Source organism: Rhinatrema bivittatum, chromosome 4 (genome assembly GCF_901001135.1).
Source record: "Rhinatrema bivittatum chromosome 4, aRhiBiv1.1, whole genome shotgun sequence".
In the NCBI taxonomy this organism is placed as follows: domain Eukaryota; kingdom Metazoa; phylum Chordata; class Amphibia; order Gymnophiona; family Rhinatrematidae; genus Rhinatrema; species Rhinatrema bivittatum.
Genome location: NC_042618.1, coordinates 365,018,847 through 365,591,338, shown reverse-complemented (window position 1 = coordinate 365,591,338; position 572,492 = coordinate 365,018,847). Strand labels below are relative to the sequence as shown.

At 44.0% G+C, this 572,492-nt stretch overlaps 3 protein-coding genes across 9 annotated transcripts; 2 read left to right on the top strand and 1 right to left on the bottom strand.

Moving 5' to 3' along the window:
* The first annotated feature begins 178,113 nt into the window (after nucleotides 1–178,113).
* Nucleotides 178,114–428,629, top strand: RAF1 (Raf-1 proto-oncogene, serine/threonine kinase). Of its 6 annotated transcripts, none has more exons than XM_029600790.1 (18): nucleotides 178,114–178,432; nucleotides 265,243–265,472; nucleotides 289,574–289,686; nucleotides 297,273–297,375; nucleotides 298,044–298,201; nucleotides 301,457–301,555; nucleotides 302,775–302,928; nucleotides 304,451–304,510; nucleotides 315,063–315,090; nucleotides 315,183–315,310; nucleotides 315,979–316,096; nucleotides 341,196–341,280; nucleotides 363,438–363,614; nucleotides 380,347–380,393; nucleotides 381,783–381,901; nucleotides 418,121–418,252; nucleotides 422,396–422,530; nucleotides 427,505–428,629. In XM_029600790.1, the coding sequence occupies exons 2-18, from the start codon at nucleotides 265,269–265,271 to the stop codon at nucleotides 427,643–427,645; spliced, it is 2,001 nt and encodes a 666-aa protein (XP_029456650.1). In that variant the 5' UTR covers nucleotides 178,114–178,432; nucleotides 265,243–265,268; the 3' UTR covers nucleotides 427,646–428,629. The 6 variants fall into 6 exon arrangements, with proteins under 6 accessions (XP_029456650.1, XP_029456654.1, XP_029456649.1 ...); XM_029600789.1 differs by lacking the exon at nucleotides 178,114–178,432 and adding an exon at nucleotides 179,182–179,580; XM_029600791.1 differs by lacking the exon at nucleotides 178,114–178,432 and adding an exon at nucleotides 179,867–179,885.
* An 8,884-nt stretch (nucleotides 428,630–437,513) lies between these two features.
* MKRN2 (makorin ring finger protein 2) lies at nucleotides 437,514–518,465 on the bottom strand. 2 transcript variants are annotated; one of them, XM_029600788.1, is made up of 8 exons: nucleotides 518,310–518,465; nucleotides 506,317–506,445; nucleotides 483,313–483,491; nucleotides 480,672–480,976; nucleotides 478,031–478,245; nucleotides 476,668–476,778; nucleotides 450,358–450,502; nucleotides 437,514–437,847 (listed from the first exon to the last, which is right to left on the bottom strand). In XM_029600788.1, exons 1-8 carry the CDS (start codon nucleotides 518,336–518,338, stop codon nucleotides 437,689–437,691), a joined length of 1,272 nt encoding a protein of 423 aa, XP_029456648.1. In that variant the 5' UTR covers nucleotides 518,339–518,465; the 3' UTR covers nucleotides 437,514–437,688. The 2 variants fall into 2 exon arrangements, with proteins under 2 accessions (XP_029456648.1, XP_029456647.1); XM_029600787.1 differs by lacking the exon at nucleotides 518,310–518,465 and adding an exon at nucleotides 517,872–518,042.
* A 21,223-nt stretch (nucleotides 518,466–539,688) lies between these two features.
* On the top strand, nucleotides 539,689–568,314 carry MKRN2OS (MKRN2 opposite strand). Its single transcript, XM_029600786.1, has 4 exons — nucleotides 539,689–539,953; nucleotides 547,642–547,691; nucleotides 561,092–561,254; nucleotides 566,602–568,314. The coding sequence occupies exons 1-4, from the start codon at nucleotides 539,733–539,735 to the stop codon at nucleotides 566,804–566,806; spliced, it is 639 nt and encodes a 212-aa protein (XP_029456646.1). The 5' UTR covers nucleotides 539,689–539,732; the 3' UTR covers nucleotides 566,807–568,314.
* The last annotated feature ends 4,178 nt before the right edge of the window (nucleotides 568,315–572,492 follow it).

Here is a 572,492-nt window from a genome sequence, read left to right as displayed (position 1 = left end):
TACAGCACAGAGATTAACATTTACATAAAGTAGGCAGGGGAAAGAGAGAGTAAAAAGACAGACAATACAAAGCGTTGCCAGAAATTAATGCATTTTGTATCTACTGCCGTGAAGACCCACATGGGTTGTGCGGGGCTAGCAAAGTGTCCCCTCCCATGTTAACCATGGCCCCCTCAAAAATTCAGTTCTGGCGATGACCCCTCAGCACACTTTCAAACATGGATACAAACCCATAATTAGATATTCACCTCATGTACTCAAACATACAGCATTATCAAGTGGCCTATGTATCCTCAGGAATGTATATATTTCAAAATATTAACACACTCAATTCCTTCTAATGCCAATATTAATGTGGCCTCATAGTAGGCACTCCTGGTACTACATTACCTTCATTGCCTTACAATCAATCATAGGCCAGAATCCATTTTTTTACATTTTTGTTAGCAAGTAAAAATGACTTATCTTATTGTTGTGTACGATTAGATTGTAAGTCCTTTAGGGCAGGGCTTCCCAACCCTGTCCTGGGGATTCCACAGCCAGTCGGGTTTTCAGGATATCCACAATGAATACACATGCTGTTCTCCTTGGTGTTGATGTAAGCTCACATCACTGGGGAACTGAGAAATATATCATACCGTCAAATTTAAATTGTGGATATCCTGAAAACCCGACTGGCCGTGGGATCCCCAGGACAGGTTTGGGAAGCCTTGCTCTAGGGATAGGGAAATGCCTGTCATACCTGATTGTAATCCACTCTGAAGTGCCAAAAAGCGGAATATAAATAAATGAAATAAAATGGCTGGCAAGCCACCAGTATTAATGTGTTGCTGCGCCCCATCTCATCCCTCTGTTCATTTACTCCTTCCTTCTCTCCTGCTCGCATACACACACACCCACACCCATGCTAAATTCTCATTTTTTCCTATTCCTGTTTTGTTGTTGTTTGTCTTTTTTTTTAGGAGTGGAGTTCTTTGTTCCCTTCCCTACCTTTGCTATCGTTTCTTCCCATCAGGGGCCTGACTTGTAACTACAGCTTCTCTCCCTTCTAGGTGACCTGACAATGGCTACAGCTTCTCTTCCCGCCAGCGGCCCTTGAAGACTCCTTGGTTTTGATATGAGCTCACATCACTGGGGAACTGAGAAATATATCAGACCATCAAATTTAAAACTGAAGAATCTTATGGAGAGCTAAAAATACTGAATCAATGAATTCATTATACATTTGATGAGATTTGAACATTAAGCTGGAAAGATTTTAATGGAAGCCTTTGCATTTATATCTATTGGACAAATCCCAATTTATTGTAAGTAATGGAAAAAAGCATATATTTAAGTTTACTGGGGTTCTTCATTATGCACAGTTAAAGACATTCATGCCAGGATATTCTTTTAAACTTCCTGGAACACAACTCTGATCAAGCAGTTTCTTTCTACTTCGTTGCTTTTTTTGGCTTTGGAATCAGATAAAGATTGGTTACTATATCTCGTTCCCTTTCTTAACTGCAATGTAAGGATGTTTCCAGATTGTACCAAGAATACCCAGAAAAAGAGAAGGCAGTTTAATGCTCCTGTGACCTGCTGTGTTATGAAGTGGAGTTCTTTTCTTCTTAAAATTCCCTTGCAAGTTTGTAATTAAATATCAATCTGTAAAATATATTTTTATGCTGTCAGCTAATGGCTTTCATGAGCACTAAAGAAGAATTAAGATCTCCTCTTGCCAAGTCTTCAGTGACTGGGGCGGTGGATGTGAATTTGGATTCACAATAATGAATAGGCCGGGCTGGAGCTATCATCCTTTCGTTTATCTTATGTAATTTATCTTGTGGTTTGAGTCTCCTCAAATTGTGGACTTGGATAGCAGAATTACGTGCTTATCTATTTGATCTTTTGCTTGTAATATTCACTCAGTTTATTTTGTTTGAGTGGTTGATAGATTTATATAAATTGGGTTTTTTTCTGTTTATTCTGCTTACATTCTAATTCAAATTATATTTACTTGAATTGTATTTGCAAAAAGATAAATAAATAAAAAGCCTCCTTGAACAAAAAGGAAACAGTTGCTGGCTAAATAGCGCCTTCCTTTTTTTCAATTGAATTTAATATTCTCTCAAGTGAATCACTTGCCTGTTAGTTGGTATGGTATTGTAACCCCACCCTAGTGTGCAAGGCCAGCATGGGTGAGGCCATAACATTATTTGTACTCTTTGGGGCAGGAACCCTGATTAGCCCTTGTATCTCCTTTACTTCCCAAAATGTGGATTCACTGGACTGGGGGAAGAAAGGAATCCTTTCAGGTGCCGATGTGACAGGGGTGTTTTCTTTATACATTCCCTTGTGTTTCCCCTGGAGAGGATGTTTGTCCCTGATGTGGGTGCAGTGAGTGCAGAATTAAATACTCTGGAGCCACTTGGTTAATGTCCAAAATAAACATTTTTACTATTAAATGCTGATGTTGAATGTCGCAAAACTCAAGCTGCAGCACCACAGAAATCTCTCTTCAATTCCTTTACAGTCTCTTCCCTCTATATGTGCAGGACTCACTTATAACAGAAGGGTCCTACCACAAAAAATCTCAAAACCCTCAAAAGCAACCCAGAGGGATATCCCAACCAGCTAGAGAGTAGACTGGAAGGAAAACCCTCCCGAACCTGGTCAGGACAAACAGACTGGGTAAGTCTACCTTTATTGACTGGGCCTGTTAAACAACAAAAGGTAAACTCCAAACACCATTAGATAACTGAGGGGTTAAAGGGGCTCTTAGGGATGATAAGACCATTGTAGAAAGACTAAATTCATTCTTTGCTTCCGTGTTTACTAATGAGGATGTTGGGAAGATACCAGTTCTGGAGATGGTTTTCAAGAGTGATGAGTCAGGTGAACTAAAACAAATCACTGTGAACCTGGAAGATGTAGTAGGCCAGATTGACAAACTAAAGAGGAGCAAATCACCTGGACCGGATGGTATACATCCTAGGGTACTGAAGGAACTAAAAAATGAAATTTCTGATCTATTAGTTAAAATTTGTAACCTAACATTAAAATCATCCACTGTACCTGAAGACTGGAGGGTGGCCAATGTAACCCCAATATTTAACAAGGGCTCCAGGGGCGATCCGGGAAACAATAGACCAGTGAGCCTGACTTCAGTGCCGGGAAAAATAGTGGAAACTATTCTAAAGATCAAATCATAGAGCATATAGAAAGACATGGTTTAATGAAACACAGTCAACATGGATTTACCCAAGGGATGTCTTGCCTAACAAATCTTCATTTTTTTGAAGGGGTTAATAAACATGTGGCTAAAGGTGAACTGGTAGATGTAGTGTATTTGGATTTTCAGAAGGCATTTGACAAAGTCCTTCATGAGAGGCTTCTAAGAAAACTAAAAAGTCATGGGATAGGAGGCGATGTCCTTTTGTGGATTACAAACTGGTTAAAAAACAGGAAACAGAGAGTAGGAATGAATGGTCAATTTTCTCAGTGGAAAAGGGTAAACAGTGGAGTGCCTCAGGGATCTGTACTTGGACCGGTGCTTTTGAATATATTTATAAATGATCTGGAAAGGAATATTACGAGTGAGGTTATTAAATGTGCAGATGATACAAAATTATTCAGAGTAGTTAAATCACAAGTGGATTGTAATACATTACAGGAGAACCTTGCAAGACTGGAAGGCTGGGTATCCAAATAGCAGATGAAATTTAATGTGGACAAGTGCAAGGTGTTGCATATATGGAAAAATAACCCTTGCTGTAGTTACATGTTGTTAGGTTTCATATTAGGAGTTACACCCAGGACACGGCGGCATGGCCCGCCATGCAGGGAAAGATGTGGGCGGTCTCCTGACCACGAAGGAGCGCCAGTGACGGCCTCCTGGCTACAAGAGCAGCGTCGGCAGCCCCGGCCACGTGGAGAATGTGGCAATGAAGCAGGCAGGCAGATGGAGAAGCTGGCTGAAAAAGGTGAACGACTGCTCGTGGCTAGGCCCGCGAGCAGAATCGTAACACCTGTGGTCTATTCCTAGGCCCTAGGTGTTGAAAAGAAGAATATACATAGTAAAATGGCACATATATATAAATAATATTACTGCCATTTAAAAAAAAACTCATTTTGTCAGGTTTTTCTTTTTTTTTTTGGGGGGGGGGGGTGGGTCCTACAAGTATTACAGAAAAGAATACGGCAGTGTCAGCTAAAGTCTGGGAAATACTTTTACTACCAGGTACAAGCAGTCTAGTCTAGCGGTTTGACTGTGGTACTATTGCTCCTATCATTTTCTTTTGGCCCTGACATCTTTTGTTCTTTAGGGCTTCCTGCTGAAGCAGAATTGGCTGCTACGTGGAGCTGCGGTATGATGAAACCTCATGGACCAACTGAAATGGAGGCTGGCATTTGAAATGTCAGACGTCCTAGCAGAAATGCAGACAGCCACGTAGCTGGGCCTGTCTGGCAGGCTGCAATGCAACGACAGAATGAACTGGCAGCCAGGTCTGTAAGGCAGGCCATGCAGCGGACTCGGGAGGCTGGTGGTTCAGGCAACAGCCATGCTAGTATTGGCAACTATTTAGATAATTACAAAGCTTTATGGTCAAATATGGAAGAGGAGGGATGGTGCAAACTAAGTTTAGGATCTTGTATGCTCAAGATGGTGGAGTACAAATGAGAAAAACCACGCAAACTGTCTTAGGTAAGGAGTGAGATCTTACAAGCGGGTTATGCTGTATGGCTGGTAGCCAGGATATATCCTTGCCAGTGTGGAATTTAATTGGACAGACCATATGGGCTTGTTGATGTTTTTCTGCCATCATCTACTGTGTTACTGTGGGGTTAATCTTCAAACAGCTGCTGTACAGCAAAAGATAATTGGTTAATTTTAGGTGCATTTTCATCTTAACCTAACTGGATACATGTTTGGTTGAAAATTCACCTAAAGTTAGCAAGGCAAAATTTGATGGGCTAGATTGAGGCCTACTATTTGTATGACTGGGGTTGCCTACCTAAACTTACCAGGTAGAGGTGAAAATCAGCACTAACTAGCTAAGTCATAAGTCCACCCTGGGGTTGCCCCTTTTTCTGACTGGCTATTTTTGCCCACCTTGTGAATTTAAGGGGTAAATGTAACACTCATCCTTATAGTCCCTTATTTTTGTTCTGATTTCTTTACAGCAGCGGTTCTCAACCTATGGGTCGCGACCCCGGCGGGGGTCGAACGCCCAAAACGCAGGGGTCGCGCGCTCCCGGTCTCTCCCGCTGCCGTTGCCGCCGGGCTGTCAGCACGTTCAAGCCCAGCGGGAACGGCAGCGGCGCTAGAAGAAGCTCTGCACCCGCGGCTGGGCCTTTCTTCTTCCTGTGCCTGCCCCCCCCCCCCTCCCGTGACCCGGAACAGGAAGTGAATCGTGGTGCGCGGGAAGAAGAGAGAGCCGCGCAAAAAAGTAGCAGCGGCGGCTGCAGCATCGGCCCCCGAGCAGTTGAAGCAGCCGGTAATGGAGAAAGGAGAGAGCAGCACGAGCCTCCCGCGGCCGATGGGATTCTTCTTTCTTGGCCAGCGAGGCTGCTGCAGCTCCCATTTGTGCTCGGGGGAGAAGAGGAAGTGAGTGAGAGAAAGAGAGAGAAGCAGCCAGCCAGCCTGTGTGTGATTGACTGGTCAGAGAGCTGATGTGTGTGTGTGTATGTGAGAGACAATGAAAGTGATTGCTCAGGGAGATGACTGATGTGTGTGTGTGAGAGTGTGAGACATTAGTCAGGGAGGTGACTGATGTGTGTGTGTGAGAGAGAGAAAAAGCATGGAAGGGAGAAGTCTGGGTATGTGAGAAAGCATGGGCGTAAGAAGCCTGGTGTTGTGGGGGTGAAAGAAAGCATGGGAGTGAGAAACCAGGGTGAGTGTGCATGCATGAGAGAGAGAGACTGCTTGGTAAGGTGATGGTGTGTGTGAGAGAAAAAGACTGGTGTGTGTGTGTGAATGTGAGAGAATGTGATTCAGGGAATGAGAAGCCTGTGCACGTGGAGAGTGAGCATGGAAATGAGAGAGACTGGTGTGTGTGTAACAGAGAGAAAGTGATTATGGGAATGAGAAGCCTGTGCATGTGGAGAGAACAAGCATGGGAGTGAGAGACTGGTGAGTGAGTGAGTGTGTGTATGTGTGAGAGAGAGAGAGAGACAGAGAAAGTGATTATGAGAGTGAGAAGCCCATATATGTAAGTAGAACACGGGAGTGGGAAGCCTGTGTGTGTGTGTGTGTATGGCATGAGAGAAACTGTTCAGGAAGGTGACTGGTGTGTGTGTGTGTGAGAAAGTGATTATGAGAGTGAGAAGCCCGTATATGTAAGTAGAACACGGGAGTGGGAAGCCTGTGTGTGTGTGTGTGTGTGTGTATGGCATGAGAGAAACTGTTCAGGAAGGTGACTGGTGTGTGTGTGTGTGAGAAAGTGATTATGAGAGCGAGAAGCCCGTATATGTAAGTAGAACACGGGAGTGGGAAGCCTGTGTGTGTGTGTGTGTGTATGGCATGAGAGAAACTGTTCAGGAAGGTGACTGGTGTGTGTGTGCCAAAGACTGTTTGGGAGATGATTGGTGTGTGAGAGACAGAAACTGGTCATGGGGGCATGACTGGTATGGTGTGTGTGTGTGAGAGACATGGGCACTAAGGAAGTGGGACCATAAGTATAGAGCTTAGCTTCTACTGCTGCTTCTGGTGAGTGCCACGGCCTGCAGGGAAGGGGAGTAGGAGAGCTGCTGGAGGGGGTAAGTAAAGGTGGCTTTTTAAGTTTATTTTTCTTGACTGCCATTTTAATTGTGTGATGTCTGCTTTTTTGAAATATTTTATTGGTGTTTGGAGAATGTTTAATAGTTTTTATGCGTTTTTAATTGTTGGATGTTCATAGCTGTTTTGAAACATTTATTCTGCTTATTAGTATAGTATAGTTTTACAATTATTTCTGTGTGGGGATCTATAGCTGCTTGCTAGTTCTGTTTTCCTAATAAGAGGTGTATTGGTTTTTAGGACCTGATTTAATATTGTAGTGTTGCCTTTTCATAGATAGGGTTGCTCCTGTTTGAGTGTATTCCATAATACAGGTGTAACTGTGTGCGGATTAGTTTATGTGCATTACTACAGATCCTGGGAGTATGTTTAGGTCGGTTCTGTGTCTGTTACCGAGATGAGATATTTTGCTAGCATGTAAGCGTTTGTATCGGTCTTATTTGTTGTGTTTTCTCAGAGGACATGCATTGGTGGTAAACTGCTGTCTTTTCATAAGTAGGGCTATTGAGCCTGGAAATAGAAGGAGTTTGAGTTGCTGTTACTGAGATGTCACTAGAACCAGAATATCTTTTTTGTAGGGTGAGTTGTATGGGGAATGTCATAATTCTGCTTTACATCCATTATTGTGGGTCAGGGGGGTTCCTGTGGATACAAACTGTACTTTTACATCTAGCCCCGTGACGATCATGGGTCAGTGTGCCATGCATGTGAGAAACCTATGGTGAGTTGAGTTACATTCACATTATAAATGTCATAATTAAATGATAAGTGTGCACTAAAATCCAACCCCATCCATAACCCCGCCCCCATATGACCAAAGCCCCGCCCTCACCCCACCCTCACGGGGCGAGGGCGGGGCGAGGGGTCACCGCAACATGAGGAACTGTATTGCGGGGTCACGGCATTAGAAAGGTTGAGAACCACTGCTTTACAGGTAAAGGAAAATTACAACCGGCAAATCTGGCCACTCAGCGGGGCAAATTTTGTTATATCAGAGATTTAATTGGCTAATTCCTGAAGTTAACTGGTTAAACCTTATGAAAATTGACCCCCTGAGTTACCTAATTTATGTAAATATGCTGCAGAAGTTCAAATAAGTTGCTGCAGGAATCCAGGAGCTATGATAATGGTGGGTGATTTACTAATACATACCATTCTTTCTCATAGATCCTACTCCTTTCCTCTGTAATACAAAGCAATCAAAATGACAAGGAGTAGCACATTCCATTATTTATAGCAAATAGTAGATATCAAATCATTATTGTGAGTGGGAGATTACGTCAGTCCTCCTGCAGACAAGACTTTGATTGGCTGTATGAAAGGGGTTATGTTTCTGCTTGCCAGTCTTAATGGATACAAAAGCTCTTCTAATGGTAATTGGCTGTATTGATTTTTTTTTCCCTTCTTGCCTTCTCATTCATGTGAGCATGTGATTGAAAAAAAATATTTTATTTTTTTGCCCCATCAGGAGTTGTCAGGAAGCAACCTAAGCTTTCTCTCTCATAACACACACATTAGAATCCCTGGGCATTTTATCATCACGGTTACACTCAAATTTCAGTGGTGGAAGCTGATGTAACACCTGCTGCCCGTGTGTCTTCGATAAGATCATTTCTTTCTGTATGCCGATCCTCCCACGTGAACTAGCAAAGGTGACCGAAGACGGGCTTTGTGCTCATTCTCCTGCCCTGTCCTCAGTCTCTCCTTTCACCAAGGTTCTCTTCGCTGGGGACAACGAATGCTCCTCGTGGAAATGAAACATTATATCACAAAGCATCTCATCTCTCAGTCTCTGTCCAATGGGCCTTGGAAGGATTTGGTCTGCCAGGAAGCACCAAGGGACAATTTTGTGTCCAGAGAATGAAAACTAGTGGTCTAAAAAACACAATAGTGCGGCATAATTCTGCAGCTTGTTTGCTTCAGACAGAGGGAATCCTTGGTATCTGTCAGCCGCAGCAGCAAAGAAGTATTTGGAAATTTCAGGTAAGAGGCTATTATCACACTTCTGTTTGGTTTGGTTTGAAATTTCTGTTCTGTGTTATACACAATTAATATGCTCTTTCATCCTTTGCTTTAAGATATAAAGAACAATATTTTAACACAGTCATTTCTTTTTGCTAGTTTTTAAAAAGTGATGGTGCCTGAAAGTTTTTGGCCATACAGGGCAGAGTGCAAGTATACTGATAATGAACTAGCAGGTTGTAATTTAAATTGAATCAACAATATCGAGTCTAAGTGGTGTGCAATAAGAACACATTCCTCTTCTCAAAGACTGAATGAAAAGAGATCTTGGAACAGTATGCACTATGGGCTTAGAACAGGACAATATTTTTCTTTTAAATTCACTGACAAAGCTTGTAGGTTTAGTAGAAAACAATGTTTTAATCTAGTGATCGGCTATAAAATAATTATTCTATGTTCAAACAATAGATTAATGATAGACTGAATCGGTCTTCAGTGTGAGAATGCCTCCTATGCTCTAGATAAAACTCAACATGCATGGCCTGTATTATGTATTTTAATTTAGAAGAGGCCAAATTATTACGATGTCGATCTGTTCCAGAAATACCCTCATAACCTGAGGGATGCTCAGAAATCTTTCCAGTATTTGATGACATTTTCACCTTTTACCTCCCAGAAAGATAATCAATTGCCTAAAACTGAGAAAAACTGGTTGAGTCAAATGGAATTAATTAGAGGCAGTAAGCGTCAGCAATGTCCCAAGTGATGTTGTTCAACAGGTCGAGATGACAACTGGAAGAGGAGTTGAGTCGTGGATTATCAGACCACTCATCCACCCCTAATCTAAACATGTTGGGTTATTTTTATATTAGCTCATTTTTATATTATGTAGTTTGGCTGTCTAAATATATACCATCAACATTCAGTAACAATTCATCCAAGGAAGAGATGTGCTTGGAATAAATTGAGAAAGGCAAAATTAGGTTAGGGAAATGATTCTGTATTTTTACATCAAAGAGATCACTGGGTGCAAGATGGGGGAATTCCACTGCTAGGGTTCTGGTGACCTTGAGAAATCACTTGGGCTCTGCTCACTCAGAGTGCAATCCTTTCATTGTGCCTGTCCATCCAGCAGCTTTTATTTTTGACAGCACTTGGAATCGTACCAGTTTAGACGGTGAATACATTTAGGACAAATAGCATTATTGTGAAAGCTTTCACTAAGCAGCAAAATGTAATATTGATGCCAGTGTAGGGGAGGCCTTGCTCATGCATAGTTCCTTCTTACGAAAAGATTCACAGCTGCTATAATCAATGTGGCAATCTGCTGCATAAGCAGTCTTGAAAGTGAAAAGGAGCTGCATGTGTACACTAGCACTGCAGAATTAGAGCAGTGGAAGAGTTTTGTTTTCTTTAAACTGGTAGTTTCCCTTCTACTCCTTTGGGATTTCAGCTGACTTGGAATCTGTACTTATGAGGACCATGGTACCATGACCCTTTATTCACAGCTATCTAAGATTCTTCCTCCCACCCCACCCCCATACACAATTTCTATTTTCTTCTCCCATCTAGTCTATTACAGCACAGTACGCTGGTTGAGAGGCATATATTACAGTTTCCTTTGATTTTGATACAGGTACTCTCCTGAGAAGATAAGGCCATTGCAGAGAAGACTAAATGAATTCTTTGCTTCCGTGTTTACTAATGAGGATGTTGGGGAGATACCAATTCCAGAGATGATTTACAGGGGTGATGAGTCAGACGAACTAAACCATATCACTGTGAACCTGGAAGATGTAGTAGGCCAGATTGACAAACTGAAGAGTAGCAAATCACCTGGACCAGATGGTATGCATCCTAGGGTACTAAAGGAACTAAAAAATGAAATTTCTGATCTATTAGTTAAAATTTGTAACCTATCATTAAAATCATCCATTGTACCTGAAGACTGGAGGGTGGCCAATGTAACCCAATATTTAAAAAGGGCTCCAGGGGCAATCCGGGTAACTATAGACCAGTGAGCCTGACTTCAGTGCCAGGAAAAATAGTGGAAACTATTCTCAAGATCAAAATCGTAAAGCATAGAGAAAGACATGGTTTAATGGAACACAGGCAACATGGATTTACCCAAGGGAAGTCTTGCCTAACAAATCTTCATTTTTTTGAAGGGGGTTAATAAAACATGTGAATAAAGATGAACCAATAGATGTAGTGTATTTGGATTTCAGAAGGCGTTTGACAAAGTCCCTCTTGAGAGGCTTCTAAGAAAACTAAAAAGTCATGGACTAGGAGCGATGTATTTTTGTGGATTATAAACTGGTTAAAAGACAGGAAACAGAGAGTAGGATTAAATTAATGGTCAATTTTCTCAGTGGAAAAGGGTAAACTGTGGAGTGCCTCAGGGATCTGTACTTGGACCGGTGCTTTTCAATATATAAATGATCTGGAAAGGAATATGACGAGTGAGGTTATCAAATTTGCAGATGATACAAAATTATTCAGAATAGTTAAATCACAAGTGGATTGTGATATATTACAGGAGGACCTTGCAAGACTGGAAGATTAGGCATCCAAATGGCAGATGAAATTTAGTGTGGACAAGTGCAAAGTGTTGCATATAGGAAAAAATAACCCTTGCTGTAGTTACATGATATTAGGTTCCATATTAGGAGCTACCACCCAGGAAAAAGATCTAGGCATCATAGTGGATAATACTTTATAAACATCTGCTCAGTGTGCTGCAGCAGTCAAAAAAGCAAACAGAATGTTAGGAATTATTAGTAAGGGAATGGTTAATAAAACGGAAAATGTCATAATGCCTCTGTATCGCTCCATGGTGAGACTGCACCTTGAATACTGTGTACAGTTCTGGTAGCTGCATCTCAAAAAAGATATAGTTGCGATGGAGAAGGTACAGAGAAGGGCAACCAAAATGATAAAGGGGATGGAACAGCTCCCCTATGAGGAAAGACTGAAGAGGTTAGGGCTGTTCAGCTTGGAGAAGAGACAGCTGAGGGGGGGGATATGATAGAGGTCTTTAAGATCATGATTGGTCTTGAACGAGTAGATGTGAGTTGGTTATTTACACTTTCAAATAATAGAAGGACTAGGGGGCATTCCATGAAGTTAGCAAGTAGCACATTTAAGACTAATTAGAGAAAATTCTTTTTCACTCAACGCCCAATTAAGCTCTGGAATTTGTTGCCAGAGGATGTGGTTCGTGCAGTTAGTGTAGCTGGGTACAAAAAAGGTTTGGATAAGTTCTTGGAGAAGTCCATTAACTGCTATTAATCAAGTTTACTTAGGGAATAGCCACTGCTATTCATTTCATCAGTAGCATTGGATCTTCTTAGTGTTTGGGTAATTGCCAGGTTTCATTGGGGCCTGGTTTGGCCTCTTTTGAAAACAGGATGCTGGGCTTGATGGACCCTTGGTCTGACCCAGCATGGCAATTTCTTATGTTCTTATGAGTCAACCAGTAGGTGTCACTGTAGAGCAACAGCTGGGTTTCTCTTTCCAGAGGCTGTGAACACTTTTACTATGGCATCCGAATGCAATGCCCTAACTGGGCTCAAGAGCTGGAGATGGGTCCAGAAATCAAACTTAAGTCATCTTTGTGCCAGCATAGACCGTTGTCTCTGAGTTATTAGCCCTGTCTATACAAGTCTTTTTTCTAAATGTAATTTTATGGAAGGCATTTATAATCACTTATCAGTCAGCATATTGATTAATACCAGTATTAATACCGGAATGAAGAGAGGCTACACAGCTTTAGGGTACTTCAGCTTGGAAAAGAGATGGCTGAGAGGGGGCATGACAGAAGTGTATAAAATCATGAGTGAGGTAGAACAGGTAAAAAACAGATAGTTATTTACTCTTTCAAGTAATACTAAAATAAGGGACACTCATGAAACTAAGACCCAGTAGAATTAAAACAAATGTTAGAAAGTATTTTTTTACTCAATGCATCCAAGCTGTGGAATTTTGTGCCATAACATATGTTCAAGGCAACTAGCATAGCAGGGTTTAAAATAGATTTGGACAAGTTCCTGGAAGAAAAGGCCATAAAACCTTATTAGGCAGGTAGTCTAGGGGAAACTATTGCTATCCCTGGGAGTAAGTAACAAGAAATAGATCTACTTTATGGGATCTGCTGGGTTCTTGTGACTTGGGCTGGCCACTATCAAACAGGCCGATACAGTACGGATGCGCTAAAAAAAAAGCGCATCAGTTTCGGCGCCCACTCTCAGATCATGCACACAGCCCCCTCTCCTGAGGGGTCGCGCCAAAAGGAGGGGCTAGGGATGATTATGTGCCCCTAGCGCCACCTTGGCTCTCGAGAGGTGGCTGTCAGCGGGTTTGGAAACGGACGAATGTGCAAGAGTAGCACTTTTTCTATGCTAATCTTGGAATGTAGGATATCAGCATGGGAGAACTGAAGCCCTACAAATTTTTAATAGCGTGGAGCCTGCACAGAGCAGACAGCAGAACCGGCTTCAGTGCCAGTATACAGCGATCGGTGCCTCCCCAATAGCCACATGGCAGAAGTACCCACTGCTGGGGACAGAACAGTGTGTGTGTGAATGAACTGGTGCCTACCTGGTGTGTGTGTGTGTGTTGTGAGTGTGTGTGTGAAAATGAATTGGTGCCTGCCTGGGGTCTGTGTGTGTTTGTGTGTGGGTGTGTGTGAGAGAGAGAGAGAGAGAGAATGAATGTGTGCATGCCTGGGGCAGGGGGGGGAGCAGTGTGAGAATGAATGGGAACTTGCCTGTGTGAGTGTGTGTATGTATGTGAGGGAGCCAGTGAGAGGAAGAGTGTATGCATGTGTGTGTATATGAGAGAATCTGGAAGAGTAAGAGCTTGTGTATGGGGGGGGGGGGGGGGGAGAGGGTCTTAGAGCCTGAGAGTTTATCAATGTCTGTGAGAAAGAGAGGTTGTGTATAAGAGTATGTATGTGTGTATGTGACAGTGTATGTGTGAGAGAGAATGGACATGCGGATTTGTGTGAGAGAGAGATGATAAAATTTATGTGCCCTCCCCCACCCCCAATCCACAACTATTTTAGGGTGACTGGAAATCAAAAGTTATCAGGTATGGAGAGTGGGAAATTGTTTTTATTTTTAATAGATTTAACTGATGAATGTTATTTGATGTGTCTTATTTTAAAATATTTTATTGTTTTTTTTGAGAACATTTAAAACAATTTTTTTATGTCCTGTTCATCAGCCATTTTGAAATATTTATTCTTTCTATAGTATAGTTTTACTATTATGATTAATGTTATATTTCTTGATTTATTATTATTTTATGAGGAATGATGGTGTTTCTATTTTTCCATTGTTGCACTGCTTCATGCAGTTTCCAGTTCAGGTTTTGTCTGCACATTTCTGTTTATATTTTATTCTATATTAGCTGTACCTGGCCACGCGTTGCCGTGGCTCAGTCTGGTTTAATTTCACAATGCGCATTAGCTCTGCTCCGGCCGTCCCAACTCCTCCCCCCTTCCCCGGCGGTGGATGGACTGGCTCGGTGACTCTTTTACCCTTTCCTCCTCCTGTGTGTAACTGTCCGGCAGTCCCTACTCCCTCCCCCCTTCCCCAACAGTGGAGGAACAGGCTGAGCCGTTTTTCGGAGCGGCGACTCGTCTGCCCTTTCCTCCTTCCCTATGTGACACCCAGCCCGTAGTGCAGAGCTCTATGGTCCGCACATGAGCAGTAGAGCTGCTCTCTACTGCGCAATTGCGGTCCATCGGTCTACATTAAAAAAAAATTTCGGTCTGTTTTCGGACACTGCACTCGTCTACACTTCTGTTCCCTCACTCCCCCTCGCTCATTCACCTCAGTCACTCATCCTCCTCCCCCTCGGTCACTCACCCCCCTTCTCTCCCCTGCCCCAACTCAAACTCCCTTCCCTCACTCTTCACCTCCCCCCTCATTCTCCCTCCCCTCACTCTCACCTCCCCCTCATTTTCCCTCCCACTCCCTCCCCTTCCCTCACTCTCACCTCCCCCCTCATTCTCCCTCCCCTCCCCTCCCCTCCCCCTCATTCTCCCTCCCCTTCCCTCAGTCAACTCCCCTCCTCCACTCCCTCTTTTTCTCTTCTACACAGGGCCGGCTGGGAGGAGACCAGGCTAAAGGAGGGAGGCATTTGCTGACAGAACTGCAGCATGTTAACAGCCTGAGCCTGTCCCTCTGTCACAGTCCCTACTCCCTCCCCCCTTCCCCGGCAATGGAGGGCCAGGATCAGGCTGTTAACATGTCTGAGGAGCCTTTTCTTGGAACGGTGATCTCGCCCGTGCCTCACCACCGCGTTCGTTGCTTGCCCGCCCGTTGCTCAGCTTTCACCACTGCTGCTCCTCCTCGCCGCATCCACTGCTCTCTATTGCTGGCCCGACCGATGCTCACATATCTCTGCCACTGCCGCAAAATGCCATGTCCGCCGCTCTGACTGACATGCTCTCTTGCGGCCCATCGGGCAGAGTTCTTTGTGCCGCGCATGCGCAGTAGAGCTGCTCTCTACTTTGCATTTGCGGCACGTCGGTCAAGCTTCATTTATCTAGTTGATAGCGTGTGTTGCTTTTACATCCAACAGATGGCGCTGTTTTTCCCAAAAAGCATGTTTTTACCTGTCACAGGTGTGACATCTATATGATATAGTTATATAAAAACACGCGCGTGTTCGAATGCAACGTTGTGTCAAAATTTCAAAGCAATTGGTGAAGAACTTTCAGAGATTTAAGATTTTGAACAAACGAACATTTATATTTTTATTTATATAGATTTCGTGATGATCTGTCTGTGTTCTACATGTGTGATCAAAGGGAGGTATTCTGCTAGCATGTAATTTCTATGTAGGGATACAGCAGCCTGACTTATTTTGTTTTCCTAATAGGAGGTGATTTGGTGTTTTAGAATCTGGTATCATATTTGTAGTGTTGTCTTTTCAATGATAGGGTTGTTACAGTAATAAGTGCTGTTTTGGTATGGGAGGTTATTTATTTATTTAAAATATTTCTAGGCCGCTTATAGCAAACTTATTGTACTAAGCAGATTACAATGTAAACATAAAATACATCATAATAGATACTATATTATTATTGTTATTCAGTTTACTCATGGCTTTCTGAGGGCTAAGCCCACATCAAATGTACTTGACAATAAGCCTAATAACAAATGTCTTCTTTGCAGAGTTGGCACCAGTGCAGTGCATGAAAAATAATATACATGTTGCTGTGATATTTTTACCTTGGAAGCCTATGAATATCTTTCTTCATGTACAATCTATTATTATAAATTCACAGTTTTTAATTGTGTGTGGTGAGGGTTAGTGAGTAAAGTTCACCTAGTGCACCTGATATCCTTGCACCGACCTGGAGATAATGTGCCACACACAGACCCCCGCCCCCCCCCCCCCCCCCCCACACACACACACTCACTATTCACCCATTTCCCACTTCTCCAGGGACCAAATTGTTACGTGAGCCGTCCGTGGCAGACCCGTGGCACAGCCCCCTCACCTTTCTACAGTGACTCCAGCGTCTGGTTCCTCCTCGCTGGCGGCGGTGTGCTGCCAGCTCCGTCCTTGGGCCTCCCCCGGTGCCTCCGGCCCTGCCACAGTCCCTGGTGTTCCCGGTCCTGCTACCACTTCTCGTCGGGCCTCTCCACGTGGCCCGCAGAGAGACGCTGCTACTCACGCTGCACCCCTCCCTAGGCACGCGTGCGCGCACCATTGATCCTTAAGTAGGGCCCGCGGCGGGAACCTAGCCATGGCCCTGGATGATAATGTCAACTCAACTACAGTATTTAAGCTCAGGCTCCGCTCCCTAGCATTGCCTTTGCAACAAGTCTCCTCGCTGGTCGAGTACTCGTTGCCTCCTTGAGATTTGTCTCATCTCTGCGTTCCTGTTCCTCGTTGTTCCTGGTTCCTGTCTCCTTGTTCCTACCCAGCTTCATTTCTCAGATTGACTACACGGACTTTGACTTTGCTTTGCCTGACTTCACCATTGACGCTCTCCAAACCTGGCCCTCTGCTTCGCCTGACCACACCATTGATTCTATCCAAGCCTGGACCTCCGCTTCGCCTGACCACACCATTGATTATCTCCAGACCCAGACCTTTGCTTCTCCAGACCACGCTATTGCCTATCTCCAGACCCAGACCTCTGCTTTGCCTGACCAAGCCATTGACTATCTCCAGACCCAGACCTCTGCTTCTCCAGACCACGCTATTGCCTATCTCCAGACCCAGACCTCTGCATCGCCTGACTACGTTATTGCCTATCTCCAGACCCAGACCTCTGCTTTGCCTGACTACGCTATTGCCTATCTCCAGATCCAGACGTCTGCCTTGCCTGACTATGCTCTTGACTATCTCCAGACCCAGACCTCTGCTTTGCCTGACTACGTTATTGCCTATCTCCAGACCCAGACCCCTGCTTTGCCTGACTACACTCTTGACAATCTCCGTGATCAGACCTCAGCCTTGCTTGTCACTGCCTTAGGATTGCTGCCAGCCCTGACTCAAACCTGCTCTTTGACGCTTCTCCAGCTTACTCCCTGGATATGGTTTATTTAGGCTTCAGCCTGCTCTTGCTTGAGCGCCCCCCTGTCTGTCTCCGTTCCATTAACGCCTGAGTTTCCAGGACATTACCCAGTCCAGAGTAAGACTGTACCATTTCTCATCTGCTGTTTCTGGGCTGAACCAACCTTTACTTCAACTACACACCGAGGACCACCAAAGTCCTATACCAGCCCGCGGGAATGAGGGCTGGTATAGGTGAAGCTCCAGCTGTCTATCAGCCCACTCCACCTCCCGATGGTGGGGACCTGTAGGTCCTTACTTACAGGTTGCGTCAACCCCACCTCGGCCCAAGGGTCCACCTCCGACGCAACACAAATGCTGCGGAAATGTGGGAGGCAGGTTGTAGTGTTCCTGGGAGTGTAGCAGGGTTGCCAGCTTCCAAGAAATATCATCAGTGATGCACTGTCTGCCATTTCTTTGACTCTTCCTTTCTCCTTCTGTAGCATTTCCAATCACTGGAAGGGCCAGACTCCAAAGGAACTGTCTGCCTCCCATGACCCTCTCAATGATTTGACCTGTGCTTTGCCTTTGGGGCGGGTGGGAGGTGGCACCATCTCATCCCTTGCCTCAGGCAGCAGATTACCTTGAGCCCCTGATAGGCTGTACATTTTTTTTCGGTATCCTGGGCGAATGACTAATAACCTCATTAACATGCATTTACATGTGATGAGTGCTATTAGTTTTGGCGTTTGGACGCACATTTTCAACACACTAAGGGCCTCATTTTCCAAGCCGCTCGCATGCGATAAGGGACCTTTTGTACGCGAAAAGTCCCTTATCGCGTGCGATACCAGGATGGGGGCGGAGTCGGGGCGGAGTCGGCCCCGGAAGAGGAGGAGTCGGTGCGTCACCGGGGCCGACTCTGCACCGACGCCACGGACAGCGAAAAGGTAGGTGCCTTTTCGCGGCCTATTTCGCTCCCAATAGCTACTCCTCCTATGGTGGCGCTATTGGGTGCGAAACCGGCAGCGATCGCACCGCGACGGAGCGATCGCTGCCGGCTAGCGCAGGCCTGCCCCCTGTTTCGGCCGCCCGCCCCTCATCTTCTAAAGTATCGCAGGCCTGCGATACTTTAGAAAATGAGCCCCTAAATCCCTTACTGTATAAGGGGTAGTGGACATGCATCAAAAACGCATGTCCAACAGTGGGTTAAGCAGTGCGTTCAGCTGAGTGCACTTTACAGTATCGGCCTGAAAGATAGGATGCTGGGCTTGATGGAACTTAGTCTGACACACCATGGCATATCTTATGTTCATATATTAAGACTATTTTATACTACCATTTCAATGGAATAAATAGACAAACTGTGTGTATGTTTTAAGAAACTGATCCCACACTATCATACAACGTCCAGTCTAGGTTTCTAATTTCAGTCTAGTGAGTTTTGGCCTTTGCTGCCTGCCTTTTTTAAAACAGTATTTATGCTACTTTCTGTACCAATCTAACTATCATCTGTGTAACATTATTGAATTTGGATGAGGAAGTACTGCCAATAATCTGGGAATATATCAGAACTCTCCTTGTAAATAAAGTAGGCAAACCTAGTGGGACAAATAATTTCTACCTTATTGATTTTAGAATTATCAGGCTTATTGAAAATTAATATATGCTTCAGAACAAATAATTCCAAGGTAACAATTTAGAAAAACACACTGTTCCACCAATGCAAGCCTAAATGTAGGTAAACAGCCTTAATATGTCCCTGTAGGTGGTGAAAATCACTATCTAAACTTAGATCTTTAGAGGTAGATATTGAAAGCCTAGCAAGCTAAGTAACTTAGCTGGATAAGCTATATCCACCGTTTCCGGGGGCTCCTCTGGCCTTCTCGTGGGTCTGTGCTCCTTGTCGCTGCTGACTTGCAGTGGGCACGAGCTCCTGTATCAAGCCCTATCCCTACACACCCTACGCCGTGACCTCGGACGTCCAGCCGGGCGCTCAGGTCGCGGTGTGCGTTCATGCACCTTCCCGCTGCCTTGAGCGCCCAACTTGGATGTCCAGGTGGGCGCTCAAGGCAGCGGGAAGGCGCATGAATGCACACCGTGACCTGAGCGCCTGACTTGGGCATCCAGGCGGGCGCTCAAGGCAGCGGGAAGGCGCATGAACGCACGCCACGACCTGAGCGTGCGGCTGGACGTCCGAGATCACGGCGTGTGTTCATGCACCTTCCCGCTGCCTTGAGCGCCCGACTTGGACATCCAGGCGGGCGCTCAAGGCAGAGGGAAAATGCATGAACGCACGCCGTGCCCTGACCGGCTACGACAGCGGCAGCAAGCCCAGCAGCAACCGGTACAGCGGCATTGGCATGGGCTTCGACCAGCGGCACGTCAGCCCTCGCTCCAGCTACTCGGACTCGCGCTATGGTGAGTCCCTGGAACTGGAGAAGGAGCTGGTGCTGCACATGAAGAAAGAGTATTTTGGTGAGTACCTAGTGTGTGGTACTTGCTTCAATGCCAACAGACGTTCATGGGCCTTCCCCCTGCCTTGAGTGCCCAGGCTGGACGTCCAAGCTGCGATCTCAAACGTGCGGCTTGGACGTCCAGCCGGGCGCTCAAGGCAGCGGGTCTGTAGGAGAACCATCCACTTTCCTGGTGGAATGACATTTCAAATGACATTTGAAATGACAGGTACCAGCACACCCAGGATACTGTATAGGTGCTGTATACCGCTCTATACAGTAAAATGGATTGCGCATGCCTACCGCTTCATGGATGCGCTTTGGACTCTGCTTGCATTTGCATCTCATTTGAATACTGTATCGAGTGGTATGTGAACCAAATTGTGCGCGCGGCAAATGCGGGTGCGCCTGGCACTGCCACACTCTTTCTTACTCGTCCTTACTGTATCGGCCTGACACTGAGTTAGCAAGGATTGGTCTGCCTCCGGTCTAAGCTTTGCTCTGCCACTTCCCAGCTGCCGCAGGAAGCTCTCGCTGCCCTTCGGGGTAAATCTTCACTAACCTGGGTACCTGCTCCTCGGGGGCCCTTCTGCTCTATTTCAGTTACCTATCTTGGGATACCGGGTACTCGCTCCTTGTGGGCCTGGTTTCCCTAAATTTGGTGCCTGCCACCGAACAACTTCTGTCTGCCAGGCCCTTCAACTATACAGCTTTCCACCTCAGTGAGTGCTAACCCTGTCAGTCTGTCTCATCTTCAGCTTCAGCGCTCTGGATCTACATCCAGGACCTGTCTCTGCTACGCCGCGCTGCCTATCCTACACGAGTGTGAGACTGGTCTTTTCTGCTGAGGACCCCTGGACTACTTCACTGGGTTACCTTCACTGCTGCCCGCTCCCCGGGCAGTACCATCGAGTTGTACAATAAATACAACTTCTCTGTGTTTGTGTGTATAGAGTCTAGCCTAGTGCTGTGGTTCCTCACGGGGTTCCTCCCCGTGGGAGTGGCCATCACTGCAGTACCCAAGAATCCACTCCAACACCTCATAACCATAACAGGACCATCGGGTACTCGCTCCTCGAGGGCCTACCAGCCATTATATCCTGCACCACGGAACTTCGGTCCCAACTTTCCACCATCAGGACGATGCCATTATTCCTGTGAGTACCTCTCGATTCGGTGTTCCAGCTCCACCCACCAGCTGCGACGTTACCCGCACTGCGGGCTCCCGCCTATCGTGAATATCTGGGTGAGGCTTCACATCTGAACCTGTTGAACGTACTGGCACTGCTTGGATCAGTGCCTTACCTTCCTGCTTTCACCATCTATCTACAGCAGTACAATAAAGCCTCTATCAATACTGTGTCTGCTATCTGAGTTCAGCCTATCACAGTGGTTCCCCACGGGGCCCATCCCCGTGGGCGGAGTCATCTCCATTGCGACCAAGGGTCCACTATGCCACAAACACAACATATTTGTCATGTTTTGCATTTTTGCTTTAAATGAATGTACATCCCTAATGAGCGTGTGTATGAGAGAGCATGTGAATGAACATGTGTATATATATGAGAGAGAGGGGAGAAAGTTTGTGTACCCCCTCCTCCAACTAATCTATGATAATCTCGGGGTGACTGGAAATTAAAAGTTCCCAGATATGGGGCATTTTTTTAATCACTATAATTATTGGGTGCAGTTTAGAAATGTTTTATTGGTGTTTGGGAAATTTGTAAACATTTTTATGAGTTTTTAATTATTGAATGCTCTGTTTTTTTTAATGAAAGTATGTTGAAGCAAGATGTGTCATAAGCTTTACCACACTGTAAAATTTCACATCTCTAGCTCATTTGCATGTTACACAGCAGGGAGCCAAAGATGCCTCTTTTTAACATAGCGCACCTACGCATGCAAATGATGCATATCATTGGGACCTTAATTCTGACTAAAGCAAGATCGGGTCCTTAATGAAACAGGGCAATTTTTGTAGAAAAAACGATGCTCTTTCAAATGACATAAAAAAGAAAAGATTTAAAAACTACACAGTTGAGATATTTGCACCTGAAAGTTGGCAAAAATTTGCATTAAAAAGTGACATTGTGTCTCTATGTAATCATATCTTTGCTTCCAGTTAACTGTAAAGGCTCTTAGTGCAAATATATGCCATGAGCCATGACTACTGGTCCAGTCAGGGCCTGAATCAAAGTATAGGTCAAGAGCAATGAGGCCTTATATTTATTTTGTAAAATTTTTCACATACTTTGCTGGCCCATAATAAGGGAGGCAAGTTCATGTTATGTTCCAGACTTTGCACTGGGGCTTACCACCAGGGGTTGTACTAATCCATAAAATTTCAGGCTCCTGAGAGGTGATGTCGGGCTGCAGCACCTGGACAAAATGGCCATTTTAGGTTGCGTGGAGCATGGTACTCAGAGGTGACCTCCATTCAAATGCCTCTAGCTCTCCAATCAATAGAGATCCAGGTGAAAAATTTAGTTCAGTTTTGTTTGAGACCCTAGAGCAGTGGTCCCCAACTCTGCCCTGGGGGCCCACCAGCCAGTTGGGTTTTCAGGATATACACAATGAAAATGCATGAGAGAAAATTTGCATGTTATGGAGGCACTGCATGCAGATTTTCTTTCATGCATATTCATTTGTTTCCAGAGGATGTGATGAAACAGTTAGCATAGCTTGGTTTAAAAAGGGTTTAGACAAGTTCCTGGAGGAATAGTCCATAAAATATTACTAGCTATGTAGACTTGAAAAAGCAAGCATCTGCTTATCCCTGATTATGAGCAAGAAGGATTGGATCTATTCTTTGGAATCCTGCCATGTACTTGTGACCTAGATTGTCCATTGTTGGAGACAGGATACTGGGCTTGATGGACTTTTGATCTGACCCAATATGGCATTTCTTATGTTTCTTATGACATCATGAAGTAGCCCCTCAAATGCAAGATGCACAATTGTGCACCCCCTTGCACGCGCCGACCCCTGATTTTATAACATGCACGCGCCTGCGCACACATGTTCTAAAATCGGGCATACATGTGCACGCGCTTGGTAGCGCACGCACATGTAGGCCGCGCAAGCTTCTTTTAAAATCTACCCCAGTGAGTTTTATCAGTCGAGGGACACCGGAAGGCCAAAATCTCATAGTAATGTAGAAAATGTTAGCAGATGTTCCTAGATAAGGATTCTTTGGTTTGCTCAATCCATCCATTTTCCTTTCCTAAGAATATATCGAAGCCCTGCTGCAGTTTCATGTTGGCTGACCTTGCCTTTTCTTTTTGAAAGCTTGTTGCGGCCTTATCACCATTCTCTGCTTTGTCTTCTCCCATTTTTGAAAACAAACATTGATTCTGTAATGCAACTACAATTTACTTGTATTCAAGCAACATCATTCTTAGCTCACATTGTATTGACCCAGAGGCATAACTGAACATTTTAGTGCCGAGACAGGCAAAAGTATTTCTGTCCCGCATTTCCACCTTCATCCCTATGCTTCACTCCCTCCACCTTGCCATTCTGATCCCCCAATCTCTTTCCCCATTTCCCTTCTCTATATTCCAGCCCCAATGATAGGAAGAGAGAAATGCTCTTCCTGACTTTTCATCTGCTGCTAGCCCAGACTTAATGTTGAATCATTTTTCTGCTTTGCGCCTTGGGCAGCTGCTCTTCTCGTCCACCCCTATTGGTCTGTATTGATCTGATAAAGGGAGTGCACCTTTCAAATGTAATATGAATTTCTGATTAAAAAAAAAAAAGAAATTTACAGCTTCTTTCTTGACCTTATTTCTATGTAGCTAAGTGGACTAACTCAATACCGTGCTACTTTGTACCCTAGTGGAACAAAGTGGTGTTGTAGTTTGGAGGGAAGGCAAATGCAGTCAAGAACAACATTGTAATTGAATAACATATGTGTCAACATTTGGAAGCTCTAAAGAAGATTATTGTTGGGTGGGGTATTGATGCTTTTAATCCATTAAAATGAATCTGGGGGTCCAGAGAGGTGTCTTAGTGATGAGCGCTGCCATGCAAAGGACTTGGGTTCACTTCCTAGGCCACACTTGTGCATTTCCAGCTGGCCAGGGCTGGGATGCTGTGGAGGCGACGTTCACAGTCCCTGGCTGTGGGGGAGGGGGGCATCCCAGTCATCGCATAATTGTGACTCTTAGTAGCTGGATAGGATCCATGATTGCAGAGCACTGAAGGGAAACCTTAGTGTAGGGTTCCTGGCCAAGAATTGCCACTATAAGTTTTCAGCTAAGGGAGATGGGAGGAGATAAAATAGGGCGAAAAGCCTCAGGTGGCTATGAATGAAGGCTCATAACCCAATAGAAGCTAATTCCAATTAAAGTGGAAGCCCAAATAGTAGAGGAAATAGCTGAGCCATTAATAATAGTAATTAATTATTCTGGGAAAGGCATCTTTTTTGAAGATAAAATTATCAAAGTTTTGGCAAAAAGAAAAAAACAAAAACTCTGCCTCCAGATGAGTTTCAGATAATAATAGTAGAAATAGGTTGAATTGCAAAACAGGCTAAATGTATTTTATACTATGATACTCCCAGGGTGAGAATTCAGAGCTCATAAAGTCATACAACACTCAAAGGAAAAAGCAGAATTTTCAGCCTTAAGTACACACACACACACACACACACACTCGCTCTCTCTGTCTCTCTCTTCTGTTGCTGATTTTGAAATGACAATATTTATTTTAACTATTTGATATAGCCCAGGACTTTTATTCTACATCCTGGCTTTTGATGATCTTAGTATTCAGCTATTGCATTGTCTTCAAACATAACTAAAGAACGTAGCTGTTTCTAAGCTAACTGGAATACGGAAAGCTAAGAAAATGTAGTTAATCCAAAGCATCTAAACCAAAGAGACAGCACACACAGGGTACTGGAAATGCTATCTGTCTCTTGACATATGAATGTTGAGTACTCAAGCTGAGGAAAAACTTTTCACACCAAAAGGAAGAAGTATGACAACTGGAAAAGTCATCCCTTGAAAATTGTTTGAAAAAACTCTCTCTTTTCATCTTAATTTTCTGCCATTACCTGAACAGGAACAACTAATTTGGATTTTTTTTTTCTTGAGAATTCACCATAATTCTCAGTATTTTCATTTTGCCTTCTTCCTGGTTTTTTTTTTTTTTTGGGGGGGGGGGTTGCCAAACTTTTCACTCAAGAACTTAAATTCAGTCCCCTCTGGCGAAAGGTTAGGCGAAAGCTGAATAATCAGAAAGCAAGGAATTGTTTTGTGTGTTATCCTTACAAACTGCACCAGCCGTCAAACTAAAAAGACAGCTGGCAATTCTTGGGACTGGTGGCGCAGCTCAGCTGAATTAGGAGCCCTTCTGTACACTGATTAACTTTTCCAGTGAAGAGGTGGAAAACTGAGCATGTGAAATGCTGACTGCTGGACAAAGATCAAAAGAGCCGGCACAATTGGCAGCACCTCCTAGAAGGAGTGTGCCCCTCTTCTGGCACACAAAGAACTGCTGCTCTGCTGAAGACTTTCGTTCCTGACATGTGAAAGGAAGTCCAGTATTTATTTCTTCCCAGCCGAAGGACGCCAGGAACTTTGCTTACTTCTGCAAAGTGTTTTTCTGGGAGAGGAAAACTTTATTTCTAGACATGCATTCAATAGAGCCAGGGGTGGCTCAAGGCAATCTGCTGCCTGAGGTGAGGAAACCTCACCCCCCCCCCCCCCCCAAGGCATGGTGCAGGTCAAATCACAGGGAGAGCGGAGGAGGGGGGGAGGGGGTTATCCCACTTGGAGTCTAGCCCTCTTGGTGATTTAAAATGCTGGGGAAGGGACGATGCGAGGGACAGAGTTCCCAGAGGAGTGGCAGATAAGAGTGCTAGAGATATTCCAGGAAAAACCCCACAAGAAAGAAAGATACTTGCAACCCATTTGGTATTAGATCTATTGTAAAGTGCACTAGGTGTGAGCTTGGCCCTCAGAAAGCTATGAATAAACTGAATTACAAATTGCAATACAGTAAACCTCCCATACCAAAACAGCACTAACTGCCAGAGCTCAAACAGTATCAACCCTACCCATGAAAAGCAACACTGCAAATATTATAGCAGGCCCTAAAACACCAATACACCTATTAGGAAAGCAGAACAAGCCAGAAATATAAGAGCATAAGAAGTTGCCATACTAGGTCAGACCGAGGAGCCATCAAGTCCAGCATCAAGTCCAGCAGTGGCTAATCCAGGATACAATTACCTATCAAGTACCCAAACATAAAATAGATCCCATGCTACTAATGCTGGTAATAAGCAGCGGCTATTCCCTAAGGCAGAGCTTTCCAAACTTTTCATGTTGGTGACACACTTTTTAGACAAACATAATTTCGTGACACAGTAATTCAGTCTACCAGCAAACCAGAAGTTAAAGGTTAAACGAACAAAATGTATTTCAACAATTTATGTATGTTTCCTTAAATATATACATAAATAAAATGTTTCACAACACAACCTATCTCATAATAAATATTTGCAGGCTTCCACTTCCTCCATGCTGATCTCGTACATTGTGAGATCGGCATAGAGAAAGTGCTACTCTTGCACATTCCCAAAGATTACATGTGCCAATCACTAAAAAGTAATTTTTTTTTTTACCTTTGCTGTCTGATCTTAGTTTTCTAATCGGTTGGTCACAGGCTTTTTTGTCCACCTTTCCTTTCTTGTTTTTTTGCCAATTCCTTTTACAGGGTCTTTTTTTCTATTTCTTTTCTCTCCATCTGTCTTCCCTCAAACACACAATCAGGTTCTCATTCTCACACGCTATCTCACACATTCTCACACACACAGGCTCTCACTCACATGCAATCTCACACATCCACAGCTCTCACTCTCACATGCCTCTCTCTCATACATACATACATACTGTCTCTCTCGTGCACATGCTGTCTCACTCTCACACACACAGGCTCTCTCACTCCTACATGCTCTCTTGCTCAAGCACAGGCTCTCACTGGCACATGCTGTCCCTCTGCACGGGTTGCCGAAGGATGGGCTCTTCAGAGGCCCTGATCTTCCCTGGCCGTGACATGGGATCTGCAGCGGTCCTGCTATTGGGTTTCCTCCTCTTCTCGGGCTGCCGCGACGTGGGATCCGCAGCGGCCCTGCTATCGGGTTTCCTCCTCTTCTCGGGCCGTCGCGACGTGGGATCCGCAACGGCCCATTAATGCTGCTCTTCTTCTGTACGCAGCAGATGCTCCTCCTCCTTCCTGCCCACGCGGCTCCGGCAACGTTTTTCTTCCAGGGCTGCACAGGCAGGAAGGAGGAGGAGTGAACGTGACCCTTTTCTTCGGGCCGTGGTGATGTAAGCTCCACCACTGCCCGCCGATCTTCCTGGTATAGTTCCCTGCTTCCGTCGGCCCTGTGGACCGGGCGACACACCTCCACACTACAGGCGACACACTAATGTGTCCCGACACACACTTTGGAAAGCTCTGCCCTAAGGGGTACATTTTAAAAGACAGCGCGCGCGCGTACTTTTGTTCGTGCATCAGGCGCGAACAAAAGTACGCTGGATTTTATAAGATACACGTGTAGCCGCGCGTATCTTATAAAATCCGGGGTCGGCGTGCGCAAGCGGGTGCACATTTGTGCAACCTGCGCGCGCCGAGTCCTGCGCGCTCTGCCCGTTCCCTCCGAGGCCGTTCCGAAATCGGAGCGGTCTCGAGGGGAACTTTCCTTCCGCCTCACCCCACCTTCCCCTCCCTTCCCCTATCTAACCACCCCCCCGGCCCTATCTAAACCCCCCCCCACCTCTGTTTCACAAGTTACGCCTGCTCGAAGCAGGCGTAACTTTGCGCGCACCGGGCCAGCTGCCACGCGCCTTGTTCCAGTCCGGGGGATGGTCTGGAAGCTGCAGCCACGCCCCGGAACGCCCCCATGCCGAAACCACGCCCGCGACACCGCCCCCCGGGTGACGCGCCCGACCGTGTCACGCCCCCCGACACGCCCCCGGATGATGCACCAATCGCGTCGCGCCCCCCGACACGCCCACCCCAAGAAAGCCCCGGGACTTACGCGCATCCCGGGGCTTTGCGCATGCCGGAAGCCTATGCAATATAGGCTCGGGGCGCGCAGGGCCGTTTTAGAAGGGTTACGCGCTTACCTTATGCGCGTAACCCTTTTAAAATCCGGCCCTAAGTCAACTTGATTAAAAGCAGTTTATGGACTTCTCCTCCAGGAGAATGTCCAAACTTTTTTTTATATTCAGCTATGCTAACTGCCTTAATCACTTCCTCTGGCAACAAATTTCAGAGCTTAATTGTGCATTGGGTGAAAAAGAATTTTCTGTGATTTGTTTTAATAAGCTACTTGCTGACTTCACAGAATGCCCCCTAGTCCTTGTATTATCTAAAAGAGTAAACAACCGATTCACATTTACCCGATCTAGTCCTCTCATGATTTTGTAGACCTCCATCATATTCCCCCATAGCCATCTCTTCTCCAAACTGAACAACCCTAACCTCTTTAGCCTTTCCTGATAGGGAAACCATTCCATTCCCTTTATCATTATGGTTGCCCATCTCTGTACTTTCTCTAGTGCAATTATATCTTTTTTGAGATGCGACAACCAGAAATGAACACAGTACTCAAGGCGTGGTCTCACAATGGCACGATACAGAAGTATTATGACATTCTCTGTTTTATTCACCTTTCCCTTCCTAATAATACTTAATATTCTGTTTGCTTTTTTGACCACAACAGCACACTGAGCCAACAAATTCAATGTATTGTCCACTATGACTCCTACATCTGTTTCCTGAGTGGTAACTCCTAACAAAATCCAAAATCGTGTAATTACAACATGAGTTATTTTTCCATATATGCATTACCTTGCACTTGTCTACATTAAATTTATCTGCCATTTGGATGCCCAGTCACCCAGTCTCATAAAGTCCTCCTGCAATTTATCACAATCCGCTTGTGATTTAACTATCCTGAATAATTTTGTGTCATCTGCAAATTTGATCACCTTACTTGTCGTATTCCTTTCTAGATCATTTATAAATATATAGATCCCTACACAGAAAGTACACGCTAGCAGAATACTTCACCTCAGTCACACATGCAGAACATAGACAGATCCTTACCAAATACAGAATAGGGAGGTCATAAACTATAAATAGAAACATGCAGACAAAACTGAACTGGAAACCACAACCAAGTCAGACAAGCAGTTCAACAATGGAAAAAGAAAAACATCACCAATAAAAACACAAAATATAAATTATAATACTAAAACCATGCTAATAAAAAGAATATCTCAAAACAGCTGATGAATAGAGCATCCAACAATCAAAAAGGGGCAGATTTTAAAACCTGTGCGCAGGCGCAGATTTGTTCGCGCCACCTGGCGCGAACAAATCTACGCCCGATTTTATAGCATGCGTGCGCAGCCGCGCACATGTTATAAAAATCCAGGGTCAGCGCGCGCAAGGGAGTGCACAATTGTGCAACTTGCACGCGCCGAGCCGCGCAGCCTGCCTCCGTTCCCTCCAAGGCCGCTCCGAAATTGGAGTGGCCTCGGAGGGAACTTTCCTTCCACCCCCCCGCACCTTCCCCTCCCTTCCCCTACCTAACCTGCCCCCAGCCCTACCTAGAACCCCCCCTTACCTTTGTTGAAGAAGTTACGCCTGCCTCCTGGCAGGTGTAACTTATGCGCGCCGGCCGATGGCCGGCCTGTGATCCCGGGCACAACAACAAATAGCCGCTGAGCCTGGAGGCTCAGGCCACACCCCGGACCGCCCCAGACCGCCCACACCCCTTTTTGCAAGCCCCGGGACATATGTGTGTCCCGGGGCGCGCGTAAGGTGAGGCAGGTGTAGGTTTTCGGGAGTTGCGCACGTATCTTATGCGCGCAACCCTTTGAAAATCTACCCCAAATTGAAAAAGTTTTAAAAATTACCATCCAATCATTTAAAAGAATAAAGGATTAAAAAAAAAAATATCCTGCTCTCCATACCTAGGAACTGTTGATTCCAGTCACCCTGCGATTGTTGTGAATTAATCAGAGGTGATGACCTGCACAAACTTTTTTCTCTCTTTCTTATACAGACACTCTGTAACACACATGTTCATTCTTATACACACTCTCTCATATGCTCACTCACAAACGGTCCCTGAAATTCACACATGCTGTCTCACTGACTTGTTCACACACATACACTCACTGCTCTTACATATGCTCTCATGCCCATGCACATACATGCTCACCGACTTTCACATATGCTCTCTCTCTCATACTCACATACTGACTCATGCTGTCTCTCATCCTCTCACACACACACACTCACTTGTTCACTGACACGTGCTGTCATGCTCACATACATGCTCACAGTTGCACATGCTCATTGACTCATGCATTCTCACAGTACTCACTGACACACACACACACACTCACTCTCAGTCAAAAACACACATTCATTAACTTAGGTCTTTTCTCTCTCTCTTCTCCCCTCTGAATACATTTTAAAAATAGTTTTTACTTACATTGGTGGTCAGAGGACCCAGACAAGGCCCCAAGATCCAGGCCGCGAAGAGGAGACAGCGACAGCGTTGGGCCTGTTGCAACAAGGATGACAGCAAGAGCGGCAGGGGTGATGGCGGCTAGTGACGGCAGCAGCACTCCGGCCGCATTGGCAGCAGATTTGACCACGTGCCGGGGAGCAACCAAACTGGCGTCCCGCTGGTGGAAGGTGAGAGGCCGCTCATGGACTTGTCCCACAGCAGCAGTGGCACTCCACCACTAAGGGGCAGGCCGCCTTGACAGCAGCTCCAACTGCAGGCCGGGGAGCAACCAAGGCGGTGTCCCACTGGCAGAAGGTGAAAGGCCACTCGTGGGCTTGTCCCACAGCAGCACTCCGCCGCGAAGGTGCAGGCTGCATTGGCAGCAGTTCTGACTTTGGGCCAGGGAGCAACCAAGTTGGTTTCCCGCCGGCAGAAGGCGAGAGGCCGCCTGTGGGCTTGTCCCACGGGGGCAAAGTAACAATTGGCCCAGTGGCTGAGAGCAGGTTTGGCCTGCTCACTGCCTCCTGTTGGCTGCTGACAGAAGCTTGTCAGCAGAGCTGCCCACTGATAAGCCTGAAGGCAGGGTGAGGCGACCCTTGATGGAGAGTTTTGCAGGGTGGAGCATTTTGAAGGGTAATTTGTGCCGCCTCAAAAGTTTGCCACCTGAAGCGGCCGCCTCACCCTGCCTCATTAAAGAACCACCCCTGAATAGAGCTGTACTCTTATGGTCTCTTTTGTTACATGCTGCACAGCTTCCAGGCAGTGTATCTTATAGTTTGTCATTTATGCTAAAGATATCTTATTTCCATGTCTGAAGCAACTTTTCATTTATTAATGATTTATTGGAGTTTCTCACATACAGGCCGATGCAATATCAATGCACATTAAACAGGCACTCATGACTGAGTGTCTGCTCTCTTAACACACACCAATCTACCTCTCCCAGGCACCTGATTTAATATTTAAATGGGCTGCCATGGTAGAAAGGAAGTGCTAGGGAAAATTTTGTGTCCTTAGTGCCTGCTCGGCATCGGGCACCCAGGAGAGGTGGTGTCCAAAACACGCGTCCAGGCGCAGGTAAAGTCGTGTGCTCAACCACGTGAACTGCATTGCATCGGCCTGATAGACTTTGTCTCTAGCTAACTGATGTTGTCCTTCCAGCACTGCAGTACTACGGTACTGACAGTGTGGGGCACCCTTTGTCAACATAACTGGTTTCTTTTGTGACTGATCATGCTTGAAGAGGCTGCCAGCTCTCCACTTCACATGACTCCTAGACATTTCTGGTTGTACCTCAAAGTGCTGAGTCACTTTTATTTACATCACATGTCCTGCTGTGCTGTTCTTCCCGTAAAAAATGAGGGGATTTCTCACTGTGATGGCACTCCTGCAAGGAAAGGATTAGCTCCATACAGACACATTCAAAAGGCTAACTACATACATGCAAGCTTTGCTACAGCAGGCCTTCAAATTATGCATGTTTTAACCTTAGGACCATATTGCAAAAAAAAAAAACCAAACAAAAAACATTCTCATGTTGGATATTATTTGCACATTTTGCTTTAAGCACAAAATATAGATGAAGCCAAGTAGCACTGGTTTTAAAAGCAAGCTGAGACTGAGGCTTTTTGAGGTAGGAAAAGTAGGTGCAGCAGAAGACTATCCTATCCATTCAGTCTGTCTAGTTATCATCTCCACACTGCTAAAGATACATACCAGCTGCTAGCCACAGAATGTGACCACCTACAAGATTTCTCCTTATCTAGGGCAATGTGTTTTTGTCTTCCACTGTCTTGGGTAGAAGAATATACAAGATCCCCACTTAGTTCCCTCCAACATCCCATCATTCTCATGCCTAGCCATAAAGCTCTGTAACAATCTAAATAGCCAGCAATACTGGTGTGGCTATTGCCTAAATATATAATCTTTGCACGGGTGTACCTAGAGTATTTGGCACCTGGGGAAGATAATTCTTTGACAACCCCCATATATAATTTTAAAATGTCCTAAACATCAATACAATATTTCAGAACAGCAGACATATCAAACACCACGCAATAATTAAAACTAATTAGGCTTTTAAAAATCTCCCACTCTATTGTTTTGAGGAGCAGTGATTTTCTGCTTTTCCATTGTTGCAATGCATACAGAATCTGGCTTGTGGTTTCCAGTTCAGTTTTTGTCTGCATGTGAGAGAGAGATGGAAGAAGCATGTCTGCGTGTAAGAGAGACACAGAGGAAGTGTGTGTTTCTCACACACACATACACACACATCGAATGACTTAAGAACATAAGAAATTGCCATGCTGGGTCAGACCCAAGGTCCATCAAGCCCAGCATCCTGTTTCAACAGAGGCCAAACCTGTTGTGATTCCGGGTCGCCCCCGGAATCGCCACTCACCTGCTCGTGGGTTGGCGCGGGTCCCGCGCTCCCCGGGCCCCCAGGGACGCCGGCGGCCGCAGGCCCGGCGTCTCCCCAGCTCGCCCGGGCCTACAGCTGCTTCTGCTGCCGCTTCCCTGCCTCACCGGAGCAGTCGGCGCCTCGCGGCGCTAAGCCCCGCCCCCTAGACGCGCGCGCGTCTCACTCAATAATTTAAAGGGGCCAGCGCGGGAAACCTTGGGGACGCCCCCTGATGACATCAGACGCCTCCAGGGTACTTTAGCCCTGCAGCTGTACCTGAACGTCGCCTTGCAACGAGGTTCCCAGGTTTGTTCCTGTCTCCAGTTGCTGTTCCTGACTGCGGTGTTCCTCTTGGTTCCTGACTCGGATTGGCTTTCGTTCATTCTTGGCTCCTGACCCCGGACTGGCATTTGGTTTTCTCTGGCTTCTGACCTCGGACCGGCTACGTTGATTCTCTGGCTTCTGACCCCGGACCGGCTTTCGTTGACCCTCTGGCTTCTGACCCCGGACCGGCTTTCGTTGACCCTCTGGCTTCTGACCCCGGACCGGCTTACTTTGATTCTCTGGCTCCTGACCTAGGACTGGCGTACGGTGATCCTTTGGTTCCTGGCTCTGGACTGGCGAGCAACGACCTGTCGGCACTCAATCTTGGACTCCAGCTGACCAGGCCCCCGCGGGCCCTCCTAAGTCCCAGCGGCCGGGTCTCTACGGGCTCCTCCTGGGGAGACTCCGGCTTCCAGGGTGAATCTCCTAAGTCCCAGCGGCCGAACTCCTACGAGCTCCTCTCGGGGGAGGATCGGCTTCCAGGGCGAAGGTTCTCTCGACACAGTGCCAGCACCATCTTCACCTCTCTCCTTGCCAAAGCCCTTGGTCGCATAGGGCTCCCAGAGTTCCACCGTCGGCCAGCCACCAGCCTGTCCTCGCCGCCCTCCCGGTCGGGGGTCGCTACTGCAACCACATCCAGCAGTTCTTCCTCCGACTCCGATCGGCCCAAGGGTCCACGAGTCCAACAGATTGCAAGGCCATGGACCCGGCGGACCTCGCCGGCCTAAAAGCCATTCCGGGTATCGCCCAGAAGCTACAGCAACAGCAGTCCTGTCTTGATACGTTGATGACTGCCGTACAACGCCTGGCGGATCGCGTAGATGGGACCTCCGCGGCTCACCCCGCAGCCTCCACGTCTCAGGTCAACCATGGTTCTCCTGTCCCGGTACAGATGCCAGCACCTCCCAGGTACTCGGGAAACCCCAAGGCATGTCGGGGATTCCTTAATCATTGTTACATTCGTTTCGACCTCCTGCCCGCGCAATTCACCACGGACCGAGCAAAGACGACCTACATCATTTCCCTTCTGGATGGGAAACCGTTGACTTGGGCTTCCTCCCTCTGGGAGCGCCAAGATTCTCGCTTAAATAATCTTGTGCAATTTGTCAAAGCATTCCGGAGGATCTTTGATGAACCATCCCGAGCCTCTACCGCCGCCTCGGAGCTACTCCAGTTGAAGCAAGGGTAATCGCCCCCCTGGAGGAATTTGCGATGGAATTCCAGACTCTGGCCACCGAGCTGGCCTGGGGTGAAGATAGTTTACATGGGATTTTTCTGGAGGGCCTGTCCCCTCGCCTCCAGGATGAACTGGCGGCCCGGGACCTTCCGGACGATTTACAGGAACTCATCGAGCTGGCTGGACGCGTGGATCGGCGTATCCAGCGTCGGTTCCGAGAGCGAAGGTCCACCCAGGGGCTGTCCGCCCGTCGAACCACGCCACCCCGGGGTCGAGCTTCACCGACCGCGGCCGCTGCCTCTCCGTCTGAAGAACCCATGCAGCTGGGTCGGGGTCCCCTCTCGGCCGAGGAAAGAAGGCGTCGACGTTCCCAGGGGTTATGTCTTTACTGCGGTGGTAACGGGCATTTCCTGGCGCGCTGCACCGAGCGTCCGGGAAACGCCAGAACCTAGAGTCGAGGGGGGAGTTGACTCTAGGCAGTATCTCTCCAGACTCCCCATGCACGGTTCCAGCTAAACTCTCACTCCCGGGAGGAGGTTTCGACACCCAGGCCTTAATTGACTCGGGTTCTGGGGGGAATTTTATCCTCCGGGACCTAGTACAACAATTACACCTCAAAGTCTTGCCGCAGGAGCCCCCGTTGCGAGTATCATCCATCCAAGGGGTTCCCCTTCCTGGCTCCATCACTACTCGTACGAGTCCTCTTCAGCTGCAGGTCGGGCTCCTTCATAAGGAGGAGATCTCTTTTCTCATCTTGGAGAGATCTATTCAGCCCCTCATCCTCGGACTGCCCTGGCTAAGAAAACACTCGCCAGTAATAGACTGGCACTCGCTTCAGATTACGTCTTGGGGACCAGCCTGCTTCCACAGTTGCCTTCCTGCTTGTCCGCTTCAGACGCTTCCACTTCTTACAGCCCCGCTAACAGTACCACCTCCGTACCAGGCCTTCAAAGATGTCTTCTCTAAAGAGAAGGCTGAGTTGCTACCGGAACATCGCCCTTTCGACTGTGCGATTGATTTGCTGCCGGATACCACACCTCCTCGGGGTAGAGTTTACCCCCTGTCCTTGCCTGAGACCAAGGACATGTCGGCCTACATCAAGGAGAATCTAGACCGAGGATTCATACGACCGTCGAAATCCCCGGCTGGGGCCGGCTTCTTCTTTGTAGCCAAGAAGGATGGGTCTCTTCGGCCCTGTATAGACTACCGGGGCCTGAATCAGATCACCCGACGAGACCACTATCCATTACCCCTCATTCCAGAACTCCTGGATCGCTTGCAGGGGGCCCGCATCTTCTCCAAATTGGACCTTAGAGGGGCGTACAACCTCGTACGAATTCGACCGGGAGACGAGTGGAAGACCGCCTTCAACACCAGGGATGGTCATTATGAGTACCTCGTCATGCCGTTTGGTCTCTGCAACGCCCCGGCCGTGTTTCAGAATTTAATGAATGAGGTGTTGCGCGATCTACTATATACCTCAGTAATTGTCTACCTGGACGACGTCCTAATCTTTTCACAGAACCTGGAGGAACATCGCCAACACGTACGCCAGGTGCTGCTGAAGTTACGAGAGAACCGGCTGTATGCCAAGCTGGAGAAATGCCAGTTCGAAAAGGAATCCTTGCCCTTCCTAGGGTACATCATCTCCTCGACTGGTTTCCGTATGGACCCCGAGAAAGTCGCAGCTATCCGGAAGTGGCCCCAACCCATGGGAGTAAAGGCGCTCCAGCGCTTCTTGGGTTTCGCCAACTTTTACCGCCACTTCATCCCGCAGTATTCCAGCTTGGTGGCTCCCCTTACGGCCCTCACACGCAAGGGCACTGATGCCCGAAATTGGCCTCCAGCCGCCATACAGGCCTTTCAGACCCTAAAGGAAGCCTTCCTTCAGGACACTTGCCTCCGACACCCGGATCCCGCACGCCCGTTCGTGGTAGAGGTGGATGCCTCTAGTGTGGCCATAGGGGCCGTCCTGTCCCAGATTTCTAGAGAGGGTAAAGCCCGGCCATGTTCCTATTTCTCCCGGAAATTCTCGCCTGCCGAAAGGAACTATGGTATCGGGGACAAGGAGCTACTGGCCATTAAGCTGGCCTTCGAGGAATGGCGCCAGTGGTTGGAGGGGGCTCAACACCCAATCGTGGTATATACTGATCACAAGAACCTGGTGTATCTATCCCAAGCACAAAGGCTCAACCCCAGGCAGGCGCGCTGGTCCCTCTTTTTTAGCCGGTTCGACTTCTCTCTCCGGTACCGACCGGCGTCAAAGAATATCAAGGCGGACGCTCTCTCACGCACTACAGAAATAGAAGATTCTTCCGAACCTCCTCAGTACATCTTGGATCCGGCAAAGGTCCAGTTGGCAGCCACCGAACTAGTACCCGGTGGTAGGACGGTGGTTCCTCTCCGCTCGAGGGAGAAGGTGCTAGCTTGGGCGCATGACTCGCTGACAGCGGGCCACCCTGGGATCTCTCGGACTCTGGAGCTTCTAACCAAGTTCTATTTGTGGCCACGAGTGAAGGAGGACGTCCGCCTGTATGTTCAGTCGTGTCCCACGTGCGCACAGCAAAAGCCGTTACCAGGACGTCCCTGGGGTCTCCTCCAACCTCTCCCGATACCTATGGAACCCTGGACGCACATTTCCACGGACTTTGTGGTAGAGCTGCCGCCGTCCCAGGGGAAAACTGTGGTTTGGGTCACCATTGACCGCTTCTCGAAGATGGCCCATTTCGTGCCCCTAGTCAAGTTGCCTACAGCCCCGGAGTTAGCGGAGTTGTTCATCCGACATATCTTCCGCCTGCATGGCTTACCGCAGCACATCGCTTCTGACCGGGGGCCCCAATTTACGGCGAAATACTGGCGGGCACTTTGTCAGAAATTTGGGGTTCAATTAGACTTGACCACGGCGTTTCACCCCCAGGGCAACGGCCAAGTGGAGCGCACGAACCGAACCCTGAAGACGTTCCTTCGAGCCTTCGTAAGGGAACAGCAGGACAATTGGGCTACTCTTCTTCCGTGGGCGGAGTTCTCGTACAACCGCCATCGACACTCCGCCACGCAACAGTCTCCCTTCAGGATGGTATATGGGAGGGTCCCCAAGCCACCTCTCCCGCTGTCTGTTCCTACCCCCTCGCCAGCAGCGCAACTGACGGCCAGCCAAATTCAACAGCTCTGGCTCTCCACGCAAGAGAAGCTCCGCCACACCGCCGCACGCTTCAAGGCGTACGCAGACAAGTCTCGGCGACCTGCTCCCGTGTTTCTGCCCGGTTCCAGAGTTTGGCTCAGTATTAGGAACATCCAGCTCCGGCTCCCGTCCATGAGGCTTGCGCCTCGTTACATTGGGCCCTTTCAGGTGGCTGAACGTGTTGGCGTGGTTTCCTACCGCCTACGCCTCCCCTCCACCATTCGCATACATGACGTCTTCCATGTCTCCCTCCTGAAGCCGGTGGTCCTCTCCCGCTTTCATCCTTTGCCACCGCGACCTACAGCTGTCACTGCGGATCCTGGGGTCACGTACACGGTTAAAGAGGTGCTGGATGTCCGGTTCCGCCGTCATCGGTGGGAATACCTTCTGTCCTGGGAGGGTTATGGCCCTGAGGAGAACTCGTGGGAGCCCTCCGCCCACATTCTCGACAAGGCGCTCCTTCATCAATTTCATTTGGCACATCTGGATAAACCACGGCCCCCCGGGAGGGGGCGTAGGAGGGGGGGTACTGTTGCGATTCCGGGTCGCCCCCGGAATCGCCACTCAACTGCTCGCGGGTTGGCGCGGGTCCCGCGCTCCCCGGGCCCCCAGGGACACCGGCGGCCGCAGGCCCGGCATCTCCCCAGCTCGCCCGGGCCTACAGCTGCTTCTGCTGCCGCTTCCCTGCCTCGCCGGAGCAGCCGGCGCCTCGCGGCGCTAAGCCCCGCCCCCTAGACGTGCGCGCGCGTCTCACTCAATAATTTAAAGGGGCCAGCGCGGGAAACCTTGGGGACGCCCCCTGATGACATCAGACGCCTCCAGGGTACTTAGCCCTGCAGCTGTACCTGAACGTCGCCTTGCAACGAGGTTCCCAGGTTTGTTCCTGTCTCCAGTTGCTGTTCCTGACTGCGGTGTTCCTCTTGGTTCCTGACTCGGATTGGCTTTCGTTCATTCTTGGCTCCTGACCCCGGACTGGCATTTGGTTTTGTCTGGCTTCTGACCTCGGACCGGCTACGTTGATTCTCTGGCTTCTGACCCCGGACCGGCTTTCGTTGACCCTCTGGCTTCTGACCCCGGACCGGCTTTCGTTGACCCTCTGGCTTCTGACCCCGGACCGGCTTACTTTGATTCTCTGGCTCCTGACCTAGGACTGGCGTACGGTGATCCTTTGGTTCCTGGCTCTGGACTGGCGAGCAACGACCTGTCGGCACTCAATCTTGGACTCCAGCTGACCAGGCCCCCGCGGGCCCTCCTAAGTCCCAGCGGCCGAGTCTCTACGGGCTCCTCCTGGGGAGACTCCGGCTTCCAGGGTGAATCTCCTAAGTCCCAGCGGCCGAACTCCTACGAGCTCCTCTCGGGGGAGGATCGGCTTCCAGGGCGAAGGTTCTCTCGACACAGTGCCAGCACCATCTTCACCTATCTCCTTGCCAAAGCCCTTGGTCGCATAGGGCTCCCAGAGTTCCACCGTCGGCCAGCCACCAGCCTGTCCTCGCCGCCTCCCGGTCGGGGTCGCTACTGCAACCACATCCAGCAGTTCTTCCTCCGACTCCGATCGGCCCAAGGGTCCACGAGTCCAACAAAACCAGGCCACAAGAACCTGGCAAGTACCCAAACACCAAAAAGATCCCATGCTACTGATGCAATTAATAACAGTGGCTGTTCCCTAAGTAAACTTGATTAATAGCAGTTAATGGACTTCTCCTCCAAGAACTTATCCAAACCTTTTTTGAACCCAGCTACACTAACTGCACTAACCACATCCTCTGGCAATAAATTCCAGAGCTTAATTGTGCGTTCAGTGAAAAAGAATTTTCTCCGATTAGTCATAAATATGCCACTTGCTAACTTCATGGAATGCCCCCTAGTTCTTCTATTATCTAAAAGTGTAAATAAACGCTTCATATCTACTCATTCAAAACCTCTCATGATCTTAAAGACCTCTATCATATCCCCCTTCAGCCATCTCTTCTCCAAGCTGAACAGAGCTAACCTCTTCAGCCTTTCCTCATAGGGGAGCTGTTCCATCCCCTTTATCATTTTGCTTGCCCTTCTCTGTACCTTCTCCATCACAACTATATCTATTTTGAGATGTGGCATCCAGAATTGTACACAGTATTCAAGGTGCGGTCTCACCATGGAGCGATGTAGAGGCATTATGATATTTTCCATTTTATTAACCATTCTCTTCCTAACATTCTGTTTGCTTTTTTGACTGCTGCAGAATACTGAGCTGATTATTTCAATGTATTATCCACTATGATGCCTAGATCTTTTTCCTGGGTGGTAGCTCCTAATATGGAACCTAACATCGTGTAACTACAGCAAGGGCTATTTTTCGCTATATACAACACCTTGCACTTGTCCACATTAAATTTCATCTGCCATTTGGATGCTCAATCTTCCAGTCTTGCAAGGTCCTCCTATAATGTATCACAATCCGCTTGTGATTTAACTGAATAATTTTGTATCATCCGCAAATTTGATAACCTCACTCGTATTCTTTTCCAGATCATTTATAAATATATTGAAAAGCACTGGTCCAAGTACAGATCCCTGAGGCACTCCACTGTTTACCCTTTTCCACTGAGAAAATTGACCATTTAAACCCACTCTCTGTTTCCTGTCTTTTAACCAGTTTGTAATCCACGAAAGAACATCGCCTCCTATCCCATGACTTTTTAGTTTTCTTAGAAGCATGGAGGAAAGGAGGAGCAGGGGTGATATGATACAGACGTTCAGATACTTGAAAGGTTTTAATGATCCAAAGTCAACAACAAATCTTTTCCGTTGTAAAAAAGTCAGCAGAACCAGGGGTCACGATTTAAAACTCCAGGGAGGAAGACTCAGAACCAATGTCAGGAAGTATTTCTTCATGGAGAGGGTGCTTCAATGGCAGGGGGGAATGAAGATAAGAGGATTTACATATGGGGAGAAGCAAGATGGCTGCCTATTGAACAATACGCGATAAACGCTCCTCCTGTGCTGGAAGATTTCTTTTTTTATTTTATTTCCGAGATGCCGCACACAAAATGAAAGGCTAAACTCAAAGGAGTAGAGCCTTTAAAAATACCTGAAATGATTCAGATGAAACTAGAGGAGTGTTTTTCGGCAAACCTCGCCCAGACACCCGGCGTGAAAGCCGCTATGGAGGAGGACTTGGAGCGAAGTCCACATCCTTTGGCTGACGAGCTCTTGTTGACCCCGGGGGCACCGGCTGTACCAACACCTCCGGGAGTGTCACTGAGTATGGATGCTCCAGAAACGGAGGGACTCCAGGAGAGAACGAGAGCTGGGCACCTTGAGGAAGTGGGTGCCGGGAGCAGTAAAATTCTACGCGGATTGGAGGAAGATTTGTATAAACTTGCTGAGACTACGCCATTGCCCTAATCTGCGATGAATATCGTTACATCGACCCTGGAAGATCTTGGTGGAATGACTTTTGGCTCCCCTGAAACAATGAGTCCAACTCCCGATGGACGGAAATCAAACATTCTTGGTGGTGCAGGTAAAACTGCTAAACCTGTTAGAAATACCTTGGACACATTACATTCTGCAATAGTAAGATTAGAAAATGCTGTTACTATGTTAACGGGGGTAGTAATGGAGACAAATAATGCCCTAAAGAAAGATACTGAAACGGTGGAACGACATGAACAAAAAATTACAGATATGGAAATAAGACTGAGAAAAACTGAACATATACAAACTAATTTTGTATTGTATATTGAATAGTAAAAACTATTGAATAGTAAAAAGTTGGAGTACCTAGAAAATAATATGCGAATACTGAACCTGAGGGTCTTAAATTTCCCTATAATACCACAATTGGCACCTGCTGAATTGTTTAAAAATTATAATAGATTCTTAAAATGCCAGATTCTTGCATGCCAATTATAAGTAAAGCTTATTATCTACCATTGGGAAATAAAGGAAACCAGACTCAGCAAGAGAAGTCCCAGCAGGAAGAAATTAAAGGAGGAACAACTATAAAAGATAATGGCTTGAATTTGACTGAATTTTTACAAAATTCGCAAGAATTGGAAATAACGAATAGAGGATCACTTTTGGTATCATTCACATTTCAATCGGACAGAGATAATATATTAAAATTTTTCTTCAGATCCCGTTCATCGCTTTTCTATGGGCAGAAGATCTGGGTATTCCCAGACCTCACTAGAGCTACACAAATTAGGAGGAAGAAATTCCTTGCAATATGACCTGAAGTTTTGGCTGAAGGAGGACAATTTATTTTACGTTATCCATGTAGATGTCCAGTGAGTTATAGGAATACCAAATACATATTTCAAGAACCTGATCAGCTAAGAAAGTTGATAGACTCCCATAAAGAACCGGTCAAGTAAATAGAGAGACGAGTGTTAAATGTTCAATGATTTATATACATTATTACCTGTAAAAGCGCTCTGTTTTCTTTCTTGCTTCTCCCCTATTACCTATGTACATATTGGGTTTTTTGTGAAATATTTTTCCTTTAATTTCTCTTTACATTGGATTATAAGTCCTAAATTTGTATGGTTTAAAAGAAACCCATATTTCATTTGCAATAGATTTTCTTGTAATTTTGTTAAACTGCAATAAAAAAAAAAAATTAAAAAAAAAGAGGATTTACATACAGACAACAACCAACAAGGACTGAATTGCACGGTCTGGGTAAACAAATAAGCGTGGGAGAAGCTTGCTTATTTTGGCGGTTACTATCCCTAACAAATTAAGCCTGATACTTCACTTTGAATGCATATCCAGTGCAGCTCACTGCTTCAACAGCAGGGGGGAATGAAGAAATAGGATTTACATCCAGACAACATCTAACAAGGCATTGATCTGAGCAGTATGAGTATACAAACATTGGGGTAACTTGCTTGATACGATGGTTACTACCCTCAAACATTAAGCCTTATACTTCACTTTGATGCTCTCTGCATCAATGGCGGGGGTGGAAGGAAATTAGAATAAAAAAAGTTACCAATAAGGGCCCTGAACTCAGTGGTCAGAGTAACAGATAAGTATGAGAAAATAAGCATGAAAGCTTGCTGGGCAGACTGGCTGGGTCTATTGGTCTTCTTCTGCTGTTATTTCTATGTTTCTATGCTCCCTCTGTCTCTTATCAAGCATGTATGTGTGTGTATGAGAGAGAGGGATCATATTATGTGTGTGTGTGTGTTGTGTACGTCACTGTTCGATGTCTCTGCTCCGCCCACCTTACCTCGTTGGTGACTCCGGGGTTGATGGAAGGCTAGCTGCTGCGGCGTCTCCATACCATCCTCCTCCGGTGTTCCCGGACCGGCTCGATGCTGCAAGCCACCATGTTGACCAGATGCCTAAGGCAGCACGAGCGCGCGGCCCAACTGATATACCAGCATTGGCACGAACCTCAGGGGCATCCCCCTGAGATGTCGTCATCAGCTCCAGATATTTAAGGTCTCAGTTTTCGCTAACAAGATGCGTTAGCAAGGGATAGGTTTACCTAGCTTCCTCCAGGTCGCTGCGGATGGGATTTGCTCTTCGCAAACCTAGCTACTCTGCCTCCTCGGACTTCACTAGAGGTACCCGCTCCTCGGGGGCCTCGCTCTCTCTTTTTCTTTTCAGGTCGCAGTCCGGAACCGGTACTCGCTTCTCGAGGGCCCACATCCCAGACCAGCTCCTGAATACCACTTCTGCTAAGAAGTCATTGCTGCTTACAACACTAGTGAGTTTCCATCTATCTCTCAGAGCTTTCCCTGGGACCAGGTACTCTCTCCTCGAGGGCCTACTGCATTCCAACTCCTGGGCTGCCTCAAGAGACTATGGTGTGAGTGTTATCATCAAGGACTTGTTCCAGAACTCTGCATATCCTATCTACTCACTTTCTTGGTTTCTCTACAGCTCAGCCACCTTGGGATCGCTATTCCAATACCTGAGGGACTACAGCCCAGCCGGGTGCTTCCATCTCACTACTGCCACCTTTGGTGGTTTAATATATTGCTTACTAAGAAGTCTTTGCTGCTTATAACATCAGTGAGTTCCTATCTATTTCTCAGAGCTTTCCCTGGAACCAGGTACTCGCTCCTCGAGGGCCCAATGCATACCTACTCCTGGGCTGCCTCAAGAGACTATTGTGTGAGTGTTACCATCAAGGACTTGTTCCTGAACTCTGCATGTCTTGCCTACTCACTTTCTTAGTTTCTCTACAGCTCAGCCAGCTTGGGATCGCTGTTCCAGTCCCTGAGGGACTACAGCCCAGCTGGGCGCTTCCAGCTCACTACTGCCACCTCTGGTGGTTTAATATATTGTCTAATAAAAGAACTAGTGTGTGTCTGTCTCCTACACTAAGCCTGACCAGTGGTCCCTCTCGGGATCTCTCCCGAGGGTGTGGTCACCTGCCACTGGTCCAAGGATCCACCCACAACTATTCTAAATAATAACAGATTGCTATCTCCAGCAACTCCATTAATAACAGATTGCTATCTCTCAGCGTTAACAACAGAGCTCTAATAACAGATTGCTAATTCCCAGCTTTAACAACAGAGCTTTAATAACAGTGTGTGCATGCTTGCCCCTAGTATTCAATAATCTTAGGATTGTTCCTCTCTTTCACACACACACACACACACACACACAATTCCTCTGTGGCTCTCTCTCAGACAGACATGCTTCCTCCATCTCTCTCTCTCACACACACACACACACGCTTCCTCTTTATCTCTCTCACAGACATGCTTCCTCCATCTCTCTCTCTCGTACACACATGCAGACAAAAACTGAACTGGAAACCACAAGCCAGATTCTGTATGCAGTGCAACAATGGAAAAGCAGAAAATCACTATTCCTCAAAACAATACAATCTAGAAATATAAATCAATCAGAATAGTAAAACCATGCTAAAAAATATACATTTCAAAATGACTGATGAACAGAATATTCAATAGTTAGAAGATCCTGTACACATTTTTTAAAATTTCCTAAACATTGATATAATATTTCAAAACAGTAGACATCAACTAACACCCAGTAATTAAAACTAATAAGGATTTTAAAAATCCCCCACTCTCCATACCTGTCACTCTGAGATTGTCGTGAACTGGGATACACTCACACACACACACACAGAGACACAAACAAAATATGATCCCTCTGACTCTCACACACATACACGCTACGTGAGAGACAGCGGTAGCTTGAGCGTGTGTGTGTTTGTGTTGAAAGAGGCAGACACACGTTTCCTCCATCTCTCTCTCTCTCTCTCACTCACACACACACATACATGCTTCCTCTGTATCTCTCACACACGATTCCTGTCTCACTCATGCACACACACATGCTTCGTCTCTCACCCCCACTCCCACCCACATGTATGCTTCCTCTGTATCTCTTACACACAATTCCTGTCTCAGCCATGCACACACACACATACACATGCTTCTTTTCTCTCACCTCCACCCCCACCCCTGCACACAGGCACCCTCTCTTATGTATACACAGGCACACACACACTCACTCTTCTATACACTCACCTTCTCATAAACACACAGGCATCGTCTCATACGCAACCCCCCCCCACACATACCCTTTCATACACCCACACACCCTCATACATACACACCCTCATACACCTACACCCACACACTCTCACACACACATCCTTCATACATACAAACACATACACACCCCTCATACACACATACACACCCATACCCCCATAAACACATACACCCCCACACACCCCCACACACCCCCACATATACCCTCATAGACAGTCATGCCCCCTCATACATACACACCCTCATACACACACAGATACACACTCTCACAAGCAAGGCCAGTGCTAGCATTTTTGCTGCCCTGTGCGGACAATTACTGTGCTGCCCCCCTCCTCGATTTTGTTTTTTTTAACACAGAATACCCCACCTCAATTAAACTTGCAGAACACTTCTCCAAGCCTGAGCTCTGCTATGCCTGACCTCGCCTGCCTTCTCCAAGACTGTTTACTAATGAGGATGTTGGGGAGATACCAGTTCCAGAGATGGTTTTCAGGGGTGATGAGTCTGACGAACTGAACGAAATCACTGTGTACCTGGAAGATGTAGTAGGCCAGATTGACAAACTAAAGAGTAGCAAATCACCTGGACCGGATGGTATGCATCCTAGGGTACTGAAGGAACTAAAAAATGACATTTCTGATCTATTAGTTAAAATTTGTAATCTATCATTAAAATCATCCATTGTACCTGAAGACTGGAGGGTGGCCAATGTAACCCCAATATTAAAAAAGGCTCCAGGGGCGATCCGGGTAACTATAGACCAGTGAGCCTGACTTCAGTGCCAGGAAAAATAGTGGAAACTATTCTCAAGATCAAAATCGTAGCACATATAGAAAGACATGGTTTAATGGAACACAGTCAACATGGATTTACCCAAGGGAAGTCTTGCCTAACAAATCTGTTTCATTTTTTTGAAGGCGTTAATAAACATGTGGATAAAGGTGAACCTGTAGATGTAGTGTATTTGGATTTTCAGAAGGCGTTTGACAAAGTCCCTCATGAGAGACTTCTAAGAAAACTAAAAAGTCATGGGATAGGAGGTGATGTCCTTTCGTGGATTACAAACTGGTTAAAAGACAAGAAACAGAGAGTAGGATTAAATGGTCAATTTTCTCAGTGGAAAAGGGTAAACAGTGGAGTGCTTCAGAGGTCTGTACTTGGACCGGTGCTTTTCAATATATATATAAATGATCTGGAAAGGAATACGACGAGTGGGGTGTTATGTTCAGGCTTGTGAACCCTTGGGCTGATGGGAGGATGGAATACCTTAGGAGGAAGATCAGAAGGTTCTCCCATCGAGTGGTAAGGCAGGAGCAGAAGGTGTGACCAGCTGACCCTTGGCACTGAAGACAGAGGCGACTGTGGAGGCAGACGAGGAGTCGAGACATTTGAAGTGAGGAAGTGTGTCTTCGCCACTGGAAGCCCGCGGCCCCCCAGGAGGAGCCCGTAGGGACCCGGACCGCTGGGACTTAGATGGACCTTTGAGAGGTCGAGAGTTCAGTGCAAGGGCTGACTGGAGCTTCACCCCTGGAAGCCCGCGGTCCCCCCGGGAAGAGCCCGTAGGGACCCAGGCCACTGGGACCTAGGCGGGCCCTTGGAGACAACGCTCAAGAAGAGTCCGGGGTCAAATGCCAGAGGGTCGTCGCTCACCAGTCCGAGGTCACACACCGAGGGATCACCACTTGCCAGTTCGAAGTCACACACCAGAGAATCACCGCTTGCCAATCCGAAGTCAATACCAGGAATCACCGCTAGCCGATCCGAAGTCAGGAACCAGGAACACCAGACAAAACAGAAACAAGGATCCAAACCACAAGAACTCACCGAAGCAAGCAGACCTGACTAACCAAGGAAGTTGCCAAGTCAAGGAATGAGCAGAGGAAGCCGCCCTTTATACTTCCCCTGCTCTGGCTGATAGAGAACAGCTGAAGCTAGTTAAAGGTATCAGGTAGCTTTAAATCTGCCAAGGAGGCGCGGCGTCGTGCCTAAAGATGGCGGTGGCCATCTTGGATTTCCGAGGAGGAGGAAATCGCTGCTGGTTGCCGCGAGGGGGGAGCAGGGACAGCTTCCCCTGCAGCGAGCAGCACAGGGACCCGTGCCGGAGTGACGGGCCTCGAGTCAGAACCTACCCCCGGGACTCCCGCGGCGGTTCACCATCGCGGGCAAGGTAGGGGACCGCTGTCATGGCCTACCATGGCCGCGGAACACAACATGAGGTTATCAAATTTGCGGATGATACAAAATTATTCAGAGTAGTTAAATCACAAGCTGATTGTAATACAGTACAGGAGGATCTTGCAAGACTAGAAGATTGGGCATCCAAATGGCAGATGAAATTTAATGTGGACAAGTGCAAAGTGTTGCATATAGGGAAAAATAATCCTTGCTGTAGTTATATGATGTTAAATTCCATATTAGGAGCTACCACCCAGGAAAAAGATCTAGGCATCATAGTGGATAATACTTTAAAATCGTTGGCTCAGTGTGCTGGCTGCAGCAGTCAAAAAAGCAAACAGAATGTTAGGAATTATTAGGAAGGGATTGGTTAATAAAATGGAAAATGTCATAATGCCTCTATTTCGCTCCATGGTGAGACTGCACCTTGAATACTGTGTACAATTCTGGTTGCCGCATCTCAAAAAAGATATAGTTGCGATGGAGAAGGTACAGAGAAAGGCAACCAATATGATAAAGGGGATGGAACAGCTCCCCTATGAGGAAAGGCTGAAGAGGTTAGGGCTCTTCAGCTTGGAGAAGAGACGGCTGAGGGGGGATATGATAGAGATCTTTAAGATCATGAGAGGTCTTCAGCAAGTAGATGTGAATCGGTTATTTACACTTTAGAATAATAGAAGGACTAGGGGGCAATCCATGAAGTTAGCAAGTAGCACATTTAAGACTAATTGGAGAAAATTCTTTTTCACTCAATGCACAATTAAGCTCTGGAATTTGTTACCAGAGGATGTGGTTAGTGCAGTTAGTGTAGCTGGGTTCAAAAAAGGTTTGGATAAGTTCTTGGAGGAGAAGTCCATTAACTGCTATTAATCAAGTTTACTTAGGGAATAGCCACTGCTATTAATTGCATCAGTAGCATGGGATCTTCTTAGTGTTTGGGTAATTGCCAGGTTCTTGTGGCCTGGTTTGGCCTCTGTTGGAAACAGGATGCTGGGCTTGATGGACCCTTGGTCTGACCCAGCATGGCAATTTCTTAGGTTCTTATGTTCTTAAGGTGAAAGCTCTCTGTCTCCTGTCTGAATCCAAGTCTCAATCCAGAGACCACCAAAGGCCTTCCTCCTTAAAAATAAATGGGCTACATATTATTCCGCTGCTGAGCAGCTAAATAAGTTAGCCTGATAGACCTATCTGGGTAACTTAACCTGGATAATCAGCGGCACAGCCATTCCACTGTATATATACCTAGATGTTAGACTCCGGAAGTGGATCCTTGAGCCGACCGCTTGAGAGGCGGACGGGAGGCAGACTACTAAGCTGACGACGAGACTTCACCTGGAAACCCGAGCCTCCCCCAGAGGAGCCGTTGGAGACCGGGTCGCTAGGACTTAGGTGGCTTCGCCCTGGAAGCCCAAGTCCCCCCAGGAGGAGCCCGTAGGGACCCGGGCCGCTGGGACTTAGGTGAGCGGCAGCCAGCAGGGAAACCAGGACCGGACTGGAGTTGGAGCAGGCAGCAGGAGGTGGAGTCGAGGAGACGGACCAGGTTCAAGGCAGGCGGCTGGAGACGGAATCAGAGAGACGGACCAGGATCTAGGCAGGCGGCTGGAAACGGAATCGGTGAGACGGACCAGGATCAAGGCAGGCAGCTGGAGACAGAATCGGTGAGACGGACCAGGATCAAGGCAGGCAGCTGGAGACAGATTCGGTGAGACGGACCAGGATCAAGGCAGGCAGGAACACTGGAGCGGGAAGGCAGGAACAGGCTGGCAGGAACGCAGGAACAAGCAGGCAGGAACGCTGGGAAGACAGGAACAGGCAGACAGGAACACACGGCAACTAGCAAGCTCTAAAGCGACCACGTTGCAAGGCAAAGCTGGCAGGGCTGGAGCCGGTTTAAATCCCCCGCCGGCGTCTGACGTCAGCTGAGGGGTGGTTCAGCACATCCGGGTGCTGAACCCTTAAGAGGCCGGCTCTCTCTTGCGTGCGCGTTCCCCCGCAGGGGGAGGAGTCTTCAGCGGCGTCTCCCTCGTGGAGACGCCGCTGCCATGCGGTTCGAGAGGCCCAGAAGCCCGCGGCTCGGAGCGCAGCACTTGCCCGGAGGACAGGTAAAGACCCGGTCGCTAGTCTAGCGACCGAGATCGCAACACCTAGATATCTTAAAAGTTAGCCAGATAGCTAGACTAGACTTAGCTGGTTAGGTTAAGAGATGAACTATCCTTCCCGGAATGCCTACTGCCCACCCCAGGAACACCCCCAACATATCCAGCTAAATTCTAGCCAGATAAAGAGTTATCCGGCTAGAAATTAGGCAGATAATTTGCCGAATGTCATGGCTAAGCCATTTAGAAAATGGCCTTTGACTATCTACCCCAAACAAAACCAGGGAACAGCCAGGGACATGCTGTTCCTGGAAGGGCAACTAAAAATTCCACACCTTAAGATGGTGATAAGGATTTATATACTCTAAGAGCACACCATTCTAGGCTCCACATGGGGGAGCTACACACCCATAACAACTACTTCTTTTCTTCCCCATGCTAATGGAAAATTCCTTCTGATAAAAATATGGTTCTGATAGAGATCTGGGAGGATCTCTACATATGGAAATGGCACATAACATCCTCAAGCAAATATGCTTATAGGGAGAAAGAATGTGTGTATGTGATGGTGGGACAGACACAGGAAAATTGGGACCAGTTCACATATTTTATTTGATTTGGTTGTCCTAACTTTATTTTAGCTCATTGCTGTCAGGGCCAACTTTAGCCCTGGTGACACCCTGTGCAAACAGCAAGAACAGAATTCTCTGTGGCCAGAGATTACCCTCTTCCCACACTCCCCCAGCGTGCTGCAGTTGGCACCCCTTTATACTGCTACAGTGGCCCTGAAGTGGTGGCACCCTGTTCTCCATGGCTGGGGAGAACAGGTCCTCCTTGGAGCACTGCAGCTGTGCCCCTTTAAAGCCACTGCAGTGCCCCTGAAGTGGCAGCACTCTGTACAGCCAAACAGGTCGCACAGCCCCTAAAGCTGGCCCTTACTGTTGTCACTCTCTCCAAACCACTCCACCAAACTAATTTAATTATATTTTCATTCCTGTGACTGCAGGTAATGAGCCCTGGGGAGAGCACCAATAGAGGGCCAAATCAGTAATAGTATAATAATCATTCTGGACAACCCACAAGGATATCCTTTGTATCTGGCTGGCTGTCATGACCTAGGAGACAGCAGTGTCTTCTTATAACTAACTAGGCTCCAGTGCACACACACCCTTTTCAGAGGACATGCTTACAGAGTCCAGTTTGGCATTGTTGTTTAGGAGCAATAAACTGGTTATTTAATTAGAAGAATGGAAATAAGCAAAACAAAAACAGGCACAGAGAAAGAAAAGAATATAAAATAACCGTTCTCTACTGACAAAGTCAATTGAAAATGTCTATCCATGGCATTTTATTTTAATAATGTTGTCTTTTATTCAACAGCTTTGTGCAAATACAGCTGACAGTCACCCAACCAGTTGGAGTTGTTTCGGCTGATGCCCTGTAACCTTCCTTAGCTCGAACAATTAGTTATAAGGAAGTACAAAGTGTACAAACGTATATATTATGGTGTAATAAAAACATGTCAGCGAGTAAGCCTGGCTTACAAGGAACCCACATACATAGGTGGTATTTAAAATAAAGCAAAATCAGCCAAGATGGTCCGACAGACTTCATGAAAAGAACAGTTCAGAGCAATGTCTGCAGTGGCAGAGCAACTAGTTGTGCAGCACAGAGCAATCAGACTTGGGGAGCCAGGTCCAGTTTCTCTGTCTGTTCTTCAGTAAAAGTCTCTAGTCTGTAAGGTTCAGAGGGGCAAACAAACATCATTCAGAAGAGTAAACTTCCACCAGACAGAGCTAAATTCCTGCCAGCAGGGTGCAAATGTGTCTTTTTGGAGCATAAGAAAACTGGAGGCAGTTTGAATATCTCCAGATTTTACTTCATCTATGCAGCTTGGGGATTTAGCAGACACGAGGTATACATGATCTTGACCAAGTCTCTTATCTGCAGATATTCAATCCACCCAGAGACAATTCCAAAGTCCGTGCGTACTTTTTACCCATGGACCTTTGAAAATTAACTAGGAAAAAGTGCCTGCACTAATCTTGAAGTATGTACGCACTTGCTTGTTGTGCGTACATACTTCTAATACTGCAAAATTATGTGTGTGTGTGTGTGTGTGTATTTGCTTCACCTGCCCCAACCATGCTCCCAGGAGCGCTCACCTACTCTGCCAGAAAATGATGCGCTTTGTGGCACCTTGCGTCTAATTTTACCTGCACAGGTAAAATGCATCTGTGAAAATAGGTTTTGAAGGCTGCCTTCTTAGCCACCCTGCGCTCAGATTAGGTTGTAAGTTCCTTAGGGAACTTGTACAAATCTGTGTACATCAATGATAATTTATAGATGATCAATATTAGAATGATTAAAAATGAAGTATTCATGACATAAGGCAGACTATTAACCCCCCCCCCCCATGAGGAAGTGCCTTTTCACTGTGAACCATGTTCACAGTGAAAAGGCACTTCCGATGTGTCTCGGTGTGTGTGACTGGCGGCTGACTGCGGGTGTGATATGTGTGTGATGGTATATGTGGAGGAGGCGGGCTGGGGATTCAGGTTGGGTGGAGGGGTGTGGGGAGAGGGTGGAGGGAGGGGTGACTTACTTTTTCATTCTCCCATTTTTTTTATCTCACGTCCCCTTAGCCTTCACTTCTTCCCCATTCCCCCCGTCTCTTTCCATCTTCTTCTCTTCCCTCCCCCCCCCCCACTTCTCTTCCTCCAATCCAGCCCTGCCCTGCCTTGTCAGCACTGCTTTTCAGGCCACCACTGGGGCTCCTTTTCTGTGAGGGAGGGGGGTGCACAGCCTGGGTTCTCCAGTTGCTCCACTCTTTGGACCACCACAGCTCTTTTAAGGACAGGACCTGGGAGCTCTCTGGCAGTTCTGTTCTTCACCTGCTGTGGCTCTTCTTCTTTGGTTGACAGGGCCTGGGCTCCCTGTCGGCTGCGCTGCTCAGTTTGGCCATTGCTCCTCTCCTCTTGGGCTGGTGGGGCCTGGCTTCCCCTGCCAGCTCCACTTTTTCTTCCACTGGTGTGCAACTTCTCTTTTGCTGGCAAGGCTTGGCCTCTCTGCCAGCTCCACTTCTCTTCCTGTCCTCTCCCACAGCTCTAATACTTATGTTTTCACTTTTGTCTGCCTGCCTGCTAGTCCCATCTGTGATGTCATCTTTGACATCAGTGTCACAGATGGGATGGAGGAGCAGACAACTGTGAAACATAAGCACTTTTCTTTTATTGTATAAAGCATGCCAAAAAAGAATGGGCTAATGGAAAAAAAAGGGCTTCGCTTCCCTGATAGATTATGCACCCAAGATTAGTAAGGACTGGTTGGGTCACATAGTGGCAATCTATACTTTGTATATCTGTTCCCATTAAGGTTACCTGTAAGTGCCAAGTGCCACCAGTCATGCTGCACATGCCAGTGTAACCACACATATCACTCACTGCTCTGACTGGTACAAAAAGTACTTGCTATCCCCATCAAGTCATGCAAATTAGGAAACCACAGTGATCCCTGCTAGACAGCAGTTTGTCATCTGCATTTGCAAAATAAGTTATAGTTATGGTAAACTTAAGAATGATAACTTAGTTTCTCCTGGTCATTACAGCCATTTTATATTATTACAATGCACCTTGAAGACATTGTTTCTTCCTCCTTTGCCCCAAGAGGTTTGTTTTTCTCATTTCTGAACAGCTTTTGTTCTTTTCAGGCCAACAAATGAAAAAGAGCAAGCCTTTTTGATGCTTTTGATATTATTTTGTATTTATTTGTAATTTTTGAATGTTATTGTATATGTTATTAATTGTAATCCGTGCTGAATGCTAATTTGTTTGTGAAAGGGTGGAATGTAATTTTTTAATAAATTCTAAATTCAAAATATTTTACACATCCTGTGTTCAAAGGAAACAAATTTGCCCCTTTCTGTAAAATGCACAGGTTTATGGCCAGTGCACTCAAAAAAGGAAATTGTAACAGTTGATGCACTGAACTATTCCACTCTTGGGCTGAAAAGATATACTAGCCTGGGCCTAGATGGAGGCAGGAACATGGGGCCTCATCATGTTTTAAAATCTTCTCTGTTTGGTGTCAGATTAAAACTATGGACAAGCGGCATTCCTAGCTACCAGACGTCATCTAATGTGACAGTATTCTCAGATATTATCCCAGAGTTATGATTTGTGGAGTGGAGCAGGTAAAGCTTGTTCTCTCTGGCTCGAAATGACAACAGAAGGCACAGGCATAGGGTGAGATGGCACAGGCATAGGGTGACTTAATTCTTTGGAATTGGCCTACCTCAGAGGTCTGCGAGGCTTCAGTCATCAGGTGCTTTAAGGCAAAAGTATCACCAAGTTGCTGAAGTACTTTCGTAGGAAGATAAATCTTTTAATTATTGTTCTTAGGAATGGCAAGAAAGATGACATTATTTGAGTCATCATCAATGAGGGATGCTCCCAAGATCATCTTATGAAAGAATTTCTTCATTGTTTAATCATATGCCCAGGGCACAGATGGAGTGACACTAAATGATCTTTTCATTGACATCATTCAACAGGAAAGGTAAATTGTTAACTGTTAAGTTAACATTTCAACCATAACCCTCTAAAAAGTTTAAAACCTTGGATATCAAAAGCATTATGGTATAAAGTGCAAGTTATAAATAGTCCCTGACAGTGCTGATTGAATTTGCTTCTGCTCATTAGTAAATGGGTCATGAGCTGGATGTCGTCATACCTTAGTTGAGCTTGGTATTCACTTTAAGGCCAAACATAGCCCTTGTAAGCTTTCATACCTTACTACTGTGCTGGGCCTTGCACAAAGACTCCTGCTCTATTTGCCTACTGTAGGAAATAAAGAAATATGAAGAAGCAGACAGAAACATGGGATTTTTGATGGGAAAAGACTGGGCCAGTCCCATGACAATATCCTGGCATGAAGTCATGATTCAAACCTGCTTTGGTCGATCAGAACCACATCACCAGGCATAGCATTAGACTTTGTGAAATGTATAACAGAAAAAAACAAACGAATTTAGGTCAAAATTAATCCTTCAGTTGGGCAGATAAATTTTAATAATTACAAAATTCACTCCTACCATCAATCGCTCTCTTGCTTTCTCTGATATCTCTGTTATTAGTTTCATATTCTTTTCCTCTCTTACAGGCCGATTCAGAAAAACACGCGGGAGAGCTGGCAAATGCAGACCTTAGAGAATCCGGCGGTAATGGAGGGTGGGGGGGAGGCGAAGCGGGAGGGCGGGCCTGCGAAAGCCGGCAGCGATCACACCTCCGCGGTGCAGTCGCTGCTGGCTTTCACACCCAATAGCACCACCGTAAAAGGTGGTGCTATTGGGCGCGCTACTGGCAGCGAAAAGGGTTCTTACCTTTTCGCCACCAGCGAAGTTTCTGCTGCGTCCGCCCGGACGACGCCCCCGACGCCTCCTCTTCCGGGGCTGACTCCGCCCCAATCTAGCTATCGCATGCGAAATGGGACTTTTCGCGTGCGATATGCTACGAAAATGACCCCCTTATTCAGAAAAGAATAAAGAATAAAACTGAAACTATCATAATGCCTCTGTATAAACTTATGGTACAACCATACCTTGAGTATTGTGTGCAGTTTTGGTTGCCTCGTCTCAAGCTAAGTACAGCAGACTTAGAAAAGGTACAGAGAAGGGTAATAAAAATGATAAAAGGGATGGATCGGCTCCCTTACAAAGAAAGGCTGACCAGGTTAGGGCTCTTCAAATTGAACAAGAAATGAGAAGGTGAAGGTTTATAAAATCATGAGTGGAGTGCAACCGATAAATAGAGGATAATATTAAGACTAGGGCGCATTCCATAAAACTAAATGGTAGCAGATTTAGAGCAAATGTAAGAGTCTTTTTTTCAGTCAACACTCAATTAAGCTGTGCAATTTGTTGCAGATGATGTTCAAGGTTAATAGTATAGCAGGGTTTGGAAAAGTTTCTGGAGGACAGGTTCATTAACAATTGTTAGTCAGGCTGGCACAGTTGAGAATTCCCATCTCTTACTTTTTGGAGTGAACAAGACATTAGTATTTGCTGGATACCTGCTTTTATTTTATTTATTTAGTTAACTGATTTTTATATTCCACTTTTTGGCAGTTGAAAGTGAATTACATTTAGATACTTAACAGAGTTTGGCCACTGTTGCAGAAAAGATGCTATTGCTGGGCTCGGTGGTCCATTGGTCTGAGCCAGCATGGCACTTCTTATGCTCTTAGAAAAAGTGTGTAAACATACCCCAAAGTAAATATACATTTGTGCAAAACAGAATGTAGACCTAGGAGCAAGACCAAAAATGGAAGAAAGAGAGCTAAGCAATAGAAAAGGCAAGAATTTTAAAGAATCTGGCTAGTACTCCTTCTTTAAGGCTGTTCTTGCTTCCTTTATCAGTGGTATCCCAAAGCATTTCAAGCCAGCCCTCCTTGTATCTACCAAATTCTCCCAGCTCTAATGGGAGGTACATAGAAGACTCAGAAGACTGCTTGCTTTTGCCAGCTGGCCCATCTTGTGCCAGCTGGCAAAAGCAAGCAAGCTGGCTGGCAAGCTGCTTTTGCCAGCTGGCAAAAGCAAGCAAGCTGGCAAAAGCAGCTTGCTGCTTGTGACTGTAATTCCTGACTTCGGGAGCTCGAGATCCAGTTACAGTCACTGGCGTCATGCAGACGCACCTCACCACTGCAAAAACCTGGGACCTAAAAATAAAACAAAGTAACCCAAATGTTCAGAAAAATCCTGCCACTAAAAAAGGGACATTGGTAGTGCCAGAATGAGGTCTGGAGGCACGCTGTCTATTTACGCTTCTGTGGCTGTTCTGACAAGGCATATCAAATGGAAGGGGCAGGGAAGAAAGAGAGATTGACAGACAGATCCTGACAAAAAAAGGGTCCAACAGTGGCCTGGGTTTCCTAACACATTATGAGCCATAAAATTATACTGGGCCCAATATTCAAAGCCTATTCAGCACTATTTAGCTGGATAAGCGGGACTTATGTGACTAAGTAGCGGCCGATGAATATGCCCCTGCATTCAATGGTCACTGCTTAGCCATAAAAGTCCCTTACATATGGCTAAAACTTACACACACAAAAAGTAGGCATGTACTGGATGGATCAGGGGCGGAGCAAGGTAGCAGTGTAACTTACATGGCTAACTACCAATAGTCAGAGTTAACCACATAAGAATCCATGTAAGTTTAGACACACCATAGAGCAGGCCTAAATTTAGCCAGGTAGACTTATATACAATGTGACTTAGCTGGATAAATTGACAACCGGCTAAATTACTTACACAGCCAGCTTCGAATATCTACCCCACTGTATGTCACCTTCTGATCACCCATCAAACCCCTTCCATCCACCCCTTCCCCATCACCTATTGTGGTTCATTTATGGCAGCCACACTACTTTATATTTACTTATGGGCCGATACAGTAAAGTTCGCGGGAGAGCGCCCGCTCTCCCGGCATGCACACAAGCCAGTGTCCTGTGCGCGCGCGATTCAGTAAACTAAAATATTTAAATTAGGGCCCGCGGTAAAAAGAGCCGCTAGGGACACTAGAGCGTCCCTAGCGGCTCTTTTTTGACAGGAGCGGCAGCTGTCAGCGGGTTTGACAGCCGACACTCAATTTTGCCGGCGTCGGTTCTCGAGCCCGCTGACAGCCACGGGTTCGGAAACCAGACGCCGGCAAAATTGAGCGTCCGGTTTTCAAGCCGCGGGCTGCTTTTAAATTTTTTTTTTTTACTTTTTTTAACTTTTGGGACCTCCGACTTAATATCGCCATGATATTAAGTCAGAGGGTGCACAGAAAAGCAGTTTTTACTGCTTTTCTGTGCACTTCCCCGGCGCCAGAGCGCACTGTACTGTATCGGTCTGTTAGAATGTTATCCTTTGCTCATTTGAATTCTGACCTGAAGAAGAGAGTATTAGCTCTTGAAAGCTAGTCAAGAATTGTATTGTTAGTCCAATAAAAAGGTATTACCCTATGAATATATATTCTTATATATTAACCTTTGGTTTTATGCATTCAAGTGGACTCACACATCTACCTCACTTCTTTATCCAAGACAGATCCTGAGAAAGAGAATAAGGAAAAGGAAGAGCTGGTGAATGGTTTGAAAAAGGTGTGGTGGTCGGTTTTGTTTCAGTTTTTTCTAACTCTTAGGAACACCAGCATTGACTATTACCACTTTTCTTCTTCTTCACCTGCTTTAGTTGTGGAAGCCTCTCCGTTAGAGATGACCTGGGTTACCCTCTCTCCCTTTCCTGGGATCTCCTTCTCTGCTGTCAGTGTCACTTGGTTACAGAAATGAACTTTGCAGAGGGTCCTTGGCAAGTCTCATCTAGGTTGTTTCTCATGGGTCCTTTTCTGGTTGGGTGTTTTAGACTCAAAGGAAGTTACAATAAAAAAAAAAAAAAGTTAAAATCAGACAGGGGAAACAGGTGCTTGCTTAATTTGTTTGGAAAAATTACTGTTTTGTGCTTGTGGATTTTTTTTGGGGGGGGAGACAGCAGTAAGAGCATAATAGGTTGAATATTTATTGATCTTTGTTGCTGTCCAGTTTGATCAGCTCTTTCTAAATACAATACCCTAAGCTGCATTCCCGCCTGTATATTTACTGCTTGCCTCTCTGCTAATCCCTTCTTTCTGATCCTACCAAAATATACCAATAGTGTTCGGTGCATTTATTTCCTGTACAAGTTCTTAAAAAACAACAGTTTCTCAAGTGACCACTATTTGCTCAACTGAGTCTTGTTCTCGGTAATTAGGACATAAATGCATTCCTTTATAGTGTTCCCCCAAATCTTCCCGTTTCTTTACAGAACCGAAAGGGTAGTCAAGAGAAATGTTTAAAGAAATTCAAATCCCCTCTATTCCAAGGGTTTCATGGGATTATAATGCACAGATGATCCAGGAAAGGAGGATCCTCAGAAAACTGATCCACAAAGCATAAAACTGGATTACATCATTTCTAACTGAAGTGAAATCCATTGAACATAGTGGGGTCAATTTTATTTACTTATTCATTTAAAACTTTTGTTAAATGGCATCTCACTAAAGGTGCTCAGCATCAGAATGGTCATATTCCTAACATAATACAATTGCAAAATAAAAATAGAAAGCCACAATCAGCAATAATAAAAACATTAAACAACCAGTAACATAAATTAATACAGAATTTCATATCCAATTATTCAATCTACCCTTACAGGAGAAATTTAGCATCTCAGGTAACACATACAGTTAGAAACTGCTGAATGGCAGAAATAACTAGGTAATTTTAGCCAAATTTTCACCCTAATCTAACTAGCTAGATTTGTGTTTGAAATTTTCCCTAAACTTGTCCGGCTAGATTTAGACCAGCTGTTTGTGTGACCGGAGTTCTCCGGTTAAATGTAGCTAGTTAGCACTGACAGTCTGTTTTGATTGGCTAAATAGAAAACCGTCCCAGGAATGCCTCCAGAGCCTTCACTTTTCTGACAGGCTATGTGTGTGCCCATGTGAATTTAGAATAACAAGTTTAGCCCAATCAGTGGGAAGAAAATTTTCAAAATCCAAGGTTTACCCAATTAACTTTCAAAGTTAGCTAGATAAACCTTGGGAAAAGTAACCCACTCATCTCTTCCTATGCCTGCACAGTACAAATGCCTGGACAGTACAGACAAGGAAAGAGTGTGTTAAAAATAAAACACATGATGTGGACATAATAAAAGGTGCTCTACAGACCTGTAAAATCACAACAAAATGAAGTATCTGTGGGGGAAAAAAGAAACAACAGTCACAGAACAGGTACGTTTCTATTGTAGGGAATGCAGTCAGTACTGCTGTTTTAAACTAGCAAAGTAAGTTACAGAGCTCCTGGAAGCTTTGGCTGAATGCAGAATTAGGAGTGAGTTCAACTTAGTGTAAGCGCCAAGCTGGCACCAGACGTTGTGCTGATTGCTCTGCCTCCAAATGTAGGCATGGCCTGAACATTAATCATTGCCTGTACCAGTTAGCATCCACGTAGTATATTTTTCCTGTACAGTAGGCATTCCCACCGGTATGGTGCATGGGTTCCATGGTGTATAGTGCTCCCAGTTTAAATCTGACACCGAGTGTACTTGGAGTTCATGAAAGTGCTCTCTGCTGTAGCAGGGGGCACAGTGTGGCTGAGTCATCAAGAGAAGTTGCACAGCCAGACCATGCCGCAGACACTTTGCTAAATGCAAAATTCCCAGCGATGCTGGCTGGCACTGTTAAACTACATCAGAGCTCATTGGATAATATCCAGTGAGGTGCAGATCTAAAAAGATATTTATCTAGGAAGCACTAATTTAGTTTCGGCAGGGAAAATTCACTTTAAGTAACTAGGATTGTGGAAAGAAAACCAAAGGTTGGGAGTAAAAAGAGAGGCAGTTCTAGAGGATTAGTGTGTGACTACAACACTAGTTCAGGAAGGAAGGAACAGTCTTTAAATTCCAGAACCAATGTATTGTATACACCAGGGCTAAAAATAGCATCCCAAATAACCTGGGTTCTAATAACAAGCATGGAAATATAGAAAAGTTTCTAGTTTAGTAAATCAGCCCTTAGAGAGCTGTTTTTGCTCACAGAACAAATACACAAAAGTCTGATGTAGAATTTCTGATCTAGGAAAGCAATGTTAGTTGAGGAATGCAGCTGTTGTGGAGCGCTAGGAGAGCGATCCCACTCCTGGGAGATGTGTGTCCTTGGGCCATGGCTCGACCCCAGAGGAACTCCAAGGAGATGCCGCGGGAGGCGTGGCATGCCCGAGCATGGGCTGGTCGGAAGCAAGGCTGGAGTGATGACTGGAAGACAGGCCCTCCTCCGGGCCTGCACGCTTCGGAAGACCCAACAACGCAATGTTGGTCTTGTGAACAGTCCTCCGACCATTCCCAGCCCTTTCGGACCTGCTGCAGGGTACGACACGAAGCGGCAGGCCGGATGGAGGCCAGGGCAGTGAAAACTGGAACATGGATTCAGACGAGACTCAGGAACGACGTAGACTCAGGCATAGGCGTGGACTCAGGAACGAGGTGCAGGATGCATAGACGTGGACTCAGGAGCAGACATGGACTCAGGACAAGGTACTGGATGCACAGAGGTGGACTCAGGAGCAGACGTGGACTCAGGATGAGGTACTGGATGCACAGAGGTGGACTCAGGAACGAGGGCTGAAGGAAGACATGGGCACTGTCCCTCAGGGCACCCTACTCAGACCACCCGCGGGACTGAGTCACGGACCACCCTGACCCATGTGCGCCCTACTCAGCCCAGGAAGGCTGGTCGTGGACCACGCTGAGAGCGGGAGAGCACAGGGAAGAAGCAGGTTGCTGCACTCCTGGCAGCTCAAGGCAAGGTTTGCTGCACTCCTGGCAGCTCAAGGCAAGATTTAAGCATCAGGGTCAGGAACAAGGACTAAGACAGACCTCAGGGCTGGAACAAGGACATCTGGAACAGCAGGAAACATCAGGACTGGAACACAGGTACTGGATCAAGAGACAGACCTTGGGACTGGAACGGCAAGCAGGCATCAGGACTGGACGAGGAGCTCCGACAGAGAACAAGAAACATAGGACCTTGCAGAAGTGCTGGAACATGGACGACTTCCTGGAGCAAAGGATCTCAGGAGTGACCAACTCCTTGCGAAGGCAAAGACAGACTGAACGCTGAGCCCTTTAGTAGAGCTGAGGTGGACAACGCCCAGGGAGGGGTCAGCAGGGGGCCACACCTGGCTGGCCCTTGAAGAGGAGCAGAGAGGCGTGCGCCCGCGCCTTAGGGAGCTGGAGAGAAGAGCTGGAAGCTGGTGGCGTCCTCAGCCACGTGGAAGGCCCAGGGAAGCAGTGGAGCAGCCCTGGCTGGAGCTGGGTGAAGGCAGGTCGCTGGAGCAGCTCCCAGCCGCAAGGACTGAAGCAGGAAGAAGCAGAGAGAGGTAAGGCTGGCTGCAGGGGAAGCAGGGGGCTGTAGCAGGCTGCAGGCACTGCTCCACGCTGCAAGGCTGAAGAGAGAAGTGCTGGCTGCAGGGAGCTGTGAGGGGCTGCAGGCACCGGCAAGGATGGCTCCCTGCCGGGTGAGGACCCGGGCTGAAGCAGGCACTGGCAGGGACAGCCTCCAGCACGTCGGGGGAAGGCAGAAACAGGAGCAGAGGAGCCAGCCGCATGGCAACAGCTGCGGGGAGGGCCCCAGCTGATTCAGGGAAAGAGAAGCAGCAGCGTCAGCAGCCCGTGTTACGGCTGTGGCTGCTGTGCTACCGCCTCACCACCAGGGGTCCCTCTAGTGCTGGCTTTCCTGACAGGCCCAGTCCATCTCCTATGTCCACTCTATGCTCTGGGTGTGCCCTCTTAACCCTGCCTGACAGTTGCCTCGGTGCTTCGGCATCGAGCTCACCTGGGCTCCCTGCTCTAGCCTGCCTTGCGCGGCCTTCGGGCCTATCCTTGCCTTGCGTGGCCTTCGGGCCTATCCTTGCCTTGCGTGGCCTTCGGGCCTATCCTTGCCTTGCCTTGCCTTGCGCGGCCTTCGGGCCTATCCTTGCCTTGTCTTGCCTTGCGTGGCCTTCGGGCCTTTCCTTTCCTTGCCTTGCCTTGTGCGGCCTTTTGGCCTTCTTCCTTGATTTCCATACCTGGCCTACGGGCCTTCCGTGTGTGTGTGTGTGGCCTACGGGCCTTCTGACCTGCCTTGCCCCGCTATTGGTGTGTGGCCTACGGGCCTTCCGTGTGTGTGTGTGTGGCCTACGGGCCTTCTGACCTGCCTTGCCCCACTATTGGTGTGTGGCCTACGGGCCTTCCGTGTGTGTGTGTGTGTGGCCTACGGGCCTTCTGACCTGCCCTGCCCTGCTTACTGTGCCCTGACCCAGCCTGGACCCAGACACTGCTGACTGCCGCCTGCCCTGACCCAGCCTGTACTTGACACTGCCACTTGCCGCCTGCCCTGACCCAGCCTGTACTAGACACTGCCACTTGCCGCCTGCCCTGACCCAGCCTGAACCCAGACTCTGATTATTGCTGCCTGCCCTGACCCAGCCTGAACCCCGACTCTGATTATTGCTGCCTGCCCTGACCCAGCCTGGTACCTGACTCTGTTTCGAGCTTCCTGTCTCTCTCCACCTGGAGCCACCCTGCTGGGTGGTGTGCACGACTCCTGACCGGAGCCCAAGCGTAACAGTATGCCGAAGCCATCACATTTTCCAGGGGAAGAGATAGGTCTGTGTCCTGCCGGTGAGTCAACTTTTCACTAATTCAAGATGCCTCCTTCTTTAAAGTTTTATACCTGCCATTCCTGTCAGACTTTGAATTATCCAAGCTATCAGAACTGTCTTGCCTGTGAACTTGTTGGTCAGGAACACTGGTCATGCAATAACTGCAACAAGAAAAATGTCTCTGTCTATCAGGAGTGTTTGAACTGTCTGGCTCCTAAACCAGGGTGGTGGAAATGCTCCTGTCTCCCGTGTTTGTTACCTCCAGGCAAACCCTGCCCCTGTTGTTCTGCTCTAGGACCAGCTGTGCAATTAGAAAAAGCTATCAGCTCTCCTAACCAGTTTTCTGTTTCTGGCTCAACTAAAACAGACATTTTTGCTGGCAGTTTGTGGGTAGAAAAACCCAGGACTTACCTGGCCAAGAAGGCTTCTGTGAGACCAGTGCTAGAGCCTCGGGAACAGGTTTCTCTACAACGGAGAGAGCTGATTAACTCTAGCAGGGCTCAGCTTCCCACAGCTGCCAAGTGGACACTAACGAGCACCTTCCCTAGACGTCCTAGAACTGCCTGTGCCTTCTCTAAACTGCTCCTCCAGAAACAAAATCAGGAGCATCAGACTTTGGCTCGAGGTATCAAGCCCACGGCAGTACAATCTGTGTCTTCCATGCACACTACCTTTAACCATGCTACTCTGCCATCTGAACCTGCTGCACTACCCCGAGAAGAGCCTGAGTCTGCTGAACCGGCCCTGCTGCCGTCCTCAGAGGGGTCCGAACCAGTCCTACTGACAGACTTCCTGAGTCAGCCATCGGAGTCTGCTGAACTGGCCCTGCTGCCACCCCGGGAGGGGTCCATACCGGTCCTGCTGCCACCCCTGGAGGGGTCCATACCGGTCCTGCTGACGCCCCGAGAGGGGTCCGAGCCTGCTTCATCGCCCCGAGAGGGGTTCGAGCCTCCTTCATCGCTCCGAGAGGGGTCCGAGCCTGCTACAATGCCCCGAGAGGGGTCCGAGCCTGCTTCATCGCCCCGAGAGGGGTCCGAGCCTGCTACAACGCCCCGAGAGGGGTCCGAGCCTGCTACAATGCCCCGAGAGGGGTCCGAGCCTGCTTCATCGCCCCGAGAGGGGTCCGAGCCTGTTACAACGCCCCGAGAGGGGTCCGAGCCTGCTTCATCGCCCCGAGAGGGGTCCGAGCCTGCTACAATGCCCCGAGAGGGGTCCGAGCCTGCTTCATCGCCCCGAGAGGGGTCCGAGCCTGCTTCATCGCCCCGAGAGGGGTCCGAGCCTGCTACAACGCCCCGAGAGGGGTCCGAGCCTGCTACAATGCCCCGAGAGGGGTCTGAGCCTGCTTCATCGCCCCGAGAGGGGTCCGAGCCTGCTACAACGCCCCGAGAGGGGTCCGAGCCTGCTACAATTGCCCGAGTAGGATCCGAGCCTGCTGTACTGGCCCAGCTGCCGCCCCTGGAGGGGTCTGTACCGGTCTTAATGCCGACCTTGGAAGGGTCCGGACCGGTCCTACTATCGCCTCAAGAAGGGTTACGGACTATTTCTCTGCCCCAGGTGGGGTTTGTGTTCCCCTTGTCACCCCAGGAGGGGTTATGGAAATCTGCACCGCCTCTGCTACCCCAGGAGGGGTCTAACCCTGCCGCCTTGTCCCAGGAGGGGTTATGGACTATTTTTCTGCCCCAGGTTGGGGTTGTGTCTGCCTTATCACCCCAGGTGGGGTTATGGACTGCCTTATTTCCTCGGGAAGGAGTTGACCCTGCCGCATCACCCCCGGAGTGGTCTCCCGTTATTCTTGATTACCTCCTGCACAGATGGGATCCAGGAGGAGGGGGAGGCCTTGAGGGGGGGGTACTGTTACGGCTGTGGCTGCTGTGCTACCGCCTCACCACCAGGGGTCCCTCTAGTGCTGGCTTTCCTGACAGGCCCAGTCCATCTCCTATGTCCACTCTATGCTCTGGGTGTGCCCTCTTAACCCTGCCTGACAGTTGCCTCGGTGCTTCGGCATCGAGCTCACCTGGGCTCCCTGCTCTAGCCTGCCTTGCGCGGCCTTCGGGCCTATCCTTGCCTTGCCTTGCGTGGCCTTCGGGCCTATCCTTGCCTTGCCTTGCCTTGCGTGGCCTTCGGGCCTATCCTTGCCTTGCCTTGCCTTGCGCGGCCTTCGGGCCTATCCTTGCCTTGTCTTGCCTTGCGTGGCCTTCGGGCCTTTCCTTTCCTTGCCTTGCCTTGTGCGGCCTTTTGGCCTTCTTCCTTGATTTCCATACCTGGCCTACGGGCCTTCCGTGTGTGTGTGTGTGGCCTACGGGCCTTCTGACCTGCCTTGCCCCGCTATTGGTGTGTGGCCTACGGGCCTTCCGTGTGTGTGTGTGTGGCCTACGGGCCTTCTGACCTGCCTTGCCCCACTATTGGTGTGTGGCCTACGGGCCTTCCGTGTGTGTGTGTGTGTGTGTGGCCTACGGGCCTTCTGACCTGCCCTGCCCTGCTTACTGTGCCCTGACCCAGCCTGGACCCAGACACTGCTGACTGCCGCCTGCCCTGACCCAGCCTGTACTTGACACTGCCACTTGCCGCCTGCCCTGACCCAGCCTGTACTAGACACTGCCACTTGCCGCCTGCCCTGACCCAGCCTGAACCCAGACTCTGATTATTGCTGCCTGCCCTGACCCAGCCTGAACCCCGACTCTGATTATTGCTGCCTGCCCTGACCCAGCCTGGTACCTGACTCTGTTTCGAGCTTCCTGTCTCTCTCCACCTGGAGCCACCCTGCTGGGTGGTGTGCACGACTCCTGACCGGAGCCCAAGCGTAACAGCCCGACTGGCTGCGAAGGTAAGAGCCTGCCCGCGCTCCTCGCGGGCAGGATCGCAACAGCAGCAGTTTAACTGGTTTAAGATTTCTGCAGTCTCACTTAAAGAGTCTGATTTGTTAAGCCCTTTTTTTCCCATAAATACAAATAGGTTGATGAAATAAGGTGCGTTGAGCAGAGCACACAGTTTAACCCACAGTTGTAGGTAAATCTTTTGTGTGCAAACATTACTACCAATGCAGCAAAGAGTTTTGTGCACAAAAAATGTGCACACACAACAGTGTGTGTACAGGTTAGTGCTCTGTCATGCAAATCCCGTGATAATGATGGCATAACGCATTAGCTATTGCCCCCCAATGCAGAGAGGTGCCCTGATTACCTCCTGTTTTCCTAGCACTGGAAACAGTTCCTAGTCTTAAGTGGAGTAAAGTTTCCAGGGCTAATGGGTCTACAGGTAGCAGCTGGAGTTCCTCTGCAAGGACCTTTGGTCACGATTTTCTGCGCTCACAAAGCAATGTTTTCTGCACAGATATTCTGCAGGGCTATTAGAAAAACATTTTTTGTGTGCATAAATCATGTGTTCACGCACACTGCTATTTTATTTATGCACACTGTTGGGTTTGTGTGCATTTTTAACTCCTGATATATTAGCATTACCATTAGGTTACTGCATCAAAAGTTAAAATACACTTTTAGTCTGTGCATTAAAAAACTATGAACTGGATTTCAGTGCATACTCAGTTTATTACATCAGCCCAGAATGGGAGAAAAGCTTCTGTAAATCAGGGTCTAATGGATGGCTACCTGGCTCTATCTCTTAAAGAGCAAGCTAATCCAATCCTGGGTTTACTCTGTTGAATACAGGGATTTATAGTCCAAAAAGCAAGTCTACAAGTCCATGCATGCAATAGGATAAATCTAATCCTGGTTTTTTAAACATGTTTCTTGTGGCATGGAGCCAGGTAGCAAACCAAATCTCATTGTCGCTCTTATGTATTGTGTTTCATTGGGGAAATCCCAAGTTTCTGGCTTTATTACTATCAATTACTAATTCAGCATTGTTTAGAATTATCTAGCTACAGGACCTTGCTTTCCACAGAATTTTGTCACTGCCATAGAATGCAAAAAAAAATATCTTTGACTAATATATTTTCTACTCATAATCATCACTCGATCTTACTGTATCTGCCATTATATGTATTCATTTATTAATTAAAAGGATTTATTACCCACACCCTCCAGTGTTTGGGACGGGTTTCAAATGGTACAGTCATAATCAAACAATATAAAAATAAAACCATAATTAAAAGCATTTATAATTAAAACAAAACAAAGCGACCAACAAAAATGTATATAGAAACATAGGAAAATAGAAATGACAGCAGAAAAGGACTAAATGGTCCATCCAGTCTGCCCAGCAAGCTGTATCTGCTGCGACATGCATGTTACTCCCATGCTTATCAGTTTCCCAGATCATAAACAGCAGGGCTCTCATTGGTTGCTGTTGGAATCCAATTCCCCGTTACGCCCATTCTTATCAATTTCCCAGACTGTAAAAGTCAGGGCCCTTGCTGCTGTTTGAATCCAGTTCCCCATTATCCCTTGCCATTGACGCAGAGAGCAATGTTTGAGTTGCATCAAAGTATCAGGCTTATTGGTTAATGGTAGTAACCACCGCATCAGCAAATTACCTCCATGCTTATTTGTTTCCCCAGGCTCTAAAAGTTGAGGCCCTCATTGGTTCCTGTTCAAATCCAATTCCCCTTTTCCCCTGCCATTGAAGCAGAGAGCCATGATGGAGTTGCATCAACAGTATGAAGGTTTATTGGTTAAGGGTAGTAACCGCCGTACCAGCAAGTTACCCCCATGCACTCTTTCTTTTAATCTATCCTTTACCGATCTGGTGTGTTTATCCCATATCCCTTTGAATTCTTTCACTGTTTCATCTTCACCACCTCCTCCGGAAGGGCATGCCAGGCATCCACCACCCTCTCTATGAAGAAATATTTCCTGACCTTGGTTCTGAGTCGTCCTCCCTGGAGTTTCATTTTGTGACCCCTAGTTCTATTGATTTCTTTCCAATGGAAAAGGTTTGTCGAATATGCATCATTAAAACCTTTCAGGTATCTGAAGGTCTGTATCCTATCTCCCCTGCATTTCCTCTCTTCCAGGGTATACATATTCATATCCTTCAGCCTCTCTTCATAGGTCTTCTCATACAGACACCATGCCATTTTGGTTGCTCTTCTCTGGACCGCCTCAGTCCTGTCTTTGCCCCTTTTGAAATAAGGACTCCAGAACTGAAAACAATAGTCCAGGTGAGGCCTCAACAAGGACCTGTACAAGGGTATTATCACCTTCTTTTTCTTACTCGTTATTCCTCTCTATGCAGCCCAGCATTCTTCTAGCTTTAGCTATCGCCTTGTCATATTACTTCGCCTTCTTCAGTTCTCCAGACTCTATTACCCCAAGATCCCATTCTTGGCCCGTGCACAACAGTCTTTCACCCCCGATTACATAAAGCTCTTTTGGATTACTGTATCCCAGATGCATGACTCTGCACTTCTCTTTTCATTGTCTCTAGTCCTTCAGGTGTGTCCATTCTATTGCAGATCTTAGTATCATCCGCAAATCGGCATATTTTACCTTCTTTACCTTCTGCAATGTTGCTTACAAAGATATTGGCACTCCCCTTAATATGGTTTTCTCTTTAGAGTAAGTTCCATTTACCATTATACGCTGTCCCCTATCAGTCAACCAATTTATAATCCACACCACCACTTTGGCACTCACGTCCAAACTCTCATTTTATTCACAAGCCTCCTAAGTGGGACCATATCAAAAGCTTTGCTGAAATCCAAGTAGATCACATGGAGCACTCTTCCATGTGATCAAAAAAATCAAGCAGATTTGTCTGACAGGACCTTTCATAGAAACATAGAAACATAGAAACATAGAAATGACGGCAGAAGAAGACCAAATGGCCCATCCAGTCTGCCCAGCAAGCTTCCCTCATTTCTTCTCCCATACTTATCTGTTTCTCTTAGCTCTTGGTTCTAATTCCCTTCCACCCCCGCCATTAATGTAGAGAGCGGTGATGGAGCTGCATCCAAGTGAAATATCTAGCTTGATTAGTTAGAGGTAGTAGGGGTAGTAACCACCGCAATAAGCAAGCTACACCCATGCTTATTTGTTTTTACCCAGATTATGTTATACAGCCCTTATTGGTTGTTTATCTTCTCCCCTGCCGTTGAAGCAGGGAGCTATGCTGGATATGCGTGAGGTATCAGTTTTTTTTCTTCTCCCCTGCCGTTGAAGCAGAGAGCTATGCTGGATATGCATCGAAAGTGAAGTATCAGGCACATTTGGTTTGGGGTAGTAACCGCCGTAACAAGCCAGCTACTCCCCGCTTTGTGAGTGTGAATCCTTTTTTCTTCTCCCCTGCCGTTGAAGTTATGCTGGATATGCGTGAAGTATCAGTTTTTCTTTTCCCCTGCCGTTGAAGCAGAGAGCTATGCTGGATATGCATCGAAAGTGAAGTATCAGGCACATTTGGTTTGGGGTAGTAACCGCCGTAACAAGCCAGCTACTCCCCGCTTTGTGAGTGCGAACCCTTTTTTCTTCTCCCCTGCCGTTTAAGCAGAGAGCTCTGCTGGATGTGTGAAGTAACAGTTTTTCTTTTCCCCTGCTGTTGAAGCAGAGAACTATGCTGGATATGCATTGAAAGTGAAGTATAAGAATGGAGTGATCAAGCTAGTTGAAAGGCATCAGGAATAGAGGAAGGTGGAGGTAGTAATTTGGATATTTGGTTTGGGGTAGTAACCGCCGTAACAAGCCAGCTACTCCCGTCTTTGTGAGTGCAAATCCTTTTTTTCCACATTTCCTCTTGCTGTTGAAGCTTAGAGTGATGTTGGAGTCACAGTAACCATGTGTATGTTTATTGAATAAGGGTATTGTCTCCAGGCAGTAGCCATCATTCTGGCGAATCACCCACTCTTCATTGGCGGCCTCTTGACTTTATGGATCCACAGTGTTTATCCCACGCCCCTTTGAAGTCCTTCACAGTTCTGGTCTTCACCACTTCCTCCGGAAGGGCATTCCAGGCATCCACCACCCTCTCCGTGAAGAAATACTTCCTGACATTGGTTCTGAATCTTCCTCCCTGGAGCTTCAAATCGTGACCCCTGGTTCTGCTGATTTTTTTCTTATGGTAAAGGTTTGTTGTTGCCTTTGGATCATTAAAACCTTTCAAGTATCTGAAAGTCTGTATCATATCACCTCTGCTCCTCCTTTCCTCCAGGGTGTACATATTTAGATTCTTCAATCTCTCCTCGTACGTCATGCGATGAAGATCCTCCACCTTCCTGGTCGCCCTTCTCTGTACCGCTTCCATCTTGTCTTTGTCTTTTTGTAGATACGGTCTCCAGAACTGAACACAGTACTCCAGGTGAGGCCTCACCAAGGACCTGTACAAGGAAATAATCACTTCCCTTTTCTTACTCGATATTCCTCTCTCTATGCAGCCCAGCATTCTTCTGGCTTTTGCTATCGCCTTGTCGCATTGTTTCGCAGACTTCATATCATTAGACACTATCACCCCAAGGTCCCTCTCCTGCTCCGTGCACGTCAGCCTTTCCCCCCCCATCGAATACAGTTCATTCGGATTTCCGCTCCCCATATGCATGACTTTGCACTTCTTGGCATTGAATCTCAGCTGCCATATCTTCGACCACTCTTCCAGTTTCCTTAGATCCCGTCTCATTCTCTCCACTCCTTCCGGCGTGTCCACTCTGTTGCATATCTTAGTGTCATCCGCAAAAAGACAAACCTTACCTTCTATCCCGTCCGCAATGTCGCTCACAAAGATATTGAACAGGACCGGTCCCAACACCGATCCTTGCGGTACACCACTTAAAACCGCTCTCTCTTCAGAGAAGGTTCCGTTTACCATCACACATTGTCTTCTGTCCATCAACCAATTTGCAATCCAGGTCACCACCTTGTCACTCACTCCCAAGCTTCTCGTTTTATTCACCAGTCTCCTGTGCGGAACCGTATCAAAAGCTTTGCTGAAATCCAAGTATATGACATCAAGCGCTCTTCCTTGGTCCAATTCCTTGGTTACCCAGTCAAAAAAGTCAATCAGATTTGTCTGACAGGATCTTCCCCTGGTGAATCCATGTTGCCTCTGGTCCATCAATTCTCCGGACTGTAGATAGTTCACTATTCTCTCTTTCAGCAGAGACTCCATTACTTTTCCCACCACCGAAGTGAGGCTAACCGGCCTGTAGTTGCCAGCCTCCTCCCTGTTCCCACTCTTGTGAAGCGGGACCACCACCGCTCTTCTCCAGTCTCTCGGCACCACTCCCGTTTCTAGGGATCTATTGAACAGGTCACACAGCGGACCCACCAGAACATCTCTGAGCTCCCTCAATATCCTTGGATGAATCCCATCAGGCCCCATGGCTTTGTCCACTTTCAGGTTCTTTAGCTCTTCCCACACATTTTCTACTGTAAAAGGATTTTCATCTATTCCACTTCCCTCCAGTTTCTTGTTGTGTAGAGATGGTCCTTCTCCAGGGTCTTCTTTAGTGAACACAGAGCTGAAGTATTCGTTTAATATTTCTGCCATTTCTTCATCTGTCTCCACACATTGATCATTACCACCTTTCAATTTCACTATACCACTTTGGACCTTTCTCTTTTCGCTGATGTATCTGAAAAATGTTTTGTCACCATTTTTTATCTCCTTGGCAATCCTCTCTTCTGCTTGATTTTTTGCCATTCTTTCCCTTGTGAATCCAAGCTGCCTCTGGTTCAGCAACCCACCGGATTGTAGATAGTTCACCATCCTTTCCTTCCGGAGAGTCTCCATTAATTTTCCCACCACCAAGGTGAGACTAACCGGTCTGTAGTTTCCAGCCTCCTCTCTGCTACCACTCTTGTGAAGCAGGACCACAACCACTCTTCTCCAATCCCGTGGCACCACTTCTGTTTCCAGGGATTTATTGAATATGTCCTTCAGCGGACCCACCAGCACATCTCTGAGCACTCTCAGCATCCTGTGGTGTATCTTATCCAGTCCCATGGCTTTATCCACTTTCAGTTTGCCTAGCTCCTCCCATACATTCTCTTCTGTAAACAGAGTTTTGTTTTCTCCATCCCCATCTATGGTCTTGTTAATCAGCAACTGTCCTTCTCCAGGGTCTTCTTTAGTGAATACCAAACTGAAATATTTGTTTAGTATTTCTGCGATTTCTTTGTTACTCTCTACACATTGCTCCTTGTCACCTTTCAATTTCAATATACCACTTCTTGACCTCCCTTCTTTCACTGATATATGAAAAATGTTTTGTCTCCTCGCTTTATCTCTTTGGCCATCTTTTATTATGCTCGACCTTTTGATTTCCTTATTTCTTTCTTAGTCTTCCTCAGTTTTAACAGAAATTCTTCCCTGTGTTCCTTTTTTTGGGATCCTTTATACTTCTTGAACGTTATTCTTTTTGCCTTTATTTTTTCAGCCACTTTCTTTGAGAACCAGGTTGGTTTCTTTTTCCTCTTATTCTTGTTGGCTTTTCTAACATATAGATTTGTTGCCTTTGTAATAACTCCTTTTAACTTGGCCCACTGTTGTTCTACCTCATCAATTTTTTCCAGTCTTCCCATTCTTCCTCCAGGTACGTCCCCATTTTGACAAAGTCTATATTTTTGAAATTCAAAACTTGGGTCTTTGTGTGACTTCTCTGGGTCCTATTTCAATTATAATTAAGGACTATGGCACAACAGGGAGTGCTGGGAACACAAGTTACACCCTGTTTAAGAAAACTGTTGTATCTGTGGATCTTTGGACCAAGGCAGGATTGGCTCTACCTGCAGGGCTCCTCCCTGCAGGTTCCCACTGTTGGCAGGCAGACCCAGGCGAGGCAGAGACTTGTTAGGAGCTTCAACTATACCAGCCTTTGTTCCTCTTGGGTTGAGCCTTTGGGTGCTAGGGCCAGCAGGACTTAGGTGGGAAATCAGGAGAAGTCCATAGACAGCTGGGACACAGGCAGGTAGCAGTCAGAGGTATCTGAGGTCTGGGCAATGGTCAGAGACCATCAGTGGTCAAGCATATCCAAGGTCCAAGCAATGGTCAAGGGTAGGCAGCAGTCAAGCGTATCTGAGATCCAAGCATTGATCAGAGGCAGGCAGCAGTCAAGCAAATCTAAGGTCAAGGCTGAGGTCAAATGAGGTATCCTTCCGAGTAGAGGAGCAAAGGGAAAGATAGGCAGGGCAGTTAGGCAAGGACAAGAACAGGTAGACAACATGGAAGGAACAGACGAAGATGAATTCAAAAGACAAACTGGAGACAGATGGATGAAGACTGAGAGGCTGGATGAGGACTGAAGACAATGCTAGAAGGAAGACCAAAGACAATGCTGGAATGAAGACTGAGTTGCCAGAAAGCAACACACACTATTTATCAAGTAGTTGGACCTGTTGCTGAGGCAAGTTATGTTTGAAGCATTGCCTTTTTATAGGACTGAAGCGCTGACATCATCAGTAGGGGATGCAGGAGCTTTCCCACTGCGGTTCCTTTAAATGTGGGGAGTTCATCTGTGCGCACACCTAAGGAGAGGCTTGGTGAATATACGCTGGTGATGCTCTACTGCATGTGTTGAGGAGCAGTGAGACTGGTCTGGCCTGGAGGGTGAATGCAGCAGTTTGCGGGAGCAGCTTGTTTACCTTCAAGCATAACAAAAACATATCAAGGGCAAGGTCAAACAAATGTAGTTGGGTACTCTGAAGTGCCATGGTTACTATTATAATCTGGTGCATCAGGGATGCACCAGTGGGTGCAGGTGCCTGACTGCAAAGTCAACAGGAGCAGGAAAGAGTTTACAGTCGGTGTTGGCTGATAATGCAGCACACACTGTGGTTCTAATGTGGCAATCAAGGAGTTTCCCATGTGTAGTTTGCTTGCTTAGTTTGGGAGGCAAAGGTAGGGAGGGCATATTGGTGGGAGAACAGAGGGGGCCCAATTCAGTACTAGCACCTGGAGCATCTGGAGGGGAATGCTACTCTCTTCTGCCTCCCTCCAAACTACACTTATGTAACATACCTACTTTGGTTTCTCTTTAAATCAAATAAAATGGAGAATCACTCAAGGCCTCTTTTTGGCTGGGATCCAAGTGCAGGGTCTGAACTATTGCATTTGGATTTGGTAATCACTAGCTAAGTATAGTTTTTCTTGAGTTTTGTTATTTTTTTTGGCTGAGCTTAAGAACCTATATAATATGGGAGGGGGCAAGGAGGTTAAGCCTTGCCAGCTGCATCCCACTGGGAACGTGATAATGTAATGACCGTTGCCAAAACAAGAGGATTAAACCTCCTACAAAATAAAAAGTCACACAGATGCCAGGTATGCTGAAAGTTCAGTCGGGGATGATGTGCTAATAACTGCATCACATGATTATTATTTACCTAAATATTGTCTGTGCACACTGTTCTGTACATGCTAATTCACAGGGTTACAAAAGTCCCTTCCCCAAGGAGTCAGCAGGCACAGTGAAGTTAAGTGACTTGGTTAAGGACACACAGTGAGTGGTAGCAGGATATTTGAACCTGGAGATATAGGATTCACTGGTCTGGGCTCTAACATGACAGTGCATTGTGGTTCCTAGGCAACACTGCAATTTGATACCTGCATGCCAAGATGAACAGCAGGTTGGGCTTTAACTCACCATAATGTCTGTATTTTGGATAGGCAACCAGCGAGAGGAAGAAAAACTGGGTGTGGCAGCCGTGCTACATATTTCTTAGCAATTGCTGCACAAAGCATAGTTGCATAGCAGCCTTTGCTGCCCCAACCACCAGGAGGGTAAACTTTTCCCTGCCCATTATAAATTAACTGCATACCAAAGAGAGAGACATATAATCAAGGATTCTAAGGCTGAGAAAAAATATTCACATTCTTGGTACTGGCTTTGCACACTCCCCCATGACTTAAGAACTGCTGCAGGCTTGGGAGAAGGTGACAACTAGTCTCTTATCCACATTTTCATGTTTACCCGTTCTCAAGGTGTAAGGGAAGGGCCATTTTAGCTTTAGTTTTCAATCTGCTTATTCCTTTCAAGCCATGAACTAAAAATGATCTCCTTTGCTCACTCTTGTGGCTGCCTAATCAATGCTCCCAAACGGCTGATGGATTAGATGGGAACTCCCAAGAAGGACCCACCATCTTGACGGTGCGTGAAGACCAGCTCAGTACTGGTGCAGCATGGCCTTTAGCAACAGTGGAAGTGATGGGCAGTTTTGTCCTGAGGAATCATGGCTGCTTACCCACAGGTCCTTTATAAATGAAAACTTGGTTTTGAATGCTGGCTGAGACGAGTGACTTAAAAATGCAGCCAACGGCTGTAGCAAAAATATAATGTTAATCAAACTGATTTTTATTATCTTTATTCATTAGTTTCATTCATACATATGTTATAACAGGCATTCCAGAAGTTACAGAATTGCAAACTTATTATATTATTATTCTTTGAAGGAGTAAACATGCATGTGGATAAAGAAGAGCCAATCGTCATAGTGTATTTGGATTTCCAGAAGGCTTTTGACAAAGTCTTCAATAAACTAAAAAAGTCATGGGGTAGGAGGTGTTATTTCAGTGTGTGAATGAATAGTAGCTGATCAGAAGACAGGAAACGAAGAGTAGGATATAATGGTCAGTTTGCTCAGTGGAGAAAGCATGAATAGTGGAATACTCCAAGGATCTGTCCTGGGACCAGTGCTGTTCAACCTACATTAATGATCTAGAAAAGGAAGTAACAAGTAAAGTGGTCAGATTTTGCAGATGACACAAAATTGTTCAGGATAATTAAAACACAGGCAAATTGTGAAAGACTACAGAAGGACCTTATGAGATTGGAGAACCGGGCATCTAAATGGCAGATGAAATTTAATCTGGACAAGTGCAAAGTGATGCACATAGGGAAAAATAACCCTAATTTTAGATAAATGATGATGGGTTATCATTAGGAGTAATCACCCAGGAAAAGGATCTATGAGTCATTGTGGATAGTAGGTTGAAATCCTCAGTTCAGTGTGCGACAGCCAAAAGAACAAACAGAATTCTAGGAATTATTCAGAAAGGATTGGAGAACAAAACAGGGACGATCATAATACCTCTGTTATTGATCAATGATGCAGTTGCACTAATGAGTAGTGTGAGAAATTCTGGTCACCTCATCTCAAAAGGTAGGGCTTAATTTGTGGGGGAATGACTTGGAACAGAGATCCAGGTCACTTCTTTTCAGGCTTAATGGGCAGAATGACAGGGGTGTTCTGCTCCAGCCCCTCTCATTCAGGCAGCCTGCAGGGAAGGAGAGGAGAGGGGATGAACCTGGAGCAGAGGGGGAGAAAAAGAACGCCACTCTGCTCTCCAGTTCAGCCCCCACTCCTCCTGTTCTGTAAGGGGGAGGGCAGTCTGAGAGAGGCAATTGAAGGTAAGAGGAAAGAGTGAATAAGGAGAGAGGATAGAAGGGGGTTAGCAAGGAGAGCATGCAGTGATGCTCCCTTCCTTTGTTCCCTGAGAACAGGCCACACTTTTAAATTCTAGTGCCCCACCCATCCGAGGAGGCTGATGAAAGCAGCAGTACATGCCAGTTTGTTCTCATCCTTCAAAGCAGAGGACAGCCTGCTGATTCTGGCTCAAAGAAGGAGGGAGAGGGTAATTTTCGTGGAGGGGGGATGGGAAGTGGGCGGTAAAACATAGAAACATGACAGCAGAAAAAGACTACACAGCCCATCCATCCAATTAATTTAGCATTATAATTCTCATTACTTCCTTAGAGATCTCCTGTATTTATTCCATGCTTTCTTGAATTCAGATACTGTTTTTGTCTTCACCACTTCCACTGGGAGGCTCTTCCACACATCCACCACCCTCTCTATAAAGAAGTATTTCCTAAGATTATTCCTGACTCAACCTCATCTCATGAACACTCGTTCTAGAGCCTCCTTTCCATTGAAAAAGGCTCACCTCCTGTGCATGGAAACCTTTGAGATATTTGAATGTCTCAATCATATCTTCCCTTTCTCACCTTTCTTCTAGGATATTCATGTTTAGATCTTTGTCTATCGCCATGTGCTTTAGAACGAAGACCACTGAACATTTTAGTAGCCACCCTCTGGTCTGACTCCACCCTGTTTATATCCTTTTGAAGGTGCGGGTCTCCAGAATTGTACATAGCATTCCAAGTGAGGTCTCACCAGGGACCTATACAGGGTCAATACCTTCTCCCTTTTTTCTGCTGACCATTTCTCTTCCTATGCAGCCAAGCATCTTTCTGGCTTTTACCATTGCTTTATCCACCTGTTTGGTCACCTTAAGATCATCAGATACAATTACCCCCAAATCCCCACTCTTCCTTTGTGCTTAGAAGAATTTCACCTTCCAAATCCGTACCTTTTCCTTTGGTTTTTGCATACTAAATGCATTACTCTGCATTTTTAGCATTCCTCGAGCTTCGTTAGATCCCTCCTCATGTTTTCTACTCCTTCCTGGCTATCCACCTTGTTACAGATTTTGGTATCACCAGCAAAAAGACAAACCTTTCCTGACAACCCTTCTATTATGTCGTTCACAAAATGCTGAAAAGAACTGGTTCAGGATTGATCCCTAAGTCATACCACTAGTAACAACCCCCTCCAAAAAGAAAAATCCATTTACTACTACCTTTGTTGTTTCCCACTCAGCCAGTTTCTAACCCAGTCAATCATTCTAGGATCCATACCAAGGATACACAGTTTAACCATGTCAAAGGCCTTGCTGAAATCCAATTGCACTATGTCTAGTGCTCTTCTTTGATCCAACTCTCTGGTCACCCAATCAAAGAAATTGATCAGATTCGTCTGACAAGATTTACCTCCAGTAAAACCATGCTACCTCAAATTTCGCAATCTATTGGATTCCAAAAATTGCAATATCCTCTGTTTTAGCAGCAATTTCTTTAGTTTACTCACCACAGAGGTCAGGACTAATTGGCCTGTAGTTTCCAGCTTCCTCTTTACTTCCGCTTTTATAAATAGGAACCACTTTCGTCCTTTTCCAGTCCTCCAGAACCACCCCAGACTCTAAAGAAGCATTGAAAAGGTCAGCCAGCAGAGCTTCTAGGACATCTCTAAATTCCCTTAGTACCCTTGGTACCCTTATGGCTCCATCGCCTTACTTACCTCATTTCCAATCTTAATTGTGTTTATTTTATGTGGTCCTTCTCCAGGCCCTTCTGCACTGAACACAGAATAGAAATATTTATTAAGCAATTTTGCTTTTTCCTAATCAGCCTCCACATAGTCCTCCTCTTCACCTTTGAGTCTCACATTGCCACTTTTGCACTTCCTTCTATCACTAACATATCTAAAAAAAAGTCTTGTCTCCCTTTTTTTTTACCATATTTGCTGTTTTTTCTTCTATTTGAATTTTTGCATTCCTGACTACTTTCCCAACTTCTCTTAGCTTTTTCAGATGTTGTCAGCTTCTTTCTCTTTCTGTGATCTCTTTATGAATGCTAACCTTTTCTCTCTTACCTTTTCAGCTACTTCTTTAGAAAACCAAAATCATCTCTTTTTCCTCCTCACTTTATTTACATTCCTAACAAAATGGCTACCAGGGATTAGGTGTGAGATTTAGTGGCCCTAGGACCAATGGTGGTAGTGGCTAGGGATCCCCCAGGATAGGTTTGGGAACTTTTGGAATAGAGAATAAAACTGGGAATTTGGAAATACATTTATACCTGAACTGGTTTAGTATTAAATTTCCAGAGGGATAGTCTGTAGTAGTGAAAATGGCACAGTGGATACTAGCACCTTATAAACTATTGCTAGGCAACTCAGTCCTGAATTGCTACAAGCAGGTCTGGTTTTCAGGATATCCACAATGAATATGCGTGCATTAAATATTCAATATCATACCTGTTTGTGACACTCCAGGACTGGCGTTGCCTACCTCTGTTATAATCTAACAGATTTATTGAGGCATAAGCTTTCATGGATAACAGTCCACTTTATAAGGTGCAGGCTCACTCTAGAGCAGTGGTTTTCAGAATATCCAGAATCCACAATGTTTGTGTATGAAATACACGTCATACATTCAATCTAAGAACCAGCTTTGTGTGTACAAAGATATTTAATACATACTCATTCCGAATATCCTGACTGGGGGGGGAAGGGAGTTCCAAAAGACTGAATTAAGAACTACTACACCTAAAAGAAGCCTCAACATGAATGACTATAACTTGGCCTTCCAGAATCTGAGCTCACCTGGCATAGTGCTAGGGTTTATCCTGAACTTCCCTTTCCCAGCTAGCAAAACAAACGTTCATGTGCCGCCATTAATTTGCAACTTGTTGATTCAAATGTTATCATCTTTTTTCCTGGAACAGATCAGACTCTGGCAAAATAGTTAACTGTATTTATATAGTTAAAAGAAAAGAGTGAAACTGGAAAATGTGTACGAAAGAAAAGTATTATAGATTAGTTGTACAGGGAGAGCTGGACTGCAGATTATTAGAATAAAATATCTAGAGAGATAATATGAAACAGGATCTTTAGATTGGACTGGTTACAAAGAGGCCACATAGCCTTTTACAGAAAGTGATATACTATTATATAGAATGGAGTGGGGCTGATTTTTCCACTGTGAGGATCATAATTTGCAGCATGTGGTCTGATCTGGGCATTTTGGGGCTCGTTCTAATTTTTTAATCACCATCCTCGATTAATATTTTTTAATGAAAAAAGTCAATCTGTGTAAAAAAAAAAAAAAAAAGAAATGGTTGATCAAATGAAGGATTTTGTTTTTCACTTGGATTAATGGTTGATCAAATGAAGGATTTTAGTACTTGGATTAGGCTTTGCCCCATAGATCACTATTCTTGCCATCTCAAACCCATCCTCTTTCTACTATACTTGGGCTTAAAGGCTATTAAATAGAAGAAAATTAGTGCATAGACTGTGTGCATACTTTCCTGTTCAGTTATTTGCTGCTGATGTACAGCAGAGGTTGTATGCTCTAGTAATACCATTAAAAGTGCATATTATAACACAACAAAAGGATGATCATGCAAGGATTGCTGGAAAAATTTAACTTTGTTCATTGATGCTTGACATTTTTATTGTATTTCTTTGTTAGTATGTATTTTTGTTTATATTTGGAAAGCAGTATATGACTGATGGAATCAGAATTTATTGAATTACTTGGGAGAGATTGTTATGTTTTAACTGTGTGATGTGAATTATCACTTCACTAGTGAGAGTCAGTGATGTGGCAGGTCTATTAGGAATTATATTATTATTATTGTTATTATATTATGTTGTATTCGTGTATTGTACTATTTTTTATGTAAACTGCTTTGGGTCCCCTTGTTCGGAAAAAAAAGCAGTCTATAAGCAGGAAATAAAACTCAAGGATTTTTCAAGGTTGAATAAGCTCTAGATGACTATTTCCTAGTTAGGAGTGTACCTACTTGTATTTCATTTCATTTTGTGCATTTGATTTTGTATTCCATTTTTCTGTAGAAATGTTCAAAATGCTGCATTCTATCTTTCTGCACAAAGCTTCCAGCTCACCTCTCCCTGGGAGGCTTCCTGCATCTGCCTTTGAAAGAACTTGCAGTGGAAGGGTGCAGTACCGAGAGCTTGCCTGAGGGAGATGTGAGGCAGAGCTACAGCCCTGGGAATTTATGTTAGCTATTTTCAGTGATGACAACTCCCAGCGTACAGTCACCTGCGGCGAGTTAGGAATTCCATGGGCGTATCAGAAACTTCATTTGACTTTGGGGCAGGTGGAAAGCAAAAATACAGGTTAGCTGAGGTGTTCAAAAGGGAAAAAAATGCATCAGAATTGGATCTGCCTGTTGTGCGCTATTGCTGCACTGAAACTAGTGATGATGATCTTCTGGGAACTCAGGATGCCATCCAAGCTCTGGGAGATAGGCAGGGCACAGTGACTGGAAGCCTGCAACTCTCTCTGTGCAAGCCTTGATTTTTAAATCACTGTACGAAACCCACAGAAAAATACACCCAGCAAATTCTGGACAAATGATAGCAACACACAGAAAAGAATTGAGAACTCATGAGCAGCAGTGCTAGTTGTCAAAGATTAAGCCTTGGACTAATTCAACCACTTTTTTGGGCAGGAGAATATTCCATTTTATTTCAGAATGGTTCTGCGCAATTGGCACCAGAAACTTGAAAACAGAGAATATGATGGCAGATAAGGATGGTAAGGCCCATCTAGTCTGCCCAATTTAAAACCTGGTGCAATGCCATAGATCCCTGACTTCCCCTTCATTTGTTTGCAACATAACATAGTGTAAGTTATCATACCAGTTAGGGATCTGCTCTGCTTATCCCAGCTATTTTTCAATTCCATTATTGGTTTTATCTCCACTTCCTCCACTGGGAGGTCATTCCATGTTTGGACCACCCTTTCCATGAAGAAAAATGTTATCATGGGTGCCAGGTCTGGCTCTAGGGAAAATGATATCCTGGCATACCCACAACTGATCACAATCCCCTGGTTCTTGGCTTGGATTGGCAGAAATGAGGTGCACCCAAGCTGAGCAGTCGAGGCAAAGATGGAGGTGGGCGTGAGGTCTCTTTACTCCCATCATCTGTTCCATGCACCTACTCTCCCTCTTCTAGTATCCTCTCCCCTGCCTTTTATCCCCCACCCCAGGATCTTCTTTCTTGTCTCTAACCCATCCCCCAGTACCTGTCCCCTGCCTACTTCCCCCAGTATCCTCTCCCCTACATCTTACCACGCCACCCCCTGCATCCACTTCCCTGCCTCATACCCCGTATCCCCAGTATCTACAGCCCTGCCTCTTAAACCCCATCCCGAATATCCTCTCCCATATCTCTTAACCCTCTCCTCCATCCCCAGCATTTGTTCCTGCTTTTCCCTTTCCTCAATCCCAGAATCTTCCTCTTTCCACCCTTCTCTGCTGCTGCAACCATATCTGCCTGTTGCTCCTGCCTCTTCCCCAAGCAAAATGTCTAGCAACAGAGCTGCTGCCTCTAGTGCTCCTTGTCTGTGCCAGCCCTACAAGCATGTTCAAAAGTCATGGGCAGGCACTTTCTGGATGCTGACTTCACGATGCACAAGATCAGCATACAGGAAGTGCTCACAGGATTAACACCAATGGGAAGGAACAGCGGCAGCAGCAGCATGGGCTCTCGATCCTCCTGCTTGCCTGGGTTTGCACGGCCTGAGCGGCGGCATGCATGGCTGCTTACGGAGCACTGCTTGCCAATGCAGGCATGTAAACACCACGGGGAATGGTCTTGGTGGTGACCCTGGGCCAGTGACGCCCTGTGTTGCAACTGTCCTTCTTACCCTATCTAAAAGGAAGCCCTGGATGTTGGTCATGAGTCTACCCCCTTGCAGCCTCTTCTTCTAATCTACAGCATTCTTTTCTCTGAAAAAAAAAAATCACAAACATTTTACTTCTTGTGCACTATTTATATTATTGAGGTATTTGAATGTCTCTATCATATCCCCTCATCTCTGCTCTCTTCTAGGATAAACAGATTTAGGTCCTTAAGTCTCAGCTCATATGATTTTTGATGTAGACTATGCACTCTTTTAGCAGCTGTTCTCTGGACTGCCTGTATATACATATACTGTATCCTGTTAATTTATTTAAAAAAAAAGTATAACCCACATGTTTCAATGTAGTTTACGGCAGTTTACAAGTTTTACATCCACAAATTACGAGTAGGAAATTTTGAAAACATAAGGGGGAAAAAAAACCCCCAAGAGTGCTTGGACATTCTTCGATTACACTGGGATTCCGGAGTCCTTGAAGGTAAGTGTGAAAAAATAAGTTTTTAGTGTCTTTTTAAATGACAACAGTTGATGCAGTTCGGAGTACTTCAGGTAAGCTGTTCCACAAAAATAGACCTGTGACAGAGAAAGCCCTATTTCTGGTGACATCAAGTTTCACCAATTTAGGGGCTGGAACATCCAATAGGTTTTTGTTTGCTGATCTTAAATGCCTTGGTTTATATAGATGGAGGATGGAAGCAAGTCATGTTGATGATTATTTATTTTTGAACCCAACGCCATCTCCCCGCTTAAAGTTCGAAAAATTGACGGACCTATAACACCATTGAAGTTTCTTCCTTTGCATGAATTAATTTTGCTTAAAGATCTGTTTGTATCCCCGCAAAAAAAGGGGAGTGCTGGATCAGGAGAGCTTGAACATATGTCTCTGAAGCAGCTTGTGGTGCGAAACGCGCGCGTCGGACGAGTGACCCCGACAGCTACGGGATGAATGACCCCGACAATTCATGAATAAGGGAAGTTTTTTCTTTTTAAACCTATACTAAAAAATCTATAAAAATTGAACTTGGATGTGAGCTATCTGGACCAATTGATTAAAAGTGACCCTAATGAAGTGCATGAAATGCAAGTTTAACTTGTGAGCACTGGGGGTGGTATGATGGTCCTTAAATTCTTAAGAAAATATTGATATGTACAGCGTTATAATCTTTAAAATCCTATATACCACGTATCTCAATATAGTTCACTGTATTCGTGGGTTTATTTGCTAAGAGATCTTTTGTATTTGGTAATTGAAGTCTCCCATTATTACTGCACTACCAATTTGGTTAGCTTCCCTAATTTCTCTTAGCATTTCACTGTCCATCTCACCATCTTGACCAGGTGGACGGTAGTATACCCCTATCACTGTAGTCTTCCCTGATACACAAGGGATTTCTACCCATAAAGATTCAATTTTGTATTTAGTCTCATGCAGGATGTTTATCCTGTTGGACTCTATGCCATCCCGGACATAAAGCGCCACACCTCCTCCCGAGTGCTCCTCTCTGTCATTGCGATATAATTTGTACCCAGGTATAGCACTGTCCCATTGGTTATCCTCTTTCCACCATGTCTCTGAGATGCCAATTAAGTCTATGTCATCATTCACTGCTATACATTCTAATTCTCCCATCTTACTACTTAGACTTCTGGCATTAGCATACAAACATTTCAAAGTTTGTTTTTTGTTTGTATTTTTATTCTGCTTTTTAATTGATAGGGATAAGTTAGAATTTTTTAGCTCAGGTGAGTTTTTAGTTACAGGCACTTGGACTACTTTTCTAATTATTGGAACCTCACTGTCGGGATGCCCTAATTCTAATGCATCATTAGTATCCTTTAAAGATACCTCTCTCCGAACCATGCGCTGCTGAGCGACTGTCGGCTTTCCCCTTTAAAAACTGACTCAGTCAACATTGTTCTGTTCTATGATCAGCAGGATTGGTGAAGAAAGTGCCAGACCTGGAAGAAGATGCAGTAGGTGGCCCAGCTCTGAGAAGACAGAAGTTGGCACAGAAGAGGAAGGGTTTCGTGTTAGAAAAATGAGAGGGTCATAGGACAGGAAAGGGGAGAAGCAGAGGGTCATTAGGGACAAATGACAGAGGAGCACAAGCACTCGGGGAAGGGAGAAGGATAGAGGGAATGAGGGGTTAAGGACAGAGGATGAAAAGGAGAAGGGAGAAGTAAACCAGGATAGGGCAATGATAAGAATGCTATTTTACATGTTTTTAACCACGTGAAATGAGCAGAAAATTGCCTTCTTTGCATCCCATGACAAAATTTCTGTTATTATATTTTGTCTTCTGTTAAGGTTATTAAGTCACAACTGGTGGTGAGATACCAAAAGGGCATTCTGAAGAAACAAATGAATGTGAATGTCTCCAAAACGCAGTGCAAACATTTATGAAGCATGACTGACGCAGTGACAAATACACAAATGTAGCAGATTAGAGAGAAAGAGAGGTAATAAGTAATATCGTAGCAGAAAGCTTTGCAAATTTTAGCCTCTATTCTATGAAATTTCCATTTGTGCAAAGAATTCTACACAGGATTAACTCTCCACAAGGCAGAGTCATTTAGCCTTCAAAGCAACCCAAATGCAACATGAAGGAAACAGTGCCAGAGGCCGAATATCTCCAGACATTCATGTCTGCATCTCAGGAATTCTGCTGAATGGTGGGCCTGGCATAAATTTGAGAACGTTAGCTGCGGTGAATTGTACAACTTTCACACGGGCCAAGACCCGCGGTAAAAGGCAGCATTATATGTATCGCAAGTGTACTCTCTTAACACTTGCACAAAGAGCTTTGAGTGAAATCAAATTCCAAAATGCTTATTGAGAGCAACGAAAGAAATATAGCTGAAAAGTAATCTTAACTGCATGAAGTGCAGTTAAGATTAGCTTTGGCATGCATGGCACAAAAAAAAAATTGCATGAATTAAAACAGCCTGGTAACTCTCTCTGAGAACCACATGAAGCAGAATGTGCTATTCAGCTAAACTGCTAAGTACCAACTTCTGTTGGCTGCCAACAAAAGTACATTTTCATACCACTGTCAAAAGAGACTAAGCCATCCTAGGGACTTTTACTATCATAATTATCTCAGCTGTCTCATGTAATCTAGAGGTGCAATTACTGAATGATAGCCTTAGCTACTGTGATAGCTCTGCAGGGACCCCTAATTAATAATATTAAAGCAACAGAATTGCGGGGTTTATGATGTAAGGAAGAGGCACTGTGGAAAAAGGAAATGGAACATCTATTTATATTGGTGTAATATACAGACCTCCATCACAGACAGGAGACATTGATAGAAATTTAATGAAGGATATTCACAAAATTGCCATGAAAGGGGAGGTGCTATTACTAGAGGATTTCAATTTGCTGGGTATTGATGTGACATCCTGGCTGCAGTGTCTTCTAGATTCAGGGAGATCATGGATTATCAGCAGGGAGAACTGTTCTCAGAGCCAGCTCTATGGAAATGGTACCCTGGGCAAAAATAATCAATGGCAGCCCCTTTGCATTCTCTCCCACTTCTCTCCCCAGCTAGGCATTCTCTTCTGATTTCCATGCCCCCACCTCCTCCAGCAATCTCTCCTCCCTCTCGGCACTCACTTTCTCCTTCAGACATTCCCCCACCACCTCATGTATAGTCTCCTTCTGCCTTCCTCACCACCCTATATGTTGTAGGTCTTCTACTCTTTGCCCCCAATTCCGAGTACTTCTAATTCCACCCCCCCGTAGCTGTATCTGCAGCTCTTCATTGGGCACCCTGAGACCGGCAGGAGCTGCACTTAATAGCACATCACCCTCCTCTGCTGCATGGGGCCAGTCTCACAGTTTCAAATGCAAGATCACATAATCTCTTGGCTCATACTGTGTGACTGGTCCAGCATGGTAGAAGACGATGACATGCTATTAAGCTCCACTCTTCCTACCAGCTGAGCATAGGGAGGAGCATAAGGCAAACCTGGCCGACCAGCCTTTGGGGATGCTTAGCCTCCTCAAGCATCATCTTATACTGGCTGCCTATGATTACCACTGTTATCAAACCTCTGGATGATGCTGGCACTTCCCAAAGCACTCCTCATTTCATGGCACCCAGGTGACCGCCCAGCTCACCCCACCCAAAGACAGGCCCTGACTATTTTGTCAATTGGTAATAAAACCCACATGGGAGAGGGCAGTACTAGACCTGGTGCTTATTAATGGGGACAGTATTTCTGATGTTGTAATGGCTGATCATTGGGATCCAGTGATCACCGAATGGTCTAGTTCAGTATCAGAGTACATGAGATGAAGGTTCATTCAAAGGTGAGGGTCCTAGTGTAGGAAAACTAACTTTGCTAAAATGTACCTCAAGGAGATGTTAAATGGATAAGAATATATAGGGGAAGGAGAAGAGAGATGGGCAAAACTAAAAGGAGATATTATAAGGGCAGCTAAGCATTTTGTTAGGAAAGAAAATAAAGGAAAGAGTAAAAAGAGGCCACTATGGTTTTCTAAAGAAGAACTGAAAAAGTAAAGCCCCGCAAGTGATTTCACTTACCCCAACACCGCCAGCTGACTCAGGCTGCTTGATGTGGCAGGGAAATGCCACCGCTCCAGTCTTGCCTTTAGGCACTTGTGCATGGCGCATGCCAACTTATGAGGACCCTGCAGCAGGAATTGAGGCTCCTGGCACATCCTGATGATGTCACACACTGGGTATTTAAATCCTGGCCGTGCAACACAGCATTGCCTCAGCAAGAAGGTCACCTGATTCCTTGTCTTCAGTCTGGTTCTTTATCTTCAGTCTGGTTCTGCACTAGTCTTCAGTCTTGCTCTACTCTAGTCTTCAGTCTTCAGCCTTGCCCCACTCTTTGCTCTTCTTCAAGCCTTCTGCCTTGTCTCGATCAAAGTCTTCAGCTTTAGCCACAGCTTTGTCTTCAGCAAAAGCTTTGTTTCCATCAAGTCTTCAGCTTCTGACATAGCCTCTTGGACTCTGTCATAGCCTGACTCGTGCTAAGACTGGCTCACCCACCATAGGCGCAAACCTTAGGGGCCCATCCCACTAGTTTGTGCAAATTGCACCATGGCAGGGCTCACACTCACGTCATTCGCAGCAGATTGCTGAAGCGATGAGCTTGGTGAATGTGTCCCCACGATGGTCCTTTGCTGCCTTGGCCTCCTAGATGCAGGAGCAAAAGATTGAATTAAATAATCTTCTGAACAGGTTCACACACCAAGCCCAGCAGCAACTTGATCAAGTAAATAGGTTATTACTGACTTTATCCCAGCACTTAGATATGATTCAAGCTCAACACTTGGCTTCAGTCCCAATTCTAGCTCTGGCAAACCCTGCACTGGCCCTTATCCAGTCCATGAATCCATAATTCAACTCCCACCACCTCCAAGTTATAGTTGTGATCCTAAGGGGTGCAGAGGGTTCCTCAATGTTTGCAAGATGCAATTCGAATTACTGCAGCTCATTTTTTTTCTAACCATGTCAAGATTACATATATCTACTCTCTGTTGGACGGTCCTCCTCTCGTCTGGGCTTCTCCCTTGTGGGAACAAGATGATTTACCTCTCAGGAACTTGGATAACTTCATACAACAGTTTTCCTGATTTTTGACCATCCTAGGCGCCTTTCATCCACTGTTATATAAATTCTTCATATTCATCAAGGCACTCGCTCCATCAGCGAGTAAGCAGCAGAATTTCATACCCTTGCTTCTGAACTCAGTTAGAGTGAAGACAGTCAAACTGCAATTTTTTGGCAAGAGTTACCCAGGAGAATTAAAGATGAACTAGCAACTGTGAAAGCTGAAACAACACAACTCAGGACCTTTCCCCCGGCCCTAGAAGCACCTATTGCACTGGCTACTCAAATAGATCTGAGATTTCAGGAGCAAGCTCAAGAGAGGAAGATCTCTCATTGGTTACTCCCATAGCTCCCAAACCCGAGTCACTCAGAGTCCACACTAGAACCACCAAAGGTGGTGGCCTTCGAAGAACCTATGGAATTGGTATTATCTGATTTTTGCTTAAGGAAAAATAAAGGTGGAGAAGGCACAACCTTTGCCTCTACTATGCAGCACAAGGGCATTTGTCGGTAGGTGCCCCAAGAGACCGGAAAACTCCAAAGAAACTCCAAAGAAGCAAGTTGGGAGGGCAGTTCTCCACCATCCTGCTCCTTCTCCACAATTGATGGTACCAGTATCCCTTACCTTCGGGAAATTCTCATTTCAAACCGAGGCTTTAATTGATACCAGATTTGGGGGTAATTTTATTTAAGATTCACTGTTACACCAATGTGGTTGCCCTACTACCAAATTGACTACTCCTTGAATTATTTCTTCCATTTATGGAGAACCCTTACCCGGTCACATGACCATGACCACTTTGCCCATCTCTATGCAGATAGTCTCACAAAGAAAAACTTCAGGTCTATGTGCTACCTAAAGCATCCAATCCTCTTATACTTGGACTACCCTTGCTGAGACTCCATAAACCATCCTTCAACTAGAGCACGTTACAAATCACCCACTGGGGTCCATACTGCTGGGAACATTGCACCAAATCATCTCTGGATGCTCTACTTCAGACTACCTTGCCTGAAGGACCAGATCTGCCACTCCTGTATACACCCTGTTCCTGTTTATGCTATAAGGAGCGAATAGAAGCCTTAACTGACTGTTCCAAATCTTCAAAACCTTCATTGTGGAGGTAGAAGCCACTTCCAAAACTGCAGGGGCTGTCTTCATTCAACACAATGACCTTGGAACCTACAAGTCATGCCTGCATTCCTCCGAAGTAACCCTGTCTTTAGAACAGGATCAATCAACAGATGTCTCCCCAGCTCAGTCCAGAGATCAAAGAATTCCTAGATGTCATGCTAAACCCCCCAAATTCCCATATGGTAAAGGTGTACCTTTGATGTCTGCTCAGAAGCCCAAGAGAAGTGGCTTGAGAAGGGTCTTAGAGGAGTGGGTACATTTATGTTCACCGCTCATGAGCAGTTACACCTACCCTAACACTGCCAGCTAACTCAGGCCGATCGATGTGGCAGAGAAACAACGCTGCTCCAGCTCTGCCTTTAGGTGCATGCGTGCATGGTGCACACCAAATTATGAGACTCTAAGGTAGGAATCTGTTATTAAAGCTCTGTTGTTAAAGCTGGGAATTAGCAATCTGTTATTAGAGCTCTGTTGTTAAAGCTGAGAGATAGCAATCTGTTATAAACGGAGTTGCTGGAGATAACAATCTGTTATTATTTAGAATAGTTGTGGGTGGATCCTTGGACCAGTGGCAGGTGACCACGCCCTCGGGGGAGATCCCGAGAGGGACCACTGGTCAGGCTTAGTGTAGGAGACAGACACACACTAGTTCTTTTATTAGACAATATATTAAACCACCAGAGGTGGCAGTAGTGAGCTGGAAGCGCCCAGCTGGGCTGTAGTCCCTCAGGTACTGGAACAGTGATCCCAAGGTGGCTGAGCTATAGAGAAACTAAGAAAGTGAGTAGGCAAGACATGCAGAGTTCAGGAACAAGTCCTTGATGGAACACTCCCACAATAGTCTCTTGAGGCAGCCCAGGAGTTGGTATGCATTAGGCCCTCAAGGAGCGAGTACCTGGTTCCAGGGAAAGCTCTGAGAGATAGATAGGAACTCACTGATGTTATAAGCAACAAAGACTTCTTAGTAAGAAGTATATTAAACCACCAAAGGTGGCAGTAGTGAGATGGAAGCACTCGGCTGGGCTGTAGTCCCTCAGGTATTGGAACAGCGATCCCAAGGTGGCTGAGCTGTAGAGAAACTAAGAAAGTGAGTAGATAGGATATGCAGAGTTCTGGAACAAGTCCTTGATGATAACACTCACACCATAGTCTCTTGAGGCAGCCCAGGAGTTGGAATGCAGTAGGCCCTCGAGGAGCGAGTACCTGGTCCCAGGGAAAGCTCTGAGAGAAAGATGGAAACTCACTAATGTTGTAAATAGCGATGACTTCTTAGCAGAAGTGGTATTCAGGAGCTGGTCCGGGACATGTACCCTCGAGGAGCGAGTACTGGTTCCGGACTGCGACCTGAAAAGAAAAAGAGAGAGCGAGGCCCCCGAGGAGTGGGTACCTCTAGTGAAGTCCGAGGAGGCAGAGTAGCTAGGTTTGCGGAGAGCGAATTCCATCCACAACGATACCCGGAGGTAGCAAATCCCCTTGCTAACTCGTCTTGTTAGCAAAAACTGAGACCTTAAATATCTGGAGCTGATGACGTCATCTCAGGGCGATGCTCCTGAGGTTCGCGCCAACGCAGGTACATCAGTCGGGCCGCACACGTGCGAGCGCCCTTAGGCATCTGGTCAACATGGTGGCTTGCAGTGTCGAGCCGGTCCGGGGACACCAGAGGGGGACGGCCTGGAGACGCCGTAGCAGCTAATCTTCCATCAACCCCGGAGGGAGTCGCCAACGAGTTAAGGTGGGCAGAGCAGAGACGTCGGACAGCAACGAACACAACAGAATCCAGGCTTCTGATTCATCCTGATGACATCATTTGGCCAGGTATTTAAACCCCAGACCTGCAACACAGCGTTGCCTCATCAAGAAGGTCACCTGGTTCCTTGTCTTCAGCCTAGTTCCTTGTTTTCAGCCTGGTTCCTTGTCTTCAACCTGGTTCCACTCCAGTCTTCAACCTTGCTCTGCCCCTTGCTCCACTCCAAGCCTTCAGCTTTGCTCAGCTCCAAGCCTTCAGCTTTGTCTTCAGCCACAGCCTTGCCTCCGTGAAGTCTTCAGTTTCAGTCATAGCTTTGTCTTCAGTCAAGGCCTTGTCACCTTCAAGTCTTTGACTTCAGGCACAGCTTTGTCTTCAACCAAAGAGCTGCCTCTGTCAAGTCTTCAGCTTCTGCATAACCACTTGGAATCTGTCATAGCCTGACCCGTGCTAAGATTTGCTTAACTGCCATCGGCACAAACCTTAGGGCCTAGCCCACAAGGTTGTGCCAATTTCGTCTCGGCAAGAGGGGCTCACACTCATATCGTTGTAACAAGAGTTTAGTGTTCATAAACTTAAAGAGATTGCAGAAAGAGAAAGACAAGTGACAATATCTGGAAAAGTTAAGAGATGCTCAGAAAGTAGTCAGGAATGCAAAAATTCAGATAGAAGAAAAAATAGCAAATATGTAAATCTGAGAGACAAGATTTTTTAAATATGTTAGTGATAGAAGGAAGTTAAAAAGTGCAATTGTGAGACTCGGAAGCAGACGAGGAAAAAGCAAGATTGCTTTACAAATATTTCTGTTCAGTGTTCACTTTTGAATGTCCTGGAGCAGGACCACATAAAACTAACACAAATATGATTAGAAGTGAGGTAAGCCTCAATTGATTTCCAGAAAAGCATGTTTGTGAGGAGCTAACTAAACTTAAAGTAGTTAAGGTGATGAGGCTGGATGGGATACATCCAAGGGTACTAAGGAAACTTAGAGAAGTTCTGGCAGCTCCTCTACCTGACCTTTTCCATGCTTCTTTAGAGTCAGGCAAGGTTCCAGAGGACTTGAGATGGGCAGAAGTAGATCCTATTCATAAAAGTGGAGCAGGCTGAATAGTCTGAACTCTGTGGTGAGCAAATTAATAGAATCACTGCTAAAACAGAGGATAGTGCAGTTTCTGGAATTCAATGGATTGCAAGATCCAAGACAGCATGGTTTTACCAGACATTTATCTTGTCAGATGAACCTGATCATATTCTTTGATTGGGTGGCCAGAGAGTTGGATTAAGGAATCATGCTAGATATAGTGTAGTTGGATTTCAGTTAGGCCTTTGACACAGTTCCACATTGGCGACTTATAAATAAAATGAGAACTCTTGGTATGGGCCATAGAGTAATTGAATGGATTAGAAACTGGCTGAGTGAGAAGCGACAAAGGATAGTGGTAAACAGAGTTCACTCTGAGGAGAAAGAGGTTACTAGTGGTGTGCCTCAAGGATAAGTACGTGGACTAGTTCTTTTCAACATTTTTGACAGTAACATTGTGGAAGGATTGTCAGGAAATTGCCAATTATACCAAAATCTGCAACAGTGTAGATAAGCAGGAAGATGTAGAAAACATGAAGAGGGATCTAGCAAATCTTGAGGAAGGGCTTGGGGTCTGGCAGCTAAGATTTAATGCTATAAAATGCAGACTTATGCATTTAGACTGTAAAAACCTAAGGGGGAGATACAGTGTTACGTGCTGGAGTGTTTTCATGTGCCTTTGGGCCTCAATCCAACCCCAGATGGATCCAGGACCGAACCGAGGGTTGACGGCGTATTCCAGCATGGCAGACGGTCTTACCCTCTGCCAGGCCTGCAAGCTCCCAAGGCCAACAACATGATGTTGGAAGTTGAATGGTCCTCTGACCATTCCGAGCCCTTTCGGACTTGCTGCTTGGATCGGCATGGAGCAGCAGGCCTGGCCTGAGGATAAGGGCAGACGGGCCTTGACATGAAGACATGACACCAAGGTTGATGCAACGGCATCACAGACGAGGGTTGTTGAAGACATGACACCAGGGCTATTGAAGAAATGACATCAGAACTATTGAAGACATGACACCAGGGCTGATGTGAAGACATCACGGACCAGGGTCGATGCGACGGCATCCCGGACCAGGGTCGATGCGACGACATCAGGGACATGACGAGGAACTTGACGAAGTCCAGTCGAGACGAGAAACTGGGTAGGAGGACATTGGCACTGTCTCTCAGGGCACCCTACTCAGCCCACCTTCACGGGTGGACCCAATGGGCTGGTCGCAGACCACCCTGTCCCACTGCACGCCCTACACAGCCCGAGGAGGCTGGTCACGGACCACGTGGAGAGCGGGACTAGCGCAGGGAAGAATCCAGTCGAGGTGGGACTCCGACGACGGAGTCAGATGTCATCCGGAGCTCCACAAAGGCTGGCAGGACAAGACGGCTCAGGAGCACAGGAACGAATTCCACCTGTAGGCCACTCCACGCTCGGGAAAGACGTCATCCGAGGGAGCAAGGCCTAACAGGACCAGAAGGCTCAAGAGCGCTGAAGCGAACACCAAGAAGGGCAGGACACCAGGAGGTGGAATACCAGGAGACGAAACACCAGGACACCTGGACGAGGACCTCAGGCACGAAGACATGGCATGACGAGAAACAGCGAGACGAGGAACTCCATGGAGAAGATAGAAGACCTGACAGAGCTCTGGCAGGCAGGAGCCTCTAGAGTGAAGGAACTCCGATGCAAGGCCAGGAACAATGGCAAGACCAGCCCTTTTATAGGGCTGCAGCAGGAAACCAGTCCATAGGTGGGGCCAGCAACACTTCCTGTGGTTGGCCCTTTAAATTCTGAAGAGAGGCGCGGCCGCACGCCTAGAGGAAGAAGCAGGAGCTTGTGCAGGACCGCGGACAGTGGCCTACACCGACGTCAGCGTCAAAGCAGCAGGGCTGGGCCTGAACGCAGACCCCGATGATGGCAGCAGCTCCAGCTGCTGCAGGAAGCCCTGGGTGCGGCTCCATCTGCCAATCGAGCCCGGGGATGCGGCCTCCTGCCGCGAAGACGATGGCGACGTCGGCGGCGGCTCTGTGCCGCCATGGACGGCGGAGAAGTCTGCGGCTCCGGCCGCGGTGAAGAGGAGACTTTATGGGCGGCCTCCAGGCCGCAGGAAAATGGCAAGTCCGCGGCTCCAGCCCGCTGAAGGCCCGACTCCGGCGGCACCAGCCACGTCGGGTAGCAGAAGCAAAATGGTGAGGTAAGCAGGGCCTGCTCGCGGGGGTTAGCTCCATGGGCAGGGCTCATAACATACAGTATTGGGGTGAAATTCTTTTAAGCACAAAGGAAGAGCAGGATCTAAGGGTGATTATATCTGATGATTTTAAGGTGGCAGAACAGGTGGTTAAATTGATGGCAAAAGCCAGAAAGATATTTGGCTGCATAGGGAAGGAATAGTCAATAGATAAAGGGAGGCAATATTTCCCCTGTGTCAGTCCCTGGTGAGATCTCACTTGGAATACTGTGTACTATTTTGGAGACCACACCTTCAAAAAGATATAAACTGGCTGGAGTTGATCCAACAGTTGGCTACAAAAATGCTCAGTGGTCTTCATTCTAAACATATGGGGACAGACTTAGAGATCTAAACATGTATACCCTGGAAGAAAGGGGAGGTAGGGGAGATATGGTAGATATATTTAAATACCTCCAAGATTTCCATGCACTGGAGGTGGGTCTCTTTCAAAGGAAAGGAGGCTCTAGAATGAGGGGTCAGGGGATGAGGGTGGAGTAATCTTAGGAAATATTTCTTTACAGAGAGGTGGATGCATGGAACAGCCTCCCAGTGGAGGTGATGGAGACAAAAAGAATATTTGATTTCAAGGAAGAATGGGAGAAACACAGGACATCTCTGAGGGAGTGATGGGAATTGTAAAGTTAAATTAGTTGGGCAGATAGGCAGTCTAGATAGGCCATATAGTATTTTTCTGCCATCACATTTTTATGTTTCTACGTAAGGAGACAGATTTCAAAGGGAAAAATGGCTTAGCGGTAACAGCTAGGGACATCTGCCTGCTTGTGTTGTCTGCTTTCCTGAGGTGAAGTTGGAGGAAGAGGAATAGGCATCCCTTGGCAGCATTGTGCTGACGTCATCTAACCTCCAGGGGAACCCTCAAAGGTGGTGCCTCTTTGTACTGATTTCAGCTACATGTCATGGGAAGGAAAAGAAAGGGGAGAATTGTTACAATCCCCAGTGGCGTCAGCTCTGATAAGGGGGTCCTATGGACTCGCATGTTCTTCATCATATTCCTTCTCAACCTAACTCCTCTGGGTCTGTTGTTACCTCCGTAAGCCCGGACGCATGCCCCCCTACCTAACTTAACGCAGCTTCATTCGATTGTGGACCAAGAGAAGAGCTCTGTGATTAATCTGAACCTCACTAAAGAGGTTACAGAGGTCCCAGTTCACGGAGTTGGAAGTGATCTTATTCTTGCGGGAGTTCCTTTTTCTTCAGATTTCCTCGAATGGGAATGTGATAATTATGCCTTTGAATAATGTCTTGGTAGATGATCTGATTTCTAATCAGGCCTCTATTCCTATTCTTGTGGCTCCTTTCAAGGTCTCTAATTTCAGTGAAGTGGTAGATGAACCTTTTGAACCAGCAGAAATTTAATTGCGGGATGTATGGAAGGCAGTGACTCGTTTGGAATCCTCCTTAACTCAAGCAGTTCCTCAGCTGTGTCATTATTCTTCTGAGGCTTCAGCTAAATCAGAGAACTGAAATCTTAGAATCTCAAGTGATATCTCATTCTGCTGCTGTTAATACATTACAGCTTAATGCTACAGCTACAATTAAGGACAACCTGAGTTTACATTTCAAATAATAATTTTGTGAAAACAGGATGAGATCCAAGAATCTTCATCTGTTAAACTTTCCAAGGACAAGATTTTTGTCAGTTTTAGAATAGTTTAAAAGGTATGTTGTAGAAATATTGCAATTGTCTGCTCTCTGTTATTATACGCCAAGCTTCGGTAAGATTTCCAACCTGGGTGAGGACTCCTTCGAGATGCTAACCCCCTTTCATTCTTCTGATACGTCTAATTTTCTTCAATCTTCTCAGGATATTTCCTAACGTGCTATTCTCTTTTGTACTTGATTCTGACAAAGATATTTTGTTTCAACAGTATTTCAAGTATAGAATGTTTTATTCTGCAATCAGAAGGTTTTGTTTTTCCCAACATTTCCAGGGAAACCCAAGTAAGAAGGAAACACTTTTTGCTGCTTAAACAGTGTGTTCTAGGTTTGGGTGCTTCCTTGTTTTCGAAGTTTCAGAAAAATATAACACGGACTTGAGTTTCATTGCTGTACAGAAGGTTTTCTATTGCCTTTTGTTTTCTTTTCCTTAATATGTATCTATGCTTGGTGTTTTCTTTTCATGTAATATGACATAAAACTTTAATAAAACAATAAATTAAAGATTTCAAAGGGAGATTTCATAATTACACTAGCAGCTATTAATGAAACATGAATTACATAGACTATCTATAAATACTGCAGTCCTCGTGACAGCTGGCCACAGCATGAAGAACACTATAACAATGGACATCCACTTCTTTATTTATTTATTGGGGAACGGCCTTAGTTCAGTAACAATCCCACACTCTCCTTCCCACACTCCAGCTTCATCTCCAGACTGGTCCTGATTCTTTCCCTCCATCCCTTCAGTTTGATTCCTGGTTCTCTCTGTCTCACTCCCTTCCCCCCCCCCCACCCCCAATATATCAATTCCTCAATTGGTCCTCTCTCCTTTTATTCACTCACTTCATGTATCGAAAAGAGCAGGGGTAGCAACTCAGGTCCTCAAGTGCCACAAGTCGATTGGGTTTTCAGGATGAAAGGAAATGCATCACATGAATATTCAGTGTGGATATTACTTGAAAACCCAACCAGCTTTCTACACCCAAGGACCAGAGGCTCATATCCTAGAAACAGAGCCCAATCCTTCCAGAAGCAGAAGGATTAGCAGCAGTACTTTACTGGCAATCAAGCTGCCATCTCAGCATGTTCACAGCCACTGGGGCTTTGAAAGAGCTTCACCCTTCCTCTGAATCCTTTCTGTTGTTGGCCTATTCTTCTGATCATATGGGAAGTGGCCCATGCTGGAGCCACAGGGAGGGGAAGAAGGAAGCAGACTACTGCAGAGTCAGTGCATGCATAGGCCTTTTATTTCTCTCTCCTTGTCTACTGGCCTGCCCCTGCTGTAAGGCTCCCATATTTTTTGAGGGGTAGTCAGTCTGGGACACTTGTTCCCATGTACTAGTGGTGAGCCTAGTGAGTAAGATATTTCTAAGAAATCTGGGGAAGCCTCCCTGGGAAATGTTTTACCAACCCAGTCTCATATATGCAATGTTCTGGTACCGTAGATGAGCTTTTTCACTTGCTGGACTTACGATTTTGGAATGCATTTTCTCTAGAGCGCTGAGAAATTGCAGATTGGAAACTGTTTCAGAAGCTGAAACCTTTTATTTTCAGCAGGCATTTCATTAGATTTAGATGAGATAATGGCTTTCTGCTTGACTTGTTTTAGATAAACTAATAGAAGATATTTATTGATTTGAAATATTTTACTTATATTTGCTATGCTGTCCTTGTTCATGTAATACCTGATGTTAAATGTTGTTTATTGTGATCCATCTAGTACGCATCACAGTGGTAAGGGCGAAATTTAAAATATTTTATTTATCTATTTATTTATTTATTTATCTATTTATTTATTTATTTAACAGTTTTATATACTGCAGTTCAGGTAACAAAGTTACTAATCACTTCGGTTCACATTTCAACAATTACAATGACAAAATAAAGAATAATGTCTTACATAGAACAGGATGAGTGAAACTTGGATAATAACTTACAATGAACAGGGAGAATACAATTTATATACAAAGAACTTGGAGGAACAGTGTGTGAAGTCGCTGCGACTGTCTTGGCGGGGCCTAAAGCCACTGTCATGACGTTCAATGGGAGAGAGCTAATACGAATGGATTATTAGTGTTGGAAGGATGTTGTGGAAATGTCAAGGGGAAGGGTCTTATGTAGGGATCTGTAATAGGATAATTGGGTTAGGAGAATGCTTGGTTTTAAATAAAATACATAAAAACATTCTTTAAGATTTTTTTTTTTTTACAAAAAAATGAGTGGCCTCAGTTGAAATCATCCGAGATGTGCCCTGCTAAGAAAGGAAACAGGCCAAATCATCCCATCTAATTCAGCTTTTTCCAGAACAGAGAGAAAAGTTATTTGAGACATACATGCAGATAAGTGGAACCATTCCAATTATATGACAGGTTGTCTTTTAATAAACTGATTTAGGAACAATATTTGCTTGGACTGATCAATGTTTAGCATCTGATAAAATGAAGAATGACATATAATTGTGATAGAAATTATATGGGAGAGTAGAATAAAATGGTTCTGATGTTTGGAATAAGAGACTCACAAATCAGTCATAAAAAAACTTTTTATTGATGGGTTATTGAACAGGAGGCTGGTTTACTACTAGTCACAAGAAATTTTATTTGCAATTTAAAAATAGTAAGAAAAAGCATGCATGCAATTCAGAGTGGTCATGATTATAATGAAGACAACTACATGAAAGAAGTGTATGATCATGTCACATGTATAAGCATTCCCTTTAAAAAGATAAACTATACTCTTGTCGTTATCTGTTCCAGTGATTCCCAAACCTATCCTGGAGGTTACCCAGCCAATTGGGTTTTTAGCATACCTGAAATGAATATGTATGAGATATGCATACAGTGTGGAGGGAGTGCATACAAATCTATCTCATGCATATGGATATCCTGAAACCCGACTGACTGGGGGTCCCCCAGGACAGGTTTGGGAAGCACTGATGTATTCTATTGTATAATGCCAAGTGGTACTCAGGACCCTCAGCTGATCTGCTTTTCAGGATTTCCACAATGAATATGCCTGAGATAGATCTGCAAGCACTGTCTCCACTGTATGCAGATCTATCCCATGCATATTCATTGTGGATATCCTGAAAAGCAGACTTGCTGGGTGTGTCCCAACGACTGACTTGAGAACCACTAGTATAATGTTTGGTTGAAATTTAGTTTTGGCCCGTTGTCTATTGTTTTGTTTTTTCTTGATTGTGCTTTCTGAGGCATATATGCAGACTATAATTATTTGAATTTATCCCAAGATTCTTTATATTGATTACTTTATAATCTCTTTCAAAAAATATAATAGTTTTCTGTTTGGTGTCTCTGGTTTTATTTTCTGATCTACTTCTGCCTCTTTTTTTCTCATCCTCTGTTGCCCTTCTCTTTACCTGTTTTGTCGTCTTTCTCTGGTGTCTTTGTTCCTTTATATTTTTTATTTCAGTTCTGTCTTTTCTTTCTTTGTGTGAATTCTTCATTCCCTTCTTGATCTCTTCTCCTGCCTCTCTCCCCTCTCCTCAGTGTCTCTCTCCCCATTTCTTCTTTCTTTATCCTATCCTACACTATCTTTTTCTTCCCTTCCTCCTGTAGTCTTTCCTTGCCTGTCTTCCTCATGCACATTCCTCTCTTTCTCCTGTGCTCTCATTTCCCTACCTCCTCTGTTCTCTTCCTGTCCACATTCCTGTTGTCTCTGCTCCCTCCCTCGCTTCTTCCTAAAGCAACAGCTCTACAGCAACTCCAAAATAATTTTAGGGCCTGAGAGCCACACAAACAAAAAAGGAACCATTCGTGCTGACCTGTAAATTACTTTGCATCTATTGAGTATATAAATAAACAGCCATTGACTTGCTTTATGTCTACATTTCTGACAGGATCCTGAACTGGTAACTTTCCTACAAGATCTGCAATGTTCATGAACTGCTTTCCTTCTCTTTTCTGTGCCAGTTGTAGTCATGAAAGAAGGAAGCATCTAGCAAATTTTAATTCATCTCCTTTTAAGTCTCTTTCTTCTGCTTTAACACCCTTGTAAGCTTTTCTCTCTTGTTAGTCCCTAATGGTAACCACACTCTTCTCTTGAAGGCAACACTGCTGCCTAGTCTGGGAAGCAGCCCAATAGTAGCCTTATACAAAACTGGGGGGGAGAAACGGGACACTGTGACACAGATGTCCTTATCAGAGCAATTGCAAATTTTCTACAAACAAATTTAAATTCTTATTTTCTGATCAAACCATTAAATTATTTCTTTGGAATATTATTTATTCTTAGGGCCAACTTGGTGGCTCAGTGACAATGCTGGGCACTGCCATGCACAGGGACCTGGGTTTGTATCCCATCTCAGGTCTTCTGCTCCCTCAGACAGCCAGGATTGGGGATGCTGCAGAGGTGATGCTTATAATCCCTTGGGGGTGAGAGTTGTAGTTATTGTACCATGGTGACACCTAGTGGCTGAATTTAGGGAGCATGTTTGCAGGGCTTTGGAAGGAGCCCTGGTGTGGCTAAGGTCTGTCACTGCCATGACTGGACTAAAGCATGTGGGAAGAGAGATAAAAATAGGGGGGGGGGGGAAACCATTCCCAGCCTTGCTTCTGATTGAGTTGGAAGCTCAAAGGAATAGGAGGAAATCACCAAATTAAAAAAATAAAAAGACAAGTATGTCACTTGTTGGGGGTTGAGACTGTTCCCCTAGAAGGCCTCTGAGAGGTATGAAAAATATCTGTTGTTTTTTCAGAACTTTTGTTAAACAAGACACACCATTTTCTAGTTCAACATACTGATTCAGCCACAAACCCCTGGAGGCTCATATCACATAATGACTTGGAGACAAGTCAAAAGAATATTTTCAGAATTTTTGAAGAGATTAATTAGGGATGGATAAACTGGTTTGGATTAACTTTGAACCCTGTTAGGGTAATTTTCAAAGGAAAATGTAAACCTAACATATTATTGTAGCCATTTTTTAAAGTGAAGGATGCTTTTTTAATACCCGGAGATGCTTGGTGTTCTTCCTGAGACCGCTGTCGGGTTTCTAAATCCATAGACTCCAGGAGAAATCTGGAGAGTTCCCAGGAATGACTATCATTCTGCAACAGTGCCAAAAGTAGAAGCTCTGTAGAGGAAACATCATCTACAAAGGCGTCACATGGTCTCCATAATCACTATTTAAAAACAAATTCTATAGCATAGAATTTTTAGTTGGGATTGTAGATTTTTGGTGTTTACAGGCAGAGGAATACACATTCAAAGGAATTACCCATGTAAAAGTAACATATATCATACCAATTTTCAAAAGCCATGTACATGTGTAAAGTCCATTTAAACATATAAAACCTTTTGAAAATTCAGTGACATTTCAAGGCATTACGTACATGAAAGTAGCAATTTTCATAAGCCCATATTGTACAGTAAAACCTTAACTGGGTCTCATTGGACTGCCCCATTATATAGTCTTCCCTTAAACATTTGCTGACTTAACCCTCACTATGCTAGCATTACTTTTGAGCTGGGTCTTCAGCCTCAAGTGTTTATTCTAGGAACTGGCAAACCACTTGCTTCCATGCTTGATTACCATATTGAATTAGGATAGTGCACCCTGGATTTTTGTGTGATTGGTGAGGATTATTCTAGTCAGATTTCTTTGAGTAGACTTTGCTCACCAGTTGTGAGGATAGAAAAAAAAATTGTTTCTGGATATTTTGGCAACTATTGCATGGAAAGTTTGGTTAGTAACATAGTAGTTGACAACAGATAAAGACAAATTAGCTCACACCATCTGCTCAGTTATTGCATTCTGTACTGCTAAGTTTTGAAGGATTTGGGCATTTGGAAAGAAAGGGGTGACTTGATCCCTTTGAGAATATTATTCACATTCAAATTTTGAAAAATGATGCCATCCACTTGAAGGAAGTACTGCAGTGATATAACTGGGATGTCTTACTCCGGAATGGACAGTGTCAATTTGATGTACATGTGTACATTTCAATGACCATATATGAGGAGGAAGTCACCAAAGTAATATTACTCTGGCATGCTTTTTAAGCAGATGGATCGATTTAGTGTTTGGGTACTTGCAGATACTTGTGGCATGGATTGGCTACCGTTGGAAGCAGGATGCTGGGCTTGATGGACCCTTGGTCTGACCCAGTATGGCAGTTTCTTATGTTCTTATGAGTCATTTTTCTAAGATGAAAGAAAGAAGACATCGGAAAGCCTGGTCCTTGGCCTCTAAACCAAGCTAGGCCTAGGCCTCGACCTCAGTGACAGGACCAGGTCTTGGGCTGGGACCCAGTACAAAGCCTAGGCCTTGGTAATGGGAACAGGCCTTGCGCTAGGTCCAGGCATCTGGCCTAGGCCTTGATGATGGGTCCAGACCTCAGCTAGGCCCCAGAAGCAGATCTAGGCCTCGGTGATGGGATTAAGCTTTGAGCTTGGCCCCAGTACCAAGCCTTGCCTCAAGACAGGACCAGGCAAACAAACCAGATAGAAAAGAATTAAACAAACTGAATCTTAACAGCACTTGCACGCCCCCTCCCCACAAGCAAAAAAACCCAAAACTAAACTGAACCACAAATTTTGTGGCTGCACATCTTTAATTCCCCAAACCTTAGCAGGAAATTAACCATCTAGAGATCGATATGTAGCAGGCCAGTGAGTAGAAAAGCTACCTGGGTAAAGCTACCCAGCGGCATATACCTAGATAAAGTTATCAATATACACTTCTCTAGGTAACTTTAAGACAGGTATTTTCCGACCAGACTCATCTAGTTAATTTTATCGGGCAGCATGGATATTCAGAGTTGCCCGGGCAAAGTGAAACCACATCTCAGGAATACCCCCCAATGCCTTTGAATATTCACCTTCTAAACTAAAAATGACAAAAGAAAGAGATACAGAAACTTTCTTTATGGAATGAGGAAAGATATTTTGACATCTTTGTTTTTTTATATGTCTCTACTGCTTTGATATGTCAAAGTCAGTTGTGTAAAACAAGTTGGTCATGTTTTTTGAGACAGCAGCAGGATCTTAAAATTTTTAGAAAGGCATTAAAGACAGTGTTCTTTGAGGAAGATTTTGGATAAGGCAATATGACCAATTTTAAGTATTTTAAATAGTCTATATATGTTTGTTTTGTATTTTAAGTGTTGTAGGTTTACTTTTGTATTATGTTGATTTTATGATTGTTTTATTGTGATCCACACCAAACTGATTTTTGGAGGTGGCAAAATATAAGTATTTTTAAATAAATAAAATAAATAAATAAAGATACAAAAAGAGAGAATTTGTTGGGAGGCCTGATCCTAGGCCCTGGGCTGAGCCTTGGCAACAGACCAAGCCTTGGGCCGGGCTCCAGCCTTGGCAATGGGGCCAGGCCTCAAGCCGGACCCTGGCATCAGACTCTAGGACTTGGTGATGGGACCAGGTTTCTGAGTTGGGTCTAGGACTTGGCTTTAGCAATTGGACCAGACCTCAGGCTAGGCCCCGATGCTGGGTCTAGCTTTCAGGGTCAGGACCAGGCTTCTGAGCTGTGCCTTGCTGAAGGCCCTTTTTCTTAATGTATGAACAGAAAAACGCCAACAAAGTTTTGGGTATTTTTGTAGAAGGCTATTTTCAGATCATTCCATTAGTAATGAACCAAAAATGTCCACAATTCTTGCATTTTACACATTTAATTTAAACAAATGCACATTCTTACTGGGGGTATCAAGCTTCTTTTTACTGATTATGTCTGCAGTATCCCTAAACTTCTCGTCCTCTTTGACGTGCTGATTTATCTTTTGGCCATTATTTCAAAAAGACTTTTTTCTATTCTGTGTCTGCCACAAAAGAATTCTGAATACAGTAGCTGAAATCTGTGGAAATTCTCCAGAGGTCCCCTATGAATTGTCCTCCCCTACAGCCCCAGCACAGCCTACCCTTCTGCTCTGAGCCTCAGTATAGCCTATTCATTCCCATTACAGGCTGCCCTCCTGCAGCCCCAGGAGCAGCAGCCTAACTCCCTCCTCCCACCCTGTCCCAGCCCAGGCTACCCATCCAAGCTCCAGCTGCAACATAGCCACCCATGGAAATTCCACAGAGGTTCCTATTTATTGCCCTCCCCCCAAGGCCCATGTGTTTTGGCACATGACTTCTAATCCTCTGCTGCTGGAAAGAAGGAGGATATAGAAGCTGGGCTGAGGGAGCTGAAATCTAGTTTGCTTGCTATGTCCTCTAGAGTCCTCTGCTGGGGATGTTAGGAGAAGTATGTAGATGAGCCTTCTGATCATTTGCTACTAGAAAGAGTGGAGAAACTATGAAAGATTAAATATAGCTGTTTCACGGTGTTCTCTGCTAGGAGAGGTATGTACATGGGTTTTCCAGGTCTCTGTAGCTGGAAATAGTCCAGGAGCTGTGGAAACTACAGCGTAGACAGCAGACAGACTCATCTGCTGAGGCAAGTAAGCAAATGAGATTTCAGACCTTGTGGCCTAGAAAGCATGTGGGAGCTGTGAAAGCTGAAACCTAGTCCTCTGCTGGGGTTTCTGGGAGAGGTATGCAAATGAGCCTGTAGGTCCTCTTGGTGATAGAAAGAGTGACAGGGCTGTGAAAGTTGGAACCTAGATGGCTTGCAATGTCCTCTGGAGTCCTCTACTGGGAAAAGTATACAACTGAGCCTTCCACTTTTCTTTAGCTGAAACAGTGTGGGGGGACTATAGGAACTGAAGTCTAGATAATTCACAGTATCCTCTGCAGTCCTCTGCTGAGATAATTTCATAAATGAGCCTTCTAGTTTTCTGCAGCAGGAAACAATGTGGGGGCTATAGGAACTAAACCCTAAAAACATCAGAGTTCTCTTTTAAGACTGTTAGGAGAAGTATGCAAATAAGCTTCCAGGTCCTCTGGAGCTAGAAAGAGCGTGGGGGCTGTCAAAGCTGAAACCTAGATGTCTTGTAGTATCCTTTGGAGTCGTCTGCTGGGGGCTGCTGGGAAAAGCATCCACTTTCGGCCTCATACCTTACATCACAGTATGTATATATGTGGATAATTGAAATCCTTGCTATATATCATTGCAAAAGTGACCGGATACCTCCATGTCATAAGAGACTGACTGGCCCAGTCCTGGATTTGCCCAATGTGTGCGGATGGAGTCTGATTTTCTTAACATAGGCATCAAAGGATCTGCACTCAATTGGTTTAAGTCCTTCTTATGCAACAGGTTCTTTAAAGTCAGGATAAACAATAAAGAGTCTCAACCCGACCCGTCTGACCAGGGAGTCCCCCAAGGATCCTCCCTCTTACCCACTCTCTTCAACATTTACCTGCTCCCGCTCTGCCAACTACTCACAAATCTAAAACTAACTCATTACCTCTATGCGGACGATGTTCAAATTCTCATCCCAATCACAGAATCCCTTCTGTTAGGAGAAGTATGCAAATAAGCTTCCAGGTCCTCTGGAGCTAGAAAGAGCGTGGGGGCTGTCAAAGCTGAAACCTAGATGTCTTGTAGTATCCTCTGGAGTCGTCTGCTGGGGGCTGCTGGGAAAAGCATTCAAATAAACCTTCCAGTTTTCTATGGCTGGAAACAGTGTGGGGGCTGTGGAAGTTAAAGCTTATACCACTCAAAGTGTTCTCTGGTTGACTTTACCGGGGCTGCTGGGAGAAGTATGCAGATGACCTTTCCAGTCCTCTGCTGCAGACAGACCCACTTCCTCCTAAGTGCATTATATATATATATAAGGTCCCTTCAGTTTTAAGGTGCCAGAGATGTGCAGATAAACAGAGCTGTTTCAATTTACAAAAATTATATTAAGATTAAAAAAAAAAAGAACATAAGATATGCCATGCTGGGTCAGACCAAGGGTCCATCAAGCCCAGTATCCTGTTTCCAAAGGTGGTCAGTCCAAGTCACAAGTGCCTGGCAAGTACCCACACATTAGATAAATCTCAAGCTACTATTGTTTATTAATTAATATCAGTTTATGGATTTTTCCTCTAGGAACTTGTCCAAACCTTTTTTAAACCCAGCTACACTAACTGCTGTAACCACATCCTTTGCAATGAATTCCAGAGCTTAACTATGCACTGAATGAAAAAGAATTTTCTTTGATTTGTTTTAAATGAGCTTCTTGCTAACTTCATGGATTGCCTCCTGCTCCTTCTATTATCTGAGAGAGTAAATAACCGATTTACAATAACTTGTTCAAGTCCTTTCATGATTTTGTAGACCTCTATCTTATTCCCCCTCAGTCATCTCTTCTCCGAACTGAACAACCCTAACTTCCTTAGCCTTTCCTCATAGAGCAGCCGTTCCATACCACTTATCATTTTGGTTGCCCTTCTCTGCACTTTCTCCAGTGCAACCATATCTTTTTTGAGATGAGGCAACCGGAATTGCACACAGTATTCAAGGTGCGGTCTCACGATGGAGCGATACAGAGGCATTATGGACATCCATCGTTTTATCTGCTATTCCCTTCTTAATAATTCCTAACATTCTGTTTGCTTTTTTGATTGCCGCAGCACACTGAGCCGACGATTTCAATACATGAAATAATAATTAATTTTTCCTTATCTGTTTTAGAATGCTTGAGGGAGTATTTCAATTTGAATGAACAAAAAGATACCTAAGTTGAAATTCCCTTTGAAAAGGTAAATAGTATTAAGCTAGTGCAAAAATATAGTGCTATCCATCTCAGATAGAAAAATTATATTAACTTTTCTATATTATCTGTAATTTGGGTCATGGTGCTCGCCCAGAGATTTCTTACCCACAGCACCCATAGAACTTTTGCCTATGCCCTTGTTCTTTACTCGGCTGTGCTCCAACATCCTGCTGAGTCACATGCTCCTGTGCAGCTCTCTGATAGGCTGGGTAGGGACTGAGAGGCAGCCAGATGTTCTGCAACTCAGCAAACCCAAATGTGTAGACAAAGGAGCTGTCTATTTAACAATCATTTGTGCACACGGGGTTTTATAAATCTGTATTTTAGCACCAGTTACCCAAGAGGGGGGCAAGGGAAAATTTCAGTTTAGCCATATTTTTGAGTCAGTCATCTTGCAGGGCCGGATTTACCTTCTTGGCACTCCTAGGAAGAGGAGTAGGGTCAACCTACAATAATGAGGGTGTGGAATGTCAGGCGCACCCCCCCCCCCCCCCCCCCCCCCCCCGCTTGCCCAATGAAGCATTGAGGTGAAAAATGCACCTCCTGCTCCACAGGGTGGCCCTCTTTCTCAAGCGCCACTCTTCCTAAGAAGCAGTGTCCTGTGGGACTTGCCCCTGAAAGGAGCAGTGGTAGGCCGGCAGCAAGTCTACAGTGCTCCGAATGCCACCAGCCTGCTTCTGCACCTTTAAGGAGGATAGATTCAACAGGACATTGTTCATGCTGATCAGCACTTAGCGAAACATGCTACTGAGATAGGGGAGGAAGCACCCCCGTTCTTCCTGTGTTGAAAGCTGCAGTGACTCTGCAGATAGTTTACTAAAGCCTTGCTTTAAAGTCTCTGTAGTCAAAAGAATGAAACTTCTATTTACCCCTGTAATTCAACTGAGCACTCTTGCACAGTACATTTGGGACTGCTGAAATACTTCCTGTAGCAGTTCACGCGCTACTGTGTACAATAAACATTTATGCACCCTGGGATATAATTTGGCTGGCTAAACCTCAAAAAGGACTGCAATGTGTTGATGTAAAAATGGCTCTTTCCCATAAATTCTTTATAGCAAGGCTAATGGGAAGCACAAACCTGCTATGTTCATGTCTGCAGAAAACCTTGCTATGAGTTGCTCAGCCCAATTGAAAACTGAAATTAAAAAAAGCCCTTTTCAGGCCAGTTGCTTTTGAAATAGAAAACTGAAAAGGAAGCAAAGCTATTTAAGTTATTTTCACTTGGGCCTGTATGATACAACAGTAGTTGTTTATTCCACTGGTTTCAACAGTAGCAGTCACCACATAGTTCACAAGGTTTTGTTGCCAACAGGATAAAGGTGAAATTAGGCATACTTGAGATAATGCCATCAAGACCAGATTTAAAATTATGGTGCCCACAGGCAGAGGACCAGAGGTGGAAGGTTTGACTCCCAGAAGTCAGAGAGTAGCAGGGGGAGTCCTAGTTTGTGAGTTTCTTCAGAATTTTAGCTCTTTAGGCATGTGTCTATGTTGCCTATGCCTAAATCTGGCTCTGAATGCGATGAATGAGTCAACTCAGGGAAAAGAGGTAGTTGGCCCAGCGTTGCCAGCTTTCTCTATTTTTGCTGGTCAGGTCAATCTAGTCCTGATTTTAACCCAACTGCACATATAGACTTGAAGTTGCTGCTTTTTTCAGGGAAATTGTAATGATAGGCCAACCATGCTGCCACCACGTGGTCGGTCTCATTCACCCGCATCTTCGTGGCAAAACACCACTATCTCCAAGCTGTGCTGCTGCCTCCTAGGTGTGAGTGCACATGCCTCTCTTTCCCTTATTTTATTTCGTTGATTTTATATTTCTTTGTAAACCGTTTTGATAAAATTTTATTTTTAAAAACGGTATATAAATACTTTTAAATAAATAAAATAAATAAATAAACCTAGCCACAGCGCCAGAAGATGCCGTCACCGCCAGTGGTCTACTTAAATCCTTCACTCCTGCATATCGGTACTTCAGTAACAGGTTGTCCTGCCATGCTTAGCCTGTAGTGTGAGTTGTTGCTTCTTCTGTGCTGCTCCTTGCCTCATCCTTGCCTGTTCCGGTCCTGCTCTTCAAGCCCTGTTCCAGTTCTTGCCTTGCTTTGCTTTGCCAGGCTCCTCGTATCTCTTCTGGCTTTGCCTTGCCTGCCTGCCTTGGCCTGTCTTTGACCTACTCCTGTTCCTCATTCTCTGCTTCCTACTCTTCTTCTGAGGAAACCTCATGCTTGATCTTTGCCTGGATACCTGCCATAACCTTGGCTTGGATACCTATACTTCTCTGCTCCCGCCTGCCCTGACCTTGGCTGACTGCTCTCTACGGGACCATCGCCTAAGTCCTGCTGGCCCCAGAACCCAAGGGCTCAACTTGCAGAGAAAGGGGTTGGTATAGGTAAAGCTCAGGCCTAGTCCCAGCTTGAGCGTGTCTGCCTGCTGTTGGCATGGGCCTAGCTGGTTTGCCTGCTGGGCTGCCTCAACCATTCCACAGCCCAAGGGCTCACACTCCTTTACAGAAATCAATAGAGTAACCAGAACTACAAGGTCTTGCATGCAAAAGGGCAAAGCCAGGACTAGTATCAGCCTGACTTGGAGAAAGAGGCCCAACTAACAAGCCTCTAGAAGTTACAGATCTGCCAAATGACCAAGTGTACAACAAGCATGGATATCATTAAAAAATACCATCTTAGAAGCGTAGTCCAGATGTATTCCACACATTAAGAAAGGTGGAAGGAAGGCCAAGCGATTGCCGGTATGGTTAAAAGGTAAGGTGAAAGGCTATATTAGCCAAAAAAAAAATCCTTCAAAAGAAAGAAATAGGAAAAAGCATAAGTATTGAAAAGACAAGCTAAAATAAATTTTGAAAAGAAGACGGCTGTAGAGGCAAAAATTCATAATAAATCTTTCTTAAATATATCCAAAACAGGAAGCCTGTGAGGGAGTCGATGGTTCCATTAGATGATCAAGGGGTTAAAAGGGGCAATTAAGGAAGATAAGACCATCACGGAAAGACTAGATGAATTATTTTCTTTGGTGTTTACTTAGGAGGATGTTGGGAAGATACCTATTCTGGAGACAGTTTACCTGCTATTAATTAAGTTGACTTAGAAAATAGCCACTGCTATTACTAGCAACGGTAACATGGAATAGACTTAGTTTTTGGGTACTTGCCAGGTTCTTATGGCCTGGATTGGCCACTGTTGGAAACAGGATGCTGGGCTTGATGGACCCTTGGTCTGACCCAGTATGGCATGTTCTTATGTTCTTATGTAGAGATGTGAATCGTGTCCTCGATCGTCTTAACGATCGATTTCGGCTGGGAGGGGGAGGGAATCGTATTGTTGCCGTTTGGGTTTTAAAAATATCGTGAAAAATCGTTAAAATCGTGAGCCAACCCCCTAAAACCCACCCCCGACCCTTTAAATTAAATCCCCCACCCTCCCGAACCCCCCCCAAATGCTTTAAATTACCTGGGGATCCAGCGGTGGTCCAGAACGGCGGCGGTCCGGAACGGCCCCCTCAATTGAAGACAAAAGGATTCAATTGAGGGGGCCGTTCCGGACCGCCACCGTTCTGGACCACCGCTGGATCCCCAGGTAATTTAAAGCATTTGGGGGGGGTTCGGGAGGGTGGGGGATTTAATTTAAAGGGTCGGGGGTGGGTTTTAGGGGGTTTTAGTGTGCCGGTTTTCCTGCCCTCCCCCTTCCCCCGATTTACGATTTTTTAACGATAAATCGGGGGAATTGGTATTGTATCGTGGCCCTAACGATTTTTGACGATTTAAAATATATCGGACGATATTTTAAATCGTCAAAAAACGATTCACATCCCTATTCTTATGTTCTTTGTTGCATTACAGTTCCTGTGGTGCTGAAAGCAAATGAAATATAGCAGGACTACAAGTACCACAATGCACCGGAATGCAAGCTCTTCACCTCTGGTCTGAAGTACCTCTGGTATAGCCTCTGTTAATATGCTGCATCCAAGGAACATGGCTGAACTTCCTGCAGTTCACTTCCTGCAGTTCATGAGCCGTTTTCTAAGTACTGCTGGGAGGACTTCCTGTTACAAACATCATATCCTGCCTTGTATAAAGGGAGGCTCAGAACTACTACCCAGTGCCTTTGCAACAGGTCCCCTGCTTTCTTTTGCAGTGCCAGTTGCCCACCATGTTCTTGAGCGACCTTGGAGTTCCTGCTATTGTTCCTTCTTCCTGCCTTGCTCCTGATGTTCTCCTTATGAGTCCAGTAGTTCTCTGTTCCAGTATTCATTGTCCTTGTCTGCCCTGGTGCTTATTCCTGCATTGCTCATCTCACCCTTGGACAAGACTCCATTCTTGCTCAGGTCGGCCAGTTGTCTATCCTCTGTCACCACCTTTGGATCATGAAAGGAAAGTCCTGATGGCCTTCAGAATCTGAAGGTCAACCCGAGGGGGAGATGGTTGGATAGGCAGAAGCCCTACTCCTGTGGTATGTCAGCCTCCACCTATTAAGGCTTTTCTTGTGCTCACACAAGATAGTTGGTGCAAACTTAACAGTGGCGGCACAAGGGCTCACTACCCCATGATGTGACAAGAACATTTTAATTGTTCTAAAAAAATAAATCCTGCAGCAGCTAACTATGAAAAGGCCATCTACCTGAATACAGACATCAGCTTGCTAAATTTCCCCAAGGGCTAAATCATATAATTATTGGAGCTGCAGCCTGTGGTTGCAAATATCTCTGTTTTATCCCAGAAACTTACTAGAAATGCCAGCTGGCCCCATTTTTTCATAACAAACTAATACAGTCCTGGATTTACCGCACTGTATGCATGGAATTGAGGTCTGGAATATTTTAGGAATTCATTTCAATTGGTCCTGTTTTCTTAGTTCCCTTGAGGGGAACTAAGATCTGATGACCTGCTCTGATTCTACCACCAGGTGGAGTCAAACTGGTGAGCCTGACATCAGCTCCAAGCAAAATGGTAAAAGCCATTCTTAAAAACAAAATTACTGACCACATAGATAGACCACATAGATAGACATGGCTTAAAGGGGGAGTGTCAATATGGGCTTTACTAGATGTTTTTGAGGGTGTAAATAAACATGCAGATAAAAGTGAGCCAGTTGATACTGTGTATTTGAATTTTCAGAACACATTTGATAAAATCTCTCACAAGATACTCCTAAAAAAATTGGAAGGTCCTGGAATTGGAGGCAGTATTCTATTGTGAATTGGTACTGAATAAAAGGTAGGAAAGAGAGGGTAGGATTAAATGATCAGTTTTCGAAATAGAGAAGGGTCATTAGTGGAGTGCCCCAGGGGTCTGTATTGGGACCTCTGGTATTTAGCAAATTCATATATGATCTGGAGAAAGGAATGATGAGCAAGGTGACCAGATCTGCAGATGACACAAAATTGTTTTGAGTAGTTAAAATAGCTGCAGATTCTGAGAAACTGCAGAAAGATCTTGTGAGACCAGGTATCTAAATGGCAGTTGCAATTTAGTGTGGCAAGTACAAAGTAATGCACTTAGAGAAAAATAATTCAGGCTTCAAGTACACAATGCTGGGTTCCATGTTAATACCTTGAAATCTTTGGTTCTTTGTGCACATTTGATTTGTGTTTCTGTAGTATGTGCATATTTGCATTGTGAAAAATCAAGCACTGATTTGTTGACAGCAAGTGACATGTAACTCAGAACTTATTAAAGCATGATAAGCTTTTACAATATCAGGCAGTAATCAATGGTAAGGAAGCTTTAATGTATATATATGTGTGTATCCAACGGGGGAGGGATTAAGTTGATGCTCCCCGTATATTTTGCCAGTGCAATAATATGAACTAGGGTGCACAGTAAAGAATTTGTGCTGAAGGCAATCCACTTTCGGCCTCATACCTTACATCACAGTATGTATATATGTGGATAATTGAAATCCTTGCTATATATCATTGCAAAAGTGACCGGATACCTCCATGTCATAAGAGACTGACTGGCCCAGTCCTGGATTTGCCCAATGTGTGCGGATGGAGTCTGATTTTCTTAACATAGGCATCAAAGGATCTGCACTCAGTTGGTTTAAGTCCTTCTTATGCAACAGGTTCTTTAAAGTCAGGATAAACAATAAAGAATCTCAACCCGTCCTCTCTGACCAGGGAGTTCCCCATGGATCCTCCCTCTCACCCACTCTCTTCAACATTTACCTGCTCCTGCTCCTGCTCTGCCAACTACTCACAAATCTAAAACTAACTCATTACCTCTATGCGGACGATGTTCAAATTCTCATCCCGATTACAGAATCCCTTCACAAAACCATGACCCACTGGAATGATTGCCTTCAGTCAATTAAGCACCTACTCTCCAGCCTTAACCTAGTTCTCAATTCCAACAAAACAGAGATGCTCAACCCACCAAGCTCTTCTATACCTACAACCCTAAACCTTAACCTATCTCTGTTTGTTAGGGATCTAGGAGCTTGGCTGGACAATCAGCTAAACCTAAAAAAAATGTATAAACAACACCACAAAGGAGTGCTTTTACAAACTGCAAGTCCTCAGAAATCTAAAACCACTCCTTCACTTCAATGACTTCCGCCTGGTGCTACAATCCATCATTCTGTCTAAGATCAATTATTGTAACTCCCTCCTGCTCGGACTCCCCGCCAACACCATCAAACCTTTACAGATGGTACAGAACGCCGCCGCCAGAATTCTCACCAACTCCAATAAAAGAGAACACATCACCCCCATCCTCCGTACCCTACACTGGCTACCCATCAAATACAGGATCCTTTTTAAAGTACTCACAATTATACATAAAGCGACGCACAACCTCTCTCCTCTCATATTAAGCACTCAACTGAAACCGCACACTTCTTCCAGACCCATCAGAAGCGCATACAAAGGCACACTGTATGCCCCTCCAGCGAAAATAGCACTAAGGAAGCGGGCCCTTCCTACAGCAGGTCCCCATCAATGGAACACGCTCCCCCCGGACCTATGACTTGAACCATGCCCCTCGGCTTTCAAAAAAAACCTAAAAACTTGGCTTTTCATTCAAGCTTTCCCTGACACTTAACCTTGGCCTTGGATTAATTATCAGTCTTGTCTTGCCCATAATGTACTCTTACTTAACTTAACTTTGGCCTTGGTTTAATAACAGTCCTATCCAGTTCCCTTGAATACTCACCCAGAGTAGTTTGCATCCTATAATTCAATGTACGTAACCTTGTACCCGCATATGACACCCTTTTTATTTTCGATTGTATAAACTCTCCCATTAATTTCACTGTCACGGTCTCCGGGACTGCTTCATATTATAGAATATTTAATTTAAGTTCCTTGTACCAGTTCTTGTATTCACTTGTTTTATGTTACAGTTGTACCAGTTCTTGTATTCTCTTGTTTTATGTACTGCCTTTGGGCAAAGTTGCAGTTTCTTGTAAACCGGGGTGATTTGTATCCCATACAGGAACCTCGGTATATAAAAGTTAAAAATAAATAAATAAATAAATAAGAAAACCAGGATTACATCTCTCTGCATACAGTGGAGTGAACCTAGAACTATCTCAGCCTATTCTTGATAGCATGGAGCCATCTGGTCATCTTAATTATTGCCTATGTACAGAATCATTTCCTTATATAATGAAGTTTTGCCCTATCTTGTGCACATGTGAAAAAATCTTTTATAGTAGACTCATAGTCAATAGTAGCAGAGAATACACATGCTTTAAGCATTAAACCCCAGATTGCAGCAGTTAAGTGGGAAAAATGCTCTGAGCATGGACCAAGAGGTGACTGAGGTCAAATATGTCAGCGTGATGCATCAACTTTCTGTTCAGATACAGTGCTAGTGAAAACCTAACAGAAAGAGGAGGTGTAATCACGTAGATCTTTATATTTTTCTAGTGAATAAATATTAATGTATTATTAATAATTCATAAAAGCTTTCATTAAACATCATAATTTACCCCCAAAACTGTATTGTCAAAATCTTTGAATAACAACTAAAATTTGCCTCACTACTACATGTGTTGTGTAAATTAAAGCGTAGCATTTGATGGAAGTAAAACAAACCCACAAAGCATGTTTCGGGTTTTGCATCACATTATTCTGACTGAACTCTTTCATATATTTTTATAGTTGTAGTGTTGTCTACCCAGTAATTAAAAAATGTTTTTTTGTTATTGAGCTAATATGCTTGAGATATGTGTAGTAGTCTTTTCTATGGCTAGGGTAAGCAATGCAGAAAAAGTACAGATTAATTCAAGTTTTGTACTGAGATTTGATAGCCTGTTGATGACATGTGAGCCAGCTATGCGGATTTACTTCAGTCTCTCCACGTAAAGAAAACACAAAGGGCAGAAATATAGCAAATGTTAGACATATAAATAAGGAACAGTATACAATATGCACAATATTACAATGGGGCAATTTGGATGCATCGAATCTTAAGAGAATTTATCACTGCCAAAAGGATTATTTTAAGAACTGGAAAGAAGGTCGCTTCCAGATTTTCCATGGAAGACTGAACTATGGAATTAATTATAATTACCTCATTAAAGAGGATGACTTTAAAGCAGAAGCAGGGGCTGGCCTGGTGCCTCAGTGGCAGTGTGGTTGGTATTGTGCACTGCCATGAGGAAGATGATCAGTCCCTTGAATCCGGTCTATTGCTACCCAGGTCTTCTGGGGCTAGGGATGCTGTGAAGGCATATATAGATATATATACGGTTAGAATTGAAGAGACTGAAGATTAGAACCCTAAGAAACCATGAACAAAGGGCTGGAGAAAAAGAGATAGTGAAAAAGATATGCTAAGACTTTAGGCAAGTTTGAATAAAGGGACTTGTTGGCCAGCACTAGGCTCAAGAAGGCAAACCATGTCCTGCAGTAACCCCCCTACACCCTCCTTCTACAGGCTTCCTAGTGTCAAAAAACATAAGGTCAAACAGTTAAAAAAAAAAAAGGAGGCAAAAATGCAATTATATTTTTTCAGAAACTGTAATTAAAATTAGCTTCAATGTGAAATAGAATAAGGTGAGGTTTGTGGAGCATGCGATTAAGCAACATGAGTGTCTGCAGTGTGACCTAAGTCAAAATATTAGCAAGGGTCAGGGATGTTGTTGGCAGCTAAATATGCAGAAGTGTGGTCAAATGTTGCTTTCTCAAGAGCTTTATTGAGACATGTTATGTCAAAGAGGGTGAGAAATGTGGCCTCTACAGATATAATGGAGCAATTGCCCACTATCCATCTGTAAATGTACAGTAAAGAAATCCACATGCTGCCATCAGCTCTCCTGTGTACAGGATGTCACAGTATGTTGCGGCTAGACTGCTGTGGGAGTAGATGGTGGACCCTTGGGCTGGCCTACTGGAGATGATAGGGCAGGCCGGGAGGTGGAGACACAATCTGGCAAGGTTTCAACCGGAGCCTGGGACCCCCCGGGAGGAGCCCGTAGGGGCCCGGACTCTTGGGACTTAGGCGCTGCTGTGAATGTCCAGAAAGGCTGATGTGTAGGGAAGGCAGGAGGCCTACCAGCAGCAGAGGCGGCTCGAGGATTGCTAGAGAGTCACAGTGAAAGGCCAGGTCAGGAAGCTGGCCCAGAAGGTACACTGGGACCAGCGCAGGCAGGCAGAGGTAAGAGTTCGTGGCAACTCTGGTAGAGTTGACAGGAGGCTGTAGCGAGGTCAAAGGTAGACTGGAGACACGGCAGGCCGCAGGCTGCGGCGAAGTCAGAAGCAAAACCGGAGACAAGCAGGCTGCGGGCTGAAGCAGGGTCAGGAGCAGACCAGAGTCCATGCAGGCTATGGGCTGAAGCGGAGTCGGAAGCAAACCGGAGTCAAGGCGGGCAGCAAGCTGTAGCGGCGTCAGAAGCAAACCGGAGTCAAGGCGGGCAGCGAGCTGTAGCGGAGTCAGAAGCAAACCGGAGTCAAGGCAGGAACCAGGAACACAACAGGAAATGCAACTGGAAGCAACTAGATAGCTGGGAACCTCGTTGCAAGGTGTTTAGTGAACGACTGAACGCCGGTTATATCGGGAGCAGAGCGTGACGTCAGCCGAGAGGGCGGGGCCGGGCTTCCGGGAGCTGGGCACACAAGAACAGCGACCTCACGCGCGCGCAAGGCCGGAGAGGAACGGGCCTGCAATGGCGTCTGCCACGTGGGAAGCGTGCGAACAGAGGGCCCAGCGGGGCCTGGACCAGGTGGAATCCCGCTGCTGCTGGAGCGGAGGTAGGCGGGCCTGAGCCCGATCAGGAGAGGGGCAGTTGGGACCGCAACACAGTATTCCTCTTGCAAAAGTAGGCTGAACATTTCAGGTCTGATAAATCCATCTTACCCACTTACTATGCCTAATTGTATTGCCTAATGACTCTGCAATCGCCAAGAAATCTTATTCAAGTTGGACGCTTCTAGCTACATCTTTCTGCACCATTACCAGCTTTGACCATCAAGCATCTTTGCAGGAGTAATAAAAGCCTATTCCCAAATAATGTTTTCCTTCCTTGAACTTCAAAACACCAACCCAAATGCTTAGTTGTAAAAATGGACATTTCTATGGATGCAATAAGGTTTCAATAACCAGCCCTCTGATAAATCCCCAGCTAGGTGACAAAGTACAACCCAAAATGTTTCAAGGAGGTAACTTCATGTTGTTTTCTGTTCTTGTTTGGGCCAATCTTGCTGTTATATTTCGGAGCATGGAGATCTTCTGTGAAGCACCAAGTAATATCAAGTTCACATGAAAAGCAAACATAAAAGGAAAAAAGAAATCCACCTACTGAGAGTAACGTTGTTTTTTTTTAAGCCTCCCTGAAAGCGAAAAGGTTTTCTTATTTTAGATTGCTGTTTACATCACAGCATGTGACCACAGCATGTGATCACTGGTTAAATATTCATCATGTTCTTCTAGCAAGGACGATAAAATGATTATTCCGTGAGTCTTCAAAGGAAACTTCTGTATTTCAGTGCTGTGTTCTCCTTTTTAACTTCTCTTTTCAAGGCTGCATTTCAGTACGCTTCAGAATCAAGTCTAGGTAAAAAGCTAGGATGGCAACTTTCAAACTGGCGCTCGGGCGCACTTGGCGCGTGTACGTTGGCCCGCACCTAGGGACGTGGCCATTTTATAACATATGCACACGTTATAAAATAGCCTGGCTACGCGCACATGCGCGCCGAATTTTAAGCGGGCGCGCGCAACTGCAAGCAAATGCCACTTCTGCCACATAAATCAGGGAATTTTAAAAGGGGCGTGCGCGGACGCTATTCCCAGTTTTACCAGGTCACCGAGTTAAGAGATAGGTCTTCCAACCCCCTCCCCCCCCCCCAGTTAAATAGCCTTCATTCGCCCCAGTTAGCCACAAACCTAAAAAAACCTTTATTTTTTTAACTTTCACGCCATCCATAGCAGAAGTAAATTTATGCGGAAGGGGACCTCAGCGTGTACCGATCGCATCGGTATTTACAGGAACGTCTCAGGTTCACGCCCCGAAACACCCATGCCCCCCCACTCAGACCACACCCTCGCCCCACTGCCTTTTGAAAACTTCCAAGGTGTGGGCGCTGCTTCACATGCACATGTATCTCGGCAGCTTTTAAAATCCTGTCGGCGCGCATGAGCCCGACTTATTCGCACATCCCCTAATTAATGTGTGCATCGGGCTTTTAAATTTTACCTTTAAGAGTACTTTAGGCAGCAGCAGTTGGCTTTCTTTTTTAGCTCCAAATTTATTAAAGGAATCTTTTTTCTCCCTTCATATCTGTCTTTCTCTTTCTGAACCACATTTTCAAAGAAGAAACTTGCTCATTTTTTGAATGTGTTATAATGGATGCCACTAATATGTATTCTTCACGGGGTTGTAGATTGAAAGGAAGTAGAGGGCACAAAATTATCATTGAGTTGCTACATATATTTTCTGAAAATTCATATCTATGACAATGATATTTTACTGGAACGTGTTCTTTAAGCTTTCACATCCAAACTAACATATTTTTAAAATAATGTTAACATATAGGTGACTACAAATATAAATAAAGGAGATAGTTAATGTAAATACAAAGAAAAGGGTAAATGCAACTTACTAATTATAGAAAACTAAGATTATGATCCAGACAACAGTGACAAGACTGCATTGGGCTTCCAAGAAAGTACTGGGGTAACTTGCATGGAGTGATCATGGTTAAAACCCAAATTTCAATAAGCATGGGGAAGTCAGATATTTTAGACAACGGTGTCACTCAGAGCCAATGCTTCCATTGGGGGTGGGGTGGAGAGCAGCAAAATTGCTATCTGCCCTGGCTGCCGAAGAAGAGAGGGAAGAGGCCCAATGGGGTTGCTGGTAGAGCAATTCTGAAGGCAGCTGAAGAACAGAAGGGAGAGGCCCAATGAGGCCACCAGCAGATCCCATCCCACTGACAGCCAAAGAAAACATGGGAAAGGCTCAGCTTGAGTGAGCATGTATGAGAGAGAAAGAAGGAATGTTAGTGAGAGAGAACATGTGTGAACATATGAGTGAGAGAAGAAGTATGTGTTTGAGAAGGGCAGCCAAAATAATAAAGGAGATGGAACGGCTCCCCTATGAGGAAAGGATAAAGAGGTTAGGGTTGTTCAGCTTGGAGAAGAGACAGCTGAGGGGGGCATATTATAGAGGTCTATAAAATCAATAGAGGACTAAAATGGGTAAATGTGAATTGGTTATTACTCTTTCAGATAATACGAGGACTAGAGGGAACTCCATGAAGTTAGCAAGTAGTACCTTTAAAACAAATTGGAGAAAAATCTTTTTTGCTCAATTCACAATTAAGTTCTGGAATTCATTGCCAGAAGATGTGGTTAAGACAGTTATCATACTTGGGTTTAAAAAAGGTTTAGACAAGTTCCAGGAGGAGAAGTTCATAAACTGCTATTAATCAAGTTGACTTAGGGAATAGCCACTGCTTATCACTGGCATTAGTAGCATGGTGTTATTATTTAGGAGAGTTGTGGGTGGATCCTTGGGCCGGTGGCAGATGACCATGCCCCCGGGGGAAGATCCCGAGAGGGACCACCGGTCAGGCTCAGAGTTAGGAGAGAGACACACACTAGTTCTTTTATTAGATAGTATGCTGAACCACCAGAGGTGGCAGTAGTGAGCTGGAATGCCCGGCTGGGCTGTAGTCCCTCAGATACTGGAACAGCGATCCCTGGAGGCTAAGCTGTAGAGAAACTGAAATATAGTGAGTAGGCAGGGAATGCAGAGTTCATGGACAGAACCTGATGGTAACACTCATACAATGCCTCATAGAAGCCCAGGAGTTGGAATGAAGTAGGCCCTCGAGGAGCGAGTACCTGGTTCCAGGGAAAGCTCTGAGAGAGCGATGGTAACTCACAGATGTAGTAGGAAGCGATGACTTCCAGGCAGAAGTGAATTCCGAAGAAGTCCTGGGCCCTCAAGGAGCAAGTACCGGTTCCAGACTGCAACTTACAAAGTAAGAGAGAATGAGGCCCCCGAGGAGTGGATACCCCTGGTTAGTCTGAGGAGGCAGAGTAGCGTAGATAGAATGAATCCTTATCCTTGCTAACTTGATTTGTTAGCAATTCAGAGACCTTTAAATAATCGAAGCGGATGATGTCATCTCAGGAGGACGCCCCTGAGGTTCGCACCACTTCAGGTACTTGAGGCAGGGCCGCGCCGCGTGCGCGCCCCTAGGCATTAGGTCAACATGGTGGATTGCAGCGTTGGGCCAGTCCGGAGACGTCGGATGAGGACGGCCGAAAGACGCCGCGGCAGCCAGCCTTCCATCAACCCCGGAGGGAGTCACCAATGCGGTAAGGTAGCAGAGTGGAGATGTCGGGCAGCGACGGTCGAAACAGTACCCCCCTTCAAAGGGCGATCTCCTCTTCGGGTACCAGGTTTAGGTTTTGAAGGATGCGCGAGATGGAACTTACGAAGCATCTCTTTGTCCAGGATATTGGCCTGAGGCTCCCAAGAGTTTTCTTTGGGGCCGAAACCTTCCCACTTTAGAAGGTATTCTAAAGTGCCTCTTTTACGAACATCCAAAATCTCTTCGACTTTGTATTCTAGGTCGTCTTCTGCATTGATGACAGGTGGATCTTGAGTCTTGGAAGAAACTTTGCTGAGTATGTTGTAGATGTCAGCAGCAATGGATGCTGCTGGGGACATCACTGAGATCTTCAGTGGAAGTGGCGAAGTTGGGGAACGTCCAAAGCCCACTTCAAGTTGTAACACAATAGTGGATCTTCTAATTTGATGAGGGGACTCCTCAGGTCTTCCACTAGATGTCTGAGAATGAAGTTGCCTCCTGCCCCCGAGTCCACCAGGGCAGGAGTCTGAACCGTGATTGGTCCGTAGGTGAAGGAGACTGAGAGAAAGAGCGGAGGAGATGTCACTGTATGGCCTAAGAACAGTCCTCCTGCAGGACTTAGGCCCATCTGTTTCCCGGACGAATGGAGCATGTAAAAACATCATGGCCGGGTTGTCCACAGTACATACAAAGACTGCGCTTCTTCCGAAATCTTCTCTCCTTTGAAGTCAAGCGTCCATGACCAAGTTGCATAGGTTCATCTGCATCAGCAGCAGGGATTACTGGAATCACCCGAGGTGTAGAGACAGCACTGGCCTGTTTAAACCCGGGTAACACCCTAGGCCGGAGTTCCTTCACCTTGTCCCGGAGTCGTTGATCAATCCGAGTGGCCAAGGCTACTAATTCATCCAGCGAGTCAGGTGTTTCACGAGCAGCCAGCTCGTCCTTTAAACGGGTATCCAGGCCTCTGCAAAAGAGTCTTGAGACATTTGGGGTCCCAGCGAAATTCTGCCGCAAGAATTTTGAACTCTATGCAAATTCAGCCAATGGTCTGTTGCCTTGCTTCAAATATACTAAAGCAGAACCGGCTACAGAAGTTCTAGCAGGCTCATCAAAAACAGATTTAAACAAGTCCATAAATCCTTCTATGTCCAACAATATAGAGTCCTTGCGTTCCCACAAGGTGGATGCCCAAGACAGGGCCCTATCATCCAGGTATGAAAGGCTGTAGATAGTCTTGGAGAGAGTTGTAAGAAATAGAGACGGCTGTAAGGCAAAGAGCTTGCAGCACTGGTTCAAAAAGCCCCGGGTTTTCTGGTACAGCAGTCTTCAAAGTTACCTCTGATAACTGACCTTCTTGGTTGGAGGCTGTGCCTTGAACCTTCTGCGTGTGTAGCTGATGAATTGCTGCAGTAAGTTTCTCCAAGGTGTCTTGCTGCTCCACAATGCGCTGGGCCAGGCCCGGTATGGCCTGCAAGGCATTGAGTTGTCCCGGATCCATGGAGTTAGCAATCTGTTATTATTTAGGAGAGTTGTGGGTGGATCCTTGGGCCCGTGGCAGATGACCACGCCCCCGAAGGAAGATCCCGAGAGGGACCACCGGTCAGGCTCAGAGTTAGACACACATTAGTTCTTTTATTAGACAGTATACTGAACCACCAGAGGTGGCAGTAGTGAGCTGGAATGCCCGGCTGGGCTGTAGTCTCTCAGATACTGGAACAGCGATCCCTGGAGGCTGAGCCGTAGAGAAACTGAAATATAGTGAGTAGGCAGGGAATGCAGAGTTCATGGACAGAACCTGATGGTAACATTCACACAATGTCTCATAGAAGCCCAGGAGCTGGAATGAAGTAGGCCCTCGAGGAGCGAGTACCTGGTTCCAGGGAAAGCTCTGAGAGAGCGATGGTAACTCACAGATGTAGTAGGCAGCGATGACTTCCAGGCAGAAGTGAATTCCGAAGAAGTCCGGGAAAGAGGGCCCTCGAGGAGCGAGTACTGGTTCCAGACTGCAACCTACAAAGTAAGAGAGAACGAGGCCCCCGAGGAGCGGGTACCCCTGGTTAGTCCGAGGAGGCAGAGTAGTGTAGATAGAATGAAACCTTATCCTTGCTAACTCGAGTTGTTAGCAATTCAGAGACCTTTAAATATCTGAAGCGGATGACATCATCTCCGGGGGACGCTCCTGAGGTTCGCGCCATTTCTGGTACTTGAGGCGGGGCCGCGCTGCGCGCGCGCCCCTAGGCATCAAGTCATCTTGGTGGATTGCAGCGTCGGGCCAGTCCGGAGACGCCAGATGAGGACGGCCGAAAGATGCTGCAGCAGCCAGTCTTCCATCAACTCCGGAGGGAGTCACCAATGCGGTAAGTTGGCGGAGTGGAGACGTCGGGCAGCGACGGTCGCAACACATGGGACCTATTTAATGTTTGGGTACTTGCTAGGTACTTGTATCCTGGATTGGCCACTGTTAGAAACAGGATGTGGGGCTTGATGGACCCTTGGACTGTTCCAGTATGGAAACTTCTTATGTTTTTATGTATTTGAGCATGTATGCATTTGTGAAAGTGAGTATGTGTGTGAGGGAGCATGTGAGTAAGCATGTGTATGAGACAATGACTATGAATTTGTTAGAGAGTGTGTGCATATGAGTGAGAAAATAAAGTTTGCATGCCACAACGTCCCTCCCCCATCAATCCACAACAATCTCAGGGTGACTGAAATCAAAAGTTCCAGGTAGGGAGAGCAGGAGATTTTTTTTATCCTTATTAGTTTTAATTATAGAAACATAGAAACATAGAAATGACAGCAGAAGAAGACCAAACGGCCCATCCAGTCTGCCCAGCAAGCTTTCACAGTTATTTTTCTCATACTTATCTGTTATTCTGACTGCTGAGGTCAGGGCTCTTATTGGTAACTTTTTGGTTCTAATTTCCTTCCACTCCTGCTATTGATGTAGAGAGCAGTGCTGGAGCTGCATAAAAGTGAAGTATCAAGCCTAATTGGTTAGGGGTAGTAACCGCCGCAATAAGCAAGCTACTCCCTTGCTTACTTGTTTACCCAGCCTGTGCAATTTAGTCCTTCTTGGTAGTTGTCTGAATGTAAATCATCTTTTCTTCATCCCCCCACCCTGTTGTTGAAGCAGTGAGCTGCTCTGTATATGTATTCAAAGTGAAGTATCAGGCTTAATTGGTTCAGGGTAGGGATGTGAATCGTGTCCTCGATCGTCTTAACGATCGATTTCAGCTGGGAGGGGGAGGGAATCGTATTGTTGCCGTTTGGGGGGGTAAAATATCGTGAAAAATCGTGAAAAATTGTGAAAAATCAAAAAAACGTAAAATCGCAAAACCGGCACATTAAAACCCCCTAAAACCCACCCCCGACCCTTTAAATTAAATCCCCCACCCTCCCGAACCCCCCCCCAAATGACTTCAATAACCTGCGGGTCCAGCGGCGGTCCGGAACGGCAGCGGTCCGGAACGGGCTCCTGCTACTGAATCTTGTTGTCTTCAGCCGGCGCCATTTTCCAAAATGGCGCCGAAAAATGGCGGCGGCCATAGACGAACACGATTGGACGGCAGGAGGTCCTTCCGGACCCCCGCTGGACTTTTGGCAAGTCTTGTGGGGGTCAGGAGGCCCCCCCCAAGCTGGCCAAAAGTTCCTGGAGGTCCAGCGGGGGTCAGGGAGCGATTTCCCGCCGCGAATCGTTTTCGTACGGAAAATGGCGCCGGCAGGAGATCGACTGCAGGAGGTCGTTCAGCGAGGCGCCGGAACCCTCGCTGAACGACCTCCTGCAGTCGATCTCCTGCCGGCGCCATTTTCCGTACGAAAACGATTCGCGGCGGGAAATCGCTCCCTGACCCCCGCTGGACCTCCAGGAACTTTTGGCCAGCTTGGGGGGGGCCTCCTGACCCCCACAAGACTTGCCAAAAGTCCAGCGGGGGTCCGGAAGGACCTCCTGCCGTCCAATCGTGTTCGTCTATGGCCGCCGCCATTTTCGGCGCCATTTTGGAAAATGGCGCCGGCTGAAGACAACAAGATTCAGTAGCAGGAGCCCGTTCCGGACCGCTGCCGTTCCGGACCGCCGCTGGACCCGCAGGTTATTTAAGTCATTGGGGGGGGGGGGGTTCGGGAGGGTGGGGGATTTAATTTAAAGGGTCGGGGGTGGGTTTTAGGGGGTTTTAGTGTGCCGGCTCACGATTCTAACGATTTATAACGATAAATCGTTAGAATCTCTATTGTATTGTGTTCCATAACGGTTTAAGACGATATTAAAATTATCGGACGATAATTTTAATCGTCCTAAAACGATTCACATCCCTAGTTCAGGGTAGTAGCCGCCGCCACAAGCAAGCTACTCCCACACTTATTTGTTTACCCAGACTATGCAATTCAGTCCATTGTTGCTAGTTGTCTGAATGTAAATCCTCTTATCTTCATTCCCCCCTGCTGTTGAAGCAATGAGCTGCACTATATATGTATTCAAAGTGAAGTATCAGGCTTAATTGGTTTGGGTAGTAACAGCCGCAACAAGCAAGCTACTCCCACGCTTGTTTGCAAATGCAAATCCTTTGTACCACATTTCCTCTTGCCGTTGAAGCATAGAGCAATGTTGGAGTCGCATTAACCATGTGTATGTTTATTGAATAAGGGTATTAATCACCAGGTATTAGCCGTCATTCCTGCAAGCCACCCCCATGCCTTTTCTCTTCATTCACATCCTCAAGACTTTATGGATCCACAGTGTTTATCCCATGCCCCTTTGAAATCCTTCACACTTTTAGTCTTCACCACTTCCTCCGGAAGGGCATTCCAGGCATCCACCACCCTCTCCGTGAAGAAATACTTCCTGACATTTGTTCTGAGTCTTCCTCCCTGGAGTTTTAAATCGTAACCCCTGGTTATTGGATGTTATTTGATGTGTTTCCTGTTTTGAAATATTTTATTGATGTTTGGGAAATTTTAAAAACATTTTATATCAGTTTTTAATTATCAGATACTCAATTCATCAGTTATTTTACAATATTTATTCTATTAGAATGGTTTTACTATTATGACTGATGTTTTATATTTCTTCATTTTATTATTTGATTGTTTATGAGGAATGATGATGTTTCTGTTTTTCCATTGTTGCATAGAGAATCTGGCTTGTTGAGGTTTCCAGTTTAATCTTTATCTGCACATTTCTATTTATATTTTATGTTCTCTTTATTCTATATTTGGTATGGATCTATCTGTCTATTTTTTGTGTAGGGTGTCTATTTTTTTGTGTAGGGTTCTATAGTACCTTGGTTTGTTCTGTTTTCCTAATATGAGATGTATTGGTGTTTTAAGGCATGATGTAATATTTGCAGAGTTACAGGATTATTTTTGCTGGCAGTTATTGCTGTTTTGGTATGGGATATTTACTATATTGCAATTGTAATTCAGTTTATTCATGGCTGTGATTATTCGGGAGCAGCCACAGGTTAGGAAACAGCTAGGAGTACAAAACTGAGGCCAAACTTTGGCAGGTTCCAAACAAACAAAAATATTTTATTTATAGGTAAAACAAACTCAGCAGTTCCTTGTGTTAACAAATGGTCATATATAAGTAGTTTGGGCATAGGCTAGCTTCCTGCCTTTTCCTTGGAGCCTCTACCACCCTTCTGGGCCCTGTCTTCTTATGCTCTTATATACTCCTTCACAAAAGCTTTCTGAGGACCAAGGTTACACCCAGTAAGTGTTACATTAGGCCTAATACCATATGGGTTCCAAGTGTCTTTTTCACAGGGTTGGCACCATGTTATGCCGGAGGTGGACCCTTGGGCCGAGGTGGGGTTGACGGTACCTGTAGGAAGGATCCTCCGGGTCCCCACCATTGGTAAGCAGAGTGGGCTGAAAGATGGAGGCCGGCTGGGGCTTCACCAATACCAGCCGTCGTTCCCTGTGGGTTGAGCCTTTGGGTACAGGGGCTGGCTGGACTTAGGTGGGCCTCCGTATGACATTGTTGATGGATGGATTGATGGGTCAGCCCAGAGGCAGCAACAATGGTGAAGAGAAGTCTGTACTGGACGAGGCAGCGTCCCGGAGACCCGGGCGCCAATAGGATCAGAGTCAGACAGGGGGCATCCGAGCAAGAACAGGCTGAAGCCTGAAGAGGCCAAGTCCAGGACATAGACTGAAGGAGCGTTGTGGGCAAGTTGGAGTCGGGGCTGGCGGCAATCAGGGAGCAGTGGCGAGACAGGCTGAGGTCTGGACAAGGAGAGAGTCAATGACGTAGTCAGGCAATGCAGAGGTCGTGGCTTGCAGTCCAAAGAAGGGCAAGGAATCGGGTACTTGAAGAGTCACCAGGAGGCAACAAGAGCAAGGGGACTTGTTGCAAAGGCAAGCTCTGACTGTCAGAGCTTGCCTTAAATAGGTCCTGATACGTGATGTCATCAGGAAGGGCCGGCAGCCTCAGCATGCCACAGGCCCTTTAAATCGACCAGAAAGGCGCGCGCTCACCTGTTGAACACAGATGGGGAGAAGCAGACGGCGACGGCGTCTCTGCCGTGGTGCGGCCTGTCGGTGGCATCTCTGCCGCTTCCGAGTCCCGAGGGAGTAGTGAAAAGGCTGGGGCCCACCCCTGGCATAGCGGCGGGCCGGGTAAGGAAGGCCGGTTGCGAGTTCTGCGTCCGGCTGACGTAACACATCAGAGCAGTGCATGTGAATATAATATACATGTTGTAAGTGACATTTTTACCTCAGAAGACCGAACTTTGTATGTCCTTTTTCATGTAAAATCTGTTATTATAAATGCAGTGGTGTACCTAAAGTATTTGGCACCCAGGGTGGATAATTCCTTTGGCACCCCCTCCCAGATTCACTTCTTCGTCCCTCCTCCCCTCGTTCACTTCTCCATCCCTCCCCGCCCCCGCCTAGTGATCTCCTGTTCCCCTCTCCCTCACACAGTCTCCCTCTCTCTCTCTTGCACACACTTTCACATAGCCCCGTTGCAGTCGGGCACTGCAGGCGAGGTAGTGGACCCTTGGGCCGGCCCACCTAGGATGACGGGGTAGGCCGGGAGGCGGAGCCACAGGCTGGAGGTGTTCACCCGGGAACCCCCAGGAGGAGCCCGTAGGGCCCTGGAACCTTGGGACTTGGATTAAAGATAGAGAGTCCAGAGGTAGGGATGGCCTTAGGCCGGGACTGAGGTGTAAAGGAAGTCCAAGGTACCCGGAAGGCCGGGAACCAGTTGTACAGGGCCGAGGGCCAGCTGAAGACAGGGCAGCGGGCGGCAGCGGAGACTGTAGCAAACCGGAGGCTGAAGCAGGCTGTGAACTGAAGCGGGGTCTGTAGCAAACCTGGAACTGGAGCAGGCTGTAGACTGAAGCAGAGTCTGTAGTAAACTGGAACTGAAGCAGGCTGTAAACTGAAGCGGAGTCTGTAGCAAGCCGGGGTCGGAGGCAGGCAGCAGGCTGAAGCGGAGTCGGAAGCAGACCAGGGTCGAAGGCAGGCAGCAGGCTGAAGCGGAGTCGGAAGCAAACCAGGGTCAGAAGCAGGTAACGTGAAGATCAGTAGAAGCGCAACTCAGAACAACTAGGCAGTTGTGAACCTCGTTGCAAGGCAATGAGTAGAAGTCTGGGCGCCGATTATATCGGGACTTGGGCGTGACGTCATCAGCACGGGTGGGGCCAGGCTTCCGGGAGTTGAGCGCTCAAAGCGGGCGTCCTCGCACGCGCGCGAGACAGCGGAGAAACAGGCACGTAATGGCGGCGGCCACGTGGAGTGAGAGGAGCCCCTGGGGTCCAGGGCATGCGGGACGCGGCGTTTCCAGCGGCAGAGGTAGGCAGGGTTGAGCCCTAGGCGAGGGGAAGCTGTGGAGACCGCAACAGCCCTGCACACAGGCTCCCTCCATTTCTCTCACTCTCATACATACACACCCCTTCACACAGCTCCCTCTTCACACACAAACATGCACCCTCACTCCCATACACACACAGACATACTCTAACACACACATAGACACAAACACACTCTCTATCATTTTCTACTCCGCTCCACATCAGAAGCACAGCAGCAGTTTCTTGCTTCAGCCCCCTCAACAGATGGGGACTCTTCATTTTTCTTGAAGCGGCATGGGGGGCTGGTGCGGCTCTACATCCTGCATCTGTGGTGGGGAGAGTGGGGGGCAACGCTGATGCTCTTCCTCCTGCTTTGGGCCGTGCCTGCATAATTTTCCGTGCGAACCCACCTTTCCTCTTCCAGGCCATGGCGGTGGGAAGAAGAAAAGGCTATGCAGTTGGTGGCTCCAGATCCGTGGTGCTCTAGATGGTCGCCCAGTGCTCCTAGTGCTAGCAGCCCAGAAGCCTTCCTCTTCGTCTAGCGCGAGTGGGCAGCTGACCTTGCGGCTGTCACCCGGGGTGGACCACACCCCCGCACTCCCCCTTAGTATGCCACTAAATAAATGCATCATTTTTAGTTGTGTGTGGAGAGGGCCATTGTGGGGGAGAGTGGGGCCTGGAGAGGTGCAAGGCTATAAGGTTCATTTAGGATGCCCCTCCTAATACCTTAGAATATAAGAACATAAGAATATAAGATACGCCATACTGGGTCAGATCAAAGATCCATCAAGCACAGCATACTGTGTCCAACAGTGGCCAATCCAAGTCACAATAACCTGGCAAGTACCCAAACATTAAATAGATCCCAAGCTACTGTTCCTTATTGATTAATAGCAGTTTATGGACTTTTTCTCTAGGAACTTATCCAAACCTTTTTTAAACCCAGTTACACTAACTGCCATAACCAAATTCTCTGGCAATGAATTCCAGAGCTTAACTATGTGTTGAGTGAAAAAGAATTTTCTCAGATTTGTTTTAAATGAGCTAATTGCTAACTTCATGGAATGCCCCCAGTCCTTCTCTTATCTGAGACAGTAAATAACCAATTTACATTTACCTGTTCAAGTCTTTCATTAATTTATAGACTTCTATCATATCCCCTCTCAGCCGCCTCTTCTCCAAGCTGAACAGCCCTAACCTCTTTAGCCTTTCCTCGTAGGGGAGTTGTTCAATGCCCTTGCACTGGTCCTGGCTTCACTTGTTTTGGTAACTGTGTGGATTATTTAAAAACTTGGTAATAAGACATTGAAGGGGCCCTGGATGTTGGATTTAGTGTTGATCTTGTAAGAATCATAGAGGAAGATGACTAGGCCTGAAATGGCCTACTAGTGGCGGCAGGACAGATATGTTGGAAGTGGTAGGAAAAAGGTTAAAAGCTCATGGGTGGTGAGGAGCTAGTGTTGGGCTGAGAATGGGAATTTATATGCTGATCTACCCAAAGTGGAAGAATCACAATGAATGAGCCAATATGGTCTTTTTCTGCCATTATTTACTTTATTACTATGAAGTGACACTTTAGTTTGAGTTTCTTGCGCACATGCATGTCAACACCTTTGTGGTGCATTTAAGGTCATGTGCAGGGCCAGATTTGCCATTGAATGCAATAGGAACATACCTAGGGATGCCTAGTCCATGGGGGAAGAGAAGGGCATGCCTACCTCAGCTGACCTGGAAGTGATGCTTTTGTATCAGACAACTTGCACCCACACAGCTCCTTCAAATTTTATAATGGGACCTGAGGAGAGCCAGTGGAGTCCATCCCAGTAGTCACTGAAGAGGAGACCGAGGTGGGGACAACTGGCAGAGACCATCCTACCAGCCGCAAAAGATGAAATTGAGGTAAAACCCATCTCACCAGATGCCATGGTTGAAGAACGTCTAAACCTGCAGACACCATGCATGTGGGTTTAAATTTGCGGGCCGGCTGTGCTAATCTTGTGCATCATGAGTTTAACACAGTTGACCCGTGATGGGGCAAGGTCTGGTCTGTGCCATTTTGGATTATGCCGCCTACCTAGCCTGGGAATACAGGGCACCCTGGGCCCTCGACTTTTGTGGATTGGCTATTTTAAAGGTACTGAGGTTTGGGTGGGGGTCCACTAAGCCACCAATGTTTTTTTCACCATTTGGAGTTAGGTGGGTTGATGGGGGACCCTGCTGGCCTACTTTTATCTTGTAAAGGGGGGCTGGAGGGGCTTTCTCTTTGGAAGGGAGGTCCGTGCAATATGGAGCTGGGTAACGGGGGGGAAGCGTTGTCACGTGGCTGCTTTAACTTTTATTTTTGGAATTTTTGCTAATGGGCCACCTCAATTGGCCGCCCCAGAGTGGGGATCTACTTTTGCTCTTCTTACAGGAGGCTCACTGCTTGCACAGTATGGCCCTTTAAATCTTTCTGCAGGACCATTGGGACCTGTATTACAATCTTGGTGCTCCTGCATTAGATCAGCGTTTTTCAAAAAGATATAGATAAAATAATGTGGCTGTCAAATTTCAAAGTCAACAGTGCCTTTTATTGGGAGTAGAGGAGTAGCCTTGTGATAAGAACTAACATTCAATTCCAGGGAAGCTAGCATTCAATTCCCACTGCTGCTCCTTGTGACCTTGAGCAAGTCACTTTACCCTCCACTGCATCAGATACAAAGTTATAGGGAGAATTATCAAGCAGTGCTAGGGCTATACTGTGCAATAAACACTGAATATTGTGTGTTATAGCCCTATTGTGGTAATATTATGCATAAATTAGGCCTGAAACTTGCCCCATTAAATAAGATTTGCTATGCATGAGCTGCCATGCAAACAGCTGATTTAATGGGGCAGGTTTCAGCAGTGGGATTTTAACCCTGGATTCCCTGGTTCATAGCCCACTGCTTTACTCCCAATAAAAGGCATGGGGTAACTTGCATGGAGTGGCAGTTACTACCCTTGACAGAAGGTATGCAGGTGGCCTGCACAAAGTGGCGGTTGCTACCATGGACAGTGTTCTGGGCAGACTGGATGGACCATTTGGTCTTTCTCTGCTGACATTTACTTTGTTACTATGTAATAGAATGTATATTGATGTATTAGGGCTTGGTGTAATATTTGCAATGTTATTTTTTCATAGGTAGGGTTGTTACTGTTTGAGTGTTGGCAGTTAGTGCTATCTTGATATGGGAGTATTACTATATTGTAATTATAATTTATTTACTCATGGCTTTCGGAGGGCCAAGCCCACATCCAACACATGTTACAACAGACCTAATACTTTATGGGTTCCAAGTGTCTTTTTTTTGCAGGGTTTTCTGATTGGCACCACAGCAGTGCATGTAAATATAATATATATGTTGTTGTGATATTTTTATCTCAGAAGACTATACTTTGAATGTCCTTTTTTATGTAATATTTGTTATTGTAAATACATAATTTTTAATTGTGTGCAGGTGGTGGGGTGGGAGCAAAGTCGAGAGTTTGCCTAGGGCATCTAATACCCTTGCAGTAGCCTTGGTATCACTGCATACTCACAGGCCTCATAATCGTCCTCATCCTTCCTCCTGTACGCTTCTTATTTGGGCAGAAAACTGGTATCCAGAGTAGGGGATATTATTACAGGGGCTGTGAGCATGCACTGGTTCGCAGTCTCATGCTAAGTCAGTTATTGCTGCTACTGATAGCTGTGGGAACATGGAACTATCATGGGGATGCAACTGGAGGCACATGAGGGCATGCATGAGTTTGATAGTGGGGAAGAAACTGGAGGTGCCTGAGGAGAGCAAGGCATAGAAAAGGAGCCTGCTTAATTTGTCTGTTCTGGACCCAAACATTTTTGTTGAAGATCCTGTTTACACAAAACTAGTAGACTATTTATTATATTCAACAGGCATCTTCCATAACTTGGATGCCATGTCGGAGAGGAGTTTGCATCCTCCCTTACTGGTTATGAAAAGACTGAGTCACAAAGGATGTATCCTGAAATTCAAACTCAGGGAAGAAACCCCTGAGAAAATAAAGTTCTTTTTCAGTATCTCTGGTGTTTCAGTGAGACATTGCTCCTCTCCCCAAAAGTGGCAGCATTCATTTTTGAAAACATGAAACAGTGTAACTATCTAGCAGCTGACACAAATTCCTCTTTGGCATTGAATGAACTCTGCAAAGCATCACATGAGCCAAAGGAAGGCTGAAGATTATTGTTACAGGTAAAGAAGTAACTGTCTAATCAAATATTCCAATATGCGCACTAAGGAAAACTCAGAAGAGAAGTAGGATGAAAAAGGAAGTATTTTGGCAATTATTTATGATATACTGAAGTTTTTTCTGCCTTGTTTTCATTTTCATGTACAGAAGTCACTTTGACCGCTTGAAGTCCATATAAATGTTAGGTGACACAATGTACAAAGTTCATTCAAAAAACTTCCTATCTTGGGTGCTCAAGGAAAAAGGACCTCTGCACAGCATTGATACGTGGCAGAAGGTAATGACTGACATGGTGGGGGAAAAATAGGATGTCACATGCTGTGGGGATTAGCATCCTGGGAGAGATATACATCACAGTATTTAAGTTTGACCTTCTTTGTGAAAGGTCAACCCTGAGGAAAGTTTGTAAGGAACAGAAAGGTTGGTTGGTTAAGCATAAATGTTTGTTTTGTTTATTCAAATATGTCTGAGCAAAGATCCACTAATAGTTAAGGGAAAAATGAAGGGAAAAATAAGGAACAGCTTAAGGCAATGCTGGTCCCTGCTAATAATGTGTTTCTGTATTTACAACCAGGGCAACTGGGTGCTGCTGTTACCTATGGCTGAATTTACCAACAACAATCATCATTAGTATTGTATATTGTGCTTTTCCAGCAGGTTAGTTTAAAGCATGTTACAAAAGGATAGGTTTACAATGCATGTACCATGGCTTAGTTTCAGTGGACGTGTCGTGATACCAACCACTATCCAAATTCACAAAACTTCAATTGACGCTGAAATTACCATCAGAATATCATTCTAGATGATCCAACTGTTCGCCATGCTATATTTTCACGTTTCTCTCGTAATCTCCCTCCAGTCTCCCGACACGGAGCCGTGTTTCGGACCTGCTAGTCCTTTGTCAAGGGAACATTTTGATCAACACAGAGGCAAAACGCCAAATCGCCATATTGCAAAACGTTCTCTTGACAAAGGACTAGCAGGTCCGAAACACGGCTCTGTGCCGGGAGACTGGAGGGAGATTACGAGAGAAACGTGAAAATATAGCATGGCGAACAGTCGGATCATCTAGAATGATATGAGTGATATGGAACCACTGAATTATGAGAAGTTAAGTGATTCATATATGGACTTTTAAACAAATTTTTGCATATAAAAAAATCCAAAAAGATTGAGGTAGATATATCACTATTAGTCATCAGTGACTGATGATTATATATAAGGCAAAGTCTACAGTATTAAGTTACATGGATAATGCCTAGTATGATGGTCACGCTTTCATCATTCAAATATTCTGATAGTAATTTCAGCGTCAATTGAAGTTTTGTGAATTTGGATAGTGGTTGGTATCACGACATGTTATTATATCATCTGCCCATCCTTTTTATAGATAGTCGGGACTCTCTAGTTTAAGTATTAGTTTCAGTGGATACATAGTGCAGATATTAGGACAAGAGGTAGGTCAAATAACATGGGGAAGGTTTAATAAATAAAGACTATAGGTAGGTCTGTTGTGAATGTATCACTTAAAGACAAAGCATATTTCAGCAATGTTAGTATATGTAGGGGAGCCTGTGTGTATAAGTAAGAGAGAGAGAATGTGTGTCTATGTATGTCTTATGGTTATTGATGTTTGGGTGGATCCTTGGATACTGTGGCAGCTGACCATGCCCATGGGGGGCAGTCCCGTGAGGGACCACGGTGTCAGGCTAGACTCTGGACACATAAACACAGATTTGAATCTTTATTTAAACAGTTTTGGAAACCACCAGAGGTGGCAGTAGTGAGTAGTAGATGTTGAGCCCGGCTGGGCAAGTATCCCACAGATTGCTGGAATAGCGAATCCTCTGCTTGGCTGTGCTGAGGTGGAAAGAGACTGAGAGTTATGAGTACACAGTGAGAAACATACAGAGTCCCAGGTAGAATAGGAGAAGCTCCGAGACAGGGAGAGCAGGCCCTCGAGGAGCGAGTACCTGATCCCTTAGAGTAGAGAGACTCAGTGGTATTGTACTCACACAGCAATTCCACTAGACGAGAGGTCTGGCACTGGAACAGAGGGAAGGCCCTCGAGAAGCGAGTACCTGGTTCCAGGGAAGCAGTACTGTGGAATAGATGGTAGTTGTACTCACAGATGGAAACTGTTAGTGAAGTCTTCCAAGTAGAAAGGGTTGTAGATGCAGGCAGTGACTCAGGTTACATGGGCCCTCGAGGAGCAAGTACCGGTTTCCTGATAGCACCTGAAAGAAGCAGAAGAGGCCCCCAAGGAGCGGGTACCTCATTAGCAATAAGAGTTCCAGATAACGCTGGAGTGACAGAGTAGCTTCAGTACGGAGCGCGAATCCCATTCATAGAGTTCCGGGTTGCTAACTCAATTAGCTAGCAAAAGTAGTAGGCTAAGGCTTAAATATCCGGGCAGCGTGACGTCATCTCAGGGGGACGCCCTTGAGGATCGCGCCAATGAGGAAATAAAGATGAGGGCGGCGTGCGTGCGCGGCATGCACCGCAGCAGCCAGTAGTCCAAGGTGAGCGGGAGGAACTGCAAGAAGAGTGAGGTAGGCGGGGCGAAGCAGTCGTAGACCAACGGTCGCAACAGTGTGATTGAGAGCCAGTGTAGCTAAGAGAGCATATGAGTATGTGAGTGAAAGAGAGAACATGTGTGTAAGTGTAAGAATGAGAGTCTGTGTGTGACAGAAAGAGACAGCATGTATTTATGTGTGTGATTGAAAGCCTGTGTGTGTGTGTGTGTGAGTGTGTGTGTGTATGAAAAGACAGACAGCATGTGTGTAAATTTGTAAGAGCCCATATAAATGAGAGAGAAAAAGCATGTGTATATGTGCGTGATTGAGAGCCTATGTAAGTGAGAAAGAGAGCATGTGCATATGTATGTATGTGATTGAGAGCCAGTGTGTGAGAGAGAGAGAGTTTGTGTGTGCAGAGGGAGGAGAAAGTTGCAAGCAAATCATCCCTCTTCCTATGAATTCAAAACAATTTCAGGGCACCTGGATATCAAACATTCTCAGGTATGCAGAGAAAAGCATTTTTTTTATCCTTATTTTTCATTATTGGGTCATTGTGTTGACTATTTTGAAATATTTTTTTGGTATCTAGAAATTTTTGATATGAGTTTTTAATTGGATATTCCACTCATCAGCTATTTTGAAATCTGTTCTTTTTGTCAGTATAGTTTTACTGCTATTGATTTTATATTTTTTGATTTTTTTTGAGGACTGGTGAAGTTTCTCTTTTTCCTTTGTTACACTGCATACAGTCTCTCTGGCTTGTTGCAGTTTCCAGTTCAGTTTTTGACTGCATGTTTCTAGTTATGCTTTATGGTCTCTTTATTTTTTGTTAAATGAGGGTCTGCACATATGACCAAGGGGAGGTATTCTGCTGGCGTGTAGTTTCTGTGTAGGCCTCTATAGAAGCCTGGCTTGGTCTGTTTTCCTAATAGGAGGTGTACTGGTGTCTTAAGGCCTGCTGTAATATTTTCAGTGTTACCTTTTCTTAGGTAAGGTGATTACTGTTTGAGTGCTGGAAATTGGTGTTTTGCTATAGGATGTTTACTATTAATGCAATTTCTTTTCAGACAGAGTACTTATCTTTCCCTTGTGTCATTCTTAACAATAAAAATAATACTGGACCTTTATTTTTTATTTCCGCTGTGAATTGTAACGAGCAGTGTGTCACACGTGAGCATGGTCTGTCAGGTGTGTCACGATGGGAAAAAGGTTGAGAACCACTGGTCTAGATTGTCTGGGTAAGTATGAGAATCCTAGGAGACTGTGTATGGGGAGAGGTTGTTTTGATAGTTCATTTCTCAGGTCCAAAGGCTGCTTCGAAAAGCCAAGATTTAGCAGCTTCCTGAATGCTAGGAAATCAAGAGCTAGTCTATTGTTGGGTGGTAGAGAGCTCTAGAGGATTAGGATTGCTCCTGAGAAATATCTGTTTCTGGGGTTGTAAGGCACATGTCCTTTGGGATGAGGGCTTGTGCTAGTGAGCATAGAGGATGGTAGGGTATGCATGAGGTTAGGCATCTGTTTAGCTAAGGAGGTGCCCAGCCTTTGAGAGTCAGATAGGTCAGGACCAGGATTTTGAACTTGGCACAGTGGAGCATTAGGAACCAGTGATGGGATTTTAGGACTGGAGTGATTGTGGTGAATCTACCAATATCATGCATCATTCGAGCTGCTGCATTTTGGATAAGCTGTAGGTGCAGGTTTTGTTTATTTGGGATTCCAAGGTAGAGTGTGTTGCAATAGACCAGGCAGGAAATGATACAAGTCTGGATAACTGTAGTGAAAGCCAGGGCATCAAAGAGCGAGTGGAGCTGGCAGTGTTGGCAGAGACACACACCCAGATATTTGCTATAGCCCATATTTTGCAAACTAATGGGGTTTCACCATCATTTTTATCCTAATCTGTTACAGCCTTCTTTGGTATCAACAGTAGCTATTATGCAACTCAACTATAAGACACTCACGCAGAGCTGGTGAATTGTATCAAATAAACAAAATTAACATACCAACAAGTGGATTGGAGAATGCTCAGCAATTTCATGTGAATTGGGATGACCAAATCTGGATCTTAGTGAAACACCTTCAAATGCCCTATGACTGAATTTAGTCACAAATTTATGGGGGTCCATTCTGTATCATCAAACAAATTAACCTGGTGACTTTCAAACATGAGTTACCAATTTCCTTCAAAGTCCACCCAGTTTTAATATTTGGGGGAAGAGTTAAGATGGCAGCATAAGCAGATGCATTTCTCCACTACCCTCTTGGTTGTATATTTTTTAGTTTTTAAGATGCTGCCAAAAAGGAAAGGAAGGATGAGGGTATACCCTTCCATGACTTCACTCCCTTTAGATCAGAGAATCATCATGGAGTTCGTGTCAGTCACTGAAGCATCGTAGTATGAGGGAGGACCACGTGTGAATTATGTTAGAATACAACTGTATGTGCTACGTGATGTTATGAGTATTCTGTGTAGGCAAGTCATACTTGCTAATATGGCTGAGCAGTATGACAGGAATGAATATCTGTTTTTATATTCCTACAATCCTAGGAATACACAGTCACATAGAAAGTTGTATATGTATAAAAGAATTTGTATGCATGTAGAAAGCAAGTGTATGTGTGTGTGAAATATGTCTGAATAAGTATAAAATCCATATGGAAATATATGGAAAACTAAGTTTAGATTAAAATAGAGAGATGTGCATGTTGTAGATGACATTCTTGCTATTAGGGTAGATTTAAGCTACTTTTTAAAAAGTGAATAATGTGATCCCAAGTGGGAAAAATGGCATGGGAAACTTTAGCCAGTGTTTAAAAATAGAGTAAGGTTGATAAGTTATTTTGAGGTGTTATGTGATAAAAATGATTTATTGCAGCTGGTTTTCCTGTGTTTCCACAAGCAAGGCCTTTGGAAGAAAGCGGGCAAGGTAGGCAGCTGCCTGAGCACCAGGTCACTATCATTACAGCAGCAGCAGTGGTAGAAGTAAGCTCCTACATGGTCGCTCTTGTGTAGCCACGCCGTTTAGAAAGGAAGAGGTGGGCATCATCAGAGGGAGTGCCTTCCCCCCCACAGGTTGTGGCCATGACATTGGAGGCTCTTGGGCCAGCCCGGTGTAACGACAGATGGGGAACCCACTTCCATAACCACCCAAGACGCCACTTAGCCCCGAGACGGTCCTGCCACAAGTGTAAAGAAGTAGTGGGGACTGAATGGCTGGGGCAGTGCTTTGGTCCAAACTTATGCTAGCCTTCGGCAGGAGTTAAATATATTTGGTGGAAAGTGCTCCCGGAAGCAAATTAAAGGCGTGTATGTATTTTGGTGAACTCATTTTGTGGGCATGTCTGTGGCAGGAGTGGAGAACAAAAATGGAACATCTATGGTGGCTTCTCCTCTTCCTACTATGTGCGTAAAATATTTTTCTGTGCTGAATATCTTGTAAATGTCTCCTTTTTATGACAGTTGCTATTCCAGAAAATCCCAGTATTTCCTGCTATTTGCTTTCCAGAAGCCAGGCTGAATATGGGTGAATCAAGTCCTTGAATGGTTGCTTTAATGAAAACAGAGATCCTCTAATTACTAGTTGAACTAACTGCAGCTACAAATTTCATGAGTGTTACTTCTGTACACAATTTTAATCACTATGATGCTGACTATATTTTAATTTGATCCATAAATGATGTATTGTCCTGTTTCTATTAATGTGTTTATAACTACTGGCAAGGGGACATCCATTGTTATAAATCAATGACCCTGTGATTTATAATAATTATGGCTATAAACAACTTATGTTTATAGCTCTCAAATCTTCATTATACGGTTCTCACACAGTGACCTTGCTTTCAGCATTTTATCAGTTGTTTATTTAAAGCCTTCTACTTAACTTCACAATTTAGAGTTCAGAGGTAAATTTATGTCTGAGCAATGAGAACTCGATTTGAATTAGGTTACAAGCGAAAACACAAACATGTGTATGCGTGGTCTAACCATTGCTCAAATTCAGAAGACATTGATCATGAAGTACCTTTAAATAGCACAGATACCTTTTATGTATATCTTTGAAAATTGACATATGGTCCCATCCCAGGTATTTCATTTTATATCATTTGCACTTTTCTGCTCCACCCTACTCCATAAAAGGACTGAGCGGTTTACAACATAGTTAAACAGTACAATAAAATCACAATTCAAAAGATAATCAAATGCAGTTTGATTCAAAAATATAATAAAATACTATTGAATCCTAATCCTTGCAGTAAAACTCCCAGCACTCCTGGTCTGGCATGAGGGAAATACGGAATGCTCTGGGGATCATTTCATCCAGATTTTGTGACGTCATCTTTAATTATCTGTCTTCAAACTCCTTTATAAATTGTATTTACACTGTGCCTTTATTAATAGTGCCTCTGTAGAAATAAGGGTGAACAAGCAATTTGACTAATTCAATACATTTGTGACTAGACTTAGTCATGTAAACGAGTATTACAACTTGTTTGACCCTTTGTTCTACATATTCAGCCTAGAAATAGGGAAATTCTGTTACGAGCGCGCGCGGGCGCGGTCGTCTCGAGCTGGTGGTGAGCCCTTGGGCCACGGCAGGACTCAAGGAGGAGCCCCAAGCCACACAGTGGTAGGTGAGCTGGGCAGGCATGGTGAGCCAGGCGGGTACAGAAGCAGGGAGTCCGACCCTCAGCCGGACCTGCACGCCCATGGTAGCCAACACGGGGAAGTTGACTGATGAACGGTCCTCCGACTGTTCCCGGCCCTTTCGGACCTGCCGCAGGGAACGGCAATGGGCAGCAGGCCGGACAGAGGCGAGGGCAGACAGAGTCCTTCACAATGAGACGTCAGACGGGGGCTAAAGCAGACATCCAAAACAGGCTGAAGCAAGACGTTGAAGACATCAGGACGAGGGCAAAGGCTGAAGCAGACATCGTAGACAGGCTGAAGCAGACATCGTAGAAGAGGGCAGGAAGGAAGACACGGGCACTGTCCATTAGGGCGCCCTACTCAGCCAGCACAGCTGGACTGGTCACAGACCACCCCGTCCCATACGCGCCCTACTCAGCCCAGGAAGGCTGGTCGCGGACCACGCTGGGAACAGGAGAGTGCTGGGAAGATCCAGGCGAACAGGAACTCCGATGCTGGGATACTGACATCCGAAGCCCCTTCGGCTGGCAGGAACAGAAGCTCAAGAGCCGGGGGACGAATCCCTCCTGTTGGCCACTCCAGGGCCCAACAGGACAGAAGGCTCAGGAACCAGACGAAGACACAGGGCAGAACAACCGGAACTGGAACAGGAACGGAATCAGGCAGCTTCAGGAACAGACATCAAAGCAAGGTCAGGAACAGACATCAAGGCAGAGACACTGGACAGGGATCCATCAAAGCAAATGTGATCACGGAAGACCTGGATCAGCAAGGTTACAGACGACTGTAGGACCTGATCCGCAGGCCAGTTGCAAAAGAAAAGGAAGTCCTTATATACTGGAGGTAGACGGCAACTCCCTGGGAGGAGCTTGCCAGGACCGCCCACCGCTGGCCCTATAAATAAGGAGGAGAGCTGCGGGCCGGCCCCTAGGAGAAGGGCGTCGCCAGACAGGAAGTCCAAACGCTGGCAAGCAAGCCACAGGCACAGCTAGGCCTCTCAGGCCCTGGAGCAAGTCCCGGATGGAACACAGGCGAGGCCCTGGCTTCGCAGCGGCCTCCGGGAGGAAGGTAAGAGACCACCTGTAGCGCAGCAACAGGGGGGATCGCAACAAATATTCCCAATAGTAGATTTCCAACAAACAAACCAGCATCATTCCAGGATCACTCATTGTGATTAGACATTGGAAACAGTCTTATTTATTTATTTAGGCATTTTGAACTAACATTTTTGAAAACTTAAAGATACATGATTAAGAAAAAAAAAAAAAAAAAAGACTGATTACCAAATCTATAAACCAAGTGCAAGATGTTACCCTGTTATAGTTTATCATCATAAGAGTCTGAAGAGAAAAAATAGTTGTCAGTCTCTTTTGCTTGGACCTATGCTGTCCAATCAAAAACTCAAGATCATTATTGTTAAGCATACTAGTGCTTTATTTTCTTGTAGTCAGTGCCGGAATTTGTTAATTGTATTCTTTTATTTATTTTATTTTATTTATTTAAAGCTTTTTTATACCGGCATTCATGATAGGATCACATCATGCCGGTTTACAGGAAACAAGGGGGTGATAACCTAGAACATTTAACAGGTGACAAGAAGCAAAAAAGTTACAATAGAACAGGGGAGGAGGAACTGGGAGAAGATAAGAGGCTTGAAAGGTTTTTAGGAAAGAGAACTTGTCTGCGCTGAAATAATGCTATTTTCTCACTGCATCTGACTCCAGTATGCGTGATCCCGGCTGGAGTGTGGCGTGTTAAGGTTAGTGTTCAGCAGCTTCTTTCATGATTATTCCAGTTTTTTTTTTTTTTCTGTTTATGAGCTCAGCAGGGACCTTCTCACTTAAGTAAGGCTGTACAATTAAATCCTCAGCCTATAAATGAGAGCATGACAAACCCCACCATTTTTACATCAAGAGAACCTATCAGTCAGCACCCAGAAAATGATGGCTTGCCGCAACACAACCATTACTCTCTTCATGTGTCATTAAACTCTAGTGCTAGAGCAGGACCTCTCCACTTCTTTCTTTCGCTGCATATTTGGGAAAGGAGATTGCAGGGGGTTTTTTTTCCACCCCCCTCCCAACGTATTATAATCACCAGAGAGACTAATTAACAAGGCTGCACTTCAGTTTGGGGGATTCTGCTGCTGTATGCAAACCTCTTAAACTATGCTTTTGTGGTTTTTGCCAAGCCCTCCGATTGAAATGTAGACTTGTAATCTCTCTCCCATATACAGAGAGTACTGATATGTATACATATGTTAGAGACATGTAGATACATATTAGAGTACGAATTATTAAACATTAAAAGAATAACTTTAAATTCCTGTTGCATGCACATGAATTTATTTATTTTGAGAATGACTGGGAAAGCCAGATTAAGGCATCCTATTTTTTTTTAACTGGGTCCCAAGGGAAAGGAAGAGGGTAACAGGGTACATGGAACATGCTAAGAAAAAACAAATAGGATAATTATTTATATCATATGAACTGCATAAATTGCCAGTCAGAACCTTTACAAACATATTGAGTTATAAGATATTCATATTATAATTGTTGCCATGTAGTTTGCTCTGACACTGTGGTCAGTAGTTAAAGGCCTTCATTTCCATAAATTATTATAAATAATACTAAATACTAAAAGATAAATATTTTTCTGTCACAATGTTTACGCTACATTTGCTGAATTGTATCATTAATGATTGCTAATATTAAATTGTAGTGTGCTTTGTAGTATTGTAACAGAAAATTTTGAGACAAATACAAAGGACCAGCCCCTAGATTTATCAAAATGCTATATTTATAGCGGAAATACCTCCAGTGATTAAAAAAAAAAAAAAAAGGGGGGGGGGGGGGCATGGCTAGGCTAATTTCCCTGCTCCCGCATCGCATAGGTAATTTCCACAAGGTGCGATAAATGTATCGTCACACGCTGATTAATCCACCGTGGGTGCATTACAGCAAAAAGGTTTTTATGAGAGAGAGAGAGAGAGAGAGAAAGAGAGAGTCTATAGAGACCAATATGTCACTTTACTATTTATAAGAAAAAAGGAATGTGTGGCAAGACAGTAAACTGTTCTGTTGTATAAATTAACCTGTATTTTTTTATTTCCAGACAATCAGGATAAACTCAGTTAATAAATTCCTAATAACATGTAAATAGTGTTAATTTATACAACAGAACAGTTTACTGTCTTGCCGCCCATTCCTTTTTTCTTATTTTTACCCTATATGTGTGTGCTCTTTACTCCACATTTTTCTTGTACTTTACAATTTTACCACTGTAAGAGGGGGCACTTTTAACTCAGTGGAGGTTTGGGGGTGGGGCGGTTTCACAGACACATGGGCCGATACAGTGAGACGCGTGGGAGAGCAGGCGAGCGCCCGCTCTCCCAACGCGCGCCCAGGCTACTCTCCTGGGCGCGCGATTCAGTAAAAAAAGGTATGCAAATTAGGGCCAGCAGTAAAAGGAGGCACTAGGGACACTAGCTTGTCCCTAGCGCCTCCTTTTTGACAGAAGCGGCGGCTGTCAGCGGGTTTGACAGCCGACGCTCAATTTTAACAGCGTTGGTTCTCGAACCCGCTGACAGCCACGGGTTCAGAAAATGGACGCTGGCAAAATTGAGCGTCCAACCCGCGGGCCCGCAGGCAGATTTTTTATTTTTTTATTTTATTTTTAATTTATTTTTAATTTTTGGGGCCTCCGACTTAATATCGCTATGATATTAAGTCAGAGGGTGTACAGAAAAGCAGTTTGGGCAGGCGTTACTTTCTGTATCATGCTGGAATAACTAATAGCGCCCACAACATGCATTTGCATGTTGTGGGCGCTATTAGTTTGGGGGGGGGGGGTTTGGCTGCGTGTTTTCAACGCGCTATTACTCCTTACTGTATAAGGGGTAAAAATAGCGCGGCCAAACCGTGGCTAAAGTTGTGCTCAGCCAAACGCACCATACTGAATCGGCCCGAATGTGAGGTATGAACAGCAAAGTTGACATCACTGAATATTTTCTGCTGTTTGAATTGATTAAAGATACAAGAGGAGTTGATTTGTACAATTCCCAGTCTCCCAGTTTTGCAAGGTCCTCTGGCAATTTATCATAATCCTCTTGTGATTTGACAATGTTGAATAATTTTGTGTCATTGGCAAATTGATCACTTCACTTGTTCTTCCCATTTCCATTTATTTATAAATATATTAAAAAGCATTGGTCCTAGAACATATCTCTGGGGTACTCCACTATTCACCTTTTTCTATTGGGAAAATTTACCAATTAGCCCTGCTCCCTTTTTCTATCTTTTAACCAGTTGGCAATCCACAATAGGACACTGCTACCTATCCCATGACTTTCTAATTTCCTAAGAAGTCTCTCACGAGGGACTTTGTCAAATGCTTTCTGGAAATTCAGATACACTATATGAACTGGCTCACTTTTATCCACATTTATTTACGCCTTCAAAAAAATGTAGCAAATTTCTGTACTTCTTAATTTTCTTACATGTAGGGACAGCCAATCTTGCCGCCTGAGAGGAGTGGAGATCTCTTGTGAGCTCATACCAATGTATTTTCCCTTTCAAATATGCAGGCCCAGTTCCTCTCAGTACCCTAAAAAACAGGGAAAGAATCTTAAACTGGACTCTATAAGTTTATTGGCAGCCAATGCATCTGAAGCATCATTGGTTGTACAGGCATCTATGGCCACCCCTATTTTAGTCTGGCCACCACTTTTTGCACAATCTGAAACCTACCCAGTAATCTCTGCTGGAGCCCACTAAACAACCCATTACATTAGTCTAAGTAAGACAATGCATAAACCTGAACAATCAACCTGAACACATTTAAATCCAAGTGGTCAGAGCTGATGCACCTGATGCAGTTGAAAATATGCTACTTGAATTACATGCTGCACTTGTAATTCCATTGGCAATAGTGAGTCAAATCTGACCCCTAACGATTTTACATGGTCCACTGACAAAACCTGATTGGCACCAATATCCACCATAATCTTACCTAAGGCAGTGTTCTTTCCTCCAACAAGAATTTTTGTCTTAGATTCATTTAGAGCTAGTTTATTCTGCAATAACCATCCAGATAAGATTTACATCACTTTTGTGAGCTATAGCAATGCCTCTGTGCCATCTCCTCTTCAAGGGAAAATAAGCTGTATCCCATCAGCATAAATGTATCCATGCAACGCCAAAGCCCAGGTAACTTTACCAAGGGGCTGCATAAATACATTAAACAATAAAAATGATAGAGGAGACCCCTGTGGGACCCCCATACTTGAAAGCCACTGAATTAGAATTTTGCATTTAACATGGCCAGAGATTGTGCAATCTGACAAGAAAAAGGCCTTTCCATACCTTTCCACTATCCAAATGGCTAGACAGCACTCTAAAAGAATGGCATGATCAAAAGCGGCTGACATATTTTATTTATGAGGATCAGCAAAGCCCGATCCCCCACTATCTTCTACCCGCAATAAATCCTCATGTACAGACAATAGCACAGTTTCTGTCGAAAACCAATCTGGCAGTAATCCTAGGTATTTTCCTCTTCCAAACAAGAAGTAAACTGTGACTGAAGCACTCCTTCTGTCCATTTAGCCATAAAAGGTAGAGTGCCAACAGAGTGATAAAGGAAAGTGAGGGATCAAGATAAGGTTTTTCCAAATAACCTTATTGATGGAATGTTTCCACCCCCAAGTAAAATTCCCTTTGTTAGTGACCAATTAATTATATATCTCAATACTTCCAAACCTTTATCAGGAAATCAGTTCAAAAGGTAGGATGGGCAGGGATCCAACCAACAAGTGATTGGTGTGCTTCTGGAAATCATCTGGGACAAAGCTTTCAAGGACAACAGTGAAAAGTCTTCACTCAAATGCTGTTACGCCGGTCGGCCATAGACAGCATGGCCAACCGTGCCCGTGCTCACCTTTTTTTTGGAGTGGCTTCCAGTTCCACTGCGAGTCGTTGGAGAGGCTCGCAGCACGTCACCCCTCTTTGTGACCTGCCCCGCGAGCAGGAGTCCTCGATTCGCGGCAGGAACGCCACCACCAAGCTATGCTCCGCCCATGGGCCTCCCTAGGCGTGCGTGTGCGCCACCTAGATATTATTTAAAGGGCCCAGGGCAGGAAGTTTGGTCCGGCCCTATTGATGACATCACCACTGGGGTCCTATTTAATTCTCTTCCTGTTTCTCAATCTTTGACTAGGCAACGAGTTCCTCTTATGCTGTGTCCACTGCTTCCACGTTGGACTCCTTCTTCCTGCTTCTGCTTCATTGGTGTGAGACTTTTGGTGGGTACCTGCTCCTTGGGGGCCTCTTCCTTGTCTCTGGCTATCCGCTCCTCAGAGGGCCCTGCACCTTGAACTACTACCATTCCCGTACCTTGGGGCTACTTCCGGAACCTTCTCCTGAGTACCCCACTCTGCAGACCATTACCATCTCTACTGAGGACCTCTTCGGTGAACCTCGCTTTGCAGACCATTACCATCTCTACTGAGGAACCCTCACCGGAGTATCCCGCAATGTGGACCCTGCGCCACTACTGTGACTGTGAGACTCTCCGGCGGCTCCATTCCCGGAGCCACCCCATTCAAGCCTTCCCAGTCCCTATCTCTCTTTCTCCCCCATTTCCAGCTGTACTTACGCTGCTTACCCAGCGGCCAGACCTCGCCTCCCGACGGTGAGGCTCAGTGGGGCTCCTCCACATGGGCAGTGCCATCTCTCGCCTCGGCCCAAGGGCCCACGAACCTACAAATCCTAACAAACGCATATCTTCCACTAATTTCTAATTTTCCTCAGCACTGGGATTATCACCCTCCAAACATGCAACATTTTCAGATTTGTTATATAGGTCATGAATGACTTTTGCAGGGATTGGTGTTACTTTACAAGTGGGCCGATTCAGTAAAGTCCGCGGGAGAGCGGACAAACGCCCGCTCTCCCGGCGCGCGCACAGGCCACTTGCCTGTGCGTGCGATTCTGTATTTCAATTAGGTGGTGCGGTAGAAACGGGCAAAAGGAGGCGCTAGGGACTCTAGCTCGTCCCTAGCGCCTCCTTTTGACCCAGAGCGGCGGCTGTCAGCTGGTTTGACAGCCGACGCTCAATTTTGCCGGCGTCGGTTCTCGAGTCCGCTGACAGCCACGGGCTTGGAAACCGGACGCCGGCAAAATTGAGCGTCTGGTTTTCGGCCTGACAACCGCCAGCCCATTTAAAAATTTTTTTCTTTTTTTTTACTTTTTTTACTCTTCGGTATCTCTGACTTAATATCGCCATGATATTAAGTCGGAGGGTGCACAGAAAAGCAGTTTTTACTGCTTTTCTGTGCACTTTCCCGGTGCCAGCAGAAACTAGCGCCTACCTTTGGGTAGGCGCTAATTTCTTAAAGTAAAATGTGCGACTTGGCTGCACATTTTACTTTCTGTATCACGCGGGCATACCTAATAGGGCCATCAACATGCATTTGCATGTTGAGGGCGCTATTAGGTGCGGCGGGTTGGACGCGCGTTTTCCGCCCCTTACTGAATAAGGGGTAAGGGAAAACGCGCATCCAAGGGCAGGTTAACAGTGCGCTCCGTCGGACCGCACTGTACTGTATTGGCCTGAAAGTAACTAGTAATGGAGGGAGTTTATGATACTGCTACAGAGGCAACAAAAAAAGTAGGAACATTTTTTTGCATTGTGGGTAATAGCCTAGTTCAGCCCTGCCAGCCACTCATTTTGGAGACAACTTTCAGCCTAGGTGGTATGGATTTCTTTTAATTTACTTATTTCATGTATTTCTTGAAATTTTTTGCACTAATCAGAAACTGTGACAAGATTTTTAAAACATATTTGTAATATATAGATCAAAGTTTTATATTTAAAAGTGTGTCGGGCAATTTTCAAAACTGTACATTTTGGTGCAAAGCCTGTGCTTGCTTCTACCTGTGGGCTTTGCACAAATTTGTGTTTTATAGGATGGTTCTAGGAGGGGCAAAGGTGGGGGGTCATTGTGACTTGAATTTAATTATCAAAGTCTCAGGCAGGGGGAGGAGGAGGAGGGGATGCAAAGTTAAAGCTTTTCCTAGACTGACTAATGCCCTTACACCAGCCCAGTATTGCATTATTCTTTTAAAAAACTTTTATTTAAAAGGTCAAGTACAATATAAAGATCAATATATTCTGTACATGCACACTTGTCACAACGTATTGAGGCAAACAGTATATCAAAAAATATATACAGCTTCTAGAAGTCAACAAATTAACATTAATATAAACATTATTAATCATCCACATCTCTGCTCATAGATGATGAGTATGACCCCAAATCAGATCATAGCACTGCAAAGTCCCATGAAGCACAAAAGTAATTCAATATTGCAAACTTTAATTTTCCAGGTGCTGAACTTCAGTTCTTCTTTCCAGAATCTGGCCAGTGTAAATAGCATGGCCAACAAAAGCCCAGATGTCTGATTTGCATCCCTGGCCAACTCCTAATGATCAGAATTCAGGGGAGAATCTAAGGTCCAGAGCAGTAATAATTACACATATTTCACTTTGTACTTTCTTCCAGAAATCCAGAGCCAGTAGACACAGCCACTACATGTGGTGATGTCTGTAGCTCTAATACCTTGGATTTTGAAAAGAAAAGCCAAAGTTCATCACCTGGACAATTCAGATTTGAAAAATTGCTAAAGAAAGAATTACTTTTGTGCTTTATGAGAATTTGGGCTATGATCGGATTTGGGGACCATATTGGTCAGCTATGCATAGGGACGTGGTTGATTAATAATGATAACATGTTGAATTCTAAAAGCTGTATTTGTTGATGCACTGTTTATCTCAATACATTATGAGAGGTGTGCATACACTGAAGGTACAGAATATATTGATCTTAATATCATGTTTGAGTTTTTAAATAAAACATTAAAAAAATAGTGTTACAAATAGTGCATAATACATAGTGGGTGCAGCTTTCTTTTTAGTTTTGCTATGAATGCATTGTTAAAAACAGAAAATTCTCATAACCATAAAAAAATGTTGCTTCATTCATAAAAAAAAAGAATAATAAAATGCACAAATACATTTATACCAATGGCCTACTGCTGATGAGCTCCAGTAAGAGCAAAACCAGCTCATACTCCATTATTAATCATCCACATCTCTACCCATAGGCAAGTTTGAAAACAGAACTGTGGTCGTATAATACTGTCATTAAAGCAGAGAGGTCAATTTTGTAAACATTTATATATTTGAATAAAGCGATGGAAAACAGAATTATAGACCAGAAGTAGATATTATACTTGACCTGACCATTTTACATCATGTATCCCATGATACTAACTTAATAAACTTGCCTTTTTCTCCCCATCTGTATTTAAATAATGTGCAAAAAAATCAATCATATCCAAAGGTAATTGCCCTAATGATTTGGGGAATGACTGTAAAGATATGCAGGTTAATATGCAAAAACCCAGTAGATCTTGCCAAACTTGAAAATTATGCTGTAGTAAACATTTGAGAAGGTATGCATACTAACAATCCATATTTAAGGGCCAAAGAAAAAAGACAAATTATAAATGATAGGATTTCATTTTCAAATGCATGCAAGAAAATACTCAGTTAGGCAAGTTATGTACTGACTGCAGTCATTGATGCGTAATTTGGGGGTAATTTTCAAAGCTGTTTATGCACATAAATAGTGTGTTATAAAATTTTATGGAGTTGTGTGCAGCAGAGGAAAAAAAAGGCAAATAGAATGTTAGCAATTATTTGGAAAGGAATAGAGAACAAAACTGAGAATATCATTAATGCTCTTGCATAGATTCATGTTCTCCCCATCTCAAAAAAGACATAGCAGACATAGAAAAGGTACAGAGAAGGGCGAAGAAAATGACAAAGGAGATGGAAAACCTCCCTTTGGAAAAAAAGCTAAACTGATTAGGGCTCTTAGCTTGGAAAAGAGACTCAGAGGGGATATGAGTAGGGGATGAAACAAGTAAATAGGGAATGGTCATTTAACCTTTCAAATACCACTAGGACTAGGGGGATACTCCATGAATCTAGCAACCAGCAGATTTAAAACAAATCATAGGAAGTATTGTTTCGCTTAGCGCACAATCAAGCTATGGAATCTATTGCCGGAGGATATGGTAAAGGCAACTAACATAGTGGTGTTCTAAAGAGGATTGGACAAGTTCCTGAAGGAAAGCTCCATAAACAGATATTAGCTAGATAGACTTGAAAAAGCCAGCACTTATCCTTAGGAGTGAGATACAGGAAACAGATCAACTCATGGGAATCTGACAAGTACTTGTGACCTGGCTTGGCCACTGTTGGAAACAGAATGCTGGCTCAGTGGATCTTGGCTTGACCCGGCATGGCATTTCTTATGTTCTTAAAGTATGCACATAACTCAATTTCATTGCATATTTTTATCTGCACAAAAAAAAATAAGCACTCTGGAGGGTAGAGTTGGCATTTACACGCATATTTTTCATTTTAAAAAAGTATGCGTGTAAACTAGCCTGCACAATTTATGCCCTGCAAAGAGGAGTAACTTTGTGTGGATTATTTAACTTTCAAACAGGTCGATCCAGTAAAGTGTGCTCCGTCGGAGCGCACTGTCACCCTGCTCTGGGCGCGTGTTTTCCCTTACCCCTTAATCAGTAAGGGGAGGAAAACACGCGGCCCACCCGCGGCACCTAATAGCGCCCTCAACATGCAAATGCATGTTGATGGCCCTATTAGGTATGCCCGAGCGATCCAGTAAGTAAAATGTGCAGCCAAGCCGCACATTTTACTCTAAGAAATTAGCACCGCCCAAAGGTCGGCGCTAATTTCTTCCGGCGCCAGGGAAGTGCACAGAAAAGCAGTAAAAACTGCTTTTCTGTGCACCCTCCGACTTAATATCATAGCGATATTAAGTCGGAGGTCCCCAAAAGTAAAAAAAAGTAAAAAAAAAAAAAAAAAATTTTGAATTCGGCCCGCGGCTGTCGGGCCGAAAACCGGACGCTCAATTTTGCCGGCGTCCGGTTTCCGAGCCCGTGGCTGTCAGCGGGCTCGAGAACCGACGCCGGCAAAATTGAGCGTCGGCTGTCAAACCCGCTGACAGCCGCCACTCCAGGCCAAAAGGAGGCGCTAGGGACGCGCTAGTGTCCCTAGCGCCTCCTTTTCCTCGTTTGCACCGCGTCAGCTCATTTGCATACTGGATCGCTCGCACCGGCCAAGGGGTCGGTGCGTGCGCCGGGAGAGCGGGCGTTCGTCCGCTCTCCCACGGACTTTACTGGATCGACCTGTTAGTGATCTTATGTGCATAACTTTGCTTTGAAAATTAGTATAACTTTGACATTTTTTAAATGCATATGTTATAAGGATTGCTCTAAAATTACATTCCTTACTAATATATATAAAATGTGCACACATCAACAATGAGTGTGCAAAAGACAGAAGTAAAGTGCAACTGAGAAAACTGTTTAAACATTTTTGTTCGACAGCTTGTAGTTCTTGCAGACACTATATTACTGCTGAGACAGAATGATCACTGTATTCTTGACTCTCTGTGGTATGTAACACCTCTTTGTGACTAATGCCTTTGGCTCAGGACAACTAACTACAGACAAGGGTAATTATCTGGTGGTGGGGGTGGAGCCTACCACCAATGGAACTATAATTAGATATTGGGCAGAGCTGGGTTGGCCTAAAAGCTCAGTAGCAGCATTACGTGAGTTTCATTCTCAGACCAGGCTTCCATTCATTGCATTGTCTGGGGTTGGGTGCCACTGTAATGGTGGCATTCACAAGGAAGTGGATTCCAGTCAGTCACTGCACATCAGCAATAGTTACACGTGGAGGGGTTACAGGGTGTACATAGGAAGGGACTGCAGTATGTGGCCCACAGCACAGCCAAGCACTGTTGCTGTAATCACAAGGTTATGGAGGAAAAAGAAATGTATCTAATCTGGAAAAAAAAAAACCCCAACCTTGTAAAGACCCATATCTTTGGAGCTGCCCTTATAAATAACAGTGAATAGGGCTGAGGCATATTCTGACTAGGGTTGCCAACTGGTTCCTGATTTTCAGGACTGTCTGATCCAGTCCTGGTTTTACCCCATGGCCTGCAGCAAATTGTGGTCATGCTTATTTCTAGCAACATCAATAGGAAATCCAGAACTACAAGTCCATGTCAGCAGTGGGAGTAAAACCAGGACTTGCTGAACCTGTCCTGAAAATCTGGAGCCAATTGGCAACCCTAGTTCTGACTGGCCTAGAAGCTTAGGTATGAAAGAAAGCAAGCCAGATGTTTTATATATCTCTAGAGAGAGAGAGACTATTTCATAGCATTTTGCATTAAACTGCCAGTTAATATGCATCATTAGTTATTACCAGTCCAAAGTGTGTTACGTACTCTATCCAAATAGAAAAAAGAAGAAATCTCTGGCCAGCAATATGAGAGATATAAATTATTTGTATTGACAAAAAAATAGCCTAGTTTAGAAAGATCTTTCCCCCTTTTCTGTGTTCTCTCCTCCAAATGTCTTCACTCTCTGTTTCTGTTCTGATAGTTTTACTCTCCATAATATCTGTTTTGGTGGCTCATTTCATAGCTCCACCTTTCAGCTCAACTGCCAGCAGTTTATTTTTGATCTTGTGGGCTTGCTGTCATCTCGTTTGATGTAATTGTTTTCTGTATTCTGCTTGGATGACAGTATTCTGTCTTCTTTTTCAGTTATATCTTCAGTCTTCTCTTTTGGTTACCCTATAACGAATCCTGCAGATTTGTTTGTCTCCTTCCCCTCTCACACGTGTTTCCGTTTAGATATTTTACTATTGGTTTAATACAAGCAAGTGCATTATGAAGTTGGAAACAGATGATAAATGTTTAACTGCAGTAATCTAACTACTTTAGACAGTAATCACAATTTATTGCTTTGGAGGATAGATATCTGAATTGTAAGTAAAATTACTTGTCACGTTGTCTTTTTATGGAAGCAAACAAAAAAAAGTGTTTTTTCCAGTAATGTAATGCTTCAAAGACAATTTTGTATTTTTTCGAGCAGCGAGTTGAGCACAGTCTTGAAAATCTGTTTCCTGCTGGACTCACTTCCCTGTATTCTTTTATGTGCTATTCTTCGAAGTGAAAAGTAACTGTAAGCAAGTACTGAATCTGTTTAGAACAAGAAACCAAAACAACAGCAGAAGTAGTTGCATTTTTTAACAATCTGGTAACTATTACATTAATATCGGTGTGTGAGGTTTTGTTTTTTTTCACTCTGTATTTCTTCCACCCACAAAGGTGTTCCAGGGTTGAAGCCGAATCATTTTTCAGTTCCCATACAAGCCGATGCAATATCGGCATGCGATAAATGGGCGTTCATGATTGAGCGCCCACTCCCTTAACGCGCTCCGATCCTGGGGGCCCCCAATGCAAAATGCAAATGGGCTGCTGTGGTACAAAGGAGGAGCTGGGGGGGAAAATGTGCATCCCTGGCCGCCTTCTTGGCAGTGGGTGCCAGGAGAGGGGGTGGTCAGCGGGTTCGGGAAAATGGATGTTCAATTTACGAGTGTCCGTTTTCCTTTCACTTTTCCGTACACTTATCGGGCTCCTCTAAAATTAATGCCTGCTTGAGGCAGGCGTTAACATTGGCGAGTAAAAATGTGCGTGTCGGGAGCACATTTTTTCTTGCATCGGGGGGGGGGGGAATAGATAACAGCCTCATCAACATGCATTTACATGTGAGGAGCACTATTACCCACGTGCACGATTGCCTGCGCATTTTGGATGCGCTAACCTGTTTTGCATCAGGGGTTATGGATGGGCGTCCAATCGTGCGTTGAGCCGTGCGCTGCAGCCAGCGCACGGAACTGCCTCGGCCTGATAGAGCAGTCAGTTCACACAGCCTCTCTCTGGTTGTAGGTGGCTTGTTTGCCAGTTGTTTATCTCCTCTCTTGCCTTGTGGATGGGCAACATGGGTATCATTCAAAGTCCACCTCCTGAAGGAAAAGATCTGCCTCATTATTAGGCTCAGAGAGGTCAGTTGATAAATGTTTCACTATGTTCACCTTATGTGGTTGTGAGATACAAGAGCAAATACAAATTGCTTTCAACTGGAAAAATGCCCCTGTGCTGTGCTCCTCTTGCTCCCTAACTTATATTACTGAAGGGGTTTTGTTTCTTGATGCAATCTATAGGCTACAACTTTGGGATCAAACTAAAAGCAAAAGCCTATCCCATAAATCAATGATATCCCAAAATGTTCACCTGTGATCCTCTGTGACAGATGAGAAAGTGTAGGTGCTGAAACATGTAGTTGGTGTCAGGTCTCCAATGTTACTGGCACTGCCAGGCTTCTAGAAATGAAGCTTGCAAACCTCAATTTCAGGTTTTCTCATGCGATGCAAAATACAAAATAAAGGGCCTGATTTTAAAAAGCATTTTACATGTGTAAATGCAATTATATTTGAAAATTCCCCCAGACCCAGGCCTCCACACCTACAGGCTGTTATGGATCAGACACCCCAAGCAACACCAGGCATTTTTTCTCTAGTTTTTTTAATTTTATACCTACACTCGCAATTATAATCCACTTTGTAAGCACAATTAAGACACTCCTGGGTGTGCTTTACACCTAAGAGAATGTTTGATACGTGTATAATCATATACATGGAGTTGTTATTCTGCTGCTTAATATACAGTTTGTTAATTGTACTTTCAGCATGGTTGACAGCATATCATACATCATTTTGTTGCCTTGCTATTGGTTAAAGCTCCATCAAAATATGTCTGCCATACATTCTTATGCACAGTAACACTATGCAATCTTTCTTACTGCAACCCTTGCTTAGTGTTGGGTTCCATACCTATCTCTGGCTATTGGGGTTCTTTAGAAAATAGTCAAGCAGCTGGTGCAGTGGACAAGACACAAGGTGATTTTTCCTTACTGGACAGGGAAAATTTAGTTTCCCCTCTCTGGTTTACACAGTTTCTTCCTGAACAGAGACTTTGGGCCCCCATGGAACACAGGCCATAGGCATCTGTACCTCTTTGAACCCAAACTCCGGATAATAAGTTGAGCCATACAGACGCTGGTGGTTCCAATAATGCCAATTGATTTCAACAGAAAAATCAAACAGGCAAGTAGCCTAACAATTTAAACCAGAGGTGCTAAAATAAGAATAGTCACAGGCAGTAGCACAGTAATATCACAAAAAATTAATTCTCTAGCAATACTAGCACAATTCATTCTCTACAGCTGTTTTCACTTACTACCATCCTAAGGCCTGGATTTATCAAAATACACTAAATATCGCATTCGATAGGAAAAGGGGCGTGTTTTATGGTAATAGACAGTTTATTGCAAAATGCACTAATGAGAGAGAGAGAGACTAGACATAATGCCCTCACACTAGATAGGTATTTATAGTAACTCAAGGTGAGGTTTAGGTATTAGTGTAAGGGTTAGGGGCCACTTTGACATTCAAAGTGAGACGTACGAACAGCACAGTGCTCTCTTATGAAGAATTTGAGGACCTTCGGAGTGAGGAAACTCACCGAAAGATGAGATTTGTGCAATGTTCTCTCAACCTAGCTTGATGGACTCTCTACTTGGGTAACATCAAGCTAGGTTGAGAGAACCTTGCATAAATATCATCTTTGGCTGAGTTTCCTCACTCCGAAGGTCATAAAATCTTCACAAGAGAGCACTGTGCTGTTCGTACGTCTCACGTTGAATGTCAAAGTGGCCCCTAACCCCTACACCAATACCTAAAGGGAGAGGGCTGTCTGGAAGCAATGAGCAGCTTTAGTTTTGTCACATGGCTCTTGAGTCAAACAGGGAGCTGTGCATAATGCAAGGGCATTCCAACAAGAAATCAAAAATAAACGAACAGTGCACCTGCCCCAATTCCCAATCTCATACTTGATTTTCATCTTTGTTTCTAAAAAGCCCATCACTACAACAGGAAAGGGAGGAGGACAACGGATACATATTTGAAAAGAAAAGATTTCTATGCTTCCACGTCCACTTACAAGAATGAAGTGGAACATGAGCACAAGAAAGCAAAATTGATGAGCCAAAAATTCTGTGAGAGTGTTTTGCATTATAGATTTTTCTTTTACTAGAGCAGCATTTTCCCAGCCTTTTCAAGGCCAGAACACACATTAACAAAGAGATGTTTTCTGGTACCGCAGCCTATCTGGAGCAGACAGGTTGATCATGGAAAGGACTCATGACCCAAAGAAGAGCTAGAGCAGCACTTGCTTCCAAATTATGAAAAAAAAAAAAAGGAAAGACGGGGTGAAGACATCAGTGAATCCGTCACAATTCTTCATCCATTTGTCATCATCTTGGAGTGAGACTGCTGAATCTGCATCAATCAGTATTAATGCCATCAAGCACTGGATGGCACACCATTGGCCTTGAATGTGTCAAAAAAACAAACAAACCAGAGTTTTATCTTCCAATTCGTCTATTCCTCAGTCTCTAACAATAACTACTGGAGGTAACATGATACAGCTTGCCTCGAGTCCTTGTTGACGCTAACCTTTCTTTTTGATCTCCAGTTAAGTCAGTGGTACAATTTGGTTTCTTTAAACTGCGGAGATGCTTTGAGGCTTAAAACCTTCGTTAGAACCTCATGAGTTTAGGGTGATTGTTCAAGTACTTATACTACCCATGCTAGACTACTGCAATTCGATTTATATTGGTCTTCCATACTGTGCGCTTAAAGCACTTCAGGTGCTTCAAAATGCCACTGCCCAGCTCATTTTAGAGATCAAATTTCCTCAATTCTAGCTGATTTGCCCTGGTTACCGGTGGTGTACCAGTTGAAGTACAAAATGGCAAGCTTTGTTCATAAGCTTTTGAGCCTTGGTTCCTTACCATGGGTAAATTCGAGGCTGCATCTACATAATCCGCCCCCTGCATTGCTTTCTTATCAGAGGGAGCTTTTAAAAGTTCCTTCAAACCATATGGCATGACTGACTGAGACCTGTGAGAAGGCTTTTTCCCATCGCCACCCTAATATTTTGGAACTCTTTGGCTGGGAGTCTTTGTCTTACAACTTGTGTAAAAACGTTCAAGTCTCTGCAAGAAGACTATTCCAATGCTATATATGTAGGTCTTCCTGACGGCTCACTGAGACTTTTACAACTCTTACAAAATTCTGTGGTATGTCTGACTGCTGGCTTCAATCATTTTGAGCACATCATGCCAGTAGTTTTTGATTTACATTGGTTGCCTGTTTCCTACAGAATTTAGTATAAGATCTCTTTGATGGTACATAAACTGATTAGTACCAATTCTGTGCCATGGGTCAATGTGGTGTTGAGATTTTTTCAACCTATGAGCATGATGAGGTCAGCGCACAGGCATTTCTCAGATGTTCCATCCATTCAGCAGGCTTGGCCGTCTGTCACTAGACTGTGCATTCTCCAGAGCTGTGCCACATTTGTGGAACTCTTTGCCCAAGACTGTTGGCACATTGAATGTCTAACAACTTTTCAAATACAGCTCACAACCATCTTATTTAGGTTGGCATTCAATTTATGACTGCCAGTGACTTTTCCCCCAGAGTCTCTTCATTTGGCTGTAGAAGGATGTTGTTCGTTTCTGTTTTTATTGAATGTGCATGTTCATTTTATACATCACCTAAGGTTATAGCATAGGTGATTAAGACATTTTAAATAAAGATCTCTCTTTCAATAATCATTTTTATAAATCTACGATACATCTCATGCTGAATATTTATCACTGCAGCAATGTTTTGTTGATGCTGTTTTATATTTATTGTGAATGTGCATTTTCTAGAGCCTGGCACCAGGTGACAAATAAATAAATATGAACTCTGGAGTGATTTACTGTAGCTAGGAAGTGGTACACGATTACACAATCTCAGAAAGGAGCTCCAACATGGACTTGTCTTGCTGTGATGGACTGCAAGCACAGTCCAGGTGCTGGATCTAAGCATCGGGCAATGATGACTTTTCTGTGGCACACCTGATTGGCGCTGAAGACACACTGGTTGGGAAACACTGTATCAGTGGACCAGCTTGCCCTATTCCATTACATCTGAGTAGAAAGAAACTTTTAAATCATGCCATAGTACCAAGGACACAAATAACATGTTAACACCAAGCACTCATCTCTTATTAACAAAAGTAAAGATTTTCTAGCTTTTCAAGGATCAAAGTGAATAACAGGCATGGCAGATGAAAGATAAAGCAAGAGTATCTGATAGTGGAAATAGTGCCTGTGATAAAAAAGGGGGCATGGTTAGGCTAACTTCCCTGCTCCCACATCACATAGGTAATTTCCGCAAGAAGTGATACATTTATCACACCTGTGTCTTTAAGTCTACCAGCATGCAAAGACTAAAATTTGCCTTGCAACTTAATGAGTCAACAGACATCAGTGGTTATACTCGGCTCCTGGCTCATGTCAGGTTCACCGATGAAGACTGAAAAATAAATTATTTTTATACAAACATCTGTCAGATAAAGCAATTGGCAGTGAAACTTTCAGGGAGACAACGGAGTATCATCAACAAGGAGAAGTACACTGGGAAAAATTGCCCAAGTTTGCAGAGACAGGGCTCTTTCAATGATGGGGAAGTTAAGAGGATTTGGAGGCACAATCAAGTAACAAAAGCCCAGTATGCTGTTGCTCCACTGTTTCTTGCACTGGGAAGAACTTGTGGCTACAACACCACCCAAAGAGGGAGCAATAACAAATTGTGAACTTCATAAAAACACAGCCTTTGAAAAATCAACTTTTCTTCTTGAATGAGACAGAAACAGAGCATTAGAGTTTGCTGTTGCACATGGAGGTATGGTGGCTTTCCTGTGGAAAAGTTTTATGAGGTTTGTACAAACTGAAAGAGGAATTAAGCAGACCTCTGTATGCAGACTCCTTAAATCATCTTATTGATATAGAATGGTGCACAAAGCTTGCTTACCGGGTTGCTATTTTCCAACCCCTGAATGATCTGAACAGGAAAATGCAAGGAAGAAGTTAAAATCTCTCCTACTGATAAACTGCATGGGTTTAGTTCTCTGCTAACGCTCTGGCATGAAAATGTAAAAGGCACAATAGAAAATGTTCCCCCTGGCAAATTCAGCAGATCCAACTACAAGTGGTGCTTGGCCAGTCATTTTCTCAGCATTTGAAAATTCTTGAAGAGAAAAATGTCATTGTGTCTCATCACTTAAAATTAAAGATTTTGCCTGGATCCGTAATCTTTAGAGCTCAGCTGCAATGGAAAGCAATAGAATACTTCAATATTGGCTCAAGAGTACTTTACCAATTTAAGGACAAATTGCAGTTTCAAAATTAAATTTGGTGATGTTGTTGGACAGATTCTGGCTTATTATTGCAAATGAATATCTAGTAGTCTTAGACACTGCACTATCAATTTTGTTGCCATGTACAACAACCTTATCTGTATGAGTTGTTTTTCCAAGTTTGATGTACATAAAAAACATGAGATTAGTTGAGCAAGAGCCCCAAGTTTTATCATCAATTCTTACCAGGGTAAAGCAACTGTGTATTGCAAAACAAACTCAGCTTCTGCACTGAAAGATAATTTCTTTCTTCAAATGTTGTTATTCTGTTCAAGCATATTACAGTTTTGGTTTATAATATTAATAATGTGCTGGGGCCAAGAAGGAAGGGGCAGGTCCCATAGGTCCCATTGTTTTTTTCATGTAAGCTTGCCTTCAGCTGACAAAGCTTGGGAAATACTAGTTTAGTCCGTATTCCCTCGATGGGAAATTATTTTTCAGCCCATTTCTGCATATTTATTTAATATTGCTCACAAATTATCTTTCAAATTAAAACAAAAATCACTCAAAACAATGTACAATTTTCAACATAAAATACAGCAAAAATACACATTATTTAAAACAGACAGAACATTTTTTAATATTTTTCTTGCATGTCAAATTAAAAAAAAAAAAAAAAAAAAAAGAGGGTCAGCTGTTCTCTCTGCATAGCTAATCAGTCCCTTGTTCTCATTAACAATGTTTTTAAAAGCTACCTTCTTCTCTCAACTCAGTTGGCAATTCATTCTACAATTATGAAATAGTTGCAAAAACAACTTTGTTTTGAATATGAACATGCTTTTTTGCTGGTGGAAGGGCAACCACAATGATAAAGGGGATGGAACGGCTTCCCTATGAGGAAACGTTAAAGATGTTAGGGTGTTCAGAACATAAAAACATAAGAAAATGCCATACTGGGTCAGACCAAGGGTCCATCAAGCCCAGCATCCTGGCCACAAGAACCTGGCAAGTACCCAAAAACTAAGTCTATTCCATGTTATCATTGCTAATCTCAGTGGCTATTCTGTAGGTGAACTTAATAGCAGGTAATGGACTTCTCCTCCAAGAATTTATCCAATCCTTTTTTAAACACAGCTATACTAACTAGGGATGTGACTCGTGTGATCGATCGTCTTAACGATCGATGTTAGTGGGGGGGGGGGGGGGGGTCCCGGCGCGATCTCCCGCTCTCGGGCCACGGCTGCATTAATAGAAATGGCGCCGGTGGCCCTTTACCCTTACCATATGACAGGGCAAAGGTAGCGCCGGCGCCATTTTGGTTCCTGACACCCGACATCACGAGTGCAGGAGATCGCTCCCGGACCCCCACTGGACCCCCAGGGACTTTTGGCCAGCTTGGGGGTCCTCCTGACCCCCACAAGACTTGCCAAATGTCCAGCGGGGGTCCGGGAGCGACCTCCTGCACTCGCGCCATATTGCCAATATTCAAAATGGCGCCGGCGCTACCTTTGCCCTCACTATGTCATACGGGTGTATGACATAGTGACATGTGCCCTCACTATGTAATACGGGTGGGGTGTTAACTCTTGATTTGTCCACGCCGAAGCTTGGTTACGGCGGCGAAACCACATTGTGGGCAGTGGAAAGCCTGCGTCTGTAATCCTTTTCATACCTGCAGGTAGCTCTTTCAAACAACACACACCATTACATATTTGAATAACGAGAATTTATTAGTTTGGACAAAATAATGGCCGCAGCACAACAAGCAATGGTAAAATTAGACATTACTAAATTGAGCAATAAAACATAATTAGCCATCATAAACAATACTGCAACTTGTATTCGCAAAACTGAACTCTTAGTGACCAGCGCTCCCCCGCCAACCCGTGCCAATGTCAGAGTTTCTGAGGCAAATGCGCCCTCCTCGGCCGTAGAAGCCGGGGCTGTCGTAAATTACTGGTGACCCGACCGTGGAAGTCAGGGGCGACTGGTCCATTCGCCTCTTTGCTCGCCCCTCTCGGCCGTTGAAGCGTCGAGGGTCTGCGCTGGCCGCTGGCCCCTTTCTGAGCTGCCTGCTCTAGTGGCCCGAGGGGCCGCCGTCCCCCAGGCCACGGCCTACTTAAACTAAAGGCGGGGGTGTTGCTTCAGCTGGTCACCACGCCAAGGTTCCCCGGTAGCGATACCGCTTACCGGGAAACCCCCCACTCATTGCTCAGCTGCGGCCATTATAGGCAGGAGAGCTTCAAGACAGTCTTGTATATCATTATTACATAAGAAAATGCCATACTGGGTCAGACCAAGGGTCCATCAAGCCCAGCATCCTGTTTCCAACAGTGGCCAATCCAGGCCACTGTTGGCAAGTACCCACTGTTGGCAAGTACCCAAAAACTAAGTCTATTCCATGTAACCATTGCTAATGGCAGTGGCTGTTCTCTAAGTGAACTTAATAGCAGGTAATGGACTTCTCCTCCAAGAACTTATCCAATCCTTTTTTAAACACAGCTATACTAACTGCACAAACCACATTTTCTGGCAACAAATTCCAGAGTTTAATTGTGCGTTGAGTAAAAAAGAACTTTCTCCGATTAGTTTTAAATGTGCCCCATGCTAACTTCATGGAGTGTCCCCTAGTCTTTCTACTATCCAAAAGAGTAAATAACCGATTCACATCTACCCGTTCTAGACCTCTCATGATTTTAAACACCTCTATCATATCCCCCCTCAGTCTTCTCTTCTCCAAGCTGAAAAGTCCTAACCTCTTTAGTCTTTCCTCATAGGGGAGTTGTTCCATTCCCCTTATCATTTTGGTAGCCCTTCTCTGTACCTTCTCCATCGCAATTATATCTTTTTTGAGATGCGGCGACCAGAATTGTACACAGTATTCAAGGTGCGGTCTCACCATGGAGCGATACAGAGGCATTATGACATTTTCCGTTTTATTCATCATTCCTTTTCTAATAATTCCCAACATTCTGTTTGCTTTTTTGACTGCCGCAGCACACTGAACCGACGATTTCAATGTGTTATCCACTATGACACCTAGATCTCTTTCTTGGGTTGTAGCACCTAATATGGAACCCAACATGGTGTAATTATAGCATGGGTTATTTTTCCCTATATGCATTACCTTGCACTTATCCACATTAAATTTCATCTGCCATTTGGATGCCCAATTTTCCAGTCTCACAAGGTCTTCCTGCAATTTATCACAATCTGCTTGTGATTTAACTACTCTGAACAATTTTGTGTCATCTGCAAATTTGATTATCTCACTCGTCGTATTTCTTTCCAGATCATTTATAAATATATTGAACAGTAAGGGTCCCAATACAGATCCCCGAGGCACTCCACTGTCCACTCCCTTCCACTGAGAAAATTGCCCATTTAATCCTACTCTCTGTTTCCTGTCTTTTAGCCAGTTTGCAATCCACGAAAGGACATTGCCACCTATCCCATGACTTTTTACTTTTCCTAGAAGCCTATCATGAGGAACTTTGTCAAACGCCTTCTGAAAATCCAAGTATACTATATCTACCGGTTCACCTTTATCCACATGTTTATTAACTCCTTCAAAAAAGTGAAGCAGATTTGTGAGGCAAGACTTGCCTTGGGTAAAGCCATGCTGACTTTGTTCCATTAAACCATGTCTTTCTATATGTTCTGTGATTTTGATGTTTAGAACACTTTCCACTATTTTTCCTGGCACTGAAATCAGGCTAACCGGTCTGTAGTTTCCCGGATCGCCCCTGGAGCCCTTTTTAAATATTGGGGTTACATTTGCTATCCTCCAGTCTTCAGGTACAATGGATGATTTTAATGATAAGTTACAAATTTTTACTAATAGGTCTGAAATTTCATTTTTTAGTTCCTTCAGAACTCTGGGGTGTATACCATCCGGTCCAGGTGATTTACTACTCTTCAGTTTGTCAATCAGGCCTACCACATCTTCTAGGTTCACCGTGATTTGATTCAGTCCATCTGAATCATTACCCATGAAAACCTTCTCCATTACGGGTACCTCCCCAACATCCTCTTCAGTAAACACCGAAGCAAAGAAATCATTTAATCTTTCCGCGATGGCCTTATCTTCTCTAAGTGCCCCTTTAACCCCTCGATCATCTAACGGTCCAACTGACTCCCTCACAGGCTTTCTGCTTCGGATATATTTAAAAAAGTTTTTACTGTGAGTTTTTGCCTCTACAGCCAACTTCTTTTCAAATTCTCTCTTAGCCTGTCTTATCAATGTCTTACATTTAACTTGCCAATGTTTATGCTTTATCCTATTTTCTTCTGTTGGATCCTTCTTCCAATTTTTGAATGAAGATCTTTTGGCTAAAATAGCTTCTTTCACCTCCCCTTTTAACCATGCCGGTAATCGTTTTGCCTTCTTTCCACCTTTCTTAATGTGTGGAATACATCTGGACTGTGCTTCTAGAATGGTATTTTTTTAACAATGACCACGCCTCTTGGACATTTTTTACTTTTGTAGCTGCTCCTTTCAGTTTTTTTCTAACAATTTTTCTCATTTTATCAAAGTTTCCCTTTTGAAAGTTTAGCACGAGAGCCTTGGATTTGCACACTGTTCCTTTTCCAGTCATTAAATCAAATTTGATCATATTATGATCACTATTGCCAAGCGGCCCCCACCACCGTTACCTCTCTCACCAAGTCCTGTGCTCCACTGAGAATTAGATCTAAAATTGCTCCCTCTCTCGTCGGTTCCTGAACCAATTGCTCCATAAAGCTATCATTTATTCCATCCAGGAACGTTATCTCTCTAGCGTGACCCGATGATACATTTACCCAGTCTATATTGGGGTAATTGAAGTCTCCCATTATTACTGCACTACCAATTTGGTTAGCTTCCCTAATTTCTCTTAGCATTTCACTGTCCATCTCACCATCTTGACCAGGTGGACGGTAGTATACCCCTATCACTGTAGTCTTCCCTGATACACAAGGGATTTCTACCCATAAAGATTCAATTTTGTATTTAGTCTCATGCAGGATGTTTATCCTGTTGGACTCTATGCCATCCCGGACATAAAGCGCCACACCTCCTCCCGACTGCTCCTCTCTGTCATTGCGATATAATTTGTACCCCGGTATAGCACTGTCCCATTGGTTATCCTCTTTCCACCATGTCTCTGAGATGCCAATTAAGTCTATGTCATCATTTACTGCTATACATTCTTTTTTTTTTTAATTGAAAATTTTTATTAGAAACATCATAAACAAAAATATGTAACAGTGTTAAGTACAAATGGGAAGTACAATAAACACTGAACAAAAATGAGTTTCTATGGTGTTATTAAGTTATTCCCCTCACCCCCTCCCCCCGATCTTGCAGGAACCATTTAACACAATCTCCAGTCGCAAAAGATACACACGCAGCAAATCATAATTATGAAATTGCCTATTATACCCTAGGCTTGGGTAAAAAGAGCGCCAATCAGTAATCATTTTGTGATGAGGGTCGTTCGCCACAACTGATAAGGCTGCCATACCTTCTGGAAAGAAGACAATCTCTGGCGTTTGTGAGCAGTGATCTTGCACATATGATAAACTTTGTCCACTCTCGCTTTAATAGCCGCCAGAGTTGGTGTCTCAGGTGCCTTCCAGAGGCGCGCTATTTCACACCTGGTAGCCAAAACCACGAACTTAACAAACCGAGAATGGTACACATCCCCGGACGCAAGATCCCCATTAAGAAGAGCCTGCTGCGGTGTGAGAGATACCACCGCCCCCATAATTGCCGCGAGCCAGGCGGAAACGGCATCCCAGACCCGAGAGATCATAGGGCACTTCCACCAAAGATGGAAAAAGGTACCCACCGTCCCACAACCTTTCCAGCATATATCTGAGACCTGGGGATATAGGCGATGAAGTCGTTCTGGGGTGTAGTGCCATCTATATAATAATTTAAATTTGTTTTCTATTAGAGTTGCTGATATAATACCCTTCCCCAGCTTAGAGTAAATATCGTCCCAGGTGTCGCTATCCAGGGTGACCCCCAAATCTCTCTCCCATGCGGCTACATACGCCGGGGGGGACCGCAAATCCTGAGTAAGCAGTTTATATATTTTAGATAATAACCTGGGGACCTTATCCACCGCCCGACAGTACGATTCAAATAAAGAGACCGGGGCCTGAAGATCTCTCCTCAGGCCAGAGTGTATGCTATATTTTTGCAATTGAAGATATCGGAATCTATCCCATGGGTGCAGGCCATATTTGAGCTGTATATCCTCAAATGGCAACCACCCATCTTTGTCCCATAAATGACCACAGGTAGTGATACCCTTGTCCAGCCAACCCTTAAAATCCTGGTAAGCTTTACCATTTAGGAAATCCCCATGATAAAAGGGTGACGAGTTGATTGACCCAATCCGCTTACCCATGAGAACCCGCCGCCAAATATACCACATCTGGATAGTATGCTGCATGGGCGGTGACAGCTCCGACAATTTCAGCCATGCCGAGCGTGGTCTCCATACCAAAGAAGCTAGCGGACGAATCCCCACTATCTCCTGCTCTAGATTGATCCAAGGCTTCCCCCTCCCCGACCGATGCCACTCTGCCACTATCCTTAAATGCGCGGCGGCATGATACCATACCAGGTTGGGAACCGCAAGCCCCCCATGAAGTTTAGGGCGAAAAAGCACCTTACGTGCCACTCGGGGATGCTTACCCTGCCAAATATACTTCATGAAACGCCGCTGCCATTTCCCCAACAGTGCCTCGGGGACCTTAACCGGCAGCGTCTGAAACAGGTAGCATAACCTAGGCAAAATATTCATTTTAAAGGCTGCTATACGCCCCAGCCACGATATGTGGTATCTGCTCCACTCTTCCATTTCCCTATATATTTTGGCTAGTAGAGGAGGGTAATTAAGAGTAAAAGCATCACCTGTGTTTCCTATATAAACCCCCAAATATTTCAGTTTGTCTTTGGCCCATCGGAAAGAAAAGGCTGCCTGTAACCCCGCAACCTGAGAACTCGCTAGGGAGATATTTAGGATCTCAGTTTTATCCCAGTTTATAGAATAGCCGGACACCTTACTAAAAGATTTAATGAGGTCCACTACCACAGGTAGAGAGTGCATAGGATGAGAGAGGGTGAGAATCATATCGTCAGCAAACATTGCCAATTTTGATGAAAAGGTCCCCACTTTAATGCCAGTAACGGTCGTCGTCTCCCTAATTTTCTGTGCAAGGGGTTCTATAAAAATGGCAAATAATAATGGGGAGAGCGGACATCCCTGTCTGGTACCCCTCTCCACTGGAAAAAATGTGGAGTACCCGCCATTCACTTTGATACAGGCTTTAGGCCCCTCATACAACCGTTGTAACCACGTAATGAAAAAAGGACCAAAACCCATAACGGTTAATGTCTGGAATAAAAACGGCCAGTGGACCAGATCGAAGGCCTTTTCCGCGTCCATAGCCATGAGCAAAAATGGAAGCTTGCTTCGTTTAGCCCACCATAGAGAGTCCATGACTTTCCGGACGTTGTCAGAAGCCGTTCGCCCCGGGATAAATCCCGCTTGGTCAGGATGAATCAGATGGGCAATAGAATGATTGAGCCGATTGGCCAAAATTTTAGCCAGTAACTTAAGGTCAATATTTAACAGGGAGATGGGCCGGTAGGAGCCACACTGTGTAGCATCCCTGCCTGGCTTCGCTATTATGGTAATCCCCGCTACATTCGAATTAGGAGCTAAGTGGCCCTCCGCCCTCAGGGCATTAAACATCCGGGCCAGAGGGCCCGCGAGCTCTGCTGTAAAACATTGATAGAACCTGGCTGTAAATCCATCCAATCCAGGAGCTTTGTTCACCTTCAGCTGCTTAATGGTGAGAGAAACTTCCAAAGGGGTAATAACAGCATCCAGAGCCGCCCTCTGACTATCCAATAATCGGGGTAGAGAAATATCCCCTAAGAATGCCTCAATGTCCGCCCCCTCAATAGTGGTATTACTTTGGTATAAAGTGGCATAAAATCGTAGGAAACGAGAACGGATATCCTCGTTGGAAGTAAGAGGGACACCCTGCTCATCCTTGATTTTAGTAATAAGGTTCTGCATTCGCTTCATTTTTAACCTGTTGGCTAACAGCTTGCCGGCCTTGTTACCCCCTTCAAAATATGTTTGCTCCACCCGTTCCAAATTAAACGCTATCTGTGCAGCATCCAGGGTGGCCACCTGGGAGCGGCAGAGAGCAATCTGTTCTCGGACCAAGTCAGTAGGCTTTAGTTTATGTTGCTGCTCCAATGTCGCTAATTTATGCAGAAGAGCCACGCGTTCCTGATTCTCAGCTTTCCTAACAAAGGAGGCTCGGGCGATGAGCTCTCCCCGGATAACTGCCTTCAGACAGTCCCAGATCGTTATGGGAGAAATATCCGGTGACTCATTAAGTTGTAAATACTCCGTAATACGTTGCTGACATATGGACACAAACCTTTTGTCCTCCAGAAGGCCATCATTTAATTTCCAAAACCTCTGTCCCTTGTCATATAAGGGAAACTCTAAGTCCACCCACAGGGGTGCATGGTCGGACCATGTAATCACATCTACGGTGGGACGGACCACTCGTTGAAGAAATCCCCTATCCACAAAGATATAATCAATCCTGGTATATAAATTATGGGGATTGGAATAAAATGTATATTCCCTTTTGTGAGGATGGAAAAAAACGCCACGTATCCTCCAATTGAAAATGACGAAGGAGAGTGAGTAAACTACTCCTGTCCTTCTTGGGGATAGAGCCCCTGCCCACAGAGGAGTCCAGTTTGGGGTTAAGCAAAATGTTACAGTCCCCCACCATTAAAAGATGGCCCTCCAGGTGAATCTGAATTATACCAAACAGTTTAGCAAAAAAAGCAGCCTGCCCGGAGTTAGGGGCATACACATTTACCAACGTATATTTTTCCCCCGCCACCAAAATAATAAGCAGGAGAAATCTGCCCTCGGGGTCAGGCACACACTTAATCATTTCAAAAGCAAAATCCTTCTGAAACATAATTCCCACCCCTGCATAACGGGAACTCTTGGAACTCGCCGCCCAAAACTGGTGAGGATAATGTGGGGAGCGCATCAGGTGTTCATACCGCCGTTTAAGGTGCGTTTCTTGCACCATGGCCACCGCCACATTTCCCCGTTGTAAGTCTTTAAATAAAAGTTTGCGCTTCCGCGGAGAATTTAATCCTTTCACATTCAAGGAAAATAGCCGGAATGTCGTCATGGCAAAAGATTATAAGGAGGGCCCAAGCATACCTGCCCACTGTTAGACGAGATCACGGTCCAAGTCCACATAAAAGAAAATACCAAACCCAAGGTAAAACAGAAAAACCGGTGTGTATAACACGCATGGTCCTGCAAGAACAAAAAACCCCTGCCCCCCCCCTCCCCCTTCCCCACCCATTGACCGTAGTCGTCGGGTACAAGGCCCAAAAATTAGAGGCATGGCACAGCAGAACACCCGCTGCCCCACCCGGTGAAAATCACAAAATGCAAACAATCAACTTTCTACAATGCAGCCATCCAGCTATTACTGGAAACAAAGACTGAAGAAATCGCCGAGTCCGCCGACCCACTCAGGTAGGGTCCGCTGCTGAAGGAGTCGGATCCGGAGTCGGGGTGCGCCGCAGCCTCTTTCCTCCTTTTCCCATCCTCTGCCATCTTGGTTCCTCTCTCTGTGCGCTCGTAGGAGATGGAGGTGTCGGAACATCTGGAGCACTGAACCCCGCTTCCTTCAAGCAACCGGCAGCTTCTCTGAGAGATTGGGCTTTATAAGTTCGGCCCTGGCATGAAAAGCTGATCCCAAATGGGAACAGCCATCTATAACGGAGCTTTTCCTTCAGCAAGATCTCCGTTATGGGTCTCAAATCAGCACGCCTCTTTAAGGTGATAGGAGAGAGATCAGCGTAAATCTGAACTTCATGGCCATCCAGCGTAATTGTCCCCTGTTTTCGCGCCGCCATAAGCACCCTATCTTTCACAGCATATTCATGGAAACAAACTATAATGTCCTTCACTCTGTTGGCCAGCCGGGGACCCAGAGCCCTGTGAGCCCTCTCAATTTTCACCTTCGGAGGCGGCGCAGGGCCTTCTCCCGTCGGAGCTTCCTGCTTTTGTAGGATATCCAGACAAAGTTTTAAGATGACCTGGGCACAGTCTGCATATTCTGGCGTATCAGGAATACCGCGAAATCGCAGGTTCATTCTGCGGCTCCTGTTTTCTAAGTCCTCCATTTTCAGGGACAATTGCTGCAGTTCCTGAGAGATATTTTTGTTTTCTGCCTTAAGGGTTTTAACAGCATCAGCTTGGGCTTCTGTGCGGGTCTCGTATTCAAATATCCTCCGTCCCATTTCGCTGACCTCCTCCCGGAGCTCACCCACCACTTCTCTAATTTCAGTTTTAAAGGCCTGTAAGTCATGCCGCAGGTTCCCGGAACCAAGCTTTAAACTCACCCCTATTAGGGATTTCAGAGTCGGCTACCACGCAACGATCTTCCTCCTCCTCCGACATCTCCGAGGCAGGTCCGGCCGCCATCTTGGATTTATCGGTCCGCGGCTCCCGTTCCACTTTTTGATATGAAAATTTATGAAAATCGGGCCCTTTTTTGCGGCACGACATGGGCTGAATGTGGGGGACAAGAACGCTGTATTTTCGCCGAAAATAGACGCTGGATGGCTGTCATTGCGATATAATTTGTACCCCGGTATAGCACTGTCCCATTGGTTATCCTCTTTCCACCATGTCTCTGAGATGCCAATTAAGTCTATGTCATCATTTACTGCTATACATTCTTTTTTTTTTTAATTGAAAATTTTTATTAGAAACATCATAAACAAAAATATGTAACAGTGTTAAGTACAAATGGGAAGTACAATAAACACTGAACAAAAATGAGTTTCTATGGTGTTATTAAGTTATTCCCCTCACCCCCTCCCCCCGATCTTGCAGGAACCATTTAACACAATCTCCAGTCGCAAAAGATACACACGCAGCAAATCATAATTATGAAATTGCCTATTATACCCTAGGCTTGGGTAAAAGAGCGCCAATCAGTAATCATTTTGTGATGAGGGTCGTTCGCCACAACTGATAAGGCTGCCATACCTTCTGGAAAGAAGACAATCTCTGGCGTTTGTGAGCAGTGATCTTGCACATATGATAAACTTTGTCCACTCTCGCTTTAATAGCCGCCAGAGTTGGTGTCTCAGGTGCCTTCCAGAGGCGCGCTATTTCACACCTGGTAGCCAAAACCACGAACTTAACAAACCGAGAATGGTACACATCCCCGGACGCAAGATCCCCATTAAGAAGAGCCTGCTGCGGTGTGAGAGATACCACCGCCCCCATAATTGCCGCGAGCCAGGCGGAAACGGCATCCCAGACCCGAGAGATCATAGGGCACTTCCACCAAAGATGGAAAAAGGTACCCACCGTCCCACAACCTTTCCAGCATATATCTGAGACCTGGGGATATAGGCGATGAAGTCGTTCTGGGGTGTAGTGCCATCTATATAATAATTTAAATTTGTTTTCTATTAGAGTTGCTGATATAATACCCTTCCCCAGCTTAGAGTAAATATCGTCCCAGGTGTCGCTATCCAGGGTGACCCCCAAATCTCTCTCCCATGCGGCTACATACGCCGGGGGGGACCGCAAATCCTGAGTAAGCAGTTTATATATTTTAGATAATAACCTGGGGACCTTATCCACCGCCCGACAGTACGATTCAAATAAGAGACCGGGGCCTGAAGATCTCTCCTCAGGCCAGAGTGTATGCTATATTTTTGCAATTGAAGATATCGGAATCTATCCCATGGGTGCAGGCCATATTTGAGCTGTATATCCTCAAATGGCAACCACCCATCTTTGTCCCATAAATGACCACAGGTAGTGATACCCTTGTCCAGCCAACCCTTAAAATCCTGGTAAGCTTTACCATTTAGGAAATCCCCATGATAAAAGGGTGACGAGTTGATTGACCCAATCCGCTTACCCATGAGAACCCGCCGCCAAATATACCACATCTGGATAGTATGCTGCATGGGCGGTGACAGCTCCGACAATTTCAGCCATGCCGAGCGTGGTCTCCATACCAAAGAAGCTAGCGGACGAATCCCCACTATCTCCTGCTCTAGATTGATCCAAGGCTTCCCCCTCCCCGACCGATGCCACTCTGCCACTATCCTTAAATGCGCGGCGGCATGATACCATACCAGGTTGGGAACCGCAAGCCCCCCATGAAGTTTAGGGCGAAAAAGCACCTTACGTGCCACTCGGGGATGCTTACCCTGCCAAATATACTTCATGAAACGCCGCTGCCATTTCCCCAACAGTGCCTCGGGGACCTTAACCGGCAGCGTCTGAAACAGGTAGCATAACCTAGGCAAAATATTCATTTTAAAGGCTGCTATACGCCCCAGCCACGATATGTGGTATCTGCTCCACTCTTCCATTTCCCTATATATTTTGGCTAGTAGAGGAGGGTAATTAAGAGTAAAAGCATCACCTGTGTTTCCTATATAAACCCCCAAATATTTCAGTTTGTCTTTGGCCCATCGGAAAGAAAAGGCTGCCTGTAACCCCGCAACCTGAGAACTCGCTAGGGAGATATTTAGGATCTCAGTTTTATCCCAGTTTATAGAATAGCCGGACACCTTACTAAAAGATTTAATGAGGTCCACTACCACAGGTAGAGAGTGCATAGGATGAGAGAGGGTGAGAATCATATCGTCAGCAAACATTGCCAATTTTGATGAAAAGGTCCCCACTTTAATGCCAGTAACGGTCGTCGTCTCCCTAATTTTCTGTGCAAGGGGTTCTATAAAAATGGCAAATAATAATGGGGAGAGCGGACATCCCTGTCTGGTACCCCTCTCCACTGGAAAAAATGTGGAGTACCCGCCATTCACTTTGATACAGGCTTTAGGCCCCTCATACAACCGTTGTAACCACGTAATGAAAAAAGGACCAAAACCCATAACGGTTAATGTCTGGAATAAAAACGGCCAGTGGACCAGATCGAAGGCCTTTTCCGCGTCCATAGCCATGAGCAAAAATGGAAGCTTGCTTCGTTTAGCCCACCATAGAGAGTCCATGACTTTCCGGACGTTGTCAGAAGCCGTTCGCCCCGGGATAAATCCCGCTTGGTCAGGATGAATCAGATGGGCAATAGAATGATTGAGCCGATTGGCCAAAATTTTAGCCAGTAACTTAAGGTCAATATTTAACAGGGAGATGGGCCGGTAGGAGCCACACTGTGTAGCATCCCTGCCTGGCTTCGCTATTATGGTAATCCCCGCTACATTCGAATTAGGAGCTAAGTGGCCCTCCGCCCTCAGGGCATTAAACATCCGGGCCAGAGGGCCCGCGAGCTCTGCTGTAAAACATTGATAGAACCTGGCTGTAAATCCATCCAATCCAGGAGCTTTGTTCACCTTCAGCTGCTTAATGGTGAGAGAAACTTCCAAAGGGGTAATAACAGCATCCAGAGCCGCCCTCTGACTATCCAATAATCGGGGTAGAGAAATATCCCCTAAGAATGCCTCAATGTCCGCCCCCTCAATAGTGGTATTACTTTGGTATAAAGTGGCATAAAATCGTAGGAAACGAGAACGGATATCCTCGTTGGAAGTAAGAGGGACACCCTGCTCATCCTTGATTTTAGTAATAAGGTTCTGCATTCGCTTCATTTTTAACCTGTTGGCTAACAGCTTGCCGGCCTTGTTACCCCCTTCAAAATATGTTTGCTCCACCCGTTCCAAATTAAACGCTATCTGTGCAGCATCCAGGGTGGCCACCTGGGAGCGGCAGAGAGCAATCTGTTCTCGGACCAAGTCAGTAGGCTTTAGTTTATGTTGCTGCTCCAATGTCGCTAATTTATGCAGAAGAGCCACGCGTTCCTGATTCTCAGCTTTCCTAACAAAGGAGGCTCGGGCGATGAGCTCTCCCCGGATAACTGCCTTCAGACAGTCCCAGATCGTTATGGGAGAAATATCCGGTGACTCATTAAGTTGTAAATACTCCGTAATACGTTGCTGACATATGGACACAAACCTTTTGTCCTCCAGAAGGCCATCATTTAATTTCCAAAACCTCTGTCCCTTGTCATATAAGGGAAACTCTAAGTCCACCCACAGGGGTGCATGGTCGGACCATGTAATCACATCTACGGTGGGACGGACCACTCGTTGAAGAAATCCCCTATCCACAAAGATATAATCAATCCTGGTATATAAATTATGGGGATTGGAATAAAATGTATATTCCCTTTTGTGAGGATGGAAAAAACGCCACGTATCCTCCAATTGAAAATGACGAAGGAGAGTGAGTAAACTACTCCTGTCCTTCTTGGGGATAGAGCCCCTGCCCACAGAGGAGTCCAGTTTGGGGTTAAGCAAAATGTTACAGTCCCCCACCATTAAAAGATGGCCCTCCAGGTGAATCTGAATTATACCAAACAGTTTAGCAAAAAAAGCAGCCTGCCCGGAGTTAGGGGCATACACATTTACCAACGTATATTTTTCCCCCGCCACCAAAATAATAAGCAGGAGAAATCTGCCCTCGGGGTCAGGCACACACTTAATCATTTCAAAAGCAAAATCCTTCTGAAACATAATTCCCACCCCTGCATAACGGGAACTCTTGGAACTCGCCGCCCAAAACTGGTGAGGATAATGTGGGGAGCGCATCAGGTGTTCATACCGCCGTTTAAGGTGCGTTTCTTGCACCATGGCCACCGCCACATTTCCCCGTTGTAAGTCTTTAAATAAAAGTTTGCGCTTCCGCGGAGAATTTAATCCTTTCACATTCAAGGAAAATAGCCGGAATGTCGTCATGGCAAAAGATTATAAGGAGGGCCCAAGCATACCTGCCCACTGTTAGACGAGATCACGGTCCAAGTCCACATAAAAGAAAATACCAAACCCAAGGTAAAACAGAAAAACCGGTGTGTATAACACGCATGGTCCTGCAAGAACAAAAAACCCCTGCCCCCCCCTCCCCCTTCCCCACCAATTGACCGTAGTCGTCGGGTACAAGGCCCAAAAATTAGAGGCATGGCACAGCAGAACACCCGCTGCCCCACCCGGTGAAAATCACAAAATGCAAACAATCAACTTTCTACAATGCAGCCATCCAGCTATTACTGGAAACAAAGACTGAAGAAATCGCCGAGTCCGCCGACCCACTCAGGTAGGGTCCGCTGCTGAAGGAGTCGGATCCGGAGTCGGGGTGCGCCGCAGCCTCTTTCCTCCTTTTCCCATCCTCTGCCATCTTGGTTCCTCTCTCTGTGCGCTCGTAGGAGATGGAGGTGTCGGAACATCTGGAGCACTGAACCCCGCTTCCTTCAAGCAACCGGCAGCTTCTCTGAGAGATTGGGCTTTATAAGTTCGGCCCTGGCATGAAAAGCTGATCCCAAATGGGAACAGCCATCTATAACGGAGCTTTTCCTTCAGCAAGATCTCCGTTATGGGTCTCAAATCAGCACGCCTCTTTAAGGTGATAGGAGAGAGATCAGCGTAAATCTGAACTTCATGGCCATCCAGCGTAATTGTCCCCTGTTTTCGCGCCGCCATAAGCACCCTATCTTTCACAGCATATTCATGGAAACAAACTATAATGTCCTTCACTCTGTTGGCCAGCCGGGGACCCAGAGCCCTGTGAGCCCTCTCAATTTTCACCTTCGGAGGCGGCGCAGGGCCTTCTCCCGTCGGAGCTTCCTGCTTTTGTAGGATATCCAGACAAAGTTTTAAGATGACCTGGGCACAGTCTGCATATTCTGGCGTATCAGGAATACCGCGAAATCGCAGGTTCATTCTGCGGCTCCTGTTTTCTAAGTCCTCCATTTTCAGGGACAATTGCTGCAGTTCCTGAGAGATATTTTTGTTTTCTGCCTTAAGGGTTTTAACAGCATCAGCTTGGGCTTCTGTGCGGGTCTCGTATTCAAATATCCTCCGTCCCATTTCGCTGACCTCCTCCCGGAGCTCACCCACCACTTCTCTAATTTCAGTTTTAAAGGCCTGTAAGTCATGCCGCAGTTCCCGGAACCAAGCTTTAAACTCACCCCTATTAGGGATTTCAGAGTCGGCTACCACGCAACGATCTTCCTCCTCCTCCGACATCTCCGAGGCAGGTCCGGCCGCCATCTTGGATTTATCGGTCCGCGGCTCCCGTTCCACTTTTTGATATGAAAATTTATGAAAATCGGGCCCTTTTTTGCGGCACGACATGGGCTGAATGTGGGGGACAAGAACGCTGTATTTTCGCCGAAAATAGACGCTGGATGGCTGCAGATTCGAGCCATTTCCACCGGTTCAGTCGGGAGCTGTGGATCAGGCTGCCACTCGCTCCGCTGACGTCATCAGCCCCCCTACTGCTATACATTCTAATTCTCCCATCTTACTTCTATTAAAGCTATTAAAGCTTACTACTATTAAAGCTATCCCACCCTATATCGGAGAGATGAACACCGTCAGGTCTAAAGAAACCCGGGTTTTCGTCTAGCAGGTCGTGTTTTAAAGATAAACTGTTGATTGTGGGCATGAATTTTGAAATCCACTTATTTAGTTTTTTACGAACCTTTTCCATAGCACAGTGTGATAGCTCACCTCTCCAAATCCTACGGGGAGTGATATAGGACCAAACAATTACCAACTGCGGGATAAGGTGACTAGATCCTGTTGTATTTTTTGCGTCAAAGCCACACTTCTGATAAGAGGCAGGTTGTTACCTCCCAGATGTAATATAATTGCATCGGGGGGGGGGGGGGGGGGTTGAATTTTAACAATTGAAGGACAGTCAGAATTAATTGGTCCCATCTCATTCCCGGGATACCGTTCCAAAGCAACGATAGTTGATGGGCCGCCATACCAAGATGTTCCCCCAAAGGCCGCTGGAGGGCCCTTTTGTGTGCCCAGCGCACATAGGAATGGCCAATGATCCATGCGAAGCGCTGCCGTGTTCTCAGCTCTGTCAGCAAATAAAGGAAAAACAGTGATGTGACATCCTACATGTTATTGGCAAAGTATTGCTGGGGGCGTACATAACGGCTAAATCTCCTTGATCGCCATCTACCTATTGCCATTATCGTCTTGTCCTGTAAGCCCAAGCTTGCAGCAGTTGTAGCGGCGCCTATACGGAACGAGTGAGTAGAAAACCCCGAGACTGCAATGCCTGCTGCGTGCAGCGACATGTGGAGGACCCGACTAAAATGATAACGTGTAAGCGGTCTACCATTCTTGTGCACTAGCAGTTGCCCCGCGATCGGCGGGCGTAGCCTTAAGAATAAGGTGGTGGACCAGACAGGGCAAGTGAGTTCCCCAGCCCATTGGTGTAGAATGATGTTGGATCCCATACCCCGTTGGTCTGTCTTAGACCTGCGAATACGAAGTATCAGCTTGTCATGATCGAGAACTGTATCTTGCCACTGTAAACATGAGGCAGATGATTTGTTTGTGGATTGTGCAGTCAGCTCACTGACGCGTAGGGCTGCATAAAAGGACAAGGAGAACGCACACTTAAATAAGGTGCATTCCGTATCATCCGAGCAAACACTGTCTAGTGCCTGGACAATTTTTCTAAGAATTTGAACAGTAATGGGCCTCCTACTGTCTGTAGTTATACCCACTCCCCTCTGCCAACCTAACATAGCCCTCTTGATTGGGAACATTGATGTGCAGCTAGGGAACCCTAGTAATCTTGAAAAGAATGATAAGCCAGCTAGGCAATTCGCTACTGAGGCCCTTGATTTTCCAAGGTTCTTGCAATGAAGAATGTAGCGTGAAAGGGAGTACGGCGAGATTGGCCACTCTGCTGTTTCTTGCATTTCGTTTATCCTGAAGTTGTGAAAGTCTAGCCATGCCTGTTTATAACTTCGTTGGGTGTTTTCAGAAAGTGACTGCAATATTAAATCCCAAAATCCGGGGGGCCAAGTAGCCATACCTCCTCGGGTATGGGTGTTGGAAGCTGGTCTGCTGTCGGGGCAAGGCATCGGAATGTTGTAAGCTTGGTCAGGCTCCCGTTCAACTACCACGGTCATGAAGATGTGGAATGCTTTCATCCAATTATGAATGTTTTTGGGAATTTTGGGTTGCTTGTCTTTTCCCTCATTAAATCCCCCTTTTTCAGGTTCGCCATCTAAATCTGTGATTAGTAAGGTGAATGTGTCAATAAACTCATGGTTCCATATTTTGTTCTTGACTGTAAATGGAACGCTGTGGGGTAAGGAAGTGACGCCACATAGGACTTCTTCCGCAGAAGACGGGGTGGCGACTTGAGGAACGGGCATGGAACCAGGGACGGAATTAGAGAGTGGCAAAGGAACAGTATTTCCACTGGAATTGGTTATAGGCGTGAGGGTGCTTGCATGAGATGCAAGCACGATAACACTTGCGTCTGGTAAAGCTACAGCACTTGCGTCAGGTAAGCCTATTGGGGGAATCGCCGTAGTATCCCTATAGGATAGCGAGTCGGGTGTCGGATCGGCTTCCCAAACAGTCGCCGCTGAAGCGCCGCGTGCAGATGAGCGTTTTCTCTTGTGAGATTTAAGAACGTTATGAATTGCTGTGGCTAGGGCCATGTCATCGTCACTGCAATTCGGAGAAAGAGAAGTGTCAGATTCACTGGTGGGCTTACCTCCTGTTGTGTTGGCAGCCTGTGATGAAGTAGGGCGAGATCTTGAATTCCTTTTGGTGCGTATAGACGCTCCTCTTTGAGATCTTGTTGAAGTAGAGGCTGTAGAGGCAGCTGTAGGCCCAGACGATTGTCCTGCAGAAGGCTTTGAAGATCTTTGAGAGAGAACTTTTTTGGAGGGAACTTTCTTCTTGGAGGCCGCATTGACCCGTTTTGGTGTAGTATGGGTGGCCCTCTCCAACCTCACGGAGTTAAGCCCTGACATCTGTTGCCGGACCCACTCAGTCCCATGGGTCGCGGCTTGTGCTCTTATCTCGTTGAGCAAATGTTCAATGTCATGGTTGTCTGGAGGCGTTGAGGGTGTAGCTCTGTTGCCTCTACGCTTAATAGACATAGGGCATTGGTGTTGAGTATTAACCGATTGCCGCGGGCTTCTACTCCTCCTTGGCATTCTGGCAACGGCTTCATGTAATGGTGGCGCAACCGGCATCGGCTTACCAGGTGAACGCTGAGATGAAACCCTGGTCATAGTTTTTGCGTGTCCGCGGTTCTTTCTACTAGGGGACATGATGGGAGCTGAAAGGAAGGGGCAGGGATTAGCAGCAGATGAACAATGTGATAATGATATTAAATGATTATAGTTTCCATTATGAATATTTTTACCATTGGTCTTGTAAAATTTTTTTTTTTTTTTGTTGGGATAGGGTAGCAAAACAAAATGGCTGCCGCCATGTGCCCCTATTCAAAATGGCTGCCACCATGTGCCCCTATTCAAAATGGCTGACACCATGTGCTGTAATGAAAATGTCTTCTGCTCTGTGGACTGGGGCAAAATGGGCCATGTGCACATTATACTTAAACAAAGATGGCTGCCGCCATGTGCTACACTGAGACCCGATCCCCATGTCAAATAATCAGTAAGTGTAAACAATGTACTCGCTCACCGAATCTGTACATAAATAACCTAGCCATGTGCAGTGCTATCCCAGAGGAAAATACAGTGTGTACACATGATCACCGCTCCCCGAATCTGTACATAAACAACCAAGCTCAGTGCTATCCCAGGAAAATACAGTGTGCATACGTGATCATCTGAGGAAAATTGCAAATGCAAGCAAAAACACAGTGTAAACGCTGCCCAAGCACTTGAGAACAACATAAGATAAACACTGCTAGGGAACAACTTAGAGACAGAAATTAAATATGCCAACCTATTAATACAGGGAACGCGATGCAAACGTGAAATCTCAAGTGCTAGCAAGTAGATAATGCAAACAACATGTGCAAATTAATGCAATTAACTTGGTCCGGTTCCCGTTCTGTGTGCAGGCAGGCATGAGGGAAAAAAGGGGACCCTTGTCCACAAATTCCTATAAGGGGCTGCTGGCCCTTTAAAACAAAGTGAAAGCAAGTAAGCCACAGCACAGTTAATGGGATTGCTTTCCCTTGTAGCAGCTTATGAAGTAAAGCAAGGATAGCTAGAAGCAAGCATTGCTAACGGCTGGGAAGGTTCCCAGACCATGTGGGAATAGGGGGAAGGGCAGGAATCTGGAATAAAAACAGGGTTGGTTTTTTTTTGTTTTTTTTTAACAATACTGTGTGATGAATTGAGGAGTTGATCTGCTCAGCCTCAGCGACACCCTTTTCCTGCAGCAAGGTCTCTGAAACCAGTGGGGGAGGAAAAGCAAGGAAGCACATGTGCAGGAAGCTTTTGTAGAGCAGCGTGTGGGGCTCACTGCAACGATTGAGCCAGCAAGGAAAAGCAGCCAGGGAATCCCCGCAGGAGATTCACAGAAATCAGCAGCTCACAAGGGAAAGCTAGCAGCTTTAGGGGCTCGATGAAAAGAATGAGCCAGCAACGAAAGGCAATCCCCGCAGGAGATTCACAGAATCAGCAGCACACAAGGCAGAGCCAGCGCCGGCAAACTGCAGGTAAACGGGTGATGTCTGGCTCGCAAAGGGGAGCTCGGCTGTATAAGCTTCCCTTTTAACCAGACCGCCGGACCCAGAGAATGGGCAATAGCTTAATAAACACTAAATTCACTCCCTCTTAGCTTGTGCCATAAACCAGCTAATGTGCGTTTACTTCTGCTGGTTTAGAGTTTGTTGTATCGTGTTTACAAGTTGTTAAAAAAAAAGTTTACTAGCTGTCTATTTCAAGATTAAAAAAAAAAAAGCCCAGCCACTTTCTCATTCTCAAATTTTTCCAAAACTTTATTGCTGGGCGTTTCCAAGCCTCCTTGTGTCTTTGAAATCTTTCTGCTAAAACTCTAGCCCGTATATTTATTTCACTGTTTTCTAGTTCGACTGCTGGACTACTCCCCCCTACTCTGTACACCAACTTTTAAATAAATTCCTCAACAAACGGCGCCCGCCCCAACTTTCACTCCTTAAACGTCCTCCTCCTCCTCCATCAGCCCATAATGGCGGTGACATCTAACCCAGAAAGAAATCGACCACTGCGATCGCCTACCGAGAGAGTGTAAAAATAAAAAAAAACCCGGTTTCATAATCCGGCGAACGCCGATAGAATCGATTCCTCCCAAATGGAGTCCTGGCGAGTTTAGTGGGGGGGTGGAGGAACCATGCTGACGCTCTCTCCGCCATCTTAGGCGGAGGAATTAAAAGAGAGAGAGAGCGCGAGCGAAAAGGCAGCAAGCTGGTTCGGCTAGGCGGGGCGGGGGAGGATACTGACGTCAGTGGGCGGCGCTTGGGGTGTTAACTCTTGATTTGTCCGCGCCGAAGCTTGGTTACGGCGGCGAAACCATTATTTATGTTTACTAACTAACCTCGCTCCCTGCGCCGTCAGAACTTGCCTGGCCGAGAGCGGTCGCTGGTTTATTTTAAGCTTGCATTGCTGCGAGGGAGAAGGGGGAAGAGGAGGAGACACAGCCCGTCCTGAGCAGCGAATCCTAGTTTGGATACCAAACTTTTGTTGTTGTTGTGTGCTCGCCTTTGGAGGAGAAGGAGGAGGTTTGACCCGACTGTGCCTGGAACACGCAGCATGTGACCTGTCCTTTGCGCCCCACCGTTGCCGTTTTCTAGCCCCCCGACGGGGACGGACGCTTAACTCTTTTCAGGTAGGACACAGGATCGCTCATCCAGCTCCGCCGATGCACAAAGCGCGTCCCGTTCCCCTCTTCCTCTCTGCCCTCCCCCCCTGCCAAAAAAGAAAGAGGGGAGGGAAGGGGGCCCATGCAGCCGCAGGATTCGGGCTTTCTCCTCTTCTCTTTGCCGTCAGGCTTCTTGTCAGTTCTCCGCCTGATGGGGTAGTCCTTTTCGGCTGAACTAGAAGAACTTGCTAAAACAATGGCGAAACTTTTTTTTTTTTTCCCCTTCTTCCTCCGATTGCATACCTGCACTTGCAGAACTGTGTTACTCACCCGTGAGGTCTATTTTTTTAAGTCATTAGTATAGATACAATTTTAATTTTATTTAAAATAAAAAAACAAATTAACTGTGAAGCACTTTTTTGTTAATGGAGTAGATTCTTTTTTCCCTTTGCAAATGATTGATCTAAAACAGCAAGATCAGATAGTCTGTTACCCTGCTGATGTCTGGAATTTGTATAATTAATTACTCGCATTGCTTTTACATTCGTTTTTGAAAACTTTGAAGAAAGACACTGAAATGTAGTGTTTTTTTGGAAAGGGGGTCTGTATGCCGCAGGGCGTGTCTTACATCACAAGACCCCGTCTTTTTTTTCTTTTAATCCTTCTGACGCTAGTTTCTGCTGAGCAGATGACAGCACCTTTGCAGTTTTCTGGCTGGTATTATCCTTTGGAGGAGCTGCTGATGACATGTAACTGAGGGCTAGCCCCCTTATGTCCCAGCAGCAGGTGCCTGCGAACATTTCTATAGACAACAGCAACATTCATAATCATGTACTACTTATTACTAACTAGTTACCTATAATGAAGTATTTATTAATTGATTTTTATTTTCTGTTAGTGGTTAGGAACGTCTGCCCTCTAATCTAAAGTATCTCTTAATTGCGATATAAATTTGTATTGTATGAGATTCTTGCATACTTGTGGCTTTACCAGATTGATTACATTTTTGTTTTGCACTTTTCATAAATCAGTTCCTTTGTCATGTCTACAAAGCTTATTTTTAATGTTTTGAAGTGAATTGAATTATATATTCTGATTTCTCTTTGCAAAGCATTTTATAGATTCTTTCTTTCATTGTGTCCTCAGTATTTATCATAAAATGGTTAAGTCAAACATTTTTAGTGGATTCCCTAAACCGTGATTTGTGACAAGCTCTTAACTTTTGATAACTGTGATGGGTATGTCCAGATTTAGTCTGACCATGGCTGGTAAAAACTGACAACTATTTTGTTCTCAACTACTTGTTTCCAATTAAAGAAACGGGCACAAGGAAAAAATGTAATCATTTACATCCAAAATATAGCTAGTTGATGGATATTGTTTGTGTTCCCAGATTTAAGGAGAAGTTCTTAGATTTTGCTAAATAAATACTATTGAACTTGAAATAAAGTGCTCTTGATTTGCATTTGTCAACAGTTGGGTATTATCTTTCTAAATTGATGGGATATTATATGCGGGTAGAACAAATTACATGCACATGACTTAGCAAATAAATTTTCTTGTTTATATTTCTTTCAAAGCTGCTAAAAACTGAGTTTGCAGTGAGATTAAATGTGAAAATGGAATTCAGTTGGCAGTATGTTACAAGGCATGAAGCCAACTGATAAGTATCTGATTTCAAGGGAAGAAAATGTTGGCAGCCCTGTAAATTCCACAAACTTAGGGCCTTACATACTAAATATTTATCCCATAGACACAAAATGGGAGAAATCCTTTAGTACACGGGTTCCTTAATAGGCAAGCTTAAATAGAAATTGCATCTGAACAGATGACTCTGGTGCAGTTAGAAGAGTGCTTGAGAGATAAACATGGTAAATAGACTGAAGATTGTTTTATATCTAGATCTACTCTATTTTTGTGTTTTGGTACTCTTCCTCCAGTTTCACAGATTAATTTTTTTTTTTTTTTCCATACAAAGAGAGATACCGTGTGCTGGTATCTTCCAGAGGAATGGATATCATTTTTAAATTATTGTTTTTGGCATGAAGAGAAGGGATGAAAAGGCAAACTAAGAGTTGATTGTTTTTTCTCATATTAATTTTTCCCTGTTAGGAATTAATAAGGATGTTGTCTTGGTGTTATTACATTTTTAATATTGAAGTGTTTTTTTTAATTGTAACTTTTAAAAAAAAATCTGCATTAGCTTCTAGAATTCCATTAGTTTAATGGCAACGTTTAGCTGTCCATTTTATTAGAACTCATGTGTACTAACAAGGAGGCTGATTTAAAAAGGTGCACTTGGCAGAGCATACAGTTTAACCCGCAGTTGTGCGCACGTTTTTTTGGGCAAAATCTTTACTGCTGATGCAGTGACGAGTTTATGCGTTTAAATTGGTGCCCTAGCATGGAAATCCCATGCTAATGATGGTATTAGCTATTTCACACCCCCCCCCCCCCCCCCCCCCAAATGCTGAGAGGTGCGCCGGGAGCTTAACTGCTAGTCGAAGGTAGAATAAAGTTTCTAGGATTAATGTTAGTCTACGGGCAGAAGATGGAGTTCTAGTGTAGACACAGAAAACATTCATTAGCATACAGTTAGCTTACTGCATGAGAATTTTTTAAAAATTAGATTGCGCATTTAACTATGTGCTGAATTTCAGTGCACAGTTCTAGTATGCTCAGTTTATTACACTGGCCCAAAAGTTTGTAATTATGACAGGGTAGAGCTTGATGTAATATCTTCACTTATTCTGATGCTGCCTTGCAGGCTGATTCAAAAAAACTCTGTGGGAGAGTCTGTGCTCAGTTTTTATTTAAATTAGGGCCCGCGCTAATAAGGAGATGCTAGGGATACTAGCGCCTCCTTAGTAGCGGAAGCAGCGGCTGTCAGCGGGTCTGACAACCACACTTAATTTTACCGGCATCGGTTGTCGAACCCGCTGACAGCCACAGGTTTGGAAACCGGATGCCGGCAAAATTGAGCGTCCGTTTTCCAACCTGCGGGCCGGCGGACAGCTTTTTTTTTTTTAATTTTTGGGACCTCCGACTTAATATCGCTGTTTTTCTGTACACTTTACCAGTGTTGTCCGTGATTAAACGCCATTTGGGCAGGTATTTCTGAGAGTAAAATGTGCGGGGATAACTAATAATAGGCTCATCAACATGCATTTGCATGTGATGAGCGCTATTGGTTTCGGGGGGGGTTGGCTGCGCGTTTTCCACACGCTATTACCCCTTACAGTATAAGGGGTAATAATAGCACGTGTAAAATGCGCGTTCAAACGGGGGATAAACCTTGCACGTGGCCGAGTGCACTGTTCTGTATCGGCCTGTTTGGGAGGTGGTATTGAGATCTGTAAGTTGCCAGGGCTGGAAATAACATTGTATTTCTGCAGGTAACATTCTTCTTTTTGAAATTGCAAATATAAATTGCAAAACTTTTTATTAATGACTGTTTTTTCTTCTAAGAAGGAATTTGATTTTGTAAGTGCAATGATTGAGTTTTTTGTTTTTTTTTTTTGAAAGGAGGAGTTCTGGGAACTTTTAATGTTTTTGTGATGGAATGGGTTAATGGACACTATCAGAGCTTTATCTTTCTAGGCCAGTTTGGTGAATTTTTAAACATGGCCTGGCATCCATGTTTCCTAACCTTGAATATTGAAATGCTGCTGTCTCAGGAGCAGGGAGATAATGTGGGAGCAACGTGTACACAGTGTACATTGTCTAGTAAAGTCCATGAGTTCACTAGGGCTTCTATTTCTTGTCCTTGGTCATTGAAGCAGGAAAGCAGGAGTTAAAATCAGGCTGAAGCACTGCTGCCAGACTATGCTTTGGAATGAGACAACAAAATGACGCTGTACATACAGTACCCTTTTAACTTGTCTGTGTCCTATTTACATAATATCTCACCAGCTGGTGTGATTCCCAAGGGAAAACCAAGAAAGGTCCAAAGACCCATGCTCTTTACTTGTGATTCAGACACGTTGTTTGAATCTTGAATACAAAAAAAAATGTGTGCAGAAATACTAATTCTGCAAATATTTTGGGATCCTGAAACAACTGCAGATGGTGTATGTGTGGTTGTTTTGTCTTTTTTTTTTTTTTTCTGGGACCCCTCTTTGGTGTAAAACCATCTGACACTGCAAAAGGTATTTGGAGGACATTGTGGGAGATACCTTTTCAAATAGTTTCAAACTTTTGCAGCCCAGAGTTCCAGTAGCTCCTGGAGAGAACCGAAATCTTTGCGAGATGGGAGACCTTTTTAAAGGAACTACCTATAAAAGATGTTTTGCATTATGTGAGCTTTGGAGACCAACTGGATCTCTTCATTAGAAGCTTTAGTGAGCATATTTTGTGATTTATATTACTTTGTAATGTCATGTGGCTTTTGTTGAAAATTCTTTTTGCATAGGGTTTCTTTTCATTTGTCCTGTACCTTTTGTTTCAGCTGGATCCTATGGAATGTACACGTCTACCTACAGGATAGTGTCATATCTCTGAACTGCCCTTATGTCCTGAGGCTCCACGTAATAAGCTGAAACTGTTTAATTTCCTTTATCTTTAAGGGGTTTTTTTTTTTTTTTTGTGCTGCCATTGCCGCCTCCATAGGCCATTTGGATGCGTGCACGAATGAGGGGCAGATCCCCGAGACTTCTGTTCGGCATTACAGTAATAGCCACCTTGGGAGGCAGCTGTCCACTGTTGGTGTGCAGTTAGTGTCTGTGCTTTTGCAGTGGTCATAGGGTCTGTGAAGGAGTGGACTTCTAGTGTGGTGTAATCTGCCGCTGGAGCTGAGGTCCGTTTTACGTGAAGGCCAGCTGGGTGTGAGAAAAAACTGTATGCAGGAGGCTAGGGGAAGGGAAGACATTACATGCAGATACTTCATAACTGTAGTGTAGAACTTTAATCCACTACAGTTGCCTTGAATGAGGGGCAGTATGATGGTTTGAGCAATATCTTGTGGTGGAAAAGGCATCTTTACTGTTCAATTTGCATTCAGTTATTGGGCTCACAGTAATGGAGACTGATTTTTCGAAAGGGTTCATGTCAGAAAGTGGGGTTTTTGTTTTTTTTTTTCCCCCAAGTGGGACAGTGTCCCACTTACTGACCTGCAAACAGATATGATAGTGTTTTTCTGGCTACTGCCTATCAAGGTAGGTAACCAAAGTTTGATTGTAACTGCTTTCTTTGCATCTGTTTTTTTTTTTTTTCCTTTTTAGATAGGTGTATTTTAATTCCATAACACTTCTTTGTAATTAAAAAAAAATGCATAATATTTTTATACTTAAATAGACTATTGTGAAACACTTCAAAGAATGAAAGCAGCATTGTTTGTTTATAAAATGCTGGAATAGTTGTTAAACCATTTACACAGGCTTGGTCCAGAAAATGCTAGAAACTACTTTGTCTATCGCTGTTTCTTTTTTCGTACTAGAAAAGCTTTCTGATTGCCATTACATGTTTAGAAACATGTAATGTTGATGGTATAAACATGCATGCTGAGCTTAATAAGTGCTTGTAGTCATCAAGGTAATGGGGAGATTTTGAAAATAATGGTAGAACTTTTTAATATAATTTCTTTTTTTTTTTGTTTGTTGCAATGGCTCCTCAAGTGTAACTTTTTTTTTTTTAATAGGAACTTCCTTGCATTGTTGCAACAGTATTGCCATTGTTCATTTTACTTTTGAAAATCAAAATCTTGAACTGGAATTGTATGCTTCAGATGTTGTCAGTCTAGATGTGATCTTTTTCTCTATGGACTAAAAATCAATAACAATGGATAAAAATGTCCTGAAAAATGAACAGATAGGTAATCTAATAAATATGCATTGTAGGCATGTGATCATCCAGTCAGTAGAATAAGCATTTTGACTTGGACATTTGGCAGAAACATAAGAAATGCCATGCTGGATCAGACCAAGCTCCATCGTTCCCGGCATTCTGTTTCTGACAGTCTGGGTCACAAATTCCTGGCACATCTGAAGAAGTAGATATTTTGAGATCTGCCAGATCCTTGTACTTGAGGTATTGGGGGAGTTGTTTTCCTTAAATCCTTCACGTCAAGATATCACAACAGTTTTATAGTTATGAGAAATTGTGGCAATTTGAAATGTCTATAGGCAGGAGTGGGAAAAATTAGAAATCGTAGGTGCCAGCCAAACTTTTTTTCAAATGGTAGGGAATTTTTTCAACTTGTTTTTATTTTGCTTGTTTTGTGTGTGTGTTAAATTTTGCTTATAATGGTTTTTTTTGTTTTTACTTTTTTTTTTTTTTTTGCTTTCTCCTCTACCCCTTTTCTTTCCCAGCACTATAGTCGCCTCTCCTGGCTTCTTCCACTCCTTCTAGTTATTCTCTCCCCCCCCCTCCCCAGCACATTAGTACAAGGATTAGGGACAACTCTTGGCACTTCTGCTAGCAGCATAGTGGTTTCTCGGCATGATAGTAGCACATTCTTGAGTTAGGCCTCTGACACAGACTTTGGCTTCTGGGCCCGGCTTCACTCCTTTGCTCAGTGTAGGTGCCAGGCACAGCGCTTAAAGCCTTGGAATTTTTATTCACACTTAGTTATAAGTTCCAATTTACTAAGCATTTTCCCCATCTGCCCAAAATGGGATAAGCCACTTAAGTCTCAGAAAATATGTCCCATTTGTGCCTCTAAAACATGTGCAATAGACGCTTAGTTTGTATTTTAGTCATTTTCCACAGTGCAGGTCCTTTTTTTTGAGCAGTAGATATAAGTATTCTCATACCTCTGCACCTTGACCTTATCGTCGTTTGTGGGTTTTATTTATCTATTTATTTATTTATTTTATTTTATTTATAGTGAATATTTTTCTGTGAGCCGGATTTGGAAGGCATATCCCAAATCTTTAAAGCCTTTTTTAAAGTAGTATGCTCTGATCTTCTTTGGACACTAGGGAGACTTCTATTAATGAGATAAAGTCACCTTCATATTGCAGTTATATGGAGCTTACTCAGAAATACCTCTTTCCTCTGGTGGGGGAAAAAGCGTTCTTGAATAAGATGCTCTGAGTCAGATGCATAGAGCAATTTTCCGATAGACTCAGAGAGGTAAAATCCCTTTAGTACATCTGACCCTGTATCTGTTGTGCATTCTGTGCAAGTTCTAATGCCTTTTAAGTGGTCCAGCATAAAATTTATGTAAGATGTTGTACATGAGCCTTCAAAAGGCCCATATTCCATGTCAAAACTTGCAAAGAATCCGGTTTTCTTCAAAACCAGCTCAGTTATTATAACTTTTTGTCTTGATGTATCTGTTGTGCTAAATATTGAGTTGAATATTTTATGTACTGAGAACATGTCTTAACATATGTAGTGGTTTATTCTTTGCAGTTGATTTTCAACAACAAATATAGATTTCCATGTCTTTGTTTTCAACTAAGCAAACTCCTGTAAAATTGAATGAAATGATACCTGAAAACTTGTGAATCTTTTGAGGTTCTAAATGGTCAATTTAGATTTTGTTGGGGGTGCGAGAGCTGGCAGTTCTGCTGGTCTTTTGGGTTTCCAGCTCAGTTGGAAGTGGCCACTGTTGGGGATTGTGGTATTATGAGCGTTCATTTGCAGATACTTGGCACCTTTCCCAGTTTTTAATGGCCCCATCCTGCCCAGCCATTCCTGTATTTATTTTTATTTAAGAAACTTGTTACTTGCATGCTCCTCCATTCACAATGAGCTACAGAAATCCATACATAATAATCCATACCTCAAAAGGAAAAATCACGGAAAGGGTCATTCTTTCACATTATCCCTAAGCTCAGACTGCGGATTTGACATTTCTAAAACAGGTCAGTGGTTATGGATTCTGATGCTCTTTGGATCCCCAGCCCACGTGAGCTCTTAGCAAGCCAGAAGGTGTTGCTCTTGCATAATGGTTGGGATTCCTACCCCAGTAACTGTAGATGCTGCTTCCACAGCATCTGCAGTACCCAACTGGCATAGAGTACAGAAATTGGGCCCGGGCACCCAACTGGTATTGTGCCAGGTACAATATAAATTGTTTTAAACAAATTCCATTTAGAAACAGACAAAATCTTTAAAAAAAAAAAGATTTATGTACTATTTATGAACTTGTAAAAGATTAAAAAAAGAAAAAGGACCAAAGCCAAATCTTTCAGTCGCATGACAATGGTATTTGTTTGTACTGCGCTTGCAACCTCATTTGAAATAATTTTATTTTTAATCCATCTTGCTGTTGCTGTTTCATCAGGCATGTTTTGAGGCGAAAAGGGAAGGAAAAAAAAAAGAACTGGGATATTCATCAATCTTAATCAGTGAGAAATTGCTGCATTGTTTAAGTTGGCTGAAGATAGATGGCAGGAAGACTCGTTCTGCTGGGGTTTTTTTTTTGCGGGTTAGAACTGTTAGATTTGTTGTATGTCTCTGCCATGATAGAACATGAATTGCGAATAGTCTGCAGACTTCCGATGAAGTTCATAGCTGTTTCAGAATTTGTAGCAACTTTTTGTGCGCTAAACTACTGCTTTTGAATTTAATTGAAAGCAGCTTAGCCCCAGGGTTTTCATTCTTCCCATTGCTCGAGCCTTTTAAAGTTCACGGTAGATCACACATATATATACCCACATGTACCCAGGAGGTTTATAGAAAGGGGCCAGCTGATGTTACAGCCTTTCTTTGTTGTATTTTATCCTGTAGCATTAAATAAAATAACTCTTGGTACTCTTCTGTGGTATTTTTGCTGTAAATTGTGTTCCACAGACCAGCAGTGAGCACACAAAAGAATCTGTTTGAAAAGTTGTCCTCACAGCCGAGCTCAGAAGCCCGGCTTACACTATACAATTATGTAATCCAAACAGTTGACGCAGTTTCTTGGAACAGATCATCTGCTCATTTCTTTCTGTGCAATGTGTTGTGTGGATAGATCCCAGCTGTCGTCTTAACCTTCATGGTCATCTGTGGTTTTTCCCCCTTTTGGAGCCCCAGACTTATTTTGAAATTTTACAAAATTTTGGTTGGTTTGAAAAGCTGTATGTGACATCTTTTTGGAAGGCTTAAAACTATCAGAATGAGCCAGCGGTCTCTCCTTTGCTCCCGTCGGTTGCTGCAGTGTGTTGAACGTAATTGAGAGACTTAGCAGTGAAAAGGGTATGGACTTTTTGGGTTTTTTTAAAATTGGGAATAGGGCATCCTGTTTCTATGTTATCAAATTTCACTTCTATAGAAACTTTCACAAAAGTATTGTTTGGATATTTGTAATTTCCTCATCACAGTTTGTGAAAATTCTTTAGGAGCATTCATTAATATTTACTTCTGCGGTATTAGTTATTAAGCATTGTTTTAGTGTGCCACCTATGCAGAATATTTTACATTATTTTTCCTTTTTCTCTGGCAGAGAGAGATCTTGGTATCACTTGATGCTTTCCATGCCCAAATCCTTGCCCTTCCCTTTTTTTATTCCTTTTGCAGTATGCCGCTTTGTCTGTGGAATGGACTCTGTTTATCTCTCTGTACAACCCATTTCTTCTAATCTTAGCCTCCCTCTCTTCTGTTTTGTTATAAACGTTTTGCCTTTTGTACTACTTCATTCTCTAGCAAAACTGCCGCAAGGGGTCCTTTAGGGAGATTTTTCGCCACCACTGGATTTTTTAACAACTTGGCTTTAGATTTTGGGATTTAATTAGTTGCCTTTTCCAAATCCAGCTCTGCAGGTTACAGTCTCGGGTACAGTTAAGGCCCTGTCTCAAAGGGCTTACAATTTATTTGTCCGTGAGCTAGCGGAGGGCGATGACTTCTCTGAGGAGCATCAGTGGTGAAAAGTGGGTTTCAGACTCTGGCTTCCCGGTTTTCAACCTGATGGCCAAACCACTGTGTTACACTTGCCCTCTTTGTATTGTGATGTTGGTAGTCCTGCTTCTTCCAGTCTAATTCAGAATGGACAGGTACTAGCCTAAAATCTTTCTTCAAAAAGTAGTACATGTGTGAAGCTCTCTTCTTAACGTTGGTTGGTCTGATTTGGTATAATTACATTACTTGTTACGTTTTGTTTGTTTCCTGCCTTTACATATGGAGAGAATCCTTGATGAACAGGAAATTAAGTATTTACAGAGCCTTTCATCTGTAGGCCACTGGTCCAAAATATAAGTGGTTATACTTCTGGGAATTTTTGGTAATTTACATTAAGGTAAACTGAGGAGAATCTAAGCAAGCAATGTAGGACCGTTAAAACTCCCCAGTAGTCATCAGGGATGCGTTTCTGATGGATGCAGAGCACGTGGGAAGGCACACCAGCTTATAGCAGGTGTCCCAAAGGAATCCAGATGATGTATTGAGATTCTGGAGTTCAGAATGATTCCATGTTTTCATCTGTTTGACACTACGTGGTTTAAGAAGATCAATCATCGTATGGTTAGTCAAAATGATGGTAACAGAAATGAAAATCCAGGCAAAACCTAGGAAGTGACGGTCACTTATTGAACCTGAGAATGTTGTCCTAGCAGGACAGTTTAATATAAATTTAATTCATTATGAAAAATGGTTTCTTCATCAAATTATTTTGAAGAATGGTAATTCATAACTAGCCACAGCAAGCTATATAGTTGGTACCACACAAATTTAAGTGTAGATCAGAAGGTTCAACATACTTGGTTTTCAGGGAGCTCCATTTGGCAACTTGTCCAGTTTGTCTTGGTGAATGCAAGAAAAATAATTAATCATCATTATTTGCATAGTGCATACTAGATGCAGCCATAATTGGTGTTGTACAGAGATACATAATAGACCACCCATGCTCTTAGGAACTTAGAGGCCGATACAGTACAGTAACTTTAACCCTTATTCAGTAAGGGGTAATAGCGAGTCGAAAACTCGCGGCCAACTCCCCTGAAACTAATAGCGCCCGCAACATGTAAATGCATGTTGATGGCCCTATTAGTTATTCCCGCGTGATTCAGTAAGCCGCACATTTTACTCTCAGAAATTAGCGCCTACCCAAAGGTAGGCGTTAACGTCTGCTGGCACCAGGAAATTGTACAGAAAAGCAGTAAAAACTGCTTTTCTGTACACCCTCCAACTTAATATCATGACGATATTAAGTCGGAGGTCCCAAAAGTAAAAAAAAAACCAATTAAAAAAAATAAAATTTAAAATCGGCTCGCGGGTTGAAAACCGGACGCTCAATTTTGCCGAAGTCCGTTTTCCGAACCTGTGGCTGTCAGCGGGTTTGAGAACAGACGCCGGCAAAATTAAGCGTCGGCTGTCAAACTCGCTGACAGCTGCCGCTCCTATCAAAAAAAAGGCTCTAGGGACGTGCTAGTGTCCCTAGTGCCTCTTTTTTTACCACATGCCCTCATTTGAATACTGAATCGCGCGCATAGGAGAGTGGCCTTTGCTCACGCCGGGAGAGTGGGCGCTCGCCCGCTGTCCCTCGACTTTTACTATATCGGCCTGTTAGTCTAGTCAAGACAGACCGACAGGAGACGAGGATTTGAGTTAAGGTAACGAGGCCATGACTGAGAGGATTTTGTCTTTGTCATTTTTTTGCTTTAATTGTTGGTTAAGGTCATTTCTTGAAGAGCATGATCTCTTTACTTTTATATTTTTTTTTCTTGCTTAAAAGCGTGAACTATATTACTGTAGCATTTTCTGTCTTTGTTTACCAGTTACATTGACTAACCAATTTTCATTGCTACAGAATTTTGCAGCTCTGATAATTTTTAATTTAAAAAAAGTGTGCTCATGTCTCATTTGGAAGTCAGTGAAGTTGTTATTGAAAAATCTTATCACATCAAGTTCAAAATACTTTTTCTGTGGTTTTTAAACAGATTCAGAGAGATCACTTGCAGTACCTTTCAAATCTTCTTGTTTATTATCAGTCAGTATGATCTCTGTGATTTAGTATAGTTTCTTAAACTGCAGTCAGGGTGATGTACAATTAAACAGTTAAGCAAAAAAACTCAACATACAATCAGTTGTTATACAATAAACTATAAAATGTAAAATAACCTTTTTCAATATTTTCAATGTTACCACAAAATATAAATTGAATAAACAATAATACAGGGGACCTTTGTAATACAACTCACAGAATAAGATGGCATCTGTATTATAATGCCCTATATAAAAGAGTTAATCAAAGAATATTGGGGTTTGTGAGATGACAAAGACTCTGGAGAAAAGCCAAGTCTTTAGGCCCTTCCTGAATTTACTGTATTCCCTTATTGCTCTCAACGGCAAAGGTAAGATGTTCCAAAGGCTAGGGGCTAGATAGGAGACCTTTTTGATTATACGTTTTATTATTAGGCTGGATTCAAGCAGTTGCTCAGCTTTTTCTTATGAAGCACCATATGACATCTGGACATAACACTAATTGTGTTAAGTTCCTTAGAAGTATTAAAGCCTGGCTTTTTAGTCAGCCATTTAAATTATTCTTTTGCCACTGACTTTTTGTATTTATTATGGATTATATGTATTGTATTTGTTTTAGTTGTCATTCATTTTGATTTTGCATAGAAAGGTGGTAAATCAAATTCTGTTAAACTAAACTAGGTGGGGTTAAATTGAGGAGGGGCACTTTTAAATGAGTATCAAGCTATACCTAAAGAGATTTTCTAATAAAGTCATTGATACTTTCTGGCACTTAATATATTTCATATCAGTTTCCATAGCATTCAAGATATATTTTCTGAATAGTCTGACAAAAGTAGAATTTTAGCAAGAAAAAAGTCTCTTGCTAATATATTAGTTTTGCAGAGCGGATTGATCTTCAGTTATCCAGAAGTTCAAGTAAAGATTTGAAGCCACTATGGATCTTTAAGAACATAAGTTGCCATACTGGGTCAGACTGAGAGTCCATCAAGCTCAGCATCCTGTTTTCAGCAGTGGCCAATCCAGGTTTGGGTATTTGGCAAGTACCCAAACATTAAATAGATCCCAAGCTACTGATACCGGTAATGAGCAATGCCTATTTCCTAAGTCACCTTGATTAATAGCAGTTTATGGACTTTTCCTCCAGGAACTTATCCAAGCTTTTTTAAACCCAGCAACACTAACTGCATTAACCACATCCTCCGGCATAAATTCCAGAGCTTATTTGTGCATTGAATAGAGAATTTCTCCAATTTGTTTTAAATGTGCTACTCTCTAATTTCATGGAGTGCTCCCTAGTCCTTCTATATTCTGAGAGTAAATAGAAGATTCACATTTACCTGTTCCAGTCTGCTTATGATTTTATAGATCTCTATCATATCCCTCCTCAGGCATCTCATAAGACTGCTGAAAGAAATTAAAATCCTTTGTTCAACAGTAGGTCTGTACTACTAACAAGGGACTATAATTTTAATTCTTGATATTCTTGTTACAGTTTCCTTTTTTTTTTTTTTTTTTTGTTTCAATCAGAGCAACTATTATTTTTATTTATTTATGGCTGTTAGTTTCCTCCTTCTTGCAGCTTCTAGTTAATTTGGAACTAGCTTCTCTTGGGTTATAGTACCATGAACCTTCATTCACAACTACCCAGGTTTTTTTTCCCTTTTAATATTCTTCTCCCAACTCTGTCAAGTCATTATGGTGATAGTCCTTAGCCAGGTGCTCTAAATCATGGTTCTCTATGGAAGCTGGCTAAGGTTGGCCCATCTGACCGTTAGGTATTACTGTTGAGCGATGGCTACAACTCCCTGCAAGGTCTGGGAATGCTTCCTCCTTAACATTCCTAACACTGAGGAGCAGAAGCTGGGCTCAAGAATTCAGTTTAGATCCTATGGCTGTGTAAAATCATTCAACAAGAGAACTTAACAGTGTTTTATAAGAAAAGAGAGAGCCATGAGATCTGTTTTTCTTTTTATTGCAAAAATAAGTCTTGGGGATGGCAGTTTTTGGAATTTTTTTATGCAGGGCAAACACATGTTTTGAAAATTGCCTTATCCCTCAGAGCATGCATACTTATTCCTGTGGCAGAAAGGGGGCAGGGTTAAGGCATGGGAGTGAAAACTATACAAAGATTTCATTTTGAATTCCCTCCTCCCCCACATAAATGTTTCAACACACACTTTGCACCTGCCTGAAAGCCAGGTACCTCCATTCTCCTTCTGGTCTGAGTTTTCAAAGGGAAACTCAATAGGGAGTCGTTTTTTTAAAGTTAGCTAAGAACCCTATGGGCTGTTTAAAAATTGCCCTCACTGTCAGGCCAATATAGAAAAACAAGCGGGAGAGCTGGCGAGCTCCCAGGCCACTCTCCTGGGCGTGCGATTCAGGAGGGTGGCCTATGCAAATTAGGGCCCGCGGTAAAAGGAAGGCTCTAGGGAAAGTAGCGCGTCCCCAGCGCCTCCTTTTTGACAGGAGCGGCAGCTGTCAGTGGGTTTGACAGCCGACGCTCAATTTTGCTGGCGTTGGTTCTCAAACCCGCTGACAGCCATGGGTTCTGAAAACGGATGCTGGCAAAATTGAGCGTCTGTCTTCCGGGCTGCGGGCCGATTTTTAAAAAATATTTATTTATTTTTTTAATTTTTACTTTTGGGGCCTCCGACTTAATATCGCTATGATATTAAGACGGAGGGTGTACAGAAAAGCAGTTTTTTCTGCTTTTCTGTACACTTCCCCGGCGCCGGCAGAAATTAACGCCAGCCTTTGGGCAGGCGTTAATTTCTGAAAGTAAAATGTGTGGCTTGGCTGCACATTTTACTTTCTGTATCGCGCGAGAATAACTAATAGGGCCATCAATAGCTTGGTATGTATTACCCTAGACCCCAGTTTGTTATAACCCCTGTTCTATGTAATGGTTTTACAAAATGTTGCTCCGTTGTAAACCGAAGTGATGTTTCGCGGTAAACCAATGTGATATGTATTTTTACATGAAGGTCTGTATAAGAAAGTTCTAAATAAATAAATAAATCAACATGCATTTGCATGTTGTGGGCGCTATTAGTTTCGGGGGGGGGGGGGGGGTTTGGACGCGGGGGTAAAGCTAGCGCGTTGAAAATGCGCATCCAAACCTGGGCTAACAGTGTGCTCCACTGGAACGCACTGTACTGTATAGGCCTGTGTGTCTTTATAAGCAATTCTTCCCTCAGTTTGCTGTAACAAGTAGCTATAAGAAGTTGTAAACTTCAAAACTCTGACTACGGAGTCTTTATTTTGATAACTTTATTTTATGGAATCACAACGAAAGGAGACTTCCAGCATTGAAGGGGACCATTATTTCTTGATGGATAAAACATTTTGTATTTTGAGGCTCCATAAACTAAATCTTCCTTTTTGCCCTGCAAACCCGTCCAGACGAGTGGGATTACAGAAAGCGTCTTTCCTTTTTTTCTGTTGTTAGCCAACATATTCTGGGATAACAGGGTATTAAGTAGTTCTCTGCCTCCAGCTAGGTGGTAGCTATGCTGAGATACAGAACATAAAACGGAAAAAGAAGAAAGGGGAAGTATTGGTGGCAAAGGACTATCAGGTAAAGCTGTTCTTCCCTCCCAAAGTCCAAGTCCCATTTGGGCTTGGTTGCACTATATTTATTGCCTGCATAGCTCTAGGCTAAAATAAAACAAAAGGGAGAGAGAGAGCTAGGCAGCAAGAGAGAGAAGGAATGCTGCGGGAGAAATGGCTTGAAAGCCCTCCTCCCCCCCCATCACATCCCTGCAGTGGGGCCCAATTTAGGCCCAATTTTTGGGGTAGGCAGAAGGGAAGCCAAGAGAGTGCCTCCCAAAGTGTGCGAGGTCTCAGAGGTTCCAAATGAGTATTTGTGGGTTCGCTCTTCACTTTCTCCAGTAGGTGGCTGTTGATCGAGATTCTACGAGGATTTATTTAGATTTAGGATTTATCCCATATTATGAAGGACAGATGGGTCCTAGAGATCATTCGGCAGAACTATGCCCTTGAAATGGCTGCCCCTGTTACAAAAAAAAAAAAATACTTAATGTCCCCCTACAGTAAGGAGCCATTCAGTCAAGAGCAGAGAAGCTGGAGTGTTCCTTTGAAGTTCCTTTTTAGGAGTATGGCAACCTTAAGGCCAGATAGACAATGGTTTCTGAATGTTGCCATAGCTAATGTCAGAATTATGTCCATTTATTTTTTTTCTTTAGAGATTGACCTGTTTGTCCTATGTAGCCAGCAGAGGGACATTGCTGGCAGGTGATGGCATATATTACATTGGAAGAAGAGCAGATTAATAAGAATAAATGGACATGCTGGAACCCTCCAGTATGAAACCGCTGAACGCATAAAAAAAAACTTAAAACCATCACTCTTAATTCTGAACAGAGACAATGGCTTCATGGTACACTATAGTTATTTATGAGCTTAACTGTTCTCAGATCATTCTGTCTTTTCACACTTACCTCAGTTGTCAGTAGTCTGGACTTTACTGCTGTTATCACTTTGTTTCCAGACTCTGCCTGCTTGTTTGATGTCATCTCATTGTTCTGTATCTCTGCTCACCTCATCCCCATATTTTTTACCCACCTCTGTACTTCTCTTCATGCTTCTGATGAAATGGACTTTGTTCGTGGAAGCTGATGCCTCAATAAATTGTTTAGTCTATAAGGTGACACATGCCTTGCGTCATTTTTGATTCACCTGATTAACAGAGCTATCCCTCTGAATATCTTGAAGAAATTAAAAAGTCATGGTATAAGAGACACTGTTCTCTTGTAGATTGAGAATTGGTTAAAACAGAGAGTAGGGCTAAATGGTCCGTTTTCTCGATGGAGAAAAGTGAATAGAAGTGTGCTCCAGGCTACTACATTTATAAATATTTTTTAGATGGGAAGGATGAGTGGGGTGATCAAATTTACTGATACAAAATTATTCAAAGTTCTTAAATCAGAAGAGGATTGTGAGAAATTGCAAGAGACTGGGCATCCAAATAACAGATGACATTTATTGTGGACAAGTGCAAAGTGATGCATGTAGGGAAGAGCAACTCCTATTATAGCTACACAATGCAAGGTTCCACATTGTGAGTCGCCACCCAGGAAAAGGTTCAAGGCATCATTGTGGATAATACTTTAAAATCCCCTGCTTGGTTTGCAGTGGTGGCCAACAAAGCAAATAGAATGCTAGGAATTAGAATGTATCGCTCCATGGGGGGACCTGACCTTGAGTATTGTGTGCAGTTTTGCTCACCACATCTCAAAAAAGATATAGGGGGTTGGGGGGGGGGCATATTCAGTAAGATGCTGGACAGATAAGTTATCCAGCTGGATAACTTGTCCTGGATATTCAGTGGAATAAACATCCCACTGAATATCCCTGATAAAAGTTATCCAGCGAACTGAGACTGGTAACTTTCAATCTAACTGGGCAGGTTTTTAATATAACTGGTTATAAAGTTATCCAGCTATAATTAGCTTAGATAACTTTAGTCTTAACCAAATATATTAAAAAAAGAATAGAGCCAATTTAAGAGGCGTAGTAAAACTAAAATAAATAAATAAAGGATTGCACTAGAAGCTTAGTGTATGTAGCTGCTAAGTGACATCAGAAGCCACAGGCCTGGGTCGTGATAGGCTGCTACCACAATCCGGGCTGAAGAAAAGAGGAAATTTAAGGTACGGGGAGGCTAGAGGTGTGGGTCGGGGTGGGGGACCCATGGAAAACCTGCCGCGGTATATAGTTTTCTAAACAGAAGGAAAGCTTGGTTTTTTTGTATTTTTTTTTTTTGAGGAGGCCTGCAGACTTAGAATTATATCTTGGGTGGGGGATGTTAGTGGAAGCAGGCCCTTGATATAGGGATATATCATATCGATCTATCTATCTATATATATACACATTTTTTTATTTTTTTTTTTAGTTTTACTACTCTTAATCGGCTATATTCTTTTTGAATAGAGCTGGTTAAGACTAAAATTATCCGGGGACATCTAGAGTTAGGCCAAACACTTATCCAGGTAACTCTTAATAGATGAGTTAGCCTAAATGTGCTCCACCCCAGAACGCCTCTGACACTCCCCTTTCTTATTCAGATAATTCTTAGCCAGGTAAAGACTTATCTGGCTAACAGATATGCAAAGGAAATATTCAAACCAAGCCATTTAGGTGGATAACTTGTGAGTTATCCAAATAAAAAGCTTTGAATATTGACCCCAGCAGAATTAGAGATGGGCAACTAAAATGATAAAGGGGATGGAATGAATCCCCTATGAGGAAAGGCTAAAGAGGTTAGGGCTCTTCAGCTTGGAGAAGAGTCAGCTGAGGGGAGATGTGAATTGATTGTTTATGGTTTTCAAAAATTACAAAGGCTAGGGGACAGTCAATGAAGTTTCTAAGTGATACCTTTAAACCAGAGGAGAAAAGATGCATGGGGTAAAAAAAAAATAATGAAACTTTGGAATTCATTGTTGCAGGATTTGGTGAAAGCTGTTAGTGTAGCTGGGTTTAAAAAAAGGTTTGCGCAAGTTTCTGGAAGAAAAGTCCATTTGAGAACATCGTTTAATCTTCCGAAATCAGAAAAATCAGCTTTGGCAGAATTGCATCAGGAAACCAGCATAGTTATCGTGAAGAAGTAGTGATAGGACCAAACAAGACTATAAAACAGGTTTTACATCCACTTTCTGATGCCTTTTATTTGCAGCAACCCCACTTGAGAACTTTAGGAAGAAATTGCTTCCGATGTAGATGTGGCTTTAGAAATTGGTTGGATCTCATAGAAAAAAGATACATATTGGAAGAGTCAACATCCAAATACTCCAGTGCTATATATTTTGCCTAAAATACATTCTCCGAGGACAAGCAGGATGGTAGCCCTCGCACATGGGTGTGACATCATCGGGTGGAGCCTGGTATGGAACATTGATCTCAAAAAATCTAGAACTTTCAAACATGCCCTACTGAGCATGTGTAGCTGTAGTCATTACCCTGCCCCCTAGGCAGAGTCACTCAGTCTCTCTTGGGTTTTTTTTGTTTTGTTTTTTTGTTTTTTTCCTGGAGTTGTGTGATCGTGGGAGCCATGTGTGTCAGGATATTCAGCTTTGCTCTACTCGCAGTTTTTGCAAGTGATTTTTTTTTTCTAGAGCTGCAGGTGTTTTTCTTTACCTTACAGTAGTTTTATTTCTTTTACTTTTTTCTTCTTCTTTCCTCTGTCTGCCAGTCACATGGCGGGCCTTAGTCGCTGTGCAGTTTGGCAGAGCCTATTTCTATCCCTGGCAGTCTAGTATCTGTGTACTCTCCTTGCTCTGACTGTACCTTTGTTAGGTGCTGGCAGGACTGACTGCAGTCCGTGTAGACAGCTGAGCCTGGGGACTCACCTGAGTTCTACCTGGGTAGGAGTTCCATGTTGTTTCACCAATCGATCGCCTTTGATGGAGGTTCAGACAGTGCAGAGATCGAGGACCACACTGTCCCTGTGAGGGGCGAGCTCATCTTTCCCTGGATGAGGTAGCCTCCCCTCCTGTTTGCTGGTGATGACAGTGCAGTCTCCTTGTGAGAGAGGGTGAGCAGGAGCCTGGGCAAACAGCTTGCTGCCACACCTTTTGGTGCCCTGCCCGGTAATGGTTGTCCATACACACCTGTGACCAGTGCACCATTGATCTGACGCATTGGTGTCGGGACCAGGATTGCCATTGAGTGCCATGGTCATCCTTGATGCCGTCGAGGTGCCAGGGGGCCCTTGATGCCATCGGTGTGTGTGACTACCCTCATTGCCATAAGGGCCTTCTGTGCCATAGGCATCTGTGTATGTGAAGTCTCGATGCACTGGAGTCATCGAGTGCCTTGGGCCTCGGTGTGGCGGAGTAACAGCACTGACTTCTTGTTTCAGGGATGAGGTCTGCCATCAAGCACCATGGTCCCCCTCTATGACATCAGAACCGGCCTTGATGTCTATGCTCTCGATGCCTTTGTGTTGTCAATGCCCTTAGTGCCATTGATGCCCTCAATCGCGTGAGTGGCCACACTCTGCTGACTATATGTACATGGCCTTGATGCCATGGCTCCCATGGGGCCATCGTGTTTTGTGTGGCCTTGACTTGTCATCGCAATGAAGAGCTGCCCTGATACCATCAATGCCCTCTGTCATCGAGGTGCAGGGCTGTCATGGAGACCATCACGTGTGTTGGCCATCGACGCCTTTCATTGCCTCTCGATAATTTTGAGCACCACTAATAAGGCCCTGGGATCCCCATTGAGTGCCCTGATCATTCCAGAGGCTGTCAACCGCCGAGACTCTTAATAGCCTTAGAGTGCCACTGAAGCCTTCAAGCAACAGGGATTTTGGCCTTGAACAGATCAAGCACCAGGGTCACCATTTACTCAAGGCACTCTGGTACACAGAGGTATCCTAGGCGCAGTGGTCTAGTGTCTTCAAGGCTCCTTGGTGGAGCCCCGACAGGGTACTGAGGAGCATTGTGCTGTCCCATCACTGGCCTAAGGCTATTGGGTACCATGGATGCCAATGATCTCAGGGGCCCTGAGCCGCTGGGATTGGGGGGCATCGGAGGCCCTGCACGATCAGTGTTAATGAGTGCTAGTGAGGATATCATCAGCCATAGCCGCTGGTGAGGGTTGCCATCGAGCTAGCAGCATTGATATCCTCAGATGGCTAGGTGAGCTGAGGGGAAATAGTCGACAGCGCTGGCAGTCATTGGTTCCTTTGGGCACTGATGAAGTATGTCAGGGCTGCAGAGCCTCTGCCTACAGGCACCCCAGGCAACCTTGGTACCGCCGGTCCATCGATGCCTTTGGGCACCGGGAACTCTATTTGTGCCGTTGGGTTGTTGAGGTCTGCAGGTGCCTATGATAGTATATCCCATTGAACTGATCAAGATTCGTTTAAGTGCCATCGAAACCCTGGGTGCAGCATCATTTGGTGCCCTTGATTTGATCCATCGTTGTTGAGTGTGAAAGTGCTATGAGCCCTTCAGGTGCCGAAACCCCTGTAGGCACCAGTTTGTGGTCAGATGCCACAGGACTTGACTACAGAGCACCATGTGCACCATCTGTCGCGATGGACTTTGCTGCTGTTGTTTCATGAGGGGAAACAGCGGTGAGTCATTCCCACCGCAGTTTCAAGGGCTGTGTCCAGCCTCTTGGAGTATTATCAGGTACTAGAGGGGGTGACGCCTTAGAACAGCACCATGACATACCCAGAGCCCCAGTGATACTGGGGACACTGTCATTGCACTGTTCCTATGCACTGCACTGGGAGTTACTGTAACAGTGGAGCGCAATATGCGCAGTCGGGCATGGCAAGGAATCTACTCCAAGCACCTCAGGTGATGGGAGGTGGCAATCACCCTGTCTGTGCAGTTCTCAACCATGCCAGTGTTCTGCCATTGTCACGTCAAGGTCTCAGCCTCCTCCTCAGTTCTGCATCACAAAATGCTGGCGAGGAAGGCGTCATCACACACTCTGTGACTTGCCTTTGGCAGCGTGCAGCCACAGAGTCTAGCAAGTGGTGCTGAGTCCTTGCTGTGCCATCAGATTCTATCCACAAGCAAGGTGAGTAGGTTCATAGGGGTGCCACCATCCATAGGATGGGATACCACTGTATGAGTACTGGTCAGTGAGCTTTTACAGTGAAGGGCTGTATTCTCTAGTTGCTCTCTACTGTGTATGTGTGTTTCCCTCATGGCGAGCACAACAGGTTGTATGCCGCTGCCACAGGACTGCATTCCTGGTCGAACCCTAAGGGGAGTAGACACCATGAGGGTAGTGCCTAATATCTTCTTCCTCAGAAGAGGAATATGTCTTTTGATCCCCCTTCTTTGTGTCACAAATTCCCTTTGTGGGGGAAGCTCCTGGTTCTTTCCCTGCCAGGTTTATCGCTGAATCGGAGCTTTGATTAATTGAATCCGTGCATCTCATTGTAGGCCAAGGTCAGGGGACAGTAGTGGCGGGTTTTTGCTGGGGCCCCTTCGTTTATTACCGGGGTGGCCTTCCACATCAGAGGATGGCTGCCAGTGGCAGATTGGTCGCTTCTGAACCTCAGCAATCAGTGATTGTGTCTTAACTCTCAACTAGAGAGTTGACAGATTTTTCGGGTTCAGGAGACCCTGATTCCCTTTGGTCCCCTATCCATTCAGGAAGGGGGAATTTGACTGGATTCCAGGGCAACTCCTATGGATTCCCCTCTGGACACCTGGTTGCCCACCCCTGCAAGGGGTATTCCTCATTCACAGTTGCCTGGAGAAAGCTTGTCACTGCTTCTGACTGGCGATCGCTCTCGGTTCCTCATGGGTTTCAACCTGTCGCCATGTCCATGGGTAAGGGAGTTGGGGGATGAGGGACCCAGCAACAGTGGCTTGCAAGCTATACTTTCCCATTTTAGGGATAACCCTGTCTGTGGATAGGGAAGTCCTGGTTCATGCAATGATTGTTCCATTTACTGGGCCATGTGCTTTCTTGGGGGAAGTATATGCTATGGCTGAGGTATTAATATCTAACCCAGCTTCGGGGCAATCTGTTCCGAGATTGCCCTTGTTCTGCCCTGTACCTTTTAGAGTTTCCAGGCCAGTGAAGAAATCCTGTTTGACAGGGATTTGCACTTTCATACCCCGGCTTCATGTCTCTTAGTGGGGTGTTTTCTGGATTTCTTCCTTGTGGAATTTGCTCTCAGTTGCAGCTGCTAAAAGCAGGCTGAGGGCTCTATCTCAGTGGGTAACTCCCTACTGGAATTGGCAGTGAGTGATTTAGTTGGGGTTGAGTTATACAAACTAGTGACTTGTGTTTACTCCATGGTATATCTTAGTGTATGCTTGCATGGAAAGATGCACCACTTTTTTTCCCTATATTTTCACCAAGATATGGCCAATTCTGCCTTTAGCTTTTCTCACTTTACTAGGTTGCCCAAAGGGTCTTTCTGCTTACCTGAACTCTACTGGATGGATAGCCCGGCCCTTGACAGGGTGCAGTGTGGGTGAGCTTCAGGCCTAACATATCTCCCTGCTCAGGTGTATGGGCTAGCGATCCCATTCAGGAATTGCCTTTCATCCCTTGAAACTCTTGATGCTGTCCTGCTGATCAGGTATGTCTGGTGCTTTGACATGTAGGATCTATCACAGACCCTGCTATTGTGGTTGATTATTCTTCCAAGCGTTACTTGAGTATTATGCCTATTAGCCAAACATGGGCACACTTCTGCAGAAACATTCTGTCCTTCGGATGTCAGTGAACTGCAGTTTCTTTCTGAGGTGTTCTCGAGCCCCAGTTGGTTTTTTCGGTTGTCTTGTAAGACTGAAAACAATTGTGCAGGCTTTGTCCAAGAGTCCTGTTCTTGTTTACATCTCAAGACTTTTTCCTCTATTTTTGATGTTCTAGTTCTACAGTTGTGAAGGTTTACTTATCCGAAACCCTGCTTGTAATGTTTTCCGTGATGCGGACAATGTTTCTTGCTGGCTTTTACATCACTCTCCTGCCTTAGGCACCTCTGCTATGCATTGGGAGTTTGTGTCTCAGTCTTTTCTATGCTTTTGTCTTTGTAAAACCCAACTCTTTTCCCGCTGGTCTAGGCGGGAAAAGACAAAAGCACCAATTCTCTTCCTTTTACCCACTTTGTGGCTCAGCTGCTTCACAGGTAAAAGGAAGAGAGGTGGTGCTTTCAGCACTGTGTGGTTTCCCGCCTGTCCTGCTTGGACAGCCTATAGCTTGGGATTCACCCATGTGTGAGGACCGCCATCCTGCTTCTCCTCGGAGAAAGCAGAATTGCTTACCTGTAACAGGTGTTCTCTGAGGACAGCAGGAGATTAGTCCTCATGAAACCCACCCACCTCCACTGGGAGTTGGTTTCTCCATGTATTAGCTATATTATGGACTGAGGGACTCTGAGAGAGGGGACAGGGTGATGACTACAGCCGCACATGCTCAGTAGAGCATGTTTGAAAGTTCGAGATTCTTTGATTTAAAAAATTCTGTACCTGTATCTGATGATGTCACCCATGAGTGAGGACTAACATTCTGCTGACCTTGGAGAACACCTGTTACAGGTAAACAACTCGGCTTAACACAAGATAGCCTGGAAAATTCTTAACAATCTAGGCAAGAAGGTCCTTACTAGAGCCTTTTGCTGTTTTTGTAGAAAAATTTCTGCGACAATTTGTGCTATTGCTACCATCATACTTTGGGAAGCTGCAGATATTAAGGTTCTTGAGGGTTATACTAGTTCTTTCAAGAATTTAATTTTAGTTACCGTTAATATAGTCTTTCTTTACCAGCATACTTCAAGAGGGGCATTAGTGGTTATTGAAGAAACATTATCTTTACACAGCCAGTAAGGGCACCTGCTCTGTTCATTTGTAGATTGGCTGAGTTAGCATTTAAAAATAAATAAATAAATAAAAAAATTGAAATTCTATTCAGCAATTTAAAGGGACTGCCACAGGGAACACTATGGCCCCTGATGTGACCAATCTCTTTAAAAAAACAAACAAACAAACAAAAAACAGTGATTACCAAATTGTCCTTATTGCCAATATATCACCCTTTGGTGTCACTTTATAGACAATATGTTACTTTAGTGGAGTGGTAGTGGTGGAGAAACTGTTGTTGTTGACAACTTTTTCTGACATGGTTAAATGCTTGGGACTAGAATTTACAAGTTGCTGCTTCTATAAATGAGAAGTGTATATCGTTCTTGAATATTACCATTAAAATACTGGATGGTAGTTTTATGTTTTCAATACACAAGAATTCCAAAGATCGTAATTGTATCTTGGCTTACTTGAGTTGTCATCCTCAGAAATTACAAGACAATCTCCCTTATGGTCAATTTCTGAGATTGAGGCATTTTGTTCCACACTTTCAGAATACAAAGAGAGAGCAGCAGAGATGGCCATTTGGTTTTTGAAAGAGGATATCCAGTTTTCATTATTAAATGTGCTTATAAAAGGGTACTTTGGGCTAAATGTGACCTTCTTCCTTATTCATGTGTTAAGAACATAAGATATGTCATACTGGGTCAAACCAAGGGTCCATCAAGCCCAGTATCCTATTTCCAACAGTGCCCAATCCAAGTCACAAGTTCCTGGCAAGTAGCCAAACATTATATAGATCACAAGCTACTATTGCTTATTAATAACCGTAATATCAGTTTATGGATTTTTCCTCTAGGAAATTATCCAAACCTTTTTTAAACCCAGTTACACTAACTGCTGTAACCACATCCTCTGGCAATGAATTCCAGAGCTTAACTATGCGCTGAGTGAGAGAGAATTTTCTTCGATTTGTTTTAAATGAGCTACTTGCTAACTTCATGGAGTGCCCCCTGGTCCTTCTATTGTCTGAGAGAGTAAATAACCGATTTACATTAACTTGCTCAAGTCTTTTCATGATTTTATAGACTTCTAACATATCCGCCCTCAGTCGTTTCTTCTCCAAACTGAACAGCTCTAACTTCTTTAGCCTTTCCTCATAGGGCAGCTGTTCCATGTTCCTTATTTTGGTCGCCCTTCTCTGCACTTTCTCCAGTGCAGCTATATCCTTTTTGAGATGCGGTGACCAGAATTGCACACAGTATTCAAGGTGCGGTCTCACCAGGGCTGCCAGACTGGAGTTGGGACTTGGCTACTATGTCCCTGAAGGTCTCATCCATATACCTCTCTGTCTGCCTTAGCTCCTCCAGGTCTGCCACTCTGGCCTTCAGAGATCGGACTCTTACTCTGAGAGACAGGAGCTCTTTGCATCAGATGCACACGTACAATTTCTCACCAGCGGATAAAAAAATCATACACGTGACACGCGATGCAAAAGACAGGGAGGCCCCCTTCTTGCTGCTGGACAGCTGCCTTCATCTTAAATTTGTTCAGTTCCTAGTTAAGTTTTAGGTTGCTATGGGTGTAAGATTGCATACAATTAGGGTCCTTTAAATGTATTTGTGTATTCACTATATATCTGGTAGTGACCTACAAGGGAATGAATGATCAATTCTTGATAAGGTGTTGGGAATTTCTGAGTTAAAGTTAAAAGGCAGATTTTTTTTTTTTTAAGTGTGAAAGTGAAACCTGCCTATAAATTAAAAGACGAGCTAGGGGTGGGTGGGAAATACAAACACACAAACTTCTGTGTGTTGCCTGCCTTTCTACCTATTTAAAACAAAAACACTCAAAAGACACTAAGTAGTATACCCCAATAGTTTACTTCTCCCTAATACTTTTACGTTTTACAAATTTCAGCAAACAGTACTTACTGATTCTTTCCAGCCATCCTCCCCTCTCCGTGCTCCCACTGGAGAATTGCCCTGTGTGTATACATTAATACTCTCCGCATATACATGAGTCAAAAGAAGTATTCTTAAACATTAGACCATGTTGCAGAAATATCCTTTTTTCCCCATTATTTGCATTTAAAAGCTGTTGCACTATACAAGACTCCTGAAATGCAAGTGGACATTGTTCTCTGTGACCACTTGCATTTCAGGAGCCTCAGTTTTCTTTGGAACAACTTAAAAATGTATAAATTTAAGAGCCACACGTAGATAGTTTATTTATTGACAGTTTATATGTTGAAACCTTTCCTGATGAAGGCATTATTTGCCGACATAGCGGGTAGGTTGGGACCTTTGATTGGAGCATGTTGGCAGAGTTCATTGGCATTCTTTATTGAAGTATCTTGGCAAAGTTCATTTTAATATGTGGTTTACCATGCTAAGATAAGTGGTTTTTGCATTTAGATATGAGTAAGATGATGTAGTAACTATATTCATGTAAGTGGTGCAGTTGAGAAGGGGGGAAACGATTAAAAAAAAACAAACTGGCAGTGCTCCTTACAATTCCATCTGAAGCCCATTGCAGGCAAGAGATTAGAGATTAAGGTTTTAAGCACTTCATATCATATATTTTGATGCCACTTCTGTTGCACAATATTAGTCGAGGCGATATGGTCATATGGAATTTGAATGATGTCAGTTCAAATATAAAATAAGATTTTTGATACTTTTTACATTTCTCTTTGGTTACATTAGGAAAGTCCATAAACCATTATTAAGGTGGACTTGAGGAAATCCACTGCTTATCCCTAGGATCAGCAGCATGGAATCCAACGATCTCTTTAGGATCTTGCCAGGTACTTGTGACCTGTATTGGTCACTGTTGTAAACAGGATTCTGAGCTTGGTGGACGTTTGGTCTGACCCAATATGGCAAATCTTATGTTATGAAGTCAGTATTTTTAGTAGCAATGTGCTCAGTCAGAAGGGTCTCAGAGCTCCACTCACTATCATGTAGGGATCTCTTCTTGACATTCTATGAGGACAGGTTCACAGTCTACCCAGCCCCATCCTTGCCTAAGATAGTGTAAGAGTTCCATGTGAACCAGGAAATATCTCTTTCAGCATTCAGGACATCAGAATGTGTTGGGATCAAGAAAAGCCTACATCTGTTATATGTAAGGAGAGTTCTGCTTTAATATCTTAAATGATTTTATTAAATCAGACAGGATGTTTGCTCTGTTCAGAGGCCAAAGAAAGGACCAGGCAGCATCCAACCAAAGCATAAATTGCAAGATGGATTAAAGAAACGAGGTACCTGGTCTCCTCATGGGCAGAATACAAGATGGTGTCTCCATAGGATATTTGTAGGGGCAGCTACATGGTCCTCTTTACATGTATTTGTAAAGCATTATAGGCTGGATCTACAAGCAAGAAAGGAGACAGTTGGTAGACATGGAAACCTCATCCCACCTAGGGTAGGCACTGCTTGGGCATGTCTCACTTGTCTGGACTGGTCTGCAGGATGAAGAGGAAAGTGAAATTTAAACTTATGGGTTAATTTCCTTTCCTTGAGTCTTGACAGAGCAGTCCAGAACCCTTCCTGAGGAGATTACTAATTGAGAAAATTCCATTTTTTTTGTCTCTTTATATGGAAAATGGAGAGGGAGGAGGGTATAGTTTGGAAAGATCTCCTCTTTCATTGCTGAATTAGTTTCAGCATTGAATTACCAAGAAAAGATAATGTAAGTCCATCTCTTCTTCACAGAGCAAGGGGTTACCAGCGAAGGAAGAACAGAAGAACCTGGTTGTGATCTGAATAAGTATTTGAACTTTATAAAATAAGAGAGAGCCAAATTATTTTCTTTTCTTAAATCTTAAACTCTTGCTGACAAATGTAGTGGATAAAAGAGGAGCAAAGTACAGTAGTAGAGAGAAAGGAAGCTAGGGCAATAGTCTACTGACTTAATACCTAGCTATCCCAGAATATATAGGCTGACATCAGAAAAAAGGAAAGAGGTTCTCTGCCTCCCCCTACTGGTGAGCAAGTATAATTCCACTTGTCTGGACTGGTCTGTCAGATCTCAAGGAAAGGAAATTAACTTGTAAGTGTAAATTTGACCATATATTCCTTCTGGAAAAGTAGAAGCTCATGGTATTTTAGGCTTCATCCCATTTCCTGAGATGAAAAAACTGAAGCATCAGTTTTTGTTAGTTCCATAAAGCAAATCTTCTACAGATTGTCAACTATCATAGGCTAGATAGCCATGCCCTATTCTAATACTGCTTTTGAAAGAAGAGTTTGTCAGACTTCAGTAGATTAGATCCTTTCTTTTTATTTGGCAGCTAACTTATTAATTTTGGAACTGTGAGGACTTCTGTGCAGTGCTCGCCTCCTGCCAGCAAAGGTCCTCAGTGGGCCATGTTTTCTGCTGCTCTGTCCTGTGGGTGGCCATGTTTCCTCTGCCGTGCCACAACTTAAAAGCTGGCCTCACAGTGAGTACCTTGCTTCAGCTTGGAGTCCTTCCTTGTTGTGGCCTCTGTTCATGTGTTAGCTTTACCCTGAATCTAAGTCTGAGATTTATTCCTTCCTCATTGTGGCTCTCCATAGTCCTAGTTCCTAGTCTTGTATTTGGCCTGAGTATTGTAGCCTTCTGTTTTTGCTCTTGCCAGGTTCCTCTGTTGTATGGTACACTCTCCTACATCCCTTTCTTCCTGTTTCCCTGCAGTCCACTCCTGGCAGGTACCCTCTTGTCCAAGTGCACCTCTTGCTGGCCACCAGAACTGAGGGAGAGGTAGCCGGCACAGGCAGAAAATCCTGGCGGCCAGGCCATTTCTGTTCTTGTACAAGCCAGTTGCTCCAGAGTCCAGCTACTCTGAATCAGTGTTGTTACCAATACTGGCAGTCATGCCCTGACAGAAACAGATGGATTTATAAGGAATCAGGAAGAGGAAGAAGCGTTCATAAACTGGCTTTGCAAATCTTCATTTATCATTGTAGACTGGCCCACCTATCATAATTCATATGTTCTAATTAACATTATTACTGCTGGGAAAATGCTTGTCCTTGTAAGCTTTTAGAGGAAATGCTCAGTAGTAACGTTAAGTAAGAAGAGCCCTATTTTCTATATAGCAGCTTTTAGGATTTTTCAGTGTCTCTGTTCCTATGCATAGACAAAACAGTCCAGAATTTTTCTAGAAAATTTGATTACATGATCAGAATCAATGGGTAAGACTTTTTTTAAATTGCCACACAAATTGTCAAGTTTTTTTTCCCTTGGTATTGCTGCTTTAAACAAGTAGGATATGCCTGCCAGTAAATGTTTTCCTGGCTATTCCTCGCTACTGGGAGGCATTTGAACATATGCCTTGTTGTTTAGGATTTAGCACTGATTAACATTATTTGCAGTCAAAATATTCTGTGTTTTTTTTTTTTAATACATTAATTTTGAACATCCCGTTTTGCTAATATTTTTGCCTCTGCATGCTAATGATTTGTTTGTTTGCACGCAAGCAGAACTAGGAGACTGGACTGAGCTGATTAACAGACTAACACTTTTTTTTTTTTTGCCCAGAAGGAATGGACTTGGTCATATCCAACTGTTTCTTGTTGCTTTACCAAGGATTCAGGAATCTAAAAGCAAAACATGTTTGCTTCCTTCCTCTCTGTTTTGGCAGGTGTATTGTAATTTTAAAGCTTTGTCGGTCTCAGGCTGTTCAGTTGAATTAGTTATTTTTGAACTGCGGAAGTGTAGATTTGTGGTGTGAAGAAAGTGTACAAGTTGTAGTAGCAGGTAAAAAAAAATATGTATTAAAAAAAAATCATACCAGGTTTAATTGTGAAATTGGCATAAGCTGCATTTTCAACAGGTTGTACTGTAGATACCAGGTAAAATGTGAAGGAGGGCGATAGAAAATCTCATTTGTAAGTCAGGTTTGGTTTCCAGCTACTCATTACTATTGATCAAAGACTTAGGGACAAGAATTTGTGACTTACTGGGGCTTGTGTACCTGTTAGTCATTTTAACTGGGTTTGTGTTCACTCTAGAGGCGGCTAGGTAAAAGGTGGTACAGCAAACCCGTTTTCTCTCCTGCCCAGAGGCTTGTTTGAAAGGCTTTTTTTCAAAGGTATTTTAATTTTGTTAATGCTGTTCTGTATATCCTCAATGAAAAAAACAATGACTAGACATGCAGTTGGTGTAGTTTGTAACTATACAAATCTGTGTTCTATGTCGGGCTGACTATATGTAGACATGCATGGTCCTGTGTATGGTGGAGAGGGAAACTCATTCAAAATGTATTTAATTTTTTCATCCAACCCCCCCTTTTTTTTTTTTTGAGGGGGGAGTAGTATTCATTAGTTTAGAATTCTTTTTTTTTTTTAAACACCTTGCACTGAATCTGTCAAAAATAAAATGGTTTCTCATAAGAACATAAGAACATAAGAAAATGCCATACTGGGTCAGACCAAGGGTCCATCAAGCCCAGCATCCTGTTTCCAACAGTGGCCAATCCAGGCCATAAGAACCTGGCAAGTACCCAAAAACTAAGTCTTTTTGTTGTGTTTCTGGCAGTTTCATCTTCTTTTTTTTTTCTCATTTTTCATTGATCATTAATGCCCCTTTTAAATTTTTTTTTCTCTCATGTCTGTCTTCTTTTATTGCATTTTCCAGGTTTCTTGGAACTGATATATTTTTAGCATCTTCAGTGCTTTTTCCTTGAGGCTTCTCTCATGTCCTCTTACCAAACCTGTCCATCCTTCCCTCTCTCTCCTTTTATTCTTCCTCACTGCTTTTATCTCTGTAGTGTGTTCTTCCTCACCCTCATTGGTAGTAGCAGTTGACCTGAAAACCAGTGAATATCATGTTCTATTAAAAAAAATAAACTCTTGCTGTCACTGGACAGCCTACCAGCACCAGGAAAAATGACTGGGGAGCGCATTACAATCAGCCTTGTGCTCTTTCACTTGTCAGCCCCTTGTATGACCACCCCGCCCAGCTTCCGGAACAAACTTGGTTCCAGGTATGGTATTGTGCAGTGGCTTTGCTATGGGGTGCACAGCAGCACATATTGTAGATCCTTTTTTTGGCTTATAAATTAGAAGTCCAAAGCAGTAATAGTGTTCAAACAAGAATGCTTAATGGGAAAAGTATCACTATGCTCTTACAAATACTGTACTACCACGCCTTTCCTATTTCTGTAGCACTGCTAGATGTACTCAGCACTGTGCATGAGCCTTGGATCTTTTGCAGGACGTGGCTCTTAAGGAAATTTCTAGCATCCACGTAAGCTGTGGCCAGGACTAAGACTTGGAGAAAAGAGGTGATCAACTTGACTGCTGAACATTCAAGGAATGTTTTAAAAAAATAATTAATTTATATAGCGTTTTCCATTCCACTACGTCCAGACTTGTGGTTCAGAGCGGATTACAGTATTCCTGTACATAAATAATAAAAAATAAACTTAAAAGCCAAATAATGGATCAGAAGAAATTCTTTCTTTCTCCTTTTTTTGGCCCACGCCTCCTTTTTCCTTCCAGCTCATTTGGAACCACGTAAACCGTAGTTCCCATATACTTTCAGTACTACTGTTACTGTTGGAGTTCTTAAACAGATTTAAATGAAACCCAGAGCAGTTATTCTTCTTAAACCGTGTTATCATGTCAAAGGCATGAGAGTTTCTGTTTTGCTCTTTCGCTGTGATTGCATCAGACCTAGTCATTCCCCCATGTTCATAATATGTAATAGCTCTGGCAGCAAAAGAGCATTGCTGAGTCACTGTCCTGTGTTCAGTGAGAAACTCATTGCACTTATTGACTAGTGAGAAGAGGGCCTAACATAAGAGTACATTTCCATAGTGGCATTGATGCCTTCATACTCATCCCTTTATTTGTTAAATAATTGCTTGTTCTTTCAGACATGCTAACAGGAAAAAAAAAAAAGATGGTATTTTTAAAGTTAATTTACAGACATTTTTTTACCACCCTCCTGGTCAATGGTTAACCATGGTGGTGTACACATCTTAAAATGCATATACAATTCCAATGTAAGCGAGCATGAATGAACCAATCCACAGTACAATCTTCCTAGAAAATCTGTTCTTGGCAGTGCTAAATATGTTATGTACAGGTCATAGATGGTTTTGGAAGCTTGAACATTTTCCTCTTTGTGGAAACCCAGAAGAGGGTTGTTTTTTTTTGTGTTTTTTTTTTTAAGATCAAATAAACACATTTTGGTTCATGTTTAGCTGTCATCTTAAGCATCTCTAATACCCGTTGAGGATTTTTGTCTTCATACATCCCAATACCTATTGACTGTACTACCTGATAATAGTATCAAATTAATTTTTAAATATTTCTGAGTATGTGATTGAGAACTGTATCAGCCCTTAGTCCTCCCTTTTTCTTGAAGACTGATCTGATAGCTTGGTAGATGAGCCATTCTTAGTGCCCTCCGGTAGTCAGGGCTACATTTATATTGATGGTATCTGATCCTTTTCAACCTGTAAAAAGTTAATATTTAGTCTGCCTGCCAGTTTTAGACAATCTCACAAGAGGAATATTTAAACTGGTGATTGGGGGCGGGGGGGTCTGGAAGCTCTGTGGCATTTGAACCAATAATAATAAAATGTCTTTCATCTGAATTATAAAGTTTATTCATTTAGAAGATAAAACTAGATAGAAAACCCAACAAAGTAGTTGGGTAGTGACAATATCCTATAGCATGTTTAAAGATGTTAAAATCCCTTTCTTGGCAATACACATCATCTCTGTACAAAAGTGTATTATTATTTTTGATGGGCTAAAGAAGACTTTGATTTTCCTCTGAGGAGTCTGCATTGTTGTACACATCTAGGGTTCTTTTGTTTTTCAGTTTAAACAGATTTTCACCTATACATTTCCAAAGGTGACAGTCCTAATTTTAGGATGATTAAAAAGCTGATCCAGATGCAGCATTTCAAGACCTGCAGCCACTGCTGAAAGCCAGTGTGGGCCAAAGCGTACATTGTGTGTGTGTGTGTGTGGTTTTTTTTCCCCCCCAAGCCCCTCCCTCCCCCCCCCCCCAAACACCGGTGACAGTGCTCACCCTCCAGTGCTGCCCATGCTGTGCTTCACGTCCCATCTCTTCACCCCACAAGCAGCCAAAGTGCCTGCTATCTGATGCCATAAACGTGTTTTGAAGCAGGCCCTGACCAACAGAAGCGCTTCCCGGCAAGCTCCCTGGCCCTGTACCAAAGCAGACGGGCAGTGCTGCAGAGCATGAGGCCCTCAGCAAGCATGCTGCTGAGGGAGAGAGAAAGATGAATGCCATGCAGTGCAAGAGGGGAGGGAGAGAGGTACATGCTAGGCAGAGGATAGGGATCAGAGGTGGGAATGCTGCTGAGTGGGGTGAGTGGGAGAACCAGCGTAATATTTTATTGTCCTGGCTTCTGTCCACCAAAATGTACATCGATATTTACTCAGAAAAATAAGTCATTTTTTCCAGCCTATTGTCTCCTGTTTTTGATCTTGTCATAAACATCAGTTAATTCCTAAGAAATAGAACCGAAAATGAAGGTTCCTAACCGCATCCAACCTCTGTTTTGTGTGTATTCATGTGACAGTCACAATGGTTTATTTTATTACATGGCTGGAAATTTGCACATTTCCTAGGAAAATGGAATTGCATTAGAAACGAGTGGTACTGGTGAGATTACGCAACATACCCTAATAATATTGTTTCATAAACCAGTGGTTCTCTGTCTCCAGCAATGGCGGGCACATGAAGAGGATGTAGCTCCCAGAGACAGTGTACCCTGGCCTGGTTGAATCCGTGTTGCTCCTGGGACAACTCCCAATGGAATCAGTCTCCCAGGCTCTGCCCTGGTGGAGCTCCTGAGTCATCCCAGTGGTAGCATTTCCCAGGCCCTGTCCTGGTTGAGTTCCTGGAGGTTCCTCCTTGCCTGCGGACGTGTAAAACCTCCAGAGAAAGGTGCTTGGCTCAGTACCCTGCGGGGGCTGTAGTGTCCCCAGAGCACAATAGCGATCGCTTTGCTGCAGAGAGTGGTTCCTGGATTCTCAGGAGGCTTGTAAGGCATTCTTGCTCTCTCTCCCCACCCTTGCCCCTCTCACAGGTGAAAGAGCAGCAGAAGTAAGTAGAGGCCGCGTCAGCTACCAGCAGGTAAGTAGTAGCTGAGCCAGTTTCTTTATGGAAATTCATATGCTGGAGAGAGGGCTGCAGCGGAGCATGTTCACATCAAATTCTCTTGACATACCTAACATTACAGAGGAACAGATGAGCGATTTCTTGATATTTGGTGCCCAAAACGAGGCAGACTGCTGCTAAGGCCACCATACCAGAAGGATTTCAAGGAGGCAGTTGCATTGGTCCACCTATTATCAGGAGAGAGCAGGTCCTAGTAGTGCTCTGAATTCACCCTTCAAGGGCTCAAGACATCATCCCGGGCAGAAGAAAGTGGCAAGGCAGCGGCATGGTCATCCTTGCACCATAAATTGGTCAGTCAGTCATTGACTTCGAGACATGGATTGATGAGGCAGCCCTGTCTTCTGCCATCCCAGCAAGGAGAAGCTTTGGAAAGTTCCCAGTATTAATGACTGGTCTAGCAATCAAAGGAAGCTAAAATTGTACTTGCCTGATAAATTTTCTTTCTTTGAATATTGTTAGACCCAGTCACGATCCTGCCCAGGAAGACTAGGGTGAGGAAGGTCAGGGGAACGAAGGGCATCAAGTGAGACAGGACTGCCAGCGCCCTCCTTTTGCTGCCTATATCCTTTCCTCATCTTATATTTGTGCCTCGCTCAGAACAGGTCCCAGTACCCCATAGTATATGTTTCGGGGGGGGGGGGGTGTCACATTGCTTTGGCAGTAGGCTACTGGTTTTGGCCAGGCCATGCCTCCTTTATAGCTCTAAGTGAGGTCATGAAAAAGGTGTGTCCTCTGTCTCCCTCAAGATGAGGAGGAGGGAAATCCCAATAGTAAGGACTGGTCTAGCAACATTCAAGGAAAGAAAATTTATCAGGTAGGTATAATTTCACCATTTTTTTTCCTGGATTTTGCTTTATTGTGTCTTCCTTGGGTCGCTTGCCTAGAATGTCTTCAGCATTGGAATAGAAAATATACACCATTTATCTTTTTCTGTCCCTGCTGCTTTTGAAAATCTTTGCTGCAAATATTTTCAAGTTGTGTTCATGTATTTATGCTTTTGTGGTGTAGCTGTTTTGATAGCTGCATGGTATTCTGGTGAAGATCATAAGCACGGCAGCTTTCAGATTGCAAAAGGGTGTTGGCACAGTAGAAGGAGTTTACAAGAAACCGTTTGAGCCAGGCCAGCTTTTACTTTGAGTGAGTTTAATTAAGTACACTGGAGTTTTTGGCTTGCCAGGGCTTATTCTTATTTTCTTGCCTGTTTTTAGGTTTTGTTAATTCAGCACAAAGTCAAATCTGGAATCCCTCAAAGTTCTACAGAAGGGTAGTCTTAATATTATCATTTATTAGGTTTCATATACCTCTTGTAATCCCATTAGAAACCAAGCAGTTTACATTATAATATAAAACATTCATAAAAAACACAAAACAGAAGTAAAATAAATCAAAAACAGAAATCACTATCAGGCCACTGCAGATTATTTTTACTATGTAACAGATTTATATTTTATTAATCTAAAAGCTATTTTACTAGTATTCTTGCTTTAAACAAAATATTTTTTTGTTTTGGAAATTTAAAAATAATTTATATAAATTATTGAATGTTGAAATTTTTTAGTATGGTATTATTATTATAGATTATATTTCTTGATTGTATTTGATGTTTTATGAGGAATGGCAATGTTTGTTTTTCTATTGTTGCAGTGCATACAGAGTCTGGCTTCTTGCAGTTTCCAGTTCAGTTTTTTTGTCTGCACATTTGGTCTCTGTAATCTGTATTTGGTGAGGCAGGTGAGGAATTGTACTAGCATGTAGTTTCTATATAGGGATCTATAGAAGCCTGACTTATTCTGTTTTCCTAATTGGAGTTGTATTGGTGTTTTAGGGCCTGATGTAATGTTTGCAGTGCTGCCTTTTCATAGGTAAGGTGGTTATTCTTTGAATCTGGTAGTTAGGGTGTTATGGTATAGGAGATTTTCTATAGATTGAGTGTGTGTTTTTTGCATGATGTTGTATTATACAATATTCCCGGAGGGTGGAGGGAGTTTGTGTTGCTGTTTACTGAGGTGACAACTGAATTTGAATATTATTTTTTTGTGGTAAAGGGAAATGGCCTTGTTCTGCTCTGCACCCTTTGTTGGGGGAGTTTCTATGAACACAGGATATTACAGAATGTGAAGTGCAGGTTTTATATTTGGATTTGTCCCATTCCTATATGAAAACATTTCTGATTTAAGCTCTTAAATATTTTTGTGGTAGTTTCTCTAGATGGTTGACACTGGTCAGGTGTTTGTTCCTTAGAAGGTTCTTCTATGTAGAGATGCAATTGATTTGCATGTCTAATACCTTGTGATAATAGTGCAAAATGTTTATAGCAGTGCCTCTTGCTTTAGGAGTGGGGCTGTCCTGACTGCATGTATGGAATTTGGTGACAGGCAGGTGTGGAGAGAGCCATTGGACCCCTGCCAAGATCAAACTAAAAAGGTGGCTTTCTTGTTATAGATATTTTCTTCAAAATAATTAAAATAAAAAACACCAAACTAGCATGATTGGAGGAGGGAGGGGTTGAGAGGGAACTAATATGCACTAAATCTCTCTCCACATCTCCCTTTTAGTGATGTGAGCCTGTCTCAAACATCCCCCCTTCTCCACCTGTGTCTCACTCTCTCTCTTTGCTCCACAGTCCATCCCAACCAGTCTCTTTCCCTCTCTCCAGTCCATTCCCTCTGGTCACTCCAGATCCAAACAGATCCAGCTGTGTGGCTGTTGGTGACTCATTCTAATTGCCTGTCTATAAGATTGTTGTTAATTATTTGTTGTATTATTATGCCTTACTTATTGTATTATTATCCTTTATTTTTAATTCAATTTTTTCCAAGTTCACTCTCCTGTTCAATGTAAGACTCATATGTTTAGTCATCCTAATGTTATATGTAAACCGAAGTGATTGGTAACATTGTTACCAGAACCTCGGTATATAAAAAAATGTTAAATAAATAAATACTCTACATACGCTACTGAATGAGTAAGTTTACCTCTGTGCTTTGCAATTGTATAAATTCAGTTTATATCAGTAAAGACTGTTAAATACATTTTATATTATGAATGAGTCCTGTGCATATACCAGTAATTATTTCTTTGTTATTACGTTAATAACTTTTCTATATATGGCACATAACTGCAGGTAAATAAGAAAGAGAGAAGCATGTGGGGGGTCTGTGAAAATTTTGGAGATTGAAAAGGGGTTCATGCTCCCAAAAGGTTGGGAACCTCTGTGCCCGGGAAGCTAAAATCAGAAGGTGTAATTATGCCCAATTTTTGTATAGTCATCAATACAAGTTTCTGCTTCTGTCCCCTGTAGCTATATTGACAGAATAAGTGTGATTTGGTGTGTGTGGGAGGTTTTTCTTTCCCCCCCCTTAGGAGAAAAAATGCTTGGTACTGAGATCTGGTACCAAGATGAGATGTAATGTGGGTTGCTCTTTGCCACTGCCCCCCAGTGTACACTCCTTTCCCCTGTGCTCTTCCTCCCTTAAGTGTTGATGAGCTTCCTTCACCCAGCTTAGCATGGGGCCATACGGGAGCATGTGCATGCGTGCACGATCCCTGTGCATGCGTGCACAATCCCTGTGCACTCCCTGCCCTGCAGAAGTCGTCCGTCCGTCCCCCCCCAACTCCATGCAATCACACATTGTTTCTTTAAAAAAATTTTTTTTTGCTCTGCTAAATGCTAGTTAGTAGAGCTTTCCAACTATGTGCTTGTTTCAGCCTTCTTGTTTGGTTACACTTGTTTATCCCCTAAGTTCCATGTAAACCGGCCTGATGTGAATTCTATTCGTGAAGTCCGGTATAGAAATATATATTAAATAAATAAATGTGGTGGTGTGCTTACTGTACCTATAACAAGTTAATAGATTCTGAGATAAATTTCAGTGATTTTCCAAAAGAGAGAATGGAGCAGACATCCTTATTAAACCAATTCACTCTTTGTCTGATCATCAATTTATGCATTAATCAGGTGCCCCTTAATTAAGGTCAAATGTAATGTTAAATTAAAAAACACTTTTTTAAAAATTCATTTGTGCCTGAAGTCTGCTTTTGGACTGCCACAAATATCCTAGGCAGTAAGCCATTTAAGTAACTTTAAAGCTAGTAACTGTAAAGTTTTTAGTATATATGGATCTATAATACAATATTTTTCTAATAGCGCCAGTGTACTTTTTAAATATATTTTAGGAGGAAGGGCAATATTGACAAATTGGCTGCCGTTTTGTTTTCCATACATGTGATATCCCAGGTTTTTGTTTCAAAATTTGTAATGACCTTGATTTGTGTTAATGTTTTATGACAGCGGGTTAAATGTAGATAACTTTTATAGTGGTTTGCTTAGACTTTTTGACACTGAAAGTGAGTTTTGGAAGCTGCTGCCCATTCTTAATGCTGGACTATATACACAATGACCTGTTGTACTGATTAATGATCACACAAACAGTCCAATAGGTTAGAAAGATCACAAACACAAAAGATCTTCTACCTTAAACAAATACAGGCAAAGTCAGGCTGGATTGCAATCAGCAGTTCACAGCCTGGTCTGAGGTTCTTGTTTAAAGTAGAAGTACTGATTAATGATACTTTAGTGAGGTTCCGTATTCATTAATGTTAGTTTGCAGAATTTGGTTCGTTGATTTGCACTCGAGCTGCATGGACTACACAGGGTTTAAGCATCAGCCTTGAAACAGCCTTTCAAAACAGGCAACATAAACTTCTTTGTTGCATTTCTCCACCAAGGGTAGCCAGCGCTGATGATGCAGCACATTCTCTGGAGAGAATAATGATTTAGTTTTTAAAAGGTTCAGTTTTCCTTCAGTAATATATAGCGCTGTTGAGCAGTTAAGCATGCATAGCCATATATTTATCAAGGTGCTGGTATGTTGTTTTTGAAAATGTTGTGAGTCACTGCTGGAATTTCTGTACAATGTTGCTGTTTGTTGACTGTAAGGAACAGTTTTCTATCCCTGGAGACTTCTTGGAGGCAGAGGGCCAATGGATGTGAATAAAACGCCGTCAGTAACTCCTGTATGCGTAACTTTTCAGACAAGAATATTCAGTAATACAGACCACTAATTCAGCATCTATGAAAGAACTCTTTAAAAAAAACCAAACAGTGTAATACTTTATGATTTAAATAAAAAGACCCGGTTTTTGTGATGCTTATAGTTTAAAGGACTACAACCTATAGTTTCTATTTTTACGTTTAAGCACTCTCCTCCTTCTTGGAGCTTGACCTCTTTTGTTCATTTGGCTCAGGTTCCAGTTAGACCTACCTGCGCAAAACTGAAATAATTCTCAAACACTATATATTTTTTTTCTGTTGCTGTCTTTCTCTTACAGAGGAGTTTCAACCTTGTCCAGTTCAAAAGTTGGCCAAGTTGAAACTGTCTCTTCTGCCTCCAGGGGATGTGCCATACTAAAATTACGCTGCTATATATACCATATATGTGGAAAATAGCTTTATAATAGGTTTTGAGTGGAGGACAGTGGAAGGATGAATGCTTACAGTACAATGAGAACAATGTTTTGTTTTCTCCCCCATTTTTTCTACTTATAGTCCCTTTTCTAGGTAATATAAGTTCTCATTCTAGCCGAATGAGAACTTATTGTCAGTCTTGCATCAGTTGGGTTTCCTACAGTAGGGGTGGCTGTATTCTCTCTCTCCTTGGAACTCAACTCAAGTGCCTCTCCTTTGATGTACCCTAGTCGTTCCAGTTTTGGGACTGGAGATTCATTTGAGTCTTCTATGCTGCAACTGGCCAAAGTTTGTTTTTTTTCTCCTTTTTGAAAGTGTCTGCTGTTGTATTCTTTTACAGTGTCTCATACTAACCTGGATCTTAGTGTGCACAATGGAGGACCCATTGATAGACTAACGTCTTCCCTTTGCATGACCTCTTTTGTTGTCCCTTGCTCTTCGTAGGTGCTTGCGTCTTTCCAGAGTCTCCGTCTTCAGTTAATCTTCTATGCTACAGGATAGAGAGGACCCTCAATGGTGGAGCAAAGACTATCCAAGTAGTTCTTATCTCCGAAGAAAACAGCTGGCTTTGCTGATTTTTGCCTGGCTATGCTCGATTTCTTGTGGAAATAGAAAAGCTTTCTGAGTCCTCAGTAAAATGGCTTTTTTTGTGAATAAGCTTTTACTTTGCTGTGAGTTTCAGCAGTGTTTTTTTTTCAATACCATGGTTTGCCTCAAAAGCAACAGAGTGCTTGCTCTCTGTCCCAAAAGCAGCTGGTCAGGGTCAGTGAACCTACGTGCACTGCCATTTCTGTGCAGACTATCTGGGTTATTTGTCTGTTCCTTTTGGTTTCTGCTAGATCAGTTCTTACTTGTGGGATATCTCCGCCCCTCGGCTGATGGAGACAGAGGGCATGCCATTGTTATGACCTCACTCTCAGCTATAAGGGGATGTGGTCTGGGCAGTCACCAGTAGACTGTCTCCAGCCACTGAAGACAAGTGAGGTCTCAAAGCTCCCAGATTGCTAGAGGGACCCGCTGCATTTCATTGGAGAAGATCGCTACTGGCCTGGTAGAGCATTCTTTGCTCCCACAACAACAATCCTTTTGGGGCTGATTTCTCTGCTGGAAGCCTAACTCCCAGGATATTCTTGGTTGAGTTCCCCAGAGCTTGATCCCAGTCCCTCTAGGGATCTGAGGATGCCTAAAGCAAGGGGGGGGGAGGGGTTTCCCTAAAAGGCCCTAGACAGTTGAGAGAGGGTAAAATGCTGAGCAAGGTCCTCACTCTCTCTTGTTTTCAGCTGGAAGAGATGAGTCCTACTGGGGAAGGGAGGGCTCTGAGGAAGTGCTTCAGACTGCAGTGATTCTCTTCGCTCATGGCTAGCCAGGCTGGCACTCCTCAGCCTTATTAAGAAGCAGGCACTCCAGTTTAAAAAAACCAAAACAAAACCCTGATACCAGCAGGTAAAGCACCACAGGGAGCAGGCTTGCTAATGGCAGAACTGCCGCAGGAGCCAATAGCTATTGCTGTGGGAGCTTGCAGTAGTAGCAAGGCCATAGCAAAGAATAATCAGCCGGACCTGGCACCATGTTTAGAGGTAGGAGATCTACAGGTTGTGGGGTCAAGCAGGTCTCTTCCTCTGGTTAGGGAAGACCTACCAAAAACCAATTCATTGATGTGAATCAGCCCAGCCTCCTTTGGGGGAAAGAAATTCTTTTCCCTCAGGAGGCCAGATACCTTTACCTCCCCCCCCCCCCCCCTCCTTCAGATGGCTCATGAGGGGGAAACCTAAGCTTAAAGATTCCTTTCCAGGAAGGTTAGTACCTCAGGATTTGCAGCCTGTGGTGGGATGGCAAGGTGGATTTTCACCAGAAATTGTATTAATGATGTATCAAGCATGTTGTTGTGCACTTCAGAAAGCAGAAGGGACAGCATTACCTGGGGACCCTTTGGATAATCACTTCTTAAAAAAGCAGTCAACCAAGCAACCAAGGGGAGCCCTAGAGATTCCTCTCTTGGAGCAAGCCTCTGGTAAGGGTATGATTCAGATCATGATTCCCAAGTGGGAATGTTCTTTGGAAGAAGAGGAATCAACCATAGTCTGAATATTTGGAAAGGAGGAATTGTCAGGACACTGGAAAAAAAGGGTTGACATCTTTGAAGATAATCTGATATCAGTCTGAAAAACCTGGCAGGTGGATCTTCTTCTTCACAGATTAAGGAGACCTCCAAAAGCATTCCCTTTGCACAATACTCAAAGGCACATGGTTTTTATAGAAAAGGATAACCCACAAGGAAATGCTTGAAGGAGGCAGTGGGGATGAGTAAAATTTACCCCCATCCCTGGTGGAAAGAAATAATCTCTTTAGAATACCCAGGGTTGATTCCTTGGTCTCAGCAATAACATGTAAAACAAAAATCCTGGTAGAAGGGGGAATGGCCTTAAAAGATCCTCAGGATAGGAAAGTGGAGACCATTCTAAAACACATTTTACACTAATGCTAGGACAATCCGAACCTCCATTTGTGGTAGCTATGTAGCACGAGCAGCTTTATGCTGGATCCTGTAGCTCCCATAGAGCACGGAAACATTGCATCTAGAGTCAACTTTACCATTTTTGGCAAACGCCATGTATGATTTGATAAGGATGTCCTCCCAAGTGCTAGCCTCTGGAGTAGTAGTCGGGAAGCTACTATTGCTACGCAACTGGGTAGCAGATTCAGCTTCTAAGACACGTCTTTTCAAGGTTCCCTTTAAAGGGGGCTTAATTTCCATGGAAGAGCTGGAAAAAACTGGTTAGATTTGGGGGAATCAAAATCCCAGAGGCTTCCAGAAGATAGGCCCCACTTAGGTGCGAGAGGATCTAAGACCCAGTGGATGTGAAATGAGCCATGCAGATTTTCCACAAGCACGATGCAAAATAAGACCCATCCTTTATGGGAAGTTAGAATGGCTAAGTGGAATCCTGTCCAGCAGCAAGGGGTAGCTGTTCTCTTCAATGAAATGCAGCAGGTCCCTCTAGCGTGAACCCGAATTACAAATGACCATTGGGTTCTGGACATTGTACAAAGGGGTTGTACCCCAGAATTTATGAAACCAGCCCCAAAGGTCTTTATGATTTCCCTATGTATGTCTTGCCTTAACAGAGGCAATAAGACATGCTACTGTAGTTTCAGAGCCTCCAAGCTATAGTCCTACAGGAAAGAGGGCAAGGTATCTACTCAGTCTATTTTGTGGTACCAATAAAGGACTGTTCCTTTTGCCTTTTCTTGGATTTAGATAGTCAACAAATGCCGTCATATCCCCAATTTTGGATGAAGACAATATGATCGTTCATGATGGTAGTAAGAAAGGGAGAATACTTTGGCATCTCTGGACCTAGCAGAAGTGTGTGTGGGTTGTTTTTTGTTTATATTCCCATTTGAGCCTTCCATCAGAGTGTGTTATGTTTCTGTTTTTAGGCCAACACTTTCAATTCCAGGCACTAGGCTAGTAATAGTCCCCAGAACCTTTACCAAGGTCATGGTAGTAGTAGCAGCAGCCCTTTGCAAGCAGGGCATATTGGTACGCTCTTATTTTGATGATTGGCTCACAAGAGCCAAATCAGCTCAGGAGAGCATCATGCCTTGAAGGCAGTAGTACAGCTCCTGCAGCATTTAGGTTGGGTGAGAAATCTATGTGAAGAGCAACTTATAGCCATCTCAGATCCTGGAATTCTTGGGTACCCTGTTTATTACAAGAGAGGGGTGAGCTTCTGTATTCTCCAAGAGGGTCTCCAGACTGATCAATCATATATGAGCCCAAAGTGTGGGACTATCTGCAATTACTAGGACTCATGTAATTGGCTTTGATCTGGTCCCATGGGTCAGACTGCATATGCGCTCTTTACAGTAGGTCTCATGCCTACCAGCGCAGGCTTCATCTGCCACCAGGGGCAAGATGGATTCTGGACTGGTGGCTAAGTCCCAACCTGCAGAAAGAAGTAAGCCTGGAATCTTCCAGATGTATCATTGTGACTATAGATGCCAACCTAAGTGGATGGGAAGTCTAATAATCCAAGGACTGTAGTCAAGAGAGGAAGCACTCTGGTCAATAAACAAGCTAGAAACATGGGCCATCAGATTTGCTCTTCTACACTTTCTCCCGCTGATAGAAGGAATGATAGACTTTTGTTGGATATTGCCACATCAGTGGAATATGTAAACAAACATTGTTCGAAGGGTTGTCAGGACCATGGACTTGCTCCCTGGAGATCATACATATCATTAATAGTGAGTGTTTTACAAAGCAGCCTGGACTTGAGGTTAGTGCTCAGTTCCTTTAAAAATACAGGTTGCAGCCATATCTTGCTATAGGGGCCAAGTTAAAGGTTCTTGGGTGGTAGCCCATCTGGTGTAATACAGTTTTTAAAGGTAGTAAAGTTTTATCCAGCCATCCTTCAGGCCAGTAGGACCACAATGGTACCTTAATTTGGTCTTGAGGGCCTTGATGAAGTCTGCCTCTGAGCCAGAGAGACAAACATCCATAAAGGACCTATCCTTGAAAACTATCTTTGTAGCAGCTGTGAGGTCCATGTTCAGCCACTGTGCGGCTTGGCAAGTTAATTGGATACATTTTATTCAGCAGAGACCCAAAGAACATGAATATTATTGATCTACTTGTTGGTTCTCCCAGTAGTGGGGATAAAGTTTGCCTGTTGATGCAGAGGTAGAGACATGACTATTAAGGGATGATCCATTGAGACAAAAAGGTAATGCTTTTCATATATACTGAGACTTCCAAAGGAGAAAATGTTGCACTAATTTCTTTAACCCATAACAACTCCAATCTGATCCTGGGGTGTGGCTTCTCTGCCTCCTTAACAGTCTGCTCATGCTTTTAGGGCACAGTACATTGCTGGTTAGTGTAACTCGGTTTAAAAATGGATTTGGATAAGTTCCTGAAGAAGTCCATAAACTGCTATTGATTAATAGGGAATAGCCACTGCTTGTTGCCGGTATTAGTAGCGTGGGATCTACTTAATGTTTTTGTTCTTGTCAGGCACTTGTGACTTGGATTGGTCACTGTTGGAAACAGGATACTGGGATTGATGGACCCTTGGTCTGACCCAGTACGGCATTTCTTATGTTCTGGTCTGGGTGGAGCTCTGTCCCTCTTTCCTCTGAAACTCCACCTAGGGACACCCATTTTTTCCTTTCTTTCTGCTCCGTCAAGCTTTATTGCAAATCCTCTGTCTTTGTTCCTGGGCTGTTGTGATGTTTGTTTCCTTCTTTCAAGGCCTGGTTTGGTTATGGGATATGTGTACTCCATTACAAGGAGTCACCATCTGTTATGTTCCCTGGGGAAAGAAAGAAGCATTTTCATTTGGAGTTTGATCCTTTAAAAAGATCTGACACTGAAGTTTCCTCTAAATGGACAAAATCTTTGCCTTCATTTAACATCTGTTTTTGTATCTTGTAGGCTGTGACCATAATCTGCCTTACCTTGAGGCATTAAAGCCTTTTTGTCTCTGTAATATCTTTGATGACCTTCTTTTCTAAACAAGACTTAAAAAGCTGCTAGACTTCAGCTGGGACTCTTAATGTTTTGTAAGAAGGAAAAAATGCCGATTACTACTTTTATCTATCAGGCTCTGCAAGTAGCAACAATACATCACTGGCTTACCAGACATGGAAATATCACATCTGCTGTACATATGGAAATTGTGATGATCATGGAAACTGGATCAGAACCCTTATCTCTTATGCTCGGTTGGATGTCTGGGGTATAAATCGATAGCTTGATAAATGCTAAGAAAATTGTTTCATATATTCATTTAACATCAGTGTGAAATGCCTTCATTTGTTGAAGAGTTCAGGGACGTGCAGTCGGAAGGCATTTTGTTACCAGTATAGAGGTTTACTTACAGGAATGACTGTCAAGATACCAGTAACATTATTCATAACAAAAAAAAAATCTAGCCTTATCAGAGCTCATTATACATAAGGTGAAGCCCCTAACTACCAAAGAGGTCCAGCTGCCCCTTTTGGTTGTAAGATGTCTCCCCGCACTTCTCCACTTCCTGTATCAGCAGTCTCTGGTACCATCTTTGTACTCTTCTTTCAGGTTCACCATGTTCTTGTCTACTACGCCAGGAACCTTGCCACAAAAAATTCAAGCACAATCTTAAAACATGGCTGTTCAAACTAGCGTACCCGGACTAACGAATTGACTCCTCCCAAAGATGCGACATGACCCCCCGACTGACTCTTGCCCTTTCTACCTACTCTTCCCCCTCCCACCCACTGTGAATATACTCCCCCTCCCCTCCCTTATTACTTTCCCCTGCTAATTACCCTTATTACATTGATGAACGCCCTTGTAAAAACTAACATGTATATTTGTATATAATTATCATATCATCTACTCCTGTCCATGTTTACCCCCTCCCTGTTAAAAAAAAAACGTTATTATTGTAAAGCCTGTTGCTCAGTTATGTTACATTGTGAACCGAGGTGATGTTTTGCAAACGTGCCTCGGTATATAAAAAACCCGTAAATAATAATAATAAATAATATTGCAAATTCCTCTGGTATCTATTAACTTTCCTTGTTCCTCCTGACTGTGATTTAGGTTTTCTGCTTGTTTCTAACAGTGCTCCCTTTTTTTTGTCGTCTTGTCATGGGAGTGTTCGAGTCCCCGCTTTCCTTTACCATGGAACTCCATCTCCAAGGCCTGCTTCGCTCTCAGAGCAGCATATTTGTTGCTTCTTTCCCTGCAGATTACTCTCAAGCACTCTTTAGGCTCTCTACTGCAGGGTCTGCAAGCCCCTTCTGTTTCTTATAGCATGGTATGTAGGCAGTTTATATTTTAATCAGCAGGGAGCTTCAGTTTCGGTTTAAACCAATTTTCACCCTGATGTTACGTCGTGTGCATCTGTGGAGGCAGCATTTCCAGATCTCCCAGGAGCCTGCGCAGGCAGAACAGCCTGCTGTATTCACGTCCCTCCCCCATACACTGAAAATATGTCTCAAGACTTCCTCCCAACCCCAGAAGAGCCTTGTAGGCTCGGTTTTGCTGAGCTCATCTCCTTGCACCTGGGAAGCCACTGCTTAGGTGAAAGCTTTTCCGGCACACGGCGATGATCTCGTGCAGAACTGAGGCTTCATGGCTACCTTCAGAAGAAGGGTTGGCCCACACTGGTTTACCTCCCGGAAAGGGCTGGAACCGAAGCATTGGCCAGATCATGGCTTCTCTGCCACCCATCCCCCCCCCCCCCCCCCGCCCACCAGACGTTTTTCTGGCAGAATCCCTGCTTCTCCGGCTCAGCTCAGACTCCGATGTGCAGTGTGTACAGTCTGCACCGCAGAGCGTGGGAACATGAGCATGCTGTCAAAACCTAAGGAAGGAGGCGCCTGGAGTCACCACAGCCAGAAAGAATGGATAATGTTGTGCGGGATAAGAGGGCGATTCTATGAGGGGTGAGAGAAAGGAGGGGAATTCTTGAGGAGATGAAGGGTTTGTTTTTTGGGGGGGGGGGGGATGAGGAAGGAGATTTTTGGAAAGAAGATAAAACAATGAAAGAGTAGAAGAATGGGAGAAAAAGGGGAAATGCTGGGGAGAAGGGTAAAGGGGTCAGGATCATCTGAAGAATCAATTGAGAGGAGGTTATATAGGTGGGTTGGGAGGGAATTGGACAGTGGGAGGTTTCTGTCCACCAAAATAAATTCAGATATTCTCCTGGGGAAATGATGAAACTTTTTTTTTTCCACTGATTTTTCTCCTGTTTTTGTTTAGGCAAAATAAACCCCAATAAATTCCCAGGAGAACCCCTCTGCCTTGAAAATGAAGGTCATTAGTTAATACTATCCTTAATACTAGATGTGGTCTTTAGAGGAATAGGAAAACTTTTAAATAAGCCCAGTATGGTAGAAGCTTCAATTAGATGTCGTCTGCATTTTTCCATCTGGTTTTCTAACAGTTGTAGTGGGGCTGATGTAATCCCATCCCAAAACCATGGGGTGTGGAAACCTATGGCTAAGTCTACATCTACTGGGGTAAACCTTCACATCCCCATGAATGCACATAATCACCACGGGATCCCTGTAGTTTCACTTATCTGGCTGCGATCTCTGCAATGTATTCACTACTATTTTCTGCAGGGGACAGCCCTTTAACTGCTGGGCTAACACCTTTCCAGGAAGGAGATTGGGTAATCCAAAAATGTCTTTGGTAAACCTCCAAGTTTATTTATTTATTTAAAAGTATTTATATACCGTTTTTAAAATGTACGTTTTATCAAAACGGTTTACAGAAAATAATAATATAAAATAAAAGAGATTAGAAAATAAATTAAAAAGGAATAAAAGTTACACAAATTGGTATATAAACAATAGAGCAAAGAATTTATATTTAAAAATAAAGTCTTAAAAGAAGAAGATGTTGTGTCATCAAACGCCCTATGTAAGTAAGGGGGGGGGGGGGTGAGTAAGTAATTAATTTTGTAATGTTATAATGGGTCGCAGAGGAAAAATGCTATAAAAAAAAAGGGGGGGGGAAAAGAGGGGTTGTGTGATTATTATTGTGTATTTGATGCAGTATTGAATGCTAATTGAAACAGATATGTTTTCAGAGATTTTTTAAAGTGAAGTGGATTAGTTAATAAATGGAGTAGATTCGGTAAAAAATTCCAGAGGGAGGGTCCAGCTACTGAGAACGCTCTCCTTCTGGTAATGTCTAGTCTTGCCAGTCGTGGTGATGGAATGTCTAACAGTTAATCCCTAGATGGTCTAAAATGGCCTCTCACCTCAGTATAAATCTTCACTTTTACTTTTGATGAAGTGTGCTAAGCTGTCTTTACCTCTCCGTTCAAAAGAGTGAGCTAACTGGACTGGCCGTTGGCCCAAAGATTATAAGGTGCCTCACCACTTCACTTCCCAGCCCCAGTTTCACAAGCATGCCCTCCTCTGTGTGTGTAAATGCGCCTCTCCTATTAGTCTTTGTGAGCAGTCTAGCTGGATGAATTCTTGTTCGTTCTCCTGCTGCTGTTGCTGGGTCAGCTGGTGCAGAAACTGCTCGTTTCTGCACCATGCATGCTGCTGTTCTGCCAGCCATTTAATGAGCAGGTCTGGTTTTATTCTGAGTATCTGGGGGGAAAATTAAAAATAAATAAATAAATCCCACCCGCTGCAGAATTGAATAAAGATCTTGAAAAACGTTAAGGGATTGGAGAGAGAGAGACTCCCTCTTACTCATTTTCACTTTCTTGTTTGGATGTTGAAATCCCACTACTTGCCATCATGTGTAAGCAGGTAGCCCTTTCTCCTTTTTTTCATGTACTTTCGAGCCTTCTGGTTTGTGCCTCTAGTTCGGTGTTTGTTATTGCTGTGGGTCATGTATTGCTCTGTCCACATTCTGGTACCCTTGCTGATCTCCCTCTTATGTTAGATTATGCCATATACTACTCCTGGGCTGTTCCTCTACCATGTATGACTAGATAATCTTCCCTTTTGTTCGGTGTTGCCCAGCTTTATTAAAATTCTTCCAGTTTCATCTTTGGGTTGCTGTGACATTTTGTTTCCTTCTTTCTGATGCATGACATGTAAATGTTTACGGCCAGATGCACTGACGTTTTCTCACAGACACATAATGGGAGAAATCCTTTGGTGCTTCTGGCACTTCATTTAGCTTCAATATATCTAATTAGTTTCCAGGTACTGCTGATATTTTTGTGGCCTTCAAAGAGCACAAAGAAACTTACTCATCTTAGGTCCATGCTCCAGTCATTTCTGAGAGCAAAAGTACACAATAAGCAACCAAATGTCCGGACATTTGGTTGCTTATTGTGTACTTTTGCTCTCACGGCTTTATTAAGCAACCTTCCTTGCTGCTTTTTTAGTCCCAGTCATTTATGAAATATCCAGATGTAGTTCTACTTCCTCTAAATCTCATATTTCAACTTTTTGTTTTATTGTCCCAAAGAATTTTGGGGGATAAGACCAATTCTAAATCTCTTTTGTGGTCAAGAACCATTTTGGAATGTAATCTCTAAAATCTACTATTTAGTAAAACTAATCAAAGAAAATACTTTTTCACTCAACGCACAATAAAGCTCCGGAATTTGTTGCCAGAGGATGTGGTTAGTGTAACTGGGTTCAAAAAAGGTTTGGATATGTTCTTGGTGGAGAAGTCCATTAATGGCTATTAATCAAGTTTACTTAGGAAATAGCCACTGCTATTAATTGCATCAGTAGCATGGGATCTTCTTAGTGTTTGGGTAATTGCCAGGTTCTTGTGGCCTGGTTTGGCCTCTGTTGGAAACAGGATGCTGGGCTTGATGAACCCTTGGTCTGACCCAACATGGCAATTTCTTATGTTCTTAAATGAAGGTTATAATATCATTCAAACATCTTGTAGCAAGTCAAAATACAAATACCAAAATATTCTGAGTGCTTTCTTATTTATGTCAGAAACTGGAATGGAACAAAATCTGTCCAGCATCTCAGTAGTTTTATATTATAGACAGAATTTATGTGCTGATTTGCAAATCATATTACATTTTCAGTTAGTGTACCGGAATTGAAGATAGAAATATTCAATTAGATATGTCATCATTGATTTAGGCTGGCTGTAGACTTGATGACAACACATTACTAGAGGAAACTAGTCAAATTTGGGGGGGGGGGGTTCCAGTCAACATAGATTGAAATAATAGCAACAAATACCATATGCCAAACATGGGAATTGAACCTTCTGTATGTAATTTTCTCTGTGACTAATGATTTGTAAAGTGTTATATAAGATCAGACTTAATCCAGGCAAGGTGATAATTATACCTCCATTTTGGCCAAGAAGACAATGGTTGTCTGATCTCTACTAAATCTGTCAGTTTACAGATGTTTGCTCTATTTCAAACACCAAATATCCTAGTCAAAGACCAGTTAAATACTAAGATTTTTTTCCTCTAATGACTTGAAAATGTTAGAACAGAAATAATATAATATTCCTTGCATCCAGAAAATATTATCAGTCGCCTTTCCAATCACAAGCCACCTGATTACCTATAATTTTGTTTTCTCGTTAGCCTTCGCAGAATTTGCCTTTTACTGCTGATTCATGGGAAACTGCTTGGTGATATAATGCATCTTCTCTGGACCAATCTGCTACTGCAACTACTTTTGCCTGCTTTGCCTTCCGCAAACACTGTTTAATTGTATATCTTATGTGAGCAGTCCAGCTATTAACAGAAGAAGGTTTGATTTACAGTAATTTTTACTTAACTTCGGTTAAGTCCAGGATTTAAATGAAACTGATTTACCATTTTCATGTCTGGCAGCAAGTTGTGCTGTGTGGTAGTAGTTTGAACAATGCTGAGCTAAACTTAATGACCACCATTTAAAATAATGTATCGCAGTATACTGCAAATTGAGACAAATGAACCCTTATTAAAATAGTGCTTCAGTATGCTAAATGAAACTCATTTAAGTTAAGTGAAACTTGCCTTGGTTAATACCTTTTTTTTTTTTTTTAACTTTCTTTCTTTGAATTTAACATTATTACACTTCAAAAAAAAAAAGTTGATAGAGCAATCGATTACATTATACATATCAAAAAAGGAAACAAAAAAAGAGAAAAATACACTATAATTATCTAAAAACCAAAATCATGGAGAGACAGGCCATGAATCTTAGGAAATATCTGTTTAAAAAAAGGAAAAAGCAGAAAGCACAAATTGTGGTCTTGGTTCTGATTTGAGTTGAAAGTCCAAAGGAGCAAGAGGAAACTGTTGGGTCAAAAAACCAAACGAGAACTACCTTCTCATAGTGCTATGCTTTCTGCTTTTTTCACAACAAATTCTGGTGTGGATTCAGGGTTACTGGAGTGTCACAAGAATCCTAGGAGCCCTGAAGCACTGCCCTTCACCCTGCCAAAGTACTCAAAGAATTACACCGTGGGTCACAGCTCCCACAAGTAGCCCCTTGTCCAGTGAGGATTTGTTAGGGGGAGTTACATTTGCTCTATTCTTTGATATTTTTTTTGCTTTTTGGGGAGGGGAGTGGGAGGAGAGTTTGAATGGTTTGGGAACTTGCCTAAACCAAAGTGTCCATCTCTCCACTGTGGAGAGATGGAGATGCCGCTGTGGCCGGTGAAGGTTGGGAGATGAGGAGAGATGGAACTGAAAGCTGGGTTTAGGGGGGGAAGATGTGGGTCACAAACTGCCGAGAGGAAGATGATGGAAGGATGTGGAAGTGGTTTGGAGAGGGGACGCATAGGACAACTAAATCTTCCCTGCCCCTCTCCCCAAAAAAAGAAAAAAACAAACTCCCAAACCAAAGTCCCATTCAAACTCTCCTCCCACTTCCCCCCCCCCCCCCCCCCCCCCCCGAAAAAAAGCAAAAAAAACCCCCTCAAAGAATAAAGCAAATGTCCAGTGAGGATTTGTTAAGGGGGGTTACAAGGGGCTACTTCTGGGAGCTGTGACCCATGGTGCACTTCTTGGATTACTTTGGCAGGGTGAGGATTGTTGTCATGCTCCAGTAGCCCTGAATCCACACCAGAATTTGTTGCTCCAAAGGAAGAGAGTTTGAGTGGTGTATAACTTGAGGGGTATTGAAAAAGCAGAAAGCATAGCACTATGAATTATATACAAGACCTTTAAGGAGAAGCACCTGAAATAGTGCTGGGAAGCTCATACCTATTCTGTCGAACAGTCTTGGCACTTAAGAAAATAGTTGAGAAGGCTTAAAAAAAAGAAAAAGAGACTTTCCTATATTTAATAAAACACTTGCAAGGATCTTTCAGGAAAATTGAGCTCCAATCTGCAAGACAGAGCCTTATTAAGAATTGCCTTTGCCTCTTCTGAGACAGCTTTGAGCCATCAGGAAACATTCTAATTTTACATGACAAAAACGTCTACATTTTGATGCCGAAAAAAAGCTTCAAAAGCCGGTCCCTATCTGGGTCCAAAACCAGGGATATTATATTTGCAGTTTAGCTAAAACAGAATTTAAAGTCTCTAGGAAAGTAACTAAAACAAGGTTAGCTTTCAGAGGAGCTGAATCTTCCTTTTTTCTTAGACTAGTTCCCCTAGGTGGAGGCAAATAATAAGCCCATGCTGTTGGCAGAAGAGATTTAGGAGAAACATGCAAAAATTCAGTCAGATACTTTTGATACATTTCCTTAACTGATATCAGAGTCTGCAGATGCACAATATATCATCCACAGCACTTTACTGCTTCTTAACTACTATTCCAGGCTAACTAATGATCATCCGGGAACCAATATCAACATCTCTCCCGTGTCTGCACTCCCTGCCACGAGAGACAAGTCACGAACGACATCAGTAGGCAACGACTCTTGCTGAAACATGGAAGCTTGCAGTGCTGCTGGGTCCAAAGGAGTTCTCACTGCAGAATTTAGAGATGCATTCAAAGCCAAGGTATTCAAGGGCACATCTCTTACCCCTCAAGGATTGTTAAACTGAAGAGCTGGAAGACACAGAAAGGAGTCTATAGGACAGTGATAGTAAGAGAAGTCATAGCTCTTCCTCACCATCTATATTGAAGGTAAAAAAGGAAAAACCAGCAGGATATAAGAGAAAACTGTCGAGTGGAGTCAGAGCTTCCAAATGGTGCATGCTGTTAAGCTGCCATCTTGAAAGTCTGTTTATGCCTCTTTCTGAGGGTAACTGTTAAGATCAAGAATGTTTGTAGAATAGAGACACTGCAGTAGTATTGTCAGAGAGTTTTTGTATTGGCCTCTATTAGGGTCATGGAGCAGTATGTTTTGTAGTTGTTCTTAAGTTTGTCAGATTAGAAAATCAGCCATATATCTGCCCAAAGAAAACAAATTGTAATCTAAGAGTTAATTTTATCTGTGACTTGGGGCTTGACTTGTGCAAAAAGAAGTTTTGTTCATTCAGATAATGAATTGAGTGGGGGTTGCACGTTTTTGCAAGCTGTTTTCGGATAGGCCTAACTGGAGTTTAGAGGGAAGGTGGTGTGAGGCAAATGCAGAAAGAATTAAGGAAAGAAATTTTGATTTTATAGGTGCAACATCTGCTTAATGGATCATTTTTGTGTATTGTATTTTTTCCCCCTCAGCATATATCATTTTTCTTCTTACTGTACCCATTAGAGTTTGACATAACATTTTGGGCAAACATAGGCAGGATTCATCAAACTATCACATGCAAAAGGAAGAGGGGCGTGTTTTATGGTAATAGCGCATTTTGCGATAAATAGGCTATCTTAGCACTTCGCATAGGTATTACCACACAGTGCGATAACTTTTTCACACTTTGCAGTGTCACAATTGTTGCAATTCCTACCTACAACCACTGGGGGGGGGGGGGGGAAGAGAGATGGACTCTACCTGGGAACATCAAGCTAGGTTGAGAGAACATTGTACAAATCTCATCCTTGGGTCAGTTTCCTCATGCCAAAGGACACCAAATCTTCACAAGAATGTACTGTTCTGTTCATATGTCTCACTCTATATGTCAAAGTGGCCCATAACCCCCTACACTAATATCTAAACTTCACCTCGAGTAACTACCTATAGAGGTATAAATACTTAACTACTATAAGGGCCTTATAGCTAGTCTCTCACTCTCTCTCGCTCCTCAAAATGCTTCTTGCGAAAAGATCACAAAGTGCAATACAGCCATAGCTCACAGCTTTACGCAAATGAAAAAGGTGTAGTTATTTCCGGCATTAAAACTGTGCAATTTGGCTTCACAAACTGCAAAACCAGCCCACTTGGACAGAAATCCCACCCCAAACTCCTCCCCTTTTTCCAAAGTAACACCGTACCATGCGTTATGGTGCTTTTCGCATGCGTTGGGGAGTGGAAGACTGTACCTGGGAATCTAATTGGGTCTTTTGCATGGCAAAGCACAGCAATCCTACTGAGCCACTGGGCTGGTCCCATCAATAGCTTTGTTCAAGCTGTACAGAACTGCCTATCTTTGAGAAAGCTAAGATCAATATTATATGAAACAATAGCCATTTATTGTTTAAGTGGGGTAGTTTAACATGCAACGGCAATATATCTGTAATTCTAATGAACTCAGACCCTGTTTAAATGATCAGTAGCTTTAGAGTATGATACATTGCCGTGAAATGTTACTTAGTATTTGAGTTGAAAGGGTTAAAACAGTTTTGTGGATTGAGCACTAGCCAATAACTGGGCAAAGATGCTGGTAACGTCCTATGAAATGTTTTCAGGTTTCTCTTCAACAAATTATGTTTCCCAGGAATTAAGAAATAACCCCTGGAACATTTCCAAAGTGCATGTGCACACACAACAAGGTTGATGGGAATTACTGAGCAGAACTGGCAAATGCAAAACTGTCATCTGGTCAAGAAATGTCACATCCTGGGTCCTGTTCTTTTATATTTTTAAACATTTTACTCTTGAGTGTTCCCTTCTTTTCTATGCATGAAATGTTGGAAGTTTCTCATAAAGACTGTAGGAATTTTTATAAGCCTCAGGAGCAAGATGTTTTTTGGTATTTTATTTGAATTTTTTAAAAAATAGAAAAGGTATTTAAGTTAAGTCGGCACTGGAAAATTGCTGTTAAGTTTTTAAATAGTTAGGATAATTGATTATTTCTAAGGGTGGCGAACTCCTTCTGGGTGTACTGTGCACTGCCACAGAGAAGAACCTGGGTTCATTTCTTTGCTTAAATCTTCTGCTTCCTGGGGTTGCCGCAGAGGCAGAATTCACAGCCCCTGTGGGTGGGAGGGCATCGTCATTGTGAGGTGGTTGATCCCTAGTGGCTGCCCTTAGGACCTGGTGCATGGACCTCAGCTGAGGATTGCCACTGAGATGACTGGATGGAAAACTAAGTTGGAAAGGGGAGAGAAAATAGGGCTAAAATACCATGGTGCCAAACTCTAGCCCTGGTTCTGATTTGAGTTGAAAGTCCAAAGGAGCAAGAGGAAACTGGGTCAAAAAATCAAATGAGAACAGCCTTCTAATAGTGCCTGCTGGCAGAGTCTGAGCCACCAGGCAGTAGAGAGATGGAGATGCTGCCGTGGCCTGGTGGAAGTTGGGAGGTGAGCATAGATGGGACTGAAAGCTGGGTTTAGGGAGGAATATGGATAAAGAAATCTGGAAGGATCAGGAAGTGGAAGTGGTTTGGAGAAGGGAAGCATAGAGCAGCTAAATCTTTCCTACCCCTCCCCCCTCCAAAAAAAAAAAAAAAGCAAAAACTCAAAGAATAGAGCAAATGTAACCCCCCTTCTAAATCCTCACTGGACAAGAGGGTACTCCTGGTATCTGTGACCCATGGTGTAACTCTTGGATTACTTTGGCAGGGTGAGGATTGTTGTCACGCTCCAGTAGCCCTGAATCCACACCAGAATTTATTGTTCCAAAGGAAGCGAGTTTGAATGGTGTGCAACTTGGGGGATATTGATAAACCTAACACTGCCCGTGCCCTCCCTCTTTTCTTGTGATATCTGTACAGCACGTTTACAAAGTTACATACACAGATCAGAGAAATGCAGAGGACCTCTCTGGACTCTAGTAGCTACCCCTTCAGGCTACTCCAGGGACCTGTTCTTGGCGTCTTGGATTTCCCTTAGTATCTGACTCTTCTTGAATCCATACTCTGTGATTGTTCTCCTTTCCTGACTATGCTGGGGGAAGCACTTTTCTCTCCTTTCTTCTTCTCCTTGGACTGGAATAGCTGAAAAAGTACTGAGTAAAGTACACAGAACCAGATACTTAATGCTTCTTTTTCTCTTCTACACCAACAAAACTGTAGAGCATCCTGGATGACCCTTCCTCTTGGTCTCTTTAAGTTTCCTCATAGAACCAGGGTGCAACCCAGAACAGCACAGGCCAGAGCAGAGATAATCGCTGCCTTGTGGACCTCTTCTCTGACCTCTTCCCTAGAACATTCCGAGATCCTATTTTATGTTTTGTTATTCCTCTCCTTCCAAGACCATATCCAGTGGAGTGTGGCCAAAGCACCTTACTCTCGTTCTCTCTTAACATGTGCCTCTGCTGGAGAAATAGTGTCCATGGTAAGGAACCATTGGGTCTCTAATGTCAATAAAAAGGCAAAAATAAAGTGAAGATCAGAATGCATTTTAAAAGGAAACAAGGTATTTTTGACTGCTGCCCAATTTTTCTAAATATTTTTTTCACATCTGAATTTTTTTCATATCTAAACATTACAGAATAGCTAAGCTATAGTGTTTGCTTTTTGAATGTAACATTTTACATTTGGAGCTATGTATTGAAAGAGACTTTCTTGCAGGACTGTGGTCTGAAACTTGAAATTGACTTTCAATGACACACACGCAAGTGTTCTAAGCATTTCAGTGCTACAGGACATTTCCTAATGAAGAAGAAAGTAACTGCTGGTTATCCTGATGCCCTCCTTTTCAATGTCTGTATGTACAAGAATGTATCTCTTTATTTTTTTCCTCCTTATGTGTATTTCTGCATATCTGTTTATTTCAGCCTTTCTCTGTCATTGAGAGGGAATGTGTATGTTGTGGTTAGAATAATGTACTGGGGGGGTTCAAGTCTTAGGTAAGGTCACTTCGTCTGCCATTGCTTCAGTTACCCCTGATGGGGGGGGGGGGGGGGGAGGGACTTCTGATAGCTTTCTGTAATTTGTAATAAACTTCCCTGGTTCGGGGCACCATATAAAATGCCAAAATAAACTAAATCACTAATGCGGGCACGGTATCTTTCAACTGCCCCTGAATTGTGATTTGATTTATAAGAGCTTGAACAGGATCTAGATTAAAAAAAAAAAAAAAGACTCTAGATCCCTCCCCTCCCCCTGTGCAGTACTTGCAGGGCTTCCTTACCACAAGAAATGAAAATACCTTTTCTACAAAAGCAGAGTTTCTGTCCGCATAATAAAACAGATTATAAGCAAAGAAAATGGATTTTGTTATTCAGCGGGTTCCTTGTCTGTACAATTCAAATCCAAGTCTTAGGAGCTCATGATTGGTAGGGTTCGCAAGTACAGCACAGGCTATAATACTGTGTAGTATTTTAAGGAAATGGAAGAGTTTGAATGCTGTATATAATATGTTTGTGCTTCGCAAATGAATTCATACATTCATTGGGAGTCAATTGCCTTTTTGTAAACGGTTATGGACTGGCCAGCTGGTAGCTCTGGAAAATGCCAGAAGAGTTGGCTTTCTTAGGGGCCTGATAGGCCGGTCCTCGCACACCTGACAGTCTGACAGTCCTCTTCATGCATGAATCTTTCACGCCCCAGCAGCGCCTTGCAGTTGAGAACAGGCAAATCTTATAAGCCACAGGCTCCAAGAGGTGTGAGTAAAAATGTCAGGGCTGAATTTTAGTCTCTGTCTACCCTTCTCAATGATTTTGCTGTGTTTTTACTAAACATAAAAGTAAGAAGGAAGGTTTGATTTTTGCTCATGTTATTTTAGTGCTGTTTCTCTTGAAATAATGTGCTTTTAGAAATTTGAAGAGGTAAATCCAAGCAACAGATTATATCTACTGGGAATTCTCCTCACCGAAAAGCTTATTCAGTTTCTTGTACAGAGAAAAACACATTCTTTACATACTTCTTGTAATGAGTCCTCACATGGTGCTGCTCTTCTCTAGAGTAAACTATTACTGGACTGTTAAAAAAAAAAAAAAAAAAAAAAAAAGTTTGAATAATGCAACTGATGTTCTTGTGTAACCACAAGACAAGAGTTGCCAGAGGGGGTAAAAACAATAAAAGATGTTAGAAAAACTGAGGTAAAGAGAGATTAGCTGCTGAATTTTGTTTTCTAAAGGAAGAGAATTCTAGATCCAAGCTGGTAGACTAGGAACCCCTGAGTAGTAGGAGAAAAGGAGGGAAGCGTGCGGTTGATGTACTAACCCACAGGGCAGGTCATGGAGCTAGGCCGTCAACATGCACGGTTTTTCTGATGTTAATGGGCCATCTGCATGAGATGCAAGTCGGGTGCAGATCACATTTTTTTTCTATTTAAAGTTCATATGAAATGGCTGACTTATCACAAAAAAACTAAACTCCATCTCCCTGAGGTGTAGTATTTGACAGGAAAATGCAGATTTGTGCATTGTTAGGTATGATTAATTTAGCTAGCAAACATTGATAATGAACTGCTTTGCATAATTATTCAGCTCATTATCTATTTTGCATAGCAAGCGCAGGCAAGTTTGCAAATGCTAAATTTCAGCAATATGTTGCGAATTTGGCCCTACTTCAATGCTACCGTCTCTAGTCTGAAATACTTGACCAGACTTTTTTTTTTTTTTAAATAGTAAAGCTGAACTAACCTTCTTGGGAATTTAGATTGTATTTTTTCCCTTTCTTTTTTTTTTTTTTTTTTTTACATCACTACTCTCCATTTCTCCTTTTGTCATGCCCATCTCCTCTCTGGTGTCTTGCTCCTTGTCATGGCATTTTGTGTTAGTGGCATGGATGGTGCATGGAGCATTTCATAATTCAGTCACAAGTTGGCAGTTCCTGTCTTTCAAACTGTGACAAATAGGAACAGAAACTTTGCAGCCAGGCCCTGGAGCTCATGCTGTAGTGTTGCAGTGCTGCCGCACTGTGGCTTCAGATTTGTGTCTGTCTGTCTGTCTGGAACTAGTGGGGCCCGAGTGTGCCACAGAAGTAGTGCATTCATGCCCATGGAGGAAAGGAAGAACTTGTTGCTTTGACTGGGGTGATCCCTTGCAGCCAACAAGCTGCATCAAAGGTGCACCTTGGGAGGAAAACTGAATGCAAAATACAATCAGAAATCACAATGAATGCATTCAGTGTGATATTGTGGTACCCTGGGGGGAGACAAATCTTGCAGCACTTCGGCTGGTGTGTGTCCACCACGTTATTCAGGAATACCATCTTGTGGAAGAGAGAGTGAAGATGGATTAAAAGGAAAAAATTGAATAAAAAGAAATGCCTTGTCAGATTAAAAGTCAGCAAAAAATAGAGATGTAACCCCCTCTTGGTTTTGAGGTCTCTAATATAGGGGTCACAGCAGATGTCCCTGGAGCCACCGTCTTAAGAATTGCTCTTATCTTTCTCTCGCACTCTCCACACACTGCCGTAAGCCACCAAGGAGACAAGCCTCCAGGGCCCTAAGCTCCTGGGGGGTAGGTACCTCATATGGCATCTCACTACCAAATAGTCTCTCAGTTAAGCAGGCTGGATCTTGAGGTGTAAAAGAGCAGACAGAAGCTTGGCCTGGTCAACAAAAATAATTTTACTGTAACTTAAGAATAAAGTCCCAGCAAAATCATCAAAAAAAATAAAATAAACCGGATGGAAACTCCAAGCACTACAGTCTCTATCCAAATCAGCCTCAGAATCAGTGTCCTAATGGCCAAATCTCTCCCCAGTGATGGGAAAAGAAAAATCTTCTCTCCAAATGTAAGGCAGGGAGTTGCTGGTGGAAAACAAACTCCCTCATTCAAAACAAGATGTCAACGAAACTTCTGCAAAAACTAAGGTGGTCTTCTCCTTATAGGTCACTACAGTTCCCACTTTTGTTGGTCGCAGGGCGAAGTAGCACTTGGGCAATTGTAGACCCCACCTTGACTTGACAGCAGGACAAACAGCACCCAATCCTGTCCCCTCAGGCAGGGGAGATCCATCCTGAACTGGGACAAGGTAAAAAAAAATCAAACCTGCTCTCTCAAAAGTCAAACTCCTCAGAACTCTCCTGGTGAATCCCCCACTGGTGCAGACTGGGGGGGCCTACTGGGATCCACACTGAACAGCAGCTTCCATTTCCAACCACACCTTCCTCCTGCTCAGCCCAGCTTATAAAGGGGAGCTCAGCCAATCCCCAAATAAGGGGGAGTGGCCAAACAACTGGGGAGGATCTAAAAATGCAAAAACCTCTCCTAGCGGTTGGAAAGAAGGCAAAAAACATCTAATAAGGGGCAAAGCCCTCCTTCCAGTGATAAAAATATTTTTTATTTCCATGCAGTGAAAATATGAAGTTAAAACATACATTTGAAGTAATCTACTAGAAATTGATCTTGATTAGTTAAATATATTCTGCTTCTTATACATGAGTTTTTTTTCCACTACTACAGATTCTGAAGCTTTTGTGTTTAAAGCAAAACCAGTAAGGTATATGCTGATCCTCTCCTGCAAACTGGTCAGGATTTATAGTATGCCAAACTTTTATTATATATGACAGGGGTGGCGGCCAACTCTTGTCCTCGAGAGCCACAAACAGGCCTGGTTTTCAGGATACCCACAATGAATGTGCATGGGAGAGATTTGCATGCACTGCCTCCATGGTATTTTCCCATATTTGATTTGATTTCTGTTCGGCCTTTCAGCCACTTCACAGTGAATTACATTCAGGTAATACTGTAGGTATTTCCCTGTCCTCAGAGGGCTCCCAATCTAATCTGTACCTGAGGCAATGGAGGGTGAAGTAACTTGCCCGAGGTCACGAACCGGAGAATCCTAGCTTCCCCTGGTTCGTAGCCCAGTGTTCTAACCACTGGGCTGCTCCTCCATATCCTGAAAACCGGGTCGAGCTGGCCACCTCTGAGGTAAAATTTGTATTCAGCTCATATGAACAGGCTTCCCTGGTGGAGGGGGGCACAAAGTGGGGGTGACTGCCCTGGGCTTCTGTCCTCCTTCTCTTGCCATTTCCTCCTCCTATCAGCTGGCGAGCAGTGCTTCTTGACTACATCTGCTGCCACCTCTGCTGGCTTCGCTCAGAAGTCTGACCGCACAGGGCCAACGGGTCCCTCAAGACTAGGGGGTCGTACACAGTTTAAACTTCAGAGTGAAGCTGGTGGAGGATGGGTTAGAGAGGATGGTATTATGGTGACGGGGGGACGGGACTATACAATCTGATTTTCTCCTGGCCCTTTACTCATCTTGGGTCACCCCTGAATGTAAAAGTATGAATGCTAATTTGTTAACCTGAACTGCGTATAGACGTGTGGACTGAAATTAACAATCTATTATTAATATGGTACTGTTGCCGTTGTACACAGTTCTGTGTAAGATGAATCACATTCCTGCAGTGTCCCTGCCGTTGTTCAGTATTAAAACAATTTACTAGATCTGTGCACATATTAGTGTAAGGACCTGGGTTGAAGTGCACGAGAGCCATGCCTTAACATAGGGGTGGGCTCCTGTCACTTCCCCACTCATCCTGGGAGCCGCTTTTTACCTATGGACAAAAGGAGCAGCTAAATAGCAGAGGGTGTCATGGTGCAAAGCCTTTTAACATCATGCTCGTGCTAGCCTGTGCAGGCCAGGAGGACACTATGTCTTGCACTTGCATGGGCCTGTGCCGCTCTCCTGGCAGCTCGAGCAGACAAAGAGGAAAGCTTCAGCAGTGGGCCAGCGGCCATTGGGTGGACATAGGCTACAGCACAGAGGCAGGTTTAGTTGGAGGTTGGTAGGGCCTGACCCGAGAGGGAAGGGGGAGGACATTTGCTGGGGGGATGGGGAGGGGGGAGAGAGGGTGGCGGGTTAATATGTATAAAAAGTGGGCCCAGCTACACAAGTTTGCCCAGGGCAGAGGGTGAGCAGTCTTGCTCATCCTCTGCTTTGTCCTGCTTCCCTGCCCTACCTGCAGCTGTAACCTCTACCCGCGATGCTTCTTTGCCCTCTACCCACTTTCCTGTGACCACTGTCTCTTATCGGTCTGCCGCGACGGTTGCCAGAGAACTGCATCATCCGCATGCAAGACATTCTTCATGCTGGACAAAAAGTTCAGCAGTGCTTTTTGTATGAGTTTTTAGTGGCATGGTATTTTTTTTTTTTTTTTTTTCCTATAGAAATTCTTTTCTTTTTTGGAAGCTGTAGGGAATTTTGATCCTGGGGCAAGAAATGAATCTATTTCAAAACTGCAAAAAAGCTGACTTGTAGTATTTTGTTTCTATGGGGGTTTTTTTTGCCCTGCTTCTAGGCCAACTTAATTCTGGCCTTGAGGGCACTGTTATGTGACAGCTTGTGAATATGTAAGTTTATCTTTTGCATTGTATCAAATAATCAGAATAGATGTTACAATGAATTACAGTGTAGAGCTATATGAATTTTTAAAATATCAGTTCAGATTGATTCTTTTTTTTTTTTTTCAGTCAGTCAAGAGAATTGTAGAAAAGTACGATTTGAACACTTGCTTCTTTTATAGTTCTGCCTCTACTTTGAGATCCAGCTGTTTAGACAGCCATAACCTTTCTGTCTGGCTTCTTCTAGTATCGCAGCACAGTTGAGGTTCTGTTTCACCTAATCCTGTTCTGGGCTTCCACTGGGCTGGCTTGGTGGCGAGTGCTGCACCCTGCGGTTCAGGAGACTTCAGATTTGGCTTCTGGTGCTGGCTTTGCGCTGGCTGGGGATGCATCGGTCAAGGCCTTGCGGGGAGAGGAGGGGGAGATGCCCTAGCCAATGGAGACACTTAGTGGCCAGACTCTGTGTCCCATGTTTTCTCATTTTGGCTGCTGGCCAAGGACGCTTGATGCAGTGGCTGGGCTAAGTTTGAGGGGAGACAAGCTCCGGTTAGTCGCCACTAACATGGTCCAACAATGGACAATTCTGATTGAGCTGGAAGCTGAAACTATGGGGCCAGACTCTTCTCCAGTAAACAAATTGTATCTTGTTAGTGTGGATAGTACTGTGTGCTAATATTCTGTGTACATCAATGTAAAATTCCATTGGGGGGGAAATTGTATGTTAAGCTGAGCTGTTGCTTTAAGCAAATGAGTTGATGCAAAGTTCAGCTGTGTACTACATTTCTGTTCTGTACACCTATCTGTCAGGTCTATCCAGTAAAGTGCGGCCGCGTTTACCCCGCTCCTAACCCGCATTCTACTCACTTTCCGGCCGCGTTAGCCCTTCCTGCGATATCTAATCCCCTTTAACCTACTCCTACCGGTCTCCGGGGCAGCCCCAGTCCTCTCCCCTCCTCCCGAAGCAAAAAAAAAAAAAAAGCGAAAAAAACGTTGCAGCCCCCTCCGATGTCCGGAGGGGGCTGCAAAAAGTAAGTCGCTTCGCCGCTTCGTACTGCCAGCCCCTTCTTCCCTTCTACCGGAGCAAGGCTGCTTTTCGTGCCCTGCTTCGGGAGGAGGGAAGAAGAAGCGGCGAAGCAACTTACTTTTTGCAGCCCCCATCGGGCCTCTCCTGCCTCCCGCTGCGCGACTTACTTTTTTTTTGCAGCCCTCCGGCCATCAGCAGATGGACGCCTGCACGGGGGAAAGCGGCCCCTGTGCGTGCAATTGGCCGCTCAAGACGTGACGTCACATGCCGCGATGGGGGCTGCAAAAAGTAAGTTGCTTCGCCGCTTCACACTGTCAGTGTCTCTTCTTCCCTCCTCCCGAAGCAGGGCGCGAAAAGCAGCCTTGCTCCGGGAGGAGAGAAGAAGAGACACTGACAGTGTGAAGCGGCGAAGCAACTTACTTTTTGCAGGCGTCCATCTTCGCGAGCAGCTGGAGGCAGGAGAGGTCGTCCGATGTCCGGAGGGGGTGCAAAAAGTAAGTCGCTTCGTACTGCCAGTCCCTTCTCCCCTCCTCCCGGAGCAAGGCTGCTTTTCGCGCCCTGCTTCGGGAGGAGGGGAGGGGGGACTGGCAGTCCCGACTTCCTGGTATCTGTCATTTCAAATGACATTTGAAATGACAGATACCAGCGTGGCGTGAAGCGTTAGGCCCGCGCACCCAGGATACTGTATAGGCGCGCTATCCAGTAAAATGGGTTGCGTGGGCCTAACGCTTCACGGACCCTTCTTAGACGCGGTTTACATTTGCATGAAATTATAGTTCAGGATCGAGCGGTAGGTGAGCTGCACTGTGCGTGCGGCAACTGCGGGTGCGCCGGGCACTAACGCAGCTCTTCCTACCGCTTGGTACTGGATAGACCTGTGTGTTTGTTAAAGTCACCTTCTTGGCAAAAAATGCAGAGTTAAGTTGACGGCAAGAAGACTGTTTGATGGTAAATGGAACTTGTTCTGAAGAGAGATGTGTTAAGCAGAGGGTCACAAGGACTGGTGTTGGGACCAGTTCTGTTCAATATCTTTGTAGTGACATTGCAGAAGGGCTAGAAGGTAAAGTTTGTCTATTTGCAGATGACACTAAGAACTGCAACAGAGTGGACATGCCGGAAGGAGTAGAGCGAACGAGATGCGAGTTAAGGAAGCTTGAACAGTGGTCGACGATATGGCACCTGGGATTCAGTGCCAAGTAGTGCAGAATCCTGCATCAGGGAGGCGGGAATCCAAAAGAGCTGTATGTGATTGGGGGGGGGGGGGAAGGTTGTGTATGGACCTTTTCTGCTGTCATTTCTATGTTTCTATGTAAGCTGTAATTGCAGACTTTACACTGATTACATTAGGACACAACAAAATGGATTTGATTTAATTTTGTTTTAGCTTATTGCATTTTTAATATGCCACTTTCCATATCGCAAATCAAAGTGGAATTCTTTTCTTTTAATAATTATGAAATTGTTTAAATTTGACAATGTATATAAAAATAGTTTTAACATAAAACTAACATACCATCTATGAAAAAGGTGAATTTTGGTGATCAGATGCAAATGTTAGCTATTTTGGCCTCTGCAACTTCCGGTAACCATGCAACATGAGTTTGTCCAGACAGTTATTGTGACTTAATAAGCAAGTATTCCTCCTTAAACATATTAGCATTCATGACTGTAATTACTTTTTAACTGTACATTGCTTTGATTTGTGTAAGAAATGCGATACATCAAAAACAAAAAACTAAGCTAAACAGGGAACTAAAGCATGAGCCTTGATGGTGTTTAGAAATGGTGATAGTGTATGTGTAAGAAGAATAAAGAATCATAATTTAAGTTTAAAAAAAAAATAGGGTGACTAAAAGGATTTTTAGTGAAGTTGTGGTTTAATTTTCAAAGAACATGGTTTGTGTGATGTGTGGAGAAAACCCAGGGCAATATGTTTATAGATCATCCCACACTATCTCATCTGGGGCACACAGCACTGTCTATTGAAATTGGTTCTTGAAAGCCTTGGGACAATGGCATCATTCATTTGGAGGTACACACAGAAGAGTAGCAGTAATTTCTGCCTTTTGAAGTAGAGGCAATTTCTTTTAAATATGCTAACTGCATGGCACTATTTCTTACTCAAATATTTACATTAAACAGTGAACCTCTAGAGGGAAATCCAAGGTCTCGTTGGAGCAAGGACAGACTGCGTTTATTTGTCTGTCGTAGCCGATAAAATAACTACAGTTTTCCATGGCTACTCCCTGTTGAAATACATATTGTGTGCAGTGCTAACCGATATAAGGATTAGGTAGGTCAATGGAAAAGCTAATGCATATTTTCTCATTAATCGGAATTCAAGCTATGCGATATCTTCCTTGTGGAGCAGGTATTGTCAGTACAGTGTTGGTGTGCGAGTTTGTTTATTTTGCTTTTCCTTGCTTCCATTAGGTACAGTGATTAAATCCACTGAATCGTGGCTCAGTAGCGCAGCCACATCATTGTGCTCCTTAGCGTCTGTCTGAGACATGTACAATGCCAGTCGAAGGACTTTGCTTCATAGTAAAGTCTGGGAGAACATACAGTAGAAAACTGTATGACTTAGCCTTTGGGAACAATGGAAAGTTGTGCCCATCAAAGTAAAATTTAGGGGTCATTTATCAAGCCACAATATTTTATTGCGGAAGGGGCAAAATGTGTGTGTGTGTGGGGGGGGGGGCGTTCCTGTGATATTTTGCTCCTTCCCCAACAAAATATCGCTGAAGTTTTGCAGTGATATTTTTTAACGTGCGATTAAACAGTATTGCTGCAGCCTGGCAAATAGCGTGCGATGGTGGCCCGTCACCCAGGGTTGCCAACAACCTGAAGGTCCAGGTGGCTAAAAGAAATGATCCTCTCTCCTCCCACTGCCTTTTGAGAGAGCGCAGGCCCAAAAACCTTAAATTGAAGAATAAAAGATTGCTCAGTGAGACCCCACCCCCTACTCTAATACCTCCCGTTCGATGCAGAATGACCCTCTCCTTCCCCCAGACTCCCTCTTAGAAAAGACAACACCTCCCCAGTATCAGCCCCCACTTCCCAACAAAAGCCATAATCCCTGGGGTCTACTGGAACCCCTCCCCTCCTTTTATCTTTTTAGACCCACATCGCATCAAAAGGTGGCAAGGGGATGGGTGGGAGTTGCTTAAAACCCTCTAAGTGGTTTCTTCCCAGACGGGGAGTAGTTATTTTTGGGCTGCTGGCCCTTTAAAAGGCATTCTAGGGACCTTGGGATGCACATTAGCGTCCTGAGGCCTCGGGGAAAAAATTAATTACATGTCCTCCAAATGCGATAGAATAACACAGCATTTTATTTTTCACGCCAGCCGCGTTATTGAGTTGATTGAGGATGACTAGAAATTAGCTGCTTTGCATGCATTAGTTTAATTTTATACTTACCAGATTCCTGTGGCCTGGTTTGGCCTCTGTGGAAACAGGATGCTGGGCTTGATGGACCCTTGGTCTGACCCAGCATGGCAATTTCCTATATTCTTATGTTCAAAGCAGCTATAGCAGAGGAAATCTTTTAAAATAATGTGCAATATGGCGATAGCATGCGTTAAAAGCTACTTATCGTGTGCTATCGCCATATCGCAGCTTAGTAAATGTTCCCTTTTATTGGCTATTGCAGAACAAAGTTAAAAATTGAACTATATTCTTTGTTTTCATGTCACATTCATTCACAAATATGATTTCTTCTGGAGTAAGAATTCAGTTCTTACTATTTAATGTGTGAAAAGTAAATAGCATAGTTGCTGGTTCAGTGGAACTCCCACGGTTTGATCTAACTTCTGCTCTCCGGGTTGGCTGGGGATACTGCAGAGGCAGCATTCAGAGCCCCTGGGGAAAGGCAGTCATGGTCATTGCTCAAGGGTGACACCTAGTGGTTGGATTCAGGGCCTGTGATAGCAGGGTTCTGGGAGGAACCCTAGCACATTGCTTCTGGCCTAGGTCTGTCACTGTAATGATCAGACCAGAAAATTGGTGGGCATGGGGGATATAAAATAGGGGGGAAAGTCCCCACATTGTTGCTTATGGTGCCTGATACCAGACCTGTTTCCAGTTTGTGCTGGAAGCCTAAAGAAGCAAGAGGAAAGTGCCAGGTCAAAAACAATCATAACTTAGCTCCAGTCAGCCTGATTTTAGTAGGTAGATAACACCCATGAAGGACACGGAAATAGAAACAAAAAATACTTTTCAGTAGCTTCGTAATTTGACAACGATTTGTACGATTTTTTTTCTTTCAATTGGTTGTTGATATTTGGTAGTTTTATTTTACTTTTGCAACCTGTCTGTCAATAGAGTGCGGGAAATAAATCTTGTAAATAACTGCTGAAGAGCAAGTGGACCATTTAATGTTGGTCTCTGCAAGCATTTGATTTCTTAGGTGATCGCTGACATCTGGAGAACCTTGCAACATTTACACTACTGTTGCCACCTCATCCTGTTATCTGGAGATGGTGGCTGTAAGGGTCAAGACGTGTGAACTGTTATAGAGATTCATAAACATTTTTATTGGAGACTTACTTTAGAGCCTTAGCAAAAACCATAGAAACCACTAAAGGACCTAAAAATGTAAATAAAGCTGATACCCCGCACAGCCTTGATTCTGTGAACGTGCATGCTGTAGGTATAAAAACATCCTTGCAGACTGCTGCTTTTGTCTTGCTTTTACCCTACATGGCTTTTTTTTTTTTTTATTATTAAATCTAAGCTGACAAATTTTTGTTCCTGCTAACCTTCACGGGGTCTCCCCACAACATACACACACTCTCTGCCTGCCTGGTGCTGCTCCACTCATCTTGCCCTTTGAACTGCAAAGGGGGCCTTGTAGTATTGCTCGACATGTTGGTCCTGCATGGTTCAAAGCTCCAGATGGCTGGAGTGCTGCCAAGTGGCTAGAAGAGAAACTGAAGCTCGCCACATCAGGCCTGGGCTCAGGACTGATCCTTAGTACACTCCATTTACCACTGTTGTCTATCCCTCATCCAGTTTCTAACCCTGCTTACCACCTTAGGGACCCACTCCTGGTCTGCTCCTTTTTTTATGAATCTCCTATGCATACAAGCCTTACTTGTAGGCAAATACAACGGTGCCTGCCCCAGCCAAATTCTTTGGTCACCTGGTCAAATAAATTGATTGGATTTGATGCAGTTTCTCTCCGGTAAAGAAAATTCTTCTTTACACTCTTCTTCGATTTCCTGCACTCAGCCTGGTCCCCTGCGATTGACAAGAATCCTTAAGGGTAATAGTTATTGCATTCCTTAGTTGATTAGAGATAGTGAAACTGATCTGAAATAAGAGAGCAGCTTTCTAACTTGAGGTTTCAGTCTTGCAATTTCTGCAACTTGGACGGTGCTTTTATGCAGTGCTAAAGCTGTTTTTTGATTCAGTGTTATTCGAGAATTCAGTGTATATATAATCATTCTCTACAAATTTATGTAAAAATAAAGGTCAACAAACAAGTATATTCATGAGTTTATGAAAAAGGAAATCACAGGCAACTTGTTTGACATTTCATTCCTTTTATTAACATGTCAACCACTCTATACTTGATAAAAATGTATGAATTGCTCAAAATGAAGTATTTTTGAAAAAGTTGTCTGTGTTCTATTGAATATTTATGTATTATTTGTGATAGAATTAATCTAGTCTGCCTTTTCTCCATGATTAGGTCAGATTGAGTATTTACAAAGAAATGCTAACTTTCTTTGTATCTGAATAGGTGCCTCTTAGATGGTAAACAGAGTAAGAGTTGGCATCGGGTGCCCAGGACTTACAGTAATACATTGCAGAACAAGGGCTATTTTAACTACCTCCTTATTCTCATTTCTGTGCTTGGGGATAAATACAGACTGTAAGTTTCAGGTATGGGCTAGAAAGCTTGTGTGAGATTCTGACTTGTCATTACACGAGAAGAATTTTCAAAGCGAATTCAGCACAAAAGAACAACATGGCTTTTTGTGCTGTGAAATCCTGCCTGGGGCTTTGGGTCACTAACATGGGCCCTGCTGGGCTCAGAAATACAATTAAGGCTATTCTCTCTGGTAAGTCTGTATGCCTCTTCACAGTTAAGTTTTCATCTGTGCTCACTGGCAGTTCCAAAATATTTTTTTCTCTACACAATAGACACTCTGGTAGGGCTGACAGTAGTGCAGATCAAAAATGTATATTTATATAATCATTTATCTTCATTTTTACACTTCTCTGCAGTAATTGTTCCTTTTCTTAATAGAGCTTTGTTTTTCTTTTCTTTTTTTAATGGAAAGAAATGTGGGAACTCTAAGCCATAGTAAATGCTAGACAAAGTGATTTATTTTAATCTGCATCAAAAGCATCTACTAGAGTAAGACTTTGATACATAAAGCAATCTATGCAGAACAAGTAGACTGGATGAATGCAGTTATACGCATACACATCCCTCAACGAAATCTGCGTTCAGCGGGTAAAGGACTTCTTACAATTCCTTCTGTTGCCACTGCTAAACTTACCTCTGTCAGGGAAAGAGCTGTTTCATTAGCCGGTCCAGGTCTCTGGAATCTATTACCCGTAGAATTAAGGCTCCAGAGAGATTTAAAAGAATTTAAGAAATCACTAAAAACGTGAATGTATGTACAAGCATTCCAAGTAGAAGTCAACCAGTAATCTTCAATGTTTTCATATGTTGATGCTTTTGGTTAATTATTATATGTTATTAGGCAAGTTTTAATGTGATTATTTACTTTTTATGTTTTATTTCATGATTTGTATTTTTTATATTAATTTAAGAATCAGTCTGATGTATAGTTACTTGTTTGGATTGGTTTAAAAATGTTTTATTGTATTTTATAATTTTTAATTACGAAACATTGTAAACCGGTGTGAAGGTATATACCAACATCGGAATAGAAAAATAAATAAATAGTGTTACTTTTTGCTTAACAGTGTAAGGCAGATGACATTATATTCAGCTCTAAGCCTTTTTTGTTAGACTGAATTGGCCATAAACTGTTTCTGCTGTTTTGCACCATACTAGTTAATCTACAACGTAGATGTCTGCCTAGGGATAGTTTCTCCAAATGGGGTTTCTTTTGCACATATGACAGGAGTCAATCTCATTCTTAAGCCAGGTTATGTAGGGTACAGTCTCAATCTCAGATTTCAGGTTGGTACTTCTAATACTTGCATTGTGCCAAAGAGCACTCCCTTCTGAAGTTAATAGGGTTTAACGTATATAAACAAATCAAGGAATGCTTGAAAGTTATTTTAATCAGGCCTGTGGTGTCCAAAACAGTTGGGACTATTGCTGTATCTCCCTGTCACATTTTCTTGAACTCTGACATTCTTTTCTCTCTTCATACATAGTACAGAATAGGGATGTGCATTCATTTATTTATTTATTTAGGGTTTTTATATACTGACATTCTCGATATATACATATCAAATCAAGTCGGTTTCCATATAACAAAACTGTCGCCGGTAAGGCGTTACATTAAACATGGTAAAGGTAAAGGGAGTACATTAAACAATAGACAAAGTATTGAACAGAGAACGTGCAGCATAACATTAAACAATCAACAAATTATTGAACAAAAGAACTTAGATCAATAAATATTAAATATTAAACGTAAAAAAGATATATAAAATAAAATTTTTCATGTTTCCATTAGTTTCTTTTGTTTGGATGCCTATCACATATCTAACAAGTAGACGAATATACTCACGACAAATGGTGTGCGCCTAAGGGACACACTTTAGACGGACGTGCACACCATTTGTTTTGTGTGTACATTCATCCATTCGTTATATATGCGCTTATGCATGAAATGAATGGACATCCAAAAACGAACAAATGCACATCCCTAGAACACGCTTCTGGTTCTCACGCTTCTGTTAGGAATGGTATTCCTGTGTTTTTCTCTTTTGCCACTATACCAACTTTTGATACTATAAAAAAAAAAAAGTTATTTTATTGGTTGAAAAAGAATGTCCCAGATCACAACTTCCTCATTATCTGCAATTCTGTTAGGGTTATCATCCCAGTTTATAACCTTGGTTCTATGGGAAGACTCTGATTAGATCATACTGATGTCTCTGTGTGTTGTGTGCCTTTTTTTTTTTTTTTTTTTTTGTGTGTTTTTCTCCCACATCCTCAAATTACATGGAAATGGTTAGGTGTTTGTTTTCCAAATTTTGAGAAGTTGTAGGCATGTGGAAGGAGGTTGGACTTTCATTTTTTGAGGTTGTAGAGTGAATAGCAGAGGTGTATTTTTAGCCAACAAATCCATGCAGAGCACTTTGTGCAGTTGCTCTGGTGTCTTGCTGCTGTGCAATCAAAATGGAGAAGTAGAGGCTATCTAGAATGTTGAACCGCCTATTTGTATTCTGGTGTGGTGATATTATAGCCTTTATACAGTTTCCCGTGGATAAACTGTACTACTTTATTGTACCTTTCTGCATGCAGGCCATTTGATGTGAACACTTTTACATCCAAAAATCACAAAAATTACCAAGGTGAAACAGATAACGTTTTCACCTTTGGTTTGTGTTAGGGTATCTTTATAAGGAGACCATCATATAGTAGGGTATATTAATTTGCTAAACGATAGTTCCGCAAATAAAATGCTGAAACATTCAGCACTGTTGATTTACCCATTTTTTCCATATTCATGGGTCTCCAAGATGCACAAAAGCTTTATAATTTTTTATGTATATATGAGAAAAATACTTTTTTTTTTAAAAACTTTTTTTTCTTTTCTAATAAAGTCCAAACAGAAATCAAGAATAGTGAACATCTGTTGGCGTTTTGCAAGATAAGTGACTGCTTTTCTATTTGGACTTTATTAGAAAAGTAAAAAAGTATTTTTCACATATATACATAAAAAATTATAGAGCTTTTGGGGACCTTTGAGACCCATGAATATGGAAAAAACAATGCTGAATGTTTCAGCGTTTTTTTTGTAGAACTATCGTTTAGCGAATCAATATACCCTACTATATGACGGTCTCCTTATAAAGCTATCTCTTACACCTTTGATTTTTTTGTTAGGAACATTTTGCATCCAGCAACGACATGTGTAACTGCCTGCGGTTCTGTACTATAGAAACTGTATTTTTCTGTTTTGCTGGGTTTTTTTCTATACTTTGATGTAAATCATCTTGTCCTGTGCTTTAGTTATCCCTTTCTCATCTATAAATTGATGTTCACCTCTTTTTAATCATTCCTGTGCTGTTTTTGATCTATATGTGGATATTGAAGTAACCTTTTCAATCTTCTGCTTTTTTGTGCATTTGCTGCTTAGTTTTTCCTTCTTTGCTCGTTCAACTCTGTTTTTCACTTGTTTTGCAAATTCTGTTGCTTCTCTCCCTGCCACTTATAGTATTCTTCCTTCCACTCCCTGGAAGAGAGCACTTTCCTGATTGTATATGAAAGCATGGGGAAAAGATATCTGTACTTTATCTCCTCATTATACCATTTTAACTTAGATAATTTGGAGATCAACCCTTTGGAAATTACTGCCCGCTTGCAGTTTTTCAAATTCTATCAGTTGTCTGGTCCCCAGTTCGTAAATTACTTTCTTATGAAAGTCCACTCATGCACTAACATTTTCCTTGAATACTGCTGAAAATTTTGGATTATTCCATATCCATGTTTAAAGGGGATGGGATTTGGACACGCTTAGCACCAATTAGAATCAATTTCTAGGTCCCGATCATCTGTAGATTGCCTGGGTGTGTTAACTTTGTCTCTTCCTTGATAGCCAAGCCCCAAGAAATGCCTTTCCCCTGTCCCCCACCTCTATACTCCCTTTCTAGAATAGACCCTTTTTTTCCTTGGCTTGATATCCTTCTATCCCTTTCAGTTGGGATGCCAGATGATAATCTTTCAAATTAGATAGAGCTGGTCCATACTTTTCTTTCAAAGGTAGACACCAAGCCACTCTAGGCCTTTTTCCTAGCCATATAGCCTTTCAGCTATGGGCTTCAAGCAGATTATCAACAAGCCCACCCACAAAGCTGGCCACACCCTGGACCTTATTTTCATAAACTCTGGCCTCACTCACTCATCCCACCCCAAATGCACTCCGGTCCCCTGGTCGGACCACTCCTTAATCTCCGCCACCTTCATAAGAACATAAGAACATAAGAAAATGCCATACTGGGTCAGACCAAGGGTCCATCAAGCCCAGCATCCTGTTTCCAACAGTGGCCAATCCAGGCCATAAGAACCTGGCAAGTACCCAAAAACTAAGTCTATTTCATGTAACCATTACTAATGGCGGTGGCTATTCTCTAAGTGAACTTAATAGCAGGTAATGGACTTCTCCTCCAAGAACTTATCCAATCCTTTTTTAAACACAGCTATACTAACTGCACTAACCACATTCTCTGGCAACAAATTCCAGAGTTTAATTGTGCGTTGAGTAAAAAAGAACTTTCTCTGATTAGTTTTAAATGTGCCCCATGCTAACTTCATGGAGTGCCTCCTAGTCTTTCTACTATCCGAAAGAGTAAATAACCGATTCACATCTACCCGTTCTAGACCTCTCATGATTTTAAACACCTCTATCATATCCCCCCTCAGTCGTCTCTTCTCCAAGCTGAAAAGTCCTAACCTCTTTAGTCTTTCCTCATAGGGGAGTTGTTCCATTCCCCTTATCATTTTGGTAGCCCTTCTCTGTACCTTCTCCATCGCAATTATATCTTTTTTGAGATGCGGCGACCAGAATTGTACACAGTATTCAAGGTGCGGTCTCACCATGGAGCGATACAGAGGCATTATGACATTTTCCGTTTTATTCACCATTCCTTTTCTAATAATTCCCAACATTCTGTTTGCTTTTTTGACTGCCACAGCACACTGCACCGACGATTTCAATGTGTTATCCACTATGACACCTAGATTTCTTTCTTGGGTTGTAGCACCTAATATGGAACCCAACATTGTGTAATTATAGCATGGGTTATTTTTCCCTATATGCATCACCTTGCACTTATCCACATTAAATTTCATCTGCCATTTGGATGCCCAATTTTCCAGTCTCACAAGGTCTTCCTGCAATTTATCACAATCTGCTTGTGATTTAACTACTCTGAACAATTTTGTGTCATTTGCAAATTTGATTATCTCACTCGTCGTATTTCTTTCCAGATCATTTATAAATATATTGAACAGTAAGGGTCCCAATACAGATCCCTGAGGCACTCCACTGTCCACTCCCTTCCACTGAGAAAATTGTCCATTTAATCCTACTCTCTGTTTTCTGTCTTTTAGCCAGTTTGCAATCCACGAAAGGACATCGCCACCTATCCCATGACTTTTTACTTTTCCTAGAAGCCTCTCATGAGGAACTTTGTCAAACGCCTTCTGAAAATCCAAGTATACTATATCTACCGGTTCACCTTTATCCACATGTTTATTAACTCCTTCAAAAAAGTGAAGCAGGTTTGTGAGGCAAGACTTGCCCTGGGTAAAGCCATGCTGACTTTGTTCCATTAAACCATGTCTTTCTATATGTTCTGTGATTTTGATGTTTAGAACACTTTCCACTATTTTTCCTGGCACTGAAGTCAGGCTAACCGGTCTGTAGTTTCCCGGATCGCCCCTGGAGCCCTTTTTAAATTTTGGGGTTACATTTGCTATCCTCCAGTCTTCAGGTACAATGGATGATTTTAATGATAAGTTACAAATTTTTACTAATAGGTCTGAAATTTCATTTTTTAGTTCCTTCAGAACTCTGGGGTGTATACCATCCAGTCTAGGTGATTTACTACTCTTCAGTTTGTCAATCAGGCCTACCACATCTTCTAGGTTCACTGTGATTTGATTCAGTCCATCTGAATCATTACCCATGAAAACCTTCTCCATTACGGGTACCTCCCCAACATCCTCTTCAGTTAACACCGAAGCAAAGAAATCACAATGACAGAAACCCCCAATACTCACTCCCTTCAATCCTCGTTTCTCTATAGGAGATCATGCTCTTCCAATGTCCTCAGCAATCACCTGGCCAAAGAACTTCCTCACATAGACCTCTCAAACCCCAACTCAGCTCTACTATCCTGTAGCAACATCACAGAGACAGTAGCAAATAAATTATGCCCACTATCAACTAAAAAAATCAATCCCACCTCTCAAAGGAGACAACCGTGGTTCACCAATAAACTCCGAAAACTTAAAACAAAGCCTCAGACAGAAAGAAAACAAATGGCGCAAAGCCTCATGCCCCAGCACACTATCCACTTACAAATCTGCCCTCCACCTCTACAGGAATTCCACCTTGCGGTCAAAAAGGGATTTCTATGCTCTAAGGATTCACAACCTCGTTTTCGATGCTAAAGCACTATTCTCCTACGTATCCAAGCTAACACAAACTAGCGCACCATCTATTCCTAATGACCAAGCACAATCCAAAGTCGACGAACTGGCATTCTTCTTCCAAAGCAAAATCTCCAACCTCTTAACTCTCCTGCCCCCTAGCCCCACCTCCTCTCCTTTATTTGGGAGATGGTAGGAGCTAGTAATCTCCCTTGAATCGTTTGAGCCCATTATCGCCCTGGAGATTCAAACTCTATTAAAGAAAATGAAACCACCTACCCATCCCTACGACCAAATCCCAACAAAACTACTCCTTCTAGTACCTGACACCATTTCCAAACCTCTGGCTGATATCATAAACTGCTAGTTATCACAAGGAATCTTCCCAGATACCCTAAAACTCGCCTCTCTTAAACCTCTTCTAAAAAACCCGAACTTGGATCCAAAGGAACCCAATAACTACCGCCCTATCTCAAATCTACCTTTTGTAGCCAAGATTATAGAAAAACTAGTCAACTCTCAACTCTCAGATTATCTCAAAGATCACAAAATTCTGCACCCAACCCAATACGGGTTCCGTAAGGCACTAAGCACCGAAACCCTACTCATCATCTCTCTGACTGATCACCTCATCATGGGTTTGGACAAAAGACAATCCTTTTTACTAATCCTCCTTGATCTCTCGGCAGCTTTCGACACCATAAACCACTCAATCCACCTCAACAGACTATCTGACATCGGAATTACAGGAACTGCCTTTACTTAGTTCAAATCTTTCCTCAGTAACAGAGGCTATAAAGTCAGAATCAACAATAAAGAGTCCCCTCGCTTCAATTCATCACTAGGAGTTCCTCAGGGTTCCTCCCTGTCCTCCACTCTCTTCAACATATACCTCCTTCCCCTGTGCCAGCTGCTAACTAACCTTAAACTAAAACACTTCCTATACGCCGACGACGTGCAAATCTTGATCCCCATTACAGAATCCATTACAAAAACACTCAAGCACTGGGAAAATTGTCTCAGAGATCAACCTCTCTAACCTAAACCTGATACTCAATTCAGCTAAGACTGAACTCCTCCTCATTTCACTGGACGACAGTGATACTCCTCAAAGGTCACTCACCAATACCTTTGTCACCTAAGCAAGAGACCTGGGAGTATTAATTGACAACAGTCTGAATTTAAAAACATTAGTCAACCACACAACCAAGGACTGCTTCTATAAACTGCAGATACTAAAAAGAATTAAATCACTTCTTCACTTTCAAGACTTCAGAACTGTCCTCCAAGCCGTAATATTATCCAAGATAGACTATTGCAACTCCATTTTGCTAGGTCTCCCCACCTCTTCAGATGCTTCAAAACGCGGCGGCCAGAATCCTGACAAACTCCTGCAGAAGAGACCACATCTCTCCCATTCTCAAAAATCTACACTGGCTACCAATAAGTTTCAGAATTCTACACAAGTCCCTCACCATCATCCACAAAACCATCCACAACCAAGCCCCTCTCAACCTTCAATTCCCACTCAGACTATACACCTCATTCAGACCTATCAGAGAAGCCTATAGAGGATCCCTGCACGCCCCCTCAACCAAATCCACACACCATCTAGCATTCAGAGAACGGGCTTTCTCTACAGCGGGACCAACCATATGGAATGCTATTCCCCCCCGAACTCAGACAAGAAACTTGCCTGGTGACTTTTAGAAAAAGGCTTAAGACTTGGCTATTTAAACAAGCCTTTCCAGAAACTCACTGAATCAACATAGCAATCATTATTGTACATTCAGCACAATGTAAATAATTGCTCTTCTTACCATTGAGTTACTTATGCTTTGTCTTCCTCTTCCCCCAGTTCCAGCACCCCTGTTTTATTGTAACTTCTGCTTCTCTTCACTTTGTTAATATCTAAGGTTATTGTACCCCCGTTCCATGTAAACCGACATGATATGATTGTATCATGAATGCCGGTATAGAAAAGCACCAAATAAATAAATAAATATAAACCTGCAGATTGTCCGTGGCTATGTTTTTGTTTTTATTTATTTGTTTATAGTTCCTTCCAGTTGAAGTCCCAAATAAAATATTCAGTCTCAATAATGTGTTCAGTTTAATTGCTTCTGCCATCTCCAGCCTGGAAATATAGTAAGGTTGCTATATCTTTTATTATGATCTTAGATAGTATTAAAGGAGAATACTGCTTTTTGTTCAGTTCCAGTAACTCTTCAGATTCTGTACTCCCAGGTACTTTACAGTAGAAGCCTAACTTGTTAGGAAATGCATTCATATGAGAGATGAGGGTGTCTGCCTTTCCTAAATGTAATTTGGTAATCTGACATCCTTCCATATTCTTCAACCTACTTCAATAAAACAGCAATTGACTTTTGGGGCTGTGTTTATAGGGGACGATCATCTGCAAAGAGTGCCATTTTGTGTTCCAGTAGCACTCCAGGGCTTTTCTTTATCTCCAGTTCTCTCTTTTTCATGCTGCTAGGGGATCAGTAACCAATCAAATAACATGGGTAAGAGATGCCCCTCTTCTTAATTCTCATTATGAGAATAATACGCCAATTAACTTTTGCCATCGCCTTTGGCCTTCTATACATTTTTGTAATCCAAGGTAGGCCGAAAAGCATACTTTGTCAAAACGTCTTCCAGAAAGATTCAATCCACTGCATGTGGCAGTCATGTCTTTGTGTCCAGATAAGGCAGTGCTGCCTCTTTTCTTTCTGATACCAAATGAATCTGGTCAAGAGCACATTGTCCATTGTCAGCCCCCTGCTTCCTCTCATGAACCTTCTCTGCTCTTTTATAAGTGGGGGAAGATAATTTTTCCAGTCACTTTGCTAATTCTTTGGCCAGTATTATAATATCATAATTCAATAGCAAGATTGGTTCATATGAGCCACATTCTAAGGGATTCTTCCCTGGTTTATGAATTGCACAGATTATTGCATTCCTTATCTCCTACCATTTACTCTCTCTCTCTTTCTCTCTTTTTTTTCTCATGAAACCTGACCAGAGACAAAACACCAGCGCCAAAACCTGAGACATGTCCCCCTGATGTACTTTACTTATTAGCATTTTATAATTTTTCCTTTCTTTTCCTATCCTTTTTTTTTTTTATTATTTTAGTCACCCTGTATATTACTTTGGCAACATATGTACAATTGTCATTCCAGTAAAGTTATATCTGAATCTGCTGAGAGGATTCAAGTTATTTATTTATTTATAACTTTTATATACCGAGGTTCAATTAACAAGATTAATTATCACTTCGGTTTACATTACAACCAGCAAAATAACATAGACAAAGTCTTGTTTTACAATGAACAGGGAAGAATAACCTGGATAAAACAATGAACAGGGTAGAAATAACCTCGAAAACATAAAATGGGTGAAGCAAGTATAGAGAGCAGGGTTTATATAATTTGGGCGATAGGTAAGGAAATTAAATAGGGGAGGACTGTGAAGGCCTCTCACTCCTTTTGGGAATATTTTCAGTTCTGCTTTCTTTAGTTAACGAGCTGTTCCTCCCTGGTGACAGTTAAATCAGATTTGTATAGGTCTTTAAACAAGAGAGAAAATGTATCATTCACTTGGATTTAGAATATTAGATCTATTTATTTGCCTTTTCCCAAGGATCAAGGCATGTTACAATTCAGGTGCTGTAGTTATTGTAGAAGTTCGCACTTCGTTCTTCGTAGACTGGATCTGAAAAATTCCATTATTAAGCCCATCCAAACTATCAAAAGATTTTCAAAACCATTTCTGTCTTATTTAGTACAAAGCAAAGGAGTTATGCAAATCGGTGATGCCCCCACTTCAAACAGGATGCCCAGAATGGCATATAGTATCTGAAAAGGACATGGTACACTTAAAAAAGTACAGAGAAGGGCACTCGAGATGATTAAGGGCAGAGAACAACTTCCATATGAGGGCAAACTCTGGTAGCTAGAGCTTTTTCAGAGAGAGCAGGGGAGATGCGAACAGGTTCGTAAAATCACGAAAGTGTGGCAAAAGTAAAGAGGAAACAGTTTTATTTACTATGCCTCAAAATACAATTTAGAAGCAAACTATCTAAGCAAGTCAGGTAGAAAATCCAAAACTTGTCAGGCCAATAGAGCCATTGGTACCAGCTCTGTGCGCTCAGAGGGTGCTTGAATGCCCCAATACTTAGCTCCAGTGATTTTGTAATTTTGTATTATCGCATCGCAGCCCAATCAGTTTTGAAAAGTTGATGCCTTTGAATGCAGCAAGACAAATCATTTAAAAAGCATTGCGTGTGGGCTGATATTTATTGTTGTCTTGAGCTAATACTTTGATTCAGACAATGGAAATTATGTGCAGCTTTTTAAAATGAATGCCATATGTAAACAATCTAGGATTTTTGTGCCGAGAGAACCATTTTATGCTTCCACATCTTCTGACCATTAAGTTAAACTGAAAAATATATGTACATGACGTTGTCTGGAATGTGCATTATATTTTCTAGAGTTGTGTTTTTTGTTTTGTTTTTTTTATTTTTAACTTGCATAATTCTTAATGGTGTGACCTTTTTAAATTGCTTTACCCAGCTTTTTCCTTTTAAGCAGTTTAGAGACTGCGTGCGTGTTTGTTTGATGTTTTGTTTGTTAGAGGGGTTCTGTTTTGCGTGGAGAGAGTAATTGCAGTTCTGAGCAGCAGTTTAGATGAAGCATATCCCAGGGTAATCATTCAGGAAAATGTAAATTCTAAATGATAAGTTTCATTCTAGCAAAACAGTTCAGCCTCCATCCCTTTATTCGTAGACTTCTTTTGTATTTTAAGGTTTGGTTTCTCTTTAAAAACCATGTATAAGTCACTTAAAGCAGTAATTGTAGCCTAATTTCTTGGCTGTCATTCCTTGTTCTTTTGGACTTGTTCCTGGGTTTTATTTTAGGCCTTGCTTGTAGATCTCCTTTCTGTAGTTTGTCTTGACGTCTTTACAGGCTAGAGAAGAGGGTGGATATTGAGTGGTAGGAAAAAGGAAATAAGTTGTGCATCTTATTCTAGCTGTCCAAGTTCTTTCTTCAGTCAGCACTGTTTGAGCCATGTTGGTGCACTACTTATATAGCGCTCTTACAAAGGTCAGCACAACAGCACTGTGACTTACTTAACGTCAGAATTGGGGCTTAGTTTGAGGGAGAATGGCCTGGAATGCAGTTCTGCCACTTCTTTTCAGATTTAAAAGGTAGAGCAACAAGGGGGCTCTGCTCCAGCCCCCTCTCCTTCAGGCAGCCGACAGGAAAGAGGAGGGGGAGGGGTCCTGTTTGGAGCAGAGAGCAGCCCCTCTGCTCCCTAAACTGGCCCCGCCCCTCCTTTTCTCTAGGGAAAGCTAGGGGAAGGGACCATACTGCAGAGAACAAAGGAGGTTGAATTAGCACAAGTTTGAAACTTAGGAGTGGCTGTGCCAGTTGTCAAGGCTTCAACCCTGGCCTTGATGATTAGCACTGCGGCTCACAAGCTTCAAACTTGTGCTAATTCAACCTTTTTTGTGGCCTTGATTTTTGGGCAGTTTGCTGGCACGATCGAGGAGAATGACCAAGGTCAAAGACGCAGGAGGTGAATATCTGTCATCTCCACTGTGTCTGCTACTGCTGGATGTGATCGTGTATGTGTTTAGGAGAGAGGTGACACCAACTCCTGACCCTCCTCCCTCACACAGGTCACACCCAGCCCTGGTCCTGCACCCTCCTCACCCTGCGCCACAGTTCCACTTCCTTTTTTGTCTACAAATTAACCCCTGGTCAGAATGACTAAAAATACCAGTTAATTAGTAGACCTATATTTGAATAGCAGAAGAACAACCATTATAAAAGCATTTAGGTATTTTGCATTTAATGTTTATGTAAGGAGTGTCTGTGCCCCTGCTTGCTTTGCTCACCAGCTGTGCTGGTGTGTGTGTGTTGGTGGAGGGAAGGTGAGAGAGGGGTGTTTGGTGTGTATGGCTGGAGGCACTCTTTCTCCCTCTCCTCACCCCTATGTCTCTCGGTGTGTTGGGAGGGTGGCAGTGTGATCTAGATATGGAACGACGGTATATAAAATGTTTTCATAAATAAATAGTGTAGGGGTGTGCAGGCACTTTCCCTTTCCACTTGGTCTCCTCCCCATCTGCACCCCATACTCTCCACTTTGTAGGCTTCTCCTTCCCTCCTGGTGCGTGTGTGTGTGTGGGTTGGAGGAGAAGCGGTGTGATTTAGGGGTGTGTGCATGAATGGGGGCATTCTTGGCCCTCTCCTCCCTGTGTGGGGGGGGGAGGGAGTGGGGGAAGTGTGTATGCACATTCTTACCCCCTCATACTCTCTCCACCTGATAGCCCTCCCCTTGTGTATGTGGGGGTGGGGGAAGAGTTTGGGAGCTGGGGAGATGCGTGTCGGGAAGGGGCTGGGGGTGGGTGTATGTGGCTGGGACACTGTACCCCCTTGCACACTCCATCCCCCCCCCCCAGTCACTCGAGTGTGTATATATACATTGTTCCTTTGGCACGCTCCACTTTATAACCCTTTTCTCCCCCTATGTGTGTGTGAGGGAGTAGTGGTGTAGTTGGGGGTATGTGTGGTGGGGTTTGTATGTAGGGTGGGGGGGATGTGTGTGCACTCTCTCCTTTGTAGACCTTTCACCCTCCCACAACCACACATACATTTGGGGGGGGGAGGGAGGGAGAGTGTTGTGTGGATGGGGTAGAAGTGTTGAATGATATGCGGGGAGGTGGTTTGTCCCCCTTTCCTCACACTTGTGTGTGCACATGGGGGTGGTTATTGTAGATGGTGGTGTACTGCAGCAGGAGGTGTGTGGCATGTGTCTGTGTTTGGGTACTCGTCACGTAGTATGTGAAGGGGGGTTATGCAGAGAAATGTGTGGCCTTCTAAAAACAAAAAAACAAAACAAAAAAAAAGCCTTTTAAAAAGAGCTCCAGTGAAGATTTTAGAAACTATAGACCAGTGAGCGTGACATCTGTGCTGGGCAAAATAGTAGAAGCTATTGTTAAAAACAAAATTACTGACTATATACATAGACATGATTTCATTGGGAGAGAACATGATTTTTGGCAAAGTGGAGTCTTGCCATAACAATAAACTAGATTTTTTTTTTTTTTTTTTTTGAAGGTAATAAATAAAGATGAGCTAGTTGATATCGTATATTCAGATTTTCAGAAGGCATTTAATAAAGTCCTTCACAAGAGACTCTTCAGGAAATTAGGAGGTCTTGGGATCAGAGGCAGTGTGGATTGCTAACTGGATAAAGGACAGGAAACCAGCTAGACTAAGTGGTCAGTTTTCCAAATGGAGAAAGGTCATTACTGGAGTGCCCCAGGGGTCGGTACTATGATCTGGGCTTTTTGGTATATTCATAAATTATCTGGAGAAAGGAATGAACGAGGTGACCATATCTGCAGATGATACAAAATTGTTTTGAATGGTTAAAAGAGGCATGAATTGTGAGGAACTGCAGAAGGACCTTGTAAGACTAGGAGACTGGGCATCTAATTGGCAGATGCAGTTTAATGTAGATAAGTGCAAAGTAATGCATGTAGGGAAAAATAATCCTGACTACAGGTAGACAATGCTGGCTTCCATGTTAGGAGTCATCACCCAGAAGAAGGACCTCAGTCTTTGTGGACAGTACCTTAAAATCTTCAGCTCGGTATACGGTGGCAGTCAAAAACACAAATAGCAGGTTGGGAATTATTTGGAAGGGAACAGAGAACAAAATTGAGAATTTCATAAGCCTTTGTATGAGCAAACCATGAGTATTGTATGCAGTTCTGGTTGCCCCACATAGCAGACATACGGGCCGATTCAGTAAAATTTGCGGGAGAGACGGCGCGCCGAGGCGAGCGCCTGCTCTCCCGTAGCGTGCTTAGCCCACCCTCCTGGGTGCGCGATTCTGTATTTAAATGAGGGCCTGCGGTAACAAGGAGGCACTAGGGACACTAGCGCATCCCTGGTGCCTCCTTATTGGCGGAAGTGGTGGCTTACCGGCGTTGGTTGTCGAACCCGCTGACAGCCACGGGTTCAGAAAACGGACGCCGGCAAAATTGAGCGTCCGTCTTCCAATCTGTGGGCCTCGGGCAGATTTTTTAATTTTTATTTTTGGGGCCTCCGACTTAATATCGCTATGATATTAAGTCGGAGGGTGTACAGAAAAGCAGTTTTTTTCTGCTTTTCTGTACATTTTCCCGGTGCCAGCCGAAATTAACGCCTGCCTTCAGGCAGGCGTTAATTTCTGAAAGTAAAATGTGCGACTTCGCTGCACATTTTACTTTCTGTATTGCACGGGACTAATTAATAGGCCCATCAACATGCATTTGCATGTTGCGGGCGCTATTAGTTTTTGGGGGGTTGGACACGTGTTTTCCTCGCGCTATTACCCCTTACTGTCTAAGGGGTAGTAATAGCATGCGGAAAACGCACGTCTAGACGGGGGCTAACGTACTGAATCAGCCTGATAGTAGGGCAACACATGACAAAGGAGATGAAAAAGCTCCCTTTATGGAGGAAGGCTAAACTGATTAGGGCTCTTTAACTTGGAAAAGAGATGACTGAGAGGGGATACAACTGAGACACACAAAATGATGAGTAGGGTGGATTCGGTAAATAGGGGACAGTTATTTATTCAAATAACGCTAAAAAACTGGCAACCAGCAGATTTAAAACACATTGTAGGAAGTAATTTTTTTTTTCTCTTGGCGCATAATAAACTATGGAATCTATTGCTGGAGGGATGTGGTCAAGGCCACTAACTTAAATAGGGTTCAAAAGAGGATTGGAGAAGTTCCTGAAGGAGAAGTCGTAATCAGTTATTATCCAGGTATACTTGGGAAAGCCAGCGCTTATTCCTGGGAGTGTGATACAAGAAATAAATCTATTGTGGATCTGCCAGTCCCAGGAATGTTGTTTATGACTAATAACTCTGCCAATATTTACAGATGAAATGAACAGTTTTTTCTCACCATTAGATCAGTGAAAGCAATCTTTTCTACAGTATGGGAAGTACATTTGGGTCTTGAAGACGGGACATATATTGCATTTCTGAGGGGAAATTAATACAAATTACTTTTAATATAAAATTTAAAATATGATTTTGTAAATGAATAAAGTAATAACTCATAATAAACTTGTTATAGGAATACATTTCTAAAATAACCAAATCGACACTAAATTTTAAGAAATTGTAATACTGTAGGCCTGATTTTTCAAAAGGATTTACGGCATGAAAATTGCCTTTTGGAAATGCATTTGGGGGTCAGTGCATGTAAGAGTGTGTGTGGAATATGATTTGGTGCATTCTGTGGAGCGGAGGTGGGGCAAGGAATAGATTTATATGCCTCCTTTTTTGATTTTCAAAAATATGCACCTAAATACACATACACAAAGTTACACCTCCTCTTGAACCAGTGAAACTTTTTGTGTGCATCTTGGCACCTGCAAACTTTCAAAGCGGATTTATGCACATCAATCCGTTTTGAAGATCTGGTCTAAAATCTGCAGGTAAAAGGTACCCACAGACTTTTTTTTAGCCCTACACGGACAGATGAAAATGACCCTCTTTAGGGCTGTAAAGCAGCAGTTTAGTGTTGTGCTTTGTAATATGGTTTTGAGATTGATGCCACTTGGTTTTTTTTTTCTCTTTTTGTAGATTTTTGTGTCCTTTAGAAGCTGCCCATGGATCATTTTCAGGGAGCCTGGAAGACGCTCAGCAATGGGTTTGGATTTAAAGATTCTGTCTTTGATGGGCCTAATTGCATGTCCCCCACCATTGTCCAGCAGTTCGGTTATCAGCGCCGGGCGTCCGATGATGGAAAACTCACAGATACTAAGACCAGCAGCACCATCCGGGTGTACCTGCCTAACAAGCAACGGACAGTGGTAAGGCCACATCTAACCTCTCTCGATATTTATTAGTGAGCTGCTCGTCAAAATAACTCTTAAAAAAGTTAGTATGTTAATTTGTGCCATATATTACCTGTGCATGGGTTATCTTCTGTGGAAATTTCCACCATGTTTGTTAGCCTACTGAGTGGTAGGATTTAAAGGTGACAGTCAGTCGAGCAAATATATTTGCAACATTTAGAAAATAAAAATAAAATCTATTGTTGGGAGTCCCAAAACATCCCCTTACTATAGTAGTATCAGTTTCTCCACAAACACTGTGCGAGGTGTGTGATGTAGGAATGGTGAAGGAAATCTGACGCTCCCCAGTGGAAGGTGTTATGAGCTTGATGAAACTCATGGGACTTGTGGTCAGGGGTTCTTCATCGGGTTTCCCCCTGCATGGCGAAAAGATGTCCGCGGGGGGGGGGGGCTAAGAGATGGGGTGGCCTGCAAGGGAGAGCCCTGCCTCCTATTCTGACAAGGTAGCTGGGGCCCAGGATTGGTGTTCCCAGTCCCCTATACTCCTTATTCTAAGAGGGATTTCTTCAGAAGGATTGGATTTTGCCTTTGCAGAAGGACTGCCTATCGTAGGAAGGTTCCAGAGAGTTGCTCTCTGTTAAAAAGAATCTGCTTTTGTGAGAGAGTAAGAGCTGCACTCAGAAGAGTGGGGCACCAGGGAAAATGCCCAGGAAGGGTGTACCTGACCCAGAGGACCTTCCTGCCAGGGTGTGCAGCCTTTGCTGTTCCCTGAGTCTGTGAATTCGTTTTGGACTTGACTTTTCTGTACTGATTGTGCACTGAGCCTCAATGTACCTGCTGTGGATTTTTTGCTTCCTTTTACCAAGTAAATTACTTTATTTGGACAACAGCTACAGTGTAGTGCATTGTTTCCCAGAGGAAGAAAAAAAAACCCTTAAGGGCCTTGAAAGACTGTTTCCTTCCCTTTCCTTTGCTCCCTGTGTGGAAAGAAACTGGGAGCCAGGGGTGCACATCCCACGCGAGTCCCTGCATGCCAGGAGAAGTTGGGTCGGGGGCTACACTGTTACAACTTGCATTAAAATAAAATGAAAGGAAAACTATCTCTAGTGTCAATTCTCCAAATATAACCATGTAGGTAGTTGCTAGAGATTAGTTTTATTTCCTACGTGCCCCAGCACTTTTGCTGGACCACTACTGCAAATGGCTGGGGTTTACCAATCTAGGAGAACTTAGGATCAGCTGCATTCCTAGATATTTCTTCAGATGGTCATCTATGCGCTTTAAAATAGCATGGAAAGTACTTTTTTCCATTTTTAGATATCGGTAATGAAGAATTTTTTTCCCCCTAGAATTGCTCATATCCAAAGCAGTCTATACTGTAGGATACAGTGTCGCCTGCTGGGTCCTTAAATCAAGGCGACCTCCACCAGACTTGTGTGGACAAGTGCTTTCTTGGCTGTGTTGCTGACCTTAGCCCAGAAAGGGGAAAAACAGGTCTCATAGGCACCATTTTGAGTGGGGGTTTTTTTTTTTTTTTCCTTTTGGGAGCTTTAGGCCAGATCTGCTTGATTAAAACCTGCACCACCACATTTCCCAGTCAAATCTAGACGTTTGAGAATTTCAGGCCACATAACTATTTGGATCAGTTCCTTTTCATAATCAGACCACTTTAGCAATGTACCATCTCATATCCTTTTTGCTTGATGGACATAGCAGAGAACCACAAGTTCTCCCAGAAAAAGAGTGCTCGTACGTGCTTCAGAAGCTTTGTGGGTATGAAATATGTGTGTGCGGCCCGTGACCCTCCCCCTCCCTGGTCAAACCATCCCTTAACTTGGAGTTCTTTTTTTCTGATGAAGTTCTGAGATCCTCATTGTCCCAGTGACTGCATTCCTTACTTCGGCCTTGATTGTGTAACTCAAAAAAAAAAAAAAGTCTCCTCCTGTGAATCTGCTTAAAAAACTGAGACATTGCTGAAGGGAAGGAAGGTTCCAGTGCATAGTGCTGTAGAGGATTTAATCTCAAAGGAATGGGTTCATCCTGAAGGAAAGAACTGTTATATTCCAAGAGCCATTTAACAAATGAGCAGACTACAAAAAAAAAAAGCAATAAAGCAAGAGGAGCTTTTTTGACTAAAGCTGTCAAAGTAGATTCTGCTATTGCTGCTGTCTTATTTTCCAGCAGAACTACTGTACCAGTATAGAGGGACTACATCCTTTAAGGATGCAACAGAGATGTGATCTGAACAGATTTGTCCTAGTGTCTGCCATTCTAGCACTCTGTTCTTCTGTAGTGTTAATCTGATGGAAAAAAAACCTGGAAAAGTTGACAAAGATAAGGACTCTATCGCTTCTTTTTCTGTAACGTCTATGCCTTGATTATTACTGATGTGATTTATAGCATTGTATCTCTCTCTTCTATAGCCATGATCTGAGACTGACTAAAAAGCTGGTGTAATGTTTTCTTTTTTTCTTCTTCAGATTTCCTTCTGCTAGACATTCTATTTTTTTTTTGTTTTTTTTTTTTCAGGGAGAGGGTTTGTTCAGATCCTGGTTTTGACAGAATTGTCAAGGATCTGACAGATTAAGGCTGGTAAAGGATCAAATGGAGACATCTGTTATCCAATTAGTAAAAGTGGGGAACTTTTTCTTTTAGCTATATAAATGGAAAGATGAAGACTAAAATAAGAATAGTAAGGTTTCAAGAGGAGGAGGAATAGGAGGAGACCGATGTCTTGGTTAAAACTTTGCTCAGTATTCACATTAGAAGTAGAGGGTGATGGACTGAAAGCAAATGACAAGAACTTGAGGGACTATAGGGTGAATACACTACTGTTTTGCTGAGGTACTGGTGCAGTTAATAATAGACAAGGAACTGGGATTTGATGGAATAAATTCTAGAATATAAAAAAAAAAGTCCAAAAGCCTGCTGACTACTCTTCACATCACTTGAAAGAAAAGGTAAGGTTCTAAGAGACAGGAGAAGAATGTTTGTAGTTCCTCTCGGGGATGTGGTTATCCCTGGCCCTGGGACCAATGACAGTCTACTTTTGGTGGCTGTCTGGTCACGAAGAAGAGAAGGCAAGGCCTCTGTGGATCCCCTCCTGCACTGGCCGAAGAAGGGGTGGTCCAGAGAGTGAGCTTGTATGTGAACAAGGGATCCTGTGGGAATGAGCTTGTATGTGAATGAGAGAGTAGAGTGCCTTTTTAAGAAGTCATTAAAAACATGGGGGTGAACAGGTTGAACGCCAATGACAGATGGGATTGTGAGCATGCTCTGAAGTACTTGTGCAATACTCTCATTCTCCAACACTTTTTGGATTGTTGTGCCAGAAGTAGTTTTTTTGCCCGAGTTTATGTAAGATAACCAAGTGTATCTGTGGTATTATGCCCAAATATGTATGTAATTTTACCTTTTTATGTTTGTAAACCATGGCAACCTTTTTGTGAGTGTGATGTCTAAAAATCTTAATTAAAAGTAGGAGGGAGTGTGTGCTTATGTATGTGAGTGAGGGAGTGTATGTGTGAGCACTTGAGTGCGTGTATGTGTGTTAGAGAGGGAGAGAGCCTGTGTGTGAGAGTATGAGTGTGCATATGTGTGTGTTATAGAATGTGTTTGTGACGGACAGAGAGCTTCTGCGGGCCCCTCACCTATCCATGACAATCTCAGGGTGACTGGAAATCCAAATTTCCCATGTATAGAGGGTGGGGAGTTTTATTCTTTTGAATTTTAATTATTGGGTGTTATCTGATGTATCTGCTATTTTGAAATATAATTTACCAATCACCAATAAAATAACACAATTTTAATGAGCTTGTAATTACTGGATGTTATTTGTTTGTGTGCATTATTGAAATATTCTTTTTAGTATGTTTTAATATTATGATTTATTTATATTTCTTGATTTTATTATCTGATATTTTATGAGGAATGTTGGTGATTCTGTTTTTCTGTTGCATTGCATACAGAGTCTGGCTTCTTGTGGGCTTCTGTTCAGTTTTTGTTTGTATTTGTACTTTATGGTCTCTCTGTTCTGTATTTGACAAGAGTCTGTCTGTTATGCATGTGTGACTGAGGTGAAGTATTCTGTTAATGGGTAGTTTTTTTGTGTAGGAAACTACAGTAGCCTGACCTATTCTCTTTTTCTAATGGGAGGTGTGTTTTTGTTTTAGGGCCTGGTGTAATGTTTGCAGTGTGGCCTTTTCATAGGTAGAGTTGTTACTGTTTCAGTCTGGCAGTTAGTGTTATAGTGTAGCAGATTTCCTATAAATTCTGAGTGTATTTTTTGCACAGTTTTGAATTATTACACAGTGTTGTTGCTGTTACTGTGATGACACCAGAATTTTAATAGTATTTTTCTATGAGTGTTGAGGGACAATGTCTTTGTTGTGCCCTTCACTCTGTTGGGGGAATTTCTGTGAAGGCAGAGTATTCTAGAACTTGAGGTGCAGGGTTTATATAGGATAGGATTCTCTTCTATCCTGTATAGACCCCAGACTTCACTCCCATGTAGAAACATTTGTATTGATTGATGCTATTAAATAATTTTAGTGGTAGTTTTACTAGATGGTTGAAACTAGCCAGGGGTTCCTTTTGTTACTTTCTTCCACCTAGAGATGCCACTAACTTGCATGCCCAGCACCTTGCAACAATGGTGCAAAATGTTTGTAGTGGTGCCTACTGCTTTATGAGCAGGTGTGTCCTGTCTCTGCATGTATGGAATTTTGGTAAGAGGTGGGTGTGGAGAGAGCCTTTGGACCCTTGCCAAGACTGAATTAACAGGGTGGTTTCTCTGTCACAGGTCATATAGGATGATTCCCCAATGACAGCTGTATGGGAATGTAGAACAGATATCATTTGTGTGATGTCCAATTGTGTTTCTCTTTTTTTTTTTTTTTTAACGTCTAGTCAGATGAATTAAGAACAAGTGGGTTTATGCACTTCTAACAGCAGATGGAGACTGAGCAAGCTGACATCATACTACATATACCCCTGCAGTGAGCTCAGCCCGCCAGTATTCTCTGTCTCCAGCAGATGGTGGACATGCATCTCTCCACTGGGGATTGCTTCAATTTTAAGAAGGAGAATTCAGGAAAAAGAATTAATGCCCCGCTCTCCTGCGGCGATTTTAAATGGTCCTTCCCCTAGCTGAGATTTCCTGAGGTGATTTCCGTGGTCCCTCAGAGGTGTGCCTTTGTCTGGTAACTGGTTTTGCTGGCATGGATGTGCTGCTTGAGTAGCTGAAAGGCAACGGGTGCAGGAAGCAGAGTGTGGCGGTGACGTCACATGCCCTCTCTCCCCCTCAGCCAGGGACCATCTCTGGCTGAGGGGGAGAGAGGGCATGTGCTGTCTTCAGGGTCTGGGAGACAGGGCCGATAATTCAGCTCTGTGGAAAAATCGAAGCATGGCCTGGTATGGCTACAGGCCTGGAGGGATTTCCCTATCCTGCAATGAGTCTGCATCCCCCTTCATTGTCTGTGGTGTTTGGGTCCCTGTCAGGGATACCTTTGGTGAGGCGAGGCATGTCCCGAGATATATGCTGGGAGGGCGAGGCTGTCCCAGCTGGGGCTCAGACCAGGTAGGGGCAGTAGCTGACTGCATCTGAACAAAAGACTTGAAAGCCCTGAAAGAATTCCAACCAAGAAAAGGCCGCCGGGTCCATATTTAGCCCAGGATGAACTGGGGTAGGGGCCGCTTAACTGCCCTCTCCCTGGGATGACGCATCCCCAGAATTGCTCAGGTCCGGGCTGCTATCAGATAAGGTCGTGGCTGACCTGTCCTTTGACTGGGAGGGGCTGGACTTGGAAAATTTCTGAGTCCCCAGCCCTCCCTGGGCTTCCTCACAATGCTGACACAGGAAGGATGCCAGGTCAGACTGCACAGCCCTAATATGGCAGGCAGCACAAAGGGAGTGTCGCTTGTGCTTCTTTGCTGCCGGGGCCATAATACTCTGTAGCTTGGGTGTTCGGCCAGTTAGCATCTGTCGAGTGCGCACAGACCCGCCTCGACACACATAAATCTAAGCGACCGGTTATGTGTGTAATTATGCGCGCAGTTAATGCGCACAGGTGTGTGTGCACTTATGCCTGCTTTAGGCACCCAAAGGGCCGGCCTGTACCACGCATACCCACGGACAATGGGGCAAAGTGGCGCCACAGCAAACTGTGCGCAAGATGGCGCTGCCACGGCCCGCCATGTGGAGTGCCCATCGAGCCTGAAGCGGGGGCCTAGCCCATCCGGGGCCTGCTCAACCCGCTCGGAAACCCCCCCCCCCCCTTCCCTTGCCCTAACGGGATCGGAAACGATGGTATGAAGCGCTGAGCGAGGAGACTGGAGGAAAGAATTACCGAAGCCCTTCCACGTCTCTAAATAGGAGGAGGAGTTCTCTGTTTAATGGCTGAGTTCAGAGACAGTCTCCAGCTGCAGGGGGAGAGGGCTTAGGCCGTCACCTCCGCGCTCGGCTTCCTGCACCCGCTGCCTTTCAGCTGCTTCAGCAGCAAAGTCCACGCTGGGAACAGTCTACCTGACCAAGGCACACCTCTGAGGGATCTCTGAAATCACCTCAGGAATTCTCAACTGGGGGAGGGACCTTTAGGTATCACCACAGGAGAGTGAGGCTCGATGTTTGTTTCTCCCAATTTAGAGGTAAAATTTGAATTTCTTTTTCCAACTAGAGCTGCAGTCCCGCTAAACACCGCTGCTGGTGTGGGGATAGCACATCCACATCTACTAGGAGACGGAGAGATACTGAATGGTTGAGGTCACTGCAGGGGTATATCTAGGGTGAAGTCAGCTTTGAAACCTGACTCCATCTCCATCTGCTGGCAGGGGAGCACATGGTCCTGAGTCCATCTGTCTACACTTAGGAAAACAAAATTATAGGTAAGTAATTTCTCCAATATACAGAGACTCAGCAGGAGGTTTTACTGTGCAGGGTTTCCTCCCGTCTGGTCTTGGAGCTTGGCGCGCCTTTCCGACTCTTGTCCCGCTCCATGGGAGGTTGAGGGATGTTGGCTGCCTGGTGGGTTGAGCAGCCTCTGTTGCCTGGGCCCCCCTCTGAGGCTTTTCATTGTGCGCAGTGTGGTAGGCCCTAATGGCTTTTCACGTGCTTTCTGAGGCTTGTCGGTCCGGTGTGCGTGTCTCGCTGTGCATCCAGTTGTGTGCTCAGTTTTTGGGCGTACAAGCGCGCTTACATCAGCACACATGTGACTGTGCGCGCTTAAGTTTTTTTTTTTTTTTTTTGTGCGCTTTCATTTTGGCCACCTGGGTGAGTGCCTAGGTGTGTGCGCTTAAGTCCTGGATTCATAGTTTTTGGCCGCCTAGGTGTGCGAGCATAAGTGTTGGACACATATATTTTGTTGGGGCGCCTAGTTGTGTGCCTATATAACCACCCCCCCAAACCCCCCCCCCCCCCCAAAAAAAAAACCAAATCAGCTAGACGCACTCCTCGCATGGTCGGCCATTATGGAGCCTGTGCCTAAGAAGCCTAAGCGTCTCTCTTTGCACTGCTTGTCGTATTCGCGCGTCTCAGCCAGGAGTGCATGCTGAATTGTGCCAGCGTTGTTTGGAGGCTCAGGGTGAATTGTCTTCCTCTGATTTCGCTAAGCCTGGTTTTTTTTTCCAGCCAGATGTTGGTCTGGGTAAAGATGCCTCAGGTGGGGCACCTGAATTTGGATCTCTCCTGTCTGGTTCTTCTGGCTGAAGATCCGGACGGCACAGATGACACCGATCTTGCCTTACTTGAGGATGGGGAAATATTCCCCCCCCTGGAATGGAACCGAATTAACTTGCAGTTCTTTCACAGGGATGAATTGCCAACCTTGATTTCCCAGACCTTGACCATGCTTGGAGTACCTGGAGTGGAGGGGAGATGTTCCACGGGATGCCTCTCTGGCCATTTCGATGATTCGAAATGCTGGGGAAAAAGGAGGAAACGGGGTTTCAGGGGTGTGGCAGATGGACTGCTAGTATTAATATTTTTAGATTTCTTGAAAGTTGGCAACACTCCTGTAACCCTTCCTCCCGGCTCCCCTTCATCTGCTGCATGAGGGGTGTGTGTGTGTGTGTGTGTGTCATCTCATTTACTCTCCTCCCTTCACTCTCATGCCATTCCCTCTTTGTACCTACTCACCCAACCCACTCTCATTCCATCATCTCTTTTCCCTTCCTTAACCTTCTTTCATTCACTCCATCTCACCCCTATCACTAACTCCCCTTCCTTTAATCACTTTTTCTCAGGCATCCCCCACTCCATCTCATCATGCCCCTCTCTTCTCACTGAGAATTAGCCTAAGACTACATTTCATTCTATGTGGGCCACCAAACAGTTTCCAGATGACAATAGCTTATACTCGCTACTGACCTGGGCTTGATCTGAACCAGTGATCAAATCGTGACAAGCTGTGCCTGCATTCTCTTTTTTCAGTTTCAGTCAGAGAAGTCGGTGCTGTGTTCTTGATCTCCTTCACCAAAGTCAAATCTGAACGAAATGATTTAACATATGAAATAAAAGAGAGTGCATGAGGGGTCTGGTGGGGGCCTTCCTCCAGAGAGTCTGATCACACCAGTTGGATGTGATGGCAGGGGGCCGCCCAGGAGACGCTCTGCCTACAGTATGGAGACAACACAAGAAGGGCCCAGCCTTCACGCCCCCCCCCCCCCCCCAATCCTGTGGCTTCTTCTCCTCTTCACTCCCAGCATAAAGCCCTGGCTTGAGGTGGTCTTGGATGCTTCAGAAATGCGGTTCGGTAGCTAGAAGAGGCTGCAAACTTCTTCTCTTGAGCCGCCACGGGTAACTCCCTTGAGCTGCCCGCAGGAGAGGTCCCCGAGGAACAGCCTCTAAGAGCATCTGCAGGCTGGGGCCTCCCAGTATGAGCATTGGCTACACTGCTTCCACCTTTCCCATTCCCTCCCTAATGGGTTTCAGTCCCGTGTTCAGGAAAAGCCCCTTCTCACCTTGCAGTGCACAGAAGAGAGCAGAGGAAGGGTGCAGCACGGTCTGGGAGGCGCTGGCGACTGCTTTTCCAGGCCAGCTGTTAGTGCTGACTGGGGTGCATGCAACTCTCCCGCTCTCCCTGTTGTGCCTGTGGCTGTCATGCATGGTTTCCCTCAGCAATACTTTCCTGCCGGTTATTCTCCCGCTGGTGGGGCCTGGCCTATCCCACAAGCTTTTCTGCTCCCCCCACCCCACCCCATCATGCATTTAAAAGAACAAAAAAAAATATTTCTTCACAGGCCAAAACACAAAGCATGGCAGCCTGGCATGCTTTGTGTTTTGGCCTGTGTTTGGGATCCCTGCTTTAGAAGAAAGGAGGGAAAAGAAACTGATATAAACATTCAAATAACTAGCAGGCTTCAATAAGGTACCAGAAAGTAGCATTTTCTATAGAATTAGAAATTTAAAGGACAAGGGGTCATCATATGAGGCAGCTGGCCCGTCCAGTCTACCCAGTTGTTCTGTACATATTGCTGAAGATACATCCCGGCTACCACCCACAGAGTGTGGTTACCTGCCAGATCTCTCTCCTTATCCAGGAAAAACATTTTTTGTCATCTTGTCTGGCACTTTACTATCTTGGGTAGAAGTGTACAAGCTGCCTTAGTAATTCCCTCCTGCACCCCACCTTACTCATGTCTAATCACAAAGCTCTGTAATTATTGGAATAGCCAGCGATATAACATGATCACTGCCCAAATATCCGGCCTCCTATATCTCCTGTAGAGCTTGCCAGACCGAACCAGCTTATGTGACTGCCGCTCTGTTTCTGCTGGATTTTCTAGTTCTTACAGTATTTGCAGCCTGTCAAACCAATCAAGTTTGATTAAAGGGAGAAAAGTTTGAAATAAATGTTAGTAAATACTTTCATACTAAGTGAATGGTAAACATCTGGTCTAGATATTTAGCAGAGGTTGGAAGAGGCAAATCAATGACAGAATCTGAGTATGTTTGGGATTCAAAGGGGCCTTGGTGGCTTTGCAAGGGAGGAAAAAGAGCGCAGCATAGATTTGGGTGGGATGTGTGGCAGTACAGTAGGAAGGTACAAGTGGGACATACTGGGTGAAGCAAGTGGTCTTTTTCTGCTGATGTTCGACATAAAACAATAATAACATATTTATTCCTCACTTATACCACAGTTCCCGGCTAGTTACAAAGAAAAGATTCATAATTTAAAAACAAATCTGCATAAAAACAGAAGATGATTATCATGGAGTTGAGCGTGCAGGGGGTGAATATAAAATAAAAGGAAAAATCCCCAGATAGTAGTAAAAGAAGGTTCATGGTGCCAGATTCCAGCCTTAATTCCCACTGAGATGGAAATACAAAGGAGCAGGAGGAAAGAGATGGGTTAAAGAAAAAAAAAGTCATCCAGATACATAGAGACAAAAATCATTTGGATTCAGAGATTCACTTTGAGCTAAGGCTAGGCCAAAGACATGGGCTTTATATTGGAAAAGCAGATGTCCTAGAGCAAATTGGATGAATTACTAATGACGTCACTATTGGAATATGCAGGTGAGGCTGTATTTCCTGTTTTGTAAGAGGGAGGCTGCCTTGATTATATCACTTGATGCTCTTGAGGACATGAAGTGCAGAGGAAGATTTGTGAATTTATATACTACAACCATCTTTGATGATATTTAAGAGCCACTTGTCTGCCAATGATAGTGTGAAGCCAAGCAGCCCCAAAAGTATCTTTCTCCTACTTCTCCCTTTCATTTGCTTTATCCTGACAATATTCTTTGCTTCTGGTGCTGCCCTCTGAGGAGATGCTGTTTAGAAATGAATGTAGGGCTCCCAAAAGAATAAAAATGTATCTTCAACTAAAAATCCCATCCAGAAATCAAAATGTTTGACCCATTTTAAGAAAAGACATTAGTATTATAGGGGATAGTAAGGGTAGAGTTCTGGTTATTTTTAAGGATTTATTACTAATAAGACTCAATTTGGATATCCCTGTACCATATGAGTTACTGATGCTTTCAACAGGATTGTGGAGTCTGGGGGTCTGTTATTGTCTGCCTGGGCTTTTGGCATGCAACTTTCCTCTTTAAAGCCTTATCCTCAACTATTGAATGGGGACTTTAATTTGCATGCTGATGCTAGTCCACCTGACTCCCAGTGTGCACGTTTTTAAATAAATATCAGCAATGGGATTAGATCAGATGGTATGTTGGCCTCTCTTGAGTTGGACATCATTTTTTAATGTGCATTTGATCTCACGTTGCCAAAAGAATGGTATACAAGACCATTCTAAGGCAACGTGAGATTATATTGACCTGGCTAAGTTGTGTGCTGAATAGTCTAAGTCCTTCAGGGATTAATCAGATGTGTCACAAGCAGTGAAGGTATGGTTAGATATGTTGACAGTGGCTATTGACAAAATAGCCCATTTAAAGAGAGAGAAGCTATGTCATCATAATGCTGCTCTATGGTTTATTATGCCTTTTTAATTGAATATAAACAAACGTTGCACCAACATGAACTGTTTATGGCAGAAAACACTATCCACAGATAAGGCAGAATATGATAAGACTTGTGAACCATACACGTCAGTTGTGGATCATGCAAAAAGGCTTTATTTTGGGAATCAAACCCAGGCTGTGATTAATAAGCCATTTGAGTTGTTCTCCATTGTGAGATCTCCTACAAAAGTAGATGTAACAGTTTCTCAAGCTTCTAGTATATCCATCTCTTGTTTTTCAGATTATTTTCAAACTAAGATTTCTGAGATATGTGTGCAGTTTGATTCTGTTGATTTACCAATTTCTAATTTTTCATATGAAGGACCCAATTGAGACATATTCTTAAAATAAATTATTAGTGATGTTAATGTTTTATATCATTAAATAATGCTAGCTCTCCTATCTACCCATGGTTTACTACTGTCTTGAAATGTTTGTGGAACTTTTTTTTGTCCATCAGATGTGATTCCTTTTGTTTAAAGTGTACTTCAATTAGACCTTTACTTAAAAAGTATTCTCTGAACCCTATGCAAGTATCTAACTATAGGCCAATCTCTTTTTTTGGCTTTTTTGATTAAGGTGTTAGAAACAATTGTCCTAAAGTAACTTATTGAGTATTTAGATGACTATACTTTACTGGACCAGTATCAGATTGGTTTCAGAAAATTCTGTAGCACCAAGATTTTTGATTTGTGTAATCTGGATATGATATGGAGGAGTTTTGATAGAGGCAGTAAGTACTTCTTATTGATATTTCAGCAGTGTTTGACTCGGTTGGTCAGAATTTGAGATATCTGGATTAGTACACAGATGGTTTGCATCCTATGTTGAAGACAGGTCATACCAAGTTAAGGTTGGCTGTACACTATCTCCCTGGTTTAATTTAATTTCTGGAGTGCCACAAGTCTCAGCACTGTCTGCAACTATTTTTAAGACCTACCTCTAATAAAATCATGCTACTTGGGATCTTGCAATCCATTGGATTCCAGAAAATTCCCTATCCTCTGTTTTAGCAGCGATTCCATTTATTCACCACATAGGTCAAACTAATTGGCCTGGATTTCCTGGCCTTCTCCGTACTACTTTTGTGAATAGGGAACCACGTTTATTTGCCTCCTGGCTCTTATGAAGCACTGAAAAGATCAGGTAATGGATCTGCCAGAACTTCTGTTAATACTCTCGGATGTAGCTCATCCGACCCTATTGCTTGATCTACTTTAAGTTTAGTTCGCTCTTTATGAACACACATTTCTGAAAATTAATTGAGGTTTACCTTGCTTCCAATCATATTTGTATTTGTTCTTTTGTCGTCATGTTTCCACAGGGAACACTGAACAGAAATACTTAAGTAGCTTTTTCCTCATCAGCCTCTACATATTCCTCTCCTTCACCTCTGAGTCTCACAATGCCATTTTTACACGTTCTTCTAGCAACCTATCTTTAAAAAAAAAGAAAGAAATCTTGTCCTCCTGGTTTTTACCACATTTTCTATTATCTTTCTTCCTCTTTCTGCACTTTTGTAGTTTATGAATGCTAAACCTTTTCTCCCTTATCTTTCAGTCTGTTTCTTTAGAAAACCGAAATGGTCTCTCTTTCCTCTTTCCTTTATTTGTTTTCCTAACGAAAAGGTGAGTTGCCTTTATAATATCTCCTTTTGCTTTTCCCCACCTCTCTCCTGCTTCCCTTAGATTTTTCCCATCCAGGTAACGACTTCTGATAAAAGAAGTGTGCAGAAAGACACATGGAGTTTGCATCTGGAAACGCATAACATAGTTCATATAAAAGGCTATATGGCTGAATAAAATTTAAAAAAAAATTATCAATACTGGGAATAAATATGAAAAGAGGAAATGTTCTAAGCTCTCTTGTGTTTGGGATTTTACTCCTCCTGAGATAGCGGAGGAAGTGCTGGTATTAGTGGGAAAGGCCATATTGGCGAGAAAGGAAGAAGACCTGTAATGGAAATTTTTTTTCAAAAAGCCCTGTAGTGATAGGGTATTTTCTCTGCTCTAAGGTAGAAAGTCTATCAGAGTTAATAGGAAGGAAATTGAAAGTGAGAAAATTCCTATTTAACATGATCAGTAGTGACTAGAAGTCTGCATAGAGAAATGTGCTTGCCGTATTGGTTAGCTGAAAGATGTAGAAATAAAGGTAAACAAATAAGTTATAAGTGATTTATTTGTCTTGAACTAACTTGATACATTTTTAACTAGCTTTCGAATTCAGCGCCCTTCATCTTGTCAGTAGAGTATTTAACTGTCAATAACTTGTCGCAGATCGTCTGTAACTGTATGTTGATCTCTATCTCTCATACTAAGACATTTTTGTCTTAACTGTGTGTTGGAAAGGAATATACAGTTTGTAATACTAAAGGCTGTAGTCTTGTTAAATATATGGCCACACAGAAAGTTTTAGAAAGTTCTGGAATTTTTACTTTTGATTTCTAGGCTCCAAGGATAGAAACGCACTACAAGCTGATTTTGAAAAGCAAACCACAAATTGTTTTCCCATGCCTTTATTGTGTCTCCTTAGTCACTGCACTTCCAAGGCCTACTCATTGTCATATGAGAGAGAGCGCGTTTTAACTCCTGACCTCCTAAAGTTGTTTTTAGCTGACACTCCCACTTAATGTTACTGCCCCATATTTTGATAATGATGGGTGGAATTGGTATGCGCAGCCTTCTTATTTTAATGCTTTTTTTGTGTCTGCTTATATCTGGAGAGTTGAATCATGTTCCAAGAAACACCCAATGAAAGGGTTGCAGTGGTCACATGCAAGGTTGTCCTTAAACTGTCTCCCCAGGAGAATGGGGCACATGGATTCTGTCTGGGATTCTTGGGATAGAAGTAATTTACTGGAATGTGTGTGATTTTGTATATTGTAAAAACGGAGAAAGATTGTTGAGTGAAGGAAAAGTATTAAAACCAAGAACAAAATTGCTGCCAGCACAGTAATACTATCAATTTTGTTCATCCCTCTCGTTCATAATGAGTCTTCTCCATGCTGCAGTGTTATGTTTCAGATTTTGAAAACTGTTCCTAAAGGCTAATTCTACCATTTATGAATCTAACACTGATACAGGTGAAGCATAAATATAGCATGAACATATGAAGAGAGGGCTTGGGGAAGAAAAATGTATAAATAGGTGAGAAAGAAAGGATCCTTTACAAAAGAAGATGGAACAGAGCCAAGAAAAAAAAACCCAATGAAAGCTGATATTGTAATAATATAGCTGGTACTTCTTTAAGAATTCTGTTTTGGTGAATGGGATCTGGAATGACCTCTGCTTATCTGGGAGTCGTCTTTCTATATTAACTAGGAGTGACTGCGGATCTGCTCACCCCACCTTTCTCTAGCTCGCAGCAGTACACCTTAAATGTTTTATGTTGCACAAGTCCTGTTGCGTTGACATCAGTCCTAATCAGGAAGGAGTTTATCTAAAGCTACAGTTCTGTGCCAGGGCAATGCCAGTTTCTAGGCTAAAGAGAATTTTGTAGCATTAATATATATATATATATATTTTTTTTTTATTTTATTTTTTATTTTTTTTTTTTTTTTTATAGTTCTGCTTTTGAAAAATCCATTGTTAAATGCCAGACTTTTTTGGCTGTGAAATTTCACAGTTCTGTAGCTATAGACATCTTCCCGGATTGATTTGGATGTAAAACATATGTACATGTCAATACATTGGAGATATACATTAGAATAAAAATGAAGCCAACAATGGAAAAACCTCAGCAAGATGCAGCTTTGGAGATGCCATCCAGATGCGTGTGTAGTGTTCTCCTGTCTCCCAACTGAAGTACTGGAAGAATTCAGAAGTATAAAACTAATGCAACAATAAATGCTTTTTACAGTTTTTGGATTATGAATCCACTGTAAGGTGACGGCACTGTTTTACTGTGTGTCTAATTTTGAGTTTCTTCACTCAACAAACACAATCTTGCCGGTTTTTTTTTTATTCCTTTTGCTCAGTGATGTACTGAGGGTCTCGGGTGCCCAGGGGACCAATGCATTTGTGTGTGTCTCCAGAACCGCCCCCCCCCCCCCCCCCCCATATCCTTCTTGTACTAATGCTTAAGGTCACAGAAAATCAGTGGCATCTCTAGACAGAAGGATTTGGGGTGAAGAGCCAAAATGACATTTCCTCATATCACACCCACCGCCATAGCATGGCCTGCTTTAACATTGGCTATAAAAAAAAAAAAAGTCTTAAGAAAGTCCAAAGGGTTTTCTGCATAATTTTAAAAAGTTGGCTAATTTCACACTTCTACTATTAAAATTATTTGATAGTCTCATTCAGCTAATTCTGTATGGCTATGAGAATGAAATCTGGAATGTCAATATAAATCCTCCCCCAGATTCTCTTACACGCGCGCGCTCTCACTCTAACTGGTTCCCTCACATACACACATCCGTACACCCAGACAAGCTCCCAGTCATTCTCACACACTACACAGACCCCCAGGCAGGCTCCCATTGATTCTCACACACCCCTACCCCCTCACCCACCCCAGGCATGTACACATTCATTCTCACACACATTCAGGCAGGCACCCATTCATTTTATCCCAGGACAAGCAGGATGCTAGTCCTCACATATGGGTGATGTCACTGACAGAGCCCTATTGTGGGAAAACTTTCTGTCAAAGTTTCTAGAAACTTTTGACTGGCCCTGTGAGGCCACTGAGCATGCCCAGCATGCTATGATATTCTCTGCCACAGGGGTCTCCCTTCAGTCTTCGTTTTTCCGTGCTGCTGTAAGCATCGCGGATCAGGAGCCTTGTGAGTTTTCCTCACAATATATTTGACTGAAAAGTCATCAAATTCTCAAATAATTTTCTCCCATGGGGATCTCTCTGTTTTCCACAGGCCCGTGAGTAAACTCAGTCTCATTTTTACTTTTATTAAAAACTTTCTCATTCCCTTTTTTTCCATTTTCATCGACAGCTGTCGACAGGAAATGGCTTCCGGATTTGAAAAATGTCCGGTTTGCAATAGAACAATGTCTATAACAGATCCACACCTCGAGTGTGTTATCTGTTTAGGAGACAAACACGATGTTTCATCCTGCCCTCAATGTGCAGAGATGACTCCTAAAGGAAGAAAACTTCGACAGGAGAAGATGGAACATCTTTCACCTTCAGCTCCTTCCTTCTCCTTCAGCATCAACGAAGTTGTCTCCAGTGGGTGTTACAAAGCAAGTTTTATTTAAAAAAGTCATCTGGAAGGATTGGATGATCATCCATCGCCATCTTCGTCGACGGCATCGATGCATCGAACAAAACTTCGCCACCTGCATCGACACGCATCGACTCCAGGATGGCCCTCTCCCTGGGGGAACCGACCACTAAACGGCAAAAATCTCAGGAAACTCCGCTACCTTCGGCGCCAGGGCCTATACCAGCATCGATCGAACCTCCACAGAGCTCTGTGGATGTCATATCGAAGCCTACACTGCCACCGCGTACAGTCGTTCTGACTACACCGGCTGTATCGCAGGAATTGTCTGATTTTTTTTTTTTTTTTTTATCAGACAAGCGGTGCTCCAGGCACTGAAAGAACACACACCTATTCCGGCGACTTCGCCGATGCCGATGCCTTCACCAATGCCGGTTATTGAACCGATGCCAGTGCCTTTACCGATGCCGACGACCCTGTCGATGCCGGTACCCTTGCCGATACAGACGATTCCATCGCTGCCGTCACTTACAACGGTTCCAGTTAAGGTGATTCCGGCAAGACCACCGAAGATACCGACGCCATCGTCTATTCCACCGCCATCACCATCGATGCCACTTACTCCCGGGGACCCGGGACGTCCAGAACTGGCACTCTACCAACTTCTACTGAAGAGACTAGATGAGATGGTCGGTGCTTTCCCTCCCAAACCTGGGAAAGAACACCTGGAGGATTCACCCTTGGAAGATCCACAACCAGGTCCTTCAGGAATTCCTAGACCACCTAGAACTTCCACAATCTCTCCACTTGGTCAGGATCCATATGATACATGGAGTGATACACACTCAGATACCTCTTCAGAAGGTTTCATGTCGGATCCTTTCGCACCTGATCCAAGGAAGAAATCTCCACCAGAAGATTTCTCTTTCACAACCTTTATCCAGGAAGTGGCTGACACCATTCCATTCACCTTAGTAACAGAGCAGGACATAAGGCAACAGACATTGGAGGTTCTTCAATTCGTGGACCCTCCAAAACAAATGGTAGCTATACCAATCCATGAGGTGCTTTTGCAGTTACAACAGTGGATTTGGGAGCATCCATGCTCAGTGCCAGCTACTAACAAAAGAATGGACACTACATATTTGGTGCAGTCTGCTCCTGGCTTCCAAAAATCACAGCTTCCTCACCAGTCAGTAGTGGTAGAGTCTGCCCAAAAGAAGTCCAAGAGGATTAGACCACATTCCTCAAATCCCCCAGAAAAAGATCACAGATTTCTGGATTCCCTGGGGCGGAAAGTCTATCAAGGGGCCATGTTGAATTCCAGGATATCTTCATATCAATTGTACATGACCCAGTACCAAAGGGATTTGTGGAAGCAAATGCAGGACTTTATTCCATCACTTCCATCACAACATCAGGAAGCAGCCCAAATGATCATTCATAAAGGGCTAGAAGCAGGCAAACACTAGGTCTGTGCGGCTTATGATGGTTTCGAGGCGGCTTCCAGAGTGGCTACATTGGGTATCAGTGCAAGACTTTGGGCATGGCTTAAAGCCTCGGACCTCAGGCCTGAAGTCCAAGACAAGTTAGTAGATCTCCCATGTCTTGGTGACAATCTGTTCGGATCTAAGGTACAGGATGCAGTTGCTCAATTAAAAGAGCATACAGAGACCCTGAGACAACTATCATCGATCCCGCAAGATCCACCTTCACAGCCACCTCGTAGGCCTCAAAGGAAGGATTCTAGAAGACCCTTCTATAGACAGAAGCGGTATTATCCCCTACATCTAGAAGCAGGTCTTCTAGACCACAACAAAGGGATCAGCCCAGACAGCCTAGACCATCTAGACTTCAACCTCCACCACAGACTGGTATGGCTGCTGGCTTTTGAGGCCATTTCCAGGGAACACAGCCATCTCTCCAATCCTCATCCAGAGCTTCCGGTAGGAGGTCGAGTATCCTCCTTTTACACTCATTGGGTCCAAATAACAACAGACCAATGGGTACTTGCAATCATATCTCGAGGTTACCAACTCAATTTCCTCTCAATTCCAACAGATTCTCCTCCGAGACCTCTCTCTCTCAGCGAAAATCACATACTACAATTGCAAGTAGAATTATCCACCCTTCTGAAAGCCAGGGCTGTGGAGCCAGTGCCCCGGACTCAGCAGGGCAGAGGAATTTATTCCTGTTATTTCCTCATTCCAAAGAAAACCGGAGGTCTACGTCCCATCCTAGATCTCAGAAATCTCAACAAGTTTCTGAAAAAAGAAAAGTTCAGGATGGTGTATTTAGGCACCATGCTTCCACGTCTTCAAAAAGGAGATTGGCTTTGTTCTCTGGATCTTCAAGACGCTTACGCTCACATTCCAATATTTCCTCCTCATCGCAAGTATCTGCGCTTCATGGTAGGTCATCAACATTTCCAGTACAGAGTACTACCATTCGGTCTTGCCTCTGCTCCCAGAGTATTTACCAAATGTCTGGCAGTAATAGCAGCACACTTGCACAAGGAAAGTGTCCATGTCTTTCCCTACTTAGACGACTGGCTCATCAGAAGTCAATCTCAACAAGGAGCGCTGGATTCTCTCAGTCGAACAATTTCTCTACTTCACTCCATGGGCTTTCTCATCAATTATCAAAAGTCCCATCTTACTCATCTCACCTGCTTCAATTTATTGGAGCAGAATTGAACACCATCCTCTCAAAGACCTTTCTATTGGCAAACTCTATTTACTCAAAGAAACAAGCAACAGCTCATCAGTTTCTAACCTTACTAGACCACATGGCCTCCACAGTTCATGTCACTCCTATGGCAAGGTTAGCCATGAGGGTAACGCAATGGGCATTAAGAATGCAATGGATCCAAGCCATTCAACCACTGTATTCTCCAATTCAAGTAACCCACCAGCTATGCTCATCTTTGCTTTGGTGGGCGATCAAGGACAATTTGCGCAAGGGCCTACCCTTCCAACAACCAGTCCCACAGATAACTTTAACTACAGATGCATCCACCTTGGGTTGGGGAGCTCACATAGACAATCTCCAAACCCAAGGTACTTGGACAAAACTCGAAGCAACATTTCAAATCAATTTCCTGGAACTTTGAGCTATACGTTATGTGCTACATGCGTTCAAGGACTGCCTTTCACACAAGACTGTTCTGATTCAAAAGGACAACACAGTAGCCATGTGGTACATGAACAAGCAGGGAGGTACGGGCTCGTATCTCCTTTGTCAAGATGCTGCACAGATTTGGGACTGGGCCCTAACACACTCAATGTTTCTCCGGGCCACTTATCTGGCAGGCATTCACAACGTAGTGGCAGATCGACTCAGTCGTCAGTTCCAACCACACGAATGGTCCCTGGATCCCTTAATAGCAACCAGGATATTTCAAAGTTGGGGACAACCAACAATAGACCTCTTTGCATCACATCTGAATCACAACTAGCCAAGGATGCCTTTACTCGCCCTTGGAACTCAGGCCTTCTATACGCATATCCTCAGATACCGTTCATAACCAAAACTCTAGTGAAGCTACAACAGGACAAGGGGTCCATGATACTCAAAGCCATTATTGGCCTCGGCAAGTATGGTTTCCCACACTTCTAGACCTCTCGATCAGGGATCCCATTCTCCTGGGTGTAGCTCCCACTCTCATAACTCAGGATCAGGGTCGGTTGCGCCATCCCAACCTTCAATCCCCAATCCCGGACAGCATGGATGTTGAAAGCTTAATTTTACAACCACTCAATCTCAATGTATCTCAAGTGCTTATAGCTTCATGTAAACCTTCAACACGAAAGAACTATTCTTCGAAATGGAAAAGGTTTACTTTGTGGTGCAGGCAAAAGAGTATAGATCCTTTCACCTGCCCCACAAATTCTCTACTAGGCTACTTATACCATCTTTCAGACTCTGGTCTCCAGACTTCATCTGTAAAAGTCCATTTAAGTGCAATCTCAGCTTACCATAACAAGATGGAAGATGCACCAATATCCATACAACCTCTTGTCAGCAGGTTTATGAGAGGTTTAACTCAACTTAAACCACCAATTCGGCCACCAGTCACAGACTGGGACCTGAATCTGGTCTTAACAAGACTCATGCGTTCTCCTTTCGAACCCATGAATTCCTATGATGTAAAATTTCTCACATGGAAGACTATCTTCCTCATAGCCATTACATCAGTTAGTGAGCTGCAAGCACTTGTCACGTACTCACTCTATACAAAATTCCTACATGACAGAGTGGTTCTCCATACTCATCCAAAATTCCTTCCCAAAGTAGTTACGGAATTCCACTTGAACCAATCCATAGTTTTACCCACATTCTTTCCAAGGCCCCATTCTCACCAAGGAGAAAGGGCTTTGCATACCTTGGACTATAAGCTTGCACTGGCATTCTACTTAGACCGCACTACAGTCCACAGAACATCCACTCAGCTCTTTGTATCTTATGATCCAAACAAACCAGGTAAAGCAGTGGGTAAACATACTCTATCCAACTGGTTAGCAGACTGCATACAGTTTTGCTATGAAAAAGCAGGCCTTCCTCTCCAAGGGCGAGTAAAGGCACATTCAGTAAGGGCAATATCAACCGCAGTAGCACACTATCGTTCAGTGCTAATCCTTGACATATGTAAAGCAGCAACATGGAGTTCTCTTCACACCTTTGCCGCTCATTATTGTTTGGACAAACAGGGATGACAAGATTCAGCCTATGGACAATCTGTCTTAAAGAACTTGTTTCCAGTATAATCCCAACTCCTTCTGCATCCAACCTGCTGTGATCTTCGGCTGCCTCATTTTCAACAACAATACCTCAGTGTTGCTTCACTACAAAAGGACTCAGCCTCTAGCTTGCTAATCACCCATACGTGAGGACTAGCATCCTGCTTGTCCTGCGATAAAGCAAAATTGCTTACCTTGTAATAGGTAAGCAATAGGACAGCAGGATGTAGTCTTCACGAAACCCACCCGCCACCCCGCGGAGTTGGGTATGTTACCTTTTATTATTTTATTTTTGGCTAAAGCTTATTGCTACATACGAGACTAGAGAGAGACCCCTGTGGCAGAGAATATCATGGCATGCTGGGCATACTCAGTGGCCTCACAGGGCCAGTCAAAAGTTTCTAGAAACTTTGACAGAAAGTTTTCCCGCAATAGGGCTCCGTCAGTGGCGTCGCCCATATGTGAGGACTACATCCTGCTGTCCTGGGATAATACCTATTACAAGGTAAGCAATTTTGCTTTCACACACAAACACACACTGAAGGCAGACCCCCTCTCTTTCTTTTGCCAGCAACCTTGGAGCCTCTCGTTCCTCTGCTGCTGCTGTCACTGCTGCCGTGTGGCTATTGGGGAGGTGCCAATCACTGCTATTGACACTAAAGCCCATTATGCTGCCTTTTCTATGCAAGCCCCACAGTATTAAAAATTTGCGGGGCTTCCAGTTCCTCCATGCTGATTTCATACATTGCAAGATCGGCATAGAGAAAGTGCTATTCTTGCACATTCCCAAAGATTACATATGCCAATCACTAAAAATTAAAAAAAAAAAAAGTTGTTTTTTTTTTTAACCTTTGCTGTCTGATCTTAGTTTTCTAATTGGTTGGTCACAGGCTTTTTTTTTCCCACTTCCTTTTCTTGGTCTTTTGCCAATTTCTTTTACAGGGTCTCCTTCTTTTTTTCTGTTTCTTCTCTCTCCCTCTGTCTTCTTCCCTCAAACACACACTCAAGTTCTCATTTTCACTTGCTGTCTCTCACATGTCTGTCTTTCTCACAGACAGGCACTGCCTCACACTTGCATGCTGTCTCACACACACACCCCTCTCTCGCACGCTCTCTCTCATTCATACATACTCATGGTCTCTTTCACATGCTGTCAACACACAGGCTTTCACTCTCACATGCTATCTCACACACAGAGGCTCTCACTTCCACACAATCTCTCAACTCTCTCACATACAGTCTCTCAACTCGCTCTCGTACACACACACACACACACAAACATTATACGGGGCCTCAGCATCTCTCTCTCACCTCTGGGCCACCTCTTCGATGGTCACCTTGGGATGGGTTCCGCGGCGGCTCTGATCTTCTCGGGCCGCCGTGAGATGGGATCCACAGCAGCCCTGATCTGCTCGGGTTGCAGCAAGGTGGGATCCACGGCGGCCCTGCTACTAGGCCTCCTCTTCTGCACGTGGGCCAATGCTCCTCCTCTTTCCTGCCCGCATGGCTCCGGCAACATTTTTCTTCCAGAACCGTGCAGGTAGGAAGGAGGAGCAGGAGCACCTGGATGTAACTTTCTTTTTCTTCGGGCCATGGTGGGATGAGCGCCACCATGGCCAATGCTGATCCTCCTGCTGTGTGCGGCCAGCACAGCATAAACATATCCTGCTTCCCTGCTCAGCCGCCAGGGAGATGAGGTTCACTGGTGGCTGCATGGGCCTCCCTGTTGGCCATCAGTGCCCCCTGCTATAGCTCTGCTCTTGGGGGCATTGGCTTCCCCTCATTACGCCACTGCTTTTGCTTCTGGTATCAAACAAAAAGGTAAGAGTAAGGTTTGGAGAACTCTTTTTTTTTTTTGGCAAAACATGTACAATTGTGATAAGAGTCTTGAGTGTTAAAAAGTTTAAGGGTAGCTTAGTATTTAGACAAAATTATAACTTTCAGTAGGTTTGGGTTTTGTAAAGCAGCATTTCTTAGAATTCAGTTATTTGGTAGAATAAAGGCGGGAGGTGAGGGTAAGAGTTAAGGTCTCTTTTGTGGGCCCCTCTCAGTGCATTGCACTTTGATCACACTGTCCAAGTTTTGGTCCATCTTTTAGCAATGCATAGTGCTCAGTACCCTCCTCCTGTTGGCAGCTTTAAGTTCTTACTATGACTGGGTTGTTTTCTTTTTCCTCCATAATTACAGTAACTCTTCCTTTGAATGTCGTTGTTATCTTCCAACACATCAAATGTAGTTTTTTTTAGACCCCTGGTTCCTTTCCTCCAACAGGCTAGATCTGGCTTCTTCTATGCCTGCCGGTTCTCCTCCAATGGGCAGTGTGTAGCTTTTGCAGAAACCATTGGTGGTCCTCTTCGAATAACATATCTGGAAAACAATTTGTTCTTTTTTTTCTTCTTAACGGTGGGAGACATTTCAGCAGGATCCATGGATAATAAACATCTGGCTATCAAGGCTAATTCTTGGATATACAAATCTATTTGCTTGCAAACTTACTGTTTATGAGAAACTGAAACAAGACCAGCTGTTCTAGACTAAAATTTATAGCCCAATGACTGTCTTTAAATGGCCAAATTTACTTAATATTTTGGTTCAGTAACTGTTTTCTTTAGTAGAGGAAAGGCTTACTAAAGCCATGTTCCTGTAATATAGTATATAGTCTGAATCTGATGTTTTAACCTGTGTAGTCCTGAATAAAACTGTATGACTTCAAAAGTATCTTTTGTTTGCAGGTTAATGTACGAAATGGAATGAGCCTACATGATTGCCTCATGAAAGCTCTTAAAGTCAGAGGTTTGCAGCCAGAATGCTGTGCAGTTTTTCGACTGCTGCATGAACAAAAAGGGTGAGAACTTTTTAAGATGTTTTTTTTTTTTTAAAGATGCTACCTTCTTGATGTAACATATTACTGTTAACTTGCTGAGAAGTTTCTGTAAAAGGTAGCGAGGCTTTCTTCTCTTGCCATTTTCAGGTAGTCTGTTTTCTTTATTCTGCTTCTGCCACAAAACAATAACACTGCAGTTGCAGCATGCAACCAGATTTCCATTTCTCTACTGACTCTAGACATTTAAATTGGTCTCGATTCTTGCAATTCAATATGCTTTGGGTCTTCCTGCTTCCATCTTGAAGGCCTTACAAATAATCCAGACCTCTGCTGCACATATCCTCCTGGATCAAGTCATTTGGAACATATAATTCCTATAATGTTTGCAACTTCACTGGTTGTCGATTGGGAGAATAAGGTACAAAATTTTAACATTAATTCAAAAGGAGCTGTTCATTTTATTTCTGGTCTATAAATCTTTAAGATCTATTTACGATTTGGTCAGTTTGATTGGCAGAGTCACGTGAATGGTTATTTGCCATGGCAGGCCCTGTTCTATGGAATCGACTGCATGAGTCTTTTAGGAGAGAATCATATTTCAGGACTTTTAAAGACATATTTATTTATTTATTTTATTTAGCAGTTTTTTATACCGACCTTCATAGTAGATAACCATATCGGATCGGTTTACATTTTAACAAAGGGTAAAACTGAGGTAACAATTCTGGTAAATAATAGATAACAGGAAAAGGAATAAGTCAAAGTTACAATCAACAAGGTATGAAAAACTTGGAGGCTTAAAGACAAGCTGGAAGGAAGATAGAGGCAGGTAGAATAAATATAACAATATAACATTTAGTGAGGCATTTAATCTGAATTAATATATAGCAAGGAAGTTACATGTTTGGTTCATTTGTGGGTAGGAAATACATAGGCATCTCGCCACCTGTAAGTTTACTTTCAGCCCGATCCAGTAAAGTCCGTGGGAGAGCGGACTAATGCCCGCTCTCCCGGCGCACGCACCAGTCCCTCGCCGGTGCGCGCGATCCAGTATTTAAATTAGGCGACGCGGTGCAAACGAGGAAAAGGAGGCGCTAGGGACACTAGCGCGTCCCTAGCGCCTCCTTTTGGCCTGGAGCGGCGGCTGTCGGCGGGTTTGACAGCCGACGCTCAATTTTGCCGGCGTCGGTTCTCGAGCCCGCTGACAGCCACGGGCTCGGAAACCGGACGCCGGCAAAATTGAGCGTCCGGTTTTCGGCCCGACAGCCGCGGGCCGAATTCAAAATTTTTTTTTTTTTTTTACTTTTTTATACTTTTGGGGACCTCCGACTTAATATCGCTATGATATTAAGTCGGAGGGTGCACAGAAAAGCAGTTTTTACTGCTTTTCTGTGCACTTCCCTGGCACCGGAAGAAATTAGCGCCGACCTTTGGGCGGCGCTAATTTCTTAGAGTAAAATGTGCGGCTTGGCTGCACATTTTACTTACTGGATCGCTCGGGAATACCTAATAGGGCCATCAACATGCATTTGCATGTTGAGGGCGCTATTAGGTGCCGCGGGTGGGCCGCGTGTTTTCCTCCCCTTACTGAATAAGGGGTAAGGGAAAACACGCGTCCAGAGCAGGGTGACAGTGCGCTCCGACGGAGCACACTTTACTGGATCGACCTGTTTGTTTGGAAAATGGAGCTCTCTTATTTTAAATATGATTTTATTTATTTTCACCTTTGAATTATTTTTTTTTTATAAACATCTTTATTGATAAGAGAAAAAAGGAACAAGATGATACATTAGAACAGTTACAGTTTTCCATTTTTCATATGCCCCCTTCACCCCCACCCAATCCTCACAAAATAAAATTGATAAAGTGTACCTTTTGTACATTCAATGAAAATTGAGAATAGGATCTACTATAAAACCAAGATTCTTGAGTCCAATCATAAAATCTCCAGATGAACAGATCGTGGGCTAGGAATCCGGCAGGGGGTATAAGCGTTGATTGTCCTCAGAAAGCGTTTTGTGGAATAGGCCTCCAGATAGTCCAAAAGAGTGGAAGTGAAGCATATACTCCAAGCTCAGCGTTTGTACTTTCCACCTTCCCAAGGTAAGAGATGTAACATCCAACCAATGACAAATTATGAAATGCTTTGTAGTACAACAGGCTTTAGATCTTTTTTTTTATTCTGCTTTTTGGTACTTCAAAGTGTACATCAAAGTGGATTACATTCAGGTACTATAGGTATTTCCCTATTCCCACAGGGCTTACAATCTAAGGGGACGATGCAATACAGTGCGCTCACCGATAAACTCTGCGGCCGTTTTCATTACTGGCAGACAGGCAGTTTACCGGCGTCGGTCTTCATAACCGCCAGCCGCGGCGGGTCGCGTTAGCAAGGAAGCGCTAAGCTCGCGCGAGCAACCCCTAGCACCTCCTTCCTAGCGCGACCCCCCTAATTTACATATTGCATGGTGCCCCCCCCTTGCGGGTGCCTTGCTTGCGTTAAAGCGGGCGCTGAAAAGTCAGCGCCTGCTTTCCGCAAACATTATTGCATCGGCTCCTAATTTTGTACCCGAGGCAACGGAGGGTAAAGTGACTTGCCTAAGGACGGTGGGATTTGAACCTTCGTTTCCCAGGGTCGTAGCCCGCTGCTCTAACCACTAGGCTGCTATTCCACTCTAATTAGAAATTGGCATAAACTAGACCCCCAGAATTGTCCCAGAAAACTATAAGTCAAAGCAAAAGCCAGGGTTAAGCGAACAAGTTTGTGAATCATTGATAGCAAAACATGCAACACTCTTTCCCAGAAGTGTACACTCTTAGAACAGGACCATAAACAGGGAACAAGGTTGCACCCATGGTAGAGCATTTACAACACTGAGATGAAGGAATAATATCCACATGGAATGCTTGGACTGGAGAGATCAGAGCTCTATGTACAATTCGATTTTGTAATTCCTTTAAATTTGCATTTATCAACATATTGGACACTTGTGTTTTAGCTTCCAAAAAATACTTTTCTTCCATCAATACACCTAAATCTGACTGCCAGGTTTGTGTTAAACACCTTGCAATTCAATAGTCTTGATGCAGATGTAGTTTATAAAGATGAGAGAGCAATCCTCTAGGACACCTAAACAGCTTCAAGGCTGCAAAAGCAGGTGATGAAATGGGCCGTGAGATATCCTGAGTGACCAATTTGTGGAAATATCTAATTTGTAGATAAAGTAGGTAGTCTTTTACCCAAACATTTAGTTGATACCTATATTGCTGAAAAGATAATAATTGTGAGGAGGGTTCTAATCCATCTAATTGGTGAGTATGCCTTTCATCCTATTGCCATATCCATGGCTGAGGGAGTTGGGGGACAAGGGACCCTGCAACAGAGGTGCTGTTATTTTGGTTGCAGTGGCTTGCAAGCTATACTTCCCCATTTTAGGGATAACCCTGTCTGTGGACAGGGGAATCCGGATTCATGCAATGATTGTTTTATTTACTAGTCCATGTGCTTCCTTGGGAAGTATGTGCTATCATGGCTGAGGTATTAATACCTCAGATTTGTGATGCGGACAATGTTTCTTGCTGGCACTCACATCATTTCCCTGCCCTGGTACCTTTAGTGTTTCCAGGGCAGTGAAGAAATCCTGTTCGTCAGGGGTTTGTACTTGCGGCACCCTGGTTTCCTGTCTTAGTGGAGTGTTTCTGGATTTCTTCCCTGTGGAATTTGCTCTGAGCTTCAGCTGTTTCAAGCAGGCTGAGGGCTCTATCTTGGTGGGTAACTCCCTACTGGAATCGGCAGAGAGTTATTCGTTTGGGGTTGTTATACAGCCAGCGACTTGTGCTTACCCCGGCAGTCTAGTGGTCAACCTTCTTGTGTTCTTCGCTCCTTCTGACTTCCAGCTGGAATGTCGGGGGAATGGTTGGAAAAGCTAAGGCATTCATGGTATATCTTAGTGCAGGGAAAGATACACCACTTTTTCCCTATATTTTTGCCAAGTCTGGCCAATACTGCCTTCAGCTTTTCTCACTTCACTAAGTTGCACAAAGGGTCTTCCTGCTCACCTGAACTATCTTTAGATAGGTTGGATAGCCCTTCCCCTGACAGGGTGCATTGTGAGTGAGCTTCAGGCCTAACGTATCTCCCTGCTCGGGGGTTTAGGCTAGCGATCCCATTCTGGGATTTCCTTGATGCTGTCCTGCTGGTCAGTTATGTCTGGTGCTTTGGCACGTAGGGTCTGTCATAGACCCTGCTGCTGTGGCTGATTATTTTTCCAAGCGTTGCTTGGGTTTTCTGCCCATTATGCCTATTAGCCAAACATGGGCACGTTTTTGCAGAGACATTCTATCCTTCGGATGTCAGTAGACCACAGTTTCTTTTTGGGGCGTTCTCGGGCCCCACTTGGTTTTTCAGTTATCTTGAAACAATGAAGAAAAATGTACGGTCTTCATCCAAGAGTCCCCCTTTGGTTTACATCTCTAGACTTTTGTCTGTATCCAGGAGGTTCTAGATCTACTGTTGTTGTCAGGGTTTACTGATTCCGTGATGCAGGCAATGTTTCTTGCTGGCATTCGCATCATTCCCCTGCCTTAGGCGCCTCTGCCACGTATCAGGGTTTTGTGTCTTTTCTATGGTTTTCTCTTTGTAGAACCCAACTCTTTTCCGGCCTAGACCCCTTTGTGGGTCGGCTGCTTCACAGGCAAAAGGGAGAGAGGTAGTGCCTTCAGCATGGTGTAGTTTTTTTGATTTTCCTGCTTGGACAGCCTATAGCTTGGGATTCACCCAAGTGTGAGGACTACCATCCTGCTTGTCCTCAGAAAGCAGAGTTGCTTACCCTGTAACTGGTGTTCTCCGAGGACAGCAGGATGTTGGACCTCACAAAACCCACCCGCCTCCCCTGGGAGTTGGTTTCTCCATGTATTAGCTTTATTAAGGACTGAGGGACTCTGTCTAGGGGGCAGGGTGAAGACTACAGCTGCACATGCTCAGTAGGGCATGTTTGAAAGTTCTCGATTCTTTTAGATCAAAGTTCCGTGCCGGGCTCTATCCGATGATGTCACCCATGTGTGAGGATTAACATCCTGCTGTCCTCGGAGAACACCAGTTACAGGTAAGCAACTCTGCTTTATCAATTACTCCACCAGTTTGCCCAGTCCTCCAGATCCTCAAGACACTCCTGATTCTTCAGCCTGAACTCCACCCCCCCCCCCAGTTCACTCAGACCTCTTCCACCTAGCCAGTAATACACCATACACAAGGCTAATATCAATTATGCCATATAATTAACAGGTGTAAAATTATTCATGTAATTTCCAAATATACACCTGTAACTTTTGGCCCTGCTCCAGAACGCCCCTAGACCGACCCCTCCTTTTTTTTTTTTACACACACATATGCATGTCCAAAATGTAAAGTATGCACTTACTGTTGACTTTTATAAAAATATCAATTATGCAAGTATAGGCTTTTTACACACTGACTTGCTAAGTTTGAAAATTCACCTCAGAGCCTACAATTAGCTTTTCTAAGTCAAAGTGCTGGCATTTAATGCAGTCACTCTTATGTGACAACTTTTTACGCTCTATATTCTTCTGCTCTTCTGCCAATAGCTGTGTGCCCTTGTGGTTGGTTGGTTGCTTTATTTGATAGACCACCTTTGACTGGGAAACCACATTATAAGAAATACACTGTGTGTGGAGGGGTGGGGGCTGCAGAGAAGGCAGGATATGCAGGGACCACCTTCTCCTACAGATAATAAGATCCCCTCCTTCCATGCTTCTTGCCATGCTGAAAAGTCAAAACTCAAGTGAAAAGTGCTTTAATAAACTGAAATTGTATATTAGTCACTTTACAGCCAAAGGCCTTAGGAATAATCAGGCAGTTGTCAAGTTACAGCAGCAAATGGCCTCATGTTCAGTCTTTTAGCAGCTACTTCTTCTGGTTCTGATAGGACAGTGATAGAAGAAAACAGGCAAAAGGCATAGATACTAGTACTTGAGGTCAACTGCAGTAACGACTGATACCTACCAGCCCCTGTCAGGGTCTGTGGTAGTTTTGTCTTAAAGTTGTGTTTCAAGTGGGCTCCAGACAATGTGTGTATCTCCTCAAGTTGACAGGAATTGCGGAATTATTGGAATGTGTTTTTAGCTCTGTTTGTGAGGATGGCAGTCTTGCTATTCTTTGTACAAATAACATGCTTTCCGTGATTTTGATAGCAGAGAAATTGAACATTTTTGGCTTTGTTACATTTAACTGAGAGCCCATGCCCTCACCTTTTCCTGACACATAAGAAGTCACAATTGGTTCTTGTAGAGTGAGATCAATATTTTTTTTTTCAACCATACTGAAATATTTCCTGAACCTTCTACTTGATATCATAAGGTTATGAATGGCTTACAGGGAATTAATCTTTTACAAGCAAATATGGAACCAGTGTCAGAAACTAGATACAAGTACACAAAGAATCATGGAAAATTAGTGTGTTAAAATTTTGAAGCAATAAAAAGTCCATGGTGCACTCAATCTACCTTGAGTTCCTGGACAACATCATTTTAGAGCAATAGGCATTATGATCTTGAGAAAAAACACTGTGCATAGTTTTGGTATTTTCATTGTTAGTTTTGAATTAGTGTAGTATGTAATTAACTAAAAAGAAAAGTATTCACTTACTGCAAATTATGATGAGATTGCATCACTTGTACTTGTCGTATCATCCCTTCTGTACTCCATGTTACCCATATTACTTGTTTCTATAGTGCTACTAGACATTTGCTGCACTGTCAGATAAAGAGACAGTGCCTGCTCCAAAGAGCTTACAGTTTAGTCAAAACATACACACAAGACAGGGTGCTTAAAACTGCATTGGTTTTAATATGCTTGTTTTGGGAAGTATTATTTTGTCTGTTAAACACAGCCTCCTGGTGAAGGCCAAAACTATAACAGAATTCAAAAAAGCATGGAATGAGCACAGAGGATTGTTAGATGCAAGGATATGAAGGTAAAGGCTGAGACAAGTATTTTAACAGGAATGGGTAGACTAGATGGGCCTTGCAGTTCCTATCTGCTGTCATTTTTTTGTGTTTCTAACTATCCAGTTTTGAAGATATAGAACTTTACATTTAATAGCCAATAGGAAGTGGAGATGATGAGCGGTATACGCTAGTGGTGAATAACCGTATATGGGGGAATTATAGCGCTAGAGAGTTCTTGGATTTTGTAATGAATAAATCAAGGAAAATGAAGCCTTGGATCAAGCGTTTTCACCTTTTATTCATAGATGCTTAAACAAAGGTGTAGGTCCCCTGACACGGACTGTGTTTCGTCACATGGGCTGCGTCAGGAGGGACAGATACCCGGAAAAACTGTTATGAATAAAAGGTGAAAACGCTTGATACAAGGCTTCATTTTCCTTGATTTTATTCATTACAAGGATCAGAGAACTCTTTAGCGCTATACCTCCCCCATATATGGAACTTTACATTTATTCATGCAAAATATAAAAATCCCACCTAATTCTTGTTTGTACCATGAAAAATGTTTTCATTAGTTTTCTACTTCTCATTACGATTGTTGTTTTTTTTCTCCCTCATTCCTTTGCATTTGTCTCTTCTAGAAAGAAATTACGTTTAGATTGGAATACAGATGCAGCCTCTTTGATTGGTGAAGAGCTACAGGTGGATTTCTTGGATCATGTCCCACTCACAACACACAACTTTGTATGTTCTCTTTAATTTTTATTTTAAGCATTTAAGGGGTTTGTTTTTGTTTGGAGGATGTATCTGTCAAAGAAAGTACATTTTATTTTCTCTGCAATCTAAATTTGATTTCTAAACTAACTTTAATTATAATCTGTAAACAGATTTTCACTGTAGATGTTGTCATCGGAGATTGCAAAATCTATTGTTACAAGAAAAAACGACTTTACATCTAAGGGCCTGATTCATCCAGGTCTTTTTCTATCAAGACCAGAATGGGAGAAAACCCTTTCTGAATCGGGTCCTAAGTGGATAAATTATATTTTAATTATGTCTTACTGCTTTGCAGTGCTCATCAGTTTGACATTTCAGACTGAAGTTCATCTTTGGATGTATTTGCATGGAAGTCAGATCTCACGCACCTTCTCTAATTTTTGACTTGACGTTCTCTGCAAACAACTAAATTATTACAGTCAGTGTTGTACTGATGGCACAGTTACATGGAGTGAGTTAAATAAACTACAGTGGTATTGAGGAAACTGTTCGCAGTTGCTGTGGAGTTCACCATCATTTTGTTTTTGATTATATTAAATCAGAACTCCTAATTTTTCAGCTAAATTTCACAGATTGTATCATTTAGAAATTTACAGACATCAGAGAAGTGATACATTTTTATTGATGATTTCCAGGTTCGGAAGACCTTTCTAAAACTTGCCTTCTGTGACATCTGCCAGAAGTTCCTGCTAAATGGCTTCCGTTGTCAGACATGTGGTTACAAGTTCCATGAGCACTGCAGCACTAAAGTCCCGACTATGTGTGTGGACTGGAGCAATATCAGGCAACTCCTGTAAGTGCTTTTTGAAAGGGTTTTGGTAGGTGATCTGGTTGGCTGAAATTGTATAATTACAAGAAGCTAGGGGACTGAATCATTTTTTGGGTTAGGATATCACAGCTAAATTAGTGGTCTTATGTGCATAAAGAGCTGTGTTTCTTTCTCACTATCAGAATTATTAGAAATGGAGCAAAATAAATGTTCCATTTATTTAGATTTTTCATGCCGTAATTCAAACCAAATTATTAATCTGATAAAGTATGGAACTTGATATTTGCAGGGCGGTCTTTGTCTCTAGTAATGAAGTTATTGACATGTTTAACAGCAGGAACACGTCTGGGCCAGCAACTGACACTAAATGAACAAAGCCTTATAAAGTAATTAATGCATTGGAATGAGTAGTGGCCATAGACAGGGTAGCTCTTCAGTTCCTCAGAATAGTCATCAGAAATATGCAAGAGCATTTTTTGCTTTTTCTCTAGCTGTAAAACCATCAAAGGACAAATTCCAATCTCTGTAACAGTGACAGATAAATGCAAAGAAAATGATGTGGTACTGATTTTCACATAAACTGTATTGAAAACCAGTCATGTAAGAGCTTCATTTAAGATAGGTATTGACCTTTTGGCTAAGATTAAGTGAAAAATCCGAGTTATGAGCTGAGAACCGCCCTTTCTGGGGCTTTTGGCGGAAATTAAGAATCTGCTCAATGTTGGGGGTGGGGGTTAACACCATGCCACCTGTCCCCATTAGGGACATCAGCATGTCATGGCCGTTGCCAAAGGAGGAGGATTAAACTACTTGCTGCTTAAAACCAAAAACCAAAAGGGTTAGGATAAAGGGAGTGGTCACTGTAGTTAAACCCATGTCCACCCAAAGAGATTAGGCTTCAATAAAGTATCAGCTGGTAATATTTTTCATAGATTGGAAACCTTAAGGGCAAGGGTCATGTAAAGCAGAAGGGAGGAAAGCTTGAAATGAATGTGAGAATCGTTTTTCGCTGAGTGGGTGGGGAATGCCTGAAACAGACTTCCTACTGAGGTTGTAGGAGCCTGAATAGTGGCAGAATTCAAGCATTCATGGGATAGACACACAGGGACCTTCATGGTGGAGGGCGATACAAAACCACAGACCAGGAGCTGTGACAGCTCAGTAGACTGGCACAATTGGGCAGACTGTGTGGCCTAAGTGGTCCTTTTCTGCCAGCTTCTTTTTCTATATATGATGGCCTGAATATCTCATAGAAGTCTGTGTTGGCTCGATAGTTTCTGACTCGGACATAAATTTTTAGCTTTCGGAACTATTTTTTCCAACCACATAAGCTGCTGTCCTTGAGTGATAGCCAGTTCTACATGAATCAACAAAATTGTCTCCACAACTCCAAAAATACTCAGTTTCAGGCTTGGCAAAATTCTAATTCAGGATTTTGCTTTCTTTTTAATTCTGAAGTTTGTTACTTAATTCTCAGACCTTTGAATATATGTGCAACCTTTAAGTTGTCCCTCATTCTGTTACATGCTGTCTTGTATTGTTGCAAAAAGAACTATACGTATCTCTAAAATGTCAGTATTAGTAGTGCTGTTGATATTGAGGCTTTGTGTTCCGATTAGTTTTTATGATTATTTAAAAAAAAAAAAAAAAAAAAAAAAAAAAAAAATTGTACAAGGCATTTGGATTGGAAAATATTGAGGGGTTTTGAGGGCTGTAGATAGAATTGTTGCCTGAAATCTGAAGTCATGTCTCAAAGTAAATATTGTGCAGTATTTGGTCACTTAGCCACATTGAGCCCTCATGATAGGTAGTTATATTGGATCTCAGTCCTTTGTAAACCCAGACCATTGTGTCTTCATCCTGACCTCCTCTCAACAGAGTATGGAAAATGAAACGATACGGTAGCAATTCCAGTTCCTTGAATGCGAACCTAACCAGTGAAAAGGTTCAACATGAAGTACTACATAAATACATTTGCTTTCATTGTAGTTATGCAGAAAGCATTAGGGGTTTTATAAAACTGTCCACCCAATGTGCAAGTAAACTAATGTGGGTGTGGCATGTTCGTGAATAAGTTTACCTGGAATGAGTGAAAGTATTCCCAGGGACAAGTTTGGGGCAGAGTTTTCACTTGTGTGTACTCTTGGATTTTGACAACTATGCTTGTTAAGTTTTCATAGGAAATTTGTGTGCTCTGGATAGCCATGGGATAATTTCCAAAGTGAATATAGATGTTTGAAAACTGGTATAACTTGTGTGAGTATTTGCTTCATAAGTTACCTGTGGTGTTATAAAAGTACCCTGTAAATTGATCGGCATTGATGTTTACCCAATTAGTTACTGTCTCAAAGGGGTAAGCAATTCCAGTCCTGGAGTGCTGCAGGACAGTTGGATTTCCAAGATATCCTCACTGAATATTCATGAGATGCATTTGCATACATTACCTCCATTGCATGCAAGATGCATCATATGCATATTCATTGTAGAGATCCTGCAAACCTAACCAGCTTGTGGCACTCGAGAACTGGAGTTGCTTACCCTTGGTTTAAAGTGAGCTGTAGTTCATGTGCATGTGGGGCAGTTATACATTTCAATCAGTGTATTTGTATTTTGAGTGACCTAAAATTCTAAAGCTGTAAGATGTTTACTTTGTGAAGTTCTAAAATTTAATCACAACAAGAGTATAAGTTTGAGCAGGGATGGCCTTGTATCTGACATACATAAGTTTACTAGAACATTCTGAAATTAAAATGTGGATATTAAAATGAAAAGATTTATAAATTCCCCCTAATAGCAATAACTGTGAGGTTCCCAAGGATGAGGGTCTAGAGCAGGTATGGATCCTGGTGGACTTTGAGGTAGGTCACATGATGATAAAAGCCATGTTGTGGTGACTCAACCAAGATCACCAAAAATACAGTGCAGGACAGCAAAACTGTTAAAATCTGAAAGATTAGGTGGGCAACATTAAACTGTGAAAACCTTCCTATTTTGAAACTGGTCCTGTAATTTTTGTTGCTTTTAAGAGGGTCCCATCTAAGAAATTTGAAAATTGGTTCAGTAGGCCCCACCCCCTTTTCCTCTTTTCTTGTCATATCTGTTGGTGCTCTCTTCATGGACTCGGAATTCTTACTCTAGCTATTTGCCTGCTATTACCTCATAACAGATGGATGCATTAGTGGGAGTGTCCATGCAGGCCATAGTCTATAAACCCATGAAATCTTTATCATGAGTCTCCTAGTAGTTATATAGCTGATACATATTTTTTAATGTTTTCAGATTATTTCCCAATTCAAATATTGGTGATGGTGGCGTTCCTGCACTGCCCTCTTTAACACTGCGGCGGATGCGGGAGTCTGTATCCCGTATACCTGTTAGGTAAACTTCATGTATAAATATGCTCGTGTTTAGCTTTGGGCTTTCTCTCTTTCTGTCCTGAATTGACTGCTGCTCTGGTTGGACTAGGATAGCTGGGATATAGAAAGATTGTGCCTGAGTAGTGGAGAACAATCCTATGGCCTTGATTTTAAAAGGTTTTCTTCTGTTTTGTGGTTGTGTAAAAATCTTCAGAAAGCGACCTAGTTTTAAGAAGCATTCTAGTACAGCTAAACTAAGTTATCTGAGATGAACTGTTCATCGGTAGGTATATAGAGCCATATCTTCCACCATTTGAACTAGAGGTTTCCTCAAACCAGTCTGGTGTTCAGCATTTTCATAGTAAGTATGCATGAGGTCTGGCAGTGCATGCAAATATATCTGATGCATAATCGTGGTGGAAATTCTGAAAACAAAACTGGTTTGTGACCCTCGTGGACTGGATTTGGAGACCCCGGATCTGAACAAATGAAAAATTCTTCTGCCATTTTTTTTCTTAATGGAATCATCTGTTTGCTTTATTTCTAGGCCATGTGAAATACACTTCAACCATAAGAGTGTAGATTGAATGCTTTTCAGTTTCTTTCTTTTCTGCTGCCATGAAATGTTAATGCTAGTGACTGCTATTTCAACTCTGAAGGAAACTTAAAAAAAAAAAAAAAAAGTATAGAGAACTTTTTAATTGATGTCTGATTTACATGAGTTCTGTTGCCACAGCTTTAAAAATTAAATTAAAGTATCTCGAACAAACTTTGTTATTATAGAAAATTTGTCTGTAATAACTGAATGCACATTCGGTTTGGACTTATTAATTTTTAAAGAATGCCATGTCTTACTTTCATCTCTAAAATTTCATTTGAAACAGCTTATAGAACTGTCAAAACAATTTATTATGAGAGGGAGAATGGAGGAAAGGCCTGAAAGTGGCAGAAAAGCAGACCATTTCTAAATGTGCTGAGCAAGTCTCTCTCACTGTCAACATCTAGCTCAAAACCAGCTAATGTAAACAAATTAAGGGGGCAAGATCCAGCTAGTTAAAGAGTTTGTGTTTTGTTAGCCTGTAATGGTGTTAACTCTTCTTCTCCTGGTAGATATCTTTAAGGATTCCCTGTACTTCTGATGTATGGGGTTTTTCAAGGCTGAAGGCAATTAGAATTGTAGATAGGTGGGAGATACATTTTTCAATAAAATTTAAAACCTTGTCTTTTGGGTTTCTTCACAGTTCTCAGCATAGATATTCTACGCCTCATGCCTTTACATTCAGTACAAGCAATCCGACTTCTGAGGGTTCCCTTTCTCAAAGACAGAGGTCTACATCCACACCTAACGTCCACATGTTCGATACTGCCATGCCTGTGGATAGCAGAATCATTGAGGTAAGGAATTAAAAAAAAAATCAAAACTGGGCAGTGCCCAGCCGTTCATGAATTGTCCTGTACTTTCCTCATTCCATTCTTTGTCCACTTAATTCATCCATGACTTAATTTTGGCCAACTGGGAAGTGGATGGGCACACACGAATTTTATTTTTTTTTTAATTTGTTTCGCCTTTTTTTTTTCTAGCATGTTTTTGTGGTTCGTTTCATTTGTTTTGATGATTTATGCATGTAAACACCATTTTGCAAGCTTAAAATTTAATTTTATGTGTGTAAATTGTACTTATGCATATAAAATAAAATGTTATGCATGTAAAAACGTACACATTTAAATTACTGAAACAAATGAAAACGCATGCACCACCCCAGTAAGTAGCAATACATAAATTTGTTGGGATTTTAACCCTTTTCTTTGTAGAGCAGGGTTTCTCAAATCTTGTCCCCCAGGGCTGGTTTTCAGGGTGCTCTTGATGAGTATTCATGAAATATATGTGCATATACTTGGTCCAGCTGGGTTGATTTGCACATTTTAATTTATTCTAAGATCCAGATCTGTATGTGGCTCTTAAGGATCATTGTTGAGAACCCCTAGTCTAGAGAATCCGGACCATTGTTGGTATCACTTTTGCAGATTTCAGCAATTTTCTGCTAAGGTTTTTATTAAGTACATATTGGTATAGTGACAGGTAACAACGTTGAGTTCTACAAATCAGCTATGATATAGCAAGTGCTAGGCATTAAAAATCACTGACAGTTGTAAGGAATGAGGGTTGGATAATTATATTTTGGGTGCCATTGGAGTGTCATCAGGCCAATACACACGTCTTCTCCACAGGTGGAACATTGACAGACTCTGGTGCTATTGTGGCCATGGATCAGTGCAAAACTGCACAAAACTATACAGAGTTCCCCCTGAAGCCTTTTCTTGGCTTCTGGACTTTGACATGCATATTTATCTCCTGAACATATTGCCATATGCAAGGGAGAGTTGCCATTTGCCACTTGCTACTTTAATGCACGTTTCTTTTTTTACATTAATAAAACCAAACCTGTAAATCATATCCATTTAAACCTAATCTGTAGCTGCCTTTAGAAACCTGGCAACTGCACAAGGATTTGTATACTAGTGCTTTTCAAATACTTATGGTATCACAAGTGAAAAGAAGTACTTGGCATAATGAAGTGACATCCCTCTTTGAGTTTACTATACTACCTTATTTCATTGTGTCATTGGTGTCCTATAAAAGGCTTTTTAAAAATCTGGACTTCTTGCACTACAGTTAAAATACAATTAGAAAATCTTTTATTCTCTTGACATGGATGCTTAATTTTAATTTTGGAAGACAATTTTGGATATATAATAACTTTTCTACCTGCACATACCTATTACTATGCAGTTTTTCTTCATTTTCCTTATCTCCTCTTTTTACTCATGTCTCATATTTCTCAATTGCTATCTTTTTTTTTTTTTCCATGTATTTCTTTGTTCTCTCGTCTTTCCATCTTTCATTGTTTTGGACTAGAATAATGGCCTGAACACTTCTCCCAGGTCCTGGTGCAGACGGTTTTATTTAAGGGGAAGAGTACGTATTCTTCTTGGTGACTTTTGATTTCATGTAATAAAAGAATTGATAAAATAATTACATAACAAATATTGGCTGTCTGTATTAAGCTTCTAACTATAATATGTGCATCAACCTCAGATTTTCCACTAATTAGAATGCTGTTGAGAAATCAATATTTTTTATAACACTATGTACTTGATAGATTTTTTTTAATTACATTTTTCTTAAGTCTTTTTATGTGCTGGAAAGAAATGGCTGCTGCTTCTGTAGATGTGTTCCAATAGCATGAGTTAGGGCTCAAGTTACATTTTCTGTCAGTAAGCAGGCAGAATTAGCCATTATATATGGGTGACATTATCTAGCAGCACTGAATGGACTCGTCTCTCCAAGCTTTAAGCACCCTGGACCTCTGCAAATGTGGGGACATTTGTCTACAGGCATAGCAGTTGTTCTGGTCATGTTCCAGGCTGAGGCAACGATAATACAATTTGTGGCCACTGGTGAGGTACAAAACTCACATTGTAAGTCCTCTGGAGATAGGGAAATACCTACAGTACCCGAATGTAAACAGATGTGATATCTCAGATTGAATGTCGGTATATAAAAAATAATAAATAAATACATAAATAAGCTCTACTGAGATGTGCGGGAGTTTGCATATAGGTGTTGCCTCGTGAGTCTTCTCAGTCATTTTTGTCCGAGCACAGTACAGACATGAACTTTCTCTCATATTTTCTTTCAGTAAAAATCCTTAAAACTTTCTCAATTCGATATTTTTTTTTTCAAAAGTTGCCTTGCTGCTTCTGCAGCCCCACAACAGCACTTTTCAGTGCTACTGGAAAAAAAAAAAATCATGACGAAGACACATGGCCTTCTTCCACCATGTCTAGTCAGAAGAAGAAGTCAACTGCGGTGAGCAGTTTCAACAGTTGTATCTGTGGGAAGATTATGTCCCTCACCAGTGGCCAGAAATTGTATTATCGTTGCCTCAGCCTGGAACATGACCAGAAGGACCACTATGCCTGTAGACAAATGTCCCCATATTTGCAGAGGTCCAGGGTGCTTCATATCAAGGAACTATGTAAATCTCTTCAGAGTCGCAGTAGATCTTTGTCCTGCAGTGCATCCTTATCTGCCTCATTAGGAAAGGAGCTGAGCAGGAACTCCTTAAAAACTCCACCCACTCAGGCTGAAGCTGCGGAGTCAAGTTCCACCAGCCACTCTGTATCAAAGTGAAATCTGCATCAATCATTGGATCTATTGCAGCCTTCATTGAAAAAATGCAAACATTCTAAGTAGGGTGCATGGCACCGGCACTGTCAATGCAGCTATGATCTATACCAACAGCATTGAGACACATCTTCCACCGATGCCATAGGCACTTGACGCAGGATGTGCCTAGATGCATGATGCACCGAAGCCATGGAAGCCAGCGACCTTCATTCATACTGACTCATCTGCTCTTTAGTCACATGCAGGTCTATCCTGTAAAGTGCGGCCGCGTTTACCCTGCTCCTAAGCCGCGTTCTACTCACTTTCCGGCCGCGTTATCCCTTCCTGCGATCCCGAATCCCCTTTAACCTACTCCTACCGCGTCCTAAAATCCCCGGCCAACCCCTTCCGCACGCGGCATGTATATTGCATGCAAACGAGCGAATTAGCTATTCCCTATCATCCCGTAACCCGCACCCCGACTATCGCTATCTTTCCCTGCCGTTTTGTCGCGCGTTTAACCTGCTAACTTACCGCCTACCCTTACCCCTGCGGTAGAGGCAGGGGTAAGGGTAGGCGGCAAGCTTTCCCCCAGCCCCCGCTCACCTGCCCCGGCCGCGATCATGGGTGCCGGTCTCCGGGGCAGCCCCAGTCCTCTCCCCTCCTCCCGAAGCAAAAAAAAAAAAGCGAAAAAACGTAAAAGCAAAAAGTAAGTCGCTTTGCCGCTTCACACTGTCAGTGTCTCTTCTTCCCTCCTCCCGGAGCAAGGCTGCTTTTCGCGCCCTGCTTCGGGAGGAGGGAAGAAGAGACACTGACTGTGTGAAGCGGCGAAGCGACTTACTTTTTGCAGCCCCGATTGGAACTCTCCTGCCTCCCACTGCGCGACTTACTTTTTGGCAGCCGTCCGGCCATCGGGAAGAACGTATCATGGCTCCCCTGCCTCCCGGAGAAGATGGACGCCAGCACGGGGGAAAGCGGCCCCTGTGCATGCAATTGGTCGCTCAAGACGTGACGTCACATGCCGTGACGCCAAACGTCGTGACGTCACGTCTTGAGCGGCCAATTGCATGCACAGGGGCCGCTTTCCCCCGTGCAGGCGTCCATCTTCCCCGGGAGGCAGGGGAGCCACGATACGTTCTTCCCGATGGCCGGATGGCTGCAAAAAAAGTAAGTCGCGCAGCGGGAGGCAGGAGAGTTCCGATCGGAGCTGCAAAAAGTAAGTCGCTTCGCCGCTTCGTACTGCCAGTCCCTTCTCCCCTCCTCCCGGAGCAAGGCTGCTTTTCGCGCCCTGCTTCGGGAGGAGGGGAGGGGGACTGGCAGTCCCGACTTCCTGGTATCTGTCATTTCAAATGACATTTGAAATGACAGATACCAGCGTGGCGTGAAACGTTAGGCCCGCACACCCAGGATACTGTATAGGCGCTCTATCCAGTAAAATGGGTTGCGCGGGCCTAACACTTCACGGACCCTTCTTAGACGCGGTTTACATTTGCATAAAATTATTGTTCAGGATCGAGCGGTAGGTGAGCTGCACTGTGCGGGCGGCAACCGCGGGTGCACCGGGCACTAACGCAGCTCTTCCTATCGCTCGGTACTGGATAGACCTGATGGTGCTCATGATCCTATATCACATGATCCTGTGATGCACAATGCAAGGACCACAGTGCAGATTCATTGCAGTATCATTAACCTACATTGGATTCCTCAGTGTGTGTCTAAAGACCCATCAAAGCATATCAAAGAATCCAAGGTGTCCAAACACTCTACCCCATCAAAACCATTGATGCAACCACCTCAGCCTTTTAATTTATGAAGCTGCATTACCAACCAGCTCTTCACAGCCCATCTTAGATCTGCAGGAGAAGGGGTGAGGTTACCCCTGCACTGCCAATAGCCAGGACATTTACCTTGCCTAGACGAGTGGTAGAAGGACTTTACAGAAGACTGCAGAACCTGTGACCTCTATTGTACCACTCAATTCTAACAGGCTGCCAGGCCTCATGCAGGAGCCTATCCTTGTCTTGAAAGAGGTTGTTTGCACCACCTATGGCAGGTCAGAGGACACACATCGCTCAACCAAATTGCAGACTTTGTGAGGAGTTTCTTTACCTCTTTGACCAAGGAGATAGAAGGAACTTTCCAGCCTCTCCTTTCTACTACTGCTATGGTGATACTACAGACTGGAGTCACGATATTACCTTTGGGGTGAACTCATCAAAACCCTTGCTCAGCAGGTTCTTCATTGTCCATTGTAGCAGATTCTAGCAGGTCAGAGATCATATATCAGACAACCTTTCCTCTGAGTCTACCAGTGGCCCATCATGGAGTCCTGGGTAAGCGACCCAGTGCCTTCTATGCTTGAATGAAGACTCTACTGGCATACCCTCCAACCTATTTCCAGGTCTTCTGGATCACATCTCGCCACCAGACAATCTTACCTATTCTAAGTTTGTGGAAAAGATGGGTGCAGCACTGAGCGTCCGTGTCCGCAAAAACAAAGATCCCCTTCTTAGCTCCTTGGGCTTCTTCAAATATTGGACCCTCCAGCCAAATCAGTGGTCCTTCCAGTTCATGATATGCTCAGTGCATCTGCAGATGAGAATGTGGGAAACTCCCATTTCAGTCACTCCTACAACTAGAAAGTTAGTCCTCACATTCAAAGTCCAGCACTCACCAAGCTTTGCTGTCATCCAGTTGTCTCACCAGTCCATAGTTGCATCTTCTACGAAGAAAGTGAAGAAGACACAGATTCAATCATATTCTTCTCCTGGAAAAGACCACAAACTTCTGGATAACTTTGTCAAGGAAAGTTTTCAAAGTGCAGTGCTGAATTGCATTGAATCAAATCTTGAGAAGATGCAGTATATAAGAATTTTTAATAGATATCTGCTCGCATCCACCGTTCTAGATGATGCAGTACATTCATGACTGTATTCAAAAGTTGAGGCCTTTCTTACCTGCCATGGAGCAAAGCAATTACTATCCACAACCACTCCTAGATGTAGAAGAGGGCATCCACCATCTATTCAAATCAGTATACGAATCCTTTGATTCTGTTGCATGTACCTCCTCTGCCTCTATTGGGGCTAGATGTATGGTGTGGCTTTGAGCAAGCAGCACCCAGAAGGACATCCACGAAAAACTTGTGGACCTCCCCTGCTTAGGGGACAATCTTTTTGGTGGAAAGCTCCATGAGACAGAATGTAGTGATGCAGTTGTTCTCGACATCTGCTGAATAGCCCTCCATAACACAATAACAGTATCCCTACAAATAGCCATACTTCCATAAGAGGCCATACTAGTCTTTTCAACAGTACAGTCTACCGCCTCTTCCAGCACATCATGAACAGCCACTTCCGGCCAGACCTCGACAAAGAGAACACAGTCTGCAGAAACCTATGCAACAACCCAGTCCAAACCAAGACCTGGGGCCTAGATTTTGATCCCTCCCAATAGAGGGAAGAATCCAACATTTTGTGGAGGAGTGGCGTCTGATCACCAAGGGCCTCTGGGACCTCCAAATTGTGCAGTCTGGGTACCGGTTGTGTTTCTCCCAGCATCTATTCCTCCCATATTGTTTGGTGCTCCATCCAGATCCATCTCATTTACCACAGCTTCGACTGGAAATCCAATCGCTTCTCCAATGAACGAGCGATTAAAGCCAATTCCAGCATATCAGCATGGACTGGGTTTCTATTCCTGATATTTCCTTATCCCCAAGAAAATGGGGGAACTGTGCCCATTCTTGACTTGAGACGCCTAAACATACATATTTTAAGAGAAGTTCTAAATGAACTCCCTCAGCACGATCCTGCCTTAAATACAGAAAGACGATCTAAAGAATGCATATGCTCGCACATCCATCCACCCTTCGCATTGGCACTACCTCTGCTTCTGGGTGAATATTTCCCACTGCTAATACAGATTACTCCCATTTGGCCTCTAAGGCCCCAAGGGTCTTTCTAAAATGTTTTGCGATAGTGGCAGCTCATCTTTGTCACAAGGGAATGCACGTCTTCCCATACCTGGATTTGGCTTATCACAGTGAACTCACAGGACAAATTATTATGCTCTATGAGCTTAACTATAGCTCTTCTAAAATGCTTAGGTTTTCTGATCAACTTTTGAAAAAATCAAGCATGGAACCTAATCAGAGATTCAAATTCATTGGGGCTTAGTTAAACTCGATAAAGGAAGGAGCATTCCTGACTGAGTGAACATCGTGACATCACTCATCTTGAACCTCCTCTTTTCTCCATGCTCCTCTGTAAGATGGCTCCAGGTAGTTCTTGGTCATATGGCAGTGGCCATCCATGTGGTTCTGCTGACCTATCTTCGCATCCACTTTCTCCAGTGGGGGTCCATGTACCCAGTGGGATCAATTAACTCAACCGCTGTTATCTCGCGTGCAGATCACAGCAACTATGAGTTAATGGTTGCTGTACCCGTGAGTTCTCAAGGAAAGACCTCCTCTTTGCTCGCTCCCCTACCAAGTAATTCTGGTGATGGATGCCTTCACTAAAAAGTGGGGAGCACATACTGGAACCCTTCAAACACAAGCTCTCTGGACTCTTCAAGGAACTGCTATCAAATCAGTCTTCTAAAGTTGAATGCTTCTTTAGAATGTGGAGTAATTCTGGAGGAATGTAAAAGGGCGGATGTAGTTCCTAGACATAAAAGTGGAAGTGAGGAGGCTGGGAACTACATGCTAATTAGTCTGATCTCTGTGGTGAGCAAACTTTTGGAATCACTGCTAAAATAGAGGATAGTGCAATTTTTGGAATCGAATGGATTGCAAGATCTGAGGCAGCATGGTTTTATTGGAGGTAAATCTTGTCTGATGAATCTGATCAATTTCTTTGATTGGGTGACCAGAGAGCTGGATCAAGGGAGATGTAGTGTACTTGGATTTCAGGAAGGCCTTTGACACAGTTAAGTACAGAAGACTTACAAATAAATTATGCGCCTTTGGTATGGATCCTAGAGTGACTGAGTGGATTACAAAATGGCTGAGTGGGAGGTGACAAAGATGGAAACATTTTTGTGAGCAGCATAACGAAAGGTTTGTCTTTATGCTGGTGATACCAAAAATCTGTAATAGGGTGGGTAGCCAGGAAGAAGACGAAAACCATGAGGAGGGATCTAGCAAAGCTCGAGGAATGGGCAAAAGTCTGGCAGCTAAGATTTAATGCTAAAAAAAAAAAAAGCAGAGTAATTTTTAACTGTAGTCAACCATCAGGATGAATTTCTATTAAACTCTCAACCCCAAGTAATGTCTTTTGATATAAACTCTTATTTGTTACCGAATACTAATGGCACTACCCATGTAATTTATGAGCTATATTTTCCTTTGATATTGGTGCCCTATTGTAAACCGTTATGATGGTGAATAACTTAATGACGGTATATAAAAGCTCTTAAATAAATAAAATACATTTAGGATGCAAAAACACAAGGGAAAAGTACAGTATTGGAAGTGAAATTCTTCGAAGCACAAAGGAAGAGCGGGATCTGGGGGTAATTGTATATAATGATCTTATGGTAGCCAAATGGGTGGATAAAGTGACAGTAAAAGCCAGAAAGAATCTTGGCTGCATAGGGAGAAAAAATATTGATCAGCAGAAAAAGGGAGGTGATATTGCTCCTGTATAGGTCCCTGGTGAGACGTCACTTGGAATACTGTGTACAGTTCTGGAGACCACACTTTCAAAAGGATATGAACAGGATGGATTTGGTCCAAAGGATGGCTACTAAAATGATCCATGGTCTTCGTTCTAAAGCATATAGAGAGAGACTTAAGGATCTCAACATGTATACCCTAGAGGAAAGGAGAGAGAAGTTTCATTGCACAGGAGGTGAGACCCTTTCAGTGGAAAGGAGGATCTAGAATGAGGGGCCATGAGATGAGATTGAAAGGGGGTAGCCTCAGGAGTAATCTTAGGAAATATTTCTTTACAGAGAGGTTGGTGGATGTGTGGAACAGCCTCCCAGTAGAAGTGGTGGAAACAAAAACCGTATCTGAATTCAAGAAATCATGGGATAAATACAGGGGATTTCTAAAGAAGTGATAAGGATTATAATTATAAATTAATTGGATGGATGGGCACACTGGATGGGCCATACGGTCTTTTTCTGCTGTCATGTTTCTGTGAAAGCAATCTAATACACTTTATCAACCTTTATGCATTTTCTTCTAGGAAAGAGCATCTTAATTCAAACAGACAGCCAGGTTGCAGTGTTTTATGTCAACAAGCAAGGAGGAACGGGATCATAGCATCTCTGCCACAAAGCCTTAAAAATCTGGCTTTGGGCAGAAAGAAATCTAGCTGCTCTATAGGCCACTTATCTGACAGGCATCTCAAACATACTGTCAGATTGACTCGGCAAAGTGTTTCAGCTACTCTGTACAGCAATCAATTGCAGCCAAACTCTTCATCTTATGGGGTGTACCATTGGTGGACCTGTTCGCATCAGAGCAGAAAGCACAACTGAATCAATTTTGCTCAGTTTTACCAAGTGATCACAGGCTAGCTCAAGATGTTTTCCTTTTCACCTGGGGTCCATTACCGTTTATTGCCAGAACAGTGGAGAAGGTTTTTCAGGACCGTGTTTGTTTAATCCTCATAGCCCCAATGTGGCTCAGACAGATCTGGTATACATATCTCATACAAATTTCCAGCAGTCATCCTATACATCTGAGAACAGACTCTGCGCTGTTGACTGCGCTGTTGACATAGGATGGTACAATGTCCTGTCTTCCTAACCTTTCTGCCCTCAACCTTGCAACTTGGATTTTGAGCACTCAATGACAAGAGGAACTTCACTTATTAACAGAAATTATGGACATACTAATGTTCTTTAGAAAGCCTTCCACTGGGAGAAACTATGCCTTCAAATGGCACAGGTACTCTAAATAGTGTCATCAAAATGCTTTGGACCCATTTTCCTGTGAGCCTAAGCATTTGCTTAAATATTTGCTCCACCTTTGTGAGTCAGGCCTTGCCACCTCTTCCGTATGAGTGCACCTCTGTGCTGTAGCAGCTTACTATACTCAAGTAGGCAGCAAACTGATCTCTGATCCCCTGACATTTCATTTTATGAAAGACCTATAACATGTCAAAAGCCATGTGTTTGTGGGACCTGAATGTAGTCCTTTCCCAACTAAAGAATCCTCCTTTTGAGTCACTGGAGCTAAAGTACTTGACATGGAAGATGGTCTTCCTTGCTGCAAGACTTCAGCTAGGAGAGTCAGCGAACTCCAAGCTTTTTTTCCACTATCCTCCATACATGCAATTCTTCTACAACAGGGCGGTTCTCCAAAATCACCCAAATTTCTTCCAAAGGTCATCTCGACTTTCTATATCAATCAGTCAGTCCATTGTATTGCTTACCTTCTTTCCTAGGCCAATGTGCAAGAGGGTGAAAAAGTCATACATACTCTGGACTGGAAAAGGGCCTTAGCATAGTAAGAAACAACTCTGTTACATCAAAATATCTCCCAATCATTTGTCTGATATGATCGGAACCGATTAGGAGCAGCAGTTGCCAAAAGTACCTTGTCTAACTGGCTGGCTGAATGCATTCATCACTGCCAAACCTTAGCAGGACTGCAAATCACAGACTCTGTGAAGGCTCATCAAGTGAGAGCCATAGCTGCTTCCACTGTGCATCTTTGAGAAGTCATATCTGCAGAGCTGCAATTTGGTCTTCTGTTTGTATCTTTACATCCCATTACTGTCTTGATAACCTCTCAAAGACGGACAGTAAATTTGGAGCAGTTTTGCAAAATCTAGTCTCACTGTAGTCCACTTTTTACCTGGTGAGGGCCGAGTTGCTTACTAAGTAAACACTGTGTTGCATCCCTCAGCTTGGGACTCCCCATATGTAATGGCTAAGTCAGCCTGCTTACTGTTGGATAAAGCAAATTTGCTCAATGTAAACAGTAGATAGCGGGATGAATTAGCCATGGAATACCCACCTGCCACCCTGGAGAATTGACCACATAGCTAGATTAGCCCTGGAATAGACTGAGGAGACTCATGAGGCAATGCCTATGCAGGAACTCTCACACATGCTCAGTAGAGCTCAAAGCTCTACTAACATGGACAGATGAGTTCATTCAGAGCCACCAGATATCACCCACATATAATGACTAAAATTCATCCTGTGCCTCAGTGAACGCAGCTACAGTTGAGTAAGAACAATGGTAGCCTCAGTTTTGAAAAATTCCTGAGCTGTTTAAATTGGAGTCTGAGCAGAGTTGGGACTTGTATCTTGATTTTAATTATTGTGACAAAACTATATGCACCAAATAGCAGGTGTAATTGTGTATGAGCAGTTTTGCTGGGATGATTTCAAAGTGGATTTATGCATATAAGTCTGCTTTGAAAATTGGTGTAACTTATGCAAATATTTGAAAGCTAACTTATGTGCACTGTTACATAACTACCCCCTTAAGTGGCAAATTAACTTCTTTTTTTTATACTTAAAACTATTATAAGTTAAAGATAATAAAGTAAGGAAAAAGTCCATGTGTAAATATTTAGATAACAAACTTGTTCAAATAATTGCCTTTTAATTTCACAGAAACATTTCTCTAACACGTTTAAATTATCTACAAAGTATTACCTTAGCTTGCTTTATCTATTTATTTGTTTTACCTGGGAGGTTTAGTACTCCCAGTTTGATCAGAGCCCAAACAGTTTTATTTCCCCAGTAGGGTTGGATGACATGGCGTTAGTTCAGTTAAAAAAAGAAAAAGAAAATGTGTTGTTAAAAATTCAGCATATAACAAAGAAAAGCAATACAACTGCATACCAAACAGGTTTTACATCTTTTCCCAAACTTCCCTCCACCCTACCTGCCTTACCCCCAACAGATTCAGGATTGACTCTGCCCATAAAAAAGTCCTCAACCGTAACAACAAAACAGAACTGTCAATAACCCATAGCAACATCCCATAGTCTAAACAACTTCTCAATCAATAAAAAAATATCAAGAAGGGACCGTCCTTGGCTGATGGATCAGACCTTACATTTGGTTTTATCCAAAGAGAAACCAAGAAGCTGGTCTAATTTACTAAAAGCAGGCATTTACATTTATATGATATTGCTCTCTTAAGTTCTACTTTGTTTATTTTTACTTGGTATTTGATGTCTGTTATACTAACCTTAGAAGTTTTGCATTTTTGCATGTTTCACTCGACTAATGGTTAATAAGTAGAGTGACTTCATTTAATGTCACTCTACTTATTTCTACTTGTTCACCTTTCATTTAATGTTCACCTTTGTATGTGTGTCTTATGTTGAAATGGCTTATGAAATTCGTTTTTTCTTTTGTTTTGTTTTTTTGTTTATAGGATGCAATTCGAAGTCATAGTGAGTCAGGTAAGGACTTTATAATAATTAAAGGATAGTGGCATATTTGCTTCTGTTTGGCAACCATTTTGGTTATAACAGTACTTGTTTTCACCATATAGCTTCACCCTCGGCTCTGTCCGGCAGCCCTAACAATTTGAGTCCAACGGGCTGGTCTCAGCCTAAAACGCCAGTACCAGCCCACAGAGAGCGAGCACCGGCATCCAGTAACCAAGAGAAAAATAAAATCGTAAGTGTTGGGTTATCGATTTTGGCAATAAGAGAATGCAAAGTGTGAGACTCCATTGGAAGTAATTTCAGTTTCTCTGAATATACTAAAACAGGGTTGTGAATAAGTGGAGTCGCTTTCATTGATTTAACATGCTTCTAACATGTAATACTGTAGTAAAAGTGAAATATAGTGGTTATCCCCCTTTGCTGTGTCCAGAATGGGACATATCTCCAGTTTCTTCCTGAAGATAGTTGAATATCCAATTCAGAACAATTTCTTTCCAGCAGCTCACTTTCCACTCAGTAACTCAATGCAGTGTTAACACTGTGTATAACCAAATCACCCGGTGGGAATTAGACCTACGGTCCTCTGACCAAGGGGCTTTTTTTCTTTTTTTTTTTTTTCTCATGTTCTGTTTTATAATAAATTGATAGAAGTGCTCAGAAATTGTGCATGTGTCTGTGTGTTTTTCTTTGCAACTATTTTCTGGGTTGAGGTTCATAAACCCTCTCCCATTATGTTAAGACAAGTAAATGGATTTACTCCTAGCAATGATTTTTTTTTTAAGTACTCTAGTTTTTTAAATATTTATTTAACTCTATTTTTATTACATTTTCAATGGTATTACAATGCAACAACTACACATTTGTTTAAAATACAATATTTATAAAACTTGCTTCTTCCAGAGGTCTCGTGGACAAAGGGATTCAAGTTACTACTGGGAAATAGAAGCGAGTGAAGTCATGCTTTCTACCAGAATAGGGTCCGGCTCTTTTGGAACAGTGTATAAAGGGAAATGGCATGGTAGGTATTATACAGATTTCATTAGATACCTTTTACCCAACCATATGCAGTTTATTGAAAACAAAATATAGATTCAATAAACTAAACTTTGTTTTAAATCTTTTGTTTAGTATTGCTCAACTAAGCCCTCTAGTCAATTCATGCCACTGATGAATCATCTTAATTTGTTTAAACACTTACATTTATGCTGGTAATCATGAAATAGTAAAATTAAGCTAAATTCCATGATAGGGGGTGAAATAGAAAGGAAAATCAAGGCCGAACATTAATGGCTTAATTTTATTTATTTATAAATTGATAATGAGGTAAATAAGTCAGTTAGCCTAACTGGGTTTAAAAAGGATTTGGACAAGTTTCTGAAGAAGTCAATAAACTGTTATTAACCAAGTAGACTTAAGAAATAGCCACTACTTATCACTGCGCAGTATCAGTATAGGATCTGTTTACTGTTTGGGATTCATCCAGATACTTGTGACTTGGATTGGCCACTGTAGGAAACAAAGATGCTGGGCTTGATGTCTGACACAGTTTAGCAAGTTCTTATCACAATATTTCCACTTATAGTTGGGTAGGGAATTGAAGAGAAAATATCAGCAGTAACCTTAAAGGTTGGGAAGAAGGTTAAAAAGAAGTGTTCTTTTCGGTTGGGCGACATCAGCGAAGAAGAGTGATTTTGTTTTTATTTTTGTTAACTGTGAATAATTCATTTGATCAATCTGTTCTAGGCCTACAATAGAATATTTCACCAATTTTTGGTTTAATCTAGAATTCATGCTCTATGCACAGCAGCATTATTTTGAAAAGGTACCTTGTGTATTTTTTGTAATCTTCAGGAGTTGTTATAAGCTGCTTTAACAGGGCTAGATTTTAAGATTTCTCTACCCTTAGGCATAGGTAGTGATGGTGGAATTTCCCAGAAAGCCCCTGCCCGAATCTTTCTCTTTTCCTCTTTCCCTCTTGACCCCATTCTGTGCTCCCTTACCTGAAGGAGATCTTGAGCTGGCAGCCGCAGCAGTGACAGAAGAAAAAACCAAGTTGAGTGTGGGACCTGCGTGCCAGCATGCACTCACAGGCCCTGCCCTTCACCAGCTTCCTGTTACCATGGAAACCTTACTAGGGGCTTGGCTGCTGTGCAGAGTGGGCTGCTGCAGGGCCTAAGGTTGTGTGCTGGCTCGCAGAACCCATGCTGGGGTTTGTTTTTTTTTCCCCCTATTGTAGCTGCTGTGGAGGCCAGCTCAAGATCAGTCAGCAGTTTTTGTTTGTGCGTATCATGCTGATGGTAAACCAGGATGGTGGCATGGTGCCTTCAAAATTTGGTGCTGTAGGCAGGTACCTGTGCCAAAATCTGGGCCTATATTTTAATTATTAGGCATATCTGTCTCGGGCTCTATTATGAACATTTTTACTTTTACATTAAAATATTCTTGAGTGTTTGGGGCATTTCCCAGAATAGTCCCAGTGCCCTTCTGTTAAATAAAATTAATTTTTAAGAGGAATTATAGGCATGGGTTTTATTGTTGATTTGAATTAAATAATATAGCTTTAAATTATTTGAGCAGTTTGTTTTGTATGGGAACCCACCTCAGGCAGGACTGGTGAAACGTCAAGCTCACAATGCTTTAGTTTATGAATTCATAGTGCTCTCATTTCACAAATGTAGTTTTTACTTTAAACTTCAAGAGAGCAGAAAAACTTGGACGGATATGTAACTTGTTAGCTCTCCCTCCTTTAGGCAGGAGCCTTCTTCCTTATGACCAGCTCTATCAGAGCACAGAAAGGTGGGAATGGGAGACTTGAGGCAACAGCAAGTTTAAATGTGCTGGATAGCAGGTTTATTTCAACGAGTTCACAGAAACCATCACCACTTCTCTCCTCGTTCAGTCCTGGGTGCACTGGGAGTCTGCAGTTCTTCATCAGATGCAGCCTGCAAACAGTTGGAGTTCCTGGAAGCTTGCACCTTTCACTCCCACCCTTCTTTATACTTAAAAGCAGGTTGTGTCTGTTAGCAGTCTGGAAACAAACTACCAGAAGTTACATCCTTGGCTTCTTGTAGCCAGGTTTCAGCTGTCCTGGCTCACTGGCTAAATGTCTTCAGGCTAAATGGATTTTTCTTCCTTGTAGCGCGCCCAGGTATGCCTGGGTGCTCTCTCAACTTGAGATTTTCAACTAGAGACCCACCCTGCACCTGGCTAATGCCTGAAGGGGCTCTTTCCAGGAGCACCATCCTCAGGGGACCCATCAAGAACAGGAGTTGATTACTGCCAACACTTTTTTCCTTTGCAAAAATTTTTTACTTTTTCCTGGTGCTATTTTTTTAAATCACATTTTGTGTGCAAGGCCTGTCCATCCTGCCACACTCCCGTTGGGTACAGTTATTTCTGTCCTTTTTTTTTTCTTTCTTGAAAGTTCTTTTATATCAGTACATTTCAATGGTTCTCTCTCTCTTTCTTTTTATCCTTCAAATCTCCTTTTCAATGCTATTCAAATGTTGGCATATGTTATTAAATAAGGAAGGGCTTGATTTGCCCAAATTTGAGCAGAAAAATATTCTTTGACCACCATGGATAAAAATATTTAAATCATATGCTAGAAAAATGGGGCTCAGATGCCCTGTGTATATCAGAAAAAAGTGAATAAATTCCCATTTACATGAGATTTTAGACTAGCCCCATTTTGTGTAGTGCATTATCAGTTTCATTACAGTATTAATAAGCATTGTCATCTGTTCCCATGATATGCAGTGTTACTTCTTTCCTGATGTCACCAGCATCTGGAATCATGTGGAGGAAATGTCCTGAGCATACTTTGATCATGATGTTGGCTTAAACTAAGAAGAAAAAGTTAAGTGTTTGGCCACACTTCAGTCACTAGAATGCCTCATTAATCTATGGTCCAAACCACTTCTGCAGATCAATTGCATAGGAATCAGTAGGGAAACCAGGATAAATAAATGAAAAATAGAAGTCTTTGACTTATTGTTTAAATTCCCCCACTTGTACTTTTATAGACAAATAAAGAATATTATACTGGATTTAGGAAATTGTCTCATGCATGTAAGAGTTGGAAGGAAAACAACAGTGATCTCATGCACACTCTTGGCAGGAGTCAGTGGCAAAAACATGTAGTATTATTTACACAGCAAAAGTGGATTTCAGGAGACCAGTCAAACTACTACTTATTTCTATAGCGCTACTCAATGCGTGCAGCGCTGTACAAACAACTCAGAAGAGACATTCCCTGTTCAATAGAGCTTGCAGTCTTATCAAGACAAACATACAGGTCAAGAGACAATGGTTAATGAGCTGAAAGTGGATCATCAGACTTAAGATCTAAAAGCAGCCTCAAAAAGGTGAGTTTTCGATGGGATTTAAACAAGGTGAGAGAGGGAGCATGATGCACCTGCACAGGAAGTCTATTCCAAGCACATGGTGCAGCCAGGTGAAAAGCAAGGAGTCAGGCATTGGCGGTAGAGAAGAAGAGCATAGATGGGCCTGACTTGTCTGATGAGAGGAGTGCACGAGGAGGGGTGTGGAGAGAGATAAGAGAGGAGAGATAGTGAGGTGCTGTAGAGTGAAGTAACTTGTAGATGAGTAGTAGGAGCAGGAATGGATAGGAAGTCAATGCAATCACTTCAGAAGAGAGGTTATATGGATGTAGCGACTTTGGCGAACAATAAGTTGCACAACTGAATTTAGGATAGATTGTAGTGGAGAGAGATGGCTCACCAGGAGACCTGTGAGGAGCAGGTTGCAATAGTCTAAGCGGGAGGGGATGAGAGTGGATAAGGGTTCTGGTAGTGTGTTCAGAAAAGAAACAGCTGGATTTTGGTGATGTTAGGGAAAGAAATGGCATTTTAGCAGAGTTTTGGATATGTATAGAGAAGGAGAGAGAGGTGTCAAAGATGACTCCTAGGTTATGAATTGAGGTGTGAGGATGATCGTGTTATTCACAGAAATAGAGAGAGGAGAAAGAGGGGAGGTGGGCCTGGTGGGGAAAGATAAGGAGTTCACTCTTAGCTATGTTGAGTTTAAGATGGAAGTGGGACATCCAGGGAACAATGTCAGACAAAGCAGGCTGCGATCTGGGACTGGGTTTCTGATGAAATTTCTAGTGTAGAGAGGTAAATCTAAGAGTCATCAGCATAAAAATGATATTGAAAGCCATGAGAGGAAATCCAGAGTTCCAAGGGAATTAGTATACAGGCAGAAGAGGGCCAAAGGTAGAACCCTAAGGCATACCAATTGATAATGAGATGGCACTAGAGCAGGATCCACCAGAGAAAACACAAAACTGCATTGGGAGAGTTAAGAGAAACAAGAAAGGACAGAGTCCTGAAATCCAAGTGAAGACAGCGTATGAAAGAGTAGGTGGAGTTCAACAGTGTCAAAAGCTGCAGATAAGTCAAGGAGAATAAAGGCCTTTAGCTTTAGTCATAAACAGGTCATTTGAGACTTTGGCATAGGCTGTTTCAGTTGAATGTAGAGGGTGAAACTGGGCTGGAGCAAATAAAGTATGGCTTGAGATGGAAGAAAGTCAAGATAGTGGCGCAAAAGGGAAGAGGGAGATAGACTGATAATTGACAGGACATGTAGAATCCAGCAAGGGTTTTTTTTGTTTTGTTTTGGTTTTTTTTTAAGGATTGGTATGATCACAGCATGTTTGAAGGCAGCAGGAACAGTAGCAGTGGAGAATGCTAGACTGAAGATGTGACAGATGGAAGGGATGACCTGAGTGAGATGGAACTGAGGAACTGGGTAGGAATAAGATTAAGGAACAAGTAGTGAGTTTGGAGAAGAGGGCAATTTACTTCACTGTGATTTCAGGAAAGGAGAAAGTCTCGTTCTTATAGCTTTATATACTCACACATACAGTTTTGCATTTTCACATGCATGCAAGCCTTTTTACATATATACAGTTCTCGTCTATTAAAATGTACAGCACACATCCATGGTACTATGGATTCCCAGAACTGTACGGATATTTAAAAAAAAACCCAAAAAAACCACATGTATTATGCACTGCAACATAAGCATTCAATATATATATATTGAAACAGTTGATGAATAGAACATCCACTAATTAAAAACTCATGCACAAATTTTCTAAAATTTCCTAAATATCGATAAAGTATTTAAAAAACCCCACTATATATATATATATATATATATATATAACAAATTAGGCAATATACACCCTGAGTAGTGCTCAATAATTATAAAAAAAAAAAAAAAACCCCACTCTAACTAGAGTGGGATATGAGCACTAGAACTTATACAATAGATAATGTGTGTGTTTTGTATTTTGTACATTAGCAATCCAACACTATTATAATGATTATCAATTTTTATTACAAAAATGTTATCACAACAGATCATTAATAATTATATTGAATCACATTTAAAAGATATTAAATCACTCTATGTGGATAGAGTTTCTTTTGATCTAAATAACCTAACATTTGCACATCACCTAACACTTTAATTGATGTAACACTTCACTTAACACATGATATCAAATAATCCTTTCTCTGTATTACTGTGATGTGATGTGGCAGCTCTCTTTGTGTGTCTGGCTTGGTTTTGTGTATCTGCCACTTACTGCATCTGTCTCCTTGTCGGGGTGCGATGTGACCTATGGTCTGTGTGTATATTTCTCTGAGTAAGGTGATATATCTGTGTCCCTTTGGGTGTACTGTGTTTCTCCTTGGGCCTGACTCCCTGACTGCCTGTGTCTCTTCCTATCTGGTGTGGACTGTTTGAGTGTGGTGTGTGTGTCTATCTGGTTGTGCAGTGTCTGTGTCTCTCTAACTGTAGTGTCTGTGTGGATGGACATGGCTCATCTGTGTGAGTAGGGATAGAGTCCCTCTGTATTTGGGTATGGAGTTTCTCTATCTCTCTGCCTCTGGGTGTGCAGTATCTGTGCATGGCTGTGGTACATATGTGTCTCTGGGTGTGCCTGTCCCTGTCTCTGTCTGAGTGTGGTGTGTTTGTCTCTCTCTAACTCTTTCTGGTATCTCTGCCTTTATGCGCTTGCCTGGATGTGATGTATCTACCTCTTTGTGTTTGTTTGTGTGTATTTGTTTGCTCCTTTCAGCAACCCAAAGGGAATCAGAACTGGAACTTTGACCTTTTGGCTGGCAGTGTGATTGCCTGATACTTGACAAATGGTTCAGCAGCTGATTGGTTGGTAAGAGAGTAACACCAGGCCATGAAGCCAGGATATCATGTTGTGTATGTGTGTGTAGACTTAGAAAGTGTACACATACCCACATACATGCATTAAGTTTCTTCATGACAGGATGGTATTATGCATGCATCCTAAGTTTCTGTGTAAGGTTGTGATAGATGTCCACCTTATGCAGTCAGTTGTGCTTCCAAAATTTTTCCCAAGACCACGTGTCAATAAAAATGAGTAATTTCTTCACATTTTTTGCATTGCTGAAGAGCCACACATTCTCTCTGGAGTGAACTAAAGACCTTAGAAAGACCACCCACCTTTTTTTCTTTTTGCCCCAACAAGCCTAGGATTGTTGTCGGAGAACCTTATCTAATTGGATAGCAGACTGCATATCCTTTTGCATATACATAAGCAAGGCTGACCTTATGGGCCTTGACATAGCTGTTAGAGCCATATCTGTGTTGGTGGCCCATCTAAGTTTGACCTCTGTTGAAGAGATTTGCATAGACGCGACCTGGACTCCTTCTCATCCCATTACTGTACGGATGCTGATTTCCACTGCAACAACATGGACGTTCTTGAGGGCTTTTCTGAGGGTTAAAGCCCAGCTTCAGCCCCTTCCCCCTCTGGACCCATTTGTATGATTTTGAGTTGTCTTTGTGTTTAAAAACAAATCTAATCCACCAAAAACAGCTTGCTGTCCTGTTGGCAGGTAGTTGTTTTTCCCCTATTTGTTGAGGGAGTGTCATATATGTGACTTTGGTGATTACCAGAACGTAATAGCATGAAGGTTGGATCTGATAGCAACTCAGCCTACATTCTCTGAAAAGAATTTTAATTAAATATTTAGTGATGGTAAACCGCTGGCTTTGTTATATGGTAACATAAGCACAGCAGCTCTTCTAGGAATCATTTCTACTGAAGCTTACGCCATTAATTTAATTGCAAAATACTAACCTATCATCATATATCAATTTGTTGTACCCATTTGGCATATGTCCCAAAAAAGCAAGGTAAGAATCTGCATTGTGTCCTAACTTTTCATGCATTATTTAAAAGAAAGTGGTACCTCAGTGTACTGTATAGTGTTTCCAACGTATAAGACAAGTATTGTAATTTACTGTATCAAGTTAAATCTATTGGTAGTCCTCTTATTTCAGCAGGGACTAGTCGGATGGCTTGGTGGCAGTGTTGTGCCCTACCATGCAGAGGATCTGGGTTTAATTTCTAGGTCAGACCTTTCTCTACAGGCTCGCCAAGGCTGGAGATTTTGTGGCAGGGGTGTTCACAGCGCATGTAGGGAAGGACTCCCAGTCATTGTGCAGTGAGGACACCTAGTGACCAGATTTAGGGCTCATCATTGTAGAGCTACAACAACTGGACTAGGTGAGTTAGAAAAAGGTATACAAAGGGGGGGGGGTGAATCCTTGGATAGTTACAAATGACCATTCATGGAAACAGAGTTCTGGGCTTCGTGGACCTTTGGTCTGACCCAGTATGGCAAATCTTATGTTCTTATGGTACCAGATCCTAGCCCTGATTCTGAGTGAGTTGTGTTGTCCAAAGGAGGAGGAGGAAACTTCCAGGCCTTCAAATATTTATTTCTTATTTATTTAAAAATCTTATATACCACTTGCCTATTTTCCTGGACCCTGGGAGCAACCAAGACTTCAAAATGACATCAGGCTTAGTAGATCTAATTGGTTCACATTGATTATGGTGTTAGAAATGACATTAGGCGCAGTGTATAAGTCAATTGTTTTTTATTCCATATAGGGTCATTTGTGAATGTGACAGCTACTTCGGGTGCAGGAGAGCTGCTTGAACAATTTTAAAAATTATGGCCTAGTGGGGTTTATTTTGTGTGCACGTTTAAAATATTTAGCAGTACACAGATAGTAGTTATCTTTTAAACAGTATAATAGCTCTTGAATGAATGACAAATTCTAAAGAATAAATATAGTTACTTGAAGAATTTCACAGTTTCTTACTTTTTGCAAGGGAGAAACAAAACATTCTGTTAATGGAGTGCTCCTGAATTTAGATTCGAAATAAGGCAAAAAGAAATTGAGCAGATGTCTGGAATGACTGAAGTGTATATGTTGGAAGATACAGTAGTCTAGTCTGAGGGGGATCAGCTGATATTTTCTAGGTTGACTCTAGCTGATTAATGGAATTTGGAATGTTTTGTTAGATCAATGTTCATTCTACTGGGCTCAATATTCATACCAGTTTGAAGGTCAGCTTATGTTTTCTTTGCCTTCTAGTTCTCTGTACACCGAGCAGCAGTTGGCACCAGTTGCTGTTTAATTTTGTAATCAGAATGGCACATCAGAATGATTTTTTTTTTTTTTTTAACTGTTCCATTTTAAAAGCACATCAACCCATGGGTGCCTGTTGGAGGGAGGGAGGGAAGAAGATGAGGAGGAGGATCACTTGCTCCCTGACCTCCACGCCAGATTTTAATGATTGTTTTGTAACGATTTCTATGATTTAGTTTTTGCACATACCTATTTATTTGAATGTCCCTTAGATGCTCTATATGTACTGGATTTTCCCTTGGAAAATGTTTAGTAGCATTTGTTTAATGGAGGTATATTTATTTATTTATTTATTTTTAAAGTTTTAACTTGTTGTTTAGCACAGAACAGGTGAGGCAGATTTGTTCATTCATTCTAATTAGCTGATGGCAGTACTTCAGTGTAGCATTCTCAAAAGTCGGCAAGAATGGATGCTTGCTTAATAAAAGCAAGTTTGCTTGCTATAAACAGTGTTTTCCGTAGGTAGCAGGATGAATTAGCCATGTTGTCTGGGTGACGTCATCCAGTGCGGACTCTCTCTCCAAGAAGTTGGTTTGCTCTGTTGCGCCTGTGTGGCACTTCCCACGCAAAGCGTGTCATTGGTCTCAGTCACTAGCTAAGCAAGATGGCAGCGCTGTAGTACAGAAGGATTAGAAGGGGCATGTCCAGGGAGGAGGAGGGGTACACATGGCTAATTCATCCTGCTATGGGAAAACACTGTTTTTGGTGAGCAAACTTGCTTTTTTTCTGTCGATAAGCCGGCTGAATTAGCCATGCTCTCTGGGAGTCCCAAGCTTCGGGTTATAATTAAAAGAAAAATGGAACGGAAGGGTGAAAAAATGAACTTGTCCTCCTTTATTTCTCTTCCACTTCTTCCTCTTTTTTTTTTTAACCCACTACCTCAGTAGACATGTCTTTCTGATTAACCACACTTGACTCTTTTGCAGTCCAAAGAATTTAATCTTTCTTGATTATTATGTAGTTTAGGAAAGAAGATAGGGAGCAATATGTCTTGAATGATGTGAAAAGCCAACATTACCTTTGGGAGGAACTTAAGATGTGTCCTGAGTGCTACTTTGTCATGATAAAAACTGCAAGTAAGGTGAGAAGTGCACCAAGGCCTGGAGTTCACTCACTCGCCAGGCTGAGGTGATTGCCACGAGAAGAATCGCCTTCCACGTGAGGAATTTCAAAGCAACTGACTGAAGTGGTTCAAAGGGATCTTTCATCAGAGCTGTCAAGACCACGTTCAAATCCCAGGGCATTGGAGGCTTCTTAATGGGAGGATGAAGATGAAAGAGGCCTCTCATAAATTGAGATATCAATGGATGGGAAGCAATCAAGGAATCCTTATCTCTTTTATGGTAAGCAGATATGGCACATTTATGAATTCTTGTGGACTATGTTGCCAGGCCAGATTCTGAGAGATGGAACAGATACTGAGAATCTCATTGGGAGACTATGAAAAGGAGCTGATCTGTTGACATTTATACCATGCCACATATTGCTTCCACTTGAAGGAATAATTTCGTCTGGTTGATGTTTTCCTTGCCGCTATGATAATCTGAATATCCACTGGAAGGGCTAAGTCTTGCAAGATCTCGCATTCAACATCCAGGCTGTTAGGCGAAGAGAGGGATGGAGAGGGTGAAGAAGAGAGCCCTCTTCTTGGGTTAGGAGATAGGCATACCTTGGTTGTCTCGGCTATGCTTTGTCCCGGATCATCTTTTGAACTGTCCTTGAGATGAGAAGAATTGGAGGAAAGGCATATAAAATTCCTTTTGCCCAGGACATGATAAAGGCATCCTGTGCCTCTCTGAGGTGGCTGGGACAGACTGAGCAGAACAGAGTTACCTTTCAATTTTGTTCGGTTGCGAAAAAATCTAACCGGGGAAGGAGGGGACTCCATTGTAGGAAGATCTTGTCAACTATGGACTGATTGAGGGACCATTCGTGAGAGTGGAAAACCCTGCTTATGTGGTCTGCCAACATGTTTGCTACTCCAGGTGGATACGTTGCACGCAGGATCATCGAGTTTTCGATGGCCTACTCCCATATCTTTACTACTTCCCTGCAGAGAAGCCAAGAGCCTGAGCCTCCAAGCTTGTTTACATTGAACATGGCCACTTGATTGAGTAAATCATAATGGTGTGGCCCCGTAGCAGACGTGTGAAGGCCATTAGGGCATATCTCATGGCCCTGAGTTTCTAGCAAGTTGATCTGGTAGGACTGTTCCTCCACTGACCAAAGGCCTTGTGTTTTGTAGTGAAGAAGATGAGCCTCCTAACCTAGTGTGGATGCTTTAGTGGTGAGGACAAGACTGTGGGGTAGCTTCTGGAGAGGGGATCTGATCGCTAGTTCCTCCAGTTCTAACCACCAATGAATGTCTTTTTGCATGGAGTCTGTCAAAGTTACTTTTTTATTCATTGGTTGGCAGTATTGGGTCTATTGAGAATTCAAGCCTCATTGAAGGTGCTACATATGTAGTCAAGTGTCTGATACTACATGAATGGCTGCTGCCATGTGTCCCAGGATTATAAGAACCTGGCACACTGTGACAACTGATTTGCAGAGTAATTCCACACCTAGGTAATGGATTCTCATGATTCTTTGTTCCGGAAGAAAGGCGTGTGACTGAGTGGAGTCTGTCTTGGCTCCTATGAATTGCAGTATATGGATCGTTTTGAGTACCGATTTTCTCGTAGTTGAGGAATCCTAGAGATTCCAGGCATGTGATCGTCTGCAGATGTGCCTGCAGGGACACTTGGTTGGGGAGACAATCAGCTAGTCGACCAGATGATGAAAAACCTGGATATGCTGGCATCTTAGATGAGCTACTGCCACAGCCAGACCTTTGTGAAAACTCTGGGAGCTGAGGAAAGACCAAAGGGGAGAACATTTTACTGGTAGTGCTTCAAAGCTACCTGGAAGCACAGGAATCGCCAGCAGGAGCTGGAGTACTGGAATGTGAGAGTAGGTGTCTTTGAGATACAAAGAACACATCCAATCGCTCTCTTGAATGAACGGTAGGATCGACTTGAGGGAAGTCCTCTTGAACTTCTCCTTCTGAAAGTGCTTGTTGAGGGATCATAGGCCTAGAATGGGTCTGAGTCCTCCTGAGCGTATTGGAATCAGGAAGTACTGGGAGTGTTTCACTACCGGTTGGATGGCCTTCTGGCGGAGCAAGGTCTGGACCTCTATTTATTTATTTATTTATTTTATTTAAAAATGTTTGTATACCGCTTTTACAATCGGGAGATTAATCAAAACGGCAAAATGGCAACACCATCTTGCTCTAGTAAAGGTAGTTGAGAAACATGCTTCAGTGGGTTGGCATGATGGAAAAGTGAAGGCTTGATTCTGAAATTCAGATCCTCAGAACCCATTGACGTCACGTGATCTGACTCAATTCTGAGGGAAAATGGCGTATCCTGCCTCCCACTGGAAGTGATGCTGTGGCTGAGCTGTCTTCAAAAAGACTGGGAGGGTTTCAGAATTGATGACTGCGAAGACTTTTGCTGTGTTTGGTCTCTCTGAGAGATTGAAAGTACTGATAGAACTGAGACCTGACGGGTTGCAACTGAACAGTTTCCTCTGGTATAAGGTTTTCGATATTAGGATAAAACTGCTTCACTGCGGTCTGAGAATCTAATGCTGCTGACAAGGACTGCACCACAAAGTTTTAGAGATGTGAATCGGAACCAGAATCGGTTCGGATTTCAGTTCCGATTCACATCTCTACAAAGTTTTGCTCCTTGATTTTGGATACTGTATCTTTCAGTTTGTTGCAGAAAAGGTTTTCACCTGAGCAAGGAAGATTTGCTAGTCTGTCATGAATGTCTTCTCTAATGGAGCTGGAACGCAGCAGTGCTGTGTGTCAAGCGGCAATAGTAGCGGCGGAGGTGCGGGAAGAAGTTTCAAAGGATTCATAGACTACCCTCTTTAAGTGTCGTAAACCCTCCTCCAGGTCATAAAAGGGTTGAGGCATTAGCTGCTGACCCATTTCCAAGTATAAGGATGGTTTCAATAGCTGCAGGCATTTATAAAGATTCTGGACCATGTAAAGCTGGTGCTGTTGGATCCGGGATGTTAACTTTGCACTTTGAAAAATCTTCTTGGCAAAATTGTCAAAGAACTTATGTCCTTTCCCTGGAGGAGCAGATGCATGAGGCTTTGATTTTTTTTTTTTCATGCGCTTCATCGCTGATTCAGTGACAACTGACACATCCGGAGATGGACGACTACATACTTCAAAGACTTCTGCAGTCGAAACTTTAAATCTAGCTTCCTGGTGACAGGAAGGTCAGGATGAGGGGACTCCCACATCTTTGAAAGTACAGCATCTAGCACCTTATGGGAAGGCAGTGCCGAAGGTTCAGCTGGAACTTCCAGGATTTTCAGGATCCTGAAAACTTCCTCCCTAGGGTCTGGAAGTTTTTGGACTTCTACCCCAAGCAAGTTTCCAAGCTTTTCAACAAACTGTGAATAGCTTAGGTCTCCGGAGGAGAAGAGTGATCCGGAGGGTTGGATGGGATACCTGTCAAGTTGGTAGGTGAGAGGTCTGACGGAGAATCCGGGTATTCAGACTGGTGATGGTGACTGAGATTCACCCCACCTATCTCGCTCGGAGCGTGTGGATAAGTCTGAGAAGACAGTACGTTTTTCCTGGGAGGTGGAAGACCTGGAACTGATTGAGACCGGCATGGGATGCGGTGGTTGTGATTTAAATATCTAGGTTTGGGTCCACACTATGCCTACCACCATTTGGTGAGGAAGGGCTCACTCTTCTTTTCTTGTAATGTAGGCTCTGAGGCTTCTGAGACTCCTCCAGTCAGAGGAGGCAGATTTTGTCTGTTATCCCATTTGGATGGCGAATGTGCTGCGGGATCCGGGAGTTGCGCCGTGAAGGCATTGGAGTGTGTGGTAGGTTGTCATGTTTGTGTTGATGCACCATGAGCCTTGGTGCATATGGTAGTTTGCGTCAAGACCTCATGAGACTGTATCCGTTTAGCAGTGTGCGCCGATGCGTTGTAAGTCAAGATGGGAGTGAATCGATCATTCTTATGCAACACTTTCGGGGTTGCCTGCGTGGATGCGTTCTGGTGATGCTTAGGCTCCTTTGAACGTGACACGCCAGCCTGTTTGGTACATTGTTGCGAGGTCTTTGACGCCAATGGTGCACCTGCACCCAAATCATGACACAGGTGCTCCGCAGATTTTGGCTTGGGTTTATTGGGTGCTGAAGTGCCTCTTGACCCACTATTGCCATTGGTTTGAGGACCAGCTGTTTGTCTCTTGATTTTACCTGCAGCACCATCAAAGCTATTCTCCTGTGGACATCGTGGGTGGAGAGTTTAGGGCCCGGGGAAGAATGCGTTGAGCATCTTGGAGAGGGCGCATAGCTGCCCGATGCTGAAGAAGCTTCATTCTTGTCCCTGACAGAGGCTATCTTCATCACCCTCTGCCTTTGTGCCCTTGGAGACACGTGACCTTGGTCTCGGCACAACGCCTGGTCATGGTCCAGGCCTAGGCAGAGGTAGCAGTAGTTGTGGTTGTCAGTGACTGACAATATTTGAAGCCCAGTTTCTTCGACATGGCTGGCTAGCACTGAAAAGTGGTTTTGGAGAATTGCTGGTGCGAAAAGATAGAGGAAAAAGTGAACTTACAACTATGAGGAGATTCAATGAGGAAGAGAACCATGAGTGCGGAAAATAAGAAGACCGAGGAGACCAGGGACGCGCTTCGCGTGGGAAGTGCGTTGCAGGGGCAACAGAGCAGAGCTCTAACTTCTTGGAGAGAGAGAGTCCGCATAAGCGCCATTGGATGGTGTCACCCAGTCAGCAAGGCTAATTCAGCCTGTCAACAGAAAAATCAGGAGTAACATCAGAAATTATTTCTTCATGGAAAGGTAGTTATTCTGAATCAGGTAATGGGTTACAAAAGGTGTTTCAGTATTAAGCATCCTCAGAAGGGGGACTTCATTAAACACAGTTAAACTACAATATGTACAGATACAAACATGTACCCACTGCTGGGGACAGAACAGTAGTGGATGCATGGAACAACATTTTTGGGTGAGGTGGTAGAAGCAAAAACAGAATTAAAAAAAAGTTTGGGATAAAGCACAGGATGCTAGGCTACAAAGAAGTGAATGAAAAGCCGGAGATCAACTGGGGTCTATGACATGCACTGGGTTATAAATTGGGCAGACTAGATGGGCTTTAGGTCCTTATTTGACATTAAATTCTACTTCTAGGATGTAGAATGCTAAAATATAGCATTATTCACATAGAAGTGGAGAAAATATTTTTTTAATAATTTGTGGCATGGTGTAAGGCAACAGAACTTTATCCTCTGACATTTCAGCTATGAATAGCCGATCCTAAAGCTGCTTCCTGTAACTTGCAAACTGTCTTCTGTGGCAATTCCATTCATAGTGCTTTATAATAGTCTACATGAGAAATGACCGATGTGAGTATCACAAATATTAATTCCAAATGTCTCAAATATGAGCATGCCTAGTGAATGAGGCAAACCTTAGTAATGGCATTTCTCCCAATTCTTAAAGTATGGGCATCAATTTTCAAAGCGGAGTGCAGTATGTTGTCTGTTACACACTTGGGTGCTTAAGGGTCACATCATTCAACTCTAGTTGAATATCCAAATTCTGAATTCTTAGGTTATCTACCCATAATCTTTCTACTTTATCAGGATTTTGTTTTTGTTTGCCTGCATCCAACCTGCCAAGCATAGCCTGCAGGTATTTAGTTAAGACCTGAACTGACCGTGAGGGAGCTTTTCCCAATAAAAGAGATACATGGACATCATCTGTGTACAAATGGTAATGGATTCCAAAGCTTCAAATAATTTCACCTAATGCTTGTAGGTAAATAAAAAAAAAAATGAACATAAATTGCCATGCTGGGTCAGACCAAGGGTCCATCAAGCCTAACATCCTGTTTCCAACAGAGGCCAAACCAGGCCACAAGAACCTGGCAATTACCCAAACACTAAGAAGATACCATGCTACTGATGCAATTAATAGCAGTGGCTATTCCCAAAGTAAGCTTGATTAATAGCCGTTAATGGACTTCTCCTCCAAGAACTTATCCAAATCTTTTTTGAACCCAGCTACACTAACTGCACTAACCACATCCTCTGGCAACAAATTCCAAGCTTTATTGTGCGTTGAGTGAAAAAGAATTTTCTCTGATTAGTGTTAAATGTGCTACTTGCTAACTTCATGGAATGCCCCCTAGTCCTTCTATTATTCGAAAGTGTAAATAACCGAGTCGTATCTACTCATTCAAGACCTCTCATGATCTTAAAGACCTCTATCATATCCCCTCTCAGCCATCTCTTCTCCAAGCTGAACAGCCCTAACCTCTTCAGCCTTTCCTCATAGGGGAGCTGTTCCATTCTGTTTATCATTTTGGTTGCCCTTCACTGTACCTTCTCCATCGCAACTATTCTTTTTTGAGATGTGGTGACCAGAATTGTACACAGTATTCAAGGTGCAGTCTCACCATGGAGCGATATAGAGGCATTATGACATTTTCCGTTCTATTAACCATTCCCTTCCTAATAATTCCTAACATTCTGTTTGCTTTTTTGACTGCTGCAGCACACTGAGCCGACGATTTTAAAGTATTATCCACTATGATGCCTAGATCTTTTTCCTGGGTAGTAGCTCTAATATGGAAGCTAACATCGTGTAACTACAGCAAGGGTTATTTTTCCCTATATGCAACACCTTGCACTAGTCCACATTAAACTTCATCTGCCATTTGGATGCCCAATCTTCCAGTCTTGCAAGGTCCTCCTGTAATGGGCAAAATGGATCCCTGAGGGGCACTGCATAGTAAAGGCCAAGAATTTGAAATATAGTCATCCCTCATGCTGCATTCTCCCAGTTTAAAATGATTGAAACCAATTTATAAGCACTCTATGTAAAACCAACCTAGACAACCTGGTCAGTAAAGTGCTGTGGTTGACAGTATCAAAGGTGGCTGGCAAATGTAATCACACTAACAAAGAAGAACCTCCTTGGTCTTAGCCCCATCAAAGATTATCCAGTAAGGCTACCAACACAGTCTCCGTGCTGTGCTCCCCTATAAAACCTGATTGAAAAGAGTATAAGCAGTCTGATTTATTTAGAAACAAAATCTTATAGTTGAACAGGGTATTAGGCACCCTAGGCAAACCTTCAGTCTTGCTGCCCCCCTCCTCCTCCCCAACCCTGCCTCGACCCCGACTTCAATCTCCTCCTTCCCAATAATAGCAAACCACTATTTTGAAAGAATATTTCAAAATGGCTGACAAACAGAATAACTTTCAATAATTAAAAACGCCTACTTTAAAAAAAAAAAAAAAAAAAAAAATTCCAAACACCAAAAAACATTTCAAAACAGTAGACACATCAAACAACAGTGATTTAAAACTAACAAGATTAGAAATCTGCCAGCTCTTCATACCTGGGAACTTTGATTAACAGATTTCCTGATGGGGTGGGGAAAGGGGATGTTGCGCATAAACGTTTATCCTCTCTATCTCGCATACAAACAGACACATGTTCTCTCCATGCACACAGGCTCTTCTACGCATACAGTCTCTCACTCTCACATACAGCATTTCTTTTTCCTCTCTCTCATATACACACTCCTCAGATTCCTCCTTCCACTCAGATACTAACTCACACACTGACTCGCTCAGGCTCCCTCTCTTTCATTCAAACATAGGGTCCTTATTCAAACACATGCTCCCACTTTATAACACACACACACCTTCACACCTTCACTGCTCACAGGCACCCTGGCTTTCTTATTCACACGCCCTCACTGCTCACAGGTGCCTTCTCTCTCTCCCTCACACATACGCCCTCCCTCTCTCTTACATACACACTACAGTAATTCTCTCTGTCACATACAAATGCATAGTCTCTCTTGGTCTCTCATTCTAGGCTCTTCTCTGTCTTTACAGGGATTGGTTCTCCTGGGCCTATCTCCTCTACCTCTTCAGCTGTGGCCAGGATGGACTTTCCCCGCAGCTCTCCTGGTCCTCTTCTTTCCTTCTTCGGCTGTGGGTGGGATGGGCTCAGTCAGTGGCTCTCAGCCCTTTCTTCTCTGCTTCGTTGGTTGCAGGCAGGATGGGCTGTGCCCACAGCCTCACTGCCTGGGCCTTTTCCCCCTGCTTGTCAACTGCGGCCCAGCTGAGCCTTTCTTCCCTGGGTCTCTGGGACAGGAGTTTGTGCTGGCAGTTTTTAGTGCCCTCAAGGGTTGGTGCTCTAGGTGACTGCCTAGTTCACCTAATGGATGCGCCGGCCATATATTTGAGCAACCACCACATACTCAATCACTTTCCCAAAAAACAGTAAATTTGAATCAGGTTTGAAATGTTCACAATAATTAGGGCTTTGAGCTTTGAAATTGAGTGAATCACAGCATTATTTAAAGAAGCAAGCATAACACTGTCTACTAATGAAGTATTTACTATCTGTGTCATTCACCTGAAGTTTTACTAACCAACAGGCCGATACAGTACAGTGCGCTCCAACGGAGCACACTGTTAGCCTGCTATTGGACACGCGTTTTCCCTTACCCCTTATTCAGTAAGGGGAGGAAAACGCGCGTCCAACCCGCGGCACCTAATAGCGCCCTCAACATGCAAATGCATGTTGATGGCCCTATCAGGTATGCGCGCGGGATACAGAAAGCAAAATGTGCAGCCAAGCCGCACATTTTACTTTCAGAAATTAGCACGACCTTAATAGCGATATTAAGTCGGAGGTCCCAAAAAGTAAAAAAAAGTAAAAAAAAAAAATAAATAAAATTTTGAATTCGGCCTGCGGCTGTCGGGCCGAAAACCGAATGCTCAATTTTGCCGGCGTCCGGTTTCCGAGCCCATGGCTGTCAGCAGGCTCGAGAACAGACGCCGGCAAAATTGAGCGTCGGCTGTCAAACCCACTGACAGCCGCCGCTCCTTTTCCCTGTTTTTACCGCGTCACCTAATTTAAATACAGAATCGTGTGCACCGGCGAAGGGCCGGTGCGCGCGCCGGGAGAGCGGGTGTTCGTCCGCTCTCCCACGGACTTTACTGAATCGGCCTGCAAGTTTGGGCATGGGTCCAAGAGACAAGCTGTGGGGATCATCTTTTTTCCACCTGCAGAAAGTCACACATGAGGATACTCCATCCAGTTGATTGGGTTCCCCAAGAAATGTAAGCTCTCTAGCATTTTCCAGGGCATTAAATATTTGATTCTTTTTCCCAGAGGAAAAAAAAATGCAGACTTCGCCGTATTACGATGAGGCCTTTTTTTTTTTTTTTTTTGCTAAATTGGGGTGTGGCACAGAAATGAGCGGTCAAGGCTTTTTTTCTTCTTTTTAATGCTTTATTTTTACAGTGCAACAAAACCACCAGCATTCACAGTCTGCACAACACAGATTTAGGCAGCTATGCAAAAGAACTGCCTTCTGCCATTTTTCAGATAACAGAAACAGGTTAGCTCTTTTTAAGGGGCTGCCTATCCCTTCTTTCTTACTTTTCTGGAGTCCTGGGCCTCCCTTTGCTCTCCTCTCAGCCTGGGTTATATCCCCCAGCCAGAAGAGACAGCCTGTACCCAGCATTCCCTGTCTTAAGGTGGACCGGGTACAGATAGCTACGCCCTGTTAAGGTGTTCCGGGGTTCCTGGGTATATACCCTGTCACATGGGGGTTTGATAGAACAAATGTACTACTTGGAAGAGGTCCCTGGAGTACTTCTATGCTGATGAAATGGTTTAACTGAGATGCCCTCATTTCAGTGGTGATCTTACATTGTTTATCTTCTGATAACAAGCATAGATTGTTGGTGCTAACTTCAAAGTGCAAAATTTACAAAACCACAAAAAACATTTGGCTTGTGATGTGAGGGGCATAGTGTTGTGAAGGTTTGCATGAGAAAATGAGAGCAGTATATCTGATCATAGGTTATGTCAGCAGATAAGGATTAAAATAACCATGTAGCCTGTCCAATTTATTCCCTGTTGAATTGTGTAGAATCCAGATCATCTCTGGCTTTCCTTTTATTTCTTTGCAATTAAGGATCTTTGCAATTAAGGATACATACAGAATAGCTATCCTCAAGGCAAAAAAAGACTTTTTTGCAAAAAAAATCCATAACTTCATATTCGACTCCAAAGCCCTATTCTCATTTGTATCATCCCTTACAAAACCCGCTCCACCCATCATCCCGGACAAACAAGCAGCCGACAAAGCATTGGAACTAGCAATTTACTTCGATAACAAGATCACCAACCTTCTCAAACCAATCTCCACCCAACAGCTGACAGCATCAACACCCCATAGCACCTCCATCTCAATCTCCACTCAACTTCGGACAGCAACACCCCATAGCACTCCGATACTCATCAAAAAATGCAGTCTATCATCATTCGAGACCCCATCTTCCCTAGAAATCGAAATCATCCTCAATAAACTTAAACCATCCTCTCACCCACTGGACACCATTCCCTCCAATCTTTTACTATCTACTCCCAGCACCATCTCCAAAGCATTAGCTAACATCATAAGCTGCTCCTTAACTCAAGGAAAGGTCCCAGAACAACTGAAAATAGCCATCCTGAAACCACTACTTAAAAAACCCAACTTGCCAACAACAGACTCTGCCAATTTCCGCCCGATAGCCAATCTACCTCTAATCTCAAGAGTAATGGAGAGATTCGTCAATAAACAACTGTCCGATTACCTGGAGGAGAACAATATACTCTCCCCCTTTCAGTTTGGATTCAGAAAATCGCAAAACACAGAAGCTCTACTAACTTCACTATCCGACACCATTCTCCTCAACCTTGAAAGAAAACAATCATACCTCCTTATTCTTCTTGATTTATCCGCCGCATTCGACACGGTAAATCACGACATCCTCCTCGAACGGCTATTGGATATAGGAATCCAAGGAGAAGCTCTTAGTTGGTTTCACTCATTCCTAGAAAATAGATCCTATAAAGTCAAGATAAACAACGCAGAATCACCTCCTATCAAATCTTGCAGAGGAGTACTTCAAGGTTCTTCACTCTCCCCCACCCTTTTTAACATTTACCTGCTTCCGCTCTGTCACCTACTCTCCAGCCTCAAGCTAAAGCACTATATTTTCGCGGATGACATTCAGATACTTCCCCCCATCACAGAATCACTGCAAAAAACCTGGACTCATTGGAACAACTGTTTACTATCCATCAATTCCCTTTTATCCAGCCTCAAACTTATACTAAACACAAACAAAACAGAAATCCTCATCATCTCACCTGACGAAAAACACACTACCTTCAACATCCAAAACTTAACACAATCCACAATACCACCCATCAACCACTCACCGTCAGTCAGAGACTTAGGGGTGCGCATCGACAATCAATTCAACCTTAAATCCTTCATCCACAACACAACTAAAGAATGTTATTTCAAACTTCAAGTGCTAAAAAATCTGAAACCACTCCTCCACTTCAGTGACTTCCGTTTAGTAGTTCAGTCTATAATTCTATCCAAGTTAGACTACTGCAATTCTCTTCTGCTAGGTCTTCCGTTATCAGCCATAAAACCCTTACAGATGGTACAAAACGCCGCGGCGAGGTTACTCACCAATACCAACAAAAGAGCCCACATCACTCCAATTCTGCTCTACCTCCACTGGCTTCCCATAAAAGCAAGAATCACATTCAAGACTTTATCAATGATCCATAAAGATATTATGGGCAGCGCCCACTTAAATCTTACCTCGCAACTACGCCTTCACACATCAAAAAGACCTATCAGATTTAATTATAAAGGTTCTTTATTTGCTCCCCTGATCAAAACTTCGCTAGCTAAAAGGGCACTCTCCACAGCCGGACCCACCCTTTGGAATTCATTACCGCCTGATCTGCGACTTGAAACCTGCCATCTAACATTCAAGAAAAACCTAAAAACGTGGCTCTTCCAGCAAGCCTATCCGGAATCGAAGGAACACTTTGACTCCGATCAATGAGCTAAATAGCTCACTACAAGGCCCAACACAGACCTTTTACCTATCGTTTATTCTTGTTAGTTGACAACAACTATTGTCGTATATTGTATATATGTGTTTTATCTATCACATCTAATTTTATCATTTATTGATTTTAGTTCTTTTTGTTCAATTTGTGGATTGTTTAATGTAAACCCGAACGTTACCTGTTCAATACTCTATTGTTTAATGTAACGCCTTACGGCGAAAGTTTTGTTCTTTGGAAACCGTCTTGATTTGATTTGCATATCGAGAAAGCCGGTATATAAAAACCCTAAATAAATAAATAAATAAATAAGGATCTTCTGTACCTTTCCCATGCCTACTTGAATTCTGTCGCTGTTGTTGCATTTCGCCCTTCTGCTGGGAGGCTGTTCCTTTTCTGTGAAGAAATATTTTCTAATAATGCTAGTTCTTGGTCTAGTCTCTGACCCTGATATCATGACCTTCCATAACTTCCTTTCCATTGAAAAATGTTTGCTTCTTATGCATTATTTATACCTTTGAGGTTGTTGAGGTCCATTTTCAAAGCCATGTTTTACACGTGAACATGAGGGCTTAGGCTTGGCAATTTTCAATCTGTGTGTAAAGCTACCCATGGATGGGAAAGGTGTTCCCATGGGTGGGGCTAGGGAAAAGTTTCCAAAGTACGCATGGATATTTTCTCGGAAAAGTAGCCGCACAAGTAGCGCTCTGCACATACGTTTTTCCAAGTCATTTTTCAAAGGGAACTTCCCCTGTGCAAACTGGTCTTAAACTCTGCGGGTAAAATATACCCGCGGACTTTGCACTTCTGAACACAGTTTGAAGGTTCTCTACCATATCCCCCTTCTCTGCTTGTTTCATTGCCATTAAAAATGAAATGTAATCAGTCCATATTGTGAGAAGTTGAGCTGAATCGTTGTTGGGCTGGGCCCTTTATCTGGTGAGGCTTATTTGACTGGAGGAATGCATAGACTTATTACTTTGTGGTTTCTTCACTTGCTCATCACACATGTTTACAGAAATAAAGTAGAAAGCCTTAAACCTTTTTTTAATGATATTAGTGACCATGTTTTTGGCAGGTGAAGCCACTTCAAAGAAACTTGCTGCTGTGTACAATATTTAAAAAAAAAAAAATACACAAGGGAAACTGTAATACTCATATAGCCTTTAGTTTCAAATCAACTTTGACTTTGCTCCCCTGCAAAAACTCTAGTTCCCTTAGAACAGTGGTCCCCAACCCTGTCCTGGGGGCCCACCAGCCAGTCGGGTTTTCAGGATATCCACAGTGAATATGCATGACAGAAAATTTGCATGCACTGCCGCCATAACATGCAAATTTTCTCTCATGCATATTCATTGTGGATATCCTGAAAACCCGACTGACTGGTGGGCCCCCAGGGACAGGGTTGGGAACCACTGCCTTAGAACAGTGGTGTGCATGCTTTCAGGTTCCTCTCTTTCCCCCTACCTTGTCTCATTCCCCTCTGCAACAGAAAACAGAGCAATAGTGGCTACAGACAAGTTAATAGCCCCGCAGGTACATTGCATGTTCCCTCCCAGTCTCTGCAGCTGCTGTTCCTCCTCCCCTGTTAGCCCTTTTGTCTTTCTAAACAGGAAGCATGTTGGAGAGGAGGCGCAGCCACAAGGACTGTTGTCTATTCTAGCAAACTGTCTGCAGCTGCTGCCTTGGTCTGGAAAGTCGTTTTTTTTTTTGGGGGGGGGGGGGGGGGAGGGAGTGTGAGATGGACCAGTAGTTTTGTTATTGGACAGTGGGATGCATGCCTGGGCTCCCAAAATCTAGGCATCCCCCGTTTTGCATATCCCTGCCCTAGAAAATTTCGCATATTGGGATCTGATTGATTTATCACCAGGACAAATTGTCGGAAAGAAAGCACATAGGAGCATTCACTTTGGCTCTGCTGCTAATTTATCTAATAACTCTCTAACATGAATGCTCAGTTCTGCAACCCTTGTCATGCTTTCAGTGATTTCCAGGCTTTAAAATGGTAGTGGGTCTTAAATTCTCATTCTTCTTTCCAATCTTCATAAAAACCCATCTTTTGGATACCCTGGATCTCATAAGGCTTTTCTATTCCGTGCTTCAGAGTCTTTAATATGGGTGACAGAAATTTGAATCTTTGGTTCACACAATATGTATGACATGGACCAAATAGGTCTCTAAGATAGCTGTTTTCAGGAGTCCAGGGACTGCAAAAGGACGGGTTACACAATGTTAAAGAATAATGACTTTACTTAGCAAGGATTTTAAGTAATAGTCTGAGCAACTTAGCAAGGATTTTAAGTAATAGACTGAGCAATATTGCTTTCTGGGTTTACTTTTGAAATATTGAGAAGTAAATAGGGAGTATGTTTTTCTTTTAGCTTCATTCAAACTTGTTTATTTTAGTTATCACAATTTCAGGCTGTCAGGAGTCACTCCAGATGTTCATCGTGAGCCACAGACCCTTAGTTTCTCCCTTCTTCCCCCCCCCCCCCAAAAAAAAAAAAAAAAAAAATTAAACCCAGCTCGTGTAATGTTAATGCTGTTTTGAGCTGGTTATCAAGTCCATGAGAACTGCACAATATATACTACGTTCTGCCTTCACCTAGCCTTCAGGCTAAGAGGGTTTGTCTCTGATTTCAGATTCCAGTGTACTTTATGCAAAAGAATCTTTCAGTCTTCTGCTGTGAAACTGCAGACAAAGATCAATGTTGTTTTGTTTGGTAAGAAGCCAGTGGAACACAGTGTTTAAGGAGTGGCTGTGTGTGTGTGTCTGTCTGTCAGCCATGAAGTAGCTATGTCAGTCTGCATATGACTAGTCACATTTTGGTAGTTGTTGTTGGTCACTAAAACTGTTGGTCCCTCTAGTTAGATGTAAGATGAGATGTAATTTAAAAATTTAGTAAGTTACTGGTTCATACTTGGGTGTTTCCTAAATAGAGGCTGATAATGTGCCAAGTTTTGAATTGTTGGTTGATCTGGACCACTGCTTACCAAAAGACTAAAGAAAACCCACACTAAAGATTTTGGATTGCATTATTTACCAGGGACCTAGAGAGTTTAAAAACATGTACATTTTGGGGCCTATTTAGTAAAAGATGTCTCCCATTTTGTGTCTTATGGGAAAAATGCTTAGTAAATTGGGTCCTTTTGATTATTTAAATAAAAGGTGGCATGCTGTCACAGGGCCTGTAACAACTTCGGAGGTATACACTTTCTACTGATTTTTATGAACATGATCAGACTTTAAAAGTATGCATAACAGTCCTGCAATATACTTCATACAATGTGTTGGAAAAGAAATGCGAATACTTCAGAATTAGGCTACAAATGTTAACTGTGCCAACTTAATAGAATTAACTGAAATAACGTAACATTATCCAGTTTTGAACCTCTTTCCAGTATACACTTTAGCTTATTCAGAAGAAAAATGATGTTACTGATTGTTGCAGTGTTTGCTTTTTACAAAGGATCTTCCATGGACCCTTTCAATGATCTTTTGGCACTAAAATACCGGGGTTTAAATTTCTTCTCAGAGCTATAATTACATTTCATATATATATTTACTTAATATTTGTTGTAATATTTCCTTTTGCAGGCGATGTGGCTGTGAAGATTTTAAAGGTCACAGATCCAACCCCAGAACAGTTTCAGGCATTCAGAAATGAAGTAGCTGTGCTAAGGTAAGCGGAGCAGATAATCCTGCAGATTTTGCTCAAAAATAAAAATAGGAACATGATGGTAGGGCAAAGCCCAAAGAATAAATTATAGTGTCTACAAACTTCTCTGTAAAGCTCATTTTAGGACCAATAGATGGTAGATGAACTGGGTTTTGAAATGTTGTTTTCTTTCTTTCCTTCCTTGAAAAATCCAAGTTTTAATAGCAGAGTCTCAAATTAGGACATAAAATCTACATACAAAATCTACTCTCTCTTCGTATGCATTAGTAACAAACTTTTTGTGATGGATATTGTCATTGTTTAGTGACACAAACTGTTGGAAGAAAAGAACCAAATTTATTCAAGTTTCAATGCAGAGTGCAAATTCATTCTTAAGCCTGTAAGGGTTAATTTTCAAAGATCCCACTGAGAGAAACAACAGAAGAACTGGTTCATTTTAGCTCATTGTCTTTAGGGAAAATTTTTCTGCAGTACCCGTTCCCAATTAGTTTTTTGGCTGAAAATGTTCTTAAATCCAGCTGGTGAAAATCGGGGCTAACCAGCGAAGTCCTAAGAAACATCCCTGGAGCTGCCCTTTTTTTGCTCAGCTAAATCTGCCCGGCTTGTGAATTTAGGGGATGGGGGGAGAGGGGGATTTTAAAAGCGGAGATTTAACTGGCTGTCTCCGAAGGTTTATCTGGTTAAATCTTGTGAAAATCAACCCCCTGTGTATAGTTTATCTCAGTTAAACATTATAGCTTGCTGTTGTATCATTGTAAGCTTAAATAAATCTGTACACATTTCAGTACATGGTTTTTGCATTGATTCTAAATCCTCATTTAAAACAGCAGTACCTGCATCAAAATTGCTTAATTTTTGCTAACCTTTTTCTGTTTTGGTTTTTTTTTTTCTGTTGCTCCCTTCTCATTACTTGGTTGGGTTTTGTGGCTAATGTGATTAACCTGTTTCTTTGAAATTTAGAAAGTTTAATAACTCTAATAGAGGAAACTGGCTCTAACAGCAAGTCTGCAAAACCTTTTTTTTTTTTTTTTAAATTTACAGGAGGTTCAATCCTCCCAGTTTAAGCAGGATCCAAATGGTTTCATGTCTCCAGTGAGTTAGGAGGCAGGGCATTAATCTCTCTCCTCATATTGTACAGGTCATAGGTGTCGGAGTAGTGGGGGCCAGAGGGGTCAAGTCCCCCCCCACACAAAAAAAATATTTCCACTGGCAACGGAAGAAAAGCCTCATTGGTGGAAGGTGGGATGGGACGTTATTTCCTTTCCATGTCCCCCCGGCACTGCTGTGATCCCCTCACTTGCTCTCTGTGCTCTTAAAAAGTTGGATTCTTGTGGCCTTCAGCACCTCAGGCTGCTTCCTCCTCCTCGGTTGCCAGCACCTGCATGATGTCACCAGACACCGACAGCAGAGGAGGAGGAAGCTGTCCAAGACGCTGCAAGACCGTGATCCTCTGACTCTTTAGGAGCATGGAGGGGTGAGTGAGGGGGATTGCGGCTGTTCTGGGAGGCATGGAAAGGAAGTACTGCACCAGCCCGTCTGCCACCAATCAGACAACTCTTTCAGGAGGGGGAGGGAGTGAAGTCCATAAGGGGATTGAGGAAGGTGGCAGTGAAGGAGGTGAGTGAGGGAATTATGGTGTGGAGGGAGTGAAAGAGTGAAGAGATTGTTGCATTTGGGGGGGGGGGGGGAGTAAAGGAGGTGAATGAAGGGATTGTGGGGGTGGAGTAAAAGGTGAGCGAGGGAATTGTGGGGAAAGAGTGGCGATTGTGGTAGTGAGGGGGATTGTGGGGAGGTAGGATGAATGAGGTGATTGTGGGGGGTGGAGTGAAGGGATTGTGGGGGAAGGAGGTGGGAGCAGGGGGAGAAAACAAGGTTGGGGAGAGAAGGGGGACTAAGAGGAGAAGATGGGGCAGGAGATGAGCAAGCAAGGGTTGAGGATAGAGGGAGAGAGAAGGGGCTGAAAGAGAAGAGGGAGCAGGAGAGAGAAATGCAATGCTGGAAGAGGAAAGGCGGGGGCCAAGAAGAGGCCTGATAATCATTTTTGTTGGGAGGGGGCAGTATTATGTTAAAGCCACCGAGCCTTTATTTTTCTTGGGGGGAGACTTCGCCCCTCCCCTCACCAGCATTCCACCTCTTTTTCTCCCCATCCTTGTTTCCTTCCGCCTCCCTTCTCCACTTCCTTCTCTTTTTTTCTTCCCCCCAAGATGGTGAGACTGGTGAAATGCTAAGAGAAATTAGGGAAGCTAACCAAATTGGTAGTGTGGTAATAATGGGAGACTTCAATTACCTAAATATTGACTGGGTAAATGTATCATGGGTACATGCTAGAGATATAAAGTTCCTGGATGGAATAAATGACAGTTTTATGGAGCAATTGATTCAGGAACAGACAAGAGAGGGAGCAATTTTAGACCTAATTCTCAGTGGAGGTCAGGATTTGGTGAGAGAGGTAACGGTGGTGGGGCCGCTTGGCAATAGTGATCATAATATGATCAAATTTGAATTAATGACTGGAAGGGGGACAGTAAGCAAATCCACGGCTCTCGTGCTAAACTTTCAAAAGGGAAACTTTGATAAAATGAGAAAAATTGTAAGAAAAAAACTGAAAGGAGCAGCTACAAAGGTAAAAAGTGTGCAAGAGGCGTGGTCATTGTTTAAAAAAAACAAAAAAAAAACAAACCACCATCCTAGAAGCACAGTCCAGATGTATTCCACACATTAAAAAAGGTGGAAAGAAGGCAAAACAATTACCTGCATGGTTAAAAGGGGAGGTGAAAGAAGCTATTTTAGCCAAAAGATCTTCATTCAAAAATTGGAAGAAGGATCCAACAGAAGAAAATAGGATAATGGATAAGGGTTGGCAAGTTAAATGTAAGACATTGATAAGACAGGCTGAGAGAGAATTTGAAAAGAAGTTGGCCGTAAAGGCAAAAACTCACAGTAAAAACTTTTTAAAATATATCCGAAACAGAAAGCCTGTGAGGGAGTCAGTTGGACCGTTAGATGATCGAGGGGTTAAAGGGGCACTTAGAGAAGATAAGGCCATCGTGGAAAGATTAAATGATTTCTTTTCTTCGGTGTTTACTGAAGAGGATGTTGGGGAGGTACCTGTACCGGAGAGTTTTCATGGGTAATGATTCAGATGGACTGAACCAAATCACGGTGAACCTAGAAGATGTGGTAGGCCTGATTGATAAACTGAAGAGTAGTAAATCACCTGGACAGGATGGTATACACCCCAGAGTTCTGAAGGAATTCAAAAATGAAATTTCAGACTTATTAGTAAAAATTTGTAACCTATCATTAAAATCATCCATTGTACCTGAAGACTGGAGGGTGGCTAATGTAACCCCAATATTTAAAAAGGGCTCCAGGGGTGATCCGGGAAACTACAGACCGGTTAGCCTGACTTCAGTGCCAGGAAAAATAGTGGAAAGTGTTGTAAGCATCAAAATCACAGAACATATAGAAAAACATGGTTTAATGGAACAAAGTCAGCATGGCTTTACCCAAGGCAAGTCTTGCCTCACAAATCTGCTTCACTTTTTTGAAGGAGTTAATAAACATGTGGATAAAGTTGAACCGGTAGATGTGGTGTACTTGGATTTTCAGAAGGCTTTTGATAAAGTTCCTCATGAGAGGCTTCTAGGAAAAGTAAAAAGTCATGGTATAGGTGGCGATGTCCTTTTGTGAATTACAAACTGGCTAAAAGACAGGAAACAGAGAATAGGATTAAATGGACAATTTTCTAGGTGGAAGGGAGTGGGCAGTGAGTGCCTCAGGGATCTGTATTGGGACCCTTACTTTTCAATATTTTTATAAATGATCTAGAAAGAAATATGACGAGTGAGATAATCAAATTTGCAGATGATTCAAAATTGTTCAGAGTAGTTAAATCACAAGCAGATTGTGATAAATTGCAGGAAGACCTTGTGAGACTGGAAAATTGGGTATCGAAATGGCAGATGAAATTTAATGTGGATAAGTGCAAGGTGATGCAAATAGGGAAAAATAACCCATGCTATAGTTACACAATGTTAGGTTCCATATTAGGTGCTACCACCCAAGAAAGAGATCTAGGCGTCATAGTGGATAACACATTGAAATCGTCAGTTCAGTGTGCTGCGGCAGTCAAAAAAGCAAACAGAATGTTGGGAATTATTAGGAAGGGAATGGTGAATAAAACGGAAAATGTCATAATGCCTCTGTATCGCTCCATGGTAAGACCCCAACTTGAATACTGTGTACAATTCTGGTCGCCACATCTCAAAAAAGATATAATTGCGATGGAGAAGGTACAGAGAAGGGCGACCAAAATAAGTGAAATGGAACAGCTTCCGTATGAGGAAAGACTAAATAGGTTAGGACTTTTCAGCTTGGAGAAGAGACGGTTGAGGGGGGATTTGATAGAGGTGTTTACAATCATGAGAGGTCTAGAATGGGTAGATGTGAATCGGTTATTTACTCTTTCGGATAATAGAAAGACTAGGGGGCACTCCATGAAGTTAGCATGTGGCACATTTAAAACTAATCAGAGAAAGTTCTTCTTCAGTCAACGCACAATTAAACTCTGGAATTTGTTGCCAGAGGATGTGATTAGTTCAGTTAGTATAGCTGTGTTTAAAAAAGGATTGGATAAGTTCATGGAGGAGAAGTCCATTACCTGCTATTAATTAAGTTGACTTAGAAAATAGCCACTGCTATTATTAGCAACGGTAACATGGAATAGACTTAGTTTTTGGGTTCTTGCCTGGTTCTTAAGGCCTGGATTGGCCTCTGTTGGAAACAGGATGCTGGGCTTGATGGACCCTTGGTCTGACCCAGTATGGCATGTTCTTATGTTCTTTCCCCTGTTCCCACCCCCTCCTCTTGCTGTTTCTTCTCTCTCTTGCCACCACTCCTATCCCCACCCCTATCCCCCACAAGAAAAACAACAAAAGCTCGGTAGGCCCCATATAGTAGCGCATTATGTTGGGGTCACAGAGCCTTTGTTGATTGTTTTGAGGGGCAGACCTCTCTTCCTGGCCCCTAGATCTCACCTCTTTCTCTCCTGCCTCCCCTTCAGCCCCCTCCTCTCTCTTCAGCATCCTACTTATATCACCATCTCCCATCTCCTTCAGCATCCCACCTCTCTCCCTCTCTCCATTATTTGGTACCCTATATCGCACCTCCATTCCCCCCTGAAGAACACCACCCCATTCCCTCTTGCTTTCACTTCTTATCCCATCCCCCTCCTCTTCCTTTGACCTCCCTCTGCTTGCTCTCTTCTCCCCCCTCTTCTGTTTCTCTTCCCCCTCCTTCACCCTCACCTATCCATCTCCCACAAGAAAAACGGCAAAAACTCAGCAACCCCAACATCAAACCATATAATGTGGGCACAGTCAAGACTTTGATGGTTTTCTTGTGAGGGGTGTTAATTAACACTCCCCACAAGGACAATGCCTGGGGCCCAGCTTTAGAGTAGGAGGAAGTGCAGGTCTGTTTCTAGTACTCAGTGTTGTATTGCATGCAGAGTCTGACTTCCTGAGGTTACCATTTATAATGGGCAGGTTCTCGTGCCAAGCAATGTTAGGCTATCCGTCAGAGCTCAGTGTTTCAATTTACTGTGGGACTATTCCTACGTGTACATTTAGATATCTTCCGATCTGCTCTCCCTTAGCACAACGCACCATTCTAGTTTTTGTCTGCATATTTCTGTTTTTAATTTGTGGTCACTTATTTTGTATTTGTTGAGGGTTATTTTGCATGTGTAATTAAGGTGAGGTATTCTGCTAGCATATAGTTTCTGTGTAGGGATCTTAGCAGTCTTCATTGTTTTTGCAACACATCACAAGAGAATTTTTTTTGTATGGTGAGGTATAGGGGAAAATATCCTGCTCTGCCCCCATTGTTAAGAGGAGAAGGGGGTGTCTGTGATCACAAAGTCTAGATTTACAGAACTGGAGGTACAGGATTTATGATGGGTTTGTCTTGCACATGCAATAACAGGAATAAATCTCTCTTAACTCAGAGCACAGTATTTTGTTGGGTAGGATCTCAGTCTCTGATGATTACTGCAAATGCTCTTCTTAATACTTGCATTGCGCCAAACAGCATCTTTCTGAAGCTTGTTAACGTGTTTATATATACAGGCAACATATCCCAAATAGAACACAAGAAAGCATGGTAATGTCTTAAAGTCCACAAAGTAAATGGAATATCTTCTGGATCTTTAAATGTGTGCAGCTTTTATTATCAAAAACTCCTGTTGCTAAATATTTAGAGCTTTGAAAACCTGTGTGCCCCCCCCCCCCCCCATCATGGTTCCGTGTTTCACCCATAGGCTGCATCGGGAGGGATGAAAAACACAATTTAAATTCTGTGATGAGGAAAAGGAGAGTACAAAATAGTGAGGCATTGAGGAAATACCAAAAGAGGCACAGCAAGGAAAACGCAACAAGCATATACCATACCAGAAATTCTTAGGGGCGGATTTTAAGAGCCCTACTCGCCTAAATCCGCCCAAATCCAGGCGGATTTAGGCAAGCAGGGCCCTGCGCGCAGGTGAGCCTATTTTACATAGGCCTACTGGCGCGCGCAGAGCCCCGGGACTCGCGTAAGTCTCGGGGTTTTCTGAGGGGGGCGTGTCGGGGGGGCGGGCCCGAACCGCGCGGCGTTTTTCGGGGCATGTCGGGAGCGTTCCGGGGGCGGGCCCGGGGGCATGGCTACGGCCCGGGGTGGTCCGGGGGCATGGCCGCGTCCTCCGGACCAGCCCCCAGGTTGCGTCCCGGCGCGCTAGCGGCCCGCTGGCACGCGGGGATTTACGCCTCCCTCTGGGAGGCGTAAATCCCCCAACAAAGGTAAGGGGGGGGTTTAGACAGGGCCGGGCGGGTGGGTTAGGTAGGGGAAGGGAGGGGAAGGTGTGGGGAGGGCAAAAGAAAATTCCCTCCGAGGCCGCTCCGAAATCGGAGCGGCCTCTGAGGGAACGGGGGTAGGCTGCGCGGCTTGGCGCGCGCCGGCTATACGGAATTGATAGCCTTGCGCGCGCCGATCCAGGATTTTAGCGGATACGCGTGGCTACGCGCGTATCTACTAAAATCCCGCGTACTTTTGCTTGCGCCTGATGCGCCAGCAAAAGTACGCCAAATTGCGCGGTTTGAAAATCTACCCCTTAATGCATAAGTTCCAGGAGCTCTTACAGAAGTATACCTGAAGTGTATCTTATAACAGCAAATGAAGCCACTGCTTTTCGCACCGCAAAGCTCAGCCAATCCACTATACATCACATGGTCAAAATGGGCCAATTTCAAATACAAGCTGTCAAAAAAAAAAACACCTCAAGCCCAGGTCTGAAGCATAGTCAAACCACTGCATGCTACATGGTCAGAAAGGGCTAATCAAAATGCTTACATATAAGCTGACAGAGGATTGAAGCTGCAGAGTCAATGCAAACCAATCCTCATCACATGGGCAAATTAAGCCAATCAGAGTGCATAAAAGATGTCAGAAGGCTGAAGCAGGAACTGAACACAGTCAATACACTTCTCGGAGTACATACATATCAATTGACAGAGAAAAATATGAGTTGCAAAAAAAAAAAGCCTAAAACTGAGTGTGTTCAAATATATAGTACAGCAAAAATAGTAACACTATTCACAGAAATGCAAACGCAAGAAATTGGCTAGCAAACAGGTCGATACTGTAAGACCGAGGGAGAGCGGACGAACGCCCGCTCTCCCGGCGCGCGCACCAGCCCTTTGCTGGTGCGGGCGATTCAGTATTTAAATGAGGTGACGCGGGAAAAACGGGGAAAAGGAGGCGCTAGGGACACTAGCGCGTCCCTAGCGCCTCCTTTTTGTCAGGAGCGGCTGTCAGTGGGTTTGACAGCCGACACTCAATTTTGCCGGCGTCGGTTCTCGAGCCCGCTGACAGCCACGGGCTCGGAAACCGGACGCCGGCAAAATTGAGCATCCGGTTTTCGGCCCGACAGCCGCGGGTGCACAGAAAAGCAGTTTTTACTGCTTTTCTGTGCACTTTCCTGGCGCCGGAAGAAATTAGCGCCGACCCAAAGGTCGGCGCTAATTTCTTAGAGTAAAATGTGCGGCTTGGCTGCACATTTTACTTACTGGATCCCGCGCGCATACCTAATAGGGCCATCAACATGCATTTGCATGTTGAGGGCGCTATTAGGTGCTGCGGGTGGGCCGCGTGTTTTCCTCCCCTTACTGAATAAGGGGTAAGGGAAAACACGCGTCCAGAGCAGGCTGACAGTGCGCTCCGACGGAGCACACTTTACTGTATCGACCTGAAAGTAAATTGAATCCACAGGCAAGAGGATCACAGGAACTGAGATCACAAAAAAAAATGAGACCACTCAATGCCTCATTTTGTACTCTCCTGTTCTTCTTTAAGAATTTAAATTGTGTTGTTTTTCGTGCCTCCCGACGCAGCCTACGAGCGAAACACAGAACCGTGTTGGGGGATGCACACACTTTCAAAACTCTAAATATTTGGCAACAGGAATTTTTGATAATGAAAGCTGCATACCTTTAAAGATCCAGAAGATATTCCATTTACTGGGGTAGATTTTCAAATACCGCGAATAGGCGTACTTTTGTTGGCGCTCCAGGCGCAAACAAAAGTACGCTGGATTTTAGTAGATACGCGCGTAGCCGCTAAAATCCGGGATCGGCGCGCGCAAGGCTATCGATTCTGTATAGCCGGCGCGCGCCGAGCCGCGCAGCCTACCTCCATTCCCTCCGAGGCCGCTCCGAAATCGGAGCGGCCTCGAAGGGAACTTTCCTTTGCCCTCCCCTCACCTTCCCCTCCCTTCCCCTACCTAACCCACCCGACCGGCCCTGTCTAAACCCCTCACTTACCTTTGTCGGGGGATTTACGCCTCCCGGAGGGAGAAGTAAATCACCGCGCGCCAGCGGGCCGCTAGCGCGCCGGGACGCAACCTGGGGGCGGGTCCGGAGGGCACGGCCACGCCCCTGGACCGCCCCGGGCCGTAGCCACGCCCCCGAGCCCGCCCCCGGAACGCTCCAGACACGCCCCGAAAACGCCGCTGCACTCGGTCCTGCCCCCCGACACGCCCCCTCCGAAAACCCTGGGACTTACGCAAGTCCCGGGGCTCTGCGCGCGCCGGTAGGCCTATGTAAAATAGGCTCACCGGCGTGCAGGGCCCTGCTCGCCTAAATCCGCCCGGATTTGGGCGGATTTAGGCGAGCAGGGCTCTTAAAATCCGCCCCACTATGTGGACTTTAAGTCATTACCTTGCTTTCTTGTGCTGTACCTTGATATTGTCAAGTGTGGTTTGAATACTCTCTGCCCTGTTACTAGCCAGACAGGTAGGCCACATTTTTTGGTCTTTGCATCTCTTGGTACTTGTTGATCTTTTCTCTCTCCATACATAGTACAGAAGAGTCACTGAGTACTGACATTTCAATTAGAAATGCTGTTTTTGTTGTTTTCTCCTTTACTGCTCTGTCTGGTTTTTTAGCATCAAGCATTTAATTGGTCTGGGAATGAATCACTATACCCTAATTTATGCGAAGAATGTATGTAAAGATAAAATGACAACTGTAAATATAAAGTAAAAGGTGGGGCAGAGCTGTGGTGGAGCTTGATTGGGCTCCCCTCCCAACTCAAAAAGGTGTCCCACTGCCCCAGGCACAGGTTCGTAATCGCAGCCATAAGGCTAAGAAGGGGTCATTTACACTTCCAGGCTCAAATCATGCTTTTGGCTGAGATTTGATAATGAATGTATTCATGGTACCCAATGTTCTGCACTGCTGTCTTATTGGGAATGAGACTAGGCACTAATGAGAAATGAACAGTTGCTAATTGATTTCTAGGGGTGTTAATTAAGCACCATTGGGTTCTAGATTGCATTTAATCGCAATCTATTTTGAGAGCAAGTTTTTAGCAGTCTCCTAAAAACAGTACTAGATTGCATAGAAAGAGAAAAGATTGGCAGAGGTTTTTCTGCATCAGCTATGTCCTATAGATATGGCTTACCGAGACAGAAACTGTTGAATACTATGTCAAATCATGCTGATCTGGAGAATTGTGTTCTTCTTTTCTATGCAGTATTTACTGAACTCTATCCCAAGACCATTGACCAGTGGACTGAGTCCAAGTTAAAGGTTTTACTTCAGATAATTGCCATTGATTATTTGATTCCCTCCCTGAATAAATGACTGTAGTTTGTGCAATAGCTTTTGCAATTGCCATGTCAGTTGTGTGATTCTGTCTAGTGAAAGCTAATTATATACCTTTTATTCAGATTCATGGGCAAGAGAAGACCAACAATTCTGCTGCTTCACAGGGATTTATTCAAAATCCCCATACTCTTTGTAATTGGCCTAGATTACCATTTGAGCTATTTTGAAAACTCATCTAGACAGCAGAGGAATGTGAATGTACCCCGCACTGCATGAAGCAATAGAATTTCTCTTTTGTTATGAAATATCTGGTTTTATATGACTCAGGAAAAAGAAACCATTTATGTAAGCCACAAGAATGACCATGTTTCTTTCTTAGGAAGCCCACACAAAAAAATGACAGAGTAAAATAATTTCCAATGCTGTGCTTACCACAACTAATTCAAAAAATTGCTTAGTTTTGAATGGAACCGCATCAGCAAGCCAGACGGCGGCAGTGACAATACACTTGCCGCCCGGACTACTCATCACTTGCGGTGTAGATGTTACAACTAGTGCGTTTGAGAAGATATTCAATAATGTGATTCAAAATCAACTTGAAAAATCAGCTGGTCCCAGACAGAACTTCAGAAATAAGCCCAACAAAAAACTTCAGAAATAAGCCCGACAGCGGCCGGTGTTTCGCGATCCGGAGATCGCTTCCTCAGGAGAACATTATAGGCTGTAGATAAGGGTGCTGATAAACAAAAAAGTACAACTTGTCAAATATTTAGAAAATGGAACGGAGTACTTATCTTAAAGCGGCACAGCTTCACACACCTTCTATACGGACGCGAGCGTCTCAAATGTTAATGCAAAAGAAACGGGACAGCGGGAGCCTTGAAAACGCCATGTCTTTAAAAAGCCCGCGCTTATTGTGCGTGATGATGTCAGGACATTACTGACATCACTGACGTTGAGTAACCATAGTTACATGTAAACATTCAAAGAAAATGAAGAGAAACCGAAACCAACTAAAGAAACACTTGAAGTTCTAAAGATGAATTCAAACCTGCAGGTTCCACACAGCCAAGTCGATGAATCCAGCGTTGTTCGGCACGGAGGAGCCAAACGTTAAAGTCCCCACCTCTCCAATGAGGAGAGAGTTGTTCGAGCACACAAACTTTAAGATCATCAAAGGTGTGTTGTAAACGAGAACAATGAGCAGTAAGCGGAGCTGTCAACCGGCCTGTAGAAATACATGACCGGTGCTCTATCAAGCGGGTCTTCAGTGCCCGTTGCGTTTTGCCAACTTACAGGAGGTGACAGGGGCATTGTATGATATAAACAACCCCTGTAGAACGGCAATCTGTGATTTGTTTGAGTACGAAAGTAAAGTCTATTCTAGTAAAATGAATCGCTGATGTAGTAATCATAACGTGGCACACTGTACATTTTATTTTTTATTTTATTTTATTTAAAATTTTTATATACCGGCATTCATGATACAATCACATCATGCCGGTTTACATAGAACAGGGGTGTACAAAGAACAAATGAGTAACCTTTTAGTGAGGAGGAAGCAGTTACAAATAACAAGGTACTAGAACTGGGAGTAGAGAAGAAAGGGAGAGGATAACATTAGATAAAGATATTTACATTAAATTAACATTTTTACAATGGGAGGTAGTTCAACAGGCTGCAAGGGTTAATCAGTGTCCGGGAATGCTTTTTTGAACAGCCAGTACATGTGCCACTGGACCGGCTGACCCGATCATCTACACCTTTTATCAAACTACACTACGTGATTTGAGGACTGCTTTCACTGCAGATCGGACTTATACTAATTTGACCAGATCCGAGGCACAAGCACTGAAAGATTTACAAGCCAACAGTGCTTTGATCATTAAACCAGCGGATAAAGGTGGTAAGATTGTTATCATGGATAGAGCCCAATACACAGCAGAGGCTCTAAGACAACTACAGAACAATCATTTTTATTTACCCCTTGCATCAGATCCCACAACAGATATTTCAAATCTAATTTCACAAGTAGTTCAAATTGGAATAGAACAAGGTTTTCTTACCACTCATGAAATCACTTTTCTACTGAATAAACATCCAGTAGTTCCTGTTTTCTACCATTTACCTAAAATCCATAAAAATATTCATGATCCACCGGGTAGGCCCATCGTATCCGGTAAAGGTTCCATTCTTGAACCATTGTAAAAATTTGTTGACCATTTTTTAGCACCTTTTGTGAGCCAACAAGCCTCGTATATCAGAGATTCACAGCAGATAGTCCAATTTTTACAGTGTTTTGACGAAGACACCTCCCAACTGTTGCTTGTTACTTTAGACGTTGAAGCGTTGTATACTTGCATTCCGCAAGATGATATGCTAGAGATTGCAGCAACTTTTTTTGATGCCAGACCACGTCCTCACAGGATACCAACTAGTTTTCTGTCAGCATTACTGGACATCGCACTGACCAAAAATTTTTTTGTTTTTGAAGGCACTTACTATCAGCAGATTTGTGGCACCGCCATGGGTGCCACAATGGCTCCGGATTTGGCCAACCTCTACATGGCAGTTTTTGAAGAGACTTGGATTTATCAACACAATCCTTTCATACAACACATTCATACTTGGAAACGGTATATCGATGATATCCTCCTGTTATGGAAAGGTACACCATCGATGGTTCAAGATTTTCTCACCTGGCTCAACACACGGAACTCTCATTTACGCTTCACTTTAGAATTTCACACCACGTCTATTCATTTTTTAGATATAAAAATTTTGAAAAAACCATTTGGGTTTGACACCACCATTTACAGAAAACCTGTTGCCTCCAATACGTTTCTACATTATACCAGTGCGCATCCTCGATCACTAAAAGTGAATCTTCCGGTCAGCCAGTTCTTTAGGTTGAGAAGGTTATGTACCTCTACAGAAGAATATTGTTTTCAAGCAGGCCATCTGAAGGATCGCTTCATCAAAAGAGGGTATCCTCCCCGCTGTGTGAAACGAGCTTTGACTCGAGCTCGTTTTACCGATAGAGAGTGGCTTTTTTTGCCTCGTTCAATGGAACCTGCAGACATTTTGACCTATGTGTTGCCATTCTCCACGATGACACACACTATGAAACGCATTGTGCATCACAATTGGCATATGCTACAAATCTATAATGAATTTCAGGACATTCCTAGGTTTTCTTTTACTCGTAGTTCTAACATGAAAGACCTTTTGGTTCACTCCGACTCTACAGCACCTCAGTTAAGCAACATGACAGGAGCTCACACTCCTTGTGGCACATGTACAGTGTGCCACGTTATGATTACTACATCAGCGATTCATTTTACTAGAATAGACTTTACTTTCGAACTCAAACAAATCACAGATTGCCGTTCTACAGGGGTTGTTTATATCATACAATGCCCCTGTCACCTCCTGTATGTTGGCAAAACGCAACGGGCACTGAAGACCCGCTTGATAGAGCACCGGTCATGTATTTCTACAGGCCGGTTGACAGCTCCGCTTACTGCTCATTGTTCTCGTTTACAACACACCTTTGATGATCTTAAAGTTTGTGTGCTCGAACAACTCTCTCCTCATTGGAGAGGTGGGGACTTTAACGTTTGGCTCCTCCGTGCCGAACAACGCTGGATTCATCGACTTGGCTGTGTGGAACCTGCAGGTTTGAATTCATCTTTAGAACTTCAAGTGTTTCTTTAGTTGGTTTCGGTTTCTCTTCATTTTCTTTGAATGTTTACATGTAACTATGATTACTCAACGTCAGTGACGTCAGTAATGTCCTGACGTCATCACGCACAATAAGCGCGGGCTTTTTAAAGACATGGCGTTTTCAAGGCTCCCGCTGTCCCGTTTCTTTTGCATTAACATTTGAGACGCTCGCGTCCGTATAGAAGGTGTGTGAAGCTGTGCCGCTTTAAGATAAGTACTCCGTTCCATTTTCTAAATATTTAACAAGTTGTACTTTTTTGTTTATCAGCACCCTTATCTACAGCCTATAATGTTCTCCTGAGGAAGCGATCTCCGGATCGCGAAACACCGGCCGCTGTCGGGCTTATTTCTGAAGTTTTTTGTCGGGCTTATTTCTGAAGTTCTGTCTGGGACCAGCTGATTTTTCAAGTTGATTTTGAATCACATTATTGAATATCTTCTCAAACGCACTAGTTGTAACATCTACACCGCAAGTGACGAGTAGTCCGGGCGGCAAGTGTATTGTCACTGCCGCCGTCTGGCTTGCTGATGCGGTTCCATTCAAAACTAAGCAATTTTTTGAATTAGTTGTGGTCAGCACAGCATTGGAAATTATTTTACTCTGTCTTTTTTTTTGTGTGGGCTTTTGATATATAAGACAAGTGCCGAAGTTCTTTGTTGCATTGTTTTCTTTCTTAGGAAGCCCATTCCATTTTAATGTACTCTTCTAGCGGTTAATTTTAATTCCCTGGTTTCCCTACATCCAGGAAGAATTTATTGACTCTGGATCACTTGCTTCTCTAAATCGCATCCAAGCTGGGTGCATGGACATTTGCTGAAGAAGCATCTCCTTTTTAATGTAAAAAAGAAAAAAATAGTTTGTAGACCTCACTCTTTAAAAAAAAACCCAAAAAACCCAATACTTTTTTGCCTGAAATCATTAAGGAAGATATTTACAGTAAATTAACCATATTTTCCTGCCCAGATATCCTTGTATGCCATTTATTTGGACTATGATACTAATTGGCAAGGTCTAAAAAATTATTTAGAAAATGGAAGACACCATCCAAACATTTTTAGGAGCCAAGAAAATTTGTTGCTCTTTTGCTTTTTTTGGCCATATTGCTCTTTAATTTAATTTTTTTTTTTTTACTTTGCTCTCTTTTTCTAGGCACCTTCCCTCAAACCCCACGTCTCTCCTAGGTTCTTCCCCTCCTTCCAGGCATTCCTCTTCCACCTGTTGACAGCCACTGTGACACTCTTCTCCTCAGCTTGGACTCTGCCAACAGCAGCAGCCACTGCATCTGTCACTCACTCGGGCCCAGGTTCTGGCAGCTGCTGCATCTTTCCCTCTCCCCAGCCCAGTCCCTACCAATTTCTCTTCTGTTTGGCACCACGTCTTGAATTTTTTTTTTTTAACTTTATTTTTATATAAATTTACAATTTTCTGAAAATATACACAAGTTATATGCATTTAAGATTTATATAGACACATGAAAAGAAAAAACATATAATTAATGCATAATCTTTTGTGTTACCCAAGAACATAATCCATACCAGTAATTACAGAACCTAAGCGTAAAGAAAAAAATGGAGCATAAATTTATAGTAAATATACAAAAGATTTGTGTCTCAACCGTATCTAACAATTTAATTCTCCCAAAGGATGGTTATTTAGGATTCAAGAAACGTGTGCAATTGTTCTGGGTAGTTAAATACATATTTTGTATTCTGATTTATAATAACACATTTGCATGGAAAATGCAATAAGAACTTAGCACCACTCTGAGTGACCTTTTCCTTCATCGTTAGAAATTCCTTTCTTCTTATTTGAGTGTTTAGAGAAACATCAGGGAAGATCCTTATTGCAAAACCATGAAATTTTTCATTCTGATTTTTAAAATATAATTTGAGAATAGTATCTCTCTGAGAGAGATCTGCAAATTGTACTACTAGTGTGGCTCGCAATTTGATTTCCATATCGGATGACTTTTCAAGAAGTTCTGATAAATCTGTGTCATCTTTTTGTTCACCAGGCTCCTGTGTTAATAAATCATTATTAGGAACTTTTTGGGAGAGGTAATAAATCCTAGTTATTATTGGTAGTGTTTCTTCTGAGAATTTCAATATTCTCAGAAGATAACTCTTAAAAAGTTCTCTGGGTGACAGTAAATGTGTTCTAGGAAAGTTTAAAATACGTAGATTGGACCTTCTAATTTGATTCTCTAATAATTCAATTTTATTAGCTTGCATCTTTTCAGATTTAATCAAATTTAACTGAATACTCTCTATTTCCACAGCTCTCTGACCTAGATTGACTACTGTCTCTTCTAATTTTTCTGTCTTAGTCTGTAAAATCTTAGTATTATTTAAACTTTCCTGAACCATTACTGACAAATCATTAATAGACTTTTGCATTAGATATACCATCTTACCAATCCCATGTAATGTAAAATTAGAGGGAACTATAACAGAAACCCCAGACAATGCATTCCCTTGCGCTCCTTCCATCACTTTTTCTTTAGGATCAGACTTAGTACTATTATCAAGTAAATCAGTGTCAGTGAATAGAAAATGTCCTCCTCCTTTCCCCGTAGGTGGATCTGGGGTTAAGGGAGCCCCAGGGCTAAGAGATGTTTCACAAGTCTGGGAAATGTGGCCCTGCTCCTGGGCCTCAATTCCAACGACTTCTAGTCCTGGTGTAAGAGGTACAGCTTTACCAAAGATGTCTTGAATTCTTGGCTGGTTATTATTCACAACTGGTGTTGAAGTTGCTACTTTCCCTTTCCTCTTAGTGTGGGGCATACCCAAGAGGAAACGTACCCAGCTTTAAAAGAAAATGTACCTGATATATGAGTAGACTCTTTGGAAACACAGTCACTACGATCCAGTTCCGCGAATGGCTGCAAACTTGAACTCCCAGCACAATTAAACAATCCAATAGTAAGGATTCCTTTCAACTCCTGCGATCTCCTACGAGCTCCGACGAAGCCCGACAAAGCCCCGCGCCCCTTAGGCGCGCAGCTTTGGCGACGCGCCAACGGCGACGCGCCGTCCAAACGCCATTTTTATGGGCGTTTGTCTGGGCACCTCCCGATGACGTCAGACCCGGAAGGGAATCTCCAAATTAAATTCAGCTGCTCGACCCGCCAGCAGAAATGCAGTAATAGTCCCAATAGGAAGAAAAAACAGACCTCAGGGGTCCAAGGCTCAGGTATGAGTGCTGGGAGGGAGCAAGTCGCAGCCCCACTTCTTGAATTTTAGGCACTTGAGCAACTTGGTGCCCCAAATTTTTCAGCCTTGCCAATAGGCTTCTTTCTACGAATTGGTAGAGTACTCTTTTTGTGACCAAGTTGTGGAACATGTTGAAAGATTTCATTGTCAGATCTTTAAAGGAAGAAATATGTTTTTTTGCAATCAAACTCTGATTGTGCTGCTACTTCTAAAATGCTAAATTTTATTTGAAATGTCACCATTGGTTCATAGAAGTTTATGCTTTCCTTTATTGTAATATATATATTGTAAAGAACACCTGTGAAGTGGATAAATCCTAGATAAGCCCACACAATTCAACTCCAGGTAGACTCTTATCGAGTCAGAGAAGAGATTAGCTATAAGGCTATAAAAAAAACAAAAACCCAAGTAAAGGAAAGCATAAACTTCTACGGACCAAGGGTGACATTTCAAATAAAATTTAGCATTTTAGAAGTAGCAGCACAGTCAGAGTTTGATTGCAAAAAACATATTGCTTCCTTTAAAGATCTGACAATGAAATCTTTCAACATATATATACTTCTTTTTCAAGAAGATTCCTTACCCAGTAAAAATATTGCTTTGTTAATATATAAGGCTTGGGGTAACCTGCACGGATTGGCAGTTACTACCATAAGAAACTTGCTTGGCAGACTGGATGGACCATTTGGTCTTTTTCTGCCGATGTTTCTATGCTTATGTCTGTCCATGTCTTTTTTTTAACTGCACATGCTCAGTAGTATGTGTGCATCACTTTTCTGTCAATGAAAAGTTACACGCAAACACGGGATCTACTTAGTGTTTGGGTACTCATGAGATCTACTTAGTGTTTGGCTACTTGCCAGGTACTTGTAAGTTGGATTGGCCATTGTTGGAAAGAGGATGCAGGGCTTGATGGACCCTTGGTCTGACCCAGTATGGCAACTTCTTATGTTCTTATGACAGAAATTGACTGGTTCTCAGCACTCGTGTGCTCGATCTGCAGCTGCTGGTGTCTTCCTTCCTCTCTGTCCCTTCCTCCCTTCACCCTCCGCTTCCATGCAAGACTTTAGACCAAGGTTACCTACCACTAATCTACCTCTATCCCCTGCAGTAACTCTTACTAGTAGCAGCAGGAGGAGGAACACTGTGGTGCCTGGGGCCATGTCGTCGTCCACTGCTGTCCAGGGCCTGGTTTGCTTTGAACCACAATATAAACTGGTATCCTGCACAACTGAAACAGGTTCTGTGAGGCAGAAGAGGAGGATATGGTCAAGGTACTGCCACTCCCCTGCTGATTCAGCTCAGTGCTTTGAAAGAGGTATTGGCAGGGGGAAGGGAAAATTAAGTGGGGTGAGGGGATCCTTGAGAGACTGGGTATGATAAGGGGATTGAGCAAATTTACACATATGTACATTCAAAAGGGGTGGTTGGGTGATTGTGTATCTGATGCAGCCTGATAAAAATACAATATGAAGACATACAATAAATCAAAAGACACTAATGAAGTAGTGATCCATATTTGTGCCCCAAAAGTGAACATTTATCTCTCTTAGAGCTATGTTTATTTGGTGAGGAAGCAATAATCCAGTAATCCGTTTTGTGTAACAATTTGAAAGGGTTCTAATGCTAGATTCCAGATTTAGTAGTAGTCCTTTTCTCTGTGACTGATGTTGTAGGATATATTTTTCTGTTGGATCGTCTGCTTCAGCTGATATTTTCATTGTATGATGAATGATGACTTGTGTCTTTTTTTTTTCAGTGTATTGTATGAGTTTTAATAGAAGTACCACTGATTTGGTGTTTCTTAGCACTTTGGAAGTTTAGGGTGTCCTAAGAAGGAATTAGGTAAAAAAAAAAAAAAAGCTAAGATATTGAAGTGCTGCTCGGATTTTGGGAGGGATATGGACCTTCAAACTGGTCCCGGTCTGGCCTTCTTCTGAAGAACCAGGTTCAGTTTCTGCTTGGAGGTCTGTTTCTCGGGATAGTCGAGGAAACTGGGCACGGGAGGTTCGTTACTGCCTGTGCTAGGCAGGTGTGGCAGAATCTTCATCCTTCCCTCTTGGGTGCAGGTTGTAATGGGGTTGGTTGGATTGCCGGGGAATGTATGGAAAGAGAGGTCAAAAGTCCACGCCTCCTCCCTTTCCCTCTGCCTTCAATAGCTCTATATAGTACACATTCTTTGTCTTGTTTGTCCATATTTCCTGTTGGTTAAAATGAGCTACTGTTGACAACATTTGACATTTCCCTTACTAAGAAATTGTCCTCGTGTCCAGAAGATGAAATCAAGTGGTTTGTTCTGAAAATTACATAGGAAATTGGATATAATTTTCTGGTGTAAAAGATTTTTTTTTTATTATTCAGTTTAATAAACTAGGGCACTTTTAAAGCAAACTGCAGAGGTCTCTGACGTGGAGCATACGGTCTAAGAACTCAATCCAGCCTCAGAGGTGTGGACCTCCATTAGGCAAATAGTGGCTTTTCCTGCGCATCTGCTGTTGCAAACATGGATATTTGTCTGCCGTCTGTGCTGTTTTGAAACAGTAAAAAAAGAGCCTTCTGAATAAGAGCCTTAAAAGGGTTTGTAGTGTGCAGGAGACTGAGCCAGCCTATTCTCACCCTTACCAGGCTGTGCTTTGCCTGCAGCCCCATCTTGAAAGAGTTATTTACCCAGCTAGATAGTCTACCCCCTCTTTTTTTTTTTTTTTTTTTTTTTTTTAATTTCCTCAAGGCCTCTACTCTGAATAGATTTACTCCTCAATAGAAAGGAGTAAATGTGGGCAGCCTTGATTTTACCCATCAAGCTCTCATTTCTTTCCTACGGGAGGAATTGAGGGTTGTTGGGGGGTTTTTTTTGTTTGTTTGTTTGTTTTTTTTCATTTTTCTTGTGCGTCCATGGAAAACCATGGCTTGGGCTGGTTCCCACACTTTTTCCTTTCACTGTATCCAGTCTCATTAGGATGGGGGGGAGGAGGAGGGGGAGAAATCTTAGGAAATGTTTTGAGCCATTTCTCACTGCTTTCAAAGAGCATGCATTACAGTGACTTCAGCACATTGGGACACTTCCCTGTTCAAAAGCAGCTTTGGTGGGCCCTACCTGTCTGGAAAACATCTCAATACCCGCACTAATCACACACATCCGACTCTTCCCCTCAGCATTCTTATGTCATCCTCACATTTAATGCTCACAACTCCTATACTCCTGGGGCCTATACTACTCACACTTCAGTACTAAATCCCATGCTCAACTTATTCAGTATCACACACAGGACATCAGTTATACACAACAAAATCAACACCCCTCAAAAAATTAACATGACCTCGTTTTGCTGGGGGGAGGATACCCCACTCCAACCCATGGACCAGGAGCTGGTGCCTCATGGAATCGGGGGAGGGCTGACAAACATCCAGAAAAGACTCATTAGTGGACACAATCTAATAAGTGCAAAGCAAAGTATTAGTCTAGAGAAAAGACTCGGACTTTGGCAGCAAACATTGAACTCCCCAATAAAGTATACAGACCCTGACCTCCTGCAGAAAGGTAGGACATGAGATGTTCCGGAGTTGAGAGAGGGATCCACTGAGGGGTGGCAGTCCTTGTCCCAGTAGTATTCCCAGAGGACCAGCTGAAGGATGGCCAGTGGGCAGCAGCTGGGGGTTGAGACTAAGCTGCTGGCCCTGACTGCCTTTCTGCCTCTGAAGAAGTTGAGCGTGGGTATGTGATTACCTATATGTTGCTGTGCTGGGTCCAGTGTCTTGGCTATGGTGGTGCAATACCAGCATTGGAAGGGCCCATCTCCTGTCTCTCCTGCTTACCTACATCTCATGGTCTTTGGTAATTCTGAATAGCAGGCCTTCGAGAGAGTGGCAAGTCTTTTTGGCCTCCCGATATGTCCATTTCATTATATACAGCAGAGTTATCTCTGAGTACTGATATGCATTCCCTGTTCAGAGTAGTGAGAGCAGAGATACGTGGGGGTATCCTTGCCTAGAAGGCAGTATGCCAATATGTGTGATAGGTGTTACGTACATGGTAGCAGGGGGCTTGTAGGAACGGAATATATGAAGACAGAACCTATCTGTTGCATGACTGCTTGGGATGACGCCCCTTTGTGTGACACATGAGGTTGTTAGAATCCCCAGCTTTGCTGGCCTCTGTGGAAGTGGTCATAAGGGTGTGAGACTGTGACAGCAATGCAGGGGTGTAAGGGAAAGACATGCAGCTAGTGACCTGTGAATGGCTGCTTTTCATAAAGATGGTAGCAGTGAGATGATAGAGAATAAAGATTGGTTAGAATGGAAAAAGTTGTGAGGGTTTTTTGTTTTTGTTTTTAAGTAAATTTGGACACTAGCTGGTCTTTGCTAGCAAACAATTCATCATGCATTACAGCTTGCTGAGGTATTCATGAATTATTTTCTGATACTAAGTGGGGGGGAGGGGGGGTTGTGTGTAAGTGTGAGGATTTCCCCCATTGATTCCTAAGGAACCAAGGCAGGTAAGTCGTTCAAAGTATGCCAATGAATTGGTATGAAAATTGAAATCTGAGGAGGTTTTGGTTTTTTTGCCTTTGGTTCATTTTGACTTCCCAGCCAATGCATACTCAGTGGGGTTTGCTTGCCTGTCACTGTAGGGGACCAGTGTCATCCGAGTGATTCTTCATGGCCTCCTTTCTGATTTGAAATTGGGTGAATTGTGCCCTAAGTGGCAACTTGAGGAAGTGGGAGCTAATGATATGACATGTGTCTGTGTTAGAAGTAGGATTTGAATCTCATTCTAACCACTCTCTCTGCTGCCTTCTTCTGAACATTGTAATTCTAGATGGGAAGCAAAGGTAAAAATAGAAAATTCTGGGATTTTGATATGGAATCTGCCGCTTTACTTCAAGGCAAGTGATGTGGTCATTGTCTTCAGGTCATCGTGATAACTCTAGGTGTTCTCAAGAAAAATAGACATGCATAGAAAGCTTTTTAAATGACACGAGTAAAGTAAAATTTTAAGGATTCATGTTCTGAAAATGTTGGTTTTCGTGAATGTTCTGTTATTCTTAATACTTTGTTTTTCCCAAATCTTTTCAATAGAAAAACTCGGCATGTCAACATTTTGTTGTTCATGGGCTTCATGACAAAAGATAACCTGGCAATTGTGACACAGTGGTGTGAGGGAAGCAGCCTCTACAAACATTTACATGTTCAGGAGACCAAGTTCCAGATGTTCCAGCTGATTGACATTGCCAGACAAACAGCACAAGGAATGGAGTAAGTATGGGAGCTCATAACCAATAGGGACAGCTCTCAAAGTGCTATAACTTTTTTTTTTTTTTTTTCCCCCAAACATACTACACCAGTTTTTAGAACAGTGAATTTTGTTGTATGTCTGCTCATTCTAAGTTTCAAGGTGACAATGGCCAAACAAATAACTGTTCTCAAATGTTATTGAGAACATATTGCAAGCAACTGAAGTTGTGATAACAGGCTTTCAGGTTTCTGAAATACAGTCATGTAAATAAAGAAAGGTTTTAAACAGCAAATGTTAGGGCTGGGCTGGTAATTCAGAGGCAGCGCTGTGCACTGCCATGTGGGAAAACCTGCTTTGGATTTCTGGATCAGGCTTCTCCCCAGGCTTGCCAGGCCTGGACATGGTATGGAAGTAGGACTTCTGGATCCTGGAGAAGGAAGGCTCAGTTCTCACTCAGCATTTATTTCCAGTAACCAGACTTGGGGTTCACATTAGCCTGGTTCTAAGGGGAGTCCTATCGGAGGACTGTCGCTGTCATGGCAGGGCTGCCTTGAGATGAGTGGGGAGAACACTGAATGTTTACAGAATACAATGTTTTGTTCACAAATGTTAGGTTTTCTTTTCAGAATTTTTTTTTTTTAAATTCAGGCCTTTATATTAAGACACTTAGCCCTTAGAATCAGTACATTATGTACATTACTATCTGTAAAATTGTACTAGCAACTGCTCTAACATTGTTTCATGTCTCATTTCCTGGGTGTGTGTGTCTTCTGACAGAATAGAGGCCCACTGAGTCTTACTTGTGTTGAATTTGGCACTTATATTCTGCTCCTGGAACTTGGGTGGGTTATTGAACAGACTACAGCAGATCATTTAAATTTTTTGGTTTTCCTAACTGATAAATTAATTGGTAACATTTGGAGGGTGGAGGAAGAGAAATCTTTAAATTTCCCCAAGAAAGTGTCTGCTGTTGAATACTTACAAGCCCCTTCCTGGTGAGGCAACACTTGATGTAATACTGAGAACGGGACAGTGTCACAAGGGCTATGATAGGGGGCAACCTCTGAGGTCCAGTGGTCACCATACCATGGGGTTTAAAGTATACACTAGACCCAAGAATCAAACCATAAAACAAGGGTCCTAGACCTCAGAAGGTCCAATTTTAAGAAAATACATGATTGTGTTAAGAAGGTGGTACAGAGGAACTATGAACATCATCAGAAGGAAGACATTTTGAAATGGCAACCTTGTTAGAAATGAAAGACTAAAAATACCACTATGATTTACCAAAGAAGTAGGAGAAAAGTAAGAGCATTTGGAAAATATAATCTGATGTAGGAGGGAGGAGGGCAGGTGTAATTATCATCAGGAGAAACAAAGGGTGGAGGGAAGGACAGTTAGACTGGCAAAGGGTCAAATGGAAGAAAATAGTATTCAGTAAAGGCAGGGGATAAAACTTACTTTATATTAATGAAAAGAAGAAAACTAATAGGAGACTAGGAAGAATTTCAAAAAGAAATTCAAAGGAGGGCCACCAAAATGGTACATGGCCAGCACAGTTTGATAGTGGCTGATGATCTGAAGATAGCAAAGCAACGTGACAGGGTGGTGGCTAAGGTCAGAAAGATGCTGGACTGCACAGGGAGAGGCATAACCAGCTGGAAAATAGGGTGGATAAATGCCCCTGTACAGATCTTTGGTGAGGCCTTACCTGGAGTACTCTGTTCAATTCTGCAGACCCTATCAAAAAAAAGGATAGAGACAGGATGGAAGCGGGTCAGAGAAAGGGAATCAAAATGATATGGGGTCTGCATCAGAAGACTTAAGAGATGAGACTGAAGGGCGTAAATAAATATGCACACCCTGGAGGAGAGGACCTACAGAGGAGATATGATACAGGCTTTTAAATACCTGAAAGGTATTAATGGTGCACATAAGTCAAACTTTTTCTGATGGAAATGAAGCTGCAGAACCAAAGGGGCATGATATGGTACTCAGAGAGTATCACCTTAGGACCAACATCGCAAAATACTACACTGATAGGATGGTGGATGCATGGAATGTCCTCCTGGAAGAAGTGGTGAGGACAAGAACAGTAATGGAATCAAAAGAGCATGATAAACACTGTTGATCCCTAAAGGCTAGAGGATGGAAATGAAGAAATGGGGAAACCTGTAGCATTTCTGTGTGGAGGTAACTGGCATAGAACAGCAGTTACTTCCTTTAACAGAAAGCATGGGGGTAACCTGCATGGAGAGGCAGTTAGGGCCCTAAGCAAACTTGCTGGGCAAACTGGATGGACCAATTGGATCTTTATCTGTTGTCATTTATTATAATAAGCCATGCAGAGAGAGACAGACCGAAGGGGCTAAAGGATATAATCTGTAGACGAAAGGAAAGAACAGGGAAACATGATGCACGCATTTAGATATATAGCAGGCTTAACAAGGTACCAGAAAACAGCATTTTCTATAGAATGAAAAGCTCATGAACAAAAGGGTCATCATTTGAAGCTTGAGGAAGGGATGCTGGAAAGGAATGCAAAAAAATACTTTCACTGAGAGAGTGGTGAATCCCTGGAACCAGACGTCCAGCGGAGGGCATGATAGGAATCAGAATTCAACTAGGCTTGGGACAGGCACAGGGGCATCATCTTAATGGCAGGAGGAAGGGAGAAGACAGATAAAATAGAATTTGTGGCATACATGGCAGACTAGGTGGACCAAATAGTTCTTATGTGCAAACATCTTTTGCTTCTGTGACTCTAACAGTTATAACAGTCCTTGGAGCTTTCTTACATGAAAGGTCACGTAACAGAAGAAAAGTCTGACCATTTACAGAATGGTCTTTATTGCTTCTTTAGGCTTTTTTTTCTTAACATTTCAATCTATAATCCTGTATGATTTTATTATTAGTTGTATTCTAAAATGCAGGATTGTGTGCAGCATGCATAACTTTAGTAAACATCACTTTAGCACGTAGCCGAGTTTTTCCTTTAAACAAGTTGCAACTCTGTACATTGTTTTTAATGGATAATGAGGCATAACAGGTTTTCCGCACACATCGGGAAAGATGGAAGTAATCTTAGTTTAAAACAAATCTAGGCCTTTTAGTTCATAGGAGCATATTAGAAAAATGCTGCATCGTTTTATCCTTCTTTTAAAAAAAAAAATAAATAAAAAATTGGTATAATCTAGCTCCAATACAAAGCTCTTCTGCATGCTTGCAATTCACAAACTACTGAGAAAAAACTGTGTGGTATTAGTCATTTGAATGCGGAGTAAAGATATGCCATTAGGAAGATTTTTCAAAATCTGTACTACAATCTGTCTGTGCTTAAGGGTATGTTATGTCTTTTAGGTTCATGACGTTTATTAATTTTCTTGCATAAAAAAAAAAAAAAATCCAGGGCTGGCCCAATGGGGCATTGCTAGGAGGAGAACCTGCTGGGTTTGATTCCCGAGTCAGGTCTTCCGCTCCCCGGGACCTTCAAGGATGCTACGGAGGCAGCATTCATGGTCTATGTGCTGAGGGGAAGAAGCGAGGGAGTCCCAGTCATTGCATGATGGAGACACCTAGTGGCCAAATTTTAAGTTTCATGATTGCAGGGTTCCCAAAGAAGCCCTAGTGCCTTGTTCTCAGCCAAGGCATGTTGCTGCATTAACCGAGCTAAGTGAGTTGGGAAGGGGATATAAAATAAAGGGAAAAATCCAGTGAAGTTGTAAATGAAGGCTTATGGTGCTATAGCCCAGTAGAGGCCAGTTGTGACAGTCGGCATACTAGAGGAGCAGGAAGAAACTGAGCCCAAACCCTCAGCAAAAAAAAAGGAATTCATTATATAATTGCACTGATGATAGGTTTCATGACAGGAGCAACGTAATAGTAATACTTTTTCTAATCACTCAACATTTTTTTTTTTGTAGATTTAAATATCTCATTTTCCATATTACTCTGTGTACCTATAGTGTCTAAATGAGCCACATATTGCCTTTAAATTATTTGTTGCAGTAATTCTGCTACCTCTTTTTCACTTCCTGTCCAAAATAAACATTTCTGTCTGTCCTAGTTTTCTGTTCTACAGTAAACATTCTGCTGATCCCCAAGATTAATTAAATTGCTTCACCGTATTTAGAGCCCTGTTGTATTCTTAATCTGAAACTCTATAACCACACTTGATGCTGTGTTAAACTTCAGCCAGTTGCTGCATCACCTCTCTGCTCCTGCTGTAGTGAAAGGGAAATGCTACAGCGACTGCAGTTCCTTCAAAAGCAGCAAGTAAAAGTTACTGGGCCACCCTGCGAGGCCTGTCCTGCTTTGGGTTGGACATCTTGCATTCAGACACTAGCTAGACTTGTCAAATTTGGCAGAGGCATAGTCTACTGGGGATTATAAGTCTAAACATGTCATGTTGAAAATTGTAATATTTAAGAAACCTTAACGCAGCAGCGTTTATAGGAGTTGCATAGTGTGTGGCAGAAATCAGTGACTGAATGGCAAGGGGAACCATGGAAATTGATTAGATAACTAGCTTTGGCCACTAGGTGAGCACCATGCTTTTGAGGCTCTGTGGCAGAAACCTAAAGCCCAGATTTTAAAGGCCCTGCGCGTGTAAATTTCAGGGGTTACATACACGGTCGGGCCCTCCGCGCGCATTTTCTAAAGGGCCCGGACATGCGCGTAATCCCTGATATGCGCTGAAATGCCGGGCCTAAAGAAAGGGCCGGTGGGGGGTGTGGGCCGGGACAGCGCCATTAGATGCTGACCTGGGGAAGCGCATGCTGGCAACCGGCCGGCATGCGGAAGATACTGCTCCTCCAAAGCAGAAGTAAGTATGGAAACAAAACAAATAGGGGATAGTTAGGTTTAGGGTTGGGGAGGAGAGGGGAAAAGGTAGGAAGGGTAGTAGGGTTGAGGTTAGGGAAGTTCCCTTCCAGTTCGCTCTTTAATTGGAGCGGATTGGGAGGGAGCTGGTCTAGGCCCGAACGTGTCACTGCACAAGCACACGCGGATGTTAAAATCTGGCATGCATGTGCGCACAGATATCGCATTTTATAACATGCGTGCGGCGACACTGGCATGTTGTAAAATCCATACATCCATGTGCGCACGCCAAGAACCATGCAAACATGGACACGCACGGGCTCCTTTTAAAATCTAGCCCTAAGTGCAAGGCTGCCAGTGGTGACCACAAAAACAAATTTTGTCATTAGTGTTCATACGTAGGTGACCAATTGACTGCCAGCCTTCAGAAGAACTACTGTCACTCCAGATTGACAGCCTAATAGTTTATAACAAATTATTTTTCATGCGAGTTTCTTTCAATATCTTGAAAATTAAAAATAAAATAAGTTAAAGTCAGCAAAGTAGTTGAATAGACCATGAAATTCAAGCTAAAATAATTGCTTATCAAGGGATGTTAAGAAAATATTACTAGAAAATTCTTGACTGGGCTTATGAATAGTGTGTATTTTGTTTTAATATTTGTTTGACCACAGTTGGTATTTTGTCTTACTTTCCTCTCACTTCCCTTAACAATGGCTGCTGAGAAAACAAAGATCCCCAGTTGTGAGTGAAGATTGAAGCTGAATCTCCCTCAGTAGTGAAAGCTTTTGATGCTTTCTCTTGTCAGCAGTTGTTTCTGCAATATGTGGCTTTCTTCCCTCCCCTAAGATTTAGGTCATTACTTCCATGAAATGGCCAAACCCTACTTGTCATGGACAGTGACCCTGAGTTTCAGTAAATCATTTGGAGCTTTAGGGCTGATCCAGAACTAGATATGTCAGTTTTGTGGATAGACGTCAGAGGCTAAGCATTGACGTCAGTCTTGGTTAATAAAAATGACATTGTGGACTTTACCCAAGGGAGCTCTCTCTGTGTTCATTTTCCAGCTAGCCTCTCTTTAGGCGTAGCTTAAATACCTTAGGTCTTTTCCGTAGGTCAAATGCGAGTTCTTAATATTCTTGTGACTTGTTTTTGCCAAGCAGGATGTTTGCTAATTAGGAGGTAAATGTCAGCTTACTGTCAGGTCGATCCAGTAAAGTGTGCTCCATCGGAGCACACTGTCACCCTGCTCTGGACGCGTGTTTTCCCTTACCCCTTATTCAGTAAGGGGAGGAAAACACGCGGCCCACCTGCGGCACCTAATAGCGCCCTCAACATGCAAATGCATGTTGAGGGCCCTATTAGGTATTCCCGAGCGATCCAGTAAGTAAAATGTGCAGCCAAGCCGCACATTTTACTCTAAGAAATTAGCGCCGCCCAAAGGTCGGCGCTAATTTCTTCCGGCGCCAGGAAAGTGCACAGAAAAGCAGTAAAAACTGCTTTTCTGTGCACCCTCCGACTTAATATCATAGCGATATTAAGTCGGAGGTCCCCAAAAGTAAAAAAAAGTAAAAAAAAAAAAAAAAACAAAATTTTTGAATTCGGCCCGCAGCTGTCGGGCCGAAAACCGGACGCTCAATTTTGCCGGCGTCCGGTTTCCGAGCCCGTGGCTGTCAGCGGGCTCGAGAACCGACGCCGGCAAAATTGAGCGTCGGCTGTCAAACCCGCTGACAGCCGCCGCTCCAGGCCAAAAGGAGGCGCTAGGGACGCGCTAGTGTCCCTAGCGCCTCCTTTTCCTCGTTTGCACCGCGTCGCCTCATTTAAATACTGGATCGCTCGCACCGGCGAGGGGCCGGTGCGCGCGCCGGGAGAGCGGGCGTTCGTCCGCTCTCCCACGGACTTTACTGGATCGGGCTGTAAGTCTGTAAATGTTTCCTGATTTACAGTTGTTTCCAGCAGTCAGGTTATACTGATGTGCTGCCATGTGAATTTATTCTGTTCCTATCTGGATATATGTGTATATGTAAACATGTAGTCCTGGGGGAATTCTGCGGAGCGCAGAATTTGCACAGAATTCCCCCCCCCCACCCCCCCACACAGAATTGCCAAATTCTGCGCAGAAAATGCATTAGAAGATGAAGGCCCCGGCGTACTGCAAATGGAGCATGCACATTCACAATGAAGATGAAGGTCCCTGCGGGACATGCTCTGCTTGCAGCGTAGATGAAGGCCCTGGTGAGAGTGTATGTGTGTAGAGAGGTGTGTGTGAGAGGGGAGGGGGAGAGGGTATGGGGGAGAGGAGAGTGAGAGAGCAGGGGGTGAGCAGGGGAGAGGGGGGGGTGAGAGAGAGCAGGGGGTGCTTGAGTGTGGGTGCCAGAGAGAGAGAGCGAGCAGGGGAGGGGGGGGTGCTTGAGTGTGGGTGCCAGAGAGAGGGAGCCTATATGAGGAGATTGTGAAGGAATGTGTATGTGTGAGAGATTGGGAACTGGTGTGCATGTGAGGGTGGTAGCCTGTGTGAAGGGATTGTGTATGTGAGAGAGAACTTGTGTGAAGGGGTGCGCGAGAGAGAGTCATAGGTAGCCTGTGTGAGGGTGAATGTGTGTGAGAGAAAGGGAGTTTGTGTGGGTATATATGCAAGAGAGAGGGACCCTGTATGAGAGGATGTGTGTTTGTGTGTGTGTGTGTGTGTGTATGTGTGTGAGAGAGAGAGGAACAGAGGGAGCCTGAGTGAGGGGGCAGTACTGAGAATGGGTTCAAACTCTGGGAGTGGCGATAGAGTGGAGGGGAGAGATGCTGGCAGGTGGAGGAGTTGGGGCCTGAAAGGGCAAAGCAGCCAGAGGAGTAAGGAGAGGGAGTGGAAGGGACACTCTTACAGTGAATTTCTAGGGGAATTCTGCTCAAAATATTTAAAATTCTGCATCTTTAAGTAATAACTTTTTTCGGTATTAATTTAAAATGTAATTACTTAAAGAATAGTCTACCAACAATATCAAAAATCGAAAAGGTATCACCAGTATATTTTTATAATCACTTGACAATATATGCAGAAAACCAAATGTATGTAGGCCCCTTACTTTACAGAGTCTATATTATGTAACAGACACTATTTTTGTATAGGGTCACCTTGCTTTAATTTAAATTTCTCATCAATAGTCCATTTTTTGTTAGGAATTTTTCATTATAATAAAATCCTAGTGTCACATACTCCAGAGAGAGGGGACACAAATACTCATCTAGTCCGTAGTAATTCACCCGACACAGCTGTGTTTCGGACGATGCCGTCCTGCTTCAGGGGGTGTCCTTCAAAATTTCTTTTTTTTCTTTTTTGAGAGCGTCGTAGGGAAGCCTTTTCACTCCTTGGAATCGCATCTTCTTAATAATCCATGGCAGCCCTGTTGGACTGCATCTCTTTTTTTTGGTGATACCTTTTCGATTTTTGATATTGTTGGTAGACTATTTGGTACACTGGAGTACAGTGGATGTGGGTTATTTGGTTGTGATTACTTAAAGAATGTCATGTAAATTATGTTATTTCGACCAATGTTGTATTTCGAACGACGGCATACAAAACTTTTTAAATAAAATAAATATAAAATATGCAGAATTTTAAATGTATTTGCGCAGAATTCCCCCAGAAATAATGTGTGTGTGTGTGTAAAAAATACTTTAAAAAAAAAAAAGGGAAGCTGTGTTGCATAAGATAGGCAGGTTCTTTTTACAGTAAATTTAAGTAAAATATATTACAAAATATTTTATTATTTGAGTTTTCATATATGTTCCAGAAGTTGGGAATTTAGGTTTTTCCTCTTGAGTTCTGTTCACACATGAGCAGTGTATGCAGAAACCACAGGTTACTAAACTTTGCTTATTGTGATAATTGATATTGTCCTTTGACCGATTCATCTTCCTAGGGCTCCCCTACTCCACAATTAAACCTCTACAAATGCTACAAAATGCCACAGCAAGACTTATCGCAAATACCCGTAAACATGAACATATCACCCCCCTCCTTAGAGATCTACATTGGCTCCCTATCCTCTCCCGCATTCACTACAAAACATTGACCATAGTACACAGATCTATTCATGTCCACAACTCCAAATGGCTAGACATTCCTTTCAACTCTCCCCTGTCCACCCGACCCACCAGAACTGCCAACAAAGGCACCCTACTTGTACCTTCACTGAAAATAGCCCATCTCTCCTCCACACGCGACCGTGCCCTTTCAATTGCTGGCCCCGCCCTATGGAACTGCCTACCTCCTAACCTGCGTCTTGAACCATGTATGATTAAATTTAAAAAGTATCTTAAAAACTTGGTTATTTTAAACGAGCTTACCCAGAATAGATTTAAAGGAGCCTATCCAGAATAGGTTTTCCCCCTCTCTGTCAGCCCATATGCCCCTCACAATGTGATTATACATGCCTTATGTTAAGGTTTCTTGTTGTTTTTGTTTTAATCTATATTTCCATACTGCAACTTGTTATCCCCTTCCCAGTTCCATCTCCCTGTTAATATGTATCTTCCAAAAGTGTTCGAATGTAAACCGGTATGATGTCCCCCACTAATACTGGTATATAAAAGTCTTTAAATAAATAAATAAACGTTCTGGTTATAAACTGAATATCAAGAAAACCATGATAATGTGCAGTCTTGTCTGTCTGAAGTTAAGCAGGTTTTAAAACGACTGCAGAGCAACCACGCCAGACTGAAAGAACCTTGCAGGCCAGAAGCGCAAGTTAATGCTTGCTTGCTGCTTTCGGCTTAGGGCTGCAGAAACCTTAAGCTTCTGAGTGTAGCAAAGTGTTTCCCAACCAGTGTGCCATGGCATGTTGGTGTGCCATCGGACCAGATCAGGTGTGCCACGGAAAAGTCATCACAGGCCTGATGCTCAGATCCAGACCAGGACCTGGGTTCTGCTCTCAGGACCTCACAGCAACAGGAGACACGAGTGGCGGCTCTTAAACTTGTAGGAACACCTTTCTCAGATCATGTGTACTCATAAATTCCTCCTCCTTCCTAGCTGCACCATGGGTCCCAGAGGGTGTTAATTAATGGACAGCATGCAAAATCTCTTAAATATCTTAAGTTTAGTGCAGTGCATGCACATTGCACACAGCACCTCCTCATTTTCCTTGTCTGAGTTCTTCCAGCCTGTGTCTTATCTGGGGGGGGAGGGGTGTGCCCCAAGCACTGGATGTGACTTCTCCTTTCTCCTACACTTGTATATGTGGAGGGAGCTGGTGCTTCGTTAGGGGCTCATGTGTGTCTTTGCCCCTTAAAATTAGTAAGACTGGTGGGGCTTTCAGTGCTTCCCTAGCTCTTTTTTTGGCCATGTGAGTTCTCTCCATATCCGCAAGGAGGTTGGTGTGCCACACAATAATGTTGTTAATGTAGGTGTGCCTTGGGCATGAAAAGGTTGGAAAGCACTGATATAGCAGGTTGTGGTATGTGGGTTAGACACTGCAGATGAATGCACACTGTAGCAAAAGCTCCTGAGCAAAGGGGGATTCCCATCCATTTAATTGCTGGCAGGCAGAATGATGACATCATCACATCCATCAAAGTGTTTTCAGGGCAGGAAGCCAGACATGGAAAGAAATCTGCCAGACCCATCTTCCTGATTTTCTTCTCCTGTAGGTGGAATAAAATGCAAAATAGGTAGCTTGACAAATCGCACAGCTCCCAGCAGGACCCTCTTTTAGGGGAGCCAGACTAGCATTTTGAGCAACAGTTTTAACAATTTGCTCTCTGACCAGTCCGGTCCAATGCATTTCGGTAAACAGTGACGACATGGTTTGCCTTCCCATGGAAAATGGAGGTCAAAACTGTGCTGTGGCTTAAACAATGCTAATAGAGTGAAGGTGCATTTTCAGCTTTTGTCTCTGGAGCAACTTTTGTACTTGGGGATGTTGAAGCAGACTTTTTAACTTAGCTAGCCAGTTATTGAGTATAAGGAAATACACAGCTGGAAATGGAAAAAAACATTTATGGAAATATATTTTGACGGTATTTTGCTGCGAGGTTTAATTCCTGTGTTTTTTGTTAGCTTAGTTCTCATCTCTCCTCTGCAAGGATCTTTAATGAAGAATAGTTCGTTGAGAACAGATTCCCAAAGACGGTAACTTTCAATCTGGCGCGTGGGTGCACACGTGCGCGTCCATTTTATAGTATATGCGCGTATGTGTGCGCACATCATAAAATTGGCAGGCTGTGCGTACATGTGCGCATAGGGCTGGATTTTCAAAAGGTTATGCGCACTGGGCCTATTTTCGAAAGGCTCGGCGGCGTGCATAAAGCCCCGGGATGCGTGTAAGTCCCGGGGCTTTACAAAAGGGATGGAGCCAGAGCCCTCTGCACGGCCACTGGGCCGGGGATCGCGCGCCGGCTGACTGCTGGCGTGCACAACTTACTTCAGCCCCCAGGGGCTCGGATAGGGCTCGGCATGCGCAAGGTGCACAATTGTGCAACCCCTTGCGTGCGCCGACCCCGGATTTTATAACATGCGCGTGTGTATGTTTTAAAATCAGGCCCAAACTTTTGTATGCATGCACGCAAATGTGGCGTCTGCCATGTGTTATTTGTAAGGTTTTGGGTGGACCCTTGGACACTGTGGCTGCTGACCACGCCCACGAGGGGAAGTTCCGTGAGGGCCACAGGTCAGGCTCAGCTTTAGGACTCACAACACAGATAGATCTTTTATTAACAGTATTGAGGAGCCACCAGAGGTGGCAGTAGTGAGTAGAGATGAAGCCCGGCTGGGCTTGTAGTCCCTCAGGCTCTGGAACAGTGATCCCACAATGTCTGTGCTGTAGTGAAGAGAAACTGAGATAGTGAGTACAATGAAGTATATGCAGGGTTCTGGAATAGAACCTTGTTGGTTGAGTACTCACACAGCGGTTTCTCTCGGTAGGAATCACAGGAGCTGGAGTAGAGGCAGGCCCTCGAGGAGCGAGTACCTGGTTCCAAGGAATAGCTCTAAGAGAAGTAGATGGTAATTCACTGATGGTGTAGGCAGCGGTTTCTTCCAGGCAGAAGTGAAGTTCAGGCAGCGAATCCGGGAACATGGGCCCTCGAGGAGCGAGTACCGGTTCCAGACAGCGACCTGAAAGAGAAGAGAGAGGCCCCCGAGGAGCGGGTACCCCGAAAAGAGCAAGTCCAATAATGGAGAGGCAGAGTAGCTAGGTACGGAGAGCGAATCCCATCTGTAAGGAGTTCCTGACAGATTACCCTTGCTGACTCGATTAGCTAGCAATAGCATAGGCTTTTTATATCCAGGACGCCCCTGAGGTTCGCGGCGCGTGCGCCCTAAGGCAGCTGGACAGCATGGCGGGAGGCAGCACCCAAGCCGGACCGGGGACGCCGAAGAGGACGGCAGGCAGGAGGCGGAGGGAGACGTCGGGCAGCGACAGTCATAACACCATGTAAGAGGGGGGGGGGGGGGATTTTGTAAGATACACACACTGACGGCAATACCCATTTCCCCAGTCCATTCCCAGTTGGTCTAGTTTAAATAAGACTTCCTTAGACCCCCAGCTAACTAGCGTTTTTTTATCCTACCTGCCCCGACCCTTGAAACCCTGCTGAGTAGCCTATTTTTTTTGTTTGTTTGTTTTTCTATTTTCACCTCCTCCATAGCAGAAGCAAAACTACATGATAGGGGACCCCGGCGCGTGCTTGTGCGGGTAAGTAGTTACGCGCACATTTTTACTTAACGGATTCGAACCGCCCAGACTTTGCCCATGCCCGGCCCATTTTTTTGTCTTTTGCATTTGTGCGCGTACCGGGGATATGCGTGTACGCGGCTGCTTTTTAAAATCTGCGGGGCGTGCGCTGGCCAGAGACGCGCACTTATCTCACGGTTTTGGCCTGCGTGGGCCTTTTAAAATGTACCAGTATTAGTGCTTACCTGAAGACTAAAGGACTATTGTAAAATCTCTCTGTCAAATTACTGGTCACTAACATTCCCCTCCCATTTCGGCCTACCCTCCCCAGCAGCACTAGACCCCCATCTTCGACAGAAAATGTGCTTGTTTCTCATGTACATTAAAAACTGATTTATAGCCATTGTACACCTCGTAGTGTTATAGAAATGTTAAGTATTAGTAGTAATGTAGTATTCCACAGGTTAGCCATGAACTCCCCTGTTCCACCCATCCAAAGCTCCAGATATTCTATGCACTCCAATATTGTCAGTAGAAAGGGCGGAATTTCAAAAACTATGCATAACTCTTAAAATCACACTGCACCAATTTATTCCTTTAGGTGCTCCCCTGCACCTCCCCTGCTAACTTTTTATTTATCACATTTATGATTTACATAGCCATGTAATGGAAAGAAAAGGCAGGAGACATATGAAATAATTAACAGGATACAAAAAAATAATGAAATGTAAACAAAAACATCTCCAGTATCAGCCATGGACCACTATAATTGGGGGTGGGTGGACAATAAAGGCAAGGGAGAGCTACAAGAAGCAACACAAATCATGGTAACTTTAACTAATAGGAGCAGTTGATGCTGGGAGAGAGGCTTGCTTTTGATCTAAGAAAAAGCAAAATTGGTCAGGATAAAGAAAAATCTGTTGCCGCCTTATGTCACCACACACTTGCAATGATATCTAAAAAGAAATGTTGCATCTAAGGAAAGAACTTCCTGACATCTAACAAGAAATAATTTCCTTCTCTCCTGAGTAGACTTAACCACATCCGGATAGATCCAGATCCGATTCCCAAAGAACACAGTTTGAGCTTTGCGAAAATATAATCTCAAGATCATATTTAAATCTTGCTCAAACACAAATGAAGAGGTTTCGCACAGAGGGGCTCTTTCAGTCTCAAGAGACACCTCCGATAAAGTGGAAACATCCAAGGGTGCCGCAGGCAAACTAGGGCCCCCATGTGCCTTTCCATCTCATTCAGGAAGAAAAAAAGCCGTATGAATCGGTGGACAAGCTTCAGCAGTCAGATCCAGAATTCAATGAAGTTTTTTTTTTTGTTTTTAAGGTATCCTTAATCTTGGAAAAACATAAGAATCTTAAATTTAGACATCTTGAAAAGTGTTCCAGTTGCTCTAATTTGTTATGGGTAATGTTTTTATCCTGAATTAAGGCTCTGTTCACCTTCTGGATTTCTTGAGCTTTTTTCTCTATATCAATTACCCTAGAACTCAATTCCTTGTAATCTTTGTGAATGAACTTCCCAAAGCTCTGAGACAGATTTAACCAATAAACCAGTGTCTGAAGCACAGCCACTGATGGCAGAGTCCACCCGCACCAATACTGACCACAGTGAGTCCAAGGAAATAGGAGTTGGTCTTACAAGAGGGCTGGGAAGAATGATTCAAGAGGGAAGCAGGCAAGCTATCGCCACTCACAGCATCAGAAGGACTTCCCGCAGGCGGCAACTCTGATTCCTCCTGCTAGAATGATAGCCGTATTGGACAAAGTATCTATCTGGAGCTGCAGCCCCCTCCCCCGGGAAGCCCATTGCATCATTCTCCTGCGATGCCTCCAACGAAGATGTTTCAGCAAAGTCTGATTGAGGGGAAGGAAATTGCTCTGGAGGACTGAGGCTGACTTCCAGCTGTGCCTGCACTCCCCGAGCAGGCTCCACAACAGACTTCTCGTCCCCAAAATCCAATGATCAGCGTAGTATGGAATCCAACTCGGGTAAGGAGAGGTACTGCCTGGGCTTCCATTTTCATTTCGGAGGCATCATGGTAAGGAAAACACCACCAGTGTTGTAGCCTATCAAGCTGCCATCTTAGCTCTACCTCCTGCCATCTTAACAAGGGTCACAAATTACCTCACATTCACTTGATCCCATTGATGTCACCAACTGCATGAACCATTCAGATCCTATTCCATTTGATGTAATTTTTGACCCGGTTCAGGAGAAAAACAGGGATGCAATTAAATTTATACTTATTGTTTTCTTCAAAAATTTACCAATACAAATTTAAACGATAGCTGTGTTTGCCAAATATATTAAATCTGTTGCAAATGGATTTCATTTCAGCATTATGAGGAGGTAGTCAAAATTTTAGCCCAGCTCGGTGGGGGCGGTGCTTCCTGGTTCTAGATTTTTCTGATGGTATAAGGCAGTAGCAGACTATGGTCACAGCAAGAAAGAAAACTGAAGTGGCCCTGAAGCAGCAATTTACAGTTAGACTTGGCCATGTTGGCATGTAATACATAGAAGGCTGTTAAGGAGAAGACCTGCACAGGGCAATGAACAGTTGATTTTGTTTATCCAAAGTTGGTACGATAATAGAGTGAGAGCGATTTTTTTTTTTTCCCCCCAATGATGGCAGCTTTAGATTACAGCGTGGAAGCTGAGCACGGCAATTAAACCACACAGTTGAGTGAGTTTTGGTTCTGTCTGAGGTTTCCCCCCCCTTTAAAATTGTATTTTTCCTGCTTTTATAAGAACTGATTTCCTCCATTTGTTTGAGAGGTAGTAGAGCAGGATTTGGAAATGCTTAGGCCTTCAATATTTTATTATATAGAGTTTAAAATTCATGTGAAAAAAAAATGATATAAAAAGGAATTTTCATAAAATTCAATACTAGTGTGTTTTAGCTGACTTTTATTAGTCATCTCTTGGTAGAGGCAGAGTGTGTATTGGAAAAATATCTTTGCTGTCTCCCCGTGAAAACACTCAGAGGTTAGGGAGGAGTGAATGCAAGTAGTGTGCATGTGTATGAGGTGGGGAATTACTCTCTTATCTGCCTGGACTCTTGTGAAGTTGTCTTAATTCCGTGGGATCTGTCTGATTTATGGTTGTGTATATATTGGAAGGGGTGGGAAATAGCAAATGGGAAGGGTCATGAGTGAGGGATGGGGAAATAAGATAAAAATTTGCTTGGCATGATATCCGTATTGTGATTGTATGTTACTTCTGCTCTTTCTATAAAGGAAACATATAAACGATGTATAATTGCTGTTCTCTATAATTTTCTTGTACTAAAGTATTTTTTTTTTAAAAAGTAAATAGCAAAGAACAAGTGTTAATACGCATGTTACAAATAGTACCTAGTAGACGGCTCTTTAAAATGTAACCAAAGTAAGAAACGTATTACTTGTAGAGCCTTTTCTGTAAATATGTTAAATATTTAGGAACATTTATTTAGGGCACTTTCAGCAGGGACTAAAACAGTAAGAAGATCTGCAGAGCATCAGCAAATTGCTGCTCCCCCAAAATAGATGTAAAATGGTTGACGAAGCAAGATGTCTTGTCTTCCCCTCCCTTCATTGGACGATGTCACCAGGCAAGAAGAAAAGCCACATAGTTGAGGGATTTCAGATTTGGCAAAGGTGGTTGGATTAATGCTCAGGCCCCTATTCCAGAGCGTGTACTTTCCACAAGAGTGAGGAGAAGCTCATGTGACCATCTCTGCATCCCTGCCAGAGTCGGGAATCATTTGACTCTTCTGGGCCAGGTCCCCGGAGCTCTTGCAGGGGACGACATGCTGATGTCAGGATTTTCTGTAACCCACGGCATGAGAATTGTTCTTTTCTTTCTGGCAAAGGTATAGATCTGTCTGTTATGGACAAAGTTGAAAGTGTGTGCAATATGGCTTTAATTTATTTTATGGAATTGCAGAATTCTAAATGAATATTGAGATGGTAGAATATACTTTTTTTTTTTTTTTTTTTAAGCTTACCATACTTTTCAGTAGGAGGAAGGCTTATGAAAGTGCCATTTCTGTATGTGTCTGTCCTTATAACTGTGTGTTTGTCTGACTTGCACTACATTTTTAGTACATTTCAGGTGGATGTAAAGGTATCCTGACAGATTTTTTATTTTTGGATCCATAGCTACATTGTGTTCCAGAAAGCAGGGTTTTTTTTTTCAATTTTAAAGCATGTTAGCTGACTTAAATGACTGCATATATCCAATTATGTTCCCTTTTTATATTTTCTTACAGCTATCTACATGCAAAGAACATCATCCACAGAGACATGAAATCAAATAGTATCCTTTTCTGATTGAATTCACCCAATATTAGATCTGCTTACTGTAAAGGATATGTATAATCATAAGAAATTTGAGGTTAAAATAGATGTTTCTGCTAGATTTTTTTCATTGTGTAATCATGGGAAAAATCCTTCCCACCGAAACAGGCCATGCATGGCATGGGTGACTTAAATTAAAAATTGAGCCATATAGAAACATGCATCAGAATTCAACAGTTCCCCCCAAGCCTCTGAAATCAACGGAAGGAGAAAGTAGATTGATGACGCCACTTGCTCTTTTTTTTGGTATTCAGTACCACCAAAAGAATATAAATCCAAGGTAATTTTATGTTCTCAGTATGCCACCCATCTGGACATCAATATTCTTTAGTCTAGTTTTCAGTTGTTCAGCAAGTGATGCAAATATCAACCATTGCTGATCAGTATCTACCGTGAAACTACTTCTGAATGTTTGAGTTGGCAAAGAAATGGACTGAAACTTGACCTTCTGGAACGTAAAGAGATGCTGCTTTCTTTAAAAGTCGGCATAGAAAATCTGCCAACAACAATTGTTCTGTGAACAAATGGGCCTCATTCATTTATTCTCCGCAAAGCATAAAGAAATGCATCGTTATTTGATGTGTTTTAGATTGGCATGGATGTCTGGAGCTTTCATGCAGCATAAATGAGATCCCATGATAATACAGTAAGCATTGTCTCTTGTTACCTTTTGTTTTCCAGTTCTGTGATAATCCCAGAATGTCAGTTGAGTATAAATGTCTTTTTTTTTTTTCCCCCCCATCTTTCAGTTAACCATTGCTCTAACCCAGGGTTAGGCAACTGTGGTCCTGGAGGGCCAAAAACAGGTCTTGTTTTCAGGATGTCCACAGTAAATATGCATGAGGTTTATTTGCATGCACTACCTCCATTGCATGCAAATATATCTCATGCATATTCTTTGTGGATGTCTTGAAAACAGGCCTGTTTGTGGCACTCTTGGACTGAAGTTATCTACTCCTGATCTAACCCCGGTAATCTGTTTGAGGTTACAAAATAAGATAACTTCCCAACTCTTCTTTTTCTCTTAATATACCCAGTATGAGGCACTGCCCAATTGCTAATTGTTTTTAAGCTCTCTCTTCTTAGGTATTTTTTGCCCAAGAAATGGTCCATGAAGAGATGCTAATTATGCATTTTTATGTAACTGGAATGGGTACATAAATTTATAAGTAGATTAGACCCAACAAGGAATCTTTTAAGGCTTTCAGTTTGGAATTGGGGAAAATGTATCTGTAAGTTCGTTTTAGTCTCACACACACTACAGGCATTTTGACACAAGTCACATTCAGCAGCAGGACAGGTAACCTTTTCCTGAACTTTCTTCTGAAGCTCCTTAATCATGATTCAGATATATTTCTTCATGAAGGTCTAACGGTGAAAATAGGAGATTTTGGTTTAGCAACAGTAAAATCTAGATGGAGCGGCTCTCAGCAGGTGGAACAACCAACGGGATCCATTCTCTGGATGGTAAGAAATAAACGTTTTCCTGTCTGTCGGTGACTTAGATCTGCATGTTGCAGTATAGTTGCAGCAGTACTCTGAATTAAATAGTAACTTAAATGATTTACAGTCTCACTCTTGCTGAGTTTTAAGGAAGCACTACCAATTTATTTTTAAAATAATTCAGCTAACAGTTGGCACAAACAAATCCAGTAAGCAAACACTTCTCTCTTCTTTTCTCTTTTATCTGAAGAGAAAAGTTTGACATTTTGCGAAAGTTCCTTATCTACAAATATGAATCTGAATAAGCTGGGAGGCTGCTGTATCTTTTTTTTTTTTCTTTTTTTAAATCAGAAGCACATGCTGGGGCTGGCCTGATCCTTCAGCAGCAGTAGTAGTTTGTACTGCTATGTGGGTGAGCCAGATTGCATTCCTGAGCCTGGCTGGGAAACCTAAAGGGAGGGAGCTCCAACCATCATCTGTGGCTGACTCAGTGGCCTACTTGAACTAAGTTCTGGAGGGAACTGTAGTCTGTGCCTTGCAGCTAGAGCACAGTTACCATGATGGCTTGGCTAAGTGGGGAAGGGAGGTAAAAATGGGGGTAAAAACGCCAGGTAGCTGCAAGTGAAGGTTCATGGCACTGGAGTTGCAGAAGGGGGCCAATTCCAGTTGAATTGGAAGACCACAAGAGCAGGATGAAACTGCTGGGTCAAAAAAATCTCAACACACAAGCGGTAACCTATTACAACTAAATTCTGAATGCACAATCAATAGATGGTGAGTGATCTTGGAGAGGAGAATTTAAAAACAAAGATGTCAGCCATAATAAAAAAGATGCTTCTTATTTAATTACTAAAACTCATTTAATGATATAATGTGCACATTTGTTTTCCCTCTGCACATGTGTTTCTCTGTCGACAAGAAGGGCTGAATTAGCCATAATACATGGGGTGATGTCATCTGATGCCGACTGGACCATTTTCTCTTAGCTCATGGAGTTTTTTGCTCTACTGAGCATGTACCGGAATTCCTGTACGTGTGCTGCCTCATGAGCCCCTCAGCCTTTTTTTTTGTCCACGCTTCTGCACGCTCTCTCTCTAATTTGTTTGGTACTTCATAGTTTCTTTTCAGTCTTAACTTGCTTTGAGTTGCCTCGCTTCCTCGGCACCCCCATCAACTGGACTTTTCAGTCCCTCCAAAGAAACAAAAAAAATCGACCATGTCCGGCTCGTGTGCGTGGCCAAAAGATGTCTACCACCGATGGCCACAATATTTGTTATAAATGTCTGCGGTTAGACTGCAACACAGCTAACTGCTATGATTGTGGCCAGATGTCATTGAGGTCCCAAGGAACAAAGTCTGGAAGATGAAAGATCTTTGCCGGTTGCTGAAAAGCCAAAATAGTTTTCCTTCTGAGTGAGGCCTAAGTTGAGCAGGAGCTCCTTGAGCAAAGCTCCTGTAAGGAATTCTACAGTTATGGATTATCTGACATTAAAATCAAACAATATGGGGTACATTTTAAGATACGGCGCACGCGCGTGTACTTTTGTTCGCACACCAGGCGCGAACAAAAGAAAGCTGGATTTTATAAGATACGCGCGTATCTTATAAAATCCGGGGTTGGCGCGCACACACCTTGCGCGCGCCGAGCCCTGCGCGTGCTGCCCGTTCCCTCTGGAGCGGCCTCGGAGGGAACTTTCCTTCCACCCACCCACACCTTCCCCTCCCTTCCCCTACCTAATCCACCCCCCCGGCCCTATCTAAACCCCCCCCCTACCTTTATTCTAAAAGTTACGCCTGCCTGAGGGCTGCTGGCACGCCATCTCCCAACCCGGGGGCTGTTCCGGAGGCCTCAGCCACGCCCCCCTAGCGAAGCCCCGGGACTTGCGGACGCCGCCGATCCTATGCAAAATAGGCTCGGCATGCGCAGGGGGGTTTTAAAAGGGTTACGTGCGTACCTTATGCACGTAACCTTTTTAAAATCCGGCCCTATGTGTCACAAATTCAGGTAAAAGGGAGCAGCATATCTATACCTTTTAGAGGTAGAGAATAAGATTTATTTGTAGCAGCATAAAATATACAATGATTTTATATATGGTAGATATTGTTTTAAGTTTCTGGTTCATCTGAATAAATCACTCTTGTTACAAAGGTTAAGAGAACCTCTGCACTTAACTCAAAGTTAACTTGAACTTCTCAAATGCCATGCCAATTAAACTAGCCCAACTCAGGTCATCCTTGTGGAGCAGTGGTTCTCAACCTTTTTCCCATCGTGACACACCTGACAGACCACGCTCACATGTGTGACACACTGCTCATTACAATTTACGGCGGAAATAAAAATAAAGGTCCAGTATTATTTTTATTGTTAAGAATGACACAAGGAAAAGATACATATTCTGTCTGAACAGAAATTGCATAAACAGTAAACATTCCACACCAAAACAGCACCAATTTCCACCACTTAACCGTAACCACCTTACCTAAGAAAAGGCAACACTGAAAATATTACACCAGGCCTTAAGACAATACATCTCCTATTAGGAAAACGGATCAAGTCAGGCTGCAATAGAGCCCTACACAGAAACTACACGCCAGCAGAAAACCTCACCTGAATCACATGTGCTGACCTTCACCTAACAAAGAATAAAGAGACCAAAATGTATAACTAGAAGCAAGCAGACAAAAACTGAATTGGAAACCGCAACAAGCCAGAGTCTCTGTATGCAGTGCAACAAAGGAAAAAAAGAAACATCACCCATCCTTATAAAATCAGTAGTAGTAAAACTATACTAACAAAAAGAACAGATTATTTCAAAACAGCGGATGAATGGAATACCCAATAATTAAAAACTCATAAAAATTTCTAGATACCAATAAAATATTTCAAAATAGCAGACAGACAGACCCAGTAATGAAAAATAATGATACAAAAAATGTTTTGCTCTGCATACCTGGGAACATTTGATATCCAGGTGCCCTGAGATTTTTTTGAATTAGCAGGAGAAGGGATGGTTTGCTTGCAACTTTCTCTTCTCTCTCACACTGGCTCTCAATCACTCACATATACACATGCTTTTTCTCTCTCACTTATATAGGCTCTTAATTACACATTTACACACATGCTGTCTATCTTTTCAGGCTTACACACACATACATGCTGTCTTTTTCTCTCACACAGACTCATTCACATGCTTACAAACATGCTCTCTTTCTCTCATTTTCACACATGCTCTCAATCACATACTCACATGCTTCCTCACCTAAACCAACTCTCGTTCACACACATACTCTTTCATATGTACAGGCTCTCAATCATTCACATACATGCTATCTCACTCTCACACACAGGATCTCAAACATACATGCTTGCTTATTCACTCATTCTCCTCCCCTCCCCCGGGTTAGAAGTGGAGGAGGTTGCATCAGCAACCTCCTCCACTTCTAACCCTAAAAGCAGCAGCAACCTACTTCATTTTCAGCCCTCGCAGAGAAAGGAGTCCCATCGGCCGCGGGGGTTGACGACGTTCTTCGTTTTTCTCCGAGCCACGTTGCTCGTTCCTCAGGCTGTGCCTCTCTTCTCTTCTTCGGGCTGATGCTGCCCACACTAGCATGGTCTCTTCTTCCCGCGCACGCACCCGCTGCTCACCACTTCCTCTTCCGGGCCACAGGGGGCAGGAAGAAGAGAGAATGCCAGTGCTGCTGACTCCAGCTGTCCTGCCGCGTTCCAACTGGGCTATCAGGTCCTCCACCTGGGCTTAAAATGCTATTTCGCTTGGGTAGGGGGAGCAGCTGGGTCAGCGGGGGACCGGGAAATGTGGCGACACACTGGTGTGTTGCGGCACACCGGTTGAGAACCACTGTTCTGGAGAATCAGGGTCCTGTCTCAGCATGCAGGGCAGCCAGCTGGACCTGTGGTGGTCAAATGACAGATTAATTTCATAGTCTCAAGGTGGCAGACCCAGAACCTACAGAAGCCTCTTTTAAGTTCTGCGGGCAGGAATAGGGCTCAGATGGGCTTGCTTGCCAGGGCTTAAGCAAGGAAGAGGCTCCAAAGTTAATGGAGCAGGGCAAAGTTGACCCGAGCTGGGAGCCAAGTCTCAAAGTTCAGTTTGACCTTCATGAAACATCTCTAGTGCCAAGTTGTGAAGTTTGCAAGAATGGCATCAAGCAGGTTCGTACAGCAGCGTGGTCCCAAATCGGTAGGTCCAAACACCTTTTTTTTTTTTTTTTTCTCAGGAGCTCATATGATCCAAAAGTTGATCTTGATTAGATTTTACCATAGTCCATTGGCATAGGATTGGTGTGCTTCCAACATGAATTTGTCTTAGCTAGTACACATACATGCATATTTTCATGAAAGTTGCTGGCATGAGTCAAGACATCTGGCGAGCAATACTGAGTCTCATAACTAGATACAAAATTGGTCAAGGCCACAGCTTAAGCAAGTTTGTGTTCAGAGGAACCAGCAAAATTATAAGGTGAAGACAGATGCATGATGTGAAGAATAACAGCAATAGTTTTTCCTCTGTAGTTCCCACAAGCATTAAAACTGCAGGGGCCATCACATGGCTAGATTTCCATTTGTGTTTTCCATGACTGCAGAGTTTGGTTCAGCTGCACATTTCTTTTAGTGTGACTGGCTTGCCCCCACACTCCCATTTCTCCCCCTTCTGCAGCACCAGTTTCAGGATCCACTGCTTTGCCAGGGTTCAGCAAGGAACGAAAGTGCCACGAACAAGGATCTGTGAGCCCTTTGCAAGCCCTTTGGAACTTGTTATTGCATAAACAAAAAGAAGCGCCATGCATTGGTGCTGGTAGTGCAGTTGGCACCACTGAAGTTGAGATCAGGGACAGTCTCATCAATGTACTTGATGCCATCAAAGTATTGGTTATTGGTGCTGTTGGCACATCGGACCTCAGCGCCATTGATGCATCAGGTCTTGGGCCCCATGTCACCATAGCTGCATCGAGCCTCGATTCAACTGATGCAGCTATTTGCTCCGTGAGTACATTCAGCATCAAATCCATCAATGCTCTGCACCCTGGCACAATTGGAGCTCTGGTCCCAAGCCCTGTTGGTGAACTCGATACATTTGAGGTGGGAACGATCATTGAGAGGCCCTACATTTACCTCCCTCCATCTCAAAGTCCTTATCCTCATCTCTTCTGTACAAGCAAGGACTTAATTTAGAGATGCTAGATATGATATGCTGCATGGGCCTTTGGTCTCTATGCTTTTATCAGTTCAGTTGACCTAGGAGTGGGGGCTCCCTCCTGGAGTCCATTAGGAGCTTCTCAGGAGGATGAACCTATATTGGTCTCAGAAGAGACATCCTAATCTTCTAATTCTTGGTCAGAGGACACAGCAGCCCATAGACTAGGTAACGAAATTGGTGAAGACTTTCTTTGCTACATTGTTAGTGACAAGGAGGGCAACCTTCAACCTCTCCTGTCCAGAGTAACAGATTTATTCCATCAAGGAAGTCTCTCTCACCTCTATGCCTCGAACTCCCATCAGAAGTCTCAGTAGTGGGACCTAACCACTAACTCATCTATTGCTGCAGTTTAGCCAGTCTGAGAAGAGAGCACAGGGCACCGTCATCTGGAGCATGCCCCGGGAATACTCCTCTGCATGACGACTGAGGTCTCAGCCCCAATCACCTTCATCATCAGTTTGGTCATGAAGTTAGCATCACTTCTCTTGATTCCGAGGAAGGATTATGAGGATTCTTTTCAGCCCTCTACTTTATCCGCCAGAGTATTCGTCATCACCAGAAGACCTTTGTATTCCATATTCTTTAACAAGCTGGATAAGGTGTTGGCAGTCAGTGTCCATAAGGATGAGGACATTGACCTGAGGTCTCTATTCTTTCCCAGATTCTGGAAATGCCATTTGAGTCTAGCAATCCTAGTTCATTTGACCTTATAGGATTTACTAACAAGAATGTGAGAGAATCTGGCATCCTGTCCCCCAGGAAACTGGATATCGAATACAGAGTATAGCAAATCCTAGGGTTTAGGGTAGTCTACCCCACCAGTCAGTAGTAGTGGAGTCAGCGTTAAAATGAGCTAAGACCAGAATCTTCTCTAGCATCCCACCAGGCAAGAATAATTTTGGAAAGGGTACTCCACCTAGACTGCTAGATAATTATGGAAAGGTCTTTCAGAGTTTGATGCTCAGTGCCTGCATTGTGCCCCACCCCCAGTTCTACAAGGTGCAATTGTTATACAATTTGTATTGACAAGCTGAAACCCGTTATAGACACTGAATGGAGAACAGGCAGACTGTCAGTAAGCTCTTCTGAACACAGGAGTGCAAACTTCTTCATTTGGCTTATAAATCATTTGATACTGCAGCAAGATTTTCTGCAGTGGCCATCTGAGCATGCTGGCTGGTATGGTTGAGAGCCAGAAGCTTCTGTGAAGGCATTCATGACAAGCTGACCGATGTGCCCTGTTCAGGAGACAAGATCAGAGAACCAGTTTCCCAAATTAAGGAGCAGCATTCTGCTGTCCAATCTCTCTCGATGGGACCTGAACAACCATCATCCTCTAGGCACCCTTTCTTTGCTTTTAAATGCTCCTTCTTCCAGATATGTCCCTTCTGCCAATTTCAGCATTATCGTACACATTTGCTTCCTCAACAGCAACTTCCCATTGGAAATGCCTCCATTTCATGGTGGCTTCCTCTCACTACCAATTCAGAGTTCTCCTTTTTGGACCAGTGATGGCCCTGAGGGTCTTCGTGAAATGCCTAGTGGAATTGGTGGTGCACCTTCATTGCCAGGGAATTTGTGTCTTTTTCCTTACCTGGTGCCTTCTCAAGCAGGGGTGTTGGATTCCTTGCTGAATCCAGCTCCTTCAATCACTGGGGTTCGTTATCAACTTTGCCAAGTTGAACCTTGTTCCTACACAAAGAATCAAGTTCACTGGGCATAGATAGACTCCTGGGAGAAGAATGTTCTGCCTATTGGATTGAGCATTCTGCCTTTAAGCCTTAATCTAGAACCTACTGCAATGGTATCAAGGTCCAGTACAATCGAATTTTGATTGTACTGGGACTTGATCCCACTGCAGTAGGTCCCAGTACAGTCAACCACATGGCGGCAGCAGTGCATGTGGTTCCTGTGATCCGCCTCAACATGCAGATTCTGTATGGGGCTCTGTGCTCAGTGGGATCAGTTGGTTCAGCCCAGTGAAGGTCACTGCAGGTATGAAGGGGTCTTTCCAATGATGGCAAGGCTCAAATGTTCTGGAGATGTGTATTTCCCTTTCAGCTTCTAGCTCATCAACTAACGCTGGCAACAGATGTACCACTAGGGGAAGGAAAGAGCCTATACACACAAGTTCTTTCCAAATCCAAGAAGTCTGGTCTTCAACAGAATGTCTGTTTAAGATCAATCTCCTGGAGTTACAAGCAATCAGACATGCATTGAGAGTTTTTTCACATCTCCTTCAGGGAAAGAGAATTCTGATCAAAACCAAAAACCAAGTAGCAATGTTGTGTATGAAAGGTGACAAGGACCAATGTGTATAGACAAAGGAATGGCAGAAATATTAAACAAATACTTCAGTTTGGTGTTCACTAATTTCATCGTTGGACTTCTCAACTTTTCATCTCTCAGGATCCTAGCAGAATAGGAATGGCAATTGCCAAGGGCATAGTCCAACTGGCTGGAGGACTGTATCACATATTGCTATGATCTGGCTGACCTGCAGATCACAGACTCTGTCAAGACTTGTCAAGTGAGTGGCCCATCTGCAGGCTGTGCTTATCAAAGACATTTGCAAAGCTGCAACTTGGTCATCAGTTCACACCTTCACCTCCCATTATTGTCTGGACAATCTCTCAAGAAGTGACAGTAACTTTGGGAAAGCAGTTTTGCACAGCCTCTTCACCCAGTAGTCCAGTCTGCAATGGGGATGGGTCCAGGTTGCTTTTCAGTAAGTGCTCTGCTGCAACCCTCAACTTGGGACTCCCCATGTGTCATGGCTAATTCAGCCCTGCTTATCAACAAAGAAAGCAAGTTTGCCTACTGTAAATGGGGTCCTCCTTAGAAAGTAGAAGGAATTAGCCATGCATAATACCTGCCTACCTCACTGAACAATTGACTTTCCTAGCTAAAGCTAAGCTCTGCAATCAACTGAGAGGCTCATGAGGCAAAGCACATGCCAGAAGTAGAGCAAAAAGCTCAAGGGTTCATTTGATGCCATTGGATGATATCACCCCATGTGTCATCGCTAATTCATCCTGCTATCTATAGAGAACATCTTTTACACTAATCATACTTGCTTTCTTTATCCAGGACTTAATTCATGTTTAATTTTAATTTACAACTGCATTTTCTCAATTTTGATTATTTCTTAATTTACAATGAGAAAAGGTATCTGATCGCATATTTGTGTTTGTATATGACGGGATGCCTGTCTTGGCAGGCTTGGACGGGGTTTCTGACAGCAACTCTGTAGTCTGTGACTGGCTTGATACTCTGGGCTTTAAGAAGTTGAAGTATCTATAGGATTAGTAAAGGGATATTAATCTCCAGTCCTCGAGTGCCATACACAGGCAAGGTTTTCAGGAAATCCACAATGAATATGCATGAGATAGATTAGCATGCATGGTCTCCATTATATGCATATTCATTGTGGATATCCTGAAAACCTGGCCTGTTTATGGAACTCGAGGACTGGAGTTCACTATCCCTCGATTAGTATGTCAGTGGTCTGCCTAGTTCCTTTCTCTAGTTATGTGCCCTGGCCTGGGGGTTATATAGGATGGGTACAATATCACCCTTAAACTCTGTTTAGGTCCTCCAAGGCAACTTTCCTTTGCTTCCTTTAGCCCTTTCAATAAAATCAACTTATTAGTTAGCAGTTTGAACCTTTATGTTTAAATCTTTTGTTTTTCAAAAGCAGAGAAAAGTTCATGAACACATGGTACACATTTGTTTCTGATATACACCATATGTAATTGCAATGATGAACAGTTAAACATATAACTTCCCATTATCCACCCACCCATCCCCTCATCCAACCCTTTGTTGGAAAGGCAGACAAGACAAAAAAAAAAGGATGGAACATTCAATAACCAAAGTCATAAAGGACTGAACTACGAGCTCTATGAGATAGGGACATTATATATGGCATCCAAATGTCCAATGTTCTTTTCCTGAGCATTGGAGAAGATTGGTTGCTTGAAAGTTGTTCTATGATTAAAAGGTTATGGGTACTATTGCACCATTGTGAAAGAGGGGGCATCTGATTGTATCCATACTGGAAGAATAGTTTGAATCTTTTTTATTTTATAACTTAAGGCTATCTTCCAAATTCCCCACACTTACTAAGTTTCCAGAGTACAAATCATACCAGTCACTCCGGTGAAATTTCATTACATAATTTCCCTCTAATCTCCCACTAATATATCACCACTGTTCCTAAATTCAAGCTTAATTCCTTAAGTGTCTCGGCAGGGGAGCAAGACTGATACTTCACTTTCAATGCATAGCCAGCATGGCTCTCTGCTTCAACGGCAGGGGGGAATGAAGAAAGGTGGATCTATATTCAGGCAACAAACAACAAGGACTGAATTACATAGTCTGAATAAACAGATAAGCATGGGTGTAGCTTGCTTATTGCGGTGGTTAATACCCCTAACTAAATTAAGCTATTTCACTTAGATGCAGTTCCAACACTGCTCTCTACATTAATGGCGGGGGTGGAAGGGAAATAGAATAAAAAAAGGTTACTAAGAGCCAAGAGAAACAGATAAGTATGTGAGAGAAAAAAAAAAGTGCGAAAGCTTGCTGGGCAGACTGGATGGGCCGTTTGGTCTTCTTCTGTCATCATTTCTATGTTTCTATATGTTTCTATGAGTACAATTTCCACAGCTTTGAGGAACTGTCTTAATTTGGTCTCCCCCTTTGTTAATTACAAGGTTCATTCCTACGTTACTTCCCTTAAATACAAGGCTCTAACTTTCCAGATACAAGTACTATTTAAACCAAACAAACTAACATTATAGGTTTAAACCTGTAAACCTAGCAGTGTGAGTGTTGCCACTTTTCAGCCCCACAGTATGCTTGATTGTTAATCCACCACCTCTAACTTAACTGTCTGGCTTTCACAATAGTTCCACTATTTTCCTAAAGCTTAGCATAACCTGATTAGAAAGCACACAAACAGGCCAATGGAATATCATCATGTAAAAAATGTACTTCCAAACTGGGCACATGTTTTTTGAATGTGTGCACATCCACCTCTCCTGGGCACTCAATGCAATAGGCAAATGAGCAGCCGCACTAAAAGGGATGCACAATGGATAGTTTGTACGTCCCTAGCGCTCTGCAACGGGTGCCCAGGAGATGTGGCTGTGTACCCACAACAGCCTGGCCAGAGCTCCCTCTCCACTCCCAGCAGGGAGGTTCCCGATTGGTCCTTTACACTGACACTTAAGAAACATAAGAAAATGCCATCTGAGTCAGACCAAGGGTCCATCAAGCCCAGCATCCTGTTTCCAACAGTGGCCAATCCAGGCCATAAGAACCTGGCAAGTACCCAAAAACATGTCGGTGAAAGGACCAATCCCCTTTCAGGATAGCTGCCTGAAAGGCGATTGGTCCTTTCACTGACATGTGACAGTGAATGGACCAATCGCCAGTAAGTGAAAGAGTGAATAAATTAATATTAAGTGCCCGACAGGCAGGGGTTTCTGGCCTGGAGGGGGTGGGATTTGGAGTCTGGCAAGGACTGTTTTACCACAGGGACCTCAGATGCACCATTTCAGGTGCAGGACATGGATTTGCATGTGATGAGCACGATTGGATGCACGTTTTGGACACGCTAATCCCTGTATTGCATAATGAGTTACTTTAGCACATCCTAAACATGCGTCCAGTAGTGTTACCTGGTGCGCTAGCCTGAGTGCACTATATTACATCGGCCTGAAAGTATTGGATACATAAGTACCACAGTCACAATTCTGCAGCTTCCTTGGGAGTTCACTTTGGCAGTGAACTTTAAACAAACTCAAACCAAGTTCCAGTAGCAGTTAAGACAATTCCTCAGCAGTGCTGCAGTTTTCTCTTCTCTGATTTTACAATCAAGCATAGTGCAAACAAGCTTTGTGACCATACAGCCTGGGTATTCTTAAAGTTGCCTTTTTTTTTACATTGCCTTAACTTGCTATTTTATATTCAAGAGTGCACAATGTTTTCTTTTAAGCCACCCCTTCATGTACTTCTCACTAGATATAACAAGGGGTTTCCCACAACACGACACTCCCTTTATTTCTAAGTATCTGGATTCTTAGGGGCAGATTTTCAAAGCCTACGTGCGCCGAGCCTATTTTGCATAGGCCCGGCGACATGTGCAAGCCCCGGGACGCTTGTAAGTCCCAGGGCTTGAAAAAAATGGGTGGGGCGTGGGTGGGACGGGGTGGTCCAGAGGCGGGGCATGGGCATGGCCAGAGGCCTCTCCACTGCCACTGGGCCCAGGGATCACGCGGGTAAATAACAAAAAGGTAGGGGGGGCATTTAGGTAGGGCTGGGGGGCGGGTTAGGGTGGGAAGGTGGGGGGGGGGGGGTGGGTGCAAAAGGAAAGTGCCCTCCGAGGCCGCGTGGCTCAGCATGCAGAAGTTGCACAATTGTGCACCCCCTTGCGCGCGCCGACCCTGGATTTTATAAAATCGGGCATACATTTGTGCACTCCGGGTTGCGCACACAAATGTACGCCCACGCGTACCTCTTAAAATCCAGCCCTTAGAGTTTATCTAAGCCAGGGCTTCCAAAACCTGTTCTGGGGACCCCACAGCCAGTTGGGATTTCAGGATATCCACAATGAATATGCATGAGGTACATTTGCATACCATGGAGATTCAGAATATGCAGACTTATATCATGCATATTCATTGTGGATCGCCTGAAACCCTGGCTGTGGGGTCCCCAGGACAGGTTTGGGAAGCCCTGATCTAAGCACTTCAACTTCACAACTTCTTTAAATACCAGCACAATTTCCTTTTTGTCTAATAACTCAAGAGATCAACTTAATGTAATAGCTGCCTAGTTCAGGAGGCTCTGTTTCATCATCTTCTGAGGCTGTCTCCATGGAACACTGCCTCTCTCACTTGCCCTCTCACCTGCTAATGCAAGGACTGCTTTGTTTATTGCACCTGGCAGCCTTCTACTGAAGTGCGAGGACTAACTAAAGACCTAGTAATCATCACATTGTACAAAATAGCTTTTCTAGACCTAAAAAAAATTGAAAACCAGGAAGAAGTCCAGCTGAACAATTATAGAAACAACAAACCATCATTGAGGAAATCAGAGGGTACTTTAAAAAGGGTTTGTATTGCAGTAGCAGCTGTGGCATTTAGCATTATTGGACGTGATAAATCATATCATACAACTAGTTGACAACAGATTGGAAACTCTAACTGGCCCCCATTTAACACCAGCTCCCAGCAAACACTGAATGCTGGCTAGAAAACGAGTGTCTGAAAAATGTATCTAATTCCAGTGACCAGATGATTTGGAAAAATAACAGTTCTTTCTCAAAATCATTGGGCACTGGAATGAAAGATACTTTAATTTTCCATCTGCTTTTGTTTATCTGCATTTGCATAGCAACAGGGAGTAACGTAGAAGTGACACGTTACTGGGACTTGCTGGCAGCAGCTGTTAAATGGTACCAGATATGAAATGCTAAAGAGGAAGCTTAACAGTTAAAAAAAAAAAAAAAAAAAAAAAAAACACAACCCCCCCCCCCCCAAAAACCCCCAATAAATAATAAAAAATAAATAAATCAGAAATTACATTAATAGCCCCATAATACAGCACTCAACCAACCGGAAATCTTAACTAACCAGCAGCAGGGCTTTGTTTTTTCTTGTTAAACTGCTACAAGAAGGTTTTAAACAGAATGCTAACCAACATTGAGTAGCTTTTCTCTGCTCTGCTATGTGCATTGTCCACTCCTGCATCTCTCCCTCCCTTATGTCTTTCCTCCTCTCCTATTCTTGCAAGGCACAGGAGAAGGAGGGGTTGGGTTATGTTAAGGAGCCGAGTAGCTTTGCTCTACTCTGTGCTATGTCTGCTCCATTGAAGCAGGAAACGGTGGGTTCTCAGATAACCTAGCAGGGACTATTCTTCATGCAAGCCAGGCAATGTTCAGTTCCAGAATTAACTGGGATTTGGAGACTTGAATGGGAAGTGGAAAAGCAAAGGAGAGGGTGGTATGGAAGCTGAACTTTTGCTTTAAGTTGCATTACTCCTTTAAAGAAGTTCTGTTTGCGTACTTGGATTTCAAGTAATATCAAAAGAATATGAAGAAACCTTGTCTTTAGCTTTCCTTAAAATTCATATCGTTAGCTCAGCATGGTAAAAGCTGGGGGCTGGTTATTTTGTAAGTTGGAAGAGAGCTCCAAAGTTGATCTTCATTTATAAACAGGCACATCTGGCATAGCCTGTGCTGTACTGTGCTGTACTGTACTGTTAACAGTGGCTTCTGCCAGAAAGGCCTGACAAAAACATAACTAATGAGCTAGAAGGTCAGCTTTATAGGAAAGCTCATGTGTGGGAAAAATCTGTTCTGTAGTCTCAAGATTTCCATACCAATTCATTTATCCTAGATACATTACAAGGGCTGTTAACCTTTACCTTCCAGAAACACTGAACCTCATGTTTTACTTCTCTGCTTGGCTTCTTGGAGCAGCCTTCAAAACTAAGCATACTTCCTCAAAATACAGAATTATTTTATTTTCAATCTTTCCCTTACCTGATGTATCAAAGAGGTTAGGAAAATCAAATCTTGCCCACATTTTGCTGGAAACATTCTCCACTAGTGGGACCTGTTAACTTACCATGAATGTATCTTCTCAAATAGAAGTTCTGGTTAATAGAAGCTGACCAGCTTTATTGAAGCCTTTACTGATGTTATGATTATTGCTCTAGTGCTGGTAACTGAGTGAAAGGCTTAGGACTTAATGCATCAAACGGGGTTATCCGTGCTTAGTTTACTACACTAGAGACATTTTAGAAATAAGAATTTTTCCCTTGTTTTTCTTGTTTCTTGCTCATCTCATAAGTGCAATATGTGACTTTCACACAATTAATCCTATAAGAACATTCAAAAAATGTGCTGGTGTTGAACTCAATGCAAAGTTGTCCAGAGGGATATTAGTTTGTTCTTTGTAACTGGGAAGGCTGGAGGGAAGAGGGAGTATTTTCTTTTGTATGGAATTGGGATTAGAAGTAGTGGAGGGTGAGGTCTTCAGAGTTGTTTAAAAGTTCGATAGTGAAGTTGATAGATCAATGATCCTTGGTGGATCCAAGATGGCACCTTAGCGAGTTTGAACATGGGTGTCTTTCTTTCCGCTCGTTCATTTCCTGAGTCAATGCCACATTCAGCTCGCAAGCGAAGGGCAAGGGAGCGTCTGACTCTGGAAGCTCTCCCTCCCCTTCCAATAGTGGGGCTGATGGAGGCCCAATTTCGATGGGGTTCAGCAATTCTGGGATCCAGCTCGCTGGTCTGTCTTCGGGGGAAGAAGTGCCCGAAGCCGCCCAAGCGCTTTCAACAACTCTATCCCCGGAAGAGAGGACTCTGCCTGCTAACCCTGCTGAGGCTCGATTCCACCTGACGTGGTGGGGCTCATAGGTGTTGGAGGAAGGCACCCGCAATGAGTACCTGATGGAGCCCGCGTCTATGGAGGGAGAAGCCTCAGCCCTTAGAGCTTAGGGCTTGCGGGACTGGTTTCTGCTGGAGCTCTTCCCAGCAGATCGGTGAGAGCACTGTTAACTATCCACCTGTTTGGTTAACAGAGCTGGTAAGGCCTCAATTGTTTAGTCTAGAATCGATCTGGGTCTCTATCCATGTTTTGAATTTAAATATTTCAGTACAAGTAAACCTTATTTCTAATACAATTCAAGATCTAGACAAATAGCTAAAAACTGTTGAGAGAGAAGTTGGTGAACATAAAGTGAACTGGAAATCTCTTAAAGTTAATGTTGAGAGTTCTACTGTTACTCAGCAAATGCTAATTAAGGAAAATCAATCCCTTCATTTTAAACTAGAGAATATTGAGAACCAAATACATGCAAAAAATTAGCGTTGTATTAACTTTCCAAAAATGTTATTACATCACCCAAAGAGATCTGGAGGAGGTACTTACCAGAAATGGTAAAAATTCCAGAAGCGGCGCTTCCAATAACTTCCAAGATTTATTATGCACCTTAGTTAAAGAAGACGCCACTGTAGAATAGCAACATGCAAGTCTTACTACCCACTGAGTCACCTAAGATGGACATTTCGGCAGTTTTGGAGCAGTCAGATGAAAATTTGGCTACGCCTTCAACATTGATTGTTACATTCTTGCTTGACTCTGATAGGGAATATTTTGCACACTGATCTGAGCTTTTTCTGAACTGTAAAGTTCAAATGTTTCCTGATCTTTCAAGACAAACCCAGAGGAGAAGACGCCAGTTTTTGTTATTAAAACCCAAAGTTCTTGAGATAGGATCGCTATTTGTGTTAAATTTTCCTTGTAAATGCTTGATTAAGCACCAGGGTTTTTAATTCTTGTTTTTCCATCCGACTCAATTAACAGCTTTTCTTACTAATAAAAGTGGAGCTCAGCTTAGCTCTTCTCCGACTTTTGGTATATGACCTCCATATAGCTGTAACCTGACCCATTATCGCTACATAGAAACATAGAAATGATGGCAGAAGAAGACCAAACGCCTCATCCAGTCTGCCCAGCAAGCTTTCACACTTACTTTTTCTCATACTTTTCTGTTACTCTTGGCCCTTATTGTTAACTTTTTGGTTCTAGTTACCTTCCATCCCTGCCATTGATGTAGAGAGCAGTGCTGGAGCTGCATCAAAGTGAAACCTCATGTTGTTATACTTTTATTTGCTCTTGGATTGTGTACATCTTGGATCACTTATTGTGGGCTTGTAAGATATGTGGTATTAGAAATCTGTGAAATTTGTATTTTCCTTTGATTTTCTGATAATAGTGTATTACCACTTGTATTTCCTTTCACATTTTAATGCATGAAATAATATTGTAAAATTCATAAACAACAACCACAAAAAAAAAATGTTCCTTGAATGTTTTGTTATATTGCACAATACCTTGACCGTGCTGTTTGAACCTGATAGATACTATGAGGAGACAGGCCAACAGTGAAAGAGACACCATTTTGATTCTTCTTGATGTCTCTGCAGCATTTGACACATTGGATCATACCCTCTTGCTGGCTTGTTTCGAGAATAAGGGCTAGTAGGGGGAGTGTTGCATTGATTTACATTCTTTCTGAAGTACATTGGAATGAGATTGATTGACAGACAACTTCCTTACTGTGTAGAGTGCCCAGGGATTGATGGTGTCCCCTTTACTATTTAATTTTGTATTTGGCACCATTGGGCTAGATAGTAGCTGAATTGGACTGGAATGCCATATGTTTGACAACATTCAGACTCTGGTGCATATAGGTAGGGATCAAGTCATTGATGAGAAGGTAAGCAGATGTTTGGGAGCTGTCTCCAGAATGGTAAAGTGTTAGGTGTTTGAAGCTTAATTCTGATAAAACTGAGGCTGTTGGGATTAATCAGTGGGACAGTGTTCTCAGTATGTTTAAAGATTTTAGGGGTTAAGGTCCAGATGAAGGACACCATGGCTAGTTTTGGAGTAAAATTAGATCACAAACTTATTATGATCCCTAAAGTCTTGTCAGTAGTGTGGGCTACTTTCTGTTGCTCGAGACTGATTGGGTAGTTGCGGGCATACTGTACTAGATGAGACTTGGAAATGGTGATTCATGCATTTATTATGTTCTGAATAGACTATTGTATTTTCTTCTATCAGGAGTGGCCAACTCCAGTCCTTGAGAGTCACAAACAGGCCAGGTATTGGATATCCACAATGAATAAGCATGAGATAGATTTGCATGCACTGCTTCCATTGTATGTAATTCTATCTCATGCATATTTATTGTGGATATCCTGATGTACTGGACTGTTTGTAGCTCTAGAGGACCGGAGTTGGCCACCCCTGCCCTGTATCATGGTATGTCTACAAATGCATCTGATGCAGGGCTTCCTAAACCTGGCCTGGGGACTCATAGCCAGTCAGGTTTTCAGAATATCAATAATGTATATTCATGAGAAAAATTTGCATATATTGAGTCTCCATGGTATTCAAATTTATCTCATTCATAATCATTGCAGATATCCTGAAAACCTGACTGGCTGTGAGGTCCCCAGGACAGATTTGGGAAGCCCTGATCTAATGAATACAACTGCTAAAGCTGCCAAGTTGTTGGTTGAGGCCAAGAAATATGACCATGTCACACCCATTGTTCAAGAGCTTCATTGATTACTTATAGAAGCTACAATCAAATTTAAATTCCTCACTTTGATTTGTAAATATGTTCATCGGGGGCGTCCCAAGTTCTTGGCTGATATTAGTGAAATATGAGCCTGTCCGGTCATTGTGTTCCTTCCATTAAGCATAGTTAGGTCTCCCGACTCTGGAGGATTTAAAGTTGACTGTTACCCATGTACAGTATTTAGCTGTAATGGTCTGGTAATGTGGAATGGATTGTCAAAAGATGAAGGGCTAGTAATCAAGTATCATAAACACAAATAAATATACATGTACAGTTATTTCAAGAACTAATACTATTTCTTGTTTCCTTTAGTGAAGTTTGAGTGATTCAGTGGTGAGAGTGTTAAAGATTCAACAAGAATGACAATACTGTATTCTGTGGGAATTGTGGATGATACAGTGAACTTCTTTCATGTGCTGATGCCCAGAGGGAGCCTTTAAAATTGATTAAAAGAGAGAACATGAGAAATGGTCACTATCTGCTAGGCTCATTAATACTCAGCATGGTCAGTCTTTTAGTATTTTCCTATCAGATTCTCTTAGTAACGTATGCTGTGTTTTTTAGATAGTGAGTGTGTAGAGCAATGTTGCCTTTACTTAGTTGGCTTCACATGAAACACTAAAACAGCTGGACACAGGCTTCTTCTAACTATTGTTTGTAGCCTGGAGCTTTCTAGGGCACACACTGTTTGCAGTTACAAAGCATGTGACTTAATCCACATAAGGAATTGTACAATTATGAGACATTTAGACTATCCATGTCAGTGGCTTCATCTACATGGATTTAAATTAAAGGTATTTGGCATAACACAATTTCTTGTGTACTTTTCTGCACACTAAAAAGAGGCATTCTAGGGAGTGGTGATGGGGAAGTGTTGAGATTTACACTTACACTTTTTTGATTTTCCAATGTATGAACAAAAATCCACTTGCATAGGTTACTCCATGCCAGGAGGTGTACATTGTGCATACTTTTACTTTGAACATTCTTAGAAAGTATGCACATAAGAAGTTGCCATATTGGGTCAGATCACTGGTCCATCAAGCCCAGCATCCTGTTCCCAACAGTGGCCAAACCAGGATATAAATACCTGGCAAATACCCAAACAGTAAATAAATTCCATTCTACTAATTCCAGTAATAAGCAGTGGCTATTCCACAAGTCACTTTGATTAATAGTAGCTAATGGACTTCTCCTCCTGGAACTTGTTCAAACCTATGTTGATTGTCTTAATCATATCCTTGGGCAATGAATTCCAGAGCTTAATTGTGTGTTGAGTGAAAGAATTTTCTCAGATTTGTTTTAAATGTGCTACTTGCTAACTTTATGGAGTGTCCCCTAGTCCTTGTATTATCTGAAAGAGTAAATAACCAATTCATATTTACCCATTCTAGTCCTTTCATGATTTTGTAGACCTCTATCATATCCCCCCTCGTCAGTCTTTTCTCCAAGCTAAACAACCCTAACCTCTCTTTAGCCAATCAGTCTCGAGCAACAGAAAGTAGCCTCCTCATAGGGGAGCCATTCCATCCCCTTTATCATTTTGGTCGCCCTTTTCTGAATCTTTTCCAGTGCAACTATATCTTTTTTTGAAAAGCAGCGATCAGAATTGCATACAGTACTCAAGGTGTGATCTCACCATGAAAGAGGTACTGTGACATTCTCATGTTTTATTCACTATTCCTTTTCTAATAGTTCCTAACATTCTGTTTACTATTTTGAACCCTGCAGCACACTGAGCCGAGGATTTCAGTGTATTGTCCACTATGACATCCAGATTTTTTTTCCTGGCTAGTAACTCCTAATAGGGAACCTAACATCATATAACTACAATGTGGGTTAGTTTCCCTATGTGCATCACTTTGCACTTGTCCCATTAAATTTCATCTGCCATTTGGATGCCCAGTCTTCCAGCCTCGCCAAGGTCCTCCTGCAATATATCACAATTTGCTGGTCAGTAAGAAGCACTGATGCACAGTGTATTAGAATCCACCATTTCTGCAGTTAGAACCACTACATTTGATTTGCCCTTTCCATATGAGTCCATTCATGGATCATCTAGTAGATGTTTCCAGCTCAGAACAGCATAGGTCTTTCTCCTCATTCTGCCTCATCATTGTTCCTAGCTCAGTGTTCCCCTGTGGTCAAGGGAGGAAGATTCTATGGGGATTCCTTTAGATTCTTTGCCAGACTTGCCTCAGCATAAGTCTCCTCTGGAAGATTTAAGCTACTCATGACATTTGGATGTTAGCAAAGATATGCTGTCCATCAGTATTAGGAAAGAGCAGGACCCAAGAACAGAATGGTTGGATATCTTGTATAGCTGTTGCAATTTCTCAAGCCTCTGCTGGACTCTGTCCATTGCAGTACTTTTCTTCCTCGATGACCTGCAAATGAGGATGCAGCAAAGGTTAATATCATGTCTTCCAATAGCTCGAAAGCTTGATCTGAAATATAGAGTCCAGGGCTTCAGAGTAGTCCAGCTACTGCACCACTCTGTAGTGGTGTAGCTGGTGATGAAGCATGTGAAGCACACCTGAGATCACTCAGACAGGCCTCCAAAGAGTTAGTAACTTTGAACAACCCAGTTCCTCGCAGCCTTTCTATTCAGTAGTCCACTCTTCACCTGGTAGGATCAAGTTGCCTTTTAAGTAATTGCTCTGCAGTGCAGCCCTCAGCTTAGGACTCTCCACCGAAAGTAAGTTTTCTTACCTGTAGAGGTCTTCTCAGACAGCAGGATATTTAATACCTATCTGCCTCCCTGAAGAGTCGACCATCTTTTAAAGTTAAGCTCTGGAAAAGACTGAGAGGCTATTTTATGTACAGGGTCCATCACTGTGGAACTCCCTTCCCCTCAATCTAAAGGAAGAAATATCTTTATTGAAGTTCAGAAAACACCTTAAGGCATACTTATTTTCTAGGGCCTTCATGGATGCATAGCAATTGGAAGACTAAGCTGAATGGCTGAAAATGTATAGCAGTTAGCAGCAGGTAACAACAGTTAGCAGTTGAAAGATCAAGCTAATTAGTGGGCTACCAGTATTATCGAGTAGCATAAAATTTAAGTAATATTACTTTTTATTTCTTTTTAACTTTTTATTTTATTCATTTAATTTTTGTCTGTTATTGTAATTGATTTATGAGCTTATTATGTATGTTATCTTAAACCGCATAGAAATTTTAATTTGCGGTATACAAATATTTTAAATAAATAAAATAAATAAGTTAGCACATGTGTGTGGGAACTTAAGTGCATGTTTAGTAAGACTTTTACAGAGCTCTGAGAATTGGGTCCATGTTAGCACTATCAGATGACATCATCTACACATAACGGATTCATTCTGCTCGCAACAGAGAACTCTGTTTACAGGTAAGCAAATGTGCTTTGTCATTTAAAAAAACAAAACAAAAACAGGAATCGTAAATGGGTTAGGTAGTTTTGACATCATATTATCTTTTAAGTAGAGTGAATGTTCAGAAGAAACAGTCATTCAATATTGTGTTTAGTTATCCCTTCTTAAAAAAAATATTTTTTTTTGATGTACTGAAATAGAAGATGGTTGCTATAAAGAAGCAAATGATCGCATTGTTTGTCGTAAGATAGGTTTTACTGTGTGTACATGCACTACTACTAACCCCTTTGTGTCTGAGGTGTTGATGTTTCCTCTCTATACCAGAATGCATTTGCCCTTTGGGAGACTAAGCCTGAGTATGCTAAAGGATTAAGGGCCTAATATACTAATAGGCCGATGCAATATTTGTGCATAGAAAATGGGCACTCAATGGTGTGCACCTGCTTTCTTAACGCCCGCCAGCCACCTCTCCTGGGCTCGCAATGCAATATTTAAATAAGAGGGTCACGCTAAAAAGGAGGCGCTAGGGAAAACTCTGCGTCCCTAGCGCCTCCTCTGCATCAGGCGCACGGGGAGAAGTGGCTGTCGGTGCGGGTTGGGAAAAATGGATATTCAATGAGGTTCCGTTTTCTCCCACTACCGGCACAATATACAATCTTTTGCATGTAAATTGTGCCCCCAGAATTATTATTTTTCCCAAGACTTTTTTTTTTTTTTTTTACCTGAATCTGCTTTCTGTGGTTCCTCCTACTTAATCAGATACTTGAAAGGCTTTAATGATCCAAAGATAATGACAGATCTTTTCCGTTGGAAAAAAAATCAGCAGAACCAGAGGTCACGATTTAAAACTCCAGGGAGGAAGACTCAGAACCAATGTCAGAAAGTATTTCTTCATGGAGAGGTGGTGGATGCCTGGAATGCCCTTCCAGAGGAAGGTGGTAAAGACCAGAACTGTGAAGGACTTCAAAGGGGCATGGGATAAACACTGTGGGTCCATAAAGTCTAGAGGATGTGAATGAAGAGTGGGTGGCTACCTGGAGATAATACCCTTATTCAATAAACATACACACGGTTAATGCAACTCCAAAATTGTTCTCAGCTTCAAAGGCAAGAGGTAATGTGGAAAAAAGGATTTGCATTCACAAAAAAGCGGGGAGTAGCTTGCTTGTTATGGCGGTTACTACCCCAAACCAAATAAGCCTGATACTTCACTTTCAACTGCATATCCAGCATAGCTCTCTGCTTCAACGGCAGGGGAGAAAGACTGATATTTCACACACATCCAGCATAGCTCTCTGCTTCAATGGCAGGGGGAATGAAGAAAAGTGGATCTATATACAGACAACAACCAACAAGGACTGAATTACATAGTCTGAGTAAGCAAATGAGCATGGGTGTAGCTTGCTTATTGCGGCGGTTGCTACCCCTAACTAATTAGGCTAGATATTTCACTTTGCAGTTCCAACACTGCTCTCTACATTATTGGCGGGGGTGGAAGGGAAATAGAACCAAAAGGTCACTAAGGGCCAAGAGTGACAGTTAAGTATGAGGAAAAAAAAAAGTGCAAAACTTGCTGGGTAGACTGGATTGGCCGTTTGGTCTTCTTCTGCCATCATTTCTATGTTTCTATGTATGTAGTATCGAGATAATACTAATAGGAGGAACCACAGAAAGCAGGATTTTTTGTTTATCAGTGAGCCCTTGAGCATGGCATACCTTTATGCTAGCCTTGGGCTGGTGTAAAATTTGCCGTGTTGCAATGGGCGCATTGGCTATGTAGGAAATTTTTTTGAATCGCTGTATTAGCTAATAGCCTGATTTACATGGAATTTACATGTGATGAGCTCTATTAGCTATGCAGTGGTTTGGCAGCTCACTTTGGACTTGCTGATCCCTGTATTGCATCAGGGGTTATGGACACCCATCCAAAACACGCGTCAATCGCATGTTAAGCCATGTGCTAGCTGCACGCACAGTATTGCATCGACCTGTAAAGCTTTTTCCTTATTCTATGTCTATGGAAAAAAAGCTTTACATTTCAAAGGCAATTTTCTTAACTCGTTTTCTAAGATGAAAGATTAAGCAATAATAATTTGGTTACATTTAATCAAAAAAACTGGAATAACTTCAATTCTAATGGCTTCTTAGTCATAAGCAATATGCAACTGATTGTAAATAGTGGACATGCTATAATGAAAGAGAAGGGAGCAGTGGTCTTAAAGTTTGGAGTTAAATATTTGGTACTGTTTCTACTTTGCTATTGTTAGTTTTTTGGGCCCTTATCTCCAGTAAACAAATCTTGGCCTAGCATCCTTGTATTCTTAACAAACATTTCCTGAATTTTCTGAAAACAAAAATATTTAGTAACAATGAAGACTACCAATTACCCACTAGAAGCCAAAGAAAGAGAGCTTAAAATGGCAGTCCTAGCTAGATAGCTCAAAATGTCAATTGTATTTTATTTTATTTTTTCGTCTGGTGGTTTCCTCCTGCACCTCTGTATTTCCAGTTCAGTCAGAACCAGGGCTGGGATCTGGCACTGTGAGCCATCAGACTACCCTGGGGTTTTTTTTCCTTACTTTGTATCCCCTCCCGATTTACGTTTAGAGCAATCATTGCCATGACAGTCCTGAGCTGGGGCCTTGAGCCAGTGCTCTTCCTGGAATTCTGTAATCTTGGGTCCTGAATCCGGCCACTGGGTGTCATCCTTAAGTAATGACTATGATGCCCTAAGTCGAAGGCTGTGAATGCTGCCTCTGCGGCATCACCAGCCCTGGCTGACCCACAGAGCGGAAGATCTGAACTGGAGACCTCCCACATGGCACTTACTACTTGAGCCACTAGTTGGCCTCAAAAGATTTCATGACTGGTGCTTCCCTGTTGGTCTTAATACCAAGTTTGCTTTCTTTTTTTGTTTCAGTATTACCTATTTTCAATTTTTAAAACAAAATAACTTATGCAACTTTTATTGTGGCCACTTCCCTTGGTTTTAAAAATATTTTCTTCAATACACTCTTGTTTGTACTCCATACTTCATTTGTTTCAGTTTGATGTGTGCATGGGATTCTGATATGGGTCAGATTCATAATGATAGGAAGGACTAGATCTTTCCAAATCTTTAAACATTAAGGGGCTGATATTAAAAAAAAAAAAAAAAAAAAAAAGCTGAACTCCTAAATTTAGACCTATAAATTACACACCTATTTTCAGCTGAACCTAGGAGCCTAAGTTTTCAATTGAAAGGTCACATAAATTCAGAATCCCAAAAGTTTAGGCCTGCTATTTATTTGCTTGGATTTAGATTCCTGAATTAGGTACTTATTCTGAAACAGTGCTAAACACCTAACTTTGTTTCCCTGCCCTTACTCTGCCCTCGTAGCCACCCGTTTTTTAGGCTCCTAATGAAACTTGGAACCGAAATTTAGGGACTCTGCTCTAGTAAATTTTCCAAAGGGTCAGTTTAGGAGCCTAACTCTAAACATTAGGAGCCAAAACTCTTTGAAAATTGGCCCCTAATATATTTTCAACAGCCAAATAATTTGTATAACAGATGTTTTGTTAGTATTCTGGCTATAAATGTATAAAGGAAGAGAGTTCTGTTGATTTCAGCATTATGAATATGTAGCAACAATCTTTGTGTTAAATCACCCTTTTATAAGCTAAACTTTATCTAGTGGATTGAATTAGAATTTAGTTTCCTTAAAGTTGTTTACAGTTTTTGTTTTCTATTTAGTGAGAACTGGGAGACTGAATTTTAGTCTGAATGACAGCAGTAGCTAAAGGTTTTTGTTTCCCAAAGATATGATTTTGTACATCCATTGGCTTTTAGTGCTGAATATATACTAAATTCTAAGGCTGGGTACAAGGGAGTTACCCAGAAGCTAGAATAACGAGCTGAGAACCAGGGAAGCCAGAGTTTGAATCTTGCTTCTCCCACTAATGTTTTTTGTGTCTTTGGGCAAGTTGCTTCACCCTCCATTGCCTCTGGGACAAACTTACTCCTGCATGCATTAAAACTGCAATGTCTTTACATGGGGGGTGTCCTACTGTCATGAGGGCCTCCTCCTGAAAAAACATCATGGCTCTGTGGCGCATTCTTTTGTCTCGCGACAAAAGAACGCAGCGAATGGACCTTTAGGTTTGATGGTGGTCCCAAACTCAAAGGACTGCCATCACCTTAAAGGGCCGGCCACTTAAAAAGGTGCCCACAAAAAAGAAACAGTCAAGTTACCTTGGGGGTACGGTGCCCTCCTCCCCCAAATATATCTAAAAAAAAAAAATTCAGTGATTGGGGAGAGCCCTCTCCCCAAAGGTATAAAATGAATTCACTGGGATTCTGGAGGCCCCCCTTCCCCCACACCTCCCAAATGTAAAGAAAATATTAATTGGGGTTCAGGGGACATGCACCCCTGCCTACCCCCTTCTGTATCCCAGACCTTTAAAATTAGAAGTTGGGGCCTGGGGTGCCCCCAACTACCCAACAGTTGGGCAACTGGGGTGCCCGATCAGTGCCATTTTTAAAAGTGGAGCTGACCTGACCACGCCCCTGTCATGTGACTGGGGAAAAGTCTGCAGATTGGATCTAGGCCATATGGCCTTGCTCCTATCCTGTAATAGAGGCAAGGTCAGGTTGGTGCCATTTTGACTGGGCTGGGGGCACCTCGGGCCCTATTGTGGGACCTCTTTCTAATTTTAAAGGTTTGAGGTGGCCTCCTGAATCCCAATGAATCTTTTCTTTACATTTGGGAGGGAGGAGATTGGGGGGGGGGGGGGGGCTCCTGACCCCAAGGATTTAATTTTATACTGACCATACATGATTTTTTGGAGGGGGCCATCACCAAACAAGGTGAAAATTTTTTTTTTTATTTTGAGATGTTGAAGTTGCCTGGAGTGGCAGCCCTGGGTTGAGCTGGGGGTCAGCCATGACCCCAGCTCAGCTTTCTTTTGTGCCAGAGCTTTTTAAACATTTTTTTGCTTGGCCCTTTAAATATAATGCAGGAGCCTTGGGACTCGCGTTACATTTACTGATTCCCCAGGATGTTTTGTTGTATTGTAGCTGACCACTTTCTCGGTCGGCCGTGATAAAATATTTACATGGAATTGCCTATTAATGACCACCTTTGCTTGCATTTGTAGTATTCATGCATGCAAATCTCATGCAAAATAGGTCATTGTAAAAAGGAGAGGGAATCTTGGCAGAGCCATGCATATTATCACATATATCGCATGATATCGCTGTGATAGTACTTTATCTCTTGATATACAATGTTTAATGTGCGTTAAAGCACTACTGCAGCTTAATGCATCACTCAGGAGTAAATTTTTAAAAAATATGCATGCGCTTCCATGTGCGCGCGCTTCCTGCTGGCACAGGCATGTTATAAAATTCCAGGTCGGTGCGCACAAGGGGGGTTATAATTTAGCAAATTCACGCAGTGATGCATCGGGGCCTTCCCCAGTTCCCTCCCAGTCCACTCCTTAATTGGAGCGGACTGGGAGGGAACTTCCCAACCCCTTCCCCTATCCTACCCTCCTCCATTTTTTTAGCTCACGTTTTGCTCCTACAAAGGAGTTGGAGCAAGTTGCGTGCGTGCACCAGAAATGTGGCAAATGGCCGCTGTACCGGGTGCCTCTAGTAAGGCCCGGCCATGCGCATAAATCCTGCGCGCGGGGTTTTTAAAATCTGGCCTTTAGATTGTAAGCCTTCTGGGGCAGGGACCTTACCAACTCTACCTGAATTTGTAATTCACCTTAAATTCTGATTTGGAAAGATGAGTAATGAAATTTAAAAGTCAAACTTCATAAAACTGTTTTGTTTCTTGTATTATTTACATTCTTCCTTTCATGGCACTTCAAAGCAGATTACATTCAGCCTTTAGTAAATAGCAACAGTAAATGTCAGCAAAAAGATCCAAGTAGTCCATCCGGTCTGCCCAGTAAGTTATTTTATTTTAATTTTTTTTTTTAAGGGTAGTAATTGCCAATCCATGCAGGTTAACCCTGTGCCTTCTGTTATGGGTAGTAATAGGCCCTAAGTTTGTACCTAAGCAATGGATGGTGAAGTGCCCATGGTCACAAGAAGTGTCGGAGGATTCTGAACCCTGGCTTTCTTGGTTCGCAGCCTATTGCTCTAATCACTAGGCTACTCCTCCACTCCACAATGCTAAAGCAAATTTGATAGAAAATAAAAATGAGGAATGGAGTGCCAGAGGTAGAGTTCCACCAAACTTGTATTTTGTTTATTTTTATTGTGTATTTTTCTATTATTCAGTCCCCTTGAAGACAGGAGCTGTCATACTGCTGGTTATTTCTGCACAATGCATCTGCAACTGTCTTAGACTCTCCTCCTTGTTATTCAACTAATATGAGCCCACAGGCATTTAATGCATAGATCAGGAGTTCATAAGTGGCCATATTTAAAGTGGAGCCTCCAAAGTTATGCTTATGATGAAAGTCATTGCAGTGAAAAATTATGGTAAAACCTTACCACTACTACTACTACTACTACTACTACTACTACTACTACTACTACTGCTACTTTAACTTCCAAAGATTCGGAGGCTGGAGTGGGGCACGATGGTCAGTATTTCTTCAGTGAACAGTAATGTATAGAATCGCCAAAGGAAACTCAGTTTGTGCTCAGATTCATTGAATGGTTTTTAGATTTTATACAGATGGTAGGATGTCATGCTGGGTGAGACCAAGGGTCCGTCTTGCCCAGTATCCCTTCTCTGATAGTGGCCAATCCAGGAATTACCTGGCAGTCTGGCAGATCCATTGCTTTATTCTTAGGGATAAAGCGATGTCTTTCCTCAAGCCAGCCTGGCTAATAATTGTTCGTGGACTTTGTTCTTTTTCACAACCTGGTTACTAAGAGTTTATTCAGGTAGTTTGGAGTCAGTTTTTCCCACCTCCTCATTGACAGGACACTCTTATTTCCCGTTTTTTCTTTGTGGATGCCCTCTTCTGATCCATGCACTCCTGCACAACTGTCACCTTACCCCTCCACCCCTATCGTTTCATGTTTCCCCACTCTGTCTGAAAGAGTGTGACCAAACCAAGTACCTTCTTTCACATTTTGATGTCCTGTGATCTCTTTCCAGTTTGTTTGGATAACATTATGGGTATTTCAGATCAGTTATACTACTTCCCTTGAGGAATTTACTTAGGCGTCCTATCCTTAAATGATACACAGTTAGAAAATGTCATATTTCCGGATGGTTGGAAGAAACTGGAAGTAATTGACAAAATATTGTTGAGGCTTGGTTTTATGCCAACGTGGATCTTTTCACTAGGGAGAAATTCACTTGTTTTCTTTGTAGCGTGACTGTCTTTTCTCAGTCTGGTGGAGAGTGGTATTCTAGAAGTGTAAAAGCCACATCATATACTTTCCTTCTCTTATGCACTAATTGTGGGAAAGCATGGCACATAAGAACATCTTCTCTGGTAGGGTGAAATGGTCCTAAAATTCTTTTGGTTGAGAGCTTGAGGTTTGGGAAGCAGAGGATTCTCTCTCTCTTAATATTACACATTTTTCTAAATTGTTTTGGCCATCGGGTGCACCATGTCTGGAACACATGATTGCGCTGAATGGTGAGAAACTCTCTTAGTTGTTTTTTTAAAGCTCTTTACAAACGAGAATATAGAGCTGTGAAGTGGTACCCGTTTTTAAGAGGGAGATTTTCATCACATGACGTGCTCTTTCTCTCCCCCCGACCTTCTAAAATGAAAATGACCTTATTTCCACTAGCGACGAGTTTCTTGAACCACATATTTAACTTTCTTACAAGATGATGTACTAAAAACTCACCCATTCAATAAAATATTCAGTCCTTTCTATTTTTGATCTTGTATTTTCCTCCTTACTCTTTTTTTGATTTGGTTTTCCTTCTCAAATTTTCTTATTTTTATATTCTCTTAGATTTATTCATTTTTCTCTTCATTCATTTTCAGGTTTTCTGCATTTCCTTTCCTCTTTGATTTCAAAGAGATCAATATGGGGGGAGGGGGGAGGCGTAAAACATAAAAAGGATAATTTATCCAGCTAAAATAGTTGGATAAGTTATCATGGATATTCCATGGGATATAAATGTCCTGCTGAATATCCCCGAATAAAGTTATCTAGCTATACATAGCTGGATAATTTTGAAACCTAATGACTAGGTTAAGAGTATCACCGGTTCAATTACAATGTTATATCAAATTTAAGTCAATTAAACTAATGTAGCCGGTTTAAGTGGCAACCAATGAAAAAAAAAACATGGAGTGGGCCACTGGACCCATTTCTCCCCTTCCCTGCAAAGATTTTTCCAAACTGAAAGGCCTCTGAGGCTGATCACTGCCCCTCCTCCCTTGCAGCATATCAGAAAAAAACCAACGTATCTCCCGTCCCGTTTTCAACTCTCTTATCCCCTCCTGCACCACCTGGCACCCTGCAAAACCCTCTGGACCTCCAGACTCTGTTTTATGCACAGAAATGGCCGTTTAAAAATGATCCAAGGTATTATGCACATAAACGTATGTATAAAAGTGATTTTGCATGTGCTCTTACACGCACAATAAAGAAGCATTGTGGGGTGGAGTTTGGGACACGATTTATGCACATACTTTCTATTTTTTAACAAATGCATTCAAATATACACGAACAAAGTTACATCTACTCCCAAGCAAATGTAACTGTCTTTGTGTGAATGTTGGCACTGGTTCCATGCACACCCATTAATTTTCAAAGTGGATTCAGGCTGAAGTTAAGGCGTATAAAGAGCTTGCAGGCTGTTTGAAAATTACCCTCTGAAAATACAATAAAATTGGTACACTCTCCAGGCATGTTTTCAGGCACCACCACATCTGTGGCCTGCAACTGGACTCCTCCCCATTCCTCTGTAAAAGCACTGATTGTTTTGCTGAAGTTGAGCTGCATGGCACCAGCAGGTACCCGCGCTTGTTCTCATGGTGAGCAGGATGAGAGAGAGGCATGCGTCGCCTGTTAACTTCATATATTCATAGCTGGTGGTAGAGAGACGGTGAAAAGCTGTGAATTTGCATAAGCCATGATTGGTGATCTATCACACAAGCCAATGCAGTACCCTACGCTGGCAGCAGTGCATGGCTCAACACGCGCTGGATGTGCGTTCTGGATGCACGTCCATAACCCCCAATGCAAAACGGGGGTTAGCACGTCCAAAACGCATATCCAATCGCGAGCGAAGCTAATAGCGCTCATCACATGTAAATTCATGTTGAGGCTAATAGCTATTCCCGCCGATGCAAAAAAAAAAAAAAATGCACCCAACACGCATGTTTTTACTCTACAAAATTAATGCCTGCCCTGAGCACTGGAATACTTTCTCCAACACAATATCATGGCGATATTAAGTCGGAGGAACAGAAAAAGGCGTACTGGCCTTTTATGCGCGTAAAGGCTGATATGCGCTTAAGTACCGGGCCTCTTGGAAGGGGTGAGACGGGGGCATGTCCTGGGAGGGGGCCGGGCGCAGGCAGGCCAGGACAGTGCTATTCATCGCTCTGCCGTCGCGCGTGCAACTTACTGAAGTTTGGGCCCTGAAGTAAGTTTGAAGACAAAAAAAAAGGTAGGACTTAGGGGATGGGGAGAAGAGGGGAAGGAGAGGTTAGGGTAGGGAAGTTCCCTCCCGGTTCGCTCCTTAATTGGAGCGGACTGGCAGGGAACTGGGGAAGGCCGGGATGTGTCGCCTTGCAGAGATTGCATAATTCACCCCCCCCCCCCTCCCCTTTGCATGTGCTGCAGGCACATGTGTGTGCGGCTCCCGGATTTTATAACATGCACAGGTTTGCTTTCTAGCTCCAGAAATTCTAATTAAAAAAAAAAAAAAGATTGTCAATGTTCAAAAACCACCACTAAACTCAGACTTGTTTATCGACTTCTGTGTGCTTATTGGCTATGATATATTAAGATATTTTCACATCTGACTTGCAGATAATCTCGTTAAGTACATGCACACTTCAATGACCGAAAGTAATTTCCCTAGTTGGACATGCAAATTGGTTGGCATTTTCTTATTAGTAAAAGCTTATCTTAGAATTTCATGTGTCTTATTAGAAACAGACATTTTTGGGCCAGTTCAGATGCTGTCTGTAAAATGCTCTAAGTAATTCTTTTTGGCAGTTTGTACCTCATGATTCTGGTTTGAGGAGCACTTAGTAGAATAAGTGGCCTCTATCCCCACCCCTCTGTCTGCTAGTGTGGCCAAAAAAAAAATCGTATGCATAACTTGTTATAGCAGCATCAGATTTGGCATGCATAGCATAGCTTTTATTTTTTTTTTACCAAGAGAACCGAAAGATTGTTCCCCCTCCCTTAAAATGATTTTTTTTTTTTTTAATTAAAATCACATGGTTCCTCTTAAATGAAGTTGGAATCAAGAAAATGCATGGTTTCCTTGTTTCAAATGTTTCTTCCTTTGACTCACACCAACAGTTAGGGTGCTTTCAAAAGTAATCTTTTCCATAAATAACATCCAATTAAATTGGGTTACACGCATTCCTCTCAATCTGACACCTCCTTTTTGGGGAGGAGAAGACAAGTTTATATTCCTGTCTTATGTTTCCATCGTTTTTAAACTTCCGAATGTTACATAGATTTAAAGAGTGCTACATTGTGCCTCCGCCTCTGATACTGCTCTTCACACAGGCTAGCTACCACTATCTCCTTTATATATGTGAAATGCTGGGGACTGTAGGTCGAGATTCCCTTTCACTTGAGGATTATAAAGTGTAGCAAGCATGTATTTGTATTTGTTTTCTTTCAAAGGCTTCAGTTTCATTTGCATCTGTTGCTGCAAGAAATCCATAAACTGAGACATCTCTGCTTTCATTACATCTTGTTCATGGAAAACCCAGTAACTTTTCCTCCAGAGTATTTACTATAGAGATAACATTGCCCAGGGGGGTGCTTCTGGAACTCAGATTCTCTGTGCTATCCTAGAAGGGCTTCAGAATTTCTATCAGCTGCCTGATCACTACCTAATCATGATACCCCAGGGGTGCTTCACCACTATCTATGTTTCCAGAGACAGATCATGCAGGGGTATTTGCTGCTCCACTAACCTCTGCAGCATCAGATAGGTGGAGTTCTAGTGGGTGCCGTTCTAGTGGGTGCCAACATCTTGAACCAAATGCTTATATTGATACTGTATCACTATGCACACAGACATATATACAGTGTATGTGTGTGCTGTGCACTGCAGAGTGACTGACTCCTTTTTCACACACACAAAAACTAAAGTTCAAGAAAACCAACAAGGCTGGCAGCACCTCACTGCACTGCATTGCACTAGACAGTCAGAGACAAAAGCACTGCTTCAGTCTCCATACTCCTGCCCTCCCTCAGTGAAAAGAGAAAACAAGGTGCCACTGCCGCCTGTCTTTCTATCACAGTGAGTGAGAGGTCTGCAGCAGAGAAAATCCCCTTTATCAGTGCCAAAGTTAAATTTGTTAAAACGTTTGTTTTTGAACTCTGAGAGAGCTTCTCACAAGAGATCCTTCTCTACCAATTGCTAGAGAGGAAATATAGACTTTTTTGGACATGCTCAGACCATTCAGTGAGAGGATGTCAGTCATGTGATCTAGATAATAACTATAGGCTAGTTTAAAAAGATGCTTCACCCTGATTTGTTCTCCATCTGGTTTACTTGCCAACTTGTCCTGCTTCGGCTCCCAGGAGTCTGTGATGTCACACAGGCAAGATTTACCTGCGCCTGTTTGTTTGCGTGCAGCACAGCCATAGACTTAAATGAGAAACACCAACAAATGAGATGAAAAGTTTTGTTGAATGGAGGGGGTTCTATGAATTTATTTAATGGATTCACAAATGAAACAAAAATGGACTCATTCGTTGCATCTTACTCATTCATTTCAAATAAATGCAAATGCCAAGTGCTTACTGACGTTCTTGTTTGAAGAATCATTTTTGAACACCCCACATATCACCTGAATCGACCCTTTGATGTTTGCTGTTCAGTAGACTTTAATTTCTGGAGATATTTGGCATGTGGAACCAAAATGACTGTAAACTAAGCTGTCAATTCGCTCCCCAAAGTATAAACAATTTTCAGTATATTCTTAGATGTAAGAGAAATGCAAGCAGTGTATACTACTCAGCTAAAAAAGACTGATATAATAACCATCTTCTTTTTTTTTTAACTATTATTTTTGAGTGACGTATAGTGTATTGTGCTTGAGATATTGCAGTAAACTCTGTATTAGGAGAAATATGCTGGTTGACAGACAGGAATCATTCTATGCTGATCCAAAAACTCAAGTTACTCTTGTTTTTTTTTCCCCTTAGTCCTGCTTTCAGAGCACCCCCTACCCCCCAGTATACATCCCAGACAGCTTGTCCAGGTGGCACTGGGAGCCTTCATCTGCCCAAAGGCTTAATGGGATGACATCTCAAAAACTTTATCTATTGGCCCCAGTGGACAGAAAACTGGAACCAGAGTCTGCTGTGCTGCAGCACTATGACCTGCCCAGTTGCATTTTCTTTTGTTTTAAGGCAAGTCCTTTTTTTTTTTTCCTGTGAGTCTCTATGGATGAGCTGTCTAGAGAGACAAGGTAGTGTGCATTTTTTCCATTTAAATGCAGGCCTGGCACCCCTCGGTGTGCAAACTGTGCAGTTGCACAGGGCGGTACATCCAGAGGGCAGTTCTGGGAGCATAGGCAGGCCTGTACAGCTGCCAGTGGACCCGATCCCACCAGTGGCAGAAGAAGCAGAACTTCTGCGTGGTTGCTGTTGGACCCCATCCCACTAACGGTAGAAGAAGCTGAAGGCCATGTGGCTGCCGGTGGATCCCATCCCACCGGCGGCAGAAGAATCAGGAAGATTCTACTGCCATTCCCATATTAGAATAGGAAGCCCGTCCTGCAGCTCCTCATGCGCTGGCCCCGCAGTCACTGTGCTAGCACTTTCTCTATCTTCACCTCTTGATGCATGAGATGAGCATGAGGAAGTGCTGGTACTGCAGTGTTGAATACCGTGGGACTGACACGTAGGAGGAGCCGCAGAACGCAGTGGAGGAAGAATAAGAGGTCCTTTGAACGCTGCGTGCCTGGGGAAAAGGCACAAGATGAGTTTTCTTGGGGGTTTGTTTGGTCCCATTTGTGAGCTTGACATTTTCAATGATGCAGATAGAAGGAAAATGGCAAAAGTCAAAAGTGAAGATGGGAAACTGGAAAAACACTTCTTTTAAATGAAAGGTTGCAAGAGAAGGTCAAAGGGATGCATATATGTGTGTGTGAGAATGGGAGCCTGCCAGGGATTTGGGTGAATAAGGGTGTATGAATGGGAGCTTGCCGTGTGTGTGTGTGTGTGTGAGTGAAGGGGAGCTTGCCTGGTTTCTACACGTGAGAGAATGGGAGCTTGCCATGTGTGTGTGTGAGAATGGGAGCTTGCCTGGTTTCTACACGTAAGTGAATGGGAGCTTGCTGTGTGTGTGTGTAAAACAGAATGGGAGCCTGCCTGGATTGTGTGTGAGAGAGAAATTGGGGCTGATGGCAGATTCCAACCAAAGCAGAGCTGGAGACGTGTGTGTATGTTTGTGTATATGAGAGAATAAAGTTTGTGCCCCCCACTTCCACTAATCCATGACAATCTCAGGGTGTCTTGCAATCAAAAGTTCCCAGGTATGGAGCGTGTGAATTTTTAAAATCCTTTTCTGTTTAATTTTTTGGGTGTTTTATGTCTGTTGTTTTGAAATATTTTATTGGTATTTAGGACACCAAAAATTCTATATGAGTTTTTTTTATCTGCTGTTATTGAAATGTTTTTATTGTTATGCTTATGTATTTATTATATTTCTTAAATTTTTTTTTAGGTTTGAGGAATGGTGATGGTTTTGTTTTTTCATTGTTGCACTGCATAGAGAGTCTGGCTTCTTGTGGTTTCCAGTTCAGTTTTTGTCTGCACATTTGTATATCTACTTTATGGTGGTTGTATTCTGTATTTGTTGAGGGTATGTTTATTTTCTGCATGTGTGACTGAGGAAGTGTATTCGTGTTTTAGGGCTTTCAGAGGGTCAAGCCCATGCACAACACATGTTACAATAGGCCTAATATCTTATGTTTTTTTTGTGCAGGAATTTCTAGTTGGCATCATAGCAGTGCATGCAAATATAATGTGATATTTTTACCTCAGAAAACTGTAATTTGATATTTTTCATGTAAAATATTATAAATGCATGCAACATTTTGTTACAAATACATGACTGTGTGTGTGAAGTTGGCTGGGGGTGGTTGGTGGAGGGGGGGGGGGGTGTTGTGCAAGGCTTTAAGGTTCACATAGGGCACCTAATACCCTTGTGTTGGCCATGGATTCCAGGGTAGGGGTGAAGACCCAGGAATTGGGGGATGGTGTCAGTTTTTCCCTGGAGGGAACTGGGCTTTTTTTTTTTTTTTTGTGGGGCCGGGGAAAGAGACTAATGAACCAGAGGGGGGCGGGGGAGGGGGGGCAGTATAATAATTGTTCGCACAGGGCAGCAAAAAAGCTAGCATGGGCCTTGATTAAGCATATGGTAATATGACTCGAACAATGGCAGATTTCAGCAGCATGTTTGGCATTGATAAGATTGCAGCAACATTTGATCTGTTTTTCTTGTCAGAACCAGACCGTTGGTTTTTTTTTTTTTTTCTTATGGATTCTAAACTACCATATTGTCTATCTCCAACCCAGAGTTTACATTCTTTCCAGTGCCTTTCTGTGTTTAAATTCTTGCAGTGTGAACTCTTCTCAGCAAGAAGGGCCTGCAGTTTGGAACTAATTACTGTCTGTACTGTTGAGCTTTCTTAACCTTTTCGCTCCAAGTTTGTCATTGGAATTCAGGTGTAAACTTATTTGGTTTGCTGCTAATAACCATAGAGCTTTGTAAGCAAAATCAAGCCCCCTTAACCATTTTCTTCCATAGAGATTTGCAATTCTTTTTGGTTTGAATAGAGTCCTAAAAGGAACAAAATTAATATCTACCAATTCAAATTGTAATTGTGAACTGTGTGCGCAGATATTAATATAACTTGATTGCCTCTTGAGAGAAATGTTGACCAATATAACTGTACTACTTGGTCCAAACTTCTTGATGTTCAGCTGAACAAAAGCAATTTTAATTAGCATTGGTCGAAAAAGAAAAGTTACAAAGATCTAATTAAAATTTCTTCTGTAATTTTTAGACTAAATGCTCTTCCAAAAACCTTGTTTTATCAAGTCAAAAACTACATTTGTAACTTACCGAGTATCAAGAGTGATTTTTAAACTTAAGATTGCTCATTTCATTATCAGCATTTGACTAATTTAAAGTTGCATAGTGTATGTGCCATCTCTTTAGCTCCCATCATTTTCATGCCTCTTGGGAAAAATAACTTTATGATTTTGCCTCATAAAGGAAAATCTTCTTCTGTGTAACATATCCTTTGGCAAAGTGAAACCCCCCCCCACATTTTTTTAGATTTTACATATTTACCAGTGTAATCTTTTTCTCTAGTCGCCAGAAGTGATACGGATGCAGGACAGTAATCCATTTACTTTTCAATCAGATGTCTACTCCTATGGAATTGTGCTGTACGAGCTCATGACAGGAGAACTGCCCTACTCTCATATCAGTGACCGAGATCAGGTGAGTGAGACTGGTGCCTTCAGAATAATATACTGAGTCGCTGGAACTTGTGGAGTTATGCCAGATTGGTAGAAAATGTGCTGACAACTGAAGGCCTTGAGGTGAGGCAGTAGTACAAGGAAGGCTATGCCACTTCAAAAAAAGCAATGTTACTGTTGTGAGCTGCTGCATTCATACCAAATGATTTTTGGCATCTCATTTTTCAGCAACTAGGTACACAAGAATAGTAGGCCATTTAGGAATGAAATGACAGGTGTATACATTTTTAACATCAAATTCTGTAATGTTTGACTTTTTCTCAAAGTAAATGGGCAGTATGATCTTTTAAAAGCGCTTTATTAGTAACATTATTAAGTGTTTTGTTTCAGTGCTTTTACCCAAGGTGATTTACATAATAAATCTAGACACAGTTACAAATTAGTTTCTAACCAATTTATACAGTTCATAAAGGATCAAGCAAAACAACTCATATTAGTTATGGCTTGCTGTTAGCATGTTAAACAGTTTGTTTTTTTAAAAGGGCGAAAGATAGTGAGGTATGGATCCAGGATGCCAAGGAATTGCAGGGATGAGGAGCCAAGACAGACAGGAATAGTTTTAATTTGCTTTGGGAAGGAATGAAGGAGAGTTGAGATATTTGAGAGTCAAGCTGGAAATGAGAAAACCCATGGGTGTAGAGGAAGAGCAGAACAAAAATAGTGATCTTTTTTTTCTATGTAAGGGGATAGGTAACTAGCACAACTGTTCAGTAAAGCTGAACTGAGTGAAGCTAGGCTGGCGCAAGGCGATCGTGCATCTTAATCCAGGATCCTTCTGTAATAGAATAAAGGAAACGCTAATGCCTTGCCTTATTCCAGATCTAGGGATGCCAGGGAGGCAGTTATCCAGTACTGCCTGAGGGGCCAGACAGAGTATCTATTCAGGTAGGAAAGCAGTTTGGCACTGTGACTCCTCACCTGGAGGTAATGGTGATGAGTTTGCAGCTCGGAGTTTCAGGAAGTGGTAATCAGGACAATCAGGGCACACAGCTCCAGGTCTAGAAGAGTATGATTAGCAGAATACACGGAGTCTTTGCCTCCTGATGACGTTTTACTTAAAACAACTTGGGATAGGTGGCGATGTCCTTTCGTGGATTACAAACTGGCTAAAAGACATGAAACGGAGAATAGGATTAAATGGACAATTTTCTCAGTGGAAGGGAGTGGGCAGTGGAGTGCCTCAGGGATCTGTATTGGGACCCGTACTTTTCAATATATTTATAAATGATCTGGAAAGAAATAAGACAAGTGAGGTAATCAAATTTACAGATGAAACAAAATTGTTCAGAGTAGTTAAATCACAAGCAGATTGTGATAAATTGCAGGAAGACCTTCTCAGACTGGAAAATTGGGCATCCAAATGGCAGATGAAATTTAATGTAGATAAGTGCAAGGTGATGCATATAGGGAAAAATAACCCATGCTATAGTTACACAATGTTAGGTTCCATATTAGGAGCTACCACCCAAGAAAGACCTATGCTTCATAGTGGTTAATACATTGAAATTGTTGGTTCAGTGTGCTGCGGCAGTCAAAAAAGCAAACAATGCTGGGAATTATTAGAAAGGGAATGGTGAATAAAACGGAAAATGTCATAATGCCTCTGTATCTATCTATGGTGAGACTGCACCTTGAATACTGTGTACAATTTTGGTCACCACATCTCAAAAAAGATGTAGTTGCGATGGAGAAGGTACAGAGAAGGGCAACCAAAATGATAAAGGGAATGGAACAGCTCCCCTATGAGGAAAGGCTGAATGTTCAGCTTGGAGAAGAGATGGCTGAGGGGGGATATGATAGAGGTCTTTAAGATCATGAGAGGTCTAGAACGAGTAGATGTGAATCGGTTATTTACTCTTTCGGATAATAGAAAGACCAGGGAGCTCTCCTTGAAGTTAGCATGTGGCACATTTAAAACTAATCGGAGAAAGCTCTTTTTTACTTAACGTACAGTTAAACTCTGGAATTTGTTGCCAGAAGATGTGGTTAGTGCAGTTAGTATAGCTGTGTGGGATAGACTTAGTTTTTGGGTACTTTAGAAAGAATCTGGCAAGAAACAGGATGCTGGGCTTGATGGACCCTTGGTCTGACCCAGTATGGCATGTTCTTATGTTCTTATAAATCTGTTGCATTGGAGTCCTCATTCTCAACCTTTTACTCTCCTCAAGACTAGCAAGGGACCACAATTTTCCTTTTACTCCCTTCGATCAGTACAGCTCTAGGTTTAGAAAACAACGTTTGGGACCTTAGCAAGAGCCAGCAGTAGGGCACTAAGATACTTAAATGAAGAAAAGTTGAGTCGCGTTAGCTGAGCACTGGATATGGAAATAGTATTTGCAGAATTTGTTTTATCAAATGAGTAATTATTGTACATGTTGACAAGAATGATACAGTGTGACTTGAAATAGAAGTGAAACCATTTTATCCCAAGCCAAGAAAAATCCTTTCAAGACCTTAAGTTATTCATCTCCCCTTTCAGTAAGTTCCTCACCCTAATAGTAATTAGCCATCACCATAGGCGCTACGAGGAATATACAAAGACTATTTTATGCTTACTGAGCAGAATTTATGGCAGTGGAGATCTGTTTGAACTCTTTTTACAGGCATTTAGAAAGATGAATAGTAGCCCCCTTTGTTCTCCCTGCAGCTTTCAGTAATATACCATTTTTAAAAGGGGCTTTGCTCTTGTCTCACCCCCTAGAACAGTTAATACTAGTTAATAATCTATGCAGTTCTAGCCAACTTAAATATTTTAATTTGTAAGAGAGTGCGTTTTTCAACGCTAACTGAAATGCAAACTGTGAGATTGCCTGCTTGACTGATTTTAAATAGCTTCTTGTCTCAGTCTGTGGGAGAAATATTATTAGAAATAATGATTGCACCATTGGAGTATATAATTCTGCACAAAGCTAGAAGGAGTTTAAAAGTTTTATAGCTAGCAAGGATTGCCTCTCTCATGATCATGCTGTTCAAAGCCTAGAATATCTTCATAAAAAAAAAAAACAGTGCGTTTGGCTGTCATTGAACAAATACTAAGCCTGTGGCATAACACAGCATTTGGTTCAGTTCTTGCTTCCCTTTTTGATAACCCCCTGTATTTGTTTCGTGGGGGCCTGTTCCCCTTTGAGAAAAAAAGCTAATGGAAAAAATAAAGTTTGTATTTAAAGAAAAAAAAAAAAGTATTGGCAAACCTGAATATCCACCTGAAGATGAAGTTTGAGAATAACTATATTAAAGCAAGCAGCTCGTTTAGAAATTTCTAGAATGGTATTTCAACAAGTAAATTATTGTTATGTGCCTAACTTCAGATGAATTAAAAACTAAATGGTATATGCAGCTAGCAATTGGGTCTAATGTAACTAGCACCTTTTCTTTAGTATTGTTGCACTATAAAACAGATCCTAGTGCGATGGCTTACTCCAAGAGAATGCTTGATTGATTCGGCTAAGTAAGCTACACTGTGATTAGGGACCTTTGGGTATATAGTGACGGAAATTAATATTCTGGGGATAATTTTCAAAGGGTTTAAGGCTCCTCGCTTTTGCAGTTAAATTGGCCCTTTTGAAATTTGGCTAGGGCCGAGTCCCTAAATATAGGCTTCTAGTTTTACTAGAAGTAAAGGCGCGGACTGGGAGGGAATTTCCTAGACCCCCTACCTAACTTGCCCCCTCAGACCCCTCTTAACATTTTTTTTTGTTTGTTTTTGTACTTATTCCCTCTCTGAGCAGCAGTAACTTTCATGGACCGGTTGGCTCCCGGCGCGCGCTTCAGCGGGACAGTGCTTAATGGCGCCGTCCCGGCCCGTCCATGCTCCGGCCTGCGCCTTTTTCCCGAAAGCCTTTCTTGTGTGCGTACGGGCAGATACGCGCGTGGCTGTGGGCATTTTAAAATCCCTGCGGCGTGCACGTCCCATCCATGCGTATATCTACCTGTTTCGGCATGCACCGACCGCCCTCTTAAAATTCAGCCTCATCTTAATACTTCAAAAACCAAGCTAAACTACCTGGTACGGTTAGAGATAAGATGTTGCTATATGTGAAAGAACAGATTGTCATAGTTTGTGTATCTTTAGTTATAACTAAATTTGTGTTTGTGGCTTTGTTAGATCATTTTTATGGTGGGTCGAGGTTATGTGTCTCCTGACCTCAGTAAACTGTATAAAAACTGCCCCAAAGCTATGAAGAGACTCGTAGCAGACTGTGTGAAAAAAATTAAGGAGGAGAGACCTCTGTTTCCACAGGTAAGTGCCTTTTCCTACTATTTGTCCTTACAAACTTAGAAGTATGTTGACATTTGGGAGAAATAATTCAACTAAATTTTCTAAGAGATTTGATTTAAAATGCTCTAAATTGGTTAGTTTCAATATTGAATTCAGTAGAAGGAAGTATATTCTACCAGCTGGAATGAAAAAGTCCTTTTAAGTCTGATGGGATGGAAAGATATATATATATTTTATTTTTTTTTAGAAAACTTGGATGCCAGCTAAAAATATTTAGGAGGCAGGGAAAAAAATGTTTCTATAGTTTTGGGGTTTTTTTGTTTTTTGTCTTTTCCTTTTTGTTTGATTCATCGTGACAGGAATGGAACCGTGCAACAAAAGAAAGTTGGCTAAGGGTGTGAGAACAGAAAATTTCAAAATTTTGTGATAATCTGACCCAGGCCCATTCAAACCAGATGCTTTCTCCAATTTCAGCCCCTGAATAACGAAATAGACTTCAGAATCAGTAATTGGTAAATTGAGTCTGCCTAATTGAAGGTCAGTAAGCTGTGGCCACTAAAAACTTTGGGGGAAAAAAAAATCCTTGTTGAATCTCCCTCTCTAACAGTTCCCCATAAAGCACCTGGTAATGTGAAAGAAAATTATTTTCTATATCTCCTCACATCTTGATTCTGCACACCACCACCTTGGGATTACAGCCAGTTACCCCTTATTTTTCACCAAATATGCCAACAGTTTGCTGGATTTATTTACTTATTTGTATAATTTGTAATCTTAAAAAAAACAAAACACAGTGATTTTCAAGCTCTTTGGAATAACAAATTATTTAAGAGTAACTTTACTCTGATCTCATATCTGCTTATCTTCTTCAGACATACTAATACAATAACAAATCTGGGCCATCTCAACAGCCTGCGATAGTCTAAGAATCTCAGCATGTCATAACCTATTTTGCATAGCTATGTAGGCTATATGTCCCCTCATTACAGCTTTGCCAGCTTTCCACAATAATGAGTATGATCTGGATGGATTCTTTAAAGGACATATATTCCTCCCCTTTATCTTGTAGATAATTATGAAAATGTGGATCTTTATATAAATTAGGATTCATTTTCTAGTTAAATGTCTTACGATGCACATCTCCCAGATCTAAACTTACAGATACCTGCGCATGGGCTAACACTTTTACACCTATCAGAGATTTCTGCACCATAGGAAACATACTGTCCAACTCTAGCAGGTAGTCTGATTGAGATTGAGTCTTATGTGAGTTAGAATAAAATGCACAATCGTGTGCACTCTGGTGCAAAACCCACCAAATATCAAGGAGCCCCAGCACCTTACAGAGAAAATTCACCCCCAGTGACTCCTGACCTGATTTGTTTTTGGACGGTTTGCACGCCTAGCAGTACTCAGCTACCATGTTAGTCACCGCCCATCATCAACTGATAGCCTGGAAACTGCAGCAGCTTTGCTGTAATACTAGTGAAAAACTCATGGGAATAAATCTTCGAGGTGAAAAGATTACATACAGCTATTTTCTGATTGTACAAGGAACCAAACCGCATAATATCTACCCTCCTCATCCATCAGCTGTTGATCGATTTGCAAGGGCAGTTATTTAGGCATTAATATTTATTTATTTATCTATCAGTCTCTCTGCAGCAGTTTATTACCGTCCCATTAGTAGACATCTGTTCTGGGCAGTTTACAAATTACATGCACAAAATTAAAACATAAAACAAAACAATCACTTAAAACAGGAGCCCACCTTGCCTTAAGTAGATTCAAAGACTTCATGATGCAAATAAGCTTTAATCTGTTTCCTAAAGGCACAGTAATCCTGTTACTGGTGAATCTCCTCAGGAAGACCATGCCACAAAATTGGAGCAGCCCAAAAAAGGCTTCATTCCTAGTTTCCTGCAGCTTGGAAGTTTTTAACCCCAGGACCAAAAGGAAACATGCACCTGCTGATATCTGTGCTTGAGAGAGGGTATACCAAGAGATAAATATCCTCAGATAATCCAAACCCTCCCCATGAAGAGCTTTCAATACTAAAGTTAGAACCTTAAACTTGATTCTTTGGTAAATTGGAAGCCAGTGTAAGGCCATCAACCCTAGAGTAATATGAACTCTAAGAGAGGACCCAGTTAACAAATGAGTGGCAGCATTTAAGACTAGCTAAAATGCTCTAAAATTATGTTTTGGTAACCTCATATTCAGGGCACTACAGTAGTCTAGAGTGGAAAAAATAAAGGCCTGAATTAACAAGTCTAAGATACCCTCCATCTAGAATATACTTCAGACAGTGCAATTTTCAAAGTTTAAGAAATCCAGCATGCATACGGCAGACAGTTGCATGCAAAAAGAAAAATCAGTATCCAATTGGAAACAGGATGCTGGGCTTGATGGACCTTTGGTCTGACCCAGTATGGCATGTTCCTAAGGAAGATTAGGCAGAGCGTTAGGGAAGTTCCCTCCCAGTCCACTCATTAATTAGAGCGGACTGGGAGAGAACTGGGGAAGCCCAGATTATGTCGCCGTACAGAGTTTGTAAAAATCCCTCCCTTGCACACGGCCACAAGATTTTATAACATGTCCGTATTAAAATCTACCCCTTAGGCTTCAGCCTCGTTCAGCGTTGTAAGAAATGCATTGGAGTGGAGGTGCACCAGTCAGCCATAGCAAGAGCTCTGCGTACAAGTGGCCTGCATGGGTGACTAGAAAGAAGCCATTACTGAAGAAAAACCACATCAAAGCATGTCTGGAATTTGGCAGAAAGCATCAGAGTGATTCAGCTAACATGTGGAATAAGGTTTTGTGGTCAGAGGAGACATAATTGGAGCTTTTTGGCCAAACTTCAAAACCCTATGTATGTCACAAACCTAACACTGCCCATTCCTCAGCAAACACCATCCCAACAGTAAAGTATTGGGGTGGCAGCTTCAGGTTGTGGGGATGTTTTTCCCTCAGCAGGGACTGGGCATCTTGTTAACATTGAAGGATGGATGGATGGTGCAACATGCAGGGAGGTACTGTAAGACAACCTGCTTCAGTCTGCTAAAAAACTAAAACTTGGGAGAAAGTTCACCTTTCAGCAGGACAATCATCCCAAGCACAAGGCCAAATCAACACGGGAGTGGCTGAACAACAAAAAGGTGAATGTTCTACAATGGCCAAGTCCAGGTCTCAATCCAATCGATAATCTGTGTCACTATTTGAAAATCGCCGTCCATAAGCGTCATCCAACCAACCTGAACAACCCTTCTGCAACTCTGCCAGGAAGAATGGGCAAAAACCAGGCCTAAACAGTGTGCAAAGCTGGTAGAAATTTATCCCATCAGACTTAAAGCTGTTATTTCAGTAAAAAGGTGGTTCTACCACGTACTAGGCTGAAGGGGCTGAATACTTATGTAAGCAGCATTTTTCAGTTTTTAATTTTTTATTTTACAAAACTGCAGAGAGAAAATGAATTGTGACTTTGAAAATTTACTTTAAGAGCATATTGATTTGCCATACACATAGGACCAGATTTTCAAAAGTTTACGCGCGCCGGGCCTATTTTAAAAAGGCCTGGCGGCGAGCGTAAAGCCCCGGGCCTTGCAAAAAGGGGTGGGGCATGGGCGGTCTGGGGTGGGGCAGGGTCAGCGGCTCCCGGCACAGTGGCCATTTGCTGCTGTGTCAAAGATCGCGTGCCCGGCAATCGGCCGGTGCACGCAACTTGCACCTGCCCAGAGGCAGGCGCCAAAGGTAAAACAAAAATTTTGGGAGGGTAGTGTATGGCTTGAGGGGGAAGGGGTGGGAAGGTCAGGTTAGGGGGAGGGAACAGGGGGAAGGCTGTGTGGCTTGGCGCGCGCAAGGTGCACAATTGTGCACCCCCTTGCGCGTGCCGACCCCTGATTTTATAACTTGCGCGGGCGAGTTATAAAAGCGGGTGTACATGTTCGCACACGCACAAGTTATAAAATCTACCCCATAATGTCTGGAACAATCTGTGCAAGTGTCATTGGTAATCCACACAACTCTACTGACCTTTTTAGGGAAGGTCGAATACTTTTGCAAGCCACGGTTTATCTGCACTAGAAGAGAGGAGACAGGGGAGCTATGATGCAGACATGTAAATATCTGAATGGTATTGATGCACAAGAAGTAAACCTTTTTTGATGGAATGGAAAGTGTAAAACTTGGATTTCTGTATGAAATTCCAAGGGGGTAAACTCAGAAATAATCTCAGGAAGTATTTTTTTTTTTCTACTGAAAGGGAGGTGGATGCCTAGAATCCCCTTCCAGAGGAGGTGATGGAGACAAGAACAGTAACAGCATTCAAAAAACAGTGGGGCACACACAGAATCCCTGGAGACAGAGGATGGTAATGAAGCACCGGATAACTTGACAAAGCACCAGTTCAGCCCATAACAGAAATGGTTTAACTGCTTTGTGCTTCCAGGAATGCATTGGGATAACCTACAGGGAGCGGCAGTTACAAACCTAAAAAACAGCACTGGGCAGGCTGAATGGATTTTTTTTTTTTTTAATAATTTGAACTTTATTGGAATTGATCATTTTTGTCTATCTGCCCTCATTTACTATGTTACGATTTCAGTGTGAAGCTCTCAGTGGAGAACACCTGTAAGATAGTACTGAACTAACCCTGCCAGTCAACACTTTTGGCCTGTAGTGGGGTAGTTTAATTTCCATCTCCAAGTACATTTTTTTTTATTTGCTGTAATACATTTTATTCTGAATAAAAAGTAAGACTATACATCCTAGCTCAGAATACAGAAATCAGGGCTGACTTAGTGTCCCTCTTGGCTTGGAGTTAATCACCAGAATGGCTTTTAGTTTTTGTTGTTCTAATTCAGGTTTCCAATAGTTTATTTGCCTTGTACAAGTCGGTAGCACTTGGCACTTTTTCAGGGTCTTTTTTTTTTTTTTTCCTGTAAATTTTCTGCTTTTGCTGCAATAAATTTGACTTTGATTTTTTTGCTATTTCAGATTTTATCTTCCATTGAATTGCTTCAGCATTCATTACCCAAAATCAACCGCAGCGCTTCAGAACCTTCACTGCACCGTGCAGCCCATACAGAGGACATCAATTCATGCACACTGACCTCCACAAGATTGCCCTTTTTCTAACCAGAACTTTCTCCACCAACCTGGAATCAAATGGAAAACACATTGGCAAGGTCTTCAATATTGTTTTCGTTGCTCATACAGACAAGTTCATAGTGCCCATCTGATTTGGTTGAATCCCAGTCTTGAGAAAAAGCTATTTTTACAATTGGGCAGTGAAATATTCCTGTCGCTTTTCCCTGTCATCTTTATTCTGTCATTGCAAAATTAAGAAAAAAAAAACAATTATTGTCCCCATATTGGCCCAATCATGAACAACTTTTTGGATATTCTTTCAAAGAATGTGCTTGAGCAAAAACTCCCCTTAACAAAAATGGAGAAATCTTGTAGTAAGTCTTACATCGTGGATTCATTGTTCTCTTTCGTGCAAAGATGGCTAATTTGAACTCTGAAATCATGTACCAGTATCGAGCAAAGCACCTCAACTGGTTTCATTGATCATACAGACTACCCATTCAAGACAAGATGGAAGAAAGCAGAGGAATGGTTAACAGAAACAAAGCTACTGCATTTTGGGTGTGAAACAACCCCATTATTTGCTGAAACAGATTTGCACAGAAAAGAGTAAAAACAAAGCATAATGGCCTACCTGCACAAAAATGGAATGTATTATCGATAGTACTGGCTAAGAGAAAGATGGCAGAGCCCGATTCTGCTCATCTTAGATAGAGGAAACGGAGCTTACCTTGGTACTATACTGGACTTATTTTCTTGCAGCCCGATTGATGCCCGAGTGCAAGTCTCTGTGTGACTGTTTCTTTAAAGGCTCTGCTGACTTTGCGGTAGCAAGTAGTGAGCGAGGTCTTCAGAGATGCACTATAAAGGGGGAATCTGTGAGCGTTGATACAGTTTTTATTTAGTTGCTGGGTTTAAATTTTTGTTGGTTGTGTTCTTTTATTGCTCCTGGGCAAATGCATCTATTGTTTAAAATATGGTTTCACAGATTTTTTTTTTCTGGTTATTTTAATAAATTAAATTTGTGTTTCAGTCTTATGCTGTTATTTTTCACCCTCCATTCTTTTGCCCTATTTCTTCCCAGTTTCTAGGACTCTCATCACCTAAATTAATAATTATGCCAGCAGGAAAATCTCTGGATTATGGGCACAGTTTGTGACCATGATTGTGGATCCTTTTTAACCCTTTCCCTCTTGGGGCTTTAGTTAATCTTGCACTCCATTAGGCACAGATGGAGCTTTCATCCCATATGTCCTGTCTGGCTTTCAACAGCAGAACATTGAAAAAGTATTCATGTAGCAGGATCGCACATTCCAGCCGATTCAGTAAAATTCATGGGAGAGCCAGCGCTCCGAGGCGAGCGCCTGCTCTCTCTCGACGCGCACCCAGGCCACTCTCCTGGGCGCGCGATTCTGTATTTTAATGAGGTGCTAGGACACTAGTGCATCCCTAGCGCCTCCTTATTGACAGAAGTGGCGGCTGTCAGCGGGTTTGACAGCAGACGTTTAATTTTACTGGCGTCGATTGTCGAACCCGCTGACAGCCACGGGTTCGGAAAACGGACGCTGGCAAAATTGAGCGTCAGTCTTCCAACCTGCGGGCAGATTTTTTATTTTTTTTATTTTTGGGGCCTCTGACTTAATATCACTATGATATTAAGTCGGAGGGTGTATAGAAATGCAGGTTTTTCTGCTTTTCTGTACACTTTCCCAGTGCCGGCCAAAATTAACTCCTGCCTTCGGCCTGTGTTTCTAAACCAGCCTGGCTTGCAAGGGTGTTTTCACCATTTCAGCTATGAGAACTTATGTAAAGGCAGCACTTTAAAAATAGCATTTTGGTTCAGCATATTCTCTGGCTTTTATTAATAAGCAGCTTTGTCCTTCACCTTCTAAAATTCTAATTATCCTTTTGAACGTGAAAGCCATGTGGCATATCACTTATATTCACATGGTCAGGACAAAAAAAGTAACTCCAAAGCTGCATCATCAGAAGAGTACGGTTTTTATTTATAACACCACTAGCTAACCTCTTCAAACCCAAGGCACAACAGCCTCCACAGGAAAGGTAATGTGGACATGGAGCACTTGTATGATCAAAAGAAGAGTTAGGGAACCACTGAAAGTCCCACCAATCTCTTCCAAATTTGAAAACAGAGAGGTGGAAGAGATGCACATGAACCTTTTACGCTGGACCAGCTCCCTCTATATACAAGTGCAGAAAGCCAGCTCACATGGCGGCCAGACCACCTTCAGTTCTGCTCCCAAAACTCACTGCAAGTCACATCAGTGCGCCCCCTCCCTATATCACTTAGTATGGGATTAGAGAGCAAGGTGGCTCGGTAAGATGAGCTGCTGCCCTGTCCTGCACAAAGTGGGGCCCAGTTATTCATGTCCTACATGCTGCCCCTTAATTACCACACTGGGGCTCCTGCTATACCTAGGACACAGCATGGATTATCACAGATGTTCTCATAAACACCTACATGTTTATAAGCCACTGCTGGTGTGTTGAGAGCAATATGCAGGTGCGCTGGGGTGCATTTGCATTTGACGCGCAGGCAGTGACGACTTTTCTGTAGCAAGGCTGATTAAGTAGGAAGGCACATGAGTATGCCATGGTATACTGACTGGGCAACACTGATTTATGTTTGGTGAAATACTTCAGTTTTTTCTAAATGAGGCCAGAATATTTTATTTCTTAGGCTGCCAAACAGGTAAGTTTTAGCTAGCCAAGCAGTTACCCGGATAAAACGTATCCAGACAAAAGGAGGTGGTGTTTATCTTTAGCTGGGTAGCACAGTTATTAAGCACCACTTGCCTAAACGCATCCAGGTACATCTAGTTGCTGTGAACGCTGTTAAAGTTAGGAGAGTTACCTAGCTAACTTTACCTAGGTATATTCAGTGGAAGAGTGTCCCACTGCATGGCCTAGCTGAAGTTATCTGGATAACTTTAGCTAGCACAGCTGCTACACTGCTCAATATGGGCCTCTTAATGGTTATGTAGCCAGCAAAGTTAAGACATGTTGCTACCTTCTTTGCGCCCTCTCCTGTTTAAATTAGGCCGAATTACACTTCTGTCTTGACTTCCATACTCACTATTATGACGAGTCAAGTTTCATGGAAGTATGTTGGGTATTTTTACCATATGACATGACATACACTGGAAATGCTGTTTGAGATTTACTCAAAATGCACAAGTAGCAGGTGAGAGCGCTTAGGTCTACTACATTGTTTGAGAGCTATTTATCCTTTAAAGTATAAGTCAATTTTTTTTTGTTAGCTACTAATTTACAGTAGAAAGACCACCCTTAAGGATCAGCACAAAATAGTACACAATGGTTGTATGTTGGTATATTTTTACCACATAAAAATCCTGTACCTTTTGATTCATCATTTAATCTATTAGGGAATGTTTTCCTGGCCACATCTAACACACATTATGGAAGCAGTAGCAGGCAGCATGAATGGTGGGACCAGGGCCTAATTAGGGCAGAATGGCCTGGAACAAAATTCCCCCACTTCTTTGTAGAAGAGGCAAAACAGCAGTAATGTTCTACTCCAGCCCCTCCAGAAAAGAGGAAGGGGGTGAGTTTGAAAGCCACAAAACTGTCCCTCTACTCCCAAATCCACTCCCTCTGCTGTTAAACAGGACTCTGTCAGCTGCCCTTGCTCTAAACACTGCAGTAAGTATTCAGCAGCAATGCTTTAACTCTCATCCACCACTGAAACTAGCCAGCAGCTGCCACTATTCCTGCTAACAGTTAAGGCCTTATTTCATTCAAGATTTTCACTAAAACTAAAGCCGAGGGAAAAATACTTTGGGGTAGATTTTCAGAGCCCTGCTCGCCTAAATCCGCCCAAAACCGGGCGGATTTAGGCGAGCAGGGCCCTGCGCGCCGGGAAGCCTATTTTACATAGGCCTCCCGGCGCGCGCAGAGCCCCGGGACTCGCGTAAGTCCCGGGGTTCTCGGAGGGGGGCGTGTCGGGGGGCGGGCCCGGTCGTCGTGGCGTTCCGGGGGCGTGTCGGCAGAGTTTTGGGGGCGGGTACGGGGCGTGGCTACAGCCCGGGGGCGTGGCCGCGCCCTCCGTACCCGCCCCCAGGTCGCGGCCCGGCGCGCAGCAGGCCCGCTGGCGCGCGGGGATTTACGTCTCCCTCCGGGAGGCGTAAATCCCCCGACAAAGGTAAGGGGGGGGTGTAGACAGGGCCGGGCGGGTGGGTTAGGGAGGGGAAGGTGAGGGGAGGGCAAAGGAAAGTTCCCTCCAAGGCCGCTCCGATTTCGGAGCGGCCTTGGAGGGAACGGGGGGAGGCGGCTCGGCGCGCGCAGGCTATACAAAATCGATAGCCTTGCGCGCGCCGATCCAGGATTTTAGTGGATACGCGCGGCTCCGCGCGTATCTACTACAATCCAGCGTACTTTTGCTTGAGTCTGATGCGCAAGCAAAAGTAGGCTGATCGCGCTTCTTTTAAAATCTACCTCTTTATGAATAAAACGGATGGACTTGCTTTGCACGTTCCTATAGTCTGTATACATTTCACACTAAGTAATTTGTTGCTGGTATTTAAAGATGTGGGAAAGCTGGGGGTTGTTTAAAGTAGTGGGCTGATTAAGCAGCACCTGTTTCCAAATCCCCAGCTAAATTAAGCACTTGATTATACCATAATCCAGCACCAAAAAAAAAGTGGATCCTTACTAAATCCAAGTGAAAAAAAATGAACAAAGTTTGTACCATACCACTGTCTGTAAAATTTTATTAGTAGTTTACAAAATAGTGCCTTGAATATAACAGTTTTATATTCAAGGCACTAAGTGCTAAATTATATATAAATACACAACCTTATTTTTATATATGTAATGAAGGTCAGGAATTAATGCCAACACTGTATCATGCACAGCTAAATTTCAAGAGAGTAGGCCCTGGACACAATTTCTAAGTGAGTACTTGAATGCTGAAGGGAGACTGGCTCACCATTGGGATTTTGGGCAAGGGCTGCAACCATAGCAAGGAAATGGCCAATGAATGCTCAGATAGGTAAGAGAGAGCGAGACCAGACCTTGAGCAGCCACTGGGGAGAGGTTATTGCGAGTACCTTTAGAGAACACTGCAGCCAGCCCTGGTCAGTGGCATACAGCGCAAGTGGAAGCTAGCAAGCTACTGTATATGTTTTTCTAGTGAAATTTTGTGTGGCAGCTGCTTGGATCCAGCCAAACGGTCAGGAATCTGGGTGACCTAAATTCATCTTTGGTCACATCATTTTAAACAGTTATAGTTTAAAGAGAAGAGTTAACTACCCACTAAGATTCTTGGAAATCACATCGACAATACCTAAGATCTCAGTTTCTCCCCTTGAAGATTTCAGGGTTACAGCTCTTTGTATTAGACACGCTACTTGCAAGGATACTAAAGTATTTGGAAAATTATATCATTCATTAAAGCCAGTGTGAGAGAACACATTTCAAACAGAGTTGCAGCTTTTGTTCCAAGGAATACATGATAAAAGCTTCCACATATAGTTCCAGTAGATCAGATTTGTATTAGTATAGAATGCCTTAATCTTGTCTCACCTGTTATGAAAAAAAAGAGGATTTCCAGTTTACAATGACAAACATCTCCATCAATATAAGAAAAAAAAAGTCATAGCTAGTAGAATAGCTATGAATAATTACAAACTGTTGGTCTTGAGAGTTACAAGGAGGATCCTATCCAGGTGGGGGGAGTAAGGTAGGGGAATAGAGGGCCAGGTGAGCAGGGAGAGGAACACACCCTCCAGGGTGCCAGGCTAGGAGGTGCACAGCAGCACATCACTTCCACCCTGAGAGGAAGCTTGCTCACCTCTGTTATAGAATCATCTTTAATAAATTACTATTTTTACACATGTAGAACAAACATATGTAAACTGTACATGTGTTAAAATATGTTTACATACCTTGGCAGAATTTGTAAGATGTCTAGCATTAAGAAAACATGAGTAATCAGACAAAACACATGTCACTTGTTTTGAATGTTTCAAATTAACTTATTATGCATCATAGAATAGCACAATCATTAAACAAACCATAGCACTAAGGGAAATAACAAAATGGTCCCATCCAAAAGTTTGCATACCCTTGACTGGGCTGATAATATACACTCAAATTGACACACACAGGTTGAGATGGGAATGAAGGGTAGGTATCCACCCCTGGGCCTTGTTTGAGAAAACCTTGTGCATTTTATCCAGGGCTGCAGTAACCGGTTACTGAAGCACGGGGAAAGCAAAAACTGTCAAAAGGAGCTGCGAGCAAAATTAGTTTGACTTCATAAATCAGGAACAGGATGTAAAAAGACATCCAAAGATTTGAAAAGGCCAATCAGTACTGTTCAAACTCTGATCAAAAAGTGGAAAACTATGGGTTGTGTTCAGACCAAAGTAGACCAAGCAAGATTTCAGACAAAGGCCAGGAAACTGTCTGGATGTTAAGAAAATCCCATAAGCAACTTCTACTGAAATATTCAGGCTTCTCTGAAACAAAGTGGGATGGGTATTTCTGCATGCATAAAAAGAAGATACTTTAACAAAAATAGGCTGCATGGTAGAGTTGCCCGTAAAAAGCTATTGCTGCACCAACACTACAAAACAGCCCACTTACGATATACCAGTCACCGCCTAGAAACCTCAAAACTTCTGGAACAAAAAAATTTGGCGTGATGAGACCAAATTGAACTTTATGGTTACAAACATAAAACGCTGTGTTTGAAGAGGATTCAACAAGGCCTATGAAGAGCAGGGCGGTGGATCTCTGCTGTTTTGGGGGGTGTGAGCTACAGGGAATTTAGTCAAAGTTGATGGCAGGATGAATGCATCTTATCATAAAATATGGGAGGAGAATTTACATTCATCAGACAGGAACCGGGGGGGGGGGGTGCGCATGTGCACTTTCCAACATGACAATGATCTGACAAATAAGGCCCAGTTGACCCCTTCAGTGGCTGCAGCAGAAGGGAAAGTGAAAGTTCTGGAGTGGCCATCGCAGTCTCCTGCCCTCAACATTGAGTTCTCACTAAAGTGGCTCAAACATGCTTTTTGCCAAGTGGAATGGGCAAATGAGAAAATAGTTATGAACAAGGCTCTTATCACAAAAAGACTAAGGGTATGCAAACTTTTGAAGAAGATAATTTTATTATTTCCTTTATTGGAATGGTTTAATGATTGTGCTATTCTGTGATACATAATAGTTTGAATAAACAAAAATAAGGTGTTTTGTCTGATCACTCATGTTTTCTTACAATGCTACATATCTTACAAATTCTGCCAGGGGGATGTAAACTTAAGAGCACAACTATATATGAATAGATATTTTGTTTTAAGATTTTTGGAGTATGACTGAGTTATTTAAAAAAGATTACAGCAAAGAGCCCAGATAGCCAAAAGAACAAGTACCTGCTGCTCATTCAAATTAGGAAGCAGAGCCAGGTTTTATTTATATTGAGTCTAGGACAGTACTGAGGAGAGGCAGAAGAAAAAAAGGGGGGGGGGGAGACTTCCCCTCATGCATCTGCTACCTCACTGCAATCACTTTATAAATGAAAATTATGGTTTAAGTTTTGGGAGTTAAACAGCTCCAAAAAAAAAAAAAAAAAAAAAAAATCAGTTCTTATAAGATTACTTGTACTTACTCAAAATCTTCAGCAGCTTCTACGACTTGGCAGAAGAGGACATTTCAGTACAGAAAGTAGAACATTCTTTTAGGGCCTACACAAATAGTCTAGTTTCTTCAAATATTTTCCTAACTCTTGTCTATCAACTGCATTAGTTAGGCATTATAATACAGTTTCATTCCCAGAAATAACTAAATTGTTCAATTCTTGCAAGACACCAATACTACATCCTGTTCCACTGCACAGATGGAAATTGCTTGCCAAGTGGAGGACCTGCATTTAAATCCTGAACCAGGCCTCTGTTCCTCCAGCTTGCCACGGCTGGGAATGCTGTAGGAGCAGGGTTCACGGGCCATGGGGTGGGGGATGGAGTTTCAGACATTGCTCAAGGTGCCACCTAGTGGCCAAACTTGCAGTTCATACCAGTCAGATTCTGGAGGAAGTTGCCACTTGTGGCCCTAGCTGAAGGCTATTGCTGCAATGGCTGGGCTGAGTTGGGAGAAGATAATTACAAATGAAGATTCCTGGTGCTATAAGCCAGAGGCTGTTTGCAACGGAGCTGAAAGCCCAAAAGTTGAAGAAATGGTCAGGCTTCCCAATCACGCCCCCCCCCAAAAAAAAAATAAAAGACTTGCCTGCTGGGCTTTAGGAGTTTCTCCATAGGTAAAGTAGATGGGAAGAATCACTTATAATAAGTGTAATCATAGCTCTATGGGCAAGGGGAGAAACAGAGAATCCTGGTTCATCCTCACCGCACGCATGGAGATGTAGTCCTGCTTTTCTTAAGGAACTCAACAGGGAAAACAGAACTACATCACCATACATTTGACGGAGTAAATGTAGCTTCTGGACTTGGAGCTATATGGTCATCCTATATATAACCAACTGCATTTATGAAATGTCAATTTCAGAAGACAATTTTAGGTAAAAACCAGTTGAAGGAATCTCTTGTATCACAACTTGCTGAGTTGCCTTTCAACACATTGTTCTGTAAATACAGGAAGTGAGGAATGGTAAGCCATCACCATGGGGTCCTGAATCCATAGTTTTGTTGATACTGAAGTAATTTTATAAACGCATGTTTGAGTGCTACCAGCCAGGACACATGTTTAACAGTAAATAATTATGCTAAGTGGTTTACAAACATTTTTTCATAGTCACAAAGTGAGAGGTGCCAAGTGACTTGCTCATGAAATATTCCATTAAATGCAGGAGCACCTCGGCCACAAGGCAATGCCCGCCAACAAATGGGAAAAACTGATTATTTCCATGTTCCTCACACTACCTGTCCAGCTGCATGCAGACAGTTTACGAGAGATATCACCTCTTGCCACGTCTCTGAAACAGCACCTAAGTAATTCCATACCAATTATTTATCAATGCATGGCAAGATGTCAAACATCACATGTAAAACACTTTACATTCCTACATGGACTCAAATTCGACCACAAGAACTGACTACTAATTAGAAGTACGAGAATCAAATCACCACTGTAATAAACCCTAAATCAGTCAATCAGGTTGATTAGTTCAGAGTTTGTGTGTGCTGCCAAATATATTTCTCCATGGAGCAAGTTGTAAGGGTTTTTCCTGTCTAGTCTTAAAGAAAATGCTTCGTGAAGAAAACCCAACTGATTAAAATGCTCCTTTCCTGGGTCAGCCTGGAGGCTCAGGTGGCAAGGTTTGTGCACTACGTGGTGGAAGGCAGGGATCCTCCTAACAATGGCAGTGGCTCCAAGCAGTACTCCCTTTTGTTTTTGGTGGTATTGGCTCTCGCACAGCACCCCCTCCAGGGCCTGCTGGAATTTTTGCTGCTCCCAACATTTTGATGCTTAATGGAAGCACCAGCCCTGCTGGAAGGTCTGCCGTTTGATCCCCGAGTCAGGTCTTCTGCACCCCAGGTCAACTAGGGCTGGGGAGTGCTGCAGATGCAGTGTTTGCAGCCCCTGGGTGTGGGGCAATCATGGTGCTTGCTTAAAACGTGACACCTGATGACTGGATTCAGGGAACAATTACAGGACTGTCACTGCAATGATCACACTAGGTGTTTTGGGCTGGCAGGGGGATGTAAAATAGGAGAAAAATCCTGCACTAATTGCAAATGAAGGCTTATGGTGCCAGATCCCAGCCCGGGTTCCAACTGAGCTGAAATAGGAGCAGGAGACTTGTGGGTGAAAAAAAAAAAAGATGTGCACCTCACCCTTCATTCTACTTTCCAGAACTAATAAGTCTTCTACAATAAAGAACTCTGTGCAAAAAAATGATAATTCCTTATAATTGTGTCCTTGATTTTTATTTTCTTGCTTCACAAAGAGATGTTGATTATGCCAAGGCTCTAACTTGACCTTTTTTTAACCCAAGTGGTGTTTAATGCTACTGTTACAGTAAAAGTCGGCAAACCTCTAATAAATAACTGAATTGGTACACAAGGAGGAGTCCAGTGCCTGAGCTTTCATTCTGAGGGAGCTATAGACTCTTGATCTACTCCTGACAGGTGCATGAACAGCTCCCCCATCTCTGCCACTTCATCTCTCTCTCCATCTTCAGTGCTTGGTATACTCCGATTTTCTCGATCTTCAATGAAATCCCAAAGCCGCACAGAGTTGAAGAACTGAAAGAAAGCAGCGAAGCAATGATTACGACAAGACCATGCTGCTGTGAACAGCAAAGATTCACACTACCAGTCCTTTAAAGCTACCAGCAACCTGCTGGCATACTGTACAGGTCTGGAAATCTGGCCATCGACTTTGAAAGTAAGATTCATGGTTTGTGGATCCATACAGATTTATGAAAGGTGTACTTTTGCCAAATTACAAATAAGACTAGAAGTGCATTTAGTCCAAGCTTATCATCCCTGAAGATGGAAAATCATTTCACACTAGACTGGTTTTTCTTGTTGCTCCTGTGGTAAAAAAAAGATTAACACCACAAGTGGTATGACCAGCATACAAGGATCCAGAATAAACCAGGCAGAAACATTTGTCAAAGACAAAATGTTTTCACAGGGAAAGTATGGGGGGGGGGGGGGCACGGGGGTGTCCTTCGTATCAGGCAAGGAATTATAGATAGGGAACAAACCCCAAAGTGTAGTCATCCATTTCAAAATTTTGTGCACTTCAAACCACCCAATTCAAAAAGACTGAAAGTACAATGGTGCCCTTGACACCCTGACGCAGGCATAAGTGGAAACACAGACTGTCAAGTTGAGCAGTCCGGTGAATGTTCACTATAAGAGTGATGATTTTTGCAGCTGCTAGAATGGAGATTCTGCACCCGGTGGTCTGTTTCCAGCTTTCTCTGCATGCCGAGAAGTTATCTTTATATACTTACATCTTGACATTCGTTCACGTTCAAAGTCCTTTTAAACTGAACCTCCACTTCCTATGCTGATCTGTGTTTTAACATTTTTTGAACTGCACAAAACCTGAGCTGGATGACTAGAGTGTGGGGTTCAGACGATTCCCATGCCTGAAAAATAGTCCCTCAGAATACTCTCACTGTGAACCAGTTCGTAACCACGAGGCAATGCTACAAGCCCTTTATCCGGAAATGATACCCAGACATTTGTTTAAAATCAAACTTCTTGCCCGATGTGGTAGAGACTGAAGATAAGAGTCCGGTGGGGAATGAAGGGTGGGGGGGGGGGGGGGGGGAGAATAACCAAAAATGTTGTAACTTAGCAGTTGGTCGGCGTGGGCGCATAAGAACCACTGTGCACATGCAGTCTCCTTTGCCTATTGACATGTTTGCAATGCAATAAAAATAGTTTGAACTAGAATACTCTCCTATTTTGCCTTTTGACCAGTCTCTCTACTTGGTCTATTCTGCATCCTGTTAGTACCACTTGCTACATTGCTTACTGCATGTGAATGTGATACTTTCGTAATCGCAGGTATGAGCCATATATGTTTCATTGATAAGATGTACACAAGATAATTTAATCCTCCATCAGTCCGTCCCCCCCCCTCCAAAAGAAGCCACCCCCGTTTGGACAATTTTTCAGAATATGGTATATAAAACAATTACGTTCCTTTTTTATTAGTTCATTGTACTTTTGTATCTAATTTCCTATAGGTACACTATTTAAGTCAGCTGTGTTTGGCTTGTCCCCCCCCCCAATAATGTTTGAATCATGCATCCAAATTTTAAGCTACAGATAAGCAGCAATGCCCACTGACCCCAGGCTCACACTTTTCATACGCCTTCTTCATCCCCACCATTTAGAATCCCTTTTGTAGAAGAAACAGTTCAGTTCAATTAATCACAGGAAGAGCAGAACACATTGTGGTGCCATCTAATATTTTAAAACTGCCTTGCTATTGATTACTAATTCTGAACACCATTTCTTGCCTAGTTTCCTACAAAGTTCTGACTGGCTGGGAGGAAGAAGGTCCTCAGAATGCATTTCCCTTTCTAATGATACAGCACTGGCACTCTGCCAAGGCATGCTGATGCTCCAGGTGGTCATCTGTCTCATCTGACCGTCCCATTTCCACTCTTCATTTAAGATACACTAAAACCTCCCAGCTCGGCTTATCTTTACACAGTCCTTCCCAGTTTGCTTTTCCTGGTTTTAAGATTATTATATTTTATATCCACTTATAGCACACATAGCCATGCATTTTACAATATAAAGCATACATAATTAGCAAAACTCAACACAAGAAAAACATAAAAAGGGAGAAATTACTTACCTGATAATTTTGTTTTCCTTAGTGTAGACAGATGGACTCAGGACCAATGGGTATAGCGTACTCCTGAAAGCAGTTGGAGACGGATTAGATTTCAATCTGACGTCAGCCCCTAGTACATATACCCTTGCAGGAAGTGCAGCTCTTCAGTATTCTCCTCGAAAAGCAATTGTGGATATATGTATGACTGAATAATTTGAATAACTTAATTAACTTTATAACTTTGTTAACTTAATTAATTTGAACTGGTTGAATTGGTTATAGCTGGAGACCGCCAGTGCCCTCAACCGAGAAACGTTGACATCCGGTAGGATGGGTGCTCTAGTTAGAGAAAAGCATGGCTTACCCGTGAATTTCTCGCTGTCTGAGATGTCACTTGAGTATTCCATGACTGACGGCAGCCGTGGGTGGGATGCTGAGTCCCATCTGTCTACACTAAGGAAAACGAAATTATCAGGTAAGTAATTTCTCCATTTCCTAGCGTGTGGCAGATGGACTCAGGACCAATGGGATGTATAAAAGCTACTCCCGAACCGGGTGGGAGGCTGCTTGTGACCCACTTGGTACTGCCCTTGCAAATGCTGTGTCCTCTTGAACCTGAACATCCAAGCGGTAAAACCTGGAGAAGGTGTGGATGGAGGACTATGTCGGCGCCTGATACAGCTCGGCGGGCGACAGCATCTTGGTTTCCGCCCAGGACACTGCCTGGGCTCTAGTGGAATGGGCCTTGAATTGTAAAGGCGATGGCTTGCCTGCTTCTACGTAGGCTGCCTTGATGACTTCTTTGATCCAGCGGACTATGGTTGCTCACGAGGCCGCTTCCCCTTGTTTCTTCCCGCTGTGAAGGACGAATAAATGGTCCGTCTTTCGTACTGATTCCGACCTTTCCAGGTATCGGACTAGGAGTCTGCCGACGTTGAGATGGCATAGACTGCGAGACACTTACGAATTCTTATGCTCATCTGGCGATGGTAGCGAGATGGTTTGGTTGAGATGGAAGTGGGACACCATTTTGGGGAGGAATGACAGAACTGTGCGTAACTAGATGGCTCCCGGGGTCAGTGAAGAACGGCTCCCGGCAGGACAGTGCTTGTACCTCGGAGATACGACGGGCCGAACAGATGCCACCAGGAAGGCTGTCTTCAATGTTAATAGTCGGAGAGACAGGCCGCGAAGATGTCTGAAAGAGGCTCCTGCTAAGAAATCTAGGACCAGGTTGCGGTTCCAAAGAGGCACCGGCCACTTTAGGGGTGGTCAAATCTGCTTGACTCCTTTCAGAAAGCGGGAGACATCCGGGTGAAAAGCTATGCTGCTGCTCTCACTCTTGGTTCCGTAGCATGACAATGCGGCCACCTGTTCCTTGATGGAGTTGAGAGACAATCCCTTCTGTAGTCCGTTCTGCAGGAATTCCAAAATCGCAGGAATTTTGACTAAGCGTGGAACGATGTTGCAGTCCTCGCACCAGGCTTTGAATACTCTTCAGATCCTTAAGTATGTTAGGGATGTGGAGAACTTGCGTGCTCAGAGTAGGGTGTCAATTACTGCCCCCAAGTATCCGCTCTTCCTCAGGTGAGTCCTCTCAATGGTCAGACCGTAAGAGAGAATCAAGCTGGATCCTCATGGAGGATCGGTCCTTGTTGGAGCAGGTCTCTGTGTGGAGGTAGCGGCAGGGGGCTCCCTTCAGCAGTCTTCACATGTCTGCGTACCACGGTCTTCTTGGCCAGTCCGGGGCCACTAGAAGTACTGGTTTCCTGTGGTGTTCTATCTTGTGGATGATTGCGCCCAATAGGGGCCACGACGGGAAGGCATATAACAGAGTCTCCTGTGGCCAGGTCTGTACCAGGGTATAGATTCCCTGGGACTGGGGTTCCCGCCTGTGGCTGAAGAAGCTGGGCACTTGGGCGTTGGACTGGTTTGCCAGGAGGTCCATGGTTGGTGTTCCTCAACGGTTTACTATCAATTGGAATGCTGTGGTCGACAACCTCCATTCTCCTGGGTCTAGACTTTCTCTGCTGAAGAAATCCACAGCGACGTTGTCTTTCCCCACGATGAGGATGGCAGAGATCTCTTGAAGATTCGCTTCTGCCCATACCGGTAGGGTGTCTATTTCCAGAGACACCTGTTGGCTTCTTGTTCCTCCCTGACGGTTGATGTAGGCTACTGTTGTGGTGTTGTCCGACATTACTCTGATTTATCTCGGAATCTGTGACTGAATCGTAGGCAGGCTAGTCTGATTGCCCGGGCTTCCAGGCGATTGATGTTCCACCCCGACTCTTCTTTGTTCCATTGCCCTTGGGTGGTTAGCTCTTGGCAGTGTGCTCCCCATCCTCGTAGGCTGGCATCCGTGGTGAGCAGGATCCAGGTTGGTGAGGATAGTCTAACTCATAGGCTCAGATGGCCTTCTTGTAGCCACCATCGCAGTTGGGTCCGAACTTTGTCCGGGAGCTGAAGGCATATGGTGTAGTTCTGGGACAGTGGATTCCATTGTGATAGTAGTGAGCACTGTAGGGGTCTCATATGAGCTCTTGCCCATGGCACTACTTCCAGTGTGGATGCCATGAGGCCGAGGACTTGGAGGTAGTCCCATGCTGTGGGGCGAAGTTCGTTCAACAGGGTTCGCAACTGGGTCATCAGTTTTGATCTCCTTGCCGGCGTCAGGATGACCTTGTATTGTCTGGTGTCGAACCTGACTCCCAAGTATTCTACAGATTGGGAGGGCTGCAGACAGCTCTTGTTCGTGTTGACCACCCACCCAAGGCTCTCCAGTAGAGTTTTGACTTCTTCCTTTGGACGGGTCGGCTGATTTTCATTGTGCGGTGCGTTTGGGGCCTGGGCCCGAGCTGGCTCCCCTTTTGTTGTGCTTGTTCCAAAAGGACTGGCTCCTGCCTGCGGGGCGAGCCGCTTGATATGTGCTTCTGTATGGGTTGAAGCGCTGTGATCCTCTGCCCCTGGAAGTTCGGGAGGTTGCTGGTTTCTCTTATTCCTGTCCTCTGGTAGCCGCGGCAGTGGGGATTCGCCCCATTTGTTGGCTAGTTTCTCTAGTTCACTTCCAAACAGGACAGTTCCCTTGAAGGGCATCCTTGTGAGTCTCGTTTTGGAAGATGCATCGGCCGACCAGCTTCGGAGCCAGAGTTGTCTTTTGGCTGCCACGGCTGATGACACTCCTCTAGCTGCGGTGCACACTAGATCAGAAGCGGCATCCGTGAGGAATGATACTGCTGGTTCCAGGGCTTCCCCAGGAGTGTTGTTCCTGGTCTGTGATAAGCAGGCGCATGTCACCATGGCACAGCAGGCCGCGATCTGTAGAGACACAGCGGAGACGTCAAAGGACTTTTTGAGGATGGATTCCAGACATCTGTCTTGAGTATCTTTGAGTGCTGCTCCTCCCTCCACTGGGATAGTAGAGTGCTTCGAAACGGTGCAGACCATGGCATCCACTTTTGGACATGCCAGGAGGTCTTTGGCAGCTGGGTCCAGAGGGTACATGGCTACCAGAACACGCCTCCCCTTTGATTGTAGTCTCCAGGGCATCCCATTCCAGGTCAATTAGCTGCTGGACGGCTTGTAACAGTGGGAAATGACGGGAGGTCTGACAGAGTCCCTCTAGCAGGGGATTCGTCTTAGGTTCCCCCACAAGGCACTTGTACCCAGGATAGCAAGCTCTTTCAAGCTGTGTGTGACCAGGTCTGGAAGCTCATCCTTGGTGAAGAAGTGTCTCATGGTTCGGTGGGGCTCTGTCTCCGGAGGGAGTTCTCCTTCCTCCAGGGGTTCTGATTCCTCATCTGAGTTGCCCGTGTCCCCGAAGGTGGGGCTTCTGGGCGGTGGAATCACTTCCCCTGGGCATAGAGGGCCCCGGCCTATTGAGGTCCTCTGGTGAAGGTTGTGGCCATATTATCGGAGGCTCCGGCTGCATGTGGACAAAGGTATGCAGGCCTTTGAAGAATTCCACGCAGGAGATAGATGCTGTGTCTAAATTAAGAGGCGCTGGTCCCTGGGGAGCTCCATTTGAGGGTGGGTCCCACTGGGAGACGCTAGGTCCAGCGTACTGTTTGAGGAGCTGGAACCCGGCACCGGCTGGGGGGGGGCCATGGGCTGGATCCCACAGGACCTCCTCGCTCTGTATACACAGGGTGGTGGCCTCCTCATGCTGTGCAGCTCTAATGTGGCATGCTAGGCAAAGGCCCTGAGCCTTGAGCTTCTTTTCTGGTGATGCCATGGCTTTGTGCGTGTAAAATACAGTTATGCGCTCCGGTGCGAAGTTGTGCGCGTAGATTTGATGCACACTCAGGAGATGTGTGCAGTGTTGTGTGCCCGGCACAGTAAGCGCGTGGCCATGCACATCGCTTATGCGCATGGTACTTGGGCTTGCGACGTTGTGCGCACAAGGAATTTGTGCCCATGGCTCGCGGCGGCGGACAGGGCAGCGAACAGATCAAAATGGTGATGGAGACCACCTCGGAGGGTCTCCATGTGGGAGGACCCTTGGATCTAACCGGGGTCTAGCCCTGCTAGGGCAGATCAACCCGGTGGCACTGGTCCCAGCTGGCGACCTGTGTGACTCCTTGAGCTTCGGAGACCGGAGACTTTTAAATAGATTTCTACCTTACCTTGTCTCAGTGCTTCCCGGTCTCGTTCCAAGTGGTCTCTGGCTGCAGGGGGAGAGGGAAAAATACCTTCACCGCCGCACTCGAAGTCGCACCCACTGCCTCTCAGCCTCACCCGATGTCAGGGGCTAGGTCCCCTCCTAGGGTCGGCTGCCGATCCGAGGCTTACCTCCGAGGGATCGCAGAAATCACCTTGGGAATTCTCAACTAGGGGAGGGACCCAATGGGTGTCACCGCAGGAGAGCGGGGCTCTTCTGTAGAGGTAAGATTTCTTTTTATTTGGGTTTTCTTTGGTAAAATTACTCTAACGCTGTGCGAGCATGCATAGAGTCCCTAACTGCTATGGAGACGGAAAATACTGAAGAGCTGCACTTCCTGCAGGGGTATATGTACTAGGGCTGACATCAGATTGAAATCTGATCCGTCTCCAACTGCTATCAGGAGTACACTATACCCATTGGTCCTGAGTCCATTTGCTACATGCTAGGAAAAATAAAATAAGTTCTCAAATTCTGTCCCATTTAAGATACAGTATATTAGAATAGCCTTGTATCCCAAGTGCATTACTTTACAGTTGCCCACATTAAACTGAATCTATCATTTGCCTTCCCATCTGATATAGCTATGTCTCTCTGTAACAATCAGCGAGTCCTGCAGTGTACTTACAACACAGCAGCTTTGTGTCATCTGCAAATACCATCGTTGCTGTCTAATCCTAATGTTCCCTATAGCAAGAGTACAATCCAGGAAATATGCATAACTGATAGCTGAAACCAGAAAAGTAACCACTGTTGTGCAGTCCTTCAAATAACTGATAAAAGAAAAATTGCTAAACAGCAACAGTCCAAGCACAGGCCCCTATAGGATATCATTGGTCATCTTTTGCCAATATATGCTGTTGCCATCCTTTCAACAGTTTCTTAATTTCTTAATATTTTTGTGGTTTGCATATTCCTAGTGTATCTGCTCTCCAGTAGTCTTGTCCTGTGAATGGGATTATCCAATGTTTGCAATCAAACTCCTCCCTGATCTCAGGTATCCCAATCCAGCTTCCTCCTCAAGAGGTGAGAAAATCTAAAATCAGTGAGATGGAAAGCAAGGGGGAGGTTGCCTCTTTAAAAAAAAAAAAAAACAACAAAAAAAAAAACAACAAACAACACACACCAACCTCTCTCCAAAACATTTTCCCCTTTCATCAATATTAATCCACAGCACATTCGGTTGGTCTTCACTGGGAAATGCCACCGTTTATCCCTGGAAGTGAGCAACAAGGAATCCATCTACTCTTTTGGATCTGTGCTGGGTGCTTCCTAGTGACCTGAAATGGCTGCGATCTCAGTCCAGATGCTGGGCTCACTGGACCTTTAGTCTAATCTAATATGGCACATTTTACCAGATCCCAGGGTTACCTACACATCCAGCAAAATCAAGAGCTGTATATTCTGCTGCACCGAAGCAGCACTTCTGTTTTTCTATATAAAAAGCAGTTTGCTTACCATAAATGGGGTCATCCATAGAGAACAGGATGAATTAGCCATGACGTGGGTGACATCATCCAACAGCCTCCAAATGGACCTCTCTCCCCTAGCTCAGAGTTTTTGCTCTACTGAGCATGTGCTGGAATACCCGTGCGGGTGCTTCGTCATGAGCCCCTCAGTTGATTGTAGGAGCTGAGCTTTAGCTCAGTAGACAATTCTCCAGGAAGGAAGGCAGGTATTACGCATGGCAAATTCATCCTGCTGTCTAGGGAGAACCCTGTTTAGGGTAAGCATCTTTTCCTTATTGTTCTGCTTGAAATCCAGATCAGTCTCACTTAACACAGCTATATCTGGAAGTGAAATTGCTTCTTCAGTGACGGGCAATAAAGATGGTCCCTGCGTTCCTGCATGGACAAAGATTCTACTCCAGATACTTCCTCATACCCAAGAAATCTGGGGGACTGAAACCCATTCTGGATCTGAGAAAACTGAACAAGTATCTAACAAACAAGTATCTACTAAGAGACATTCAAAATTTAATTCCTTCAACATGATTCTTCCCTACATCCAGAAGGGGGAATGGATGTGCACTCTTGATCTAAAATATGTCTATGTCCACATACCTATCCATCCCACCCACTGGCATTATCTTTGCTTCAGAGTAGACTCTTCCCATTATCAATACAAAGTGCTCCCCTTCAGGCTGTCAACATTCTGAGAGTCATCCTTAATTGCATGACTGTAGTAGTAGAGCACTTATGACATCAGGGAATCTAACTCTTCCCATATCTAGACGATTAGCTAATCACAAACAACTCCCAGGAGGGTGTGTTAATCTGCCTGCAAAATTAATTCAGCTTTTACAGAAATTGAGATTTCTGGTGAATTTCAGGAAGTCGGATGTAGTGCCTTCCCAGAAAATGCAATTTTTTTTGAGTATGGATAGATTCACTGCAGGAAAGAGCTTTTCTTCCGTCGGAACAGGCAAACACTCTGACATCATTTGTTCAAACTGCTGAACTCGCAGTGCTCGATAGCCAGAAAAGTCTTGGCTGTTTCAGGACATAAGGTGGTATTATTCATGTAGTTCCATTATCCTGCCTCCACATCCACCACCTGCAGTGGGGTCTCTGCTGTCAATGAGACCAGCTAACTTAACACCAAAGTACAAGTCTCAAAGAATATGAAATAGGAATTGCACTAAATCCTCACGTTCTTCAAAAAGGAATTCCCTCATTAAGTAACCTAAGCAACAAACAGCTCCACGAAAGTGTGGGACGCCTACACTGGACCTTTTCAAACGCAAGAAACTTGGTCTCTCATATAACATTTTCAGATCAACCTATTACAACAGAGTAATCAGATACAAGTTGTCAATTCTCACCAACCTCCTCCACAGGAGAAGCATTCGAATTCAAATCGACAACCAAGTGGCTATGTTCTTTGTGAACAAGAAGGTGAGCCCAGGGTCATGGACTCTCTACCAAGAAGAGATAAGAATATAGGAATGGGCATGCAAACATCAAGCAGTCCTGAAAGCCACTTATCTTCCAGGAATCTCCAACATGTTGGCGAATCGTCTCAGCAGAGTCTTTCATCCTCACAAGTGGACTATACAACAATCAACAGCCAACAAACTATTTAAGCTTATGGAGTCTTCCAGTAAATTGACTTGTTCGCAGCAGAAAAGAACAGAAAACTGGAGATGTTTGGCTCCAGTCTTCCCAGCAAATTCAGGTCAGCTCAGGATGCTATCCCACTCTGCTGGAATGCAAATCACATGCATGCTTTTCCACCAATTCCATGGCTAGCCAGAACAGTGCAAAAAGTGCTAAAGAATCAAGCTCAACTGATCCTCATAGCTCCAGTATGCTCAGACAGATTTGGTAGCATATCTCACAGCTTTCCAGCAATCCTCTGATTCATCTGGGAATAGACCCAACCTTATTAATTCAAGAAGAAGGAAGTCTGTTCCATCCAAATCTCCGATCCCTCAACCTGACAGCTTGGATGTTGAATGCTTGGTAGTCGCAGATTTCTCTTTATCCAGAAAGACTGAGGACATAATGTCTGCCAGGAAGCCATCAACTAGAAGAATCTATGGCTTTTAAATGGAAAAAATTCTCCATATGGTGTCAACATAATGCCTTGGAACCTCTCTCTCAGGTGGTCCCAAACATTTACTAACCTACTTGCTCTTTCTTTCTGAGTCAGACATATAATCAGTATATCTTAGCGCCATACAGCTTACCATATTCAAGTTTAAAGAGGGGTGGCAAGTTTCCAACCAGCACACGGGTGCACTTTGGTGCATATGCATCGGCACCCATCCAGATACGTGGCCATTTTATAACTTATGTGCATATATATGCATATAAATCCCACCTCTACCATGTAAATCAGGGAATTTTAAAAGGTGTGTGCAATCCACACCATTGCCAGTTTTACCAGTTCATCCACTAATTCACCCAGTTAACAGCTAGGTTAGATGTGCGCACAGCAGAAAATACGTGCGCATCTGGGTTTAGGAAAGGTTTATGGCGGATGCAAAATCCACCTGTGTCATGGGATCTGAATGTTTTTTCTCAACTGATAACGCTGCCTTTTGAACCTTTGGAGTCAGACTACTCCTATTAAGTTTTTAAACATGGAAAACAGTATATCTTGTAGCAGTATCAGAAGCCAGAAGAGTCAACAAAAACTTCAGGCATTACTTCATTATCAACCATATATGCAATTTTGCCATAATAGGGTAGTGCTCTGCACCCACTCAAAATTTCTGCCGAAAGTTATCAGATTTCCATAACAATTAGGCCATTGTGGCCACACACTCAAACATAAGATTTTCCGAGGCCATACATTCAAACAAAACTTGCCATACTGGATTAGACCAAAGGTCCATCAGTCCAGTATTCTATTTCTAACAGTTGCCAATCCAGGTAACAAGTACCTGGCAGGATCTCAGAGGTCGATAGATTCTATGCTGCTTATCCGAGAGATAAGCACTGGATTTTCCCCAAGTCCAATGTGAGAAAGCCTTCATGCTTTAGACTATAAAAGGGCCTTACTACAAAAAGAAGAATTCAGCCACATATTCAGGCTTTGCAAATTTTCATATCTTACAGTCCTAACAGACTGGGCACAGCAATCACAAAACATAAATTGACTACCTGGAAAGGAGACTGCATTCAAAACTGCTAAACATCAGCAGACTTACAAGTTACAGGTTCCATCATGGCTCATCAGGTTAGAGCTATGGCCTCATCCACTGCTCACCTACAAGCAGTACCTGTTGAAGACATTTGCAAATCTGGGACTCGGGACTCCCCACGCAAGCCCTTTCTTGTTGATGGAAAAAGCACATTTATTTGCTTACCATAAATTGTGTTTTCCATAGACACCACGATGAATTAGCAATGAGAAATACCCACCCACCCGCCTACCTGGAGAATAGACTACCTAGCTAGATTTAGGTTTAAAAATCAATTAAGGAGGGCTCATGAGGCAGCACCCATGTGGAAATTCCCACACAATCAGTTGAGCTAAAAACTCTAATAGCTAGGAGAGATGAGTCTGTTTGGTGCTGCCGGATGTGACATGATCAATTCATCCTATCTATGGAAAACATTTACCGTAAGAAAACTTGCTTTAAAGTCAGTGGAAGTGGCCTCACATGCTGATGTCTTCTTTCTTTCTTTTTTTTTTTTTTTTTATTGGGTGTAGCCCTGAACTGTACTACTGAGAGACTGCCAAGGTGAGGCAAAACCAGCAATAATGCTAGAGTAAGAAAAAAACCTGAAATAGCCAAAATGACAGAGTACATGTCCGTGCAGCAGCTCACAAGACAGTATCCATGCAGGAATTCCGGCACATGCTCAGTAGAGCAAAGGTTCCATGAACTAGGAGAGGAGGGTCCATTCAGCGCTGACAGATGCCACTTACTTGTCATGGCTAATTCAATCCTGCTTGTCAGAGAAATCTAAATAAATATGACAGGGTTGCAGCTTTCTCTTGATCTATTATGATCTAACAGAAGAATGTGTCTGATTAGTATTAAAAAAAAACAACAAAAAAAAAAAAACCACAGTACAACACATTGGAAAGATCTGAAACCTAAATCTGAATTCTTTCAGAAATATCAGACTACAGAAAGTATTTTGTTTTTTTGGGGGGGGGGGGGGGGGCTAGAACATGTCTGCTAACGAGTATCTTACAGTTCAGAGTGTGTTTTGGCATGCTACACAGCCTGTAGGTACAAGGTAGATGGATGCTGAGAACATAGTAGCATAGAGTGCTTTCTGTTGGCCCACTTGGCCTTCCCCCATGTCACTAATGTGCCCCCTCTTACCCGAACGGTGCCCTCTGAGCTAAGCTGCTTCCGTGGTTTCTCAGGTTCTGCTCTCGTCCCGTCAGAATAAGCATGCAGATACAAGCATTTTCCTCCAAAGGGGCAGGTTCCTTTTCCGTGCTCAAAATACTTGCAGGCCTTTTTACTTAAAGAGAAAAATAAAAGTAGCAGCCCTGTTAGCATTTAGCACCAAGTTCATATTTATACAGGATACACAGCAGGAAGCATTTTACCTAAGGCATGACTTACCACTTATGGAAAATACTGAGTAAAAAGAGTCAAAATTCTGTAGCAAACATTAAACAGCACAAAACCATTTCCAACTTGTGTGCCTCACCTATTTTCCAATCCTCTCCATCTAAGAAGAGTTGGCTCTTTTTCCTGTCTTCCCATTCATTTTTATACTTTCCAATATAGGAAATGTTGGAAAGAATTATATAAAATGGATCGATGTTCATCTGTCTATCTGTCCAGAGGCACAACGTCAAAAAAAGGGCTGGAAATTTGGTATGTAAGAAGATAATGTGAAGATCTCAGATGAGTTTGAAAACCAAAAACATGGGGTATTTTCAGAGAATAGAGCCTCCAAAAAAAATTCCCATTGCCATCTATTAGAAAAGATACCCATTGCTGTCTATATGAAATTGTTATAATATTGATCTCCACTCCATTCCACTTTGGCACAGAGCAATGCAGGCAGAGACAGGAAATAACTGAAGCAACTGGCAAAGGGTGGCACCCAGAGGCATTTTAAAGCCACCTCCCCCTTTGCTTCCAAAGTCTCACACATACATTCCAACATCCACCACCCCCACAAACCTATAATCTAGTCACTTCTACGCTCATATACCCCAAACATACACACCCACTCCAAATTCTTTATACCCCACCACTCACCTGCCACACATATCCCATACACACCTCTTACCCCACAAACCTACATCCACAAACCCCAATTCTCTATGCACTCCCAAAACACAGCAACCCACACGCCCCTCACATACATACTCACCCCAATTCCCCTTATACTCCTAACTCATCTGCCCCACACATACACTCCTACATACCTCCACCCTCCTGTCCCCTATTCCCCACAGACACCACACATATCCACAACCCACACATTACCACTCACTCCCCCCCACAAACCCAGAGCCCCTGCCTCTCCCTCAGAAATACCTGCACCATATACCCTCCCCCATTTTGTGCAAATCTGTTGGAAAGCATTCCCTACTTGTTTATTTCTCTATAAACATGTCTGTTTTTCCTGGGTTTACCTTTTTCTCTCAGCATGTCTTCATTTCCTTTGTCTCTTCCCCTCTCTTCTGTCCCTATCCTCCTCCCCCTGTTATTAGGTTTCCCAACCCTCTCCTGGATTCATATCTAACCAATCAGGTTTTCAGAATAGCCACAACAGACACGCACAAGAGAGATATGCACACACCGGGTCTCCTATGTATGCAATTCTCAGGCATATTATAGTAACACAAGTAAAGCAGATAAAGACCTAAATGGTCCATCCAGTCTGCACAACTAGTTACTTGGGCGGCCACTACTGCTGGTCCATGCAAGCCACTCCCCTCTCTTCCCCTGTGCCCTCCATCATGGGCAGCAACTTCCGCTCCGTGCAGGTCACAACCCCCTCCCCCGTGCCATCCAGGGCGGCAGTTACTACTCCATGCAGGCCACCACACACACACACCCCCATCATGGCTAGCAACTGCCATTCCGTGCAGGTCCCCCACTCCACCCCGGTACATTCTATTAAGGGTAGTAACTGCCACTCCATGCAAGTTACGCCCCATGCCTTCTGATAAGGATAGTAATATCCATTACAGATATCCTGAAAACCCAACTGCTAAAGTGTGCCTGGCAAGGGAAGGCTGGGAAACACTCCATGTCCACAAAAGGCCAGATGCTCACCCCAACAGTACATGGAGTCCCACTGAATTTTCCCACCTCTGCTGCATTATCCTCTTGCTTCAGGGCCACCTATCCACTGGAAGCTTAGAGTTTTCCCGGGCCATACTCTATTCTTTCCAGTGGGTTTGGCCAACAGTAGAGGAGAAAAAGCTGCATGCTAGATAATGCTGTGCCAGCTTGGTACCGCACTGCAAAAATCAAGATGTGTCTCATTTCCGCAATGCAATACTAGGTAAACTGCTCCAATGTACAGTAAAACAACATTGTAGCATTCCCCTATGAAATGCTTTTCTTAAAACAAAAAAAAATGTCCATAAAATAAAGTAAAATGCTGATCAGTAGCCCCAAGGCCTTTATCCTTCTTTCAAAATAGTTAGAATTTGTTGGACTACTAAACAGCAAGCTAAAAAGACACAGAAGAGACTGGAAATGAATCCCATTTTATTTACAGATCCTGAAGCTTGTCCTACACCCCTTATATGTGCGAGCCATACTTTTGTTACTGCACATCACATGACAGCATTTTTTTTTTTTGACAGTTTTAATTTTTTCACTTGTCTAAGACAAAGCGATGTCAAAATTGAATATTTAAGTGCTATTAAATGTAATGTTTGGGGCCAGCCCAAGGGCTAACTGGCAAAGGACTGCAGTTCGATTCCTGGGGTCCGAGGGTGGGCTGCATCTGAAGATGCTGTAAGTAACAGAATTCTGAGCCCCCGAGGGGAAAGGAGTCAGGCTCATTGGTCAAGATTAACCTCTACTGGCTGGATCCAGCACCCATCACTGCAGAGGTCTGGAAGAAGCCCTGGTATATGACCCCCCCACCCCCACCCCACCTCCAGATGAGGGTCACTGCAATGAGTGGGTTAAAAGTAAATTGGGCAAGTAGATAAAAGAGGGGTCCCAGCCCTGATCTGATTGAACAGGAAACCCAAAGGAGAAAAACATTCAGGGGGAGAAAAAAAAAAAAAGCAATGACCTATAAAGCCAGAAGTAAATCCCAGGAAAAGCAATGACCTTTACTGATTGCAGATGTGAGCAATGAAACCTGGCCAGATTTGTCATTTTTACGCTTTCAAATTCGCTAAACTGGAATAAAACAGCCCTTACAGCAGCCTCACATGTAAACAATGGAAAACCTTTGGCTTGCTATAGCAGCAATGCCGTTAAAGTTTGTATTCCACAAGTTGAAATAATTTGAACACAAACATTTTTAAGAGCCAGCGCAATGTAACACATATGGTTGCAATTATCTCCCAAACATAGGTCAGAGAACATGACAAAAAAAAAAAATATATATATATATATATTGTGCTATAACACAATTTTATTGTGTTACATTCCACTCAAATCAAATCATACTGCCATATCCTTTGGTGGCTAATGATTTTCTGTCTATACTAATTTTAACGTAGAACAAAAATCACTTTCTCAGTATGAACTAAAGATCCATCTATGGACACCAGGAAATGAGATCTCATCTAATATGAATTAAAATATTAGCCAGACAAATTTTGATCTGCAAGTCAGCAACATACTAAAACAAAATTTCTAATCTGGCTCAAGCATTGTTGCTGCTAAATAAGAATAGGACTTGTTCCCAAAATACCACAATTTATGATTTTGCCAAATATATTAACACGAGAGAAAATCTGTAAATGTTACCAGGAAGATGGATTTTTTCAGATTCAGAAGTCCTAAAATACAGGATTTCGAGTGGACGTTTACTGATTAGTTATGAATAATAAGAGAAAAAACAGGGTTCAAAATCCCTCGTTTTCCACTGACATTTCTTGTGACCTTGGACAAATCACTTCTCTTGCCTCAGATACCCTCCCAATTAGTATGAAACTTGGTTGGTTTAGGGCATTATATAAAAAATGCCAAAAGAAGAGGTAAGGAAGCACTGAAAAGCCCATTAGTGTCTTTTCCAAATTTTAAAACAAAGGGAGAGAGAGGGCAGACACATACATGAACCTGTCACAATGGACCAGCTCCCTCTATATACAACAGCAGGAAAAGGGAGAGGCCAGTGCTGTGCAGGCAGCCGGCTCACTTAGTTATCTTGGCTGCCACATGTGGCTGCCAGAGCTCTTTCACTGCTGCTGCTGCTCCCAACATTCAGGGGTGAGTCACATCCAGTGCTCTGTGCATATCCAGTCCCCATCTCACTCAGCCTGGGGCAAGACAGAGGCTGGAAAGAATCAAAGAAGGGGGGGAAGATGAGGAGGGGGGCTGGGCGACATGTGTGCCCTGCACAAAGCAGGACCCAGCTACCAGTGCCTTGCTTGCAACCCATTAGTTACCGCACTCCAGGCCTCATGCTGTAGCAGCGCAATGGCACGCATTCTCAGTAAGGAGGTCCTACATGTTTTAAGAGCCACTACTGGTGTTCCTGTTTGCTGAAAAGCGCTGAGAGCAGTGCCCAGGTGCTGGCCTGGATCTGAGCATCAGACAGCGGTAACTTTTCCATGGCACACCTGATCCAAGTCTGAAGGCACACTGTACTAGACTTTCATCATGAAACAGTTTAGACATTCCAAAAGTAAGAATATAAAAAACACAGAAAGTCTTGAATTGTATAAGTCTTCACACCCTTTATCATAGCAAACCCAAATTAACATCAATTCAAAAAAACAAATTGTGTTATCAAGGCCCATATGTTAAGTAGAGCCATCTGTGTCCAGTCACAGTAGTTGATCTGATAGGAATATTGCCAGATTCTGCTGTTTCTGTTGCATGGTGTGAATCTGAAGCCAACGTCAAACCAAGCTGAACCAGGAGCTCATGAATGAACTCGTGTCAGTGTGTCTGAATATCCCTTGGGTTACTGTCAATCCCATCAGTATAAAGTGGAAACAGTTTGGCAGCAAGACACTGCCGAGATCAGGCCGTCCCTCAAAATCACTAGCTGTGGATTAAGGAAACGTCTGAGGCCTGAGGTTACTTTAAAAAGAACTAAAGCAGTCTCTGGCTGAGATTGGGAAAATAAGGGCTGTTCAAATTTCAAGATTACCCCACATATTGTCTGTATGAGAGGGTGGCAAGAAGGAAGCCACTGCTGAAAACCAGCCATATACGATACGTGCATTTGCAAAGAAATATGAAGAGGATGCTTCACACATGTGGGTGAAGAATTTGTGGTCTGGTGAGACCAAAGTGGAACTCGTTGGTCTCAATGCTAAGCAATAAATGTGGCATAAAACAAACAATGCATATCACTCTGCTAACATTATCCTTACAGTAAACTCAAATGAAACTGCAGACCAGTTTCTGATGATTCGCAGTCTATCATTTAAAACAGACACGGCACCAGAAGACTGGAGGGTGGCCAAAGTGATGCCAGCTCCTGGAAAGGATTCCAAGGGTGATCCGGAAAAACTACAGATAGGTGAGCTTGATGTCTGTGCTGGGCAAAACAGCTAAAGCTTTCTTAAAAACAAAATTACTGACCACATAAATAGTTTAATAGGGGAGAGTCAACATGGGATTTTACAAAGGGAGTCTCGCCTTACCATTTTACTGGATTTTTTTTTCGAGGGTGTCTAACATGAGGACAAAGGTGAGCCAGTTCATAAAGTGTATCTGGGTTTTCAGAAGGCATTTGACAAAGTCACTCATGAGAGACTTCTCAGGAAATTGGGAGGTAATGGGATTGGAGGCAGTGTCCTATAGTGGATTGAAACTGGATGTAAAACAGGAAACAGAGGGTAGGACTAAATGGTCAGTTTTCCAAATGGAGAAAGGTCGTTAATGAAGTGTCCCAGGAGTCTCTATTGGCTATATTCAGCTGCTGAGTGGCTTGGCTAATTATAGATAACCATATCCAGCTAACTAGCAGGGTATATTCAGAACTGCAGAAGGACCTTGTGAGACATGGAAATTTGGCTTCTAAATGGCACATACAATTTAACATGGACAAATGCAAAGTAGGGAAAAATAATCCCAACTACAAGTGCAAGATGCTGGATTCCATGTTAAGAGTCACCACCCAGGAAAAGGACAAAACCTCGAAATCTTTGGCTCAGTATACAGTGGCAGTCAAAAAGGCAATTAGAATGTTTGGAATTATTTGGAAAGGAAAGGGGCCGATGCAATATCATGCATGGTAACATGGGAGCCCCTTATTGAGCGCCCATTTTCCTAATGTGCTCACAGCCATCTCTCCTGGGCACCCAAGGTAATATTTAAATGAGCTGGTGCGGTAAAAAGGATGTGCTAGGGACGCGACTTAGAAAATTGCCACTGCTATTACTAGCAACAGTAGCATGGAATAGTCTTAGATTTTGGGTACTTGCCAGGTTCTTGTAGCCTGGATTGGCCACTGTTGGAAACAGGATGCTGGGCTTGATGGTCCCTTGGTCTGACCCAGTATGGCATGTTCTTATGTAAATTGTGCATCCCTACAGCTCAAAAACATCGGGCGCCCAGATAAACACCGGCAGCTGACCTAACCAAAGCTTCCTCTACTCCCCAGGTCTGGGTCGGACTTAGCGGTTCTTTACCTGAAATGGCCATTCTGAGGATCGTGTTGTAAAATAGCCCTTGCCAGACTCCGAATTCCCCCTCCAGGCCAGGAACCCTTGCACTTCAAAAATACAGACTTTGTTGAAATGGGGAAGAACCTGGAGTGAGATCTAGAAGACTGGGAGAAATTGAGAGAGATGGAACAATGGGCCAAACTAAAAGAAGCAGTTACAAAGGCAACTAATCTATATGTTAGAAAAGTAAAACAAAAGCAAGAGAAATAAGAAACCTATCTGGTTCTCAAAGGAGGTGGCTGATAAAATAAAAGCAAAAGGCAAACCGCTCAAGAAATATAAAGGATCCCAAATGGAGGAACACAAGGAAGAATATCTCATGATGAAGAATATCTCATGATGAAGAAAGCAAAAATTCAAGTGGAAGAAAGGATTGCCAAAGAGGTAAAGTGAGGTGACAATACACTTTTCAGATACATCAGAGAAAGGTCTGAAGTAGTATAGTGAAATTGAAAGATGAAAAGGATCAACGTGTGGAGAAAGACGAAGAAATGGCAGAAATATTAAACAAATACTTCAGTTCGGTGTTCACTAAAGACGACCCTGGAGAAGGACTGTTGCTAGTTAACAAGAAAATGGAAGCGGATGGAGAAGACTAAACTCAGTTTACAGAAGAGAATGTATGGGAAGAGCTAGGAAAACTGAAAATGGACAAAGCCATGGGGCCAGATGAGGTTCATCCCAGGATACTAAGGGAGCTCAGCTATGTGCTGGCAGGTCTGTTGCATGACCTGTTCAATAGATCCCTGGAATCAGGCATGGTACCAAGTGATTGAAGAGCGGTGGTGGTCCTGTTTCAGAATGGGAAGAGAGAGGAGGCTGGAAACTACAGGCTGGTTAGCCTCATCTCAGTGGTGGGAAAAGTAATGGAGATGCTGCTGAAGGAAAGAATAGTTAATTATCTACAGTAAGAAGAATTGCTGGACCAGAGGCAACATGGATTCACCAGAACCCAAGGTCCTGTCAGACAAATCTGACTGACTTTTTTTGACTGGGTGACTAAGGTATTGGATCAAGGAAGAGTGCTCGATGTGATCTACTTAGATTTCAGCAAAGCTTTTGATACAGTCCCACATAGGAGGCTTGTCAATAAAATGAGAAGCTTGAGAAAGGTGGTGGCTTGGATTACAAACTGGTTGACTGATAGAAGACAGCATGTGATGGTAAATGGAACCTACTCTGAAGAGAGAGCGGTGTTAATGGAGTGCCGCAAGGATCAGTGTTGGGACTGGTCCTGTTCAATATCTTACAGGCCGATTCAGTAAAGTCCGTGGGAGAGCGGATAAAAGCCCGCTTTCCCGGGGCGTGCACAGGCCACTCGTCTGTGCGCGCGATTCTGTATTTAAATTAGGTGGTGCGGTAGAAACGGGCTAGCATGTCCCTAGCGCCTCCTTTTGACCCGGAGCGGCGGCTGTCAGCGGATTTGACAGCCGACGCTCAATTTTGCCAGCGTCTGTTCTCGAGCCCGCTGACAGCCACGGGCTCGGAAACCGGACCCTTAACCAATAAGTCTTCATACAGTTTATTTATTTATTTGACAATTTTTCTATACTGTCGTTTGGGGGTACCATCACAACGGCTCACATCTCACATGATAAAAACATAAACAACAATATTACAAATAAAATTATTATAAAATGATACTAAAAATTTAAGTAAATAATAAAGTAAATAGTGTAAAAAATAAAACTTAAAGTCATTATATAAATATTATTAAATTACTAAAAAGTATAAAAGAAAGAAATCCAATAAAAATAAAATCATAAAATCATAAAGACTAGTAAAATACCACCTATTTGCCCTTAGAATCTCCTTCCATTTGTTTAAAAGCCTGTATGTATAACCAAGTTTTCAGTTCCTTCTTAAATTGCCTATAATCCTGTTGAAATCTCAGATTTACAGGCATTACATTCCAGACTTTTGGTCTGGCAAGTGAAATGGCCCTGTCCCTGACATGTGTAAGACGTGCTGTTTTTATTTATTTTATTTATTTAACAAGCTTTTCTATACAGACATTAAATTACACATCATATCGGTTTACATTTTAACAAAAAAGGTGGAAAATTACAATAAACAGGGAATGGGGAAACGGGGCAACTGATAAATAAGAGATAAGAGGCACAGAAAAGCGAAACTTAGCAATATGAAACTAAAAAGGTACAATTTGCAGAAAGGAAAAAAACATATCTACAAATATACAGCGATGGTACGTGGCTACATGGAATCATCAGAAAGCAATTGAGCGGTGTCATGGATCGAAGGGAAATCTAAGAGGTGCAGGGGAGGAGGGCAGGAGACCAGAAAGGAAATTAATCAGGGAAAGCCTGGTGAAAGAGCCAGGTCTTTAGCATTTTTCTAAATTTGACGGAATTGGCAATAAGGCTTTGTTTGCTGATCGTAGTGCCCTATGTGGAGTATGTAAAAGTATTGTGGTGTTGAGCCAGCTTGCATGTTCATTGTATAGCAGTTTGTGTAATATGCTAAGAACTTTGTACTGTATACGGTATTCAACTGGGAGCCAATGTAGTTCCACTAATACTGGAGTGATGTGATCCTTTTTTCTACTGCCTGTTAACATTCTTGCCACTGCATTCTGCAATATCTGTAATGGTCTGATGGTGCAAGCTGGTAAACCCAATAAGAGTGCATTGCAGTAGTCAATACTTGCAAATATTAATGCCTGTAGTATAGTTCTAAAATCCTTATGGGTTAGTAATGGTTTTAATATCATTAATTTTCCGTAGCCTTCTCTAACCTTCTGTGTTACATGTTGGTTTTAGACAAAGTTCATTATCAATTATCACTCCCAGATCGCGTACCTTCTCAGACAACTTAATTGTTAGATTGTCATTAATCATCATCAGTGTTTGAGTAATTTGAGTTGCTTTTCTTTCTCCATTATTGCTCTCTGCTTTTACGGCAGCAGCCAACAAGGACATTGTATTTTACAGTCTGGGAAAACAAATAAGCATGGGGGGGAAACAAATAAGCATTGGGGGGGGGGGGAACAAATAAGCATGGGGGGTTACTTGCTGGTGTGGTGGTTACTACTCTTAACCAACATGCCTGGTACTTTCGATATAACTCCAACATTGCTCTCTGCTTCAACGGCAAAAGGTAACAGGGAATTGGACTCACAGCAACCAACAAGGGCCCTGACTTTGATGGTTTGGGAAACTAAGTAAGGGGTGACTTGTATGGCTCAGCAGATGCTACCATAAACATGCTGGGCAGACTAGATGGACCGTTTGGTCCTATTCTGTCATCATTTTCTATGGTTCTTGAGTGCCCAGATTAAATATGCAATACTTTAGCACCAATTTTAAATGCCCTAGAATGGCTGAGATAACAAACTAGGGGGAATTATTGGGAGTACTGCAGTAACTCCAAATCGCTGCATCCAATCAGAGGCAACACATTATCGAAAATTGAAAAACTCCTAATTAATGGATTTTGATGTATATTTTTAGAAAATAGAATGTAAGAAATGTACATGGATGTGAAGACTTTTGCAGGGCACTGTATATACCTAAACACACAGATAAAGATATACATATTTATATACATCTATATATAGATAGATAGATATGCAAGAGAAGAAATGAAACCTTTCCAGTAACTGAAAGAAAGGGAGTAGAAAATCCTGTCTGAAAAGATCCCCCAAAGATTTCTGTCATCTGAGTTCTATACACACGCCAAGTCACAAGAGCAAAGCCAAAATGTGTGTTCCCTCACGTTCATCTCTGTTTATACCATGTAAAGACTTTGTGCAATCCGCAAGCTAAATCTTTTGCAGAACTCAGAAAGTGTGCATCCCACAAACAATGAGCTCATGGGCATAGAGAGAAGTGCTAAGAAAACGAAGCCGGTGGTTGTAAGTTGGCGCAGCTGCAAGCTCCCGTTCCTGAAGTATTAATAGCAGAGACCCTGATGTGACTGATAAAGGTACATGCTGTAGCCGAAAACAGAGCAACACAATGTAAACAACTAAACTTGGCACCTCTGCAATAAACCAAAGTTTTGGGAAAGAAAAAAACCCCAGCAGTCTCTAAAAGTCACCCAATCTCTACTTTTGCTACTTTTTTCCCCCCTTATACACAGTGATGACTGCATCAGGGAAATTAGAAACTGATTCTTTTCCATGCGAAATCCTCTCATTTTGATTCTATCAGACAAGCAAAAACAAAGTAATATCCAATAAAAATTTGGTAACGGACTAAGTTCATTATGTTATTGCCAAAAAGATAACAGCTGACCCTCCACAGCAGGTCAAAATACAGAGAACTCAGTCCTAAAATACAGGTGACACAAGGGACTGAAAGATGATCTACAACCATTCTACAAAGTAAAGTTAAAAAACAAACAAAAAACTGTCCAAATCTATGTGGTGAGGCCAAAAAATAGACAAAGTTAATATTCAGCCGCTGAATATATCCAGCTATCTTAAGGTTAGACGAATACGATTAAATGAGTAACTTTAGGACAGCTCTATGGGCCAACCAGAGTTAGGCGCATAAGTCATAACTTATTATCCAGCTAGAAGTTATTCAAATAAATGATCAAATTTTCATTTAGTCAGCTAACTTAGTGAGTCAGGCCTGAAGGAGAATGCTAACACCAACACTAGAAAGTATTTTCACTAGGAAGGTACAATATGGGCTGCAGCAGAGCAAGCTTTCCTCTGCTGTCTTGGTTTGTGTATTTAAAGGTCCATATTCAGTAATCCAACGAGTGAACAAGTTATCCAGCTAAAGCTAGAGAACTTAGCTTTAAACCTAACCAGCTATGTCTGTCTACCTGAATAACTTGCTTTTTAATTAGCTATATTCAAAATATAGTTGGTTATGTGTTTAAAAAACCTTTTGAAGCTTCAGGCCTGATCCCCAACCCCTCACCCAGAAGACTTTCAAATAAGTGCAGATATAGAAGTCAATCTCCCACAACCTCCCCTAACCTTTTTTTTTTTTTTTTTTTTTTTTTTAAAATGCAGTAGTGAATGCTAGTGGCCCGAGGCTGCTCCCTTTCTATTCCACAATCTTTTGGGAAAAAAGTCCCTGAGCCCCTTCCTGCCCTTCACCCCAGCGGAGGGGCCAGAATCAGTTTCAGCCCGTGCTCCTTTATCTCTGGCCTGCCAACATCATCAATAATCTAATGTCACACACACATCAGCCAGACTGAGGATTACTCTTGTACATGAAGAGGTCTCCATGAGTGAGAAGGAGTGTGCATGAGTGAGATGTATCTGACATACGCATACCCGCCAACCCCACTTGAGGAGCTCCAAGGGGGTTCCACCCCTGCCCTTAGTACATACGAGAGCTAGTAATGTTGCCCTGATTAAAAAAAAATTACTAAACTTTGTCCACTCTTGCTCTATCCTCACCCCCCCCCCCCCCAAACTCCTGACTCCCCAGCTAGGAGCGTGGTACTGTCTTACCTGCTCCTGATTTCTTCCAGCGTTGCTCTGACAACATTGGAAATGATTAATGCTGCTATAAGAGCAATACTGGAAGCGCCTACTCTAGATTAGACAGTATCATGCTCCTGACTGGTGTTTCAGAGGGTTTGGGGAGGTGGGGGATAGATTGCGGGCTGAGGGGCAGGATGGGGCCCAGGGATTTTTCAAAATATCATGGAAAAGGGGGAGGGGAGGCTGGCCTTGGGGCACTACCACTTGTATTGTGGGGTGAGGGGCTAGGGGATCAGGCCTGAAGGCCCACTTTTTTTTTTTTTTTGCAGCTACTTAACCAACTATGTTGAATACAGCCAGTTAAAGTTATCGGGGTACAACCAACAAGATAACTTTAGTTCTGCTCTGAAGTCAACTAGACTTCAATTTTGAATCTTAGCCAGACTATACTGATATTTAACACTACCGGGCTAAGGTTAAACCCTGCCCCCGGAATGCGTCTTTTTTATCCAGCTAAGGTTTAGCCAGATAATAACTTAAGCAGGGGAGAAATATTTAAATCTCAAATTTGTCCAACTAAGTCCTGAACATAGCCAGACAAAATCTTCTGACCTCTTTTGACTTAATTTACAATATTTATGACTCACTTATCTAATACTCTAAATGAGTTACAATCAAAAATAAAATGATTAATAGGAATGTGCAATAGTTTTAAAACGAGACAGATCATGTCAATGACAAGGTCTTTTTTGTTGGAACCATGAAATGAAGGAAAAATCAAAAACATTTCGTTTTGTTTTGGTTTTTTTTTTAGTTTCATGTTAGTGCACTAAGTTCAGTTAGTGTGCACTATCTGGACTTACTATGTACTAACCACAAAATAAGGGAAAAATGGAAAAAAAAAACATTTTAAAAACGAAATGAAGCAAAAAAGACAAAAGAAACCCCACAAACAAATATAATAGTTTGATATAATAAATTCAAACCTAATTCAACATTGTGTATCATGTTTATTGACAGACATTAAGAAAAGAAAGATGTGGCCCAAACAGGATTTACATTACTGCCTCGACCCTGCTCTGTAAGGACTCAGTCTGACACAGGTGTTGGAATTTTTGGGGTGTTAGGGATGCTCCAGCACCAATCCCTTCCAAGGGTAAAAGTTTTCATAACAAAAAGATTTCTGCACCACCACCAGAAAAGTTGTTCCAACCGCCCTGGATCTTGGACGCTCTGGTGCCAGCAAGACCGTCCCATTGAGAGAAGCGTTTGCTCAGCAACATGGACTCCTGCCAACTGGAAACTAGATTAAGGCCAGCAACAATCCTTGCAGGCCAGCAAACATCTTTTGGATGGTTCTGATTTTCAGCCAGGACTAAGCCAAGCTGGATATGAACTGGAGAGAGAGGTGAAAGAAAGGACCATGATAAATCTTATGTTAGTCCTGTAAAAAAGGAATTACAGCCTGAATAAGAATCAAATTCTCTCACAAGTAAAGTTCCTTCCAAGTCAATGAGTCAATCACTGGGGTGGCCCTTCATTTATGCAGGGTATTTTATCCCCTTCCTCCTATCTCGATGGATTCCTAGGGGAATCACCAGTTAATTGCATTTGCTTCAATGGACCATGCTTGAGCTTCTTAATGTTCCAGCAACAGCATATGAACTCCCAGAAATTCAAACCGATCTTAATATTGCACTGTTCAATTAGGGGATAAAATGACACAGGAGGGACCTATTCTATTTTATGCTGCACTAGCCAGAACACTGGTCTCAAATCTGCTAATTTCCAAAAATTCTCTGCCTACAATCCCCCTATACATCTGATATGACTGTACTGTAAACGAGAGAATAGGTACCAATCTGCGCCTCTGAAAAAAGCCCTCATTCTTCACAAAATGTGAGTTCAATGATAATTGCCTCACATTAACCAGATGACCAAGAGGCAAACACAATGCGAGTGATCAGAGAAGGTTTTCATCTGAAGATCAAGGCCATCTTTCGAACACCTCCTAGCAGTTTAAATATATCCATCACCTGAAAATTCTGAAAATTTCCTATTTTGTTTTTATACAGAGAGGCAAAGGCTTCCAAAGCTATAACTTCCTTCAACTGCACCTCATATATTGTTTTTTTTTGTCTGGCAGTTTCCTCCTGTTCCTTTGGGCTTCCAGATCAATTGAAACAGCCTCTACTGGACACTGCTACCATGAGCCTTCTTTCACAACTACCAAGAGTTATTCCACTATTTTTTTTTTTCTAAATAACTTCCCACATGGCCCAGTCATTGTCGTGCTTGTCTTTGGACAAACGATGCAGACTGCAGCTCCTTCTGAAACCCAGTACATGTGCACCTTAAGTATGGCCACTATGTGTCATTGGTGAACAATGGGAGACCTTCCCATCCAACCACAAGGGCTGTGAATACTACTACTGAGCATCACCAACCCTGGCTGGCTCAGGGAGCAGAAACCAGGCCCACTGAGTTGGCCCATTACACTTCTCTTTTAACTGTAGTGTCCATAAGAGTGCTCATATTCTTCAGGTCCTAGGCTCAAGGCTCCTCATGGCACTGTGCACAGCATCATTTCTGGCTTCCCAGCGTACAGTTACTGCACAAAACATGCTCAGCGAAAAGCAGAGTTGCTTACCTTAACAGGTGTTCTCCCAGGACAGCAGGATGTAGTCCTCACATGTGGGTGACGTCAGACGAAGCCCTGTCATGGAATACGTTTGTCAAAGTTTTTAGAACTTTCACTGGCATACTGAGCATGCAATAATCCCTGTAGCCACAGGGGTCTCCCTTCAGTCTCGTTTGTAGCAAAAGGTGCAAGCAAAAAAATAAAATAATAAAATGGTTTCGGACCCAAATCCACGGTGTGGCGGGTGGGTTTCGTGAGGACTACATCCTGCTGTCCTGGGAGAACACCTGTTACAGGTAAGCAACTCTGCTTTCTCCCAGGACAAGCAGGATGGTAGTCCTCACATGTGGGTGATTAGCAAGCTACAGGCTGACTCATTTAAATTGGACCAACAGCCTACAACTTGTGCAACAGGCACAACAACTGGTGTACTGTTGGTAAAAATGTGGCAGCCTGAAAATCGCAGCAGATGGATATGTGGAAGGAATTGGGATCATACTGGAAATAAGTTCTTCAAGACTGATTGGCCAAAGGCAGCGTCTTGACGTCCTTCATTGTCTAGGCAGTAATGTGCTGCAAATGTGTGGAGAGAGCTCCATGTTGCAGCTTTACAGATGTCAGCAATTGGTACTGAACGACAGTGTGCTACTAACGTTGCCATGGCTCTTACTGAATGCGCCTTCACTCGTCCCTGAAGAGGAAGGCCTGCTTTCTCATAGCAGAATTCGATAGTCTGCTAGCCAGTTGGAGAGAGTTTGTTTGCCCACTGCAACTCCCGGTTTGTTTTTATCGAAAGAAACAGAGTTGGGTGGATTTCCTGTGGACTGCAGTGCGGTCTAGGTAAAATGCAAGTGCACGTTTACAGTCCAAGGTGTGTAAAACTCTCTCGCCCTGGTGAGAGTGAGGACTTGGGAAAAATGTGGGCAAGACTATAGAATGATTCAGGTGAAAGTCAGTTACCACCTTGGGAAGGAATTTAGGGTGAGTACGGAGGACCACTCTGTCATAGAGGAACCTTGTATAGGGTGAGTATGTGACAAGTGCTTGTAACTCACTGACCCTTCAAACAGATGTAATGGCTAAAAGGAAGAGAACTTTCCATGTAAGAAATTTAACATTGCAGGAGTGCAAAGGCTCAAATGGGGAATGCCTGAGTCTTGTAAGTACTATGTTTAGGTCCCATTCAGTAACTGGTGGCCGTAGAGGGGGATTAAGTTATAGTAGGCCCCTCATAAACCGACTCACAAGGGGTTGCGCTGTTATTGGGGCATCCCCATCTTCCTTGTGGTACGCTGAGATGGCACCGAGGTGTACCCTTACTGTGGAAGTCTGAAGACCAGAGTCTGAAAGGTGCCAGAGATAGTCTAATAGAGATGGAGTGGGGTAGGAAAAGGGGTTGATACCTTTTTGCGTGCACCACGTGGTAAATCTATTCCACTTAGAACGATAGGATTTTCGTATGGAAGGTTTTCGTGAAGCTACAAGCACTTGAGAGACCTCAGTTGAAAGATTGAGCGGTTGCAGGATCAGGCTTTCAACATCCAGGCTGTATTGGATAGGGTCTGAAGGTTCGGGTGGTGTAACATGCTGTGGTTTTGAGTTATGAGACTGGGCGCTGTGCCCAGGCAAATTGGTTCTCAGATGGAGAGGTCGAGAAGCATGGGAAACCTCACTTGTTGAGGCCAGTATGGTGCTATGAGTATCATTAATCCCCTGTCCTGTTGTAGCTTTAAGAGAGTTTTGGCTATTAGTGGTATTGGAGGATACGCATATAGTAGGCCTGTGTTCCAGGGGCGAGCGAAGGCATCCATGGCTAATGTGTTTTGTTGCCTATGCAGGGAGCAGAATCTGTCCACTTTGTGATTCAGTTCGTATGCAAAGAGGTCGATGGTTGATTGACCCCAGCATTGGAAGATTTTGCTTGCTACACAGGGATCCAGAGACCACTCTTGGGGATGGAAGCATTGACTGAGGCGATCTGCTACTATGTTCTGTATGCCTGCCAGATAAATGGTCCAGAGATGCATGGAGTGTGCCAGGGCCCAGGCCCACACCTGCACAGCTTCTTGGCAGAGCAGATAAAAACCTGTTCCTCCTTGTTTGTTTAAATACCACATTGCAACTGTGTTGTCTGTCTGTATGAGAACAGGCTTGTGTGAAAGGCAGTCCTTGAACGCATGTAGAGCATAAATGTATGGCTCGAAGCTCTAGGAAGTTGATCTGAAACTTTGCTTCGAGTTGAGTCCAAGTCCCTTGAGTTTGAAGGTTGTTCACATGCGTTCCCCAACCCAAGTTGGATGCGTCCGTGGTTAAGGTTACTTGAGGAACTGGTTGCTGGAAGTGAAAACCTTACTGCAAGTTGGTTTTGTTTGTCCACCAGAGAAGTGACAGTCACAGCTGGTTGGTTACATGGATCTGGGATGAAAGAGGTTGAGTGGCTTGGAGCCACTGAGATTTCAAAGTCCACTGAGTTTTATTCTCATGGCTAACCTGGCCATAGGAGTGACGTGTACCGTGGAAGCCATGTGTCCCAGCAATGTGAGGAATTGATGGGCTGATGCTGTTTTGTATGTGTGCAGAGATGTAGCCAACTTGGAGAGAATGTCTGTGCGGTCATTGGGCAGGAAGGCCTTTGCGAATGTGGTGTCCAAATCTGCTCCGATGAAAGTAAGGAGGTGAGATGGATCCAAGTGGGATTTTTGATAATTTATCAGAAATCCTAGTGAATGTAGTAGGTTCGTAGTGAGCTTTAGAGAGTTGAGAGCTCCTTGTTTGGATTGACTCTTTATTAGCCAGTTGTCCAAGTAAGGAAACACGTGGACTGTGTTTCTGCGGAGATGTGCGGCAGCCACTGCTAGGCATTTTGTGAACACTCAAGGCGCTGAGGCTAGACCGAATGGCAGATCTCGGTATTGAAAATGTCTGTGACCTACTATGAAGCACAAGTATTTGCGATGATGTGGGGATATGGCGATATGTGCGTATGCATCCTGAAGGTCCAGAGAACAGAGCCAATCTCCTTGTTGTAGTAGGGGAAGCATGGTACTGAAAGACACCATCCTGAATTTTTCTTTTTGAAGAACTTTGTTGAGATTGCAGAGGTCTAGGATGGGGCAGAGACCGCCCGATTTTTTTGGAATCAGAAAGTAACACGAGTAGAGCTCTGTGCCTCTCTGCGTCAGGGGGACAGCTTCTACAGCCCTGATTCGCAGAAGGGTGGAAAGTTCTGACTCTAGAAGCAATGTGTGGTCTTTTTGGGCCCACAGTGAATTGGATGGAGAGTCCGGGGGTACTGTGAGGAAGTTTAAATGGTATCCCTGGGCTATGATGGATATTGCCCACTGTTATTATGAGGTGCCAATTGTGTTGGAAGTGGTGCAGGTGGCCTCCCACAGGCATTCCTGGGCTTGGCTGCTGTTCTCTGGAAACGCATCAAAATCCGGAGGCTGGACCAGCTTGCGGGGCTGGTTGTGCTCTGAGTGCTTTGGGCTGGCGTGTATGTCTCCTTTGAGGGGCTCTGGCTGGTCTCACTCGAGATGCAGGAGGATAGTACTTGCGTGAGCTGTAGCATGGTCTTCTAGGGTCCCTTCTCATGCTTTTGCGGGATGAGGAGGGAGTGTCCATAGTGACAGTAGACAATTGACTTAGGGTCTTGTGATGGTCATTCAACTGAGCCACTGCGTCTTGTATTTTATCTCCGAAGAGATTGTCTCCAGTGCATGGGAGAACAGCAAGCTTATCTTGGACCTCAGGTCTTAAATCAGAAGCTTTCAGCCAGGGCCATATTCTAGCACTGATTCCTGTTGCTGACAATTGGGAAGCAGTTTCGAAGGAGTCATATGCCGCTCCTACCTATGCTTCCCTGCTTCAAACCCCTTGTGGATGATGGCAATCAGGGTTTCTTGCTGCTATTGAGGCAAGAAGTCTGCAAAATCTTGGACTTGCTTCCATAGATTTCTTTGGTACTAGGTCATTTATTTATTTAACAGCTTTTCTATACAGACATTAAAGTACACATCATATTGGTTTACATAGTAACAAAAGGTGGAAAGTACAATTAACAGGGATGGGAGGGGAGGACAACTGAAAGGAGGTTCCATAACAGCGAACCTGACAAACTAAAAGAAAAGAGAGAAACAAGATAGAGGTAACATGATTAAGTATGGGAATATACAGATTATATAAGATTACTTGAAGTATAAATTTACAAATGGAACTGATACGATTACTTGGACTACAGGGTTATTTTACACTGATTACATAGAATTTAACAGGGTACAAGATTACTAGATTAAGTAGGGTAGAGATGGGGGGGAGGGACGGTGGTGTCAATGGAGCTAGTCCGAAAAGGCCTGGTGAAAAAGCCAGGTTTTTAACGATTTTCAGATTTTAAATGGCATGGCTCCAGACGGAGGTTGGGAGGTCATATATAGTTGGTAGGCGGCTATTCGGGATACCAACATGGAGCCTTGGAAGATTTTCCAACCCAGTCCGTCCAGGAACTTCTGGTCTTTACCATGGTGGAGCTGAGGAATGCGGACACAATCGCTTGGCCTTCTTCTGTGCGGATTCAACCACAACAGATTGATGAGGAAGTTGTGGTTTTTGAAAACCTGGGGCATGTTGCATCTGTCTTCCTGTTGACTGGTGGGACAGTCCCAGGATGCCCCCATAGGCGGTGAAGGAGATCCAATAGGACTTCTTGCACTGGAATGGCCATAATTTCCTTGGAGGCATCAATAAACTGTAAAACTTCCAAGGTCTTGTGACGGGTGTCCTCTTCTGTCACCAGATTGAAGGGAATGGTTTCAGACATTTCCTTAATAAAGTTGGCAAAGGAAAGGTCTTCAGGAGGAGACCACCATCTCTCTTCAAGAGGAAAAGGGTCTGAAAGTAAGTCCTCTGATGTGGATGTATCTGTGTCCACATCCTCCCATGGATCATAGGGAGTTCCTGAAGGAGGGAGAATGTTTAACATTCCAGGGCGCGTAGGCATCGATGGCGAGTGTACTGGCATCGATGGAATCGAGGACATTTTGGCCTCGAGAGTCCCAATGGACCTGGAGTCGGACTAGAAGTTGTGTCGTCTTCCTCGAAGGAGCCCGGAACAGGTATCGAGAGCTGCGGAGGTCTCGATGGCCAACTCTGTGCCGATGGAACAGGCTGAGTTGGAAAAGCACCGATGAGGGTATTGAGTCGGTCCAGCAACAGTACAAACGTCGATGGTTCCGGGGCCGGTATGGGGGCCAGCATCAATGGCGGCTGCAGGCTTTGGAAAGCAAAGAGGACTGCCTGGCGGACAAGGATGTCCAGTTCCTCCCTGAAAGCTGGTGTGGATAGCACAGCTACAGGTGGAGGCAGGCTAGGTGTTACTGGCCCTTCCACAGGAGTTTGTGGAGGCTCAGTACCCAGCACAGATGTCGGTGGGGGAACGCCTCGGGGTCTCGGGTGCAGAGGAGGATGGGGGTTCCTTTCCCCGGGCCCTCTTCGAAGGCCGCTTCGATGTCTGTGCCAGCACCGGGTGTGGACTCACGGTGGTGATGCTTCCCTCTGATCTCGGCCCGGTCTTTCCCCGGCACCGAGGATGACGCTATCGATGTCCTGGATGGTGTCGGTGACGGATGGTCACCGTCTCCTTGCTGCTCCCGGCGAGGTTTGTCGGTGGATGGCCGTTTACTCGCCAATGATGATTGGGCAGAAGTCAATGGAGTTAGTTTTAATTTAAAAAGAGACTCCATCTTCTCAAGACGAGCCTGTCTGCCTTTCGGAGTCATTTGGGCGCAGTCAGAACACCGGCAGACATCATGTGAAGAGCCCAGGCACAGGATACACACAGTGTGAGGGTCCATGATGGACATCGTTTGCGGACACTCTGGGCACTTTCTGAATCCGGTTGCCATGCTGAAAAAAAAAAAAAGGGCGCGAAACAGTCTGTGATCTGCGGGAACAGATTGGTAAGGCGGCAGGAACCAACCGGAGACATGGGAAAAGTACTCACCGAGCATCGGAGGGAACAGAGCGCGATGGGAGACCCCTGCTAGGGAACTTTTAAATAAGTAAACTTCAAATTTTTCTGTGAGGAAAAAAGGTGAGAAATCTCACAGAGTTCCTAACCCGTGAGGCAAACTGCAGCACAGAAAAAAAAGAGAGACTGAAGGGAGACCCCTTTGGCTACAGGGATTATGGCATGCTGGGCATGCTCAGTGTGCCGGTCAAAGTTCTAGAAACTGACAAAAGTTTTCTGTGACAGGGCTCCATCTGATGATGTCACCCACATGTGAGGACTACCATCCTGCTTGTCCTGGGAGAATCTCTTCTCACTCTGCAGACTCTAAAGTTCTTCCAGTTTGTACATCTTATTTTTGGTGTAGTTTGATCCTTAAGTCTTGTATATCTTTTGTCAGATTCAAAGACCATCATGCCCGTCAATCCTGCCTGTAAATAACGAAGACGGATGATACACCCACCCAACTGTTTCTTAGGCAAAGGTCTTGATAAGTTACACCCCAAATCATCTACCCAGACTAAATGCACTTCTGGTATTCAGGATTCTCTCTTCACCATGCTGTTTGATCTACTACTTTAAATATCAAAGTCAGCAAAAGCCATTATCCAACAGTGCAACAAGCAAGGCATTAGTACTGTATCTATTTTAAATCAAACAAGGTAGATGAATGCAGAAAAAGACCACTTGGAACATCCAGTCTGCCCAATTATCTTTGTCTACACTATGGATGTTTCCAGTCGTAGAAGCTTAGAGGATATTGATCCTCTATTGCATCTTCCTATCCTGAGGAGATGAGAATATAAGTCCCCAATGCTTAATGCGACACCCAGGCCCTCCAGCTCCTTGTTTTACCATCAAACTTTGTAATAATCCAAATAGCTACCAAAACTAGTGAGGTTGTTGCTAGAACAACCTGCTGCCTATGTCCCTGGCCAACACCAACCTTCAGGCATCAAGTTAGTTGACACTAGGAAGTTGGAGCCTACTACTTTCCATTAAGTTACCTACAAGTAGAGAAGAATGGATAAAAGTTAAAAATAAATAAATAAAACAGTATAGTAAATGGAGTGAAAATATTCAGGGATGTAGTAAAAAACTATTGTACTGGTACAAGGTGTTTAGCAATGATACAGAAGCTGCCATTATCCAACAGCAGGGCGGCCCCCTCGTCTACAATTATCAAGTACTACAAAGTATCCAGATAGCCATAAATTAAACTGGTCAAACTAACAGCAATGGCCGATAGGTATTTCTAGAATGGAAAGAAGATGCCTACTTTTTTTGTGTCCAAAGCATAACAGGCACACTGCTATACAGCTCCAACAAAGAAGGTACCATCTTGACTGAGCAGTATTTTCACTTATTAAATATGGCTTTAAATCCAGAAATTCTGAATTAGCTACAGTTTCATCACATTCCATTTACTCTTTGCATGAATAACGTTTAACATCCCATTCATCAACACAGTGGGAAGCCCTGGGTGCACCAGCAGCTCCTTCCTAATCAACCCATGGAAGTGGACAGGAACATTCAAGATGGTTACTCATGACGCTGCATTTATTAGCAGTTTTAGAAACAGAAAATGATAGCAAATAAAGACAAGGACCATTGGAATTAGTTTTAAACTGGGGTCTGAATGAATGTCCTGTTAATCAGGCCGATTCAGTAAAGTCCACGGGAGAGCGGACGAACGCCCTCTCTCCCGGCATGCGCACTGGCCCCTCGCCGGTGCGCGCAATGCAGTATTCAAATTAGGTGGCGCGGTAGAGAAACGGGGAAAAGGAGGCGCTAGGGACACTAGCGCGTCCCTAGCGCCTCCTTTTTGACAGGAGCGGCGGCTGTCAGCGGGTTTGACAGCCGACGGAGGGTGCACAGAAAAGCAGTTTTTACTGCTTTTCTGTGCACTTTCCCGGTGCCGGAAGAAATTAGCGCCGACCTTTCTGATAGTAAAATGTGCGGCTTGGCTGCACATTTTACTTTCTGTATCCCGCGCGCATACCTAATAGGGCCATCAACAAGCTGCAGGTTGGACGCGCGTTTTCCTCCCCTTACTGAATAAGGGGTAAGGGAAAACGCGCGTCCAATAGCAGGCTAACAGTGCGCTCCGTCAGAGCGCACTGTACTGTATCGGCCTGAATGTGATTCACTGTGCTTCTATTTTCAAAGCACCTGAAAAAGTAAGGGGCAGATTTTATAAAACTATGCGCGCACTTTTGTTTGTGCAAACAAAAGTATAACGGATTTCAATAGATACGCGCGTATCTGTTAAAATCCGGGGTCGGCGCGCGCAAGGCTGCCGTTCCCTCCGAGGCCGCTCCGAAATCGGAATGGCCTCGGAGGGAACTTTCCTTCCACCCCCCCCCCCGCACCTTCCCCTGCCTAACCCCCCCCCCACCTTTGTTGCACAAGTTACGCCTGCCCGAGGCAGGCGTAACTTGCGCACGCCGGGTCAGCCGCCTGCGCACCATGGTCCGGGGGCTGATCTGGAGGCCACAGCCACACCCCTGGAACGCCCCCGATGACGTGCCGGCCGCGACACGCCCCCCCAGGAAAGCCCCGGGACTTACGCGCATCCCGGGGCTTTGGGCGCGCCAGCAGCCTATGCAAGATAGGCTCGGCACTCGCAGGAGGGGTTTGGGGTAGGTTTTCATAGGTTACGCACGTAACCCCCGAAAACCTACCCCTAAATGAATTGTTTTCCTTTTTAGGTAGCTTCAGTGTGGTGATATTAATCAATAACTCGACTAATTACTTTCTATATACACTGAGTTTTGCACCTTCACCACATTCATCCATGAAATATCTACTATAGCAACCTAAAGGAATATGCTCATGAGCTGAGAACGCCCCCTACTGGAAACAAAGAGGAACACCCAGGAACAACATCTTCACACAACTATTCTCTCAATTGACTTAAAAGCGACAAGCTAATGATTTTGTCTAACAGTTGAATTAATAAGTCAAAAATAGAATTGAATGGTATTGTAAATAATGTATTGTCTGTCAAAAAGCAGAATAAAGACCTCTTCCTTTCACAGGCACTAGCATTATGGACTTTTTTTTGCAACCTAAGGAGGTAATTTTCAAAAGACTTTATGCATGTAAATGGTCTTTTCAAAATTGCTACTTTTACGTGCATAACTCCTTTCAAAATTCACTCCATAGAGCTAAATTGTCAAAAGGTTCTGTGTAGGTAAATTGACTTGAAAATTGCTACAATATGCTACTTTTACACTATTATCTCCTAATCTTTCACTAAATTTTTCTATTGCTACTAACAAGATCTCTCATAAGCAGCTCATTTTTCTTCTGCAAAAAAATCCTTAAGCGGGAAGTGTGCTAAAGGTTTCCAAAGTCATTTTTCAGGGTTGGCCCGGAGGATCAATGGCAGGGCTCTGCAGTGCTATGTAGAAGTACCTGGGTCAGATCTGCTCCTTGGGCTAGCTGGGGCTGCAGTGAGACAGCATTCATAGCCCCTGGGAAGGGAGTCCCAGTGATACACATCACCGTGATGAAAATATTCTTTTTTTATGTTCCGTGATGACTTTTACCAACAGGTGAAAGGCACTGCCATGGGTGCTTGTCTGCAGCCCAGTTTGAACAAACTTGCATGTCTACCTCCCCATTTTTTGTGAGAGCATGGAAGTGCTTTATAGATGATTTCTTTATCATCTGGACTGGATTATTTGGATGGGATCAAAAGTATTTTTGCAAATTCATTGTATGGCTGAGTGGGGGCCTCAACTTACACAATGCACACTAGTTTTTCAGCAATATCGTTTCTGGATATATTGATTTTTGTTACTTCACTAGGTTTACAAACATCTCATTTTAGAAAGGACTTCAACAGGAATAACCTTTTATCATATCGGAGTCCTCATCGAAAAGCTCTGAGAGATAATATACCAGGTGGACATTTTCTTCATCTTTGTCCTCGTTACCTCCTCTGGAAGGGCAACCCATGAATCCACCACCCTTTCCATGAAGAAATGCTTCCTGACATGGAGCTTCATATTATGACCTCCTGCTCTACAGTTTTCTTTCCATCGAAAAAGGTTTGATTAATACCTCTATTTTTAGTAGTTATTAGAAGATGTGACACTGGTAGTATTAAACTATTACATATTTTGTGTACAATTTTTGTTTGAAATTCTATTTAATAACCAGCAATTGCACTGCTCTAATCATTGAGACATTTTTTGATGTCTTATTTCAGCTGGTGACCAGAACATCTTGTTGGCTACCAAATTTTTGGAGATGCATATATGTACATTATATGCATCTCCCAAGGAATTCTGAGATGACTATCTTTGTAAAACTGAAATCCCCATACAAAAATAGGTTGATGTATTCCACACATACAGGCCTATTTCTGTGTATGTTATACATTTATACACTTCAGTAACTATCAAAAATAAAACATGCCTCTGAGGGGTTTGTAGTCTTTCCTAGTCTCACTTTTTCATCCTAGTCCTTATGTATCTTCTTTATCCATCTCTGCTTCCCCTTCCACTTCTCATGTTTCATTTTGCTCTTCTCTTCCTTCTCTAACATCTTTCAATTCTGCCCATCTGGCAGAGGGGAGGATGATCACCTCCCCCTCCCCATAGAGAAATGAGAAGCTAGGAGAGGAGAGGATGATCACCTTCAACCCCCCTTCACAGAGTACAAATCTGGCACAGCACCATAGGAGACTGGGAGGCAGTCTGGGGAAGAGGCTGTGCTGCAAAGCTTTATTTCCCCCTCCCCTTCTATTTAGGCTCCTGCTCTACCATGGAAAGGTGTATCTAAAATGTCTAAAATAAACAAAACACTCATCGTGCCACAGAAACGTCTTTCTGTGTGCAAGTAGAATTCTAACAAATCCAAACACACAGAGCGGGGTTTGGGAACTTTTTCATCCTTCTGATCAGACTTTAGGTGAGCCAGAGAGCTGTACCCAAGATTCCTAAAGCCTACAGCCTTACGTGCACGCTTTGTTCAGCCCAAGACCATAGGCCCACAGATAGCTCATTCTTCCAATTTCCTCACAGCTTGCCTCCATGTGTATTCCAGGGAAAAAAAACTCCTCCCCCATGTGAAATCAATTCGGCATAATGGAAAAAAAAAAAAAAAAGTTACCCCTGACTTCTCTAAATGTATTTTTCATAGACATTTGATGTTCCGCTTTTTTACCAAATAGCCACAAGGTGGATTACAAACAAAAGTTAATTATAATTGCAATTGGATCTTAGATTACAATAATCACAGGATTCATAAGGGTAGAGTCAAGAGGAGTAGAAAGAGGCAGAATATTCACAATAGTGAGGACTGTGGTAAAGCATGTCCAATGGACTTGTCTGCAGGTAGTGTTAAATGGTAGGGGTGGAGCAGGAATTAGAATAATGGGAGCAACGCAGGCTTCAGTAGACATTTGATAAAGAAGTTAGGGCAAAGCCCTTGGATTAGATGGGTGTCTCGTGATAGGAGCTGGTAGTTTTTGCAATGAGGGTGTCTATTTTGGAGCCTATATAAAGGCCTGGGGGAACAGCTATGCCTGGACTTGCTTTCTGAAGTCTGTAAATCTAATGTATGATGATCAGGTTTACAATGCGCCTTCTTCCCAAACATGGAATTAAAATGGTTTATTTAACAATACATGACAATCTGTTTTATCCTGGAATAAGCACTTTTTCTTAGAATCCAACTTCAGCATCATATGCATGCCTTTTCCCTCTAAAATCTCTGAAGTTCTTTGGGGTAGCATATAGGTCAGAAAGTTCACAGTATTTCTGTGGAGGGCACTTACCCCATGCCTTGCTTAAACGCCTCAATCAGTTCGTTCTTCTTATTCTGGTCTTCCACCCAGTAGACACTTGGAATTACAAACTCTGATATCACCCGGCATTCAGGGCAGGATCTGTAAAGGAGGGGTAAAACCTGGGTAATGCATATTTACAGTTTCAACTACTTTTTATTGTTTATTTCAAATGTCAAAAGGTTCTATACTTTAAAATTTCAAAGTCCTCGGAAAAATAAAAAGTTAAGTTTGGGGAATCAACTTGTATAAGCTTTATTTCATCCTCTTCACTGTAGAGTGTTGTATACACTGATGTAAAACAGCTCTACCCAAAGCCTGGCACACAGTTATAGGTACAAGCAAAATAAACTGGAAGTGTTCACACTAAAACTAGATCTCTTTTGGAGTTAAACCGGAAATGTTCTTATGCCGTCCATTTCAGACCAGGAAGAATGAGCACATCTTCTCCGCAAGTCACACACAGCCACAGATCGGACTACAAATGTGATTTCTCTTATTTGTTTTTCTAAATAAAGTTTATATCCGTCTGATAAATTCAATTTAAAAATACAAATAAGAGAAAACACATTTTGTAGTTTCACCTATGGCTGTGTGAGATTTGTGGAAAAGATGTGCTCATTCTGCATAGTCTAAAACTCACACCAATACCAGATCCTTCATCTGCACCCTTGCCCCACTCATAATAGCTGACAGTGAAATAAAAGAATAATAGAGCTGCAGCTGTCTCGGCTCACATACTAGCAGGGAGCTTCCCCCTCTGTCTGAACTGAGATATTCTCCTTCCTTCATGATTCAGGACTCGAATGCAGAAGGTGCCTTGCAGGTAAGGACTCCTCACTAGATTCGGGCTCCTCTGGCAGTACAGAGTCATTCTTACACTGAAGGCCAGCACCAATCCTTCCTTTTGTCTTTCTAAAAATTTCTCATTAGCATGAAACAGTTTTATAAAAGTGTGCACAGCTGCAATGCTTTACTTTACACTTAAAAGAATAATTACTTTTAAAATATACCAAAATGACAGGCTGTGTGTGTTTTATTTCTTATTTCTTTAGATTTAGCTCACGCCTTTTCATCAGTAGCACAAGGTGAATTACATTCAAGTACAGTAAGTATTTCCCTGTCTCCAGAGGGCTCACAATCTAACTTTCAAAGTATAAAAGCATAGCTTTAGGAGTGGGAACAAACATTCAAAAGGTCCTTAGAATCTATAGCTATGGATTTTAAGAAACTTCAGGATAATCTATGAAAGATAATTTTCATCAAACTGTTCACCCTGATAGCAACATAAGAAGCAGAGCAGAACAGTAATTGGCAAAAAAGGGATGAAGCCTGGAAGAACATCTGGACTTACTTTATGACTGGATTCTCAAACTGCTTTGCACACCTCCACTTCCTGATGCAGGATAGGCAGTACGTATGATTACAGTTGGAAAGGATCCCAAACCGCCTCTCAGAGGCCGAAGGTTTATCATACACAACCTCCATGCAGATACTGCAAACCTTCTCCTGACTTGCCTGAAAGGCAAATGCTTTCTCCATCTCATGCTCAAAGGATGCCATGCACATCTACAAGAGAAATGTTGGCAGAAAAACACAATGCAGAGTGTTACTCAGGTCACTGCACCTTCTCATCTCATCTGAATACCAGCCTTTGGTGCACCTGATGGCAATGCCTGTATAGGACAAATCAGCAAAACAGAAATTCAATGCTAGCTCAAAAACTAAATTAGGCCACCAATTTTCACTTTTAGGTATCAATGTGACCACCAAGCTTCTGAGGCAGTGTGGCAAAATCCAATGGATATTTGGTCAATAGCAACCACCAAAACTGATCTGGTGAGCAGTTTAACATCCATGGGAGAGATAACCAAAGTTCAGAGATTTCTGTGGCTCTGATGATAACTATGGTATAGTAGATTGATGTTACACTGGAAACTAGCATGGTAAAGAGTGTAAGAGGACCAGACCGGGAGGGGGGGGGGGGGGGGGGGCGGGGAAGAGAGCGAGAGCGAGTTGTGTTGTTGAAGCCATTGGTACAGCTACAGAAAGCAATTTCTTCCAAAAGCCATTTACCTGGGTAAAAAGGCTTTTTGAAAAACTGCCTACTCACCATGCAACTAAAAAAAAAACAAAACAAGTGTACACACTGTGGAACACGCACTTAGTTTTACCAGCAATGTGTAAAGGCATTCCCAGGAGCGGCGTTAGGCTGAGGGAGGCAACAAGTGAAGTTTTGCACTTTCAAAACCACAAGCATTTTCCACAGAAATAAAACCACCCGCAAGAAAAGTGAATGCAAATCTCTGCCAGTATTTTTTCCTGGGGCAGTTTTCAAAGGGAAAGCATGCTCGTACATTCTCTTTGAAAACTGGTGCAAAGGCTGTGGAGACAAAATACTTGCAGACATTACTCCTAGGTGGGAAGGTTTGAAAATTGCCCACGTAAAGGATATCTGAACCTTACACACATGCACAATTTCATGTGCTAACTTACTGTTTCCTCTAACATTCATTAATCTAGCTAGCATCAATAAAAACAGATTCCTTCCTGCTATGCCTAATAGACAAGTCGTTATTGAACATGAGGATCTATTTCCACATTATAGAAATTTCTGTAACAAAGGTAAGTAGGGCACAGAAGAGTCAGCACATTTGCTTGAGATCCAACTGGAGGACAAGTGCCACTGCTAGGGTGGCTCACGTTAGCACACAAGTAGTACTGAAGGTAGAGCTGGATTAAGACTATCTTGGGGCCTGTGGAATAATCTTTTTGAAACTTCCTCCTCCATTTTTCATGAATGCAGGCACAATTACATAATATTCAAGCATGCCAAGAAGATTATGATTAGCTCAACTGCAGAACTGTTAACATTGACCTGCATCTTTCTGATCTCCTCACTCTGCAGATACAACTCTTTAATATGGTGTGGCATTCATTTAAAAAAGGACTGATTAAAGAATTGCTTGCCTCAACCTTAAAATTAAAGTTTACCTCACCTTAACAATGTTTGCTTTGTCTTAAAATTAAAGTTGGTCAAGCCAATGGCACCTAAAACTCATTTACTCAAGACTGACAACGGAGGACCAGTCCAATAGCAATGCAATATGAAAAATATGGGTCCAATTTCTGGTCAGGTCTTTCTAGGACAAGTGGAGATGCTATGGAGATAGTGTTCACAGCCCCAGCAGGGGAGGGGGCAGTTTTAGCCACAATGCATCACCTCACGGCCACGCTTAATATCCACAGTAGCTTGGCTGGTGGACCCTGGCCAAGGGAAATATAAAACAGAGGAGGGAGAGCAGGAAAACCCAGGCTTGTTGTAAATGGCACTTTAGCTGAATAAAAGACTAGTTCTGATAGAACTGGAAGCCCAATGAGGAGGAGGAAAGTGCTTGATCAAAAAAAAAGAAAGACTGGATCATAGACCACACAAAGAATTTCCCACTGTGGGACTCCAAGCAGAGAGCAGCCTATTTGTGTTTTTGGAAGTCGAGCGTTTCTCGGTGGATTGGCCTGCTCACTTCTGGGATGCTTCCCTTCTGTACCTTTTCTCAATCTATCAAAAGGATTTACTGAGACTCAAAACCACCAACCCCAAACTGTTTTCATATCTGTACACAAAGCAGAGCAATGAAACACTTCTTGTTTCTTCCAACTTTCCCCCCACTATGTTCATGTGCGATTTAGACTTATTTCATTCTCCCTATCAATAATATGCTTCAGACCTGCAGCAGCCAATCAATCATTTCTGATGTCCGACCCCCAAATTAGTTAAGGCTTCAGTCTGCCCCAGCTGAAAAGTTCAACCTTCAAGAAAGCCTTTCTACCTAGGAGACAGACTCATCCTGAGAAATTCATTTTTGGGAGACAAGGACGACGACACAAGGGTAAAATAAAAGTATAAAGGCCACATAGGATTGGTCTCATCAGGCCCTGAATAACTAACATCTGGAGAAGACATGTTCCAAGGGACATGGCTTCCTTTTTTTTACCTTTTCGTGCATCTTCCTCTGCTCCTGGTCAAAGGGGTGCAGGACTTGCAGCTCACAGATCTCACACACATCCCCATGCAGATAAAGGCAGCTGTCGCCATAGTGGCACGTGCCAGCGGCTGCAAATGGGCACAGCTGCTGGGCATCAGAATAAGAGCTTGCAGCTTCTACCTCCTCAAGCCCACTCCGGATAGCTTCCAAATAGGAGTGAGGCTTCAGCCCCACACTCTCGCTCTGGTCACTGCAGCAGCCAGGAATACAAGCAGGGCTGGGCGAGGTTGCCTCTTCAGTCGAGCCACACAAATCTTTAAAAAAAGTCCATACACAAAAGAGAAAATACAAAAGAGAAGCAGAGATCACCAGGAGGAAATAGTCTTCCAATACACTGATTGATATTTGAAAGTATATTTTTGTTTAGTGAATTTAGACACTTTCTGTAAGGGTGGGATTTTGTTAAACCTTTTTTATGCTAATGGATTTTTTTTTTTTTTTTTTTTTAAGATATTTTGCATAAGCTATTGTACTTGTAATACAACTTAGGTGTCCTTCAGTTAGGGAGATGGAAAGATGGTATATAAAAGTGAAAAGTTAAATATACTTCTGATTACCAATCACCTGGATAGTGGTGAAATCATTTTCGTTTGGGGCAGCATTATTGTTCCAAGTTCCAAACTTACTAATTCAACCACGAGTGCTGCCTTAGGCAACAAATGTTTATTTGAAAGTACTAACAATGAAATACAGAATCCCCACTCTCCAAAAATATGTTGCATAAAAGATAATTGATGTTCAAATACATGAGCAATACAATACCTGAACCACCCAAAGACAACAGATGTGAAGTTAGCTCACAAGAAAGAAACAATTCTGTAACAATTTATTTATAATTGGAAAAAGGTATTATGAAGATTTCGATTACACAGATTTTAACATCAAGATGGAAAAAGAGGAGAGTCATGTGCTGATGGCCAGTTCAGTCATCATCCCGTTAACTAATGAATGCAATGCCGAAAAGATCTAAATACTGGTTCCCCTCCATTTTCTTACTTTCTAAGGAATGAAGATAAGCAAAAACAAAAACTACCTTCCTCATCATCTTGCAAACCAAGTGATAAAAAGTCCATCTACTGATGCACAGAAGAATCTGACTCTATCCACCCTTATACAGGCTAAAATAGTATTCACCATATAACAGTAGCAGCCACTATCATCCATCTCAGATTGCTTTCACTTCTCTCTTGCTTCATAACTCGGATGGTATTAAGTAAAGTCTCCAACTCATGAGACTATTTCCTAAATGCAGCAGGAGGTTTTTTTTGGGTTTTTTTGCATGTTCTGATGTGATGCTAGTGCACATAAAGTCACTGCTCTGAACCAAATCCAGTAGGAAATTCCCTTAAAAAATACAGCAAACCCAGCTAGTAAATGGTGATATCCACAATGAAACACTGTCTGCCATCTCTCAAAGGTGAGGAGTGAAGTTGTGGCAGAAGACTATCCAGGAAACAGATAGCACTCTCCCTAGAACCCGCATGCATAGACCTGAGGGAAGAACAACAAGGCCCATGCTGCCAAATGATACCCAAGGCATATTCTAAACATCAGGGATACATCCTTCAGTTTATTACGTGGCTATCACCAGCAGAAAACCTGAAAGTTGTCTTACTTATTCTTTTTAAGAGCCTTTATTAGCATATGAGAAACATGTCAATCCCACAGCAGTTCATATCAATTGATAATGCAACACTTCTTTTCTGATGCACTATGAGATATCTGCATGCATACATATACTGATACCAACTTGGCACAAAGAGTGTCCAGTTACACGATGCCTTGATGTATTTCGAGGCACAAGGCAAAGCTGAATGCTTTCAACCATTGAACAGTGTCTAGATCACATGGTTGAAAACACAGAATGAAGATGCAGTGGGTCTCTGAATTGTTATTTTTGATATAAATATTGACAAGACTGACCAATAAACTTTGTGGTTTATTAAGTTTTTTTTCATTGCTGTTCAGCACCAAGGTTTAGACAGCTTCTGTGACAGCCAGCCACAATAAAATTAATCAAAAAATGCATTTAACATTTCTGGGGAAAAAAAATGTTAAATTTACCCAGACTTCCAATTAGTACTGCTGTTTGATATGCCCTACATCAAACTCTTCTGCTGCCTAATCAGAGATTGTTCCCGCGCAGATTATCTGGCCTGATCTATAAGATGATTTCTCATAGCCTGACAGCAAACCTCATCCAATACACAGACTCACATTCAGATGTCTATAGCAGAGGTTGGCAATTCCAATCCTTCAAGGGCCGCAAACCAGTCGGATTTTCAGGATATCCCTAATGAATATGCATGAGAAAGATTTGCATGCACTCTGCCTCAGTTTTATGCAAATCTATTTCATGCATATTCATTAGCGATATCCTGAAAATCTGACTAGTTTGCAGCCCTTGAGGACTGGAATTGTCCACCCCAGTCTACAGGCACATGCCCAACAACTGTCCCCTAGTACAAGAAGCTAAATATACAATATAATACAGCTATCAAAATGTGTGCACTACAGCAAGAAGAAAAAAAAGCATTTAAAACAGAAGAGAGAAGTAGAACGAGGACAACAACTTGCTATTCCAACTCACTTCTATCCCTGAGTACCAGTGTCTTCTTTTCTCGCCTCCCAGATTCGGTCTTGCTTTTAATGACAGGTGGCGTGGCCTCGGGTAGGGGAACGGGGTTCGGGAAAGCTGGAGGAGGAAGACCAGATGGTACAGAATTCACTGAAACACCAGCTGCAGGATGTGGTCGAATGTGATCATACCTGAGAAAGAACAGATAACAGATAAGCTGGCAAGAATTCCAAGGGGAGCTTTGTAGGCTCCACTGTACAAAATCCAGGATTCTATAAAGGCACTGCTATAGCTGAATTCTGGGCCAAGCCCTGTTAGTGTAATAAATATTACTCGCTTAAAGCGCCCCTCTGCCTTATGGGGGCAATTTTTAAAGACCGTGCATATGTGCCTCCTTTTGCTTTGAAACTAGCTGCTGGTACAAAGTGCGTGTCATCACTTGCACTGGCTTTCACTGCAAGTAGAATTTCGCTGGACAAGTAAGCGCAAAGATAGGAAAAGGCCATCAACGCACATACTTTCCCTCCTCTGACCTAAGCAAGCCCTCCCGGAAACGCTTCCCCTCAATGCATTGTGCAACAATATGCAAACTTTCAGCTGTGTTGAAGGACGGTAATTTTCAGACAGCCAATTAACACAGGTAAAACATTTTATCTTCATAAATCACTGTTAAAATTAAACGTCTACATGGATCCTTTTTATATTTTAAAGCGCAGACTAAGAGGAACACATGGAACACCCAGACACAGATTGCCACATTTCCCAATAGTGGCATATTCCCAGATTACTAGAAGGAGATGAATGTCAGGGTAAATTCTGCTATGCACACCTCAGTGGTGGTAGGGGGGAGTTTGAGGTGTCAGTTTTCCCATAGGCTCTTATAAGAAAATTACCTCTACAGTGCTGCAGGGCTAAGTCTGGTCCCCACATCATTACTCTTCCTCTATGTATGGCACTGATGGGAAGAAGGGAATTATATAATTTTTTTTTTTTTTTTTTTAATACTTTTAAAATTATCCAACTTTTCCCTGGATAGAGAGAGAGGGCAACTCCTGGAGCTTGCCACTGGGATTTAGTATCAATGGCAAAAACATTAAGAAAAATCCTCAGAGCAGACACACCATTATAAAGTAAATAGATAAAAAAAAAAAAAATAAAAAATAAAAAATGCTTTCCTTTGTCTCAATTTATGTTGTGCTTTCCTAAGAACACTGAATTATAATTTTATTATATATGATGCTGTCCAGGTCTTGAGCATTTATCTGAGAAGCTGCACTATAAAACAAAATTGCTGTTGCTATCTCATTTTTGCAAATTCACACTTCTCTCATTGCTAGGCGCCTTCAGAATCAGTAGAAGGCATCTCCCTTGCTATCAGAGTAGAGACTTCTAAAGATCTTGGTACCTTTTAGGAGGCATTGTAACCGTTCCAGATTAAGGGGCTCACTTGTAATAATTCTATTCTATTATCGGCTGCATTATGTCTTTCTGTAGCCTACAGACTATACTTAGCAGTGCTGGCTAAAGTGATTGAGGAATATGGAATTAAGCATCATAGATCTGCAGAAGACATATAGCTTATTGTCAGCTGGAAGACATTACGAATCTGAACTATGTCTGGAGGCTGTATTGAGATAGCTCCATTGACATAGGCTCAAACTGAATCCCAGGAAATCCATAGTTCTGTGGCTGATATGAAGAAATAAACCATTTATTTAGTTCATGCCTTTTCGTTAGAAGCTCAAGACAAGTTACATTCAGGTATCATATGTATTTCCCTATCTCCAGAGTGCTACATTCTAAGGGTCTCATTAACTGGATTATTGTAATTTGTACTAAAGGCTGCCTAATAACATTAAACAAACATTTACAGTTACCTCAAAAGACCGTTGCCAGATTTCTTGCTGGTAAGAAAAGGTATGATCTAATCACCCCCATCTTACACAGATATCATGTATTCCCAACTGAAGTTAAATCTAAATTTAAGATCCTTTGTCTGGATGTTTGCAATATAGCATCCAGGAGTTAGATGCAGATCGATTGTTCAGCAGGGTAGTGCTCGGTGAGGTTTGCTGTGCAGCTGAATAATACTTACATTGCTTATTTTCAATATACCTAAGCACAAGTGCACCCTCTGAATCTTCCCCACCGAGGATGATGTAGACAAAGGTCCTACTGATAGCTTTGTGAACCCTGTTTGAGCAGGATAAGGTGGGGCTTCTGGGCAGTGGGATCGCTTCCCTGGGCATAGAGGGTCCCAGCATGTTGAGGTCCCTCTGGTGGAGCCTGTGGCCGTATTATAGGAGGCCCCGGTTGCATGTGGACGAAGGTATGCAGACCTTTGAAGAATTCCACCCAGGAGATAGATGCTGGGTCTAGACTACGGGGCGCCGTGTCCCTGGGGAGCCCCATTTGAGGGGGGGAGGGGTCCCGCTGTGCAATGCTAGGTTCAGCGTACTGCTCAAGAGGCTGGAGCCCGGTACCGGCTGGGGAGGGCCATGAGTTGGATCCCCTAGGGCCTCGTCGCACTGTATACACAGGGCCGTGGCCTCCTCATTCTGTGCAGTTCTAATGTGGCATGCTGGGCAAAGGCCCTGAGCTTTGAGTTTATTTTCCGGTGGTGCCATGGCTTGTGCGCGCTCAGGGAGATGTGTGTGCTGTTGTACGCACAGGCCGAAGTTACGCACCCAGCACAATAAGCGCATGACTATGCGCGTCACTTGTGCGTGCGACGTTGTGTGCACATGATATTTGTGCGCACAGCTCGCCTCTGTGCACACGGATCGAAACGGCGGACAGGGCAGGAACAGAGCAAAATGGTGACAGCGACCAAGCGGACAATATGGCGACCACCTCTGAGGGTTTCCACGTGGGAAGACCCTTGGATCTGACCGGGGTCTAACCCTGCTAGGGCAGATCAACCTGGTGGCACTGGTCCCAGCTGGTGACCTGTGCGCCTCCGCGAGCTTCAGAGACCGGAGACTTTTAAATAGATTTCTACCTTACCTTGTCTCGGCGCTTCCCGGTCTCGTTCCAGGCGATCTCCGGCTGCGGTGGGAGAGGGAAAATACCTTCACCGCCGCGCTCGAGATTGCACCTGCTGCCTCAGCCTCACCCGATGCCAGGGGCTAGGTCCCCGCCGAGGGTTGGCCACCGGACCGAGGCTTACCTCCGAGGGATCATGGAAATCACCTTGGGAAATCTCAACTGGGGGAGGGACCCAATGGGTGTCACCGCAGGAGAGTGGGGCTCGTCTGTAGAGGTAAGATTTCTTATTTTGGTTTTCTTTGGTAAAATTACTCTAACGCTGTGCGAGTGTGCATAGAGTCCCTAACTGCTATGGAGATGGAAAATACTGAAGAGCTGCACTTCCTGCAGGGGTATATGTACTAGGGCTGACGTCAGATTGAAATCTGATCCGTCTCCAACTGCTATCAGGAGTACACTATACCCATTGGTCCTGAGTCCATCTGCTACATGCTAGGAAAATAGTAATTTCTCTTTCCTCTGCACTTAGACAGGACAATCCTCACCACTGGGATGTACCAAAGCAACTCCTGAAAAGGGTAGGAGGCTGCCCACAGTCTCTTAAACACTGCACACGCAAAAGCAGCATCCTCCTGAGCCCTAACGTACAAGCAATATGCTTGGAGAAAGGGTGTACGGAGGACATCGCTGCTCAGCACATCTTGACAGGAGACAACAACCGAAGCTCTGCCCACAAAATCCAACTGAGTCCTAGTGGAATGCACCCTAACCTGACTAGGTAAAGGGAGATCTGCATCTACACAGGCAGCCGTAATGACTTCTTTCAACCAATGGGCTATAGTTGCCCGTGTCACCATTTCACCTTCTTTACTAACAACATGGAGCACAAATAGTCGATCAGACTTCCTGAAAGAGCGAGTAACCTTCAAGAACTGCACTAGATGCTGCTTGACATCCAAGACATGCAACAGACGATAATCACGCTCATCTACATCCCTGTTCAGCATTTTCGGAGAAATAAACTTATTCAAATGAAACTTTACCTTCCTTTTTGCCAAAAGTGGTTTCACAGTCCTAAACTGTACCACACCCCCAGAGTCATTCATAGAAATGGCTCACAGAAAGAAAGAGCTTGCAGCTTGGAGACCCATCGTGCTGAACAGATTGCCTCAAGAAATACTGTTTTCAAGGTGAGCAGCTGCAAAGACAGACTACGCAGTGGCAAAGATGCAGGACCCTCCAAAAAACGCAAGACTAGATTAAGATCCAAAAGAGGCATAGTGAACCACAAAGAAGGACATAGATGCTCAACTCCCTTCAAAAACCTGGATGGGAAGATAGGGTCTCACCATTAACTCACCCCCTATAGCAAGCGAGAGCTGCTACCTGCACCTTCAGAGTATTAAGGGCCTTTAACCAAGCCCTCTTGCAAAAATTCCAATACCAGTGGAATTTCAACATTGAGCGGATGAGAACCACACTCTTCACACCTAGCTCACAAACACTCTCCAAACTCTAACATAAGCTAAAGATGTAGAAAATTTCCTGGCCTGGAGCAAAGTGGAAATCACTGCTGAAGCAAACCAACACTTCAGCAACCAAGCCCTCCTCAAAGGCCAAACCGTAAGAAAACTGACCCGGATCGTTATGCAGTATGAACCCCTGATGCAATAAATCCTCTCTGAGTAGTAGTTCGAGGACTGTCCACTGAAAGCCTCAGAAGATCGGCATACCATGGCTTCTGGGGCCAATTTGGAACCACCAGAAGTACTGTTTTGGTCTAACTTGCAATCTTCCGAATGACCCTGCTTATCACTGTAGGCAATCAACATCCCACTCTGTGGCCAAACCTGAACGAGTTCATCAATGCTCAGCACTTTTGGATCCCTTCTCAGATTGAAGAACTATGGTACCTTCATGCTGCCAGAGGTTGCCAGCAAATCCAGGTACAGGCGACTCCAGCACTTCACTGAGTTGAAAGGCTTTGTCTGCCAATTTCCACTCTCCTGGGTCCAAGACCTGCCTACTGAGGAAGTCAGCTCTTACACTGTTCTTCCCAATAATGCGGGAGGCGAATATTTCCAGAGAGATGCTGTTCTGCCCACAGCATGAGCACATCTATTTCCATTCACACCTATTGGCTTCTGGTTCTGCCGTGATTAATGTAGGCTATCATCATGACACTGTCTGACATTCTTACCACCTCAGCTTCTAGTCACTCGACAAATCGCAAGCATGCCAGTTGAACCGCAAGTGCTTCGAAATGATTGATGGTCCAGTGCCACTCCTCGGCATTTCAGCGACCTTGTGCCACCAGCTCTTGACAGTGAGCTCCCCAACCCAGAAGGCTCGCATCTGTATTAAGCACTAACCAGTTTGATGTCTCCAAGGAAACCCCCTTCCTGAGGTGATCCGCTTGTAACCACCACTGCAACTGGACATTTACCTCCTTTGGTGAATGGAGTCTCACTGTGTACTCTTGGGACTGCGGATTCCACTGGGAGAGTGTCACGTTTCCACCAGTCCCATCCCTGAAAGAGCCTTCCTGGCCACTTGCAAACTCAATTAGAAGTTCTCTGTAATGTCATAAAGTTCAAAAGTCTGGCCCCATGGGCCTAACTGCCACCTCCCACTGTATCTCTCGGGGTATTTTCCTTGTCCCTTCAGATACAACCACCCGCCTGGCAGTTCTCCTAGTAAAGTATCCTTGCAGTAAATCCAAACAGAAGCTCTTATATCCCCGAGCTCAGCTTCTTTGTGATAACTGTTGCCGTCCTTCTTCACGTGGTCGGGGAATATCCAGAATCAAAGTCTCCCAGAACAAACAGGTAGCCCAGTCCTTCCTCCTCAGTCCCCGGCAGGAGACTGACTCTGCGGGGTTAGGGAGTCTCTTTTATACTCTGTAAACTCCTCCTCCTCCTCTGCCAGCTGATTGGTTCTGGGGAAGTCCCACCCTTAACCTCCCACACCTGTGTGTTTGTCTCTATGGTTACAGGGGAAGCCACCAGTGTATATCCTTGACTCTGTGTCACCTGGGTTTTCTTCCCCCTCCTTCTAGGCCTTTGGTTCCAGGGAGTTTTTGTTCCTGGCTTTATTCTACCTACCTGGACTGGCATAGTGACCCCGTCACAGAGAGTAACGTACACTGAAAGGGCCGCATGTGCGCCCTCGACCAAGGGACTAGGTTCAATTGGCTGCCAATCTCAGGACCTGCAAATAAGACCACATTGTTGGGCAAATAGTCCTTCTCAGGGCCTGAACTTCAGTATTTAATATAGAAACATAGAAGTGACGGCAGAAGAAGACCAAACGGCCCATCCAGTCTGCCCAGCAAGCTTTCACACCTATTTGTTTTCATAATCTGTTACTCTGACCGCTGAGGTCAGGGCCCTTATTGGTAACTTTTTGGTTCCAATTCCCTTCCACCCCCACCATCGATGTAGACAGCAGTGCTGGAGCTGCATCTAAGTGAAGTATCTAGCTAATTGGTTTGGGGTAGTAACTGCCGTAATAAGCAAGCTACTCCCATTTGTTTACCCTGCATGTGCAATTCAGCCATTGTTGGTTGTCTGAATAAAAATCCTCTTTAATTAATTCCCTCTGTTGCTGAAGCAGTGAGCTGCGCTGGATACTTATTCCAAGTCAAGTATCATGCTTAATTGATTCGGGGTAGTAGCCACCGTAACAAGCAAGCTACACCCATGCTTATTTGTTTACCCAGACTATGTAATTCATTCCTTGTTGGTTGATGCTGATATAAATCATCTTTTCTTCATTTCCCCTGCCATTGAAGGAGAGAGCTATGTTGGACGTGCATTGAAAGTGAAGTATCAGCCTTATTTGATTTGGGGTAGTAACCGCCGTAACAAGCAAGCTACTCCCCTGCTTTTTTGTGGATGCAAATCCTTTTTTCCACATTTCCTCTTGCCATTGAAGCATAGAGCAATATTGGAGTCACATTAACTGCGTGTATGTTTATTGAATAAGGATATTAATCTCCAGGTAGTAGCCGTCATTCCCGCAAGCAAGCCACCCCTTGCCTCTTCTCTTCATTCAATTCCTCTAGACTTTATGGATCCACAGTGTTTATCCCATGCCCCTTTGAAATCCTTCACAGTTTTGGTCTTCACCACTTCCTCCGGAAGGGCATTCCAGGCATCCACCACCCTCTCCGTGAAGAAATACTTCCAGACATTGGTTCTGAGTCTTCCTCCCTGGAGTTTTAAATCGTGACCCCTGGTTCTGCTGATTTTTTTGCAACGGAAAAGGTTTGTCATTGTCTTTGGATCATTAAAACCTTTCAAGTATCTGAAAGTTTGAATCATATCACCCCTGTTCCTCCTTTCCTCCAGGGTGTACATATTTAGATGCTTCAATCTCTCCTCACAAGTCATTCTATGAAGACCTTCCACCTTTTTGGTCGCCCTTCTCTGGACCGCCTCCATCCTGTCTCTGTCCCTTCAGAGATATGGTCTCCAGAACTGAACACAGTACTCCAGGTGAGGCTTCTCAATATGACTCTCTGGCAGAAACACTCTACCTTGTTCCGTATCGAATCACATGCCGAGATACTCTAGTGTCCAAGATGGCTGTAAACTGCTCTTGGCCAAGTTCACCACCCAGCCTAGCTCCTGGAGCAAGGATATCAAGATTGAGATATGCCAAGTGACTCTTCTGTACTTTTGGCCCGAATCAGTCATCCAGATACGGATGGACCAGAATGCCCTCCTTGTAAAGGCGCCGCTACCACTACTATGACCTTGGAGAAGGTCCTAGGAGATTTAGGGCAGGGCCTGAAATTGATAAGGACGTCCCAGAACAGCAAAGCATAGAAAACAATGTTCCTGGCAAATGGAAATATGTAGATAGACCTCTGACAAGTCAAGAGACATGAGAAATTCCCCAATTTGTACTGCCATTATGACGGAATGTTGAGTTTCCATTCTGAAATTATTCATAAGCAAATGTCAATTGACCCCTTTCAGATCCAAGATGGGCCAAAAAGACACTTTCTTTCTTGGGAACAAAATTAATGGAATAGCTCCCTATAATTTCTTGCAATCTGGGAACAGAAACTTCGGCCTTCAAATCCAGCCAGTCTCTTTTGCCAATCTCTTCTGCAGAGAGTTGCATGGAGAGACCATAAAGGCATCCAGAGGAATAAGGAGAAATTCTAGAGCATAACCATCCCTTACCACTTCTAAGACCCACTGCTCTGTCATAATCTGGGCCCACCTTTGAAAACAACGAGCTAGAAGCCTGCTTATCTACTGATCCACTAGGTGAGCCCCCACAACTTCATTGTGAAGATAGAGATGCTCCACAGCCCCAGAGCCTGCATCTTTACAAGGCTTCTTAGGCTGAAAGGACTGAGATCTTCTGAAGGGATGAGACTCTCTATAAGGATGAAACCAGTGGGAATCCCTGGAGCAGTCCCTCACCCTAAAAGGATGTGACACCACCTTCTTGTCCTCCAGCAATCGAGGAACCTTGGATTCACTGCAACTATTCATCATCTTCTCCAACTCACTGACGAATAAGAGAACCCTTAAAGGGTAACTTTGTGAGCTTGGACTTGGAGTAGCGTCTAACGACCATTTTGCAGCCACAACTGGTGCCTTTGCCGCTATCATGGGCCCACCCCTCTAGCAGCCATTTGCATCAAGTCTCAGCTCGCATCAGCTAAGAACGTGGTCTCCGGTTCCATCACTGATCTGCAATCAGACCCTGTTCCTTGCGTCTATTGAGAGAGATGCAAACTAGACCGAGCCACCAGGCAGCAGCAAGAAGCAATTTGCAAATACATTGCCTTGGCCTCAAAGGCCTGATTAAGGATAGCTTCAATCCTTCTATCCTAAGCATCTTTTATAACTGCCCCTCCTTCTATGGGAATGGTGGTTTGCTTTGTCACAGCGCAAAACACACCTTTGAGAATTGTAGCTGATCCCTTGGCTTTTGGATCCAAGACGTACAAACCCGCTAAAGCGCGCCTCCCCTTTAAAACGTGCCTATGGGGCACTCCACTCAAGATCAATTAACTGTGTCCAGGTGTACGCGTGCAAATACTTGCCCAAAAACTGGGCTGCAAGCTATGCACACAAGTACCCCCTACATGCCAATATGCACTCAAATCTAGGCTCCGGTCTTAAGTTCACAAGCACTCCTGCGTGCAAATACACGCTCAAATCTAGCCCACAGCCTTACGTGTACAAGTATTCGCACACGTGCATGCTCACTTCAGACCAATACCGCGCAGCAAGAATGTGTGCACACACCTATGCTTGCAGGAAAAAAATGTGCAGTTGCAGCCTACCACGCGGCAGACAGAACCAAGCTGGAGGAGTGGGGTCTAGCCCAAAAGCTGCTCAACCCACCAAGTCCAAGCTACCTTCACTCTACACTAAATCTCCAGAGAAACGAGAGGGAAAAGGGGGTAAGACGCCGAAGGAAGAAGGACCTAGTAAGGGTAAAAGAAGGGACAAGCAAGTTTGCTTTGCATAAACAGTGTTTTCCATAGAAAGCAGGATGGAATAGCCATGCTGCTTGGGTAACGTCAGACAGTGCTCTCATAGACTTTTCTCCTTGAAGGTAAAGCTTTAATGTGCTGCACCTGTGCAGCTCTTCCCGCACACAGCGCAAAAATCGGTCTCCTCAGTGTTATAAAAAAAGCTATACAGGTATGCATGGCTAATGTATCCTGCTATCCACGGAAAACACAGTTTATGGTAAGCAAACTTGCTTTTTTATGTCGATAAGCAGGCTGAATTAGCCATGCTGTTTGGGAGTCCCAAGCTCCAGTAAAAAGAAAAACTAAAACTGAAGGGCGAAGGATGGAAGCCTGTGTTAACTAGTCACCATGCCCCCTTTCTTCCGATTTCTGCAATCTTTTTTTTTTTAGCCTGGTTCCCCGGTGGACATTTCTGCCAACCACACTTGATAACACCGCGTGACCCAATCTACTATCAGAAGCTGCCAGCTGGTTCAGGCAGTAGCGAGAGGTGAAAGTATGGATAGATGACCAAGTAGCCACTCTACAGATATCCGCGATTGGTACATTCTGAAGATACGCAAAGGAGGACGCCATAGCCCGCACCTGATGCGTTTTGACAGATCCTTGCAATGAAATGTGAGCAGACTGATGGCAGAAGTGAAAGCAGTCTGAGATCCAGTTGGACATTGCCTTCTTGGAGACTGCCACACCAAGTGAGTTGGGATTAAATGAGAAACAGCTGTGATGAACATCAGTGTAGCTGTGCTTTGTTTATAGTAAACCAAAGCTTTTCATCCAAAGAGTGTAGCATAACTTCCCTCCTATTATGGTATGGCTTAGGAAAAAAGATAGGCAGGGAAATAGCTTGATTTCAAAAGCGGACACTACCTTTGGAAGGAATTTGGGGTGTGTTCTAAGCATCATTTTGTCAGGGTAAAATTGCAAGTAGAGCAAGAAGTGTACTAACACCTGGAGTTCACCGATTCATCGAGCTGAGGTGATAGCCACAAGGAACATCACCTTTCAAGTAAGGAATTTCAGATGGATGGATTGTAGGGGCTCAAAGGGGTCCTTCATGAGATCAGACAGAACCATATTCAAATCCCAAGGTACTGGTGGTTTCCTGATGGGAGGGTGACTTAAGAAGATCTCTCATGAAATGAGACACACTAACGGATGGGAAGCCACAGAAGAGTCTTTGTCTCTCTTGTGGTAAACTGCTATAGCACTTAAATGACCCCTGACTGACGACTTGGCCAGGCCCAATTCTGAGAGATGAATAAGGTAATTAAGAAGCTCCTTCAGCAACACAGAAAAGGGGCTGTTATCTTGACACTACTTGGCATACCTTTTCCATTTGAATGAATAACTTTGTCTACTTGAAGGTTTCCTTGCTGCCAAAATTATTTGGTGAATGCTTGGGAGAGAGCTAAGTCCTGCAAGATCTTGCATTCAACATCCATGCTGTCAGGTGGAAGGAAGCATGGAGAGGGTGAAGAAGAGAGCCCCCTTCTTGCGTTAGAAGATCTGGTTAGGGACGGAGAAAAATGGGGCGGTCCTCTGAATAATGTACCAGATATGCAAACCAATGCTGCCAAAGCCACGCTGGGGAAATGAGAATTATTTGAGCCCTGTCCTGAAGTAACTTTTGAACTGTTCTGGAGATCAAAGAATCAAAGGAAAAGTATACAGTAGGCCGGTCGAGCAGGATAGAAGAAAGGCATCTTGCGTCTTTTTAAGGCAGCTGGGATGGACAGAACAAAACTCCTTCACTTTCCAGTTTTCTTCAGTGGCGAAGAGGTCCAAGGATGGTCCACTGGGATCTTCCATTGCTAGAAGATTTTGTTGGCTACCAACTGATTGAGGGACGACTCGTGTGTGTGAAATACTCTGCTCAGATGATCCGCTAACGTGTTTGCTATCCCAGGCAAATATATTGCACGAAGAATCAGAGAGTTCTCTATGGCCCACTCCCAAATCCACACCACCTCTCGGCAAAGGAGCCAGGAGCCTGATCCTCCCTGTTTGTTAACATAGAACATGGCCACCTGATTGTCCGTGTAGATCATGAGGGTATGGCCACTTAACATATAAACAAAGGTCATTAAAGCATATCTCATGGCTCTCAGTTCTTAGAGGTTGATTTGGTAGGACTGTTCGGCCAACGACCAAAGGCTTTGCGTTCTGTAATTTAGATAATGAGCACCCCAAACCTGAGTGGTGAGGACGAGAGTGTGGGTCGATTCTCAGAGGGGGGATCCCAATGTCAGTACCTCTAGCTGCAGCCACCAATGAATGTCCCTGCCTTTGGAGTCCAACAGAGTTATCCTCCTTGAGCGGTTGAGAATATTGGGACCATTGAAATTTCATACCCCACTGGAGGCGTCTGAAGTGCAGGCAGGTGTGAGAAACTACATGAATGGCCGATACCAGGTGTCCCAGGAGTACCAGCAACTGGCGCACTGTGATCTCCAATCTGCCAAGCAACTCTGTACCGAGATGACGAATCTTTTTGATTCTGTCTTGTGGGAGGAAGGCACTGGTCTATCCTTGCTCCTATGAATTGAAGTATTTGGGTCGGTTTGAGTACCAGCTTCTCATAGTTGATGAGGAATCCCAAAAACTCAAGGCACGTGATGGTTGTCTCCAGGTGTGCCTGTAATGAAGACTGGTTGGAGGAAACTATTAGCAGTCATCTAGATAGGGAAAAATCAAGATTCCCTGTGGCCTTAAATGAGCCACTGCCACAGCCAAACACTTGGTGAAGACCCTCAGAGTCTATGAAAGGCCAACTGGTAGGACCTTGTACTGGTAGAGAGTGAAGGCCACCTGGAAGCACAGGAACTGCCAATAGGAGGGTTGTATTGGAATGTGTGTGTAAGTATCCTTGAGATCCAGAGAGCACATCCAATCACCCTCTTGAATGAACGGAAGGACTAGCTTGAGGGAAGTCATCTTGAACCTTTCCTTGTTGAGTGCGCTTATTTAGGGAACGTAGATCCAAAATGAGTCGAAGCCTCCCCCCCCTTTCCATTTGAGAATAAGGAAGTACTGTGAATAATAGTCTGTGCTGATCTGGTGTCTGGGCACTGGCCAGATGGCTTGCTGATGCAGTAAGGGCTGAATCTCCTGCTGCAGCAGAGGTAGCTGAGACACATCCTTCAATTGTTTGGCAAGGTGGGGAAGGGAGGGTGTAGCAGTAAAGTCTAGATGATACCCCTCACTCACTATCCTTAGGACCCACTGATCTGAGGTGATCAGACTCCACCCCAAGGAAAAGTGAGTTTCTGCCTCCCACTGGCAGGCTATGGCTGCGTTATCCTCCCACTGGCAGGCTATGGCTGCGTTATCCTCCCACTGGCAGGCTATGGCTGCGTTATCCTCAAAAAGACTGAGGGTGCTTTTCGGCTGCTGGCGGAGAGGGCTTTTACTGCTTACGGTCTCTGATGAGCCCTTGGTTGAGAGGACTGATTCTGTGCACGAGGTTGTTGGAATTGCTGATAAAACTGTGGCCTGAAGGGCTGAAATTGTTTGAAGGGCCTCCTTTGATAGCAATAGGATTTGCAATAGGGCTGGTAAAACTTGGATGTGGACTGAGTCCAGCATTGACGACAGAGACTGTACCGCCACATTCTGTTCCTTAATTTGGGATACGGTGTCTTTCAGCTGGTCGCCAAAAAGGTTTTCTCCCAAACACAGTGGGGTAGATTTTCTAAATTTGTGCGAGCGCGTACTTTTGTTCGCGCACCAGGCCAACCCCTCGCAAATAAATAAACCTGAAGCTGAAATGTTTTTCTTTTCCACCACCCTTATATCCCACCAGTACATTGAGTTAAAAATGTTAGCTCATCCTTTCATATCTTCTCACCCCCTGATAACACTAGTCAAGTTTTGTGCCCCTGAGAACTTTAGTCATTGTGTGTCTAAACTGTATGCTATATGAACACATTAAGTGATTGTATTTGTCAATTCATATAATGTATGTCATGATGTAAACTGTTATGATCTTCATTTGGAATGACGGTATATAAAATGGCCAAATAAACAAATAAATAAACAAACAAACAAACAAATAAGAGTTCAACCTATGGGGGAGTTGGCTGGTATTGATGAAACTCCAGTCTGTCCCACCACCGCACCAGGCGCGAACAAGAGTACGCGGGATTTCAATAGATACGCGTGTAGCCGCGCGTATCCATTAAAATCTGGGATCGGCACGCGAAAGGCTGCCGATTTTGGGCAGCCTTGCACGCACCGAGCCGCGCAGCCTGTCTCCGTTCCCTCCAAGGCCGCTCCGAAATCGGAGCGGCCTCGGAGGGAACTTTCTTTCGTTCTCCCCTCCCTTCTCCTACCTAACCCACCCCCCTGGCCCTATCTAAACCCCCCCCCTACCTTTATCGTGGGATTTACGCCTGCCGGAGGCAGATGTAAATTTGCGCGCGCCAGCAGGCTGCTGGCGCACCATCACCCGACCCGGGGGCTATTCCGGAGGGCGTGGCCTCCATGCAAGCCCCGGGACTTACACGCGTCCCGGGGCTTGCGCGCGTCGTCGAGCCTATGCAAAATAGGCTCGGCGCGCGCAGGGGGGGTTTGGGGTAGGTTTTCCGGGGGTACGCGCGAATCCCTTTGAAAATCTACCCCAGTAGGTTTGCCAGTTTGTCATGTACGTCTTCTCTAATGGAGTTGGAACAAAGCCATGCTAACCAATGCGCAGCAATTGCAGTGGCAGACGTCCAGGAGGATGTCTCAAAGGATTCATAAACTGCTCTTAGCAGATGTCTTAATCCCTCCTCCATATCATAAAAAGGTTGAGGCGTGACTGGTTGACCTGTTTTGGAGTGCAGGAATGGTTTCAGTGATTGCAGTCATTCATACAAATATCGTACCTTATAGAATTGATGTTGCTGTATCCTGGACATTAACATCACACTTTGAAAAGTCTTTTTGGCAATATCATCCAGAAGTTTATGTTCCCTTAGTGGCGGAGTCTATGCATGTAGCTTTTGATTTCTTAGCACGCTTCATTGCGGATTCCACAACTACTGAAGCATGTGGGAGCTGGACCATCCCTTAAGTTGCGGATTTCTGCAAGTCCAACTTCCTAGAAATCGAAAGGTTGGAGTGAGGAGATTCCCACATTTTCATAAGCATCTCATCAAGAACCTTATGAAAAGGTAGAAACGACGGTTCAGCTGGGACTTCTAGGATCCTGAACACTTTTTCCTGAGGGTCTAGGAGCTTCCAGACTTCTATCCCTAGCACCATCCCCAGCTTCTCTACAAATCTTGAATAGGTCAGGTCCTCTTGAGGCGAAGAATGATCAGGCAGTTCCTTTGATGGGTCAGAAGGGATACCTGTCGAATTGGAAGGCGACATGTCTGGCAGAGAGTCCAGCTGAAACAACTGAGAGAAAAGCTGAGGTTTGGCCTGTTTATCTGGTGAGTGGGAAACTGTTGCTTCCGGAGAGGTCAGAGAATGGTTAGGAAGACCCTCACCACTTGGACCTGGAAGGTGCGGTGGCAGAAAACCTGGATACCATAAGAACATAAGAACATAAGAAAATGCCATACTGGGTCAGACCAAGGGTCCATCAAGCCCAGCATCCTGTTTCCAACAGTGGCCAATCCAGGCCATAAGAACCTGGCAAGTACCCAAAAACTAAGTCTATTCCATGTAACCATTGCTAATGGCAGTGGCTATTCTCTAAGTGAACCTAATAGCAGGTAATGGACTTCTCCTCCAAGAACTTATCCAATCCTTTTTTAAACACAGCTATACTACCTGCACGAACCACATTCTCTGGCAACAAATTCCAGAGTTTAATTGTGCGTTGAGTAAAAAAGAACTTTCTCCGATTAGTTTTAAATGTGCCCCATGCTAACTTCATGGAGTGTCCCCTAGTCCTTCTACTATCTGAAAGAGTAAATAACCGATTCACATCTACCCGTTCTAGACCTCTCATGATTTTAAACACCTCTATCATATCCCCCCTCAGTCGTCTCTTCTCCAAGCTGAAAAGTCCTAATCTCTTTAGTCTTTCCTCATAGGGGAGTTGTTCCATTCCCCTTATCATTTTGGTAGCCCTTCTCTGTACCTTCTCCATCGCAATTATATCTTTTTTGAGATGCGGCGACCAGAATTGTACACAGTATTCAAGGTGCGGTCTCACCATGGAGCGATACAGAGGCATTATGACATTTTCCGTTTTATTCATCATTCCTTTTCTAATAATTCCCAACATTCTGTTTGCTTTTTTGACTGCCGCAGCACACTGAACCGACGATTTCAATGTGTTATCCACTATGACACCTAGATCTCTTTCTTGGGTTGTAGCACCTAATATGGAACCCAACATCGTGTAATTATAGCATGGGTTATTTTTCCCTATATGCATCACCTTGCACTTTTCCACATTAAATTTCATCTGCCATTTGGATGCCCAATTTTCCAGTCTCACAAGGTCTTCCTGCAATTTATCACAATCTGCTTGTGATTTAACTACTCTGCACAATTTTGTGTCATCTGCAAATTTGATTATCTCACTCGTCGTATTTCTTTCCAGATCATTTATAAATATATTGAACAGTAAGGGTCCCAATACAGATCCCTGAGGCACTCCACTGTCCACTCCCTTCCACTGAGAAAATTGCCCATTTAATCCTACTCTCTGTTTCCTGTCTTTTAGCCAGTTTGCAATCCACGAAAGGACATCGCCACCTATCCCATGACTTTTTACTTTTCCTAGAAGCCTCTCATGAGGAACTTTGTCAAACGCCTTCTGAAAATCCAAGTATACTATATCTACCGGTTCACCTTTATCCACATGTTTATTAACTCCTTCAAAAAAGTGAAGCAGATTTGTGAGGCAAGACTTGCCCTGGGTAAAGCCATGCTGACTTTGTTCCATTAAACCATGTCTTTCTATATGTTCTGTGATTTTGATGTTTAGAACACTTTCCACTATTTTTCCTGGCACTGAAGTCAGGCTAACCGGTCTGTAGTTTCCCGGATCGCCCCTGGAGCCCTTTTTAAATATTGGGGTTACATTTGCTATCCTCCAGTCTTCAGGTACAATGGATGATTTTAATGATAAGTTACAAATTTTTACTAATAGGTCTGAAATTTCATTTTTTAGTTCCTTCAGAACTCTGGGGTGTATACCATCCGGTCCAGGTGATTTACTACTCTTCAGTTTGTCAATCAGGCCTACCACATCTTCTAGGTTCACCGTGATTTGATTCAGTCCATCTGAATCATTACCCATGAAAACCTTCTCCATTACGGGTACCTCCCCAACATCCTCTTCAGTAAACACCGAAGCAAAGAAATCATTTAATCTTTCCGCGATGGCCTTATCTTCTCTAAGTGCCCCTTTAACCCCTCGATCATCTAACGGTCCAACTGACTCCCTCACAGGCTTTCTGCTTCGGATATATTTAAAAAAGTTTTTACTGTGAGTTTTTGCCTCTACAGCCAACTTCTTTTCAAATTCTCTCTTAGCCTGTCTTATCAATGTCTTACATTTAACTTGCCAATGTTTATGCTTTATCCTATTTTCTTCTGTTGGATCCTTCTTCCAATTTTTGAATGAAGATCTTTTGGCTAAAATAGCTTCTTTCACCTCCCCTTTTAACCATGCCGGTAATCGTTTTGCCTTCTTTCCACCTTTCTTAATGTGTGGAATACATCTGGACTGTGCTTCTAGAATGGTATTTTTTAACAATGACCACGCCTCTTGGACATTTTTTACTTTTGTAGCTGCTCCTTTCAGTTTTTTTCTAACAATTTTTCTCATTTTATCAAAGTTTCCCTTTTGAAAGTTTAGCACGAGAGCTTTGGATTTGCACACTGTTCCTTTTCCAGTCATTAAATCAAATCTGATCATATTATGATCACTATTGCCAAGCGGCCCCACCACCGTTACCTCTCTCACCAAGTCCTGTGCTCCACTGAGAATTAGATCTAAAATTGCTCCCTCTCTCGTCGGTTCCTGAACCATTTGCTCCATAAAGCTATCATTTATTCCATCCAGGAACGTTATCTCTCTAGCGTGACCCGATGATACATTTACCCAGTCTATATTGGGGTAATTGAAGTCTCCCATTATTACTGCACTACCAATTTGGTTGGCTTCCCTAATTTCTCTTAGCATTTCACTGTCCATCTCACCATCTTGACCAGGTGGACGGTAGTATACCCCTATCACTGTAGTCTTCCCTGATACACAAGGGATTTCTACCCATAAAGATTCAATTTTGTATTTAGTCTCATGCAGGATGTTTATCCTGTTGGACTCTATGCCATCCCGGACATAAAGCGCCACACCTCCTCCCGACTGCTCCTCTCTGTCATTGCGATATAATTTGTACCCCGGTATAGCACTGTCCCATTGGTTATCCTCTTTCCACCACGTCTCTGAGATGCCAATTAAGTCTATGTCATCATTTACTGCTATACATTCTAATTCTCCCATCTTACTTCTTAGACTTCTGGCATTAGCATACAAACATTTCAAAGTTTGTTTTTTGATTGTATTTTTATTCTGCTTTTTAATTGATAGGGATAAGTTAGAATTTTTTAGCTCAGGTGAGTTTTTAGTTACAGGCATTTGGACTACTTTTCTAATTATTGGAACCTGTCGGGATGCCCTAATTCTAGTGCATCATTAGTATCCTTTAAAGATACATCTCTCCGAACCATGCGCTGCTGAGCGACTGTCGGCTTTCCCCTTTGTTCTAGTTTAAAAGCTGCTCTATCTCCTTTTTAAGGGTTAGCGCCAGCAGTCTGGTTCCATCCTGGTTAAGGTGGAGCCCATCCCTTCGGAAGAGACTCCCCCTTCCCCAAAAGGTTCCCCAGTTCCTAACAAAACTGAATCCCTCTTCCTTGCACCATCGTCTCATCCACGCATTGAGACTCCGGAGCTCTGCCTGCCTCTGGTGACCTGCGCGTGGAACAGGGAGCATTTCAGAGAATGCTACCCTGGAGGTTCTGGATTTAATCTTTCTACCTAAGAGCCTAAATTTGGCTTCCAGAACCTCCCTCCCACATTTTCCTATGTCGTTGGTGCCCACGTGTACCACGACAGCCGGCTCCTCCCCAGCACTGTCTAAAATCCTATCTAGGTGACGCGTGAGGTCCGCCACCTTCGCACCAGGTAGGCATGTTACCAGGCGATCCTCACGCCCACCAGCCACCCAGCTATCTACATTCCTAATAATCGAATCACCAACTATGACGGCCGACCTAACCCTTCCCTCCTGGGCAGTAGGCCTTGGGGAGATATCCTCAGTGCGAAAGGACAATGCATCACCTAGAGAGCAGGTCCTTGCTACAGGATCCTTTCCTGCTACATCTGGTTGGTGCTCTCCCATTATGAGACCTTCTTCCTCCAAGGCAGCACCAGGGCTGCCAGTCTGAAGTTGGGACTGGACTACTATGTCCCTGAAGGTCTCATCTATATACCTCTCTGTCTCCCTCAGCTCCTCCAGGTCTGCCACTCTAGCCTCCAGAGATCGGACTCGTTCTCTGAGAGCCAGGAGCTCTTTGCATCGCGTGCACATGTACAACTTCTCACCGGTGGGTAAAAAATCATACATGTGACACTCGATGCAAAAGACTGGGAAGCCCCCCTCTTGCTGCTGGACTGCTGCCTTCATCTCAATTTTGATCAGTTCCTAGTTAAGTTTTAGGTTGCTATGGGAGTAGGAATGTGTCTAAGTTCCTTTAAATGTATTAGTGAATTCACTATATGTCTGGTAGTGGCCTACTGGGGTCTGATCGAATTCTCAATAAAGTTTTTGTTGATGGGGTTTTTTGTTTTTTTTGGGGTTTTTTTTGTGCAAGTGGCACCTGCCTATAAATTAAGGGATGAGCTTGGGGTGGGTGGGCGAGGGGTGGGAGGGTTGGGAATTACAAACAGTCTAACTTTAGTTAGTCAGCCTGAGTGACTCACAGCTCCCTTGATTAACAAATGTTGTTCCCTATTCAAACCTAATCACACTACCTCAACACCTTTCCAAGGTGAGTAACTGAGCTGAAATATTCAACTTTTTTACTTTGGTATATACTGCTCCTAGCTTATTTCTAGCTTCTGGCTACTTTTTTGTTGGGTTTTTTTTTTTTTTTTTTTTTTGTGGTTTTTTTTTTTTTTTCAATACAATGCACTCAGTTATTTATTAAATAAAACACTTAGCTCTTTAAAAGTCTGGAGGACACTTTAATAGTCAGGCAGACTTTTTAAAAAATAAACACACTACCTACTGCTACCTTATTGACTGACTATTTAAAAATGCAAACAGTCTAACTTGTTTTATTTACTGACTGACTATTAAAGGCACAAACACACAAACACACTAAATAATATTCCCAAATAGTTAACTTTGCCCCAATACTTTTAAAAAAGTCAATGTCAATGTCCCAAGCAAAAACTTACTGATTCCTTTCAGCCACCAGCAAGGTGATCCTCTCCTCTCAGTGTTTCCAAGAAGAGAACAGATTCTGGATGATTGTAGAAATCTGATCCATGGCTTGTTGTGACTGGATTAGAGGCGGGTTCAGGAGGGCCTGTTGACTTTCCTCCCATATGACCACCGGAGAATGATTTCCCCTTGGGCGTACAGCTGCAGACAAAATGGCTGAGGAATGCTGAGTTAAGGCCCAGGATCCCTTTTCTGGCAGAGCTGTCTTGCCTCTTGGAGATAATTCTTCCTGAAGAATGAAATGTTGTAGATGGAAACGACTTGATAAGCCAGAATAGACTGCAGTCCCCCTGGGAAGAAGTTGACCTGGAACTAAGTGACCCAAGCTTGGGAGGTGAAACCCAAGGGGGCTGTGACAAGATGTCCAAAATAGGGTCTACCTGCTTCCCTGCAGGAGACTGTGTCTGTTCCCGCCTCTTCTTCTTGGGATGAGGGCTCTTGGTGTGCTGGGGTTTCTTGCCCTTTATGAGAATAATCAGACTCTCTTTTACCCAACCATTTGGATGACGCATGCGCCAAGGAAACTGGGATGTGCGCCGTGAGGCTCTCAAGCATGCTAGAACGCTTCAAATGTATTGATGGGCCTTGTGTCCTGGGTGCGTCGAATCCTCAAGACGCCAGAGCCTGCTTCAACGCTGGCGTCAATGCATAGTGGTCCCTTTTATGGGATGACTCCTTCGACACCTTCATGGATGTGTCGTGATGCTGATGAGAGCTCGACCCAGAAGGCTGTTTAGGACGACACTCCAAGGCTTTTCCCCGCGCCGTCAAGCACTGGGGCCCGCATCAGTTCTGGGCTGATCCACGGGTCCAGAGTTGGGTTTTGAGAGTGCCAAAGCTACCATCTTACCCAATTTTTTTATGTTTAGACCTGGGCTTCGCCTGCGGCTCCATGAAAGATGCTCGTCGATGAACCTCGTGGGCCTTAACCTTAAGTCCCGGTGAGGAACGAGTCGAGCACAAGTGTCGGAGCAGGACTCTTCTTTGTCCCAAAGACGGGACATCTTCTCTGCTCTCTGCCTCCTCGCTCAGAGAGATACGGCCGCAGTCCCTGCATAATGCCTGGTCATGGTCCAGGCCAAGGCAAAGGTAACAGTAATTGTAGTTGTCAGTGACAGATGTATGTCTGCACTGGCAATATTTGAACCCCGACTTCAACATCACCCAGAAGCAGTGAAAAGTGCTTTTTGTGGAATCGCTTGAGCAAAAACGTAGAAGAAAAATCATAGCCTGAGGAGACACGATGAGGAGAAAAAATATACATGACCCGTAACTGAGCACGAAAAAAAAAAAAAAAGCACTGAGGAGACAGATGACATGCTGCGTGCGGGATGAGCCGCGCAGGTGCAGCACATCAAAGCTTTGCCTTCAAGGAGAAAAGCCTGCAAAGAGCACCAAATAACTCATCCAAACAGCATGGCTAATTCAGCCTGCTTATCGACAGAAAATAAAAAAACTTCCCTACTCTTTTTTTTTTTTTGTTAACCTGAGTTCAGCTCTCCCTGGCTGAGAGCATGATTGGGTCACTGGCTATTGACCTTCACAGCCGAGCATCCCCTCAGTTTTTTTTGTTTTGTTTTGTTTTTTTAAAGTCTATGCCAGGTCAAGCTCCCAGACTTAAATTACTCAACTGAGGGAGGGACCAAATGGGAGTCACCTCAGGAGCTCAAGCAGCGCGTCAATCTTTTTTGTTTTTGTTTTGTTTTTTTTTACCACACGCAATCCACAATAGGGAGATGCATGTCCAGCATCTGCTGGAGTCAGAATACTGGCAGGCGGATGTCAGGGCATATGACAGTGACATCAGCGAGTCAGCTTTATTCAGTCTCCATCTGCTGGTAGGAATGCATAACTCACTGGTGTGGACTGATCTGTCTGAGGCAGAGGAAGCTCCCATTCATTCTCACATCCACACACAGACTCCTAGGCAGACACTCATTCATTCCTTGTCTCACACACACAGGCATCCATTCATTCTCACACACATACAGACCCCCAAGCAGGCACCCATTCATTCACACACAGACCCCCAAGCAGGCACCCACAGAACCTCTCTTACTCCTCTGATGCAGCAGTCACCGTCACCACGTGCCTTTTGGGGAGGAGCCGATCCATCGTTCCTCCTGTCTGCAGGGCCCGCAGTATTAAAAATTTGCGGGAGTAGCACTTCCTACATACTGATCTTGTGCATCACACAATCAGCACAGAGAAAGTGCTGCCCTCACAAGCTTTTAATACCATGGGGCCTGCACAGATGACGAGACAGCTGAATTTTCCCAGTGGTGCTGATGCATGGCTTCATTTCTTCAGCTGCAGGTAGAATGGGGTCCATCAACAGCCATACAGGCCTCTCTCCTTGTTTTTTGGCCGTCGGTGAGATAGGGTTCACCAGCGGGCTCTCGAGCTTCTCTCCTTGTGTTTCGGTCACCATTGGGATGGAGTCTGCCGGCAGACAAATGGGCCTATGTTGGCTTTCAGCCACAGCTGATCCTTGCTGGGTGATGCTTTGCTTCTTCTTGCCCTGCTGCTCCTCTTAATTTACGGACAATGGGGCCGCGCTTCTTTCCCTACACTGCCTCTGGAGGAGGATGTCACTGCCAGCCACCGACACTCAGGTTGATGTCTTTAACAAAGGCCCTCAATGTCAGGCCACTGTTGATAACATTGTTGCAAGGTGCTGACAGGCCAGAGATAATGGGGCAAATTGAGGAGGAAGAAGGCTAGAAAAAGTCTGTCATCGGGCCAGGTTTGGCCCACGAGCCATAGTTTGCCCAGCCCTTCTCTAGAAGGGATGGGGTTTAGTGGTTTCCCTGTCCCTCTGTAAGGGGAGAGGGAGGGATGTCGACTAGACCTTGGAGTTTAGTTTTTTATTGATGTTTGTATTTTTGAGATTATATATAATCCTGAATTATTGCTCCCTGACTCTTCCCATTGCCTCCAAAGCAGTGCCCATCTAATCCCACATCTTCCTGAATTACTGATTCCACAGTCCCTTTCTTCGATCAGTACCTTTTCTTTAGGAGTTCCCTGCCCTAGACCATGGAACTTTTGATGCCTCACCTGCAGCGGGTGCCGTAAGCACACTGGCCCTTCTGGTAAAATTTGCAGATCGTGGATGGCTTGCTTGCCTGCAGGTCATGCGAAAATAAACACCTGCTGCCTTCCCGACACACACCATGCAGAAAATACCTGTGAGGACAACGCAAAGTCACAACATGAGTTCTAAGGTGTGAAATGCAGAGAAAACATGCTACACTGTGACAACAAGTAACCACTATCTCTTTTTGGAAGAGATCAGGTGCAATGTAGAGAATGGGACTGAGTCATAAGTAGGAGGGAATGCTTGGGAAAGGGTTGATATAACATCTGCACAAAGAGCGAGAGTTAGAACTTATAAAACTAGCAGTCTGTAGACTAGATACAACTCTTCCTATGAACACAAGAAAGCATGTAGAAAAAGCACAGAAAACAATCCTATCATTTTGCACAATCCATGCCCATCCCCCTTCTCCTGTTCACACCACCACACGTGCCTATGCAATTCCTGCAAATTCTAGAAACATACAAATGATTTTTTTTTTAAAGCATTCCTTTTAATTTGGCCATTTTTTTTTTTTGGGGGGGGGGGCTTTCAGAGGACATCTGTAACAGTATAACAGTCTAGGTTTAATAGTCAGTACAAAAATATATTTAAGTCTCACAACAAAACATCACTTAGCTTATTAATTTACCAGGATAATGGAAAATCAATTTTTAAACTTATGGAATTTTTGACAGCCTGCTTACTATGATCATATCTGTTTGTCTTTATTACATTTTCTGCTGTTTTCCTCATGGCATACCCAAAAAGGAGGAAGCACTATTTCAGTCCTCCAACATACCCTTTTCAAGATTGCAACATACCACTCAGGGCTCATTCTATTCCCCTGTGCCATTCACTTTACCATTCTGATAGGCATTCCAGGGTCCATATTTAATGGCATTTAGCCAGATAACTTGTGAGTTATCCACCTAATTGCTAACTTTATTTAATTTATAAAAATTGCTTTCCAATTTTTCAATAAAATTTCCAAAGTGATGTACATGTACAGCAGGAGAATTATACAAAACCATAAAATAAATTGAAATTTTAAAACAATTAACATCCAGACTAGCAGCGTTAAAAAAAGATACCCACCTCCATCCCATTACAGTAATTCTATATTTATGTTTGTGCCCCATATATATCTATCTGATTCTGGGATTATACACCAGCATCACCAGCGCCTTAAGCCTAGATGGTTTTCCCAAGAATTAATTTGGAAGCTCCATCATCATTAACCAAGTTTTTACTTTACGCAGAAATTTCATCAGATCCATTTCTTCTCTAACTTCCAATGGAAGACTGTTCCATAATTTAGGAAAAGACATTGAAAAAGACAGATTGGAGAAATTACTTACCTGATAATTTCGTTTTCCTTAGTGTAGACAGATGGACTCAGGACCAATGGGTATAATGTACTCCTGATAGCAGTTGGGAGACTGAGTCAGATTTCAATCTGACGTCAGCCTACATATACCCGTGCAGGAAGCTCTGCTCTTCAGTATTCTCCTCGAAAAGCAATTGTGGATATATGTGTGTTTTAATAACTTGATTAATTTGGCTAACTTGATTAACTTGGACTGGTTGAACTAATTTCCAACTGGAGACCGCCAGTGCACTCAACGGAAAAACGCCGACACCTGGCAACTATGGGTGTCTTAACTAGAGGTAAAACCTGGTTTACCCGTGCTTGTCTTGCTCTCGGGGATTGTCACCTGAGGTTTCCGGATTTTGGGCAGGCGTGGGCAGGATGCTGAGACCATCTGTCTACACTAAGGAAAAAGAAATTATCAAGTAAGTAATTTCTCCATTTCCTAGCATTTTGTAGATGGACTAGGGACCAATGGGATGTACAAAAGCTACTCCCAAACTGGGTGGGAGGCTGCCCGTGGCCCACTTAGTACTGCCCTTGCAAATGCTGTGTCCTCCCAGGCCTGAACATCCAGGCGGTAGAACCTCGAGAAGGTGTGGATGGAGGACCAAGTTGCCGCCCGACAAATCTCGGCGGGTGACAGCATTTTAGTTTCTGCCCAGGATATGCCTGGGACCTTGTGGAATGGGCCTTGACTTGCAGAGGTGGAGGCTTTCCTGCCTCTACGTAGGCCGCTTTGATTATTTCTTTGATCCAGCGGGCTATGGTTGCCCACGAGGCCGCTTCCCCTTGTTTCTTCCCGCTGTGAAGTACGAATAGGTAGTCCGTCTTTCGTACGGATTCCAATCTTTCCAGGTATCGGACTAGGAGTCTGCCAATGTTCAGATGACAAAGAAGGTGTGAGTCCTCAGAGTCCTTATGCTCGTCTGGAGATGGCAGCGAGATGGTTTGGTTTAGATGGAAATGAGAAACCTTTGGAAGGAAGGAGAGAACAGTGCGGAGCTGTATGGATCCCGGTGTGAATCTAAGGAATGGTTCCCGACAGGACAGTGCTTGAAGTTCGGAGATGCGATGGGCTGAACATATTTCCACTAGGAATGCAGTCTTCAAGATCAAGAGCCATAGTGACAGACCACATGTAGGTCTGAAGGAAGCTCCCGCCAAGACGTCTAGTACTAGATTGAGATTCCATAGAGGCACCTGCCACTTTAGTGGTGGTCGGATTTGTTTGACCCCTCTCAGGAAACGGGAAACGTCTCAATGGGATGATAGACTGATGCCGTCCACTTTGGCTCTGAAGCAGGCCAGCGCGGCTACCTGAACCTTGATGGAGTTGAGGGACAACCCCTTCTTCAAGCCGTCCTGCAGAAATTCCAGATCATGGGGATTTTGACTGTCCGCGGAAGGATGTCGCGGTCCTCACACCAGGCTTCGAATATTCTCCACATTCGTATGTAAGTTAGGGACGTGGAAAACTTGCGTGCTCGGAGTAAGGTGTCAATCACTGCCCCCGAGTATCTGCTCTTCTTCAGGCAAGTCCTCTCAATGGCCAGATGGTAAGAGAGAATCGAGTTGGGTCTTCATGGAGGATTGGTCCTTGCTGGAGCAGGTCCCTGTGTGGATGTAGACGCAGAGGGTTCCCCACCAGAAGTCTTCGCATGTCTGCGTACTATGGCTTTCTTGGCCAGTCCGGGGCCACTAGAAGTACTAGCCCCCCTGTGGTGGTCTATCTTGCGAATGATCCCGCCCAGTAGTGGTCATGGGGGAAAGGCATACAGCAGGTCTTCCTGTGGCCAGGTCTGGACGAGGGCGTCGATTCCCTGGGATTGCGGTTCTCGTCTGCGGCTGAAGAACTTGGGAACTCGGGCATTGGACCGGGTTGCAAGAAGATCCATGGCTGGTGTTCCCCAGCGGTTTACGATCAACTGGAAGGCTGTGGTCGACAGCATCCATTGCCCTAGGTCTAGACTCTTTCTGCTGCTGCTTGGAGCTCCCCAATTAAATAACCAGGAAGCCCGCAGTATACAAAATTGCAATAATCTCGAACCGCTATAACCAGTGCATAAACCACCGCCTTCTATGCTTTTAAATTTAAGAAATTTTTCAGTTGTTGCACCATTCTCAATCTGCTGTATGCGGAACGCAAAACTGAATTAATTTGGCTTTCCATGGACCACTCTGAGATCAGCATGACCCCAAGTGATTTAACATCAGTGCCAGCAATGTTGAGATTACTTACCTGATAATCTCCTTTTCCTTAGTGTAGACAGATGGACTCTGAACAAGTGGGTATAGTGTGCTCGTGCTAGCAGTTGGAGACGGATCTGACGTCAGCACGGGTATATATACCCCCACAGGAAGTGAAGCAACTCAGTAATCTTCCTTGCAAAAGCTGTTATGGATATATGTGTATTGACGATCAATGAAATAGTGAAACAGGATTCCCCTGACCGATTGATAGTAGCTGGAGACAGCCAGCGTTCCCAACCGGAAGGCATCGACACCTGGCAGAGGGGACGCTCTTATGTAAGAAAATGACATGGCTTACCTTGAATCGGTGAAACCCATGTATACCGGCAGCCGGGCGGGATGCTGAGTCCATCTGTCTACACTAAGGAAAAGGAGATTATCAGGTAAGTAATCTCAACATTTCCTAGCGTGTAGCCAGATGGACTCAGAACAAGTGGGATGTACAAAAGCTACTCCCGAACTGGGCGGGAGGCTGCCTGAGGACCGCGTAGGACTGCCCTCGCAAATGCTGCGTCATCCCTGGCCTGGACATCCAGACGATAAAACCTGGAGAAGGTATGGCGGGAGGACCACGTCGCCGCTTTACATATTTCTGCGGGCGACAGCATCCTAGATTCTGCCCAAGATGCTGCTTGGGCTCTGGTAGAATGAGCCTTGACCTGTAGAGGTGGTGACTTCCCGGCCTCTACGTAGGCCGCTCTGATAACTTCTTTAATCCAACGGGCGATGGTGGGCCGAGAGGCCGCTTACCCTTGTTTCTTCCCGCTGTGAAGGACGAACAGATGGTCCGTCTTTCGTACTGCTTCTGTCATTTCCAGGTATCTGGGCAGCAATCTGCCGATGTCGAGATGGCGTAGCAAACGCCCTTCTTCTGATTTCTTCAAGCCTGCCGTAGTTGGCAAGGATATCGTTTGGTTGATGTGAAATTGTGAGACTACTTTAGGTAAAAAGGAGGGAACCGTGCGAAGATGGATAGCCTCTGGAGTGATTCTAAGAAAGGGATCACGGCAGGACAGTGCTTGTAGCTCCGAGATGCGGCGTGCTGAACACACAGCCAGCAAGAACACCATCTTCAAACTTAGAGAACGGAGAGACAGGCCCCGGAGGGGTCTGAAGGTGGATCCCGCGAGGAAATCCAAAACTATGTTGAGGTTCCACAGGGGCACTGGCCACTTCAGTGGCGGACGAATGTGCTTGACTCCTTTCAGGAAGCGGGAAACATCTGGGTGCATGGCAATGGTCTTGCCATCCCTCCTGGGACCGTAGCAAGACAGTGCAGCCACCTGAACTTTGATGGAGCTTAGGGAGAGACCCTTCTGAAGCCCATCCTGCAGGAAATCCAGAACAATAGGGATTGTGGTCGCATGTGGATTGGTGCCACGAGTGTCGCACCAGGTTTCAAATACTCTCCAGATCCTTATGTAGGTGAGGGATGTGGAAAACTTGCGAGCTCGGAGGAGTGCATCTATCACCGGCTCCGAGTACCCTCTTTTCTTCAGTCTAGCCCTCTCAATGGCCAGACCGTAAGAGAGAATTGAGCCGGATCCTCGTGTAGGATGGGACCTTGACGTAGCAGGTCCCTGAGAGGAGGCAGGGGAAGAGGCTCCCCTGCCAGTAGTCTTCTCATGTCCGCGTACCAGGGTCTTCTTGGCCAGTCTGGTGCCACTAGAAGAACTAGGCCCCTGTGCCTCTGAATCTTGTGTATAAGGGCACCCAGCAGGGGCCACGGAGGAAAGGCGTATAGCAGGGTCCCTGGAGACCATGGCTGAACCAGGGCGTTGATCCCGTGAGAGAACGGATCTCGCTTGCGGCTGAAGTATCTGGGCACTTCCATGTCCGGAGTCCCCCACTGATCCACAATCATCTGGAAGGCTGTGGGGGACAGCTGCCATTCTCCCAGATTTAGGCTTTCCCTGCTGAGGAAGTCTGCCGCGGTGTTGTCCCTTCCGGCAATGTGGACGGCGGAGATGTCCTGGAGATTCGCCTCTGCCCAAGCCATCAGCGGGGCTATCTCTAGGGACACCTGTTGGCTTCTGGTTCCGCCCTGTCGGTTGATGTATGCCACCGTGGTGGTGTTGTCTGACATCACTGACTGCTCTGTTCCTCAATCTGTGAGCAAATTGCAGGCAGGCCAACCGGACTGCCCGTGCCTCTAGTCGGTTGATGTTCCACCCTGACTCTTCTCTGTTCCACCGCCCTTGGGCGGTGAGCTCTTGGCAGTGTGCTCCCCATCCGCTCAGGCTGGCATCTGTGGTGAGCAGAGTCCACGTGGGGGAGGACATCTTCGACCCCCTGCTCGTGTGGTCGGACTGCAACCACCACTGTAGCTGGGTCCGCACTCTGGCTGGTAGAGGGAGATGCACGGAGTAATTCCGGAAGCGGGGCTCCATCAAGAGAGGAGGGAACGTTGTAGAGGTCTCATATGGGCCCTTGCCCAGGGTACCACTTCCAGGGTGGATGCCATGAGACTGAGAACCTGCAGATAATCCCAAGCTATGGGCCGACTGGCTCCCATCAAGGACTGGAGACGCGTCTGGAGTTTTAACCTTCTCTTGGTGGTGAGACTGACTTTGTCTGCCTGGGTGTCGAACTGGACTCCCAGGTATTCCAGTGATTGGGAAGGCTGTAGGCAACTCGTTTATGTTGACTACCCATCCCAGGCTTTCCAGAAGAGCGATCACTCTGTTGGTTGCCGGATGGCTCTCCTCTCGTGATTTCACCCTGATCAGCCAATCGTCTAGGTAAGGATGGACAAGGATTCCTTCCCGTCTGAGCGCCGCTGCTACCACTACGATCACCTTGGTGAAGGTCCGCGGCGCCATGGCTAACCCGAAGGGCAAAGCCCGGAATTGGAAGTGTCATCCCAGAACCTTGAAGCGTAGGTAGCGCTGATGATCCTGATGGATTGGGATATGCAGGTAGGCTTCTGACAAGTCTAAGGCCGTGAGGAACTCCCCTGGCTGTACTGCAGTCTTGACTGAGCGCAGAGTTTCCATGTGAAACCTCGGGACCCTTAAGTATTGGTTGACTGACTTGAGGTCCAATACGGGCCGGAAAGTGCCCTCTTTCTTGGGTACCATGAAATAAATGGAATAGTGCCCAGAATCCATTTCCCATGCAGGTTCTGGGATTATGGCTTTCAAGGACAGGAGCCTCGCCAGGGTAGCTTCCAATGCTGCCTTCTTGTGGATTGGACACGGGGATTCCACAAACCTGTCTGGAGGGATGTGATGGAAGTCCAGATAATACCCCTCTCGGATGATGGCGAGGACCCACTGGTCCGACGTAATCTCGACCCATCTGGGGTAGAAGAGGGTTAACCTGCCCCCTATGGCTCCGTCCCCCGGATGGATCGGCTGATTCTCATTGGGAGGCGCGGCCGGGCCCGGAACCCGAGCCGGCTCCCCTCTTGTGCTGCTTGATCCGAAAGGACTGGTTCCTGGCCTGAGGACGAGGTGCCTGGTAGCGACTCCTATAGTGAGTGAAGCGTTGGGAGCTTCTACCTCTGGAGGGCCTCGGAAAGGCGCGCTGGTTCCTCTTGGACCTGTCTTCCGGCATTCGAGGTACTGGAGAGGCTCCCCATGTGCTGGCCAGTTTATCTAGGTCACTGCCGAACAGGAGAGAACCCTTGAACGGCATTCTAGTGAGACGTGTCTTCGAAGGAGCATCGGCTGACCAATTCCGTATCCAGAGCTGCCTCCTGGCTGCTACTGAGGATGAGACCCCCTTAGCTGTCGTACGGACTAGGTCGGAGGCGGCATCCGTAAGGAACGAGAGGGCGGACTCCATATCCGCTGCCGGAGCATTGTTCCTGACCTGTGACAAACAGGAATGCGTCACCACTGTGCAGCAGGTTGCGATTCGCAAAGACAGGGCGACCACCTCAAAGGTTTGTTTCAGGATGGCGTCCAGGCGTTGGTCATGAGCCTCCTTGAGGGCCACCCCCCCTCCACTGGAATGGTAGTGCGCTTGACCACAGCGCTAACCAAGGCGTCCACCTTAGGGCAAGCCAGCATATCCTTGATTGCCGGATCCAGGGGGTACATACCAGATAGGGCCCGACCCCCTTTGAATGAGGCCTCCGGCACATTCCACTCTAAATCGATCAGCTGTTGCGCCGCTTGCAGGAAGGGGACATGGCGGGCTGTGGGACGAAGACCCTCCAGCAGGGGGTTCTGCGTAGATGCCTCCATGGTACTGGGGCCTGGAATAGCCAACTCCGTCAGGCACTGAGAAACCAGGTCGGAGAGATCTTCCTTGGGAAAGAACCGCCTCATGGTTCGATATGGCTCAATCCCCGAGGGAAGTTCCCCCTCCTCGGGGGGTTCGGACTCGTCCTCCGAGACATCAGGGTCCACATGAGCTGGACTGCCCGGAGGCGGGTGCCCGCGATACGGGCGAGAAGGTCCAGGGGCAGGGTCAGCCGGAGCAGCAGCAGGGCCTGGACGGGAAGCTGACTGCATTTGTACAAAGGCATGGATCCCCTTAAATAAATCCACCCAGGAAATGGAAGCGGTCTCTAGCCGTCGGGGTACCAGGTCCCCCGGGATTCCTGGCTGTTCGAGACGGCCCGGTAAGTCCGGGGTGGCCCCTGGGGAACTGTCGGCAAACCGCGGTTGAGACTGGTCCTGGCCCGAGGCTCCCACGACCTCCTCACATTGGGCACAAAGGGAGTCTGGCTCCTCACTCTAAGTGGCTCTGAGCTGGCATGCTGAGCAGAAGCCGAGAGCTTTCACGCCGGAATCAGGAGGTGCCACCTCTGGAGACGCCGGGTCGTTTAAATGTTCCACCGCGTCTTGTGAATGTAGGGCGCCGGCGCTTATGCTGCCAATAATATCGCTCAAGAATAATACGCTTTCAATAATATGCGCTCAATAATATGCGCCCAATACTATGCGATCAGCAATATGCGCTCAATAATATACAATATGCGCTCAATACTATGCGGTCAGCAATATGCGCTCAATAATATACAATATGCGCTCAATAATATGCTATGTTGTTCGCCCATCAACAGGCGCCTATCATGAGCGCTCAATACCTGAACAAGGCAGACAAAATGGCGACCACCACGGCGTGCCACATGCAGGCAACGCCGCCGATCCTCGTCCCTCGGAGACCAAACCGTAAGAGATGTACGCCATACCTGATCCTCGGCGCTTCCCGGCTGTAACCCGGGCGGTCTCCGGCTGCGGGGGGAGAGGGGAAATACCTTCACCGCTACGCTTGAGGAAATGCACCCGCTGCCTCTAAGCCGCCGAACTCGTCTCGCTCGGGGCTAAGTCCACGCCGGGACCGAGGCGCCTCTCAGCCAGGCCCGAGCCCTTCTCGCTCGGGGGCTAGATCCCTGCCGCGATTCGGCCACCGGACCGAGGCGTAGACCTCCGAGGGATTGCGGAAATCACCCCGGGAAACTCAACTGGGGGAGGGACCCGAGGGTATCACCGCAGGAGTGCGGGGCTAGACTTCTGAGAAATTTGGAAAGTAGAAAGTAGAAAGTAGATTTGGAAAACACACTCAGCGAGCGTGCAGGCGCTCCAAACTGCTTTGGAGACGGAAATTACTGAGTTGCTTCACTTCCTGTGGGGGTATATGTACCCGTGCTGACGTCAGATCCGTCTCCAACTGCTAGCACGAGCACACTATACCCACTTGTTCTGAGTCCATCTGGCTACACGCTAGGAAATAATTAACTGTCCTTCAAATTCAACTTGAAACATATCCTGAGCAGAACCTACATGCAATACCTCTGTCTTACCAACATTCACTGCTAGAAAATGTTCACCCAACCATCTACTCACAACTTTCATTCACCCGCAGGCCGATACAGTAAAGTTCGCGGGCGAGCACCCGCTCTCCTGTGCGCACGATTCAGAAAACAAAATTATTCAAATTAGGGCCCGCGGTAAAAAGAGGCGCTAGGGACACGCTGTCAGCGGGTTTGACAGCAGACGCTCAATTTTGCCAGCTTCTGTTCTCAAACCCTCTGACAGCCACGGGTTTGGAAACTGGACGCCGGCAAAATTGAGCGTCCGGTTTTCAACCCGCGAGCCGCGGGCCGATTTAAAATTTTCTTTTTTTTTTCTTTTTGATTATTTTTAACTTTTGGGACCTCCGACTTAATATCGCCATGATATTAAGTCGGAGGGTGTACAGAAAAGCAGATTTTACTGCTTTTCTGTACACTTTCCCGGTGCTGAGAGAAATTAACTCCTACCTTTGGGTAGGAGCTAATTTCTGAAAGTAAAAGTGCGGCTTGGCTGCACATTTTACTTTCTGTATCGCACGGGAATAACTAACAGGGCCAACAACATGCATTTGTATGTTGCGGGCGCTATTAGTTTCGGGGGGGGGGGGGGGGGGTGTTTAGATGTGCGTTTACAGTGCGCTCCGCCGGAAAAAAGGATCTATTGAGGGTCCTTACCCAGTGGAACAACAATCTGTACATCATCCATGTAAATAAATAGAATAAAACCAAAGGAGCGCATAAGAGCATCCAAAGGGGACAGGTAGATATTAAATAAAAGCAGCGATAAAGAGAAGCCTTGTGGCACACCCCACTGTACTAAACTTTTAAATTTTTCCACCACTTATCAAACTAACTTATTATAGAGCATTCAGGCGAATAACAGAGGCATTCCAGAATGACGTTATTCAGCTAACTCTGATGTTTGAAGTTAACCAGATAACTTAACTAGCTAATTCTGGTTTTGCCACTAAGCTCATCCAGTATATTAAATGTTGCAGCTATGCCACTGAATATCCTGCCAAAGTTAGAAGGATGCCTTTATCTGGCTAACCTTTCTGGCCAGATAGCAGATAAAAATGGCCCCCCTCCATTTCAGACCATGTCTCAAAATCATGGTCACTGATAGCATATTTAAAACGTATTGTGCAGTCAGGTGCTGCACAATTATAAAATGAGCTATCGTTGTTTTAAAGATGCCATCCCATGACAGCTAAAAGGCACAAGGGGCTTGGGTAGCTGTCAGTCACTCAAGCTTTCAGTGTTACACATTTACTACCCTTATTCTCTCCTAGGAGCTGACAGGCCAGTGCTCAAAGGAAAGGGATAAAAAGTGCTATGCATGAAACTCCAAATACCACAGCTGTTCCTGACAGTGAGCTAAGCCCCATAGCCTTTTTAGCTCTCAAGCCAAAGTTTGGTCTTTTAAATAATTATCAACTCATTTTACAATTATTGTGTAGCACAGTAACAATCAGAAATCACCGACTGAAAAGTGGAAGGCTTCAAGTGACATTCTAGCCACTGAATTACCTTCTAACACACCAGCTATACTAATGATGTAAACAAAAGTAATACTTTTCATGTTTCTCTCTCAAATCATATACAATATGAAAAAAACTAGAGTGCCTCAAACTAGGCATTACAAAATATAAATTGCCATGTTTTAAAAAAATACTCCATCATCAAACCACTATTTTCAGAGATGTCAAGGTCAAAGGACCTAAATGAGTGAAACTCATACTAGAAAATTAAAATAACTTAACAACAGAGCTCAATGTGCAAAACTCCAGTAAATCTCTTAGATAAGTGATAGGAGAAATATGGAAGACATCCAGTGATGGATTCAGGCAGAAGAAAAACAAATATCTGAGCTTTTAAAATCTTGCCTTATTTTCAGCCACTTGAATCTAGCACTTTTGGACTTTTTGTACAGCAGATCTGTATAAACCCTCACCAGCAACACCCCCAAGCTGCAGACTCAGATACATTAAATATTCTCTCTCAAGGATTCATCCTAGAGAAAAGCTCAAGGGTGGCTCCTAGTTACAGGTCACAGAAACGGGTAAGTCGGTGCTATGGTTTCATGCGTTTCAAACATTTTCATACTGAGAAGCTTCTGGCAAGCTTTTAGACTAGATGAAAAACACTGAAAACTGACTCACCAGCTCCTTACAAATTTAGGCAGGCAAGAGACTCCATAAAAGCTACTCTGTACTACAACCTTGGAGCGTATCCGAGATGAAACCATCAGACACACACTGGCATATTCCCAACTACAGAAACAGACAGACATACAGGCGATGCTACCACCAGCCCACAGGCAAAGCAATAGTCACAGCCATACGGCGTCGCAGCCAATCACAATTAGAGCCAGAGTCACAGTCATAACTACATCATAGTGAGACGTTCAGCCACGTGCAAGGGCACAGGCACAGAGTGAGTCACAGTCGCAAAAGTCAGTGCCTCCATCCCCCGCTCCAACCTTCAGACGCTCTTCACAGAAACGTCTGGGACCAGCTGAGCGGCACCGAGGCGGGAGGAGCTCTGGGCCCCTCCGCAGAAGAGTCCCATACCTACCTCCCTGGGGTCGCGGCACTCACCTGCACGTGACCTGCCTGGTGCTGGTCATCCTCCTGGCCCCGCTATAGCGCGCTTTCCTGTCTCTTGCTGGTCCCGCCCCCCCACTGCGTCATAGGCTGTGCAGCAGTTTACAAGCGCCGGACGGACTCCAGCGCTGTCTCGCCGCGAGTTCCGCGGCGCGCAGGGGCCCAACCTTAAATGGCCTCCGCTCCGGGAGCGAGGCTGGGGAAATGGGAAGTGTTGTCTCAACTTTTGCCTTCCGCTGCTGTGCTCAAACACTGCTAGTGCCCGCTACAGCTAGGCTTTTGTCAACTGGTTCCATGTCATAAAGAACAGATAATCCAGTCCTGGCTTTATCCCAATGCATGGATGATTTTTGTAGTTCATACATGTAGCGGAGGAAAGCCAGGGCTGATCAGCATATTCCTTAAGAAATAATTTACTTGATTCCATAGTTGCCATGGGGGTGTTCGACAAGGACTGGTTCATGCTTTGTCTGATGACACTGAATTATTGAGCTATTGCTTCCACTTCTGCTGGAAGGAGAGGAGGGAAGGTGCAGCTTTCCAGCTTAGCTGAACTGGAGCGGGAGCCATGGTTGTACAGTTACCTCGCTTGTTACTGCAAGGGGTCCCCCCAGCGGTCTCTAGAGGCAGCAGGGGAAGAGGCACCCTCGGATCCCAAAGGGGAGAAAAGAGTTTACTATCAAACTCAGTCCAGAGCCTAAGGAAGACAGTTATTTTTTTATTTTTACTTAATTTCATTTCCATTTCGCCTTTCAGTCACTTCAAAGCAAATTACATTCAGCCTCAAGTACTATAGGTATTTACCTGTCCTCACAATCTGTACTCTGTGGTATGTACATGCTGGAAGAAGAATATTTCGGTGTCCTGGTGGACAGTTCTATTAGTCTGTATTTACTTTGCTTTTATGTTTTTGAATTGTCTTTATGAATTGTTTCAGATTTGTGTTATATTTATTTATTTATTTATTATTTAAACATTTTTATATACCGGCATTAGTTGTGGACATCATGTCGGTTTACAGTAAACAGGTTAAGTTTGGAAAATTACATTTTAACAGGGAAGTCAAAACTGGGAGAGGGGGTAACGAAAGGCAGCTGAGAAAAGACAGGATAACAAAACGAGGTTCCTCGAAGTGAGGAGAGGGAGTATAAAACATAGCTCCTCAATATGAGGAAAAAGAGTAGACGTAATGTGGTCTACTTTGGCACGGATTGGTGGCCCTTTTTTTTTTTATTCTGGGTAAGCTTGGTTGAACAACCATGTTTTCAATTTCTTTTTGAAGTTGTTCAAACATGGTTCGAGGCGTATGTCGGGCGGTAATGTGTTCCAGTGAGTGGGACCGGCAATCGAGAGAGCACGGTTGCGTGTGGAGGAGAGATGGGCTGTTTTCAAGGAGAGCACAAGTAGGGTGCCAGATTTTGTTGTTCTGGTGGGTCGATTGGACTTAGGAGTTGTTAAAGGGAGGTCTAACCAGTTGGAGTTGTGCGTGTGGATAGCTTTGTGAATTATGGTGAGTGTTTTGTAGATAATACGTGATGCTATGGGGAGCCAGTGTAAGTCTCTGAGGATGGGGGTGATGTGATCATATTTGCGGGAGTTTGCAATGAGTCTCGCTGCCGCATGTTGTAACATTTGTAGAGGTTTAATGGTAGAATAGGGGAGCCCAATGAGTAAAGCATTGCAGTAGTCTAATTTGGATGTAATGGTAGCCTGGATGACTGTACGGAAATCTTGGGTGTGTAGGAGGGGTCTACGTTTTTTGAGCACATTAAGTTTGAAGAAGCAGGCTTTGAGTATAGAGTTTACGTAGTTCTTCATACTTAGATGATGGTCAAGGATGACTCCAAGGTCCCTCACAAAGGGTTGAGTTGAGGGGAGGTTGAGTTTGGTAGAATTAGGCAGAGGAGGGGAAGATGATGAGTGGGGGGAGATGAGTAGAAGCTCGGTTTTGTTCGTATTGATAGCAAGATGGAGATTAGTGAGAAGGGAGTTAATGGCTGTGAGGCATTTCTCCCAATGTTCTAGGGTGAATTGTATATTGTATATTATGCATTGCATTTTTAATTCTAAGTAAACGGTTCTGTGCAGTCTTTAGGAATTGAAAGGGTGAGTTAAATAGAAATACTGAAATTAAAAAAATATGTTTCTCATTTATTGCTATTGGGGCATTAAGGGGAGTCCTATAATGTGCGCATTTGGGAATGATACAAAAATCAGTGCTAACAAAAATATTAAACATTTTAAAGGAGTAACAAGGAATCAAAGCAATTCCCCCTATCACACGGCACCCCTCAAGGATCATCACTCTCCTTCACTCTTTTCAACATATACATGCTCCCACTATGCAACCTCCTCACTGACCAGGGCCTCCAATTCTTCCTCTACGCCGATGACGTCCAGATCCTCCTCCCCACGAAAGGAAACATACAGAACACCCTACAACAATGGAACTCCATCTTAAGTCAAATTCAAAAACTCCTATCCCAAATATCTCTCACCCTTAACCACACAAAACAAATCTTATACATTTCTAACAAACCCCCAGCATGGAACACTCAAGACTGCTCATTCACGCTAATCAAGAGCCAACTCGTTACAACTGCAAGAGACCTAGGCATCACCTTAGACTCCGAGCTCAATCTGAAAGCATACATCAACCCAATAATAAAAGAGAGATACTTCAAACTACAAGTCATCAAAAAGATCAAACCCCTACTACTCAATCAAGATTATCGGTCAGTACTCCAAGTCCTCATTTTCTCCAAACCAGACTATTGTAACTCCATACTCCTTGGGCTCCCAACCTCCACCCTCATGCCCCTCCAACTACTGCAAAATGTGGCAGCCAGATCCATCACAAACAGCAAACGCTCCACACACATCACCTCCATACTAAAAAACCTCCACTGGCTCCCTATAACCCACAGAATTCAATACAAAGCACCCTCATGCACAAATCAATCAACAACGAAAAGACAGACTGGCTAAAGGACATCTTTCAGTCATACACCTCCCAAAGAAACCTGCGATCCAAAAACACCGGACTACTAAGCATCCCCTCCAATAAACAGGCCCACCTCACCTCAACACAAGAACAGGCAATCTCAATAGCCGGCCCCGCACTGTGGAACAAACTACCATCAAATCTCAGAACAGAACCCTCAACACAGAACTTCAAGAAATCACTAAAAACCTGGCTATTCCAAAAAGCCTATCCAACCAACAATTAACCCACGACTACGGCTACAACCAGAACTACAACCCATTACTACACATAATCCCCCTCCCCCCAAAAAAAACAACATAATACTCCAATCGAATATCCAATCTGTTACAATAAGGTTAGCTATTATAATGTTAAGATAATACGTCGCCGTTGTTTTAAATGTTATAATGTTTTATTGTTAAGATAATACGTTGCCTGGTTTTACAATGTTACAATGTAAAAGATAATATGACCTGTTGTCACACTATCCCACAAGCTATCATGTAAACCGATGTGATACTCGATTTGAATGTCGGTATATAAAAACAGTCTGGAAGGCACTCACCCAGTCTGGTTGGTAAATCACCCTCAAAACTGCATGCCTCAACTCTTGAAAGCATGCATCTCACACCCAGTAGCAGCATTTAACTGTAATACTGGATCATCCTCCAGTTATGGTTTCGAGGTGTTCGAGTGGATTCTTGGGTACTGTGGAAGATGACCACGCCCACGGGGAGGAGCCCCGTGAGGCGCCACAGTACTGGGCTAGACTCAGAATGCACAAACACAGAGTTTTGTCTTTTATTGTACAGCTGATATATACCACCAGAGGTAGCAGTCTAGGGACCCTCGGCAGAGGGAACCCGTCTCACCAAGATGGTATAGGGATATCCAGGTGTAGGTTTCCCAGCACGGTAGAGCTGTAGATGAGACAGACTGAGAATTAGATTACTCACTAGCTGGTAGCTGTAAGGTTGACGATTCCACCAGGCAGAAGTCGATGGTTATAGGCACCGAGGCAGGGAGAGCAGGCCCTTGAGGAGCGAGTACCTGATCCCAGTAAGGCATCTTAAAGAAAGCAAAGAGCCCCCGAGGAGCGGGTACCCAGGTTAGAGAATACCCCGAAGGGCAGAGAGCTTCCAGCGGCAGCATGGAAGCGGCAGAGTAGCTTAGACCGGATGAATCCAATCCTTGCTAACTCAACGAGCTAGCAATCAAGCGAAGGCTAAATACCTGGATGGTGTGATGTCACTCAAGGGGACGCCCCCGAGGTTCCCGCCATGACGTGGATAAAGACGTGGGTGGCGTGCGCGTGAACCCTAGGAGGCCCTTGGGAGGAACATGGCATGAGGCTTTGCCATAGCCATTCCGGGGACGCCGGAGGATGTGGCTTGCAGACGCAGCTGTAGCCATCTTCCCAAGGCTAGCGGGGAGAGCAGAGAAAAAGGTGAGGCACAAGGATTGAAGCCGTCTGAGACCGACAGACACAGCACCTCCTTACTATGGAAAGGGTGGACAAGCTCACCCCACCAATCCCGAGCATAAGGTGAATGCACCCCAGTTGACAAGCACTATTTTAAAGCCTGTTTACTAACAAAGTACTTTTCCCCTGCCCCCCTTCCCCCCACCAGAATTAGTTCAGTCTGGAAGGCACTCACCCAGTCTGGTTGGATCCTTGAACTGCCACTTTTAGCAGACACAATAGTTATCTTTTAATCTGTTTTGTTGTAGGAAACCTTAACTGGTGATATTTGGTTTTTTCAGTCTGTGCTAGTGAAACATTTGGGGCCATGTTTGGATCAGCAGGCCCCAAGACTGGTGATGCAGTTTTTAGTAATTACTATCATTGATTATTGTAACGCATTCTAGGTGCGCCTAGCTTCCAAATAAATTCATAAACTCCAAACTGTGAAAAACGTAGCAGCAAGAACAGTGGCTGGGAGCCCAAGAAAAGCTAGCTCAGCCCCTTTGTTGCATCAAGTACTTCCAGAGCAAATTTCAAACTTCTGGCCCTTACCTTTCAGATACTGAAGTGCAATGGGCATCTTGGCCTGGTACATATATTGGAATGGTATAACCCTAAGCTGGAGCTCTGCTTCTCTCAGGGTTGCCTTTCGAGACTACCTCACTCTTTGTGAAATATATCTCATACAAAATAGATCAAAGGCATTCTTAGTTACTCTTTTACTATTGTGTAACAGTTTACATATTGAGGCCTGACAGGAGACTGGTTATTCATTCTTTAGAAGCAGGGTCAAGAATGTTTTATTTCCAGTTTAAGGCTCTGTAGTTTTGATTTTGCTCAGAGATGGTGCAGGGCTTAACATTATGATAGGGGCAGTTCTGCAGCTTGGTAGTTGTTTTTTGATTTATGTTGGCAACTTGTTTTTGTTTTATATTGTTTTTATTGATTTTATTATGCTATGTGTGGCTTTGTAAGTTGCTTTGGGCATTCTCCCAAATTCCATTGATCTGCAGATGTGATTATGTGTGTGTGGATTGCAGATGCACATATTTATGTCTGGGTGGAGTTAATTTTTTTTTGGTTGGTAACAAATACTAATCTGACCTCTCCTGCCTTTTTTTTTTCCAGAACATGTCATCTGCAATATATCTAGGCTTTCATGATATCTTCAATAAAAAAATCAGTGGTAGAAAGATACCACAGATTTGTAAACGAATAGTATATGTCATTTTGAGAATGATAATCTCATTAATTGAATTGTTGCCTTCTTTCTGATTATCCACCCCATAATCAAATTTCCAATTTTTTTAGATCTCTGATGAAAGCCATCTTTTTTTTTTTTACCCTGCAGTTTCTTTCTCCTTCTTTGTACCTCCAGCTCAGTCAGAACCAGGACTGGGATCAGGCACTGAGAAACTTCATTTACATCTACCTGGGGATTTTTGTCTCCTCTTTTATACATCTCCTCCCAACTTGTGTTTAATCCAGTCATTGCAGTAATGGACCCGGTGGGGACCATGCACCAGAGCCACTTACAGGAGCTTGCAATTGTGGACCCTGAATCAAGCCACTAGGGGTGATCCTTAGGTAAGGATCATGACTCTCTCCCCCCCCCCCCCCCCCCCCCGGGGACTGTGAATGCTGCCTCTGCATCATCCCCAGCCCCAACCGACCCGAGGAGTGGAAAACTTCAACCCAGGGCTCAAACCAGGGACCTTCTAGATGGCAGCACACAGAACTTACCACCTGAGCTCACCCGACCAAGGCCATCTTAATGGGAAGAGATGGCTGTTCCTTAATCCTCCATAAAAAGCTTTGAACTATAATTTTTGTGGTAGGAGAAAACAGGAAAATGCCTGCTGAGAAATGTGTTGATAGAAGCACTATAATGGCAAACAAGTATTAAGAACAAGTGAAAGAGATAAGAACCACCTGCCCTGATACTACTATCCTACTTAGTTTACTGGAAGAAGAGGAGGAGTATCACCTACCTATTAGCCTTCACCTCACCCTCAGTGAAATGATCACCTGCAGATCAAGGTAATAAAAACAATAGCTCGTTTTCATCAGCTGAAACATCTGCCAGCAGCCAATACTCCAGATAATGGTCACCAAGCATTGCTATCCTGAGTCACTTTACATTCTGCAGGTTATTAATCTCTAGACCCCCCCCCCAGCAGTGAAGTCTGACACCTGATGCATCAACTGGATCCTTTCTGGTTTACGTATTTTGTTTCCATCATGGCTATTGATTTTCAGCACGTCCTGAGACATCCCTCAGTGCTGATGAAACAAAATGCTTTCAGGGACAATAAATTGGCCGATTGCAAAATGGTGATTTGTTTTTTGCTTTAAGCAGAAAGTTTAATCCTCTTGCTCTGGCAATGGGGTTAGGTGGCATGCCTTATTTCTTGCAGCTTTACTCAGCTGAAGTTGCCCCTTCCTCAGTTAATCGCCCCGTAATCTCTCTGCTCTCGAATCTCTCTTCCCTTCACACAGCACCAATTAGTTCTCCATGCCCTGAACCCATCTCTTCCCATCCCCCACTGCCCAGCACCAGTTTCCCCTGCCTCCGAACCCCTCTTCCCCTCTCCCACTGCCCAGTACCATTTCACCTTGCTCCTGAATCCTCTTCCCAACTCCCTAACTCTGCCCAGTACCAATTCCACCCCATCCCCAATAGTGCTCAGTAGCAGCAACAGCCGCTCTCCCCTCTCTCTTCCCTCTGCCCCTGGGCCAGCAGAAAAGTCACCATTCTCCCTTCTAGGCCCTTCTTCTGCCTCCCTTTTTGATGGTAGCATGGATCTGGCCTGCCTCCTTGTTCCTGTTCGCATCTCCTTCCTTGCAACAGTGGTGGCATTCAAGGGAACTCAGAGCTCTTGCTCATGGTGCCCAAAGTGACTTGAGGTTCTTTTTGGCAGCGGCACCATGAGTCTCCCATGCTCTTTGGCAAGCATCATTCTGTGCCTGTGTGGGTACCGTCATTGCTGTACCTCCTGCCCCATGTCACTGGCTGCAATCAGCAACCAAAGAAGATGCTAAAGGATCATGCCACAGGTTGTGATGAAGGTGATGTTGGGGAAGGGCACCTGGTGTTGATACAGCACTCCGGTGGGCTAGTGTTGTGTCCATCAGTCGCAGATGGCTGCAACCTTTGCTGCTCACCTCATTTTGCCCAATAGCGTTCCTGGGACGATGAGGGTGATCCCGGTCGCCATCTTGAATCTGGTGTGACATAGGGCACATGTGCGCGCGCCGTCCTCCTTAGGCACGTCATGGTGGGAACCTCGGGGGCGTCCCCTCTCCATGACGTCACTGCCTATGTATATTTAAACCTACCGGACTTTCCTACCTACAAGTTAGCAAGGATTCCATCTTGCTTTATTCCTTTACTCTGAGATGCTTCGCATCGCTGTTCCTGCATTCCAGGCTGAGTGACTCAGGTATCGCTCCTCAGGGGCCTTGCTGCACTCAGAGCTATTCGCCCCTTGGAGAGCCTCATCTGCCTGTCTCACCTTCACCAGCTAAGTGAGTTTCTCCTGCATCGGATCTCTGCTGCTGCTACTACGAATTCTCTACTGCATTGTGAGTACAAGACCTACTCTACATTACCACATCTGTCTTGATGTGTGGATCCTCAGGTTACCCCCGCTCTGCAGACCACTACTGGATTCACGCTGTCTTGTACCAGTTATCTACATCTGCCTCCGGCCTACCCTGCGCTGCGGACCACTACCGAAGCTACCACACACAAGGCCTATCAAGAAGCAAGGATTCCACGGGTTACCCCACCCTGCGGACCACTACTGGAGAATCCATCCCAGATCTTCTAATTCCAGGACTGAGTTTACAAACCCGCTCCTTGGGTTTCTCTTTGCTGTATAATAAATATTCTCTGACTCCTGTGTCCATCACTGCTGAGACCCCGCCTGTTGTGGAGAGTCCCCACAGGGCTCCTCCCTGTGGATGGAGTCAGCTCTCTCCACGACCCAAGGGCCCACAAACCAAGTCAAAACATATCAGCTAGGTTGCCTCCCCCCCCCCCCCCCCCCCCCAATCCTCTTAACTCTGGGCCAGTCGGCCAATGTTCCCCACAGCCCAACTCTCAGGGGCTTTGTCCCCACTCTATTCCTCCTCGGTACATCATTGCAAGGGGGATCACCCTCATCTGCTCTCAGGTTAAAGCACCATTAAGCTTTAACCCGTACGCCCTATGGCATCACTTCATATTTATTTCCTGCCTTATCTTCTTTCCAGCTTGTTGCAAGCTTCCAAGTTCTCTTCCCTGTTGATTGTAACTTTGACTCATTCCTACTTACTGTTTATCTTTCGTTTACTTGAATAGTTACCCCAGTTTTTTATTCTTGTTAATTGTAAACCGATCCGATATGGTTATTTACTATGAAGGTCGGTATATAAAACTGTTAAATAATAATAATAAAAAATAATAATCTGATTGCTTAGCTTAGACCCTTCTCTTGGATCCTAGCTAAAGAGAGTCTGAAAATAATAATTGTGAAGTTCAGCATTAGTATATCATGTAGCAGAAATTTCTCAAGTCTATTGTACCCCTGGTCAAGTCTCATTATATTGAGTGAGATGCAAACTTCTCAGGCAATAATAATAAAGTAAAACATAAGTAACCTTTTCATGTTGGTAACTTTTTTGTGTTGCATTATAGTTTTAGCCTATAAGGTAACATTATGACTAACTATATGTAGCCCTTACCTGACAGCTCATCACAGAGCAGTTATTATAGTCAAGAGTAAGGTTGGAACATGATTAGTTACATTTTTGTTCTTTGAGTCATTCATCATACATCATTTATGCCATTTTAGACGGGTCTATCAGCTAATCAGAATTCAGTTACTATGTTCTATCTGACTTATCCTTTCTGTAATTTGACCTTTTTATACTGGAGCAGGGGTCTAGATCTAGAACATACTTAATTGTAAGTTGATTTTTGTCACTGTTTAATACGCATTATTGAATTTACAGTATTCTGTTTTCTGTACATGAGAAAACTAGAGGGCAGAGACCTGGAGAAATGCAGGAATCAGTTGAGCAAACAATTCCAGAATTTCAAAGTAATAAAATAGTTTTTGACCACTGGGATCTGTTTCATCAATTGTAAATTGGTACTAAATCAGACTGTGTTATGCAAATAAAGATGAGCTAGATATGTTATTCTCTATTTAAACAATGGTGGCTTTTTCAAAATAACTAGTAGTCTACTGATAATTCACTGATAAAGAAAAAATGTGAACATACATTAAAATGTCTATCATATTTACCAAGTGCGGTGCTGTCAATATATATATATATATATATATATATATATATATATATATATATATATATATATATATATTTTTATTTTTTTTTTTTTTTTTTTTTTTAATCAAGGAACTCTCACCTGCTCTGCTTCATTTAGTGTGACCCTCTTTGCTATCTGTGTATATATAATCTTCTGTGTATATATAATGAGCTTAGGAGGATGTGGTTGTATGTCTCTTGGCAGCAGAGGACCAGAAGGCTCATCTCTATGCTTCAGCCCCCAGCAGAGGACCCTGTGAGCCTTCTAGGGTTTAGCTTCCACAGCCCATGCCTTCTTTCCAGCAGCAGAGAATTGGAAGGCTCATTTGCAAATTTCTCTCTGCAGCCCCAGCAGAGAACAATACAAGGCATCTAGGTTTCAACTTCCAAAGCCCCTGCACTCTTTCTAGTAACAGATAATTGGAAGGCTCATCTGCAAGCTTGTCCCAGCAGCCCCAGGAGAAGACTCTAAAGACACTGCAAGCCACAAGGGCTTCAGCTTTCATATCCCCCACCTTCTTTCCAACAGCAGGAGGATCAGAAGGTATGTACCTTGCTTAGGAGTTTTTATGTGTCCTTAGCTGAGTATTTTTTAGCCCTTGCTGCAGGTCTGATTTTATAAAGTTGGAGTTAGTACATGTTGACAATTTAGAGTTATTCTATTCAGACTGTTTGAATGTACACATGCCATGTGAGTAACAGATATAACAGAGAATTAGTTCAAAATAAGAGTCAAAGTGTGTAACCAGGATAACAGGCCAGAGAGAAATCTAAGATATTCTGGGCAGTATCTTCCTGACATTTTGTCAACACTTATGGTAAAGCTCACTGAATTAAGGGCAAAAATATTTGCAGGGGCGGATCCCAGTGTCTGGAACAGTTTGCTGGAGACCTTAGGAAAGAAGTATGCTTCAAACCTTTTAAAAAGAAATTGAAGGCAAACCTATTTGAGAAAGCTTGTTCTTAAACTGTCAAGTTGCTTTTATGTGCAGCATGATTATTCTTTGTGCACATCTAGGATTTGTTTATATATTTATGCATTTTATGAATATAGTATTGTAAGTTGTAATGCGGCATATACATGTTTTAAATAAAATTTGTAGTCTTTGGAGCACCAGTGACAGACAAATATAAAATGACAATAATTAAAATAGTTTAAATTAGTTTGAACATCCCTACTCCCATAGAAATTTTAAATTGCTAGCAACTGCACAACATTAAGATGGGAGGGAGAGAGGGGCTATCCAGTCTTTGCGCTGAATCCTACATGTATGATTACCAGTTGGTGAAGTTGTATGTGCACATTCAGTGTAAAGAGCTCCTAGCCCTCAGAGAATGAGTCTGTAGACAGGAGTATCTGGGAGGCAGGCTGTGCTAGGGCTGGAGTGGGGAGGGCAGCTTGGTGTTGGCGGAGGCAATAAATAGGAGCCTCCAGGAGATTTCCATGGGTGGCAGTGTTGCTGCGAGGGTTGGAGTGGGGAGAAGGATAGGCTGTGCTGCTCCTGGGGCTGGTGGAAAGGGCAGACTGTATTGGGGCTTGGAGCCCTAGGGAGGGAAAGGCAATTCATAGGTGCTGTCAGGGAATTTCAACAAATGTCAGCTAGTCATACATTTATTTTCGGTTTTCCCAAGAACCCCCAGGACATTACATCAGATTTTTATCAGGAAGAATACTCAGCCAACAATTCACAAGAGAGGGATCCTGGTTAAAAAAAAATGTGTATCTGTGGCATGCATGCATACTCCACAATTTATAATGCAAAATCGAGGGCAATTAATATTTTCGCAAAATATAAACTGAAACAGAATCACTTTTTTTGTGAACTTAAGACGCATTTAAAACTGAAAATGAAGCAAATGACCAGCTATGTGGTATTCTGTCATTAGTTTTTTTTTATATTAAAATGACGTTTGTAGCTGCGCTGAAACCACATACATCTGTTCTGCATAATTAGCAAACGGTCCTGAGCCATAGCTAAATTCACAGCATTCCCTTTGCTTTACTTTCCATATTGTGATTTCAGTTATTTGTAGTTATGTAATTAGTAACTAGTGACTGCAAGAATATTCTCCTTACTGCTGTTGTTGTTTTCTTAATAAAGTTGTCTTTTTTTGTACCAACTATGATTTTAGTTTTGGAGTCGTGTTCTTTAAAAGGTTGACCTCCCCCTCCCCCGCCCCGCAGTCGCCTACCAACGATCTTATCAGTGGTTGGTTGGATGCTCTGTCAATCTGCCTGAGCTTCCTGCTTACCGGTCCTGCACCTAAATTATAGGCAGCAGAAGGAGGAAGAAGGTTGTAGGAAGGTGGCATCATGCATGCTTTCGACCTGGGCAAAGGTTTAGTGAAGTTCAGGCACTGTAAGAAGGACATATTCTGCAGCTTTGTGCCACAGAACTGCCCGATCTGTGGGCAGCCCGCTGTGAGCTCCAGCAGCCTCAAGGACGCCCCTGTCAGTATTCCCAGTCCCTTTGTCAACGGGCACAAAGAAAGATGTTCGTTTTTGTTGAAACCCACTGAAGGGACCTTCCTTGGGTAAGCCCCCCTTGTAATTTTGTAGTTTTGAGGTTGCCCTGGTGCTGCTTTCATTTTTAATCCAAGAAACTTTGAAAAGAAAAACCTTTGCCCTGTGCAGGGGGCTGTACTCCATACAACAAACAGTTGCACTGTGTTTTTCTGTACTTAATCCCTTCGCTGTCACAGTGTTGTCAACTGGCTGGGCAAAGGAATTTTGTGGAGGTTTATGCAGTAACATTTTCAGATCCCAATAACGTATTTATTTGTCTATGACACCCCCCCCCCAAAGGCAAATCATATATCACTTTTTGTTTTAGTACAACGATGGCTTTTCATTTCTGGCTGCCGTGTGACATTTATATAATTCCTCTGAAAGTGATGACATTTTGTGGAACCGAAGCATTTTTCAATAATTATGCTGTTGCTGTGAAGCAGGTGCAAATATGGGCACAGAGCTTTCTGTGTAACGTGCTGCCGCCATGCCGCACTCGGCATCATGCTGACTTCCAGGTCTCCTATAGGTGCACGCCTGCGCATTTGGCATCCGCGGCAGGAAACCTCTACAGGCCGATAAATGACACCATCTCTCTGAGCTTCTTAAACCCCCACTGCATTATAAGCTGATGCCTCAGCAACAGGTCCTTCTGCGATGCAGTGTGTGTTGCTACTTGTCTCTGTGTCTTTTGCTTGGTCTTGTTGCTCTGTTACCTTGCCTGTATCTTGGTCCTCTGTGCCCTATTTTGTTTTATCCTTCCACCTCTGCCAGATTCCTGGTTCTGACTTTGGCTATGGACACTGACTACTCTTCTGGACTATGGCCTCCCCTGACTTTGTTCTGGACCCGGATACTAATTGCTCACTGCCTGCCTTACCTTGACCTGGATGGATACCGTTGCTCGCTGTCAACCCTGACCTCTACCTGAGGCTTGACTTCGTATGACTGTTCCTTACAGGATTCTTGCTTAAACTGTGCTAGCCCCTGGAACCGGAGGCAATAAATAGGAGCCTCCAGGAGATTTCCATGGGTGGCAGTGTTGCTGCGAGGGTTGGAGTGGGGAGAAGGATAGGCTGTGCTGCTCCTGGGGCTGGTGGAAAGGGCAGGCTGTACTGGGGCTTGGAGCCCTAGGGAGGGAAAGGCAATTCATAGGTGCTGTCAGGGAATTTGAACAAATGTCAGCTAGTCATACATTTATTTTCGGTTTTCCCAAGAACCCCCAGGACATTACATCAGATTTTTATCAGGAAGAATACTCAGCCAACAATTCACAAGAGAGGGATCCTGGTTAAAAAAAAATGTGTATCTGTGGCATGCATGCATACTCCACAATTTATAATGCAAAATCGAGGGCAATTAATATTTTCACAAAATATAAACTGAAACAGAATCACTTTTTTTGTGAACTTAAGACGCATTTAAAACTGAAAATGAAGCAAATGACCAGCTATGTGGTATTCTGTCATTAGTTTTTTTTTTATATTAAAATGACGTTTGTAGCTGCGCTGAAACCACATACATCTGTTCTGCATAATTAGCAAACGGTCCTGAGCCATAGCTAAATTCACAGCATTCCCTTTGCTTTAACTCGGGCACGCCGTAGCTTACGGACGACCGCCCCTCCCACCCTTGACCACACGACAACAGAGTAGGTAAACCAAGATAACCTTTATTGAGTGGAAGAAACGGCCACAGCCAAAAATAGCATTAAAACATTATTACTTTATATTGCAGCAGCTTAAATGCAATTGGCATTAACTAAAGCCAACGCCCTCACCGGTACCTTCCTTGTTCTTCCCACCCCTCTGTTTTTTGGAGACGGCAGCCCTCCATCCTTCCGCTCCGTGAAGGTGGTATACCATTGGCACCCCGCTCCGTGAATGCCAATCCCGCCTTCCGCTCCGTGAAGGGGAACACCCGCCACTGGCATCCCGCTCCGTGAACGCCTCCGTGGCTACTGCCGCTCCGTGCAGTATTCTGCCGCCTCCTCCCACCCCTGGCCTTGTGGGCCGCGGTTATTGCTTATGCCAGGCCTTCATTGGGCCACCCCCAGACCGGCCATTATCTCGGTCTCCGCCATGCTTAGTTATATCCATGCCCCCGCTTTCCCCCTATGCAAAGTCCTTGGTGCTGTGCTCCTCCCCTTCCCCTTCCCCCTCCCCCAACACCAAAAACTTCCCCTCTATGCAGCGATACATCCCCTTATGCTCCGGTGAGGGCACCCGCCAAAGTAGGAAACAGTAAAACCTTATTTGTTTCCTACCCCCACTAATTAACTAAGCTGCTGTGGCCGTTTGCAGGGCGAGAATGAAGATATCTACCCCAACGTCTGATAAGTGAACCCCATCTGGCCTATACATGCCTGAACATGAGAGCGAAATATCATCATGTTTGATGACATAGCCCCCTATAGCTCTCAACCACGTCCCCACTTCTTTATTTAATTTGCGCCTGCTTTTTTCGATGGCTTTATGTGACCTCGCGTCCCGCCATCCCAATCGGAGGATAAGGATAATGTGGGACCACACTAAATACCACGGATGGCCATATAGCCTTAATTGCAGTCAAGTCCTTCTTGATATTGATTATTAGGTCAATGTTTTTGACTGTGACCAAATCGTTACCTCCTAACTGACAGATGATAATATCAGGCCGTGGCAATTGCCTGGCGTATTGGAGGATGCAAGGCCTTAGTTGGCCCCACCTCATCCCTCGGTTGCCCAGCCAGAATATGCTGGCCTTGCTACGAGGTATGCCCATCTGATCGCTGGAGGTCTTTTTCTTGGTTCTAATGTGCGCGGTCTTTTTCTTGGTTCTAATGTGCGCCCAATAAATGTACGTGCGCCCAATAAATGTACGAGTGCCCCATGATCCATATCACTTTCGCGCTCTCGGCTGACGAGTCTATGATAGACAAATAGGAACGGTTAAGGGGAACAGGATGTTAATTATATGCCATTTAGATTTCCTAGTGAAACTGTTTATTGGGCCGTATGTAAGATCTGAATTTACCGGATTTCCACCGCCCTACAGCTTTAATTTGATCTTCGCTTAAACCGCTGCTGCTGGCAAAGGATGCTGCGCCTATTCGGAATGAATGTGTGTGATTACCTCCCGCGTCTTCCCCTATCTTTTCTAATCCTTTGCGCAGTACGCTGATAAACTGGTAACGCGATAGTGCGTTGCCATCTTTGTGTTTTAGTAACGGACCCCCCCCCCCCCGGGCGGGCGTACTTTAAGGTATTCTCTCGCGGCCCTTACAGGGCATATATCCCCCATATGAGCAGGGTATAACGTAATCCAACGACCTACTGCCCGCTGATCATTTTTTGCTCGCCTAATAAAGATCTGTACTGCCTCCTTAACCATCCTTATGTTTTCTATCGGGAGACCCCCATCAGATGGCCTGGTGGTCACCTTTGCCCTCGGGATAAGCTCGCTGTTTCTAAATGCCCCCAAAGAACATTAGTGAAAAGGCCACGGTCCATAGCTTTACCTCGTAATTGTCCCAAACTAGGCTAGGGAGCTCCTTTACCAGTGCTTGAAGCAGCATCGGTGTGATAGGATTTCTGGCGTCCATTCTACCTGGTTCTTGTCTCCGCCAACCCTCTAATATCTTCTTTATGAGAAAGGAGTTGCTAATGGCGCTTATACCCCATAATTTGGCAACGAAAACAATAGCCGCTACGTGCTGCCCTGCCTGTGCTCTGGATACACCCGCGTTCTTGAGGTAAAGTAAGAACTCTGTTACATTTTTCTCTGTCATTGTCCTCTGAATGTGTGTGTTTTTTGATTGGCAAATTGTTGGAATAAGCTCCATCCGCGTGAATATGCTCTCCAAGTACTCTCTGCCAGAGCCGATCTCAATAAGGAGTCGATCCCGGGCACCCTAATTCCCAGATCCAAGGTGGGATGCGATATGGTTGATGTTCTGCTTCCAGGGCCAGGAATCTGAAACGAGACCACTGACAACGAGACAGTGCATCAGCAATGCAGTTAAACTCCCCCGGTACGAACTTAGCCTTAAAGACCAGGTTAACGCGCAGGCAGAGCAGTACTAAATCCTGCAATAGCCTAATGCCCTGTGGGCGTGGGCGGTGAGAGAATTTATAGCCTGTACAACCGCCATGTTGTCCGACCAAAAAACTACTCTTCTATTCTGGAAACATGCTTTCCACATGTGTATCGCTGCAACAATGGGGAACAATTCGAGAAAAGTGATGTCTCTGAGCACACCCTTGGCTTCCCACTGCACTGGCCGTCGTTCAGCACACCGTTTCCCAGCCAGATAGGCCCCAAATCCAACGCTCCCCGCTGCGTCGGTGTAGAGCTGTAACTCCCTATTGGTCATGAGTGGGTCCCTCCAAACCGTCCGGCCATTATAATACCCCAGGAATGTCTTCAATACTATGAGGTCCTCCCTGAGCTCCTTGGTGATTCTAATGAAATGATGGCTCTTGCGGATGCTGTGGCTTGGGACAATCTTCTAATGAAAGGGCGACCCATGGGCATGATCTTACATGCGAAATTGAGATGACCAATGAGTGACTGCATGTGATTTTGCGTGAGTGTTCGGTAATAGATATGTTGGCGCGTAACGCTTCCAGCTTTGCGGGCGGTAGGCGTGTGACCATTTGCAGGGTATCGATTTCGATTCCCAGAAATGACAATTTTTGTGACGGTCCTTCTGATTTGTGCTTGGCTAGCGGAATACCTAATTCGTCCGCTTTTCCGCGTGAATGCTTCAAGGGCTTGTGCACAGGCCTGTGTGTCCCTATGGCCGGTAAATAAAAAATCATCCAAATAGTGTATGATTTTTCCCCTCCCGATGTCCTGCTCTACCGCCCACCGCCCATTGCACAAATGTGCTAAACCTCTCAAAGTAGGCACAAGATACGGAGCAGCCCATCGGGAGGCATTTATCGAAGTAATATTTACCTCGGAATTGAAACCCTAACAGATGGAAGCAGCTGGGATGTATTGGAAGCAAGCGGAAGGCTGATTCAATGTCGGCTTTTGCCAACCATGCGCCTTGTCCCCAATGCCTCACCATGTCTGCCTGGTCGAATGATGCGTAGGCGACAGAGCATGCGTCGGGGCCCAAGTAATCATTCACTGAACCACCCTCTGGGAAGGATAACTGGTGAATCATTCGGAATTCCCCTGGCTCTTTTTTTTTTTTTGGGTACCACCCCAAGAGGGGAAATCCTAAAATGGGGTAGTGGCTTATTATTGAATGGGCCTTCCACCCTACCCATGTCGCCTTCTTTTTTTTTTTTTTTTTTTGCGCTATGACCTCTTCATTACTCCTTGCAGATAACAGATTCTTAGCCTCAGTGTCGGTTTCTGGCCCCATGAAAGGTATGCGGAAACCTTGGGAAAAGCCTTCGTATAACCAGCTTGCCTCCTTGGGCTGATAACCCTTTAAACAGTTATATAAGCTATGTATATTAATGGGGGTAGGAGCTCTATTGAATTTAGTGGTGCTCTGTATGTGGGATGTTACCGCCCCTTGTGCATTTTGTTTGAGGGTGGCCTGCACCGCATCCCATGCAGGCGTGCCTGAATTTGCAGGCAGCAGCAAATTTGCAAAAACCGGAGTTGAACAGCCGACAGATGGGAGCCCCCCCGCCCCTGAATCTAGTGGGTTGACCGAACCTATGCCGAAATGGGAATCTTCCAGGAAAAGTGTGTTGGCGAGGTGCTGACCATGTACTTGGATGGTATGCATTACCAGCGAAGCCAGGGATGACCTCCTGAACCGGTCTGTACGGGGTGATTTTTGAGAGCCAGAGATCAATATCTTTGCAGTACCAGTCTAAACTAGGGTTCACCGCCATATTCCTTCTCATACTCTAACCAAGCAGTACCCCCGTAAGTGCGATACGCACCGCAAATGACGTCCTGGTAAGCGAATAGGGAGCAACACTTTTCAGGGTATTTCTGACCTATGATAGTTGACAGAATTCTAAAACCTGCTGACCAGTTTGCTAGCGTTCTAGCGATGAAGGGTTTCTCCCTAGCTGATAGTTTGCATGCTTCGTGGCATTTGGGATCGGATCCCTCCCCCTCTCTCCTGAGCAACTCGAATATATCTACATATTCGATGCGCCATATTTTCTCTTTTATTGCTTCTGAAACATGCGCGGTTAGGGAGCCCACGGTACATGTGTATTGTGTAGCGTTATTCACTTTCGTGGCTGAGCTACCAGTGAGATTATGCCCATTTGTCCCCAACTGACCCTCCGTTGTTCCACCAGCTGTAGCTTGGGTTTGTGTCAGCGTTAAGGCCTCCCCCCTGTGTTGTCCTGACTGCCCTGGATCCTGTGTAACAGGGTTTTGTGGTGGTCTTGTGTTAAAATGACCCTGTCCCTGAAAGTTATCAAAAATGCTTTCATAGCAGAGAAAATATCGCTTGGAGCGCCTTGTGGCCCCAGCCACACTTCGCTGCCATTCGTTAGCGGTGCGTAACTGGGCTGTGTTTGGGGAACCTGCGCATTAGCCTGGCCCGTGTTTACAGCAAGGTACTCACAGTTCTGTCCTTGTGGGTGCCAGTTTAGTTCATTAGCGGTCTCGTGATGTGATGGTGGCTGGGTGCTGCCAGCTGAACTATTGGCGCTGCCTGATGAACCTTGGCGTGGACCGACAGGTACTGAACCGTACTGCTGGGGGGATGGGTTATCGGCATGCGTTACCCAGCTAGCAATGACTTCACCCTGTCAGTGCCATGGATAGCAGCCGGTGCCAAGGTTTGGTCCATGAGCTGACGTAGCTCTCTTTCGGCTCCTGCATTGTAGACCGGTTGTGGCGGCAGGGCCGGTCTCAGAGCCCGTAGGAGAAGCGGCAAAGTGGAGAAATACATGTCGGGCGTGGCCGAGAGGAATACCTGGCAGGGAGCATGGCAGGGATAGCATAGGGCTCTGCAACAGCACCGGAACAAAGGACTGGAAGCAGGAGGACGGAGAGGGGGGGGGGGGGGGGGGGGGCCGGGGCAGTAAAAAACACCAATGGGCAAAAAACACAAAAAGGGGGGGGGGGGGTGCCCGGAGCGGGATCAAAGCACACATGACATGAAAATTCACCGGCCCCACATCAGCTAGGAGAACCAAAATCACAAGCCCCCAGAACCAGCAATCCAGCAAGAGAAAAAACCCCACAAACGCTTACCACAAGTGGCCTGAAGGCTGTCAATCTGTATGCAGGAGGAAAAAACCACCAATAGGAAGAGGCATACTAGTGGATAAAAGGGGGGGGGCAACAGCGACCTGGCAGGGTCACTGTGCTCCGCTCTGAAGGCCCTGTCCCGCAAGGAAATAATGATGGGGCCCGGGGGGGGGGGGGGGGACACACACACCAGGGCTGGCGGCAAATGGCGCTGGGCGGGCTCTAGGCGGGCGGGTGCGCGGGAGCAATCGAGGGTGGTGGTGGGGGGGGGGGCGAGGACCAAGTGTGCCGGGCCGCCATCGGGCAACTGCGCAGGGCCGCGGGCGCGTCGGGGCAGCCAGGGGGCGGGGGGCCTTTGGCTGGCAAAAACTGCGGGCCACGTGGGCAGCGCTGCCGGCGAAACGGTGCCGGGCGGGGCTCCAGGCGAGCATGGGCCGCAACGTGGTATTTGAAAGGGGTGACCGGGGGGGGGGGGGATCGGGATATATTGAAAGGGCCGCGGGGGGAAGGGGGGCGAGGGGAATGCGGAGGAAACGGGAGGGGGCGAAAACAGGAGCGCAGGGGAAAACCTGGGGGCGGGAGCTGGAGGTGCGATATTGCTGCTGGGGGGGGGCGCGGACCATGTGGGAAGCGGAAGCACCGGGCAGCGGTGCAGGCGAGAAGGGGCCTCCTGGGAAAAAACGCAAGGGGAGGGGGGGGTGGGCGGGCCAAAATAAAGGGAGCCGGGGGGGGGGGGGGGGGCGGCCGCCCACGTGGATGGAACGCAGGCCGGCAGCCGCGCGCGCGGGGGGGGGGGGGGAAAGTCATGGAGAGGCGGAGGCATAGGAGGATTACTTGGGGGGGGGGGTAATATCGGGGCTGGGGCCACGCGTGGAGGGAACTGGGGCTCAGCGGAAATCTGGGCGGGGCGGGGGGGTGCAGCGTGAAGCAGCGGTCCGGAGCGGCGGGGGATGCAGGGGGGGGGGGAACACTCGCAGGGAAGGCGGCCGCGTGGGGGGGTGGCCTGCAGGCTCCCGGAAAGGGCAAGGCTGGAAGGCAGGGCAGGGGGGTAGGGTGGCCGCATGGCTCGGAGGCCGGGGGGGGGGGGGGGGGGGGCGGCAGGGGCCTGCCAGGAAAAATTATATATAGTGAAGAAGGAAAAGAACAAGAGGGTAGCAAAAAGGGGGGAATGAGCAGGGCATATCAACTGCGAAAAGCATGCATAGCTTACTTGGTAGCTCTGCTAGCAAAGTTTTCAGCAATTGTAGTCCGCTTGGAAGCTGCAATCGGAGAATCCTCTGTCTCTGCTTCACCAGCGCTGGACTCGATCTAGTCTCTTATGCCGCTGCTTCTCCTGCACTGGAATCGGATTCGGTGAATCGGAGAGAAGAATTCTTCTGGCTGCTTTCCTGTACTGGGATCACTCCCCTGGAGCTCTGCTTCCTCTTCGCTGTTGCTCTCGATTCCAGGCTGCAAATGTGCTCCCCCCACCCAGCACTACCTCTAAGTACCTGAGCTCAGAGACGCCGCCTTCCTTGTCTCCTTGGCTCATGCTCAGGTTTGAACTGGCCCCACTAATCCTATTGTCCGCCCCTTTCCCCACCTAGCCCCGCCCTTGGGCTGTGCCCCCCCCTCTCTGGCCTACAGCACGTCTGCCCAGTTATACGGCCCTTGCTTTCCATATTGTGATTTCAGTTATTTGTAGTTATGTAATTAGTAACTAGTGACTGCAAGAATATTCTCCTTACTGCTGTTGTTGTTTTCTTAATAAAGTTGTCTTTTTTGTACCAACTATGATTTTAGTTTTGGAGTCGTGTTCTTTAAAAGGTTGACCTCCCCCTCCCCCGCCCCCGCCCCGCCCCGCAGTCGCCTACCAACGATCTCATCAGTGGTTGGTTGGATGCTCTGTCAATCTGCCTGAGATTCCTGCTTACCGGTCCTGCACCTAAATTATAGGCAGCAGAAGGAGGAAGAAGGTTGTAGGAAGGTGGCATCATGCATGCTTTCGACCTGGGCAAAGGTTTAGTGAAGTTCAGGCACTGTAAGAAGGACATATTCTGCAGCTTTGTGCCACAGAACTGCCCGATCTGTGGGCAGCCCGCTGTGAGCTCCAGCAGCCTCAAGGACGCCCCTGTCAGTATTCCCAGTCCCTTTGTCAACGGGCACAAAGAAAGATGTTCGTTTTTGTTGAAACCCACTGAAGGGACCTTCCTTGGGTAAGCCCCCTTGTAATTTTGTAGTTTTGAGGTTGCCCTGGTGCTGCTTTCATTTTTAATCCAAGAAACTTTGAAAAGAAAAACCTTTGCCCTGTGCAGGGGGCTGTACTCCATACAACAAACAGTTGCACTGTGTTTTTCTGTACTTAATCCCTTCGCTGTCACAGTGTTGTCAACTGGCTGGGCAAAGGAATTTGTGGAGGTTTATGCAGTAACATTTTCAGATCCCAATAACGTATTTATTTGTCTATGACACCCCCCCCCCCCAAAGGCAAATCATATATCACTTTTTGTTTTAGTACAACGATGGCTTTTCATTTCTGGCTGCCGTGTGACATTTATATAATTCCTCTGAAAGTGATGACATTTTGTGGAACCGAAGCATTTTTCAATAATTATGCTGTTGCTGTGAAGCAGGTGCAAATATGGGCACAGAGCTTTCTGTGTAACGTGCTGCCGCCATGCCGCACTCGGCATCATGCTGACTTCCAGGTCTCCTATAGGTGCACGCCTGCGCATTTGGCATCCGCAGCAGGAAACCTCTACAGGCCGATAAATGACACCATCTCTCTGAGCTTCTTAAACCCCCACTGCATTATAAGCTGATGCCTCAGCAACAGGTCCTTCTGCGATGCAGTGTGTGTTGCTACTTGTCTCTGTGTCTTTTGCTTGGTCTTGTTGCTCTGTTACCTTGCCTGTATCTTGGTCCTCTGTGCCCTATTTTGTTTTATCCTTCCACCTCTGCCAGATTCCTGGTTCTGACTTTGGCTATGGACACTGACTACTCTTCTGGACTATGGCCTCCCCTGACTTTGTTCTGGACCCGGATACTAATTGCTCACTGCCTGCCTTACCTTGACCTGGATGGATACCGTTGCTCGCTGTCAACCCTGACCTCTACCTGAGGCTTGACTTCGTATGACTGTTCCTTACAGGATTCTTGCTTAAACTGTGCTAGCCCCTGGAACCCAAGGGCTGAACTTGCAGGGGTTGGGGTTGGTATAGGTGAAGCCCCAGCTCCAACCCTAGTAAGAGCTGGAACTCTGCTGGCATGGGCCCAGTGGGCTCACCTGCGTCAACCACACCACAGCCCCAAGGCTCACATTCATGACACTGCCTACTTTCCTTTCCCTGACATCACTCCACCCCAGTCCCTCTTGTGGGCAAAGACTTGTAATGTGTAGGTTCTTTTACCAGTGGGGGTGGTGGGTAGGATTCAGTAGGGCTCTTCATGCAGGTAAGCAGCTGCTTATCCAGGTATAAAGCCTGGAAAATTACTCTCTAGAGATGTGAATCGTGTGCCAGATCGTCTTAATGATCAGATTCGGCTGGGAGGTGGGGGGAATCTGATCGTTAAGATATGTGAATTGGAATCGTTTCCGATTCCAATTCACATCGCCAATTTCACATCGCTAAAAAAAAACCCCACCCGACCCTTTAAATCGACCCCACCCTCCCGACCCCCCCAAAACCTTTTAAAATTTACCTGGTGGTCCAGGGGGGCCTCGGGGAGAGGAGAGATCCAGGGGGGCCTCGGGGACAGATTTCCCGTTCCCAGGCATCACCTGTTCTAAAAAAAAAAAAATGGCGCCGATGCCCCTTTGCCTTTACCATGTGACAGGGTATCCGTGCCATTGGCCGGCCCCTGTCACATGGTAGGAGCACTGTATGGCGCCGGCCATCTTTACTCATTAGCCCTATAATCTTTAAAGATGGCGCCGGCCATCCAGTGCTCCTACCATGTGACAGGGGCCGGCCAGTCGGGTGGGTTGTTTTTTTTTAGCGGCGCGGGCCTCCCTAAAAAAAAAAGGGTCAGGAGGGTCGATTTAAAGGGTCGGGTGGGTTTTTTATTTTATCGGGCCATCGGCGCCATTTTAATTAGTGGCAGCCAAAATGGCGCCGATGGCCCGAGAGTGGGAGATCGCGCCGGGACCCCCCCCCCCCCACTGGACCACCAGGTAATTTAACATTTTGGGGGGGTTTGGGAGGGTGGGGGAGGGTAAGGAATTGGTTTTAAAGGGTTGGGGTGGGTTTAGGGGTTGCTTTGATGTGCCGGTTTTCCCGCCCTCCCCCAAATAATTCCCGTGCCCTATTTAACGATACAATACAAATGCCCCTGACGATAAATCGGGGGCATTTGTATTGTATCGTGCACTCTAACGATTTAGGACGATTTTAAAATTATCTGATGATAATTTTAATTGTTCAAAAACGATTCACATCCCTATTACTCTCTGTATCTATAGGAGAACAAGGCAATGGCCATGACACAATGAATCTACTACTCACTTTCTCTTTGCTCTGTGAATTCAGTGACTGAAGGAAAATAAGGTATTGATGACATAAATGCCATTTATTCATTCCTGAAACTCTGGTTATTTTCAGAGAATATAACTTGTACTGCTTTTCAGTCATCCATTTGTCAAACTTGTCATTTAGTCCAGTTACAGAAAATATAATTGGCATAAAATATGGAATATGATGGTAGATAAGGGCAGTAATACCCATCTTGTTTGCCCAGTTTTACTTCCTGGTGTAATTCCATAGAACGGGGGTGGCCAACTCTGGTCTTCATGAGCCACAAACAGAACTGGTTTTCAGGATATGCACAATGAATATGCCTGAGAGAGATTTGCATAGAATGGAAGCAGTATCTATCTCATGCATGTTCATTGTAGATATCCTGAAAACCAGGCCTGTTCGTGGCTCTAGAGGATCAAGCTGGCCACCCCTGCAAAGGACTCTTATTTGATCTCTGGTTTTCCCTTCACTTCTTCACAGCTAGAGATCCTTAATCTAGACTTTTTTGAATTCTGTTACCATCTTTGTGTTCACCACCTCCACTGGAAGGCCCTTCTATCTATCCATTCACTACCCTTTCCATGAAGAAATAGTTTCAGGTGTTATTCCTGAATTTACTTCCTTGTAGCCACATACAGTGACCTCTTGTTCTAACTTTATTTCCTCTGAAAAAGGGTTGCTTGTAATACATCAGGTATTCCTCGCAACTGAATATTTCTGCCATATCCCTAGGGTATTCATATTTACATCCTTACATTTCATCTAATATGGATTTTGGTGTAGACCTTATACCCTTTTGATAGCCTTTCTGAGGACCTCCTCGAGCCTGTCGTTTTCTTTTTAGAGGCAAGTCTTTAGAACTAGACACCATGTTCTTGGTGAGATTTCACCAAAATCCTGTGCAAAGGCATCATCCCTCCTTTTTCTACTAGCTTCCCTCTTGCTCTGGCCACTGCCTTATACGACTGTTTTACTACCTTGAAATCATCAGACATAATACACTGAATCTTAACAGCTAAGTACTTGCCCACTCCTTGAGTTTTCTTAGATCACTTCTCATTCTCTCAGGGGTAGCCTCTTTGTTGCAGATCTTGGTGTCATCTACAAAAGAGTGAACTTTTCCTTCTAAGTCCTCCACAATATGACTCGCAAAGATATTGAATAGAACCCAGGAGGGAAGGGTTAGGATGACCATTGTAGTGGGTGATTAGATCATTAGGTATATAGATAGCTGTAGCTGGTGGGCATGAGGATCGCTTGGAAACTTGCCTGCCTGATACAAAACTAGAAGACTTCAGATGCCACCTAGATAAGATTTTAGAGAGTGCTGGGGAGGAGCCATCTGTCATGGTACATGTGGGTACCAATGACAGGAAGGTGTAGGAGGGAGATTCTGGAGACTAGAGTTAGGATGAAATGAAATCCAGAATCTCCAGGGTTGCATTCTCGGAAATGCTCTCTGTTCCACCTCCAGTAATCATCCCTGATGGGAAAGCGGAATGAAAGATACTTGCCTCACCACCATGGTAACAGAATGAAAAGGTACTGAAGACGCTTGTTGACCCATTTTGAGATCTAAGATGGGCCTGAAGGAATCATCTTTCCTGGGAACCACAAAGCAAGTGGAATACTGATTGATGCCATGAGCGGAACCTGAACTAAGCTTTTCAGATACTGAAGCCTCTCCAGAGCAGCCTTTACTGTCACTCCCCTGGAGATGGACTCACACCATAGAAGTGGCAGGCTCCAGGGAATACTCAATATATGCATTGTCCAGGACCCACTGGTCTAATGAGGTGTGGGTCCACTCTCAGTAAAATCACTGAAGGCAACTACCCACTGGGACAACCTCAAAAGTGGACCTGCTAACCCTGAAGGGCCCAAATGAGTATCTCCAGAAGTCCCAGCATTGACATTTTACGATTTCCTTGCTGTATGAAAGGGCAGAATCCTTCCTTGATTCCTGCCCACTGGTGACAAAGATGGCATCCCTAAACCGATCATGGCTTCTGTTCTAGCCTGGAAAACTGAATGGAACCTATCTCCTGGAAGTTTCTGAAACTTGAACTTCCCTGGATCTTTAACTTACTTTCCCAGATCCTCTCCGAACAATAACTTCCTGCTAAAGTAAGCTTGCTGAGATGGGCTCTAGATGAGGAATCTGCCATCCAATTACGCATCCATTACAGTCTTTGTGCTGTAATAACAGATCACATTGACCTAGAAGAAATCCTAATAAGGTCATACATTGTGTCCTTCCAACAGGCAGCCCCAGATTTGACCCATACTGCCTCTGGATTCTCGGGAGCTGTTGTATCTTGTGCAATAAAGCATAAGCTATGTACCCTCCACAGATGGAAGATTGAATGGCCCCAAAAAAATCACAGCAGAGAAGCACTGCTTCGGGATTCAGTCTTGCTGATCATCAAGCACTGTGACACCTCCCCCCGTCCACCAGAAGAGTCATCTTGCAGGTCAGGGCTGATACCAAGATATTAACTCGAGAGATCCAAAATAAATTCTCCCTGGCCTCTGTTGGAAGAGGGTACAGCTTGTTCAAAGCCTTGACTGTCCAAGAACCCTAACAGGGGCTCTCGTTCTAACAGTACTATTTGCTTAACTGTTCTGTGCAGGGGAAGGTTTTAGGATAGGACCTCCTTTAGGAACCTCCTTGACCATTGAATCTAATCAGTGCTCTGAAAAAAATGAACAACCTAGGAGATAAGAGAAATGGGTTCCCCTCTCCAAAACAGACTGATGGAGGAGTCCTCTCCTGTGGAGGACGAGTCCCTACCATCCAAACAGTCCAGGAGACTAATTGCCTTTGTCTCTTCCTTATACACCAAGCCAGAGGAGAAAATCCAGGGAGATAGGAGGTCCCAGGACTTTCTAACTAGGCTAGGATGCTAGGTGTCCACATGAAGAAAGACTTGGAGAAGAATCCAGCCTAAGGGCTCTTTGATACCCCTCCTTTACCAGGCTTCCTCATAGCACAGAACTCTGGCATAACCAATTCAAGGACTGTAAATATCTACCCCTGAAAAGAAGAAGACATCACTCGACGAGAAAATCTAGAACACCTCTTCCATGGGGGAGACATCAAAGGCCCTTGAGACCTGGATTGAGGGAGGTCTGGCATGAAGAAGCCTGAAGACCGACAGCAGGATAATTCAGATATGGCATCTGTTCCCACCACTGCAGCAGGGGCCACTTGCTCCCTTTGCTTGCAGATTACTTGCTCATGGGAGAAACAAAAACCGGCTTAGCCTGCTCCCCTAAAGATGTCTCTGCTTGACACTGCTGCAAGAGAGAGCCAACAGGTGGGGGAAATGTGGGTGTTCCACCCGAAGAGGAGAGCAAGTGTGTCTGGGGGATCCTCTTCTGTTCTCCCAGCAACTTCTTGGCTCGGCCAGGTCTGGAGTGGAAACTTAGGAGCCCCATACTAGATCCTGCTCACCTGAAGCCCAACTTTGCTCCACTAGGGAAACAAATATGAAGAAATTGTTGCCCACCAGACCACTTCCACCAGGGGAAGCAGCCAGAAAACTGTTGACCTGGAAGCAGGAAGTTGCTCTACCAGAAGGCAAGGTCTAAAGGCTGAGTTCTGGGGGCTAAGATCCTGCTGTATCAGTCCAGAACATGTCCACTGTCTGCTGGAAACAGAGATCCACAACATTTTCAGTGACCAAAATGATAAAGGGAATGGAACAGCTCCCCTATGAGGAAAGACTAAAGAGGTTAGGACTTTTCAGCTTGGAGAAGAGACGACTGAGGGGGGATATGATAGAGGTGTTTAAAATCATGAGAGGTCTAGAACGGGTAGATGTGAATCGGTTATTTACTCTTTCGGATAGTAGAAAGACTAGAAAGTTCTTTTTTACTCAACGCACAATTAAACTCTGGAATTTGTTGCCAGAGGATGTGGTTAGTGCAGTTAGTATAGCTGTGTTTAAAAAAGGATTGGATAAGTTCTTGGAGGAGAAGTCCATTACCTGCTATTAAGTTCACTTAGGGGTAGATTTTCAAATAGCGCGAATTGGCCTACTTTTGCTGGCGCATCAGGCGCAAGCAAAAGTAAGCTGGATTTTAGTAGATACGCGCGGAGCCGCGCGTATCTGCTAAAAACCTGGATCGGCGCGCGCAAGGCTATTGATTTTGTATAGCCGGCGCGCGCCGAGCCGCGCAGCCTACCCCCGTTCCCTCCAAGGCCGCTCCGAAATCGGAGCGGCCTCGGAGGGAACTTCCTTTTGCCCTCCCCTCACCTTCCCCTCCCTTCCCCTACCTAACCCACCCACCCGGCCCTGTCTAAGCCCCCCCCTTACCTTTGTCGGGGGATTTACGCCTCCCAGAGGGAGGCGTAAATCCCCGCGCGCCATCGGGCCTCTTGCGCGCCGGGACGCGACCTGGGGGCGGGTACGGAGGGCGCGGCCACGCCCCCGGACCGCCCCGGGCCATAGCCACGCCCCCGTGCCCACCCCCAAAACGCTGCCGACACGCCCCCTAAACGCTGCGACGACCGGTCCCGCCCCCCGGCACGCCCCCGACACGCCCCCCTCGGAGAACCCCGGGACTTACGCGAGTCCCGGGGCTCTGCGCGCGCCGGTAGGCCTATGTAAAATAGGCTCACCGGCGAGCAGGGCTCTTAAAATCTGCCCCTTAGAGAATAGCCACTGCCATTAGCAATGGTAACATGGAATAGACTTAGTTTTTGGGTAATTGCCAGGTTCTTATGGCCTGGATTGGCCACTGTTGGAAACAGGATGCTGGGCTTGATGGACCCTTGGTCTGACCCAGTATGGCATTTTCTTATGTTCTTATCATTACTAACTATAAGGAGTGGTGCAGCCTGGGAACTTAGCAGTATTCTCTCGCTGTCTGCTGGCAGAATAGCATAATCCTACATGTCTGGACTGGTCAAGTAGGATGATAAGGAAATAAGGCCTTATGGTCCTTCTCTGCTGTCATATTCTATATTTCTTTGCAAAATATATAACTAATGGCTGGATGTCTTATTGTTGTTAATATTTGCAAAGAGAGAGAAAGGATGGAATGCAAGCCACTTTAAGACAGACAGGGATCCACAGCTTTTTAGCACTTTTTCCCTAAAAATAAAATAAACGTATTCTCATTGTTTGTGAACTACTATCTCTGAAACCATTCAACCAATAGCAATTACAATTTCAAGATAGATAGATAGATATAAAACCTAGAAACCAAAATAACATGTTTCCATAAAACTTAATCCAAAACTGTAAAAAAAAAAAAAAAGAAAACAAAATTGGAAATGAATTACTCTAATTCTTTTCTTACTTTTTTCTTTTGTGATCTGCATCTGCACTTGCATTATCCTGTGCTAAGTTAATCCTTTTTTTGTTTTTTTAATTTAGAGACTATGATGGGAACTCAGATCTTCATGTTGGAGTAACTAATACAGCTGGTAAGAGTCTTCTCCTTCATAAGGATTTCTGTGGCTAACTTGTAATTTGTGTTCCTGGCAGTAGTGTACCGAGGAGGGGGACTGGGGGGGTTGTGCTGATGGCTAACATAGGGAGGCCTGTGTAGTCACAAAAATAGGGAGAGACCCTTGCTGTGCAGTCACTAGTGGACCTTATCCCACCAGTGGCTGAGCAGAGAAATGCACACGTCTGGTAATTTGTGCTGACCCCGTGGTATTAAAACTCATGAGGGTAGCACCTTTTCTATGCTGATCTCATACACAAGATCAGCTTGATGGAAATGCTAGCTCTGCAAATTTGTAATACCACGATGCCTGCATGTAGGAGGCAGAAGAACAGACTTCAGCAGCAATGATCGGCTCCTTCCAAATTGGCAGTGGGCAATGGTGGCAAAGGAGTGAGGCTCTGAGCCTGCTGGTAAATGAAGGAGAGGGGGTCCTGCCATCAGTGTGTGCATGTATATGAATGAAAGCTTGTGTGTGTATGTGAATGGGTCTTGCCTGTGAGTTTGTGTGTGTGTGAGAATGAATGGAAGTCTGACTGTGTGTGTGTATGTGAGTGAAGAAATGGGAGCTTGCCTGGGGTGTATGATTGGTATTAGGTAGCCAGTGAGAGAGAGTGCGTGTGTGTGTGTGTGTGTGTGTGTGTGTATGTGAGGGAGCCAGTGAGAGTGAAAAGTCTGTGTGTCTATGAGGGAATCTGGGGGAGTATTGTGTGTGTGGTGGGGGGGGGGGGGCGGTGAGGAGGGGGAGAGAGGATGAGAGAGTCTGTGTGTGTCTAAAGAAAGGGAGGGTATGGGTGTATATGAGAGCATGTATGTGTGAGAGAGAATGAACAGGTGAGTGTGTGTGAGAAGCAGAGGATAAAGTTTGTGTTTCCAGTTCAAGTTTACATGACAACCTTAAAAACAAAACTAAAATGTATCATTGCATCTGCCTCTCCTCATCACACCCCTGATCATATTCGATTTTAAAAAGTACCAGCTGGTGATGGGTGTAATGAGAATAAGAGGCCTAGAGCCTATTGCCATCTACTATTTATATACTTGTTTTTAAAAGAAATATAGTGTTGAACAAAAAAGGTACAACTATCAACCCAGCCTGCAAAATGGAAAATATAAAAGACATATTTAAACTCAGCCACTTAGTTAAATCTCTATTCATGAGTCCGAAGCAGAGATGGGGGTGGGTGGGGGGTGGGGATATGTGCACATGAATATATTGTAGTATGGAAGGAAGCTGCAAAATTATGCAGTTTTAATAGTTATTGTTCTGATTTATAATTGGTTATCAGTACTGACTGGATTACAGTGGTACTATATCTCGATGTTTGTTACCTAAAGGTGTTGCTGTATTGTGAAAATCAATAAAAATGATGGGAAAAAAAAGAAGAAATATAGAACATGATGGCAGTTGGAACATTTTAATGTAACAAAAGGGGATTCTATCTTGGGTTGACAGGATGGTGTTAGCCAGAAGTTGGTGGCACTTCTATTTTGAAACCAAACAGAATAAAATGATGATAGGAATATTGGTTCTTACCTGCTAATTTTTGTTCCTGTAGTACCATTTTTGTTCCTGTAGTACCACAGATCAGTCCAGAGTCCTGGGTTTTGCCTCCCTTCCAGCAGATGGAGACACAGAAAGTTTTGCTAACACTGCCAGAACCCTGGTGTGCCACCTGCAGTCCCTCAGTATTGACCTGTATCCAAGCCAAGATAGCAATAAGCATAGCTACAAAAAAACATAATTGCGTCCCCCTGAACGAACAGTAGGAAGTGGAACCTTTATAATGGAAAATAACCTTTCCAACCTTAAGAACATGAGAAAACTAACAAAACCTGTACCATTTTTCAGTTCAATTACAATAATAGATCGAGTGGACTCTCCAATTCTTTCCACATTAACTGGGCAGGACTTTGGACTGATCTGTGGTACTACAGGAACGAAAATTAGCAGGTAGGAACCAATTTTCCTTTCCCTGTATGCACCCGGATCAGTCCAGACTCCTGGGATGTACCCAAGCTTCCTTAAATAGGGTGGAACAGCAAGAGTCACCAAAGCCCATATCCTCTGGAGCCTAGACATCTAAATGATAATGGCTGGTGAAAGTGTGCAACAGTTTCCAAGTAGCTGCCCTACATATCTCTTGCAACAATACTTGCTGACATTCGGCCCAAGATGCTGCCTGTGATCGAGTAGAGTGAGTCCTTAAGCCCTCAGGGATAGGATGAGCTTGACGGATGTACGCCGAACCTGTCACTTCTTTCAACCACTCGCTATCGTGGACTTTGAAGCCTTATGACCCTTTTTTTATACCACTCCATAGAAGATGATCTGATAGCCGGAAGCTATTAGTGCCCTTGAGATATTGCAACAATGCCTGCTTTACATCCAAGAGTCATAACTCTCTCGCTTGAGGTGCCATCGCATCCAGATTTGGAAAGGCCAGCAGTTCTAATGACTGACTCAATTGAAATGATGACACCACCTTCGGAAGAAAGGAAGGAACCGTATGCGATGAGACTCCGGAATCTGTAATTCTCAAAAAAGGACCCTTACATGACAGAGCCTGGCATTCCGAAATTCTTCCCTTTGAACAAATTGCCACCAAGAAAACAACCTTTAAGGTAAGATCTTTCATAGTTGCCCTTCTAAGAGGCTTGAATGGAGCCGCACACATCCCCTTGAGGACCAAGTTAAGGCTCCAGGAAGGACACAACCTCCGCACTGGAGGACGCAAATGCTTTGCCCCCCCCCTCCGGAGAAAACACACCACATCAGGATGTGTAGCTAAGGCCATTCCCTGCACCTTGCCTCAAAGACAGCCCAATGCCGCCATCTGAACTCTGAGGGAGTTAAAGGCCAAATCCTTCACCAACCCTTGTTGCAAGAAGGTAAACAAATAAGCATGGGTATAGCTTGCTTATTGCGGCGGTTACCACCCCTAACTAATCAAGCTAGATATTTCACTTAGAGGCAGTTCCAACACTGCTCTCTACATTAATGGTGGGGGTGGAAGGGAAATAGAATCAAAAGGTTACTAAGAGCCAAGAGTAACAGATAAGAATGAGAAAAAAAAAAGTGCAAAACTTACTGGGCAGACTGGATGGGCCGTTTGGTCTTCTTCTGCCGTCATTTCTATGTTTCTATGTTTCTATGTGCCATGGATGCTCAAGTAGGTTCAACACCTTGTTCTGCGCATCAAGTCTTAAAAACTCTCCAAAGCCTCTCATAGGCTAAGGATGTTGGAAGTCTTCCTAGCTTGCAGCAGAGTGGAAATGACATCCTTAGAACACCCTTTCCACCTTAAATGCTTCCTTTCAAAAGCCAAGCTGGGAGACAGAAGCCAGCCACCTGATCTGAAAATATGGGACCTTGGTGCAGACGTTTTGGAGATGGGCGAGATACAACGGCCCGTCCTCCACTAGATTGATCAGATCTGCAAACCATGGCTGCTGAGGCCACTCCGGCGTCACTAGAATCACCTCTCCCAAATGAATCTCTATTCACTGCAACACTTTGCCCACCAGTGGCCATGGTGGAAACACGTACAGGAGAACACTTTGTGGCCATGGAAGCACCAAGGCATCGACCCCCTTCTGGTTCATGTTCCTTTCTGCGACTGAAGAAGCATGGAGCCTTAGGATTTTTGCTGGGATGTCATCAAGTCCATATAGGGTCTGCTCTATCTGGCACAGGTAAGCCACATTCTTCCACCGACAACTCCCACTCCCTGGGATCCAGCTGCTGACGACTGAGAAAATCCACCTGCCCATTGTCCTGGCTATGTGAGATGCCACCAATAATTCCAGATGCTGCTCTGCCCAGCAAATTAACTCCTGGGCTTCCTGAGCCATCGCCCGACTCTTGGTACCACTCTGTCGGTTGATGTAAGCCACCATCATCGCATTGTTCGACAAATTCCTCACCGAACGTCTGCACAAGAGAGGTAGAAAGGCACGCAATACAAACCACTCCGTTCTTGTCTCTAACCGATTGATAGACCATGAAGCTTCTTCCGCTGACCACTAGCCTCGTGCCGACTGAGCCTGGTGTACAGCTCCCCATCCGGAGAGACTGGCATTATTGGTAACTACTATCCAATTCAGATCCTCCAAATCCACTCCATGAACTAACTGGTCCCGACCAAGCCACTATGAGAGAATGGACCTAGCTATCTCCGTAAGGGGCAGTAGCAGATGAAACTGTTCTGATAATGGTTTCCATCGGGAAAGCAACACCCGCTGCAGAGGTCTCATATGAGCAAATGCCCAAGGAACCAACTCCAACATGGAAGCCTTGGAACTGAGAACCTGCAAGTAATCCCAAACCCTGGGAACCATTGTCTCTAACAAACTGTGAACCTGCCTCTGCAATTTGTAAATGCACTCCCTGGTGAGAAACACTTTTCTGATTCTGGTATCAAAACGTGCCCCCAGGAACTCCATCACCTGAGTAGGAGTAAGATGACTCTTTGACAGATTCACTACCCAACCCAGGGATCTTAACCGCTACAGTACTAATGCCACTGCTTGTCTGCAAAGATCCTCTGACTTTGCTCGAATAAGCCAGTTGTCCAGATATGGTTGAACTAGAATACTCTCCTGAGAGGCACCACCATCTCGACAATCACCTTGGTGAAGTTCCTTGGAGCAGTCGTCAACCCAAATGGAAGGGTGCAAAATTGAAAATATGTCCCGAGAATCATGAACCTCAGGAATCTCTGATGATTCGGCCAGATTGCAAGTAAGCCTCGGTCAAATCTAGAGAGTCAAGTTCCCCTTTTTTATATCCAAAATTGGGCGGAAGGTGTCTTCCTTCTTTGGGGCCACAAAATAAATGGAATACCTTCCCTTCCCTTGTTCCTCTACGGGGACGGGAGCAATGGCTCCCAGCATCTGCAAGTGGTTGATGGTTTCCTGTATCACCCATCTTTTGTTTACGGAAGCACAAGGAGAGACCATGAACAAGTCCTTTTAGTAGGCGAGCAAATTCTAAAGCGTAACCTTGTCTTATCACACTTAGGACCCATTGGTCTGTTGTGATCCTTGCCCAATCCTCATAGAACAGAGTAAAACAACCACCCTATGACCAGCACCGAGAAGTGGATCGGCCTTGATTCATTGGGTAAACTTGGCTCCAGATGCCCCCTGGCAGGAACCAACTCTGTTTGACTTTCGACCTTGAAAGGACTGGTTCCAGAACTGCTGCCTCCTGAAGTGAGGCTGCATAGAGAAGGATCCTTTTCTGCCTTTTGGCTTATTCTCCAGCAATCTATGCTCTTTATTCTCTCCCAGATGTTTAACGAGCTCCTCTGAGTCCTCTCCGAAAAGCAGTTTCCCTTTAAAAGGTAACACTCCTAACTGAGACTTAGAACAGATGTCCGTTGACCAGTTCCTTAACTAAAGAAGCCACTTGGCCGAGACCGCTGACAACATAGTCATAGACAACGTTCTGATGAGGTCACATAATGCATCTGCTCCATAGGCCGCCGCAACTTCTAGCTGTTCGGCCTGCTTTGCCTCTGATGCCAACATAGTGCAGACTGGACCGAAGCATAACACTGCAAACCGCAGCATGAATGCCTAGGGCAGACACCTCAAAGATCTTTTTGAAATGGACTTCCTTTCCTGTCCTGCATATTCACTGGAATGGTGGTTTTCTTTGTAACCGCAGAAACTGAGGCATCCACCTTTTGGCAGTCTCAAAAATTCAAGCATGTCCTCTGGTAATGGATATAATTCATCCATTGCTCTATCAACCTTCAAACCAGTCTCTGGAGTATCCTACTCCCTGACCACTAACTTCTTCACTGACTTATGGAAGGGGAAGGCTTTTGCTGGACCTCTTAAGCCATCCATGACTGGGTCCACCTCTTCCTGATCAGATTCTTCTCGTGGAACATTAATCTCCAGCTCCTTAAGGACACAGGGAATCAGGGGCCACAGTCCTTCCCTGTGGAAAAGACGAACCACCTTCAGATCATCCCCCATAACAGTTGGGGCATGATCCTGTCTCTCTGGAGAAGAATCCACCTCAGGAGTGTCCTCCTACTGGAGGCTCCCCGTCCTCCGAATCCCCTGAGGCCTCATCCACAACATCTGAATGTGCAGCCCTACCAAGGACTCGTTGAAACCTAGTCTCACCACTGGCCCACGAAAATTTGGACTTCTTCCTAGGCTGCGGACTCTGGGAACCTTCTTGCCTGGGAAAATGCCACGGCCTTTCTGGCAAGATATGCCTTATGCATCAAAAGAACAAATTTGGAAGAAAAAAACCGCAGGATCATCGGGACCCTCCCTCAGGAGGTCCTCATCTTCCTTCATAAGGATTTTTGTGGCTGATCTGTAATTTGTGTTCCTGGCAGTGGTGTACTGAGAAGGGGGACTGGAAGGGTTGTGCTGATGGCTAACATAGGGAGGCCTATGTAGTCGCAAAAATAGGGAGAGGCCCGTGCTGTGCAGTCACTAGTGACCGCTGTTTCAGCACTTACCGGGAAGGGGCCTGCTGCTGCTGCACTCACATCACCCACAAGCCCTGCGGGCATTCATTGCCTCCCTGACCCTTTTTTGGCTGTTCCTGAGCCACCCTCTCCCCCGAAAAAGCAGCGGGAACAAACGCTGGCTTGGGATAGGCGCTCACGTCGCCACATACAGAGCATCGACTGCCATGCCGCATAGCTCCTGCCAGCTCGATCGCACGTCCTGACAGCCATTTAGAGGACACCAAAGAAACAATGTGAGAGTCATCGCAGCCTTACCCATGCAAGGCTGCCTGCGATCTGCCCCCCCTCCCCCCGAGTCGACTTTAAGGATGCTTCCCTTGAAGATGGGCAGCAGGCACCGCATGTCCTCCTGTGGGACAGGAAACTGGCCCCACCAGCTGCCTGTCTCCAGCTGTAAAAACACCGAGCCAAATAAGGGTCCCCAACCCCTTGCTCGTCCACCTCCAGCATCAGAAGGGATGGGCCTACCAGGACCTGCCAACCTTCTGGGAGGAAATATTCTCTTTTCTTCTTTTTCCCTCTCTATAACTTTTTAAAACTAATTTCCAGACTGCAGGTTTTGCACCTCTACCATCTGCTGGAGACGGAGAAATACTGAGGGGCTGCAAGTGGCAAACAGGTTGTATGGCAGTGCCAGCAAAGCTTTCTGTGTCTCCATCTGCTGGAAGGGAGGCAAAACCCAGGAGTCTGGACTGATCTGGGTACATACAGGGAAGTTAAAATTATACCAGTAAAACACTTGGATGTAGTTCTTCTGAGACTCTGCTACTACTTAAGAGAGGGCATGGCTTACTAAACTTTTTTTTTTTTTAAGCATATAGTAGGAGAAAAAGCCTTAGCAACACAGGCTCCATTGGTTTAACTGTGCAGTGTAAACAAAAGATCATATTTAAGTGATGTATGTCAAACTTGTAACTCTCTCACCGAAGGTAGGTCTGTAACCTACTAGAGGGCAACAAGTGAGCTGCTTGCTGACTGATTCTGTGTGGCCAGTTGCAGAATGTTGTTTTCCCATCAAAAGACAGCTACTAATCATTAGCACTAAAAGAAAATTATTCCTTACCTGCTAATTTTCGTTCCTGTAGTACCATGGATCAGTCCAGACGGTGGGTTATGTCCCCCGTCCAGCAGATGGAGTCAGAACAGAGCTCGAGGGCACCGCCTCCTATACCAGCGCACCTTCTGCTGGAGCTCAGTATCATGAATAACCAAGCCCAAAAGAGCACAAAACAAACAATTTGGATCAAACAACCCTGACGTAAATCAACATCAAGAACCATTAGGAGGCAAGACCCAGAACGAGGTCGCCCTAGTCAACTTGTGAGGAGCTGTACAACTCTGATAGAGAACCAGAGGAAAAGTAGAAAGAAGACAGAAACACGCACATAAATCCGAGCAGGGGCGCAGTATCCCAGAGTGGTGGGCGTCTGGACTGATCCATGGTACTACAGGAACGAAAATTAGCAGGTAAGGAATAATTTTCTTTTCCCTGTACGTACCAGGATCAGTCCAGACGGTGGGATGTACCCAAGCTTCCCTAAACCGGGTGGGCCCCTGAGAGCCCCGCTCGGAGAACCTGATCGCCAAAAAGCCCAGGGGCGGAAGGCGGCAGGTGTAACCGATAATGCCGAGCAAAGGTATGCAACGACTTCCACATCGCCGCCCAGCAGATTTCCTGTGGCGAGACGGACCGAGACTCCGCCCAAGACGCGGCGTGTGAGCGTGTAGAATGAGCTCTGACGCCGGTAGGCGGCGTACGACCAGCTCCGATATAAGATGCCGCGATGGCACCCTTGATCCAGCGGGCAATCGTTGTCTTCGATGCGGAGGAGCCCTTCTTAGGTCCCGACCAGAGCACGAACAGGTGATCGGAAACTCGGAAATCATTAGTAGCTTCCAGGTAACGGAGCAGAGCCCATTTGACGTCCAAAAGACGAAGGGACCTTTCTTCCCCTGGAGGAAAAGCCGGGAGATCTACCGTCTGATTCAAATGGAAGGGAGAAACCACCTTCGGAAGGAAGGAAGGTACAGTACGTAGAGAGACCCCCGCCTCAGAAAGGCGGAGGTACGGTTCCCTGCAGGAAAGAGCCTGTAGTTCCGAGATGCGACGAGCCGAAGAAATTGCCACAAGGAAAACCGTCTTCATAGTGAGGTCCTTGAGGGAAGCCTCCTGTAGTGGCTTGAAAGGAGCGCCCGCCAGGGCCCGGAGAACGAGGTTGAGGCTCCATGACGGGCAGGGATCTTGAACCGGAGGCCGAAGATGCTTGACCCCCTTTAGGAAACGAGCGATATCCGCTTGGAGAGGTAGCGAAACCGCTGTCTGTAACAGGGCATTCAGGGCCGCCACTTGTACTCTGAGAGAATTGTATGCTAGGCCCTTATCCAATCCGTCCTGCAAAAACTGAAGGATTAGGGGAACCGTGGCTTCCGTCGGACAGGTCCCCTGACCGACACACCAGGACTCGAAGACCCTCCACATGCGCCCGTAGGCAACCGAGGTCGAGGGCTTACGAGCCCGAAGCATCATTGAAATCACCGCCTCCGGGTAGCCCCGACGGCGGAGTCGGCGCCGTTCAAAAGCCAGGCCGCAAGACAAAAGAGTGCCGCCTGCTCGAAAAATACTGGACCCTGATGCAGGAGCCGTGGAAGGTGACTCAGACGGACCGGACCGTCCACCGCCATGTGTAGTAGATCCGCGAACCAAGGCCTCCGCGGCCATTCCGGGGCCACCAGGATTACTGGACCGCAGTGGTTTTCGATTCTTCGGAGGATCTTGCCCACCATTGGCCAGGGGGGAAATACATAGAGGAGCTGACCTGTCGGCCACGGTAACGCTAGAGCGTCTACCCCCTCCGCGCCCCGCTCCCTTCTGCGACTGAAGAAGCGCGGGGCCTTGGCGTTGAGGGCGGTAGCCATCAAGTCCACCCGTGGCGGTCCCCAGCGCTGAACCAGGAGGTCCATCGCCTCGGTGGAGAGAGACCATTCGCCGGGGTCCAACCGCTGACGACTCAGGTAATCCGCCTGGATGTTGTCCACCCCGGCGATGTGGGAGGCTGTGAGACGTACAAGGTGGAGTTCCGCCCATGCCATCAGGAGCGTGGTTTCCGCGGAGACCTGGGCGCTCCGCGTTCCGCCTTGGCGATTGATGTAAGCCACTGTCGTCGCGTTGTCCAAGAGAACTCGTACCTCCCTGTCGCGAACCAGGGGGAGGAAACACTGAAGCGCCAGACGTACCGCTCTGGTCTCCAGATGATTGATCGGCCACTTTGCCTCCTCCGGGGACCACATCCCCTGTGTGGCGCTGCGGCCGCAGACGGCGCCCCAACCCCCGAGGCTGGCGTCGGTTGTGACTACTACCCAAGAGGGAACCTCGAGCGAGACGCCGCGGGCCAGGTGAGCCGGAACCAGCCACCAGTTCAGACTGTCCCGAGCCGACTGAGGGAGGGGCAGAATCACCTGATACTCCTGAGACACAGGTTTCCAGCGAGATAGAAGGGACGCCTGCAGTGGACGCAGGTGTGCAAACGCCCAGGGCACCATGTCGATGGTGGAAGCCATCACTCCCAGAAGCTGAAGATAATTCCACGCTGTAGGATCCGACAAGGCCGCAAAGCGATGGATGTGTTCCCTCAGGGAGAGAGCCTTGTCCGGACGCAGGAACACCATGCCCAGCTGCGTGTCGAAGGTTGCTCCCAGGAAGTCCAAGCGTTGAGATGGAACGAGGAAACTCTTGGGGAGGTTCACCACCCAGCCCAGGGAGCGAAGCACCTGCAAAACCCTGGTCACCGAAGCCTGACCATGCGAGAAAGACTTTGCCCGCACCAGCCAGTCGTCCAGGTAAGGGTGCACTAGTATGCCCTCCTTCCGAAGTGCCGCCGCCACTACTACCATGATCTTGGTGAACGTCCGCGGAGCCGTTGCGAGTCCGAAAGGTAGGGCCCGAAACTGAAAGTGTTGACCGAGAATCTTGAAGCGTAGGTAACGCCTGTGGTCCGGACGTATCGGGATGTGCAGGTACGCCTCCGTCAGATCCAGGGAAGCCAGGAACTCGCCCTGATGTACTGCGGCAATCACGGATCGTAGCGTTTCCATGCGGAACCGAGTGACCCGCAGCGAGCGGTTCACCTCCTTCAAATCCAGTATGGGCCGGAATGAACCGTCCTTCTTGGGCACTATGAAGTAGATGGAATAATGGCCCGAGCCCACCTCTGCGAAGGGAACGGGTACGATGGCCTCTATGGCTTGCAGCCGGTCTAGTGTCTGTTGAACTGCCACCCTCTTGAGGTCGGAGCCGCAGGGAGAGAAGAGAAACCTGTCCCGAGGGGGGCGGACAAACTCCAAGGCGTAACCGTATTGGATGGTGTCCAGGACCCACTGGTCTGAAGTAATCTTTGCCCACTCCTCGACGAATTGTGTGAGTCGGCCTCCGATGGGCGGGCAGGAGGAGTGGGCCGGTCTGGCATCATTGAGCAGATTTGGCGGGGGGGTTCCCCTGCCCCGAGCCCTCCCTCGAGGCCCTCCGCCCTCGAAAGGAGCGTGACCACTGCTGCGGTCTACTTGAAGTTGTACGAGAACTTGGCTGTCGGTACGATCTGTAGCGCCGCTGTGCCCGAGCCCTGGTTCTGGTGGAGGCAAAAGACCGGTAAGGTCTCTGCCGATCCTCGGGTAGACGATGCACCGAGTTTTCCCCCAGGGACTTGATGATCTGATCCAGGTCATTTCCGAAGAGGAATTTCCCCCGAAATGGAAGGGATCCCAGGCTCGACTTGGAGGAGGTGTCCGCAGACCAATTCCGGAGCCACAGGAGTCTACGAGCCGCCACCACCGACACCATGGACCGGGCCAGGACGCGAAAGAGGTCATACAGGGCATCCGCCCCGTAAGCGATGGCAGATTCCATGCTGTCGGCCTGAGCAGCCTCTTCCGGCGGCAACTGCTGCGACGTTAGGAGCTGCTGTACCCAGAGAAGACTGGCCCTCTGGGTCAAAGAAGCGCACATGACGGCCCGCATCCCCAAGGCCGAAACCTCAAATACCTTTTTGAGGAACGTCTCCAACTTGCGGTCTTGCGTGTCCCGTAGGGCCGTTCCGCCAGTAACTGGAATCGTAGTTCGCTTGGTCACTGCCGAGACCGCCGAGTCCACCTTTGGAAACCTGACGAGATCCAGGAAATCCTCCGGCAACGGATACAATTTCTCCATGGCCCTGGCGACCTTCAAAGATGCCTCCGGGAAGTCCCATTCCCCGGTGAGGAGCTGAAGAAACGACTCATGGACCGGGAAAGCCTTAGCCCTAGGCCTGAGGGCAGCCAGAACCGGGTCTCCCTTTTTGGAGCACGTCGCAACCGCTGGGGCCACAGGTGCCGGAGGATCCGGCGGCGGATCGAGGTCGAGCTCTTGCAGGGTCCGCTGCAGTAAATCCTCCAATTCCTCCTTGTGGAAGATGCGCAGAGCTCGCGGATCGTCGCCTTCGGCCTGCCCCTCAGAATGCGCAGGATCCGGAGGGTCCGAGGGATCAGAACCCGAGGGGAAAGCCGCTCCCACCGCAAGCGACTGGGATGGCAAAGCTGATGTTCCTGCGGTCGTCCCAGGTGAAACCAGGGACCCGGGGGCGGGAACCGCGAGCTTGGAAATCTTGGGCGCAGGAGGTCCTGCAGGAGCACCTCCCGGATCCGCCAGGCCCTGCAAATAGGCCGTGTGCATCTTCAGAATGAAGTCCGGTGAAAAAAACGGCAGACCGGGGGAAGCCGCAGCGGCAGGATCCCCCTGTGGAGTCCGGGCAGGCAGGCCCTCCTCGGGGCCCCTGTGCAGGCGGGGGGCTCCCCGAACTGCGTCCGTCTCGTCCGGAGAGTGGTCCGCGCTGAACTCCTCTTCTAAAATGGCCGCCGTTCCCGCCATTGCCGAGAACGTGGCCGGCCCTCGCTTCCCTGGCTGCGGAGAGGGGGGCGCTGGACGCGAACCCGAGCCGTGCGCAATGCCTTCCCCGTCGGGGAGGCAGTGCTGACAGACTCCCTCGTTGGAGAGACGAGACCCCGCCTAGCCGCAGGTCTCGCAACGAGACCAGCGCGGCATAAATAAAGAAACGCCGCCGCGATGGAGCCTCGGGGGGGGGGCCGAAAATAAAGAAGTAGCGCGGGGGGGCCTGTGGGCCGACACAACCCGCCCGACTGGTCCGAAGGCGCCGGCGGGAAAAACCGCTGCCGGCGCGCCCAGGCCCGAGGTAAAGTCGCCGGGCCGCGGGACCGCCGGAGGACTGCAGAAACCGGCTGTCCCGGCAAACGCAGAGCAAAACAGCTGAAAAAGAAATAAATCAACACTTACCCCAAGCGTAAGTAAAGGCAAGCTGCAGGAGGAGACAGAACAGAGCAAGAGCACGCCTCCTCAAAATTACTGACAAGAAAAGAATTTCTCTTTTACTTTTTTTTTTTTTTTTTTTTTCAATAACTTGATCCAAATTGTTAGCAACAAAAGAAATGACAGGATAGACTCAAAGGAGTAAAAAATAAAACTCAAAATCTGTCACTCTGGGGAAGCACTGATTCCCCAACTCACATCTGCTGGAGTCAGAAAGATACTGAGCTCCAGCAGAGGGTGCGCTGGTATAGGAGGCGGTGCCCTCGAGCTCTGTTCTGACTCCATCTGCTGGACGGGGGACATAACCCACCGTCTGGACTGATCCTGGTACGTACAGGGAATGACATGTTACAGTCTAAAAGTGCTAATTTAAAAATGTGGCTTTGGGGAAGTAACTGCCCTCTGTCAGAACATGATTGGCTAGTGGTGGTGGTTTATCAGTGCTGCATCAGATATACTGATTTTCAAGAGCTCATGAATTCTGGCTATTGTGTTCTTCTGTCCCCCCGTCCCCCCCCCCAGGAACTGTCTATCATTACAATGAAACAGGAATCCACAAAGATGATCTTGGGTGGGAACAGTGTGTGTGTGTTCCTCTGATACAGCCAGATATGTATGGTCTTATTAACCAGTGGGATCAACACCTGGACGAGTTCTGTGCAGCAGAAACCTGGCTTCCATGCAGGTATGTAGATAGACTTAAAACAGCATCTTCTATTGCTTAATTCTTTACTTCTCAGAATAATATGTCTCTCTAGTGGTTATCTATTTTTTTAAATCATGATGGTCAAAATTTTCATGTTTAATTTTAAAGTCAATCATCCAGCTTCCTGAGACTAATAGCCTTGAAATGCCAAAGCTATCTTTTTTATCTATCTCCTTGTAAACTTTTTACATTCTGCTATTTAAAAATACAAATCAAAATACGTTAAAATAGGAGTTTGTTTCACTGATATACACAAGATACTGTACACTTCCACTTCCATTGTGAAAGAACATTTATAGAAATATTCCAAAAGTAATTAAAAATAAATAGCAAAAGGTCTTGATTGCATAAATCTTTACTCGCCTTGATTCAGTGTTTAGTGGAAGACTCTTTTTGCAGCAATTAAAGCCATGAATCATTAGGACAAGTGTCTGCCAACTCTGCACAGTAGGACGGTGCAGTTTATGCTCATTCTTCTTGACAGAAGACCTCATGTTGTTTTTTTTTGGTTTTTTTTTTCAAGTTCACTGGGGATAATCTGCATCTTCAAGCCTTGCCATACATTTTATATTAGATTCAGGTTTGGGCTTTGACTGGGCCATTTAAGGTCATTCGCATTTTTCTTACTGAGTCACTCTATTGTTACTTTTGCTTTGTGCTTAGGATCATTGTCCTGCTGAAAGGTGAATCTTCTCCTAAGTCCCAGGTCAATGGCAGACTGGAACAGGCTTTCCTCCAGGATCTGCCTGTACTTTGCACCATCCTTCCTTGATCTTCGCAAGCTTTTCTCTTCCTGCTGCTGCAAAGCATCTCAACAACATGATGCTGCCACCAACATGCTTTTCTGTATGGTGTTAGGGTGGTGTGCGGTGTTTGTTTTATACCACATATTGCTTAGCATCAAGACAAAAATGTTCCACTTTGATCTCATTGGACCTCAAAACCTTCTCCCACATTTGTACAGTATGCCCTAAGTGTTTCTTTGCAAACTTTTATGCTTTACATTATATGGCCTCTCTTCAGCAGTGGCTTCCTTCTTGCCATCTTGCCATCCATACAAGCTATGTTTATGGTGTAATCTTGAAATAGTTAAGCAATCAACATTTTTCCCAGTCTCAAACAGAGACTGCTGTAGGTCTTTTAAAGTAATCTTAGGCTCTCAGTGACCATCCGAAGCAGTTTCCTTCACCCATGGCTACTGACTAGAGAGATGGCCTGTTCATGGCACTGTCTTGGTGGTGGCTAATTGTTTCTATTTTACAATGATGGACTTGACACTGACCCAAGGGATTTTCAAACATATTGAAATGTTCTTATAGCCTTCCCCCAATCCTTACCTTTTGAATAATATCCTGAAGTTCATTCAGGGAACTCATTGTTCAGCTTGTTTTGACCTTTGTTTCAAATTCACATCATAGACCAGAAACAGCTTGATCCTTTACCCAGGAGTATTCAGTTCAATTCAACTCTGTGACAGGACACAAATGGGCTCTAACTTATTATATGACTTGTTAAGACAGAATTTTGAACTGGAGTTAATTTGGATTTGTCATGACAAAGAATGTGAAGACTAATGTGTAAGGATCTATTGCCAAATTCACTTTAAACCTGCAGGAGGTGCTGTGAGCTGCTAGGACTATCCAGTCCTCTGAGGCCTGTGCCCCTCACATCAGTGGCCATCTTGTTTCCTGTATAGACTTATATTTATACTGAAGCAGTCTCATCTGTCAGTTGCCAGAGCTTGGTTCTACGTTGGCCACTAGCGCACCTGAGGGCTCAACCTGAGGGGAAGGTGGTTGGTATAGGTGGAAATTGCCCAATGTTTACTGCTTTCACTGTCATTCTGGATTCTCCTCTCCAGGCATTAGGCCGCTCATTCCTGGGGCAACCCACAGGAGGCAACTATCACAACATGTAATCAAGCCTTTTTGGCTTTTTAATTCTTAATTAGTTTTGGAATATTTCTATAATTATTCTTTTATGAGGAAAGGGTAGAGTATGTTGTATAGATCAATGAAACAAACTCCTACTTTAAGGCATTTTGATTTTTTTAGACACTAGAATGTGAAAAATGTACAAGAGAGGGAAGACTTTTACAAGACACTGTGTATATATAATGAACACATTCCACCTGACTATATACATTTTAATACTAAATGTACAATTGGGTTAAATGCTTGAGAACCAAGATACAGACAATGTACAACAACGAGAGAGCAAAAATCCTGCAGCTTGCTGTCATGTTGTCCCTTTGGCATTAATGCAGAGTTGGGAAAAGTTTTTCTACAGGGGCCACATGACTGGCTCTTGGCTGTACAAGGGGCTGGGGTGGGCCTTTAGAGCTTGCATATTAGTTATTTTTTTATTTTATTTTGCTTATATTCTACAATTCTAAATATATCCATTGCGGATGACAATTCACATACAGAAAACAGTTAAAACAATAAAAACAACATAAAATATGTATTTAAACAAAACTCATACTTAAGACACTGACAAATAAAAGAGAATATTTTAATCTGAATTCAACAAATGCCTGTGCAAAAGGACTGCTTTTACTTTTTTACAAAATATTAAATAATCTTTCTCACTATGCATGTCAAGGGGTGATGTTGTGGTTTAACTAAACTAAACACTTTATACTGGCAGCTTAAGAAAGATGCTTTTATTAGAAAAAGTATGGAATATTCCAGGAGCGTGAAAGATTACTAGTAAGGCAATTCAGAAGCCGTCGCAGAGAGCATTGTTTACATCAGCGGTGCTTAAACTGGTCCTACATGCCCCCTTCAGCCAGTTGGGTTTTCAGAATATACCTAATAGAATATGCATGAGAATATTTGCATAAACAGGAGGTAGTGCACGCAAATAAATCTCATGCATATTCATTACGGATATCCTGAAAACCCGACTAGCTGGGGGGCCTGTAGGACCAATTTGAGCACCCCACTGTACACAATAGATTAAATCCAATTTACATACAAGAGAGCTAACATTTTCTTAATTGATTGACATTAACACGACATCCTCTTAATAGGGTAGAATTATAATTTTATCTCATATTAATGAAATGGGAATCCAAGCCTGGGATTCTTGTAAATTGAGCCAGAAGACAGGAACGAAACTTAAGGCTGAACTCAAGATACTTTGACTTTTGGCCTACATTCTAGTATTTCAGCATGATCTGTCAAGTCAGCAGCCTTATATTCATTTTTACAAGTCTGGTCAGTGTGATTTTCACTGTGCAGTGATGACAACTTTATAGGAAAACCTTTTCAAAGCATCCTAACAAAGTATTCCATAAACTTGAGCCCATTATTGAGAAAGCCCTGCCTCTGGTCCTACTCAATCAATAAGTATTAACAGATGGAACAGAAAGCATCAGCTGAGCTGAAGAATATAAAACAGGTGAAACAGTGTACTTACAGACTTTATCTGCTAAACAGTGGACTCAGAGTAAATAGCTTTAGGTATCAAAGACAATTTAAACTGCACTCTCTGGGCAATAGGCAACTAATTCAGCTCTCTCAGGTCTGATGTAATTCTCTTCATTGTAATGTATATACTGTCTTCATAGGTGCATTTTGATCCAGCTGAAGCACATGAATCATATATTTTGGCAGCTCTGCATATGATGAATTGAGATAATCTAGTTTGGAAAGGCCCAAAGCTTTTACCACCAATCTAAATTCTGGAAATGGATGCAAACTCCTTAAAGGCCTAATCAAATGTAGCTTAAAAAATGCAGTCCTGGCAACTTTTCTTACCTGCATCTATAAAGGGAGATTTCAATTCATTATCGCTCCTAAATTATGAGATTCTTTAGAAAGAGATGTAGGATAATTACCAACCTTTTACAGACAATGGAAATTCAGAAATAAATTTGTTACCCAGCCAAAACCCCCCCAGAAATCTTACTACAATTAAGGACCAATTCATTATTATCACATCATTTCTTTATTGCTTCGAAACTACGTTCAGACAATTAATCTGGAAAGAATCCACCAGATTCACTCAAAATATGAAATTGAATGTCATTGACATATATATTATATATCATTCCCAAAGAGGGAATTCAGTTACTAGGCATAATAGTTTCCATCCAAATAGGCTTGTTGCATTCTACCCTGTAAATGTGATATAAACAACTCCACCAATTCCAATAATATTGAAGCCTATCAATCAACAGTTATCTCTCACATGCTCACGCTCTCCCACTCACCCTCTTCCTCTCTTGCTTCCTCCCCACCACTCTTTTCCACTCTCTCTCGCTTTCTCTTCCTCTCTCGCACTCCCTTCTCCCAGTCCTGATTTCTTCCCCTGTGCCTTGTGCTACTGATCTGTTTGCACATCTGCAGCAGTCCCTGGAGCCATAATTCACACCCATAGTTAGTTATGTGCTGCCTTGATGCTCTCCTTGGCTTCCTGCTATAGCACTTCTGCTCCATGCCATAACAGCCCAAGTCTCCGCAAGAGCCCTAGTCAATATTCCTTCTAATTTTTGAAAGGCTACATGCACAAAAAATGTTCTTTTGTGCAACTTTTTATAAGCTGAGTTCTAATTTGTATTCTACAAACCAGTATAATGCAAGTATCAGGTTTTCCTGTGTGCACTATGCTTTTCTGTGTGCACAGGGTCATGTGCACAGCTTTAGAGGGAACAGTAGCCTTAGCTTCTCACTAATGGGTGATGAAGTGGGAGGAGGAAGAGCAGGGAAGGGGCGGTAAATGGGAATTGTAGTTTGGGTGGGAACCTTGGTGTCCAGATTGCAGTAGAAGGCTGGGGGAGAAGCAGACTACAGTACCCATGGGGCCCTGCAGCGGAGGAGAGTTAAAGCTCCAGTCTCCTCTGGCCATTGGCTACCAAGTAAGAGGGGCAGGGCTTCACAACCATTGGCTGCTAGGGGGGGTATGCGGAGTTCTTTACGTCACATGGTACAAATGAAAAGTTCCTCCTCTTCCACTTTTCAGCTACAGATTCCAATGCTTGGCTCCAGCCCCGATGCCGTCCTCGATCTGCTTCATGCCCTGGGCAGCAGCTCGAGGATGGCGTTGGAGGCCTGGGGATAAGGAAGCTGGAAGATACAGGTAGGTGAGCTTTAAAAAAAAAAAAAAAAAAAAGTGAGGCAAGGGCTTGCTTCCTGCCTTCAGGCCATAGTTTGCCCACCCCTGTATTAAAGAATATTTCTTCCCTACAGAACTGCATGGTTTGGATCAGATATTCTAAGGCTTCTGTGGATCTTGGGAAGATTGCTTATTGTATCTTGCTGACCATGTACAGTTTGCATGCTGAGTGTTTGTACTTACTGTCATGATGCTCAATTTACAGATATGAAGAACACCACCACAACTGTTATACATACGTCCTGGAATTTATTAACTATATGTTGTCTGCACAAGAGAGGCAGCGGCTGAGTAAATGTGAATTTACTGAGAAATTTGTGTTACCAAGGACAAAGAGAACCTCCAAGTATATCACCATTTGTAAGCAGATAGCTGAAAATGATTTCTACTTCATTGATTGCTTTGACTAAGAAAAGATGAAGAGTCAAGAAATCAATTTAGAACATTAACCAATAGCCTCAGATTTTGGCACAGTATATAAGGCTTCCTTGACATGAAGCTATGTACTCTTGGTTAACTGGCTGCATCACTGTGTGTGTGTGTGTATGTTTGTTTTTTATATAGAAATAGTGCTCAGTGAATTTGTTCCATTTTCAGAGTAATATTCAAAGTTCTAAAAACAAATGAAGACAAATTGTGCAGTATGGACAAAAGCTGTTTGTATAATTCAGAAAAAGGGAAGTCACATGTTTGTCATAGAAACTCCTCTTTGTCATAAACACTGAATATATAGGGCCTGATATTCAGTACCACTTAGCCAGATAAATTCTGACTTATCTGGCTTAGTGGCAACATTTAAATATCAAGTCGTATTTAATGGCCACCACTTAACTATAAATAGTTAGCTGGTTAAGTGGTGGGCGGGATTGGGCATAACGGGGAGGAGCTACTTGTCTAGCTAACTAAAACATTTATGTGGGAATATTCAGCAGCGTGGCTATGCTGCTGAATATCCCTGCTAAGTTCCGAGTATGCACCTTTTTATTATATATTTTATTTATGTCATAAAGAGGGCAATTTTCAGAAGCTTTTACCCAGAAGCTGAAAATTGCTCTCCCCTCTCTGTGGTACCAGCCCTGCTATACTACTTTTACCCATGTTGAAAAGTAGCAGTGCCTGGATTCCTAGCAGGGATTACAAAATAAAGCATCCATGGTGCTGGCTAATCCTCCATCTTCAAAGAAAAACCCATGGAGCATTTTCCTTTTTTAAAATGTTTTTTGCAGGCTTGTGGGTACAGTGTAAAATTTGCCCCACATAGGAATGTTTACTTGCTTATAAAAGGGTTGAATTAACTCATGAAACAGAGGTGTATTAAAATGTATGGTTTCACTGTTGTGGTCAAACTGGTGTCAACCCCTTTGGAAGCACAGATTCACACAGCTGCATGGTCAGAAATTGTCACATCAGTCTGTTTCAGTTTCAAAATAGCACTTATGTGGGAGAGGAGGGAGAGACGGATTGCCTATTGAACTTTGTTACCTTGGCTATTACCCGGAGGTGAGGATGTCTCCCAGCCCCGAAGGGGCAAAGTCGAGCCTGTGACATTGGGGAGGGACCAGAAGGCCTCAAAACCAGCCCCTCGTGTGGCGCGCTGCCAAAGCCGTGCGCGGCTTTGTTGGATTCGCCTGGGCTCCGGAATTTGAAAATTGGAAATTAAGTCAAAAAAGATTCCTGTAAGTAATGTTTAATGCTCTATACTTCTCTCTCCTCAAGCCCCCATTCCAGGAGGAATTAGATAAGTTTCAATAGAGACATGTAAAAGAAAGGAGATCTCTGTTCTAATTTCTTTTAAAACACTTTCAATGCAAAGCCAGCATAGCTCTCTGCTTCAACGGCAGGGGAGGAAGTTTGACACTTCACGCATATCCAGCATAACCCTCTGCTTCAACGGCAGGGGAGCAAGACTGATACTTCACTTTCAATGCATAGCCAGCATGGCTCTCTGCTTCAATGGCAGGGGGAATGAAGAAAGGTGGATCTATATTCAGGCAACAGTCAACAAGGACTGAATTACATAGTCTGAATAAACAGATAAGCATGGGTGTAGCTTGCTTATTGCGGTGGTTAATACCCCTAACTAAATTAAGCTATTTCACTTAGATGCAAGTCCAACACTGCTCTCTACATTAATGGCGGGGGTGGAAGGGAAATAGAATAAAAAAAAAGGTTACTAAGAGCCAAGAGAAACATAAGTATGTGAGAGAGAAAAAAAAGTGCGAAAGCTTGCTGGGCAGACTGGATGGGCCGTTTGGTCTTCTTCTGCCGTCATTTCTATGTTTCTATAAGTAAGGTTAAACAGATGCCTCACACCAAGAGTGAGGCCCGAATAAGGGAGGCATTGACTTTGTCTCCCTTGCCATCTACATCTCAGCCTCAGATATCTTCATTCTTCATGGCAACAGCCGGAATGATGCCGGAGGACAGGGCCACAGTGGAAGTAGCTACAGAGCGAGAAGCTATACCACAGGCCGAAGCCATCTCTCTAAGCCCCAGTGCTCCTACTACTCCCTCCCCACCACTTATAAGATCAAACTATTTGGTTGGCCCCCTCGGGTTAGATGAGGGTACTAAAGATATAAATATTCCATTAAAGACTGGTTTGAGGAGTGGGGACCAAGCTGTGGGGGGATTGGAGGAATCTAGGTCTGAATTTGAGATCATTTTATCTCAGAAGTCATCACCGATTACACTGGACACTTTGGGGCGGATTTTCAGAGCCCTGCTCGCCGGGAAGCCTATTTTACATAGGCCTCCCGGCGCGCGCAGAGCCCCGGGACTGGCGTAAGTCCCGGGGGTTCTCTGAGGGGGCGTGTCGGGGGCGTGTCAGGGGCGGGCCCGGTCGTCGCGGCGTTTCGGGGGCGTGTCGGCAGCGTTTTGGGGGCGGTTACAGGGGCGTGGCTACGGCCCGGGGCGGTCCGGGGGCGTGGCCGCGCCCTCCGTACCCGCCCCCAGGTCGCGGCCCGGCGCGCAGGAGGCCCGCTGGCGTGCGGGGATTTACGCCTCCCTCTGGGAGGCGTAAATCCCCCGACAAAGGTAAGGGGGGGGGGGTTAGATAGGGCCGGGCGGGTGGGTTAGGTAGGGGAAGGGAGGGGAAGGTGAGGGGAGGGCAAAGGAAAGTTCCCTCCGAGGCCGCTCCGATTTCGGATTTTAGTAGATACGCGCTCCGCGCATATCTACTAAAATCAGGCGTACTTTTGCTTGAGTCTGATGCGCAAGCAAAAGTAGGCCTATTCGCGCTTTTTGAAAATCTACCCCTTTGTGGTCAGCGATAACATCTTTAGAAGTCGCGATTATAAACTTGACTCAAATAACTACAAATTCTCAACAAAGGGTTCTAAATTTGGAAAATTTAGTTTCCTTGTGTAATAATAAAGTTGATACTTGTGCTGAGCGATTGGATGAGGTAGAAAATCTTCAAAAAAATCTTAAGTTAGAAAGCTCTAATGTTAAGAAATTAGTATTTATTGAAAACTTGAAATATTCCAATTTGAGGATTTTGAATTTTCCTCTGCAAAATTTAATCCCTGCTAAGGAAATGTTTAAGGAGTACTTGCAAAATATATTGAAAATGCCTAATCAAGCAACACCAGCTCTGGCAAAAGTTTATTACTTACCGGTAAAAGCTGGAATAGAAAACTAAGCGGGAAATTTGCAGCCAGAGGCTACTTTGAATTTATCAGAGGTATTAGAAACCACAATAGATACAGATATAACAACTAGAGCCAAGCTGTTTGTATCCTTTTTATTTTCAACTGAGAGAGATACTGTACTCCGATTGTTCTTCTGGCACAGTCTAGATAAATTCCATGGACAACAGATATGGATGTATCCAGACCTGGCAAGATCCACTCAAATGAGAAGGAAGGAATTCCTAAAATTAAAAGCGGAAGTTCTTGCCAGGGGAGCTGGATACATCCTGACGTACCCATGTAGATATGAAATAAAGTATTTAGAGCATAAATATATATTTTTTGAGATATCTCAATTGCAGGCATTTTTGGATTCCCATCCCCCTATTACAGAAATTGGTTAAAAGCTAAAATAAAGTCTGGCAGTTGTCTCTGATTACTAAGAGGAGATTAATAATAATCTCCTCTCTTGTATTTTTGATTCCTATAATTCGCTCAATTTATATTAAGTACCTCCTGGATTTGCTTAAGAGATAAAACAAATAAATGTTTCTTTATTTTAAAATTTGAATAGTATTCCTTCTGCTGGAAATTTTCTTTTATCTGTATAAAATTACAATATTAGTTGTTATAAATTTTGAAATGCATAAATAATAATAATAAAAAAAATAGCACTTATGTCTTAGAAACAGACCAAACAAATTTGTTTCCTGGAAGATTAATTCTGCAAGGATGTTAATAGAGTTGTCTAAATAGTTTTTCTCTAAAATGGTTTTGTCCACATTGGTAAGGGGGAGAGGAAAAGTGAGAGAGACTCTCTTATAGAGAACAGCAGGAACTGACAACTGTTGGGTGCTTTCTTCCAGACGTCTGGCATTCAGCTGCTCTTTCCCGCACCCCACCTAAGCTGCAGCATGTGGTTGCTTTCTAACCCTCCTGCAAAGCTGCAGCTGGAGTGCACAGTTGCGCTCTAACTCTCCTGCCTGCCTTACCAGTGTGCTGCACAGAAATTCAGGGGTCCTTGACGTAAAAACAATGCTTCCTTCATGTAAGTGCCAGTACCCTTTTTTCCCAGAAAGAAAGCATTGCATATTTTGCTCAGAAACTAACTTTTTATTATCATTCTATCTATGCTCCTTTGTGGGACATTTAATGCTTGGAGTATCACATTAACTATTGTCACCAGAAGAAGATGGTGTGAAACCAACCGTGTTTGAATGCCTTTTTAAAGAACACCTTTGCATTGTACAACTGAAATTTTTAGCTGAAACCGTAATGACTGAACAATTAACTCTGCATTTATTTTCAGCATCATAACAATATACAGATTACTGCAATCCTTTCAGAATTCCTTGTGATTGGGTCCCTTGGTTAAAGTTCACCTTCTCTACATACATTTTTGTATCTAATTTGATCAGTTAAAACTTATGCACTTATAAATCCTTGGCACATCTCAATTATAATTCCCCACTGGGAGCCTCCAAGATCAGTTAAAAAACAAAATAAAACAAACATCCTTGAGCCATTGAGCAAGGTATGAGTGTGTTCCTTCTTCAGCGTTCACTATAACAGTGTTCTAATGTACACAAAATTTAAGATCCTTAAAAGAATGTTAAAAATAATAGTAAAAATGTTTTTCATCCAGGACAAATATTGCTGCCTAATATATGCCTTTACTAATTAATATCTATAATATACAGCCCAGGTCACAGTGAACTATTTGTCTGCATAAGATAATTTATGCAGTTGCCAACCCAGACTCAGCCAATCTGACTCTGATTCAGGACTTGCAACATGATAATCACTAAATGTGGACAAGTATCATAGATGGAACCTGGCCCTTAGGATTTTTTTTCACACACTTGAAATAAGAGAACCTTACCCCTCCAACCCTCAAAAGAAAGAATTTTGAAAAACCTCTACAGTATCTTCAGACCTCACAAGTAATCTAGTGACCCTATAGTTACAGAACTGGTAGAAAACAAGTGCAATGTGAACTATACATTTCACAGAAGGCAGGAGATGGATCAATTAACCTATACACCTGCCTTCCTTCATCACAACTTACTGGCAATCTTTTGGAAGACCAGGAATGTTGGTGCATGCCAAGGAATACGTCAGAGACAATGTACTATGTTAGTGGCACTGTCAGGGCCGTCTTTAGGAGTGGCGAACAGGGGCAACTGCCGTGGACCCTACATCACCATGGTAGCCCCACCCCCCAACACTATAATTTCCTGTCAGCCAGCATTCTAGGGCCCCACACTGGTTGATTTGCCCTAGCCCCATACCCTTCCAAGGTCAGCCCTGGCCGTTGTAATGAAACATTTTAAGCATCTGCTTTCTCTGCAATACTGGAGGAAAATGGGAAGCTGATAAGCAACACTGGAAGCTGGAACCAGCCTTGAATGATCAACGGCCATGAAGATTTGGTGGAGCATATATTCGCCACATGTTAAATTCC

Coding starts and splice junctions, on each gene's coding strand:
- RAF1 (XM_029600790.1), top strand. CDS start 265,269: ATGGATCATTTTCAGGGAGCCTGGAAGACGCTCAGCAATGGGTTTGGA. Junction 297,376..298,043: donor CACTCACAACACACAACTTT/GTATGTTCTCTT, acceptor GATGATTTCCAG/GTTCGGAAGACCTTTCTAAA. Junction 363,615..380,346: donor CAAACAGCACAAGGAATGGA/GTAAGTATGGGA, acceptor ATTTTCTTACAG/CTATCTACATGCAAAGAACA.
- MKRN2 (XM_029600787.1), bottom strand. CDS start 518,002: ATGTCTGTCTGTTTCTGTAGTTGGGAATATGCCAGTGTGTGTCTGATG. Junction 506,446..517,871: donor CCTAAATTTGTAAGGAGCTG/GTGAGTCAGTTT, acceptor TTGTCCTCACAG/GTATTTTCTGCATGGTGTGT. Junction 450,503..476,667: donor GCGTTTAAGCAAGGCATGGG/GTAAGTGCCCTC, acceptor TTTCTCTTTAAG/TAAAAAGGCCTGCAAGTATT.
- MKRN2OS (XM_029600786.1), top strand. CDS start 539,733: ATGCATGCTTTCGACCTGGGCAAAGGTTTAGTGAAGTTCAGGCACTGT. Junction 539,954..547,641: donor ACTGAAGGGACCTTCCTTGG/GTAAGCCCCCTT, acceptor TTTTTAATTTAG/AGACTATGATGGGAACTCAG. Junction 561,255..566,601: donor GAAACCTGGCTTCCATGCAG/GTATGTAGATAG, acceptor CTCAATTTACAG/ATATGAAGAACACCACCACA.